Below are 576,716 nucleotides of genomic sequence, written 5' to 3'. Positions count from 1 at the left end.
AAGCCGTTCTGCTCTAATTACTAACTTTATGCATCAAACTTGATATAACCTGATTCTAGTATCCAGTTGCAACATTTCAAGCAGCTGCCATTCAACCTAGAACTTCGCCGTCTTTGGTCTGACTAAAGCATAGTACATAATATCATCTGCTACAATGTCCTACCAGCCAATGAATACTTCAGCTTCAACCAAAACAATACAAGAGCACACAATAGATACAAACTCATGGTAAACCGATCCAAACTAGACTGCAGAAAATACGACTTCAGTAACAGAGTTGTAACAGAGCCTGAAATGCACTACCTGACTCTGTGGTTTCTTCCTCAAATTCCCAACACTTTAACCTTAGACTGTCTACTGTTGACCTCACCCCATTCCTAAGAGGTCTGTAAGGGGCGTGCATAAATGCACCAGCGTGCCTACCGTCCCTGTCCTAATGTTTTCTTTTATTCGTATCCTTTTCATGTATTTATGTTTACACTTGTATCTGTCATAAAATACATGATGAAATAAAAAATAAATAAAAAAACTGAAATGCAAATGATGGCTCTGTAATTAACAAAGGACAGCTTTGTTCTGCAGTTTCCAGTATTTCTTGGGTGGGTTAAATAAATGTAGTTTTGACATCCCAAACAACTCTCTTGAAGATTTGTCCCCAAAGCTGTTTTGTTTTGTTTTTCCCAAGTTAGGTTATCTGTGAGGGAGTTGGCTCCTTACCCTGTGGTCAACCAGTGACATAGTTTATGTCAGTTTACAGGTGACCTGAGGTAGCTTTAAAGTGGCCTTTGAGAGGATAATGTTCCATTTGATGTAAAACACAGCTCAGATATACCCTTAGGAGACAAAAACTTTTCTTCTGAATGACTCCTGCAGAGTCATATTTTCACCATGAAGACAAATACACCAGCCAGTTTTTCAAGGTCAACCACTCAATTCTGTCAGGCAATTTTCTTCTCTTTTTAAACAATTGGCAGGTTGGTTTGCCCTCCTGGTTAATTCATGGAAAAGGGGAAGGAAGAAGCAAAGTGTTAATTAAATGGAAGACCAGCTATAAAATCATCAGATATGTGCTAACTATTCCCAATTAAATCAAGTAGTGTCTCATTATAAAAGATGTCCGGCTCATTAGCACAATTATAATAAAATTCCAGTTTATTATATTTTAATACATTTCTGAATGTTTTGGCTGAGAGTCAGTTGCAACTCTAGATGGCTATGGCTGTTTCTCCACTAGTGACCCAGCCATCACTGAAGTAATAGCAACTTACTGTTACTTTGGCATAATGATAGAAGACTCTAGACAATATTTTAAGTGGGGAAAATGACTTGTGCTCATGGAAGCATTTTGTCTGTGTTCTTTTCACACACCTCTGTATGGATTTCTTTTTTTTTTTCTAATGTCATTGGTTTTAATGTAGTTCAGAGGGAGACACTAAGCCACTGGCAGGGAAATACTGTGTTTTCCCAAAAATAAGACGCTGTCTTATATTTTTCTGAACCCCAAAATAAGCTTTTGGCCTTATTTTTGGGGGGATCTTATTATTTTGGGGCGCATGGAACAAGGCGGGGCACCTCTTGCCATCTTACCTGATTTTCAGCTCTGTCTCCCTAATCAGAGGAAATGGTGGGGACCGGTTGTGCATGCATTTAAATATTTTTGGGGAGGGCTTATTTTCAGGGGGGCTTATTTTAGCGCATGCATTCAAAAGCCCAATTAGGCTTATTATCAGGGGATGTCTTATTTTTGGGGAAATGATAGTTGTTATGACTACATCAGCTGGTTTTCTTCTATCACTTTTTTTCTTCTTCTACCCATTGCTTTGCATAACACTCAACAAGATTAAGAAGCGCAGAGCCCTTCTTGTTTTGTAACCTCTTTGTTGCTATATGAAAACATGATTATACAACCTATCAAGTACAGGTATACAAAAAGTCCTCAATTTATGATCAATCGCTTACCAACTGTTCAAAGTAACAATGGACTTCCCAAAAATATACTTAAAATCCAATTCTAATCCAATTTGGAAGTTCCAACAACTGCTGCCCTCCTCCTGCCCTGCCCATCACACTTCTATCACATTTCAGGCTCTCAGTAACTAGTCCACACATGTAACAGTCTGTGGTCACATGATCGAGATTTTGCTGAAAATAGGCGTTTATTTCCAGTTTTTGGCAAAAATGTCCCATAGTGAACAATGGGTTCACTTAACAACTGCAGCATTTACTTAATGACAGCAGATTCATTTAACAGCCATGGTGATTTGTTTAACAACTGCCACAAAAAACAAGTTGTAAAATTGGATTAGTCACCTGGTGATCCATTTTACAAGTGTCATGACATACGACTATAACATCCATTATGATTGTAAGTCAAGGTCTACCTGGACATGGAGGTCTCGGAGAATGAATCAAAAGCTGCATGTAGATGAGCCAAGGAAGAAAGACAAGTTTGACACCAAGCCTTTAGTATTAAGACTAAAGCAATAACATAACCAAAAAGTACCAATTGTTCTTAAGTTTCTCTACTTTTCTTTGTAAATTGATTTTCCTCCTCAATCCTTTCCCACTTACCCTGGCTTTAAAAAAACAATGTGTTAGTTTACTAACAAAATGAATTTTGATAAAGGTGAGGAAATGGGACTGCATTAAAATCTTTATGTGCTATAACTGGCCCTGACCCGAGAATGAAAGACATCACACGGCTTTTTCTGACCTACTTGCCTTCAGATCTGTGGGGATTTAATTCCTAAAACTGCCAGTCAGCAATTGCTTGAATTCTAGGAGATAATAATTCCGGAACATCTTGAGGACATCAGACTGAGAAAAGCTGCTCTAGTCCAATTGTAGGTTTTAGACTTTTAAAAAAATGCTCCTATTGTTGTTTTACAATGTGATACATCTTTTGTATCAGGATGTTGGCTTTGCTGTGTGAAAAAAAAAATCCCTGAGTCACACTGTTAATATGCAATTGTTGAATACTTTGGTAATGAAATCCAGTAACTAGAAACAAAACCTTTCTGCCTGCTCCTCGTAAGCAGAGCTTCCTTCTGATGTGGTCTATAAAGCTTCTCACCAGCTCTGGTTCTATCATCCTTCTAAGCTATGTTGGAATGTTTGGAGACAACTGCATTCCTATTACATCCAGAGGATACAGATTGGAGAAGATTGCTTTGTAGCACCTAAAGTTGGGTGTGCATGTGGTATGTATTTTGCTGCAACAGTTAAATGCAAATTATCCTCTAATTCAGTAGAAAAAAAATTGCTTTTGAGAATGTATTTCCTATTTTAATTATAAAGCCCATTAGGTTTTCTATATCAATGCATGCAATTGTTTCTCCTCTTTAGATTTGTCATGTGAATATACACTACACTATAATGAACATTTATACTTTGTACCTTTGCACTAAATCAGGAATGTAGGCATTCCCAAAGCAGGTGTGACTGCTCAAGTGTTTCTAGAGTCCCTTCAAAAATTGCCACTTTGACATGGATACAAATAAATTGGTGGGTTATAATCATTAACTCTAATTAGTTTAAATTCACTTTGCTGAAATGTAGCTCCCAGGACTCCTCACAAAGGGCTAGATCTGAGTGGGGGAAAAGTGAATCCTGATGCTAGGAGGAGTTAACTTTTGTTATACAGTTCAGCAAAACGTACTTTGGCTAGTGAAGGTTTGTCAACTTCCAATAATTTTATCCTTCCTGTTAACTTTGGCATCTAGCAAATAGTAGAAGCATGAGCAAGTTCCAACAAAGCAAGCCAGACCTTTTCAACTGCTTCCTGCTTATTAGGGAGTGAAATCCATTAAAAGTGCAGCATTGCGCTATTTTTCATTTAATTTCCAAGCTGTGACAGGCCCATAACTTTAGCATGCTAAGGAAGCTGATAAATTGACTCAATTAAATGGAGGCTGATGGTCAACTGCCAGGGCTGGTGCAGCAGTGGATTTCTGCCCAGGGCAAGAGACTTGTCTAGATGAGCAGCAATGTCTCTTCTAGGCTTGACAGTCTATCATAATGGGCTATAACACCTAAATAGATAGAATTAATTTTTCTTTCCCAATAAAACCTCTTCCATATAACTTTATTTATATACATAAAAGAGCACAACCAGTGAAAATAGTGTGTATTATGTAGTTCCTCCAGGGGTCATTAGAAAGATGAATTTAGGGTCTGGATGCTTTCCAATCTCAGACATTGTAACTGAGTAAAAGAACAATTAGTCAGACTTTCAGAGGAAAGAAGGATGACAAGTAAGAGGGGTGGATGGGTGGGAATCAGACTCTAAACATCCAAGCGGAAGGCCCAGGTGATTTATTAAATTATCCTGCATTGAAACCAAAGAGTTTATTCAAGAAGACAGTATTATTAAATAATTTAACTAGAGTGGTTGTGTTGATTTTATTTGGAATTCTATGTACGGGATGGCAGCTTTTCGTTTTATTTTGAAGGTATAACTTAGAGTCACCAGGAGGAAGAACATTAAACAAGTCACACACACAAATCAACAAATAGTAAATGCAAAATCACAGTGATTTAATTACGGTCCCAAAACCCAGAGTGAATTCAGAATTAACAAAAGGAACAAAGTTTAACCTAGAATGACGAATAATTCACGTAAATACAAAAGTGTTCTGCCTCCAGAGGAGATAGGGCAGGCCAACTAGTCATACAGGTAGGTGCATCAAAAGGGAACCTGTTTCTTCTGCTGACTCACCTGGATATGCAAGTACTAAGAAGGAACTTTTCTGAAGAAAACTCTTTTCCTTAAAGTTTAGCACCTTTGTGGCACCAATTAATTCCTTTCTATTTACTGACCACTTTCAAATGTGACTTCAAATGACTTGTTCATATTGTTTTAGCCTGTTTTTGATTAAAAGTAGTCCCAAAACAGGATGCAATAATGCAATCCAATAAAGCCACACAGAATCATAAAAGCTAACACATCAAAGCAAAATTGCATCATATTGAACAACTTAAGTCTTAGTTCAACCCCACGTCTGGGAGAACATATGGGTCTTCACTGATTGCTGAAAGCTTAACAAAATATTTATCTGGCCAAGCTGTCCTAATGTGTTGTTTATTGTGGCAGCTTTAAATTTGTGCCATTTTAATCCAGTTAGATAATTTAAAAAAAAATGAAAGTGTGGAATCAAATAACTAACTTAATAAAATCTTGGCAGTGTAGCTACTAGCTTTCTTGCATGCCAGAAACATATAAACAGTCTAAAATTGTGATTGATAAACATGTAGATGGCAGCTTCTTTTGAAATACAAACATCAGCCAAGAGTAGCTGTTTAATTCAAGGCCATGGGAGCAGATGATTCAAGACCCTCTGTTTCCATGCCTCTCCCCCCCACACACACACATATTAAGGTTTGATAGCACTTTTGGCTGTGCCATGGATCTGCTGCCACCCCTCTTCCTTTCCTATTTTCTGAGCACAAAGTTTTATCTGTTCCTGTCTCTTCTATCTCCTTCTTTAGGCTGCCATCTCTGACTCACAACTACCGGCATGCTTCTTTAGCTACTTTTTGAGATATTCCCCAGATTCTCTGTCTCCTTCCTCTTTCTGTAACCTATGCTACAGTTCTGATCTGGTCTGCTCTCTACTTTGCCTCCTACAGCTAGTGCTTTGTAGCCTGCAATCGAAGCATGGTCAGAGCCATCTGTCAGGCCCAGCCCAAAGACAATACTGTGAAATCCAATCAAGTTCAATCCTTTTTTTTTTTTACATCTAATGGACATACTCTTGTCAAACTAAAGCTATAACCTTCTAACTTAATGGTTTATGGTTGGTTTATTAGATTTTTATACCGCCCTTCTCCCGAAGGACTCAGGGCGGTGTACAGCCGGAATAAGAACAAAATATATACAATTTAAAACAACAGTTAAAAAGAGCAAATTTTAAAAGGCTGAATTATTAAAATTTAGATTTAAAATTTAAAAATATAAGAATACCCAATTAAAATTCATCAATAATTATGCCAGTCCCGCTTTAATGAATAAATATGTTTTGAGCTCACGACGGAAGGTCCGAAGATCAGGCACTTGACGCAGGCGGGGGGGAAGTTCGTTCCAGAGCGCCACTGCCCCCACAGAGAAGGCCCTACTCCTGGGGGCCGCCAGCCGACATTGTTTGGCGGACGGCACCCTGAGGAGACCTCTCTGTGAGCGTCTGGTCGGTGGGAGGCAAAGGTAACAGCAGGCGGTCTCGTAAGTACCGGGTCCTAAGCCATGGAGCGCTTTAAAGATAGTTACCAGAATCTTGAAGCGCACCCGAAAGACCACAGGAAGCCAGTGCAAGCTGCGGAGCAGCGATGTCACATGGGAGCCACGAGCGGCTCCCGTTACTACTCGCGCAGCCGCATTCTGGACTAACTGCAGCCTCCGGGTGCACCTCAAGGGCAGCCCCATGTAGAGAGCATTGCAATAATCCAGCCTAGACGTAACCAGAGCGTGAGTGACCGTGCATAAGGCATCCCGGTCAAGGAAGGCGAACCAAGCGAACTTGGTAAAAGGCCCTCCTGGCGACGGCCGCCAGATGTTCATCAAAGGACAGCCGTCCATCCAGGAGGACGCCCAAGTTGCGAACCACCTCCTTTGGGGCCACTAACTCGCCCCCAACAGTCAGCCGCGGATGCAGCTGACTGTACCGGGATGCCGGCATCCACAGCCACTCCGTCTTGGAGGGATTGAGGGATATAATAGATATATCCTGAGATATATATATGTTTTCTGAGGTTTTCGCGGGTGTTTGTATGTAGATCTTCTACGGTCCATGATTGGAGGGGCCATTTCAAACCCCTCCAATCCATACATGCAGCAGACTGACACCCACTGTGAAGATGTGGCATGACCGCGAACACGAAGCCGGACAACAGCTGTGCAGCTCACCAGCTCAAATCCCCCTGCAGCTCAGACTAATCTGAGCACAACCAAGGCCCCACCCAAAGAGGACACACCCCCATCCAATCAGAGCACCAAAAAACCCCCATCCAATCAGAGCACAGCCAAGCTCCCACCCAATCAGTTCAAACCCCCACTAGCAGTTAAAAAGGAAGAAACAGCTGCAGTCACACATTGCTCCCAGAAGCACGAAGCTGAAGCCTGAAGATGACGAATGAGACTTCGTCGAAACGTCGCCAAGACACTTCCAATTTTACGCGGGAGAAAACCCGAATAACCTATATATATATATATATATATATATATAAATATATATATATATATATAATATTTGTTTTCTGAGGTTTTTGCGGGTGTTTGTATGTAGGTCTTTCGTTATTTGGGTTTTCTCCCGCGTAAAATTGGAAGTGTCTTGGTGACACTTATTTAATCTGGTCAGGGGAGTTTACAAACAAGGCAAGATGTTAGTGTCTGCTATTTGTGTAGGATAGGAATACTTTCTAAAACAAAGATAACTGGTCGGGGAAGCTGAAAAAGCCATTGTTCTGCACTATCTAGCAGCATAATATATTGAAAGATTGTTTCTCATTGTTACTACCTGATCCCTTTAACAGAAGATATCTGGACTGAGATATCAGTATAGTAATAGAGTGCATATCTAAGAAATGTTATTTCTTAGCTCTAAAACTGAGGACAACCATTAAGATTTTAGAAAGGGATTAGGACTTTCTGTATTGTTTTGCTAATATTGTTTGTTTGTTTGATTGACAGCCCATCTTTCCTTCAGCAACAAATTACCGCTTTGTAGCACTCCCTATTCCAATTTTTCCCTATAACATTTGGGTCCTCCAGTGGTTGTCCAACATCTTAGCAACTACACCAGATTGATTTTGAACATAGAATATAGAATAATTGAGTTGGAAGGGACCTTGGAAGTCTTCTAGCCAACTCCCTGCTTCAGCAGGAGGCCCTATATAATTTCATACAAATGGTTGTCCAGACTCTTTGTAAAAGTCTCTAGTGATGGAGCACCTACAATCTCTGAGGGCAAACTATTCCATTGATTGATTGCTCTCACCATTAGGAAATTTCTCCTTAGTTCTAAGTTGCTTCTTTCTTTGATCAGTTTCCACCCATTGCTTCTTGTTCTACCCTCAGGTGCTTTGGAGAACAGCCCGACTCCCACTTCTCTGTGGCAGCCCCTGAGATATTGGAACACTGCTATCATGTCTCCCCTAGTCCTTCTTTTTATTAAACTAGACATACCGAGTTCCTGCAACCGTTCGTCATATGTTTTAGCCTCCAGTCCCCTAATCATCTTTGTTGCTCTTCTCTGCACTCTTTCTAGAGTCTCAGCATCTTTTTTACATCGTGGTGACCAAAACTGAATGCAGTATTCCAAGTGTGGCCTTACCAAGGCATTATAAAGTGGCACTAACACTTCACGTGATCTTGATTTTATCCCTCTGTTTATGCAGCCCAGAACTGTGTTGGCTTTTTTAGCAGCTGCTGCACACTGCTGGCTCATATCTAAATGGTTATCCACTAGGACTCCAAGATCCCTCTCACAGGTACTACTACTGAGCAAGGTACCACATATACGGTACTGGTGCATTTTGGTTTTTTTTTGCCTAAATGTAGAATCTTACTTTTTTCACTGTTGAATTTCATTTTGTTAGATAGCGCCCAATGTTCAAGTCTGTCAAGATCTTTCTGTAACTTGAGCCTATCTTCTGGAGTGTTGGCTATTCCTGCCAGCTTGGTGTCATCTGCAAATTTGATGAGTTCCCCATCTATCCCCTCGTCCAAGTCATTGATGAAGATGTTGAAGAGTACTGGACCTAAAACAGAGCCTTGGGGTACTCCGCTGCATACTTCCCTCCATGTGGATGTAGTTCCGTTGGGGACTACACGTTGAGTGCGGTTGGTCAGCCAGCTACACGTTGAGTGCGGTCAGTCAGCCAGTGGTGGTGCTGTCTAACCCACATTTTTCTACTTTATCTAGTAGTAGGTTATGGTCTACTTTATCAAATGCTTTACTGAAGTCCAAGTAAATTATATCGACAGCATTCCTCTGGTCTACTAATTTTGTCATTTTGTCAAAGAATGCGATAAGATTAGTCTGGCATGATCTGTTTTTGACAAACCCATGTTGGGTTTTGGTTATTACTTTGTTTGCTTCTAGGTGTTCGGTGATTCGTTGCTTGATTATCTTTTCCAGAATCTTCCCGGTATTGAGGTCAGGCTGATAGGTCTGTAGTTTCCTGGATCTGTTTTTTCCTTTTTGAAGATGGGAACTACATCAGCTCTTTTCCAATCCTCTGGCAGCTCCCCTGTGCTCCAGGATCTTTGAAAGATATAGTTCAGTGGTTCTGAGATCACGTCTGCCAATTCCTTCAGAACCTCGGGGTGTAATCCATCCGGTCCTGGTGATTTGAACTCGTCTAGGGTAGACAGGTGTTCACTTACCATTTTCTTCCCTATTTTAACTTGTGTTTCTAATCTGTTTTTTGTAGTGCTGTTTTTGATAGGTTGGATTGTTTTTTCCTTTTGTGTAAAGACAGATGCAAAATATGAGTTAAGTAGATCTGCTTTCTCCCTGTTGCTTGTCATCTTCTTGCCACTTTCTCCCAGCAATGGGCCAATTGTTTCCTTGACTTTTTTCTTGTTTTTAACATGTTGGAAGAAGCTTTTTTTGTTATTTTTTACGTTTGTCGCTAGCCTTTGTTCATTGTGAGCCTTAGCTTTCCTCACTTCATCTTTACAGGCTCGGGCTGTTGCTGATATTCTGCCTTAGTTATTTGCCCCTCTTTCCACTTTTTATATTTGTCCTTTTTGTCTTTCAATTTGTCAGATAGTTCTTTATGCATCCATGCTGGTTTCTTTTGAGATCTATTATTTTTCTTCTTCATTGGTATTGTGCTAGACTGCGCTTTTATAATCTCACTTTTCAAAATTTCCCAAGCTTCTTGAGTTGTTTTCCCCTGAGGATTCTCATCCATTGAATCCTTCTCAAGCTCTCTCTAAGTTTATTGAAATTAGCTCTCTTAAAGTCCAAGACTCTAGTTTGACTTTGTTCTACTACTTGTATTTGCTTAATGTCGAATTCCAATATAGCGTGGTCACTTGCCCCAAGGTTCCTGTAGCTTCAACACCTTCTATCATTTCATCTCTGTTAGTGAGAATTAAGTCCAGTATGGCTGATCCCCTTGTCGCCTTCTCTATTTTTTGGGAAACAAAGTTGTCTGCTAGGTTTGTTAGGAACCTGTTGGATCTTCCACTTGGTGCAGAGTTTGTTTCCCAGTTGATGTCAGGGTAGTTAAAATCCCCCATTACTACTGTGATGTGCTTCCTACATACCTTAGTTAGCTGACTAGCAAAAAGTTCATCTACTTCCTCTGTTTGGTTGGGTGGCCTATAGTATAGACCTATGGCAATATTGTTTTTCACCCCTTTTATATTGACCCAAATACATTCAAGATGATTTTCATCATTGTTGTGCTCTATTTCTGTAGAGATGTAGTTATTTCTTATATATAGTGCAACTCCACCTCCTCTTTTATTTGGTCTATTTCTTTTAAATAATTTATATCCCTCTAGCTGTATGTTCCATTTGTCAGTTTCATCCCACCAAGTTTCCGTAATGGCAACAATATCATATCTGCCCTCATTTACTTGAATTTCTAATTCACCCTGTTTATTCCTCATACTCTGTGCATTGGTGTATAGACATTTGAGTCCATTTGGATTGACCTTGTGTTTACTGTCTATATAACCTGTGTTGACTGCCCCTACTTTCTTGCCACCTGTTGGTTTAGTGCACATGGTATGGCACTCACTATTAAATGCTTGGTTTTGCTTGATAGCAGGGCTGTTAGTCTTACCCATACAGACATCTATGTTACATGCACTTATAACCCTTTTAGTTTTCGATTGCTGGGGACAGAAATTTTTTGTATCAGTTAATTCTCTATCCCCATTGTTCAGTTTAAATGTTTATCCAGAAAATCTGTGAATGTATTGCTAAGTAACTCAGTCCCTTTCTTTGATGGATGCAATCCATCTTGCTCACAGTCTGCTCAATCTAGGAATATGATTAAGAACTACAACCCAAGTTATGCTACATTACAAGACCATCCAATAGATGTCTGTTAGATTTGATGATGGAAGAGACAGACACAGCTCTTTCAGTAACAACAGCTCTTTATTAGTAGACCAGTACAACCCAACAGAGTGCTTGTCTGACAGTGTCCTCTTTTATAGACGGCTGCCAGACAGCTCAACCAATGAACTTTAAGTATTTTCCCGTCTTTTTGGAGGACCTGAGTGAAACCTATAGCTCATTCCTTATATGGTACATAACAATGTCAACACTGAATACTCTTGGGTTCAGGATAATAGTCTGATGCGGTGAGGAATAGAAACATTCATAAAGCACCTCGTGCAATTAATAAAGTATGTGAGCATGTAGAACTCTTCCTTGGTGAAATGTTCGGTGCTAAAGAGAATGGGCAGAGGTTGAAAAAAAAAACAACCAACCATGTATTTAAAGGCAGTTGGCGCAACCTTCAAAGGTTTCCCTTGCCTTCCTCATAGATCTCTTCTTTAAGCTTCTCAGAGACAGTTTCTGAGAGTTATTTTCCACTACCCATCACCATTAACAATGTTAAGACTAAAAAAATGCCTGCTCCTGAGTTCCAGAAGTTTATAGTGCCAATAATGGTGTCTGGACTGATGGGCTGCCATTCATATCAAAGGAAGCAAATGCCAGAGCTCCCAACTCAGCCACTAATAATAATAAAGAGCTGTTAAGATCAAAGAAGGTGGTGGTGGAGGAGGAGGAGGAGGCTGTAAATGAATGTCTTAACCTCTTGCTGCTACGAGGCTCCTCTTTCAAATTCCTTTTATATCACCATGTTTAATATATGATTTGTTCTGCTGTTTTCATTTGAAATTTGGCTGCTATTGCTAAGACCTCCTGGACACACATTAAACACATAAACATTAACTTTCCCTTAAGGAAGAAATATCAGACTTCCCAAAGACTACAGTATAGAGCCCATCCTTCTAGCCAGAAAGTGCAGCAACTTCAGACACTGTGAACATTGGGGTTTGTAATCTGAATTACAATTACCCTATAATGAATAGGGGATGCAGTGACTCAGGGGCTAGGATGCTGAGTTTGTTGATCGAAAGGTTGGCAGTTCAACGGTTTGAATCCCTAGTGCTGCTGTATAACGGGGTGAACTCCTGTTACTTGTCCCAACTTCTGCCAACCTAGCAGTTTGAAAGCACATAAAAAATGCAAGTAGAAAAAATAGGGACCACCTTTGGTGGGAAGGTAACAGCGTTCCGTGCGCCTTTGGCATTGAGTCATGCTGGCCACATGACCATGGAGAAGTGTTGTGCCTCGCCCGCCCTCCGCTCCTCAGCCGGGTCCCTCCCATCTCCTGCTATCTGATTCAGAGTCTGATAATGAAGAGGAATGGCCTGGCATGCCTCCAGCCCCCAGCCCTGGCACCATGCCCGGACAGAATGTCAGGAATGCACAAACAAACCTCACTCCTACAGCGTGTGAGCACGAAGCCAGCCACATGCTAGAATTGCTGGCAGCAGATCAGGAGGAAGGGAATTCACAGTGGACGGATCCCCGCTTCCGGAGAATTGAGAGGCGACATCAGCAAAAGGAAGGGAGGGGCAGGCCTGGATAAGTGCTGAGTCATGGAGCCACACCCCATGGCCTATATAAAGGATCTGCTTTTTGGCATTCCTTGAGTCAAGCAAAGTCTCATCTGGTTTGCTGAAGTCACACCTTGGATTCCTGCCTGCCCTGAGCAATCTGAAAGGAATTTGGCAAAGCTGCAGAGGCTTCGTGGCCATGCTTGATACAGACTTCCCAGACCCGGCCATCGGAGGGGGAGGGGGACATGACAAGAAGTCTTTGGACAGCGCTGGCTCTTCGGTTTTGAAACGGAGATGAGCACCACCCCCTAGAATCGGGAACAACTAGCACGTATGTGCAAGGGGAACCTTTACCTTTACCTTTTTAATCTGAATGCATTCACCTGATGGTCCCCTGTTATGCAAAGCTGGTTTAAATTTTAGCAGACAGTGATATTTTAATATAATCAAACATTATATGAATGTGTCCATAATGCAGCTTTCTAGTTATATGCTTTGTTGCACAGTCAGTCAGATGTTCAGACTGGATTTAGCATAATTAACTTAATCCTGTGATTTTTGATCATTATGTATTACGTAATATTGCATTTACCTCTATAAGGGAGACTGTATAAACACAGCATTTTATATGTGAGCCTTTTGCATTTTTCAAAAATTGATTCAGCCAAGTGTCACAAAAGAGCTTATGACAAAGAAGTAAGTATTTTAAGGCTTGCTGACTTGAGGCTATGTAGGTTATTTTGAAGTTAAAATTTAAATGTTTTGTAGAAGGAAATAATGCTCAGCTCAGAACAAAATTAAAAAGCAGATATTAGCCCTCCTGGTAGGTGCTTGATAATTAACATTTCCAACAACTGCTAATAATTGGTTTCCATCATCTTTACTCATTAATTTATGAAATCACAGATGTTCAGCCAACTACTTACTCTATCAAAGGAGGATTGGAAAGAAAACATAAAACACACCATTCTTCAGATATAGGTGATGTGAGTTGTGGTGTTTAACCTATGTATGATTCTCGGTACATCAATAGGCATAATGTTGAGCCTAGATATGATCAGATTTGGCCTACAAAAATCCAAGCAACCACAAGGGGTTTTGTGCATTGCTTTGCTGCCATCTTTGCTGCAGTTTATATAAGATAGCTTTACAGGTAGTCCTCCACTTATGGCCACAATTGAGTCCAGAATTTAAATTGCTAAGTGAGAAATGTATTAAATTTTGTCCCATTTGATGACTTTTCTTGCCATATTTGATAAGTGAACCACTGCAGTTGTTAAACTAGTAACACCGTTGTTAAGTAAATCTGGCTTCCCTATTGACTTGTTTGTCGAAAGTCGCAAAAGATGGTCTCATGACCTGGGGACACTGCAACCGTCCTAAAGCATCTGCAGGTAAATCATATGATCAGGGGAATGTTGCAATAGTCAGAAGTATAAAAAATGATCATAAGTCACTTTTAAAGGGTTTTTTTTTGCATTTATATCCCGCCCTTCTCCGAAGACTCAGGGCGGCTTACACTATGTCAAGCAATAGTCTTCATCCTATTTGTATATTTATATACAAAGTCAACTTATTGCCCCCCAACAATCTGGGTCCTCATTTTACCTACCTTATAAAGGATGGAAGGCTGAGTCAGCCTTGGGCCTGGTGGGACTTGAACCTGCAATATTGCAAGCAGTTGCTGTTAATAACAGGCTGCATTAGCCTGTTGCGCCACCAGAGGCCCTTTTACATTGTGACTTTGAATGGTCTCTAAATGGACTGTTGTAAGTCGAGGACTATCTATACTGGAATTCACAAGAAGCTGACGAATTGGGTATAGATAGTCCTCAACTTACAACTGCTCATTTAACGACCATTTGAAGATATGGCAGATTGGAAAAAAATACTTATGAGTTGTCCCCAAAGTTACAATTGCCACACTAATCCCATGATGCTGTGATTGCACTGCTAGTGCTTGACAATGAGCTCGGGTTTACAAACAGTTGCAGTGTCTCATGGTCATGTGATCATGTGTTGAGTTGTTGTTTTTTTTGCTGTTTTCTAGCAAAATGCATTGGATAAACAGGATTCTGACTTATGACCAAATGATTATGACCACTTGCTTAATAACTGTTGTAAAAATGACTATGGAATTGAGTCTGGTCCCATGATGATTCAGTTTATGAGGACAATGACTTTTGACTAAAATTCCAAGTTCCTTTGTGGTATTTATTTGTTTGTTTATTTATTTATCACAATTTTTAATCGCCCATCTCACTCACAGTTGTATGTCCAGGATTACCTGTATGTTAAAAATCACAACAATAGTAATGTATTATGTCACTTACATGGTATCTCATTCAGTCTCCATCTTATATAAAGATATGTATTCAGAAACAGAAGTAGTGAAACAGAGGCCTGCTAGATTTTCCAGCATGATGCCAGACTCCTAGTTTCCATATCCAAAGCTATAATGGACAATGATAAACGATGGTGAATTTTCCAATTTAAGAGCATCCAGAAGCCTATAGGTTCCAGAATTAAAAACCTGAGCTAGACCCTACATACTTTCTATGTTATCTTCTTCCTTGAATTAAATAAAATGGAAACTTCCCCAGTTTCTAGAAGGCTCAAGCACACTGATGTGTGTGTGTGTGTGTGTGTGTGTGTGTGTGTGTGTGTGTGTGAGAGAGAGAGAGAGAGAGAGAGAGAGAGAGAGAGAGAGAGAGAGAGATTTAGACAAGTTCCAGACATTTTCTAGAGGAGCCTGATGTACTTTCTGCCTATCCCTGGTTTAGATAAAAAGCCATCTAAATGGTATTTGATGTCAGATAAATCTGTTAGCATTTACAGTTCAAGACTCAAAAAAGATACAAATAAAAATAATAAGCAAGCTATTTAGCTCATAGCGGGAAGCTTTAATTACAGCACATTCCAGAGCTTCTAAATGAAAATTATGAAGCTGCTACAGTGTTAGTGAGAACAGCATTAGGCGTTCTGCAGGACTGTTTTGGTACCTCATAGAAATGACTTCACTTAAATGGTACGATATACAAGTATAACATAACACACAAGTGGCTGTTATAACAAGTAGCTGTTATATCACTCTGTGATATAAGAAGGAACATGCACTCACAGAGAAACAATCCCACAATAGAAGTTTTCAAACTTAGTACAAATTGCAAGGGCTGGGGACAGAAGCATGTAGAGCTACCGTGATGACACCTACAGTAAATATGCTTTGCAATGTTATAGTTCCATAATTCCAGCATGATGTCACTTGCAATTATATAAGGAGCAGTATTTTGATAACGATTGTAAAATTATGCCCCTATTTTACAGGGAAAGAGCACATTTTGAGGGAGTACCTGGTGCAATCTCACTTCACCTCTGTATCTGATAGGATTCAGTTTGTACGTCTGCCTGGATAATTTCTAAGAATTTGCTATCCACAAGGCCATAATATCAGCCACTGTATCCCCTCACCAATATTTTTCTGGATTTTAAAATATCACGCCTAAAAGATTTGAGAACCTAAAACCTTAGAAATCTGACAGAAACTTTCAGTTGATCTAAGGCAGGCATTGATTCAATACACTTAAAATTATTATACTTCTTATTAAAAATACTTTATTTCTGATGCTGTGATTCGAATCTGTTATTCATCTTTGAAAGTTAAGTAATTGTGTTTTGGGGAAAGGAACAAAGTGGTAAAGCCTGCAACAGCCAGGAATTTAAAAACATTCCCCAGCAGAATTCAAATAATGGTGATACAAAGGATTAAATACCAAAATGTAACATGTGTAATTATAACTCTAACAAATTAGTCATGTCTTAATCAGAAAGAGAATGTTCCCAGGTCAACAATTTATTTACCTCAGTGAAATTGCTTGTGAACTGCTGACTGAAGAAGAAGCAAGTCCTGACATCTTTTATAGATTTCTTTTTCTCTGCTTGCTTCTTTGCAGAGCAAAAGAACCCATCGTGGAATCAGCTTCAGAAAGAAACCTGGAGACCATTGGGAGACCACTCCTCCTTTGTCAAAGACACATGTGAGATATCTAGAGTGGTAGCCCCTTGATGTTCTCAGCAGTACAGGTAGTCCTTGACTTATGACTACAATTGAGCCCAGCATTTCTCTGGTTAAGTGAAACATTTCTTAAGTGAGTTTTGCCCCATTTTACAAACTTTCTTGCCACAGTTGTTAAGTGAATCACCACACTTGATAAGTAAGCAATACGATTATTAAATGAATCTGATATCTCTGTTGACTCTGCTTGTCAGAAGGTCGCAAAAGGGGTTCACATGAATTTGCGACACCGCAACGGTTGTAAGTATGAGTCAGGTGCCAAGCATCTGCATTTGGATCACATGACCAGGGGGATGCTGCAAAGGTCGTAAGTGTGAAAAATGGTCATAAGTCACTTTTTTCAGTGCCATTATAACTTTGAACGGTGTCTAAATGAATTGTTGTAAGTCAGGGATTACCTGTATCTTACATCTTTTTAAGAAGATATAAGTACTGTGCTCAGGGGTTAGGAAACTTTAGCACCCTGATGAGTAATGCTTTTTTTTTTTAATCAAGCCAAGGGGCACATTTGGCCTTTAAGGGCCATGTTGGAAGCAGAGCTCTGAAACACAGCTTGGTTCATGCCATCAGACTTCCTTAATCACTTCCTCCTTGAGAGGTTAACTTTTTCTGCAAGTGCATTCCTTTAACCGCACAGGAATTTGAGAGTTTAAACATTGATTGACCACTAAAAATCCAGCACTGGGAGCAGGGAAGGAGAAAACAGTACTATGGATTGAAAAGAATGAGGAAACCTTAGTTATTTCCCCTCAACATTCTGGATCTTGTTCAAGTTCCTGCTTCATGTTATGAATATCGGTTAAGTACTAATTCAGTGATGGATTTCTTCAGAGGAGATATGGTAATTCTCAAATGAAAGGGCTTTATCATCTGTGCAACGCTGTTGCCCAATGGGATCAGATGTTACATCAAAAATGGAACTAAAGATAAGAAATTATTTCTCTTTTTTTTTTTTTACAATCATATCAAATAATTCATCCAATGTACAGTTATATACAATTAGTCGGGCTTGCCCAGTCACCACCCCCCTTTTTAACACTCTTCCCTCTTCTACCTTCTTTTACTTTCCAAACCTTCCTCTCCTTCTCTTATCTACATCCTCTCCTCCCTCCACCCTACACCTTCCTTCTCCCTCTTCTACCCCTCTTCCTTCCTCTTCTCCTCTTTCCTACCTCCTACTCTCTCTTTTCTCCCTCCCCACCGTTCTAAAATGGTAACTGGGCAGACCCGACCCTACATTAATTATATTTATACATCTTCAATAATCCCTGTACATTAACCATCACTCCATCTCTACCTCAAACCCCCCCAATTCCCTCCCCTTACCCCCACCCCCACCCCGACTTCCCAGAACAAAATGCAGGGTATCAAAACTAACAATCATAATCTAAAATAATTCCTAAATTATAATCTCTAGTCACTCCACACTTAATCACACTCTCAATTCCCCTCTCCTTCAGAAATATATCTAATACAAAATATTTCCTAAATTTACTCATATGCTATTCGATATTTTTTTATCTGATACTTATTTTGAATATAATCAATCCACATTTTCCATTCTAAAATATATTTTCTTGTGTATAGTCTTTCAAGTAAGCAGAGATTTTTGCCATTTCTGCCAGATTTGATACTTTGAGTGTCCATTCTTCAATTGTAGGTAATTCTTCTTTCTTCCAATATTGAGCAATCAAAAGTCTTGCGGCTGTTATTAAGTTCAAAATCAATTTAGTCTCTATAGCTGTACAATCCATAATTATTCCTAGTAGAAAGAACTGCGGAGTAAACTTAATCTTCTTTTTCAAAATATTCTGCATGATCCACCATACTTTAATCCAAAATGCTTTAACTTTTTTACAAGTCCACCATATATGGTAATAAGTGGCATCTTCACAATCGCATCTCCAACATTTAGCCTGTACATTAGGATACATACATGGAAAAATTTTGGGGTCTAAATGCCATCTATAAAACATCTTATAAAAATTTTCTCTCATATTTTGCGCTTGTGTAAATTTAACATTCCTCACCCAAATTCTTTCCCAAGTTTCCAACATTATTGGTTGCTGAAAATTTTGTGCCCACTTAATCATACAATCCTTAACCAGTTCAGTCTCTGAGTCTATTTCTACTAATACATTATACAACCTCTTAATATGCTGTTGGCCTTGATCTCTCATTTGTTTTAACAAATTATCCTCAGTTTGTTTAACACCTATTTTTTGATCTAGTTTCCATCTAGCTTGTAATTGTCCATATTGGAACCATGTATAATTTTTCCCTTCTTCCCCCATATTTTCTCTGGATTTTAATTGTAATTCCCCCTTTTCCATACAAAGAAGTTCTTTATAGGTAACTACCTCCATCTTTTGATATATATTTATATTTTCTATCATGTGTCTCGGGATTGCCCATATTGGAATCTTTCCATCTAATTTATATTGATATTTCCTCCAGACCCTCAGTAATGCATTTCTAATTATATTATTTTTAAATATTTTATCTACTTTCTTATCATATAATAAATAGGCATGCCACCCATATAACAAACCATAACCTTCTATATTCAAAACTCTTTCCTCAGTCAAATTAATCCAATCAGTAATTAATGATAAGACAACTGCTTCATAATACAATTTTAAATTAGGCATTTTAAGACCAAGAAATTATCTCTTATCGTCTTTCCAAATGGATCGACAACTTGCAGATTGTGCAGTATTGGGTGTTATAAATGAAATTGATAATAGGTCAAACCTATTATCAATTTAAATTATCAATATAAAACCCAAGTCCACAAATGCATACCTCAGGATTATGTAAATATAATAAAAGAGCATTCACTCATGGCTTTAAAATAAAACAGTATATTACATGCAAGGAAAAAAGGATCCTTAGAAGTGCATTCCTTGTCATTTCCCTGGCAAGAATGAATATGTGGAATGTTACCCAAAGGACATCTTTCACTGATCAGATGTGTTTCCTAACCGAAGGATATTCCATTTTCTGCTCTAAATCTACATTTAGCTTGTTTTCAGGCCTCCTTTTTCTTCCAAAGCAATAACAAAAATGGAGTTATCTAAAAAAGAGAGAGAAAAGGAAGGAGCTATCAAGAACGTGAAAACAGTGGACTTTGTGCTGTCAATGATTATTAACTTCAAGGAAGTTTTATTTTTCTGATCATATGCTAAGCAGGTACTGCAGGACTTGTGCTCTGATAACATTTCTGAGAAATAGTCCTCCCTTGAATTAAGTTGGCCTAGCTTCAGTACAGGTGAAACTTTTAGGAACGGGGAAGAGTTTGCTTAAGGCTTTCTTGGAATGCTTCTCCAAGGGCAACTCTGTATACTTTTTTGCAGGGTTGGTCACGATCAATATCTTTGCTTACATCAACAATAATTTATTAAAGCTTCTTTACCTCTTGCTACATAATATCTCCCGGAAATTCTCAGCTGCAATATCTGTAGCCCAGTCTATTCTTCCATCTTAGAATGTGGGTTGCCAACAAATAAGCCTTATGACAAATCTAAATTAGCTGCTCAGCAGCAAAAGCCAATTAATAAAGATACAAATCCAGGAACAATTATGTTCCTTTGAACTTGTACCAATTTTGCACTAGTTGACTGAGATTATCAACCCTTGTCATCTAATCAGAAGGGTAGGATTATTTATTTGCAGAAATCAAGACAAATCCTGGATCTGATGAATAATGTGGTAAACTGGAGAGCTTTTTTTAAATAACGACTTGAAGTACAATGAAATTATCTATCCTGTCCTATCTCCAGTTCAAAATCTTAGATAGGTTCTCTTCTTTATAGGTACAGCAGTACGGTATATTAAAAAGTGGAGAGAACTATACTCTGTTCCCAAAAGTGTTTGAAACAAAATAACTTACATGAAATATATAAAACTTTATATTATATGGGATGGGATCACGTTGCGGGACTGCTTTTTCTTATATTCCTTTATCTTTTATGTACACTGAGAGCATATGCACCAAGACAAATTCCTTGTGTGTTCAATCACACTTGGCCAATAAAAAATTCTATTCTATTATGGATCCAACCTACCAGGTCAGATAGGTTAGGCACACTCCTAGTTCCTTCTCCTAAGTATTGCCACCTGATGAGTATGGATATATCATTTACCCATCTTAAAAAATAAAAACAGAGGACATATGGATATATCATTGGTTCAGGTTTTCTTAGGCCTCACAGCCGGGAGAACTTGACTTGACCTTTTTCGGTGCTACATGACAGACATGATTTATAGTACCCATAGCATTGCTCCTTAAGTTTCTAGTTTTGCTTTCCCTGAGTCAGGTCCCTATTCCGCTGAACTTTCCCTGAGTTAGTTTTGCTTTCCCTGAGTTAGGTTTCTATTCAGGTAAAATGTATGATTTCCTGAAAACCATGTGGTATTTTGCTAATACGTATACTCTAAACGCTCGCTGATTGGTATTGGTAACTTTCTATATGCTAATTCCCTCCTTGCTGTAGTTACCCCTCCCTGCTAAAACTGCATAATAAAAGAGACTGTTGCGATCTAAAGGGGATTCTTTTTAACAACCCCTTCCTTCGTGCTCTCTCATCTTGAAAAACTTCTGGTGTGGTGTCTTTTATTCGGCTTCTTTCGTCCTTGCGAGGACCTCCTAAATTGTCTCAGCGAGGGCTGAGACTCGTTCCCGGTCAGGGAACCCAGGACAACATCAACAGGGAACCTAGGACAACAAATACGTGTTGCAGACCAACAGCAACAGATGAGAGCTAGGAAGCATGCTTTTTCTGTGGCAGCCCCTGCTTTGGGGCACACTCTGTCCCAGTTTGGCAGGATTCTACTTTCCTAGTCTTCCATAAACCCTCAAAAGGCCTGCCTTTCCCCCCAAGTGCTGGGATAAGAGTAGTTGACTGCACGTTATAAATTTGATTTAGTGCCAAGCTTTGCTGCTTTTGTTTCTAACTTTTTAATGTGTTTAATTTTATAATTTTAATATGGCTTGGTATGCTGATTTAATTTTACATTGGGAGCCACCCAGAGTTCTTTATAAGATAGGTGGCTATACAAATGTTTTCAGAAAAATAAAGTAAGTTTAATTTTGCTACAGTCCTGAAGGAAAAAGGCCATCTGAAAATAAGCCTTATGTAGACTCAGACTTTGGGTGCTTGCTCAAAATCTATGAGTACTGGATTTGAAGACAAACGGATCAGACCCAACAGTCCACTTCAGTCATAATCTAGACTGTTAGATCCCAGAAGAATGTGAAGTGAATTGATGTATGTTACCTAATGCTACAATCAAACCCCAGGGTGCCCAATAATCATTTATGTGTGATCGTGTGCATGGCACAACATCCTTCATAGCATATACACAGTGAGATAGAGTCTAATTGCTGTGTGCAGCCATTCAGTAAGTATTATAAACAAATTGTCATGGAATGAAAAGCATTATTGATTTATTAACCAATAATACTTTAAGACCTCATGCAGGTAAAATACTTTGTGATATTATGCCTCCACCTGTAGTGTGTGATCGGCTGAGAATGTGGAGAAATACTTTTAATATAAAGGGCAGCATATTTGCAGCAGTCTTGCTTTTCATCTGTGAAACATTGATGATGTATAAATGAATTAGTAAAAATGAAAAAAAGCAAGGTTGCATATGATTTAGGACAGAATTTGATCACATCTACAAATTTAGTTTGCTTTGAACTTGAATTGTTTATTTCCTTTTGAATACAAATTCATGAATCTGTTATTTAACGTAGGTATATTAGTGAATTTATTAGATTTAATTGGTTGCACTGATTGTGGCACAGAAGCATCAAACGTTGTGGTAAGGTTGGCCAGATTTTGCAATGTCAGTTTATTTATATTCATTCCTTTATTACAATTGGAACAGGTGGAACAATTATACTACTGGAGGACATGAAGGGAATAGTTTAATTATATTGATTTTAATGTTAATTGTATTTATATAATCATTATATTTTACTGTATATATTGTATTTTTAACTGTTAAATATTTACATTAATAAAAAGGTAGAAATAAATTTAGCTTAAATAGTTAGGTTACATCAGCAAAGAGTATGAAGAATGCTATTTTACATATAGGATCAAGTTAGGTTGATTTCAATCATGGAATCATAGAGGTCAATATTATTTTATGTTTTAAGGATTTTGGCTGCCATAAAGCCCACTATTATCTAATTTATTCATGAATTATATTCTTAATCATTTCCAAAACAGAAATTACCTGAGAAGAACAACCAAAAGTATAACAAAGATGATATAATAGATGGTTACTGAAAATGATCCAACAAATAGAGATTTGGCATTATGATTAATTGCACACAATTCCTCAACTGCACTGGATCCTATTCATTTCATAGAATCAAATCATAGAATCATAGTATTGAAAGGGCCATTTAAGCCTACCCCCCTGATCACTGCAGGAATTTAAATTACACCATGCATGATAAATGGCTGTTCCTGAATACTTCTAATGCGAGATAGCCAATCACTTCTCTAAGCAATTGTTCCAATGTCAAATGCTACGGTTATGAAATGTTTTATAACATTCAATCCATTATTCCATTCTTTGTTTTCTGGAATGAGAGTGCAGGTCTTAAATTTTTTTCTACCTTTTCAGATATTTGAAGAGTGCTATCAAACTCCCTCAGTCCATTTTTTTCAAAGCTAAACATATCCTTCTAGTTGTTTTATCATCCTTGTTGCCTTTATCTGATCCCAATCCAACTTCTTTTCATCCTTCTTTCAATATAAGTCCCAGAACGGTAGATGATGCCTGAGGAAGGGATAAAGTGGTACTATTATTTCCTGTATTTTGGGAAATATGATTCTGTTCAGGGGTGGCTTCTATTTACCTTTACTACCGGTTTGCAATGGGAGTGCATCCGTGTGCTTCTGTGCAGAAGCTTCCTGATGATGTCTGGGTCAGTGGGCAGAGCCTCCCACCGGTTTTACTACCAGTTTTGCGAACTGGTCTGAACCGGGAGCAACCCACCACTGATTCTGTTGATACAGTCTAGAATTATATTTGTTTCCTTTCTTGCAGCTGCATAACTCTGCTGACTCATATTTAATCTGCAACCCATTACTTATATAAGATCTTTTCCTCAAATACTAATATCAAATCAGTATCCCACTATCTTAGCCAATGCATTTGAAGCTTATATCTGAAATGGAAAACATTTAACTTGTCCTGATTAAGTCTAATTCTATTACTTTCAGGCCATTTCTGTAACGGAACAAGAGCAATTTGCATTTTATTTCTATCTTGTAGGATAGAAATGTGGGATCCTGTAGGATATTATGTAAGATCAGAATCATGAAGGCAGTGGTTTTCCCTTCCCCTCCTGGAAGCAAAATTTAGCTTTTGAAGAAGTGGAATAGAAGACTATTGGAACATTTGAATTGGTAATTGTTATGTATCTTTAAATATTTTAGGCGGGAAACAAGCACGTTACTGATTGGTTGAAGCCGCCGGTTAAACAGTATATAAAGGGTTGTTTTTCACCAGCCAGGCTGCTGGGTTCACCATATATTAAAGAGCTGTTGTCACTACCCTGGTCTCCAGCCTCGTTACTTCCCGAACTTAACACTGGCGACGAGGATGGGATCTCGAGGCTAAGGAGCACCAGAACCGAGCTGAAGCACGGAAGAACCGAACCCAGCAAACACAGGGCAGAAAAACGGAGATGGCCAGTTACACTCCGCCCGCACCGTTTGACCCGGCTAAAGAGAAATGGGGAACGTATATGACCCGTTTCGAAAGCTTTCTAGAAGCCAACGAACTGCAAGGAGTTCCAGACAACCGCAAAAGGGCATACTTTTTGAGCCACTGCGGTCCCGAGGTCATCGACATCGCAGAAGCCCTGGCAGAGCCAACACCGTTACAATCGGTATCGTGGCAAACTCTGCAAACCCTGCTAAAAAACCATTTCGCGCCAACGCCGTCCAAATACGTGCGGCGTTTTGAATTTGGAGAGCGCCGGCAGCTAGAGGGCGAATCCATCGGCGACTACATGGCCGCCCTGCGGAAAGCCTCCAAAGACTGTGGGTACCGAGACCTAGACGAGGTGCTGCTGGAGCAACTCATCAGGGGGGTCCGAGACATGCGGTTGCGGAGGCGACTGCTATCGAAAAGCAATCTGACGCTGGCAAACGCCCTGGACGAAGCCCGAGCGCATGAAATATCCACCCAAGCGGCGGAAACACTGCAAAAGCCTCTCACACCAAAGGCGAGCACAAAGTCAACCCCGGTGCATCAAGAGGATATCCAGACCGAATCCGACGGTGAGGATGAGGAAGGGGTCTGCCGAACCGAGAAACGCGGCAAAGAGGACCGGGACGAATGCGGAAGTTGCGGAGGTCAACACCAGCGCCAGCGCTGCAAGTTCAAGGACGCAACATGTCGGCGGTGCGAGAAGAAGGGGCACCTAGCTCAAGTCTGTCGAGCTCCCCAACCTTCCCGCCGAAAATTCAAATCGGCCAATCAGAGCGCGGGATCGGCAAGGCGACCCGCGATTGGCTCAAACAAAAAAGGCGCCGATTCAAACCAAACGACGGTGGTCATAGGCGCGCCTCAACCCGGGTGGAGAAGAAGATCTTCACCAAACCCAAAATAGAAGGAGTACGGTGCCGACTCGAAGTAGACACCGGGTCAGCGATCACCATCATGTCCTGGGACACTTTGGCGAAGTCACTGCCGTCAGTCGCGAAGCGCCACCTGCAAACACAACGGCTACGAGTCCACGACTACCAAGGGAATCGCATCCCTGTTCGAGGGACAACCTCCGTCCGAGTCGAGTACGGACCACACAAGAAGACCCTGCCCATCACAATCGTCGAAGGGACCCTGCCTAGTTTGTTGGGACTAGACTGGTTTCGTGCACTGGGCATGGGAGTGACTGGCATCTACAGAAGTGACTGTAATCTGAAAGACATGCTCATGAACGAGTTCGAAGATGTCTTCAAGGACTGCCTGGGCAAGTACAAGGGGACCCCTATTTCCTTCAACTTAGACCCCCAGGTAGCCCCCATTAGGTTAAAGGCAAGGAGAGTCCCTTTTGCCCTCAAACCTAAAATTGACAAGGAGCTAGATAAGCTCATAAATCAGGGAATTTTGGTGCCAGTCGATCACGCAAAGTGGGAGACGCCAATCGTCACCCCAGTAAAACCAGATGGGTCAATTAGAATCTGCGCTGACTACAAGGCGACGCTAAACAAAGCCTTACAGAAAAGCGCTTACCCAGTTCCCGTGGTGCAACACTTGCTGCACTCTTTGGGGCAAGGGCAAGTCTTTGCAAAGTTGGACTTGGCTCAAGCCTACCAACAACTGCCCGTAGACGCCAACACAGCAGAAGCCCAAACGATTGTAACTCACAGGGGGGCATTCAAGTGTACCCGATTACAATTTGGGGTGAGTGTGGCACCAGGGCTGTTCCAAAACTTAATGGAACGACTTCTGCAAGGGCTCCCAGGGGTAGTTCCCTACTTCGATGATGTATTAATATCAGCGGAAAATGTAGAGGAATTGGGGGAGCGTCTGAGAAAGGTTCTGGGCATTTTCCGGTCAGCCGGACTAAAGGTTAAAGTGAACAAATGCCAGATAGGGGTAGAATCCGTCGAATTCTTGGGCTACAGAATAGACAAGAAAGGAATTCACCCCACTGAGAGCAAGGTCAAAGCAATCAGAAAGGCTCCAGCGCCCACAAACAAAACAGAGCTACAGGCATTCCTGGGGCTAGTGAATTTTTACGCGGTCTTTTTAAAAAACAAAGCGACCGTTGCTGAACCGCTGCATAAGCTTCTAGGGAAAAATACTGTTTGGTCTTGGGGAAAGTCGGAAAGTAGGGCTTTCGAAGCAGTAAAAAACCTGCTCTCGAGCGATAGCCTGCTCATCCAGTATCATAGCTCATTACCCTTAGTGCTGGTTTGCGATGCCTCCCCTTACGGAGTGGGGGCTGTGCTCAGCCACAGACTTCCAAACGGCACAGAAGCCCCTATAGCCTTCTACTCCAGAACGATGTCCTCCCCAGAGAGGAACTATAGCCAGTTAGATAAGGAAGCGCTAGCAATTGTGTCAGGGGTGAAAAAAATTCACGAATATGTTTTTGGGTGAGACTTTGAAATCGTGACTGACCACAGACCGCTGTTAGGAATACTGGCCGGCGACCGCCCAACGCCTTTGGCACTTTCGCCACGTTTGACTCGATGGACTATTTTTTTAGCCGCTTATTCTTACAAGCTGCAGCATCGACCAGGAAAAGAAGTGGGGCATGCGGACGCGTTAAGCAGATGCCCACTACCAGGGGCGATCGAAGACCCCACTCCGGGGACGCCCATCCTGCTTATTGACTCTTTGGACTCTGGGCCAGTCACATCTAAGGAAGTGGCTCGGGCATCATACCGGGACATTATGTTAAGGACTGTACTCGGTTGGGTACAAAGAGGGTGGCCCGCTGCGCCGGGCGAACGGTTTAAGGAATTTGTAAAAAAACGTGATGAGCTCTCGGCTCAAGGGGGGTGCCTATTATGGGGTGATCGTGTGGTAATCCCGGATAAATTAAGGGGAAAGGTATTGGACCTCCTCCACGAGGGTCACCCAGGGATCGTAAGGATGAAGGGGCTAGCAAGAAGCTATGTGTGGTGGCCACTCATGGACTCAGAGATTGCTGAGAGGGTAGGGAAATGCCAGGCTTGCCAAGAGTCCAGACCTCTACCCCCAACGGCCCCAGTCAGGGAATGGGAAAAACCCCAAGGGCCCTGGTCAAGAATCCACATTGATTTTGCTGGCCCTTTCCACGGCCAAACCTTCCTAGTGGTTGTCGACGCATTCTCTAAATGGTTAGAGATCATACTCATGAAATCCACTACGGCCGAGGCAGTAATCGCAGCCCTGCGCCACCTATTCGCAACCCACGGGTTGCCTGACACTCTGGTGTCCGACAACGGGCCGCAATTCACGGCAGCCCAGTTTGAGGAATACTTGGCAGAGGAGGGCATCCGACATGCCCTCTCCGCGCCTTTCCACCCTGCGTCGAATGGCCTTGCAGAGCGTTCCGTCCGGAGCGCTAAGGAGGCATTGTCCAGGCTCAAGCCAGGTGACTGGCAAACAAAGATAGATTTCTTTCTGGCCGTACAGCACAGAACCCCAAGCACTGCTACAGGCAGAAGCCCAGCCGAACTATTGATGGGACGGAAGCTCCGGTGCCCACTTGACCGTTTGAATCCCCATTACACACCAGAGGGTTACAAGGGGGAACTAGAAAAAACGAGAGAAATGGGTATAGGCGACCGAGTGTGGGCCCGCAACTATGGGGACGGCCCAAGTTGGCTCGCAGGGCAAATCATAAAAGCAACCGGTCCAAAGTCATACTTAGTCGAATTACAAGACAACCGAGTATGGAGGCGCCACATAGATCAGATAAGGAAACGAATAGCTGAACAACCCGAGCTAAATGAGGCAGAAAATGACCACTCCTTATTTGAACCCACAGCTGACCATAACCCGGGGGAGGCGCAAGACTTAGCTGAGGTCCCGGAGGTCCAGCGACGCCATCAGGTTCCCGATGGAAACAGCAGGGAAAATTACAAAAGTAATCCAAGGCCGGATGGCCAAGAAAAAGAGTCTGCAAGTAATCCAGGGCCCGATGGCCTAGAGAAAGAGCTGGGAGGAGCAAACAGCCCCTCCGACCAGCTCAAAACACCACCCAGGACTGAACCGCGCAGGTCTGAAAGAATTAGGAGACGCCCAGGTTATTTGCGTGACTACGTCGAAAAATAACATGTAAATAATATGTAAATAATGGTAAAGTGTTTTCTGGGAGGGGAGGAGTGTTATGTATCTTTAAATATTTTAGGCGGGAAACAAGCACGTTGCTGATTGGTTGAAGCCGCCGGTTAAACAGTATATAAAGGGTTGTTTTTCCCCAGCCAGGCTGCTGGGTTCACCATATATTAAAGAGCTGTTGTCACTACCCTGGTCTCCAGCCTCGTTACTTCCCGAACTTAACAGTAATATTCAAGAATACCATAGATGGCCAAGAAAACTGCGCCAACTCAGTAAGCTCAAACTGCCCAAGGAGCTGCTGATTCAGTTCTACAGAGGAATTATTGAGTCTGTCATTTGCACCTCTATAACTGTCTGGTTCGGTTCTGCAACCCAACAAGAAAAACACAGACTTCAGAGGATAATTAGAACTGCAGAAAAAATAATTGCTACCAACCTGCCTTCCATTGAGGACCTGTATACATGCGCAGATGTTTGGCTCTGCGCATGTGCAAGATGGCGGCGTAACAGGGGATCGGAGCCGGTGACGGGCGATCGAAGAGGGGATGGCGGCGCCCAGGTGGCCTGCCGAGCGGTCTGCGCCCCCCGGTCAGGCGTACCATCTCTCGGGCAGCTGTGGGAGGGGTCTGCGGACCTCCTCGGACTCACGGCTGCCGAGAACGAGACCGGGGAGGGCGAGCTGCAGACGGCGGTCATCTTGCCATCTCATCGGGCGCTAGGCGTGGCCGCGGCCTGTATTTGGCTGCGGGAAGGCCGCGGTTTGTTTTTCCTCCACGTTTGGATACCGGGCGTTTCTGGACTACTCCTGACTGTTCCGGTTCTTCCTGGCTTCCTGGTTTTTCCAGGTCTTCTCCCAGGTTTGGTTTGGGGCGAAGGGTTATGAAGGGACCTCCTTGTGGCCCTGCCTGAGACTTTCTGAGACGTTCTATGGAAAGACATGGGGTGGTGGGCCGAGGTGTCCTGGCCTAGTGCGGTATGATTTGGCCTAGCTGGGCCGGCTTCCTCCCGGGATTATAACGTTACATTTTCAACTGTAACATTTGTCATCTGCATTTTGTCATCATGCATTTTACATGACCGGTTGAGACTCTTGGGTCATGATTATTCCTGGATTTTTGGGGAAGATGATTGGAGCCTGATTGGTGATCTGCTGGGGGCCCTGACTTCGAAACATCTATTCTAAAACATCTATTTGGAAACGTCTGTGACGCCGCTGACGTGGAGAGAAGTACCATCTCTTTCAGGCCATGGATTTTAGGACTGTGCTTTGGGCAGAGTAGTGACAATTTTATCATCAGACTATATCTGCCTACCATTCCATCTTTTACCAGCTTTAAGCCAGCCACCATCTGAAGATTTATCGGAGGATGGGTATCCATTTGGACTTGGCATTACACTCTGCCATCCTAGACATTATTACCTCTCGTCGGCCTCTATCTCCTATTTATGCCTTTAGTTATTATATATGCAATATTCTGCACTGGAACTCTTGCGCCTGCGAGGTGCCCCCGCCTCGCAGGAATGGCCCGCTTCTCTATCAAGGGCCGGCCTCAATGACGGGTCTTGGGATCCACAGAGGTGGCATGCGAAGAAAAGGAGCCTTTGGGGTTTTTTAGATAGGGCATTTTTAAGGGGTGGGAGGGTTAGGGCGGGTGTTGGGGGTACCCCGTCGGGAGGGATGCCAGTTCCTGCGTGTGCTCGCGGCGGTTATTTATTAGGTTCGGAGGTTATGGGGGGGAGAAGGTGTTACTTCTAGTGAGGGTAGTCCTATTTGCACGGTAAGTGGGAGGGGCAGATACGGCGGAAGTGGGGAATCATATCGTTCTGTGGGGGCGCGCGCTCGATGTTTACAGGCGACTGCGCGCCCCGATCCCTCTGACTTGTCCCGTTCCCCGGATGGTCAAGACCCTCAGAGCCTGGGCCTTCGGCTCATGTTATGCAACGCACGGTCCGTGGTCAATAAGGCCCCCCTAATACACGATCTTATTCAGGGGGGCGCCGCGGATCTTATAGGTGTTACGGAAACCTGGTTGGGCACTGAAGGGGGTGTGCCCCTTGTTGAAATGTGCCCGCCGGGTTTCCGTGCATTCCATCAGCCGAGGGCTCAGGGTAGGGGTGGGGGGTTGGCGGTTGTGATTAGAGAGAGCCTGGAGCCGAGGGAGACTACTGTACCTCAGATTGCCGGGTGTGAATCCCTCTTTGTGAGATGGGGTCATAGGTGTCAGATGGGCTTGCTGGTCGCGTACCTGGCTCCTTGCTGCGTGACAGCTGCCCTGCCCGAGCTCCTGGAGGTGCTTGCTGGGGTGGCAGTTGAGACCCCCAGACTTTTAGTCATGGGGGACTTTAACTTGCCATCTTCCGGCTCGTCATCGACAGCAGCTCGGGAGTTCACGGCTTCCATGATGGCCTTGGACCTGACTCAAGTAGTTGATGGCCCTACTCACACTGGGGGTGGCACACTGGACTTGATTTTTATCTCTGGTCAGTGGTTGAGAGATCTGGACTTGAAGGAAATAGTCATTGAACCTTTGTCATGGTCAGATCACTCTCTCCTTCACCTGGACTTTCTGACCGCCATTCAACACCGCAGGGAGACGGAGCCAATACGTTGGTTTCGTCCCAGGTGCCTGATGGACCCGGAGAGGTTCCGGACGGAGCTTGGGCCACTTCCTGAGGGTCTGGCTCACGGCACGGTTGAGGAACTTGTTGCGGCCTGGGAACGGGCCGCGGTGGGGGCCTTAGACCGTGTCGTGCCTTTGCGGCCTCTGACCCGGTGCAGGTCCCAACCGGCTCCTTGGTTCTCCGAAAAGCTGAGGGGGATGAAGCGCCGGAGAAGACATCTAGAGAGTTCCTGGAGGTCTAGCCGTTCAGAGGCTGATCGGACACTAGTGAAGTCCTATAATAGGACTTACCTAGTGGCATTGAGGGAAGCGAGGCGTTGCTATGCCTCCTCCCTCATTGCGTCGGCAGATAACCGCCCAGCCGCCCTGTTTCGGTGACTCGTTCCCTCCTTCACCAGGGGGAGCGGGATGACCCGTTACAGGGACGTGCTGAGGAGTTTAATGGTTATCTATACGATAAAATCGTTCAGCTTCGGGATGGTTTGGACCAAAATTATGTCTGAGGGTGGTCTTGGTGACATTGTTTGGGATGAGTTTGACCCTGTGGCTCCCAAGGACATGGACAGGTTGTTGGGTAGGTTGAATGCCACCACGTGTTTACTGGACCCGTGCCCCTCCTGGCTGGTGCTGGCCACTCAGGAGGTGACACGAGGCTGGCTCCAGGCAATTACGAGCGCTTCTTTGGTGGAGGGAGTTTTCCCGGCCGCCTTGAAAGAGGCGGTGGTGAGACCCCTCCTCAAGAAGCCTTCCCTGGACCCGGCTGTTTTAGGTAATTATCGTCCGGTCTCCAACCTTCGCTTCGCGGCGAAGGTTGTAGAGAGTATGGTGGCATATCAGTTTCCCTTACACCTGGATGAAACTGTCTATCTAGACCCGTTCCAGTCCGGTTTCCGGTCCGGTTACAGCACTGAGACGGCTTTGGTCGCATTGGTGGATGATCTCTGGAGGGCCAGGGATAGGGGTTGTTCCTCTGCCCTGGTCCTATTAGACCTCTCAGCAGCTTTTGATACCATCGACCATGGTATCCTGCTGTGCCGGTTGGAGGGATTGGGAGTGGGAGGCACCGTTTATCGGTGGTTCTCCTCCTATCTCTCCGATCGGTCACAGACGGTGTTGACAGGGGGGCAGAGGTCGGCCCCGAGGCGCCTCACTTGTGGGGTGCCGCAGGTGTCGATTCTCTCGCCCCTTCTGTTCAACATCTATATGAAGCCGCTGGGTGAGATCATCAGTGGCTTCGGTGTGAGGTACCAGCTGTACGCGGATGACACCCAGCTGTACTTTTCCACACCGGGCCACCCCAACGAAGCTATCGAAGTGCTGTCCCGGTGTTTGGAAGCCGTACGGGTCTGGATGGGGAGAAACAGGCTCAAGCTCAATCCCTCCAAGACAGAGTGGCTGTGGATGCCGGCATCCCAGTACAGTCAGCTGAGTCCACGGCTGACTGTTGGGGGCGAGTCATTGGCCCCGATGGAGAGGGTGCGCAACTTGGGCGTCCTCCTGGATGAACGGCTGTCTTTTGAAGATCATTTGACAGCCGTCTCCAGAAGAGCTTTCTACCAGGTTCGCCTGGTGCGCCAGTTGCGCCCCTTTCTAGACCGGGATGCCCTATGCACGGTCACTCACGCCCTCGTGACGTCTCGTCTGGATTACTGCAATGCTCTCTACATGGGGCTCCCCTTGAAGGGCATCCGGAGGCTGCAGTTAGTCCAGAATGCGGCTGCGCGGGTGATAGAGGGAGCCCCTCGTGGCTCCCGTGTGACACCTATCCTGCGCAGACTGCACTGGCTACCTGTGGCATTCCGGGTGCGCTTCAAGGTTTTGGTAACCACCTTTAAAGCGCTCCATGGCATAGGGCCGGGTTACTTATGGGACCACCTACTGCTACCGAATACCTCTCACCGACCCGTGCGCTCTCACAGAGAGGGACTCCTCAGGGTGCCGTCAGCTAGGCAGTGTCGTCTGGTGACACCCAGGGGAAGGGCCTTCTCTGTGGGGGCTCCCACCCTCTGGAACTTACTCCCCCCAGGACTCTGTCAACTTCCGGACCTCCGAACCTTCCGTCGCGAGCTTGAAACACATTTATTCATCTGCGCAGGACTGGATTAGATTTTAAATTTATATTGGTTTTTAATGGGTTTTATTATTTATACTGCTTTTTAATAATTCGGCCTTTTAGAATAAGTTTTTTAATTGTTATTTTAATTTGTATTTATATGTTTTTACTTGCCTGTGAACCGCCCTGAGTCCTTCGGGAGATAGGGCGGTATATAAATGTGATTAATAAATAAATAAAATAAATAAGAGGGCCGTGAAAATATTTACAGACCCCTCACATCCTGGACATAAAATGTTTCAACTCCTACCCTCAAAACGATGCTATAGAGCACTGCACACCAGAACAACTAGACACAAGAACAGTTTTTCCCCGAAGGCCATCACTCTGCTAAACAAATAATTCCATCAACACTGTCAGACTATTTACTGAATCTGCACTACTATTGATTTTTTCATAGTTCCCATCACCAATCTCTTTCCACTTATGACTGTATGACTATAACTTGTTGCTGGCAATCCTTAAGATTTATATTGATATACTGACCATCAATTGTGTTGTAAATGTTGTACCTTGATGAACGTATCTTTTCTTTTATGTACACTGAGAGCATATGCACCAAGACAAATTCCTTGTGTGTCCAATCACACTTGGCCAATAAAAAATTCTATTCTATTCTATTCTATTCTATTCTATTCTATTCTATTCTATTCTATTCTATTCTATTCTATAAGAAAAAAAGGGTCATAGAAGAAATCAATCCAGATTTCTTTGACAGGCACAAATAATCAAGCTTACATTATCATCCTTTGGATATAACACACAGACCTAGCTCTGTGAAGAAGTCTTTACACTGGCAAAGTTGGAAAGAAAAATGAAAGGAGGAAGATCAGCAGCAAGATGGATTGTCTGAGTAGTAGTGGCAATGGTTGCAACATTGGAAGTTCTAAAAGATCAGGCTGGGGGTGGATCATCCTGGGAAAAAACCCTACCTATATATTCACTAAACATTAGTACCAACTTGATGACACCAACCAACCAACCAACCAACCAACCAACCAACCAACCAACCAATCAATAAAATCAATTTGTTAAGCACTTTTTCCATCTTTTCATTTAAGTAAACACTATAATAAAATAACTGCAGAAAGAGATCGCAAAATTAAACCATGTAACTATTCAATACTTCTTTGTGGTTTGATGAGGAACCATTGAAGATTTTTCAGACAGCTACAGTATATATCCCACCATCCAATCCCATCATAACTGGCTTGCCAAACAGAATATTACGTTCTGTTACTTCGTCAAATATTTTATTTCAATCAAGATCTATTGTGCTATAATATCTATAACATCTGATTTCTATTATAGATAACTATTATGCTATGTAACAGCACTCTGTGATGTCATGCTGACCAGATGACCATGGAAACATCTTTGGACAGCCCTGGCTCAGTGGCCTTGAAATGGAGATGAGCATCACCCCTTACAGTCGGCCATGACTAGAGGAGTATAATCTGCAGGGACACCTTTTTATCCTATTGGAGAGCCAGTCTGGTTTAGTGATTAATGTATCAGACTAGAAGCTGGGAGTTCTAGTTCTATCTTAGGCATCAGGCCACTGGTGATTTTAGGCAAGTCACTCTCTCAATCCTAGAGAAAGTTATGGCAAACCATTCCTGAAAAACTTTGCCAAGAAAACTGCAGGGACTTGTCCGGACAATTGCCCGAAAACAACACTGACTCAAAGCTGTACACAGACAAAAAAGCCTAAAGCATTTTTACAATCTGTTAAGAAAGTTAATTAAAAAACGAAATATGAATGAATACCTTCAATTACTGGCTAAAGTTAAAAATTCTACCCAAAATTAGCCCTTTTAATTCTGACCAATGGACTACGTTTTTTGTGGGTGTGGCTGGCCTTATATTACAAACAGGCTACAGCAAAGATGAAGCAAAGAATTGTGGATTTGGAATCAGTTTGCATTTAACAAAATTTTTATAAAGGAATATGAAAAAGCCATTATAAACTTGCTAAATATTTTGTGACCCATGTGGTTCAAAGATACTTACCACAGGGCTTTCATGCTAATGCGGTTTTGTATGGAGTTCTTAGTGCTGTCTGAACTTGATTGGTTGCTTGTACTGATGATGTTTCTTGTTCATAATGACATATCTGCAAGCAAACAACCAAGCTCAGAGAGCTCTGAGATCTCCACAGTTCAACACTGATTGACATATATTCTCTCTTAATGGTTTTATATCTTACAATCAGCAGTTCCTGATGGCAAGTACATAAGGAGCCTTGAGGTGTAGTTATAGTTGACTTACATCCTACTCTTTTCTGATTTGTACAGAGACTCTGTACTTTTTAGTACCTCTTAAGCTATTTCCTAGGTGGCCAGATAAAGTTTGTGTGAATCACCTACTCTCGGACAAGAACTGTAGAATAACACTTCGTACAGCCAAATTCACATAAAAATACTTCAGGATTCAAGCATTATTAAGGTGGAATAGGTCCAACTATTTATCTGGCTTTTAAGAGTCTCCTTGTAAGAGTTTGTTACTGCTAAATTTTTAAATGTTCTTCAGTGTTGGTCAATTGCAGTAATAAAAGCTATCTGATTTAATTTGAAAATACTTGTTCTTGATAAATGTATTCTGGGTGTATTAAAGTGCTTACAAACCAATCTCTTTACTATCTGTTCCACAATCCTCCCTGGCATTGATGTCAACACTAACTGGACTAACTCAGATCTTTCTGATAAAACACATACTTTCTTTCAACTCTTAAAGCAACACCCTTTTTTGAGCCACACCTGCCTGTAATCCTGGAAGAAGGTTATTTTTTTTTTTATGAATAACCAAATACACAAATCTGTAATAATTCTTCCAAATCATTTGAGATTCTGGACCTCATGTTTCAGGGGCGGGTTTCAAAACCCATCTCTACCGGTTTGCTTGTGGGCGTACGCACGTTTGCACGCACACGCAACACATCTGCACATGAGTGTCTGGGCGGGTGGGTGGAGCCTCCCGCTGCCACTGTTACCGGTTCGCCCAATCCGGAGCGAACTGGTAGCAACCCACATGTTTGTACTGTCATGTTTGTACTTTTTTTTGATCACTTGGCTTCCTATATGTATTAATTTTTGTTTCCAGATATTCACTAAGCTTTTTGAACAGCCTCATTGACTTTTTCTGCTATCGTCCATGCTTTTCTAGCTACAACTCTTTTGTCATTGTGCTCACAATACATCTTGCTTAAGAAATGTCTATCCTACTATGAGCTTGTCTTTCTATATGAAATCCTCGAAACGTTGCTCTTAGTTTATTAAAATCAGATTTTGTAAAACTCAAAGTAGACTTGACAACCTTCAATTTCAATGGGCTTGCATATCAAGAATTCTAGTATCAAATAATTTCAATCAACTTTATATTCTGTTTGTTGTTGTTCTTGATTAAATAGAGGCCATCAGGATAGGCTATTATCTGGGCTGAGAGTGTGACATAAAAAAATAGTTTTTCTAGGTTTCTTAAAATCTGTACAAATTAGCATAAATCTGTGTATGATACCTTCTAGAGCTGCCCTCCCCCCCCCCCGCAAATAGTGAAATAGTTCCTTATTTGAAGTTTCAACTTCAAGAATTTTGTTGATTCACTGAGGCCGGCTGTGAAACAAAGATATCACTCCATGTTCTTGATCAATGTTATGTTTCGTGTAGTTGAATAGGCATATTGAATATGTTTTAAACATGACACATTTGTTACTAAAAACATCAATAAATAAAACAGAATGGGAATGCTATGTCAAAATTCTGTACTTTTTATTATATAAATTCCTTGGGGCACAGATCTATCATTTTGTTTATATTACTTGGTTTGTAGGTAAGGAACTATGCATACAAATCATCAGTATTAGAAACAACAATAAAACAGATTTGGAAGCTTCCTTATTTGTTAAATCTCCTCTGATATGATATACCTCAAAGCCTGGGAATCTACAGGGAATAAACAACATGAATTCCTATGCAAAGCCCAGGTTCTTTCTGTGCTACTGCCAGAAAACTAACACAAACATATTCTGGACAGGAAGCCTAAATACTTATTTAATTTAATTGGAGGCAGGGAGTTGTATTGATGTTCCACAACATCTCCATCTCCAAGTTGCCCCTATGTTATTTAATAGCTATTTATACCCAATCAGATAATTTATCCCCTCTCTTCAGTGATACCATCTCAAGAATGTAAGAAGTACTTTATCTTTTACTGTAAGTGTCCTCCAAAGTATAGTACTTGGAGTTGAGGTTGCATAGAAACTGAGATTGCCCTAATCAAATTAATTGAGGTTTTCTGCGGATGATAGAAACTTGGAGTTTGAAATATTTCCATATGGGTATAAAATACAGGAAAAACAATCCAGACACAGCCAGCTTATATGACATTAAGATTTAAAAGATTTAATATGTTAAAGGTCTGCAATTTTTATTCTAGGGCAAAAATGAAAAAATAAAATGTTTTGCAAAACTAAACTTTACAGAGTTTAAGCCATTAATGTAGAATTAAACCTGCTGCTGAACAAAAAGATACGACTCATAGTGATTAACCTCCACTGGAAATTAGAACCTGCAACTCTTTGCTGTCATCCAGTAGTCTTTAAGATTTTTGAATTCAACTTAAATTGCATACCAGTTTAAGGTCTCATCCAATGAAAACTGAAGTCCAGTATTTTGCAATACCTTGCCATCAATTGGCAGAGGTTTACTCTTACAGAAGCAAGGGGACTGGCTTCTAAATCATACAAAGAACAGTTGCAAGAATTGGGTATGTCTGGTTTAATGAAAAGAAGGAGTGCAATGATAGCAGCGTTCCAATATCCAAGGGGCTACCACAAAGAAGAGGTATTAACCTATTCTCTAAAGCACTTGAAGGCAGGACAAGAAGCAATGGATGAAAACTGATCAGAGAAGCAACCTAGAACTAAGGATAAATTTCCTGAGAGCTAGTACAATTTATCAGTGGAATAACTATAGAGCACTGCACATACCAGAACAACTAGACACAAGAACAGTTTTTTCCCCGAACGCCATCACTCTGCTAAACGAATAATTCCCTCAACACTGTCAAACTATTTACTAAGTCTGCACTACTATTAATCTTCTCACCGTTCCCATCACCCATCTCCTTCCACGTATGACTGTATGACTGTAACCTTGTTGCTTGTATCCTTACGATTTACAGTATATTGATATTGTTTCCTGATTGCTTATTTGTGTCCTATGACTATCATTAAGTGTTGTACCTTATGATTCTTGATGAACGTATCTTTTATTTTATGTACACTGAGAGCATATGCACCAAGACAAATTCCTTGTGTGTCCAATCACACTTGGCCAATAAAACATTCTATTCTATTCTATTCTATTCTATTCTATTCTATTCTATTCTATTCTATTCTATTCTGTTCTATTCTATTCTATTCTAAACTTGCCTCCAGTAGTTGTGAATGCTGCAATACTGGAGATTTTAAAGAAGAGATTGGACAACCATTTGTCTGAAATGGTATAAGATTTACTGTCTGAGCAACAGGTTGGACAAAAGTCCTGCAAGGTCTCTTCCAACTCTGTTATTTCTGTTATTTATATGGCTATGAGGCAGGAGGAATCAAGCATGAACTTCTTTTGTGCTTCTACATATATTTGCAGCCTATCTAGAGAGATTGTAGTGGGGATTTTGAAGATGTTCTGTGGATTTCACTCAATCTTTTGGAGGTTACATGACTGCAGTTCATGACTGATTCATCTGTCAAATAAATGATGTGCTCAAAATTAAGAATTCTCTTTCTTCTTTCTAACCCATTATTGAAAACATATAATCAAAAGAGCATGGCATTATTTCGAATAAAATGCATTGTTTATTACATTTCCTTGAAAGTGGAGACAAACCAACATCACTTATTCTTTCTTGAGCACCTAAAATCATATTGAATTATTGTTCCATATTAAAAACACACATAGAAGAATATCAGAATTTGTTATGAAAAAGCAGTAGGCACAAAGAGTCTTGTGGTTCCTTCCTTAAAGGCTAACAGATTTAATATGTTATAAGGGTTCCTAGACTATAATCTGTTTCTTTCTTTTTTTAATATTTTTTTTTTATTTTGAATACAAATAATACAAACGTAATACATATAAATCTAAATACAAAAAAAGCAAAAAATACAAATATTACTGTGCGCACACACACACACGGAGACCATCCCCCCCCTTATATTTTTTCTTCTATAAGAACTAAAAGATATACAATATATTCTAATTGTGTCCTTATCCCCTCCAAAACAACATATATTCTTCAGTAGGTTTATTCCCTTTGCCTTTCATCAACACTATTTTTATAAAATCTCCCCATATTTCATTACAATTGTTTACTTTAATCATCCCTTTTTAAAATTTAATTTCTGTTGTTAATTTATCATTTGTTGTGCCATATTCCAAATGTCATTATACCACTCATTTCTTTGAATATCCCAATCTGTTTCAAAAACCTATTGTTTGTTTGTTTGAATGAATGAATGAATGAATGAATGAATGAATGAATGAATGAATGTATAAGTTGCTCATCTCTGATGGACTTCCTAGTCTTAAAGTGTTCAAATACTCTTGATCATTTTTATTGCAACAGATATTTCTCTGACAATTGAAACTAAATAGGTTCATAATTAAAAATGGAGGAGAGGGAAGAAAAATACAATTAAAACACAATTGAATCTTGACATTCAATTTTGTCAAGATGTAGAACAATATATACATTTTGAGAAGTTTCTTAAAAGTACAGAATTGACTAGATTATTATAATATCTGGGACTGGTTCTTCTCTACTGATGGTGGGAAGTAACCTTTGATCATAGAAGCTCTCCCACACATCCTCCAGCATTTTGCCACTATGAACACATTATTTACTGTATATATTCCCCTTCAACTTGATACATACACTACCACTTTCAGAACTAGTGAAGCAAAAATTCATGATGGAAGCATTTACCATCAATAGTAAGAAGAGAGAATTATTTAATCAGGTTATGCAGCATCATGCTATGGTTACCACTACACTTGAAGGAATTGGCACCAGCAAGTTCCCCGACTCCCCTTCTAATTAAATGAACTGTTATTTTAATAAAAATAGAACAAAAATAGAAAGCTAACATGTTGCAGAACAAAGTGCATCATATAGCATCTGGCATCACATGGCACACAACTCTAGCATTATATGCCAATATGAGTAATGATCAGTGATATTTCCTATTTGATTAAAAAAAATATGCTAAAGTTTTGTGCTCTAAGCCATGCCCCAGCGTTATTTATATCTCATGATATTGCTTGTATGAATGAAAGAGGGAGAGGTTGTGTTATGATGCTGTTTTCCAAATTCCACATCTCCCACTAGCCCAAAAACATTTTCTATCCCTGCTATGTATCGATAAATATGATATATTAATTGCACGGAGAGTCAAACTACATGCTTTGTTCATTATACCGTATGTCATTCTCCCTTCCTTTCCACCTTCTCTCTAGAATAAGTCACTAAGTGATGCTAGAGGATGACTAAGAATGATGACATTTAAAAAAAAATTGGCTTTACCATAATCTATTGGGTGGGGTATGACTAACTGGCCACCCTAATTATCATTTCCTTTCCCTGTATTAATTAAAGGTCCCCTTGTCTTCACTCCTGACTCTTAGTAGGAAGGGTGTTTCCTGTACCACAACCCAAAGCATTCTATAGGGACTGATAGTACTTCTCCCTATGATGTTCATAGGAAAGAGTCCAGAGTAAACAGTAACTTAGAACTCATTATTAGCAGTTTTAGCACTCTCACTGTTTTCTATTTTATCTCTTTTCCACCCTTTTCCTAAGTCCTTTCTCTTCCTGTCTGCTGTAATGGTAGTGCTGTCTCAAACTTACAATGAGCCTTGTCATTATTTGCTGCCAAGACCAACTCTACCAAAGACTGACTGTCTTAAGCAGAAACTGATGTGTCATGAAAAGAAGGTACATTTTTAGTGGTCCAATGACTTCTTTCTATATTTTTCTCCCATTTGCTGATAGATGGGTGGGCAGATGCCATGTTCTGTCCTGAATCTAACAGTTCTAGCAACATTTCTCTGGACGGTACTGCTTGCTACTGTAATCACTGATGGGCATTAGCATCACTTACGATAGGACTTCCAGCAAATAAGGTGATACTGCCTGGATAATTGCACTTCTGCCCATATGCCTCTGAGGAAACATATCAGGGGTGAAATCCAGCAGGTTCTGACAGGTTCTGGAGAACCAGTAGCAGAAATACTAGGTTGAACATGAACATTTTTTCCTGGATATGAATCAGCAATATGACCTGGCTGCCAAAATAAGTAAATAAATAAAATCAACCAATTTTAGGCTGCATCAATGCAAACACAGGTTCCAAATCCTAGTATCACTGTCACTACAGGTAGTCCTTGACCCACCATTGAGCTCACAATTTCTTGCCCTATTTTACACCGTTCTTGCCACAGTTGTTAAATGAATCATTGCAGTTGATAAGTTAGTAACCCAATTGTTAAGTGAATCCGGCTTCCCCGTTGACTTGGCTTGTCAAAAGTTTGCAGAATATGATCACATGACCTTGAGACACAACGGTCAAAAGTATGAACCAGTTGCCAAGCATCTGAATTTTGATCACATGATTATGGGGATGCTGCAAAAGTCATAACTGTGAAAAATGGTTGTCACTTTTTCCAGTGCCCTTGTAAGTTTGAACGGTCATTAAACAAACTGTCGTAACTCAAGGACCACCTGTACTTTGTACCAGTCAGACACTACCAATCGAAAGCCAAAAAAAAGAGCCTCCAAAGAACAGGATTGAGAATAATGAATTTCAGATTACAGGTAGGCAGAGTCTTGCTGAATAGTAGAAGAAAATATTTCCAGCAGTAATAATAATTCAATAGTGGAACCAGTTATTTATGATATTGCATGGTCTGCCTTTACTAAATGTGTTCATGCAGAAGCTGAACAGTTATCTATCAAAGTTACTTTAATTTGGATTCCTGCATTGAATAAGATGTTGGACATAAATGATTCCTTTTAACTGTGTGATTCTATGATTTTATTTTAAACTGATTTCAGAAATAAACTGGCTCCAGTGAACTTGCTGAAGCATGCGTGGCATATTTGTAATGCTAAATCTCTCCAAAAATCTTGTAGGTCCAATTGTAATTTCCATACTAATTTTCTATCATCATCATCTGGTAAACATCTCATAACTGGAACTGATATTATTCATCATTAGAAATGGAATTAATTAATTGATTGATTTCAGGTTCTCTGTTTTCTAGTCTTACAGAAAAAATCCTAGAAATATGAATAACATTTGGCTTAAACATTAGGTAACTAGGTCATGAAGACCTTCAGCATATTGTATTACCATTCCAAATGAAATCTTGGCTAACTAATAATTTCAAATCAAAGTCTTTCTTCTGCATTTTGACTTGCCTCATTTTGTTTTCTGTGTCTTGAATGTTCTGTAATTACTTCCCTGCAACAATCTTTTGCTGAGTCAGAACTTTTAGCCCAATACATTCAATTGGGAGTAATAAAGCTCGCGGCGAAAGGTTCAAAGGTCAGGAAGTTGACGAAGTCCTGGGGGGAGTTCATTCCAGAGGGTGGGAGCCCCCACAGAGAAGGCCCTTCCCCTGGGTGTCGCCAGTCGGCACTGCCTGGCAGACGGCACCCTAAGGAGACCCTCCCTGTGAGAGCACATGGGTCGGTGGGAGGCAATCGGTGGCAGCAGACGGTCCCATAAGTAGCTAGTTTACTACCAGTTCGTTGGCTGCACATGTGCGCTGCACGCCAAATGCACTCTGCATACCAAATGAGCACTGCGTGTGCATGCACAGAGCACCCCACACACCAAATGTGAAATGCGCACGTGCAGTGCACACCAAAAGGAGGCATGGGGTAAGTAGAATAGGGTGCGTATGATCAGCTGTGGTGTGCGATCATTTTTTTACTTTTAAAAGCATTTTTTTACAACCTATTCGGGTGAATCACCAGAGCCTTTTTTTCACTTTTTAAAAGCATTTTATACTTAAATGCTTAAATGCCTAAAAAGTAAAAAAAAAAAAAGTTCTGACTGAACGATGAATGATCTTTGGAACTTTTTTTTTAGTTTTTAAAGCTTTTTTACTAATAGTTCCAGAGAACCAGTAATAAAAAAAATGCTTAAAAAGTAAAAAAAAAAAAAGGTCTGACGATCGCGCGTCACTCACCTGATTGTCGGAACTTTATTTTTACATTTTTTACTACTGGTTCAGTGAACTAGTATCCTTTTTTACTACCGTTTCGGGTGAACCGGACCGAACTGGGAGTATTTCACCCCTGATTTCAACCCAAATTTTAATTTATTGCCCTAGGATCTTTTGTTCATTCAGTGAATTCCATAGTTGTTTGAGAATAGATTATAAGTAGGTTTGCCCTGATCCTCTAGTTGTCTTGGTGGCTTTGAAAATATTTTGTGGACCCAAAAAAAAAAAGCCATGGACAGGACAGGGAAAGCCAGATTGGTTCACTCGAAATAATTTTTCAGCATTATTATGGTTTTGCTAGCTGTTTAACATGATGCTCACTTTTAAAAACTGAACTCATTTCAATATATTTGCAGAATATTTCAGAACTGTTATTGATGAAAAAAATAATAATTCAAGTCACTGAATTTTTTGGAGGCATTGTAGAAACCAGTTTAATTTTTCTAAGACAAAGTTTTCTAAGTAATGCTTACTAGTTACTTAAGAGTTCAAGTGAAAGAGAGTCTCTCCAAATAAACCAGCAAATGTCTGCCAGGAATTCTTAGAAAACTTTGTGTGCGTGTTAAATTAGTAATATACCATTTAGGAGAATGGATGGAGTTGGGAAGTTCTTAGTAGACCAGTACAAAATAATTCCATTTATTACTTACAGTACTTATGTTATTGCATAATGAAGCCATGTTCCGAAGAGCATTTTTTTTAAAAAAAAGCATTATTACATTTAAGCCCATCTTTCTTTATCTGAATATTTGGGTCTCAAGATTTTAGTTTGCTTAGAAAGTATGCATAAAAGAACCAGGGGTCCAGAAATAAGTAGGAATAAATGAGCAGTAGTGAGCAACAAGGTTCTTTACTCGGCTTAATGTTGTAGTTTTACATGTATTTTATTCTCTTGCTGCTTTGTACTGTGCATTTTATACATTTTGTATTTACTTTTTTTAATGGTTAATTGTTGACTTGAATGCTATTTCCAAAAAAAGCAACATGGAAATGATTGAGCATTTTGAAGGACACCCAGTTCTCCTCCTATGAGGGCTGTTAAAAAAAGAAAGAAAAAGAACAAATGCCAAAAGTCTGTATCAGATTCTGGATTTTACATCCATAAAATTATAGTAGGCAAAATGGTTTGTTTTGGGAATGCAAAGTATTAGGTATATTCCTTTGAAATCCTGGATAACATTTGCTGCTTTATTTGGAGAAGCTCTCCTTCACTTGAACTCTAGGCAACTAGCAATTACAAACCAGTTTCCTGATTGTACTCACACATTGAAAATAACCTGCAATGTTGTGGGAGTTTCTTTTTAAAGAACAGAAGCTCATCAAATCAGTTTTTAGAACCACCCCCAAAGGAGATTTCCAAAGATATTCCAAAGACATATGTAGACCCAGATACATACACAAATGCCCAATTATACTTGTAAAATCTATTGGTTGGAACAGTCAAAACTTTCCTGCAAACTGGAGTCTGTTTTGCCAGTGAGGGAGTTTTACTGATTTTCCTCTCTTCCATATTCATGCATTTCAAGCTGGAGATCCCATAAAATAGTGAGAGATGTTGGGCCAAAAAGATTTAATCTCTAATGTTAACTCTTTCCCTTCTCCCTCCCTCCTTTTCCTAGCAGCAAAATAATTCTAGCTGGAAGTAAATAATTTTTGATTAAAGTTACTATCCTGTTGATTGCCAAGAATCCTCAGTGCTTTATCATAAAGCTAGAGATATTAAAATCGATTAAAATCAAAACTTTGTTCTATTGGTTTTAGAGCCTAATCAAAAGAGGGGAAAAGAGCAGGGGTAAAATCCAGCAAGTTCTGACAGGTTCTGGAGCGGAAATTTTGAGCAGTTCGGAGAACCAGTAACAGAAATTTTGAGTAGTTCAGAGAATCGGCAAATACCACCTCTGGCTGGCCCCAGAGTGGGGTGGGAATGGAGATTTTACAGTATCCTTACCTTGCCATGCCCACAAAGTTACACCCACCAAACCACACCACGCCCACCAAGCCATGCCCACAGAACCAGTAGTAAAAAGATTTGGATTTCACCACTGGAAAATAGGTTAACCCCCTCACTACAGCAGAGACCAGAGACTAAACAGAAAGCTGTACCCTCATAATTCCATGACAACGGTAGGGAACTCTCCTTATAAGATCTCAGTGAATGATAGTGGGGATGGAGGTTATAGAGGAAGATACTTTTTAAAGAAACTCAGATCCAAGCCTTATATGGGCTTAGAGGAGCATTCTGTATTCCACTCGGGAACAAATAAGCCACCAATGCAATGCTTTTAGCACATTATAGCAGTTGCTTTCAATTCTTCCAAAGACTAATTTGGCTATTGAGTTCTGAGCTAAGAGAACTTTCAGAGACAAACATTGCTCATGTACAAGTGTAGTAATCAATCTTGCACTACCCTAGCACATTCTTAGACTAATTTTAACCCCTTTTCTTCATAAAAGGGAAGCAATAGATCAAAGCAGTGAAAGATCCTCCTGGCTATTGCCTGAGGTTGGAAACTCCTAAACTGTGTACCTGCTCTGTCTTGGAGAATATAATCTCATTGTATTGTTATATTTTTCCTCATCCAATACCAGGCAGGTGTTCATGGGAGCCATAACCTTACTTGAAAATTTTACTCAAGTTGATTTAACAAGAACTATATGTCACCATTCTTTTACAATACTATACAATATGCAATATTCTTGATTGGACACACTAGGAATTTGTCTCCGGTGCATAAACTCTTTAGCCTCCAGCTCCAGTCCCCCTGATGATCTTGTCAAGTTGCTCCATATAGGCTGGAGACAGATTAGTTCTTAGAAGATTCCTTATAAGTCTATATAAGAGCAACTATTTATCAAGCAATGCCCTCTACAGTCTACCAAAGATGCAAGAAATGAACATCTGCAAAATGGGGCCTCCTGCTCCCAACTCTCAGAGAATCCAGAAAGATACCTTGGTAAATGGTACTGAAAGCATCTGAGGGTCAGGAAGGAACAACATGGTTACCTAAATATTATCTATTAGGATCATCAAGGCAATTTCCCAAACCCATAGCCCACTCTGAAATGAGTCCATTGGATATATTTCCTCCAAGATTGCCTGCAGCTGAGCAGTCAGTACCTTATTGGTTGATCTAATCATGTAAGATTGGAGACAACTAACAACTGCCCATCTCTAAAGATCCAATAGAGCCTTTTGAAGAAAAGATCTAATTTTTGTATCCTTTCAATAAGATAGCATTTTATCTTTGCTTTGAAAAACATTTATTATACTTACTAAGGTATCTTTAAAACCAGCCAGGTAAAACTTACAAGCAAAGCTGGGCAAGGATCCAGATAATAGCAATAGCAATAACAATAGCACTGAGACTTATCTACTGCTTTACAGCCCTCTCTAAGCAGTTTACAGTCAGCATATTGCCCCCAACAATTTGGGTTCACATTTACCCACCTCCAAAGGATGGAAGGCTGAGTCAACCTTGAGCCTGGTGGGATTTGAACTGCCAAATTGCAGCAGCTGGCAGTCAGCACAAGTAGCCTGCAGTACTGCACTCTATAACTGTGCTACCGAGATGTTAAATGATAAAATGTTCTATTTCTTAGATGTCAGAGACTGAAATTGATATAGGCTAATTATGTGAGATTTTATCAGACAACTTGATAATTGAATCTGCACCACAATAGTGGCATCCAGATTGGACTGAACATTAGAAAATGTTATTATAAGTCACTGAAAACCACATAATTGAAGAGGATTCTGTAATTGAAGCAAGCAGGAATAAAAGCCAGTGTCTTTCCAGTGAAATATAGTAACACATTTTTTCACAGCTGGTGAATGCAATGCATGCAAGAAAAAAGTTACTGCAGTCTCTCCTTGTTTTTATTTATTTATTTATTTATTTATTTATTTATTTATTTATTTATTTATTTATTTATTTATTTATTTATTTATTTGAATTTATATCCCGCCCTTCTCCAAAGACTCAGGGCGGCTTACACTGTGTTAAGCAATAGTCTTTATCCATTTGTATATTATATACAAAGTCAACTTTATTGCCCCCAACAATCTGGGTCCTCATTTTACCTACCTTATAAAGGATGGAAGGCTGAGTCAACCTTAGGCCTGGTAGGATTTGAACCTGCAGTAATTGCAAGCAGCTGTGTTAATAACAGACAGACTATCAAAGCTCAGAGACAACTAGCCTCAGCATAGATGTCAAAGTTCACCCAGCACCTTGTCATCAGCTCCAAGACCACATCTGTTAGATCAGCCATAGTATTTACAATGGCAAACCATTTCTTGCCATCTTGCCAAGAATATTGAACTATCCATACAGTTCAGTGGTGGGTTTCAGATTTTTTTACTACCAGTTCTGTGGGAATGGCTTGGTGGGCGTGGCATGGCTTGGTGGCGTGGCAGGGGAAGGATACTGTAAAATCTCTATTCCTTCCCCAATTCGGGGAAGGTTACTGTGAAATCTCCATTCCCATTCCAATCCAGGGGAAGGTTACTGCAAAATCCCCATTTCCTCCCGATCAACTGGGACTTGGGAGGCAGAGAATAGATGAGGGTCAGTCAGAATTTTTACTACCGGTTCTCTGAACTACTCAAAATTTTCACTACCGGTTCTCCAGAACTGGACAGAATCTGCTGAAACCAACCTCTGATACAGCTGCCAAAAGCCAAGACTGACTCGAAGGCGCAAAAAAGATGATACCTGATTTCCCATTGATCTTAAGATTGAGGTACACATATTTGTTATGAATCAATTCTGTCCCAGATATCTTGATCAGGAAAATAAGTTGGCTCATAGTCATGTCATTGTCTCACCTCTGGCATAATCAGAGTACCTGATTATGTAAAGCTGGACATATTTTCCTGTGTTTGGTCTTTGCTCTTCTTTATCCAATATCGAACCATGATTGTGTTCTGCATCCATTAATAGTAAAGCAGGTGAATCCAACTTTAAAAAAATCTCCTCAAACATATTCAGTAAATGAAAATGGAACCATTATTTTTTCATTAAAACTGCAAACAATAATTTAAATTATCATGATGTAAGAATTCCATGAAAGTGTGGAATTCTTGTGGAATGTGGAATACCAGCCCTTGCTTTAATATTCTCTTGGGATGATGCCAGTCAGTCATTAGAAAAATTGAAAGTTTGTTATACTTTTCACTTGCCAAAGAAAAGAAATCAATTATCTTGGTACTTAAAAGCCCTACGCACTTCACTCTTCTCCTTCTCTAAACAAATGAATAAATATCCACTGTCAATTTCTGAATTCAGTGCTCTGTTTTATTTATTATCTGAGTACTCAACTCTGGAAAGCTGGACATTTTATCTATGCCTAAAATGAAAGAATATTGATTTAAATAAAAGTTTGAGTAGAATTTTGTTCATTCATACAATTTGTCTGAAATTGTAAAAATGTTCCAAACAACAAAATTGGGAAGAAAAAAAGAGTGAGACCATCGATTTCATTGTAGAATTGAATAACTTTTTAGTTTTCCAATAATGAGGATAATTCTCAACTCAGTTTTTTGTTTAAAAAAACTGCAATTCAAACATATATAAACTCAAAAATTAACGAAGCAAGCAGCATTTTTGGAACATATAGGGGGCTATTTTACTAGCATTGTTCATCACCCCCCCCAAGCATCAACACAATTAATAATTTCAAGGTAGACATGCTTTACGATCAAATATCCTCATCTTGTGGAGCTATTAAAATACAGAAGCATTGCAAAGTCTGCTGTTTATGTCTCTGGAACATATGAGGCATTCTTAATTGTATTTTCTCAGGCTAAGTATTGAATAATGTTACTGAAACTGGGGAGAATGGTCCAGAATTACCTGGACAGACACTCCAAAGCAAGATTTGTCCCATCAAAAACAAAGATACACATACATACAAATACATACACTTGGGAGAGGGAGAGGGAGGGAGGGAGGGAGGGAAAGAGAGAGAGAGAGCAAGAGAGAGAGAGAGAGAGAGAGAGAGCAAGAGAGAGAGCGCATTGTCTTGAGACAGATAAATCTGTTGTACAAGTGAAAAAAGTCAACCAATTTTCTTCCTGTTTGGGACTTGTTATATTTTGGCTATGGAATCAACAATGGTATAAGATCTTTTTGGCAAGATTGGAGGGAAAGTTACTCAGAAAATGTGTGCTAAGTCTTCCATCAAATTTTTGCTATCATATTTTAGGAATGCAACCACAAAAATGGTTCTGTTGGACACCTGCAGCCACGGGTTGCACATCCCTATATAAATGTTTTGGAAAGCAATAGTCACAATTTTGAGGTTATAAAAGTAACCCAAAAAAAAATGGCATTAGCCTTATGGAGAAGTTTGCTTGCATAAGTCAGGGCCAAAAGGAATCTTGTTTCTCACCTCTGGCTCAGATAAAAAGAGCTGGATTGAGGCCAAGAGGAAAGTATCTGGGAAGCTCAAGCTAAAAAACTACATGGTTATGCTAAACCCAGGAAGGGGATCCCAGATGTGTTCCTCTTGGCCTCAATCCAGCTCTTTTTATTTTAAACATTTTAAAGCTGATTATATGCTCATTATCTGTGGATAGACCACACATCATAAAAAATTTGAAGGCCATTGAATGGATGTCAATTTTTGCATGAATATAACATTCTAGGACGGCAGCAGAAAAACAGAGACAAAGTAGAATGGAGCTGTATATTCCAGGAGTTAGATGGCTAACTGAAACTCTGCGTTTTAAAGCTTGCTGTTTGGATTCAGACAGTCTAGGTATGTGCCAAGCAATGTGGTGTGTGATAAGTATACTAAGAACTATAATAAAGCATATGGGGGTGGGGAGTTGGCATGTCTTGAAGTTATCCTTTTGTGGGGGGCGTGGCCATGACCGTGGTGGGGTAAGGACCTTTCCTTCACTTCACAGGGCTTAATAATGAAGATTTATGAGGATTAATGCTGTTTGGAATGCACCGTTATGGATGAAAGTTAATAAATCATGAAGTGGAAGTGTTAATAGCCCAGCAGACTGAATTTAAAACTGGTAGGTTATCTGAAACTGCTTGAATTAAGGAGTTTTTACTGCATGGGATGACCGAACTGGCAGACACATTGAGTTTGGAATAAACTGCTGTCTTTTGCTTTCCTTATTATAATTATCGTGTTCTGTGTTAAATGCTGAGGCTAAGGAATATCAAAGACTGAATTTGCTAATGAGAAGAATTTTAATTGAAGAGATCGATCTTTTGTGCTGGACTGACTGGCTGACTGGCTGAAGAAGATATTATTAGCTGGATAATTTTTTTTTTTTATTATTTTTCTTTTGAGAGGAAATTAATAGCTTGTTTATATTACAGAAAACAAAAAAAGGACTTTGTTTTGAAAGTTCAAGCTGGTTTGTTTTTTTTTTCTCTGCCGACGTGGAGAAAAAATGGCGCTGATTAAGCTGTGAGGTAATTGTGTTTCTTTGTGGAGTGAATATGACTCATAAGTTACTGATAAGCTACTAACGAGTGCAAATAAGCCGTTTCGCTTCAATTAAAAGATTGTCGTCCCTTGATCTTCATCAAGACCCTCTGTAAAATTGGTTTGACTGCTGTCCTTTGATCTTCACTAAGACTCTTTGAAAAATTGGAATCCCAGTTTGAGAAATTTTTTGGTTTTTTTTTTTTTTTTCAAAATGACTCAACAACTTTCAGAAACGCAGCAAATTGCTGCAGCTTTAAATAAAATTGGGGAAAAAATAGCAGCACTATCAGAGCGTATAGATAATTTGACATTTAAACTGACATCCGAAGTGCAAAATTTAAAGCAAGATATGAATGATAACTTTGCTAAACAAAAAGAGGAAATGACAATGATTAAAGATGAAATGGAGCAGCTGCATGTGCATGAGGCAAAAGTAGATCGGCAAATTGGCAAAATATTTTATAAAAATGAGCAGCAAGATAAGAGAATTTGTCTTTTGGAAGAAGAGATGAGGAAATATAATTTTGTTATTAGAGGAATCTCGGAAGAAAGGGAAGATAAATTGAAACAGCGGGTTTTGAAATGGATTAATGATTTGGATACGCAACTTACGTTCACAATAGCAGACCTGGCAAGCGTTTTAGAATTGGATATAGAAGGCAAAATGGTTCTAACAGGAATGTGCTTGTCAGGTTCGCAAATCTTGGTGATAAGTTGGAAGTTATGGCCAAGTTAAGAGAGTTGGGAGATGCTTTGAGTTTGAAGGAAGACTATTCAAGTCTTCCCGGATATATCAAGAGAAGAAAGGGCATGGAGATTTTTTAAAACCAATTACAAAAGTTTTGAGAGATAATGGAATTAAATACAATTGGAGGCCACCACAACAATTGAAATTTTTTATAAAGGAAGGATGCGTACAATCACCCCAGATATAGATGCATTATTATATTTACGGAGCTTGGACTGATTGAGATGGAGGATTTAATGGAGATAAAAGATCAAATGCTTCAGATGGGTGGAACATACGTGGAAACATCAATCTCAGAAGAAGAAAAAGGGGCTATTGGAGGCAAGACTCTAAAGGGTTAAAGAGGAAAGAAATATCACCTGTGTTGGTTGAACAGAAGAAGAGTCGTGAGGATACAGTAGGAGAAGAAGCAGATAAGAGTCTTGGAAAATATGAAGCTGAATGCGGTCATCGCTATCTTTTTTTTGAGTGATGAATTTAAATAGACAGCCCGAAAGAAGTGCCCGGGCATTGGCACGTCCCTCTCCCCATTCTCTTTATAGAGGCGAAACCGATGAGGATGTGGGGAAGAAGATTGGAGCTTAAGATTAAAAGGATTTACCAGACATTTTATTTTTACAAGAAACCCATCAGAAATCTGAAGATTCAAATAGAATGTATATAAAAGGTATGCAAATATATGAAAAGCATTTGGAACTTCAAAAGCTAGAGGAGTTGCAACACTGATATCAGATAGGGTGTACTTTGAAAACATAAGGTAATTTTGGATGAAGATGGAAGATATGTAATAATTGTTGGAAATCTTAATGAGGAAAAAGTGACACTTGTTAATTTATATTTACGGAGCTTGGACTGATTGAGATGGAGGATTTAATGGAGATAAAAGATCAAATGCTTCAGATGGGTGGAACATACGTGGAAACATCAATCTCAGAAGAAGAAAAAGGGGCTATTGGAGGCAAGACTCTAAAGGGTTAAAGAGGAAAGAAATATCACCTGTGTTGGTTGAACAGAAGAAGAAAGGGCATGGAGATTTTTTAAAACCAATTACAAAAGTTTTGAGAGATAATGGAATTAAATACAATTGGAGGCCACCACAACAATTGAAATTTTTTATAAAGGAAGGATGCGTACAATCACCCCAGATATAGATGCATTATTATATTTACGGAGCTTGGACTGATTGAGATGGAGGATTTAATGGAGATAAAAGATCAAATGCTTCAGATGGGTGGAACATACGTGGAAACATCAATCTCAGAAGAAGAAAAAGGGGCTATTGGAGGCAAGACTCTAAAGGGTTAAAGAGGAAAGAAATATCACCTGTGTTGGTTGAACAGAAGAAGAGTCGTGAGGAGACAGTAGGAGAAGAAGCAGATAAGAGTCTTGGAAAATATGAAGCTGAATGCGGTCATCGCTATCTTTTTTTTGAGTGATGAATTTAAATAGACAGCCCGAAAGAAGTGCCCGGGCATTGGCACGTCCCTCTCCCCATTCTCTTTATAGAGGCGAAACCGATGAGGATGTGGGGAAGAAGATTGTTTGTACTTTATTGTTTGTTTTGTTTTTTTTTTTCTGTTTTCTTATTGTTGTTTATATGGTAGTTTAATGTCGGGTGGTGGGGGCACAGAAAGGAAGATGCGGGATAGGATTAAAAATTTATATTTTAAATGGGAGTTATAAAAATAATGTCATGGAATGTGAAGGGTACAGGAATCAGATTAAAAGAAGAAGATTGGAGTTTAAGATTAAAAGGATTTACCAGACATTTTATTTTTACAAGAAACCCATCAGAAATCTGAAGATTCAAATAGAATGTATATAAAAGGTATGCAAATATATGAAAAGCATTTGGAACTTCAAAAGCTAGAGGAGTTGCAACACTGATATCAGATAGGGTGTACTTTGAAAACATAAGGTAATTTTGGATGAAGATGGAAGATATGTAATAATTGTTGGAAATCTTAATGAGGAAAAAGTGACACTTGTTAATTTATATTTACCGAATGAAAACAAAGAGAATTTCTTGAAAAATAACAAAATTTTGGAGAATGAAAGTGTAGGGAAAGTAATTGTGGCTGGGGATTTTAATTTAATCAGAGATAAAATAGACAGTACTAATCCCACCCGCTGTGGAGGAGCAAATAAAATGGGGATTTTAAATATGTGGATGCTTCGAAACGGCGTGGTTGATGTGTGGAGAGAGGTTAAAGGAATTGAGAGAGTATACACTTTTTTTTCTAAGATATATAATACATATTCTAGAATTGATTATATTTTTCTTTCTAAAGATTTGTTGAATAATGTGGATAAGGTAGATGTGGGAATTTAAAGATTCTGATCATGCAGAAGTTATGGTGGACTTAGATTTTAATTTTGAGAAAAAAGAAGCTATTGGAGATATGACGAGAAATTGTATAAAAATGAAAAGGATAAAAAATGGATACTTAAAAAATTGGAGGAAAGTTGGAGATTAAATGATAACGGGGAGGTTAAATTTGAAATTGTTTGGGATGCAATGAAAGCGGTGTTTAGAGGGGAGAGTATCAAATTATCAAGTAGGAAATATAAAAATTATAAAATTAAAATGGAAAGAGATAAAAATAAGATTAAAGAATTGGAAAATCAATTTTTGCTTACTAAAGAAAAAAAAATTCTTCAGGAGCTTAATATGTTAAGAAATAAAATGATAGAAGAAGATACAGAGTTAGTAAAAAGAAATTTGAGATTTTTAAATAGGAATTTTTTTGAATTTAGTAATAGAAATTCTAAATTATTGGCAAAGATGGCGAAAGATAAAAGAGAGAAATTGGAGTTTTGATAGATGATAGAGGTATAAGATGTTATAAAAAATTAGAGAAATGTGAAGTGGTTAGAAACTTTTTTCAGAATCTATATTCAAAGAAACCAATTAATCGGGGAAAATTGCAAAGCTATTTAGAAAAGTATGTGGTGAAAATTGATCAAACATATAAGGAATTGATGGAAGAAGATATAACACAAGATGAGATTAATGGAATAATACAAAAATTAAAATTAGGGAAAGCTCCAGGTGAGGATGGATTACCTGTTGAGTTTTATAAAGAATTTAAAGAATTAATAATACCAAGACTGCAAAAATTATTCAATGGAATATTACATGGTGGGGAAGTACCTTCGTCATGGAATAGAACGGTGATATCCCTAATTCCTAAACCAGATAAAGATTTAGAAAGGATTGAGTCCTATCGGCCCATTTCTTTAATTAATCAGGATGCAAAGATATTTACTGCTATTATAAGTAATAGATTAAATAGATTTATAGATAGATATATAAGTTATAATCAAGTAGGCTTTGTGAAGGGTAGATACATGAGTGATATTGTTAGAAGAGTATTAAATATTATAGATGTAGCTGAATATAATGGTGATAAAATTGGTATAGTATCATTGGATATTTTTAAAGCTTTTGATTCTGTACAATGGGAAACAATTAAAGTAATTGTGGAGGCTTTAGGCTTTGGTAATAAGTTTATACATGTTATTTCAAAATTGTACCAAAAGAGCAGTGCAAGAGTGAAGGTGAATGGAATATTAACTGAAGAGATAAAATTAGAAGCTGGTACGAGACAAGGATGTCCCTGTCCCCAACATTATTTTTATTGGCTATGGAAATATTGACAAAATGATAGAAAAGATGAAGAATTAGAAGGATATAAGGGTATAAGATAAATTTGTATGGATGATACTTTAATTATTTTGAAAATGTAGAGAAAGATTTGAAAAGATATATAAGCATTTGATAGAATTTGAAGAAATGACAGGATTGAAAGTAAATTGGTCAAAGTCAGAATTATTGATGGATAGTAATGGTAATGAGTCTGAGAATATGCAAGAGCAATTTGGGATAAGGATTAAAACACATTGAAATATTTGGGTATAGTGCTTTCACTTAAGGTTAAAGAATTGAAAAAACTTAATTATGATGTGGTGATTAACGAAATTGAGAAGAAGATAGATAAATATAAAATTTTAAAGTTGTCTTGGTTTGGTAGAATTGCAATGTGTAAGATGATGTTGCTGCCCAAGTTCAACTTTTTATTCGAGATGCTACCACTAAATCTGACAGAGAAAGATATTGAAGGATATCAGAAAAAACTGGATAAATTTTGCAATGGTGGCAAAAGACCCAGATTAGTGAAGAAAATGTGGTATCAAAATCAAAAGGAAGGCGGATTAGGAATCCCCAAATTATTTAATTATTACTGTGCGTATGGTATCCGGATAGTGGTAAAAATACTTAAAGGTGAAGATAATTATTGGAGAGATTTAGAGTTAAGGGATATAGAGAAATTTGGATCAAGGTGGTTTTTAGATAAAGCAAATTTAAAATGTGTAAGTAGAAGTTATTGGTTAAAGGGATTAAGTAAAATGTGGAACAAATTTGTTAAAATTTTAATTCCGGATATAATCTTTTTGGGGGAGACAACTGGAATTTGGCCGATTAAAATTAATATAAAACGTAATGAAGTGATTAAAGAGGAAAATATAGAAATTATTAAAGATTGGATAAAAGTTATGGGAAATGAAAGGAGGAATAAAGAAATTATTGAAAAATTAGGGTTAAGTTGGTTTGAAAAATACAGATAGAAAATGGACAAAAAACTAAAGGAAAATTATTCGATAAATAGATGTGAAACTGAATTTGAATATTTAGTATCTCGGATTATGAAAGATGAAATTGGGCTAAAGGGACTCGTTAGTAGGGTTTATAAGATTATAAATTCTGATGAAAAATTACAAAGAGTGATGAGGACAAATTGGGAAAAAGATCTTAATATTGAAATACCAGAATCAGATTGGAATGTGAATTGGAAGAGTAGAATTATGAGAACTTTATCTATAAGGATTAAAGAGCACAATTATAAAGTTGTTTGGAAATGGTATTTGACTCCAGTAAGATTGTCACAAATGGATAAAAAACTAGTAAAAATGTTGGAGATGTGAGATGGAATTGGGGACTTATGAACATATGTGGTATAATTGTGATAAGGTTAAAAAGTTTTGGCAACAATTGGAGAAAATGATATTTGAAATGATGGGGAAAGTAATAACATTGAGAGTGGAAACTATATTATTGTTGGTAATTAAGGAAATAGAATTAACAAAATATGAAAAAGAATTGATTAGAATTATGATTATAATAGGTAGAATTATAATAGCTAGATATTGGAAACTAGATGTGATTTTTAGAATAGAAGAGTGGAATTCTGAAATGTGGAAATTAGCTTTAAATGATAAAATGACATGTGATATTAAAATTAGAAGTGGTGTGTATAAAGAAGATATTTTCTGGAAGACTTGGAAACCATTTGTGGACTTTGCGCTTGGAACATTGGACGCTTCAGTACCTGTACCACGAGAACGTGGATTTTGGCAATCAGGATATATCCGAAGACCCAAATCTTCCTTTTATGTATAGCACAAGGGTGTAATAATGTATTTTCTTTTTGTTTGTTTGTTGCAAAAAAAATAATAAAAAAATTAAAAAAAAAAAAAAAAAAAGAAGTTATCCTTTTGTTAATGCAACCAAGTGCAATGTTGCATCTGGAGACAGAAATAGACACACAGTTCATTTAAAAGACTCAGAGAATGAGAAATGTATTTGAATTCGCTTAAAAACTATTGTTTTGAACATTACACATATTGGTAGGGCATAAAGTTATTACATGGACTTACTGAACTTTCAGTAGCAACATTATTAAACATAAATTTTAAAAGAAGTGTGCAGACAAATATACAGGAAATCTTCTAACAACTTTCCAAATATTTCTAGTAATTTTCCAGTGCAGATTATTAAAGAATTCAGGTCAGAAGTGACAATTTCAGCATCTCTCTCTCTCCACCCCCCCTTCCCTCTCCCCCCCAATTCCTTGTCACCCTTGAATGAGTGACCTATATTTCTGGCATATAACACTTTTGTGGGTGATGGTGGTTATTGGTTTTTTTTTTAAAGCAAAGTTATAAACTTCTGCTATGGCTAAATCATCCAGCTACAAAGACTGAGCATAGCAGAATCATCAAGTGTCAAGTTATAACGATATAAAATATAAGATGAGAAACTTGTCCTCCACTATCTAGTTTCCTTCAAGCATGTTGGAACAGCAACTTTCACAGTTCCTATCTGGAATCAACACTGGTGAATGCCAAATTGCACAAGACTGACTTAGATGGCATAGACTGTGAATGTTCCAGATATTCAAAAATTATCCCCATGGAAGAACTTCACCAGTGAATGTGAATTGTACTAAATCAGAATGGATGTGTGTAGAAAAGAAGCTGGGTGGAACCAATTTGTATCCCACAAAATGCTGGGATAGCAATTAGTTGAAACTGATTTAAAGTACATGAGGCACATTCATGGAACATATCCCTATTAATTCCCTTTATCAAGGCTGCAGGAAGGGTTCTGCCTCCTCACTATGAAAGGTATTAATCTATATCTCTACGTGAGCATATATTGGTAATTGTAAAGAAAATATGGACAATAAATAACAATGCTATCTTGTTTACTATCACAATTATTTTTTTAAAATGGTTTATATCATATCCCTCATAGGGATTCCATGAGAAAGCATAAGCTAGCATGATACACTAAACAAAAGAGTGGCATCTGTACAAAGAACCTAATATAAATGTGCAATTATACAATTATACCCCCCTCTCATATATAACAAGTGACAATACAGATAGTTCTTCTGTTCTTTTCAACCCTATGGAATGTTGGAAATATATTATGTCCTAGGGATTAGTACTCTGTCTGCCTGTCTATCAAAAGAATAATGCTCCAAAACCTGAACAAAATGGGACCAGAGAGGAGCAGGAGAAACTGTCAAAAGAAATTCAGGGCTAAAAATGGACCAAATCATCCCGAAGGGAAAAAAAATGCAGGAAAATTCCCCCAAGTGATCCCTAAGCATTTTTTGGGCAATAACTCAGAATTGCTGTGATATCCTCCATTCTAAGCCAGGTGACATGACCCAGAATAGTTCACCTTGTGCTTTCTAGAACATACATGTATAAATGGACATAGATGCAATGTATTAATTTTGTTAGACAGAAAATGTAGAGATATCCTACGGTCACCGCTCATAAAGAGGTCTGGAGGAATTCCAGAAGCTATCTTCTGCACACTTTCCCTACTTTGTTAGTACTGATTTCTAGCCTGTAGAGAAATAATCTTGATTTTTGAGCTGTTGAAGTGGTAATGGACAGAATATTGTAATTCATCTCCCATAAGCTAATGCCTTTTACAAGCATTTGTCTTTATTAATTTCCAGTAACCATGGAGGGTCTTAATGTGGAAGACTGTTACATGCATACAACAACTGCACATATATCAGTGGGCCTGTGATGGTCCCAAATTCTCAACTCAGATGCTCACAACAGCGTTTATTCTGTTACACATACTCCTTCACTGTTTTCAAAAAGCAATTTATTCCTATACTGAAAAGGTATCACATGAAAAAGCAGTTCCAGACCATTTCAAGGAAATATATGTATATTTCCAATGTCATCCAAGTGTCCAAGTCAACTCCCATTTAGATGACTTTCCAGCTAGCAAAATTTCTCAGAGTGGCAAAACAAAACATTTACCAATGCCTGCGGATGCTTCCATTCATTCTTCAATAGAAAAAATGTGTAAAAGAACACAGGTTCCAAATTCAATCCAGCCTCACGGGTTTTATGTCTTTCATATCACATTTCTGCTGATCTTCTGGCTCCAAATTAATGTTTGCATTGCCATTCATTAACTCCTGTGCTATGTTGTGACTTTTTCTCTTGCAGCATTGGCAAAGTCTCCTAGAATTTTCTACTAAGCTGATGCAGAGATTAATGACCAGGGCTAACCAGGCCAGCCCAAAGAGGATCCACAGAGATACCACGTTCTTATACCAGCCTGGGTAAGTACGCGTAGGGTTCATACCTGCAAGGAAGAAAAGTGGCAGAGTCTTACCAGAGGCAGAAAGAAATATAGAATTTCAATTTCAAAGATTCTTGGATAACAAGTAAATGAAAGCTGTGCTTAAGCTATGGAAAACTCAAGAGTGGACAGGTCACCACTTAGGTCAGCAACCAAGACAAATAATATGTTGACTTGTGAGTACAAAATAAACCCTGAGACAACTGCTGATGAGAAGTATTGCTGTTGGTTCAAATGTTTGTACATATTAAGTATTAAATCAAGTAACAGACATCCCGTTATATCAGCCCTGCAAGGGAAAGCAGACTTGAACACCAAAATCATGAAACAAATTTTATTACAATCTTACATGAACAGAATCCTGCAACTCTAAATGTACCTCCCACTCCCTGCCTTTATTTTAAAGAGAATCTGGGAGGGTCCAATCTGAAATGCTTTCACACATTCCATTCCTGTTTTGGACTCAGATTTGTCTTAGCTGGTTGCTCCTCCTTTTCTTCCTCAAGGTTATTTCTGTAGCCCATTGATATGTTAAATGGATGGTTATATTTCAGACTTTCCTGACTTCTACAGGAGATCCAATACATCCTCATATGCTCTAGATAAAAAAAACATGCATTTTCTCTTTTTCTCCTAATGCCCTCTCTGTTTGTTTGGTTTTTTTAGGGGGGGGGGGGGAGAGATAGCATCCATAACTAGGGATACATTCTTGCTGAGGGAGAGGGTTCATTCTCCAAGCTTGTGGGTTAGCTTCCAAATGTTTCATTACCAGGCTAATTAACATCTTACAACATTATTTAGGAGGTGTCAGTGTTCTTCTGTTTATAAAGTCTTCAGGTGTGGGTGTGTCAAGTGAGGAACTTTGATGGTCTTATGATGGGTCAGCTGTGAATCATCAGTAAGTCTTGTGATGGGTCTTGTGATAAGGAGATTACATCAGGTCAGGGTCATTGGGAGGTGAACTGCTGGTGGGGGGACATTGGCATGGATTAGTTGAGGGTCTGTGCTGTCTCTGGTTGGCTGTGCAGTTGATTTGGATTCTGAGGAGAGGGGACAACCAGCCTACAAATTCCACACCTGAAGCGCCCTTATAAACAGAAGAACACTGACACTGGCAATCCCCTAAACTCCACTGAACATGTTACCTGGTAATGAAATATTCAGAAACCAATCCTGCAGGTTCAAGTCCCACCAGGCCCAAGGTTGACTCAGCCTTCCATCCTTTATAAGGTAGGTAAAATGAGGACCCAGATTGTTGGGGGCAATAAGTTGATTTTGTATATAATATACAAATGGATGAAGACTATTGCTTGACATAGTGTAAGCCGCCCTGAGTCTTCGGAGAAGGGCGGGATATAAATGCAATAAATAAATAAATCCACAAGCTTGGAGAACAAACCTCCACCCTCATCCTCCACCCGAGCTACAGATGTTTGCCACTATTGTGAAAATGCATTCTTGCTGTCATCATAACAGCCATCCAGAGTGATCGCGAGTTGGGCAGCATACTTTTTTTAAAAACTACAATAGCGACTACAATTATATTTTACATTGTCATTGTCTGGTTTATTTGGTTCTGGTTTAGCATGCAGTAAATCTAGCTACTGTGCTTTACAAAACATAGTTTATGATACAGAACAGGCAATCAGAGCCATTTGTAGCTTAATGACAAGTCAGGGTTAAAAATATAATGGTTTAGTACAGGAGTCTCCAACCTTGGTCCCTTTAAGACTTGTGGACTTCAACTCCCAGAGTCCCTCAGCCAGCTGGTTGAGGGACTCTGGGAGTTGAAGTCCACAAGTCTTAAAGGGACTAAGGTTGGAGACCCCTGGTTTAGTACAAAGAGTGACTCTTCTCACATCCTTTCTCCAGAAACAACTTTACAACCATTTAAATAACTTAGAGAAAGTAAGGAACACCACTGGGGTGAAGTTAAAATAAGCTCCTGATGACATTATCATTGCATATCAATTCTGTTCCAGCCAACATAATTCCAATTTAAGATTGTTTTTCTTCCACACAATTGTGAAAGAGAGAGTAAAAGTTGAAAGTGCTTTTTAGAGAAGTCTGATAAATGAGATTTCCATGCAGTGCTTATTATATTTTACTTGTCTCATGAGGGTGCAACTATCTATATATTAATTTTAATTATATAATTACTATTAGACTGGAATAAAAATGGCTACCAAGTCCACATTGTAGAATTTTATGCATAACTTCCAATTTAAACACCCATTAAACCAAGCTGCTTTGCTATTAACATAAATGCAAATCCAAAATGAATCAACGTAAAACACCTCACATATCAGAATACTTTAAAACCATTTATTTCCTGTTGCATGAAGAAGGCACTTGTTTTCACACAACTGACCAGAGAATTAAGAACTAAGAACTTCCCTCAAAAAGGAAGAGTACCTCCACCTTTATCTGGAAAAATGAAGTGAAAAACATTATCTCCTAAGTGAACTGTGTAAACAAGCACATAAAGGATCCTTTGCGCTTGAGAATTTCACATTCTCAAGCAGGACATATCTTTTCATTGAAAAGCAACAAATGTTTGCACGTCAGCCTTAAAATAGAATGAACTGTGATTTTATTTACTGAACTTAAACTTGAGAAGGCATGTTTTTGTCCATGAGCATGTTTTCCTTTGAGTTACTAGGGAACTTGTAAATCTACCCCCTACTTCACCCCTTGAACAAATAAAGTTTTATTAGGTATAAGATACTTACCAATGACATAATCTCCAAAGCCTATTGTACTTAAAGTTATGAAGGAATAGTAGAATCCTTCCTCATAAGTCCAGCCTTCTATGGCAGTAAACAACAAAGGTGGTAACAAAAGAAATAATAAAAGGCCAGCACCCAGGGCACAAGTCCAGGTCAAGACAACTGCTCCCCTCTAGCAATAAAGAAACAGAAAATATAGATTAGATCAGACAAGAAGCAGGATATAGATTACAACTTTCATTAATGAAGATACTGGGGAAATGTGCATTGAATGAATCTGCAGCACTGGTATATAATCCTATTAAATTTCTGAAGAGGTCAAGTGACAAATCTGCTTTCTGTTGACGGAAGAATTATTCAGGACAGATTCATTATTCTTTGATCACCCAGTACAGTGCTGAAAATTTGCTTCTTCCAGGGAAAATTTTCCTGAACAGATTTGGGAGACATTTGGAAGAGAAAGGCTCATTGTATTAGAGTCCTTGCATAATACTGTGTTTAACCCATTCAACATGGGCCAAAGAACATTTTGATTCAAGTTCAATGTGTACCTTCTGAGTTTACTGGTCTTTTTTTTTTATGCAACATTCCAATTTCTTAATGATGATTTACATCATAAAAAGGAGATGTGAATTAAGTACAGTACTGAGAGTTTTTATTCTTGCAGGTCAGTTTTCCTAGGCTTGTAAAATCAGTTTCACATGCTAGCCCAAACATGCTGGTTACTATTGGTTTATTTGTGCAAATACTAGACTTTGATTTGAACCTGCTGAGTAAACCAACATTAGTCCAGAGGTTTCAGTTTCACACATTGTGAAAAATCCACGGGAAAGAGGGAAAGAGCAGGAAGAAGCACATTGCCCTGACCTTCATTGCTTACTTTATATATTTAGATTTATTAGGGTACTCTGGATCTTGGCTTTAGATCTGAAGTTCAAGACTCAATCAGGTTTGCAGAGTATCTAATGTTTAGCCTACCTAGGGCTGCCTACCTGGGCTACAAAAATCATAATGACTATAATGACAAAAAGTTGCAAAATGTTTGAACTTTCTGGGTCTGAGTCAGGGATGAAATTCAGCAGGTTTTGACAAGTAGTTTGGAGAACCAGCAAATACCACCTCTGGCTGGCCCCAGAGTGGGATGGGAATGGAGATTTTGCAATATCTTTCTCCCTGGAGTGGGATGGGAATAGAGATTTTGCAGTATTCTTCCCCTGCCCTGCCCACCAAGCCACACCCACCAAGCCACACCACGCCCACCAAGCCACGCCCACAGAACTGGTAGTAAAAAAATTTGAATTCCACCACCGGTCTGAATATCTTTCTGCTAAAAACATCAGTGCACTTGGGAAGGCCCCTGAATGATTCCTCTAAAAGAGTGGTGTCAAACTCACATCATCATCGCAATGTCACATGACATATCGGGACTTTCCCCCCCTATGCTAAACTGGGCGTGGTCAGCACGTGATATATCTAGCCCGTAGATCTGGAGTGTGACAGCCCTGCTCTAAAACCTATCATGTGAAAAGGTTAACATGCAGCCTTCCTCATAAAGCCATGTTCTCTTGTGTCAGCAGAGCAACCTTTTGCCTATGTTTCCATGATTGCTGGGACTATTTGGGCTACTTATGGAGAAGGGCTAGCGATGCGTTGTCTGGATTTAAAAGAAGCCCTTTGATCCCTTCAATTTTTCTAGGTTTGGATTTGATCAGCCTTTGACTCAGTAACCTCAATGTTACAGACAAGAAGAGGAACATTCTTCTTCTCAAAGCTTTCCAGAGAAATTGAAAGCTGCTTAAGCTAAGTTTAAAAGAAGATGATTAATAAGATATGGCCACAATAATGCATTGAAAGAAAATTCTCACAAATCAGACACCGCCAGTTTTAGAGCAGAAATGTTTAAAATTCTCTAGCTTCCATTTGCATTAGCAAAACCACATTTAGCACATTTAGCATCAAAAACACATGGTCCATTTCTTTCTCCATCAAGGTAAGAGGATCCTTCTGGAATTTTTCTGACCCCACAAATGTCTACACATTTGTAAATTGAAAAGAATCATGCATAGAAAAAGCTTGAAATTGGGTTGTATCTGCTATTTCTCTGTGGAAGCTGAAGTTGATGCAGTAGACAATCCCAAGCAAAGCCTAGACTTGCACAATTTTTCAAGAATACTAAAAATGCTATTTTACCATTGCTATATTCAGGGAGGGAACAGGAGTGTGTATGTGCGTCATATTTTCTAGATACTTGGAGCTAGAGATAGTGGAAGATAACCTGAGGAATGTGAGGCTTGTCCAGACATAATATAAGAACAAAACATAGAAGGGGGAAGGCAAGTGATGACAAACCAACTATTTGCTGACAGAAAACTGAAAGCAAAACCGGCTGTTTAATACTTATTGACTTATTTGTCTGTGGAATTATGGCCAAATGCTTGTATTATATTTTGGTGAGGCTTCTTTTTTGCCTCACCAAATATATTTTACTCTTAAGATGGGGCATTTCTGCACAAAACCAACAAGTTTTGCATAATGGTTAATCAATGCAATATAGCAGCAACTCCAAAATGTTCTAAAGTATCTGGAAAGAAAAATCTTTCCCCATTTATGCTCTACTCTGCTAGCTAGTGAAACATGAGTTAAAGGATGTTTTCGCCCTCTTGCCCTTGTTATGAACTCCCTAGAGGCATGCAACTGGCTATTGTGGAAACAGTCTACAAAGTCTCTTCTTTTTCTTCATTTAAAAACATACTCCCAAGGCTTAAAACACTTTTTTAAAGTGTGCACTTATTATGCTTATTCATCTCTCTTACACAAAGTTTGTTATGCTGTCTTTCTGCTGTTTAGGATTGTAGACCCAGTAACTCCCTGGGGCTTGCTAGGTCTATAAACCTAAACAAACAATATAGAGAGAGATAAGTAAGCCTAATTTCATTCAATAGAAATTTGTTTCAAGTAAACACATTGAAATAGGCTATTTAAATAAGACAAGTAAAGATTTACATCTGAAGTTTGAAGGTTTATTAAGAGGAACAACATAACAGAATGATATGAATATCTAGATAGCTTTTGTTGCTACACCATAGCTCTGCCTACAACAAATTTAAGCTAAAGCAGTTAAGTCAGTGGCATTTTCATTGACATTCTTGCTTTTGTAGAAAATGGCATGAGTAAATTGTCCATGCTGGCCGAAGTAACCGATAAGAATTTATTGTTTTAGTCTTGTTGTACAATGCTCAGAATTACTTGCTTGTGAAATGGGTGGCTTAGATTAAATAAACAAATACGTAAGAATACGTAGATCTCTTACCTGCCAATGGAACTTCACATCCAGATAGGAGGCACATAGACGCACCCCAGAGAGCATCAACTGTCCTATCCTATTCAGAAGAATGAGGTTTAAGGGAATCCCAAAGAGGGCAAAGAAGATGCAGAACACTTGTGAAGCCACCGTATTGGGGCTCAGGTTGCCATAGCCTGAAAGGAGAAGAATAAGGTTTGATCATTGGTAAACCAGGAATTAACATGATAATGTAGCAGTAATACATGTCCATGCTATTTTGGGGGCGAATCATTGGCCCCAATGGAAAGGGTGCGCAACTTGGGCGTCCTCCTGGATGGACGGTTGTCTTTCGAAGATCATTTGACGACCGTCGCCAGGAGGGCTTTTTACCAGGTTCGCCAGTTGCGACCCTTCCTCGACCGGGATGCCTTATGCACGGTCACTCATGCTCTAATTAGCTCTCGCTTGGACTACTGTAATGCTCTCTACATGGGGCTCCCCTTGAAGAGTACCCGGAGGCTCCAGTTGGTTCAGAATGCAGCTGCGCGGGTGATAGTGGGAGCCACACGTTGCTCCCATGTAACACCTCGCCTGCGCAGTCTGCACTGGCTACCTGTGGTCTTTCGGGTGCACTTCAAGGTGTTGGTAACTACCTTTAAAGCGCTCCATGGCTTAGGGCCAGGGTACTTACGGGACCGCCTGCTGTTACCGAATGCCTCCCACCGACCTATACGCTCGCACAGAGAGGGATTCCTTAGGGTGCCGTCCGCCAAGCAATGTCGGCTGGCGGCCCCCAGGGGGAGGGCCTTCTCTGTGGGGGCTCCCACCCTTTGGAACGAACTTCCCTCTGGACTTCGGCAACTGCCAGACCTTCGGACTTTCCGCCGAGAGCTGAAGACCTATTTGTTTGTTCGCGCAGGACTAGCATAGGATTTTAATAGGATTTTAATTAGTTTTAATGTTTTAACATTTTAAAATTTGGGGTTTTATTTTACATGTTTTAATTCGGCCATTTGTATAATAAGTTTTTTAAATTATGGTTTTATGTGTATATTGTTGTTGTTTCTTATCATGGCTGTAAACCGCCCTGAGTCCTTCGGGAGAAGGGCGGTATAAAAATTTAATAAATAATAATAATAATAATTTGGCAAAAATATTATCTGTAAGCTTTGCAGAAAGACTTTGCAGTATTTCAGCTTAATAAGATTGTTGTCCAACATGTTAGACATAAGGGGGGAAATGAGAAGCCGAACAGTAAAAGCAAGATATCAATCGGAAAATTCTCATACATGAAAAAAGGGTAGTTATATGGAAGGTATATTATAATATTAGGATTAGAAATGAGATGAAACATGCTTTACATTAGTAAATGTAAACAGAAGTACCATGTTACTTCTATTACCAGCTCTATTTAAACAAACGGTTTAGCTCACGCTGGTAAAAGCCTGTTATTAAGAACACAGTAGCCTGCAATTACTGCAGGTTCGAGCCCGGCCCAAGGTTGACTCAGCCTTCCATCCTTTATAAGGTAGGTAAAATGAGGACCCAGATTGTTGGGGGGGCAATAAGTTGACTTTGTAAAAATATACAAATAGAATGAGACTATTGCCTTATACACTGTAAGCCGCCCTGAGTCTTCGGAGAAGGGCGGGGTATAAATGTAAAAACAAAAAAAACAACAACACAATGAACGGCAATTAATGGTTAAATACTATTGGTATAAACAAACAAACAAACAATAAACTTATTCTCCAAAGCATCTGAAGGCAAGAGAAGAAGCAATGGACGGAAACTAATCAAGGAGAAAACCAATCTAAAACTAAGGAGAAATTTCTTGACCCTGAGAACAATTAACCAGTGGAATGACTTGCCTCCATGTGGAGTGAGTGCTCTATCACTGGAGGCTTTCAAAGAAGACTGGACAATTGTTTATCCGAAATGGTATAGGATCTCCTGCTTGAATAGGGGGTTGGACTAGAAGGACCTCCAAGGTATTCTATTACTAAGGAACATCTATTTACAATTATTGATGGAATTTATGGCTCTGAACCTGATCCTAGTATGAGAGGATTCATATCAGCAAGGTTTGCTGAGCCTTATTCATCTGATATTAAACCACAGTTTTGTGTTACATGGGAATACAACTTCTATTAGTCACCACTGAGTTTCTAGTCTTCTTCAAGCTGGTTTCCTACAGTTATATTGAAATGTACATCTTCCGCACCTACCTTTCTGGCCTTCCAAACGAGCTTGAAGACTTGGCTCTGCCAGCAGACTTGGGGCCCCAATGGGGGAATGGCATCTTGAGATAATTAATGGATTAGCCAGACCCTATCCCTTCTCCATGAACCTTTGCTCCATGAACCTTCCTCTCCATCTTGGTTAATTGAACTTTTAACTGATTTAAATGTATGATTCTTATTTGTTTAAATGTTTTATATGGTATCTTAAAGGGACGCAGTGGCTCAGTGGCTAAGACACTGAGCTTGTTGATCGAAAGGTCGGCAGTTCAGCGGTTCGAATCCCTAGTGCTGCCATGTAATGGGGTGAGCTCCCGTTACTTGTCCCAGCTTCTGCCAACCTAGCAGTTTGAAAGCATATAAAAAATGCAAGTAGAAAAATAGGACCACCTTTGTTGGGAAGGTAACAGTGTTCCGTGCGCCTTTGGTGTTTAGTCATGCCAGCTACATGACCATGGAGGCGTCTTTGGACAGCGCTGGCTCTTCGGTTTTGAAACGGAGATGAGCACCCCACCCCTAGAGTCGGGAATGACTAGCACATATGTGCAAGGGGAACCTTTACTTTTACCTATGGTTTCTTAATTATATGACTGTGAGCCACCTTGAGCCGCCTCAGTGAGATGCATGGCATAGAAGTTTAATAATAAATATAAAAAAGATATAGGTTTCCACAGACTCTGTACTCTAGTGTAAATTGATATTAAACTTGAAAGATATAGCCTACTGAAAATCATTGTGCAGTTTGCCCTCAACTACCAGGGTATTTTTTTTTTAAAGGTCTCCACATAAATGACAAATTATAAGTAATCTATTTAAGACAGAGCCGGAAGATAAAGCAAAGACACAAAAATCACAATATGCAATATAATCCTAATTATTACTGACAATCTAAACCATTTGGCTTAATGGCATGCTATTTATTTTTATCGTTACAACAGGAGCAGGCACTTATGAATTGGTAAGGCAGTATTTGCCAGCTGTTCATAAAATCATTGAAGGGGCTTCTATTTAAAAAAAATAGATTTCCTTTTATTAACCAAACTCATAGGATTATGTTTCAAAAGAAAAAAAAATGGGTAGCATTTCTACTTTAGAATCCTTAGTAGCCGAATTCTTTGAAATCAGGTCTACTCGTGAAAGGGATGTGTGTCTTTTAGAAAAATATAAATATTGCTACAGAAAGAAGCAATAGTAAAAGATTAAAAGAGAAATAATAATAATGCTTTATTATAAGTACTGATTTGAGAATAGTTTGGGATGAAAATAAAGTGTCATTAGAGGTTATTTTATACAACAGTGAGATCAAAAAGAAGAGGTAAGAAAAACAGGCTATTTTGGATGACTGGGAAAAGAAGAATTACAGAATGGAAATAAGACTTCTTTGATTAGAGAAAAGAATCCTATAGCTGCCTTATTTTAGACTACTAGTTTTCATGATTGAATTCTTCTCTATACCACAAACTCCATGTGGAAGGGGAAAAGTTGTGCCGGGTTATAGCCTAACCTAGCCTCATCCAAGTTGCTAGATTTACTTTTATTGTGAAGCAACACAGTCTAAACAAGAGTTTACTACCAATTTCCGCCTGCGGCCCAATAACATTTAGTTCCATTTTTAACATCCTGAAAGTATTTTAAATGAAGCTCCCTAGAAGGGTGAAATTCAGAAGGTCTGTACTACTACACCACAAGTATGATTTTCTTTGATCAGTTTCGTTTATATTGGCATGCACTTTTGTTAGCACAAGGGGTGAAGATAGCAAGCTCTGTACTAAAAGCACAATTATGACATCAATCCACAATGCACAAATAGAAGCTGTTCTAAAATTGGATTATGTGGGGAAAGGATATGGTGTACTTAGAAAAGCAGTTTTAAAAGCAGCCTAAGGATTTTTACATTTGGTTGCCGCGATGTAAAAAAGATGCTGAGACTCTAGAAAGAGTGCAGAGAAGAGCAACAAAGATGATTAGGGGACTGGAGGCTAGAACATATGAAGAACGGTTCCAGGAACTCGGTATGCCTAGTTTAATAAAAAGAAGGACTAGGGGGAGACATGATAGTAGTGTTCCAATATCTCAGGGGTTGCCACAAAGAAGAGGGAGTCGGGCTGTTCTCCAAAGCACCTGAGGGTAGAACAAGAAGCAATGGGTGGAAACTAATCAAGGAGAGACACAACCTAGAACTAAGGAGAAATTTCCTGACAGTTAGAACAATCAATAAGTGGAACGACTTGCCTGCAGAAGTTGTGAATGCTCCAACACTGGAAATTTTTAAGAAAATGTTGGATAACCATCTGTCTGAGTGTAGGGTTTCCTGCCTGGGCAGGGGGTTGGACTAGAAGGCCTCCAAGGTCCCTTCCAACTCTGTTGTTGTTGTTGTTGATGATGATGATGCAAAAAGAAGTTACATAGAGGATCCCATAGCTCAGACCAATATAATCAAACTATTCTCCAAAGCACCTGAAGGCAGGACAAGAAACAATGGATGGAAAGTAATCAAGGAGCGAATCAACCTAGAACTAAGGAGAAATTTTCTGATTAGTCAGTAGAACGGTTTGCCTCCAGAAGTTATAGATGCTCCAAAACTGGAAGTTTTTAAGAAAAGATTGGGCAGCCATTCGTCTGAAATGGTATAGGGTCTCCTGCTCGAATAGGGGATTGGACTAGAACAGGGGTGTCCAAACTTGGTCCCTTTAAGACTTTTGGACTTCAACTCCCAGAGTTCCTCAGCCAGCTTTTGCTGGCTGAGGGACTCTGGGAGTTGAAGTCCAAAAGTCTTAAAGGGACCAAGTTTGGACACCCCTGGACTAGAAGGACCTCCAAGGTCCCTTCCAACTCTGTCATTCTAATCTCTTGTTTGAAAGAAAATCAGAGTTGTGACTGAAGTGTCCTTGGATATTATAATCCAATGATACTTGGCTCACAACTTTCATTTTCTTTCAAACAAGAGATTAGAATGACATTAAAAATACTAAGAATCTTTTCCCTTCTGTTTATCTCCAGTTTTAAGAGTAAGGCAGTAAGGGTCTGCACAAGACACTAAACTAATTTTAAGCTCCCTTCCAAGGAACACCAACATTTCTTAAACAGCCTGAAGATATTCCGCAAGTATCTTCAAAGTCACTATAGGCTTTACTATCTTCTTCAGAATCTCTTTGTGAAAAATGGATTATAAGTACAGTGGACATCCTTACTGCAAACAAGGACCCATACTGAAACAGAGGATAACATGAAGCCTAAGTTTGTTTAACAAGGTCACTGCCAACATTTATGAAATAACCATATTCTAGTTCATGCATCCCATTAAGATTTATAATCTATATATATTAAATGTAAGGGAAAATACACTTTAAATATTGTTTAAAGAGGTTTTATTTCAATATTACCTTTATTTCCTTTTTAAAGGAACAGTCATACAAGTTCCTTACAGTATTTTTTTTTTTACAAAATGTACAAATTTGTATTGTTTGATCTTGAAAATTTTAAGAAATACTGCATTAAGTCACTATTCTTATTTTACAAAGGCTTATTTTAATATATTTATATGTTCACCCAGCAATCAAAAAGCTCTAACATAGTTTATTTTGGGCTTAATCTGTTATGTGAACTAAGCCACCATGCACTGTATCCTAGAATTTTTCATCTGGCTGGTCTTTTCCTAATCACTCACGAAACCAAATGCTATAAAGAGTCTTACAAGAATGATCTTATCCTTTCTCCAGTTCTCCCATCTTTACACAATACCAATTCTGGTTCCTGCTATTGCTGGTGTAAGCATAGCTAATCTTAGCAGACAGTTCTAAAATGTCTCTTCAACTCAGCTCCAAGTATTTCTAATATATTAAGAATAGATTGTGATTGAATAATGCAACAATCTTTTGTAAGTCAACAAGGAATAAAGATTATATATTGCCGTGGGACCAGAGAATCATGGTGTTTGTATGCATTAAAGCTATCATATCTAAGCTGTAAGGTGACAAGTAGAGCAAAACAAACAAACAAACAAACAAACAAACAAACAAAAACAACCCTTTTAACATTCAGTATTTCTTTGTGTCCATCTAGTGGACACAAACATCTAGTGTCCCAGCTTCTGCCAACCTAGCAGTTTCGAAAGCACATAAAAATGCAAGTAGAAAATATAGGGACCACCTTGGTGGGAAGGTAACAGCGTTCCGTGCGCCTTTGGCGCTGAGTCATGCCGGCCACAAGACCATGGAGACGTCTTCGGACAGTGCTGGCTCTTCGGCTTTGAAACGGAGATGAGCACCGCCCCCTAGAGTCGGCAACGACTAGCATGTATGTGGGAGGGGAACCTTTACCTTTACCTTAGTGGTCATCTAATTTTTTTGGCATCCCAGATGAGATGGCCCTAATACATGCACATATCAGAAAAGAATACCTGTTGAAATAGCTTCTGTGCTGATTATTCCTTTGACCAGTTTTTAGAAAGAATGCATATGTAGGGAAAAACCTTCCTACCATTTCTGCTGACAGAACATACCAAGCACATTACAGAGGGTGACAAATAGTTTAGGAGTAGCCCATGTCCAAGTCCTTTGATTAGCTAGTTTCCTGTTCTTTCTCTCCCCCTACCCCAACTTGGTATGGCTGTGAAAATGTAGAGGAAGGTAGAATAACTTGAAAGATATCTACTAGTTTATTTATGAAATTGGTAAAATTGTTGGAATAATTCCCAAATTTTGCAAAAAAACTTAGTTCTCCGTCTAAAACACAACACACAGCCCACCTATTTTGTACTACATGAATTTGGCAGATTAAAATTTGCTATATTATTTTGTCACACGTATGATAAATTTTAATTCAATTCAAAATAAAGATTACAGTTCACTGAACCTATTGAAAATCATGCCCCAACAAGAGTTGTTACATTGCACCCCAAAATTAAAAATAATTTCCTCCATGAATCTAAAATTTGAACTGGAGAACAATTATATCAATGGTAATCAGCAGTAAGAGCTTTATGCTTTTTCTTCAGGACCAAAGACAGCTGGTGCAAAACCTTAAAATGTTGCAGATGACAGCTGTCTGCAAGGAATATAAATCCTTCCATTCCCCACTATCCTGTCAGAGCTGAAGAAGCTTCTTGGATGAAAAACAAAAAGTCTTCAAAGAAAAAAAACAAGGAAGTCCGGTTGTCTCCTAAAAAAGCACCTTTGGGACAACCATGACTTGGATGACTGTAAATCTCTACAGACTTTTAATTAAACTTCAATCTTATTTTAGAGATGCAATTGATAGGATTAGTATGATGCTTTTACCCCAGTAAATCCAACTGTTCAAAATCAGCAGACATAGGAAAGAGGGTTATAGATTTGATTCCTGGAACACTAATGACTAAATACTAAGCATTCCCATTGATCCTCTGCTGCCATCTAGTGTCTTCAAAGTGATAATAGTTGTATCAGACCTAAATCTATTTATTTATTTATTTTATTTTGTCACAACAATATATGTAAGTATCATACAGAAAGATTATATAGTATATAAACATATATATGAGTAAATATTAGGAGGTATAAGCATATATATATATATAGGAAGAAGAAAGGAAAAACAATAGGACAGGAACAGTAGGCACGTTTTAGCGCTTATGCACGCCCCTTATGGTCCTCTTAGGAATAGGGTGAGGTCAATAGTAGAAAGTTTTAGGATAAAGTTTTTAGGATTATGGGAAGAGACCACAGAGTCAGGTAAAGTATTCCAAACACTGATGATTCTGTTACAGAAGTCATATTTTCTGCAATCTAGATTAAAGCGGTTGACATTAAGTTTAAATCTATTGGTTGCTCTTGTATTATTGCAATTAAAGTTGAAGTAGTCTTTAACAGGAAGGACATTACAATAGATGATTCTATGAGTTAAACTTAGGTCTTGTCGAAGGCGACGGAGTTCCAAGTTTTCTAAGCCTAGGATTTCAAGTCTAGTGGGATAAGGTATTTTGTTGTTTACAGAGGAATGGAGAAAAATGATCTGAAACATCATTTTATATATATTACGATCCAATCTTTCTTTCAAGTGCATTTATTTATTTATTTGTCAAACACAACAGTATATATAAGTATAAGCATTAAATAACCATACAAACTGGATACAATTAAAGGGAACATTAGGACAGGAAGAGTGGGCACGCTGGTGCTCTTATGCACGCCCCTTACAGACCTCTTAGGAATGGGGTGAGGTCAATAGTAGACAGTCTTTGGTTAAAGCTTTGGGGATTTTGCATGTTCCCAAAAGGATTTTTTTACTAAAACTTTCATGAAACAACAAGGAAAAGTCAGACATTTTTCTTCTGTTTAATGTTTCTCACCAATTTTGTTAATATCTCAACAAAGTAGGAATAGAGTTGTTCAGCCTTTGACAAAGGTTATTCCAGTGCAGAAAGTGGTTCTAACTTGGATTCACCTTCAACAGACACTCAGCAAGTATTTCTCACAAAAATGCCTCGGTGCATGAAGTTGGTGAAATTCGCATTCAACTGCACCCTTCCTGTGCACTTTCAAAATCTTAGTTTTAAAAATCTGGCTGAAAGGATGATCCTATTGCCATTCTTCTCTTTGAACTGGTTCAAGCAAAAAAATTCAGAGGCAAAGAGTGTATTCATTTTTTTTATCTGAAGCTTAGCATTCTATCCTAGCCAGTGGTGGAATTCAATTTTTTTTACTACCAGTTCTGTGAGTGTGGCTTGGTGGGTGTGGCAGGGGAAGGATATTGCAAAATCCCCATTCCTTCCCCACTCCAGGGGAAGGATACTGCAAAATCTCCATTCCCACTTCACTCCATGGGAAGGATACTGAAAAATCCCCATTCTCTCCCCATTCCAGGGGAAAGATATTGCAAAATCCCCATTTCCTCCCCACTTCAGGGGAAGAATATTGCAAAATCTCCGTTCCCATCCCACTCCAGGGGAAGGATATTGCAAAATCCCCATTCCCTCTCCACTCCTGGGGGAAGGATATTGCAAAATCCCCATTCCCATCTCACTGTGGGGCCAGTTCTCTGAACTACTCAAAATTTCCGCTAACGGTTCTCCAGAACCTGTCAGAACCTGCTGGATTTCACTCCTGAAACCAGGCTAGCCCTGGTTTCAAGGGATCCTGCTGAGTAGAAGATACATAGTTGAAAGAATCTAAGTTTCCAGGAACTTTAATGGGTTTTCTTGACGCGTCAAACTTCAAGGAAGTCAGCAAGTCTGACCCAGACAAGTAAACATTTTAATCCAACTGCCAAATCTGAAAACCATAAACTAACTGCAATTGTCAGTTGTAAGCTCTAGTAGCAGGTTGAGGTGGGGATCTTTGGACTTTGCCCTCTCTTATTTTACACTCCCTGTACTTGACAGGGTGCCCACAGTTTTTATCATTAGGGAATTGTTTGGTTTTTCTGCAGACTTTACATGTGTATCATCTCAGTTCAATACCAGACCACATTTACAATTATTTGCAGTGTCCCGCAGTCACATAACCACAATTCACATTTTTGCTGAAAATCAGTGTTTATTTCAGGGGTTTCAAACTCGATTTCATTGAGGGCTGCATCAGGGTTGTATCTGACCGCTGAGGGCCGAGGTGGGCGTGGCCAGGGTGGGTATGGCCAGCTCAACATTACTCGTGTCAGGGGCGCCTGTGGGGGCTGAGTGCTCTGCCAACGAAAACGGGCTCCCGAGCTTTGTTTTTGCTGGCAGAGGGTTGCCGGAGACTGTCAACAGCAGCCAAAAATGGACCTTGGGAGCCCGTTTTCGCTGGCAGAAGCACCACAGGCCGGTCCTCCGCTGTTTCCAGAGCGGCCCCATGGGCCAAATCTAAGCTTCCTGCAGGCTGGATCTGGCCCCTGGGCCTTGAGTTTGACACCCCTGGTTTACTTCTTGTTTCTGGTAAAAATGACCCATACCAAACAATGGGGTTACTTAATAACTGCAGCATTTATTTTAAGACTGCTATGTTCACTTAACACTGCCTCGAAAAAAAAAGGTTTAAAAAATCAGGTCAGTCACACAGTGCACTGCTTTTCAGCTATCCCAACTTATTGTAATTGCAAACTCAATTACGGTCATAAGTAGTAGCTCTGCATCCAATCTTTACCAATCTGAAATCAAGGTTAGGCACAGTTGATGTGTTTTCAGCTGTTCCCTGGAAGTAGGAATATGCAAAAGACTTAGCAGCTTTCTAATCTCTTTTTCCTCTATTTCAGTTTGGACTGTGCTTCAGGGAAGGGGCTGGGCAGTACTAGGAACCAGGCATTACTTCGGCCTCCAAATTAGGAATCTATAAAATCTATAATCTTATCAATAATGTTGGAAACATGGGAGAAAATTTGGGTTAGAAATGTTAAGTTTACACAAGCACAGAATTTAAGGGAAAATTTTTATAAGATGTTTTATAGATGGCACTTAGATCCCAAAAAATTATCATGTATGTATCCTAATATCCAAGCGAAATGTTGGAGGTGTGATTGTGATGATGCTACATATTTTCATATTTGGTGGACTTGCAAGAAAATTAAGGTCTTTTGGATAAGAATTTGGTGGATTATTCAAAATGTATTGAAGAAGAAGATAAAGTTCCTGCCACAATTTTTCCTTTTGGGAATTATAACGGATTGTACAGGGATTGAGACTAAATTGATTCTGAATTTAATAACAGCAGCAAGACTGTTGATTGGACAATATTGGAAGAAAGAAGAGGTACCTACAATAGAAGAATGGATACTGAAAGTTATTAATTTGGCTGAGATGGCTAAAATCTCAGCGTTTTTAAAAGACAATACGCAGGAAAGATATTTAATTGAATGGAAAAAATGGATTGATTATTTACAAAACAGATATCAGATTAAGAAATATCAGATTGCCTTTGAATAATTAGAAAGTTATTTTAGGTAATGGGGAGGGGGTTGGGAGATGAAAAGCTTTGGATGTGGTTATTTGGATTGGAAGGGAAAATTTTATTCTATGTTTGGTTTATGTATAACAATACCTTGTGATTGACACGGGAAGCCAGGGGGGGGGAGGGAGGGGGGAAGGGTGTTTTTTTTTTTGGGAGGGAGGGGGGAAAAAGGGGGAAATGTTTTTGTTTTTTAAAACTCTTTCAATAAAAAATAGAACATCTGATATTCAAAAAAAAAAATCTATAATCTTATGTAGGGCCAAGCATTGTTCGGAGTTTTAACTATGATGTGTTACTCCAATAGGTGGATGGGACCAGGACAATGGAATCGGCAGGGACACAATCAAAGTTAAATGCAATTTATTAATTAAATTAATTAATTTAAGCTGTGCATGTAATCCCAATGCATGTAATAATTCCTATTTTCTCTTATAGTAAAAATATTTAATTGGATGCTAATTTTGCAGAAGACTCCGATGCTACACCTCTTCTCTCAGAAGTGAACTGGCTACAATTAAATGTTCTCATTTTCCAAATGTCTTTATTTAAAATTTCCCTTCAAACGTTTGAAAAATGATTGCTGCTAACCTCTTTAAGGATTTGTGTGCTTAATTGGGAGTTGATAGATTTTTAAAACATTGGAATAGCTGTAGTAACAGCTTTTAGTTTATATCCCCCTTAAGTTTTCTGGGGAAAAAAATGTTTTCTGCATATATCCCCATGCAATTGTGCATGGAAAAAACATTAATTTGGGGAAGCATGGAATATGGTCCATGATATGCCTTAAGTCTCTAATTTAGTTTTATTTGAGACAAATGTGCTGCTTAAATGATGATTAATCATTAAATGCCTATTTAGGCAGAAGGCAGCTGCAGAGTAAGGTAACACTGCCATCTTGTGACTCATTAAATACACAACCAAGAGTTAAAATGCTATGCTGATTTTTTTCAATTCAAAACCTGCTGCACAATATGCCTTTGAGGATCAATTCACACATCTTAAAATAGACCTTTGTAGGTAGACATAGACATTACCATGAGAACACAGGCAAGTCTGGGTACAGACCCTTTTTTTCTTTTACAATACAGGAAGGGGAGAGAGGTAAGGTCTACAGGCTGATTCTTCCTCACTCTTTTGCTTTTTATTGTGTCTACATGCCTGGATTTCAAATAGGAAACAAACATCAAACAGCACAAAAAGAGCAAGCAGAGGAGTGATGCAAAGATAGATACCCTGTTTGCCCGAAAATAAGACCCAACTGAAAAATAATCCCTAGCATGATTTTTCAGGATGCTCATAGAATCATCTATTGCAATGTCCTTCCTGTTGAAGACTACTTCAGCTTCAATCATAACAATACAAGAGCAAGCAGTAGATTTAAACTCAATGTTAACCACTTCAATCTTGATTGCAGAAAATATGACTTCTGTAACAGAGTTATTAATACTTGGAACACACTACCTGACTCTGTAGTCTCTTCTCAAAATCCCCAAAGCTTTATTTATTTATTTATTTATTTATTTATTTATTGTTCAAATTTATATACCGCCCTATCTCCCAAAGGACTCAGGGCGGTTCACAGGCATATAAAACATCAATATACAAATTAAAATAATCATTAAAAAACTTATTCTAATGCCCAGTTATTAAAACTAAAAATATAAATATTAAAATCAGTTTAAAGCCCCTCTAAATTTAAAATCTAAGCCAGTCCTGCACAGATGAATAAATGTGTCTTGAGCTCGCGACGGAAGGTTCGAAGGTCCGGAAGTTGACGGAGTCCTGGGGGGAGTTCGTTCCAGAGGGCGGGAGCCCCCACAGAGAAGGCCCTTCCCCTGGGCGTCGCCAGACGACACTGCCTAGCTGACGGCACCCTGAGGAGTCCCTCTCTGTGAGAGCACACGGGTCGGTGAGAGGTATCTGGTCGCAGTAGGCGGTCCCGTAGATAACCCGGCCCTATGCCATGGAGCGCTTTAAAGGTGGTCACCAAAACCTTGAAGCGCACCCGGAAGGCCACAGGTAGCCAGTGCAGCCTGCACAGGATGGGTGTTATCACGGGAGCCACGAGGGCTCCATCTATCACCAGCGCAGCTGCATTCTGGACTAACTGTAGCCTCCGGGTGCCCTTCAAGGAAGCCCCATGTAGAGGCGTTGCAGTAATCCAGGCGAGATGTCACGAGGCGTGGTGACCGTGCATAGGGCCTCCCGGTCCAGAAAGGCGCAACTGGCGCACCAGGCGAACCTGGTAGAACGCTCTCCTGGAGCGGCCGTCAAATGATCTTCTAGAGACAGCCGTTCATCCAGGAGGGCGCTAAGTTGCGCACCCTCTCCATCGGGGCCAATGCCTCGCCCCCGATGGTCAGCCGCGGATTTAGCTGACTGTACCAGGATGCCGGCATCCACAGCCACTCTGTCTTGGAGGATTGAGCTTGAGCCTGTTTCTCCCCATCCAGACCCGTCGGCCTCCAGACACCGGGACAGCACTTGATAACCGTTGGGGTGGTCCGGTGTGGAAAAGTACAGCTGGGTGTCATCCGCGTACAGCTGGTACCTCACACGAAGCCACTGATGATCTCACCCAGCGGCTTCATGTAGATGTTGAACAGAAGGCGAGAGGATCGATCCCCGCGGCACCCCACAAGTGAGGCGCCTCGGGGCCGACCTCTGCCCCTGTCAACACCGACTGCGACCGGTCAGAGATAGGAGGAGAACCACCGATAAACGGTGCCTCCCACTCCCAATCCCTCCAACCGGCGCAGCAGGATACCATGGTCGATGGTATCGAAAGCCGCTGAGAGGTCTAATAGGACCAGGGCAGAGGAACAACCCCTATCCCTGGCCCTCCAGAGATCATCCACCAACGCGACCAAAGCCGTCTCCGTGCTGTAACCGGGTCGGAAACCGGACTGGAACGGGTCTAGATAGACAGTTTCATCCAGGTGCAAGGGAAACTGATATGCCACCATACTCTCTACAACCTTCGCCGCGAAGCGAAGGTTGGAGACCGGACGATAATTACCTAAAACAGCCGGGTCCAGGGAAGGCTTCTTGAGGAGGGGCCTCACCACCGCCTCTTTCAAGGCGGCCGGAAAGACACCCTCCACCAAAGAAGCGCTCGTAATCGCCTGGAGCCAGCCTCGTGTCACCTCCTGCGTGGCCAGCACCAACCAGGAGGGGCACGGGTCCAGTAAACACGTGGTGGCATTCAGCCTCCCCAACAACCTGTCCATGTCCTCGGGAGCGACAGGGTCAAACTCATCCCATAAAATGTCACCAAGACCACCCTCAGCCGTCTCACCCGTATCACTGCAATCTTGGTCCAAACCATCCCGAAGCTGAACGATTTTATCGTATAGATAACCGTTAAACTCCTCAGCACGTCCCTGCAACGGGTCATCCCGCTCCCCCTGGTGTAGGAGGGAGCGGGTCACCCGAAACAGGGCGGCTGGGCGGTTATCTGCCGATGCAATGAGGGAGGAGGCGTAGCTACGCCTCGCTTCCCTCATTGCCACTAGGTAAGCCCTAGTATAGGACTTCACTAGTGCCCGATCAGCTTCTGAACGGCTAGACCTCCAGGAACTCTCTAGGCGTCTTCTCCGGCGCTTCATCCCTCTCAGCTCCTCGGAGAACCAAGGAGCTGGTTGGGACCTACGCCGGGTCAGAGGCCGCAAAGGCACGACCCGGTCTAAGGCCCCCGCCGCGGCCCGTTCCCAGGCCGCAACAAATTCCTCAGCCGAGCCGTGAGCCAGACCCTCAGGAAATGGCCCAAGCTCCGTCCGGAACCCCTCCGGGTCCATCAGGCGCCTGGGACGGAACCAGTGTGTCGGCTCCGTCTCCCTGCGGTGGTGAATGGCGGTCAGAAAGTCCAGACGAAGAAGAGAGTGATCTGACCATGACAAATGTTCCGTGACTATTTCCTTTAAGTCCAGATCTCTCAACCACTGACCAGAGACAAAAATCAGGTCCAGAGTGCCACCCCCAATGTGAGTAGGGCCATCAACTACTAACCAAAAACACTCTACTGTTGACCTTACCCCATTCCTAAGAGGTCCGTAAGGGGCGTGCATAAGAGCACAAACGTGCCTACCGTTCCTGTCCTATTGTTTCCTTTCATTATATCCAATTAATATAGTTTTTACATACTTATGCTCATATATATGCTTATATATTATATAGTTATTTTCATGCTTATGTTTATATATACTGTTGTGACAAAATAAATAAAATAAATAAATAAATAAGCCTTAACCCAAAAATAAGCCCCAGTTAAGATTGTCAACCAGATGGAGGCGTTTAGTACTGTATTTGCCCCAAAATAAGACCTAATCATAATAGAATAGAATAGAATAGAATAGAATAGAATTTTATTGGCCAAGTGTGATTGGACACACAAGGAATTTGTCTTGGTGCATATGCTCTCAGTGTACATAAAAGAAAAGATACGTTCATCAAGGTACAACAAATAAGCCATAATGCGTCTCTCGGAGCAAAAATTAATGTAAGACCTGGTCTTATTTTTGGGAAAACACAATACTCCATTAGATACCTGTAGCCTGATATACATGACTTATGCTGTTCATGATCAGTGAAACTGTTTGCATGTGTGTGCCTGTATTTACATCCAAACAGAAAAAGGGACAGAGTAATATGACACAAAGATAGGTATGCCTTACCACTCTAAACCATGCCTTTGGTGAATGGTTTGTCCTCTGTAGCCCATGTTCAGGCTATTCATGTATTCAAAGCAGGGGTGAAATCTATTTACCTTCCTTACCGGTTCGGAAGTGCACACTCTCGTGCGTGCTCGCTCGCTTTGCTTGTGCGCACATGCATGCGCATCAGATGCGCATGCAGACCTTCTGCACACACGCATGCGCAGAAGGTAAAAAACACATCACTTCCTGGTTAAAACCAGGAAGTAATGACACCCGGGCGGTTGGGCGGAGCTTTGCTCTGCCATCGCTACCCGATTGCCAAACTCTCGACCACGATCGCTACCAGATCGCACGATCAAGTCCGATCCGGGAGCATTCTACCCCTGATTCAAAGGAGAAAGAGTGTCCAAAATAATATTTGAAAATCCAGAGATGAAAGCACTTTTGTTATAAATAGAGTTGGCTTTTTAATTTATAAAATGAACATTTTACCCCATGGGGTTCTAAAGAAGTCCAAGACTATGAGCAAAGAGTGTGAGTAACACATTTTGCTCTATCTAGGCCAAGCCCCTCCTCCAACCATGGAGAAAAGTTTTCCGTGGACTGGTGGGGGTGTGGTTTTGCATGTTGCCTGCATCCCACAGATGGGGCTTTGCTTCTTTGCGCTTCTTTGCACTACCTGGTTGCTAGCATGTTGCGGTCCGGTCCTGATCTAGGCTACTCCCTGTAGGCTTAGATCGTAAACTCTCATGGCCAAGATCCTTTAGCAATTCACTTTCTTTAAAAGTTGTTACAAAAAAGAAATGGATTCAAACAGCTTTTGGTATGATTTGGTGCATGTTCCTAATTACTGGGGTTGTAGTCCTGTGAAAGTCATCTATAACCGGCATTTGCTTTGAGTGAAATCTTTACTGCCCCCTGCTGGTATTATGTGGATCACTCTACTGATGCTATGAACATGGCTAAAATGTGCAGCCTAAAGCAAAGATGTCTTTAGAGCAGCGGTTCTCAACTTGTGGGTCGCGATCCCGTTGGGGGTCGAATGACGATTTGCCAGGCGTCGCCTAAGACCATCGGAAATATGGGAAGTATACTTGCGAGTCGAAGAATCGCGCTCCAGTGGTTGACTCCACAAGCAATCACTCCCAATCGCTAGCCTAATCTGGCTTCAGGCGCGATAAACTTAATAGGGGAGGAGTCTCCGCTTTAATGCCTCCGTCCTCAAGGCAATCGCAAGCAGTTCAGATTGTTAGCCAATACGGCTTCAGGCGTGATAAATTCAAAAAAACAGTTTGCCGCTTTTTTCCCCCTTCTGTGGCTGCTGAGGCGCGCTGAGATCGCTGCGAAAATAATTTTACGGTTGGGGTCACCACATCGTGAGGAATTGTATTAAAGGGGTCGCAGCACTATAAAGGTTGAGAACCACTGCTTTAGAGTCACATCTGCTTCATTCTGAGCAGAGATTATTTGTGGATTTGTGAATTATCATGCATTTTACTAAATTTTCCATCAAAAGCAAAACAAAGCAGCAGGAGAAAGATTACAGGAATATTCTAAGACACACCCCAACTTTTCTTCTTCAGTTGTACCCCTCTCTGCTATGGAATGGGATAAAAATGGCTTAGTTTGGCGCTATAATTATTTCACATCATTTTCCCCAAACTAGTATTCCATGTCTCCTACCGATGGTTGTTACTGTAGAAACAGAGAAAAAGAAGGAGCCGACAAAGTCCCATCTGCCCAGACTTGTATTTCCTTTAAGATAAAGTCCACTCTTGTAGGCTTGGATGATAGTCTGTGAAAAAGATTAAAAAAAGAGAAGTCATGGATGAGGATTTCTGTCCACAAGATAGTCCAAAATTGCATTTCTATTCACACTTTCCTGGAATAAGTTCCACTGAACACAAACTTCATTCTGAATCAAGGCATGTAGTTTCCTTTGTAAATTAGTTCATCTTCTATGTTTAGCTGGCTTGACTGGAATTTAATATCTTGCCCCAATCCTCCTCTAAAGATTTAGCAGAATCTCTGCTATGTAATTTTGTAACAATGAATATAAGAAATTATAACTGTGAAGGACAACTAACCCTTAAGAGGATAGACTTTATTTTAAAGTATTCCTTATTGCCCATCCATCAGAGAAACAGATTTGAAGACAGCATATACAGAAAATAAAAGATAAAAACAAAAATGAACCGCTGAAATCAGAGTTAAAAAGCAATTACAATGTGCTGATAAGGGGGAAACCCCTTAATTAGCAGATTAAGAAATGAGGCCCTGACCAGAATGATCTTCTCCTTCGAAAAATCTTCAGGAAGGGATATCTTCTGTGATCTTAATTAATGAATGGGCTGGTAGAAACCAGATATTTTCTCCCAAAGAAATGCAGTCCTCATGCCACCTAAGTTTTAAATGCAGCATCTATGTTCTCTATAAAGTTAAAAACATGCCTGATAAAGAAAGGAAAAGAATGAAAGAAAGAAAAAAATGCCTGATAAAGATTTAAAGGGGGGGGAATGATATTGCCATAGGTCTATACTATAGGCCACCCAACCAAACAGAGGAAGTAGATGAACTTTTTGCTAGTCAGCTAACTAAGGTATGTAGGAAGCATATAACAGTAGTAATGGGGGATTTTAACTACCCTGACATCAACTGGGAGACAAACTCTGCACCAAGTGGAAGATCCAACAGGTTCCTAACAAACCTAGCAGACAACTTCATTTCCCAAAAAGTAGAGAAGGGAACAAGGGGATCAGCCATATTGGACTTAATTCTCACTAACAGAGATGAAATGATAGAAGGTGTTAAAGCTACAGGAACCTTGGGGGCAAGTGATCATGTAATACTGGAATTCAACATTATGCAAACACAAGTAGTAGAACAAAGTCAAACTAGAGTCTTGGACTTCAAGAGAGCTAATTTCAATAAACTTAGAGAGAGCTTGAGAAGGATTCCATGGATGAGAATCCTCAAGGGGAAAACAACTCAAGAAGCTTGGGAAATTTTGAAAAGTGAGTTTATAAAAGCCCAGTTTAGCACAATACCAATGAAGAAGAAAAATAATAAATCTCAAAAGAAACCAGCATGGATGCATAAAGAACTGTCTGACAAATTGAAAGACAAAAAGAACAAGTATAAAAAATGGAAAGAGGGGCAAATAACTAAGGCAGAATATCAGCAAATAGCCCCAGCCTGTAAAGATGAAGTGAGGAAAGCTAAGGCTCACAATGAACAAAGGCTAGCGACAAAAGTTAAAAATAACAAAAAAAGCTTCTTCCAACATGTTAAAAACAAGAAAAAAGTCAAGGAAACAATTGGCCCATTGCTGGGAGAAAGTGGCAAGAAGGTGACAAGCAACAGGGAGAAAGCAGATCTACTTAACTCATTTTTTGCATCTGTCTTTACACAAAAGGAAAAAACAATCCAACCTATCAAAAACAGCACCACAAAAAAACAGATTAGGCACAAGTTAAAATAGGGAAAAAAAACAGTAAGTGAACACCTGTCTACCCTAGATGAGTTCAAATCATCAGGACCGGATGGATTACACCCCAAGGTTCTGAAGGAACTGGCAGATGAGATCTCAGAACCACTGAACTATATCTTTCAAAGATCCTGGAGCACAGGCGAACTGCCAGAGGACTGGAAAAGAGCTGATGTAGTTCCCATCTTCAAAAAAGGGGGGGAAAAAACAGATCCAGGAAACTACAGACCTATCAGCCTGACCTCAATACTAGGGAAGATTCTGGAAAAGATAATCAAGCAACAAATCATTGAACACCTAGAAGCAAACAACGTAATAACCAAAAGCCAACATGGGTTTGTCAAAAACAGATCATGCCAGACTAATCTCATTGCATTCTTTGACAAAGTGACAGAATTAGTGGACCAGAGGAATGGTCTCTCTCTCTCTCTCTCTCTCTCTCTCTCTCAAATGAACTCTATCCCCCATTTTTTGCCTAGCAGGCTTCAGCTTTTTTACCTTTTAAAAAATGCTTTTAAAAGAAAAAAAGAGAAGCTCTTGATGATCACGTGGCTCAGCTGGGCATGGGGGGGGCAGGGATTTTTGCTACCGGTTCTCCGAACCACTCACCGCCATCGCTACTGCCGATCCGGTCTGAACTGGGAGCATTTCACCCCTGATCTAACTCCAAGGCTTGTTATAGGGATAAAAATGGGGTAAAGTAAGAAAACAGTATACTAGACCCATGATGGTGAACCTATGGGACGCGTTCCTGAAGTGGCACGCGGAGCCATGTTGCCTGGCACACATGGCTTCTCCCATTTCTCATCCGGGTTTCTGTCAAGCATTGCACATGCGACGATCAGCTGGCCTTTTTGTGTGCGGCAGTGCCAAAAACTGGAAGAGCTGGTCTTCCATTTTCCTGGGAAAGCATGCACACCAGTCAGCTGATCGTCACGTGCGTATGCGCACCAGAAACCCAGAAAACTAGCTGGCCAGTGCGCATGTGCGAGCCGAAAACCAGAAGTTCATTTTCGGGCATGCATATGTGCCCTGGGCAGCTCCTCTTCTGGATTGCAGCCAAGACAGGCACACGCTCCCTTTTTGGCACTCGGTGCCAAAAAGGTTCGCCATCACTATACTAGTCTCTTAAGTTCCATTGAAATATAAATATAATAAATTTAAATATAAATTAATATAATAATAATAAATATAATATAATAAACAAACTAGTTCCATTAAGGCTAGAATTAATTTAGCCACTAAATTAATTCCCTGTTTGGACACCCTAGTGACTGGGACAGAGCTGGCATAATGCAAATATGTTAACTAGTATCATGATTTTAGATATATGCAACTGCTAAGGAGGAAGTGGATATTCTACAGTGCAATCTATAAGACCAGATGTTATTTTGTTAGAATTTCTGATAGTTATTGATAATGTGGATCATACAATTGTCCCCAATTTTCATTATGGAATTCCAGCCCTTTCTATCTAAATAGACACATACGATGGCCACCAAGAATACGACTTTTATTCCATAGACAGTAGACTAACTACATGAATGATATGAAAGAGTTTCAGTAGTTTTACAATAATACTGACAATATTTAGGAACAACACAAATAAGATTTTCCGATATGATTCTATATTAAGGCACAGTGGATAATGGATCAGACTAACAAAGGGACTAATTTGAGAAAAACAAAGTTGCAAAAATTTGAAACAGAATAACAGAGTTGGAAGGAATAACAGATTAACAGAGTTGGAAGGGATCTTGGAGATCTTCTAGTCCAACCTACTGCTCAGACAGGAAACCCGACTCCATTTCACAACAAATGATTGTCCCATCTCTTCTTAAAAACTTCCAGTGTTGGAGCATTCAAAATTTCTGGAGGTAAGTTGTTCCACTGATTAATTGTTCTAATTGTCAGGAAATTTCTCCTTAATTTCTAAGTTGCTTCCGTCCTTGATTTGCTTTCATCCTTGATTAGTTTCCATCCAGGAGATGCACTTGGGAGCCAAATGAAATAGTAAGTTCTCTTTGATACAGATCATCTCACAATAGCAGGATGGTCACCTGTCAGAGTTGCTGCAAGCAGAGGATAGAATAGATGATCTCTAAATTACCTACCAATTTATTACTGCCTTTCAAACAAACATAGATACATACATAACATGCCAAGTTAGTATTTTAGCCCTGGTTTTATGTTTTATATTTATATCCCTCATTATTTTTATAAACAATTTAAGATGGCAAACACACACAATACTCCTTCCTCCTCCTATTTTCCCTACAATAGGCCTGTGAGATGGGTTAGACTGAGAGGGAGTGACTGACCCAAAGGCACCCAGCTGGCTTTCACACCTAAGGCAGGACTAGAACTTATTGTTTGTATCTGTAAGTTACCCAGTCACTTGCATAGTGAGAAGGGGGCACTGTCTAAATTTGATAAAATAAAATAATCCTTCTGCAACAAATCTTACACTTTATCAAGGATAATAATATGTAAAATGGAACTTTAGTTATGTTCAATCGAATATGAGGTAGAGAACAGAAGCTGTACATACAAGATTTAGGGAGCCCAGCCAACATATGCAGTGTAATCATAATCCCTTTTCATTTACATGGGTATGAAGACAAGCAGAAGGCCAAAGATGGCTTGTCTATAGACGAAATCCTAAACATACTTGGCTAGGAATAATCCTATTAGACTAAGAAAGATTTTTTTTCCTACTGAGACTACAATGCATGTTTTAAGTGCATGTTTAAAACATGCAATGCATGTTTTAAGAATCAAAGTGTTTTTTTTTTAAAGAAATACCTAAAGTTGAGAATGGGTGAGTCAGGCATGTTATTGTTTTGAAGGCAAATGGCCTTTGCCTTTTCTAAGTGACATTCTGATTTCTTAACCTTATAAAAACATAAAACACTGGTAACAATATATAAGGTAAATATTAATCTTAAACTTATGTTTAAGAACACAGAGAAAAGGCCATAAATGTTAATTGCTTTTTAGCACAGAGATTACACCTCAAGATCTCTCCCACATTGATAATAACAAACTTGAGAAATCCAACGATCAAGGCTACCTGAAAATATCTTTAGCTTCTTAATAAAGTACCGGTATTTACAATAGCTTCAAAGTCATACAATAACACTAAGAAAATTTCTTTTGAATGCTGTATAAATATGATTTATCTCTATGTCTATTCATGGCTTTTATACACTATTCAAAAGAGACCATAAAAAAACTAAGAAGGAAACCAAAAGATCAGAACCCATCCTCTCCAGCAGCTTACGCCCAGATAAACTGGAATTAACATCAGAAAGACAAGCCTCTAATGGCTGTTATCATATTACACAAATAAAACTGGAGCCATTGAGGGTTAGGTATTGGTGTAGTAGCCATAGCACATTGTGTAACAAATTCTATTATGATTTGTTGATGACTTAATGGGAGCCCAGACACTGTGGTCTATACAACAACATTAAAAAGGTGGCAGCATGGAAGCTTCTGGGGCTAATATGGCTTCCAAAGTTGCTTACATGTTAATTGGTTTTATAAACGTGTTAAGCCCCTTATTTTGTGTTTTGTCCATTTTATTTTCCAGAGCATGGTTTTTCCTTTGGGGTGGGGTGGCGGAACGCCTGTCAGCTTTGGAAGCCATATTAGCACCAGATGCTTCCCCGCTGCCAACTTCTTGCGCTTGGGAGAGTAGGAGGGGGGATTCAGGAGAGTGATTCTAGTTAGAAATAATAGCATTCTTCCCTTTGGTCAAGGTCACGGTGTTTATGCATCTGGAGGAGGAGTGGCTGGAGTGATGGCTCAAGTTGGGCCATGTGACAGACTGATGGGTGCAGGGGCTGGATTTGGGGTTTTGATTTACTGAGGGAAAACCCGGAACTCTCAGATTTGAGTTTTCCCAGATGTGCCAGTATACCTACTTTAATAAATGGAACTTTGAGAAATGCTTGCCTCGGAGTTTTTAATTGGAGTTGGGGCTTTCTGGAATGCTGACAAAAGGATTAAAAATACTGGAAAAGAGATATGTGGATCTATGCCTTTCTGATTTGATGATTCAGAAAATCATATTGATTCAATTTTCCAGATCAATTTGAAAAAAAAAGACATCAAATAAATCCAGAGGCATCCAATTTGATATTGCAGTTCAATGATTCAGGAACAATGGCTTCAGATCAAATAACTAAACTAAAACTTTATGCAGTGCTATAAAGTAATTCAATGTAAAATTGAACAATGTACCCTCAGCTTAACGCTGGCCTCTATAATCTAGAGTTATATATCGTTCACCAATAATTCCATGGTTTTCAAAAAAGAAAAATCACTCAATCCTATCATCTTTTCCAGGGAAGATTTCTCAGCTTTAAAATTTAAATGATAGATTGTGTTCACACACAATCCAATTAGGTAGGGTAAAAATGAGCTTCTGGTTTAGTTAATTATATAATCATCAAGAGTGGCACACTATTCTAATTAGTTAATAGTAGTAGGAGTAACAATAAGGGCAGTGTAGGCAAATGTGATGTCTCCAAACTGTACACCTAGATTGTGGGAAGGGGAGAATTGTGGTCCAAAATATGTGTAGGTCAGAATTCTCCAATCTATAAGCTTGGACACCTGTTTGCTAGATCCAGTCCCTATGACCTACGGTTGGGTCCATGCAATGGGTTTTGATGCAGCAGTCTCCTCAGTCTTGAAGGAGGATGTAGTATGCTCCTTCCTCAAGAAGACATCCTTGGATTTAGTCCTGATAAGATCAAGTGGTAATATCTATTTGGGCTCCTCAGATTTAGGGATGCTCCATCACTGACTCTCGTTTGATAACTTTTTGAAAGCTAATGTTCTTTTGGACTTTCATCTCTTGCTTGAAAACCAGACATCACTCATTGTACAAGGGCCTCTAATGAGCCAATTGAATCCTTCCTGGACTGGGAGGCCCTTTGGAGACAGTTACTCATGCCTAGTCACCTGCCTTGAAAGCTGCATGTGGTCCAGAATGTGGCAAACCAGGCAGTGGTGAGAGAACTGTGGCAGGAACACTGTTACATGCCTGAGACCCTGTTGCTTTGTATTGGTTGGATACAATTCAAAATGCTGGTAATCACCTTTGAAGTCCTTCAAGGCATAGGGGTCTAGATTTCTGAAGGACTGCTTATCTTCAGTAGTTTCCACTCATCAACCAAGGGAAGCACAATCGAGGTCCCATTGATTAAACTAGGCCATCTTGTAGGGCCCAGGAAGAACTCCTAATATTTTGCAATAACTGCCCTTTCCCCTTCAGGAGTAGCTCTAGATATTTTGCCATCTAACCAAAGTCATATTCTGGCATTCCGACCATTTGGCTCATCTTCTGATTTGTTGGGAATTTCAAAATGGCAACCACGTGTTTCTTTTATTCTTCTAATTTTTAAGCTTTACACTTACGTTTTTCAGCCACAGGCAATTCTTTTTTCTTTGCTTGAACACTTTCACCTATTTACACTGCAAAATTATACAGGTAGTCCTCAACTTACAAAAATTTGTTTAGAGACCAAAGTTACGGCACTGAACAAAATGACTTATAACCGTTTTTCACACTTACGACTGCTGCAGCATTCCCATGGTCATGTGATCAAAAGTCAGATGCTTGGCAACTGACTCATATTTAAGACAGCGGCAGTGTCCCAGGATCATGTGATCAGCTTTTGTGACCTTCTGACAAGCAAAGTCAATGGGGAAGCCAGATCCACTTAACAACTGTGTTATTAACTTAATAACTGCAGTAATTCACTTAAGAACAATGGCAAGAAAAGTTGAAAAATGGGGCAAAATTCCCGTAACAAATGTCTCTCTTGGCAACAGAAATTTTGGGTTGAATTGTGGTCGTCAGTCGAGGATATTTACTCCTTGAGTGAGCATGCTGACTTAGGAAGTGCTCCGCTACTGTTTTTCACTTTCATTATTATTCAGAAGGGTTTTTTTCAGTGTTAAAATTCTTAACTTCTTCAAATTTAGTGCCTTAGTCAGTGCCTACTCGGTTTTAGTCTGAAGCTGGCTTTACAGAGATTTCTATGCCCTTTTATTGTTTAGGAAATTTTTAAAGACTTAGTTGTTTTTCCTTTTCCTTTTAATTATAATTGGTTTATAGTTGATATTCTGTTCCTCTGGTCAGCTGTATTATTCTTAAAAATGTATTGTCTTTTTATTTATAAGCTGCAAAGAATTGTCAAGGTGTTGGGTGCTCTTGAAATTTGAAATAAATTTGAAATTTATTTGAAATAAAACAAATGAATAAATAAATTATTTGCAATGCATTCATTTCCTTTTTGTGTCTCTTCTTCCTTCCTTCCTTGTTTGCTTGCTTGCTTTCTGGAGGATGTCTTACATTTTCTTCTACCTTCTAGTCTAGTAACCTTACATATGCCATAAATTTCCTTTTTTTATTATATTATTTTTAACTCTTGTTAAATCATAGTGAAACACAGAAATCCAAAACAACCAAGCAAGCAACAACTCATAAAATCTCACTGCAACATTTATGGGGTGTAACTTCAATCCTGTGCATAGTTACCCCAGTCTAAACTCCACTGAATTTGGTAGTATTTCCATCTGTCTCATATTCAACTTGCAAAACAGATTAAGCCTTACAATTAAGGAAATGCCAAATAAAGAAACAGTCCTGCAAAACCATTCCATTCCAAGTATAAGGGCAAAGTACAGACTCCACTTTTAAAGAAGTGAAAGAAGTACCTAATTCTGCTTACTTCCTTCAAGTGCCTGATTGCTTCAGTGATAAACTGATACAAACGGAATGCTTCTGGGAAGTGTTTACTAACTAAACTATGGTTTGCTTGCGTACCTGAGTAGTCTGGGTTCACATTAACACTTTCCATTATAGTCACACACCGGATGGGCTTGCACAATGCACTTGGCTGAAATTTGGTTGGATGTTTTATAGGTCAGTGCATTGGCAAACGAAAACTACTCGATAGCAACATTTGACAGCTTCTCAAAAAAAGATCTATCATGCTCTGAAAAAGATTTCTTATCTCCTAGAGACTCTAGATTTGGGCTCTAGACGAAGGCTCTAGATCTGGAGACCTCAGTTTCTTCCTTAATGGCTCTAATCTACTGGGGAAAAAAGTACATTTATAATCTCACATTAACAGAATAACAGAGTTGGAAAGGACCTTGTAGGTCATCTGGTCCAACCCCCACCCCACCCCCAAGCAGGAGACCCTACACCATTTTTCACAGAGACTCTAGAAAGAGTGCAGAGAAGAGCAACAAAGATGATTAGGGGACTGGAGCAGTGGTGAAATCCATTTTTTTTACTACCGATTCTGTGGGCGTGGTGTGGTTGATGTGGTGTGGTAGGCATGGCTTGTGGGCATGGCAGGGGAAGGATACTGCAAAATCCCCTTTCCCTCTCCACTCCTGGGGGAAGGATATTGCAAAATCTCCATTCCCACTCCACCCTGGGGCCAGCCAGAGGTGGCATTTGCTAGTTCTCTGAACTGCTCAAAATTTCTGCTACCAGTTCTCCAGAACCTAGTCAGAACCTGCTGGATTTCACCCCTGGACTGGAGGCCAAAACATATGAAGAACGGTTGCAGAAACTGGGTATGTCTAGTTTAATGAAAAGAAGGACCAGGGGAAACATGATAGCAGTGTTCCAATATCTCAGGAGTTGCCACAAAGAAGAGGGAGTCAAACTATTCTCCAAAGCACCTGAGGGTAGAACAAGAAGCAATGGGTGGAAACTAATCAAGGAGAGAAGCAACTTAGAACTAAGGAGAAATTTCCTGACAGTTAGAACAATTAATCAGTGGAACAACTTGCCTCCAGAAGTTGTGAATACTCCAACATTGGAAATTTTAAAGATGTTGGATAACCATTTGTCTGAAGTGGTGTAGGGTTTCCTGCCTAAGCAGGGGGTTGGACTAGAAGGCCTCCAAGGTCCCTTCCAACTCGGTTATTCTAGATGGCAGTTCAGTCTCTTCTTGAAAGCTTCCAGTGATGAAGCTCCCATAACTTCTGAAGGCAAAGCTGTTCCATTGGTTGATTGCTCTCACTGTCAGAAAATTCCTCCTTATTTTCTACCTTAGGCAAACCAGTTCTCCCAAGATCCTTTCCTTCCCACCAAAGAGCTTCAAAGAGCTGATTCCCCCCATCTGATTTCACGACCAGAATAGATTACACTGGGAACACGTGAAAGAAAGGCTGGCTCCAGCTGCACGTGGAGCGGAGCGCCTTTCAAGTTAAACTACCCGGACTGACTCCTCGCCTCCTTTCCCTTCCATCCCGTCCCAACCAGCCACCTCAGTCTCGCCGGTACCTCCGAGAGCCGCTCCAGAGCCTCCCGTTCCAGGCAAGTAAAGTTCAACAGGAGCTCCCACTTCTCCTTCAAGAGCAGGTCCGTCGTGTCGCGTTCCAGGGGCGACTCGAGCCCCCAAAACGCGGCGCTGCCCAACAGCAGGTAGCTGAGGTAGAGGAGCAGCAACAGCGTCGTGGAGGGAAGCCCGCAGCGGCACTTCGTCGGGGCAGCCTCCGGTGGCTCCATACTCGGGCCGTCGGAGGCGGTGGAGGAGGAGGAGGAGGAGGAGGAAGCGGCGGCGGTGCAGAAATGCCGGGGAGAAGCGCAGCCGTGAGGAGAAGTTCTGCCCGGCGACTCCTTTCCGAAGGCTCCGTGCAGCAGCGGCGCTTCTCCGCCCGGATTCTTCTCCCTGGGCGGGGCCAAAATAGCGGCATCTCCGGTGCTTTCCCCAAACGGAGAAAACCGGTCGGTTTGAGCGGCTAACTCTTAAGTTTAACTTTGAGTCTCGGCTGTGTAAACGCCTTGCGCGGAGAGAAGGCGCGTTCTTGGGCCCGGGACGTTTTTAGTAAGTAAAACCGAAGTGAACTACCTGTGTTGAACGTCCCATTTGGCCTTGAACTTCTGAGCTAAGGCTTGGCAGGGTTCCGTCCCGTAAGAACAACAGCAAGTGTGTCCGGAGGAGGCGCTGGCTTCTTTGGGCTTTACTTATCATTTACTTTATAGTCGGTTTACGTTGGATTGAAGTGTGAATGTGACTCCGTTTGGAGTAGTCCTCACAGCCCTTGCCCAGAAACTAGGAGACTGGGAGTTCTAGTCCCACCTTGGGCACAAAGCTAGTTTGGTACCCCCCTTAGATCAGTCACACACTCTCAGCCCCGGGGAAGAAGCAATGGTGAGCTGCTTTTCAAAACCATGCTAAGAAAACCGCAGGAGCTTGTCTAGGCCAGGGGTCTCCAACCTTGCCAACTTTAAACTTTGTTGGCTGAGGAATTCTGGGGGTTGAAGCCCACAAGTCTTAAAGTTGCCAAGGTTGGAGAGCCCTGGTCTAGGCAGTCAAAAGGTATTAATGAAGCCTCAAAGCTGCATTGCCTACACACAGATATTAGTTTTGTGTTAACACAGCCTTAAACTGGTGAGCAGAAAGGAAGTCGAAGCATGGCTGGACTGAAAAGTCAACACTTAAGTAAAACCAAACTTACCGTTTCTTGCAACTTCTCTTCCCAAAATTATTCAGATTCTTGCAGCTTAAAGAGAGGATCCTTAAATGAATGCAGATCAGTTTGTGTACTAATTGCCACTCATCTGAGCTTTTACAACATGCTGGGGTAAAATATGTTTGGCTGGTTTGTGGTTGAATAGATAATGCAGATTCAGCCGAAATGGTTTGTTTAGAAGCAGGCATGTTCAACTCAGGGCCAATGGACCACATGCAGTCCTGGACAGCTAATAATATGGCTTCACAAGATTGTGAACTTTTAATATATGATTTTATATGATTTTATATTATAAAAATTATATATTTTATATGTGGCCCGAAACAATTCCTCTTCACTTAATGTAGCCCAGGCCTCTGGTGGCTCAACAGACTAATGCAGTCTGTTATTAACAGCAGCTGCTTGCAATTACTGCAAGTTCAAGTCCCACCAGGCCCAAGGTTGACTCAGCCTTCCATCCTTTATAAGGTAGGTAAAATGAGGACCCAGATTGTTGGGGGCAATAAAGTTGACTTTGTATATAATATACAAATGGATGAAGACTATTGCTTAACACAGTGTAAGCCGCCCTGAGTCTTCGGAGAAGGGCGGGATATAAATGCAAAAAAAAAAAAAAGTCAAAAGGTTGGACAAAAGGTTTAAAGCTCAGTGTGTTGATTTAATTTAGGCAAATGGATTAAATTTAGGAAAACAAGTTTCAATTAACCATATGTTGAATTAAAACGGGGATAAAGAATTTTAAAAGGGAGCAGGCCATAACTCCTCTCCTTTTGGAAAATAAGTACTGGAGTGGTTCCAATGTTATATGTTTTTTCTACAATGAAAATAGCCAGAATAATTTTTTTGGGGTGAAGGCTTCTCTTCCTATGATCATAACTTCTTGTGGTGGTCTGACTATTGTTACCAAGTTATGATTTATTTTGAAAATGATTTAGTTCTTACAACATACCAAACCATAATGTAAAATTGGGGCTACAACATATTAGCAATTTTGAAAGTGTGTATGAATTTACAAAATGGCTGGTACAAGAACTTATAAAATGGCTGATGTAGTGGTCATAGCTGGTCATGAAAATCCATTTACTGGAAGGAGAATTAGCTTTGTAGGATGTTTTCTACTAGGCATGGGCAAAAACCAGCCTTCCAGGAAGAAAACTTCTGAAAAACCATCTATCCTGCTACAGTATAACTCCATGATGGCGAACCCATGGCACGTGTGTCACAGTTGGCACGTGGAGCGGTATCGGTGGGCACATGAGCTCACTCCAGTCAGCTGATTTTGGGGCCTTCTGGGCCACCCAGAAGTATGGAAACAGGCTGTTTCCTGCCTCTGGAGGGCTTGGGGGTGGGTGGGGAAGGCCCAGTTTTTGCTCTCCCCAGGCTCCAGAGCCTCTCTAGGAGCCTGGGGAGGGCAAAAACGGCCCATTTGCCAATTTCCAGTCCCACTGGAAGTTGGTAAACGGGCCATTTCAGCCTCTGGAGGGCCTCCAGGGAGATGGGGAAGACCGTTTTCGCCCTCCCCAGGCTTCTAGAGAGGCTCTGGAGCCTGGGGAGAGCAAAAAAAAAAGGCTTACCGGGCCCACCTGGCCATTGCGTGCCAAAAGTGGGGGGAGCATGGGGGGGAGTCACACATGCATCCGTGGGGGGCGGGGAGCATAGAGTTATGGGTGTGGGCACCTGCGCTGTTCCCGCTTTTGGCACATGATGGCAAAAAGGTTAGCCATCACTGGAATAGCTATTCTGAGGGTAATCTGTCAGTTTTCCAGAACTTAATTTTTTGAACAGGGAGCTCTTGCAGATGTGCTCCAGAAGCCAAAACTGAAAATAAGTAGTTCTATAACAGTGTTGAGGGGCTTTTAAGCCAAATCTGAGCAATTTACTGAGAATCACTCTACTGAGTAATTTTTTTTCTTAAAATGAGTTTAATTCTCTGAAAACTACAGTATGATTTTTTTCTGTCTTCAAATAACCATAACCATTCTTTTAGGACAAGAGTAGGACTCAAAGTAAATTTGTGCAATGCTTGTTTTATTCACACATTTTGCTAAACCCAAGTTGTTGTTGGTTTTTTTTAAAAGCATATTTGGAAACTATTGTGGCATGGATCATATATAACATTAAGCTATAATTAGTACTTCATGATGGCACTAAATTTAAAACAGCCATATGTGTGAACTAGAAAATTGCCCTGAGCTTTCCATGAAGACTGCTATATGAAAACTATGTCTTCATATTTTACAGGAGGATATTATCATAGGAACTCCATCTCCTTTTCCTGATATTAGCTAGTATTCAAAGAATTTAAAATATTAAATTCCAGAAATGACACTATTATGAACTATTGCAGAATTAGTTACATAGTTTCCGGTCTCAAATTGCATAAAGTCAGTTTTGTTGCTTATACTGCAAAAGAAAACAACAAGAAAAGAATGAGTGAGGGGTAACTTGTTTTCCCCGTACTTTGTTAGGTACCCGATGACAATATTCAAAGTAAGGATCCTCAAAAGAAGAATCAACAAGATTGTTACCATGCATGACATCCAGTTGACTTATTAACTAAGGGAACAACTCAGTGAGTTCAAAGCTTGTGGTAAATTGTAAGATAACGAATGTATCTTTCAAAGAAGACATTATTTCTCTAAATACCAATAATACATATTTTGAGAATAATATTTATGTGGTGTTAGACCATGTATAATATTCAGCAACTCTAAAATATTATAGTCTAACTCAGGGGTGTCAAACTCGTGTCACCACTGCGTCATCATATAACGTATTGTGACTTTTTCCCCCTTTGCTAAACTGGGCGTTTGACAGCCCTGGTCTAGCTGAATGAAAATGTGGTGATAGAATCCTACAGTTGGTGAAAGGCAATGCCTATTTCAATAGCTTCTTATCTAGTGTTGTATATTATCTCCTGTATCAAAATAAAATATCTTAATATGTGATTGAGCATATTGATTGTTAGACCAGTTTTTAGGGAGTAACAGCTAAAGGGGGTTCTAGCCCCTTCCATTCAGAAGGTACTTGGTTAGCCAAAATGTGACAAAGAAACCTGGATCCGATTAGCTATTGGTTGGCAAAACATTTCTTATATTCTTAAAGGAATCTGACATACTAAATGACTGATGACAAGCCATTAAATGTTAGATCAAAAATAGACTAGATGCAGTAACACAACTTCATAATGAACCCAAAAGGACCTTCTTATAGAAATAAACCTACAAATTAATGCCTTGTGCTTCATAACATAGCTTTAAAGCAGGAGCACATAATTTTTTTTCAGGCTAAGGGCTACTGTAGTCTTTGAATAATGTGCTGTGGGCTGCAATCTCCCCCCCCCCCCGATGTGTATTTTTTATGTATTTGTTACACAAAAAAATAAATACAATTTATGTTTACATTTAATTAAGGTTACAATAAATTGGTAGTGGAAAATCTTAAATAGCCCATGGGCAAATCTCAGGGCTCCCCAAATTGTGAACCAAGTCCCAGGTAAAGCACAAAATCAAGTGCACTCCAGGTATTCAGTGCCCATTCCTGCATTAAATACCATATTTTTTGCACTATAAAACACTCTGGACCATAAGACGCATCTAGCTTTTGGGGAGGAAAACAAGAAAAAAAAATCTGCCTCTGCCTCCCAGCATCCATTGGTATTTATCTGGCTAGCATCCTTGCAGCAAACAGCAAACAGCTTAGTCAGCTTCAGCACGTTATCGCAGCCTGATTTAGCATGGGCAGCTGATTGGCGGCCTCCCAAAATACCGTCAATCAGCTGCTCCAGGCTGAGGGGATTGTCATCACCTATTGCCACTGTTGCCTATCACCACCTCTGTGCAACCGGTTTTCAGCCTCCGCATGCCCCGTTTTCAGCCTATTATTATTATTATTATTATTATTATTATCAATAATAATCAGCTTATTGAGGAGTCATTTGACCCTCATTGAAACTCCTTTCTCTTCAATCTGAATTAGATATTTAGATCAGAAGATGAAACTTGTAAAGGGCAAATATTGCTGCACCTTGCTTATTTTGAAATAGAGTTAGGACAAGTGTTGTCAAAAGACTCTTGTCTACAGATCAGCTGAAATGTCACAGGTTAAGCGCCTTGTATTAATTAGGTGTTCAAGCTTAATTCTTGGTCATTGTATAGACAAATGCCTCAACCTGCCTAATAATAATTAGTAGATCTTCCAAGGAGCATTCTGTAATTTCTTGGATCTTGCTTGTCAGCACTTGTTGAAACTCCTTGCTTGGAAAGAGATGAAAAAAGTTCTAATTTATCAATGCCATATCTCTTGGCAGTCATATTTGTTTTTGTTCTTCATGAACAGTTAGTGGATTGTACTTGTAGAAATTCTTTCAATTTGATTCAGTTCATCTAGGAAATCCATCAAGGTGGTCTCATTCTTCAAACTTTTTTCTTTCTTTCCTCCTCAGCAATGTACACGTGCAGTCATGGCATCATCTTATGATGCTTAATGATGCAGATCAAAAATGCAAGTACTACTCTGCAAAATATCAAGACGGTTCTTCTCTCGATTAACATGAGAAGGAACTTTACTATTCATCTCTGTTTCTGGTTGGTGATACTGGATGGAGCCCTGTCACACAACCTGTTATGTACTGCCTAAACTAGAAATTTCCTTTTGATTTGTTAGAGAATATTTTCAATTACCTTCAATTGCTAGTCCAGCTAGCATCAGTACGTGGGACAGAGAGGGACACCTTCTTGTGTCAAGCAGCAAAATGTCTGGGCCACAGACCTGGAGGATACACAAATGGATGTATGTTGTGGTCTGTCAGCAGCCTACAGAGCTGGCAATGGAGTCGGACAGCGATGAGGCTGAGGTGAGGCCCGGGCCATCAGGAAGTGACGTGCAGACTCCAGAGCCTCCAAAGACTGATTGTAGTGAGGCAGAGGAACAGGAGGAGCCTGTTTCTAATGCATGAGAAGAGCTGCCAGAAGGCAAGAACAGCTCAAGCAGAGAGAGCAACTCAGGAGTAGGGCCAAGAGATGATTGGCCCCTCCCATAAGGCTTAAAACAGACCAGCACTGGCATTTGAGCTTTGCTGGAAAACAATGTTGTAGCTGCATCTTCTGCTTCGTCCTCTGCTTCGTGTACGTCTTTGTTTTTGTGGCTTCTGGGCGTTTGCCAGGAAGGGCCTTTGGCAGTTTGCCTAATTGGACTAAGTTTTGTGAGATAACTGAGGAATTTGTGTTGTGAGGCATTTGTTTTGAGTTGAACGACGCTGGGAATGAAGTAATTCCCAGCTGTTTGAATAAAGTTTGTTTTCAACGGACTAAGTTTATTATTACCTACTTGGGCCTGGGTCACAACAATGTAGTTCTATTTTTCCTTCAATTATTTCAGCTACTAATATAACAATTTGAACATGTAAATTGAAATTTTCTAGATGGGTGCATTGTATTCCTTCTCCCCCAGAGTAAGCACCAAGCCTTTTTTGAAATTGGTTTTCTAGACTTTGAGAATTTTAATATCTGCCTTGGGACATATTCAAGGAAAAAATACTGAAAATGTTCAAAGGTCCAGATGGCTTGGAAAAAGTTCTAACCAGAGTCTACTAACCTGGGATTGTTGCTTTTTCTTTATCTTTTTATAATCCAATAATAGAAGCAGGATAGGAGAAAAAAAAGCTCTTGTCACTGAGATTCAGTAGCTTGCAACCATGCCTTGTTTGAAATTTCTTTCATAGATGAAACTAGTAAAATATGCACATTTTTCTGCCAGAAAACCTGTTTAACAGATTTCACTATTTGCGTAAGGGAAATCAGGAAATGACGGGGTTCCCTTGAAAGAAAAAACCCTTGATTGCCTCTAGTAAAATTTTAAAAAGTTATTTTGGAACCCAGTGCCCACAAGCCATCCGATAGGTCTGTTCTAATAATTAGTTCAATGGAAGATAATTGGCTGAATGGAAAGTGTAATAAATTATGCTCTCAGTGAATTTTCCTTCATGCTTTTCCTTCAGCTGCTTTTTGCACGTAAAGTTTTTACTACTGCTTCGGGGAAAAAATCCCTCTATCCTTTATGAAATTGCTCACTCATTATGGGTGGAAAAAGCAGTATATCATATCCACACACCTTGAATGCACACAGAAATTCTTCTAAGCTGCCTAAGAGATACTCAGCTGGGAATATGGATCCTGGGTTGATCAGGATTATCTTCTCCTTTGGAAACAGAAACTTCTGTTGTCCCTGGATCTGGCTTTTGCTTATTAAATTGTAGGAATTTCTCCATTAGGTCTGCTCCCAAGTTGAATATCAGAGCAAGCCAGGCTAAACCAAAAACAATCCAAATTGCTGCCAAGCTTCGGTACACTGAAATATAATGCTTGCTAGGATCAGTACCTATGGAAACAAAAAGAGAGAGAAAAACTTAATAGCTGAATACCTAAAAAAGTATTCTAATAAGCTGAACACACATATACAAGCATACTTCAGAGGTGGAATTGTTTTGGAACATACAGGAGAGTGAATGCAGCTCTCTTCAGAGCAGTACCATATTTTTTCAGACTTTTTTGCAGGAGCCTCCAAAAAAGTGCAGTTTCTTAAATGATTCATATCCGAATCATTTCTATTTTAATTAGCTATTGCATTAAAGCAGCTGAGTCTTATTTCATCTTTGCATGGAATCTTGAAAAATATCTTGTTGCTTTAAAAACATGCAGCTTCCAGTTATTCAAAATACCTCTTACCACTATTTTACTTTTGCACATATAGGTAGAACAAACTTGGTGGATTGCCTGTGTAGCTCCCTCTCCTTTTTTAAGGGAGATATTCAGAAATGAATATGAGCTGCTTCCTATGTGCATCTTGATTTGCATATCTATTAATTTTATCAGGCTGTCACTTAGGCTCTTAAATATTGCAACTGGCCACATGGAACCTTCTTTCTGTATAGCCCTTGATTGTCCTAGGACCACCTTCTTCTAATGAACTCAGCAACAGAAACTGCTTCCCTTCAGTTCACTCCATCAAGCCTAGCTCTTCCTCAACCAACTGGCAGAATTGTTTCAGGATCTTGGGCAGGAAAAAAATATTGTGCATTTGCTTCCTTCTTTTTTCTGAGATAAAAGTAGTGTACATGAGGGTTTGCCTGGATTTCATTCTTTTAACATCCCTGTGAATTTAGTTGGATTGATCAGTTTTGGTCGCCATGATGTAAAAAAGATGCTGAGACTCTAGAAAGAGTGCAGAGAAGAGCAACAAAGATGATTAGGGGACTGGAGGCTAAAACATATGAAGAACGGTTGCAGGAACTGGGTAGGTCTAGTTTAATAAAAAGAAGGACTAGGGGAGACCTGATAGCAGTGTTCCAATATCTCAGGGGTTGCCACAAAGAAGAGGGAGTCAAACTATTCTCCAAAGCACCTGAGGGTAGAACAAGAAGCAATGGGTGGAAACTGATCAAGGAAAGAAGCAACTTAGAACTAAGGAGAAATTTCTTGACAGTTAGAACAATTAATAAGTGGAACGACTTGCCTGCAGAAGTTGTGAATGCTCCAACACTGGAAATTTTTAAGAAAATGTTGGATAACCATCTGTCTGAGATGGTGTAGGGTTTCCTGCCTGGGCAGGGGGTTGGACTAGAAGGCCTCCAAGGTCCCTTCCAACTTTGTTGTTATTATTATTTGCCTGAAATCATCTGATGCGCTACAGATTTTTGGCAAGACTTGAATCTGGAGTTGTCCAATCCAAAACTCCTCTGCCCTCTGCTTCTGTCAATGGAAGCTCATAAGGTGTCTTCTACACAAATGCTTCCATTGAATTATCTCTCTTCCACATGAGCTGAAGGAAGAAGAGACTAGTGTGGAATTACATAGCATCTCAACCTCATCCTTGAAATGATTGTTGGAGAAGAACATTTGTCTATAGAATAGTTGACATCATGGAAACCAGAAATGCAGGAAATATGACTCAGAGAAAAAAGAAGAAATGCAATATATATATATTTTAAAAAACCTTATTTGTGGTTTATAACATGTAATTTGTGACTGGTTGTTTTTACGTCAGTCGGAATTACAATGTCAAATTTCAGGTGAAAATGAATGTAAAATTGATGCTGCCCAGTGAGTTGCAGCTTGATTTAGTGTAGGAAATCCATCTGGAATAGAAAATAGATTCCTTTTCTTTCAAAATAAATATAATTCTGAACAGTTTTGTCTGCATCTATAGAGAAGAAGCAAAGAAACCATCAATATTTCTCAATAGCATTTTCCTTTCTTACTTAGCTGCAGTCAGTAAAAAAGTCTGGTTCTTTTAAAAATTCTTTGTCCACATTAAAGCACTCTTGTGTGTGGCATGTTTGGAGCATGGTGTTTTGCACAACTATCTTATGTATATTAATATCACCTATTAATAATAAATTATTTTAAAATCTAGTCTGTCAGTGAAGTGTTTGTAGAAAATACGGCAGCCACAAAGGGGAACTTGCCATTTAAAGAAAAGTAAGTTTTTTAAAAGCTAAAATCTCATGAGAAGTCAGTTTCCTTGCATGAGAACTCACAAGATACCGGAGAAACTTTCGCCAAAATAAAGTGTGTTCTGCTGAATTTGGGGCAATTTTAAAATGTGTTTGAATTTTTTACATGCAGAGATACTTGCCATGTGCAACTGATTTCTCTCTTAATCTGTCTCTCTTTAAATAAAATGTAAGAACTTGTATTCTTGATTCCTAATGGAGCGATTGAATGAGTGAACAAAAAAGTACATTGTAAATATAATTTACATGCCATGTTATAAGTGTTACAGGTTTCTCTAGAATTCTTTCTAATCAATTCTGGTGGGATGGGCCAAGTGGGGGTTCTCTTACTTACAGCACTTAACTACTACTTTTATTATTACCTACTACATAATCTCCAAATCCAATGGTGCTGAGGGTGATAAAGGTGAAGTAGAAGCCTTCTCCATAACTCCAGCCTTCAGCATAACTGAAGATCATTGGTGGAAAAACCAGGAAGAGCAAAGTCCCAGCCATCAGAAATAAAACCATGGTTAATGCCTGCACCACCTGAGAAACATAAGGATGGAATGGTTGTTCAATAGTTGTCAAACTCCTGGCCGCTGGGCCAGATACATCACACCCTGGCCACGCCCATGCCCAGTTTAGTGAAGGGGAAGAAAGTCCCGATACATCACATGATGCCTCCATGACGACGTGAGTTTGACACCCCTGATCTAAAGTGTGGTTGCAAACATGAAGGCTATTTTCAATAATCCCCAAATGGTGTGTAGCTGAGTTTCAGGAGTGAAATTCAGTGAAATACTTTCACACCTGGCCTGTATAGTTATTTTAAAATATTGGTATGCCTATTATCATTTCAGAATGCAGTAGTTTTTCTAATTGGTTATCAAAGAATAGAAATAAGTGTAACAGAACATTACATTCATCTACATAAAGCCCCAAATCACAGTGGAGATTTGATAGGCTACCCTTGACATGATGCTTAGTCATATCAAAGAGAAGCCACAATTGGATATATTAAGTTATATTTCTGACATAGGTGATACATTTGACAAAAAATAAACTTAGAAATAATTTAAAGGTGTGGGTTGATACCTGATCATTTGTGGGAGCCAACCTTATTGAATTTAAAACCACCTCTGAAGTTTTATATAGTTTAGTTATAGTATCTGAATTTATATAATATCTGAAGGATACTATATAAATTAATGGAGTTTGCAAACCTTTAAACTTACAGTTGAAAACAGAGGGAAAGTAGTCTTCATGGAGAGAATCAATAGCTGTCAACTCTCTTACTTAGTGTTTTCTATATACTGAAGTACTACAAGAACATTTAGGGAAAAGTTAACGCAAACATTAACATGTATGAGTTCATGGTCCCATTTCTGTTCATTTCTTTTCTACAGAAGGTGGAGACCCTACATCTCTGTCCACACAATGGTAACTATTTTTTGCATAGATTCCTAATGCAGTAATTATATAGGCAGCCCAAGTCATAGCCTCTTTGTGTCACACAGTAAAATAAATGAGATAATTTTAAAGTCAAAACATGAAATTGATACCAACATGAAATAGCTCTGGTTCAAAGGGGCAGGGTTCAGGAAATGTGTCCTTAAGTTATTAAGTCAAAAGCAACAATTAGAAATCAATGGGAACTGTGGAACAGCTTGGAAAGATTCTTGATACTAAGGAAGGTTGATTGATTAGTAGACAGCCTCTCATCAGAAAACATTGAATGGAGGATATCTAGAATACGGTTTTTGCAATGTCCAATACCAGTCACTCTGTATGGTGTTTTCATGAAAATGTGGATGAAATTTCTGATTCATATGTTGTGTGACTCGAAACGAAACAGCTTCTTGAATATGGCTTCTTTTCATATATTTACATAAAAGAGGAAATAATTCTCAATATCACTCTCCAAAAATGTATAGAAACAGAAAACTGTTCTTCAGTAGAAATGCTAAATATTCAGGAACCCTGCCTTCTGAACTCACCTTTTCCAAGGTAACAACACCATGCAAGATTTCTACCTACCAAGATTCTGGATGGCTATGAATTTTGTTCTCCTAAATCAAATAGAAGAAAATCCAGTTTTTAGGAAATACGGGAAACTGCCCTTCCCTCTAAATTATGTCCTTAAACCTAAAAAGCATTTTATAGAAGGAAATAACATGAATCATCTACATTTTACAAATGATGTAATGGGAAATTTTGTCTTGCTGAAATGTACAGAAAGCATAATAGACATTGCTATCTGTGACTATTCTCCCAGGCAAGTAACCCCTCAGTCAAAGGCAGAGGGCCAAAGAGTTGTGTAACAATTTTGTCTTCACCTGTTTAGAAATTCAGCCAAGCTTTGTACCATCATTAGCAGGATATTCATTATGCCTCTCCAATGTTCTCTGATTTCTGGTGTGGAAATGTATAACTTATGAAAAGCCCTATCTGGGTTAGGCTAGCTTTCTGATCTGGCATTTCTTTCTCTAAGTACCGGTATTAAGAAAAATCATAATAAATCTTGTAATTTATTGCAACGTAAGGAATTTTGCTATGCATCTTGCCCTAATTTATGTACTGTAATTCATGTAAATTGCCTGGCAAGCCCTTTTAAAACAAATGAAATCATCCTCTTATTCATGTAAAAGTAATTATCAATATTTGGACACAATTTTCAACAGAATCATTTTTCAAAGGCTGCCAAGAAGAGATGCAGTTTTCCCCCCTTTTTTTTGATGGGAGTGGAATGTCCAGTTTTGCTGCTGATAAATTCATGGTGGGATTCTTTGTCTATATATGGGGGGAGAAAGACATAGTTACACTCAAGCTTATAAGCTCCCTTATTACATTTTACTTTGTTGCTGTGAAACAGAAATTGTTTGATTATCTGGGCGTATATCCTCAACATAAAACCACAATTGGGACTGGAATTTCTGTTGCTAAGCAATGCAGTCATTAAGTGAATTGCACCTGATTTTACAACCTTTTTCACCATGGTCAATAACTGAATCACATGGTGGTTAAGTGAAGCTGGCTTTCTTATGGAGTTTGCTTGAGGGAAGCCCCCTGGGAAGTTTGCACTTGGCACTCATGAGACCACAGGACACTACAGCTATCATAAATACATATGGATTGTTAAGTGCCTGAATTTTGATCATGTGACTGCAAGGACATTGAAACAGTTGTATATGTGGAGGGGCGTGGCCATGACCGTGGTGGGGTAAGGACCTTTCCTTCACTTCACAGGGCTTAATAATGAAGATTTATGAGGATTAATGCTGTTTGGAATGCACCGTTATGGATGAAAGTTAATAAATCATGAAGTGGAAATGTTAATAGCCCAGCAGACTGAATTTAAAACTGGTAGGTCATCTGAAACTGCTTGAATTAAGGAGTTTTTACTGCGTGGGATGACCGAACTGGCAGACACAAGGAGTTTGGAATAAACTGCTGTCTTTTGCTTTCCTTATTATAATTATCGTGTTCTGTGTTAAATGCTGAGGCTAAGGAATATCAAAGACTGAATTTGCTAATGAGAAGAATTTTAATTGAAGAGATCGATCTTTTGTGCTGGACTGACTGGTTGATTGGCTGAAGAAGATATTATTAGGTGGATAATTTTTTTATTATTTTTCTTTTGAGAGGAAATTAATAGCTTGTTTATATTACAGAAAACAAAAAAAGGACTTTGTTTTGAAGTTCAAGCTGGTTTGTTTGTTTTTTCTCTCTGCCGACGTGGAGAAAAAATGGCGCTGATTAAGCTGTGAGGTAATTGTGTTTCTTTGTGGAGTGAATATGACTCATAAGTTACTGATAAGCTACTAACGAGTGCAAATAAGCCGTTTCGCTTCAATTAAAAGATTGTCGTCCCTTGATCTTCATCAAGACCCTCTGTAAAATTGGTTTGACTGCTGTCCTTTGATCTTTACTAAGACTTTTTGAAAAATTGGAATCCCAGTTTGAGAAATTTTTTGGTTTTTGTTTTTTTTTTCAAAATGACTCAACAACTTTCAGAAACGCAGCAAATTGCTGCAGCTTTAAATAAAATTGGGGAAAAAATAGCAGCACTATCAGAGCGTATAGATAATTTGACATTTAAACTGACATCCGAAGTGCAAAATTTAAAGCAAGATATGGATGATAACTTTGCTAAACAAAAAGAGGAAATGACAATGATTAAAGATGAAATGGAGCAGCTGCATGTGCATGAGGCAAAAGTAGATCGGCAAATTGGCAAAATATTTTATAAAAATGAGCAGCAAGATAAGAGAATTTGTCTTTTGGAAGAAGAGATGAGAAAATATAATTTTGTTATTAGAGGAATCTCGGAAGAAAGGGAAGATAAATTGAAACAGCGGGTTTTGAAATGGATTAATGATTTGGATACGCAACTTACGTTCACAATAGCAGACCTGGCAAGCGTATTTAGAATTGGATATAGAAGGCAAAATGGTTCTAACAGGAATGTGCTTGTCAGGTTCGCAAATCTTGGTGATAAGTTGGAAGTTATGGCCAAGTTAAGAGAGTTGGGAGATGCTTTGAAGTTTGAAGGGAAGACTATTCAAGTCTTCCCGGATATATCAAGAGAAGAAAGGGCATGGAGATTTTTTTTAAAACCAATTACAAAAGTTTTGAGAGATAATGGAATTAAATACAATTGGAGGCCACCACAACAATTGAAATTTTTTTATAAAGGAAGGATGCGTACAATCACCCCAGATATAGATGCATTATTATATTTACGGGAGCTTGGACTGATTGAGATGGAGGATTTAATGGAGATAAAAGATCAAATGCTTCAGATGGGTGGAACATACGTGGAAACATCAATCTCAGAAGAAGAAAAAGGGGCTATTGGAGGGCAAGACTCTAAGGGTTAAAGAGGAAAGAAATATCACCTGTGTTGGTTGAACAGAAGAAGAGTCGTGAGGATACAGTAGGAGAAGAAGCAGATAAGAGTCTTGGAAAATATGAAGCTGAATGCGGGTCATCGCTATCTTTTTTTTTGAGTGATGAATTTAAATAGACAGCCCGAAAGAAGTGCCCCGGGCATTGGCACGTCCCCTCTCCCCCATTCTCTTTATAGAGGCGAAACCGATGAGGATGTGGGGGAAGAAGATTGTTTGTACTTTATTGTTTGTTTTGTTTTGTTTTTTCTGTTTTCTTATTGTTGTTTATATGGTAGTTTAATGTCGGGTGGTGGGGGCACAGAAAGGAAGATGCGGGATAGGATTAAAAATTTATATTTTAAATGGGAGTTATAAAAATAATGTCATGGAATGTGAAGGGTACAGGAATCAGATTAAAAGAAGAAGATTGGAGCTTAAGATTAAAAGGGATTTACCAGACATTTTATTTTTACAAGAAACTCATCAGAAATCTGAAGATTCAAATAGAATGTATATAAAAGGTATGCAAATATATGAAAAAGCATTTGGAACTTCAAAAGCTAGAGGAGTTGCAACACTGATATCAGATAGGGTGCACTTTGAAAACATAAGGTAATTTTGGATGAAGATGGAAGATATGTAATAATTGTTGGAAATCTTAATGAGGAAAAAGTGACACTTGTTAATTTATATTTACGAATGAAAACAAAGAGAATTTCTTGAAAAATAACAAAATTTTGGAGAATGAAAGTGTAGGAAAGTAATTGTGGCTGGGGATTTTAATTTAATCAGAGATAAAATAGACAGTACTAATCCCACCCGCTGTGGAGGAGCAAATAAAATGGGGATTTTAAATATGTGGATGCTTGAAGCGTGGTTGATGTGTGAGAGAGGTTAAAGGAATTGAGAGAGTATACACTTTTTTCTAAGATATATAATACATATTCTAGAATTGATTATATTTTTCTTTCTAAAGATTTGTTGAATAATGTGGATAAGGTAGATGTGGGAATTTTAAAGATTCTGATCATGCAGAAGTTATGGTGGACTTAGATTTTAATTTTGAGAAAAAAAGAAGCTATTGGAGATATGACGAGAAATTGTATAAAAATGAAAAGGATAAAAAATGGATACTTAAAAAATTGGAGGAAAGTTGGAGATTAAATGATAACGGGGAGGTTAAATTTGAAATTGTTTGGGATGCGATGAAAGCGGTGTTTAGAGGGGAGAGTATTAAATTATCAAGTAGGAAATATAAAAATTATAAAATTAAAATGGAAAGAGATAAAAATAAGATTAAAGAATTGGAAAATCAATTTTGCTTACTAAAGAAAAAAATTCTTCAGGAGCTTAATATGTTAAGAAATAAAATGATAGAAGAAGATACAGAGTTAGTAAAAGAAATTTGAGATTTTAAATAGGAATTTTTGAATTTAGTAATAGAAATTCTAAATTATTGGCAAAGATGGCGAAAGATAAAAGAGAGAAGAGAGAAATTGGAGTTTTGATAGATGATAGAGGTATAAGATGTTATAAAAAATTAGAGAAATGTGAAGTGGTTAGAAACTTTTTTCAGAATCTATATTCAAAGAAATCAATTAATCGGGGAAAATTGCAAAGCTATTTAGAAAAGTATGTGGTGAAAATTGATCAAACATATAAGGAATTGATGGAAGAAGATATAACACAAGATGAGATTAATGGAATAATACAAAAATTAAAATTAGGGAAAGCTCCAGGTGAGGATGGATTACCTGTTGAGTTTTATAAAGAATTTAAAGAATTAATAATACCAAGACTGCAAAAATTATTCAATGGAATATTACATGGTGGGGAAGTACCTTCGTCATGGAATAGAACGGTGATATCCCTAATTCCTAAACCAGATAAAGATTTAGAAAGGATTGAGTCCTATCGGCCCATTTCTTTAATTAATCAGGATGCAAAGATATTTACTGCTATTATAAGTAATAGATTAAATAGATTTATAGATAGATATATAAGTTATAATCAAGTAGGCTTTGTGAAGGGTAGATACATGAGTGATATTGTTAGAAGAGTATTAAATATTATAGATGTAGCTGAATATAATGGTGATAAAATTGGTATAGTATCATTGGATATTTTTAAAGCTTTTGATTCTGTACAATGGGAAACAATTAAAGTAATTGTGGAGGCTTTAGGCTTTGGTAATAAGTTTATACATGTTATTTCAAAATTGTACCAAAAGAGCAGTGCAAGAGTGAAGGTGAATGGAATATTAACTGAAGAGATAAAATTAGAAGCTGGTACGAGACAAGGATGTCCCTGTCCCCAACATTATTTTTATTGGCTATGGAAATATTGACAAAATGATAGAAAAGATGAAGAATTAGAAGGATATAAGGGTATAAGATAAATTTGTATGGATGATACTTTAATTATTTTGAAAAATGTAGAGAAAGATTTGAAAAGATATATAAGCATTTGATAGAATTTGAAGAAATGACAGGATTGAAAGTAAATTGGTCAAAGTCAGAATTATTGATGGATAGTAATGGTAATGAGTCTGAGAATATGCAAGAGCAATTTGGGATAAGGATTAAAACACATTGAAATATTTGGGTATAGTGCTTTCACTTAAGGTTAAAGAATTGAAAAACTTAATTATGATGTGGTGATTAACGAAATTGAGAAGAAGATAGATAAATATAAAATTTTAAAGTTGTCTTGGTTTGGTAGAATTGCAATGTGTAAGATGATGTTGCTGCCCAAGTTCAACTTTTTATTCGAGATGCTACCACTAAATTTGACAGAGAAAGATATTGAAGGATATCAGAAAAAACTGGATAAATTTTGCAATGGTGGCAAAAGACCCAGATTAGTGAAGAAAATGTGGTATCAAAATCAAAAGGAAGGTGGATTAGGAATCCCCAAATTATTTAATTATTACTGTGCGTATGGTATCCGGATAGTGGTAAAAATACTTAAAGGTGAAGATAATTATTGGAGAGATTTAGAGTTAAGGGATATAGAAATTTGGATCAAGGTGGTTTTAGATAAAGCAAATTTAAAATGTGTAAGTAGAAGTTATTGGTTAAAGGGATTAAGTAAAATGTGGAACAAATTTGTTAAAATTTTAATTCGGATATAATCTTTTGGGGAGACAACTGGAATTTGGCGATTAAAATAATATAAAACGTAATGAAGTGATTAAAGAGGAAAATATAGAAATTATTAAAGATTGGATAAAAGTTATGGGAAATGAAAGGAGGAATAAAGAAATTATTGAAAAATTAGGGTTAAGTTGGTTTGAAAAATACAGATAGAAAAATGGACAAAAAACTAAAGGAAAATTATTCGATAAATAGATGTGAAACTGAATTTGAATATTTAGTATCTCGGATTATGAAAGATGAAATTGGGCTAAAGGGACTCGTTAGTAGGGTTTATAAGATTATAAATTCTGATGAAAAATTACAAAGAGTGATGAGGACAAATTGGGAAAAAGATCTTAATATTGAAATACCAGAATCAGATTGGAATGTGAATTGGAAGAGTAGAATTATGAGAACTTTATCTATAAGGATTAAAGAGCACAATTATAAAGTTGTTTGGAAATGGTATTTGACTCAGTAAGATTGTCACAAATGGATAAAAAACTAGTAAAAATGTTGGAGATGTGAGATGGAATTGGGGACTTATGAACATATGTGGTATAATTGTGATAAGGTTAAAAGTTTTGGCAACAATTGGAGAAAATGATATTTGAAATGATGGGGAAAGTAATAACATTGAGAGTGGAAACTATATTATTGTTGGTAATTAAGGAAATAGAATTAACAAAATATGAAAAAGAATTGATTAGAATTATGATTATAATAGGTAGAATTATAATAGCTAGATATTGGAAACTAGATGTGATTTTTAGAATAGAAGAGTGGAATTCTGAAATGTGGAAATTAGCTTTAAATGATAAAATGACATGTGATATTAAAATTAGAAGTGGTGTGTATAAAGAAGATATTTTCTGGAAGACTTGGAAACCATTTGTGGACTTTGCGCTTGGAACATTGGACGCTTCAGTACCTGTACCTCGAGAACGTGGATTTTGGCAATCATGAGGATATATCCGAAGACCCAAATCTTCCTTTTATGTATAGCACAAGGGTGTAATAATGTATTTTCTTTTTGTTTGTTTGTTGCAAAAAAAAATAATAAGAAAAAAAAATAAAATAAAATAAAAAAAAAAAAAAAAGAAACAGTTGTATATGTGATGATTGAGGATAAATGATTTTTCACAACCCTTGTAACTGTGAATGATTTTTAAACAAATGGTTATACGTTGAAGACTACCAGTACTCTGTTGCAATTGTTTTGTCACAAAAACAAGAATTCAGAGGCATATTATATACTCAAAAATGCGAAATGACATGAAAATGGATATCAAGGCTAAAGGAGAGAATGAATGGCCCTCAGTATTCTTGGGTATGTCCTTGTCATTGCTTGCTTCAGTGTCCTGTTTACACATATTACTTAGTTATCTGGAATGAAGAGACAAGGATATATACATATCTGAAAATCGTTATATTAGACATCTTCAAAATTACACCTGAAAACATCTACCAAGTATTCAGGACTAAGTAGTATGAACTATTGCAGAGCAAAGTATAGGGAAAACAGGGACGATGGTGTTCAAAAGAAATTGAGATAGTGATATTCTTCTTTGTGTTAAACTCTGGCTTTCTGGCCATTTAGGTTTTCTGTGTTACCCCCTGATCTTGCTTGTATAGTTGCTGCAACTTACTTAGTCCTTTGTAATGGCTCCACTTCTACAATGGATACAGGGGAATCCTCCACTTAAAATCATACAGGAGCCCAGAATTTATAAGTCATGATGGCTATAAATTGAGACACCCCCATGACTGGACCCAATTTTATGCCTTTTTTTGATGGCAGTCATTAAGCAAACACCACCATTGTTAAGTGAACACAGTGGCTGTTTAGTGAATGTGGCAGCTGTTAAGTGAATCCATGTATTCCTATGGACATTTTGTTTTTGCTGGAAGCTGACTTTAAAGGTCCAGAAACCAGCAAAAAATACAATAAATTATGGTCACATGACTGTGGAATACTGCAGTTGGCCATATTGGTGAGCAGGTTGCCAAGCTCCCAAAATACAGTCATGTGACTGTGTGCACACTCAGATGTTGGAACGGTAGAAATGGGTTGTCAGGATCTCTTGGGGACTCCATAATTTTAAACACTTGCTAAGCAACTGGTTATTAAATGAAGACTACCTTAGCATTCCAAAGGTTTAGGTTATATCAACAGATTGTCTTAGCATTCCAAAGGTTTAGGTTATATCAACAGATTGTGTCAAGAATGCATAGCTTGACCTGTCACTATTTAGAGGTTCAAATCAACAAAGTCTTCTGTTGTCCTGGATTGGCATATGTCCAAGATACTCTCCTGTGTGCTATGAATACATGAAAATCACCTCTGTAATGTGCTATAGGAATAAATGAGCAATTGTACCTGAGCTCGCCCTGACTTGTGGACCCATCTGTCCAGGTCAATCAGGTGTGTGCTGAGTCCTTTCCCCAACCGATTAAGAAATGCCAAATTAAGAGGGACCCCAAACAAAGCATAAAATACACAGAAGACCTGTCCAGCTACTGTACTGGGGGCCAAGTTCCCATAACCTACAGAAAGAAAAGAAATCAAATCTCTTAATGAGGCTCAATTTACGTGAAAAAATGTTATTTTATTAAGAGAATTCTGCTTATTCTTCTTTCAGATCTCTTCCTATTTTGATCAAGCCAAAATTAAACACTTGCAGGATCTTGCTTCCATGATTGAAATTACGAGGATTTTAACACTGAATTTTGGCTGGTTCATGCACTTTCTGATGACCTGAGTGCCCAAAAGCAGATTTCACAAATCTACAACTGATGGTGTACATGCTGTAGACAAGACAATTAATCATAGAAAAAAAAATCACATAAAAATGGGTGTAGTTGAATATAATGACTTTTAAAATATACATTTCAAAGTCTGGAACTTTTCTGATGCAGATTTGCAAACTGCTTTGTATCATCAGTCACACATGATTCAACTTTTCCCTAAAGTATTGTGGAAATCTAAAGGAGGAAAAGGGGAAAAAATAACTCACATTACCTATAGTGGTGACCACAGTCCCAGCAAAGAAGAAACTATTGCTAAAGTCCCAGTTACTAGGATTGGTTGAATTTCCTTCAGGGTTGACTCCTTTTTCCCAGGCTTCCATAATGACCTGTCATGGAAACATTTGTAAAAGAAGGGGAAGAAAGGGATTGTTTAAAACTGGGACATTATAGTAACTAAGTTAAATGCATTCAGTTTCCAATATTCACTATTGATAGTGTACTAATGATGAGAGCGCCCATGTTACTCTACCAGTGAAGTAGGACTGCTTGTAGGAGATGAGTAGGCTGAGCTGGAAGATGGGATTAAATGTGTCATCAGTTTGAAATAATTGTGTAACCATAAGAGATCCAAGTCTAACCATTCATCAATTCTGTTAACCTCTATTTAGTTCCAATATCGTTTTGACTGTTAATTGTCCAGATTCTGTAAATATAGCAATAATAACCTCTTCAGTGCTTTGAACTGAAGTAGTGTGTGCCTGACAGATGCAGTAAGAGTTGTACACAACTCACTATCCTCTTTCAGTGAGAACAATTATAATTGTATTTAGAGCTTGTGGAGAATTCATACTTTTCAAATGTATACATGAATGAAAGCAAAATAGTATAGTTCTGAATTGTTCTACCAAACTCTGCTATGTAGTTTGAACCTTTAAAAAAAAAGATCAAACAAATGTTAATCTACAAATGGCTAATATATAAATCTGTATACCGGTAATCTACAAAAAATAGATAGATAAAAGGAAAATTCCTATTGAAGTAGAATGGATTTAAGATTTTTTTTTAAAAGAGCCACTCAAAAGAATTAAAGGTGACATATTTAACCAACCTTAGTAGATGTAGCAAGATCGGGAGGGGACTCTTTCACTGGAATCCACTGGTAGTGGATCAACTACAGTGAGGCAACAAGAGAGATGCAGTGCCTGTTTAATACCAGAATAATGTAAGAAAGGGTTTACGAAAAGACTGAAACTATGGGAAATGAGTGACTGCAAATAGGGTATTTGTAAACAATTTAGAGGTGTCTACATGTCTTTAAAAGTCTAATTAAGGAGTAATTATCAGGCCCTTACAACGTTAAGCAGGAGAAACAGGGTTTAAACTCTTGTGACATAGATATGTATAAAGAGAGATTCTTAGACTTTGTACATGTTGACCTTTATTATGTTTTTAATTATGTTTTTAATTTTCCCTTTTAAATCGTTTTATGGTTTTTGTCTGTTATCCACCCAGAGTTACTTAGTGAGATGGGTAATGTCTAAATTTGATTAAATAAATAGGGTCAGTTATATTTACAATAAACTTTAATGTATCCACACCTCATTCTTGGATTACAGTAAAAGCATTGTTACAGAGTGAGTTATAATTCTTAGACAAACATTTAGCAGTATCTTGAAAGAAAGTATTGAGAACACTTAAGGCCAGTTGTTGATCAGGAAAGATTTATACATCTGCTCCATCAAAGAAACAAAGGAAGTTTCAAACAAAGGAAGTTGTTGATCCCATAAGAAATTGAGTTCCATTCTTAGTTGCCTCCATTTCTCATTGTCTGAATACTGTCACTAGGTTAAAAAATTATGGTAGTTCATACTGCATTTGTCTGGTATTAATTTAATATGATGATTGCAGTGCTCCAAAAGTATTCACTTAATTTTTTGTGCCCTTTAAACTGTAGTAAAATACTTTCCTACGTTTGGTTCTGAATGTACTTTCATGGGCCAACAGTGCTGGCTGCAGTTTTGATCTCCTCTGCAATGCTTGATGAAACCCTCCAATACTATCTTATGATCTAGCCTAGATGTTTCTTTGTTGAATCTCATTAGAAATTAGAGAAGTGCCAGCACATAAACTCCTATGCAATGGTTGGTGTAAGCAGAAAATGGGCCATATTGAGTAAGGGTATTAGGCAAAGTACAATAATATTAAGCAGAATATAATAACAATGATTCAAATTGGAATGCCAATACTTGGCAAATGCATTATGTTTATGAAGATTTATGCTGTAACTGAAATATTGGTGCCCTCTAGTGTTTTTGTACAATATCAACCAGCATTGATCACAGAAAATAATGCTCCAAATGAATCATGCTTACCTCAGAAAATTGAGTTTTCTTTTAAAAACTGCAGCAAATATGTGGCATTTTCTTAATTTCTGTTTATATTGTGGGGAACAAAATGCTCAGTTTTTCAGAGGACAAGCTACATAGTTTATTGTTGATTATAAATGCTGTCATTAAAAACATTTTGTTGGGGAAAATAATAATTATCACTTTGATCAAATGCTAAACTATTGGTTTAAAGCAAGAACCAAAGAAAACAAAATATAAAACTTTCATATATATGAAAGGGTGAAACCAATTTTCTTCAGAAACCACCATTCTTTAAAAAATCAGTGCAAAATATATCTCTTTAAAAATTGCACATAGGAGTTATGCCATATGATACTTACTGTTTCTTCTGCAAATATTCCCTACATTCTCCCATTTCTAGATTAATGCTCTGCAACATTGAGTATTGGTAAAGAAACGGAAAATTGATTGTGGGATAGATATTCAGGAATTTGGAACTGACATTTTTATGTTGATGTTTTTTGTTAATTAAGCAACATTTATTTCTATTTTCTGTCATTTTATCTTAACTGGTTTTTTGAATGGAGGTGTTCAGGAGTAGTAGATGTCTGATTGGAACACAGAATAACTGAACCCTTCAATTTAGAATTTGTAAAACAAAGGAGATGACAATTCCCTCATGGATTTAACTCAAAGTAGCCACAGAGGAAAGAAAATGGAAACCTGTAAGCTCTTTAGTAACTAAGCTGGAAGGCAAAACTAGAAAAACTTTATGCCCTTGTTATGACTTGTACAATGGCAGAGATGGGAGGTGCATTAGGATTAGAGGTATACCTATTGCCCTTCCCCAACACCTCCAATCTGTGTGGGCAAAGGATTCATGCAGCTCTCAGACTTTTCAATATGACAGGAAGAATCTCAGTTGGGATAGGGAAGATAGCAGAAACAGCTTCAATTTTTTTCCAAGCTAAATGGAAGGAAAAAGTTTCATTTGAATTACTGCTTCATGAATTGTTAACAGAATACACAATGTTCTTATGTCTAGGTCCAATTCACATATCTTAGCAAGCCATAATGGGTCTGCTTTGGTTCTGTCAGTGTGCGTTGTGGTTTGTAAACCAGGGTTTATGTCTTATAGTTATGCATAAAGAAGGCCGCTATAACTTGCTCTATACAGTTGTAGCTTAGTATAATGTGTGAATCCAGCCATAGTTGCATTTAGACTTTGTGGTATATGATTTGTACTCGTACATGCCTATGGGTAATATCCAAAAACTTAGAAATAGAACCAGTGGCATTTAACAGTGTTACCTTTTCTTTGTAGAATGTATGTCACTAATGTAATAAGGTCCAATCAATGTTGTTTAGGCAAGTACGAGCTGTCACTCATTTGTTTACTTCCATCAGATTTTTGTTTGTGGGATGTAGGTTTTGCTTGTTTTTATAGCGATAAGAGTGCATCGTTTTCTCAAGAAAAAAATGTTATTTCTTCCAGAGAGACAGTCACAATCTTGTTAGCATACTTTACACAAATATGCCACCCCTCTCGCCCCACAATATAATCTGCTAGAATGAAGGAGTGTGCTGAGGTCTCAAAAGTCTTCCACAATATTGTGGAGGAAATCACATTGGGAAGGGAGGGGCTGTGGGAAGAAGGCAGCAGAAGTAGCTTCCCATTTTTTTCCAAGTCCAAGGGGAGAGAATTACTCCCTTCAAACTTCTGTTTCATGTGCGAATACTCCACCTCCAAAAAAACCTGGAGATCTAAAATAGAATAAATTATTGGAGTTTAATGATCTATTCTGTGATATAATATGCAAAACTTGCAGATGTAATGTTTTCTTCTATTGTGCTAAAGAGAGTTGGAAGTTGGTGCCTCTTTCTTCCCCTCTTTACACCATATTTCTATGCAACCAACTCAGCCTAATCACCAAATAGAATATAAATATTCATAAATGGTGCAGTAGTTTAGCAGAGTGCAAGCCTGTGTGTCAACCTCATAGAAATCCCAAGAAAACTGCATGCACTGCTTGGCCTTAGTAGGAAGGGAAAAAAGGAAAGAGAATTGCAATTGGAATGATGGGAAATTACAATATACTGCCAGGGAAAAGTCCATACAGATAAGCACTTATTCATTAATCAGACTGTAGGAGGAGGCCTTATTATAATAAAAGGATTCTTCAATTTCTGTTGCATTTTCATTGGATAATGGGAAGATACTTATGAAGATTGAATTATTTCTCAACAGAGATTAGGTGCTATGGCTAGACCACAGACAGAAAGCTAAATAACTGATATTGGCAATCAGGAACGTATATCAAATACACAAACTTTCTACAACTTTCTGACCATTTGGGCTTAGATTTGATAATCTTTAGAAGACAAACTCTCTTTAAAACGACTGGCCAAGTCAAGGCTAGCATTCTCTATGCATTAGCCATCCATTCCAGAGATGCAGCTTCATGTTAATAATATTGGCTATGTGATAGTGGAAGATTGTCCTTACCTGCACAAACTGTTCCAGAGCTTGCCGATCCAGGCACGTATAGTTTTGCAGGAACATAAGCTTCTTCATTTGGAACTGGTCTCGACTCTGGGCTTCTGCCTGCTTCTCTAGCAGCTGGAACACCATGGCTCCCAGGAGGAGGTAAAAGAGATACCCGAGCACTAGTGTCAGAGTCCAGCTAAGCTGCCGGTTGCACACGGTGAGGTAGGGCATGGCTGTTGGTGGGCAGGTAGACCTGACCTAATGGAGCCAAGCGTTATTCCATGGGTTAATGTTCTTTCTCCAAGAGGCATAAAAGAATTGCACAGCTGTCTTTTCAGCACACACGGCTAAGATCGTGTTTAAACAGCTTGTGAGCATCAGGTCTAGACAACATGAGACTAAAGCAAACAGATTTAACTCCCACCTCTTTTCTTTAGTTGGGAGTAAAATCGCACTGGTTTGTTGCTGCATTTCTGGTAACAGTGATGCGTTTTTGTTAACAAGTAAAAGACAAACTCAGTATTTCTCACACTTGAGGATTGACAAATTGGGCTAAAAGACCAATGGACTTAACTAGCACTATTGGAAGTTTCTGTACTGCCAGTGACAAATAATAGGATAAGCTACAGTAGCAATCTCCAGCTTGATGCCTTCCAGATGTGTTGAACATTAACTTCTATAATTCCTAGCTGGAGTGCTGCATGATGCAGATTTTCTTTTGTTTGTTTCTTTTCCATTTCCACAGTATTAGCAATTTGGAACATCATATCATACAGCAGTTATATAGCACTGGTCAGAAACAGGGCACAGCAACTCCTGATGATATCAGAATTAGGAACCAAGTATCCTTCCAAAAATTGCATTTGAAAAATCATGTGCAAATAGGAGAAGTTGGCATGGAAATAATTAAGGGCAACCGTCTTTAAGTCACAGATAAGGTGTCTTGCCATCGGATCCAAGACTTCTGGAAATGGAAAACCAGAAGAGGAACTGAAATGTTTCCCTGCACTGGGCTCACAAGAGAGGTTCGGGTAACCTGCTCTGTTCCTCTCCCACTTGTTCTGAGCACATGTGAGAGAGTAAAGACTAAATAAGCAATATATGTCCTAGTGTCCTAGTGCCAAAGTACAGTAGCAATGTGGCCTCTGTTATCGCTTATGATATGAGTTCTTTGTTGCCATCTAGACATGTGGTTGCTGTGGGAAAGGCCTCTCTGCATATCATATACACAGACAAAACTTCTTAATGTAGCATAGGCCAATACCACTTCATAAGGAGAAACACCGCTGTATACTTCAATCTCCACAGTGCCTGTTTCTACATAGACAATAGGATTTTTTACCACTCCAGATGATGATGGTTGAGAATGTTTATTATTGTTAATTTAAATTTAAATGTAATACATCTCCAAATGGCACATAAAATTGGAAAATACCTTAACATGCAAAAACATATAAAGCACAAAATAATAAGCATTACAACAACACTTTTTCAAAATATTGAGGTGAATACAGTTTCTTCATTTGCCAAAATTGTAACCAAGTTAGTATGACCTGGCTGAATGATTTCTAATAATTGAAGCTTAAAGCTCTTCATGCTCCTCCTCCACATGGGGTTGAAGGCATGGGTGAATTTAAAACTGTTCAACATAAGAATGGCCCTGTCAGCTTTATGGATTAACAAGAATCACCTGTAATATAATAAAATTGTATGTTACCCAAATATCAGCAACTCTTAAAGAAACAAGCCAGTTCAATATTATGTACAGCTGAGGGAGATACTCCACTTGTTTACATACCTGAGAAGCCATAACACGCAGGCTTAAAAGACGATATAGGATCAGCTCCTTAACGGCCTCAGATCTGGTCTAGGTTTGTCAGTGGGGCCCTTCTCTGACTTGAGAGACTCTTATTCTTCAAGTACTCTGCTTTAGGGGCCCTGATAAATTGTCAATTGTACTTTCATGATAGAATGAATAGTTGATCCTGTTCTTCAGGGAATCTCCAAAGAATCTCTAAAGGGAATCTCCAAAGAATCACAAAATTCCTTGTCCTGGGCAATCAGTGATGGGTTGCTCCTGGTTCATCCCAGTTTGGGCGAACTAATAGTGGTGGTCATGGGAGGCTCTGGCCACCCCCCAGATATCATCAAAAGCACTCTGTGCACACTCGCGAAGCGAGTGCAGTCACGCATGCACTATCGATAGCGACTTGGTAGCACCGGGATTTGAATCCCACCACTATGGGCAATGGTTATACATTTAAAAATTTTAAGCAGCTCCAGTGACCTAGAAGAAACAGGAAAAAAAAAATATCAGGAAGCAAAGCAATGTGGACGTTTTCATAACCAATCTACATCATATTCATTGTGATTAATTTGTTTTGTTAGTCATTTGGAAGTATTTGAATGGAAATGTAGTATGTAAATTTACTACAAGGAAGGAAAGGAAGGAGAAATAATGGCAGTCAGCCTCAGTGTTATGACTAGCACCAGAGAAGCTCTATTTAGTAAAATCCAAGTTCCAGTAGTTATTAAAAACATCTGAGCTTCCTCCTTGAATGGCTGGCACTCCTTCATTCAAGGTCTGCACATCACATTAGTCAGAATTTTGTACTTAAAACCAAAGTCTGATTACTGGTGTAGAAACAAACCCATTTAATCAGATGAATGGCAGAGATTTCTAATGTGTTTTGACAGGATTATTATCTCTAATGGTAGGAATAAAGTATGTTAAAAGAATGTTAAAGTGGCAGGCATTGCTAATAAATCAGTGGGAAATAAACTATATCACAGAGGTGTTTTATAAAAAGAACAAAGACTTCTACATAAGACATGTCAGGAGATGGTTTTACCATCAGATTTTAGTTGAGGAGAAATATTTATTTTGAAGAAAACTATTGTCCAGACAACAAAGAAAGTGAATATGTCAGAGGATTAAAGTAAATCACACAGCCCTAAATGTTTATTCAGAACAGCCTAACTAATTCTAAAATTAATGGGACTTCATTTAGATAAACAGGGTAAATACCAAATTTCATTCCCAGTGTAGAGTTCTTGGTGTTCTCTTGTCATTTATTGCCAATGATTTATATTTTTAAATTTAGTCAAGAAAGATAAACATTAAACAAAAGTAAAAAATTGCATTTTATCCAGAAATAATTCATATAACCCAGCTGCAAGGGGCAAATATCTCTGATGGCCCTAGGTAGCACATAAATTCAACGAACATGAGAAAGTGTGAGTGCCAAAGTTGGTGAGACAAAACTTATCAAAACATAGTACAAGTGCTCTCCATTTTCAAGGCTAAAAATGAGTGGTAAAAGTCAATTATCTTATAAGAGTAGAAGAAGGACACACAATTTAAAACTTGGGGTTGTAAAGACTTGATCGCTTGATTTTGCAATGCCTAATTTTCTCCACTATTAGGATTCTTGGATCAATAATAAAAACTATATGCCTTTCCAAGTGTTGTCCTTGACTCTGCTGAATACTCGTTTGAGTTCCTAGAGAGACATTTACTGCAAAGCATATATAGACCAATGTCATAAGGCACTAAAGGTCAATGTCTATTAGCTCAGCTGGTAGTGACCATGGAAGACTATGGAAGACAGCATGGAAGACTATGGAAGACAGCAACTTGGAATGTTGTCTGGGTTTCTAGAGAGAATTGTTGTTGTGCCCTGGTGAAGCTCTGACAGGAAGAGTGAATGAGCACTTTGAATTGGGAAGACAATGTGTAGCCATGGAATTCCATTTTTACAGCCACCAAAGCTGCTTTGTAGTAATAATGGACATTAAGTGCTATTTCTAATATATAGTTAGCATAGGATTGTTTCTTTTAATAAAATATCTCAGAGAAAACTTTGGGAAAACCTCAGCCCATCAGTATGTGACACTTTCCCGTTTCACATAGTTCTCCACTAAGTAGCCTTTGTCTTTCAATGTTAAACCCACCTTCTGGGTACAAAATGTTGCCTGCTTCCGCTCTAAAAGGAATAGAAGGAATAGAAAAGTTTTGCTCAAGGAGGAGGGATTAATAATAACTGCCTTTGGAATCTCCATGTTTGGACCTGCATGTTCATTATCATAACATGTCATGATGTTTTCTTGGCTTGGCTGATGCCTCTGCAATTCTGCTGATTCAAGACATTCATTCATTCATTTGTTCAATATCTATTTCTTCCCATCTTAATGACACTGGGCAGTTTGCATGCTCATACTATGGGCATCATCCCAGATCAGCTTTATGCTTATTGGCTTGGTTTGGTGAACATCACACAGCCTTTTGGTGTCTGCTCTTTGTTTTGACTTCTTGTACAAGTCAATTTTATCTCAAAAGGCTGTGCAGGAGAATTTTTAGGGACATTATGTTATATTTTCACACATAAATTGATTCCAACAAGGTGAATATGCTGTTTTTCAGCATTTAAGTATTCAACATCTACATCAATCCATTCCTTGACCTCAGCTTGGAGATGACCTGTCTGCTTTATGCTATGCAATTATATTTTTTAATTCATTTTATATTCATTGGATTCATTTTAACAGTACTTTTCATTAGAGGATAGCAGCTCTCCACAAAAAATCACAAGAAGGATAACTTACTTTTCAAGGGTATAGCTCCAACTCAGCTGAGATTACAATTGTTCCTTCAATATAACTAAATGTTTTAAAAATCACTAATTCAATTCAATTATGACTAATAATGAAGAAAATTCATTCTACAGGTGCATTTCTGTTGGCAGGTATATGAAAAATTGTGCAAGATGTTACTTAAAGACAGTTTAATCTGCAGCCCCATGAAACTCCTTTCTCATCTTTCAATGTCGCAGTAAGTTTTTTTCCCTATTGCTTTTATTGTGTTTTTGAATAGAGAGATGTATTGTGCAGAAACCAGAACTAGATTTTATCATAAGAGTCATCCAAAAAGGCATGTTGAAGTCAATTCCTGTGAGGGAATTGACTTCAACAAAACTGAAGAAGCTTCTTGGATGAGAAGCGAAACGCCTTCCCAAAAAAACCCAAACAAACCCAAACAAACCAGAAAGTCCAGTTGCCTCTTGAAAAAGCATTTTTGGGACTGAGAATCTCGATAGACTTCCTGTGAGGAAGAGAAGTAAGAGGTGGAAGTAGAGAGACTTTCAGTGTCTTGAGTTTTGCTTGTGCGAAGAACTCCAACTTAATAACATCACAACATTCCTTCATTTGCATGGATATGAATACTTATGAGTGTATTTGTAAAACTGACAACAAAACAGTATCAAAACAAAACAGGAGCTTGTACTGCATTATGGAAAGGGAATTGCAGCTCCACTGAGTTAAAGACCTTTTGGGGAATTTCAGCCTGCTTGAATTAGCAATTTGCACCTGATATAAAGTTTCTAATTTCAAAAAGTTTATCTCTGGTGCTTCACAATATGTAACACTGGGTGTTGTTGGAGGAAAATTTGTAAGGAAAAAATTTCAAATTTATTTACTATATATCCCTTTTATGCTCAGATGAACTGTACCACAGAGATTTTTGGTGACTGCATTCAAAATAAAACACATATTTCAAAAAGTAAAATAAGTTATATGAATGTACTATCCATGCATAAACAAAGATTTTTTTATTTTGAAACCATTTTTTGCTCAGATGGATTCTTGTTGTTTACATTGCTTTCTGTATTATCCTATTTACTACAGCTGTCAGTAGTAAATAGCAAATTGGAATAGCAAATTCCAAAGGCACCAGGTACAATGATTTAGAAGTACAGGCACAAATTATTGCATCCTAGTAAATATTTTCATATGAATTTAAAGAAAAAAAAATACAAAATCATTCCCACCGGAGTTTTTTTTACATAGGAATAAAAGGAATGAAAGTTTCAGAAGATTTCAGTTTGTGTAAATCCCATTCATTTGAATAGAGCTTGTTCAGAAGAAGTTCTTCTCATTTCTTATGCTGGTTATTATATAGGAGACATTAGTTAATAATCAAAAATATAGTGAATATATATAGAGAACATAAAATCAAGGCTGGAAGGGACCTTGGAGATCTTCTAGTCTAATCCCCTACTGAAGACAGGAGTCCTAATTTGATCCTGAACAAATGATTGTCGAACTTTTTCTTGATATATACCAATAAAATCTCAAGTTAATGGACCATTCAAAAGAAGGGGATGTTTATTACATCTGTAGGTCTATTGAAACTGATTTTATCTTTCGCATCAATTTACATCATTTTACAATTAACATAATCATAATTAACACAAATGGCTTCATTTGCAATAAAATGTTAACAGGATGGGTATAAAATCGGGAAAAAAGTTTCCATTGTATCCAAAGTCCACTGAATTAAATTTATTTTAATTATTAACAAATATGTCATTTCATTATAAAATCTACATTGTTTCTATCCCCTTTCCTGCCCATATTTTGGAATGCATGCCACCAAAAAAATCAGAGCGCAAATAGTTTTACCACTGCACTTCCATTCGAAAACCATATAGTTAATGTTTGAAAGGGTTCCTCTGTAATAAGGCAGCTTTCAGTAGTTCCAAAGACTATTTGTTCCCAATTGTGTTCTTAAACTGTGTGCAAAATCATTTCCTGGTCTAATCAAGTGGATGGATGACTAACAAGCACTGGATCCAGAATCAATCAGCCAGTCCAGAAAGTAGAATAGATCTGTTCTCCATACCCATCTTCCATCCTGTTATAGAAACCTGAGTGAAAGAGAAAAACCAGGCAGTATCAAAACAGCATGACCACCTGCTGGCATTTCTGATTCCTTCGTCTTCTGCTATGGTTGCTCATTCAGCCTCGTTACACAGACATAATGAGTGGAAAGCATCAACACAATTTCCTGAAATATTGCTCACACAAGGCAAGCCTTCTACTTGCACTGTTGCTGTTAGCTGGCCAGAAACTGGTATCTTTTCTTGGGACATCTGCCTTTATAGTGGTGCATATAGTTCACCTTCTTTTTCTTAAACTCTGAAACCAGAGAGACGGAGGTCAGTGGACGGTAGACAGCATTTATCATTCTAAATATAGATTTATGCATTCCTCCTGCAATTTTGCTGGAGCAGGATTTGGATAGCTCCTAAAGCTAATGCACTGTATGCTATGTAATTGTGTAAAGGACAATGGTCTCCAAGTACAATTCCTGGATAAAGGATTTTAATTCAGTTTAAAAGATCTCTGCCTATGTAAGTCTGATAAGTCCTGAATAGAAAAAAACTGCCCCTGCATTGCCCCTCTATCTGGTTGCTCTAAATCTGTGATGGCGAACCTACGGCATGTGTGCCAGAGGTGGCATGCAGAGCCCTCTCTGTGGGCACATGTGCCATCACCAGCTGCTCTTCTGGGTTCCATCATGCATATTTGTGCTGGACAGCTGCTCTTTTCTGGGTTCTGGCGTTCTGGTGGACGGACATGCGCATACACACATGCTCCAGTTTTGGCACTCAGTGCTGAACAGATTAACTATCACTGCTTTTGATTATGGTTCAGTGTATCGTCTGATTTCAGGAATGGATTAATTCAATAACCATGTTAAATATATAGCTTCTAAGTATTAAACGTATGGGAATGGAAAATGTTTTCTTCTGGAGGTGGTTTTTAAATAATTTATCTCCACTGGAAGCAATGAGATATATTTCCGTTGGGTTGGAAGCATAGTGAGGAGCTGGAAGAGTGCCTAGGGTCTTCAGTCCGTTTTTGCAGCCTCCTCTCTACACATCCTGAGGTTTTGTTGGATTCACTTTTCCCATATCAGAAAGAACTAGCCTACTATCAGCTTTTGGTTACTCAATGGAAGGAAGCCTAATTACTGATTTGTATTTATTCAGCACTGAAGCAGGATACTTCTCAACTAAAGAATGAAGACAACCAAAGTTGTAAGTGTCTCCCAGCAAGGAATCAAAGGGAAACTTTAACTGTTAGATGGATCCTTTGCTGAATTGGACTCCATTTTAACATCAAAAATAAAAGGCTGCTATGAAGAAAAGGGAACATCTTGTATTCATTTCCAGTGAAGTATAAAAATGCAGAACCCACCCCCAAATGATATGCTTAGAATGTGTCCTTTGGGCTGTCATGGTGTAGCTATTAGAAAGAAAGAGAAGAAACAGTAAAGCTATGAACTATGTTCTAACAGCAAAATATACTGTGAGTGGCTTTTGTTGAAGCAGGATAAGGCCTGCAGATATAAGGAAGGAAGCTAACCACAGCTTGGAGTAGGACTAGGGAGCTGGACTCTACACTGCAAAGAACTCAACACTTGCTAACAATTCAAGTCATTATGTCAGGCCTGTCTTCTCTTCAGGTTTGGCATTGCCAATGGAAATTGTGTTGTAAACCTTTTGGAACATTCTACTGTCTAGGGACAGATCTATACATATCCTCTTATCCTTCTGCGGGAGCCTGAAGACCTGGCTCTGTCAGTTGGCCCGGGGAACCGAATGGAGAAGTTCCATGCTGGAGGTGGCTGCTGGATTGATGGTAGACTATCTCCTCCCCCACAGTTGCTCTCTGCTCTCTACCAGTCCATCTTTTTCGTTACCGTATTGATGTATTCTTATTGATTTCTTTTTCATTTATTTTATTTATTTATTTATTATTTAAATTTGTATACCGCCCTTCTCCCGAAGGACTCAGGGCGGTTCACAGCCAAGTAAAAAATACACAATACACTATAAATATTAAAATACAATTAAAAAAACTTATTAAATTGGCCACAATTAAAATTTAAAAATAAAAACCCATTAAAAACCCATAAACTTAAAAAACTAACCCAGTCCAGCGCAGATGAATAAGTGAGTTTTAAGCTGTGAAAGGTTGAGGTCCGGAAGTTGACGAAGTCCTGGGGAGTTCGTTCCAGAGGGCGGAGCCCCCACAGAGAAGGCCCTTCCCCTGGGTGTCGCCAGACGACACTGTCGCGCCGACGGCACCCTGAGGAGTCCTTCTCTGTGAGAGCGCACGGGTCGGTGAGAGGCATTCGGTAGCAGGCGGTCCCGTAGATAACCCGGCCCTATGCCATGGAGCGCTTTAAAGACGTTCACCAACACCTTGAAGAGCACCCGGAAGGCCACAGGTAGCCAGTGCAGCCTGCGCAGGATAGGTGTCACTCGGGAGCCACGAGTGGCTCCCTCTATCACCCGCGCAGCCGCATTTTATTATTCTATTATTTTACTACTATTTTATTTATACTTTTTTATTGTTGCAAACTGCCTAGAGTAGCTCCAAGGGCTCCAATAAGGTAGTCCTCAACTTATGACTACGGCTGAGCCCAAAATGTATATGGTTAAGTGAGAAATTTGTTAAGTGAGTTTTGCCCCATTTTACAACTTTTATTGCACAGTTGTTAAATGACTTACTGCAGTTGTTAAGTTAGTGACATGGTTGTTAAGTAAATCTGGCTTCCCCCATTGACTTTACTTGTCAGAAGGTCACAAAAGGAGATCACATGACCTTTGGACACTGCAACCGTCATAATTATGAGTCAGTTGCCAAGCATATGAGTTGCCCCACATGACCATGGGGATGCTGCACCAATCATAAGTGTGAAAAATGGTTGTAAGTCACTTTTTTCAGTGATGTTGTAACTTCAAACAGTCACTAATGGTTGTGAGTCGAGGACTACCAATACATGAAAAAGCCTGCCCTAATAAATGAATATTTTTTTGTGACACATCTTTGGGGGTTTGTTTTTGACAAGCTCTTCCACCAGAAGATATGCAACAAGACTTTGGGTACAGAGTCTTTTGAAAGCTAGAGTTGTATTTGTCAATTGTTTGGCAGGAAAAAGGTAGAAAAGAGGAGGGAAGGATGAAACAAGCAGAGTCTCTGTTGAATAAACTGAAAATAGTGTAGCACTGAGTTCCCATTTTGAAAAAGTCATAACCAAGATTTTAGATCTCTTTTAAAAATGCTTCACTTGTGCAATTCCAGCTGCTGCCTGAAAATAATAATCACACCCTATTCTTGTTTAGCAATTACAATTTGTTCTAGCATCTTCATGGTTCAGCAAAATATTTGCAAATGTGTGAGAGACTGTGAAGATGACTGGTTGCTGCCATCTCCTTTAGATAAAATTCTCCAATTCTGTGCCTGACACTTTTTTCTTTTTTCTTTGGTTTCTCTCTCCTTCCTTTCCCCACCCCCATGGAGAGATTGCATAATCGTATTATCTCTTCCTGAGCTGCTTTTCTCTGCAGTGCAACACTTTCCTAAAAAGTGCTAACCACAAATTAACAAGCTTGGCTGTGACCTTGCATTAGTTAATTAGATGCTCTGTCTTCTTTCAGCGGCTGCATGAAACTGATCACATCGTAATCAGTTTCACGCTGAAGGTGTATTTGTTGTGAGGCCATGAAATTTGGCTGAAATATACACATTGGTGAGAAAATGATTTTTTATTACTATTTATTACAGCCATATTTGAGAATAGTCACTAATTGAGTGGCTACTATGCACAGGATTACTCACTCTCACACTACCAAATATATTTGTGAAATTGCTTTCGTTCAAGGAGTAGCTCCATTAGATGTATCACAGTGTTTACTAAATTTAACTGAGAATGAATTTGAACTCTGGTGGCTCAGCAGACTAAGTCTGTCTGTTATTAACACAGCTGCTTGCAATTACTGCAGGTTCAAGTCCCACCAGGCCCAAGGTTGACTCAGCTTTCCATTCTTTATAAGGTAGGTAAAATGAGGACCCAGATTATTGGGGGGGCAATAAGTTGACTTTGTATATAATATACAAATGGATGAAGACTATTGCTTAACACAGTGTAAGCCGCCCTGAGTCTTCGGAGAAGGGCGGGATATAAATTCAAATTAAAAAAACCCTATTTTTGAATTCTTCATTTGAACACGGGAGGTGAAAATCATAATGCTGATTTTAAAATGTAAAATTAAGTATTTTTAAGACAAACGTAATTATGTCACAGTCTAAGATGTGAATTAAGGAAGAACATAAGGTAATCAGATAATTATCTCAGGAAAGAAAACAATATTAAATGCTATAAAATTGTGACAAGGAATAAATATACCGTAACATACTCCACAAAGCACATTTTGACAGATCCAGTTGCAGAAGAGTATTTGGCTAAGATATCAAAAGTATAATTCATAAAAGAAATTCATATCTTTGTAATTTTGTAATTTGAGATTCTTCTCAATATATAAATAATTTCAAATACAATTGATTTGTAAAATTAATATTTCCACAAAACCTGAAAAATTAAGAGCATTCTATAATAATATTAACATTAATATAACTATAATGATGAGGATAATATCAATATTACATAAAGATAAGAACAATGACAACAATGGAAGCTTGAGGAACAAAACCTGCACGGTTCACCAATTCTTTTTAGATTCTTTGCATAGAACCAAAGGGAAATGTTTTTCTTTTTTTTAAAAAAATAGTTCTGCTAGAAATATAACCTCCATTTATGATTTAGCAAAGGTATATTTTGAAATGGAAACAAACAAGTAAACATAGCTCTTTCATATTTAATGGCATTAGAGAAAATAATCAAATGCCTCAATAACTCCCTGCTTTGGTCAACACAATATATATTCTTGCTTATAAACTAGAGTAATTCAGATCTTTCTTAATGATTTCAATATATTAGTTTGAAAACAGTCACATGCATTCACTTTTTGCTTTTCTTTTGGTCCCCTTGCCGATAAGAATTTCAGAAGGGAAAGGTGAGTATGACCTTTATAATCCTTGCTCATCTCAGCACTCTTTTCACCCAGGGTTTCTCTGCAAACAAAGCAGCAATTTGCTCTGGCTGGAAACGATAAATAGTGTTTACTATATTGACAAGTTTAAACAGCCATTGGTTAGATATCATAGATGCTGGTTAGTATTCAGCATGCATGAGAGATTATTTACTAGGAAAACTTTTCCATTGGCAATTAAGCTGACTGAAACACAAATATAAACCTATGCTTAGAATTGCAGCTTCTGCTCTGTAAGCACTGAACGGTTTTTTTCCAAGGAGTAGGGGAATAATTGAAGTCATTTCTATATGTACATTGAAAAATGCAATCCTATGCATGTTGCCAGGGTGTAGGCTCAATTAAGCTTCGTGGGACATTACTAAGTCAACATATGTCTCTGCTCCATGATTAATATCCTTACACATTTAGCAGTTATCCTTTTTAAACTATGGCATTTTCTTCTAAGTAAATGTACTGTACCATAAACATCCCTCAGGAGTGTGTGAAACTACAGAATATTTATACGTCCTGGAAAATGTAAGGAGAATCTGCTCCTCCATTAATAGGTGGGATGAAAGAGAACAAGCTGAAACTGAATTCAGGAAAAGTGAAAGTTTCCAGTTGGTTAATAGGAAACTGGAGATTCAGCCTGTTTTGGATGAAGTTAAAGGTTCTTCATCTGGATGAACAAGATGATCTTTTCATCAATTCTCAGCTGTTTTGGGATTTTTATAATAAGGACCACTTTTGTACAATTAGAGGTATTATGTCAGTTGCAACTATTTCAGCTCGGATGTAGTGATAATTATCCATGCCTAAATTACATTTTGTGTGGACTGCTGCGATATACTCTAAATAGAACTACATTGAAACAGATCTGAAAATTGCATGTGGAGCGACATGTAGTAGCTACTTCAACTGGTGCCAGCTACAAGGATATGATGCCATATAACACTGATAGCTAACCTTTTTGCCATTATGTGGCAAAAGCTGGGGGAGCACGGTGTGTGTGTGTGTCATGCGCACACGTGGCCACACCCATAATTCAATGCCGCCCCCCACGTGCGCCCCCCCGCTTTTGGCATGCAATGGCACAGTGGGCCCAGTAGGCTGCTTTTTGCCCTCCCTAGGCTCCAGAGGCTTTCTTGGAGCCTGGGAAGGGCGAAAATGGCCTTCCCTCCCTCCAGAGGCTGGAAATGCCCTGTTTTCTGACTTCCTGTGGGACCAGAAGGCCCATTTTTCACCTTCCCCAAGCTCCAGAGGCTTTCTAGGAGCCTGGGGTGGGCAAAAATGGCCTTCCCCCCTCTAGAGGCCAGAAATGGTCCGTTTCCCAACTTCTGGTGGACCGGAAGGCTTGATAATCGACTGGTGCGCGCATGCGCACTGGAGCTGAGCTAGGGCAATGCTTGCGTGCCATAGGTTCACCATCATGGCCATATAGAATAGAATAGAATAGAACAGAATTTTTTTATTGGCCAAGTGTGATTGGACACACAAGGAATTTGTCTTGGTGCATATGCTCTCAATGTACATAAAAGAAAAGATACGTTCATCAGGAATCAATATTGAAGTATTTAAAGTAGTATTACTGATCTCTAGAACTATAAATGATTTAAGACTATCAAAAGCCAACTTGTATGTTTATAAACCTGCTTGGGCATGCCAGGTTGCAGTAGATGCCTTTCTGAAGATGTCCCATTTGTTCAAGGCTATCTTTCTGGGATGTAGGGAAGGCTCATCAGCCTCGCTTCCAGGCTGTGGAATATATTCTCATGTGTTTGGCTCCTTCTCTCTTTATTTGGAAGAATAACTAGGACACATCTCTTTCACTAGGCTTTTATTAATAAATGAATGATTGCACTGGTGTTAATGTATAGGTCTGGATTTTATTTGTTTGTGTTTAAATGAGGCTGTGCAAAACATTCAAAGGAAGTTCTTTGCAAAGTGTAAGCAAAGCATCTCACTTGGGAAGCACCTTGTCGTGTCCCACTCCTCCTCTGACAGCCGAGTCGGGGAAGTCCGTATCAAGCGTGGCCGCAAAGCCTCTGCAGCTTTGCCAAAGTTCTGTCAGAGTTCTCAGGGCAGGCAGAAGACCAGGATGTGACTTCAGCAATCCAAATTAGACTTTGCCTGACTCAAAGAATGCCAGAAAGCAGATCCTTTATATAGGCCATGGGGTGTGGCTCCATGACTCAGCACTTATCCAGGCCTGCCCCTCCCTTCCTTTTGCTGACGTTGCCTCTCCATTCTCCGGAAGCGTGGATCTATCCACTGCATCATTTCATCCCCAGCTGCCGGCAATTCCAGCTCGTGGCTGGCTTCAGGCGCACATGCTATCGGGGGGAGGTTTGTTTGCTTGGTTTGACCGGGCATGGTGCCAGGGCTGGGGGCTGGAGGCATGCCAAGACATTCTTCTGCACTATCAGTCTCTGGCTGAGATAGCAGGAGATGAGAGGGGCCCGGCTGCGGAGAGGGGGGCGAGCGAGGCACAACACACCTGCATCTTCTGGAAGGCTTGGCACAAATGCTTCTTGGGCCTTCCTCAGTTATGCATACCAATGCGCTTGGCAAATTCACACTTTTCAAATGCTTTGCACAGTCCTGGTCTACTTTTTCCTTGATCATTAATCAATTGTGTACTCAGATTAAGTATACTGGTGGAATAGAAATCAAATACATAAATACATTCTGTGCCTTTGGAGAGCAGGGTTCAAATATTCATCATGAATGGGGAGAAAAAATAGTAGGTAAATTAGAATGAAATTTAAATGATTTTGTAGGAAACTTTGCATGATTTATCTCTTCCTCTTCTTCCTGTCTGTGGCCTCTGCACTGATTGACTGTCTCTAAAGATATTGTCTGACTACAATTCTGAGGCAGAAGGTCACTGTTCTGAAGACTAGTTGTGCACATTCAGCCTAATTGAATCCTAAATTTTCCTAAGAGGAATTATTTAAACATCTGTTATATGATCAGTAGCAGAAAAGGCTAATGCAGTGGAGAGCTATTAATCGAGCTATAGTTTCCTGGTTACGGAAAATAATAATTTTGCTTTATTGGTCTAGTTCTGGTCATTGCATTTGAAGGAAGACACAGTAATTTATAATGAGTTCAGAGAAAGGTAAAACAACCTAATGCTCAATCTCCATCTTATGGTATCCATTTTATTGGCTCTCCCCTGAAGGTACATTGGGGGTGAAAAGGGAGCTGGGAACAGTAGAGGAGTGGCCCCATTTGTGGCAATTTTGTTCATTGGTTTTACATTCAGAGGACAGAAAAAGAAGGCTAGTCCCAATCATCTTTAGATGACAAATGGAATCATGACTGAAATCAATTATTTTAACCCTGTTATTAGGAACCATGGTTTAAAATTACATTCAAGGCACCCACCTTTAACTACTGAATAACCCATGGTGCAAGTTCACATTTCATGATTCGGCAAATAAGATCTGTATCTCTCAGTGACTAAGTCATTATTCTTATTAAATGAAGATATTCTATACATCCAGCATACCCAAAAGCCAGCTGTTACAAATACTTTTATTAAGCAGCTTAATAAAGTATCTTTCCTAGTAGTTTTAGGCTATAGAATCAAGAGGGGGAAGAAGGGATATCAACATATTTTTTTCTTGCTTTAATTCTGACTTATATTAGGCAATAGAATGTTCTAGTAGTTTTTATATTTAATAAAAGGGAATAATTGTTACTCAAATGACACACAGAAGCAAATCTTTGAGCACAATATTCTTGGACAATAACTATGCATAGAAGAAAAGTCGGTCCATAAAGATGCAGGATTCCACACCTGAAAGGCGGTTATAGAAATCTTGGGTGGGGGGGAAACATTTGGAAACATAATTCAGCACATGATCCCCAAGTATGTTATTAAAAAAATGCTAGCTTAGTTAACAATACTATCGCTATACCTGTAGTTCTCAGTGAGACACCACATTCAATCTAAACCCTTCCCAACCTCCTAGTCTAATAATGCATTCCAGTCCAAAATTATCTCATAAAAAGTCTAAGGGAGTCCTTCTGTGTTAGATGAAGAAATAGGGCTCGGAAGCGATGACATTTGAAAACCAATAAAACTCCAATAAAGTGCATTTATGGTTCCTATCACAAGGCTTTTGGCTTTTCTGTTCTTGATGTTCCAAGTTAGAGCTTGTTTCACTTTTTTGATATTATGAAAATAATGAAGACACAGGTTGAATGCTACTCCTTGCAGAAAGTCATTTTCTTTTTCTCCTACTCTCCCTCCCTCATAAATCCAGCTGCAATTCCATTTGTCCTAATGTTACAGTTTCTTTGTCTAATTTTAAAATGAGGCTTTGCTGCATAAATCAGAGTTTACTTGTCTCCCAATCCTGAAAAGAGAAGAAAAGGCTGTCAGGCATGAATCATATTATACACATTGATAGTTTAATGATCACTAATCTTTACAGGTCATCTGAAATCTGGTCTTTTTTTAGAATACTATTACTGCCACCCAGAGAGTGTTATTAGAGACTGAAGGTTGATTATAAAGGGCTTTAATGATCATACAACTGTGAAGATAAAATTATTTACTAACAACATAATATTCCAGGGCAGCAAATTTATTAGAATGTAAAGTTACTAAAAAACGATAGTTAAAACTCCAGTTTAGTTATTTATTTATTTTCAAAAGTGGAAATGCTACTGAGGCAGTAGGATACTCCAAGAGAGTATAATCACCTGACTATCTTCCTATTTTAATCACTCTGGTCTGCACATCTTTATGTTTTAGAAAGCTACAAAATGAGATTTGGTGTTTCTCAACTTCTTTTTTGGTCCATTTGTAGAAGATATTACTTCCATTAACCTATGCATTCACCAAATTCAGGCCCCATAGGCCAAGAGATGACATAACGAAGATCATCACATTAAAATTTCAAATATCAGAAAAAATGTTGCTGTACTTAGGAATATTCAAAGATCATGAGTTGAATGGGTAAAATTGTGTTTAGCAGGAAATGGCAAACAATTTGAATATGTAATTAATATCATAAATTTAACATACGTTAAATACGGGCCTGATTTTTGGTACACCACCACATAGTATAATAGGGCTCTATTTTGGCTACTAAGGTAGCAATATTGAAGTGCTGAAATGTAGGAATAAAAGAATAAGTGACAGTCTAATACACGGGTGTCAAACTCGCTGCATCATGTTCCTGTCACGTGATGTATCGCGGCATTTTTTCCCTTTACTGAGCTGAGGTGAACATGGCCTGCATGTGACGCATCTGGCCTGTGGGCTGCCAGTTTGACTCCCCTGGTTTAGTAGTTTAGTATGACTAAATTAACCAAAATCATTTTTCTTACAGTATTTATTGTGAAGAAATCACATTCTGAGAAATGGCATAGACAAGATCTCTTACTGCACCCTAAATACTATTCAGAATTCTGTTTATTGATGAAAATTTATGCAATAATATTTTGGATGTTTCCAAGGACATGCAGATTTTTAACAAAAAAATAAAAAATGATATTAAAGAGGGAGGTAAAATTCAAAAGAAATAAAATCTGCAATGTAAAACCGGGTGAATCATGGAAGATTAGTTAAAAGTTATTCAACTGATAAAAATCTGAGCATTTAAGAAGTAGCTTGCCTGGGTACCAGGGGTGAAATGCTCCTGGTTCGGACCGGATTGCCTGATCCGGTAGTGATCTTGGCGACTGGTTCAACGATCCGGTAGCGATAGCAGAGCAAAGCTCCGCCCACACACCTGGGTGTCTGTACTTCCTGGTTTTAGCCAGGAAGTACCGTATATACTCGAATATAAGCCGATCCGAGTATAAGCCGAGGTCCCCAATTTTACCCCAAAAAAACTGGGGTAAACTGGGGACTCGAGTATAAGCCGAGGTGGAAATGAGGCAGCTACCGGTCGGGAAACCCTCCTCCTCAGCCGAGAAGGCTGGCGGCTCCCGCCCGCCTCTCACTGCACCGCAGGGCTTCCCGCTAATGCAAAAGCCCGCCAAGTTTGCGCCATCCGTATAATGTGAAAAAGAAGGAAAAAAACTGAGTATAAGCCGATCCGAGTATAAGCCGATCCGAGTATAAGCCGAGGGGACGTTTTTCAGCACAAAAAACGTGCTGAAAAACTTGGCTTATACTCGAGTATATACGGTAATGTGTTTTGCACATGCGCAGAAGGTCTGCACCCGGATGCACTTTTGAACCAGTAAGGAAGGTAAGTAGATTTCACCCCTGCTGGGTACCTAGGAAGCACTTCTGAGAATGGCATTTAACATGTAAAGTATCATAACCAATAAAAATGATCTCTCTGATTACTGCCTGTTTATCTCAGATGGTGATACAACTGAGAAGTGGACTGTAATGGAATGACTCAGGTAATCGGACTCAACAAAGAAGAACTGGCACTGGCAGACAGATCAAATCTCAACTCAATCCCTGAGGGATTGCACTCAGAAGCGTTACATTAAATAGCATAAGAAAAAGATAAAATTATTACAAATAATAAGTGGTGTGACTCCAGCCCCCGAACCTGGCCCCATGCCTGAAAGTGACTCTGAGAGTGAGGGGGAAGGGCCGGTAAGGCTTACCTCGGGAGCACCGATTCCTTTGGCTCGGCTTCAGGAGCCAGAACCAGACCAGTCGGAGGATGTAATGAGGCCGTCATCCCCTGATTCCTCCCTTCCCCAGGCTACACCTTCAGACCCAGCTGATAATAATAATCAAGCTTGGCTTGAAGATTAGCGAGGCGGCGTCATCAAAAGGAAGGGTGGGGCAGGAGCCCCACCCCACAGGATATATAAGGAGCTTTGGGACTGCTCTCACTCCATGAGAAGCAAAGTTTAGCTGATCTGTTTCAAAAAGAGCTGAAAGTCTTGCTATGTGAGTCATTTGTTTGAACTTTGGCAGGCAGCTGCGATTTCTCTGCCAGGATGGATAAGAGCCGTGAATCCACTGGCTGAAGGCCAGCTCGTGGGTCTGAAGTGGGGAAGGAGACAGAACAATAAGTGTAGTGCAATGGGCGAAAATAGAGATCTTCCATACACTTTGGAAGCAACCATCTACGCAGATCAACCATCTATGTAGATCAACCATCTACGTAGATCAACCATCTTACCCCCACAGTATTTGTTTCCAGAGGGTAAAGTCATGTTTGGTTAACATTGTTCTTGGCATTCCAGAATTATGGTGAAACACACACACGCACACACACACACATACACACACACACCTCAAGGGGTGTTAGGGGTGTCTTACTCCCGCAGTATTTTTTTCCAGATAGTAAGTCATCTATATACCAAGTTTGGTTAAGATTGCTCGAGGCCTTCCAGTATGTACTGATTTAAGAAAGCCTATTATTAAATTTTCTGGAATTTTGTGAGCTGGTTGAGGGCAGAGCAGAGCTGCTATGACTAGCATTATACTGCTATCTATTAGCATAATGGCAGCAATGGAATTGCCAGAGACAGTTGTTACACATTTACAAACAAACCACAGGTCTATGAGAAACTATTGTTAAGAAAATAAATTTCTGGAAACTGGGTGAAGATCACAGAAATGTGAATGATTTCTTTTTCTTTTAACTGTTGCCCTATTTCAAATTGTTCAGAAATTTTCCTATGACTCTTTAAAGTAAATTTTGGAGAGCACAAGTAGCTGCTAGAAAGGACGGTATAGAAAAAAAATTATGTCATTTATCTTCCTTAAAATACATTATTTACAACACAAACTAGTGGTTCTTGATCTATTCTTTAACATTATCTTAGTTTTTATTATTTCAATACTGATTTCTTTCGCTATAAGAAATCTGTAATAATTGAAGCAACCCAGGGAATCCATAAGATTACGCTATTTTATATTAGCTATTTTTATAACTATATCAGCAAATAATTTCTGTACACTGAACAGATTTTATAGTTAAATGGTGGAAAAGATCTTGGCAAACTAAAGTTCCTTGCTCAGATATTCCTTGAGGTTTTTAAGAAGAGATTGGACAGCCATTTGTCTAGAGTTTTATAGGGTGTCCTGCTTGAGTAAGCGGCTGGATTAGAAGACCTTCAAGGTCCCTTCCAACTCTTGTTATTCTGCTATTCTGTAGTTCAGATTGTTCATGCTACGTAGTTGCTGAAACTGACTTTAGAATGGCCCTTCCAGTTTCTCTAATTTTGTACTTTTCCTGTAAACATTTTTCTATTACTTTACTATAATAAAATTAGATAGGCACATTTAAGGCCAGGTCTACTTTTCTTGCAGACATGCATCTTTTCATAAGCTAAAAATGGGGTGGCTTAAAAATCAAGAGTATTTGTAATTATTCCATGATCGTTGGGGAATAAACATTAATTCAACCAAATTAGATGCTCAGAAAGAACTTAATAAGAAATTCATTAAACTGAGACATATGAAAATTTAAGACTAAGTGAGCAGAATATTTGCTCTGGATGGAGGAGGGTTTTGTAACCTCTCTATTTACACCCAACAATTATTGCTGATAACCAAAGAGATAGATTAAAACACTACTGTGGGATAATGCTAACACCATCTGTCAAGTCAGGTGCTACTAGCTTGATGAATAATGCTGTAATCAGCACTCGAGTGGATGGAAAGCTATGGCTTCAGTAATTAGGCTGCTTTTAGATATTCAGTATAATTTGTTCCTGTCACTACAAACCTCTAAAAGTAATCTTCTGTTCCTTTATTAATAGTTCCCTTTTTACCATTAGGTGATACTGTTGTCTCTGATATTGAGTATGTTTCCTAACTTTGAATGACCAGAATGAAATGGACTTTTTTGTCATCTAGGAACTAATTCTTATTTGGAATGTGACAAATCTGGCAGACTTAATCCAGGATCAGGGATCATTCTACACTACAAAAATAATGCAAGTTGTAACTAAGTATATTGATGCCTACGCAGTTAGTTCCTACTTATAATTACTTACCTGCAGAAACAGTGACTGTCATAGGAACAAATTTAAATTAAAATTCAATTCAGAATATAGATCTAAGAGACTGAAATAGCTTGTATGAGCGTGATCTAAATACTGTTTGTAAGGCTATATAAAAGTACATTCTGTGCATTGTTAAATTTGGTTAATTTGAATATGTTACTTTTTCTTGATTTTTACTTATCATTTTCTCTGTCTTTTAGGATATTATCTCACCCTACTTTGAGTCACTAGATTTGAGAAGTATTGATGGTTAACAATATGAATATGAATGTTAATTTCTTTTTTCTCAAAACAAAATGGTTTTGTTGTATGTTCTAAGGCAGTGATGGCTAACCTTTTCTGGACTGAGTGGCCAAAGCGTGCTCGCTCATGTGAATGCGGGCAAGCCCAAACCCATAAAATACAATGTGTATGCAGCCCCCACACATGTGCCCCGCCCCCTGTGCATGTGCACATGCCCCCTGCATGCCCCCCGCCCATGCGTGCGCCCCCTGCAGCGCCTCTCCCCCTGCACATGCGCAGCAGAGACCTAAAGACCAGCTGGCCGGCAGAAGGCACGTGCGCATGCGCAGCAGAGCTGAACTGGGGTGATGGCTCGCATGCCATCAGAGAGGGGGCTGTATGCCACTTCTGGCACACATGCCATAGGTTTGCTATCAATGCTCTAAGGCATGCAGTATAGCAGAAAATCCTGATGGAGCACCCAATTTTCTACCTTTCATTGATATTTGAAAAGACAGCTTGTCTGATAGAGCTTCTACCCACAAACATATTTCCCAATATTTACTTGTCATTCTCCATATTAGCATACCCAGATTTTATCAAATTGGCTAAACAGAATACTATTGTTTGCTTATTAATGCAATAGTCTACAATGTATTAATGTCTATAGAGGCATTGTCAGGGATGCAAGACATTTAAAAATATCTTTTCTCTCTGGTTTCAAGAATATTTTAAATTATTTTCACAATGTGAAAGCAACAACTAGCCAACTTCTACTGATACATTTCAGCCAACTAGCCAACTTCCAACTAGTCAGAAGACATGATGGAATTTCCCCAATTTCACAATACATGGGCAGACTCAACCATTGTTTCAGCTGGGAACCTTTAAACATTCTAGACCAAGCTACATCCCCAAATCCCAGGGAATTCCTGGAAGCTTGGCATTCAAACAAATCAGCCATCAACATAGAGATAAACCACATTTACACAGCATTCTAAAGAGACAATAAAAAAACTTCCTCTGAGGAAGTAAATTCTGAATTTAGTAGATAGTATTGGGTCAGTGTCTCCTGTTATTGAGTAGACAAATTCCACACTATGTTTTCTTCTCTGTAAAATGATTTCTATACCAACTCCTCTGAAGTGACCTTGAATCACTCTGGTAACTGTATGCGTTCAATACTTCAAATTTATCTAATTTCATCTTGACTTCCCACTCATTGTTCTCCTGCTTTTAGATGCCAGTACAATATATTTCTTACAAACCACTTAGCCCATGGCTATCAAACTTGATCGTGTCATGCGATGTATCGTGACATATCATGTTTTTTCCTTTGCGGAGCTAGGTGGGTGTGGCCTGTGCATGAAGTATCCAGCCTGTGGGCCGCCAGTTTGATACCCTTGTCTTAGCCCTTTTCAATTTACCCCACCTGTGAAAGATTCTTTGTGAAAGTCCTTATCTGGTTTTCTTTCAGGTCTTTCCCAGGTTCCCCACAAGTAAAATCTAGGAGATTGCATAACACAATGGCAGAAGAAATTTGCTTTCTTAATTCCATCACGTTATTTATAAATTATAAAAGGACAGGTTCCTGTCAAAAGACTATACCATCTAAAAGCCAAAACAAATATGTTGAGAGAGAAAAGAGGGGGGAAACATTGTAAATGAGAACTAATATGTAATAATGTCAATGTAATTTTCTGATTTCTTTTTATAAATCTGGATAACACTGAATTATTAAAGCTTATTATACAGATTACTTGGTCAACTAGCACATTTAGTAAGAATTACCTTTTTTATGTAAGAGGTTCTTTCTAGCTCTAATGAAAGCTATAATATCAGCATCAGTTTGACGATCTCCTGTGAAGGGGATGGTAGAACTTGGATCTGGTGAAATCCTGAAATAACCAAGTGCATTTTTCAGTTGTCTTTGCTGTTCCAGACAGATATTGAACTTCCTTATGCAGAATATAACTTTCACCTATCTGAATTCTGCTTATTTATTTTAACTGGCTTAAGACAGAACTCATTGACAAGTTCTACTGAAATGAAGGAAGTTACCTATTTTTTAAAATTGTAAAATGTTACTTTGGAACATGGGTGTGTATGCCGGGAGCTCCTTAAAAAAAAAGATGTATGCTCTTCTATATCTATTTTCTTCCAGCTGTCCTCATATACCCCCAAATACCTTTATGAATTCAAATATGTAGCACGATGTTTGCAATCAACAGTGCCTGGGAAGGTATGAGCTCTCTTGTCTTTTCTTGGAATAATCAGTTTCAAAGAAGGGATTTACATGTAATCGTTCTCCATGCAATCAGAAGCCTCAACTGACTGCATATAGTTTCCCCAATTTAGATTATCTGGCCAATTTATAAACATCTGGATGTGACAACAGCAAGGGCAGCATGCACAGCCCTATTCCCCTTCTGTTCTCTTGTGACAAAGGCAGCTTCAGTGAATATTCTAGAATCTAGATCAGAGGTCTCCAAACTTGGCAACTTTAAGACTTGTGGACTTCAACTTCCAGAGTTGAAGTCCACAAGTCTTAAAGTTGCCAAGTTTGGAGACCCCTGATCTAGATTCTCAGAAGGTGTAACTATTGCATACCTCATTTTTGAATCTGAGTTGCTGAGTCTGCTCACACTGCTCTTCACAGTTGACTCTTCATTGGAGCTGGCTCTGCTGTTATTTGGAACCCTGGAAACAGAAAGAACTGAACTCATTTCAGGTGGCTACAACAAAATTGTAGTTTACAAATGGTATTTTCTACCCAATAAATCAATAAAAATTGAAAATAGTATTTAATTTTATAAAGATTCCAGTTCAAAAACTAGATTGGTGTGATAGAATAGGCAATACGATCACAAATCCTTCTTTTAAAGACTTAATAAATGGACACTGAGCTGTATTAAATACTGTAGCATTGTTTGTTTTTCTAATGTTGTCCCAAGGGTACAATAAGGATGTTTTCTTTATGTATCTGGACAATAGTTATTCTGCTGAAGACCTATTTATCCATCATGCTGTTATTAAGTTATTATGTATATTGTGTGAACATTCCATTCTGCAACTATATCTAGAGAAAACATAATTTGCTTTCATGAGATTCTACACTGTTCTTACTGTAATTTACACTTTAAAGCTATACAATAATTGTTAGTCTAACCATAGAGCTTTTAATATGAAAATAATTTCAAACTCTGCTCAATTACCATTTAAATTCATGAGGAAGAGAAATGAAGATAGTGAAAACTTAAATATTCTGACAGCTGAAGACATCAAATTAGTTTTGTCATCTAAATACATTTCTTAAAGTGACTTAATCAGCCCATTTAGCATTGTTTTAAATAATAAATCAGTCTGAACATTTAGTCCCTTTTTTAAACACTACAATGCCTTCTGTCACTAATTCAGTTTGGAAGAACTCAGAACACAGAATAAAGTAGTTGTGGGGTCCTTTCATTGAAATTAGCATCATTCCATCTCTACAGTCTGTGATCTGCCATAGTAAATATCAAAATATGGAAGTAAGACAGTGTGCCTTCTTTCCTCATCTTCCAAGCTGCAGAAAGTGTTGGCATCATTTTCTGATGATTCCATCATTGTGATGATGTAGCTGTGTTTGCAAAGTAGCTGATGATGGAGATTTACAGTTGTTCTAGGATTGCAAAACAGCTTCAGTACTTTTTGAATTTGTTACTGCTCTCAGACACAAACGTTTGATTTGGCAATGCATTCCCCAGATAGGGATCTCAGGGGCTGCCTGAATGAACAATCCGCATGCAGCATTAGCAATCCACTCAACTATGTCTGCTATTGAAGAAACAGTTGCAGTGGATGGTGACTGCCCAAGACCATAACATTTTTCACCATGTATTTATGCGCTGGACATGGTTTTTGAAAAGTATTGTTGTAATGTTGATCAACAGAAAATAATATTTTTATGAAGGTGATTGAATGCAGGAAGATTTGAAAGTTGCTATCACACCATAGTTCATAAGCTACCTACATCAGGAAAGAAAGCAAGAGGACATTCTTTATGTTCAATAACATCTTGTTGTCTTCAGTAAGAAGCTGATAGGCTGATTATATTTCTTTCACAGGACAGGATAGGACAGTTTATTTGGCCTTACTTGATTGTCTAGATCAGGGGTGTCCAACCCTGGCAACTTTAAGACTTGTGGATTTCAACTTCCAAATTCCACACATCCAGCTGGGGAATCCTGGGAGTTTAAGCCTATAAGTCTTGCCAAGGTGCAGAAGCTCTCAGTGTACATACAAAGCAACAGAATCATCATCATCATCATCATTGCAATATGATGGGGCAGTAAAGAAGATAATAAGGATAAATGACATTATAACTATACTATATGGGTAAATAGAAATAGACATTAGACAGCATTGTGAGAATTAGGTGTTCAGCAGATTGATGGTGTTAGGAGGGAAAAAAGTCCCTGTGTCTAGTTGTTTTGGCATTCAATGCCCTGTAGTGGCATGCTGAGGGGAGGAGTTGAAACAGTTTATGTCCAGGATGTGAGGGGTCTGTAAATAATCTTCTCAGTCTTCCTTCTGAACTGCACAATATAGAGGTTTTCTATGGCAGGCAGGCTGGTTGCAATTGTTCTTTCTACAGTCTTAACTGTCCGTTGGAGTCTGTACCAAACCAGGCAGTTATAGAAGTACAAATGACAGACTTAATAATTTCTGTGTAGAACTGTATCAACAGCTTCCAGGACAGTCTGAACTTTCTGAGTCAAGGCAGGAAGAACATTCTTTATTGTGCTTTTTTAATGATGGTAATAATATTAACTGTCCATTTCAAGTCCCGACAGATTAAAGTATAGAACCCAAAAACTTAAAGGACTCTACTGCTGATACCATGCTGTCAAATATAGTAAGAGGTGGTATAATAGGGCTCCCCCTAAAATCTACTCTCATTTCTACAGTTTTAAGCATGTTTAGCTCCAGGTTGTTTTATTCTAAATATATCTAAGAAAGCTTTTGTTGTTTCTTTTCTAGCATCTTTTACCAGTAGCAGCCCATCCTGAATTTCAGCTTTTTCAACATTATTTATACAAAACAGACAATTCCTACACATTCTTCCTTTATGATTTGGATTATTTTCCATTTCTGATATACCAGAGAATCCTACATATACATGAATTTATTAAAATAGGGTTTTTAAGTCCAAGTTATGCATTTGACTACATTAAAATTTAGTTGCTATTCAGTGAAGATTACCAGCATTATATGGTTACTTGCCCCCAGTGTCCTGTTATTTACATTTCTTCAATTAAGTTATTCCTAGTATTTAGTATGAAGTCAAGAACAACTGAAAGTTTATGCATTGCTCCATTCTCTGAAGGAGAAACTCATTAGCAAAATATGCCAGGAATTTCCTGGAAGTATTATGGTTGCAAGGTAATTTAATTCTCCTATTAATTTACCTCATACATATTTGAAAGCTACTTTATGCAATTCAAGTGTAGAAAGCAATCATCATGGCCGAATGGCAATAGTATAGGGGTCTCCAATCTTGGTCCCTTTAAGACTTGTGGACTTCAACTCCCAGACTCTGGGAGTTGAAGTCCACAAGTCTTAAAGGGACCAAGGTTGGAGACCCCTGCAATAGTAGATACCAATAATAGTACTGCTTATTCCTCCACCTACTTTAACTCCAATACACTCTATAGTATTTCTACAATAAATTACTTCAATTTCTAAGCAGATGTCAATATTTAGCATACAAAAACGTCCTCACTGTTTACTATTGCTTCTGTACCTTTTAACGGATCTCATTTTTCTTCATGCCTGCAATCCAAATTCCTGTTTATATATGTCTCAGAAACTAAAGCGACAAAGCACTGTGGATGACTTTGGGGTTGAGCATTTATGTCCTTATTTTAAACATCAATTCAAAATGTAAACGCCTATTTTAAGATTTAACCACTAGATGGCAAACTTGAGGCATTCTTATTTTTCTGTGTTGAAATTAAATTCATCCCTTTGAATTCCAAATAGTTAGTTTGACCAAAATAAATAAATAAATAAAGATGGAATGGAAAATACCATCTCTTAATAGTGTCAGAAGAGCCAAGAAAGCATTTCTTCCTAACTGGAGAACAGGGTCAAAGAGTTTGACTCCACTAAAGCAAAGATTTCCTGCCGATATAGGAACAAGCTTTTAACCCAGTGCTTCCCAAATTTGGGTACATTTTCCAAAATTTGGTAAAAGTGTTTTTTTTCTTTGGGTAATGACACACAAAGCCATTACCCAGTCACAACAGGGACCTAAAGTTTTTTAGTTACACTGTGTAAAAAAGACTTTCTGATAGTTTGAGGTAATGAAAGAAAAAGTTTGGGAAGCATTGATTTAACCCCACAATGCCCACAGGAGTCTCTTTTTAAAATGTATATAGTACAGACTCTATCATTAGTTTGTTAAGTGTGTCATAAAAGTTGAATGGAAGAACCAGGCCCGCAATTATATGGTAGAGATGCACTGAGAACTTGAAACCTGTCATCACTTCTTGCTGCATGTCTGCTTTGTTTACTGTATGAGAACATGGAGTGATAAAGCAACTAGGTCAGTGGGATGAAAAATGAAAGTACCGTATGTTTCTTACAGATATTAAGTGACTTGCTGAAAGATATAAATGGAATACAGTCCTCACTTAACAACCACAAATGGAACCAACAACTCTGTTGCTAAGGGATATAGTCATTAAGTGACACAACACATGTCTATGATGTACTTACAACCTCACTTCCTCTTCAGTTGTTAAATAACACATGACTGTGACTTGCAATTTTACCTTTGACTCTGGAGAATGGAAGAATCGATTGTATGCAGAAGGAGGAATAATTTGTTAAAAGAGAGGGGGGAAAAGCCAATCAGAGTGGATTTGAATTTTAAATATTGGGTTAACCAGGGTTTGGAGTACTTTTGCCCCATTTCCTTTCTAACTTCCACTAGTCTGAATGAACAATGAAGAATGGAATATTAGGCTACTGAAATCTTAATATTCTCCTGGTACAAGGGCTATTGGATAACAATCAAGATTGGAGGACGTGTGGAGACTTCTATATTTCCTAAAATGATGGCTTTTGATCTGGTTAGTGTTAATTGTGTGCTGGCAGTACATTCAAATTGGATATCTGTGTTAAGCATGAAAGAAGACACTGAAATGGTTTTCTATGCAAATGAAGAAAGAATTTAATTTCTCAAAAGCTTTTTTTAAAAACTTCATTTATCAAATAAGGACATTTCATTTTTACCTGATGAAAATTAGATTTGTCTATTCTGGCAAGTAATTTATTTCAACTAATTAGTCACTGAAGTGTAATTAGTTTTGTTTGCTATTTCTCAAAATATAGAGGTACCCAGAGTGAAGCAGAGAAGAAGACAATTGGAAAGAAGAGAAGACAACATGAAACTATGATATATTTAAAAAATAGGACAGCCATATATCTCAGCATACAGAGGATAGCCTTCTCTTTGAAGTGCTGTCAAAGACCCTTCTTGATTTAAAAGCATGATTTATTTTGTAAGACAAGCCTATCTAATTCCAATTTAAGGATAATAAAACATAAGAAATGGATGACTGTGAAATAGTTACACCGAAAGACTCAGGTTACCTGGCACAGAAAATTTTATCCATAAATTACATAGTTTTCTGTAAACTATAGCAGTCTATTGTAAGGAATTATAAAACTATGATGTTTTATTTTTAGAATGCCACATACCTTTAAACTTCCAGTCATGTATCATAGAAAGCTAGGTTTGTCACTTTCCCCTTATAGGTAAAACCTCAACAATGAATATATGGTAACAAAGTCATATGAGAACAGGTTGTAAAAATGAAAAAGTGTGACCAATAATCTGATGTTTGTATAGTATTATATATCTTGAATCTAATGACCTACAACTATAGATAATATATAAAGCAGTATCAAGGGTGGTCTTGGCTGAAGGGCTGCTTAAATTGGCCTTTTTTCCTACTGACTTAAATCACTGATTTAATTGCCCTGGCTTAATCAATTCACCTTGAAAGAAAGGAATAGTCCATGAAGATATACCAGCAATTGGGAGAGAATGTAGTGGTTTAATATCAGCATATGTGTTGCTCTTGAAATGGTCATTGGAGAGCCACTGCTCAGATTAACATTGAGGCTTCAAAACCTGATTTGTTGCTAATTGGACTTTTGCTCATGTATGTTTATTGAAGGAATTATCAGTGACAAATTTAGTGGCATGACTAAAAATTTTGAGCTGTGGTGGCCAAGAAAACCTCTTGTTGCTCCTTACCATTTTATTCATTCATCATGTCTAGCCTGGGTGGTTCTTCAGAGTGAGAAATTGTGAAGTGAGCAAGGATATGTGTGTGTGCCTATGCAGATAGGCTGTACAATCTGTTCATGTACAATACCTGGAGTTTAGGGCCAACTTAGTGCATCTTCCAAAAAGAAGCTGTCTGTGGTGGCGCAGTGGTTAGAATGCACTATTGCAGGCTAATTCAGCTCAGTGCCAGAAGTTCGCTCCTGATTGGCTCAAGGTTGACTCAGACTTCCATCCTTCTGAGGTTGGTAAAATGAGACCCAGACTGTTGGGGGCAATATGCTGACTCTGTAAACTGCATAGAGAGTGCTGTAAAGCACTATGAAGAGGTATACAGGTAGTCCTCCACTTATAACCATGACTGAGCCCAGAATTTATGTTGCTAATTGAAAAATTTGTAAAGTGAGTTTTGTCCCATTTTAAAACTTTTCTTGCCACATTTGTTAAGTGAATCATTGCAGCTGTTAAGATAGTAACCCAGATGTTAAGTGAATCTGGCTTCCCCATTGATTTTGCTTGTCAGAAGATCGCAAAAGGTGATCACATGACCTTGGGACACAGCAGTAGTCATAAATAGGAACCAGTTGCCAAGCATCTGAATTTTGATCATGTGACCATGGGGATGCTGCAAAGGTTGTAACTATGAAAAACAGTCATAAGTCACTTTTTCAGTGCCATTGTAACTTTGAACAGTCACTAAATGAACTGTTGTAAGTCGAGGACTTGGTATAAGTCTAAGTGCTGTTGCTACCTGAGGAAAACTGGTAGCATAGCTGTCCAGTGTGTATGTTAGTAATGGTCATAAAAATAGAACAGGTGCAGCTCTGGCATATTGCTCTGATGCTCTGGTCTGAGAACTCGAAGCATTAAGCTCCCAACAAAAAACACATTGACTGTTTTTCATTGGAGAGACGGATGTGATTTCTCTCATGGTGAGTCAGATGCATCATAGATGAAGGCAGGGATTGGCCCAATATATTACCTTTTCTCAACCATATCAATAGCAAATTTTTGGGGATTGGATAACAGTAGACTTCACTGGGGGATCTGAAAACAATGCATGATCAGACATAAAAATACATTCATACTGACAGATTGGCCCTAAAACATCAAATTTATTCTCCAATTACATACCTAGATATTTCTACTGGATATTACTCATACAAATATAGACTTAGCTTTTGACAGTCAGGAAGATTTTTAAATTATACGAGAAAAATAATTTTAAAAATCTATAGTGATTATATTCCTTGAGTACCATTATTATTTGTCAATGCCAACACCTATGTACACATCAAATTAACTACAAATTTTATGTACATTTCAGAATATTTAAAAATGCCACTATTTGCTTATATATCATAGTTTGTAACAGGAATTGAAGCATCTTATATATCTTAGAGTGATGAAAAGTGTTTAAGCACAAGTGTTTACAGACTGAATTGTCATAAAAAGTTATGTTATCCTTGTTTCAGTGGTAGAGGTATATTATGGTTTTTACATCAGGCCTACTTTTATATTCTCTTCTGCTATCTAAATTCCTTCAACTAAATATTGAATGACAGTAACTGTTACATACCATATGCTTCATGTAAACTTTTACTATTACAATCTATTTGACAGATAGAAGATTACAGTTAAATCCTGTTCATTGAGTAAATTACCAGTTTGCTTCTGGATGGATTTAGCAACAAAGAGCTTTTTGTGTTTTAGTGCACGGATTTGAAGAAAAATAAAAAGCCCAAAGATCTCATCGTATGTAACTATGAGAATGAATAAATAAGTTCACTGTGTCACTGAGATTCAATGGACTCTTTAGGAAGTGGGTGTTTTGTTATTTTATATCCTTAAATGTAGGAAACCAGAAACCTTGCTATGAATTGTTAATGCCTCAAACAGGCTTCAAGAGGTTTAGAATAAATTTTCAGCACAGTGGGACATAAGTTGCTGTTCTGTATCACAATGTCAAGAGCTCCATTACAAATTCTTTGCTTGTCACATTAAGAACATAGCTGCAAAAATGGGCATGAGGCATAACACACAATAATGCTTGAAATATCTGCAAACGTTCATAGAAAACTTAAAAGGGTCATTACAAGTGTAACAACATGGATATCCTATGTCTGCAAATAAAAACCGAACTCCAAGTCTGCCTCTCACAAAATCTCCCATTTGATTCATGGTCTTGGATTCTTATCTTCAACATGCATCATAATCATAACCTCTAAGGGACATAGCAGCCAAAAATGAGGACTAAAATCAACAACAAAAATAGCTAATCATGAATGCATTTGCCAAAGTAAGTGTTGCTTGTTCCATCTATTTAAATTACAGTCATAAAAATATGTATAACAATTAGTATCTAATCTCTAGACATTCCATACAATTATAATATCAAAAAAGTCACATGAACTGATTCAACACTGGAGTTAAGTCCATAAAATATATTGATCTACATACTTTTACAGCAGTAATCACTACTATAGTTGATTTTTCTTGTTTACATAGATGTTCCCAGTGTATGATGAACTCCTTCATTAAGGATTTAAATATGTAGAAGGGAACACTTTTTGCTTTACATGTACATGCACTTTCTAAAAGGGTATATTATACTTCCTGAGAATTATTTTGGAAGAATTCACTTTAAGATTGTGCTAATTCGAAACATTTCATGCAAAATAAAATTATTCTTTTTTTTACTACGACCAAACATAAAAGTTAATGTAGCACAAAAGTTCTTGATTATTAAGATTATCTTTAAAAAAAAATTGAAGGAGTGGAAGGATGATGTAACAGTCACTGGAAAATTGATATTAGCAATGCTACAGACCAGCTTATGCTGACATTATTTACTAAAGCCTACAAAATTAGTTGGTGATATGTTTTAATTGTACAATTCAAATCTGTGGAAGTTTTGCAAATTACGTTTATAATCCTCAGATAACAGCATGTAATGTCAAAACTACAGAATCCCAGATTGTATTAATATGCTCAGTACCATGCGTCACAAAAACTGAGAAAGTTGATACAAAAGTGAAAGAAAGAATGGTAGCACTGCCACAGAAAATGTGATCAGAAATAACATCCAGCAATGGCTACAGCCACTAACCACTGAGTGTTGATTGGATAGTGCTAACTACTATATTTCAGTTTCCTAAAAACAATAGTTCCTCCCTTCCCTCTCACCAGTGTTTACACTAAAGCTGCTTTACCTATATGAAATGGACAACTTAAATATTTGTGTGTACTTTATAGACTCGGAAACTTCAGTTGGTTCAAAATGCAACAGCCCAGGCATTATTTTAATCGGAACTGCAGGTCCTACATTGGCTTATTATAAGCTCTATGTGCAACTTAGAGAACTGGTTTTGGTGTAGAATGAAATCCTTATCAGTTCATACAATATGGGCCAGACCTTACTGCTGTTAGGTATATTCACAGCTGAATCTACAATAAACAGAACAACATACCACACAAATCTTGAGTACCTCTTGTCATAAATCCCATACTCATTTTAAAATTATTTGGACAAAAAAGTTAAAGGAAATATTTACCAGATTGCAACTATGATTAACAAATTGTTAAGAAATACAAGGAAAGATATAATTTTGAAATTATGATGACAAGTTGAAACACTATCCTGAAACCAATGAAATTGAAATTCAAAGGTAAATATAATCTACTTCAATAAGATACAAAAAAATGTATAAGGTAATGACTAGAAGAAAGATCAGTTTGATAGCAGTAAATGTATAGATATAAGACTCATAGTTGAGTATGAACTATTAATGCCATATAGCTGATTAAAAAATGAATTGAATCATTAGTTTGGACTAATAGCAAAATAATATCCAGATTATAAAAGGTAATAATTTCAATCTATTCTGTGCCAGGCTACATATATATATAAAGTACTGGAGCAGGAAATATTTAAGAAGAGAAATCGGGTTGCATCTTACACTGCAGACATCTTCAAGCTCTAAGATTCTACTCTTACTGAATTCACAACATGGATTCATTGCATGGAATCTTTATGTATTGATTTACAAAATGGCCATTTTTATTTATTAATTTAATTTATATTGCCGCCTATTCTCCCATGGTGACTCAAGGTGGCTTACAGAATAGAAAACTACATTTAAACAATAAAAACTAACAAAAAGAATCAAATAAATTGATATACTGCAATATAACAAAATCACCCTCTCAAGCCGGCAACAGCGGATCACATGAGACATTTAATGGGGTCCATCCCACTCTGGATTCCCCAGGCCCACTGGCAGAACCAGGCCTTCAGCGCCTTCTGGAAGAGTATTAGAGTGCGGGCCATTCTAATCTCTGGGGGAATGATGTTCCAGAGAGAGGGAGCCACCAGAAGAAGGACCTTCTCCTGGGTCCCACCAGGTGTATCTTCCTCAGGGATAGGACCCACAGCATTTCCTGCCTCTCTGCTCTGATGGGTCGGGTAGATATGACTGGCAAGAGACAATTCCTCAAATAACCTGGTCCCAAGCCATGAAGGACTTTAAAGATAAGAACCAGCACCTTGAATTGTACCCGGAGCAAATCAGCAGCCAATCCAGCTTCCGCAGGAGAGGTGATACATGCTGACACTGGGGTCTGCACAAAACCATGTGGGCCGCTGCATTTTGCACCAACTGGAGCTTGGTATATCACGTTACCTATACTGTTCACTCAGAAAAGCAAAAATATCAGAAGACACACATGCAGAAAGATAACCATCTTACCTGATAGTACCTGGATGTAGCTGATTTTCAAAAAACAAGGGAGAAGTCTTTAGAACAGTGGCTGAATTCTGCAAAAGTGCCTTTTCTTCTTCTTGGCTCTAAGGAAACCATAGGATAAGTAATGAATCACGGGCTAACTCTCATGTCACTAATGTTGAAATCTAAATATTGAAATCCTTACTTTGAATTCTAACTTGCCACACAATTCTGAAAGTGAAAATAAAGACACCTAAATACCTGCAAGCATTTTGTTTCCTCAGACCACCAAGCTTCAAAATCTTTTTGCAACTTCAGTTTTGCTTTCTCCATGAGGAGCTGCAAGTGTTCAATCTCTATCTTCAGCCCTTTCAAGTGAGTAAACAATGTTTTATAACTGCAAAATGGAAAAGAAAATATTATTACAGAAGATGCAACAAATCTGTTGCAACTAAAAAGCTGTTATGTAGAACTGAACTGAACATCTCTCACCATTTGCTACATGCTCACACATTGCAAGTTGGGAAATTGATTTATTCCTTGTTAGGTATTTCTCTCGTTTATTATTTATTTGTAAAAAAAATATAAAGTCTGCTAAACTTATCATATAGGATATGAATAGAAAATGTTTTCCCCAAATATTAGCAACTTACTCATCTATCAAAGAAATGCCCATTGAAGAGGCCAAATTCTCACTGAATAAATGAATATATGTTTGTGAATTAGACCCTTTTGGTAAGCAGGAACTCTCCAAGTCTATTCTCAGAAATTGTCCCTAAATCTGGAGATCTCTGAGAACTCAAGCTTATTCAGTTCTATAGAAGTGCTTGTCTGACTGTGATCTCCTCTATAGTTCTTTGATTTCTGTCTCACCCTATTGCTTTGGATTTTCTCATCTGCTCTGACCTTAAACTACCTTTGGTCTTCGCCTTTAGAACAATGTTCAGCTGTTCTCTTGCCAGCTTTCCACTATTTTTGTGTTCCAGTTTAGCAAAAGACCCAAAGCAACCAATTGGCACTAAGGTTTGGGGAGACTCTTCTTGAAAAGGGACTTTAGCTAATTATGGGACAAGAGAACATTTAATATCTCTTTTCAATAGATTGACAATCTAGCTAAATCTGTGTTTTCCCATTGCTGAAATATGGTCCGTGTATAGACAAGTATTAAGCTAACATAATAGCATGTATGCTATATACCAGAGGTCCCCAACCTTTTGGACCTCAGGGATCACTAAATTCATATTTTTCAATTCCATGGACCACTAATATGATCTACCTAATGACTGGCTTGGTGGGCGTGGCTAGGTGATCATGTGACTGGGTGGACATGGCCAACTCAATGGCCAATTCAATGTCACTCACATCGAGGGGTGCCTCGCCAGCCTCTACTCACCCCTCTCCTGCCAGTCACTCCTCACCTGCCCTCCCGGGCTCCTTAGGGCCCCAACTGGAAGCAGTTGTTGGAGCTAAGCAGCCACCACGAGAAAGCATTGGTAAAACAGCTGGCTCAGTTCAAATTGGATCTGACCGAGAAGGAGGCTCAGCAGAAGTACTTCACTCAAGACTACAACCATAGGTTTTCCAAGCAGAGGGAAGACCTGCAGGAGTGCAAGGCCAGGTACCAGCACCTGGAGGCTCAGTGGGCTGAGTTAGTCAGCCAGTTCCAGGCCATGATGCAGTCCCACTGGAATAAGGCCCTCTGGCTCCTTGCCACCAGCGGCACTTCCCTCCAGGCTTTGCCCAAAGCCCCAAACCAGGAAGCTGAAGCAAACCCCAAGTCAGAATTTCTGCCCCCCCTCCAACCTGCACAAAAAGACCCTGAAGGGGGAGACTCTCTGCAGCAACACAAATGTTCATTGCATGTATCCGGCCCAGGAGCCATAGTTTGAGGATCCCTGATTTAGTGCAATATAAAAAAAAATGGAAATAATTTTTCTGCAGACCACCAAAATTTTCTCATGGACCATCAGTGGCCCACGGACCACCAGTTGGTGACCACTGCTGTGTACAGTATATGAAATGTACATGTTACTTAGCATTTAGCAACTTACTGTATACAAGAAACATGCATACTACGTTAAGTTTTTAACATATATAATAATCAAGCAAAGAGAACCTTATTTTCTTCTGTTCAATTTGTGTTCGAAGTGCCTCTTCTACCGGATCAGGTTGATTCATTTCTCGAGGACTGATTAGAGCTGCAAATTATAATCACTCAATGTTAACAATTACATAAATAAAGCCAAAGGACACAATTTAAGTTGTGGAATTCTCTCTCTCCTCCTTAAAAAGAAATGGTATAAAAAACATAGAGAGATGTATAAAATACTCTTTTCCAGTTTTCTTCCCACAACCAGCCTATGAAGTAGGCTAAGACAAAGTGTGGCCCTAGGTTATTCACTGAACTTCCATGGCTGAAGATGGAGTTATATCTGTCTCCCCTTTGTTCAATAGAAAATACATTATATAATATTAATTCTATATGAATTATTTGTTCCAATTCATCTCTTAAATTCTCCTCTAACTTGTCTCCAACAAAATTATTTCGCTTTTAATATTACTATCTTGCATTTCTCCCAGTGATGCTGCTGAAAAAATACCTTGGATTTCCTTTACTATGTGCTTTATTTCCTTTACAGTAAATTTTTCTTCTATCCTTTCTGTTCTTGGCAAAGTCATTATACAAAGTTGATGAAGTGAAGATATTGAATTAATAATTCATGAATGTATATAAATATTTTCTTGGTAAACAGAAGAAATAATGTCATCTTTTAATAAACTATTTTATTTATTTATTAAATTTATATGCCCTTTAATGCCCTTTGAACTGTAACTCGTATGGAAGCCAAATACATTTCATGTTTAGATGTGTAAATTGTAAAAAGGTTGATAGCTTCAGAAGAAAGATCAGTAATGCCCTCAAAATGCACTGTAGAATTTATTATGAATATTCTCTGGCAATCTATTGGTACTAATATAATTTACTTTTTAGTGCCTCTCTAGACTGAATAAAGTACCACATTTATCTCCTGTTTATAATTCCCTGTTTAAGGAAATATGCAGTGACCTAGCTATTAATATGCTAAGCTTAAACCATGACCAGCTAACCATAATGGTTGGCATGAAATATAATAATAATAATAATAATAATAATAATAATAATAATAATAATAATAATAATAATAATAATAATAATATCAGAGTTGGAAGGGACCTTGGAGGTCTTCTAGTCCAACCCCCTGCCCAGGCAGGAAACCCTACATCATTTCAGACAAATGGCTATCCAACATTTTCTTAAAAATTTCCAGTGTTGGAGCATTCACAACTTCTGCAGGCAAGTTGTTCCACTGATTAATTGTTCTAACTGTCAGGAAATTTCTCCTTAGTTCTAGGTTGCTTCTCTCCTTGATTAGTTTCCACCCATTGCTTCTTGTTCTACCCTCAGGTGCTTTGGAGAATAGTTTTGACTCCCTCTTCTTTGTGGCAACCCCAGAGATATTGGAACACTGCTATCATGTCTCCCCTAGTCCTTCTTTTCATTAAACTAGGCATACCGAGTTCCTGCAACCGTTCTTCATATGTTTTAGCCTCCAGTCCAGGGTTGAAATCTAAAATTCATATCTAAATGGTTGTCCACTAGGACTCCAAGATCCCTCTCACAGTTACTACTATTGAGCAAGGTACCACATATACGGTACCTGTGCATTTTGTTTTTTTGGCCTAAATGTTGAACCTTACTTTTTTCACTGTTTATTTATTTATTTATTTATTTATTCAAATTTATATACCGCCCTATCTCCCGAAGGACTCAGGGCGGTGTACAGGCATTTAAAAGACATATAAATACAATATAAAACAATTAAAAAACTGATTCTAACAAGCCCGTAAACTTAGAATTAAAATATCAAATAAAACCCAATTTAAAACCAATAATTTAAAATCTAGCTCAGCCCTGCACAATTAAATAAATACGTTTTAAGCCCGCGGCGGAAGGTCCGGAGGTCCGAAAGCTGACGAAGTCCGGGGGGTAGTTCATTCCAGAGGGTGGGGGCCCCCACAGAGAAGGCCCTTCCCCTGGGTGTCGCCAGACGACATTGCCGCGCCGACGGCACCCTGAGGAGACCCTCTCTGTGAGAGCGCACGGGTCGGTGAGAGATATTCGGTAGCAGTAGGCGGTCCGTAAGTAGCCCGGCCCAATGCCATGGGCGCTTTAAAGGTGGTTACCAAAACCTTGAAGCGCACCGAAAGCCACAGGTAGCCAGTGCAGCCTCGCAGGAGGGGTGTTATACGGGAGCCACGAGGGGCTCCATCTATCACCCGCGCAGCCGCATTCTGGACTAACTGTAGCCTCCGGATGCCCTTCAAGGGGAGCCCCATGTAGAGAGCATTGCAGTAATCCAGGCGAGACGTCACGAGTGCGTGAGTGACCGTGCATAGGGCATCCCGGTCCAGAAAGGGGCGCAACTGGCGTACCAGGCGAACCTGGTAGAACGCTCTCCTGGAGACGGCCGTCAAATGGTCAAATGTTGAATTTCATTTTGTTAGATAGTGCCCAATGTTCAAGTCTGTCAAGATCTTTCTGTATCTTGAGCCTATCTTCTGGAGTGTTGGCTATTCCTGCCAGCTTGGTGTCATCTGCAAATTTGATGAGTTCCCCATCTATCCCCTCGTCCAAGTCATTGATGAAGATGATGAAGAGTACTGGGCCTAAAACAGAGCCTTGGGGTACTCCACTGCATACTTCCCTCCATGTGGATGTAGTTCCATTGAGGACTACACGTTGAGTGCGGTTGGTCAGCCAGTTACGAATCCATCTGGTGGTGGTGCTGTCTAACCCACATTTTTCTACTTTATCTAGTAGTAGGTTATGGTCTACTTTATCAAATGCTTTACTATATGGTAAGCCAAAGCTAAAAAACTATACTATGGTTTAGTACATCAACCTAATTCACTCTACTTCTTTTGCAACTGCCAGTGTTGGTCATCCTGAAATGTAGCACTTTTTATCTGTAAGTAGAACTGAACCTGCCAATCAATTGTTAGTTTCTTAGCTGGTCCTAGCTCCAAACACTTACTGATTCGTACTAAACTTATAAAAACTTTTATATAATATCTGTAAGAAATAAATTTTGCATGTAAAGCTTTATTGGTTTATTGGAAACCTCTTGTGCTTACTACTCTAGTATGTATTGGGATTCTCTCTAATTATTTTTTTTTGATAATTTCTTAATATTCAACGGATATTTGGTTGGCTTTTATTTATCTGTTTTTATTTTTCCTATATTTTCTACATTTTTTCCCTACTAACTTCCTAATTTCTAGAATCCCAAATTAACTTTAACAGGGCAATTTATTCAAATGTAGGCTACACTGGTAATGATATACAACCTTAGCATATTTTAATGACATTTACTCACAGGTATTCAATAAACACTTAATATTTAATTTACTAAAAGAAGGTGCAGAATTGAGATACACAAACACATAGTTGCATGTGCAGGTTCTCTGATAGGTATGAACTTGCTGAGCCCTATGGAAATCTTGCACAATATTTCCCCATTCCATGAAGTAGTAGTGGATTGCTACATGCGCTTCCAATTTTTTCTTTCAGGAAAGTGACTGACAGTTCCCTTTTGGAGCTGGGAATGAAACTCTAATCTCAAATGACTGGGAAAATGATGGGACTTCAGTTATTAAAATAATAATAAAATAAATAATTAAAAAAACAAAACAAAAAAATAATAAAGAGCATTTCTAAAAAGTTCACAAAAATAATACTGACTACTGTATAGATCTGCAATAGAAAGGATAAAAAGAAGCTCTGAAAATATTAGAAATAGTGGTGAGCATTGGCTCAGTTGAAAGGTCTTTCCTGCCTCTGCAAAATAGCCATTGAACTATTGCAGCTAGCTTTTAAGAAAGTAAAATGCTCCAGTGCAAATGGACAAGCAAAGGTAAGTTAAGGTAACATAAAGATAAGTGCCTGTAACAGGAAAATGTATATGGAGGTTGGATTCATGATGAGAGGGAGGAGAATAAAGGCTGGCATCCATTTCTGGCTTCAGAAAGTGGTTCCTGTCCCATACTGGCAATGCGTCAATCAGACAGTATGGCTCACTTTATGGTCATCAGGTCTGAAACAAGAAAGGCACTTACTTTTCTCCTCACTTTCAAAGAGCAGGATTTCAGAGAATGGGGGGGGGGATTTAGAATCAGATGTCCAGTCAGCAACTGCTAACGGACATTTGTAGATGTCAACAATAATATAATATATACAGTAAGACAGAGAGCCTTTTCTGTTTGGTATCTGCCTTCAGACTCACCCCAATCCTGCCGGCTTTTTCCAAGGCCTTAAAGACCTGCTTTTGCCAACAAGCTTGAGGCCCTGGTGGTGTGGGTGAGCCCATTTCTTGGCTGTGTTAACTGGGATGATTTTTAGTGTTGTAGACCGGTTGCTCAGATGCTATTCATGTTATTTGTAATTTATTTCTTGTTTTTCATTGTTAGTTGCCCAGAATCATGTACAATATTTGAAGAATAAATTAACATAGATGAAATACATAAATATGCCAGTCATTCATCAAATATTAACAAGTAATAGTCTGATCTGGGACAAGCATATGAACATCTCAGATAATTTTTCAGGCCTAAATTTACTTTAAATGTTATTTTTTTTTTACTACATTATTACAACTAAAAAATGAAAAAGGGAAGCAAGTTTAACTGTATTAGAAATTATTCGGGAAGACATTTGAACAAACTATAGACATTGTAACATTGTGAAATCTTTGCAAAAGGCACTGGGAATCAATAATAGAAGTAAAAATGAGGAACCCTTTGTTTCTAGACTCGAAATAACACTATGCTAATAAGACAGTGCAAAACTGAAAACATACTTGTTGGCAAACTAGCTTCTTTTTATGCTTCTTACTTTATTTTTGTGTAACAGAGCTGTTTTGTTCCTATTGTTATGCTTTACATACCATAAAGTTTGATTTCATGCTAACAACATATTGTTTTTCTGAATTACCCCACACTAGTTTTCAAGCATTTTCTAAAAGTCCTTCAAATGACTTTTTGTTTGTCTTCCATATGAATATTTTTTGTTCAAAGGAATTAGTCTTTGTTCCTTCTTCTTTCAAGATGATTAAAAAAGCCCCATTAGTACAACGTTCTTGCATCTGGTTGAAACAGTGTCTTTCCCAAAACCTTTGAAAGAGATTCAAAGAGTTAAAAAAGAAAGAATAAATAGTTTTGAGACATTTTTATGGCCATGTGTGTGAAAAAGTCACATTTGGAAAGTGCCTAACTTTCCCTGCATCAGGAACATTTTGTATAAACCTAAGATATACAATTCCATAGTATATAAGAGTCTTAAGTTGTTTTTCTGTTCTGCTTTTCATTTATGCCCGAATAAAAACCACAACATAGTTATTAGATTTTATCACAACTATTTTTCAAGGACTACAGCAGCAACATTCTTAGAACTTGGCCAATCACCAACTGAAAAGGATATTTATTTAGAGAATACTATGCCAGTAAAATAACATTAACCTCACCAAATTTCAACTTCAAGAGTATTATAAATCAGACCTGTTGAACCTAAGATCTGCAGCATTTTTGCTGGGGCCCTGTTCAATCTCTTTGTGATCCCACAAGAGCACTATTTGTTCATGGTCCTTCCCTACATCTTTACAGAAACACCCAGCCACTCAAATATACAATGTGAATGGGAGAAGGCTCAGATTGTTATGTTATCTTTTTTCTAAAGTGAGACATGTGCAGTGGAGTTGATACCATTTTTCCAGCCTGTTTCACATTTTAGTTATCACTCCAGACTTAAACTAAATAATAAATTAAATGTATTAGTTACAGAAACAGAAATGGAAATGAAACAGAACAGTAGTGGGGAAAGAGACAGGAAAAACAAATGGAGGCTCACAGAGATACGTGGGCAGAAAACAGTGAGAAAGAGACAGGAGGAGGGAGGGGAGAGATACAATCACCCAGTTTAAACAATAGATGACACAGTAAACTGATGTTTGCTCATTACTAGTTCAGATTGTTGGTAGAAGCTAGAAGGTAGGGAAAAAAAAGAAAGGAAGAAGTGATAAAGTACCGTAGTTGATAACAAAAAGAAAAGGGAAAGGAATGATATAACAATGAATACTGGGAAATAATGTATCAGAGATGCAAAGAAAAAAATATAACAAATTAGAAAGGAAACATTTCAGCTGAAATTATAATAAATACTATGCAAGAATTAATTTAGTGTGGCTGACATTTTGAATTGCTAAAAATTTTAAAATGACTCTGTAATGTGCATTGTTTACCTCAGTTATATGGAACGTTCATAGACTTGAGAGATATAATCAACTTTAATCTGAATTTACAATGAAGCAATGTTTTGTAAAATATACAATCGTGTCTTGTTTAGACACTACTCAAGACTGAACTTTTAGACATAAATCTTCACCTCTGAGCAACTACTGTAGTTGATATGTTTATATATCTACATCAGCCACTAGAATTTATCTGCAATTACATCAGGAGTGTTCCATTTGCTTAGATGAAAATCTATGAAAATGCACAGTATCTGGGTTATCTAATAAAGTATGCAATTTGTACATGCATATCATTTAAGATTAGATCAATTTTTCTTTATTGAAAGATGCCATATTATAACTTGATAATATAATTACAGGAAAGAATTTTAACCACCCTTGTTTCCTCAAAGTATCTATTCACTGGATTCAAAGCAATATCTCCCATGACAGCCAAATGAGGAAGCCTTGCCATACACTTGGCAACTTCTGAGGCAGCCATAATTTTCTCTGAAACTTGACACAAGCTAGAAAAGTAGAGCTATGTATAAAATTCAGAGGAACACTTCCGTTCATCCTTACATTGTCTTTATAATTAATTTATTTAAACTTTTAATTTATTGAAAATTTCCATTAACGAGTAGAATTTTAATAAATATTCTAATGTACATAATAGTCTTCCTCAACCTGATGCCTTCAAGTATGATGCAAATTTAACTTCTAAAAACCCTGCCATTCTGGCTGTAATTTCTGGGAAGTGTTGTCTGAACACATGTGGAAAATGCCTGTTTGAAGCCGATAGCTGTAAAACATCAGTGTGAACACTATTGATAATGAACGCTGAGTAGAATTAAACTATTACTAATTAAAGCCATTAACATATTTGTTAACTTAGCTTCTCATTGACCTTGTCCCAGAATTCCAGTTTCCTCAGACCTATTCCAGTAAATCGAAATTATTGGGTAACACATTTAATTGTAAGCTGCCCAGAATCCCCACAAACTGCAAGATGGATGGCACATAAATGTAATAATTATAATTATTAATTATAATAGGTTAATAGTTACTTTCATATATATAATTGAAGCACATAATTATTACAATTGTTTTTATAGGTTACATGAACATATTGCTCCCTACCCCTGCCCCTAGACCATGAATTAGTATGTTCAACTCAAGTTTAACACACAAGCAATTATTTTAATGAAGTAAATTTACTTTCTATGCCTTTTTATTTTTCTTCGCATTGCTGTTTTTGCAGATTTCCTGCCAATAAACTCATTTGCTATGGCACTGAAGAAATATGAAGTTTTTAAGATTTAAATCAGTCAGAATAAATTCTATTTTTCCCTAAGGCAAAATATTCATGGAATGTTTTGAAGTGCATATCTAGATATGTTACCAAAATCTTGTTCCAGAATTAATGGAAAATCTATGTTCTTAACAAACATCATCTGAACAACCTATTTTTTTAGTCTCAGAATTTCAGGAGTAACTGTTAAGGATAAGTAATTCCAATTATTTTATTCTACATATAGAAATATTGGGAAAAAAACTTTTTATATAGAAGGAATGCTCTAAAATGCCTCTAGGAGTCACTACTGAAAGTGATGATAAACAATAGCTAAATAAATAAACAAGCTAAATAAATATTTAGCTAACACAGACAGATGTGGATTGTTATTATTTCAATTTGAATCACAAATATTCAAAATAGCAAAATGTACTATAGCACTGAAATTAACTGTGGTATACTGAAATAAATCCAACTCATATTCAGTCTTCACATGCACCATCATCACTCCCCCATGTTGCTGCTCCACCGTAACTTCCTCTTGGCCACATGAGTTGCATGTGATTTTGTCACTTGTTCAACAAAAATCAGGAAAAAAATGAGTTCACCTTTTATTTCCATATCTGATAAGTGTTCTTATTGCAGGAGTAATTTCCTTTACAGAAAATAGTCTCTGACGATGAAGTGAAAATGTTTTGCAATAATATATAAATATATCACAGCGATATTAATAAACATTAGGGAAAGGTTTTCAATATTTTTCGTGTAAACTAAGGTAAACAATCTGTAACCTTAGGATCAGTGGTGGGTTTCTACCAGTTCGCCCTGGTGGGATGCTCCGCCCACCCACCCATCATCACAGACATTCTGCGCATGCACAAAGTGCCGGGTGCAAGCAAAACACACACATGCATGCACTCACAGTTCCAAACCGGCAGCAAAGGTAAGTGAAACCCCCTATTGCTTAGGACCATATGTATCTCTCAACTAATTTAAGAAAGCTCTTAGCTGAGTTTCAAAAGCATTTTACAAAACTCCCTCTTCTGTTGCTGTCTATGACAAGCGAAATAAGAGAGTATCAGAAATAGAAAAAAGACAAGTCAAAATAAAGACACACACACACACACACACACACACACACGTATGTTTTGACACGTCTTTTTTTCTATTTCTGATACTCTCTTAGATTATATATACACATTATATACACACAGACACACACATAGGCACACACACATGCATTGTATCTGCTACTATCTGCTTTAATCCTATCCACTAGGGACCTGTAGCCTCCAACAGATGGGGATATCCAAAGACAAAGGTTCCTCATTTCTTGGCCAAATTCTAATTGTATCTAACTAATTATTTCAATCTGCCTAGCAACCAATATTTGTGACAGACAAGTCCTTTTAGAAGTATGACTTGATTGGCTGGGCTCAGAAATTCAGTAGCCTTCCACACCCCCACAGATCTTTTAGACATAAAATTATCAAAATGGCATACACAATTCACCTTCCCTTAATCCTCAGATCACAGTAATAAAGATGTGTCATAATGTCATGTCTCTATGTACAGGACTTTCTATTAGTTCCACCACTACCTTCCAGGGGGGAATATAATGTCTCCTGTCTCCTGCTAGTCAATGTAACTACATACAAAAATGTTGCACTGACCAATATCTATCTATGATCAGTCTACAATAGACAGAGAAAACCGTCAATATAATCTAGAATCCTAATATCAGCATTTAATAAATGTTGGGTTTATCTTCTCAACCTCAACAAATTTTTGGAAATTTTCTTTTGGTAACTTTGATATAATCGTAGTTTGTTTGTAGCCCTTCAAATGGCTGGGAATGGGACCACAATATTTTTTATTCTGTATTCTGAGTAGGAGTAGATACAGAATAATATCCTGCTGGAATATGTTACTAGGAAATGCCAATCATTTATCTAACCATCAGTCATCTAGCATGCAGAGATGGCATGAGAAGAATTTCTAGATAAATCATCTTTCTAAAATCATCTTTCTAAAAACCTAGAAAGGGCTGAATATAAAACTATTGTTAAATGAGAATTCTGCATCCTAAGGATATTCCACTGAGAAAATAGATTGCTATTATTCAAAATGTTTGTAATTTGTCTCCATCAAGAAAAGCACTTAAAATAAATAAAAAAGATAGCTAAAAATATTAACACCAAGATCCCCAATGGAAGCATTATCTTGAATTTTATCCTGGGGTTTTAATATATAGTTATGTTTACTGAAAAGAGTTTTTTATTACATCATACTTTTACAGTTAACAAAACAAATCAGCAGAATAGACACCTGATTTCATTTCCCAGAACACACTGAGCAAATGACAATATTTAAGTCACATAATAAATGTAATGTATCTTTAAATATTTTGGCGGGAAACAAGCACGTTGCTGATTGGTTGAAGCCGCCGGTTAGACTGTATATAAGGAGAGGTTTTTCCCCAGCCTGGTTGCTGGGTTCACCATATATTAAAGAGCTGTTGTCACTACCCTGGTCTCCAGCCTCGTTACTTCCCGAACTTAACACTGGCGACGAGGGTGGGATCTAGAGGCTAAAGAGCACCAGGAACGAGCTGAACGCACGGAAGAACCGAACCCAGCAAACTCAGGGCAGAAACGCGGAGATGGCCAGCTACACTCCGCCCGCGCCGTTTGACCCATCCAGGAGAAATGGGAACGACATGACCCGTTTGAAGCTTCCTCGAGGCAAACGAGCTGCAAGGAGTGCCCGACAACCGCAAAAGGGCGTACTTCCTGAGCCACTGCGGTCCCGAGGTCATCGACATCGCGGAAGCCCTGGCAGAGCCAACGCCGGTACAATCAGTATCGTGGCAAACTCTGCAAAACCTGCTTAAAAACCATTTCGCGCCAACACCGTCCAAGTACGTACGGCGTTTTGAATTTGGAGAGCGCAGACAGCTAGAGGGCGAATCCATCAGCGACTACATGGCCGCCCTGAGGAAAGCCTCCAAGGACTGTGGGTACCGAGACTTGGATGAGGAACTATTAGAGCAACTCATCCGTGGGGTCAGAGACATTCGTTTGCGGAGGCGGCTGCTATCAAAAAGCAATCTAACGCTGGCAAATGCTCTGGACGAAGCCAGAGCTCATGAGATGTCCACCCAAGCGGCGGAAACCCTACAAAAGCCACTCACGCCAACGGCGAGCGCAAAATCAACCCCGGTCCACAACGAAGAAATCCAGACCGAATCAGACGGCGAGGATGAGGAAGGAGTTTGCCTCACCGAGAGAAGGGGCAAAGAAGACCGGGATGAATGCGGAAGTTGCGGAGGGCAACACCAGCGTCAACGATGCAAGTTCAAGGACGCTACATGTCGGCGGTGCGAGAAGAAGGGGCACCTGGCTCAAGTCTGTCGAGCACCCCAACCTTCCCGCCGAAAATTCAAACCAACCAATCAGAGCGCGGGATCGGCAAGGCGACCCGCGATTGGTCAAAACAAAAAGGGCGCGAATTCAAATCGAACGACCGTGATAATAGGCTGTGCAGCAACCTGCGTCGAGAAGAAAATCTTCACAAAACCGAAAATCGAAGGAGTGCCGTGCTGACTAGAAGTGGACACAGGGTCAGCGATCACAATCATGTCCTGGGACACTTTTGCGAAAGCTTTGCCGAGAATCGCCAAACGCAAACTGCAAACACAACGGCTACGAGTCCACGACTACCAAGGGAATCGCATCCCTGTTTGAGGGACCACCTCCGTCCGCGTCGAGTACGGACCACACAAGAAGACCCTGCCCATCACGATAGTCGAGGGGACCCTGCCAAGTTTGTTGGGACTGGACTGGTTCCGTGCATTGGGCATGGGAGTGACTGGCATCTACAGAAGTGACTTTAACTTAAAAGACACACTCATGGACGAATTCGAAGATGTGTTCAAGGACTGCCTGGGCAAGTACAAGGGGACCCCTATTTCCTTTAATTTAGACCCCCAGGTAGCCCCCATACGATTAAAAGCAAGGAGGGTCCCTTTTGCCCTTAAACCCAAGATCGACAGGGAGATAGATAAGCTCATCAGTCAGGGGATACTGGTGCCAGTCGATCATGCAAAGTGGGAGATGCCAATCGTCACCCCAGTGAAACCAGATGGGTCAGTTAGAATCTGCGCTGATTACAAGGCAACGTTAAACAAAGCCTTGCAAAAAAGCGCTTACCGGTCCCGTGGTACAACACCTGCTGCACTCGCTGGGGCATGGGCACGTCTTTGCCAAACTAGATTTGGCCCAAGCCTATCAACAACTGCCAGTAGACGCCAACACAGCCGAAGCCCAGACAATTGTGACTCACAGGGGGGCTTTCAAGTGTACGCGGTTACAGTTTGGGGTGAGTGTGGCACCGGGTCTATTTCAAAATTTAATGGAGCGACTTCTGCAAGGGCTCCCGGGGGTAGTCCCCTATTTCGACGATGTTTTGGTATCTGCCGACAATTTAGAAGAATTGGGAGAGCGGTTGAGAAAAGTTCTGGGCATTTTCCGGTCAGCCGGTCTAAAGCTTAAAGTGACAAAATGCCAAATAGGGGTAGAGTCCGTAGAATTCTTGGGTTACAGAATAGACAAAGAGGGAATTCACCCCACCGAGAGCAAGGTCAAGGCAATAAGAAAGGCTCCAGCGCCCACAAACAAAACAGAGCTACAGGCATTCCTGGGTCTAGTGAACTTTTACGCGGTCTTTTTGAAAAATAAGGCAACCGTTGCCGAGCCGCTACATAAGTTACTGGGAAAGAATACTGCTTGGTCTTGGGGAAAGACGGAAGCTAGGGCTTTCGAAGCAGTAAAAAACCTACTCTCGAGCGATAGCTTACTAATTCAGTATCATAGCACAATGCCATTGGTATTAGTTTGCGATGCTTCCCCTTATGGAGTGGGGGCTGTGCTCAGCCACAGGCTTCCAAATGGCACAGAAGCCCCAATAGCCTTCTACTCCAGAACGATGTCCTCAACAGAGAGGAACTATAGTCAGTTAGATAAGGAAGCGCTAGCTATAGTGTCAGGGTAAAAAGTTTCACGAATATGTTTTGGTAGAGACTTTGAAATTGTTACAGACCATAGACCACTGTTAGGGTTACTGGCTGGCGACCGCCCAACGCCTGTGGCACTTTCGCCCGATTGACCCGATGGACTATCTTTTGGCCGCCTACTCCTACAAACTGCAGCATCGCCAGGAAAAGAGTTGGGGCATGCGGACGCATTAAGCAGATGCCCACTACCAGGGGCGATCGAGGACCCCACTCCGGGACGCCCATACTGTTAATTGACTCTCTGGACTCTGGCCCAGTCACGTCTAAGGAGGTGGCTCGGGCGTCATACCGACATTATTTTGAGAACTGTACTTGGTTGGGTACAAGAGGGTGGCCCGCTGCGGGCGGCGTTTTAAAGAGTTTGTAAAGAAACGTGGGGAACTTTCGGCTCAAGGGGTGCCTGCTATGGGGGATCGAGTGGTGATCCCAGAGAAATTGAGGAAAAGGGTGTTGGATCTCCTCCACGAGGTCACCCAGGGATCGTAAGGATGAAGGGTCTAGCGAGAAGCTATGTGTGGTGGCCTTTAATGGACTCAGAAATTGCTGAAAGGGTAGGGAAATGCCAGGCCTGCCAAGAGTCCAGACCGCTACCCCCAATGGCCCCGGTTCGGGAATGGGAGAGACCCCAAGGGCCCTGGTCGAGAATCCACATTGATTTTGCCGGCCCCTTCCACGGCCAAACCTTCCTGGTAGTAGTCGATGCCTACTCCAAATGGCTGGAAATCATTCTCATGAGATCCATGACAGCCGAGGCCGTGATCTCAGTCCTACGGCACCTATTTGTAACCCATGGGTTGCCCGACACACTAGTTTCCGATAATGGCCCGCAATTCACGGCAACCCAGTTTGAGGAATACTTAGCAGAAGAGGGCATCCGACATGCCCTCTCGGCGCCTTTCCACCCTGCGACGAATGGCCTTGCAGAGCGTTCCGTCCGGAGCGCAAAAGAGGCATTGTCCAGAATCAAGCCAGGCGACTGGCAAACAAAAATCGATGTTTTCCTGGCCGTCCAACACAGAACCCCCTGTGTCACAACCGGCAGAAGCCCAGCAGAATTATTAATGGGCCGAAAACTCAGGTGCCCACTAGACCGTTAAATCCAAACTATACACCAGAGGGTTACAAGGGGACTTGAAAAACAAGAGGATGGAAATAGGCGACCAAGTGTGGGCACACAACTATGGTGAAGGCCCAATCTGGGTAGCAGGACAAATCTTAAACATAACAGGTCCAAAATCATACTTGGTGGAGTTAAGGGACGGCCGAGTATGGAGGCGCCACATAGACCAAATACGAAAACGCATAGCCGAACAATCCGATCTAGACGAAACAGGCCCTGACTATACAATGTTTGAATCCACAGCTGACTCAAACCCGGGAAAGTCGCAGGACTTATCTGAGTTCCGGGAGGTCCAGCGACGCCAACAGGTTCCATTAGAAAACAGCAGGGACGACTCTGCAAATAATCCAGGGCCGGATGGCCTAGAGGAGGAGCTGAGAGGAGCAAACAGCTCCTCCGGTCAGCTCGACCCACTCCCAGGGAATGAACTGCGCAGGTCCGAAAGAGTCAGGAGACGCCCAGCCTATTTGCGTGATTACGTTGAAAAATAATATGTAAATACCATGTAAATAGGGGTAAAGTGTTTTCTGGGAGGGAAGGAGTGTAATGTATCTTTAAATATTTTGGCGGGAAACAAGCACGTTGTTGATTGGTTGAAGCCGCCGGTTAGACTGTATATAAGGAGAGGTTTTTCCCCAGCCTGGTTGCTGGGTTCACCATATATTAAAGAGCTGTTGTCACTACCCTGGTCTCCAGCCTCGTTACTTCCCGAACTTAACAATAAATATCAGCCCACAGTATTACAATAAACTTAAAAGGATGAATAAGCTTTAAAAAAACAATCTTGGAAGATGCAAAATTAGCAAAATGACTACATGTCTGGTGTTAACATATGAAACTTATGATCTCCCATTGATATATATGAAGGATATATAAAGGAAGTTTACCAAATTATACTAATGGCATATAAATTATTATAGGTCAATATCTGCTCAAAATTGCCAGTTATGTGTGATCCTAAAAGAGACTACTTAACATTTATTCCATGTAGTAGTATTTCCCACATCAGTTTCACAGAAGAATGAGAATCATAAAAATTTGAAAACGCTCCATGTGTTTAAAGGGGATGCTTGCAAACATTTGATTGCACTTGCTTTCTTTGTCTGCTCTCATAGATTGTAGTGTCACAGTTCATCCCAGGATAATGTTTAACAAAAACAAACCTAGGCATAAATCAGCATGACCCAAATGGCCTCAGATGATTAACTCCATAACTTGCGGTAAAATGAAATTTAAACAGCTAAATCTGCTGCTGCTGTTGCTAATGTGAGTATGGTGAGGTATTTGTCTACAATGAAGGAAGAAAATGTGAAAATTTTGTTGCATGAATTATAACAATATGAAAGAAACCCTCCCCCCCCCCAAAGATTAACACTATGTGAGCTTCTATAAACAAATACCATTGGGGAAAAGATTTTATCCTGAAATATTATATTTACCTTGTGCTGCCTTTTGCATATGCCTCTGGATTATCTCTTCTTTCAGATGATCTGTGCGAAAATTAAAATCCAAATCACTAAAGAGAACTTCCAGCATCTCGGATTTCAATTTTTAAACAATAACTTTGCATACTTTTTGCAATAGTCCCATTTACTCCCATACGTTACATTGACCCCACAGATTATTAATAAAGAGCTTTCTATCTTTACTTTGACATGCTAATATCTTTAGAAACATTGGTACATATTTTGAAAATAAATATTCCACGACAATGGAAACACGGGTGTTTGTTAATCTCTCTCTTATCTTTCTCTCTCGCCATATAATTTTGAGTGAGAGATATTTTTGTAATTGTATTTATACTTCTTGCAAAATAAATCAGTGGCTTCTGATAGATGGATGGGAGTGGGGAGAAAGGGGAAGGGTCAGGGAAAGAGAAAGAGAAAGAAAAAGGGAGATAGACAAGCTCATCAGTCAGGGATACTGGTGCCAGTCGATCATGCAAAGTGGGAGGCATCGTCACCCCAGTGAAACCAGATGGGTCAGTTAGAATCTGCGCTGACTACAAGGCAACGTTAAACAAAGCCTTGCAAAAGCGCTTACCGGTCCCGTGGTGCAACACTTGCTGCACTCGCTGGGGCAAGGGCACGTTTTGCCAAATTAGATTTGGCCCAAGCCTATCAACAACTGCCCGTGACGCCAACACAGCCAAGCCCAGACAATTGTGACTCACAGAGGTGCTTTCAAGTGTACCCGGTTACAGTTTGGGGTGAGTGTGGCACCTGGTCTATTTCAAAATTTAATGGAGCGACTTCTGCAAGGGCTCCCGGGTAGTCCCTATTTCGATGATGTATTGGTATCAGCGAAAATTTAGAAGAATTGGGGAGCGATTGAGAAAAGTTCTGGGCATTTTCCGGTCAGCGGTCTAAAGGTTAAAGTGAACAAATGCCAAATAGGGGTAGAATCTGTAGAGTTCTTGGGCTACAGAATAGACAAGGAAGGAATCCACCCACTGAGAGCAAGGTCAAGGCAATAAGAAAGGCTCCAGCGCCCAAAAACAAAACAGAGCTACAGGCATTCCTGGGTCTAGTGAACTTTACGCGGTCTTTTTGAAAAATAAGGCAACCGTTGCCGAGCCGCTACATAAGTTACTGGGAAAGAATACTGCTTGGTCTTGGGGAAAGACGGAAGCTAGGGCTTTCGAAGCAGTAAAAAACCTACTCTCGAGCGATAGCTTACTAATTCAGTATCATAGCACAATGCCATTGGTATTAGTTTGTGATGCTTCCCTTACGGGTGGGGGCTGTGCTCAGCCACAGGCTTCCAAATGGCACAGAAGCCCCAATAGCCTTCTACTCCAGAACGATGTCCTCGACAGAGAGGAACTATAGCCAGTTGGATAAGGAAGCGCTAGCTATAGTGTCAGGGGTAAAAAAGTTTCACGAATATGTTTTTGGTAGAAACTTTGAAATTGTTACAGACCATAGACCACTGTTAGGGTTACTGGCTGGCGACCAACGCCTGTGGCACTTCGCCCGATTGACCCGATGGACTATCTTTTGGCCGCCTACTCCTACAAACTGCAGCATCGCCAGGAAAAGAGTTGGGGCATGCGGACGCATTAAGCAGATGCCCACTACCAGGGGCGATCGAGGACCCCACTCCGGGACGCCCATACTGTTAATTGACTCTCTGGACTCTGGCCCAGTCACATCTAAGGAGGTGGCTCGGGCATCATACCGGGACATTATTTTGAGAACTGTACTTGGTTGGGTACAAGAGGGTGGCCCGCTGCGCGGGCGAGCGTTTTAAAGAGTTTGTAAAGAAACGTGGGAACTTTCGGCTCAAGGGGTGCCTGCTATGGGGGATCAGTGGTGGGTTTCTACCAGTTCGCCCTGGTGGGATGCTCCGCCCACCCACCCATCATCACAGACGTTCTGCGCATGCACAAAGTGCCGGGTGCAAGCAAAACACACACATGCGTGCACTCACAGTTCCAAACCGGCAGCAAAGGTAAGTGAAACCCCCTATTGCTTAGGACCATATGTATCTCTCAACTAATTTAAGAAAGCTCTTAGCTGAGTTTCAAAAGCATTTTACAAAACTCCCTCTTCTGTTGCTGTCTATGACAAGCGAAATAAGAGAGTATCAGAAATAGAAAAAAGACAAGTCAAAATAAAGATACACACACACACACACACACACACACGTATGTTTTGACACGTCTTTTTTTCTATTTCTGATACTCTCTTAGATTATATATACACATTATATACACACAGACACACACATAGGCACACACACATGCATTGTATCTGCTACTATCTGCTTTAATCCTATCCACTAGGGACCTGTAGCCTCCAACAGATGGGGATATCCAAAGACAAAGGTTCCTCATTTCTTGGCCAAATTCTAATTGTATCTAACTAATTATTTCAATCTGCCTAGCAACCAATATTTGTGACAGACAAGTCCTTTTAGAAGTATGACTTGATTGGCTGGGCTCAGAAATTCAGTAGCCTTCCACACCCCCACAGATCTTTTAGACATAAAATTATCAAAATGGCATACACAATTCACCTTCCCTTAATCCTCAGATCACAGTAATAAAGATGTGTCATAATGTCATGTCTCTATGTACAGGACTTTCTATTAGTTCCACCACTACCTTCCAGGGGGGAATATAATGTCTCCTGTCTCCTGCTAGTCAATGTAACTACATACAAAAATGTTGCACTGACCAATATCTATCTATGATCAGTCTACAATAGACAGAGAAAACCGTCAATATAATCTAGAATCCTAATATCAGCATTTAATAAATGTTGGGTTTATCTTCTCAACCTCAACAAATTTTTGGAAATTTTCTTTTGGTAACTTTGATATAATCGTAGTTTGTTTGTAGCCCTTCAAATGGCTGGGAATGGGACCACAATATTTTTTATTCTGTATTCTGAGTAGGAGTAGATACAGAATAATATCCTGCGGGAATATGTTACTAGGAAATGCCAGGCCTGCCAGGAGTCCAGACCGCTACCCCCAACGGCCCCGGTTCGGGAATGGGAGAAACCCCAAGGGCCCTGGTCTAGAATCCACATTGATTTTGCGGCCCTTCCACGGCCAAACCTTCCTGGTAGTAGTCGATGCCTACTCCAAATGGCTGGAAATCATTCTCATGAGATCCATGACAGCCGAGGCCGTGATCTCAGTCCTACGGCACCTATTTGTAACCCATGGGTTGCCCGACACACTAGTTTCCGATAACGGCCCGCAATTCACGGCAACCCAATTTGAGGAATACTTGGCAGAAGAGGGCATCCGACATGCCCTCTCGGCGCCTTTCCACCCTGCGACGAATGGCCTTGCAGAGCGTTTCGTCCGGAGCGCAAAGAGGCATTGTCCAGACTCAAGCCAGGCGACTGGCAAACAAAAATCGATGTTTTCCTGGCGTCCAACACAGAACCCCTGTGTCACAACCGGCAGAAGCCCAGCAGAATTATTAATGGGCGAAAACTCAGGTGCCCACTAGACCGTTAAATCCAAACTATACACCAGAGGATTACAAGGGGGGACTTGAAAAAACTAGAGGGATGGAAATAGGCGACCAAGTGTGGGCACACAACTATGGTGAAGGCCCAATCTGGGTAGCAGGACAAATCTTAAACATAACAGGTCCAAAATCATACTTGGTGGAGTTAAAGGACGGCCGAGTATGGAGGCGCCACATAGACCAAATACGAAAACGCATAGCCGAACAATCCGATCTAGACGAAACAGGCCCTGACTATACAATGTTTGAATCCACAGCTGACTCAAACCCGGGAAAATCGCAGGACTTATCTGAGTTCCGGGAGGTCCAGCGACGCCAACAGGTTCCATTAGAAAACAGCAGGGACGACTCTGCAAATAATCCAGGGCCGGATGGCCTAGAGGAGGAGCTGAGAGGAGCAAACAGCCCCTCCGGTCAGCTCGACCCACTCCCAGGGAATGAACTGCGCAGGTCCGAAAGAGTCAGGAGACGCCCAGTCTATTTGCGTGATTACGTTGAAAAATAATATGTAAATATCATGTAAATAGGGGTAAAGTGTTTTCTGGGAGGGAAGGAGTGTAATGTATCTTTAAATATTTTGGCGGGAAACAAGCACGTTGTTGATTGGTTGAAGTCGGTTAGACTGTATATAAGGAGAGGTTTTTCCCAGCCTGGTTGCTGGGTTCACCATATATTAAAGAGCTGTTGTCACTACCCTGGTCTCCAGCCTCACATTTCCCGAACTTAACAATAAATATCAGCCCACAGTATTACAATAAACTTAAAAGGATGAATAAGCTTTAAAAAAAACAATCTTGGAAGATGCAAAATTAGCAAAATGACTACATGTCTGGTGTTAACATATGAAACTTATGATCTCCCATTGATATATATGAAGGATATATAAAGGAAGTTTACTAAATTATACTAATGGCACATAAATTATTATAGGTCAATATCTGCTCAAAATTGCCAGTTATGTGTGATCCTAAAATAGACTACTTAACATTTATTCCATGTAGCAGTATTTCCCACATCAGTTTCACAGAAGAATGAGAATCATAAAAATTTGAAAACGCTCCATGTGTTTAAAGGGGATGCTTGCAAACATTTGATTGCACTTGCTTTCTTTGTCTGCTCTCATAGATTGTAGTGTCACAGTTCATCCCAGGATAATGTTTAACAAAAACAAACCTAGGCATAAATCAGCATGACCCAAATGGCCTCAGATGATTAACTCCATAACTTGCGGTAAAGTGAAATTTAAACAGCTAAATCTGCTGCTGCTGTTGCTAATGTGAGTATGGTGGGGCATTTGTCTACAATGAAGGAAGAAAATGTGAAAATTTTGTTGCATGAATTATAACAATATGAAAGAAACCCTCCCCCCCAAAGATTAACACTATGTGAGCTTCTATAAACAAATACCATTGGGGAAAAGATTTTATCCTGAAATATTATATTTACCTTGTGCTGCCTTTTGCATATGCCTCTGGATTATCTCTTCTTTCAGATGATCTGTGCGAAAATTAAAATCCAAATCACTAAAGAGAACTTCCAGCATCTCAGATTTCAATTTTTAAACAATAACTTTGCATACTTTTTGCAATAGTCCCATTTACTCCCATACTTTGCATATTCCGTTACATTGACCCCACAGATTATTAATAAAGAGCTTTCTATCTTTACTTTGACATGCTAATATCTTTAGAAACATTGGTACATATTTTGAAAATAAATATTCCACGACAATGGAAACACGGGTGTTTGTTAATCTCTCTCTTATCTTTCTCTCTCGCCATATAATTTTGAGTGAGAGATATTTTTGTAATTGTATTTATACTTCTTGCAAAATAAATCAGTGGCTTCTGATAGATGGATGGGAGTGGGGAGAAAGGGGAAGGGTCAGGGAAAGAGAAAGAGAAAGAAAAAGGGAGATAGAGACAGAGAGATGCACATGAAAGTCTGCATGTCAAGCAACCTGCAATCTCAGGAAATCATTGATAGCAGTAATGGAAATTCAATATTACACTCAAATAATAACATATTCCTTTTTTATATACTTTTTTGATTCAAGATTTACAAAATACATAAGCAATAAACAAAAAAGAAGAAAAAAGCAAAATATGCAGAAAGAATAAAAAAATTGAAAGAAGTTTCTGATTACCTTTGCAAGAAATATAGCTACCATTACAAAATTATCTCTCACTCAAAATTATCTCTTTCTCAAATTACTATGATTACAAAAAGGCTCACTTTTTCTATTACCCAGTTTTTGTTTTTTAGTCATCAAACCACAAATCATAAGTGGATTTTTTCTGTTTCATGCAAAAAGTTTATACGGGGTTGCCAGGCAATCATAAATGTATTTTTTTCCTACTGAAAAGTTAATTTAATTGTTTTGGTAAATTCTATCATCTTCACCAACAATTCTTTTATTGTAGGTAGTGTAGAACCTTTCCACATCTGAGCATATAAGCATATTGCTCAGTGGTGGGTTTCAAATTTTTTTACTACCAGTTCTGTGGGTGTGGCTTGGTGGGTGTGGCATAGCTTGGTAAGCGTGGCTTGGTGGGTGTGGCAGGGGAAGGATACTGTAAAATCTCCATTCCCACCCCACTCCAGGGGAAGGATACTGTAAAATCTCCATTTTCTCCCAATCAGCTGGGACTTGGGAGGCTTAGAATAGATGGGGGCGGGACCAGTCAGAATTTTTACTACCGGTTCTTCAAACTACTCAAACTTTCCACTGTCGGTTCTCCAGAATTGGTCAGAACCTGCTGAAACCCACCTCTGGCCTTGCTGCAGTTTTCATAAATAAAAGCAAAGTTCCATTACTTTTTTCCTAGTTTCTTATCCATTAGCAATAGCACTTACACTTATATACTCCTTCACAGCCCTTTCTAAGCAGTTTACAGAGTCAGCAAATTGCCCCCAACAATTTTACCCACCTTGGAAGGATGGAAGGCTGAGTGGGCCTGGTGGGTTTGAACTGCTAAATTGCAGTCAGCCGGCAGTCAGTAGAAGTAGCCTGCAGTACTGTACTCTAACTACTGTGCCACCGAGGCTCTTAGTAAATAATACCATATTCCAAAAGCTATTATAATGTATATAGTATTTGCTTCTTTTAATGTGAAATGCTTGAACTCAATCTGTTTCTACCATTAAGCTAAAATGCATCCACTCATTTGAATGGTAGTCCCTTTTCCAGAACTTTGCCTGGCTGTGCATTTGCTAGCAATATATACTCCGGAAGCATACATGAAAAATCTGATCTTCTGGTTTTCTTTTGATCGTTCAATAGTCCCTAGACATATTCTGTACAAAATTTCATTCTTTATATCAGAAATTTTTAAGGAATAAACTTTTGATAAACACCATCTAAAGCAATTAATTGTTGAAGAAATTATTTTTATATCTATCACTTATCTTTTTTTTTAAATAAAAAGAGCATTTCTTTACAAATAGATAAAACTCTAAAACCCAAGTCAGTTTGCTTGTCATAAAAATATACAGCTTTCATATTTAAATTCTACATTGGATTATAGCTGGAAGAGAAAAAGATATAACAATGTTAAGGGTTGAAATTATCTTGATAATTTCATTGTAAACAATGTTTTTGTTAATGTTAGAACATCCATGCTAATTCCAAGCCTCCTGGGCAATATATATGGTAAATGTGAAGAGCACAAAAGATTTCAGAATAAGTCTTAATTATGACTATTCTCATGGAAAAATGTGTTGGCTAAAATATATGTCTTTATTCTATGTGGTTACATAAAAATGAATGATGTATACATGAGAACTGTTTCATGAGAACTTATTCATAAAGGGAAAAGAAGACAAAAGGTGGCCACAATGAGAAATGTCTGAAAGGCTTTTCCAGAGGGATCCATGAGAGGGAGGAGCAAATGATAAAACATGTCACATGATGCCCTTGCCCCAGACATATGGGTGCAAATATGTGCACTTCATCATTTTGACATAATCTTATTTGCTATAGCTATATGAGTGCAATTTCCTCCATAAAATATGGAATGGCCATTACATTGTTACATAAAATTATCTGAAATTGAATAATTAATAACTCTTTTAGAAATAAACACAGATATTACAAACATAGTTTTAAAGCATGGAAGGGTAAAAATAGTAATAAAACTTCAGAAAAAAAATGTAATTTTGCAAGATATCCAGCTGGAAATTGAAGACTAGAAAATATAACTGATTAGAATTGTCTAGCATGTATTTTAAAAATGTTGTATATGAGTATGTTTTAATATAGTTATGTCAGAAAATTAAATCCAAAATTAATCCCAGAACCTAAATGCTGAGCTTTATTCTGGAGACCTAAAATATTGAAGGTGAAAGGAATACCAATGATCTGCTACAAACTTATGAATAACTTTGATTTCATTAGGAATTAAACAAGGTAATTGGTTACACATGTGCAGTGAGATTAGGTACAAAACTATTATTAACAATTTCCTGCAATCATCTTGGTTCAAATTTGCCCCCAAAATAATACTGATGTCTGAAAGTAGGTTCTACATTCTGATTAGCTCTACAGGTAACACATTTGCTGACAGAAGTACGATATATGCATATAGTATCACAGTTGGGCTTTTCTATCATGCAATTTTTGTTCGATAAGTTTATAAAATCTTTTCTATGATTAAATATTCCCTGAATGGAATAGACAAATGGAAGATGAAAATGTAATAAGGTTCAATTTTGTATAACAATTTCAATTTGTGCCACTGCAAATATGTCAAATTCTACCACTGTTGGCAATATGTTTTACAAAGAGGTATACAAAACATTTCAGAACTGAAACACATCTAAAATAGCCTGTTCCAACCATGGAACTGAATGTTTCAATGTCAATGAAAGTAATTTAATGACAGAAGAGCTTGTTCTAACCCTACCTTTTCAGAAGTACACTGACCTGAAACTGAGCCATTCTCACCTTAATTTGGTGGTTGGAAGACTTTTCTTTTTGAGGTCAGAACATAACTGATAAAGTTAGAACAAACTGTTCTAATGTTGAAATAGTTTTAGTGAGATTGGACTGGAATGTTTCAAAATCAAGATATTTCAAACTTGAACCGTTGAAAGTTTTGTACATCTTGTAAAGCTCAATGAATGTTAATACAAACCGCCTTCATTAAAATTATCAGATATGTTCAGAAATTTTAGTGTTAGAACTGAGAAGTACTGGTGGAAATGTATTGTCCATTTCATATAATTCATAGCATCATAGAATCACAAGGGATCAGAGGTGAAGTCCAACAACAGCAAATTCACTACACGATACCCAATAGCTGACCATCTAGCCTCTGTTTGAAAACCTCCAGTAAAGGGGAAGAAGTAGTTCCTTGCAGTCACCTATTCTATTGATTGACTGTTCTTAAGGTCAAGAAGTTCTTCCAAATTATCTAATCTATATATACATCCTTGATGTTCCATCTTCTTAGGTCTAGTCTTACACTCTGGAGCAAATGAGAATAAGTCCAACCCTCCTAAAATATGATAGCCCTTCAGATATTTAAAAACCCTATCAATCTTCTCTTCTGCAAGCTATATATACCTAGTTTTTTAACAGTTCCTTGTGGAATTTGCTATTACACTGTACTCTTCTACAGAATATCCTCAAGAGGCTCACTGACCTTGAAGGAGTATTAGATGGGAGTAGTAGCAATTTTGTGAATAAGCTAGAAAGAATTCCTGTCACCAGCAAGTTTTAATGTAATAGCTGTTCAAACCTTCTTAGGTAAACTTTATTGAAATTAAGTATTTGAAAAAGGTACAAAACTTAACTGTTAGGTTAAGGGTAGGGGAAAAGAGCATTATTTATTTATTTATTCATGATGATAATAGCACCTTCCTTTTGAAAAATTATTTATAAATGACTGAATATGCCCTCTTCTGTACCCTTAATATTGTACAGTATTATATAAACAAAAACAGATGTTTAATAGCAAACATTTAAAAAAACCATATACTCTGACTCATATTCCTTGTTTCAGTTCTAGCTCAATTAAGAACAAAGAGCCAGTTAAATTAATGTTTCATCTACATTTAGGATTTTGAAATGTTTAGAAAACAGTTGACTTGAGAACATTTTTAAAACATGTAATAAATATGGCTCTTAAAAAACAGCCTGCTTATATTGACTCTCCAGTAATTGGACATTTAATTAACTGGTACATTGGATCCAAAAGCCATGTTGATGCAATTAGAGCCCAACTGAAGATTTGAAAAACAATTGCAGGCTTTTGTGTCTCTAATAATCAGGCAAGACAGTTAAAATCCAAGTGAAAAAGAAATACTGGGAGCTGAAAGCATAAGTAAAGGGTGGTGAAACCTGGCCTGGCAATAATAGGTATGAAAGGGATTTGGGTATCCTTGTCAACCACAAGTTAAACTAACAGAGTTAGTCAGCTGCTTTAAAAAATGCTATCTAGGATGCATTAATAGGAGCAACAAATCAGATTATGGGAAGTAATTATTCCCCTTTCTGCTACCAGACCACATTTCTCTAAAAATGGGTACCATAGTTCAAAAAATGCCAAATTGTATAGCAAGTTAGAGGAATGCTAAGGCAGTTGTAAAGTATCTAGAAACCAAGCATTGTGAGGAATGGTTAAAGGCTGCCAGATGAAAGAAGTGAGTTCTTCCCTCAAGGTCTTCAAATAGAGATTGGATGATCATTTATTAGAGCCCTTCAAGTGAGACAGCAGGGGCTACAGGAAGAATAGGGAAACTTTTTCTTTGTCCTACATTAATATGCCTATGTGAAGTTTCCTCTTGGATATATCATTGTTTGAAACCTCCCAGTTCATGTACATTGCATTTTAAAGGTGAGGATCATGTTAATTTCTACAGAGACAGATTTTCATTTTAACCCTTTTGCAATATATAACATCCCCTCAATCTTCACTGGATGATATTTGCTCTTTAACAAGATTACTATGATTGTGATTACATGTAATTTACTTTCTTCAGGATTTGTGCAACCGAAAAGAGTTGAATTGTTGATCTCTCCATCTCAATATCTGCCGTTTGCTTGAAAGTATAAGCTTTTTAAAAAAATTTTTAACACATTTTAGACCTATGCTGTGGTAAACCCATTTATTTCAGTTATAGTTGCAAAAAAAAAAAAAAGGTTGTATATGGGTCAGTTAGATTAATGGTTCATTTAAATATGATGTTCAACCACTAGGTCATTATAAAGGTTACACCTCTGGCCAACTACATACCTCAAAAATGCAATCAACTCTTTTGCCCAACCACAGATGCTAACCATCATATTTTTCCCCAGTGCAACATTTTCTGTTATATAGCTGCTAGAGTATAACGGAAATGAACATAATAATCTGTAGAATATTAGCAGGCATAAGGACATATATGAATTTAGAATAGGCATTATTATAATAAAAATATGGAGAGATTTCTTAATTATTTCTTAATTGACAAAAACCATGAAGCTTATTTATCACAATAAACATATGAGTAGCCACATATTGAAACACAATATGTTGTTGAGTACAAAATTCAGCTGATTGTCAAGCAATTTGGAAGAATGCAGAGATAATATAAGATACCTATAACAGTGCAATCATATGCAAGTCAATTCATTAATAAAACCCATTCAAAGGGTAAGGACCTCTGGTGGTGCAACAGGCTAATGCAGCCTATTATTAACAGCAACTGCTTGCAATATTGCAGGTTCAAGTCCCACCAGGCCCAAGGTTGACTCAGCCTTCCATCCTTTATAAGGTAGGTAAAATGAGGACCCAGATTGTTGGGGGGCAATAAGTTGACTTTGTTTATAGTATACAAATGGATGAAGACTATTGCTTGACATAGTGTAAGCCGCCCTGAGTCTTCGGAGAAGGGTGGGATATAAATGCAAAAAAAAAAAAATGACAGCTTCCAATTAAATTAGATTTAATGGTACAAGTGTTTATAACTCCCACCTTCCAGGGATATCCGTCTCAGATAAAATTAAAGGTACCTAGGGTATCAAAAGCAAACTGAGAAGATCCATTTGTTCATCCCAGTTCAATGTATATTACAATATCAATTCAATATCACATATTCTTTATTACCAATTTTGTCCTAATCACTATGAAAGATCAGTTTTATTTAAAACAAAGCATTTTTATTGGTGTTATGGGAATGGCTTCAGAATGGAAAAGGCTGAGGACTATCATCTTATACTGTATGAATCACAGTAATGTCTTCCATCTGTATATGACCACCAAGAGAAAATAAGTAGGCTCTGTATAATAAAAATAATGTGTTTGTGCCATGAACAACTGTTAGAATACTAATGTGGATTTTTTTTCTTTGCTGTAGTGTAAACAACCAGGTATTCAAAAAATTACTTTATTATTTCCATAGCATTTCTTTCACTACCGGTCATGTGTAATAGAATAATTATCATTGTGAATAATATGAACCCAGAAAACTGCTGCCTAAATAAAAGCATGAAGGCAAATTAGGAGATGTTTCCAGCACTGTTATATGTATGGGACCTTTTATATAAACAAAGGAAATGCTTTAAACATTTAGTACTGCCATTTCCATAATTTTCAGAAAAACAAATATTTATCCAAGAAACAATGAACAATTGTATGTTCTTATGGAAATACACCTTTTGATCTTGATAATGTAAACTGTAGACAAGGTGCCTTTTAAGTAGAGTTTGCTTAAAAGTGAACTTAGAACTTGGCTGACATCTCTATTACTAATTATATTTTCTGAAATCTCACCAAACAAGCTGCTAAAAATATTCCCACAGTAGATACCAAATCATTTTTTCCAAGAAAGCTATTCTTGGTTTGGAGATAACAGCACCAATAAAATGTTGAATGTTGTAGCTCCACATGTTCTGGCAAAAAAATCATTTGTGGGATTTGAGGAATTCACTCAGCATGCAGTGAGCTGTCATTGGAACTGTGATTAATCTAGTAGTCTTTGGCCTCCGTTTCTGGACATTTTTATCATCCCAAGGTATGGAAAGGAGATGAAACTAACAAAATAACTGTGCACACTTTTGATGGAAGACATAAGGCATGATTGAATACGAAAGATAAAATGAAGAGGAAAGAAAAATTATGAGGGCAAGCTCAGTCTGTTTTCTCTGAACTCTGCTTGTTAGATTAATGAGGTTAATTTAAATCTATTACTCTTTCTTTCAAATGCACGTCCCTAATTAGCAACTAGAAGAAAAAGCAAAGGCTTTCATTTTTCTCAGTTACAAAATCTTGTTTGAATAGGTCAATGGCATTGTCAGTAAAAAATAAGTACAAACCAGAGTCAATTTCCTTCTTTCGAAGTAGAAATTCCCATGAAAGATAACCATTACATGAACCATTTGGTAATTTGATTAGAACTCATAACTATTATTTCAATAAAATATATCACCCTATAATAATTTTTAGATTCAAAATGGAAGTCTGTTAATAAAGTAAATTGCTCTGAAGTATATATAACATCCAACAATGTCTTTGAACAACCTATATAAGGGATAAATTAAAATTCAGACATAATATTTATTACAAACTCCTTAGTGAGCAGCTTAATCCACTAACTTCTGAAATAAACTCTATTAACATGAACGACATATAAGCAAAAGATTTGCAGCTCCTCATTCTCAGGCCTACGCCTAGTAATACTGGGAAATATAATGATATAGGTCTGGTAAACATTAAAATATATATTCATCAATGAGAGACATACTATATAGGTATATTATTTAATTGGTTGGAAAATTTAAGGGGAGGCTCATCTGATGCCTACTTTTATGTTATTTCAATGTGCAATTACATATTCAATGTCTAATTCTCTCAGCTCTTATAGTAAATGTTATGTGTATTGCTAATTCCATGCTGCTGTTTTTCACAAATGGTTTATATATTTCCCTATGTTTTATTACACAGCTATTTATAATTCAGTGCATCTCTAAGTGGAAAATATATGCTTCATTGTTTACTGTGAATATATATTCATTTCACTGCCTTAGTTTAATGGCAAAATCTTTGGCACGATATTGGAATAGACAGGAAAAAACAATAACACTGAACATTAGCTTGGTTTACATACTATGCTAAATTAGGTTTTGTGCATTTTAATTACATCATAATTGGTTGGATATGAACATAGTAAGCCTTAAACCAGTGGACAGGTTTGTTTGGGTATGCTGGCTGAACTATTCTGTGACCTGAAATCTACGTCTTAAAGTTGCTAATATTGAGAAACCTGCCTCATATAAGAGAAAGAAAATCTTTGAAAGAAAACCCTAAATATGGCCATTGCATCAACTTCTGACAGCTACAGTAATTTGGCACAACAACAGCAAAACAAATTTGTCCTACCACAAAGTGAAGAAAAAGTCATACTAACTATGCTGTTTAATATGAAACAGACTAAGGAAGTTGGCAGCAATGGGAGCTTGAATGGAAAGGGTGCGGGAATTGAGGAAAGGAAACACAAAATATATACATAGCTTGATCCACAACATCAGAATCAAAAACGGTCTGTCTAGACCACGGACAAAAACCCTATTTGGCCTGGGAGTTATGACCCACTTTAGACCTTGTCCTTATGGGTTTGAAGAAGCCTTCAAGGAATGATGGTCACCTGGTCCAGTTTTCCATGCTGTAAGGATCTTCTTGGAGAAAACTCAGGTTAAAGTTAAAAAGAGACATAGTTCACCTTGCAGAAACAATGATAAAAATCACACAGATTTTGTATTTTCTAATGACACTTCCCTGTAATAGCTCATAGTAATATCTGGTATATATAAATACCATGGTATCTAGAAGTTACATTTTTGGTATCCTAAGACAAGAAAAGTCCAAGTCATGACCTTAGAGCAGTCATTAGTTACATTTTTACTATTTTATCCCCTATTTGAGCATTGGAACCCTACATTATATCACCTACCAAAGCCTTTAAAAGATTCCATTTGCCAAGACCAGCAAAATTTCTCATACTACATTCTAGGCCAGTTGCTTTGTAAAAAAGGCACAATTATTTATTTCTTTGAGTCCTGCTTTGATTCAGCTCGTGGATTGGATCATAGCCCATCAGTTCTGTATGGGTCCAAATGAACGATAAGCTTGTAAATAACTTTTTTTGCCCAGTTAGATGGAGTGCATCTGGACATTGCTTTCAGTTGTTTATCATATCTCTTTCTGAATTAAATACAGAATTGGCCCATTACCACAATTCCTTCAAAAACAGTAAAACTTCAAGACTGCATATTGTGAAGGTTCACTGTCCTTTAAGTCAATTGTGTATTCATGCTGATGCTGGTCTTAATCAGTCTCCACAAATCAACATGTGATTGTCTGTTTGTATTTTTATTATTTGATCATTTCTAAGGAATGTCAGAAATAAAAAAAAAAGCACTGATTTGATAACTCTGAGCACCAGAAGAATACTGAGTTAGAACTATATACTATACCACATGTTTTTAAAATATTACTTTAACCAGTGTTTAAAAAAGAAGACATTGCGGGATGTTTTAAACCAAGCACTACGTATAGTACTGTAAAAGAGAATCACCTTTTGGATGACTAAGAATCTCAGAAAATATTTTTTGAGCATTTGAAAGCCACAGGGTGCCCATACAACAAAGCAAAATAGCTGTGAGGGGATTTTCATTTCATTTTTTTTTCCCCAGAAGCATTCTTAGAGGAGAGGGTGATTCTTCTCTGCTAAATCAATTTGGGAGTCTACCTGCTGCTGTTGTATTGTCTCAAAATCCTAAGAAACTGCACTACCTCTTATTGAAATGAGTTAGATTTTTGGGCAGGGTGGGTGGGTGGGGGAGAACACTTGCATTACTTATAGTCATGGAGCCCCAAGTTGTCCATTTCAATCTATCACAGAATTATAAAGCTTTTCTTAATAGACCGTAAGTCCAGAATACCTTAGCTTCTTCATTGACTACTTTCTCTATTCTCTATTCCACCAGTTCTTGCTTGCAGGCAAATGGTATTTCTTGTAGATCTTCCAATGTACAATTGTTGCTCATGCCATTGTTTGTAGTAAACCTGTGCATCATCATCATCATCATCATCATCATCATTATTATTATTATTATTATTATTATTATTATTATTATTATTATTCATTAAACATGAAATTTAGTCAACTGAACATTCAAAAATGCATCACAGATACCATTGACTGGTGCTAATGGTTGATACGGGTTGCTGCCAGCGTCCTAGGTATCAACCAAGAACCTTCTTAGGATGTACGATGTTCCAAGTAGCGCAGTTTTTTGCTGTTCCACTGGTGTTATTGCAGGAAGCTGCAATTTGTTGATGTATTTTATAAAATTCTTGGACATGGTACCAAGTGCCCCGATGACAATGGGTATCACTGCTACATGTTTCATCCATAATCGCGTAGTTTCAAGGGCCAGGTCACGTTTGTGATTTTTTCCGTTTTTTTTTTCTTTAACTCTAGCATCTCCTGGTACCGCGATGTCAATAAATTGTATGTTTCGGTTTTCGACAACTGTGATATCTGGCGTGTTGTGTTCCAAATGACGAATGTCTGTATTCGAAAGTCCCACAAGATCTTCACCTTCTCATTTTCTATAACTTTTTTCATTTTATGTTCCCATGACTTTTTGGATACAGGTAAATTGTAGTTTTTACATAATGACCAGTGGATTAATTTAACAACTCGGTCGTGTCTAGTTTTGTAATCAGTTTGTGTGATTTTGCTGCATTCACATATTAAATGTGAAACAGTTTCGACCTTGTTGTTGCAAAGTCGGCAGTTTGGATTGTCAGTGGTCTTTTGTATCTTCGCTTTCATGGCATTAGTTTGTAGTGCTTGTTCTTGAACAGCAAGAATTAAACCTTCCGTTTCTTTCTTGATGGTTCCCATCTTAAGCCATGCCCATGTCAAGTTGTTATCACATTTTCCTTCAATGTTTTTCAAGTGCTATCCATGCAAAGCTTTGGTTTTCCATCCATTTAATCTGTCATCTAACTATTTTTCCTTTTATTCTGCCTTTGTTTCTGTTGTTTTAATAATGTTCTCCATTTTCACAGCCTGCAGCAATTTTTCTGTACTTTGGTGACATAGTCATTCAAACTTCACTTTTCTCCTTCTACAGTTTGATGCAATAGCCCTCTGCCCCCTATTCTTCTTGGCAGGTACAACCTGTTGATGTCACTTTGTGGATGTAAAGTGTGGTACATATTAAAAAGTGTACGTGTTTTCCGGTCCAAATTTTCCAGTTCAGCCAAAATCCAGCTGATAATTTTCCAGTTCAGCCAAAATCCAGCTGATAATCCATCTGATAAGCTGGGTAGCATATCACTGGAATTGTATTAATGGCTTTAATTATGTTTCCAGCATTCAGTTTTGATTTTAATATTTTGCGGACCCTCCTGATGTATTCCTTTTGCGTTGAATCTTTGACTTTTCCATTCAAGATGTTATCTGCTTCCAATATGCCTAAGTATTTGTAACCATCATTATTTATTATTATTGTTGTTGTTGTAGTACTAGTTGTTATTTACACAAATATGTGAAATCACAGCTGCCAGTTCTTCAGCTGATGTTGGCCTTCATGTGCATCTAGCATCTTCTCAAGAATCTAGGATGTCATCATATATTGATATAGTGTATAGATCCAAGCAGTGGATTTTGTAATTAATAGATTAAAAATTTGTCAATGCACAGATTTTCTAAGTGGTGTCTACATTTTTTGAATGGCACCCATTTTGTCAATAACCATAGCCAGTTGATGCCATAATCTTTTCACTTTGATTTTCAGATCTTTATACTTTGTGATCTCCAATTCTTTGTCTTCTATCTATTATCCCCTGGAATTGCCACACAAATTACCCATATTTTCTTCTTTTCAGCCTAAATCTGGTGTGTTATATACCAATTATTATTTATTATATTTTTGTTTTCTCTCTCTATGTATATTTGTATATATGTCATTATCATCATCATAATTGTCATCGTCAACATCATCATCATTTTAGCCATTGCCTATCCACTGCAGGATGAAGGGCTTTTCAGCATGTTTCCAACCAATATAGTCCTGAGCTTTCTTTTGCCAATTGGGCCTATAATACTTGCTGATGTTGCTGATCCATCTTTTTTAAGGTCTCTTTTGTGGATGCTTTTTATCAAATGGGATCCATTCTATGACTGCCTTGGTCCACCTGTCATCAGTTCTTCTTGCTATGTGACCAGCCCATTTCCATTTCAATTCTTTTACTCTCTTGATGATATTGTATACTTTTATTTGTTCTCTAATCCAGCGGTCACCAACTGGTGGTCTGTGGACCACTGGTGGTCTGTGAGAAAATTTTGGTGGTCCACAGATAAATTATTTGCATTTTTTCTATTGCACTAAATCAGGGGTTCTCAAACTATGGCCCCTGGGACAGATACATGCAATGAACGTTTGTGTTGCTGCAGAGTCTCCCCCTTCAGGGTCTTTTTGTGTGGGTTGGAGGGGGGCAGAAATTCCAACTTGGGCTTTGCTTTAGCCTCCTGGTGTGGGGCTTTGAGCAAGGGCTGAAGGGAAACGCCACTGGTGGCAAAGAGCCAGACAGCCTTGTTCCAGTGGGACTGCCTCATGGCCTGGAACTGGCTGCCCATCTCAGCCCACTGAGCCTCCAGGTTCTCACTCCCTGGCCTTGCACTCCCGCAGATCTTCCCTCTGTTTGGAAAGCCTATGCTCCTAGTCCTCAATGAGGTCCGTCTGCTGAGTCTTTTTTTTGGTCAGATCCAATTTGTACTGAGCCAGCTGTTTTGCCAACTCTTTCTTGTGATGGCTGCTTAGCTCCAACAACTGCTTCCTGTTGGGGCCCTAAGGAGCCCGGGCGGGCAGACAATGAGTGGCTGGGACGGGAGGGACGAGTATAGGCCAGTGAGCTTCCCCTTGACATGAGTGACATCGAGTTGGCCCAGTCACATGACCACCCAGGCAGTCATTGGGCAGATCATATTAGTGGTCTGCGGGATTTAAAATTAAGAATTTAGTGGTCCCTGAGGTCCGAAAGGTTGGTGACCCCTGCTCTAATCCAGGTGCAAGTCTTTCTATCTTGTCTTGTAATGTTGAGCATGTATCTTTCCATGGCTCTTTGCCACTCGTAACTTTTGTATTGATTGCGAGGTTAGTGTCCATGTTTCACCAGCATATGTTAGAGCAAGTAGCACACAATGATTGAAAACTTTTCTTTTCATACATAGGGGAAAGCTGTTTTTGAACATACAATAAAGGAAATTGGTCAGGGTACTAAATATGGTTGACAGGCATCCAGCAAGTTAAGCATAATTTTCAAGAACAACCTCCCCCTATGTATATATGTATGTGTATCTCAGTGCAGTCCTAAATCAAATCACCATGTGATTGGACCCAAATTTATAACTATTTTATGTGATCATAAAGCAAATCACTGCATTTATTAAACAAATCACATGTTTGTTAAGTGAATTTGGCTTCCCCAAATGGCTGGCAAAAAAGGTTACAAATCATGATCATGTGATGATAGGATCCTGCAGCTGGTCATAAATCTGAGCCTGTTGCCAAGTGTTCAAATTGCAATCATATGATAGCGGTGGTGGCATGATAGTCATAAGGACAAGTAAAGGATGTAAAACATGTTTTCCTAAGCCATCATGACTTTGAACAGTCACTAAAGATAATTAAGGACTACTCGTTGAGAGAAAACACTGCCTATTTTTTTAAAAATGACAAGTTCCCATATTAAAGTCATGCAATAATGAGTATCAACATTGATAGCTTAGCAGGAGAGAACATATTACTGTTGCTTTACTATGCAAAACATCTGTTTATATCCCACTTTTCCATATACACAATCGCTAAGAGTGATTAAAAGTAAACATTAAAGAAATCTAAGCATTAAAAACAACACAATTAAAATCAAGACTAGCTATCATTAAAATAATTTCAATCACAAGCTAAGGTCTAGATACCCTTAGCTCACTCAGCAAGCTAATGGGAATAATTGCTAAGCAAATTAGACTTCAAAATCTGGGCTTTTTTCATATTTTTAGATTTCTGCAGCTGACAAAACTAAAAGTGTATCAGCCCAACCACAATATCTTCACAATTTAATGTGTTCTTTTGCTTGGCAGTTCATCCTAAAACTCTGGGTAAAATCAAATCCTTAGTTTTTGTGCTTGATAGCAATACTACACCAATTCTAAAATAAATTTTAAAAATCTATGGGGTGGTAAGCAGACTTTATCACTGACATAAAAATGAGGTAATCACATATGCCAATAGCCTATTTTGATTTGAAAAACAATAACCTTTGAATTGCATGAAAATATTATTTGTAGTTCATTGGTTGGGGGGGGGTGCAGTCCTGTGGAAAAGTTGCCAGTTATATGAGATTAGTAACAGAGTTCCTTTAAGTCTTTTAATTACTATTTTCTTAGTAATAAAATAACTAAATCCAGTCACCATTCAAGAATTGGAATATGATTACTTTTATTTTTGAACAGCAGGCAAACTACCACATAGAATTTGTCACATAATCAGAACTTGATATTCTTTTTAAAAAATTAAAAATATACATTAAATACTTTTCAAGACAAATTGTTAACAGTGCCATCCTATATATGTCTCTCAGAATTAAATTCCACTGGGCTGAATGGGGTTTAGCTAAATTATATAGGATTGGCTTTTATTTATCTGACAGACATTTGAGCTGCTTTTATACATTTGAGTCTCAAACAGGCTCAATAAAATTTTAACAACCAAAACCTACAACAAAATATAACAGTACTCCTGTTCAGGGTTCTAGCCTGATAGGCATTGATATAATTATTTGATCTCTTTCTTGGCACAGCTTAGCTTTATGTGACTGCTAAATATGTTCTCCATTCAACGGACTCATTGCAATATTCTTCCCATTCTTTCTCTCTCTACATGTAAATGTTGTACCTTGATGAACGTATCTTTTCTTTTATGTACACTGAGAGCATATGCACCAAGACAAATTCCTTGTGTGTCCAATCACACTTGGCCAATAAAATTCTATTCTATTCTATTTTATTATTTCTTTATTTTTAACCCTTAACCACAGACATACTGTTTTGGCTACGCTATTACAGACATGAGGTCATAATAACCTCAGTAGCAAAAAGACATTTGATGTTTTCATGGTTGGATCTAAAAATTGATGTATAGAGCAGTAAACCAAAAAATGTATTGATCTCTATCAAATTCACATCGTGCAGGCCACTTTTTGTTTCTCCATCCTTGAACTTCAATCTTTTTGCTCTAATTTTTACATTGGTTCACTGAATGATGGTGCTAATAATTTCTTTAGAAAATAATAATTTCCAAGTCTCTAGGGAAGTAGGTGAATTTCTGAGATTTCTAGCTGCTGGCCATAGTCCAGGTAATCACACAACAATATTGTGACTAGCGGTTCTGAATCTATTGCTTCCAAAAGGTGCAGAAGAACATTTGAATTTGTTCTTGCCATATAAATTATTGCACGATGTAGATTGTACCTGGTCATCAATTTCATTGGAGCTTCATCATCGCTGATGTCAGAATCAGCGGCGGCGGGGGTTCCTCATCGTCCATTACAAAATTTTCATCACAATCCAATTCCACTTCACTCAGATCACTCTCTGCTTCTCCATACCATTTTAAAACAATTTTTTTGAAGTTTGGATCACCAAATTGCACTTTTTTTGGCCAAAAACTTGGCCCCGACATTATAAAAAAATACGTTAACAAAGTTCAAAATGACCAAAACTCAAATTCAAATACCGCTACAGAAAACACCAAATAACTGACACAAGCACGATGCTGCATACAATCTTATTGGTGGGAAAACAAAAGCTATTCGCAACCAGAATAAACCATTTCTACAAATAGGGGTATTCCGAACATTTTGGAAAACTGTTCCGGTCACCACTCTGTGGTTATGGGTTAACATTGCACATTTTATCATTGTATTAATTTTCTGGCCAATTCACAATCAATAAAATGGAAGTAAATTGTATCAAAACTCATATTACAAATAATGTAATCACAGAGTCAAAAGAAGATTCATTATATGAAATTTATTTTGTAGGATTCTTGTAGGCATTTGGATTCTCTTGTTTTGGAATTATCCTAACTTTATTTATTTTTCAATTAAGAAAATAGATGTAGTTCAGAGTTGAACTGTGGAGTCTCTGAGTTTGGTCTTTGCTTGCAGACGTTTCATTGGCCAATTAGGTAACTAGGCCAACTAGGTAAAGGGGAGTGTATAAGAGCACCAACATGCCTACCATTCCTGTCCTAATGTTCCCTTTGATTGTATCCAATTTCGTATAGTTATCACATACTTATGTTTATATATATATGCTTATATATCGTATAGTTATTTCATGCTTATGCTTATATATACTGTTGTGACAAATAAAAAAATAAAATATGTTCTGAGAGTCAGTGTGGGATTTGCTCTCTGTTTATATACAATAGTTTGCCCTGCCAGTGTTGGTCAAGATGTGGCTTTCTAACAAGCAGTTCCTTGATTAGTATATTGTGTTCTACTTGATTATTTGTCTGGTGTTAATCCCTGTTTAGTTGGCTGCTGGAGAGGACCTGTTCTGGATCTTTGTGGTGTTGTTTCTTTCTGAGATTCTTTTAAATATCTCTTTTGAATGGTGTGTAAATGGTTTATTTCTATGTGTTTATTCATTTTTATTTTTGTCACTATATATTTTTACTGAATATGATTTAATATTGTCCAATTAAAAACTGACTGACAATATAGGAAAGAATAAAGATATAATACAAGGTAAGTAAAGAAGATTGGGATGTAATCATTTGACACAAAAATATATGCAAAAATACCAAATTAAAGAATCCATCCAGTGTAATCCAGGCCTGGGAGAACAACTAAGTCTTCAACATCTTTGGGAATGTCAACAGGATTGGAGCACCATAGATTTGGGATGGCTTGCATGCCAAAAAAATAGGTATCATAACTGAGATATTAAATTTATGTATACTGAGTAATATGAAGATGATATAATGATTCTATTTCCTCTAAAATAAATCATCAACTTCTTTCACTATTATTGCATTGAGTTCTGCTAGATTAAATCTAATAGTGATTGTAGCTGTAGATACAGGCAGATCTAGTGAACACATTAGTTAAAGTGAATATTCCAAAGATTTTAAATAATGCATTTGAGAACAAGGGGAAAATCTGTCTTTATTTCTTACAACGGACAAGTTCATTATTTATTTCTATATGATCAGAATTAAGAGTCCAAATAATAATTTGGGGACCCTCTTTTCTATAGATATCCCTTTTATTAATACCACTGGACATTTCCGCAAAATACAGTTCCATATATACTTCTGTACTCCCCTTGAGGTAACCTGAAAATTCTTATTCTCTGCCATTTGTTTGATATTTCTTTCCATTCATCCACTTACTTACTACAACAGCTGCATCTTATTTTCATGATCCCTTGCCTCTTTGCTTCATTTTAACTCATGCTTTCATTTGAGCTTACTTTAGTTATTCAGCAAAGACAATATTACTAACCACAGTTTTTAATAAAAAATATTTCTGCTGAAGTTTTGCATACCAGGTGGATTTTGAAAAAATAATACAAAAGGCCTACAAGCCCCAAACAGGATATTAATAACAGGTGAAGATACCTGTGATTCATTCTTTATTATTTCTTTCCATCAGTCTCCTTCACTGATATGTAAGAGAACTAGTATTAAATCAGTAGTCAGTCAAACCAAATTGAAATATATCAGTTTCTCAAAGCAAAGCAGACAAAAACAGGGAATATAAGGAGGTGAAGGAGTGGGTCCACATATTAAAAAACTGAAGAAAAAGACATGCAATTGGAAAAAAAAATGAGGAACTAAAATAGAAATGTAAGGAGAAGAACTAAAGTCTTCCCATTTTCCTTTAGTGGTTTTCCAATTATTTATGATAACTGAAAATATTGTGATATCTGTACACAAAAGACTAAGTTTTATGTAGCGCTACAGAAAAATAGCAAGTATCTAGTCAATGAATTTACACTTCTTCTGCACTATTGCTACCATGTTTTCCTGAAAATAAGACCCTGTCTTATATTTTTTTGAACCCTGAAATAAGTGCTTGGCCTTATTGCCATGCACTCAAAAGCCCGATTGGCCTTATTATGAGGGGATGTCTTATTTTGGGAGAAACAAGGTATTATTATAACAAATGGAATGATGCAATTGTACTATGTGGTAATAATGACATTCTATATAAATGAGGATCATTTATAAATAAAGAATGAAATGGTGTACATTCTTAGTGACTTACTAGGAAACTCTATTTCTAGGAATCTTGTTTTATCTGAAAGTTGGAACAATCATTTATCTTTCCTTTTACACTCATCTTCAATTACAGCATTAATTGATTTTTTTGCACAGAATAACAAGAACAGCTGTTTCCCTTAAGGAAATTAAATAATTTAATTAATTAAAAATATTTGCACTGATTTTTCCCCCAGCTTCTGGAAAGTTTAGATCAATTAATGGAATAAATTTCACGTTCATATTGAGGCATTAAATAAGTTAATGAAATATCTTACTTAATAACTAATTAAAGAATTAAACATTTTTTTAGGAGTGGAGATCATGTGGCCTGGATTTGTCCAGTTTTATGCTTTTGTCTAGAGTGTGTTTCTAAAAATATTAAGTTACAATTTGAGCACTGTGAAGAACTTTACTTTTTCATATCCTCTTCTTTAATATAATTTTTATTGAAGAAACTTTTAATAAGATAAAAACAATGAAAATATTTAAAAGAAAGAAGTTAAAAAAGAATACAAATTAGTAAGAAAGAAAATAGAAAAAGAAAATAAAAGATTATAAAGAAGCTTCCGGGGTTTTTAAACAATGGTTATAAAGGACTTTTTTATCCATTCTCTAAGGTTACATCATAATTTCTTTCCTTCAATATGTTACTCTTGTGTCCAAAGTTCTTAACCCATTTTATCATATAGTTTTTCACTTGTTCTACTTCTGTTTCAAATTTCAGTATAGGTTTATGGCAAGTACATGTTCAACTTCACCTTCTATATTGCTTCTACATTGTTCAACTTCACCTTCAAATTCTGTCTTCTGCTGCTCCATTCCAAATATCCAATTTTCTACCTTTAATCTTTCTCTTAACTGTACATATGAAAACTATTAAAAACTAAATCCCTCTGAGGACAGTTGCTGTCTCAATTTCATCTTATATTTTCCATGTCCTCTTTCTAAGAACTCTTGATAAGTTAACCATTTTTCTTTACCTGCAATATTTTTTTCTATAAAATGCTTCTTGTATTGAGATCAATAAGGCATTTTGGGGCACATTACTAATTTAAAGATTCTTAAAATTCACATTAACCTTAACATTATTGTACCATAGAAAATTGTGCCACCTGAACCACAGATCAGGCCCTTCTAATTCTGGTGTTTTTGAAAAAATATTTTCTGATGAGAAAATCAATTGATTATTGGACTTTTATTACCAAACTCTGTAGAACATTGTAAAAATAATAAAGGTGAGATACAAACAAACGAACAGAATGGTATCATTTTGGCCAGCAACCAAGTATTTTATACATTGGAGGTATAAGGGGAGGTATAAGGGGAGTGTAAAATCACAAACATCCCAAGGACTGAGCCTTATCTGTCATCATGAATGCTTGTATGTATACACAAAAAGTTATAGCACCTGTTGATCATTGAAACATTAATATTGTCTTAATTTTCTTTGCATTTAATGATTCCCTCTCTATAAGTATAATTTTTGCCAAGATTGTAAGACCTTTGCTAATATACTGTATGTTATGCTATTGATATTGCTCATTAGCCCTTCCCACAGTTTCCCATTTGGGATTAGGTGTGGATGATAACTTCTTTTAATTTCTGGGAAACAAATGCATGATTTTCAAAAGTTCCCCTTTCAGGTAGTACTTTCTAATTTAGATTTAGAACAGAAATCCATATGTACCAGTCTTACCATTTTTATAAATATATTATTACATGATTTTAGACAAGTCTCAACTTCATATTGACCATCAATTGTGTTGTAAATGTTGTACCTTGATGAACGTATCTTTTCTTTTATGTACACTGAGAGCATATGCACCAAGACAAATTCCTTGTGTGTCCAATCACACTTGGCCAATAAAAATTCTATTCTATTCTATTCTATTCAGTTCTCATTATAATGATTAATATCATTTTTCAGATACAAATATATTCAGGGTACCAATACATGTTCAAAATTCATCTATTTTTTGGTTTTATCATACAATGGTAGAAAAAATATGTTCATCTTGCAGTAGTATATTTTGGCGATTGCAACTTAGTTGTAGATTTAGCACTTTTGAATCCTACTTTATGATCCCTTTGCAAAGTTGGGAAAACAACTAAATTATGATCATCCCATTTCAGGTATCATGGCATATCACTGTATATCATGGAAAGTGGCTAGATTTTTTCCATAGCTCTGGTGTGAAAGAGTAATTGCTCCAGTGGAAAATCAGAATGTTAAAATATTTGTGGCAGAATTTTAAAATAGAGTCAACCACTGTCTGTCATGACTATTACAAATCATCAAGACTGTAATATGGATTCTACATTGCGTCGAGTGGCTCACCAAAAGGTCCTCTGATGACTTTTGTGGTAAAGAATATCATATTATTAAGAGTTGGCTAGCAAATATAAAATAATACTGATATGATCTGGACTTCATTGAGCATACTAGAATAGCCAGGAATGTTTGATGGAATCCATAACAAAAATACAAGGAACGTAAATATCTAGCTTCAAGCACAGATGGGTATAATTCCTATTTGCTGGTTTTTCAGTATAATTCTACCAGGGAAGTAGCCACGTATGATTTGATGTATACAGTCACATGACAAACAAGTGATACTGTTTCTATTGTCCAACTAGCATAATCAGAGTTAGAGGAAGAATTCTGAAATAGAAAACTCTTTTGACCTTGAGATTTAAATAAATTGGATGTGTATTGCTAGAATTAACAGAACGGACTGAAATTGAAGAAACAAGCTTATTAAACAAAAAGGAAAATTAGTATAAGTGATAAAATATTGCTAATTGATAGAATAGGGAAAAATCTAATTAACTTCCAATGGCAGATATAATTTTTAGTCAGTGTAGTATGTAATATAATTTGGATACTAAAAAAGGAAATATTCATACTTACTGATTTGATTTCTTACATCGTTTACTTTTTGTCCCAAAGATTTTGCTTCAGCAAACCTGATAAAAGCAATCATGTTTAGAATTTTTACTAATGCATTGTACCATTAGTCAACATTTCTGTACTATTTTCAGTTGCGGTTTGCCTGCACATTAAGTTAAAGTTGAATCTATGGCAATGAATCACATTAAACTGACAAAGTGGCAAGTTACATTATATTTTGTATTGAAAATATGTGTCTGCACATACGCGTGCATACACAATCTGTTACTGTTACATGCTCTGTTACTGTTAACAGTAACAGTATATCTCTGTTAACAAAGATAAAAAGTTATCTTTTTCACTCTGCATGTTGATATTGTTAAAATTATTCAGCATCCTCACGCACCAAATCAAATCAAATCAAATGGGCCTCTGGTGGCTCAGACTGGTAAGACAGTCTGTTATTAACAGCAGCAGCTTGCAATTACTGCAGGTTCAAGTCCCACCAGGCCCAAGGTTGACTCAGCCTTCCATCCTTTATAAGGTAGGTAAAATGAGGACCCAGATTGTTGGGGGCAATAAGTTGACTTTGTATATAATATACAAATGGATGAAGACTATTGCCTGACATAGTGTAAGCCGCCCTGAGTCTTCGGAGAAGGGCGGGATATAAATGCAAATAAAAAAAAGTGTTTTGATTGTCTGGGTATTTTGCTAATGTTATTTCTTTAAAACAAATATTCTGAGGAAGGAAGGAAGGAAGGAAGGAAGGAAGGAAGGAAGGAAGGAAGGAAGGAAGGAAATAATCAATCAAATATCCTAAGTCAAAGATAAGAAATAATAGCAATAACAATTAGGCTTATATATACCATCCCATAATACTTTACAGCATTTTACAATGTAGAAGCATTATTTGCATATTGGCCCAACAATCTAGGTGGTCATTTTACTGACCTCAGAAGGATGGAAGGCTGACTCAACCTTGAGGTTCATCAAGATTGAACTATGGACACTTTGCCTGCAATACTACACTTTAACCACTGCAGTACCAGGGCTCTTAACATAAAGTATGATTTAGTCCAAGTCCTACTCTTTTTCAGGCCCTTTTTTTAAAAAAGCAACATTAATATTTGGTCTTTTTTTAGAACAAAACAAAGAAGAAACATTTTTAATTTTGCTAGCCACCCAAGTCAATATTGAGATGGGCGGCCATATAAATTAATTAATTAAACAAACGAACCAACAAACATCTGTGCTAAACCAACAGGTGCTAATCTCTCCATAGTCTAAAAAAATGGTATCTTTGAGACTGAGATGTGAGTGAATTCAGACTTTGCTGGTAAAAATGTCCTAGATATCACTTCTACTAATTACATTTGGTTTCTAGGTGCTTTTAAATAACAATAACTCTATATGTATGAGTTAAAGAAGGCAACATGTCTTTGAAGATAAATGAATAGAATAGAATAGAATAGAATAGAATAGAATAGAATAGAATAGAATAGAATAGAATAGAATAGAATTTTTTATTGGCCAAGTGTGATTGGACACACAAGGAATTTGTCTTGGTGCATATGCTCTCAGTGTACATAAAAGAAAAGATACGTTCATCAAGGTAAATCTTACTTATATTTGTGTAGACAGAGCTATATTGTTTTCTTGTCAATTATACAGAAGTGATCTACCATTGCCTTCTTCTGGAATGTGTTTTGATTTCCCGTCTAGCCTATAGCACTGGAATTTCCTAGTGGCCTAGCATGCAAGCACTAACAAGGTCTGATTCTTTTTTCATGATCAGCCATGATTTGCTACATTGCTACCACTGTTGTGATTAGCTCTGCTTTTATAACCTCTCAAGTATCATGATGCTTTAATTCTATTAATAAAGTTGAAATAACTAACGAGAGCAGATCCTGCGGACAAAATCCTGAGGACAAATGGAATGCAGGGAACTGGGAACTTCTCAAAATCCAGATGCTGAAGGTACAAATGCACACTATTCTGAGAAGGAAATATGGGAGGGCACCAGGGAAACCCCTCTCTATGATTAGCTTTTTTCAGTTTTAACTGAATTTAGAATCCAAAGTATATATAGAAAATGGAGGGTGGGAATAGTCACCAAAGAGTTATGGCAGCAAATGGAACTAGCCCTTGCTTGATGATGGTAAGTAGGACCAGCAACTCCATCCCTAAGCAACGTGTTTGTAGGATGTGGTTTTAAAGTGCAACATCATATGACTGTGGCAACTTACTACAGCAGTTGTGACAGTCCCGGTTGTTCTTAGGAGAATCCTGCAAGATTGCAGTGTCCCATGGTCACGTGATCGCTGCTTGCAACCTCCTGCCAGCTTCTCCAATGACTTTGCTTATCAAAAGCTGGCAGTGAAAGTTACAAATGGTGATCAGGTGATTCCAAGATGCTGCAACATTGTAACTGGATGGGGAGAAACAGGCTCAAGCTCAATCCCTCCAAGACGGAGTGGCTGTGGATGCCGGCATCCCGGTACAGTCAGCTGAGTCCACGGCTGACTGTTGGGAGCGAGTCATTGGCCCCGATGGAGAGGGTGCGCAACTTGGGCGTTCTCCTGGATGAACGGCTGTCTTTTGAAGACCACCTGACGGCCGTCTCCAGGAGAGCTTTCCACGCCAGTTGCGCCTTTCTAGACCGGGATGCCTTGTGCACAGTCACCACGCCTCGTGACGCCTCGCCTGGATTACTGCAATGCTCTCTACATGGGGCTCCCTTGAGGGGCATCCGAGGCTTCAGTTAGTCCAGAATGCGGGAGCCCCTCGTGGCGCGTGACACCCATCCCGCAGACTGCACTGGCTACCTGTGGCCTTCCGGTGCGCTTCAAGGTTTTGGTGAACGCTCAAAGCGCCCATGGCATAGGGCTATTTACGGGACCGCCTACTGCTACCAAATACCTCTCACCGACCTGCGCCTCACAGAGAGGGACTCTCAGGTGCCGCCGGGCGCGACAGTGTCATCTGGCGATGCCCAGGAAGGGCCTTCTGTGGGGCTCCCACCTCTGGAACGAACTCCCCAGGACTCACAACCTCCGGACCTCCGGACCTTCGTCATGAGCTTAAAACTCACTTATTCATCTGCGCAGGACTGCTAGTTTTTAAATTTATGGGTTTTAATGGGTTTTTATTATTTATATTTAATTTTAATCCCATTTTTTCACTATGCTCATTGACTTTTATTGCCAGACCTTGCAGATATTTTGCATTTTGGTTATTAAATAATATTATCAGCATAGCACAAATTATTGATGTTTCTTCCTCCAATTTTAAAATCATGTCCATCTTCTTCCAAGCCAGCTTCCCTTCACATTGAGCATGTAGGATTAGTAAATAAAGGAAGAATATATTTAGCAGACATTTCATAGTACTTTAGTACAACTTTAATAGTACCATTGAGTGAGAGGTTGTTGACCTATAATGTGTTAAAACATATTATGATGATTGAGATCTGAAATTGCCTAAAAGCTTTTGATGTGTTTATGGAAAGGTTTTAAGCAATTTCAGATCTCAATCATCACAATATGTTTTAACACTTTATAGTAGTTAACTGATGTACTACCTGTAATTTGCCTCATAGATGTAACCTGAATCTGCATACCCAAAATATTTTCCATTCCCTTTCCTTCAGGACATCTCCCCAATTTAAATCCTACCTTAGTCTAACTAGCCACTCTATGTGTCTGATAAAGTGAGCTACAGCTCATGAAAGCTTATACCAGTAATAATATTTTTTAGTTGGAAAAGGTGTTACAAGAGACCATATTTTACCCACCACCTTCACATTGAGCATGTAGGATTAGTAAATAAAGGAAGAATATATTTAGCAGACATTTCATAGTACTTTAGTACAACTTTAATAGTACCATTGAGTGAGAGGTTGTTGACCTATAATGTGTTAAAACATATTATGATGATTGAGATCTGAAATTGCCTAAAAGCTTTTGATGTGTTTATGGAAAGGTTTTAAGCAATTTCAGATCTCAATCATCACAATATGTTTTAACACTTTATAGTAGTTAACTGATGTACTACCTGTAATTTGCCTCATAGATGTAACCTGAATCTGCATACCCAAAATATTTTCCATTCCCTTTCCTTCAGGACATCTCCCCAATTTAAATCCTACCTTAGTCTAACTAGCCACTCTATGTGTCTGATGAAGTGAGCTACAGCTCATGAAAGCTTATACCAGTAATAATATTTTTTAGTTGGAAAAGGTGTTACAAGAGACCATATTTTACCCACCACCCCAAGTGTTAAGAAGTAGGTAGATAACATTTCGCTAATATGAATGTGTTTACATCTTCAAGAACAAAGTAGCTATGTGCAAGAGTCTTGAGAGAGGTTGAGAATGTCATCTTGCAGCCCTTTTAGTGATCTTTAAAAAATCATGTAGGATAGGCTTAAAGCCAGGAACTGGAGTAGGGTAAATGTTGTTCCTATCTTCACAAAATGGGAAAAAAGAAGATTCAGGTAATTAGAGACTATTTTACTGCTGCCCTGATTTACTACTAGGCAAAACATTGGCGCAGATTTTAACCAGTCAGTTGGTGAGTATTTAGAAAAGAATGCATTGCTTGGCAGGAGTCAGCATGATCCAGTCAAGAATAAATCATGCCAAACTAACCTGATCTTCTTTTTTGATAGTGTGACCAGTTTAGTTGACCACAAAAATGTTGTGGACACAGCATATTTTGACTTTAGCAAAGCATTCAATAATGTTTCCCATTACATTCTTGGTAGAGAAGATCGCGAAATATGTGCTTAACTGTTCTACAATTAGATGGGTAAGTGCGGGTTGAATTCAGTATTAACGGCTCTAAAGATTTGATGAGATGTATCACAGGTCTCTATTTTAGGCTTTATGATATTTAACAAATTAATAACAGTTTATGAATTCTGCATGGACATAAAAATAGAGGAAACAGGAAACACCTTGAAGGACAGTATCAAAATTCTAGGACAAATAAAAACTCCTATTATTTGGGTAAGAAAAATGAAGTATAAATATTAAGAGTGTAAGATGGGGGAATCATATTTGGCAGCAGCATATGCAAAAAAGATCTGCATGGCTTGATGAATCACAAGTTTGACACAGAAGAAAAGAAGAAAGGGAAGGGAGGGAAGGGAAGGGAAGGGAAGGGAAGGGAAGGGAAGGAAAGGAAAGGAAAGGAAAGGAAAGGAAAGGAAAGGAAAGGAAGAAAGGAAAGGAAGTTCTAGGCTCCACCAGTGAAGTACAGCATCAACAAAGATCAAAAGATGCCACTGTTACTCTCTAATCTCTATTGGTCAAACTAGTGATTTCAGAATATTACATTCATTTCTAATATTGCATTTTAGGAAGGTCATTAAAAAAATTGGAGTGGGACCAAAAAGAGATTAACCAAGATAACAGGTCTGGAAAGATAATTCTAGGAGGAAGGATTATAGGTACTGGTATATTCAGCTTGGAGAAGAGATGACTGAGGGAAACACCACATCTATGTTCAAGTAATTGAAGGGGTATCATGTAGAAAATGGATCTAGAATTATTCTAGAAAATGGGACAAAAAATAATTGGACAAGAAATTCAGGGACAAATATCAAAATTTTACTTGGGCTCTTGAGAAAATTTCCCAATAACAAGAGCTGTTTAACCATAGAAGGAATTGTACCAGGAGTACGGTGGATTCTATTTTGCTGAATGTATTTAAACAGAAGCTTGGTAACAACTGTCAGCAATGCTATTATAGTGGATTCTTGCACTAGATAATCTCTGAGATTTCTTTCAATCCTTACATTTTGTGAAAACTACATATAGAATATGTTTGTGAAAACTATTTGTGGATTTCAACTGGTTCAGAATCCAATGAATCATCTGTTGCAAAAAGCATATTACATACATTTATCTATTTAACACTACCAACAATGCGGCTAGAATCAGAAAAAAGAATCTGGAAAAAGGAATCAGAACACTAAATACAAGCTTGATGGACATTACCTTATAGATGACCCTCAACCCGTCAAAGACCTTGGTGTTTTCATATCAAACGATCTAAGTGCCAAAGCCCACTGCAACTACATTGCCAAAAAGGCTTTAAGAGTTGTAAACTTAATCTTGCGTAGCTTCTTCTCCAGAAAGATTACACTACTAACCAGAGTATACAAAACATTTGCTAGACCTATTCTCAAATACAGCTCACCTCATTTCGGACATTAATACAATTGAGCGTGTCCAGAAATATTTTACAAGAAGAGTTTTCCACTCCTCTGATCACAACAAAATACCTTATGCCACCAGACTTGAAAATTTAGGTTTAGAAAATTTAGAACTCCGCCGCCTTCGGCATGACCTGAGTATAACTCATAAAATCATCTGCTACAATGTCCTTCCTAAGAAGACTACTTCAGCTTCGATCGCAACAATACACGAGCACACAATAGATTTAAACTTAATGTGAACCCCTCCAATCTTGATTGTAGAAAATATGATTTCAGTAACAGAGTTGTTAATGCTTGGAATACACTACCTGACTCTGTGGTCTCTTCCCAAAATCCCCAAAGCTTTAACCAAAGACTATCTACTATTCACCTCACCCCATTCCTAAGAGGTCTGTAAGGGGTGTGCATAAGAGCACCAGCGTGCCTACCGTTCCTGTCCTAATGTTCCCTTTGATTGTATCCAATTCGTATGGTTCTTTCATGCTTATACTTATATATACTGTTGTGTTTGACAAATAAAAAAATAAATAAATAAATGTTTAATTGTACTGATAATCTATTCATTTTCAATCCCAATTCAGTTTTAAAAGGCTTGAACAGGTTGGGGTCATGCAGCTTAGGAAACCTGCTGACAGTAAACCGTGTCTGAATAATCTTGCATCTAAATTATTATGTGTTTTGTGTAGGCAACCTTTGAAGATGGTTTGGAAACTCTAGCTGGTACAGAATGCTACCACTAAATTACTGACCAAGATGCAATGCAAGAGTCATATTACACCTCCTCTATGATTTGTACAGCCTGCCTATTTACTGCTAAACCTATTTGATGGTTTTGATGTTGATTTGGAAGATCCTATGCTGTTTGGGTTCAAAGATCATGAAATTTCTTTCCCCATATGTCATAACTGAGCCTTGGAGCTACTTGGAAGGGAATCTCTGTTGTTTGTTAATGGGCAATTCCAGAGAGGTAGTTACTCAGCAGCTTCCAAAACAGGCTAGGCATCTTTATATCCAATTCCACTTTTACCCAAACTGGTTATTTTATTTTGGTTTTGCAGATGACTTGTGCCTATGATTTTACAGTACTTGATCATTATTTTTATTTGTTACCAAGAAAACTACAAGGACCAGCGTTTCACTCTGTGTGTGTTCCTTGGTTAACAACCATTCATTTTGTTGAGTGTTTGAAGTGCTGAACAAAGGGATTTAAGACCAGTCCCAAAGTTACAGCCATTGTAGTGCCCCCAGAGCTGCATGGTAAGAATTTGGGCATATAGCAATCCATCTGCACTTACGATTGCAGGAGTGCTTCAGCTCCCCCACCTACCTATTTCATCCCTGCTGCCATGGCCCATCACTGCTGTCTTTTTGCTGCCACTGCAGTCTGGCTATTTGTGAGGCAGCTGCTGGCCACTTGTTTTCTACCCCAGGTCACACATGGCGAGTTCCTCACAAGATCTGGGGAAGTTGGCCACATGTGGCCAGCAGGTGTCTCATGAAGGGGCAGGCTGGACATGCTTCATTGGCATTGGGAGCAAGAAGGCAGTGAAGGACATCTAGGATGGCAAGGTGCAAGCAGCAGGGCCTTTGGAGTACAGGAAGTTGAATACAGCTGTGGTTAAGACTGGATTGAAGCAACTGTGGCTTCTGGGTGGCTGCAGCTTTACACCATGCTGCGATGCTGAGCCAGGTTGAGCAGCTGGCCCATAGCAGCTGGGGCAGCTTTGGCTTTGTGCTGTGGCACAGGAGCTTCTTGCAATCTCAGATCCACAGTATGCCAAGAAGCCCCTGAGCCACAGCATGGCTAGAGTAGTGCAGTTCTGGGGCTGCTTGCCACTTCCTTAAGGCAGGGGCCATGGTAGCCAAAAGGAAGAAGTGGGAGAGAGGAGGAGGAATAGGCAGTTGGGAAAAGTTGAAGGGGAGACAGTCCCCTACTTTGGAAAAAATGAAGCTCAGGACTGGGAGGGAAATATCTCGTGGTCTTATATGGTAAATTGTTTTCATTTTTGTTGTTTGTTTCCTCTATAGCAAAATAAAATTTGCAGCAAACTAAATTGTAATGACTGGAATGAAGATGCCAAACTTCACTGCCAGGATTTTGGAGTTATGGTGCTTTAAAATTTCATCCCTTAAAAGTGTCTGCAACTTTGTTTATCACATGAACAAGATGAAATTACATCTGAATAACCAAGTGAACTAATGGCATGGATTGCAATTTATATACATGAAGTTTCCAACACCCACTTTTTGTGACTTTGAACAAATACAAATTATTATATTTTGCTCGTTCTGGAGTTAAAAACTGTGCCATCTATTTCTAGTATTTTTTGTTCTAAATTTCACTGACATGATCTTGTTGCATGTTGCTCACCCTTGATCTAGAGACATTTGTACAGATAGCAGATATGTGAAGATAGCTATCAACAATATTTACAGGTAATAATAACAATAACAACAACAACAACAACAACAGAGTTGGAAGGGACCTTGGAAGTCTTTTAGTCCTACCCCCTGCCCAGGCAGGAAACCCTACACCATTTCAGACGAATGGTTATCCAACATTTTCTTTAAAACTTCCAGTGTTGGAGCATTCACAATTTCTGCAGGCAAGTTGTTCCACTGGTTAATTGTTCTAACTGTCAGGAAATTTCTGCTTAGTTCTAAGTTGCTTCTCTCCTTGATTAGTTTCCACCCACTGCTTCTTGTTCTACCCTCAGGTGCTTTGGAGAATAGTTTGACTCCCTCTTCTTCGTGGCAACCCCTGAGATATTGGAATACTGCTATCATGTCTCTTGTAATAATATGTATTAAAATTGAACAGCATGGTAGCCTAGTGTAAAGACTCTCGTCTCCGACTCAGAAGGTTGGGAGTTCAATCCTAAGTATCAGCAGATGTTTCTCGCCTAGGGTGCAAAGAAAAAAATATCTGCTGCAAACTCCACGTGGTGTCAGGAAGGGCATCTGGCCAGTAAATGCTCAGCTCCATCCAGTTGCCCCAACTTTACCCCAAATTAAGGGATTACAGGATCGTAAAAAGGGAGTTAATACATATTAAAATTTTTTACCCTGAACACACTTTTCCAAAATGCTTTTTACTTTTTAAAATACTTTTTAAAGCACAATAAAAAGTATTTACCAAGAGTTATAACCAAATAACCCCCATTAGGGCCTCTGTGGCTCAGACTGGTAAGATAGTCTGTTATTAACAGCAGCTGCTTGCAATTACTGCAGGTTCAAGTCCCACCAGGCCCAAGGTTGACTCAGCCTTCCATCCTTTATAAGGTAGGTAAAATGAGGATCCAGATTGTTGGGGGCAATAAGTTGACTTTGTATATAATATACAAATGGATGAAGACTATTGCTGGACATAGTGTAAGCCGTCCTGAGTCTTCGGAGCAGGGCAGGATATAAATGCAAATAAAAAAAAATAGACAAACTGTCTCCAGCAAATGGACCTGACTAAAGCATAAGTAACAATGTCCGACAATGTCCTTATTCAGTTCTTCAACTTTTCTTCAGAGCTGAATAAGCTTCTTGGATGAGAAGCAAAATGTCTTCAAAGAAAAACCCGAAAGTCCAGTTATCTCTTGGGGGGAAAAAGCACCTTTGGGATTGAGATTTTAATTTAGGAAAAACATACATCATGTTTGTTCTTTTATAAATAATAGAAAGCAACCTGAAGGATAAAAAGAAAAAGAAAACTCTATTCCAATATTCAAGAATATCTTTGAGATGAACTCACACTGTTATGATTTTTGTGGCTAGGACAATCATCCTGTCATGAATTTTTTATGGTTACTCATATATGTACAATCAGCCTTATTATCGATGACATGATTAAATTATTATCTGGGCAAGAATTTGTCTATGATGAAGAATTGGAAAAAGCTACTGGTATATGTTCCATTTTGTCTAACAAAAGTGGTCATGGAACAAAGTAAAAAAACCCAAACCCACTCAGCTTCATAAGAGGCATACTTTAGGTAACTATGCTCTTTCCATTATTGACTTTTTTCCTTTCACTTTTTAGCACCTAGTATTTTAAGTCATTTTTACTTTTACTCATGTTAACTTATTCTAAGCACAATTTGGATACCTGGGCCCTCCCTGATCAGTTTTTCTGCTTCAAATAGAAGCACTACTTAAAGCAGCTTTCTCCTAATTCCAGGTCCCCCTTTCTTCAGGCTTTGATTGACATGAGCACTCTTCCCTGCATAGTAGGAAAGTTCACCTATACTACGGTAGCTAGTCACAAGGTTTCCAGATAAAAGGAGCTATTCCTTGCAGCAATGCACCAACTCCTTTGTTTTCTTCTCTCCAACTCTTTTCATTTATCAGTCTTATTTTGTTTCTCTGGACTCCTTAAGTGGTGGCAAAAGATAATGTACTTCTTGGGTATTCTGATCCAGTTTTTTCAGTGCAGAGCTTTGCTATAGATGGGTAAACCTCACACTCTGAGCTACAGATTTACCATAAATTAGTATTTAATGAAGAAATGAAAGGTTTTATATACCTGCCCTTTGGCTGCTAGCTTCTGATAAAGTAAATAGAAGGAGCAAGAGTTGTTTATTCCTACTGTTAAAAACAGCAAAAAGAAAATGGCATAGACATGAATGATGAAATACTGCAAAATGGTCCCATTATATATTTTCAATGGCAAATTCTGAACTCATTTTCTGTTTGGTTTATAGGACTAATCAAACATTATGTTCTGGCAGCCAGTGGCTTGTGAGTGCATTAAGTTTTCACCACTGGTGTCTAGTAAACCTTAGCTGGCCACCCCAGTGCTGCAGATTCACTACAATCCCTCAAAGGATATAAGGACTCTCATCCTGTTCAATCATGATTTGGCAGCCTCTTTCTATCCTAATAATTATTCAATCATTTCTGTTGAATATTTGTACATGTTTTGGCTCAAGATATTAAAGTTTAGGCCAAAAAAATCTATTAGCTAATTTAATAGTTAACAGGCAAACATCTTTCCCTCACTCAGTAAACATTATTGAGAAAAAAATACCTAATTTGACTCAGGAATGAACGATAAATGTTGGCACCTTTTATAGTATATTTACTTGTGGTGCACTGTGATCTGGATCCCATAAACTGTTGGGGAAAGTTTGCAGATTGATGAAATTTATGTCAGAAACTTGGGTTGGATCCCTTTTTGATCCTTTTCAATCCCATGATTTTATGGTTAAAAATACTGACAAGTTGGAAACAATTTAGAAATGGATGAGAAGGAAAAATAAGGTGCCTGAGGAAGTAATGCTAGTGTGGTTGCACGGAGAGGATGGTGCCACCCTACCACAGAAAACTTAAGAAAAATCTATAAAAAGCAGTTCTCTGGACATCTTTAAGTAGTGAAAAGCATGAATTACACCACTGGTTTATGGAAAAATGAATGCAACCATTTCAACTAGGGATATGGGGAAAGCCAAAAAATAAAAATCATACAGTAAAGAAAAAGTAATTTTGAATCAAAACTCCAGCACAAAATGAATCAGATAGCAATCCTACCACATATATATTATTGGCATAACAAAGATTTACATTTAGGGGAGACTTTTGTTGAATTTGAAATGTGTTGTATATGTAATCTTACCTAGCAATTTGAATAGTGGCTTGGTCACTGAGTTTTTGTATAAGTGGTGGTTCAGCAGTTACATTCCAAATTACAGAGTAGATCTGAGAAGAGTTTGTTTTAAACAAGTGTGATGTATCTAAAGTTCTCAATGTAATTTGCTAATGGGTTTTCACATACAGTAAAGCACTCCTTGTGCTCTTTGTATCATAACATCTGCAGCAGTTACCATGAATACAGCAAAATAATGCTATCCTATGCATATTTACCCAGTAAACATCCTAATTTGATTTATCCCATGTGGATTCAGGCCAAAGGTCAAGTTTAAATCCTTGCTTTTATTTTATACTGGATTCATTCAAATGGATATCTATTCTGCAAAATTTAGAAAGATTACACAGTATTAAAAAAAAGTTAAATGAAATGAGTATTAAACAGGGAAAACTGTTTTCTGCTAAGATTAAAATGATATTATTCAGATGTCCATTTACAGTACCTAAATATTTAGTTTCTCTAAGCTAGGATATCTGCAAGAACCAATGGATGGAAACTAATCAAGGGAAGAACCAACCTAAAACTAAGGAGAAATTTCCTGACAATTAGAATAATTAAACAGTGGAACAAGTTGCCTCTAGAAGTTGTGAGTGCTCCAACAGTGGAGGTTTTTAAGAAGAGATTAGACAATCATGTCTGAAATGGTATAGGGTTTCCTGCTTGAGTAGGAGGTAATAATAATAATAAAATACTAATAATAAGTAATAATATTGGAAGAACAAATAGGACAGAAAGCTAAAAATTAAACATCATTAAAAAAGGACAACAAAGAATGTTCTTTCTGCGCCAACTCAGTAAGCTCAAACTGCCCAAGGAGCTGCTGATCCAATTCTACAGAGGAATTATTGAGTCTGTCATTTGCACCTCTATAACTGTCTGGTTCGGTTCTGCAACCCAACAAGAAAAACACAGACTTCAGAGGATAATTAGAACTGCAGAAAAAATAATTGCTACCAACCTGCCTTCCATTGAGGACCTGTATACTGCACGAATCAAGAAGAGGGCCGTGAAAATATTTGCAGATCCCTCGCATCCTGGACATAAGCTGTTTCAACTCCTACCCTCAAAACGACGCTATAGAGCACTGCACACCAGAACAACTAGACACAAGAACAGTTTTTTCCCGAAGGCCATCACTCTGCTAAACAAATAATTCCCTCAACACTGTCAGACTATTTACTGAATCTGCACTACTATTAATCGTTTCATAGTTCCCATCACCAATCTCTTTCCACTTATGACTGTATGATTATAACTTGTTGCTGGCAATCCTTATGATTTATATTGATATATTGATCATCAATTGTGTTGTAAATGTTGTACCTTGATGAACGTATCTTTTCTTTTATGTACACTGAGAGCATATGCACCAAGACAAATTCCTTGTGTGTCCAATCACACTTGGCCAATAAAAAAATTCTATTCTATTCTATTCTATTCTATTCTATTCTATTCTATTCTATTCTATTCTATTCTATTCTATTCTAATATTTCTATTTAAAATTTAACTAAAAGTACAATTACACAGCATTTATCACATTAGCTAAAGATAATGACTGATCATTTGTGTAATAATTGTTAAGAAGAAAGGTTGAAAGATGGCAGCAAAATAAATAAAACAGTAATGGAAGGCATAACCATGAAGAGAAAAAAAAACAGATGGCACAAGACAGCTAAAGGAATCTAAAGTTTGAGAGGACTATGAAAGACATTTTTTTAAATGCCTCAGTTTATCCTAATATTTCTCCTTGCATTCGATGAATTCTGAAGTTCTGCCATAGGCGTAGCACACGTGGAAAATTTGTCAGGCAATCTCGCTGGAGTGTAATTAAACTTCCTTAAGGGCTATCAACTGAAAGTTTTTAATATCTTGTAGGTTAAGCTCCCTGAAACATTTTAACTATTGTACTATTATTAAAATATTTTTATTTATACAGGAGAGTTGGAAAAGTGGAGAAAAACAAGTTCATCATAATTGCTTTATTGTTCTTTAACTGGAATTCTACATTTACTGTTCCTTTCCCCAAAACCCTAAAAGATTCTGCAGAGCTTCAGGATGAATGACTTGAATTTCATCTTCACTAATAGCAGAACATGCTCAAAGCCCTATTTCCGATTACCCTATCATGGAAATTCCCTAAGACATCACTCTGAAGTTTCTGCTACATCAGATTTCCCATACACATAACATTTAAATATTTATACAGTATATTCCCAGTTTTGCTACATAACTGACTGCAGCTGAATGTTATATGGTATGATCTTAGGTTACAAAGAAATTAATAACCATAGATAGATTTGTGAGTAGCATATTCTCATTTTTCAAATTGTATAGCATATTTTTCTTTTATTCATATTTTTCCACAATTACATTAGCCAATTGGCAAATAAATTCTTCATACATATCCACATTTATGGCATAAGTGTTTATTTGTAAATTGAGACATAAAATGTGTATCTACTTTTACTTATAAAAAGCCACTAAGTGATAAAATGTGTTTTGACATTTATTTCTACACATGTTTTATGCATTCAAAACTAATTATATGAAGATATTTTCCAGGATTCTTTTTATTATAGATATTTGGTATTCTGGTGTCTCTGCTTATCAGATCAATTTGCAAGATCCTCTAGAATTGAATAGAACTAAAGATCCTACACTGCTGCTCTGTCACTTAATTCACCAATTTGTGGGATGTTTTCCACAGAGATGTAGTTTATAGTAATCCCTATCCTAAGCAATGTCATTTAGGTGTATACATTTCTTGCCTTTTAGTACAGTTTGTGCAGTTAGTATACTTATTTGCTTAAACCATCTACATATTATAATTAATTTCTTTCTCCCAGCCAGAGGTTTCTGGTTTTGCCTACAAAACCTTTGAGTTTTATGGTTGAGTGTAAATCTTACCTTTGTTTAAGGAGTTGTTTATTGTCTTCAATAGTTATGCTATCTACATAATCTCGTTTGAAAATTTCAAAGGCTTCTTGCCGTCCAAGTGACATTTCTTTTCCCACTCCTGTTCAAGGAATACATCAGAATGGGTTGATTTGTAGAAATAATATTTAAAAGTAAAAATAGTTCAAATGGAGTTCAACTCTTGGTAATAAACAGACTACTTGGCTATTGCAGAAATGGTTTGCCAATGCATTCTTCTGGGAGATTTTTGTTTTCCCTTTTTGAAAACAACTTTAGAATTATCAGGTGATTCTCCTATCCATGTTCAAACCAATATACTGTACCAATAAGTTCAAAGTGATGCTTGTGAGCAGAGAGGATCACTTATGAAACATTTATTTTTGAATTTTTAAAGCAATTACCTATTTTTCTTGATTTTCATAGCCGCTTTGACAGATGCTCCCATCTCTCTCTGCTTATGTGCACATGCACAGCTGCTTTATTTTATTTCATTTTTCTGATGAAGCAAACTGGCTGTGCAAAGACAGACATGCAGAGACAGTCAGGAAAACATTCTGGAAAAGTTATGGCTTCTTCACTTGGCTCCATATATACTGAAGCACCTCTTTCAGAAGTTACATAGTCCTACTAATCCGGGCCAAGTACTTTTAGCTTCCAAGATCAGTCAAGATAAACTAAGGGTTCCTCAAGATTAATTAGAATTTCTGAGAAAATATACAAATTGGACTATGTGAAAAAATTCTATAGAAATGAAAATCTTGCTAATTTATTTATATTGTTGGCCAATTTTTTTCCCTCCCAAACCACTCTGGGTCCCGTCTGTCTTTTTTGGAATCAGCACAGCAACCACTTTCATACTAAATTAATCAGTTTCTGTAGTCTATGGAAACTTAAATGCCATTTTTAGATTCAATATCTAAAAATGACAGAATCACGTTTATTTCATGTCAACTAAAAATTCATGGGTTCAAATATTTTGCATGTATCTTCTTAAACAGCTGTTAATGTCTCCCTAATTAGAATCTGAGGGTCAAAACTCAAAGCAATTTGTCTTTTCCAAAATTACTGATATTTTCAGGAAGCATTTTTCTCCTAACATTTTTCTTTGATTTACTGTTTTGGTTTCCACTATCATACTATAAAATATGATCATCAGTAACAAATGAAGGAACAAGGGTAGTTACCTCAGCTCGGAAGTTCCCATTAGTTTATATGGTTAGGATACTTGAGCCATGTCAACTTTCATTCAGTTGGGAAAAAAACCCATTTTGAAGAATTTGAACTCAATAATTGAAGGGGGACTATTTGTTCTGAACTTGAAACAAAACGTGTTTTCTGTTTTCATACAAATCGCTATTAAATATGCATTTTGTAAGATGCCTGCAGAAACCATTACTGAATTGAGCCAACAAAGAGACAAAGCAATGGGCTTATTCAACACTTGTGAATAATATAGGAGCAAAAATATGCTATTTTAGATATTGGTTTATAAAGTATGATGTCTATTCCATATCAAGAAGTGATAGAAAGTGATGGTAATTTTTTGTTCCAATTAGCTTAGCCAGATTTCAGAGTGTTGAAAATTGGCATGCTAGTTTTATTAATGATTTATGGAAAATAACATAACTATGTAGGTTCAGACGATATTTTAAGCCACAAACCACAACAATTATATCAAAGAAAATGTTAAATCAAATTACAACTTACTCCAATTATGATATAGAGACCTGAGTGCCTACAACATATACTTAACATGAGAACTCTCTAGATGCCCAGACATCTGGGTGATATCCAAATTGATAAAAGCTGGTTTAGCATGAAATGTGAATATACCCACTGCAATTCTGAGCATTACAACAATGGAACTTGGATTATTGATTGATATCTCTGGGTAATAATTGTTAAAAGATTATTCATTTGTTTATTTGTTTATTAAATTTTAATGTTGCCCATCTCCCCTATAAGGTGACTCTGAACAACTTACAAGTTATAAAACAAGTAGGAAAGTAATTAAAATATTTAAATATTAAAACTGCACAGATTAAGATTTTAAAACTATACTGAAAAACTATTACACTATACTGAGCTATAAAATTATACTGAAACCAGAACTAAGAGGCAGGAGGGATGGGGATGATGTCTTCTTCCGCTGTCAGCCATCTCCATCGGCAAACCCAAGTTTTAATACCCTTCCCAGAGGGTAAAAGGGTGAGATAAGTTCTGGTGGCAGAGTATTCCATAGTGGAAAAGACTCTTCTCCCTGAAACTGCCTGCTGGAATTCCTTAACAGATGAGATCCATAGTAAGCCTCTTCCTCTCGGGCAAGTGGGGTGGGATATTTCCATTGGGAAGAGATCTTCAGGTATCCTGGGTACATGCCAAGTTAAAGCTAATAACCATCACCTTGAATTGGATCTGGAAGTGAACGGGTAACCAATGCAGGTTGTGTAGTAGTAGTGTTATATGTGCAGCCCTAAGGCCTCAGGATTGTGTGTGCTGTTGCATTCTGGATCAGCTGTAGCTTCCAAATACTCTTCAATGGTAGCCCCATGCAGAGCATATTGCAGTAATCCCAGCTAAAATATGACTAGGGCACAAGTGACCATGTACAGGGCCTTAACAATCCAGGGAAGGATGCAATTGATACACAACATGAAGTTGTGCAAAGGGTCTTCTAGTCACATCTGCCACCTACTCTTTGAGCTGGAGACGTGAATCCAGGATAACCCCCAAATTGTACACCAGGTTTGTCTGGAGTAGTGCAACTCCATCCAGAATTAACAATGATAAATAATCAGATCCTGAGGTCCCTTGCACCCACACCAACTCTATCTTGCTGCTTTGAAACATAAAGTGACAGAACCTATTTAATAACATTAATATATGGTAGTTTGAGCATACTTTGGTCAGTATGCCACACGTGTGATCAAAACCCAGTTTATCCCAAGCATGCTTATAGTAAGTAGTCTGGGTAAAAATGTTGTCTCCACAGATTACCTTTCATATAACTTAGTGTTACCCACAACTCACTAATTAAAAGATATATACACTGACCAGTAGATGCTCATTGTTAAAAAAACACCTCAAAAATTAATAGGAATAGGATAGGAAGAGTGACCTTTTTATTAGAAATATTTTTAACCTGATCCATTAAACTTTTATTACAACAATAGGCATGGGAGATGGACATCTGATGTCAAAAAGACAATTCAGAATTGTAAGAAATACTTATATAGATTCTCAATCCAAGATAAAAATTTGCATAGAAATTTTACATACTGAAGATACAGTAGTAAGAAGAAACTGGGATAAGGACAAAATCAGCAGAAGGCAAGAAAATCCTGAGAAATGTGGGAAAGTTGATGAGCTAGTAATAAGACGTTCTTCTCTTGCTGATATAGTTTCGTTAATAATAAATATTTATAAAACTGTCAAATGTATTCATCCCACACATAATTTTGTTCCTTCTTTTTCGCTATACTCGGTCTGAAAACTCCTCCTAGCTCAGTTAACCAATAACATTTATCTTTTTTTTATTTTGTCACAACAGTATATACTTTTGTCCTCTTAAATCTCTGTGAAATCAAATGAATTGCATTATTATAAAAACTTGCTTTAGTCAGAATAGAATGTTTCCTCACTGTTCTTTATGCAGAAAAAGAATTGTTGGGAAGAGGTCCTTATACATCAATGCATCTTAAATACATTCTTTTCCTTTGAATATTAAGATTTCAGATGGTATCAGACAAGTATTAAGATTTCAGATGGTATCAATTGTAAACTCTTCAAGTTATAATAGTAATAAATAATTAGTAATATTGTAAAGATGGCAGGAATCTAGAGTTGGAATAAATTATTGCTACTACTAAAAACTCTGAAGGAATCTGAGGAAGTTATTGGTGTTTGTATATAATAAAAAAATTCTCACCTTATGAATAGTATGTGTGTGTATCTTGTGTCCTGTATTACCATGTGCATCTGTGTGTGCATGCGTGCATGAGTGTGGGCATTCTTGTGCTTGCATGGATAAACATTCTATATAAACAGCTAAATAAAATTTGTATGAAATATTTTGTTTTACAATAACTCGACTTTCTGCAAGAGTTTTTCTGGTATTGTTTTCTCCATTTGCTGAGAAAAGGGAATGGTAAAGTTTCAGAGATAGATAAAACTAAACTAAACAAAACACAGATTTAAAAAAGGAAAGGATCCATATTAATCCCACTCCTCTTGAAGGTTTCAGAAATCATAAGGGACATATACAAAGATCTGGTTACCTACATTAGGCACAGGTTTGAATCTATCACAAATCTTCAAAGAGAAAGGGGATTCAATGTATTGCATCTTTGGCACTGTACTGTAACCTCTGCCATTATCTATCTACTACTAAAACTCTCATATCTGTAACTTTAACTGGGTGAAATGGTGCATCATAGAGTAAAACTTTTTGAACCACAATACTTCAGAGTGGCTAATTTACAGAATGCATCCAAAATCCCCCCATCTGTGGAACTGAAATTGGTGAATTTTATAAAAGTTTTTATGTAATAAAATTATCATAAAACATGTATAACATAATACAAAATATCATAAATCATTTCCTATGATCCACTCCTGATGTTTGACTGTGCTATACAATTAAATATGGAGGCAGATTAAATATTCCAAGGCAGATGCAGCTCTGAATATGACCCTAATTTTTAAGAACTTTTCAAGTGAAGGAAGTATATTAGAAGTGCTGCATTAAAGTAATCTGGTAAAGAAATATCTCTGAAATGATGGCCAAAGGGTCCTGGGTTGTCTAGTCCTCTTCGCATGTGATCATAATTTCACATAGTATCATAATTTTAGAGCTAAGAAATAAGGTTCTTATAAGATAAGATGGCCAGCAACATTGCAGTTAAAATAACAGAAGTGGAAAATCTATTTATTATAGAAACTGAATTACAGAAATAAAACCCTATCTTTGACTTGCAGCATAATCAGAGTAAACAAGAATAAGAATAGGCTGTCTTGGCCAATTTTAGAATCTCAGGCAATGACTTCATGCATATGGACACACACTTTAAAAGCCCCCAAATTAGTAGGTACAAAGAGGAAAGCTGGGCTGGATTAAAGCATGTCACAGTTGGCAGAAACTAGTAGGAATAGATAGAAGCAAATCTGAAGTCAAAACCGCAAGAACTTCATGAGCCCCACCCAGTGTTGCTACCACATCCAAACCCAAAAAAATGTTTATATTGTATCAGAAATATCTCTCTCCCTCTCCCTCTCTTTCACACACACAAGGGGTATGGAGGTAGGGGGAGATTTCTGATACAATATAAACATTTTTTTCAATACAATACCCCCCTCTCCTTTATTCATTTCTTTTGTATTTCTTCCTTTTTGCTGTTTCTGTTGGAAGACATGAGGGTTGTGTGTACTGTGTGTTTGCATACTTGTGTTATGTGTGTGAGAATGGTTTCTGCCTGTGAGATAGAATGACTAGTATATTCAGATGGGGAATTAATATCCATATAAATTAAATATTTTCTCTTTGAAGCAATTAATTTTAACAGTAAAATATTAATTCAATAAAAAAAATTGTCCTGGCCTGCTCATTTTTGGAGTGTGGATTCTGATGCAAAGATTCCCCCTCGGTATAATTAATTAGAGGTCACTATTTGCACATTAATGCATTACTAAATAGAACATAATTTAGTAACATTTTAACCAGCCTGTCTGAAGGATTCAACTAGCTTAATAAAAATGTTTTTCCCCACTCATGTTTTAATATGCTTAATGCCTTTGTTTTGAGACAAAACTTGATATGGCATGGAACATGCACATCAAATTTCAGCCATATATTGAAGGAGCTTTATATTTTTATTGAATCTACAATTAAATAATCAATAAGCTAACGCAGTTAGGAAAACTTGTCTATCAACAGGCAACAGTGAGGTTTCCTTCAAGCCCTTATTTATCCACAAAGCTGGTTCTAGATTCATAAAACATTTGGTGTGACGGAAGCTGCTGGAAATTAAGAGTTGAGAAATTCTCCTGCATGAGAATTAGAAACCCTTTATGACTGTCATTTATGTGTACAATTATTATTGTGAAACACAGAATTTTTAATGTCCATAAAAGCTAATTGAAAAAGTTCCTTGAATGAATCTTTGAACTGTATTTTAATATAGCAAAATTAAATAACATATAATACATTTACTGTAGATCATATAATGGCTTCCCCAAACAAGCATTTTCAACTCAATATTAAAAGGCTTTAAAAAATAAGTTCAGTCATAATGTCATCACTTGCACTTTTGGTATATTTTATTATTCCATAACTACTTCATTTGATCCAAGCTGTATGATAGAATCAACTTGTAGTGACTTGTCATGTCAAAAGGGTCATGGGAACTAGCATGTAGAATATTTCTTGAAAGTGGTTGTACAAAAAGCTGCCACTTTCATTATATGAGAAGGAAAAATATTAAAATCAAGAGAACATATTTATTTAGCAATTTATATGTACAACTGAATTGATACATCATTATTTTAAAACAAGGGTCAATAAATATGACTCTGGTGATTTGTAGATGTTTAAAAATGTGGAAATTATTAGTGTGATTGTTGGATGTTAGATAATATAGAAAATTGGTGTCTTCAGTTTTTCCAAAATGTATTACCAGTAGTTTATGTAGATATTTCATGAGACATAAATGTCATTAAGTAAATCAAGTCATACCAGTAAAAAAACAACATAAATATTTCTCACTAATTTTTCAATATTACTGTAGAAAAACAATTATTCTTTAAATAGCCAAGCTAGATGAAACATGAAACATTCTATGAGGTTCCATGAATCTTTTTAACTTTCTCTTCCCTTTAAACTCATCTGGTCATTACAGAAAACTCTAAAAGAATGTTGCAGTTGAAGCAGATTACAGCAATTAATTAAAAAGTTAAAATGCTTCAGATTCCCTAAGGTTTTAGAGGAGATTAAGGTCGCCCCTAAACTGGCAGTTTTAATCTAATTTAGAAACCTTCATGCTCGCAAAACTGATTGTCACGAATAAGTCTGGAAATGTCATCTTGATTTACATTTTTTCATGACCTCCATTTCAAGAAATTAATGGAGCTTAAGTTCATAGAGTACAGGAAAAAAACCTATACTGTTTCAATTGTGTTTTAATTAATCTTTTGCCATTGAGTGTTTAGTTTCAAGCTACTTTTGCAAAATTTTCAGCGGACAGTATTATAAAATAATATTTATTTTTTTATTTTTTTATTTAGTCACAACGGTATATATAAGCATAAGCATGAAAGTAACTATATAATATATAAGCATATATATAAGCATAAGTATGTAATAACTATATTAATTGGATATAATGAAAGGAAACAATAGGACAGGAACGGTAGGTACGTTTGTGCTCTTATGCACGCCCCTTACAGACTTCTTAGGAATGGGGTGAGGTCAATAGTAGACAGTTTTTGGTTAAAGCTTTGGGGACTTTGAGAAGAAACCACAGAGTCAGGTAGTGTGTTCCAAGCATTAACAACTCTGTTACAGAAGTCATATTTTCTGCAATCTGATTGAAGCGGTTAACATTAAGTTTAAATCTATTGTTTGCTCTTGTATTGTTGTGATTGAAGCTGAAGTAGTCTTTAACAGGAAGGACATTTCAATAGATGATTCTATGAGTTAAACACAGGTCCTGTCGAAGGCGGCGGAGTTCTAAGTTCTAAGTTTTCTAAACCCAAGATTTCAACCTATCAAGCACAGTATCCTGAAACATGTATTAATGAATATGAACTATGCTGGGTATCATAGCCAGTACAACAGAATGCTAAGAGTGCTTAAATATTATGCCAATGTCCCTTATACAGGATACATTTTTAGAACTGTAATGTCAGAATGTATATTCTGTAATATTTTTTACCAAATCAATAAAATATTTTTTTTAAATCTAACGTTTAGAATTTATGCTCACATTTCTATGAAATCAAGAACCTTATACTAAACTATAACATAGTGTGTTTGGGTTTGGCCAATTTTCCTGGAGTGTTAGACAAAATCTTTAACTCCTTCCCTGCATCTGAATAGTTTTCAGGGGGGTGGGGAGGGAAATTCCAAAAGACAAAATAAGAAAATGTATTATGAATATAAAATATGACATTTTAGCACATCGCTTAGGCAAGGATTTATTTTACTTATTTATTTATTGGCATGGATTCATGGACTATCAAGATTTTTTAAGCAAAGCATACTTTCCTAATAAAATATAATTATTTTTCAAATACCTGCCTATCTATCTGCTATCTGAATTCTTTTGTCTATTTTGGTTAAGATAAAAAAAAGTATAGAATACAGTATGGAAACTACTGAACATTCTATCCTTTTTAATGCTTTTTTCACATGAAGCATACTGAGATAGATGTAAATAGTTCTGAACCAATATCTGGTTAATTAAATAAACCTACTATAAGCCAAAAATATTTCTGTCTAGAAAACCTCAACTCCAATTGAGGTTTTCAATTCAACGTCGGTTTTTCCATATTTCAAAAAAATATTTATATTCCCAAAGAAAATCATAACATTCCACTTTTGAGTCTAACAAATTCTGATATTTGTGCATCTAGATTTATTTCTACATCACAGATTTTTTTATTACTTTTTACTACATAGAAATCAAACACTGCGTTTCTGATCAATATTGTGATAGGATCAGATGGAGTCCCAAAGTTCAGTGATGAGAATTTGGATGATCACTTAAAACATGAGTCAGCAGCATGTGGCAGCAGTGCCAAAAAAGCTAACAATCCTTGGTTGTATAAAAAGAAGCATAGAATGAAAATCATGTGATTATTAGTACCGCTTTAGTAAAACCACTCTAGAATAGTGCATCCAGTTTTGGTCACCACATTGCAAAAAAGATATTGAGACCTTGGAAAAAGTGCAAAGAAGAGCAACTAGTTGATCAAAGGCCTGAAGACTAAAACATATGAAGAACGGTTAGAGGATTTAGGTGTGGTTAGTCTATTGAAAAGAAATACTAGGGGGGATATGATAGCAGTATTCCAGTATTTGAGAGGCTGTCACAAAGAGGAGGGGGTCAATTTATTTTCTAAAGCACCAGAGGGCAGGACAAGAAACAATGGATGGAAACTAATCACGGAGGGAAGCAACCTGGAATTAAGAAAAAACTTCTTAATAGTGAGAACTATTAACCAGTGGAACAGCTTGCCTTCAAAAGTTTTAGGTGTTTCATCACTGGAGGTTTTTAAGAAGAGACTGGACAGTCACTTATCTGAAATGGTATAAGCAGGGGGCAGGACTAGCAAACCCCCAAAGCAGGGGTGAAATGCTCCCAGTTCAGACCGGATTGTCTGATCCGGTAGCGATGGCGGTGGGTGGTTCGGAGAACCGATAGCAAAAATCTCTGCCCCCCCCCACCAATGCCCAGCTGAGCCACGCAATCATCAGAGGTTTTTTTTTTTACTTTTAAAAGCATTTTTTCTTTGGCCGAAAAAATGCTTTTAAAAGTAAAAAAAAGCCTCTGATGATTGCGCGGCTCAGTTGGGTGCTAGCCAAAAAACAGGGGGAGAGTCCATTTTTCCTCCCAGCAGGCTTCCCTGAAGCTTCCCTGAAGCCTGCTGGAAGGAAAAACGGGGTGTGTGGGGGGGTTCGTTTTTGAGAGAGAGAGAAAGAAAGGAGGTAGGGAAGGAAGGAAGGAAGGAAGGAAGGAAGGAAGGAAGGAAGGAAGGAAGGAAGGAAGAGAGGAGAGGAAGGAAGGAATACAAACCTGGCACTAGAGGCAACTTCAGAGGATAATCCAGGGCTGGAAGGGACCTGGAGGTCAACTAGTCCAACTCTGCTCCAGCAGACATTGTTAGTGAGTTTCTGTCTTTTGATCCCCCAGTCACATAACCATGCCCATCCAGTCACATGACCCCCACCAAGCCACACCCACCAAGCCACACCCACAGAACCGGTAGCAAAAAAAATTAGATTTCACCCCTCCTCCAAAGTCCCTTCCAGCTTTATTCTGATTGAGTGCCATAGAACAGGAAAACATTGGGACCTTGCCTGCATTGTTTTCTAAAAAGAGCTTCTATATTTTGGAGAATGAGGACTAGAATAAAGAAAGGAGAAAAGAAAGCTATAACAATACATGGCTTCTCTCAGGAGCCATCAACAAAAGCAGCAGCAATTATTTACTTTTGCCAGAGAACTTTTCATGATATATGGACTATACAAACAAGTATTAAAACAACATATTATGGTTAGACTATGTAGTTTAATTTAAGCTAAATCAACCATCTCTGCAACACAAATAAGTATCTCAACAGTGTACTAATGCATGAATAGGTTATTAAAGAAACAGGATTTGTATAATGGGGTGTTTTAAAACAGCGTTTTTTGAACTATTCAATTTTTCTTTCTCTTTGGATAATCAGGACAGTCCAGGGGTGAAATGTAAAATTTGTTACTACCACTTATGTGGTCGTGGCTTGATGTGGTGGTAATGTGACTGGGTGGGCATGGCCAACTTTTTTTTTTTACTTTTAAATGCATTTTTCTTTTGGCTTTAAAAGAAAAAAAAACGCCTCTAACGATCAGGCAACTCAGCTGGGACCGTCAGAGGAGCCTTTTAAGAGCATTTTTCTACAACCTCTTCGGCTGAAGAGGTTTTTAAAAGCCTCTGACGATCCCAGCTGAGCCGTGCAATCATCAGAGGCTTCTTCTTCTTCTTTTTTACTTTCAAAAGCATTTTTTCAGCCAAAGAAAATATTTGTCTGTTGACGTCAAATAGTCAAATAATGTATTTTTTAAAATAAATTTGGACTTAATGAAAGGTAAGTCCTATTGAGCTAAAGAGTTTTCTTTAAAACAGATTTGGGTCACACTGCTATCCAGAGTTAGATCTGAACTTTCAAGAAGAGCCCAGTGGCAACCCTTTTAGTAATCAAAATACTACATAATTACAATATTTTGCACCTTATATTTAATCTAGTATGGTAATTGCATTATGCTACTGTATTTAAATTAGAGATCAGGAAACTGTGAGTTCCAGTCCCACCTTAGGCATGAAAGCTGGCTAAGTGGCTTTGGGCCAGTCACTCTCTCAGCCCAACTCACATCACAGGATTGCTGTTAGGAAGAGGGAGGCCTTGAGTTATTTATAAAAATAATAAGAGTGGGATTAAAAATGCTTAAAAATATTACTCTAAAATCTATAGTCCTACGGTAAATTGCTGTACTATATTCATTAATAAGTACTGGTGGTGAAAAAAAATGAATCAAAAATAAGTACCGTATATACTCGAGTATAAGCCGATCCGAATATAAGCCAAGGCACCTAATTTTACCACAAAAACTGGGAAAAACTATTGACTCGAGTATAAGCCGAGGGTGGGAAATGAGGCAGCTACTGGTCAATGTAAAAAATAAAGATAGAGCCAAGTAAAATAACATGAATATTTATTTGAACGAAAAACAATAAAAGTGCAAAAGGGGGAAGGAGGATTCCCAGCTTTAGAAAATTTAGAACTACGCCGCCTTTGGTATGACCTGAGCATAGCTCATAAAATTATCTGCTACAATGTACTTCCTATCAATGACTACTTCAGCTTCAACCACAACAATACACGAGAACACAATAGATTCAAACTTAAAAGTGAACCTCTCCAATCTAGATTGCAGAAAATGTGACTTCAGTAACAGAGTTGTTAATGCCTGGAATGTGCTACCTGACTCTGGTCTCTTCCCAAAATCCCCAAAGCCTTAACCAAAGACTATCTAGTATTGACCTCACCCCATTCCTAAGAGGTCTGTAAGGCGTGCATAAGAGCACCAAGCGTGCCTACCGTCCCTGTCCTAATGTTCCCTTTAGTTGTATTCCTTTTATGTATTCAATTCATGCTTATATTTATATAATTATTTAATATGTATTTGACAAAATAAAATGAATGAATGAATGAATAGAATAGAATAGAATAGAATTTTTATTGGCTAAGTGTGATTGGACACACAAGGAATGAATGAATGAATGAATGAGTGAGTGAGTTACTTCAACAACATTGTCTCACAGAAATTGACAATACAACTGCAAGCATGAAAATGAGTCCTCCTTTAGCTTCCAAGGGACCAGGGTGCCTCTGAAGGTCAGTGCTCTAAGCACTAAGAACCCAGCACAAATCTAAGCCTGTATGCACACCAATAGTGAAAATACCCTGCACAGTGTGTCTTGGCAGAGAAGGTTAATTTTCATAGGCGTTGGGGTGGCTCTTTTTTTTTTTTTTTTGGCAGGGCAATAAGGATCTCTAATATCATTAAACCCAAGTGTGAGGAAAAAGACAGCAGCTAAAATGTTAAGGCCAGTTGTGTGACCTTCTCCAATACAGTTGGCCTGGCTGTTTGCCAAAACTTAAAACACCCTCCATCCCCCTCCTGCTAAAGCTTCTTTCTTAAAACAATTGTGGTCTTTGCCTTTCATGTCGCTCAACCTTTCACCTGCCAGGTTCCTAGCCCTTCACCCTTGACCCACTGCTGTGTTTGCTTAGCATTGTGCCAATCGACTTTAGAAGTCTGTGTGTGTGTGTGTGTGTGTGTGAGAGAGAGAGAGAGAGGAGGGAGGAGGGAGTGCAAAGGGAAGGAGGATTCCCAGCTCTAAACAAAGCTTTATTCTGATTGAGTGCCATAGAACAGGAAAACATTGGGACCTTGCCTGCATTATTTTCTAAAAAGAGCTTCTATATTTTGGAGAATGAGGACTAGAATAAAGAAAGGAGAAAAGAAAGCTATAACAATACATGGCTTCTCTCAGGAGCCATCAACAAAAGCAGCAGCAATTATTTACTTTTGCCAGAGAACTTTTCATGATATATGGACTATACAAACAAGTATTAAAACAACATACTATGGTTAGACTATGTAGTTTAATTTAAGCTAAATCAACCATCTCTGCAACACAAATAAGTATCTCAACAGTGTACTAATTCATGAATAGGTTATTAAACAAACAGGATTTGTATAATGGGGTGTTTTAAAACAGCGTTTTTTGAACTATTCAATTTTTCTTTCTCTTTGGATAATCAGGACAGTCCAGGGGTGAAATGTAAAATTTGTTACTACCACTTATGTGGTGGTGGCTTGATGTGGTGGTAATGTGACTGGGTGGGCATGGCCAACTTTTTTTTTTTACTTTTAAATGCATTTTTCTTTTGGCTTTAAAAGAAAAAAAAAACGCCTCTAACGATCAGGCAACTCAGCTGGGACCGTCAAGAGGAGCCTTTTAAGAGCATTTTTCTACAACCTCTTCGGCTGAAGAGGTTTTTAAAAGCCTCTGACGATCCCAGCTGAGCCGCGCAATCATCAGAGGCTTCTTCTTCTTCTTTTTTACTTTCAAAAGCATTTTTTCAGCCAAAGAAAATATTTGTCTGTTCACGTCAAATAGTCAAATAATGTATTTTTTTAAATAAATTTGGACTTAATGAAAGGTAAGTCCTATTGAGCTAAAGAGTTTTCTTTAAAACAGATTTGGGTCACACTGCTATCCAGAGTTAGATCTGAACTTTCAAGAAGAGCCCAGTGGCAACCCTTTTAGTAATCAAAATACTACATAATTACAATATTTTGCACCTTATATTTAATCTAGTATGGTAATTGCATTATGCTACTGTATTTAAATTAGAGATCAGGAAACTGTGAGTTCCAGTCCCACCTTAGGCATGAAAGCTGGCTAAGTGGCTTTGGGCCAGTCACTCTCTCAGCCCAACTCACATCACAGGATTGCTGTTAGGAAGAGGGAGGCCTTGAGTTATTTATAAAAATAATAAGAGTGGGATTAAAAATGCTTAAAAATATTACTCTAAAATCTATAGTCCTACGGTAAATTGCTGTACTATATTCATTAATAAGTACTGGTGGTGAAAAAAAATGAATCAAAAATAAGTAATTGTGTCTTGCAGGACAAATTAAATCTTTTAATTAATTGAGGTTTGCAATCAAAGTAACTGAAATCTGTGAACTTAATTACTTTGAATTTACTGAAAAATAAAATGATATATGACTGGGCTTCAATTTATCATTCAGCAGGGTTGTCCCTAATATGAGTCAACAGATGTTAAGGAGTGGTGTTAGGTTATTGAAATTGTGGGTGCCAGACAACTTACCCATTTCTTCCAAACTAACCAACTGCCCCATCTCAAATCTTGTAAGAAAACTTAATCTTGCAAAATTCTGGCAGACTCACCCTGAGATTTTCTAAGAATGCTGACATGCTGGCATATTTATATAAAAGGTCTGGTTGTATCAAGAATCATTTAGAGGTATGATGGTAAACATGGCACTGCAAGTGCTACACTATTATTTGCTCATTTTAGACCACAAAATATTTATATAAACTTGGCCTCAGCAACCAATATAAAAACAAATGTATTTTCATTTTGCAGTCGTGGCTCTATCACCTTAAATAATTTATGTTTACGTAAAATCAATTTATCATGAACAAATATTCTTTTTTTTAAAAGTGCTAGAACCTCTTACTATACTGCCTTCTTCCTTTCCTTGATATATCTCCCAGGTTCACATTGTGTGTCTGTGTGTAGTTTTTGTTTCTATCTATACTTGAGTAACAGCGTTCCGTGTGCCTTTGGTGTTTAGTGATGCTGGCCACATGACCACCGAGATGTCTTCGGCCAGCGCTGGCTCTTCGGCTCTGAAACAGAGATCAGCACCGCCCCCTAGAGTTGGAAACAAGTAGCACATATGTGCGAGGGGAACTTTTACCTTTATATTTGAGAAAGTGTTGTGAAAGTTCCCTAGTTTCCTTGGTGTCTTATAATGTATTACAGTATAGAAGCAAATAATTTGTTAAGTATTTGGCATGAGACTCAGGTACAATCTTATATGTATCTTGTGACTGGCTGACCCAATGTAACATTTCATAATTTATCTGAGGTGTCTTGCAGCAGTCAATTTGCCATTATCATGCATTTTTTCCAGAAAACTTCACCAAGAGGCAATGTCCTTCAAGGTAGACGTTTATGACTTGTGTAACCATTTTGTTACTTTCTGTAGATTCTTATACTAGTTATTTGTGGCAGTGCCTATGGTAATTTTCTTCCCTTTCCAGAGATGTCTAGATGCTGAAATTCATTGGAGTTATATACTGAAATGCCTATCTGATGACAGCGTAGTTCACAGAGACAGTTTTTTTAGTTATATATTTTTAGAGAAGAATGCTTCTTCTCTCAATATGAAAATTATTTATGATACTGAGAAGCCTAGGCAACATTTTTTGTATATTCACAGTATAAACAAATGAACAAATAATTTACATAGAGATGCTATTTTCAGTCTTCTTATTCCACACAGTATCCAGTCCTTCAAAGATAGTTATGCCATAATTCAATATTTAAGAATAAATTGTATGACTGACCTCGGCTTTTCGAGTGAGAATTAGATTCTGTTTCCAAAATGACAGGCAACATCTGCTCAGTCTCCATGTTTTTCAAATCAAGGGAACTTTCTGTAGCTGATATTTCCTTGGATGAAGCACTGAGATGAAGGGCATCTTGTGTTTTCCTTTTTTCTTTCTTTAACATATTTACTAAAATAGCTAATATTTATATTAAGGAAAGCTTTAAAATACTTTGTAATGATAATTAGCACAAGTATGTTTATGTAAAAAGACTGCTAATTACACAGAACAGGAATACTTATTTGGTATGTTTTATTATATTGATCAATTGATTCCCCATTCTTCTGTCCTCGTGATATTAGCTTACAGTATCACACTGAACTTATTCTTAAAGCTGGTTATGGCTAAGAAAACCAGTGTATCTGCTCTAACCACACTCCAAACATAAACAGTACAGTATGTGGAAAATCAAGATACGTGAAGCTTTGGGTGCTTTTGTATAGGAGGTAATACAAAAATCTCTACAATTATAATAAAATACTATCTAATATTTGAAAAGTGTCAAACCATACATTTGCTTCTATTATTAGCTCATTGTAAATGGAACATTTGCTTCTATTATTAGCTCATTGTAAATGGAACAAGGAAAACAAATAAAAATATGAAATTTTAAAATATTTGATTTTCAACCAATATTTTATGGATAAATATGAACTTCGATATTTGGTTTGGGATTTTATCCCACACTTTTTCTTGTGAATTATTCTGGGTATCTTTGCACCCAGTCCATATTTAACATCTTCCCAAGATTTTCAATAATATTCAACTGTTGGGGCTATTAAGGCCATTCCAAAACTTTTTAGTCTTTCTTTCCTTTAACTATTTCATAGCTGACTTGGAGATAGGTTTAAGATCCTTGCCTTGATGAACTATCCAATCATTTTCAGCTTCAATATCCTTACTGATTATGGGATACTATTTTCTAGTACAGGGGTCTTCAACCTTGGCAACTTTAAGAGTTCAGGATTCCAACTCGCAGAATACCTCAGCCAGCTTTGCTGGATGAGGAATTCTGGGAGTTGAAGTCCACAAGTCCACAAGTCTTAAAGCTGTCAGGTTGGAGACCCCTGTTTATATATACTGATATTTAGTTAACATTGTTGATATTCTTCCTCATACTTGCACAGTATATTTTGTGCCACTCACTGTTACACAATACTAAAGCAGACTGAGCCAATAGAATCATCTCTATGTTTAATACTTTGCCATATTGCTCTTTTCTTCAAATGTTTGCAATACTGCATTCTAACCACTGAGCCACCATGGCTCTTTAATACATCAGTGTGGAGTTTTGTCAAGATACAAAATAATTAAACCTGGAAGCTCACCAGCATTTGAATGTCATGTTTAACTTTGTACTATGTTGAGATTATGTCAACGAAAACATACAGTTTGATCAGAAATACAGATTACAGTTGTTATACCCAAACTTTAAATAGAATATTAAGAATGTATCTTTGTAGTTTCCTTGACTGATTCTGATGAGTTTACATTTCAAAATAGTGAAAACATCAATAAAAGCAATTCATCATCATAGTACCCTATCTGGCTAAATCAACACAACCCAGCCCTCTCCCCATAAGATGTTGGCTGCTTTTCTCTCCAAAATGATTCTAACTGCATTCCTGAGTTTTAACAAGGCATGGGTCATCCTGACCTCAGAGGGCAAGCTGTTCCAGACTGAGCAAATGGTCACTGAAAATAGATGTATTCAGCTTCATTATATTCACTTAACAATATTGAAACCTTTTCATGTTATTATTAAATCAAAAGTATTATACATTGAATTATAAAGCATTTTGCAATAAAGTATACTCCTCCTATAGCACCCCCCCCAATCTGCTTTTGAGGATTGTTGAACATTTTGGAAGAGACCCGAGGTCATGAGGCAAAGCACAGAAAGTAATCTTGCCATATTCCTTACAGAAACAGATATGTCACAGGAATAGCAACTAGATTTTTATCCAATGAAGATTTCAGAAAGGATACTAATTTCATTATCTCGTTGCTGCAAAAGATCCTTCAATTTCTTTAACTCTTCACTGCCAATTACCGTATTAGCACTTTTATCTTCCTGAACATCTGGTCCAAGTAATTGATTGCCAGGAAGTTTTGCATCATTTACCAGTCTCTGTTTAAACAAAAACAATACGGTTATTTTAATTAGTAATTCATTTCTTCATTTTCTATAAGGAAGAAATTTGACAAATTTGTAGTGCTGTGATGCCAAGCTACTGTAAAGATTTCCCTCTACCGTGTTTTCCCCGAAAATAAGACCCTGTCTTATATTTTTTGAACCCCAAAATAAACGTTTGGCCTTATTTTCAGGGAGGTCTTATTATTTTGGGGTGCATGGATTAAGATGGGGCTCTTCTTGCTGTCTTACCTGATTTCCAGCTCTGTGTTTAAATATTTTGGGGGAGGGCTTATTTTGGGGGGGAGGCTTATTTTAGCACATGTACTCAAAAGCCCGATTGGGCTTATTATCAGGGGATATCTTATTTTGGGGAAAACAGTATAGTTTTAATAGCTTCCTCTCTTTTAAACAAATCAGAATAATTTTCATGTACCTTCTCTCCTTTGGTCAACTATACAGTCATCCTTCCTAAGATTCTGACTCTCTTTCTTTTCAAAGATTCAATTCCTCTTTCTTAAACTTAAAATTGTTCCTCTACTTGTTTTCCTATAAAATATACTGATCTTTTTTTTTTAACAACAACTATGTCGTTTGGCCTCAACAGTACTTTTAACATTTGTGAATATGTAAATTAACTTTCAGTTAATTACTTAATTTTTAAAACATATATCTTTATTTAAAAGTTTATTGAAAAACATACTGTATGCTTGTAGATGCTAAGAGGCAATACTGATTTGATGGCTCATAATCAAATAACAACACACAAAAACCCTAAAGCACAACCACAAATTGTAGAATAGTTATAAATTACTGTTTTTGTTAATATAGTCTTTAAATTCTCTTTAGTATGGCATATAAGTTCGAACAAATTAATTAAACTCCCTATGAAATTTACCCACCCAACTGCCTTTTTCAATTTGGTCTGGGAGGCGGGGGGAAATGACTTTTTTTACAAATAATTGAATAGTTTTAAAATAATGTCCAAGAATATAAAATATGACATAAGGTAACTATGGAGTTGCTTTAGATAACTTTATTTCCTGTCTAAATAAATAATGGTTTATTTAAGAAGGAATACTTAGAAATTTAGGTATAAATACTTTGCACATTCTTTAAATTAAAGTTTCCAGCTTTTTTCAGCTACTGCTTATTAAATAAGCAGTATTTCACTGTTTTACATGTAACAGGAAACCTTTTAAAATACTAAGAACAAAGTTCATACAAAAAGGAAGAGCATGTGAATAAATAACCCTAACCTTATCCTTAGATTAATAACTCTAGTTTCCTATATCAAATATCACATAGAAAATTGTGATTTTCTCGTTTACAATATGTAAATCTTATTACTGCTACAAGAAAAACATAATTTATTTAATATATATATTAATTAGGCTCTAATTAGAAACACATACTTCCTCTTCTCTTTTAAAATTGCCTAATAAATCAAATACAGTGCATTTGTTAATGTGTTAAAACACAATTAAACATACCTTTAAATGACTGAAACAGTATTTGATCTTCCGCATATCAGGCCCAATTTCCAAAATGTTTTCACGATCAATATCTTCCAGAAATTCTTTAACTTGCTCATCTAATCTAAATATACATGATAAAACAAACAAAATAAAAAGCTACCTTGAAGAAAATATATAACTCTTCAGAAGAACAAATCAAATATAAATATTAAACTCCAGATTCCTGCTAGTTTATCACAACTATGAACTTTCTGCAAATGGAATTTCAGCAAAATGGGAAGCAGGAAAAACAGTATTTTAAAATTTATACCTGCTGTTTCAGTTCTTGGGGATTCTAGATCTTTGGAACAAACTTTGAGGATGACAGTGGAAAACAGAGTGGGAAAACCAGTTAACAAAAATAGCTGCATTTTTCTATGTATCACTGGAATTTTTTTCTTTAGATCAAAAGTCACCTATGGCTGGAAAGAATCTTCTTATCTGCAGGAAACAAACTCTGGTTCCAACGCATAGAAAGCAAATTTACTGCTTACGTCTAAACAAAACATTAAAGAGGTGTTGTTTTTTAAAATAAAATTATATATTTTTAAAATAGCAATGTTCCGTCCAATAAATTCTAACTCCGCAGAAATACATGATATATCAAGTATATTTTTAACCAAATAAAGTTATATTTTCTTCATTTAGACTTATTTATAATTAATGGTCCACAGAATTGAATCTTTAAGCACTTGAAAGTAATCCTGTTAAATAGTCTTGCATATATTGATGATTTCTAAAATCAATGTAGGGCCAAGTGAGGAACATGTGCACTGTAGACAGCTGTCAGACTGTCAAGTAGGCCTTCCTGGAAGAGATGGCCTCCTCAGGAGGCAGTTAAGATAATGAGCATAACTGATCTGGAAATAGATCTTTTTCTGAAAATTTTATAAAGTATCAGTATCAGAGACTAATATTTGATGGAAATAATGTTCACCTCAGCCCATTTTGCAGAACCTGTGACTGAACTATTTTGTTGGATATAGTGACCTTTATCTACATTAAGACCATTCTTCTAGTTTGTGTCTTCCTGTAATTAGCATAGTAGATTTTAGATCTGTACCTGCCTTGAATAACTGTTTGCTGTAGTGTTTGTACATGGCTAACGTGATGGATTTTGGTCTTCAATATGACTAACTTCTCTCCTACATGTCCTTGAAGGACAAAGTATATAGATACCACTCTTCATTGCTAGATATTTGTAAAGTTGTTCAAACAGTTTTAATAAAAACTTTTATTTTAGTTAAATATTTTAAAGTAACTTAAAATAGTAAATTACTCTTTCCATATGTAGGAAGATTATATTTAAAACATATATATGATGGAAGCAAAGAGATTTAACTAACTCATGAAGGAATTTTGGAAGCCCTCACTTTGACCTTATGTATAAACTATGTATAAATTTATGTATGGCTGTTCCTCCTTTTTTATTACAGAACCTTGATACATTGTGTCATATACAGTACACACTTCACTGTATGTGCTGCATGTTCACAAGAAAAGTAAGATATTCCGTTCAAAATGTTTTCTTTTGGAATTCTTGAACTCAAAAATAAATGTCTTTCTGAATAAGCCCTATCACTTCTGATCTCACTGAATTAGTGATATATGAAGAACTAAAATCTAACTGACATGATAAAGAAAAAAAGTTGTGGATATTAATAAGCAATAAACATCTGTAAGGAAATATGCTCTTTTTCTTGCTTATTAAAATATTTCTAGTTAATGTTGCTAAAGCTATTTTTTTTCCAATTTGCTGGGAGTTCTTGACTTACAATCATAATTAGGAATGGAATTCCTATTGTAAGTCGGTATGGTCATAGACAATGCCAGAACTTACAAAAGAAATTCTCTTGTGATTGTTAACTGAGATTGTTGAATAAAGGTAGTCCTCACTTTACAGTCACAATTGAGCCCAAAATTTCCATTGCCAAGTGGGACAGTTGTTGTGAGTTTCATCCCATTTTACAACTTTCTTGCCACAGTTGTTAAGTGAACCACTATAGATGTTAAGTTAGGAACATGGTTGAATCTGGCTTCCCCATTGATTTTGCTCATCAGAAGTTTGCAAAAAGTGATCATATGACACTGCAACCATCATAAATATGAACCAGTGGCCAACCATTCAAATTTTGATCATGTGACTATGAAAATGCTGCATCGGTCATAAGTGTGAAAAATGGTCATAAGTCACTTTTTCAGTGCTGTTATAAGTTTGAACGGTCACTAAATGAACAGCTGTAAGTAGAGGACTAGCTGTACTCAATCCAATAGAACCACTCCGGAAGGTCCCTCCCAACCCCGAGCCTCAGTAGGGTAAGGCACCGCCTCCAATTCCCGCCCCCAGAAATCTCTCTCTCATTTCTGTTTGCAGGCATCAGCAAACATTAGTTCACTTAGCTTCTTCTTCTCCCGTCCCATGTGACTCTCCAGCTTGCCTCAGTAAGCAAGTAAACAACTTACTAGCTGCCCAGCAAGGGCAAGCAAGCATTTATTTATCCAACTGCCTTATACACATCAATTTCTAAGAAATTCTTGATGCCTTGAATGATGCTGAGAGTATATTCAAATCTAAATTAAATTTAGCTTCTCAAACTATACAGGACAAAAATGTGATGCAGTTACAATTTGCATAAATGGTAGTTATGTTTCCTTGAATAACACCAGTGTATCAACATCCTGGAAGTAACTCTGTAACTTTAATTTCTACAGGTTTCCATCACTGAGGCTGAAATGTTCCATACCCAACAAAAGATTTCTGTCAGAAAAAAAAAATTATACCAAAAATTGAAATAGCAAAAAAATATCAGTATTTAGATCATGATTGAAATCATTCCTATTTCAACACAGAGCACTATGTTTGATATGCAACAAGACATAGAAACCATGCCTATTCAAATTTTAGTTTACAGTCTCCAGAGGGTCTTTATATGAACAGATTTGTGACTGCATATTGGCTATAACTTTGACATTAAAAACTTTTCAGGCTGATGGAGTATACTGTAATTTCCCCCCTACTTTTGAAAAATTGCTTAAAATTGTAAAATTGCTATCTTTGGGTATTTCTGAATTAGTTTGTACATTCCAAGAACCTCTTACTTTCAAAAAGCTATCCTAAGGAATTTATAATAATTTGTTCAGTTTTATTTCAGCAGACGTATATGTATTAAAACTTCAATAGCTTCTTTTGAAATGTAATAATCTTAGGCTTCAAGTAATTAGTATGGAGACTTTCTTTCTCTGACAGCTTGGTGTTTTCAATTTTGCAAGATAGGCTTCATTGTCTATAATAAAAATCTTTGCAGCAGAATTTTTAATGCTGTTGCTCCTTGGCCCAATTTTGAATTTCTTTAGAGATAGATAAGCAAAATAATAATAAAATCCACACACTTTTACTAGAGAATCCAAATGAAGATAATAATGTTGATGAATTCTGTTCTCTAATACAATGAAAAGGTTTACAGAGAGAAGTGACTTAAATACAATTATCAAATTATGTAATTATAGATTTATCAGATTATGGGATTCAGAAAGTTTGGGGTTATTTTTGATCATGCTCTCTGCAGTCTTTTATTGCAAAAAAATATTTACAAACAGGGATTTAGCATATGAGAAATTTGTTGATAACAATTAGCAACACAGCTAATTGCTACAAATATTCCCTAAATACTTTTTTGAGTTATGCATGCTCTGAACCTTCTCCTCAACTGATATGTATTTCTCAAAAGAAATATTTGGGGGGAAAAGCCTGATTCACTTCATTTATTTCAATACTCAATATGAAATAGCACTCAATACTAAACAAAATAAATAACCTTAAAGGTTATTCACATTACCCTAGGTAATTTAACAATTGATAGTTCAGCCCCATTCTTGGTCCTCATCAATTGATTATTCTCATATAGCTCAATACAGCAGCTAGACCATTAGTGTTATTCTCGCACTTCACTTACTCTGCCCAATTACTTCTAAGAAAATTGTCCATGTGGAAATTTACATCTACTGCCAAAATCTGTGTCTGATAATAGTAAAATAGCAACTAGATCTTACAACTTTCACTTTTTCTTATTCCCTTACTATTAATAAGGCAGGGTGAAAATACTACAGCTGCTTTAAATTCACTATTCATTCTGATAAGTTTAAAATATCTCTTGATTTGAAGTATTATTTGAAACTAAATTCTACTAGGATGCCCATGCTTATTATGCCAATAAAAAAAAAATATTTCAGAATACGATGACGTAAAGAAAAGCAAACAATACTCTAGCAGCTCTTCTTTTGAGAGTTCTTCATGTCTTTGTTCACCAGTCACCAGGGCCAATTCATTTTTTAATTCCTGGATTTCCTTCTTCAGACGCATAATCATCTGGAAATATAAAATGGATCACACTGAATAACAATGAATGTCTGATTTAGAAGTTATGTGATGCTCTTTTCTATATAGACCAAATTGCTAATCTTTATATTCCCTCCCCCTCTCCCAAAAAATAAAACTTTTTTCATTTTCTTTTATAGAAATGAAATAATACTGTGAACTTAAATAACAGCATGTTTTGGAAAAATGAAGGACTGTGATTTGAGGGAAGAGAAACTTCTTTCATAGATGATAAACACTAGACAACTGAGATTCAAATCTTTACTGATTTAGCACTTTGAATTTGGATTCATAGCATATCTACATAGTTCTGGATTAGTTATGGGTAATATATTTTCACCATCTTTATTCTCTAAGGAGGCAATATTCTGAACATGTATCTGGGGGAAAAATTTTGTTGAATATACAGGAGCGTATTTTCAAGCTAAATACAGCTACACTACATATACCATTACATACAACTACACCCCAAAACTTCAAAAGATGAAAACAAACTGGTTGCTTAATATTAGTGATTGAAAATATTATACATTACATCACTTTGTATATTAAAGAAAATATTTAGTTATTGTTAATAACAATAATACAACACTATGTAAGTTGTACTGAGTACGCAACACTGTTAATCACTTGTGATAAACAGGCCTCCACTACCAGATGCAGGAGACAAAATGAATAACATTATTAGGAATAATTTATTTTATTTATTTATATGTTTTGTCAAGCATGTATTAGGTAACAGATATAAGCATAAATATGATTATTAATACATGAAATGGATATGAATAAAAGGGGACATGACAGGGGTGAAATGTTCCCGGTTCAGACCGGATCGCCTGATCCGGTAGCGATGGCGGCGGGTGGTTCGGAGAACCGGTAGCAAAAATCCCTGCCCTCCCCATGCCCAGCTGATCTGCGCGATCATCAGAGGGTTTTTTTTTTACTTTTAAAAGCATTTTTTCTTCGGCCGAAAAAATGCTTTTAAATTTTTTTTAAAAAAGCCTCTGATGATCGCGCAGCTCAGCAGGGATCATCAGAACCCTTTAAAAGCATTTTTTTTACAACCTCTTCAGCCGAAGAGGCTGTAAAAAATGCTTTTAAAGGGTTCTGGCAATCAGGCAATTCAGCTGGGATTGTCAGACCCCTTTAAAAGTATTTTTTCTACAACCTCTTTGGCTGAAGAGGCTGTAAAAAATGCTTTTAAAAGGCTTCTCTGGTGATCCCATCTGAGTTGCCTGATAATCAGAGGCTTTTAAAAGCATTTTTTCTACAACCTCTTCAGCCGAAGGGGTTGTAGAAAAATGCTTTTAAAAGTAAAAAAAAGAAAGAAAATAGTTGACCATGCCCACCCAGTCACATTACCTCCACCACCACCACCAAGCTAACTATTAAGCGATCAGGCAACTCAGCTGGGATTGTCAGAACCCTTTAAAAGCATTTTTTCTACAACCTCTTCGGCCAAAGAGGTTGTAAAAAATGCTTTTAAAAGGCTTCTCTGGCGATCCCAGCTGAGTTGCCTGATAATCAGAGGCTTGTAGAAAAAATGCTTTTAAAAGTAAAAAGAAAGAAAGAAAATAGTTGGCCATGCCCACCCAGTCACACCAAGGCAAGGCCACAGAACCGGTGGTAACAAATTTTACATTTTACATTTCACTCCTGGGACACGAGGACAGGGATGGTAGGTACGTTGATGCGCTTATGCACACCCCTTACAGACCTCTTAGGAATGGGGTCAACAGTAGACAGTCTAAGTATTGGCGGTTTGGGGAAGAAACCACAGTCAAGTAGTGCATTCTAAGCATTGACCACTCTGTTGCTGAAGTCGTATTTCCTGCAATCAAATTTGGTGCGGTTTACCTTAAGTTTGTACCTATTGTGTGTTTGTGTATTGTTGTGGTTGAAGCTGAAATAGTTATTGACAGGTAGGACATTGCAATAGATAATTTTATATACTACGCTTAGGTCAGACCGAAGGCGGCATAGTTCTAAGTTGTCTAAGCCTAAAATTTCAAGTCTGGTGGCATAAGGTATTCTGTTGTGAGTAGAGGAGTGTAGCACTCTTCTTGTGAAATATCTCTGGACTATCTCAATTGTATTAATGTCTGATATGCAGTGCGGATTCCACACAGATGAGCTGTATTCAAGAATTGGTCTAGCAAATGTTTTGTATGCTCTAGTTAGCAGTACAATATTACCAAAGATAAAGCTATGCAGGATTAGGTTAAAAACTCTTAATGCCTTTTTGGCAATGTTGTTACAGTCGGCTCTGGCACTTAGATCATTAGAGATGAGTACTCCAAAGTCCTTGCAGAGTGAGGGTCATCTACAAGATCATGTCCATCCAACTTGTATTTTATGTTCTGATTTTTTTTTTGCCAATATGTAAAACAGAGCATTTGTTGGTTGCGATTTGAAGTTGCCACTTGTTTGACCATTCTGACACATAGTCAAGGTCTTTTTGAAGGGTAGAAGCATTGTTGGTGGTGTTGAATAGTTTTACATCATCAGCGAAGAGAACACATTTGCTTTTAATATGATCACAAAGGTCATTTATGTAAATTTATGTGATCATATGCAAATATGATCACAAAGGTCATTTTGACCACTTGTTACCTGTTTGACAGGAATGCAGCTATCCAATTATGCAGGGATCCGGTGAGGCCATATTTTAGTTTTAGAAGTAGTTTGTCGTGTACCACTGAATCAAAGGCTTTACAGAAGTCTATGTAAATTATTACATGGAAATCACTGTCATGTATATTATATACAGTACTGTTATCATAAAAAGTCACTAAGTAGCCTTACCAATCCAGGATCAATTTCTTCATTTAGAATAGCTTCATTCTTAATAACAGCAACTCGCTGAGCAAATCTACAGGTTGATATAGATTCCTAAAAGGAAAAAAAAACCTCAACCTATCACTATGTAAACAGATACGTTTTCTACAATGTAAGAATCAAAGTAACAATCTTTAAAATTGACTTAATATGCTTCAACAAAAATGAACACCAAACAAATTGTATATTGATAAAAATAGTTTCAGTCTATTGCATCTCAGGACTGAATTAGATAACATGTCATGTATCATTTGCAAGCAAAAACAGCAGCCCCATATCCACTCCCATATTTCTCCATAAAACTAAATTATTATGAGATTTTTTTTTGTACTCACTAATTAATAGGTTGATGCTAATGAAGAACACAAAATTGATCAAACAGTAGATTTCAATGATTAAAGAGTAAAGGCAAAAAAGCAAAGGACCTGTGGGTGAGTTTTCAATTTTCAGCAATAAATCAATATTTGGTATTATATCCTTTTAATTTCTATAAACATTATTTCAAAATTATAATTGTGTACATGATTGATGCTAAATTATTTTATAAATAATAAATCAACAGTGATGTAAAGTGCAATGTAAGATTCAGTTAATTTTAACTATCTCTAGTTTCAAAACTAATTAACTAATTAACTAATTTTTAATTTCAGTCATATTTTCTTTTTAAATTGCTGATGATCCACTACCATATGGTTTATACCAGCATTACCTACTATTTGTATAAAAAGTTATTAACCAGCTCTAGAATATTTTTTATTCTGCTTCAATGTTTTAAGGAATTTAGTTATATTTCTATTAGCGTTAATGTTTTAAAAACAATGCCATAAGACTATTATGTATTATTATGTGAATTAAGATACATTCAGACTGACTTTTACTATGTACTGAATATAATTAACTTTATAAAATGAACTGTATTGTAAACATCCACACAATGACTTTTGCTACTTGTTATCACCGGATCTGATTAAATACAACGAAAAAGAGATTTTTTTAATCCAAATCTCATCCTAGAACCTGAAGGAATCTTCAGAAAAAAAGATCAACTTTTCCTCCATTTAATTTTTTTCTTCATCTGCAATCCTCTGATAAGGCTCTAGTGAAGAATATGAAATGCTTTGAATGTTCAGTACAACCATACAGCAAAATATTGCATTATTCAGAGCCTCCTATCTTCCTTCAGGTACTTCAGGTAACAACAAAGGTGGTATCAACAAAAACAGATTGTGTGAATATATATGGAGGAGGGGTAGAGGGGAGACAATTGAGAGAGTGAATAAATTCAAGATGTACTTATAATTTCTTTTATTAGAGAGCTTTTGGTTTTTTTCTTTTCTACTGTTTTTTTTAAATTTTATGTCTAGTTCTGCACTCCAGTAGTTACTGTAATAAATAGCCAAGTCCTTAAAAATGGAGAAAAAAAAAACTATTCTAAGAATGCTATGTCACTGTCAGAGTTTAATCATACTGCATCAGTTATGCAATGAAACTTGAGCATAAAAATTGTGACATTAATATCAAAGCAATTAAAATGGGAAATGGGAAACCATACATCTATGTTCCTTTTTTCTACTGAGAGTGTTGCAATCATTGTTGTCATGCAGTTCCCTCCCAGGCTGTCTCTTAGTACTGAAGTCATCATGGAGTTTCTGTAAGGAATGTGAGATCTGTTTTTTTCTGACAGAGCAATGATCACCTGAAATATTAGAAGGTAATATTAGAAAAGCTTAGTAAGCTCTGATGTCTTGCTTTTAATTAGAAGGCTTCCTATTATAAAAATAATACATTAAAATTTAGTGTTTTTCATGATAATTATGTTTAGGCACAATCACGTCATTGTTTTATAACAAAAGTAGACCAACAAAATTAACTTATTCATCTATACGAAAGTTTTCAATTACTTTGACTATTCAATCTTGCTGAATGTTTTCAGGGAGCATCATACTCTGTTTGACAATGGATTTGAAAAGACTGGCAAGAGCACAATAGTGAAGAAAATACTGCAACACATCTACTTCCATAATTATGCATCTTCTAGACTTCATCAATCTCGACACCATATTTAAACGATGAGAATTTAAAGGATGAGATTTAAAGGATGAGAAACTGTAACTTCGTTATAATTTTTTAGTCTCTGAAGACCACAGGCGGCATGATTAGTCACACAATTATCTTGCTAGATTGATGAAACTCAATGTTTTGTGCTTGGGGCATTTGGGATCGTCCCTTTCCCTCCCAGAGCCAGCACCTTGGAAATTATGAGCATTTGATTTGGAAAATATCCTCACTGAAGATGGATTACCATCTACTTCGCCACAAAGCGTACAGGTTTCATACTGCATTCCCCCTTCTTGTCTATTTCCCTCCCCATCTCTGCCCTTTTGGCTGCCCACTACTTTGCTGTCTCTGCCAGTTGCATTTGGCCCAAATCACATGGATAACTTTGAAGGTGAACAAGGGTAGTTAAGCAAGAACTATCTATATATAAAATTACTATTATTAAATTTCATTATGTGTTATTAAACTGATCTCTAAATAAGAAGGGCTATCAAAGGGTACAATACAGACATTTTGCTACAGAGTAGCTACCTGAGACTCATCACGTTCCATGCCTAAATCAAAATGCCAAGTGGTTCAAATGCCAAGTGCAAGAGAACATGAATATTATAACAATACAAAAAATGGAAACTGGATTAACTTTACCTGTTCCAAATAATGTAGAGACAGATTGATGTATTTGGCCTCTGTCAGTTGTTGGCCTCCGACTCCAGTTTTCCCAACACGCTCTGAACCAGCCAGGTCCACTAAGTGTAGTTTGGAGCGCCGAATTGTTGCTGATCCTGGTTCTTTGCTTGAGATATGAATGGTGAATATGCAATGTGAACGCGTGGAGGCTTGATTCATTGGAGTCTGTGAGAGAAAGAATTTCCTAAGCCTTACTTTTTAATACTCAGTCTAAATGCTACTGATCCTTTAGAAATAAAAAGTGGTTCAAGTTAAAACAGATCACAATGATACAGGGGTGAAATCTAAAAATTTTCCCTACCGGTTCTGTGGGCGTGGCTTAATTGGTGGGCGTGGCTTGGTGGTCAGATGAATGGGTGGGCGTGGCCAATAACAATAAATAATAAAAATAATAAACGAAGTATACAAAATAATAAGAGGTACCAAAAACCAACTTTCACACTTTACACACACACAGCACAACACAACACAACTGACTCACACACAATGTAAAAGCAGCTGCACTTCACCCAAAATGGCCCCTGCAACAAGCAGGAACCTCACACTTTCACACTTTACACACACACAACACAACACAACTGACTCACACACACAAAAAATGCCACATACAGCTTTGTGAGATTTTGTGTGTTTGTGTAGTTAGAGTGAAACACTACAGAAACACACCAAATCTCAGAAAGCTGCACAAATTTTATTTTATTATTTTATTTTATTTTATTTTATTTTATTTTATTATTATATTATATTATATTATATTATATTATATTAATTATATTATATTATATTATATTATATTATATTATATTATATTATATTATATTATATTATATTATTATTTTATTTTATTTTATTTTATTTTATTTTTTTTATTTTATTTTGGACTTCAAATCCCAGAGTTCCTCAGCCAGCAAAGCAGGAAGTCAAAGCAAGCTTTTTTTTTTCTTCAGTAGCTGAAGTAAAGCATGGCGTTGCCAGCCCGAAAGAGCAGTAATTATAGGTAAGTGAGGAGGGGGGCATTGGGTGGGCATGGGTGGGGGCTCTTGTAAGTGGGGGCTGTTAAAAAGTGATTTTAAAAGCCTGCTAGGATCAGGAAACTCCTCTGGGATTGCCAGAGGGAAAAAAGTTTTAAAGTCAGCTCCTCTGACGATCTCAGCTGAAGTTCCCTCATAGCAGCCCCAGAACCTCTTAAAATAATTGTTTTAACATGTAGAAAACATGTTTTTTAAGGTTCTGGTGATGAGGAACTCAGCTGGGATGGCCAGAGGAGCCTTTTAAAGCCCCCCCCTTTCCTTTTTTCCCCCTTCGGCTGAAGAGTTTTTTTTTAAAAAAACTATTAAAGTGTTCTGATGATGCCTGCTCAGCCCCCCGATCATCAGAGGGTTGGTTTTTTTTTTACTTTTAAAGGTATGTTTTCGGCTGAAGAAAAACTTTTAAAAGTAAAAAAAAAAAACTCTGCTGATGGTGCGGCTCAGTAGAGGCAGGTGGGGCGGGGCCAGGGATTTTTGCTACCGGTCCTCCGAACCAGCAGCTGCCATTGCTACCTAATTGGGCGAGCCGGTGCGAACCGGGAGCATTTCACCCCTGCAATGATACTTTTAAACTTGTCTAGTTTAACGCAAACATTGCATAATAATTCCATTTACAATTGAGGAAAGAAAAAAATATGGTCAATTCAACCTACATATCACATTCTCATAACTTCATGATGCTGTAAAAGTACAAGAGAGTTCCTTAATCAAAACAAAAACATTGCAAATTGTGCAACATGACTGCAAATAGTGCGCAAATGGCTATAAATGCAGTCTGAGTGCTCAAAATCCAATCACATGACCATGAAGTGAAGTTAAAAACCATGTTGGAAGTTAAAAACCAGGTCATAAGTAGCTTTGGTTAGGGTTTGATTTGATTATAACTTTGAATGGTCACTTAGTGACCGGTTGTAAGTTAAGGGCTACCTGAATAGGAGCAGAATCATGTAGTTATACCAATTATATGTCACAGATTTGACACCAAGATATGGCACCAAGAGATTCATCTTCAATTCCTTTTCATTGAGCCCTTATACAAAATTTATCTTCTCAATAGTGACGTACAAACACAATGTTTCAACTATTTACTTTCATTTCGTTTTTGGTTCTTTTTTTGACCCTTGTATGTCCCTTAACATTTGATTATGGCAATATGCTCTTTCAATTTAAGCTCTCCAATTGGGAGAAATTTTTGCTTGAAATAATATGGTATCAACAAGCCTGATGACCTACGCATCAGCTCTAAAACCAGTATATTTGTGAAAAAATTGTAGGTTTCGGTGGTAAAATACCTTTTATGCAAAAATGTGCAGAATAGATAGATGGCATACTTATAGTTGAAAAAGTAAATAAAAGAGAAGTATTGCTTTCATCTTTAAATATTTAAAATGTTTACATTCATTAAATATATGTGAAATCTGCCAAGAATATTAGCTCTAGGCCTTTTCTAAACACAATTAGCTAAACAAATACAACACAGATATGTCTTCCCAAACTGAACAAACAGAGAACACTGCAATAAAACCTTTTACTGAAGTTTCTTCTCATTAAAACAGGCTAAGTTTGCATTAAAAAAAAATAACTGCAAGGTGGCTTTGATTTAATTTCCTAAAAATAAAACTTCTGAGTTATTTGTCTCCATATTTTGAGTCAATATTTTATTTTGTTGTTAGTTTTATTATTGTTGTGGCCCGCCGGCAGCCAGCAGAGCTGGCAGCAGAGTCAGACAGTGAGGAGGTTGGGGAGGAACATGGGCCAGTCCTAGGGGCTGGGGAAAGCTCAAACGAGGGCTCTGCAGCGGCAGAGAGGGAGAAAGACAGCCCATTCCCAGTGTGCGCATGTGCAGAGCTGCCAGAAGACAAAAACAACTCAGAAAGCAGGGTCGACTTGGGAGTAAAGCCACACCTTGGAGATGATTGGCCCCTCCCATAGGAAACAAAAGAGGAGCGAATGGGGAGGGGGCTTTTTCAGGAAACAATTCATTCATTCGGTAGTTTCAAGAGTAAAAAGTTCTGTTCGTAACTCCAAGAGACTCTGTGCCAAGTTTTGCCTTACTCTGCATTTGGAAACGAGTTATGTGGCAGCTTGGCTGAATGTAAAAAAAAATGTGAAATTAGGTTACATTCACTGTGATGGAAGTTTCCCGACTTCAACAAATCACTGAGTTGTGAAGTGATAGCAAGAAAACATGATTATAAAGTATGTTTTGAATCATAATAAAGGTGGGACATAAATAAAATAAAAATAAATAAAAACAAAGTCATATTCTCTTTTATTAAATCTATCAGAATGGTATATACAGTCTGCCTTCTCTTAAGCTTTCAGAAAAAAAGATTCACAAATGTTACATTACATCATGTACCATGTAAAAACTTATATTTGACTTCCACCACCATTTCCTATTGTGAGGCAGAATTTCTTTATTTTTATACAGTGTATATCCTGTGTGGTGTTTCTGGTTACACCTAAAAAAAAATCTTAAATTATCCTAAATTTGCTATTTCTGAATTTGTACATCAGCCTGAAATTTAATTAGAAAAGCCAAATACAGAAAGACAAGATCAAAGAAATGAAAATAGAATTCCTTTCTAGGAATAACAATTCCTCATAAGAGAGAAGATTCAATCCTCAGAATTACCATATTGCAAAGTGATTTGTACAGGGCTGCTTTTATGGATAAATGAAAATATTTCTTTTCCATTCTAAAGTCTTACAATTTAATAATGAAAGAGTTATTCTCCCTATTGAATAGTAAGATTTCAAATATTTTAAGAATTCCCACTATTACTAGAAAACTTGCCACAAAGATTTACTTTGGCCAGATTCATGCCAGAGGAAAGACATATCAACTTCTTATTTGCTTCCTCATTACTTAGCTTCATAAAATTTTTCTTTTACATATACTATTGTTTCATGTCATATTAAAAATGAAGTAGTTTAATGTGTAGACAAATCCCTATCTACCTTGATTTTTACATTTGTTCAACTGAGATTAAGGCCTAAAGCAATATGTTCATCTATCAATGTGAACTGTGTTGCAACACATACAAATTCAGAGGAAGGCAGTAAAAGATGACTGGGGAACTGACAATTAAGACATATGAGGAGAGACTGAGAAAAATGGAAATATTTCGTTTCAAGAAACATGAGGATGGCTTTAACAGTACAATATTCTTTAAATACTAGAAGAGATGTTACATTTAGGACTGCCATGGGGGAAAAAGCCAAAGGAAACAACTGTCCAGATCCCTTTGGCCAGCTTCAGTTTGGATGAAGCTACCCAGAAATTCAGCACACCACAACTAAGAATGAATCATTATGTAATGATACCACTGAAGCCGTTTCCAACAACACATTTCCAGTAGACGTTTCTGAACGTCTTGGGCTCAATTTCAGTGCCTTTTCCATCACTTAATGGAAGTCCCACATCATGGTTTCCAAGGGCCAAGTAGGGGAGAGTTATTCATTGACATTCTCCAAATTCCTGTCTTGGGGAACTCTAGCTGACATGTCCCCCACAAAAACTGCATTTGGGAAAGCATGATTTCTCTGCCAAAGTACCATTCTTGTCATATATAGATTCTTCTACTATAAAGTACCTGGTTGTATACAATATGATTTACATTGGATTCGCAAATTCAATTAAATGTTTAAATATTTAAATACATTTATAAGCAAAAGCAAAACAATGATACTTTAAGAACAATATTTATAAATTTGACTGAAATTTCTGAATAGATGGCTGGAGAGGAGCACCCAGAATTATATATAAAATAAGTAATTATTTACATATTTTTTAAAAAAACATATATTTTACTATAAAGCTTTTTGGTGATTGAAAATAAGAGATGTTGATAACATGCTCACCTCTGCAATCATCCTATTTGTGTCACCTAAGAAAAGCAGATTCAGAGCTTCTTCTTCATTGGTTGCTTGCTGCAAAGAGAGATGCTTCAGGTGAATGTTCTGATCAGGATCCTCCATTATTGTCACCTTTCTACAAGAAATAATTAAAAACATGTATGGGTTTTAGTTTTTTTAATCACAACTTATACAGGAATATTTATTCAAAAGTTTTGTTAGTAAGTAAATGTATTATTTTCTTGATCATATACAAATGATTTAAGGTTTACTCTAGCTACTAACAGCAAGATTTTCTAGTAAATGAAATATATATTTCAGAATTACTTATTCTACTGAGGAAGAAAACGGAGTTGTTCAATATACAGTTTATATATACAGTTTATTATTTATATAGTTATATATAAAACTGTAACATTAGCAATTAAATATATAAAACTATAACATTAACAACCTTCTTTATACTACTTTGCCCTATTCCAGATGATCAGGAAGAGAAATCTTAATTTGTTATCATAGTAAACCAGAAAAACTAATTTAAAGAAAATTCTACTTTGCTCAACAATTTAGCAAAATGAGCTCGCTACAGGCTTCTTTAAACATCGGATTGACTGGAAGAAGAATTTTATGGGAAAAGAACAATAGGCCACATTACTGAAATCCAAGTGCATGTTGATTTCAGTGTCTATGGAGATTCTCAGTCATCCAGGCCTTGGTTGTCCCAAAGGTGCTTTTTCAAGATGCAACTGGACTGTCTGGTTTTTCTTTGAAGACATTTAGCTTCTCATCCAAGAAGCTTCTTCCGATGAGAAACAAAATGTCTTCAAAGAAAAACCAGACAGTCCAGTTGCCTCTTAAAAAAGCACCTTTGGGATATTGATTTCAATATTAAAATAGATAATTGTGAGAACTGTGGTACCTTTTTGGACCTGGAACCAGTCCAATTTTTCAAAAAGAAGTCCTCAGATATTCCATTTCTTACAAGTTCTACAACTTGGCTGATGCAACTGAAGAATTTATCCAGCTCAACTTGGCTAATATTGTTTTATACAAATTCCACTTAGCTTTAAAAGGAATCTACAAATTCCATCCATTTAGCCAAATGGAAAACATTCTTTGCTTATAAAGAAAACAAAAGCCTTGCTTCTGCCTCCTCTGTCATTATGAATAAATTAGCAGTACTTTTCCACATCAAGGTCCAAATTAGCATTAAAACATATATACATTTTTACTTAAAGAAAGGAATCAGAAGATTAGAAATAGAGCTGTTTATACAATTGCAATGTGAGAGATAAAATATTAGATAATACTAATATTTCTAGCTAATTTTTCTGTTTCTATATTGACAAGGAGATCTTTTAAATAATATTTCCACCCAATATAGAGTATGTGACAGTGGAAAAAATGTTGTATTTACTGTACTATTCCAATATTCATATTCACACGCACACATATATACACATTTAGTAGTATTATATATTAATACATACAAATATACAAAAGTCTAGTAGCAACCTAGATTTGCAAGCCAAATATTTGCAGGCCAAAATTCTCTCTGCAGAGTTTGCAGGCCAAAACTCTCTCTACAAATAGTTACAAAACTGTTGAAGCACTGTCCAATATATAGTTGTGATTAAATTTTTATTATTATTTATCTGTGAAAAATCTAGGAAAATTACATTGTAATTTTTAATTATTTATTGTAATTGTATTTATTTGATTCATTGTACAGAATAAGGCATTTGAAAGAAAAAAAATCAGCAGTATTGTTTGCCACAGCAATGTCACAGAAATTTTAATTTGATATAAATTTTAAATTTTAATTTCTATTGATATGCAGACAGGCAGAGATACCCAGAGAATTGGAACTAGGAGAAAAGGAAAAGAGATGTGCTGATTGTTACAAATATTGCATTACTCACGGTAAGTCTTCCAGTTTGGAGGCTTCGTGCCGTGGATCTAGCAGATCATAACCACACTCATTGTAAATTTCTAAGTAAGAAATATGTGTGGTATATACCTTACTGCTATCCTGAATTAAAAGGAAAAAAATTCAATAATTGTATAAAATCTAGATTTTACCTACATTTATTTTTTTTACTTTAGTACTATATAAACTTTATGTTAGGGTCTCTCTTCATGGAAATTTTGAGTAGTCCGGAGAACCAGTAAATACCACCTCCGAATGGCCCAGCCCCCATCTATTCTCTACCTCCTGAGTCCCAGCTGATCAGGAGGAAATGGGGATTTTGCAGTAATCTTTCCCTGCCATGCCCACCAAGCCATGCCATGTTCCCCAAGCCACACCCACAGAACCGGTAGTAAAAAATTTTGAATGCCACCACTGACTCTAATCCTACAACCGGTGCAATTAACAAAAAGCAATGCCTGGTGGCCTCAGATCCCCTCACTTCACTGAAATGGGGAACAACCAGCAGCTTTACCAGGGACAAGTATAATATTGTATATAGGTCAGTTCTGTTAGGGAAGCAGTCCTGCAAGTAATTGGTGCCAAGTTGAAAGTCATATATAAATTATACCTGCCAAAACTAGCATTTTGAATTGCATCTGGAATTGCAGAGCACCCATATTATATGTCCTTGGTGACTCATATCTGCCAGTAAGTAGGCTGCCACATTCTGTTCCGACAGCAGTTTCTGAGGGATCTTCAAAGGCAACCCTAGGTAGAATGCCTTACAGTAATTTGTATGAGTAGTAATGAGGGTATGAGTTACTGTTGGGAAGTCCTTGAATTCCAAGTCAGATTGCTGGCCAAATGCTCACCGGGCCAGAGTCTCTATGTGGGAATGACCTTGGGGCACAGACAGAACAGCCACAGCCAAACACATAAGAAGCACCCTTAGTCTGCAGAAGGAATGTGGGCATGGCATATTTCTTGGGCTGTAAAGACGATGGGGGAGAAATGTACTTTCAGACTTGCAAGATTTTGTTAATGTACCCTCACAATAAGGTAAAATTAGTTCATCTGGGTGTGCTTTCTGTCTTGCAAGACTACTCTAGGAGAAATCCAAACACACCTGCTCCTTCATAGCAATGGAGATTCTGATCTTCTGAGCTGTTGTAAACTCAGGCATTAACTGTACTACAGTTTTAAAGAAATGTCACATAAATTAATATTAACCTATTTTAATCAAACTTTTGAGCAAGTGGTCATACAAACTGAATGATGCCAGGCTGACTTAAAACTTTAAGCCAGCTTTCTGTGATACAATACCATTCCTGCATAAAATAACACTTTGGAGTCTTTGGTGCTCTCTGAATTGGGTTGTTTGCTTGTAGACAAGTTCATTACCCAACTAAGTAACAATATTAGTGCTAGTGAGTGCTAGTACTGTTGTTGTTATATCTAGTCAGGTAATGAAATATTTACAAGCAAAGGACACCACCACTACAGATATTCTCTTCTTTTAAAATAACAGTTGCATTTTGGCAATTTCTAGTCCTTTGATTTCCTGTTAAATACACAGAACTTTAATCTTCTTGAGAGTATAGAAAGCAACATGAAATTTATTTACATAATTGTATATTTCTGGAAGTAAGTTATTCTTAAATGAAAAGAACAGAAATAATGCCCTGTACTTTTTGTAACCTCTGAAATATGTAGGACAGGGTCCGTGGAATTATCCCCCGATCACTGTAACGTTCTGCTCCCCCAGTGATTGTAAAAGTTTTGCCACTGCCAGTTTGTCCATAGGCAAATATAGTTCCATTATAGCCAGACAGAGCACTGAAAATGGAGACAAAATGTGCATATATGTAAATTTGTGCATTTTCAATCTGTTGTTAATAATTTCTTTGATTTTTATTCCATCTATATTTGTACAAATCAAGGCAGCATACATAATGCTTCCTCCTTCTGCTTCCCCCAAAATCCCTGTGAGGTGACTTGGGCTAAGAGACAGAACTACTGGCCAAAAGTCGCCCAGCAGCCACATGTTCTCCCAGGGTCTTATCCAGTACCTTAACCACTACATCAAACTGGCTCTCTTTTTAAAAGAAATAATCATTAATCTTTTGTTGCTAAATGAAAAGTGAATGAAATGAAAAGATATTATATTTAGCCAAGCAAACATTCCAAAACCAGTTTACAATTAAATACCAGGCATGCTGTGTACATTTGTTCATCATACTCAGTAAATGTACTAAAGTTGCACAGTACTTCAGATTCAATTATGAAAAATGTGCTTTGGAGTATGCAGGAGTCACACAAATGTGGCATCCGCTTGCACCTCCTTAAAGCAACTTAATCTTTTCCAGGATCATGCAGCCTCTGCAGATGGCGCAACAATTAAACTTGGGAAAGAACACACCAGTCAAAAAATCGCAAACATAATCTACATCCATGATTAGATGCATGTACCATAAAGCACCCTTTCTAAATTATTTCCAAAATATGCCCTGCCTATTGTATACCCATGGTCCACTCTGATTTCTGGTGTATTCCTGAATTACAATTTTCATTAGGTGGAACAATAGCGTTTGTTAGAAAATATATTCCAATAACATCTGAGAGACCAAAGGTTCTAAAACTCAAAACGGGCCACCTGTAACATGGCATTTATAAATCCCCAGGTCTTTATATGGAAATGATAGAATTCTGTGCAAGCAGTATCATAGCTAGGAAAAGTTACCTAGTATATATTTTTTCAATCATTTGTAAGTGAAGAACATAGATTTGACAATATAATCATGGAGCAATTATCCAAATTTTATACAGACATTGTACCGGATTTACTCAGCTCAGAACTGGCATATGTTATGTACAAGTGGAAAAAAAGTAATATTTATGTTTGTACTTTATATGAGAAGAGTTTTAAATAGGTTAGTCTTTAAAAAACAAAATCTTCGTTCCTAGGAGAATGGGGCCTTATACAAATCAGCTTCCAGTCTGGTGCCATGAAAAAGGCAAAGGCCTCCAACTCATTTATTTGGAAGCCTAAGCATTTGCCAGATGGCTCAGTGTAATCTACAATAGCAAAATGTCAAAGAAAAACATACAAGATGCCAAAGAAAGTCAGAACCACTCATAACAAAAATACCAGAATTTTCAGAGACATTTGTTTTCTGCCCGATTACTAGGCAAAGATTGTACCTTAGTTTGGAAGAAAGCTATTGCCTATTTTCAGGCAATGTTGAATAAATAGTTACTGGTTATCTTTGGCTTAATCAGAACATAACCTTTTGGACAATTGCATTTCATTAATCAAACAGGGGATTTTTTTTTACTCCAAGTAGTTTTATCTTTTTAATCATAAGTTCTGAACAATAAATCAGGAAAAAAATATGTTTCCCACATCAGTTGATAAATCTAGTGGGTTATATCGGTTAGCATGACTTCATTTAAATAAATCTGAAGATGAACCTGAGCCAGTTAAAGAGTTATCCAGATATCTGAATAGACAAAGGTAGACATGGACAATTGGGAAGAAAAACAAATGGTAGAGGGGGGAAAAGAGGACACACTGTTTAACTTTCTTGGCATTAGCAACAAAAATTACAGTAAAAAACTTATGAAAAAAGAATTAGGCATAGAGAGATAGATAGACAGACAGACAGACAGAAAGGCTGACTGACTGACTGACTGACTGAATTATATAGATAAAAGATTATATTTTCCAGCATCAAAAACATTAGGTTTTCAACCGCAGGAATGCGCTATAGCCGGCTAGAGGCAAAAGCCTTTTGTTTGTAACTGCTTACAGCCTTGTCAATTTCCAGACAAACAGAATGGAAATTAGTAATTCAGAATTACTAATCAAACTTAGTTACTTGTCACAGAGCTGGACTTGTTAACATGTGGTTAGCAGCTTTGGGGGAAGTGCTTGTTAATACATCAGGAACAAATGAAACTACAGTGGTACTCTCTGCACTCTGTTTAGAATCTCAACATCTTTGTTACATTGTGGCAACCAAAACATGTTCTAACACATTCACACATTCTAAAACAAGTGTGAAATCTTCCTAAAATCTATAGCATATAATTATACAGTAGAATATGAGATACAGTGTATAATACAGCGGCCTCCAAATGTATTCCCAAAAATTTCCATAAAAATATGCTGGTGGAGAAATTTTGGGAGCCAGTCTCCCCACCTTGATGTACCTAATTGGTATCAGACTTCATACTAGGCACAACAATAAAAACCAGCTACTAGAAATTCAATTCTACCTTGAGTAAAAGCAAATTTTTCACAGATTCAACATGGCTAGATAAGATGCTTTACTGCTAAAAGGAACAATTACTGTACACAGGCATCAATATTTTTTATGTCAAGCCCAGAGTTTAAATCCTGACTTTTGTCTCTTTCCCCTCTGAGTCAACAGATTTTAGCTATTCCCTTCCCAGCCTTAGGAGTTGTAAACATCTGTTTCATGTTTACTTAACAGCTCTGTCTTTCCTCAAAGTGACTGATTCCAACTCTAAAACCACTGGCCTTTATAGCTGGAGAAAGCTGGTATTTCAAAAAATGAATGCAATATTTTTGGTATAAGGGCAATCTTCAAATACTTAGATAGGGGGTAATTATTAATTTTATCATTACCTCTATTTTTGGACAGGGGAGCTTTAGGAAAATGGTTTATCTCGTAGATCTATTCCAAGGGAAGAAACCTACCAAATTTCAGAAAAATGCTAAAGAATTATGAAAAATGAAGTTGATGCCAATATGTTATATTAACATTCCTCTACGTTTGAGAATGCAGTATCAAAAGTAGACCCTTCCTCTTTTCCCAGCCTAGAGTTTTCCTCACATAAAGAGCATAACAAGAAATGTATTAATTTTTGCAGATACAGTGGCTCAATTCATATTTCATGTTAGATATGAATTCAGTTTAAATTAACCTAAAGTATCTCATTTCATTTTAGACCTTTGCCACATATATCTAAAATAGCTTAATTCTATTTGATTCCTATTGAATCCCTATAGGAAAGATTAGCCAATGGTTTTGTATTTCACATACAATTCTATTTTTCTACAATAGTGGCTTTTTTGGATCCAGATGCATTCTCTCTTTCTGCTTATGGTTATGTTTGTTTGTTAATAATTTCCAAGATTAAATCATTTATTTATTTAAGTATATACTATAAATGATTTTATTAGTCACTGAAATAAAGGTTTGAAAGTTACCAAATTTTAAGCCAATGTACATAAGATTTCTTTTGAAGAAATATGATCTAACTCAGCTGGTTATTACCAATATGCAATGGATGACAGTACAGCATGAAACTGGAAATCTAATAAATATAATCATGTTCTTCTGAGAATTGGAAGAGGTATGTGTTTCAGTTATTTAACATTCATTTGGTTAAACTGGCAAATTTTTCAACTAATCTCCATCAGAAATGGTTATGGATTAGAAGAAAGAGTATAGAAAAATAGAAAGTGACAGTCTGGAAACAGGAGCCCATCAACCATATTATTTCTATTCCATGTATACAGGGATAGGTTCAATTTCTAAATTGTGACTGGTATAATTAGAAACTACAATGTTTTCTTTTAAAAAGATTCAATTAATGACACATCAGACAAAAAAATAACAAACACCTACAATCCCCCAAGAACACCTTGTTAAAACAAACTGAAATAAACATTTGCAACATTACAGTATTCTATGTTTAAAAGTTTATAAGTTTGAGCCTGGCTATACTAATGACAGAGATACTAATACGATTTTGCTAAGGCTCTAGAGATAAATATTCCTCAAAATATATACCTAATTCACTTGTATAATACCTTCAGAGACTAAACATCTTTAAGTGAAAATCTAATATTTGAAACACGGTTAACTGATTTGGGCCCCAAAGTAGATCCCACCATTAAACATTTGTAGGATTAAGGAAGTACTGATAGAAGTGTTTAAAATAAACCTACTATTTTAAACATGACTCAAAAGTAATAAAAATAAGAGCCTATCAACCCCACATGATCATTGTAGAAGAGACACCTTGGACTGGCTTTCTGTAATTTGAGCAATTGTGGGCTCATTTGCTATTACTTGGATGCCACAAAAGCAAGCATATTAAATCTAAAATCACTGAAATACATTTAAAATACATTTTAAGCATCTGATACATGTTATTAATTTTAATTGAACTACTTGTAAAGGGGGAGTTAGGAAGCTATGAGCATGCAAATCTCTATAAAAGAAATAGACCAAGTATTAATATTTCCTAAGATTTTTTTCACAACTTTTTACTTTCATTTGGTCCATCACAGAAGGTTTTTGGTTCTGCAATATCATCCTTTCAAGGTGGATAAGATCAAGAAACATATTACAAGAATTGCTGGAACAATACTGTTGTCAAGTATAACATATGTTTTGAAGACCTGCCAGAATTTCTCTCTTCCTCCCATCCCCACTCCCACTGTCCAATATCAAGGTAGGCTTATTTTGAATCTCTTTCTCATGGTCCCTCCTTTCCTAGGTGTGAGCTATCATTTACTTTCTTCTTTATTATCTTTTAACAATTCTGCTAACGGTTCCGTCCTTCATCAATATTATCTCTACAATCCTCTACATACAATGCTTTTGGCATGATACTTTCAAATAGTAATGTTTATGACAAAAGTAACATGTATTATCAAATTTAAGTTTCCAAGTAAAGAACTCCACTTAAATATATGGAAAAGAAATGTATTTAAATAGTTATTGCCTTCATTTGATTTCTATTCTGCCTTTCATTCAAGAGCTCAGAGTGAAACACTTGGTGTTCCCTCCTATTTTTCCACAAATAAATCTGTAAAGTAAGTTGGGCTGACAGACAGTGACTTCCCCCAAAATAATCAGGTGAGTTTCTGTAGCTGAAGATAGACTTTCATATCCTGTTCCAATATCTTACCCATCATGCCACTGACTCTATTTTATTTTATTTGAATTGTAGATAAACATTCCTTTAGTTAAGAAGAAGTGTTACACTTTTCTTTTATGCCCAAGTAAATACCAAATATTCATGCAGATAGTAACATAGAAAAAGAGGTGCTGTGCTTTCTGTTTCCCTTTAAACAATTTTAAATGTATATAACTTTAATGGAAGGGGCAGCTGCAATCTGTCCCTTTTGTGCTTAAATGTTTTAAAAAGATATCTTACAATAGAAATTTGATAAAAATAGGTTTTTGATGCAGATTCGTATCATGTTCATAACTATTTTAATCCCATAGTTCTGACACTTTACTTTGCAAAAATTTAAAAGGAGAAAGGAAAACAAACTTAAAACTTGCTAAAATAAAACCCTATAATCATGCAAAGTGGCATTCAAAAAAAGGCATTATTTTCTTCCTCCACTATGCTGTAAATAGATTCTACAAACTTCTATGTTAAACCACCTATACTAATAAGAATAAGGATGTGATGCATGTTTGTCTGTTATAAAATTTCACCAGTTCACCATGTCAACCAAGAGATATAAAAAGATCAGGAATGATGATTCCTTCCAGTATATCACGGTTCCTCAACCATAGTCATAGCCTAGAATTAACATAATGCAGGCAGCTTCTTAGTAGTTCCCAAAGCAAAAATATATTTTATTTCCATTCAGAAACACAATACTCTATAATACTCTAACTTCTTTTTCTTCCACATTTCATAAAACTTATTATTAATGTGAGATTTGTTCCTTCAGCCCAAGACTGCATATGCATTGAAGCTATGTATGCTTTGAAAATTATTTCAAAGAAACAAGTTTGAAAAAGAGTGCAAATTGTATATTTTTTTGGCTCAGAAGGAAGCCTGAAAAAAAGATGGTTTGCTGTAATGAGTATCAGAGAATTGCTAGGCTCACATGAGATCTGAATGATTACTTCAGGATTATCCCATTTGTAATATATTTTGAGACAGATCATCAGACCAAATTCACAGCCAAAGCTAAAGTATGGGAAATTCCAGTGGGAGGAAAAAAAAAAAGAGAATGGATGGACTAGACCAAGGATGTCCAAACTTGGCCCTTTGAAGAGTGATGGACTTCAACTCCCAGAATTCCCCAGCCAGCAACTTGCTCATATTTATAGCTCATGCTGGCTGGAGAATTCTGGGAGTTGAAGTCCACCACTCTTCAAGGGGCCAAGTTTGGACACCCCTGGACTAGACCATGCAAGGGAGCTGTGATGGGTGTGGCCTGCATGTGAAGCATCTGGCCTGTGGGCTGCCAGTTTGACATGCAAGGGTGTCAAACTGGCAGCCCGCAGGCCAGATGCTTCACATGCAGGCCACACCCATCACAGCTCCGCAAAGGCAAAAAAGTCACGATGTATCACATGACACAATCGAGTTTGACACCTGTGGACTAGAGATTTAGTAGCAAGCTTTGTTTGAATACCATTGCATGAGATGGAGGGCTGGCAAACTAGTCTTCTTCCTTCAGTTTGACTCTGTGATAAATATAATTATAGACCAAGATATGATTAAGAAACCAGTATAATCAGACATTGAGAACTAATCTATGGCTATATATTTATAGTATACCTATGTCCAGTGTTTCCCCTTTAAGGTGCTATTTAATGTAATATAATAAATGTGCAACAACAAGTCTATTTAGAATATATGAGACAAAGTAATCTAAGTCAGGTTACAAATGTATTGTTTTATATACTGTGTAAACATAATGTGAAATTATGTCTTATTTCAGAAAAAATTGCAGTGGAAAACAACAGAAGCACTAAGAGATCTAAAATTAGAAATTTGACAGTTTTCCCCAATTTTTCACTATTCAGGTAGCCTTTTTTCAAGGGCCTTTTTTCAGGCAGCCACTGTGTTAGAAACCTCTTTGTCTGCCAGTTAAATCACCCAGCAACCTATTATACTAGCAAAAAGCACCTACTTATCCAGAATCAACATGCTACAGCTGCACTTAATCGAGCCACAAAACAAGCTCAAGAGGATGGAAAATGTGATATGCTTCACCACAGCTGAATGGCTGGGACAATGAACAAAGAATAATGAGAAATAACTGTTCTTTGTGGGAGAAGGCAACAAAGAATGACACATTTTCTCCTACACAAGCATGCATAATAAAAGCAAAAAATTCATGCATTATCTGAATATCCAAATATATGCTCCAACAGATATTAAATCTCCTTTGATTCATCATATAGTTTGCTTGACATTCATAAGTGGTTTGCTTTTGTCTTTATTCTATGATTTTTGTTTTTCTTTTTTTCCCCAATTTTGCCTAGCTTGGTGTACCTCCCATTTAAGTCCTAAGCAAACCATTGTAATTTTCAAGCCTAGGTCAGCCAAGTGCTGCCACCTGCTGACATTCAATAGATATGTTTGATAATGTGCCATGAATCGATGTGAACTCTTAGTAACCACATATAAACATCTTCTCCAGGATGGTCTCCAACTTGCCCTTTCAGAGCTCCCAATGATGCATCCATTGCCCCTATAATCAAGTCCATGTACCTTGCAGCTGGGTGTCTTCTATTTACTTCCTCCTTTTCTATATCTTTAGAATTCTCAAGAAAGGTAAGTCTTCACATAATGGGTCTGAAATAAGGTAATTTGAGCCTGGATATTTTTGATTCAACTGGGTCTACCACACGAGACTTTGGCATTTTTCTTGACTGCTATTTTCTTTACTGTTAACAATTAATCCTAAAAGGCACAGGCTCTCCACCACGTCAATATTTTTATTGTCAGTTCTGGTTACTTTACCTGCTATTAGTTTGATTTTATTTATGTTTAATTTCAGTCCCACTACTTTTCATCGTGCTCCTTGAATTTCATTTCCAGACCTTCCAAATCCTTTGTATTTTTAGCTATTAAAATACTGTCCCCACTATTTTTACTCCTTTCCCAATCTGGAAACAGTCTGTTTCAGCATGTTTACTACAGATTGTGGTTTCCTATTTTGTGTGCAGATTTTGCACAAGAACAGTGCAATGTTCTAAGATTCCCATTTTCCTAAGCACAACTCCTCTGTTATATAGCTTGACGTGATTAACACAATTTAATGTCATTCTATAATCAATGAAGTACATATAGATTTATTTTTTTGCATTGTTTGGCCTTTTCAATTGGCCAGTACGCATCAACAATAATGACTCATATTCTGGCCTTTTCTAAAGCCAGCTTGAACATTTAGCACCTCTCTTTCCACATAGGATTCTAATTTGTGTAGGATGATCCTAAGCATTATTTTGCTAGTATATGAGATTTTGGATATTCTACAATTGTTTCCACGGTCTCTTAAATTCTCCAGTTTTGTTGGCATAGTTAGATTATAACAATTACCGATCATGAGTCCATTGCTTGCCAGAGGACTAATATAACTTCATCTTCTAGTACTAGAAGGTCTTATAAATAGGAATTCTAGTCAAAAATCAGAAGTTATTTGTTGATAACAAATAAAATGTGTTAGTTTAAAAAGGTACTTCCAGTTCTTTCCAATTTTTGTAAATAGGGAATAACATGGATGTTAACATTCTGTACTGTAGAAAATTACAGTATACTCATTTCATCTGTGTTTGATCAACTCTGAATCTATTATTATCTATTTATTAGCATCCTTTAGCATACCAATTCAAGGTTGGAACCTCCTGAGTTTGGAGATCTTTTGGAAGATTTTCTGTTTCCATTTTCAATATCTTTACAGATGTCATGACAATACTGCTTCTTGTTTTTTCTAACAGCTCTCTAAAAATTCTTCTAAGATATCTCTCTTGGTTTGATTTCTCTTCTAGACAACATTCATCATTTGTTCTGATATCTATTTTTTTCTGCTTCTTGTTCTTTGGCAATCTTTTTTCATATTTTTCCTTAATAATTAAAAAAAATCATTCCACAGTTCCTCTGGTTCTCTATTTAACAAAGTTCAGAACTTCAAAATAATTTCCAATGTTCTCTTTGAAAATTGTGGTTATATGTTCAAAATCATATCATGGAAACTGGTTAGTTCTGTCCTCTCACTTTGACTTTGACTCTCATTTTGACAATCTTGACTTGCAATGTGAACATTAGGAGTTGGTAAGCTTTTTGTAAGCTGTCCCATAGACATTCCCTTGTTACATCTTTACTATTACAACTGACCTATTCTAGCCTCCTTGTACCAACAATATATTCAATTTGATTTCTATACTCCATCTGGTCATATCAGGTACATGGATATTGTTTGGCTTCTTTGAAGTACTGTAGTGTCTGCAATAAATAAATCATTGGATTGGCGAAAACTGATTCTTCATGTTCTGCTTCATTTCTATTTCGATAGAGATACAGATAGATAAATAGATAGATAGATAGATAGATAGATAGATAGATAGATAGATAGATCGATCGAGACCGCCTTCTGCCGCCGATTGCCTCCCAACGACCTGTGCGCTCCCACAGAGTGGGCCTCCTCAGGGTGCCGTCGACCAAACAATGTAGGTTGGCGGCCCCCAGGGGGAGGGCCTTCTCTGTGGCGGCACCAGCCCTGTGGAACGAGCTTCCTCCGGGATTACGACAACTCCCCGACCTCCAGACGTGAACTGAAGACTCTATTATTTCAGCGCGCTGGACTAGCCTAAGATAAAATGTTTTAGCAAATTTTAATGGGGTTTTTATTGGTTTTTACTGTTTTAGTGATCAGGCCATGATAATATTTAGTTTTAACTGGGTTTTAATGCTTATTTATTATATTGTTTTAATATGCCTGTGAACCGCCCTGAGTCCTATGGGAGATGGTGCGGTATATAAGTTTGATTAATAAATAAATAAATAAAATAAATAAAAGATAAATATACAGATAGATATATCTCCATGTTAAGAACAATATTCTTAGGACTTTCAAAGTAATAGCAATATTAGTCCACTAAATAGCAATTAGATTAATAACACCCCCCCAAAAAATCCAGAAATATAAATGCAGTGCGATTATGCCTTTGTCACCCAAAATTTGCTGCACTAAATTTATAAATCAAAATATAAAATCATATTTTTATACAAGTTTTTATTTTAGTTTTGGTTATTGGGTAATTCCAATGAGCGCCAATAATACATATAATTTTACCCACAATAATACTACAAAAGTGGAAAAAATCACATGCAACTACATTTTCCTCACTGAACAAAATGCTTAAGTTCTGTTTCAAAGTTATAAAAATACGTATTTGACATCTCAGTGAGTTGTGATTGGTCGAGTTCATGTGACAAAACCCACTTCTGATCCTTGGATATGAGTTTGGAGAATGTAACAATTTACTAATACTAAAGTAGAAACTGGTGGTCAACTTTTTCAAAAGCACATTGAAAAACAACATAGAACTATAACATTGGACAAAGCCTATAATGTCTCAGGAGAAAAGATAGGGCCGTGGTGGCGCAGTGATTAGAATGCAGTACTGCAGGCTACTTCTGCTGATTCCTGGCTGGCAGTAAAATGGCTGTCGGTAAAATGAGGACTCAGATTGTGGGGACAATATGCTGACTCTGTAAACTGCTTAGAGAGCATTGTGAAGCCGTATATAAGTCTAAGTGCAATTGCTATTGCTATTTTTGGTATCTAGTAAACCCTTTTAAATGTGACTAGTATAATAAGGGAAGAAAGAAATTGTCTATGTGATCTCTGGGCAGTTTTAAGAAAATGATTTTAGATGGTCTGACCTCTGATTAGTAATGTAGATATAAAGTTGATTGGTGAAACTTCAAAAAACGTAAATAGAAGATTTATTAAGGAATTTATGGGGAATTAACCACGGGGGACTAGACTTCACTCAAATACTCTTCTGAATGCGTCGAATTTGACCTTTTTTTTCTAACAGATTTTGTGCAAATGAATAATTGAATTTAGGAAGAATAAGGAAGATTTATTATATTAGATTATAATATGTGAAATTTAATATGTTTAAAAATGTACCTGACCAATAATTTGTTCAAAATGATTTTTTTATTATGTTTATAAAAAATAAAAAAAAATTGGGGAAAAAAATGTGACTAGTAAAATTTAAGTGGTCTAAAATAGGCAGTAAATTAAAAGTAAATCAATAATTAGAACCCTCCAAAAAGAAGGTCTAGCCATTTTTTGTGGGGTAAAAAAGAAAATAAGACCTGGCCTTCTTTTTGGAGAAACACGGTAGTGAGAAATAACTAACTCAGAAAGTCTAAACAGAAACAGTAAATTCAGTGGGATTTAACTCCCAACCAGAGTAAACTGCAACTTTAAACATTAAAACAAACTATATATTATAACAATAGAGAAAAAAGTTCAAAGAAATACAAAAAGGGGAAAAAATGAACACATTATGCCAGCAATGTAGATCTATAATTAATGTCATATATGTTTCTTCTTTTATTGTTCTGCTATTGCTGTGGATTTATTTTGTTGTAATTTGCTTTCCATGTAATCATACAACAAATAGCTTTGGAATGCTACTGAGAAACTTCACTGATATTTCTGCTTTGTCATTTTCCTGGAAATAGATCAGCAAAGCTCCTCCTTCCCTTACTGATACTTTTTTTTCTTCAGGAATATGTTCAGTTGATGAGCTGCCAAATTAATAATGAATCTGTTTTTGTAATCTTAAAACCCTCATGAGGAACTACACAATACCAAAATAGCAACTATTAATTTTAACGAGGAATTTTGGCATATTTGAATATAAATAAAAACAGCCAAAATGTATTATTAGCAAACAGCACTACAATATGAAGGCATTGTAAATAACATATTTTGAAATTATGTTATTTTAAAATAGTACTAACAAAACGTTGTTGAGATAACAAGATATGTTGCAATAAAACTGAAATTACTAACAAGTGAACACATCCTGCAATTTTATTATTAAAAAAGAACCGAAGTTTGGAAACAAGTAATATAACTTCAGAAGTATGGACTAGCTGTTGCAACATTGTTCTTATAAAGTATGTGTTCTTTCTGAACGATCACTCATGTTTACTGCATCTCCAAAGAGAGTAAAAAGTCATATTTGGAAGAATCAGATATAAGAGGATCCTTGCATTCTCAAATATGAATACTAATAAAGGAGAATATTAATAGCTCAGGGTTGAAATGAGAAGTCCTTGGTGCTTTTTGAGCTTGGTTATTTTCTTGCAGACATTTCATTACCCAAACCAAATAACATCATCAATGGGTTATGAAATGTTTGCAAGGGAACAACCAAGCTCAGAAAGTACCAAGGATCCCTCAATATGAACACAGAACAAAATAAAGAATTTAACTGAAAAATAAAAATGGTTTCAAATGATATTTGAGCTAACCATTTATATGATTCTTACTGAGCCTAAAACACCTAAAAAGGGTGTTCTGTATACCCTTTACTCAATCCACAGGAAAACAGAAGAAAATGCTCTCCATATCCACAACTAGCTTGACTTCTTATTGCAATAAAAATTGCTTATGCTTCAAGAAACATGTAATTTGCACAGGATAAAAAGATTGGGCAGCAATGTTTATCAAAGTGCACTTGCAAATGACTGTGCTGTACAAAACACTATCAGAAGCATATTCCAGTGATTTCTATCTCCTTCATTTGACAAAATATATATCATAGGAACAGAAAGTATCCAAATGTCATAGAATGAAATGGGATTTCTGTCTCTAGGCATTCAAAGCTCTTCAGAGAAGGCCATGGTCTTTGAATTGTTATCTGTTGATATAAAAAGCAAAAGTCATAAAATTCATTTTAGTTCTATCCTAATGGTATCAGTGTTATTTGAAATGCAATTTGCATACTTCTTAATTAAGATTATACTAAATATAAATTTATCAGAATAGTTTTGAATTACATCCAAATGTATTCAGTTTATTTATACTGACATTTTTTTACTTCCTAGACTGAGAAGAATAATGTGTTTAGATTGCTTTCCCTAATTTGGGCATCTTCTAGTTTTATGAATTGAAATTCTCAGAATTCTGTGGCAAAATGACCATTGCTGTCCATTCTGAGACTTGAAGTCCACACATCTACAGGGTACCCAAATCAAGCAAAGATGTTCTGGACCAAAAAGGCTCTATCTTTGTATGATAAAATTACCTGATATTTGAATAAGCAAAGAGGTGAAGGAGCATATATAGATAATCTGTCATCAAAAAAGTTATAATTAATGTGCCTATTTATACTTTATACTGCTTTTTTCAGGTTTCCTCAAGATGCTCTCAAGAGCAACTACCAGGTAGCAAGCAATAAACTCATTTAAGCAGTTTAAATGTTAGATTAACAGGTTTGAAGACTAAGTATTACTGCAAATTTGAGAACAGCATGTCTCCAAATGAGTTGCAGATGAACAATGGCAGGAGAGAAGTATCTTCTGCCCATAAGCAGCATAGAGACATCTAGTTAGCCACAATGAAAAATAAAAATACGGTGAACCTTGAACTGATGTTCTTATAAGATAGAGAATGGAGAGAACAAAAGAATATAAGAAGATTAATCTTTATTTCATTGACTATAGGAAATCCTGGCTGTATCCTGCTATATGCAGTTAGATTGTGCCATAAAAAGAGTAAATTAAAGCTAATGAATGTACTAGAACACCTGAAAATTTTTCAGTGCCATTGTAACTTTGAACAGTGCCATTGTCACTTAATGAATTGTTGTAAATTGAGATCTACCATACATATTATACGAATGGCAATATGGAAAGAGATAACAGCTATAATCAAAACTGCAAATCCAAAGACTAAAAATTTGAGAAAATAGGCTGTAGGAAAAGTGAAAGGAAAAGAGATGGAGATCTTACAGAAAAGTTCTAAGGTCTGCAAGATGTACCAGTTGTTCCATCCTGGATCAAACAATGCCCAGGATGTATAAACCTATAAAGCTTATCAAAGTACAAAAAAGACATTATAAAATATTATAAGAAATTATGTATATCAACAGACCAAAGTCCATCTTGTACGTAATCTTATACCTGATCAAAACTAGCTACAAACTCTGTAAGTTAAACATATTTTCCTTTTTTTATCTCAAAATATGTATTCAAGGGAATACTGTCTGAAAATGAAAAGTAAGCATAATGGATTGGTATACTTACTTTCTATTAATTGCACATTGTGTGAAGACACATTTCCCTTTAATTGTAAATGTGATTTGCAAATGTGAATTTTATCTTTTTTCACATTTCCAGTATATAAATCTAATATTTTCAAAAACTTTTTTGCATACAGAATTTACAACACTAAACCACACTTTTTGAAGTCAATCTTGACTCTTAATAACTCTTGACAAATACATGTAGATTTCTTAGCAATATTTTCAGAAGTTTAATATTTCTTCTTCCTAGAGCTGAGAGAGTGACTGGCCCAAAATTTCCCAGCCAGCTTTGTGCACAATCTCTACTACACCAAACTGGCTCTTATGTTCATACTATCATGTACTACAATACACTATACGAACATGTTTTCCCAAAAATAAGACCCTGTCTTATATTTTTTTGAACCCTGAAATAAGTGCTTGGCTTTATTGCCATGCACTCAAAAGCCCGATTGGGCTTATTGTCAGGGGATGTATTATTTTAGGAGAAACAAGGTATATTGTAGTTTGTTTCACTTGTAATCTTGCTGTATTCAATTTAGACTCTATCAGGTTATTGATTGTTATTTTTAACAAAATGCATATCATTTTGAATCTCATCCGCCCTTTGTTATCAAATATTTACCAAAAAAAAGAACAAGAGAAACTATTCAATAAACTCTATCATCCAATTTAAAAAAAAAATTATCACAAACTGGTTTTGAGAATCAACCTTACCATTCTGCAACTGGCTTGGCAATAGTTTCAAAAATGTCATCTTGTTTTGACTCTTGATCAAACACTTTCTGAAATCTGCAAATTATAAATAATTGGTCATGCAAAATCTTAAAACAATATTTGATTCATTTCCTTTTTTTAATTTAAAAGTAAATCAATGTTTACTGCTTACATCATTGCTTTACATAATCCTGAACAATTTTCTCCTGTAGCTTTTTCCACACTATGTTACTGTGCTACTGAATCCACAAAGGACTTTAAACACTACTGCTTACAAAATGTGTACAATAAAATATTGTGATAAAATGTTACTGCTTAGAAAAAGCAAACTGTACTTTACTACTGTCATGGGGATCAACATTTCCAAAGGCCCACACATGAGCATGTTTAAGAAACACTAAAATAAAACAGAATATATAAACAGTGCAAACTATTTTCAGTTTTCTTCTCTGGAAGAGAAAAGCAACTATCAAGGAACTTACTTTAACGGCCGTCTCCAGGAGAGCGTTCTACCAGGTTCGCCTGGTGCGCCAGTTGCGCCCCTTTCTGGACCGGGAGGCCCTATGCACGGTCACTCACGCCCTCGTGACGTCTCGCCTGGATTACTGCAACGCTCTCTACATGGGGCTCCCCTTGAAGGGCATCCGGAGGCTACAGTTAGTCCAGAATGCGGCTGCGCGGGTGATAGATGGAGCCCTCGTGGCTCCCGTGATAACACCCATCCTGCGCAGGCTGCACTGGCTACCTGTGGCCTTCCGGTGCGCTTCAAGGTTTTGGTGACCACCTTTAAAGCGCCCATGGCATAGGGCCGGGTTATCTGGGACCGCCTACTGCGACCAGATACCTCTCACCGACCGTGCGCTCTCACAGGAGGGACTCCTCAGGGTGCCGTCAGCTAGGCAGTGTTGCCTGGCGACGCCCAGGGAAGGGCCTTCTCTGTGGGGCTCCGCCTCTGGAACGAGCTCCCCAGGACTCCGCCAACTTCCGGACCTTCAACCTTCCGTCATGAGCTCAAGACACATTTATTCATCTGTGCAGGACTGGCTTAGATTTTAAATTTTATAGGGGTTTTAAATTGATTTTAATATTTATATTTTTATTTTTAATGATAGGGCATTGGAATAAGTTTTTTAAAGATTATTTTAATTTTGTGTATCGATGTTTTATATGCCTGTGAACCGCCCTGAGTCCTTTGGGAGATAGGGCGGTATATAAATTTAAATAATAAATGAAAAATAAATAAATAAATAAATGTCAAATACTTTAAAAGTCTTGTACCTTATTTCCATAATCTAACATCAATAGATTGATATTTTAGCATCTCTATAAATACTTCTTAATACATGTTTAACACTCTCTGCTCTCCCACCATTAAAAGAATCTATTTGGTTCAAGTGCAAATGACTTAAAAGCATTCTGTTGATCCACTACAGTGGACAAAAGAGTCCTGTGCTACATTAAAGACTAACTGATTTTATTTAATCACTAGGCACCTGTAGCTCCAACTCCACTTCACTAAAAATGCTGAAAAAGAATTTTTTATTTAGTTGGGAAGTGAGAGAGAAGAGGGAAAGAGGAATAGATTATGATGCTTATATTACAATTTGGGCCACCAATATGACGTTCACAGAACGTTTTTCTTTCCGTGTAAAACAAATGAAAATAAAATCAAAATTAATTTTCTTTTCTAGGAGGAAAGAATGAGACATATATCTTTTCTTTCCTGCCATAGAACCAAGTGAAAATAATTCTTCTCCTCCCCCATTTCACTACTATTGTAACTGAAAATAATTCAATTTTCACTGACAATAGTAGTGAAATGGGGGAGGAGGATGATATGAAGAAAACTAAATATACAAGTATCACTGTGGGATGGAGATATGTGAGCTGCGCAGAAACAACCATATGCAGGGCATTCAATTAGAAATTGCCTTCCTTCACTCAGAAATTGTTATATTCAACACCATGGAACTATGTGGTTTAGGTCAAGGACCGCTTCCTTTGAAATTTAATATCCCCCCTCCTTGTATGGTATGGGTCCTGCTAGTCTTCAGAAAACTGCTGAAAATTTATTACTTTTTTCAAGCCAGGAAAGCTGGGCTATGATTCCAAATATTGAGTAGATTTTGATTCTTTTTTATTATGACGGTCTGTTTAGTATTATTATAATTCACTCTCTGTGTGTGTGTGTGTGTGTGTGTGTGTGTGTAAAAGTAATGTACTTCTGTTTGCTTTTCATCCCAATTACCTAATAGGGAATTATAAGTCATCCATATTTTTATCGCCAAAATGCATACATACATACATACATACAAAAAGTTATGCACTAGCTGATTAGAAGTTCATTTCTAAGCTACTAATATTGATGCCTCATACTTTAAAAATCAGTATTTAATATTAACAAAACAGACTTCTGCTTGTTCAGTGAAACATGCTCTTCCTCTTGTTTAACTCATCTTCCTTACTCCTAAATTTTCTCTGAATGTTTTCTATCTCCTCCTCCTCTGTGAGGGAGTGAAATTGGGGTTGTCTGCTCTTTTCAAAAGTAATTGTACCCAGGCAGAAAGCTTCCCCCTCCCCCCTCAGGCATTCATCCATTTCCCATTCCCTCAGAACTGTACTCATAGGCATTCAAGCTGGTCTTCCAGCTGCCTGGCTAACTATGCCACACCCTGGTATTTTCACATACACATTGAAGTCCAGAGGCAGCCTCGCCCCACCCAATTTTTTGAGCTTACAAAAGCAAATGTTAAGGCAGAGTGGGAGAGGGGTGTGTGTAGCAGGAAAGGTGAATGCTGGGAAGCAGAGATTGGCAGCTATTATAGGAAGGCAAAAAGACTTATCCTGGTGGGATTCCTGCCTGAGTTTTGCTGGGAGCCCAGTAGCAACTAGAAAAGGAACAACCACACTGAAACCACACTTCATCCCAACTGGTGCAAAAATGTTTGGAGAAAGGCAAAAACTGTATGTTATTTTGTAAAGACTTTGACACTTTAGTTTGAATTAAGTATAGTAAGAGAGTATTAAAGGACTATTACAGACATAGTTATGTGGCAACAACACCTTGCAAAACCCAAAAGGGTGGAGTTGACCTAGAGAATAATAAATAGCCTGTTGTTGGGGAAGGTGATTGATGCAATCAAATATTTTGTACAGATTTGCTATGCTGTGGTGCCTCCAGTCCTTGGACATCAAAGAACTTCACACCCTCTCCAAGAGAATTCTGGGAAGGAAAGCAGCATAATAAAGAAAAAATATGTTCCAACAGTAATTTCCATACCACTGTTAGATGTACAAAGCGGGCTACAAATAATAAACACATTTCATATCCAAATCCATCAAGTTTATTTTCCAATAAAGGTACATTGGATTGGACATTAAAAGATAGCTTTTCACAATCTTTTCTGTTTTTTCAAAGCCATAAGCACCATAATGTTGCTTCATCATCATCATCATCATCATCATCAAAGGGATAATAATACTGATACTGAATTGGAAGAAAAAACAAGAGCAATCTGAATGTAGTTAATTTAAGAAAAAAGTTTTAAAATGCTGTAACAGTAATCTTATAAAGGAACTTTATGATATCTATTAACAAATATGTTAAAAGTTTGTTGTTAGGTATGTAGCACTATTTGGAACATATTTATAGGTAGGCAACATAATCAGAAGCATGTCCTGTAAGAAAACATTTGAAGAAAGAAATCTTCAGAAAAGTCAAATAGGATGATAGCCATTGACAAATATCAGAAGCAGAGTTCTGGAGAAACAGTAGCAAAAATTTTGAGTAGTTCAAAGAACCGGTAAATACCACCTCTGACTAGCCCCACCCCCATCTATTTTCTGCCTCCCGAGTCCCAGCTGATCGGGAAGAAATGGGGATTTTGCAGTAACCTTTCCCTGGAGTGGGGAGGGAATGGAGATTTTACATTACTGAGCAAACTTTGTTTACAGGTGATCTTTGATTTACAACTGAAACGGAGTCCATAATTTTAGTTGTAAGTTATATAAAGCACATCAGCATGTGACCATGTCCAATTTTATGGCCTTTTTCGCATTGGTTATTAACTGAACACCATAGACATAAAGCAAATGCTACAGTTGTTAAGCAAACAGCTGTGCATGCAAACCATTGCCCAAATTGTGATCATGGTGGAGGATGGGTGGGATGGGCATTGGAATTTCAAATCTGGATCGTAAGTCCTATTTTTGGAGTCCAGCCATAAATTGAAGACTACTTGTAGTGATTTTATTCTATTTTATTCATTCAGAAGTGGAAATGTGAATTAATTGATTTTCCTGTAATAAACAACATAAATATGTAATATTCACTAACTTTTTATGTAAAATGGTTTGGTGGAATATTAACTTTGTACTTAGAGTGAAATTTAAACTACATAACACTTTAAGGTTTTCGAAATGTAAAACAATTTTAAACATTCATAAATAAAAACAGTAAGAGTCATTTGAAATGAGATGGGTGGCAAATAAATAAATAAATTTAATAAATAAATTAAACAAAAAGTTGGAACAATATGATAAAATGATTACACATTTTATAATACTGTGAAAACAACCAAAATATTAAACTTACTTAAACTTATAGCTTTCTCGTTTGTTATTGACAAATCCATCTGACAAATCTCGTGGTACAATAATCTCCAGACCAAATGCTGATGTCTCAATTTCATCAATTGAATATATCTACAAAATACATTTGAAAATATTTCTATTAATTAATGTAAACATTCAATGATTTAGCCTTATGATTAGATAGGATAATTTTTAATAGGAATAAATATGCAAGCAATTCTCATAACATGTGTACAAGAGATCTAACTCAAAATAATGCCCAAAATATGGGAATGAGTTAAATGCATACTATTCCATATAAGTTACAGTAAAATAGCTAATTTGACATTTGCTAGAAGTAATCACTGCGTTTCAGGAGTATATAGTTTTGAGTAACTATGAATAAGATTCTAACTTTTATTTTATTTAGACAGTTTAGTTTAAGTAGCAATTTTGAATGTAAGGATGAAGAAAAGTTAAATAACCAAGCTGCCTACCGATCGAAGTTATGGCAACCAAAATAATTCCATTTCATCACACTTCAGAATCCCAGCCATAGGTTCACTGCAGCAAAATGAGTACAGAATCTATGCCACTTTAAAGTATTTCTAATTTGATGACCTTCAGTACTTGTTATGTACTTAAGTCCTATGTCCCCCCACCTTTTCAGATAATAAACAATAATAAAACTGGTGGAAAAGATGGAATAATTATAAATATGGAGATGTTATTTCCTCTTATCATTTTACAAATAAATTGAAAGACTAAATAACAAAAGCCTCATCTCCAAACGTACTTTGTTATAATTGTTAGGATCTTATTTAATGAAATGCTTTATAACCCTTTATCAAAATTCTTTATGAAAAAACAATGGCTACCAACCTGCCTTCCGTTGAGGACCAGTATACTGCACGAGTCAAAATGAGGGCTGTGAAAATATTTACAGACCCCTCACATCCAGGACATAAATTGTTTCAACTCCTACCCTCAAAACAACGCTATAGAGCACTGCACACCAGAACAATTAGACACGAGAACAGTTTTTCCCCTAACGCCATCACTCTGCTAAACAAATAATTCCCCAACACTGTCAAACTATATACTAAATCTGCACTACTATTAATCTTCTCATCGTTCCCATCACCCATCTCCTTCCACTTATGACTGCATGACTGTAACTTTGTTGCTTGTATCCTTTTGATTTATATTGATATTGATTGGTTCCTGATTGCTTATTTGTACCCTATGATTATCATTAACTGTTGTACCTTAGAATTCTTGATGATCTTTTCTTTTATGTACACTGAGAGCACATGTACCAAGACAAATTTTCTGTGTATCCAATTACACTTGGCCAATAAAAAAAAATCTATTCTATTCTATTCTATTCTATTCTATTCTATTCTATTCTATTCTATTCTATTCTATTCTATTCTATTCTATTCCATTCTATTCCATTCCATTCCACTCTAAGATTCGAGTTTTAGAATACCAAGACGAAAATGGTTAACATTTTCATGTTTGGCCTCTCAACATTTAGACAGTTTCTAAATAAATAACCTCTTTCACTTTCAGTTGTGAAATGATTGTTGCACTTACTCTATTGTCGGTTTTAGCTGTTTTTTAAAAAAATTAGTATTATTTATAGAGTTTGTTCATGTTGTTAACCTCCCTGAGAACTCACCAGAGTAGAAAGAAGGATTAAAAACAAATAATTAAATTAACATGGACATTTTAGCTTGCCTGCAGCCCAGTTTCAAATTTAGCCATTTAGTTTTTCCAAAGCAGCCAGATCCTCGTATTCATGGGGAAGAGCTACAACCAAGTCCTGTGTAGTGTCCGGTTTACTCTCTCCACTCCATCCTCCACAAAAAGTTTTCCCTCATCTGACCCATCAACCTTCGGGCAAGGTGCACTCTACTCAAATGCTGTATTTCTCAACCTTGGACATTTTGACCTGCAGATTTCACCTTAGGCCATGCTGGCTGGAAAATTCTGGCAGATGAAGTCCTCACATCTTAAACATGCCAAGCTTAAGTGACCCTTGCTCTGCTCCCCACCCAATCTCTCTGTTTTTTTCAATATTTCGGAATGTCAATGGAGATTCTCACTCATCCTGGTCATGGCTTTTAAAGCAGGGGTCTCCAACCTTGGCAACTTTAACCTCCAACCTTGGCAGCTTTGCTGGCTGAGGGATTCTGGGAGTTGAAGTCCACAAGTCTTAAAGTTGCCAAGGTTGGAGACTCCTGCTTTAAAAGCACTTTTGGGACAATATTTCCGAGCTTCTGGCCTGGCCTGGCTGTCACCCCCTGTTTTCTGCCCAACACCGTGTCCGGCCCAGCCTGATGTGTTCTGTGCTTCACCTACCCCGGGGGTCTGCCTCTTGCCCAAAGGTTTCACCCGGCCATAAATCTGGATCGTCTGCTTCACCATCTCCGCGAATCAAGTTCTTCGTGGTCAAGAAACAAGCGAGCGAGCACAAGGCCGGCCCTAACAACGGTAACCAACGAACACTACCCGTCGTGCCTTGCGGCACAGCGCACGGTTGGGGAAACGCCCCCCCGCCCCCAAATCGCGCAGGTGAGAGCTGAGCGTCCTCAGTTAATTAGTTTGAATACTAAGTAGTGAGGGGGGAAAAATCTGCCGCTTTTGCGGTTTTTTTCGTTACTTAAAGAAACGTTTCGCTCTTTTTTTTCCCCTTTGGGTTACAAACAGCATGTCTTGTCATGGAGGGTGGGCGTCATTTTTTAAAAAAATAATAATAATCGATGGACTATTTAAACGGAAAAGTAATCCCGTTTAATCATGATGGCTCCTAGGTAATGGAGTTGGAGGATTTTGGCTCAGGAGGGTGGTCGGAAGACGATCTAATCTGAGCCCCAAGCTCAGAAGTGGCCTCTGAAAAGAGCCTGTCTGAGCTTCAAATAATATCCTTATTCCATAGGGATTAAAAGAAATAGGGGCGTTTCGTACTGATTTAAGGAACTATGTACTCCAACTGTATAGGTGGGAAATCTTATCTATTCTACTTTCAGGATGATTGCTTATGCCTTGCATATAGCTTCCTTATAGATTTATGGAATAAATCAAAATCGCTTTGGTTCACCAGACCTACCTCTAATACACCAGACCTACCTCTAATATTTTGTATTGCGTCATTTCATTATCTTTTTCCTACTTAATGTCTTTTTTTATTGTTACTGTGAGGAGCATGTTGATTTCTTTTCAGGGTTTTTTTTCCACTGACTCAAAGAGCTAATGTTTATTATATGCAGTTACTTCACCCACGTCTTGTGTTTAGTGGTTTTGTGCAACATTAAATATATTCTTCAAAAATGCCCTCTATGTAGCAGGTTGGGCATTTTAAAATGAGACTTGTCTTTTTAACATGAAACATACACATTTTATGTAAAAGTTGAATTGCTCAAATCCCAAATTTGCTAGGAGAGTAGTAACCTTTTGTCTCCATAATTTGTACCAGAACAAAAAATGCAAGTCAGAATAACAGTTGTATCTAAATAAGTTTTAATATCAGTAATTAGATTTATAACATTGCATTTATTTCATATATGGAAAGTGCCACATGCTTATATGTTGTATTTTAATATAATACAATAGGTTGAGCCAGGTTTGGTAGTGGTTAAGATATCAGGAGAGTGTGGCAGAGTGTGAGGTCTAGGCCTACATTAGGCACAAAGGCAACTGGGCGACTTTGGACCAGTCACTTTCTCTCAGCCGTGGGAAGAAGGCAATGGCAAACTATTTCCCAAAAACTTTGCCAAGAAAACTGGCCCAGGCAATTGCCAGGAGTTGACACTGATTTGAGAATGCAAAAGATAAAGGGGGAAAAAAAAGAGATAGATGATAAAAATCCTCACTTCTGATCCAGGTGCATATTAAAATTATTTTTTAAACTTGTACGCCACTCCTCTCGTCAAAGGCGACTCTAATGGCTTACATTAGACAGTGTATAAAATACAGTATAAAACATTAAAACAATAATGAAAATAAAAGTAAGCAGGAGAGAGTATTCAATTTTGAATTAATCCATTTGACTGCAAGGATGTCACACTGGAAAATTGCTTCATTGTTTTATAGTATTTTACAGAAAAATACCTACTGTACTTTGATATATTTTTTTTAGTGCCTCAAATATTTTTCTGAAGAGGTATCCTTTATCTGGCCCTGGAAGGAAATCCTTTATTAGCTCATAATCACATAATGTAATGGCCCTTGTTTTAATCTACAAGAGTTTTAATCTGATAATTCTGCCATGATGGTGTTGTACAGCTGGATAGGATATTTAAAAAACATTGAATCTTAAGCTCTCTTTATTAAAAACATTTTTAATATTTTAAAATATTCTATTAGGAAATTTTATCCCATCTTTCTGTATTAAGAACCATTAGTCTTTAATTTCAAACTAGAATCTGCTTTCCTTTCTTTTATCAAAGTTCAAAATATGTATGGAAAATGCCAAACAGATAGCAGAAATACTTATATGTAAGAATATACAGTATATTTTTGGAGAGATTTTTTTTTTTAAATTCCAAGTTAAAATTGATTCTGGACGTGATCATTTATGTGTTTGTGTAGTTTTGTTGTTAGCAATTTGCCCTTTATTATTCCAAAATTTAATTTAGAATTTACTCTAAAAACTGGTCTCTCATAATTTACTAATGGATATAACATATTTCTTGGTCCATAAAAGGAATGGTTATTCTCTATCAACAAAATGTGGAGGATTACTAGTCTCAAATGTGCAAATAAAGGGCTATGAGAATATTAGGGCAACTTTTAAAAAAAACAAATTTGCTAATTTTAGAAAATTTTAATTAAAAAAACCCAATAAATGAAATATTCAGCTATTTGTTCTTTTCTACAAATAACTTTATTGTGTTGTGCTTTTAAACATAGGTTTCTTTATATTAAATTGCTACTATAACAGAGATGGGATTCAAATCCCGGTGCTACTGGTTCGCTATCGGTAGCCCACGGGCACGCTTTGTGAGCGTGTTGCATTTCTGCTTGTGCGCAGAGCGTTTTTTACGAAGTCTGGGTGGGTGGGCAGAGCCTGCTGCCGCCGCTGCCACTACCGGTTCCCTTGAACTGGGGCGAACTGGTAGAAACCCACCCCTGTACTATAACCAATAGTCACTAATTGGTCACTACATTGTGAGTGTATTCATTATTTCAAAGAAGACTAAAAAAGCTAGTGCAGTAGTTTTTTACAATTTGTCACAGCAAGCATTAGCTGTGAAGCAATGCTAAGAAACTGAGAAATCTGGCATTCAATTTCAAGGATGACCATAAGTTCTATAGAGTAAATGTGTTCTAAAAATATACATTACTTGTTCTTCATAATCACAGTGTTCTCACTCATTAGCCATTGTAGCTTTCTTTTTTTGGGGAAGAGGAGCAGGATCGCACATGGTAATCTGAATGTAGACATTGCATAAATCTATGATTTACGTAAAAGTACTGTTAACATTCATAAGTCTCCATATGGCATATATTAAACCATAATTCATCTCCAATGCATATAAAACTAATGAAGACTGGCTTGAAGGCTTATTGTCTTTGTGTGCAATTCCCAAGTCTACTCAGCTTGCTTTTTCCTGGGCGGCTTGCCATATTCCCCTTTGCCCTCTGTTGTTGATATTGTTTGGAGTCAAAACTTAGAACTATCCACGGTTCACAAAGGAATCATATAAACTGTTGTGATCCTAATGGGCAGCAAATGCAAGCATAAGCTATCAAGCTGCAAAGGAATAAACAGGAAAAAAATCAGGAAAAGAATTTAGGAGATTGTTAACAATTCTTCCTTCATAAAAGAATTATGATTCTACAAAGGCTTCTTGTATATTCTGGCATGAAAACTTTCTTATAATAATTTTACATGTAGTAAATGGTATTTAACGAACTGAAAAGGCTGTGGGGAGTACAATAAAGTTTAGAGCATACTATGAAAAGGCTAATAAATTCCCATCAGTATGTACATTTTCTGATAGTATCTACAAATGAAAATATTTGTCAATTCTAATTTTATTGCACTTTTCATTTTTCCAATGTAAGCTTGTTGCCTTCTCCTGTTTCTATGTACATTTGCAATTTTTAAAAATGCACATTATATAAATTTGACATTTCTAATATATTGTAAAGCAATTTATAGATGCACTGTAAGCAATTATCTCTTATGTCTATCTGCACTTTTTGAGTTGTAAACTAATAACAACTGCATGTATTAACATACAATTGTGTATTGAATTAGAATGTGTATATATAGGAAAAAATATATTTAAAAAATGAACTGAATGACTAGATTCACATAATGTGCTAAGCCTTGATGTATTTAACCTTAAATACAGTAACTGTAACATGCAAAGTCAAAACTAAGCCAACAATTATGTGACAATACAATGTAAGAATCCAGCCAATGACAGCATTATACAGCAGATTTGGACCCTAAAATATGCCAAGATTTCAACTGTTACACCCTTCCTCTACAAATGGACCCCAAAGTAAGAATATAACATATCTCATTCCAAAAGGTCATAGATATTTAATAGATATTAAAACAAAAGCCCAAATTATATAATTGAATCTGTTGAAGCCACTATTATGAGGTAATTTCAGTTTGGTCAAGGCTATTCAGAGCACATTAACGTGCCAAAAAACATTTCCATTAGTTTATTAATTATACCTCATAGGAATTAACATTGAAATTTCTTTTAAAATATAGATTAATCTCAATGTAATAGTCCTTTTGATAACATTAATGTCCCCCCTCCAAACCTGTGGGAGCTTTAACCATCCAGTTATGAAATAGCTTGTTTCCTGCTGAGCAGCAGAAAGTAGGAAGAAAAAGTGAAGGAAGGGAGCGCCATTTTGATCTGCCTCATTTTCAAGGCTGAGTCCAGTTATTTTGCTTTGTGGGCAAGGAAAAACGGCATGACTCCATCGCAAATGAAAAATACAAACGATGGGTTATTTTTCTTTATCATAACTGAGGATAGCAGGATGGCTTGGGTAAACATATTTTACACTTCAATACAGTTAAATCCATGAGAGACAGCAGACGTAAATGGTATGAGGGAGGTGATGGCTGATTTTATTGTTACTATTGCTACTAAAGATTTGCTCCCTAAGGCAGTCATCTCATTTTTCCTAATAGTAGAGCCAGTCCTACTTATTTTCATTATTGGATTCTCTAAAATAGATAAATTATCTGCTGCATAGCTGCTTTTAGTTCTACAAATCAGAGATTGCTTGCTTCTTTTCAGGTGTGTGATTGGTCACATAGCCAGATGTTTAGATTGGATATGGCATTTTTCTCCACTTATTGAGTCCACTATTGAGAGATGTTGTTTAATAGTATTAAGGTATTATGTCAAGATGAAAATAAAGCTGGCTCTTGCAATTGATTGATGGTGATTTTGCCAATGCCAATGGTGTTCAAGTGGTGCTCCAGTTGTTTTGGGATTGCACCTATTACTTTTGGTGCTATTTTTGCTCTTTTGTTGCCATAGACTTTTACTTCTATTTGCAGGTCTTTGTAGTTGTGATTTTCTCCTGTTCCTTCTCTTCTTTTTTTCTGTCTCCAGATATTGCAATGTCAACTATCTAGACCAGGGATGTCCAAACTTGGCCCCTTGAAGAGTGGTGGATTTCAACTCCCAGAATTCCCCAGCCAGCAACTTGCTCATATTTATAGCTCATGCTGGTTGGGGAATTCTGGGAGTTGAAGTCCACCACTCTTCAAGGGGCCAAGTTTGGACACCCCTGATCTAGACTATTTTGTCTTATTGACATTTGTTAAATCAGGGGTGTAAGGTGGCAGGTGCTTGTCCTTTTGAATTCTGAAGTCCCAAAGCATGTTAGTCTCTTCATTTTCTGTTACTTTACCTATTTATGGCCTCATCAATTCTTGCTTGCAGGGAACTGACTTTTCTTGCAACTCTTCCAAGGCACTATTGTTGCTACTTTGTCATGTTGTTTGTAGTCAGTCTGCATGATTTTTTACAGCAGCTAACTAGGTGGTCTGCTGTGTCTTCAATTCCTTTGCAGAGGCAGCATTTGCTTTACAACTCTAATGTGTTACGACTGAAATTGTGGGATTAATCATGGTCATAAATCAAAGACTACCTTAGTCCAGCCTTTGGCTGGGTGACTTTGGGCCAGCAGATTTCTCTCAGCTCAACTCATCTCAAAGGGTTGTTGTGGGAAAAATAGGAGGAGGAAAGAGTTTTAGGTGTGTTCACTACCTTGTTATTCATAAAAATAAAGGTGGGATTTAAAATAATCTAAAAATATTAAGGCTAAAACCAGTGATGCTTCAATCTTTGGTGTGAATCCAATCATCAGGTTCCCTTGTGATTGTCCGTTTAGGCACAGAAATAACAGTCTTCAGACCATGAATTAACTTTCAGTGATGGTTCTCTAAAGCCTTTCCAAGTTCCAAGCCTAGCAACAGCCCAATGTGAGAAATGGGAATAAGTTCAATTTTTGGATTGTTTTTTACATAAGAACTGAGCAAAATGGTTAATTCCTTATAAATGTATGAAAAAATTAAAGTTATAGAGTCTTATGAATGGAACAAATAATCAGACTGGGAAGTAATAAAATAAGTTTGTCCAGACAGTCAGAGGGATTTGAATATTGAATTCTTAAACATCTGGGTGCTGAATTCTGATTCCCTGTCTTTGCTTTTCACAGCCCCATGGTAAAGTAAACATAACTTGATCCCCACAGTGTTGTAAATATTGAACTTGGCTGGTATAGATGGGCTTGGCTGACAGGTTTATTTTTTACTTACTAGAAAAAATATGAAGTTCTTTATAAATGTAATGGAAAGTGTATTTATATTAAAAAAATAAGACAGCAAAGTGACAGATTTTACATCACTAATTTTGACCCCCTTGTTGGTTGACAATTATTTTACAGCTAGATACTTTCTGGGAATTAAGCATGGTCTGATAACATTTGTCAAGATGAACTAGGATGATAATGCAAATGTTGTGGTTTCCATGTTCATCATTGTTGTGGGATACAAAATAAAAGCATGTAATTGGTTCAAACCTCATGTGGGGCATTGGTCCAAGATATGCAAAAGTTGTTCTGATGTTGAACAATTTCATATGAATCAGCCATCTGGCCAGAGCTTTATCCAAGTCATAGCAATAAATCTCTCTAGTTCAGCCAGCACTCAGGAGTAGTAGTGGCAATATTAGTAGTAGTGGTAGAACTGATAGTAGTGGAAAAAGCAAGAACAAAGCTTAGACATATAAGTTGCTTTTACTATAAACAAACGAAGCTCTAATAACAAAGATTATCACCTACAACAAGATATATAGTAACCATAATCTACTATGGGTTTAAATCTCCTGGGTTTAAATTTTCCTGGGTTTAAATCCTCCCTTTTTTCTCACTTTTACCATAGTAAATTTCACTACTTATTTGTTGACTTTTGATGTGGAGCATACCTGTTTTAATAATAATTCTGTCTGGTATTAACCTCTTTGCTCCCAGTCTTGGCAAATTAGCAGAGCCAAAACAAAAGTCTATAGAGAGAAATTAATCCTAATAAGAATAATTTATTGATTATTATTTAAATTTAAATTATTTTAATAATTTAAATTATTATTAAATAAATTAAATTTAAATCAGAATAATTTTATTCTGATTAGCCATTAGGCTAATCAGAATAAAAATAAAAAAGACTGTGTATTACAAAATAGAGTAAAAATGCAGAACTATACAACAAAATGAGTCCTTCGGGAGAAGGGTGGTATAAAAATCCAATTAAATAAATAAATAAATAAATAAATAAATAAAAATGAAAATCAAATTGTCACCCCTACAATTTACCCTGATCTGATCTATATATACAATTCTCAATTGTAATGTTTTGTTCAGATAAAGAGCTGTATTCTATGTACTATTTTGGTGCTAATCACATGTGAAATATTTTGTTTTAATGTAAGGAACCCATAAGCCATTCATCTATTCTAATGTATGATCCAAGATCTCTCTTATATCATTGACATTCAAATAATGCATGTGCTGTATTTTCTATCTATCTCTAGCTCTTCCTTATGTTTGTCATAAGGAATTTGGTTAAAATTTTCCATATTTAACCATTGTGCCCAGCTGCTTAAAACTCACTCAAGTAAATACCCCCCCCCCAAGAACCTTGGATATGTTTGTATTTTAAATATTTTGCAATTTGGGTGATGACCAATGGCTCATCCATTTCATTGTGGCAACCTTATTGAAGGTAGCTATATCTCTGTGACCTTCTATGTCCAAAATTATTTGTGCACTTTTAAAAAAAATATTTTTCCAGAGACAGATGGGCAGGAAACAGGGAGACCACACATCTCTTGATATGGTTTGTGAGTTGTACAATCCAAGAGGTCTATAGTTCGGGTTTTAGTATGTTCTATCAGACCCAATATGGGGGGCTGTTGTAGCATTGATTTTATAACTTTGTGCCCTGTTTTTAGACGTAATATAAATTCTCAATTTGTCTCTAATTGCAGCAGCTGAGATTCTTTTATCCACACCTCAAATACTTCTCACATGCTTTTATTGCATTTGCTTTAGTAATGACATGTGTTTTAAGCTCCAAACTTTAGCTGTTCCATATAAGAGCGTAAGGATAGCTTTAACTTTGCATACCTTAATACTTGGGGCTAAGAAATCTAGATAAAAGGTATTTATTAATTTCAACAATAAAATTCATATGTGAATGAGCTCATTTGATATTGAGAAGCCAAAATCCAGTCTCAGAGAAGTCTATTCCAAATAAGGAAAAGTGTTGACTTGCTCTATTGATTCAATATTTAATAGTCATTTATAACCGTGATTTTCTGTGAATGGTTTGATGACTTTTGATGACTTCTTTTATGAAAACCATGATCTTTGACCTTGATTTATTAATAATCAGAGACTTATTGTGTTAAAAGGAGTGAAGAGGTTTTAAAAGGCAACCCAACCTTTGAATATAATAATATATATATCATAGCAGGCTTTTGCAAATTTACTTTATTAAACATTTGTATTCTAATGTTCTGCTAGTAGTAGAAGTGCACAAGATGGCTAACGATTACTGTAAACATTGTAAATATTTCACTCAACCTTAATTACAAAAGCCCCAAAATAATACCAAAATAAATTATATCAGTTATACGTATTATTTCAGTTTCTTTGTGAAAATATAAATACAAGTTTTGCTTGTATCGGAAATCAAAGAGAAGAAATAAATTAGGCATGTATGGGGCATAGACAGCCACTGTCTGAATGCCACCACCAAGAGGCACTATTTTGTATACCATTCATTTGTAGAGTGGGAGAAAGGTCCCTTTTGAAAAGCAAAATATGTAGAGAGATACTGTGAAGAGCAGTCCTGTAAATACTTGAGTTTTAAATAAATGGAACTGACAGTCAGAAAATTGATTTATCAACTTCAGTAGCTGGATTCCAACAGTAAACCAAGCCAAAGTTAAAATATGATTATTGTAGGGTTCCTCAAGTGTTGTGTGACTATGTGATGGTAAGTGAAAATGACTTTGGGAGACAGGTAGAAGAGCTACAGACTGCACAAGACAGACAACAGCTAGCTGAACCCACAGAAGAAATGTGGGCATTGCAAATATTTCAGAAGAGACCTTTCCTAGCAAAAGGAGAGAAAGTGAAGGGATAGTTACACTTCTAGACTTGTAGGATTGAGGTCAGCCTTGTGAGGTAGTCCAGACAAAAAGCACACATCTAGAAGTACTAGTTCTACATTAATGGAATTTTGAAAGTCTGAAAATACTTTATTTTCCTACCACCACCTGCTGTCTTTACAGTCCAAGAAAGTAGTGAATTTCCCCTCTGAAATGTTTGCCATGACCACATTCCTTCTGTGGGCTCAGCTGCCTCTTGCCTGCCTGCATCTAGTCTGCAGCCCAATATAATCTCATACTGTGACCCACTAAAATAATGTGCCCCATAAATAAATCATTAATTATTTAATTAGGATTAGAAATCAATATACCTCTTTTAATAAATAAATATTCTGTGTCAAAGCAAGAATATTTGCAGGAGGGTCAAAAAGTCAAGGCAGTAACGACTGCCATCTTTTTTGTAGATATGTTGATGTTACACACAAAGAGCTTTGATTGTCCAGTGGCAACCATCTTTTTTCATTTTTGGATTTGTCCCTACAGACATCACTAAAAACACTAATAGAATCTTAACTTGGTAAAGTAAGTTTTGTAGAAATTTCAGAGAGAGAGAGAGATTCCTTACCTTAATCTGCTTCTCTTAAACTTCTAACATGTTGCAACTTGATAGGTTGTAAGTTTCCTTTGGTGCTTTATCTCCTAGCATAGCCAGAATGAGATAACATTTATGACCATTTCTTTTTCTTCTTTTTTAATATTGATCATTGTAGATTCCTCTTGCTACTGTGCTTTTTCCTTTCTGTGTCCTTAGGCAGATAGGTGAAGGGTGGACACCTTTGAACTGTGGTTCTGGAGGCAACTATTATGCATCCCATGCAAAAATAACAAGCAAAGAAGTCCTAGACTGAACATCATCAAAAATATCACTTGAAACTAAGATCACCAAACAGAGGCTGTCATACTTTGGTCATGTCATGAGAACTGACTCACTCGAAAAGTCAATCATGCTGGGAGTGATCAGTGGAAAAAGGAGAAGGGGCCACCCTAGCTGGACATTACAAAAGATGACACTGGGATGACCATGGCAGATCAGAAAAAGGCTGAGACAGAAGGGGCATGGAGAGTGCTGATCCATAGAATGATTGAGGGTTGGACATGAATGAATGGCTGACAATAATGATGCTTCCTTAGAGCCTTTGCTCCCTTCCCTTTTGTCAAAATTCCTTCTGCAGAGGAAATGACAAAATTTTGCATATAAACCTTTTTGTTGATACATGATTATTTCCTCCTGTGAAAGGAGGCTTATTTACAGGGCTTTGGATCTCTGACATTGCCTTGCATTCGACGTATTTCAACCCCTACCCTCAAAACGACGCTATAGAGCACTGCACACCAGAACAACTAGACACAAGAACAGTTTTCCCCCGAAGGCCATCACTCTGTTGTAAATGTTGTACCTTGATGAACGTATCTTTTCTTTTATGTACACTGAGAGCATATGCACCAAGACAAATTCCTTGTGTGTCCAATCACACTTGGCCAATAAAAAATTCTATTCTATTCTATTCTATTCTATCAAAAAGGTTGCATGTAATAACTTCTGTAGAAAACATTTCGGGAACCCTCCATCTATTGTCTTTTAACTCCCTTGGGAATAGTACCACCCTCCTCACTTGAAGAAATGCTGACTTGGTGCAATATTTCATAGGGTGGGTACAGAGGTACTCTAGTGAAGTTGTACCAGTGGTAGGGGTTGCTACTGGTTCACCACGGATCAGGTGAATCGGTAGCGGTGGCGGGAGGCTCTGCTCACCCGTACAGATGTCTCTGCACATGCGCAGAAGTGTCATGCGCATGCACCCATGAGTGAACTAGTAGCAGCCGAAATTGAAACCCACTACTTACCTACTTACCATAGATTCTAGCTATCACTGGACAGGATTGCTCTAACCTGCCCTTCTGTTGTCACAGCAGCACTCCCACAAATCAGATCAGCACAAATAGGCAGGGAGTTGCAATTGAAACAGGACAGGGGTGGTGAAAGTCAGCAAAATTCATTATGGTACCATTTAATGCTGAAACAAGGAGATTGGCTAATGCTTGGAGAAATGATTATAGGAATCAGTTTTACAATAGTAATAAAACCGGATGGGAGTCAGACTTTCCAAAAGGCAAACAGTGAATACCCAGAACGTAAATAATCAAGTGGATATGAATTCCTGGATGGATGTGAATACCCAGTGGGCCAATTTCCATCAAAAGCATCCGGTCATTTAATATTTAAATCTTCAGATGCCTAAGTTCTGCTGCGATATTCCAGCATTGCCTTGTGTTGCCTTGTGGTGCACATGCTCTCTTTCGCGAAAATCACCAGAAGTAGCTTACTGCAGGTGACACCCACTGCAGGTGAAAGCTCTTAAAGCTCCCGGGCACCTGCTTGAATCCGCGAGAAGTCTTTGCGAAGGACGAAACACCAGCAACATTTTTTCCTTGAAGTCGGGGTGTGGGGGTGGGGATCCCGCTTGCTCAAGTCTGCTCTGGTCCCACGCCCAGCTCCGGAGATTCTGGGAAGGCTTTCCACCTGAAAGCATGAAACCCTGTCTCTCCATGCGGGGCAAGCAAAGCTCTTGGGAGGAAAGTGATTCAGTCCATTTGATCCATAAATAAACAGGCTTATAGAAGCCTCTTGACGTCACAAGCTCCGGCAGAGGGAGGTTGCTTGGAAAGGGAAAGCTGCGGCATTCCCCTCCGAAGGCGGCGGGGGAGGAAAGCAGAGCGAGCGGTCGGACTCTGCATGGAGACCAGATTGCGGTGGAAGCGGTGGAGCGCCAAGGACCCAGGAGAGTGGCCCGCGCAGAAGCTGGCTTAGTCGGATCCCGGCTGCAGAGGAAGAAAGGCAGGAGAGTAAGTGAGCTTTCCCTCTCTAAATCAGTGCAAGACCACGAACACAGGCTTAAAATTTGGAGAGCAGAGGAGGTTGAATTTCTGTGAACTGCTGTCCGCAGAAGCAAGGCGACTATGGGGTTCCTTTTAGGTAGGTGGGGTGGGATGGGTATGAAAGAGACGGAGGAAAGCCAACGGCCTGGTTCCACAATACGCTTTGCTGGGACAGGTAAAGGTCTTGTATGTTCCAGCATCGCATGCGTTAGGCTCGGCTCAGCTTCATCTTTTGATTAAGATGATGATTCAGTACCCAGGATGAGTTGCGGGAATGCAGTCATTGGGTGAAGGTGAAGAACGGGCGTAACTGGACTCAGTCTCTCTTTGACTAGTCGAGGACCCTACGCTGTAAGGAAAAAATTTAGAGCAGGCTTGTCTGCATTCGGTCCATTCCTAAATCCCTAACCGTTTTATTCGAGCTTGCAGCCATCCTCAGTTGTGTGTCAGTGGTAACGTAGTTACCCAAGTATTTCTAAAGGCTAACTGTGTGTGTGTGTGTGAGAGAGAGAGTGGGTGGGTGCGCTTTTAAATACCTCAAGAAGTCAAAGGCACTTGTCTTCATGGTGGTTTAGCTGTATTTGAAAATTTCTTGTTGCAGCTGCATTAGACTTCAGGGGGTGGGTGGACAAGGGTGGGGAGAGTTACCTTACTGATTCTCTGACAGGTAAGAACTTAGACTTCTTAATTAAGAGAGTCGGGATTTGCAACTTCAAGCTAGTGAAGTAACATTTTCTATTACTAGAGATGAAGGAAGGAAAAGAACGTGTAGGCTATCACCAAACCATTACTTTCATGTCACTGAATTTTTATATTGGCTTTAAACCATGACTGAAATGGAAAATCACAGGAACTGAATCTATCTTTTATGGAGCGGGTTATAATAGGCAAGAGACCTTATCATTAGGTCAACCAAAATGAATTGTTGGTCAAAGATGAAGAATCCAGATGGCTTGAGAGAGATGCCTTGATTGCACAACAGAACAGTGCCATTAAGATGGGTTAAGAAGGGAAATAGAAACCTACTGTTTGCCACAACTTCCTCATACCACATGGCCACTTAATTCATTCATAGCCCTTTCCATTAAGTTAGTGTAGTTCATGTGACCAATGAGATAAAAAGTGAAATAACAGGGCAAGCAATGTAGTCTGATTTCCTTCCTAGAGGGGAAAAGAAAAAAATGTTTGATCATTACGTTCTGACTTGAGGTTCATTGTGTAGAAACAGAACTGCATCTAGGAATAATACGATAATTGTGCTGAAAAGTAGGTCTCTAGATTAGGCAGCTCTAATGGATCCTTCCTTTTTTTTATCATGGAAAGCTACTGATCTTCGACTCCCTCCTTGTCCTCCTCCCTCTCATGTCATCTGTATAACTTAGTTGCTTTGCTGTCTGCTTTTGTTGAAAACCATTAGTACATTTTTTTAAAAAAAAGATTGCTCAATACTCAGCCCTCCAGGTATGCTAAGATTATAGTTTTTAAAATCCCTAGTCGTAGGTTGTGCTGTCAGGGAGATTACAGGAGTGTAACCCTAAGGCTCCAGGAAGTAGGCTGACTGAACTGGGAAGGAGTGAAGAAATAGGAACAAAGGAAAGGAATTGTTTATGCATCCCCATCCTGAAGCCAAAAAGTCTGCTATCCATATGTGGTGATGGCTCCCATATAGAGAATTTTAAGGACGACTCTTATGGTAGGTACCAACTTTGACTGGTTTTAGAAAAACTGAGCAGGATTATATCTAGTTAGTACTTGGATGAGAGATAATTTTAAAAACCCAGGAAAGAAAAACAATTTCCAGAAGGTAGCAAATGGCTGTTCACTCCTCTGTTGTGAGAAGAATATGCTATGGGTGTATCACATCATCCCAGGAATCAAGCTAAAAGCTATTAGAAATATTCATGGGCAACCAACATTCAGTGGCTCTGCATGACATAAATGTTGGTTGAAGTGAGCCTTTAGAACATTCCCTCATCAGCACTCTTTCTGTGCCCTCTTGCTTCACAGGCCAGCAAATTTCAAAGAAGCACTTTCAAAATGGCTTCAGCTTTTATTTATTATTTGTTGTGGAGGATGTGCTACTGAATAGGGGAGAGTGGGACAATGCTGTGTCAATAGAACCACTTTGCTGCAAAAGAAATGGTTGCTGGAATCCTTTTCTATACTGATGTTAGGAGATTCTTGGAATGGTGCTTTTGTTGACTAGCATGATGGGCTAATGTTTTAGCAGACGTCTTCCAGAGCTAATATGCCCCCAGCTCTTCTTTAAAAGGAAAAATGACTGTTTGTGTCCTTGTGAGTAACTTTTTATGCTGCGGTCTGAAAATTTTGCCTAATACCCAATATCTGGATTTGCAGAAGAATAGCACAACAACTGTTCAGTACTGCTTTCTGAGTGGAGTTTATTTCCAGTAGGTGCATAGCAATTTTTCCTAGAAGAACTGCTTATAATGGACAAATTGGCAGGACCTCAAAGGAAAATCTTTCCAAATTGGCCCATAGTATTGTTTGCCATCAAGTGTATTTTATGTATTAAAAAAAGTTGCAGAGCTAGCTGATATTTATTCTATTTTTGGTCTCATCTCAGTACCACCAAGATAACTAGTATTATCATTACATCACTGGTGTGGTTGTTAAGCAGGAAAAAGTTCAGTGAATGCAGTGATTGTAACTGGTATCATACTAGACAGTAGATATAATAATAGATAAAAGTAGAGACATAGGGATATTTTTTCCCCAAAGACTTTTATTTCCCTTAGCATTGTGTTATCTAACACCTGATCTTACTCATCCAATACCAATTTATATGTATTCCATTTTATAATAGCCAAGGTTTTTTTTCAGCAGAACATTTATGTATTCTCTAACAATTTTGTTAGATTTTCGTCTTGCAACATTGCTCTCAGACACAACTACTGATCAATTTTTAAGATGAATGCATTAAAAGGAATCGACACAATGCACTAAAAGATTCTTTTGGCTGCTGCTTTGGTCATTAGACTCATTATAAAGTGAAAAACAGGCCCCAATTGGCAAAATGGAGCTTTGGGGCAAAAAGGTACTAGAGTTTTTCAGTGTATGCTGGCCTTTTGGTTTATACATGATGCGTTGTTATAGTTTTCTTAACTGTAGTGTGTTCAATAAATCACAGTGACTGGGTTCATATAACATGGTCCACCAGAGATAAGCCATATGATGACTGGCTATAAACGTGAATTCAACCTTAGTGATTCAGGCATGCATCCCACTTGCCTGAAATATTTCAAAGGTCTCAATATCTTCAGTAATCATGGAAGGAATTTACTAGAGACTTATATTTCTGTAATATTTACATGCATATTCAGATTAAGCATAAGATGGTGCGTTAATAAAATTCACATTCCAACAGATCTCTTGTTTGCATCAGATTTCTAAGAAAACTCAATACTGGTATTTTTCCAGAGAAAGTAAGGTCAGCAGCCTCCTCTAACTCTTGTCTCCTGGCTTTTGGAAAAGAAAGTCATTTCCCAGTTTCATTCAGGCACTACTGAAAAAAAAATCATAACCATTAACCATCCATTTGGCTAATAAGGGGCATCGGTTGCCTCAGGGGGCATCAGCTCCAGTTTTACAACATAAGAAATCTGACATTGTAACTCATGATTTGTAGGAATAAACACATTCTCTGGTAACCATTTGAACAGTTTCTTAAAGTCACAACAATATATTCAAAAATCCAATACAATGGTACTAAATGGAGAATGCTATAAGCTACTTCTCTACTGTTTGTGGCTGAGACCCATTCAAATGGATTTGCTTCACTCCAACAGAAAATACATGATGCGTTAGATGCATTATGATTTAATATAGCTAAGACCACAAACTGTGGAACATCTGCTGACAGGCTACACAACAACTATTGGATATATTAGATGCAGAAATGTGATGCAATATGGAAAACATGTGGTATTGGGCACAGAACCTATTTTTCCCAAAGAGTTTTCATTGCAATTGTAGCATGTTATCAATTATACTGTACTGTATAAAATATTGAACTGATGCTGAGGTTCAAGTCTCTGTCCATCTTGCTGGATGATTTTGTGCTGAGAAATAATGACTGGCCCTATTTACACCATGGAACTGCTGTGCTCCTAAAGGAAAAGCAACATAATGTAATAATGAGAAATAATAAATCACATACTTACTTTCTGAATACTCTTTTGTAAATTAAGGAAGAACTGACATCAGTACTACTTAGCTTATGAATGGAAACAGCAGGGAAATCTTAACATAACCATTACAAACACATGATAATTGAGAGTAATCATGGGAGTTGTGCAAAGCTTTGAACTTGATTGGGAAAAATGCTGTGGAATGCGGGAGTGTGAATACAGAACCACTCTGTGTCTTACTAACGCAGTTGCATCTGGATTCAGAATCACATTGCTACTTTAGGGATGTTTGCTGTAGTCATGCAATCTTGGAAACAATTGCAGCTGCAATAAAAATAATTTGAGTCAAAAATGAAATTGTTGACATTGAGTTGCCTCGACTAATTATGTGGAATAATTTAATAGTCTCTTCTTGGATCAGGAGTTTCCTTTGATACAAGCATGATGACTTATTTCAAAGCTGATGTCTTAAAATCAGAAGACTATTTGGGTAATCTTCTTTACTGAAAGCAAAGGGCTGATTTGTTTGCAGGGCAACTTTTCCTTAAACATTAGGTTGGAGTTTTCAAATAACACCCTTTTATTTCACTAGATGCTGTAGAACCAGTGTAATCATTTAATAAGCTATAAGTAAGTTTGTGCTTGGTGGGACTGTATCTACACATCAATATACAGTAGCTGAATTATTTATGGGGTATCAATCTGTAACTCTTGCAATTTGGGGTTAATGTTTTTCCCCTCAATAGGAATAGATCCATAATGGAAACGTAGAAGCATAGTAGAGTCTTTCTAATTACCCCATTTAGTATTTAAGTAGTGAGTGAAATCCCATTGGATTTATTTAGCCTCATATATTGTAGACAACTTCCAGATGTGTCACAATTCTGTGCGCTATTGACCATGATTAACAGATTTCCTCCAGGAGTATCCAGAGAATTCTAGAAGTACAGAAAGTCATTTCAGGGCAGCTACATGTTCTGCCTGTTGAGACATATTCTAGAACAAAGAATAAGATGAAATGAATAGGAAATGTATTTCTCAATTATTGTATTACTGTATAACTTCTTAGTTTAAGAACTATAAGAAAAATCTATCAAGTATTCCTGCTGATAAAAAAATAGAGACTCTGGGAACATTTTGTTCTGATCTCATTAGGTCATCTCTCCATATTATCAACTCAAATTTTAATAATGTGGAAACTGGAAAGATAACCTAATAAGATCAGAACAAAATGTTTCCAAAGTCTCTAATTAGTAGGAATACTTCGTAGATTTTTCTATATTTTCCTTGTAGGCCTAAAATCATTACTTCTTCCCAAGTATTCATTTTCCCAACTCTCTTCCTTAATATAAAGACTCATGACATTCCTGGTAGATGTCCATCCTTTTTCTAGAATCTTAATAAATATGAATTCATTACATTTTTTCTTCATTATAAGTACCTTCTAAAATATAAACACTGAAGAGCCTTTAAGGCTAACATTTTATATGGGGTTTATATAGATTGTTTCTTATTATGTTAGGTTCAGACAAAATACTAAACTGTAAACCACGATGTGCGAAACATAAATGACTGAGTGAAACATTGCACTGAGTCAAAACAAATTAAAACACATTAAGGTTTAATATAATACATGAACCTATGTGAATATATGGTAAATAATAAATCTGTGGATCAGTTCATTGATGCAATAATGTTTGGTTTAAATTACTACTTTTGTACATGGCCATAACCAACAGATAATTGCTATATATTTTTTACTTTTTACATTTGATTTCTTTTCAATTTCATTTTTCTAGTTATTTTATTTTCATTTTTTAAGTTGCCCCCTCCCAAATGATTGTGGATAGCTACACAAATATCAACATTAAAAACACCCCCCCACACACACACACACCTGAACTCTTTACAGAGTCTTCACAAAAATAATTTTCTACCCATTCCTAAACTGTAACAAGGAAGAAATAAGACTGAAATCCAATTGCAGTTTGCTCCATAATAGAGACCCGACAAAAGAAAAAGCAGCATACATTGTCCAATATACATCATGGGACCTGTTGAAAAGCATTGTTCGAGGCCTAATTGGTCACTGTACAGGCATGGCCATTCTTATAACCAAAGTGTGTATTTTGGATTTGGTTTGGGAAATAAAGAGCACCCAGTTGAACTTAGCACCCCAACTGATGTGGCGTATGCCACATCAACATGGGGTTGAAGTGGCATACTTGAGAAGTGCCTTTTGCCACCTATATTATAACATGCTGGATTAGCTACAATTTCTGGTCCACCTTCAAGGGTTGCCTGAAGAGTGCCCTACAGTAATCTAGCCTCTATGTGACCACTGTGTATGATAATACAACCTTGGATTTAGGTGTAGTTTGGTACTATGAGTGTACTGAATGTCTATGGAGATTTTCAGTCATCCAGGTCATGGTTGTCCCAAAGGTGCTTTTTCTTTCTGATCAATGTACTATGAGTAACTATTCCACCCCCTAAATGCATATATCTGTGTTGCGTGCATAATACATTTCACACAAAGTAGGATTTGGTTTTGCATTAATGCAATTGGTAAACCTTTGTTGTGAATCAGGTTTGTGGTTTAGGATTACATGGAAACCAGGCTAATATAGCTTCAATAAACCTTTGTTTTAAAAAACCTTTAGATAAACGTTGCATATGAATAAGCCATTCTTGTTACATGTTACATTCATTTGATGGAAAAATTATAGTTCCATGAAAGTTTACTCCATAATAAATGTGATAGTTTTCAAAGTGCTAAGAGACTCTAGTGTTTTTGCTGCAACTATTTAACATTGCTGCTCAGCTCAAAACTCTTGTTAGGAGATTTACCACACTTGCAGCTTGCCCTTAATGGAAGAGATAGAAAGAATATTCAGAGGAAGAGAAATATCTTTCAAAATGCATGCTCTCCCCAAAAAAATTTAAGAAGACCCTACATGCCCCCCTCCCCCCCGCCGCCAAAAAGACTGGGCCAGAAAATATTAGTCTATACATGCACACATACACAGGGGTGGGTGGAGGGAACAGGGAGAGAGTGAGATCTAGTCTGTTCAAGTTTAGACAAAATGTAAGAAGCTATTTGAAAGTCACATTATCAGTAAATTCAAGATAAACTAATAATTGACATATATTTTCTTTTACAATAAGGATAGCAAGGATAAAGTAAACAAAAGAATGCTAAGAGGTGTTTATATAACTAGAACTGAACAAAAATAAATCTTATCTGTTCCACAGCTTTAAATAATTTAGGGAAGGACAGAGAGAAAAGAATTAATTGATACCAGTGACTGCACTTTAAAGTCTTGTAAGAGCAAAAAAAAAGCTCTTATCTGTGATAAACTACAGTATTGAGGCTTAGCCTTTTTCCTCTGCAGATGTGGGGAGAGGTTATATTTTAGAACAGGGGTCTCCAACCTTGGCAACTTTAAGACTTGTGGACTTCAACTCCCAGAATTCTGGGAGTTGAAGTCCACAAGTCTTAAAGTTGCCAAGGTTGGAGACCCCTGTTTTAGAAGGCCTTTGTGGACAGAAACGTCCCTCTGCCTGAGATATTCTGTTTCTGCAAAGTTCTCATAGGATGATTGTGAGTATAACAAATTTCCTCGAAAAGGAGAAATCTTGAGTAAGCAGATAGTTGGAAAAAATTTTGCATTTGGGAATATATGAGTGCATCATTTTTAGTGTTAAATAAATGTCTCCAATGTATACTGACCTTCACAAAAGTTTATAAAATACTTCCATACTAGGAAGCACTTCCTTCCAAAGAAACTATTAGGGATCTGTCAAGTCATCATTAGGAATCAATCAAGCTAACTTTCAAAGATTCTTCCCTTGCCATCCAATTAACATTCTTCTCTTGTTAATTTTGGCCAGCAGCATTCTTCACTTAAGCTTTAATTGCGTTTCCAATATGGACATTTACTGATAAGATATTAACAATTCTTTGACATACATGCTTGTGAGTGATTAAATCAGGCAACATTAAAATTAAAAAGAGGGAAAGAGGACAGACAGCATCAGGATGGTACTGCCTGCTGTCCCTGTACATTTTTCAGGATGGCTCAGTATGAGTCAGCATACATCAGTAACAGGCAGCCTCCCCAGATGTAGCACAGTGGTACCAATAAACAGCTGTCTATTTAAAAAATAAACAGAGATGAGAGCATCATGGTAGGCCTGGGAATGATTAATTTGTGCCATTCTATAGCAGCCAGTTGTCCAAATGTACTTGTACACACCAATCCAGCTTTTCCCAATCTGATCTACTTTGGATGCAGTGAAAGAATGATAGGATTTGAAATCTAATACGTCTGGAGGGCATCAGGTTAGGGAAAACTATATTAATAATGGTATTAAACTCTTGTGTAGTGGAATTCCTCTGGGTTGAAATGTTTTTAAGGAGTTGTCGATACTTGAGCAGAGTGTAGCAACAGTGACGTTAGTGAATGTTTGTGCATGGCATCACATTATTCTTATTTTGCAACTGATTTGTTTGGCCATTTGTTTCTGATTGGAACTGAAGAGTTATATAATAATAATTGTATCATGCTGGTTTGGTTTCTTAAATTCCAATTCTAGCACATCAAGTATAGCAAGAATAATTCATACTAAAAAGTATATACATTTTTATCTCCTAAAGTGTACTACTATTATAAAACGTCAATAAAGTTTTATAGTTTGTTTTAACTTCCTTTAAAATGCTTTTAGCTTCCTTTAAAACTCCTTAGCGTGATTTGATGTTTTAAGCACAGGCTAGATAGGAAGGAATACATACCCAACTATTCTGTTATTATCTGTGCTGTTTTATAACATCAAATATTTTCAATAAGTTTTGCCTTTACACTTTAAAGTATTGAGTATTTCTGCACTGTTAATTTAGAGCATCAGTCAGCCAGTTAGTATAAGATTTTTCACATGTTCTGAAGAAAACATTGGTTGTGGGTGAGTGGTGATCTTACCAGTAGGGAAAATAGAGGTACAGAACCTCTTGTGTTTGATGAGAATGCTGGTTTTGTAGCTGACCGATTGGAATCTTGCATATTGTATCTCCTTAGGTTCCTTTTCCAGACGAATGGAATGTTTGCATAGAAAATAGCTTTCCGTGCTAATGGAAAGCACCACTTTTTTGCTGGAACCCTTAGATCTAGCTTCAGCTTCCCTCAGCAGCAGTCTGCCACTAAGATGGAAGTCCATTACAAGGACATGTAGGAGCAGTGGTGGGATTCAGGTTAGGAGCAGTGGTGGGATTCAGCCAGTTCGCACCACTTCGGGAGAACCGGTTGTTAAGTGTCTGAGCAGTTTGGCAAACTGGTTGTTGGAAGAAATCATTAGGGCAGAGAACCGGTTGTTAAATTACTTGAATCCCACCACTGGTTAGGAGGCCATCTTGTCAGTGAAGCAAGGGAGGGGCCTTTATGTACAGTAGGTCTCAATTTCGTTGCACAACAGTCCCTGGAATTTTTTTTTGTAAAGGCTTCTTTGCTTCTCTTATAATAAAACTTCTTATTTGTAGAATCTTATATGTCAGTTTAATTGCTTCCAGTCTAGCCTGCTGGGCAGAAATCAGTACTCTTTCATTAGTTTTGCACAGCCCATCATACTAAAATATGGCTGACAAGTTTGTAGCTCAATGAGTTTCATGCATCTAGCTAATACGGTTAGTTGTTTACTGTATTGTGCAAATTCAGGCAACTGGGCAAATAAATACCATTTGATTAAGAAAACCATGGATTAATAATGTGGACTGTACAGTTTTGAACTTGTTCTCTTACCATGCTTAGCCATTACTAATGGGGTTGAGTTCAGTGACAGGTATCTTCCATTTTATAAATGCCTTCTCTGCTGAATTATGAATACTGGCATTTTACAAACTAGCCAAAGCTATGTTGCTCCAGTGGGCATTTAACCTTAGTACCTATGATGTGGTAAAAAAAAAATTATAAATGTTTTTTTTATTTGGATCTGATTTTTTTAATATCCTGATTTGTTGTACCCAGAGTCCATTTGGATTAGGGCATGCTATAAATATTGTTGAATAGGTGGAAAGATGAATAAACAGGTAAGCCAACTTAGCCACCGTATTTTAAAAATCACAGTTTATGGCAAGTGTTCTATGAACTCAGCCTATTATCACTTAGTCTGTGCTATAATTCTTTAAATTATCAAGACATGTAAATTTTGATCTGTGAATAAAATAGAAACTAAAATTCTCCCAGATAGGATACCAGACTGAATGTAGTTTGTTGACTGTCACCCAGAATAATCAAAATCAGTGGTGGAATTCAATTTTTTTTTACTACTGGTTCTGTGGGCGTGGCTTGGTGGGCGTGGCTTGGTGGGTCTGGCAAGGGAAGGATACTGCAAAAACTCCATTCCCTCCCCACTCCTGGGGGAATGATATTGCAAAATCTCCATTCCCACTCCACTCTGGGGCCAGCCAGAGATGGTATTTGCCGGTTCTCCAAACTACTCAAAATTTCCACTACTGGTTCTCCAGAACCTGTCAGAACCTGCTGGATTTCATCCCTGGTCAAAACCTTTCACTGGAGATTTCTCAACCAAAGTTCAAGATACAGTTTCAAAGATATCTCAGTGCCCTTCCTGTTTTTTGAAGTCAATTGTCTTCATTCTGACCAAAAACCATTCTACAAAAATCATCTTCAGGCTTCAGATTAACTTTAGTAATTTCTGCCCTTTCTCTTCCTATTTTTATTCAGCTTCCCTGAAAATTCCCTATTCTGGCAAGCGTTTCTTTTGTAAAGCAGATGGTTTTTATGTGGTAGACCTTCATTTCAAAATGTTTTAATCTGCTGAGTCTGTTTCCATTTTTATGCTGCTGTCTTTTGTCTTTTATGGAATTGTTTTGTATTTAATCATTGCAAGCTGCCTTGTACTGGGCAAATATATTGGAACGGCTGAGTATACGTTTCCTAAATAAACAAATATTTTTTTTCATATACAAATGCTAATGTTTTAAGTGATATATCATTTGTAAATGTAGAACAAATTACCTTCAATAAGACACAAACAAGACAGGCTTCATAGCCAGAGAGGCATAATTGAAAGGAAAAGAAAAGATGAAAGCAACAAAGCCATAGTTGCAGCCCATGAAAAAAACCGCTTGCTGGTGAGCAACCTGCATTCAATTTTATTAGTGTTATGGGAACACTGAATGAAGCAGAAGACTAAAAGGGAAGATGTTACAATCACAGTGGTCAAGCCAAGGTCAAGCAGAAGTTGAAGTTGCAAGGCAAGCATACTGTTGATGCTATGCAAATTATTTTTGGAGACAGGGAAACCCACAAAAGGTATTCCCAAACTCATTCTAGAAGGATCACTTTAATTTAGCATCCTTTTTTTCCAACTGTAAAACGTTGCATGATTTTAGAGAAGTATGCAAGCAATACTTAATGACTGTTTGAAGTTATGGTGGCAGTGGACAAAGTGATTTACGGCCAGTCCTTGCACTTATGGCTACCCCAGCATCTCTGTAGTTAGAGGATCAAAGTTCAAGTGCTTAACAACTGACATGTATTTATAATGGTTTTAGCATCTCAGGGTTGCCTTGGTACCTTTTTAGGGGGGGTCCAACAAGCAAAGTGAATTGGGCGAAGTTGGATTCACTTAACCATTCTTAGTGATTCTTACACTGAACATGGCAAATATGGTTGTAAAATTTCACCCAATTTGCTTAAAGTTCTCATCACTTAGCGATGGAAGTTCTGGACCCAGTTGTGGTTGTAAGTCAAGGGAAACCTGTAATCCTCCCTGTCAACTGTTCCAAGAAAGATATTACTTTGAAGAAGTTTCAACTTAAGCATCATTCAGTCCTTAACAAACAAAATACATTTTCTGTGAATGTGCATTATCTTTTCCTTTAAAGTCGCTGATAATGATCATCCCCATGCTGAATCTTAGGGAAAACATCTGGCATTGCTGTATGTTATTAGTTGTAATTGAGATTTTTATTGAGGTTTTTTTTTTAATAGAAGTTTTGTTTGTCTTTTGCTCATTACCCAGAGTTTCTTTGGACAATTGGGTGGTCATATAAATAGGAATAAGAAATACTGTGTAAATACTGCATAGGTATAAACACGCACAAGAAATGTTTGTTCATAATTACCTGAAGCATGATTATTCTGTTTACTTTATTTTCTAGATTTGCAATATATTGGAATTGAATTGAAATCAAATTCTGTTTGTCAATACCATGAACTATAAACTGGTTGCAGGGACTGTGTTGTAACATACCCTAGGCAGATATCTAGTTGCCAAGTTTATAGTTTTCAGAAGGTTGAGCAAAACAGCAAGCATTGATGCACAATGTTTTGGTTGTATGACATGGGTACACCAAGCCACTCAACATTTCCACAGAAAGCTCACCTTTTTTCACAATTTTTAAATTTTGAATGTATATCATAACTTTCCATTTCTTCTTTCTTTGTAATGTATTCTATCATATATTTTTTTATTAAAATTCTTAAGAATTGAAAGACAATTTCAGTAGAATTGTAAAATCAGGAGAAGTCATGTAAGGTATCCAGCACAATAGTGGAGGTGCCCAAATGAAGATATTCATGGCAGCTGTCTATTTTCCACTTGAACATAAATAATAAAGGGGAGCCAAACAACTTTCTGGCTATATGGTTCTATTATCAACTGCTTTTTCTGTTAAGAAGTTTGCTTTCTTAAAATATTCATCACAGTCTGCCTTCTTATAATTTAAAATCACTTTTCCATATCCATTCCATATTCTAGAACAATGGATTATTAAGTAGTGCTCCTCAAATACCTGAAGAACACTATCAAATCTCCTCTTTCTCCTTCAATCTTATTTTACTGGCCAGTGGAATACCTTTTTCTTAGAAAAAGACTTTATCGGGTATCTTTTGGCATCTTCATTGAACAGCTACTAGACCAAGTCTTTTTTGTTTTTATTCTGAATGTCTGTATGGAAGCATGACATGATTATTTTCTCTACTATTTCCACTATGTTCTCTGCAAAGTTTTCCTTATTAGTTAGAATTAGTTCAGTATTTCCTAATGTCCTCTTGTACCTTCTAAAGTAGAAAATAATCATAGAAGCATGTTAGAATTTGTCAGAAGGACCATGCTTGGGGGAGTAACTATTCCAACATTTATTGGGAAACGCAAAAATCCTCTACGGCTACTAATTTTTGTTTACCCAAGCTTGGTTTGTGAGCTAAGATATTTTGCAAATCGTTCCAATAGTTTTAGCCATTTTTAACCAGCCATGGCTATGTGTACTGTATGAACCTAGTCGTGAAACTCACTATGCAGTACTGGCATGATAAAATTGCACAAGGGTAAATTTGCCATGAGAAAAAGTAACACGAGCACATACTTAAGCTTTAAAGATCTACTGATCTTTTCAGTTCCATAGTTGAAATTAACAGACTAAGGGCTCAATGTGTTTTTGGTCCTTTCTTAGCTAATGGGATTTGATCAAAAGTACTTATGATTTACAGTCCTACTACCCTCCAAAGCCTTTTACTGAAAAAAAAGAGCAAGGATTGAAGGAGATCTCCCAAATGAGAAAAATGATCAAAGAGAGAACATGTTGGACTGCATGGGGGGGAAAGAGAGGGTGATGTAAACATGAATCTGGAGGGATGGTGAGGAGGTTTGTTATAAACCAGCATCAAAGAAGGAATATTATGCTTACTTTTGTACTTTCTGTATTTGACTTCTTCAGAGCAATAATCCTGTCGGCAAGCCAACATTTCTGTTCATTAACTTTAAAGCTGACATTTGTTTCTGCTCAAGATCATTTTCCCTTCTCTTTCAACTGTGTCCCAGGATGACTTACAAGCAGTTGACATACATCCTAGCCAGTGAACATTTTCCAGAACTATGTGAATCAGGTGTTATTATATTTAGAGCCCTCAGTGCTTCCTTTACTACTTTACAACCTTTTAGTATTTTAATTTTATAGCAAACTGTGTTTTTATAACAAACTGGAATAAGCATACATCTATCTTTCATTTGTCTCCTCCCCCCACATTTTTTGGTTGGAAGGTAGAAAAATACTTCTATTTTTTTTAAAAAAATATTATTATTATTATTGTCTTTATGTCCTGAGAGTGCTTAACAGGCTAAGGTTTACACAAAATTGAGATGAGGAATCTGAGACAATTTCATTTCTAGAACTAAAGCTCAAAACGCTTGCTTGGGTTGTTGTGTTTTTTCCATGAGCGACAAGAAATCCAGCTGGATCAGCTCAGCCTAAAGAAAAGCCTATATGGTGTGGCAATTTATGGGCAAAATTTAAATATCTGCATTATGGATTAGCAGATAATTTTTGCCTGTAGACTGCTATCACCTCTAAGGCAACAAAAGGTAGGGGCAATTCTAGCCTAGTATGCCCAAATTGGTGGTATTCTGGAGAGCCCTAGTGGCACAGTGGTTAGAATACAGTATTGCAGCTCACTTTGCCCACAGCCTGGAGTTCAATCCTGATGAGGCCCAAGGTTGACTCAGCCTTCCATCCTTCCAAGGTCGGTAAAATGAGGAACAAGATTATTGAGGGCAATATGCTAACATTGTAAGCCACCCAGAGAATGCTGTAAAGCACTATGAGATAGTTTAGCAGTCTTAGTGCTACTGCTATTATTCAATGGTTCAGATAACCATGGTTTATTGAAACCATAATTGGCTGAGTTGCACCACAGACTCTTAACTATGGGTCAGTGCCTACAATATGCTAAGCCAAAGCCAAATAAACCACACTGTGTATTATATTGTGTGAATTTAAAGTATGGCAGTTGTCGGGAAAGAAAAGCTTCCTTTCCTTTTCCGATTAACTTGTTCTCGTTCCCTCTTCTTCCCAGGCAGAAGATATTTCTAACAATAGGAAATGGCAAAGAAGAAGCAGGTAATAAAAAGAGAGCTAAACCACGCTTCCTGTCTTGTCTCTTTACACTATCCTTTAAGTTGATTCCCTTCTGACAAATAGGAAATAGACATAACCTGTGTTTTGACACAGAGATCATAGCACCATAAGATCCAGTGGTTCAACGAATGGTGCTGGTTTTGGTTTAGCATGATGTATAAATCTATCTGTAGTGGATTATAACCACTGTATATTTTTAAGTTGTGTAAATAAGTCACTGCCTTGTTTAAAAAGTTAAGTTGAAACAAGCTGCAGTTACTGTGATGTAAAATGAAGACTGAAAAAGTATTTAAAGACATTTGTAGAGCAGCCATGACTATATTTTAGGTGACCATTAAGATCATCTAAAATAGCAGCCAATTCAGATTAGATTATCCCCTCCTACTGTTGGGTCAGTATTCTTCATATGCTGAAGAGGTATTGTGAGATTTTATATATCATGTGCAGATGATAGTGTCTTCCGTAACCAAAAATGAGGAATTGTTTTTTGTGATTAATTTACAGCTAATTAATTATGGTAGGCTGTCTTTCTCTTAACCAAATCATCCTAAAGATCTGGTGAACTTCAGAATCAAAGTCAATATAGGTCACTGTAAACATTTTGCTTGAAGGGAAAATTCAAAATTTGCTCCAAATCATCAGAAACCATCTGATTTCATTAAACTTGTATGCATTATCCTTAAATATCAAAACAGCAGAAGCCGTAAGCTCTTGCAACTGAAACATAGCACAACAAAATGTCTTTTGGAAACCCACACCAAATTTCTCTGCTCAACAGTGGTATATATAATTTTTTTCAAAGAAAAGTCCTCCAAAATTTTTCATGGACTGGCTTAGCCCTAGAGATGCCCACGAAAACTCACATCTTGTTCTCAGAGTGATAAAAACAAAATCAATGTAATGGGAAGAAGGAATAACCTTGAAGAACAGAAGGAAGAGTTGCAAACATGAAAATGGTCAGATTAAAGGTATCTGAGTTGGGATCAGAACTGTAATTTGAGAAAGCAATTCAGACAAGACTCTCCATAGTTTTCAGGAAGATAAAGGAAACGAGAGGGGAAGCGCATTCAGACTTGCAATATTCTGTTAATTTGTTTTTTCTTCCATTCAATTTTGTCTGATTCTGAGAGACTGCCTGGAAAAATCCCTACACCTTTCTTGGCAAAGGTTTTCAGGAGTGGTTTGCCATTACCTCCTTCCTAGGGTTGAGAGAAAGTGACAGGCCCAAGCTAGCTTCATGCCCATGGTGGAACCAGAACTCATGGTCTCCCGATTTCTAGCTTGATTTTTTAATCACAATACCAAATGGCTCTCCAGTTTGCCCTGTTACTATACCTTAGAATAAAAGTAATATTAGCATGACTTTGCTTTCCTAGTCTGGTCTACCTTGAACGGCTAACAGTCTCAAAGCTGCAATTCCACCCATTTCGGGCATATGTAGAAGACTGTGATGTACATAGGAAAGGGATAAGTTTACAGTTAGGGTGCCACTCTATTGCTGACATCAAACTGACACCCCCCACCCCTTGGCATTTCTGCAGATTTTATTGGCTTTTGCTTCTTGTTTTAGGTCAACGGTCCTTTTTATCTGAAATAAAAATGTTATAACTTGAAGCTGTTTTTCCTTAGAGGTACTACATCTTATTTCCATAGGTTCTTGTTGTTAGGTTCTTCAGTCTGGTTCTGTTCAGAGGAAGCTGATGTTTTCCAGCTGGACTTTGACACCAACAGTGAGTTGAAAATAGATTGCTGCTTTCAATGAAGGGAAGACAAAGCATGATTAAGAAAATGGTGAATCTCAGCTTTTCAGGAAGCTTATTCATGAGTTCAGGTTGTACAAGCCAAAATGAATTTCTAAGAACACTGCCAGACAATGTCCTAGCTATAACTTTGGCATCTAGGTCTCAGCAGTTACGATGAATAATACAAAATCTGGAGCAAACCACCAGTTGATTCCTTTGGCCAATGAAGACAATTCAATGTCTTTCAGATGTTTTAAACTAATGTTCCTAATAGCCTTGCAATTGGCTATACTTATTGGGGTTCATGGGAGTTGAAGTCTAAAGCATCTGGAATAAATAACATTGCCTTCCTCTGCTCTTATATTCATACAAAGAAACCTCTTTAGCCCTCAGAAAAGATCTGATGGCTGACATTTTGAAGCTCAATAGCAGCAAGGTAGTAACTTAATGTAGAATACATACATACTTTACTTCCAAAAGTTCTGTGATCCAATATCTGGTGTCCACCTGTAGAGTTGGGAGAGTTTGAAGTATTGGAAAATTACTTAGCACAAGCTTCAAATTAAATCAGTTAAGTGTAACAGTATGTGAGAATGTCCTTGAGAGGCCAGGGAAAGAACTGCCAGGGGAATGGTTGGATAAGAAGCAACTTTGCCCACAGCAGGAATGTGAATGTGACAAAAATCACAGAAGGGATCCTCCCTAATTTCTTGAGCTATAAAGGCAATGGGAAAAATTGTACTGTATTTTCAGACTTGCAATGTAACCTTACAATAAAATAGAATTAGTTCATCTGGGCATGCTTCCTGCACTACCTCACAAGGCTGACAATAAGTTGATCTCTTAAATAACATGAGAGCTTTTGAATATCTTGTTGAAAGACTTGGAATGATATTTTCCTCTCAATCTCATTTATAGAAACAAAAGCAATGAGATGATAAAATTTATTTGTTTATTTAATTAATTGACTAACTTCTATCCCACCTTTATTGCTTTTATAAATAACTCAAGGCAGCAAATATATCTAATACTCCTTCCTTCTCCTACTTTTCCCATAACAACAAATTATGGGAGAGACTGGTCCAAAATCACCCAGCTAGCTTTCATACCTAAGGGAGGACTAGAATTCACAGTCTCCTAGTTTCTAGCCTAATGCCTTAACCAAATTGGCTCTTAGATATTAAATTCTTACCTGAACTTCCCAGAAGCATTTGGTTCTGCACAGACTGAGTTTTGCATCATTATGTGCATCTGTTTTTAGTTTATTCAAATGGCTTTCTCATTTCAAGGAGTTGTCCGTAACTCTTTGTGTCTACTTGTCTGTGGCCAAATACAGAGTGCGCAGGGCCTATCCTTTAAAATCCTTGGAATTTATATAACCTCCAATTCTAGCAATGTGAAATGTGGCTTTGGTTACAATAACAAGTGTTTAGGGAACAGAGGAGATTTTAAACTGCAAAAAGCACAAAAGCAAAACAAAGCAAAACTCTGCATACTGTTTTGATTTTCAATAGCCATGTGAGGACATCCTCTAGTTTTTAGCTATAAATAAGCAACTGCTGTCAGTGGAGGATGGATAACATTTCACATTTCTCTTGATGTTTTCTTAAACGGTAATTTTCTTCCCACAGTCTTTCTAAAGTGAAAATCAAGGCCAGTAAAGCAAAATCCATAGCCATGATTAACTTAAACTTGGTTGATTGAATAAACAACAAATTGGCTGTGTCCACATGGCAAGTCATACCACAATGGCTGGGTGACAAAATATGTAAAGTAACAAACAAAAAAAATCATATTTTGACCTAGCATGGTGCATGAACTCATTTACTTCTGAGTTCTACTTAGATGGCTCCATAAAGCTACATAAAGTCAAACTGGAGTGAAAAAAGACTACATGATCAAAACTAAGATACTCATTGAAAGTGGTCTCCAGCAGACAATTCTCCATCTGAAGGAGGTCAATGAGGACTTCTTCAAATTCAAATCATTCTCTCTTTGAAATATGGATGATTTGAAAAATATCCAGTTTAAATAGCAATAGCACATAGCCTTATATGCTGCTCCATAGTGCTTTAGAACACACTCTGAATGGTTTATAATGTCAGCATATTGCCCCCAACAATCTAGATTCTCATTTTACTGACCTCAAAAGCATGGAAGGCTGTGGGCAGAATTAGTCAACCTGGAGCCTTGTTAGGATCGGACTCCAGGCTGTGGGCAGAGTTAACCTGAAATACTACATTCTAACCATTGTGCTACTAGAACTCCTAAAACCAGAGTCAAGGCTTGTAATAACACATCAAAAAGTTATACCTGGATCTGTCAGCAGTCACAGAGGTCATATAACCATAATCCTTGTTTTCATGGTGAGAGTATATTAAATTCTTCCTAAATTTCTACTCATATATATGTAAAGATCAGGGGTGAAATGTAAAATTTGTTACTACTGGTTCTGTGGATGTGGCTTGGTGGGGGCGTAATGTGACTGGGTGGGTGTGGCCAACTTTTTTTTTTAACTTTTAAAAGCATTTTTTCTACAACCTCTTCAGCTGAAGAGGGCAAAGAGGTTATAGAAAAAATGCTTTGAAAGAGTTCTGACGATCCCAGGTGAGTTGCCTGATCGCCAGATCCCTTTAAAAGCTTTCTTTTTTACAGCCTCTTCGGCTGAAGAGCTTATAAAAAAAATGCTTTGAAAGGGTTCTGACAATCCCAGCTGAGCCACGCAATCATCAGAGGCTTTTTTTTTACTTTTAAAAGCATTTTTTCGGCCAAAGAAAAAATGCTTTTAAAAGTAAAAAAAAACTCTGCTGATCGTGCGGCTCAGCTGGACATGCAGGGGGAGGGCAAGGAGGGGCAGAGATTTTTGCTACCGGTTCTCTGAACCACCCGCCGCCATCGGTACCGGATAGGCGATCAGGTCCGAACTGGGAGCATTTTACCCCTGGTAAGGATGTATTCACAGTTTATGCAAAATCATAATACTAGATCTATGGATGTGGTCAATAAATGAAGTGTTCTGTTGCTCAAAAATGGTGAATATATGAAGTAGTGACAAGAGTTTTCAGAGACATGATGCTCATTTCAAATCTTTTGATTATGGATCTTTTATGATAAAGTCTTTGCCCAAATTACATTATATAGAAATTAAAAATTTGAAAACAACAAAAGGACAGTAAACAGCATTGGAAACATAAAATCAAGTGTTCCCATACAGAGCGAAAGAATTACATAGAGTCAGTGGTGGGATTCAAGTCATTTAACAACCGGTTCTCTGCCCTAATGATTTCTTCCAACAACCAGTTTGCAAAACTGCTCAGAAAGTTAACAACCGGTTCTCCTGAAGTGGTGCGAACTGGCTGAATCCCACCACTGCATAGAGTCTTTCTAAAGTTAGGGTCCTTCTAATGTATTGGAGATTAATCGCCACAATTCTTATGCTGGCTTGGGAGTTGGTTCAATTCATCAAGAGGAGGACAGCTTTGGGAAAGCTGGCACAAGGGATAGTTTTTTCCACTGGCTTTTCCCACCATAGATATATATATTTTAAAAAGTCTGAGTCTCAAGGAAATCATCATGATAGTTTCTTCCTAGAAATCCAATTGGGAAATGTCTCAGATCCTGATTGTTTGGGTTACTTTTCAAAGTAAAAAATATAGCCCACTAGGAGAAAATGATTTGTAGCCGCGATTCTTGGTCATCTTGGAGTAATAGATATACACAGCCTGGCCAAAATTATACTGCCAAAGAAATGTAGCTTAGCAGGCCAGCATCAAACATATCATTAAAGCAGACTGTCAAGGACAGCCTGAGTTGGCAGTGCATGCTAGGAAATGATCAACACAATATTTGCAGAACTAAATCAGGATCCACATTATCCGGTGGATGTTCTGCTAACAGGCTACCATCTGACATCAGTATTCATAGAGGCCATGTTCTTGCTGAGGTGGTATTATCATGCAGTGATTTTTAATGGATAGTTTAACATACAGAAGTTATAGCACATCACTGCAGTTTTATGGAGTATCCAGATGATGCCATCATCCTTTAATTGGTAGCCTGTGTTTTCTCTCCCTTTTTTCACTTTGTTTCAAAATGGAGGTCGTTTTAGGCAGAAAAACATGTACTCTCAAGAAGCATGTGGGCGTTTCAAACCGATTCATTCATGGAGTTTAGGAGAGGGGGGTTAATACCAGCAGTGATTTTCCCTTTTGCAGTTGTTGTGGTTCTAAGTATCTGAGAAGTTGAGTTACTTAATTGGTTAAATATATGCTGCTCCATTTCCAAGCAGCTTATAAGTAGCAGCATCAAATAACAAATCAATATTGTTGTTTATTATGTTTTTGATATCTATTTTTAGTGGTTGATTGTACTCCAGCCAGAATCGTAGTGTTCCGCTTGGGCACTCATATGAATATTATAAACAAGCAAACAAATAAATAAGTATTAAACACAATCACAATTCCGCAGGTGGGCCTTGCTGGCAGCAGTCCCTTAGCAAACCTTTTCTGCTAACTCTTCTTTAGCAGCCTCTCTGGGCAGGTAGTTATTTTTGTACAGGCATTTCCCAACCTAGCACTCACCCTCTTTTATGAAATTAATTTCAAGCACCAGACTTTAAAATAGGTGACCATCGCATTTTAAAATCAACTGCGTTTCACATTTAACCTTCAATCCTGAGTTGAGGAATAGGGAGTTTTGCTAATACAAAAGTAGGAATGGGAAGTCTAGAATTCTTCTGTGGAAAAAAGGAGCATGTAATCAAATGGACAGCTTGCATGGCAGGTTAATTGTGTTTTGGTGCCAAGAGGGAAGTGTTTTCTTCCTTTTTCTATGCAGATACTCCTTCCCTACAATCTGCTCCAGGAGCATTTCTCGATCTTCTTTTGAGGTAGTCTGTTAAGGAAATGCAGAGGAAGTGAAAGAGTTAAATTTCCCATGATGCAAATTGAGTTCTGCTTGTGGTTTGTTAGCTGCTAACCACAGAGCTTGTGATTTATGAGCTATGGATGAGCATTTCATTCTTTCAGAATCCCAGTGGAAAAACAACAACTTTTTTTTAAAAAAAAATATGCCTACTTATGATCTTATCAGAAAGAGTGGTAAGTTGTAGTTTTGAAAGTTTGCAGCTCAAATATGAAAAATCAAAGTTGTGTAGGCAGCGACATAAAAAAACTGAGTACCGTATATACTCGAATATAAGCCGATCCGAGTATAAGCCGAGGTCCCCAATTTTACCCCAAAAAACTGGGGTAAACTGGGGACTCGAGTATAAGCCGAGGGAGGGAAATGAGGCAGCTACCGGTCAGGGAAAGCCTCCTCCTCAGCCGAGAAGGCTGGCTCCCGCCCGCCCTCTCACTGCACCGGCAGGGCTTCCCCGCGCTAATGCAAAAGCCCGCCAAGTTTGCACCATCTGGTATAATGTGAAAAAAAGAAGAAAAAAAAACTCGAGTATAAGCCGTATATACTCGAGTATAAGCCGAGGGGACGTTTTTCAGCACAAAAAATGTGCTGAAAAACTCGGTTTATACTCGAGTATATACGGTACTTACATTGGTGTCAAGAGAAAAAAGGGTGAAATAGGTAGGATAAGCATCTCTAAACACAGGCACATCCTGTCATGCCAGTATAGTTGGGATTGTGGAGATGTGGAAATAAAACAGAGAATTAAAAAAAAATAATAGCTGTGTGGGTTGGGAATTACAGCTCCACAAACAATGAATGGAAAAATTGCAATATACTGCAGAAGAGGGCTCAGAGGCGATTACAAATCAGCCAGGATTCAATGTAAATTGTAGTTTCAGTTCAGATATATCAACAGATTGGGACTTCTGAGGTGGGGGGGGGATTTCTGTGCATGTATAGTTGTTCAAGTAATCCAATTTGGAACATTTTATTCAATTCAGTGTTTCAGATTAGTCAATTGCATTTGGAATTCAATTGTCTTCAAAGTGAACCCCCAAATTGACTATATACTCCTGGCAGGAATAGGAGTGGCCATGAGAAAGTAAATTGAGAGAATATTGGACCAAACCCAACAGGCAAACATAGACTGGCGAAGTGTGGACTAGAAATGCAGGTTTTGTGGCATCAGGTCCAGATTAGAAGTGGAATATGCAGGAAACGGATATAAAACAGCTCAGCTCCAGCCACAGCAAGTAAGAACAGACTTCAGAAATTGCATTGAAGGTGTGAGAGCCTGGAAGTTCTTTGAGAGATCATGAGGACAATACAGTAAATATAAAAAAATGTCAGCACTTGGATGTATGTTTTGAAGTCCCATAGGAATCAAAGAAAGTGGAATCACATAATCTATCGACTGGCAACATTTCTGATCGCATGTAGAAATCTAAATCTAATACCTATCCAGCTTTGTTCAAGTCAGTGGTGGGTTGCCCCCGATTTGGTTTGGTTCTTGTGAACCCGTAGTAAAACTGGTGGGAGGCTCCGCCCGGACGTCACTATGGACGATCTGTGCATGCACAGAAGCTCCCGTTGCAAACTGGTAGTAAAGGTAAGTAGAACCCACCCCTGATTCAGGTCTATGTCTAAATATATTTTTAAAAAAAACAAGGGAAAGATTTCCATGTGACCCAATCTACTCTAGTCATGCCTTCATAAGCAACAGGTAAATTACATTTACAGTAAGTGACATAGAGAAACAATTAGGAACCGATACCTATTGTATATACATTTATTTCTTCATCAAAACACCCCAGCTATCATAAAAACTTTTCAGCCATTCCATGATAGACACGACCTGTATTTGTGATGAACTGCAATGTAAAAGACTCTAAAGAGAAGAAAATAATTTTCCTGAATTGTACAGGCCAGTACTGAGATCTATCCGTAGGCAGTATAAAATAGCTTAGGAAATTATTTGGGCTGGAGATTTCTGGACTGTTTGCCCAGAGAAAAAAAAGTTTTCCAGATGGTTTTATAACATTGAGACTGAATAGGAATAATATGGGATAAAGAACAAGGTGTCAGAAATAAAAGCAGGTTTTATTTACTTATTATGTCCTGCAGATTGTCAAAACATACATGGACATCCAAATTTTATCTCTCTGCAGGGAGGACATGAAACCTGAGATAAGACTGACAGAGAAATATATTGTGTCCGTGAAATAGGAATTTCACCTTTGTATACTTGGTAAAAATGTTAGTCTAGAAAGATATGCAATAGAAAGGATCTGGAATATATTATATATTATGCAGTATATATTATATATATGTATGTGTGTATGTATGTATGTATGTATGTAAAATATTTATACATATATTGAATCTAAATATATTAATAATATATAAAATATATACAATCCTCATGCATATTAATAGTATGAGTGAGTGTCCGATATATTGATGAGCAGAGAGAGAAAGAAAATAACAAAAACAGAGAATACACCTGATATATTAACTGATAATTGTCTTAAAATAGCTAGATGGTGCAAGGGTTGGGAAGATATGGAAATCGTGACATGGCCCAGTAGTTCTCTGAAGCTTTAAAGGGGAAAGTGCTATTTGTATTTGATCATGTTGTCTGGAATTCTGTAAAGGTAGAAGTGCACAGTTTTGACTCCTCATGGACTTGAAAGTTAACAAAATGATAGAAGGAATGAATTATGAAATGAATTCTCCACCTTTGTATGTAATACATTTAATATAGTGAAATGTATTAACTATATTTAATATAATTAAATCTAAATTAAATCAATTAATTGTTAATCTGGCTCTGACCTGTTGATTTTGGAACGTTGCCCCTTGCGTGATATTTGAAGGTTAAGGGTGGCTCTTGGGCCAAGAGAAAAATTGCACATGACGCTTTAAAAGCGTGAATAGTGCCAGATAGCAGTGCACTAGAATTATCTTGACAAATGCAGGACTTGTTCCAATTATTTTTGACAGCAGCTGCCTACTCTCAGACCATTTCCATTTATATGATTGGAGTGATAATTGAGGCCAAGATTAAGATCCTCTGATTCAATGGGATATGATGACTGCAGCACCCGTTTACCATTTCTTTTGGCACATCCTCTTCTACTCCCTGTTTCTCTACTAATAGGAACTTTAGTCTCAAAGTTGAAGGTTCATATAATGGGCTAAGTATAATATTGCAGGTATGATTGGAGTGAATTGTAGGAATGACCCAGAAGTATGATTCACATTATTTATTTTATTATTTTTATTTAATGTTTCTTTATTATAACTTAGTTTTATTAATGTTCTGTTTTATGCTGTGTATTTGTCTATTGGCTAATCAACAATAAAGTTAGAGAGAAGCATAACGACCTTTGCTTGAATTTCATTTAGTCTATACAATCGATGGTTTAGTTTCGCCGCGAACTTAAAACTTATTTATTTCGTATGGCTGGACTAGCCTGATTTTTATTTTTATTGGATGGGTTTTTAAAATTTTGTGATTTTACGGGGGAGTACGTTTTTTAACATTTTGGGCATTTAAATTAGTTTTTTAAGGGATGTTTTTAATTATTGTGTGTATTTATATTTTATCTGCCTGTTCACCGCCCTGAGTCCTTCGGGAGAAGGGCGGTATACAAATTAAAATATTATTATTATTATTATTAGTTTATGGCAAAGCAAGTTGTTGGAATCCAGTAAATTTATTCAGCAAATTATAGTAAAGAAAACAAGGGCTTAGCAAACTGTATGAATACAGACAATGAGTATTAAAAAGAATTGGTGATGGCCTGGACTAGGGATGTACAGACATTACAATCTCATTGCACCAATCAAGTTTACGGCAAGTGCACATCTTTATAATACACAATTGATTAAAACATCTGTTTCTTAGACTTTGAGATTAACCTAAATTTAGCAAGAATGTATGTATTTGCAGGAAAGACTGGCTTGGTACCGGGGTACTTAATGTTTCCAGGATTTACAATTTTTCATGCAAAGCACCCCTCCTTCTAAAAACAATTGTTTACATTTACAAATCTAAAAACCTTTTTTACAATTATGCACACTTTGAAAATGATCCAGAAGCATTGCTTTGGATTTCCCACAAACACAGTATTTCTCTGCCATTCCTTAAAGCAGGGCTCTCCAACCTTGGTCCCTTTAAGGCTTGTGGACTTCAACTCCCAGAGTTCATCAGCCAGCTTTGCCTTAAAACAACCCCTACCTTAAAGCAGCCCATCTTTTTGACAATTCCATATGAGCCCTGAGAAAAACTTGCAGCTACTTTAAATATAGTCATAATTCACTTTAATGACTGATTCTTTAAAGCAGCAGCAACAGTATCTTTCTCCCCACCCCAGGAAGTCAGGCTGTTTTAATAAATAGCTGAGAAATACTACGCATGGAGGAGACCTAAAGTGTTTCTGAATCACTACGAAAGTATGCACAGACCTGCTACTTTTTCCTCCTGCCGCTTTCTTCAGATTTGGAGTCTGGTAGTCAGAAAAGCAGGAAACAAATTTGTCGGGTAAGCTAGTTGAAAGAGAGAAAAGGTAATCAAATGGGTTTCACATCTTTCTTCTTTGTTTTCAGCAAAATTAATCTATGCCTAGTATTATTGGGTAACCAGGAGTTCTGCCTTCGGCATTCCTTGTTGTGAAAGCAAAGTGATCTATTCCTTTGGACGTTTGTCATATGTCCAAGAATCTTAAATACAGAGGAATCCTTGTAAACCAAGCCAAGCATTCTTTAGGAAATTAATTGCCACAAACTAATTTAGACATTTTCTCTTTCTTGGGATGATAACTAGTAGTATCTTTATGACATACATGATTTCAAAGCCAAAACAAAATGAGCTATGAATTGCAAACTAATGTCAGATGTGTAGCCTCAGATGTGCTTTCTCTCTCGCTCCCTTTCTCAGGATATATTAAGGAGGTTTTGACTAACAAGAAAAAGCAATCTCTTTCTAGTTCCCAATTGGGCTGTTTAAAAGAGAATGTTTCCCTTAAAAGTTTCCTACTTTGTTGTGTCCACAGAGCTCTGGCCCTGTCATTAGGCCGAGTGAAGCTGCCACCTCAAGCAGCCAAATCAGGATGTTATTAAAAGACAACAAATGGATAGCTACTTCCTCTGTTCAGTTTACAGTCTTAAAGCCAGGCAAGGGAACATTTGAAAAAATGATCTGCTGGTCACCATAATGTGATTAGTTTTGATTTTGGTAAGGATGGGTGTGTAGAAGCCTTTGCCACATTTGATGTTTTCAGCTTTCCTAGTAGCTAAGCTGAAGAGCAAATACAAGCAGCATGCTAACATTTCCCCTGCTGTTATCCTGGATGGTTCTTTCAAATCTTCTTTTTACTTCAACTGCCAGCTCCTAAAATAAGGAGATTCGGGAATAACTTGCTAAACAAAAACAGATATGTTGGAAATGAATGAAAACTGATTGAGAAAGAGGAAGCTATCCTCAGCCAGAATTGGAAGCGGAATCCCTTGCTCCGTCCAGATTTCGATAATAAGGAACATTCTACTGTGTTGGTATTTTTATTCAATAACGTCCTGTGGTACTAGAAGAACTTGGAATATGGAACATTCAGTAATTTGTTTTTATAAAATTCCTATTGGTTTTAATAGGAATTAAAGCAACAAACAATCAAAACTCTTGATCAAGACTTAAGGGAAAGCTAATCACTGTAGCAATATTTCTCATTTAGTGAGAGTAATCATAGTTTTTCCCACTACTATGGTAGTAGTTTGGGGTTTAAATGGAATTCAGATTCATTAAATTTCCTGGGTGACTTTGGCAAATCATAATTTAATGTTATTGTGACATAAGGTAAAAGGTCCTCTGAGAACTTATTGCTAAGTATAATGTGAAGGAACCAAATGTTCATATGTGTTAAAGCTTAGGCATTAGGTGAAATTACTAATTAACAGGATAATTTCCTCAGAAATAATGGAGTCAAGCCCACAAATATTTTAAATATTTTATGAAATTATTAAGACTTTAAGCAAACAAGTTTGAGGGATGAAATTTATCTTGTAAAAATTGCCATGCCAAGAAATAGTTACAGCCAGTGGTGAAATCCAATTTTTTTTTACTACCGGTTCTGTGAGCATGGCTTGGTGGGCGTGGTGTGGCTTGGTGGGCATGGCAGGGGAAGGATATTGCAAAATCCCCCCTCTCCCCACTCCTGGGGGAAGGATATTGCAAAATTTCCATTCCCACCCTACTCTGGGGCCAGCCAAAGGTGGTATTTGCTGGTTCTCAGAACTACACAAAATTTCTACTACAGGTTCTCCAGAACCTGTCAGAACCTGCTGGATTTCACCATGGTTACAGCATATTAATATGTCAAAGTGGAAATTAATGATTTCCCCTCTCTACACATCAGTATTGTTTCACTGTAGTAGTGTGAAAATTCTAACCTTAAATCTTTCCCAGTCTTTCATTTGATTAAGGCTAATATTTTCCAAACAAGGCTTGGTTGTTTTGGGCTTCAATTGAATTTTAACCTCTGGCACCAGCCTCCTTGAATATTATTATTTTTAATGATTACACACACATACACACACCTTTCTCTGCCAGTCCAGCCCCTTTTTTAGTTGTGTGTCCCAATAACTTCCATTGGTCTCTCTCACATTATCCATACAAAAACACTCTGCTCTGATTTGCTCTTTGGAGGATAAGGGTGTCCCTAAGACGAGATTTAGAAGAGCTCCTGTTAACCCTAGGATTAATGTGAAACAAGATCAGAAGCCAAATGGCTACTATGAAATTGGTTGGGTATAATTCTGAAATCAAGTTTCTTTGAGTTTAGCAAACTCAAGGTATCCCCTGTTTTATCTTTTGAGCGTAGATTAAGATGTAACTCTATTGGGTCAGATGTAAGAGATATTTACAATTTCTAACAACAAAGCTGGGCACTGCTTATTGTCTATTCCCAATTTATATGTGCTTGTTCAACCTCTTTGTCAGAGGGAACAAGCAGCCTGGCACAGAAACTCTATACACAATCGGTACCTTTGTCCTTAGTTTAACAATACTCAGATTCCTTTGTTTTGACAACTGATCTAAGAAATGATTTAGATTAGCCACGGCTGATACAGAGGCAGAGCACAATGCAGAAAACAACTTCCTTTTATGGCATAAACTCACTTTTAGAAAATGCTCTCCTGTTACATTTTTTAACTCATCTTCTTATAATTAGAGCCATGACTCTCCACTGAGATATTCGTACGTTCATTTCAGTCTCAGAGAAGCTTCTTAATACTTCTCTTTCTGAATCATAAAATTTGATTTGCAAAGGAATTATTGAAACATTTTTGAAGCTCAGAATTTATGGGCTTTAGGCATAGTGTGCATAATTAGAGACTGGGTTATGTGTACATACATAGTAAGCTTTATTTCTGTTGATTAATCTTACATACTTTTCAGGGGTGGCTAATGAATGGCCCTTCAGATGTTGATGAACTGTCACTTCCATTATCTCTCATCATCGGTCGTATGGCCAGGGCTGATGGGATGCTCATAATTTTTCTCATGTCTCATCCTTCAAGTGCATCTATAAGTACTTCATTCTAAGCACTGGGAAGTTCCAGAAGTTTTGGGAACACTTGAATCTAATTGCAAATATTTTTTAAACCAGGTTTGCTATGGTTTTCTTAAGCATCTGTAGTTAATTATCTGGAAGGGAACTTAGTAACAACACTGTTGTCTCCTTGTCAGCTCTAGTTTTGGTGGAAGGGGGGGGGGGTGGACACTCTGTATGTGTAGAGATTTGGATTGTAATTCTTATTTCTCTTGATTAATATTGAGTAAAACTTTGAGTGAGTTCTCCTGCAGAAATATATGCAGCCAGAGTTAGGAACACTAACTGGAATACAAATAAAAAATGAATGTCTATAACAGGAGTAGTCAACCTTTTTATACCAACTGCCCACTTTTGTATCTCTGTTAGTAGTAAAATTTTCTAACCGCCCACCAGTTCCACAGTAATGGGCCATGTATCGTCATCTGCGCATGCCTCTCGCGCATCATGGATTGGGTTTTGCGGGGTGGGCACCGGCTACCAGCTCTGCTTCTCTGTTACAGCTAGGTGGTGTGGGGGAGATGGGTGAGCTATTCTAGGATGAGGCTCTTTTGTTTGCGGTCATACTATAGTGCCATTTAGTTTCACTTACGTAACGTGAACTAAACTTATGCGCAGGTGATACAAATAGTATATTTTCAGACATTTAAATTGTCATGGGGAATTTTATGAAAACCTAATGAAAATGTTTTTAAATAATGCTATGAAATTTTTTTAAAAAGTCAATTAAATTAAAAAAAAGGAAAGTGCTTCAGTATTGGACAAAACCCCTACCACCCACCATGAAAGCTGGAACACCCACTAGTGGACGGTAGGGACCAGGTTGACTACCACTGGTCTATAAGCTTAGACTTAGTTTATCTTCTGTTCCAATTACTAGGGTGTCCGATTTTATATAGAGTAGATGCAAAATAGGAGACAAATTTAGAACTCTGACTCTTCCTTCCAGGACTCTCATTGGTCCCCGGGAACATGACCCAGCCCTCTCAGATGAAGGTTAATCCATCAGAGAAACATTGTGCACAAAGCCAGCCCTATCCTACACCCCCCACCATTGTTCTTTATGTGTTTGGCTGAACACTGAACGCTGAACATTTCTATTGGCTGACTATTTGCTGACTGAAAAGTTTCCATGGTATTTTTTGGGCCAAAGGTGGCCATTGGAGATTAGAGATTGGCCATTGTCTTGAGATCTGCTTGTTCTATCCTTTGCCAGCAAGAATTTAGCAATGAAAAAAAAAAGGTTTAAATTGCAATGATTTAGGTCATGCAGAAATCTTTATCAAATTCATTTGATGCAGTTTAATAGTTATTAGTCATTTACTCCTCATGGAAGTACTGCCTTATTGGTCCTTAGGAAGGAATGGCCAATATAAAAATAACGATGACATTCCTCCCTCCATTTATCACCCAGATTTTTTCAATGAAATTTGTACTGGAAGGTGATAATAAACCTTCTAGTAAGAAAGATGCTGGATAACTGTGCCAGTGCAGGGGACCAGTAGCACAGAAAAATGTATGTGTATTATAGTTGGCAGCATTGCCACTTCTTTTACCAAGATGTACCTTCCCTGTGGTTAGCTGGTCATTCATCTAGGCTAGAGGTTTTCAACCACTGATCTTAAGAATGGGGCTCAATCTGCAGATTGCTTTGGCTTGATCTGCAGTTAGGGAACCAGTTCTGGCTATTGAGCTGGAAAACCTACTCTCTGCTTCCTCCAAACACTAGCAGAACCTAACATACTGGAGAGGCAGAATTCCTTTTTATTCCACCAGATTAACTGCTTGAGCAGGGGTCTGGACTAGAAGACCTCCAAGGTCCCTTCCAGCTCTATCCTATTCTAAGCTTATGTTAATAGAGCTGCTGGGGTTGCAGAAAGTGAAAAGAAACCTACACAACCTCTAGGAGGGAGATATTCACTTCCAGCTATATTATTCTAAAGAGCATGTTATAAACTAAAGAGCAGATTAGTATGAATCCTCTCCACTGATTTCCCTGGGTTTGAGGATGATTAGTTTTTATCTGCTGGAAGGAGAATGGCATCCAACAGTGCTGCCTTCTTGTTGATTCTTATTATTGTTTCTCTCCCTTTTAAATTGTATAAGCTGCGGTATCTTCTTAGAGGAGAATGGCATTAAAATATGCACTGGTTTTAAATACATAATAATTCTTTTAGGGAAATTATTATTTTTTTACAAGACAAGAGCATTAAAATGACTATGACTGACTTTGGGATTTCTGAAAACCTTGGGTAAATGTTCTGGCTTCCAGCTACTCAAACTGGTGATTGTTTTAGATTTGAACAAAATGGTAAGCCACAATTAGTTGGCTGTGGAGCTATATGTGGTGGGGAATAAAATGGCAGCTGACACTCACGAACCCAGCTTTATGAAACAAGCTTTTTAGTCTAGTGTGTCTGACAAACATAGCCATCATTACTTACACAATCTAGTATTTATTCTGGATTCACACATTGTATGAGTTATTAATGTAGTTTACTCAGTTTTGTCTTAGCATGTTGACTGAATACAGAAGCATAGTTTGTAAACTATGATTTGTGGCTTAATATAAAGAATTACAACTGTCACTTATTCAATATATATATCATGGTTGAACAAAACACTAGTGATGCATGAACCAGGTCTGACAGCAGCATTTCATATTGGTACTGCAAAATAAAGGTCTCAGGCTTGTTTTCAAAGAGCCCATTTAAATTAAAATTCTGTGACTTTCCACAATCTGGGCCATCACAGCAAGCTGGTGGCAATAAGATTTTTGGATGCTTTGGAAGAACTGAACACAAAGCAGAGGTGAGCTTCAGCAGGTTCTGACCAGTTCTGTAGAACCGGTAGTGGAAATTTTGAGTAGTTCGGAAAACAGGTAGTAAAAATTCTGACTGGCCCCACCCCCATTTATTTTCTGCCTCCCAAGTCCCAGCTGATTGGAAGAAAATGGGGATTTTGCAGTAACCTTCCCCTGCCACGCGCACCAAGCCACACCCACAGAACCAGCAATATAAATTTTTGAAACCCACCACTGGCACAAAGCCCCATGGAGTCAGGTAGTTGTCCACACAGTGCATTGGTAACTGGAAACAGCTGTTCCACGTATATACAGAGTCACCCTTTACCAATAGAGTATTTGTACCTCCGGCTTGAAATGAGGAATCCTTGGTGCTCTCTGAGCTTGCTTGTTTTCTTGCAGACATTTCATTACCCAAACTAGGTAACAGCTTCAGTGCTAGTAAGGGGGGGCTATTTGCTGTCAGTTTATATTCTAGTGTCTTGCCTGTTTATGTGGGTGGGGGCGGTCTTCGGGATTCATTGGTTGGGCTGTTTACTAATGGCTCTATGGCAGTCTCCCTTTACTTGTCAGCACAGGTGTCCCCAACCTGTGGGCAACGGCCTATTCGCAACCAGGCCTCACTCGTGTGAGCGTCGCAAGAGCTTGCAGCCCCACCTACAAGTAACGGGTACTCTCCTGCTCCTCCCACAAAAACGTTCCCTCTCCCCCCCTTTCCAGGCCCCCAACCTGGAAAAGTTGGGGAACTCGTATCTAACAGTTGGGATTTTCAGAGTTGTAAGTGAAAGGATCCTAAATCTCATGGGCCCATAAGCAAAAGGCCTTTTTCCTACTTGCCTTTAACCATGGCACCAATAAATGCTCTGGGTTTGGCCCTGGTCCACATGTCATTACCTCCATCTGTTCCCCAGCCCATGAGTGGCTTAATCTTCTAAGCTCCCCAATGTTAAAAGTGGACTCCCCAATTCCCACACCTTTCACAGATATCATCAAGATCTGCCAAGGTGCACATCTTCCGCAGACGGCATTTCTCTTGGTAGATAGCCAGTGGTGAAATCCAATTTTTTTTACTACTGGTTCTGTGGGCGTGGCTTGGTGGGCGTGGTATGGCTTGGTGGGCACAGCTTGGTAGACGTGGCAGGGAAAGGATACTGCAAAATCCCCATTCCCTCCCCACTCCTGGGGGAAGGATATTGCAAACTCTCCATTCCTACCCCACTCCAGGGAAAGGATACTGCAAACTCTCCATTCCCACCCAACTCCAGGGAAAGGATATTGCAAAATCTCCATTCCCACCCCACTCTGGGGCCAGCCAGAGGTGGTATTTGCCGTTTCTCTGAACTACTCAAGATATTTCTGCTACCGGTTCTCCAGAACCTGTCAGAACCTGTTGGATTTCATCCCTGCAGGTAGCCTGGGAACAGACAGAGGCAAACAATTTGAATCATCAAGGAAGACCATAAATGTCATCGCTGCAGGATGCAGCATTTGCCTTGGGGGGGGGGGAAGGCTGGAGACTTCAGTATATTGATGTTGATTGTTTCCTGATTGGTTATTTGTAGCCTATGACTATGATTAAATATTGTATCATTAAGTGTAAAATGTATACCCTATGACTATCATTAAGTGTTGTAAGCGTTGTACCTTGATGAAGGTATCTTTTCTGTTATGTACACTGAGAGCGTATGCACCAAGACAAATTCCTTGTGTGTCCAATCACACTTGGCAAATTCTATTCTATTCCTTTAAGCGGAGAGCGACCCAAACCAGAGGCAAAAGCAAAGGCTGGGCTCCTCGTATGGCTGGGGAGGCTGCGAGAGCTCAACTTGGCGTCCACCCAGCGCCGTTTTCATTCAAGAGCATCGAGGCTCCTTTAAAACAACAACAACAAAAAACCAACCATCGCCCGAATTCGGCAGCTTCACCGCAGCGACGAAAGCGCTGCCTTTCCTCCGGCTGGAACTGGGGCCGGTCCCTTTAAGAGAGGGTAGCACAGTAGCGGCGAAGGCGAGCCCCACCGCCTTAGCTCCGCTTGCGGTGCTTTGTAAACCGGCCGCTGGGGTTGGCAGCGGAAAACAGTCCCGGCTTCGATCTTCGAAGGGCGCGTCCACGCCGCCTGTCCGTCCGTCCCGCCCCCGCCCACCAAACCCCCCCCCCCGACTTAAAGAGTTTGCCCGCCGGTGCGAAATCCCGCGGGGGAGGTTTGCGGAAGGCGTGGAACCGCTGACAGGGATGGCAGGTCGGGAGTCCTTAGCTGGATGACGGAGAGAAGCCAGCCAGCCAGCCAGCCAGCCGGCCGAGAGATAAATAAAAACCTTCCACCAGCCGACGCCCCCTCCCCACGCCCCCCACCCCCATCCCGGCATCCCGCATGGAAGAGCTTGGTAAGTTAAGGCGAGCGAATGTCTTTCTTTGCTGGGCCGTTTATTTATTTATTTAAATTTGTTCAAAATTCTTCGCAAGCTCGTTTCGGCGTCTCCTATGCGGGACAGCTGACCAAACACAAACTGCAAGGAGAAAGAAGCCGCTTGAGGTTGCGCACTCCTTCGAAAAAAATCCCTCGCCGTGTTTAACGCTTTGCAGCTGGGGGTGAGAAACGAAAAATATCTGGGCGAGTCGAGAGCGAAGGGCCGGTGCGGAAAACAAGCCATAAGCTCTCTCTCACTTGGGAAGGGCGAACGGTTGGGTGCGATTCACTGCAGGCAAACAATTCAAGGGCGAAGCCCCGGGTATTGCTTAAATTGGGAACGTAATTTCGGGGCGCAAGGACTCCAAAGACAATCGTGCGGCGCCTGATGAGGTTTAGTCTCACGTACCGTAAGCTTTCGCGGGATTGCAGGCTAAAAATAACTTTTGCCTGGCTTTTCAATGTTGCGTTGCGCTTCGGGCTATAATTGGATGGCGGGGGTGGGGTTGGAGGGGTGAGTAGAACAGAAACCTTCCTAAGTAAAAAGCCGGGGTGCGTTAATAACGTGAAGTTGAGGTTTCTAAATCCGTTTCGTCGCCAGTTATTGGAATCGGCTGTTCCCAACTCAGCTGGAGCAACTCTTGCAGTTCCTATGAGGTACGGCAGGGGGCGTCGCTGCGACGCCGGGGGAAAGATGGGTTTTTAAAAAAACGGGCAACCGGGTAGGAATTAACGAGTTGAATAATTCAGTTGCGTTGAATTGGTAATTAGAGAAGGGTGACCGGGCTAAGCTGATAAAACGTGTGAAGAAGCACTATCGCTCTGCCGAATTTGAAGGCACTCTTATTTTTTTTTCTGTACAAGAATTATTCTACAATATTATTGGAAGATCATATCTAATGATCGTTCCATAGATGATAATCTGTCTTTGCATCTTGTTAAAATATATCGGTTTGGAATTCTTCTCAAACTTTGAAAAGGTGTGTGCTTAGTTGCGAAGCATATCAAGTTTGGGGAATGCTCCAGACTAGGCTTGGATGGCAAGTCTGTTCAGTAAAAGGACTGTTCTCAGAAGAGAATGCAGAATTATTTTTTTATTGAACGCAACTGAAATTGAACTGGAAGAATGAGAGACATTTACACAGAACTATTCCTTGGATTAAGTAACAAGACCAGCAATGATATTTCTTTTCCCATTTTTGGTGGGGTCTTTGGGGATATTAATATTCAGTTGCTTGAAGACGTCAGTGAATGGCAATATCTTGTCAAATTCTTCATCATAAAAACGGTGGTCTCTCAGCTTGCTTGTTTTCTTCAACAGTGCCTGATGATGATGTTACCTAGTTAAGGTAATGAGACTTCTGCAAGAAAACAAGCAAGCTCAGAGACCACCAAGGACCCCTCATTTCAATCCTGAGCTACAAATAATCTCCTTTATTAGTATCATCATATAAATGTCCATAATCATATTGCTGGGTTGAGTGATCCTCTTCAGAAGTGCCAGAAGTTGAGATAGTGATTTTCCTTCCTTTTCTGCCTCTACTGTCTGCAGTTGATTTTCCATTCCGTGGCTACTTAATGTAACTCCAACCTGTTGAGTTACTATTTCTTTTCTGTATTTTTTTGTACCTTAAAAAAAAATCAAACCCAATAATCTGATCATTAACTCTATTATCCTTCCCTACTGGGAATGGGTTGTAGCTTAGGACCAAAACACCTTGCTTTGTTTGTAGAAAGGTGACAGGCTGGTATGCAGGACTTGTAGGCCAACCTGGAAAAAGTCCTGCCTGAGACCAGAAAGTACTGATGCCAATAGGTCTCCATACTGACAATGGACCGAGACGCTGACTTGGCCACAGCAGAAGTTCCTATATGCAGATTGTGCAAGTTGGGTAGCTTGAGGGTGACATTTGGAGAATGAATTTACTCCTCTTGATTCCCAGGATTTTTAATTGGCCTGACTGTGATGTGTTAGCTCTTCTAAAAGATTTTTTTAAAAAAAGATAAAGCACTGTCTTCTCAGCAGGAGAAGAAATAACATGGCATATCAAGAGCAAGTTAGTGGCTCTGAAAAAATGACCCATTGAGCCTCATCTGGACTCTTTGTTTAGCATTAAGTCTTGAATCTCTATGGTACAGTTTTTGAGTGGGGTTAATAAGGCTTCCTAATAGGGCAGTTGCATTGGTGGATTCATAAATACAAAGAACATCCTTTCCTGCTGAGCTGTGGCTTTCTTTCCCAGAGCTGAGTGTGAGATATGGCCAAGAACAGAATATAAAAGTTTAGGTTTCTTGCTTTTTGCCCCCCTGATATTGAAATTGGTAACAATCTTTTACTATCCCTGTTTTCTCTTCATTTCAGTTCGAAGACTTATGCATGTTTTACTGCAAATACAGTTAAGTTTAGTGCTAGTAGAAAAGTGCAGTTCAAACCGCAGATGATTTAATATCAAGAGCTTGATCATGTCTGTAGAAATTCAGAATTTCAGATTTCTAAGGCAAATCCAGGACTGGCATGAGCTGAATATGCAAAGTAATGTTTCTAAAGCTCTGTAACCCTAACATTCTGAGGCTGGGAGATCACTCACTGACTTACTCTTCTCAGTGCAAACAACAAATCTTGGAAAAGCTCCTGAAAACATGTCATGAGATTCGCTCATTCAGGTCTTTGGCATTTACAATTCATTGAAGATTTTTAAAGTTTGCTGTTACGGGTGTTGCTAAGTGATGCGGCACATCATACCAGACAGTTATCTTTACACACAGCTGGCAGGTGATGTGTATATTTTCAGACCTACTTACACTTCTTAGGGCTTCGTGAAATCCAGCATTCTGTTTCTGCTGGTAGAATCTCCTTACATAGGAGAACTGGCTTTTCCCCCTCTTCCTCTGAGTTCCTTAGTGCGCACTTAAATTCTATTCATAAAATTTGGAGGGACCCACTGGAGCAGCTTTCTGGGGGATGTTTGAGGATTGGATTGGGGAGTGGGAGAATGAAATGTTCCTTTGTGCCTCTAGATTGCAGCTCATGCAGTCCTGAATTTGGGCCTTTTGTAGGTACACACACTGGGATTTTTCCTTTTCCCAAACTCCATCCCCCAATTCCATTTTCAGTGATAGACAATATCGGCAACAGAGTTGAGAGATGCTTAAAGAGGTGTTCTGGAATATGGCCAATTGAGGCCTGGGGGAATAAAGGAAATAAACTGTTATTGTTCCTCCAATGTGTGGGAATGAAAAATGTGAAGTGGTACCTTGTTTAAGCTAAGACCACCTTGCTGAAAAGTAAGGTCTTTGTGCAGCCAAATGTTTGGATTGACCGCTGGAAGACTGGCAATAGAGAATGTTGACAAAGAAGACAAATATTTTTTGTCTTAAGTCTGATATCATTCTTCTCTTCCCTGGAAGGGTTGATAAATTATGCAAAGTTTTCTCTAAAATTCTGGAAATTGGGATTCTTGAACATCTGGGTAGCACAGATTGAAGAAGATGGATTAAGCAAAGTATTGCAATTAAAAGAAACTGATTTTCAGGAACATATAGAACATGCCATTTAAAGATGCAGTGTCTGTACAGTGTCTGTACAGTGTCTGTACAGTGACACAGCACATTTGAAAGTTAAGATTTTTTGTCTTAATAAGAGCAATCTAGCAATAGATAAAATTTCCTATGTGGTAGTGGGTCGCATTTATGGGTTATGTTCCATATTTTATTCATCCAATTTAGGCATTACACATCTCACAATACAAGTCACTCTGGGTGGTTTTTCAGATAAAGATGATAAAACCATCTAAAAAGATATGGTTAAAATAGACTTGAGGCTGAGAAATTTATTTTGGGGGGTACTTTAACCTGGATTCCTAAATTGAATCCCAGGTTGGACTTAGTGGCTAATTTTTGCACTTTCTGGCACAATATGGCCAATTTTTATGTATCTGGGTCAGTAGTGGGTTTCAAAATATTTTACTACCGGTTCTGTGGGTGTGGCTTGGTGGGTGTGGCTTGGTGGAAGGATACTGCAAAATCTCCATTCCCACCCCACTGCAGGGGAAGGTTACTGCAGAATCCGCATTTCCTCCTGATCAGCTGGGACTCAGGAGACAGAGAATAGATGGGGGTGGGACCAGTCAGAATTTTTACTACCGGTTCTCTGAACTACTCAGAATTTCCGCTACCAGTTCTCCAGAACTGGTCAGAACCTGCTGAAACTCACCTTTGATCTGGGTTTTCTATTCTGTTCTGCAAGGCATGAAAGGCTCTTTCCAAAATGCTTGGTTTTGTCTTGAGGGGGGGGGGGAGTGTATATTTGCTACATCTGCTTTCTAAGATTTTATTCAGCAGCCTTAATCTTTGCACAGAGCGTATCTTAAGAATGCAAATGGAAGTTTGCATTGTCTGTTTCTTAAGAATTTTTTATACAACATGGGCCAGTTATGTATGCCACAGTTTATTATGCTATAATGACAAAAATATAAAGATACATGGCCTACTGCTTTTTCTTATCATAGCTGATAAATCATCTTGGTAATAAATGGTGAAGGATAGGGGTCAGGGGGACTGTATTACTGCAATCCACCAAGCATCTTCCTCCTCGAAATATTCCAGACTCTCCAAATGAATGCATCATGTTGGACATTAATCTCATGGAGAATTCTGAACCAGTCAACGCAAAGTTATTTTGAGATTTTTAAGGCTACTTCCAGACTAAAGTTTCATTAAGATCTAGTGCTCTTAGCAATCCAAACCATGCAGAAATTACTTACTTTTGCCTTGTTGCTGTTAACTCATCAACAGGTTGTGTTCCTTTTGACACCTCCATCAGCATAAACTGTAGTGTGAATTCATCCATTGGACTAGGATGCAAGTATCACTAAATTATAGGGTATAGTGCTAGAAGGAAGAGTTCCAGTGAGCTTCAGATGTGTGTACTGTACCAGTGATGGGTTGCCCCCGGTTTGGTCCAGTTCTTGCGAACCAGTAGTAAAACCGGCGGGAGGCTCCGCCCACCCACCCGGATGTCATCATACACAATCTCACATGCGCACAATCCCATTGCAAACCGGTAGTAAAGGTAAGTAGAACCCACCTCTGTACTGTATTGTATACACACACACACACACACACACACACACACACACACACACACACACACACTTCATTCTCTCTTGTCCAATATGATTGTTAAGTGGAACTTAACAAAAACTTCCATTTTTAATTAAATGCAGTTCAGTATTAAATCCAGCTGCAAACAGTTGAATCAATAATAGAAGCAAGGGCTTCTAAATTTCTCTTAAATTTTAAATTTCTAAATTTCTCTTATGCAGATAGGCTGTAGGCTAGGGAATCCTTATCTGAAACTCCATGAAACTCTAATTATGATCTGTCCAGACCATAATATAATGAGTTCAGTTCTGAAAAGGAAGGCTTTGACGCTACATAGGCCTAAATAAAGAAAACATTTTAAATTCCAGTTTGACCTACTTGTTCATGCTGGTATTCTGTCTTCCGAGCAGTTGATTTTAGAAATGTGTGCATAATATTAGTGATCTGTAAGGCACCAGAACAAGAAAGCCTTTTTTGCTGTTGTTTTAGAAAAAGAATGTGTGGTTGATGGTTACTGAGGAAATTGGTGTAATGAGAAGACAAAGGCTTTATGAATATGAAGAATGGAAGATTATTATAGTAGAGTTCAGATCATTATAAAATGGATTAGAGGAGAGGAAGCTGTTTTTGCAGCAATGTTTGCAGACTTCAAGGAATACTTTAATAGATAATCCTTACCCATAGTATGTGATTGATTTTGATTTATTATGTTGTGTGAACGCTGTAGTTATTATGCAAACCCAAGCAATTGTGATCAGTTCTATAAGTCTTAATTGAACAAACCATGATTTAGCAAGCATCATATCAGAATTTGGTCAGTAGTAAGGATTACTAGATGGTTAAATAAGGGAAAAGGAGTTTTTTCTGTGCTCTGAATATCACTTGAACCCTGAGCATGAGGCAAATTGTTACATTGTGAATGCTTCCCTCTCTCTCTCTCCCTCTCTCCCTCTCCCTCTCTCTCTCTCTTTCTCTTTCTCTCCCTCTCTCCCTCTCTCTTTCTACCTCCCTTCCTCCCCCCCTCTCTCTTTCTCTGTGTGTGTGTCTCTGTGTGTGTATGGTTTCCTAACAAACTGAATTCCAGGGGATGTTTGTGCCAAAAGAAGGATGTAACAGAAGCCAATTTTCCTAACTCCTCTTTTAGTTCTGATGAACCATTTAGGGGCCCCAGTGGGCTGATATCCCTGTAAACAACTTTCAGTCTGGAAGAAATGTGCTAAAGAAAACCTGGCTGCCCATGGCTTATTTTATAAGGTGAGACAATACAGAAAAATGGGACATAATGAAGCAAAGCAGATATTGAAGGAGAGGCTTGTTGACATGGGATGATAGAGAGGCAATACAAATCTTGGATTACTGCCAATCATTAACATTATCTAGGTTTGTGCTCTCCGGAATTAGGGATGGTAAACATCAAAAGATTCCTTTTCATTTATTTATTTATTTTATTTATTTATTTGATTTTTATACCGCCCTTCTCCCGAAGGACTCAGGGCGGTGTACAGGCAAAATAAAAACAGACAAGAAAATATACAGTTTAAAATGCAAGATTAAAAAACTTATTATAATTAGCCTAAAAATTTAAAATATATAAAAACTAAAACCCATTTAAAATTAATAATAAAGATTTTAAAATCGATAAAATCTAAGCCAGCCCCGCGCGAATGAAAAGATGTGTCTTCAGTTCGCGGCGAAAGGTCCGAAGGTCAGGTATTTGGCGTAAACCCGGGGGAAGCTCGTTCCAGAGTGTGGGAGCCCCCACAGAGAAGGCCCTTCCCCTGGGGGCCGCCAGCCGACATTGCTTGGCGGACGGCACCCTGAGAAGTCCCTCTCTGTGAGAGCGTACGGGTCGGTGGGAGGCATGCGGTAACAGCAGGCGGTCCCGTAAGTACCCAGGCCCTAAGCCATGAACATATCTGCCCAGGTGACTTCCCAGGCCATAGAAGATGTCTGACATTGTCCTCTTGTATTGCAAATTTTACAGAGATTTTTGTGATATGTAGGCCCTTTATATGTGGGCAGAGATGGTGATTCATTTAGCTCCTTTGTGCTGGGAGACCATAAGAAGTGCTGTTAATCACAGTGTAGCCAGATCCTATCTGGCTGATAGGAGAAGGAGGCAGCAGAGACAGTCTCACCCAGTTGTACTTCTCCCATAAACTTTTTAAGTTTAACCCACAGCACTAATCTTTTCCCTTTATTATTATATAATGAATTGTATGTAAAGGCTGATCTAAAACCTTAGTAAAGTTTATGTTGTGCTGTGCTATTTTGTGAAATTCAATTAAGAAGCTCTAACAGCTGTAGCAAGAACCAGTTTGGTGATTAAAGCACCAGTCTAGTAACTGGGAGATTGTGAGCTCTAGTCCCATCTGAGACACAAAGCCAACTGGGTGAACTTGGGCCAGTCAGTTTCTCTCAGCCCTAGGAAAGAGGTAATGGAAAGCACTTCTCAAATCTTGCAAAGAAAATTTCAGGACTTGTCCAAGTAATCTCCAGGATTTGTCCAGATAGTCTTCAGGAGTCAAAACTGAATCAAAACACCAAAACAAAACAACAAAATACAATACAAAACAAAACCTTGGCTCTTCAGTGGAAATGGAAGGAGGAATTACGATTTTTCTAAAGCTCAAACTTATCTTTCCTAGTGCAATTGTTTCTTTTGTGCTGTTATTTAATTGGCTGTAGCACAATTGTTAATTGTTAATTTAAAGGAAGCCTTTAAAAAAGTTGGCTTCTGCGCCAGGATTGTCCCATTTTTTGACTTTTCTCTCTGGAGTCCCCCATTGATGGTATTTGGCAGTTCTGAAATGTGTAGGTGGTTGAAAGTTTGTCCAATTTCTAAATGATCTTGCATGTGGATTTTATGTGCTGCTTGATGCAGTATCCATGCAGAAGAAGGTGGACTAAGGACAAATTGGAAGAAATTGCTCTTTTTGATGAATATCTCACTAGTTTAACACACATGGTTTGAACCTGGCATTTTGTGGCTTTTCAAATACACAGTGTGGATGCCATGTAGCGAAATTTAGTGGGTGTGCCAATGTGCACAGCTCTGTGGCTGGTAACTTTACCTAGATCTGGCTATTTGACAGCCTGATCATATGGCTGTGTTTATTTTGAAATCTGCGGAAAGTACTGTAACTTCAGCTTTTTGGAGCCAACATTTTCCAGCAGTTGATGAAACTGGAATGCTCACCAAATGGTACTTGCTCTTGTGTTATCATTTTCAGTTAATTAAAAAAATAAACTTTGGAAACCTTGGTAGAAGCAGTTTATGCTACAGTATATTTCAGCTCTTGCCCTACTGCCCTTCCTTAAAGAAACTCCGGGGCCCAAGTCTTGCAAGTAGGGCTGAGCGAAAAAGGGGAAAATAAATGGTTTCTGTTCCAGTTTTATTAAAGGTATTTCTGACTAAAGCTTAGAAAGTGCCCAGACAGCGTGAACTGGAAACTCTAAGCCTGTGAGGGAGCTTTTGATGGAAACATTTAAAAGGATCAATTTTATCGGCTGCTAGAGAAGCAGAACATTTTTATAGTAACCTGATACTGTAATACCAGTAATGTGAGCTGGGACTTGATTGGCTGTGCCAAATGCTTATTGCAAACTGAGAATACAGTTCTCAGTATAAAGAAAATGTGAATGAAAACTGGAAGCAGGGCCTTTCTTTTTAATTATAAAGCTGCCCTCTTATTTTTAATTTGTTTGAAATTACTCATGCCCTACAGTTTCATATCTATAATTACCAAGGACCTGAAAATCCCAGAAGCTTTAATTGAAAGGCTGAAGAAACTAACATTCCCTGCTGTCATTCTGACCCCCTAATGCCTGCTCCCTTCCATTAACATTGAATATGCTCAGCCCCCAATTAATTAAATGCAATTTATTTTTGATAATTTTGTTCGTAATAAAACAGTGCTGTTTTAAGAACATGCATTTGCAAATAAATGTATTTGAGATTTTATTCATCTTTTATGGCCCTCTGTGTATTCTGATGTGTATCAACATAAGTGAAAACTCTTTATCTTCCCCGTTTGAAAAGCAAGAGAGTTTTAATAAGCTGGGCTGCTGGACAAAATAAACAAAATACAGTGGTATAAAAATCCAATAGAAGAGGCAATACTTTAAACGAAGTTATGAGATGGAACATGTGTTCTCATCTCACCCTAACTACTCTGTTTTCCCCAAAATAAGACATCCCCTGATAATAAGCCCAATCGGGCTTTTGAGCGCATGGCAATAAGGCCAAGCGCTTATTTCAGGGTTCCAAAAAATGTAAGACAGGATCTTATTTTCAGGGAAACACGGTATTGTATAAGGTAGTGGTTGGCTAAATATTGTTGGGGCTATAAATCTGTATTTGTCTGGCTTAAATACAGCTGGGATCAGGGGTGGTATTTACTTACCTTCGCCATCGGTTCACGAATGTGAACGTACATATGGAGATCGTCAAAAACGGGATGTGATTATGTCCGGTTGGGTGGGCGGAGCCTCCCACCACCTCCTTTACCAGTTCATCCGAACCGGATAGAACCGGCTGAATACCACCACTGGCTAGGATGGACTAGGTATGAGTACAGATAGTTGATGTGAGTGGGAATTTGCTTATAGACTTGGCTCCCTAGTATTACACTTCCAGCCTCCACAGACAGTGAAATGTTAGGCTGTGGTGTGATCCTGGATAGATCTAGTTCTTTAAAACTTTCAGAGAAATTGTCAGAATTTCATAAATCCTTCTGAACTCAAATGGGAGGCTTATAGCTTTCTATTCTGTTTATATATGGTGGATATTTTGTTTCTAAATGATGAAAAATGGTTAACAGAACTAACTTTCCCTCCTCTGCTGCTCGAAAATGAAACCTCTGTTCACTAAATGTTGCTGCCTCAACTTTTTTTTCATTTTTTAAACATCTTTTTCCTTTCTTACAGACCCCTTACATAAGCACCATGGCTTCATCCCATTGCAGCCTTGCATTTTACTGCTCACCTTGTGGTCAGCAAAAAGAAGGAAAAGTATGCTTTACTTGGCAAAGGTTCATGAAGAAGCCTCAGAGGCTAGGTTCACACAACCTGCTGAGTCCTAAAGTCATTTGCTTGGTGGTGTGAGGCACAGACTGCCTTGTTCCTCTTCTGCAGTTGCTATTAGAAGTAAAAACTGCGTTACAGGTGGCCCACTTTTAACAGCTGACTCATTTAGTGACTAGACACTAAGAGACTTGGCGGTTAGAATGCAGTACTGCAGGCTATTTCTGCTGACTGCCATCTGCTCAGCTGAAGGTTGATTCGGCCTTCCATCCTTCTGAGGTCAGTAAAATGAATATCCAGATTGTTGGGGGCAATATGCTGACTCTGTAAATTGCGTAGTAAGGCCTTTAAAGCGGTATATAAGTGTAAAAGCGCTATATTGCAGCTACAACATTGATGAAAAGTAACCACTTTATAACCACTTCTCACATTTTTTTTTTGTTTACATTTATACCCCGCCCTTCTCCGAAGACTCAGGGCGGCTTACAGTGTATAAGGCAATAGTCTCATTCTATTTGTATATTTTTACAAAGTCAACTTATTGCCCCCCCAACAATCTGGGTCCTCATTTTACCTACCTTATAAAGGATGGAAGGCTGAGTCAACCTTGGACATTTGCAACCTTTGCAGGTCTGTAAGGCCAAGGAAACCTGAAGTAAAATCATAAGCACATTGTTAAAAATCAGAAACCATTGTGGTTTCATTTGAGGACTGCTTCACTTAATGGCCAACTTGCTGGTCCTGATAGTAATCACTAAACAAGAATTACCTATCGCAAGTCTTGTGGATTTATATCTATGCCACACTTTGTTGTCCCAAGCCTAACTCTATGACCTGACCTGTTCCTTCCCTATTTGTAGATTTCTGATTTCTTCACCATCTTTTTAAACTGTGCATTGTAGTGTCTCAACAGAGAATATCTGTCTCACTGCTGGATTCAACTCACCTCTATGAATTGGCAAGGAATTGAAGTAATATGGGAAATAAAGCATTACTTCCCACTTCTTCAATGTATTTTTTTCATCTGTCTTATGCAACGTTAAATTTTTGTGTGTGCCTAGCCCCACCTAAGATTCATTAGATAATACAGGAAGTCCTCGACTTACAACAGTTCATTTAGTGACCAAAGTTATGGCACTGAAAAATGTGATTTATGACCTTTTTCACAGGTATGACCCTTTGCAGCATCCCCATGATCATGTGATCAAAATTCAGATGCTTGTGTCAATTGGTTCATATTTATGACTGTTACTTTGTCCCAAAGTCATATGATCACCTTTTGTGACCTTCTCACAAGCAAAGTCAATGGGGAAGCCAGATTTACTTAACAACTGCAGTGATTCACTTAACAACTGTGGCAAAGGTTGTAAAATAGAGCAACACTCATTTAACAAATGTCTCACTTAATAACATAAATTTTGGGCTCAATTATGGTCGTAAATTGAGGACTACCTATATCTATCTATCTACTATCTCCTTTTTTTAGCTTGGGTTTCATGTGCCAGAGTTCTAGGTTTGTTATGGATTTGTTATCCCACCTCTCATGTTCACAGCTCATTGTGCTCCTGTTGTGTGAAATTGTCAATGTGCTGTGTTGCACATGCGTGTGTACAGTATATGTTTAAAAAACAATGACAATATTTTTCCCAATGAGGAAAACTTTTTTTAACAGAATTATGAATGATGGGAACAGGCTTGTAAGAATGGCTGATTAAAGAATTCTGAGAACTGTGTAGGCAGGACAGAGCTCGTACTGTTTCTATAAAAGTTGGAGTGAAGCTCCTGGATCTTTATTTGACCTCTTTTGGCAATCATCCTGTATCACCAAGAAATCAGTAATGAATCCTTTGCAGCTTTAATTTTTGGAGTGCAAAGTTGGTTATAGAGCTCTGAACAAAACTCAATTGATTTCTAGAAGTTTGAGGTTACTCAGCAATCTTGTTTCAGTTCGTTTGTGATATTAAATGAATATGGTTTTTGTAAGGACAAAAATCCACATTTTCTTTTCCTTGGCACTGGGAATATTTAACTCCTTACTATGCCGTTTCAGTTGATTTGAGCTTTGATGATCTATGTGCAAAGGGAGAGAAATTTGGCCAAAAGATCTTTTCCTGATTAAACTTCAGCTTAGTTTGTAAATTTTTTCAATTTATTTTTTTATTTCATTTTGTCACAACAGTATACACAAACATTGTCATAAGTAAAAAAACATATCATGAAGAATGATCTTTACCTATATATATAGGTAAAGAACATGCATCAGCTATATTAATTGGAGGGCCACCCGCTCCGAATCTGACCGGACACTAGTACGGTCTCAAATTCAGACCTATCTGGTGGCGATGAAGGTGGCAAAACGGGAGTATTTTTCCACCCTCATTGCATCTGCAGATAACCGCCCAGTCGCCCTGTTTCGGGTAACCCGCTCCCTTATTTATCAGGGAGCGTTGGAAGACCCCCTGCAGGGACGAACTGAGGAGTTTGTACAGTATCTGCAAGATAAAATTGCTCAGATTCGGGAAGAGTTGGACGCAGATTGGGTAGGGCCGGGTGAGATGGCGGAGGCTGGTCTTGATGTTTCCATCTGGGATGAGTTCGATTCTGTGACTTCTGAGGACATGGACAGGATACTGGGGGGGCTGAATGCGACCACATGTTTATTGGACCCGTGTCCCTCCTGGTTGGTGCTGGCCACCCGAGAGGTTACACGTGGCTGGCTTCAGGAAATTGTTAATGCTTCTTTGATGGAGGGTTTTTCCCTTCCGCTTTGAAAGAAGCGGTAGTGAGGCCCCTCCTCAAGAAGCCTTCCCTGGATCCAGCCATTTTATCTAATTATCGTCCTGTCTCCAACCTTCGCTTCATGGCAAAGTTGTTGAGAGTGTGGTCGCACGACAGTTCCCTCAGTACCTGGATGAAACTGTCTATCTAGACCCGTTCCAGTCTGGCTTCTGGCCTGGTTACAGTACAGAGACGGCCTTGGTCGTGTTGGTTGATGATCTCTGGAGAGCTCGGGACAGGGGTTGTTCCTCTGTCCTAGTCCTATTAGATCTCTCGGCGGCTTTCGATACTATTGACCATGGTATCCTGCTGTGACGGTTCGGGGGGCTGGGAGTGGGGGGCACTGTTTATCGGTCGTTCTCCTCCTATCTCTCTGACCGGTCGCAGAAATATATATAAATTATTATATATATTATAAATTAATTATAATTTATAATATAATAGAATTTATTTATAAATTCTATTTATATAAATTCTATGTGTTAATTGATTTTGTTTAAAATTTTAATCTTTCATATTCTGCATATACAACTAGGAGTCAGATTTTAACCTGGTAACCTGGTGGATATAGAGAGCCAGTGCAGTATAGTGATGAACTAGGACTTTGGAGACCTAGTTTCTAGTTCATGCTCGGCTATGGAAGTTCAGTAACTAAGTTTGGGGCAGTCTCCTTCCTTCCCTGTCTCAGCCTAACCTATTTCACAGGTTAGGGTTGGAGTTGTGGAGAGAAATGGGAGGAGTGAATATTATTGTACCCTGCTTTGAGCTCCTGAACTGGAATCTAATAAATAAAATCAGCAAAAGGAAATGAATAAGTTATAGGTAACCAAATTGACCTGGGTTAACTATACATTCCCAAGGAAACTGACCAGGTTGAGGATTAGCCATAGATAACTGTATCCAGTTAGGTTGCAGCATTCTACTATCGTGATCCAGAAGCAAATTTCTGAATATTTTCTATATGGAATATAGGCAAGAATGTGAAAGCATTTCTGGTTTCAGTGACATGAATGGTTATCTCAGCTCCCCTCCCTTCCCTCTAATCAGTTGTGAGGCAATATCTTCATATATATCTTGTGATGAAATGTGACGTTTTCCTGCTGCAAGGAAATCCATGCATATTTAAGTTAGCTGAAGTTACAGTCATTTTCCTTTCTTTGATATTTATTGTACCTGTATAGTTTTGGTCTTTTTTATATGCTCTAGTTTAGGGTTTTCATTTCTTCACGCTCTGAAACAGGACTTGGATAAACTTATAAAGTTTTTTTTTCCTCTTTAAGACCAATGTTGCTAGTATGATCCTTTCAGGATAGAACTGCTTGGGGTGATTTTGTGTAATAGTTTGAAAGAGAGTTTTTACATTAAACATTTAGCTGATTTGTTCATTTGGATCTGCCTTTAACAGAAATAAAACACAGTTATCTTCTTCAGAATCCTAGGCAAAGTAGAAACCTTTATCCCTTCATATATGTTCCACTGGGTAATACAATACAGAACAAAAGCTTGGAAAGGAGGAAATTTGGTTCTTGAAATTTGGTTCTCTGAGATGTGAGACATAGCAGAGCTCAAAGAGTAGGGTGTGGAGAGGAAGAGGTCAGTATGGAGCCTGAGAGTTTGCAAATGTTCTCCAAAATCTAGAATTGTATATTATGAAGTACAGTGGCATTTTACATCTACTACAGACTTCAGATGGCCCTTCAAAGCAGTTGGCTGGTTGTTTCTTGTTGTGAATTGAGCATAGTCATGGATTACTGTGGGGAGAACTACATTATGATGGAAAGATTGACAAGCTTCGTTTCTATTTTTCTTTTCCTAACTTCTTGCTGGGGTTTTGGACTACCCAGAGTTTAATTTCTTATAGCATGTAGGAAATACAGTAAGATTTTACCATGCATGTGGGTTGGATTCATAAAATAGCAGGTGGACATTAACCATCAACAGCATCCTTGTTGATGCTACTTTTCTATTTTGCAAAGAGAGGGAGAAACAGGGAAAAGAAACTCTTGACTGGTATCTTCTACTTCAGGAGAAATCTGCCCAGAGGGCCCAAAATCCTAGGTCTAGCATAAATCCATCCATTGTTGTGATCACTCTGTTTTCTCCCTCCATCTCCCTCCTGTTTCTGAGCAGAGTGTAAACCCATCTGTTGTAAACCACACTGTTGCTTTCAGCTAGGAGAGAAAGACTTTCTATCTAGATATAATGAAGGAAATCAGGCAGAACTGATTTTCATTATCATGTTGAAGTTTTTAAAATGTAGTGAAGGAAAGAGGGTAATGATTCTCTGGATTTCCCCTCTATGTCTGCTTTTGAGGGATGAAAATAGCTACTCATTTTGTTGACACTCAGCAGGGAGCTGGGACTTGCTTTTAAAGAAGAAGGCAGATGTTAACTGTATTATTATTATCATTAGAATAAACAAAATACCTATTATCATCATATCACTGTATCCTTCCTGTGCTTTCGAAGATGCTGCCCAAAGAAGAGGGTCAATCTCTTCTCTAAAGCACCTGAAGGCAGGACAAGAAGCAATGGAGGGAAACTAACCAAGGAGAGAAGCAACCTTGAACTAAGGAGAAATTTCCTGATAGAACAATTAATCAGTGGAACAACTTGCCTCCAGAAGTTGGGGTACTCCAACACTGGAGGTTTTTAAGAAGAGATTGGACAACTATTTATGATACAAGGTTTCCTGTTTGAGCAGGAAGACTAGAAGACCTCCAAGGTCCCTTCCAACTCTGTTATTCTTCCCAACTTTTTCAATTTTCTAACCTTTCTATAGCAGTACCTTTTTGGGTCTCTCATTCACAATATGGAAGGCCTTGATATAATAGGGCAGACTTCATATTTTGGTAGAGGTGGAGGTGTACAATAATATAATAAAGTTCAGTCTTTGGTAAGTTCTTGCTGAGATGCTGTAACTTTGTTGAGTAGGATATTGAATGCACTGTATTGCTATAGGAGAGAAGAGTTAAGAATTTTCATTTCCCATGATGGTCCATTGGAGTTGACTATAATGATAAATGCAGATAAATAAATAACATTTTCCAAGAAGCCATGAAACGTAGCACCGAGTATTAACTTTAAGTAAGTCTTCTCAGCATTCTCTCTCTCTGAATGCATTGAACTTCAACTTCTTAAATCCCAGGATAAGAAAGGTTGAAGGTTGCATTAGAGATGAAATAACAGGAACAGACCTCCAGTATTGTTCTAAAGTGTATAACCATCTTGTCTTTCTAATTTTACTCCCCATTGCTACAAAATCTACCATGTATCTATAAATACTACCATGTAAAAGCATGCAATTTTGGGGGGGAGGAACTTGGTGTTGCAAGATAATCATCACCAGTTACAATCAGGTATGCATTTAATCATAGGACTGTGATCTTGTGGTGTTCATCACATCTTCCAAAGACAAGATGATGGATGGGACCCTTTAACCACTGACTGAATGCCTTTTCCATAAGTGTGGGCCATGATGTCATTTCCCTCTTCTTTTGAATGTAATTTCTGATATACCATTTTCAAAGTAGCATAAGCCCCTGAATAGGATTTCTTTTTACTCTATTAATTCCCTTCAATTCCTACAGGACTGGCTATGAATTACAATAGTTTATGAGAGTCTCTGTTACAACAGAACAATATTATAGCTAATATGGAATTTGAGACTCTTGTCAACTTCATAAATTGAAGTAGGCAATTACCGTTCCTTTCTCCCAGACTCATCCAGAGTTGTCATTTGTTAAAGGACAGAAGGGAAAAGCCAAACTTTAAAATAGCCTTATGCCTCATTATTCCCTCCACCCTCCTGCTCTGTCCTCCAACATTGCCTGCAACCTTGGCAGTCTTTTAGGCTCAGGATAATTGCCTACTTAAGTAATCGTCTAGATAAAATTGGGTATTATGTGTGTTTGTGTGTAGGGTGTGTGTGCATATCTGTATGTATGTCTAACGCTTTCTTTCTCTCTCACTTTCTCTTGCTTTAACCATTAGATCTCATAAAACATTATACTGTATTCTATATATATTTACTTGGAAATTTACACCTAGTTCCATACCCACTCTGTTCCTGAGAGCTACCTCTATCCTTGTGGTGAAATTCAAAAATTTTCTACACCATGGCTTGGTGGGCATGGCTTGCGGGGGGCATGTGACTGAGTGGGCATGGCCAACTTTTAAAAAACCTTTTAAAGCATTTTTTAACTAATTTTTAAAAAAGTTCCGACAGTCAGCTGTGACAATAAGCTGTGCCCACGATCGTCGGAACCTTTTTTTTTTACTTTTCTAAAGCATTTTTTTCACCACCGGTTCAGGCAAACCAGTAACATTTTTTACTACCATTTCGCCCCTGCTCTATCCCATATTTCTCTTCTTGTTCATGAACCTTCCAGAACATCTTAAGATGTCAGTGTCTTTACAATTCTCCTCTTGGGAAGTTAGAACATATCTTGGGAGTCGGGCTTAGAATATCTTCAGAGCCATATCTCTGAAGATTGTTCCAAGTCTGTTGCCTCCCCAAATATAAGCTTTCTTTTAGGAGGTTCATCTGGGTGAAATATTACTTATTTTCTGAATCCAAACAAAGACATTCTTCTTTCTAGCATTTAGAACTCTGACTTAATTGTGATTTTCCATTGCTGGCAAAGGCAAAGTACAAAAATATACCATCATTCCTGACAAAATTTGCAGTCCAGACTGGTTTAATCCCTGGGACAGGATACTGCTTTCCAATGGACTAATAGACCAGTGTCTCAGAGTATCAAATTAGTTGTGCACACACAGATCAGTAGACCACTTTGCACATGCTACTCTGCCCTTCAACATTGTGATTTTAGTCTCTCTCCCCATCATCTATAGCCTAGGCTGCTACCCTCCTCTCTCATGCTACAACAAACTTTGTCTCTGCTGTTACATTAGATACACCAGAATAGTCTTACTGCATCTGGCCAAGGTCAATCTTAGTCCAGCATTTTTTTTTATCACAGTGGCTGATCAGATACTCACTAGCAATAAATGGTGGCCGAGTTCTTTCCTACTATAGTTCCTTTGCTATATAACACTGAATCTTCATACCCCTTGTAGATTTAACCTCCATGAATTGATCCAGTCCTCTTTAATGAAGTTGGTCATGATTCTTGTGTCTTATAGTTACCCTTAGAACAACCCTATAGAGCACTGCTCACAGTTTTTTCCTGAATGCCATCACTCTGTTAAACAAATAATTCCCTCAACACTGTCAAACTATTTACTAAGTCTGCACTACCATTAATCTTCTCATCGTTCCCATCACCCATCTCCCTCCGCTTATGACTGTATGACTGTAACATTGTTGCTTGTATCATTATGATTTATATTGATATTGTTTCCTGATTGCTTATTTGTGCCCTATGACTATCATTAAGTGTTGTACCTTGATGAAAGTATCTTTTCTTTTATGTACACTGAGACCATATGCACCAAGACAAATTCCTTGTGTGTCCAATCACACTTGGCCAATAAAAAATTCTATTCTATTCTATTCTATTCTATTCTATTCTATTCTATTCTATTCTATTCTATTCTATTCTATTCTATTCTATATTCTATTCTGTTCTGTTCTGTTCTATTCTATTCTATTCTATTCTATTCCTATTCTATTCTATACTATACTATTCTATTCTATTCTATTCTATTCTATTCTATACTATTCTATTCTATTCTATTCTATTCTATATTCTGTTCTGTTCTGTTCTGTTCTGTTCTATTCTATTCTATTCTATTCTATTCTATTCTATTCTATTCTATACTATACTATACTATACTATACTATACTATACTATACTATACTATACTATACTATACTATACTATACTATTCTATTCTATTCTATTCTATTCTATTCCAAACTCCACAGGCTAATAATGTTATGTTCATTTCCTGCTGGGGGAAAAAAAAGAGATCAGCATTTTTACTTTTGTCGTGTTCTTGCAAAGTATCCTGGTTTAGCTCAGGGTAGTGAGTATGTCTTGGCCTGACTTTAAGAGCAAGGAGACATCTCTGAGGCATCATTTTCTTTAAAAAGTAAGCTCATGGCTGGGGCACAATGTACATACACTCAGATTTATTTTACGATTCTTCATTGCAAGTGGCTTTCAACCAGCAGAAAGTTTGTGGCTATGGTTTCTAATTCTTCATTTTAATAGATGACCTCTGTTGCCTTAATTTTATTGGATACTTACAAAAATGTAATTGTCTGCCAGTGAAAGAATAAGAGTTATACAGGAAAAAGGCTCGTTAGGATTCCAGCCTCTGCAGCTAAAAGCTTATGAATGCAAGGGGAGCTTTCCAAGACCCACAGGGTTGCTTTGAAACTACAGTTAATATTTTATCACAAAATATTGTGTTTTTATCACAAAGTGACTGACTTGCATTATGAATTTGAAGTGTTCTTCCAGGTTATTAGTACAGCAGAGGCTAATTGGATGAAAGCCCACCAAAGGCTGCCTTTTTCCACAGTTAACAAATGACCTCACTTGTGGTTTAGATCCATTGGAGTTCACAAGATCACGGATGTCCAAAATTTCTTTTGGAGAATGTTCTCCCCAGTAGGCATTTATATTCCTCCTTGGGTTTTATTGGATACATGTGTTTTGATGGCTTTCTGCTGTAGAAAGTGAATCAAAAGTAGTATTCTAGTATGGTCTACAACCACATGTCTGTGCTAACAGCCAGTATTTCTATGAAATAACAGACCTGCAGGGGAAAACGCCTTCCAAACCCTGGAGCCAGATTCTTCAGTAAACTGCAGAATTTCCTTGGGTCTCAAAGGCATCAAGCTCTACCCTTCGGCTATGGCTTGTGACCATTTCTGGGTCTTGCTGTTGACTACACAGTATTTTTGATGATCCTGTGTGTGAGAAGCTTTCCTCCAAGTATCTTCCCAGACGCTGTGTTGGAATTCCTCAGATCCCTAGCCAACTAAGCCAGTAATTGAGAAGGAGAGATGCGATACACCTTACACTCTGCATGCCACCTCAGGCATGCATGGTCTATTTGCCGTCATGGGTCTATTCCTTCTATTGAGGATGGGGCAGACTATGAGGCTGAGAGATGTAGCCCTGTGGCTTCAGACTGCATACCCTGTGGTAACATTTAGCCATAGCTGCTGGTATGCTCTTAAGTTAGGAGATGGTAGCTGGTCTTTACAGTGCTCTGAGATGGTAGATGTCAGAATATTTTATTTTAAGGTTAAATCTGTTAGGATTTTATGCAGACCCACACTTTCCCTCAAACTGAACTCGATTTCTGGTGAATTACATGATCTTATTTTATTTAGTTTCCTTGGCAAGAGTATTAAAATGGTTTGCCATTTGCTTTTCCAGACTTTTTTCTTTCTTTTCCAGTCTAGTCTGCAGCCTGGAAATTTCCTAGTGGTCTCCTGTCCATGTGCTAAGTTGATACAGCAAATTCATCTCTCTTGCTATATTTCTCTAAATACGGAGTGACTTAGCATCAGGAACCATTGTGCATATTCTATTTATGTGTTTCTTCTCACATCTTTCCTCTTCTTGCACTAAATCAGTCATTCCAGTTCATTATGGAACGTGCCTAAGCAGTGATGTCCTGGCTGAGCTGGATTTGTGTGTGTGTGTGTGTGTGTGTGTGTGTGTGTGTGTGTGTGTGTGTTTTCAAAGTTGCTTTGTGAGACCTGGTCATTTGCTTTTAAAGCATGATGTGAATGTGAACTGGGGATATGAAACAAGTATTGCCAGGAACTGCATATTTTACGATGGGCCATATGGGGTAGCTGAATGGTATGTATGCATGCTTTAAAGATGTAGTTAGATGATAAACTTTGCTTGTTCTGGTTTTTAGAATTGTTCTTAGTTCGTTTTGTTTTTGCACGTAGTTTCTTGTGCATCAAAACAGCAAAAGAGTTTTGATGCTGTGCCTATGAAGGAGAAAAAGAGGTTCAGTTTTCCAGATGAATAAAGGGCAACCCAGATGAGCAGATCTATATCTGTGAAAGCCCCAAGAAGATAGCAGCATAAAATGACAAGGAGGGTTTCATTTCAACTTCTTGTGCTCTTACACTTTGGTCCCTTTAGTTTATGGGACAATTTCCGTTGGCATTTAAGTATCTATCATCTAGTTCAGGGGTGTCAAACTCTATTTCATTGAGGGCTGCATCAAAGTTGTGTTTGACCTTGGGTGCTGGGTGGGCGTGGTTGGGGTGGGGTGAGCCTGTCCCCATTTTCAGCTGGGATAGCCTCCTGCAGCCCTCTATCAGTGAAAATGGAGCTGGGGGGGCGCATACGCTTCCCCGAGCTCTGTTTTCACTGGTTGAGGGCTGCAGGAGGCCATCCCAGCTGAAAATAGAGCCTGGGAGGGCCACGTGCAGCCCTCCTGAACTCCGTTTTCACAGGCAGAGGCACCGCAGGCTGGTCCTTCACTGTTTCCATGGGCCAGACCTAAGCATCCCCCAGGCCGAATTCAGCCCACAGGCCTTTGACACCCCTGATCTAGTTGAATTAAAAAGATATTTACCTGAGGAAATATTTTCTTTCAATCACTACTTTTCTAAATGATTCTCTCCTTGTAGCTGTTGTCAATAACTCTTAGTTTTGTAAACAATTTAAGCTCAGTGTGCTAAGCCATAGCATATTGGGATCATGGATAAAAATACTGACATAGGACCAAAAGGACAGGTTGTTTCACTTACAGCTGCCTGAAAGTCACAGAAGCTCCCTGAGAGATGGGGGCCCATTCATTCTCTCAGCCCAACATGACCCATTGTTGTTATGGCAAACAATTACAAAGGAAGTTGCTGAGTGAGATCCAGAGGAAAGAAACGAAGAGATAAAATTGTATCTCAGTTGTCCAAGTGAGGTATATGGAAGCTGGTGACGTCAGTGCATTGATGAGAGGGCAAATCTGCGATGGTATGCTGGCTTCCCTGAATTCTTGCTCTCTGAATTAGGTATAATGAAGATTGATGGGCCTTGTCAGTTCCCATTTTCTTCTTGCCTTGGTCAAAGTGGGTCAGAAAAATAGTACAGCAATAGGAGCCATTTAAGCCTATTAAATTCTTTCCTGGTGATGGGAGACGGATACTCAGATAAGCAAAACACTTTAAAATGAGTATGATTTTTCACTGATCTGCAAATACAGCTGTATAATACAATGTGTATATAATGCAACCTATTATTTCCTTTGGAGTAGACTACACTAAGGAGCCAAATGTAAACTTTGAGGGTATGACCTAGAGAAATTTATTGGTTTCATCCAATAGCTCACATTCCTAAGGACGTCTGTCATTCTTGTATCAAAAGTAGCCAAGAAAGGGAGAAAAACAGTAATTTTTCTCTTGGTAAATATCTACATTGCAGTCTCTGATTGGATTGAATTCTGTAGATGGCTGCTATTTATAATGAGCCGCGGTGTGGCTCAGGCTGTAAGAAGCCTGTTATTAAACACAGCTGCCTGCAATTACTGCAGGTTCTAGTCCCACCAGGCCCAAGGTTGACTCAGCCTTCCATCCTTTATGAGGTAGGTAAAATGAGGACCCAGATTGTTGGGGGGGGGCAATAAGTTGACTTTGTATATAAATATACAAATAGGATGAGACTATTGCCTTACACAATGTAAGCCGCCCTGAGTCTTCGGAGAAGGGCGGGATATAAATATAAAAAATAAAATAAAAAATGAGTGGATAGCTCTCATCTCAAATATGTTTTACAGCTCCAAAGTTCAAAAACATCTTTTACAACATATTTTTCCTTTATCACATAAAGTGTTTACTGTTTCCTGGTATGAATTAACAAATAAACCCCACCTGGTTTTTGTGCCTTTCATCAATCAAAGAAGTAATATTTCCATTTTGAAGACTGAAAGATCCAAAATCTCCCAGATGCAGGTATTGTAAGTTATTACAGAAGTTTGTAAGCTCTTGCAGGTGGAAATTTGTGCAGGACTATATGGGAAGTAGGGAGAAACCCATAAGGAAGTTACTATAAAAGCACCATCATAATAAATCTACGAAGGACTTCAACATTTCTCTCTATCCTCCTGTAAGCTACCTCACACCTTGCATTTTTAAAAAGTGTATACCTCAAATGTTTTAAATTAACACAATCACAAACTTTGCTGTTTCTTAAAAGTTTTTTTTTTTTAAATCAAAATTTTTATTTTCCATAATAATTCCCACAATTTGACCAGTGTACAATACAATCACTTATCCAACAATCAATCCTATACTCAAATTATACTCAATCAGGGCTGCTCGACCGCCACCCCCTCCCTTAATCCTTTCTTCCCTTCTCATCCTTCTTCGACTTTCCCCACCATCCTTCTCCTCGCTTTCCTTAAAAAGTTTCTTAAAAGTTTTTGTCAGCTGTGGAATAGTTAGTTTTCTGCTTGATTTTCTTGGTTTAGAATGTTTTTGGATGGTAGTTTTGCAAGGCTGAGGAAGGTGTTGATATATGTGTTTCCCTTATACAGTCTCTGGTTGTGTTTCCTTCTTAGAGGGAAAACCAAGAATAGAGGATTTCCCTTGGGGTGGAATTGAACATATAGAAAAGTGGCTGATTGTAAATGTACGCTAGAAGTCCCCAGTTACCTCACAGTTTTGTACTATTCTACCAGTGGTGCTATTGCCTATCTTTCTGGTTTTGCAAGGATTTCTGTTTCAATTGCTACCCTCACAGGTAGCAATGACAGAAAAAGAAGGGAGTAACAATGGAAACCTGAGAGGGGTTAAAGAAACCACAGGTAAAATATACATGGCACAAATGACAAGATAATATGGGCTCTCAAGAAATGTTCTAGATTAACTTTATAATAAGGTTTTGCAAGAGACTGAGGAGATTACAGTTTCCGCATTGTTAACTCACTACAAATTTGGGAAATACTCTGTTCCTTGTAACCATATAAAGTCAAATAGAATTGTTTGGCTAGCCAGGCGTTTAAATATATGACTTTGCCTGACTTTGCTTTATAAAACTGACTAAAAAAGAAGGGGGGGGGAGAGGGAAGGAAGAAATCACTGCGTTAATAGCCTGCTGATGCAGTCTTTTTTTTAAACAAAAAATAGTTTAAATGCTATATAACAAAGAGCATTGTGGCCTCATTAATGGAAGTTAAAATATTTTGAATTAGAAATTAAAATAGCTGCCCACAAGTGTTTATGGAAAGGAAAGGAGATGTAAGAATCTGAAACCTCCAGCAAAATTTGCATCGAATCAGCTGCAGCTCTGCGCAACACACAACATATATGTACAAATTTTATTGAAGACTTTCTTTCAACAAAATAAAAGCAATACCAATATTAGAAAAGAATAAAAGAAAAAAAAAGAATATTGACTAAAAAAGAAAATAGGAAAAGAAATGACGAAATAAGCCGCTTTCAATTTCTTTGACAGTGGTTATAAATGCTTTTATATTATACTTCTAAAATTACATTATAATTTCCTTCTTCCATAGGCAACCCTTTATCACAATTTCATTTTTTTTCTTTCTTCAGAAAAAAGTTCGTAAGGGGTTTCCGGTCACTAATAAATGCAACAGTTGATCATTCTCTAAGCAAACAGGCTGATTTTGCTATCTGTGCTACTTCCATCATTTTCATTAATCATCCCTCCATTTTGGGTATATCGGAGTTTTTTTCATTTTTGTGCATGTAGTAACTTTACAGCAGTAATCTTATAAAAATAGTCATCTCTGACTCTTTTCTAGTTGACTGTCCATTAATCCCAACGAAGAAAAGTTCTGGTTTCAGTTGAATCTTAGTCTTTAAAATTATTTGTATCAGTGTATATATTTGAACCCAAATTTTTTTTTACAAGTCAACCAGGCAAATCTAACACTGAGGTAGAGATGCTTACTGACTGCACAATCAACAAGGAGAAGGAGGAGTTACTTGACAAGATGATATTTATCCAGTGTATCCGCCATATTCACATAATGGTTTGGATCACAGATTACATGAACCATGGCTCAACATTGGTTGAGGGACAAAATAGAGAGGTCAGACTTATGGCTAGATGACATAAGCTATGCAAATTCTTTGAAGAAAGTGCTTTAAAACACAAGGAACATGAAGGAAGCTCATTAAAGCCACGGTGTCTTTTTTAGACTCCCACAGCTGCTTCCCACATATGGAAACAGCTGAAGCAGCTATGGAAGACATGACCGCTATATGTAAAGTGATGCTTGATAAAGACTCCCATGAATTCAAAAGCTTTTCTTTAAAAGATTTGCGAAGTCCAGTCCTAAGTCACAGTGCTTTGGTTGGTGTTATTGTTTAGTTTTGTTTTCCTAAGGATAACAAATTATAAAAATAAAAAAATTATTGAAACTATTCTGAGTGCAGTTTTTTGCATATCTGTGAGGTACCTAGGGCATGTTGTCTTAACCATTATACCTAGCTAGCTGTTGAGATACAATAGCAGTTTCCAAATATCTGAAAATTGCCACATCTGAATGGACTTATTCTCTATGGCTTTAGAAATCAGAACCAGAATTCATTAAATAAGGATACTTAGTAAAGATATTTAGGCTAGATATCAGAAGGAACTTCTTGACTGTAGAGGTTGTTAGCCAGTTGAACAGTCTGCCACATGATGATGTGAGTTTTTGCTAAAGGTTTCAACAAGAGGTTAGAGAGTCATCTGTCAATGATGCTTTAATGATCTTACACTGAGCAAGGGATTTGGCTATATGATAACCTCTAGTCCTATAAACTAGGGATTATGGCTCAGTATATTACCCGGCCAACAGCACTAAGTTTAATGGAGCTATTGCTTTCTGCAGTATGTGAACCTAGTTGCTGTACTGCTTAGGATTTGGACCCTACCTTTGCTCTCTAAACATTTCTTATTTTAAGATTGTTCACTGCTCAGAGTCACTTGCTGACTCTTAATTTGCCATACAAATTAATTAAATAAATAAAAAAGATTACAGGGAGTCTTCGATTTACAACAGTTTATTCAGTGATTTTTTTCAAAGTTACAACTGAATTGACTTATGACAACCATTGCAGCATCCCCATGGTCACGTAATCAAAATTCAGATGCTTGGCAATTGATTCATATTTAGGACGGTTGCAATGCCCTGGGATCACGTCTTCATCTTTTGCAAACTCCTGACTAAGCAAAATCAGTGGGGAAGCCAGATTCATTTAACAACCGTGTTACTAACTTAACAACTGCAGTAATTCAGTTAACAACTGTGGCAAGAAAAGTCGTAAAATGGGGCAAAGCGCACTCAACTTTCTCACTTAGCAACAGAAATTTTGGGCTCAATTGTGGTCGTAAGTCAAGGACTACCTGTACTGTAGAATTGTTTTCTTGTAGGATTCCAGCATAACTACAGTATTCAGATTCTACTTGATAAGGCTGGCTGTGCTGGATGTTTGTGGTAAACTACGGGAAGATAATTGCGGTAGAAAAGGGAAAACTCTTACTATGTTATTAAACTTAATTAACTTGATCCTCAGTAATTTCAGCCTGACAAAGTCATAAGGAGGCAAAACTTGACTAAGGCATGGGAGCAGAACCACAGGGAGATGTTTGCTAGTCTCCTTAATGGAGTGACCATTGTTTTAATATGTTTTAATAATGCTTCAGAAGTACAATTGAATGTGTTTCTTTCATAGTATCTGCGTAAGCATTCATGGGCAATGCAATTTCTATGCTGATATTGAGATTAGGATATTTTCCTAGAATCAATAATCATACTCTAAAAGTGAGTGAATGGAATGAATGATTTCATTAGTCAGTTAAAACAGATAGTCGTCTTAATTCATATGTAATCTTTCAGATTAAGATGTACACTTGATGGTGAAATAAACCCATTATTGTAGAAATGAATTTCTGCATAGATGCAGCCAAAGTACTATAGAACATTCAGTGTTCATCCTTGGATAGAGGGTGAATTTGATCCACATTTGAGAGAATTAAACGTATTTATTATGTTTATTGGTGTTGTAAGCACCACAATTATAGGTGGTGTGCTGCTTATGTTATCGGGGGGGGGGGGGATGTCTTCTTTAATTTTTTTTTCCTAATAAGAACTCCAGCCACTTAAAGAGGAGATGATCACCTTCCTTTTTCCTTCTTCTATTTCATCTCCCTAAAACCCATCAGATGTGAAAAAATAAGCCTGTCTTTTAACACCCAGCTTCAACAATAACTAGATAGGCTATACTTCCCTGAAAGTTAGATCCCTTTCTTTGCTTTTGTCTCCGAATCAGATTCCTGGAGCAGAAGCTATGCGTTGTGTGCCTTCATGTTACTTTTAATGATAACAGGCCAATGCTGCAGTGTGGAAAGTGAGCTGCTTGGATAATACCGGTATAGGTAATCCTCAATTTATGACACTAATTGAGCTCAAAATTTATGTTGCTAAATTTGCTAAGTGAGTTTTGCCTCATTTTACGACTTTTCTTGCCGCATTTGTTAAGTGAATCCCTGCAGTTGTTAAATTAGTAACACCGTTGTTAAGTGAATCTGGTTTCCCCATTGACTTTGATTATCAGAAGGTCACAAAAGGTGATCGTAGTGCAGACAATGCAACCGTCATAAATATGAGTCAGTTGACAAGCATCTGAATTTTGATCACGTAACCCATGCGGATGCTGCAAGAGTCGTAAGTGTGAAACATGGCTATAACTCACTTTTTTCAGTGCTGTCAAATGGTCATTAAATGAACTGTTGTATGTCTAGGACTACTTGTAGTCTGCCTGAAACTAAGATATAATTCCTTGGCTTATTTACCCACATTTGGCTTATTTTCCTATGTTTGCATTTATGGTCCATTGGATGGCTTCCCTGGTGATGTTGCAGAAAGGGTTGCTATGGCGATAGGATTTCAATGGGCAAGGCGGGGGTTGAAAAGTGCGGGCCTACAATAGAGCTGGGCAACTGCTGTAACAGAGCTGCTTGGAGAGAAAATGTGTGTATATTTAGGGCCAGCGTACATCTGATATGCTTTCTGAGCTTAGTGTTTCTTAGTAATAGAAGACTGTGATCGTGCAGAGGCCCCTTTATGAATGAGGCTTGGAGACGTGGGGAGATTGTAATGAAACAAACCACGACCCGGTTTCTCCTGACCGATAAAACATTTTACCAATCCGTTCGATGGGATGAGCCCGCTGAGCCAGACCTTTCCCACATAGGTATGAAGCGCAACTCACTCTCAAGCCCTCTAGCATGCCTTTCATTTCTGAAGCAAATGTCTACTTAAGCCCAAACAGCGTTGAATGGGAATGTGCAGCCGCTTGCATGAAAACGCAAGAATTGTTTCTGCCGTGCGGGGTGGTACTACGGTTGGTGTTGGACTCTTGTTGATAGTTAACATTTTTATTGAGGTTATAACGTGATAGAAAATGCCAAATACAAAATAAATAGGAAAGGAAAGGGAGAGGAAAGGTGAGGAAAGATAAGAAAACAAAAGAAAAAGAAGCATTGACTTCCAACTCTCTGTGTTACAGTAAAATAAGACATTAACATCAGATCACAACTTTTTCCTTTTTCCTAATACCATAGTATAAACAAGCCATTTCTATAAAGATCTATTAGTCTAATCCAGGGGTGTCCAAACTTGGTCCCTTTAAGACTTTTGGACTTCAACTCCCAGAGTTCCTCAGCCAGCTTTGCTGGCTGAGGGACTCTGGGAGTTGAAGTCCAAAAGTCTTAAAGGGACCAAGTTTGGACACCCCTGGTCTAATCAGTAATTCCCAAAGTGAAAGTTTCATACGTCTCCACGTCAAGCACGAAGTTCGGAAGCTGTCTCCATGTGGAAACAAAAGTTACTTATGTTCTTTCCTTTAATCAGGGTGGTCAATCAACCGCTTCAATCTTGATTGCAGAAAATATGACTTTTATAACAGAGCTGTTAATGCTTGGAACACACTACCTGACTCTGTGGTCTCTTCTGAAACTCCCAAAAGCTTTAACCAAAAACTGTCTACCATTGATCTCACCCCATTCCTAAGAGGACTATAAGGGGCGTGCATAAGTGCACAAAAGTGCCTACCGTTCCTGTCCTATTGTTTTCTTTCATTATATGTGCTTGTATATAATGTTGTGACAAAATAAATAAATTTAAAAAATGCCATTTCAGCCAACTCCATCAATTTCTACAACCATTTTTCTAAGGTGTTGGACTCCTGTTGAAGTATCAGTCTTCTATTGAGCATGAGTACAGGCATTCCTTGGACAGACGACTACAGTTGAGTCCAAAATTTCTGTAGCTAAGCGAAACATTGGTCAAGGGGGTTTTGCCCTGTTGTATGACTTTTCTTGCCACATTTGTTAAGTGAATCACTGCAGTTGTTAAATTAGTAACACCCTTGTTATGTGAATCTGATTTCTCCATTGACTTCGCTTGTCAGAAGGTCGCAAAAGGGGATCACAATACTCTGGGACACGACAGCCGTCATAAATATGAGTCAGTTGCCAAGCATCTGGATTTTGATCACGTGACCGTGGGGATGCGGCAACGGTGGCCGTAAGTGTAAAAAACAATCATGAGTCAGTTTTTTCAGTGCTGTTGTAACTTCACATGGTCACTAAATGGATTCTTGTGAGTCAAGGACTACTTGTATGTCTCTCCTCGCAAGAAACTCAGCAATAAAACAAAATGAGGTACTTCGGATTAGAATAAAATGCAGATAAGGGCATTCCAACGTTTTCTACCATATTTTCAAAGCTGTGAAAGTGTGATACAGAATGTATCAATGTGATTAATGATATCTACAGAAGGGCACATTCTCAAGGGTTTGAATCATTCCACTATTGTGCTTATTCTTAAATCTTCCTTCTGGCCTTTTTGCCGTTTTTAATTATTTCCATTTACCACCGACTATAAATTGGACTTCCCTTTAAGTTGAAAACTGAATTGTGTTACGCTTCCTAGCAGTGGAATAATGTTCTAGCATATTTGTAGGATTCTAGGTTAGGAAAGATACATTAGGGAATTCTCAGAAAAGGGGGAATATATTTTTCTCAGAAAACTGGTAAAAGTTAGTAAAATGCCAGGACTCCAAACTAAGAACAATTGTGTAAATTATGTGTAAATTATGTAAACAAACTATTAATTTATTTAATCAATATATATTACTGACCCTCTCCGTGACTTTGCGGAGTGGACAGTGAGAAACATAAAACAAATATGTATACAAAACTCAAATGCACAGCAGTCAAGAAAACCAGCAAAAGGTGGGTCCCTTCACATATTCAGAGCCACAGGCCTGGGCACAGACCCATATTTCTAGGTATCCTGTTGGTACAGAAGAATTTAAGTTTTGGTGCCGTGCTTTCTTCACTGATTTGGTTCTGTAGCAGATGTTATTATATCAGCAGTTGGGTCTGATCCCAGGTTGTTGTTATACACATAACAATGTGAAATCGTAAGTCCCAGTTTTTTAGATGTTGACCTTTATACTCATCAAGTTCTTCCCAAGAACTTCAGATGTTATAATTGATCTCAGCAGTATGTCCTTTTATACATGTAGTCCTCAACTTAAGTCCCATAATAGTGTCTGCCCATTAGTCATAAGTCGTGATGGTCATCTGACCATTTTTATTGTCTTTTTGGTAGCAGTCATTAAGCAGATGTGGTGGTCATTAAATGAACCAGTGGACTATGGATACAGTTTTTCTGAAAAGCAGAAGTAATTGCTGATTTTTGGTAAAAGTGTCCTATACACGATCACAGGATGCTGCAAACAGCTCTAATTGTGGCTTTGTTGCTGAGTGCTATGAGAGGCAACCATCAGAACATTGAAACCTGATTGTAAATCGCCCTAAGATAGGTCTGTTGTAACTGTCAGGATTCCAACAGATGCCCTAATTAAATCATGAGTCTTGAGCCAAGCTTTAAAAGAAATCCAGTTATTTATTAGGAGGTTCATGTCGGCATGTTCCCAAGTAAAGCCAGCTCTGACCCTATGTAGTTTATGCTCCAATTATGACCCTGTTTTCTCCTCTCCCACCAGGGTGTGTCATAATCACATTTGCCAACGGAGCAATTTTGTGGGTTGTAGAGGTCACTCCCCTTCAGCTGCTGTAGGTAACCCTGGGATACAGCCTTGAGAGAGATAAGCATGGAATGTGAATCTGTCTTTGTCTGCTGTGCCATTTTGCCAATTTCCCATCTCCACTGGCCTATGGCAACTCGAGAGCAGGCCAGGGATGCTTTGCGAGTTGACATTAACTTTGAATAATCGCTAAATGGGGGAGGGTTGTTCGTTGAGGGCTACCTAAATTGACAGATGGAAATTTGTCAGTGCATAGATTTTCTAGGTGCCGTCCAGGATTTTTTGATATGGCACTCAGTGTGCCAATAACAACTGGGACCACTACATCTGCTTTATGCCACAATATTTCAGCTTCAATTTTCGGAACTTGATTCTTTGTGATCTTCTCCAATTCTATCCCCTGGTATTGCCACATCGATTATCTACCCTTTATTGTTGGTTGCACAATCAGCCAGAAATTTAGACTGGATTTGGTATTTTTGTCCGTCTATTGCAGGGCTGGGCAACTATGGCCCCTTTATGACCTATGGACTTCAACTCCCAGAATTCCTGAGCCAGCATGCTGGCTCAGGAATTCTGGGAGTTGAAGTCCATAGGTCATAAAGGGGCCATAGTTGCCCAGCCCTGATCTATTGAGTCCTTCCCTAGGACCTGGGATAGGCAGTTGCTGTTGTTTAATAATATTAAAAATTAATATCACAAGATTTACAGCAAGCTGTTCCATGTATAGCTGCTTTTTGTAATTGATAATTTTGTCAATGCCTTTTCTGTTCAAGTGTGCTCCAGTTGCTTCTGGATTGCACCTAAGGTGCCTATTATTATTAGTACTATCTTTGTTTCCTTTTGACACAGTCATTCTATTTCTATTTGTGGTCTTTATATTTTGTGATATTCCAGGTACTTTCCCTTCTTTTTTGCTGCCTCCAGGTATTGCCAACATCCAGCATGCAGACCTCTTTTTGTCTTTCTTACCATCATTTGTTAAGTCTGGGATGTTATGCGACAGGTGCCTGTTTGCATGAATTCTAAAGTCCTGGAGAACACTTTAGTTGCTTCATTTTCTATTATTTGGCCTATTTTATGGTCCTCCCCCCACTTTTTGCTTGCAGGCAAATGGTATTTCTTGCAGATATTCCAATGTATGATGAATATAATGAAGTCTGGTCACACAGTCAGAGGTTTAGACTGGATTTGGCATTTGTAACCACTATTAAGTCCTTCCTAAGGAGATAGGATAGATAGATGTTGTTTGATGATGTTAAAGATCATCTTATCATCATCATTATCTTATCATCATCATTATTATCATTAAGTGGAAAACACAGCATTATTTTGGTTTACACATAGCTTTATTGATGAACATGGCTACCAAAAAATGTCTTCAAATATACCAATAATCTGAGCCGGGGGATGATTTTTGAAGGGTCTCCCTATCACATGAATTGGACTACTGCTCTAAACACAGACAATATTTGCATATCCATGCTGGATAGTACTGGGAAATCTGATATTAGTGTTTGTGGGCTCCGATAGGAAGGCCTCTGAGAGAAGCCATCAGATTTGAAAATGGTGAAAGAACCCATCAGATTTGAAAATGGTCGTAGTATAGTTGAGCTATCAGACGTGTGAGCCATGTGCCTCGCTTGCATGGGAATAGAGTGGTAGCTACTGAGCCACACTTAACAGAATAAAAATGCTGGATTATCTCTTTCTGGTTTTTTTTTGTCTGTCAGTCTCTCTCTCTCTCTATGTGTGAGAAACAGATAAGAATTAGAAAACTACTGGTATAGAAGAAAGCAACACTTATAAGAAAAGACCATGTGTAGTTCCCAAATTTATTCTCTCTCTGGCTTTCTGTTGTCCAAAGTGAGAAGCATGTTTACTGCAATTCTCAGGTGGGAACAACTTTTATGTGAGCTCTAGAATAAACTTAATGTATTTAAACAGCAACAGAGTCCTCTCACTATATAGTGTGCCAGAACTAGAAAACTAACTTGAATCTTGTGTGTTACTGTATTTTATTTATTTTATTTGTCATAACATTATATACTGGAACATATATTGAAAGGAAACAATAGGACAGGAACGGTAAGCACTTTTGTGCACTTATGCATGCCCCTTACTGTATGTAGCTGTATGTATGCCCCTTACTGTATGTAGCTTTACCTCTTTTGAACATTGCCTTTCCTAAGATATTATAAGCTCTTTCTGGCCATCTAAATATTTCCTGTCTTTATCCTAAAAAATGGTAGCTTTCTGCTGCTAAAGTTAATAAAGTGGAAACCCTGGAAATATATCTGAATTATTTGGGGAATTATTGGTGTTAATAAAAATAAATATCATAGGAGAAAGGGTTAGTAGGGAGCATGATTTTGGCTGTATGGTGGGTTTGGATTATGTAAGCAATGTTTTCTAGCTGGGAAATTCTGGGAGTTGAAGTCCATACATCTTAAAAGTTGCCAAGTTTGAAAAAAGCTGATCTAAAAGGACATCATGAAGGGATCCATATGGGAAAGAATAATACCTTCTGAGGATGACAGATCCAATTTACTGGTATTCTGCTAAGTGTAAGATTCAGAAGAAACCACCCACCTGGAGAATTTCTAGAAAATTCTTCCTTGGAAGTTCTTTAGAAGAAGAGGAATCTGGTATCTGCCGGCGGTGAACTTGAACAGATGCTTAGGTTTTGAGCTTGTGGGTAGGCATCTGGTTTTGTTCATGTATTGCATTTAGAATAGATTTTTTTTTGGACTCTTATAAAAACTTGATGATGATGATTTCAGAATGTTTTCCACTGATGAGTTTTGTTTTGAGGGGCTATAAATAAAAAGGCATTCTCCTCCTATCCCTGTCTCCATCTCTTTCCCCTCTGCTGTCTCATGTAGCCATTTGTAGCCTTTCAGCCGCACATGGGAAGATTAACTATGTGGGGATTAAGAATGTATTTGCAAGCCTTACTGCAGGGCCTCAAATTATAGAAGCACTTCTAAAGACCTTTATACGTCGCGGGTGAAAGTTTGCTGAGGTTTCATAAGCAGCTTTTGCAAAATGAATGTACAAGCTGACTGATTAAAATTCCCAGTTGAGAAAAAGTTTGAAAATGAGTTAATCTACTGATGACCCCCTTTGCAAATCTTAGTACAATACAGAGTTCAGAGAAGAATCCATATGGATAAGCTGAGAGGTTTGTCCACATCTGTCAGTTTTCTACATGTTTTACCTCTTAATGTCATATGGAATTTAGATGCAGAAGGACGGACCTTTTAATGTTTTAATGTTCTGTTTTTCAGCAGCTTTTCAAAGATATTAGATACAACTTTTAGAAGTAGAATGTTGGGTTAGTTGGCCTTCTGATTGGCTCCAGCAGAGTGGTTTTATTCATAAGACTTATCTGTTCACATTCACTAAAATGCCATAAATTAAATTTATTTAATCCATTTCTTAGCCAGCTTTCAAAATTATATGACCATATGAACTTCTCAAGGCAGTTCAGAAATGAAAAATGCATTGTATGCACGATATAATTATATTATTAATTATCATAAGCAAAAATACAAGTATTAATTCCATATTAAATATAAATAATTACAAATAAAACCAATTATGATAAAATACATTTTCAGAGGCCCATCTGCAATGAATACTATGAAATATTCAATTTAAGTGTGGCTTTTTAAAAAGAGGAATACCAGCTTTGTGACTGTGTGTGGTGATATTCAATGGAAGAGACATGGGGCTTGATGTACCCCCAGTTGTTTTCCTATTACAAATTGCCTCTAATTGTTTTTCCCTTGATTGGCTCCAGATGTTTTAATATGATTATTGTGCTTTCTTACTGAGAAATCATAGAAGCTTTTTGAGCAGTATATAGTCGATAAAAAGATACAGTCAGATGGCAAAACTGTATTAAAATGCTGTGAAGATTAATGAAATGCAGAATCATTTACAGAAATAAAAGTGGCTAGGAATACCTATAATGGTGGAAGAGTTAATAGGGAAAGTGTTACGTGTTGGGAACATTTTTGTTTTAACTAGGCTGTTAGGACTACCACTAACAAATTCTATAAACATCCTGTTCATGATAGAGAAAATATTCCGTTTATAAATTATATTTTGAACAGGTTTTATTATATAAATATATTTATATCTTTGATTTATATCTTGCCTTTCCTTCAGAAAACCAAGGTGATGTACCGTGATAGAACTCTGTCCTCCAATTTTTCATCTCTTTAATCCCCTATAATATTGACAGGATGGAAGGTGATAAAAAATAAATAAGCGAACTTTCTGGTCAAATCAAAATCTCTATTGGTAAGCAAAAATAACAGAATATAAATGATACATTATATTCTAAACACCTTCTCTACAACTTTCCCTCAGACGAGAAGACTGGATGAACGTTATCCAGCATCATGGGGTCCAGAGATGATTGCTCAAACATGCAATGAATCATCACCTCCTTAAGACACGACCATCTCCCTTTTTTTAAAAATTTGAATTTATATCCCGCCCTTCTCCGAAGACTCAGGGAGGCTTACATTGTGTTAAGCAATAGTCTCATCCATTTGTATATTATATACAAAGTCAACTTTTATTGCCCCCAACAATCTGGGTCCTCATTTTACCTACCTTATAAAGGATGGAAGGCTGAGTCAACCTTGGGCCTGGTGGGGCTTGAACCTGCAGTAATTGCAGGCAGCTGTGTTAATAACAGACTGCATTAGTCTGTTGAGCCACCAGAGGCCCTTAACTGAGAATTATACCCTCCCGCACTTCTATCCCAGAGAAGCTGAACTTAGCTCTCACATCTGGCTCCATGTTGCTTAGCTGTCTGCTTCTCCTGAAAACTACCTCATCAAAACCAAATGGCTGTTTCCAGTTTCTATCTTGCTTCCATCTTTTAACAATCTGACGTCCAGGCCTCCTTTTTTCTCTACCAAATAATTTACTTCTTTTCTTGTCTCCCAGCTATTTCTTTTTACTTGTTCTCCAGACAATGCATTTGGACATTAGAAATGGTATTTAGTATTTTGGAGAGCAGGACTTTCCCCTCCCCCCAAAGGCTGCGGCTTTCTTGTGGTAGAAAAATTGTTCAGTTGTGTTCTTGTGGGAGCAGGGAGGGTGCTAGCATAGAAATATGCATGTACAGAAAATGACTACACATTGTCTCTTAATTAATCTGCTGTCCCACCCATCTCTGGAGGGCTTGCATCATCATGATGTTTTCTGTTCTGTTTCTTTAGAGTGGCACAAACAGAGGTAATGATTACTTTCATTTAAAAGCTGTGTGTCTGATGCTTACTTGCAAAAACTGTGTTTTTGCTTTTGGCCTTGAAAGATTTTACATCTAAAAATACATGTTCACCCCCAAATCGAGAAGCACCATCATCTTAATTTAACAGAGATGGCTTTCAAGTTCACCAGCTCTTGGAACTGAGTAAAAAGGTTGGTAGTTCAAATTCTTTTCTATTCTGGTAAGATTAATGAAATATAAGAATATTGCTATATTGTTATCCATTATCCATATCTATATTATCCATATTTTCATCGTCTTCCTCAGAAGCAGATTTGTCAGAGAATCTTTTAACTGGCAGAATATCTAGAAGTTAGTAAGTTGACAAGATGCATTGCTATTTTTAACTTAGTTCATCTATGAGATTGGCAATTGGGCATTTGCAACCAAGGTCCCAAACTCCTTCACAGGTGGTGAATGTTTCAGGACTATTGGGTGATTGATTTTGTCCTTCTCTGGATAGTGCAACCTGCTTGGAAGTCCATGTGTTTGGTCTCTTCTCTTTCTGAGGTGCTTCAGTTATTAAGGAAATTTAAAATGAAATTCAATCTGTTGGATAGAAATCTTACTTAATTTCTGCCCCTTGTTTCCCCATTAAAGCACAGATGATACAATATCTTATTTTGCTATTATAATTGAAATAGTTTAAGTGGCTTTGAGCAGAGGGATATCTATTTTCAGTGGAATTCTCCCTCCCCCCAAAGAAAAGAAGAGAAAAAAGAAAAGAAAAGAGGGTGGGAATGGGAAAGCAGCTGTGTGGAAGATTTGCTGAAAAGTTTTGTCTTAAATAGCTCCAGAAAGAAGGCGTGTGTGTTTGGGGGTTCAATGATTTGAACCAGTGATTTAGGTTTCAGTGAAACACCTGAAACCTCTGCACCTCAACTAGAAAAGGCAGATAAAAAAACAGGTAAATAAAAAGATAGAATAGAACCACTGGATAGAAAGGAAAAATGTGTAGCGAAGGAAGTTATTATGTTTAGGCAGCTGTTAGTCAGTTAATTCATGTCTGATTTTTTATATATTTATAAAAATGATGCTTATTAGTTAAATTGGTCACTATAAATGGTATCTTGTGCTGGCAGAATTTCATGTAAGATTTCTACTCTTTCTTTTAACATTTTAATATGGATCTTACCTTGCTATTGTTATTAAAAGGAATTAGTCCATTATTTGTAAAAACACCAAGTATTAAGGCAAGGAATAGTGGGCAGGGTATCTTGTAGAGTGCTGACACCTAGGACTAATTGATCGATTAAATATATATGACCACCCATCTCACTTGCATGTGATTCTTGCCAGAGGTGGGTTTCAGCAGGTTGTGACCAGTTCTGGAGAACCGGTAGCGGAAATTTTGAGTAGTTCAGAGAACCGGTAGTAAAAATTCTGACTGGCCCCACCCCCATCTATTCTCTGTCTCCCGAGTCCCAGCTGATTGAGAGGGACTGGGGATTTTGCAGTAACCTTCCCCTAGAGTGTTGTGGGAATGGAGATTGTATAGTATCCTTCCTCTGCTACGTCCACCAAGCCATGCCCATCAAGCCATGCCATGCCTACCAAGCCACACCTACAGAATAAAAAAAGTTGAAACCCACCACTGATTCTTGCTTGATGAAGGTTCAGACAACATCTTTATTTCTGAGGAATTCTCATTATGGTAGAATTTTCAGACTCCCACACTACACTTCCAAGAATTTCTTTGAATGGAGGCATGACTTTTGAGATCAAAGCAGATACTTCATTTCCTGTTAAGGCTGTGCAGAGTTCCAGATTTGATTCTATAAAGTGCTTTGGAGCCTGTAGCCCCTGAAAGCAGTTTTTCTTTTGTGAAGCTTGAACAGCCATCCTCCACTTTACCTCACTTCAGTTTTTTTTTTAAATCTGTTCATCTCATAACCCTTTTTTTCTTTCTTTAATATAGTAACATTTATTTGTACAATAATTAAAACCAGCAGGAGATAAGAAAAGTACTCTCTCTTGATAAATCGGCTATCAAAAAAGAACGGGTTTACACAGAAAAAGTAGAAGTTTTCTTTGATTTTATGACGAGGTGCTGGAGTTTTGACACTTTTTAGAAGGACTGATACACTTCTCCCCCACTCAGCTTCTATAGTATTTTAATAGCTTTATATTTTAAAGTATTTTAGCATTCATTATAAGGAAATCAGTTGTACAGAAATTATCCCTGAAACATTCTTCTCAAGATGGCTCTCATATTTTTATATTACAATTTTATTAAACTTATCAAATTATCTCTCCCTTTTCCCCTTCCCCATTTTCCCATTATTTTCAATTTCATTTCTATTTCTTTAAAGCAGTCTCTTCTACCCCATCTCATGGCTTCTAAGAGTGCTGGACTACATTTCTCCAATGGCAGTTGTAGTCTAACACATCTGATAGGCACCAGGTTGGGACAGCTGTCTTAAAAATATTTGACCGATGCTGAGTATAGCCAGCCATAGAACAAATCGCAACGGGGATTGAAAAACCAAAAATACACACTCTGCATATATTACAAACATCTGTGGCATGCACTTACAATCATCATTCTAGGTATCAAAAGTGTTACACATGCTTTAGGTCAAGTGGATGTGACATTTTCCCATAGAAAGGGAGCATTTAAGTTGCTGTATCTTTTTTCACTCTTCCTTACACCGCACGTGCTATTAAATGACATACTGTTAAATGACAGATTAGAGAAAACCCAGCCCACAGGCAAGATGCCAGAGATGCCAGTGCTGGCAGTCAGTGGAAAGGCTTGAATGAACATGAAGGTCGCATCTAATTTTTCACGCCGTTCTTTTTGACACAATTATTTTCACATCTGAAAGCAGGAATTCCAATACCTCTGGGCTTCCCCAAAGCTTTGGTTACACATTTGTGGCACCGTGGTGGTATTCCCTTCACTGAGGCAAAGAACGCTAACAGAGTAAAATAAATGATTCAGAAAGGCATATTTAATGTATGAGGCCTGAATGCTTCTTATTAACATGTAACTGGACTATACGCCCAACCCTCAGTATAAAACACTGTGGGATTTCCTGTATTGGCAGTAATAGTGATAGCAGTAACACTAGTTTCTGTTGTAAAAATTAACAAATCCAGACATTTCAGTCACTCGACACATTAAGAGTGTAAAAAGCTTTATTGTTGTACTGCTATGCCAAATGGTTTGTGGTGATATAATTCTGGCAAAGAGGCAGGATGATGAATGAAAATATGTTTTTGTACAAAAAAAAAAAAAACCCAACCCAAAAACCCTGTGACATGCAAGGTATGATTTAATTGAGAAGCCTGGAATTTACCTTCAAGAGTGGTAAAAGTTAGCTGGTGCTAGATGTCCATGAATTTCTGTACACTATCACTTCTTAGCATAATTGGAGTATCTTAAGTGATAGTTTTATAGCTGGGCAGACTTTATTTTATTTATTTATCAAATTTATATTGTTGGAGTGATGTGATAGCCTAGAGGTGAAGATGCTTGCCTCCCACTCAAAAGATTGAGAGTTCAGCCCTAAGCAGTGACAGATGTTGCTCTATCAGGGCACAAAGAGAAAATATCTGCTATGAACTCCACATAGGCATCAGGAAGGACATCTGGCCAGTAAACGCTTAGCTGCATTCAGTTGCTCCAACCCCACCCTGAAGCAAGGGAAGAAAAAAAAATCAAATTTATATGGCCATACACATCACATGAAATGACTCTGGGTGGTGCACAACATAGATACAAAACAAAAAACATGTAAACAACCAGTCAGTATTAAAGAGTTTAAAAAGCATAAGGCAACTCAAGAGGTTAGATTAGCAAAGGAGCCACCACAAAATTTCCCCAGTCCCTTGGAACTCCCAGGCCAAATGACATAGTCAGATCTTCAGGGAACTTCTGGGAAATAATTAGGAATGGAGTTAACCTCACTTTGAGGAAAGAGAATGTTTCATGAGTTTGGTTGCCATGGCACCTTCTTGGGTTCACCAAGTGTGGTTCCCTAACTGTGGGAACCTGCACCAGTCACTTCCACCTGATTTGATGGGGTAGGCAAAGGTCATTTGAGAGCCCCTCAAATAAAATAGATAATCCAATTCTTCTAGGATCCCCTGGAATTGTGGAGTTACCATCATCTCAACAACCTTTTCTACAAAGGAAATCTTGGGAACTAAGTTAAAAGCTGACCTGATCAATAGGGTCCAGCAAGGGTTTCTTGCAGCAGGAACAGACCACTGCTTCCTGAGCCATGGTGGTGCAGTGGTTAAATGCAGTACTGCCAGACTGCCAGATGTTTGGCAATTCAAGTTTCACCAGCTCAAGGTTGACTCAGCCTTTCATCCTTCCAAAGATGAGGATCCAGATTGTTGTGGGCAATATCCTGACACTGTAAACTGCTTAGAGAAGGATGTAAAGCACTGTGAAGCAGTATATTAGTCTGAGTGCTATTGCTATTGCTAAAGTGTATATGAATGATCTCTTCCCCTGTATGTTTGTATGAAATCCACCTTACAGACAGCAGACTGCAAAATCCCTTATTATTTATATTAATCTTAGTGCGTATGGAATGTTTTAACTTTTTCTACAGTGATGCAGTATCCCATTGGGACAACGTCCTTCATTTCAGTTAAATAGCCAAAAATGGAAGGTTTGAAATATGAATGAAAAAAACCAAACAAACCCTCACTTCTTCACCATAAGTAGCCATGCTTGTAGAGATTAGTAAAATCAGAAAAAAAACAAATGCAGACAGTTGGATGTATGAGTGCAAAAAGAAGCTAAAAATTTGTTCATTTTTAAAAATTTTACATGAACATAGAAACAGTTGAATATACAATCAGTTTCTTCTAGCAGAATTTAAGAGAACGTCACATTATTGATATCTTGCAATTAGAAACATGTCAACTTCCCAATTCCACTACATTCGCTACAAAAATCTAAATGGGATGCCTTTAGGATACTGATTTTGAAAGATGAGAAATATTTAAGAGTTCTGAATGGCTGTCTTTTTGTTAAGACAAAAAGTATTTGGATTTTAAAAGGTTGGTAGCCAACATTTGCTAAAGATATTTGTGAAATGGGGCATAGAAAGAATAATGCCTTGGAAATTTTCCTTATAATTTGCAGAAAGAGAAAACTTATCTTTTTCATGCTCAAAAGAAATGCATTTTTCCACTGGGTTAATATTCCAGAAGAGATTCCTGATGCTCAAAGCAATTTCAAGGGCTAAGCTGTTGAGAACCTTAATTCACCTTATGGTTTTGCTTATGATTAATTCCAAAACCAGAACCATTAAGTTATAAAGAAGAGCAGGATATATTAATCTATACTTAAGCTGCTTTTAAAAACAAGTCCTATAGTTGTCACAGCATTATGATGTTAATAAACTCTTCCAATCTGAGTTAAATGAGAGCAAAATGTGCTTGGCAATGGTGAAGACTATTAGCCTTTTATTACTAAATTACAAAACAGAGGCAATCATGACAGTATAGAACAGTGATGACCTTTTCCGGACCGAGTGCCCAAAAAGTTGCAACTGGAAGTGGATCTGCCTGCTTACAGTTTGCCATTTCAATAGTTTTACAACAATGCAGTAAGCTTTGCTGTGATCAGATATCATCCAGTCTGTCGAATTATGGATATATTGTACAGTCAGGAATCAAAGGTTTCTGTCATTGCACATTAGGAACTATTGCAGGAGTTGGCTATGTTTGGCTTAGAAAGTAGATAGCTATTCATTATAGAACATTTTTTTATTGTCCCAGAAGAAATGCTCTAAATCAGTGGTTCTTAGCCTGTGCTCTGCGAACCTTGGGGGGAGAGAGCTGTGATGTCCTCACAGGAGATCTATGAGGGCTTGAAGAAATGTTATGATTTAAATCTTGAGTTAAGTCTTGAGGGTCCATGAACATGGTCCGTGGCCACAAAAGGTATTTAAAGGAGGTCCGTGGTGAAGAAAAGGTTGAGAAACACTGCTCTAATTCGTAAGTTTAAACACATAGAGATTCATGCTCACTTTACATCTAAATGTTGGGACAGGAAGTTAACCTAATCTGGCTCAATTTAATTTCTCCACGCCAAGAAGTAAAATTTAAAAAGAGAAGTAAAATTCTTTTTGCAAAGTTTTGTTAAGTGGCTGTTACTTTATTATTGTAGGAAGAAATAGGGAGCAGTTTATCCACCTGGAAAATACCAGGCTTTTGCTTCTCGAAGAGCACAATTTGATGGTTGAAACACTGTCAATTTTCAACAAAACTTCCTGGGGCGATGAGTTGTTGAATGTTGGAACAGTTTGTCTCATGCATTGCGAATGTTCTTTTGTCACAAGTTTCTAAGTGGCAATTGGCCACCTAATGCTGCAGCAGGAGCTATTTGGAATTGGCAGGGTTGGACGCAATGGTTTTTGAGATCCTTGAATGAGTCTGAGCCATTGTTTGAATCATATTCTGTTTTAAAATCATCCAGTGTTCTACATCTTCGTCACATTCCCCCATTTGCTGTCTCATTCAGCTGCTGCTGACCTTTTAGAAGCAATAAGTAGATTTACTAGGCTGGACATCTGCTGACATAGCTGCTGAACTGATGCAGTTATTAAATCATGTAGTAAGCTTATCTGATGCCTCCTCTAATATTCATCAGCTGCAAAGCTATTGGAGCAAAGCCCAACAACAGGTCATTACCATTCTGCAGTCTCTGGCTGGCTCTTTCTGATGGGGCCTCCCTGCCAATGCAACAAAACCCCAGAGTTACATTTGCCCCTATTATTACAATTAGGCTGTGAATATTTTTAGAATTTTCACAGGAAACTTCTGAGCGTTAGAAATCAAATGTGACATTTTGTTTTCTCTGCAGAATTTATTGGCGTTACTTCTACCCTGACCTCTTAATAAACTCACATAATAGAGCTGACATGATGTAGCAATATTTAAAAAGCCATAAATAAACCACAGATAAAATCATTGTTTTAAAAACCATGATTAAAAAAACAGCCCTGTACCCCTGGCATTTCAAGCCCCCTAAGTTATTGGACGTTTAATAACACTTATTTTCCATAGAGCAGGAAAAGTGCTTGTCTTAACTATTCACATACTTTCCTATGCTGCTCATTTGTCCTTCTGACTTGGGGAAGTAAAGTGTATCCTGGATTAGTTGAAGTTTTGAGAATTGGCTCACCTTTGTTTCCTTGTTTATCCATGAGCCATCATATGTTTTGCATTTTCCTTTGTTGCTATGCCTTGAGAGAAGTCTCTGGTTGTTGTCTTTTCACTAATGATTGCAAAAGGAAGAGCAAAGTTAACACCGCGTTTGGTTCTATGACATATGAACTAAAACAGGTATGCCAGACAAGAAAACTCAGGGTTTTTTCAATCTTACCTTGAAGTTTTTTGGGCTTCAACTCCCAAATTTCAAGTTGCAAAGATAGAGAAATGCCGCCATAGGTGTTATCTGTTTTTGATAGAACCTTCTCAGTTGATGCTTAAGTACTGATTCCTGAAATATCAAAAGTTACCATTCCTGCAAGTCAAACTTAGCTCCAAGAATCTTCTTCGACATGCTATATAATTTTCTTGACAGTAATGTGGAAATGAGTTACATTTCTATTCTTCCAGTATGTTTTTTCCCCCTGTCTGCCATACAGCTTTGTAATTTCCTGGTGGTTTCCCATTCAAATACCAACCAGGTTTACCTTACTGAGCTATGTCAGATCAGCCAGGATCAGCTAGGTGCTGCCACCTATTGTGATTTACAGTATGTGTCATCTAAATATTAAAAATAATTCTTAAGAAAAGACTAACTAGAGGCTTTCATCTAGCTCAGTGGTAGTCAAACTGGTCCCTACCGCCCACTAGTGGGGGTTCCAGCTTTTATGGTGGGCGGTAGGGGTTTTGTCCAATACTGAAGCACTTTTCTTTTTTTAAAAAAAACATAGCATTATTTAAAAACATTTTCAATAGGTTTTCATAAAATTCTCTGTGACAATTTAAATTTCTGAAAATATACTATTTGTATTGCCCGCACATAAGTTTAGTTCACGTTACGTAAGTGAAACTAAATGGCGCTATAGTGCGACCGCAAACAAAAGAGCCTCATCCCGGAATAGCTCGCGCATCTCCCCCCACACCACCCAGCTGTAACAGACAAGCAGAGTTGGTAGCCGGCGCCTTCCCCAAACCCAATCCATGATGCGTGAGAGGCATGCTCAGACGACGATACATGGCACATTACTGTGGAACCGGTGGGCGGTTAGAAAATTTTACTACTAACAGAGATACAAAAGTGGGTGGTAGGTATAAAAAGATTGACTACCCCGATCTATCTTGACTCATGTTTATGTAGCTATCATTAATCATGACTGTGCAGCATGTTCCACATGGGACTGCACTTGAAGATCTTCTAGAAAATGTAATTAATTCAGACACAGCAATGTGGGTAGTTCTGGACATTTCTTGTTAAGCCTCTATGAAACCTCTACTTTATGAGCAGCACCTGCTTTGTGGTGTAATTTATAGTGCTGATTGACACCTATAAATCTTTACATGGCATTGGACTGGGCTATTTGTCAGCCTACCTACTCCCAAGGGATCTGCCTATCCCACATATTCCAAACAGGAGGATACAATCTGGGTCTCTTCATTAAAACATCTTGTGGGATGCAACAGTCATGCCTCAGACTCTGCCTTTTGGGATGACCTTTTCCCCAACATATGATTGAGCCCAACCCAACGAAGCCCAACTCAACGAAGTTGAGTAACACGTAGCTCTTTCCTCAAGCCTTTTGTTCAGGATGAATAGTGTCCCCAATTTGAGGAGTTACATCTTAGATTGCTCTTCTATTGTTTTGTAGGTTCTGATGAGATACACTGGTGCCTTTTTTCAAATTTGTTGATTTGATTTCTTTGTACAACATTTAGAGTCAAATTTTCTAAATTGAGCAACCATACAAATGTTGTGAATAAAAACAAAAATCACAAAATTTGTGATAAATCAAACTGGTGAGGGTTTTTCCCACAACCTCCTGTAATCTGTTTCTAGTGGCACCATTTCCCTTTGTTTGTCTTGGGGCATTTCCAAACAAAGCACTTGGCATCAGGCACCAAGCCTTTTCATTTTCTAGGATCATGTCTAGGATCCACAAGGTATCTTTCCAAATAGAGACGTGCTAGAATCTGGAGCTTTTCTTTGCACTGTGCCAATTTCACACTTATTCATTTGTAATTACAAGATTTCTTCTCTTTAAGTTGGGGGGAGGGGTGAAAGCTAAATAGGGCAATTCTGTTCCTATTATATGCTTCATAAAACTCAGACAATATTAAGAAGAACTGGAATCAGAAAAGGCTACGTTAGGAACATACCACAAATACGTTATTGCAATTTGGGGAAACTTTTTGCAAAAACGTTTCCTTATCACAAATTGTTTGTAGACGGAGATTGTCTCTGAGGGTTTCTTAGCTACAATATATGAATATTAGCGTGCAATACTTTTATGATTTGTACCACAGTCTACCTGACCTTGGCTTTCTCTCTACACCAGGAAGGACCATTACCAATCCCAGTTTGCTATTCGGAGAACTGCTACTCAGAGAACTGATCTTCCCTTCGCTTTCCAGAGGCTTCTCTGTGTTCAAACACTAAGCAATGTCATTTCTAAATTATCTGTTCTGATTTCAACAAGTTATTTTATTTGAGTAAGAACTATCAAGGGTTAGAGAGAAGTGTCAAACATAACCGAGGGTAGCTTCTCTCAGCCCCTTTAGGTAATCCAGATCTCTGGCAAATCTGAAAGCAGACCTCTCACCCCACCCCCTTTACTTTCTAGAGAACTAGGGAGAGTTCTTTCTGAGATGCTTTTTCCACCTCATCCCTCCTTTAGACTCAGATTTCTCTTGTCAGACTGTTGTCTGAGCTTTAGCTCTTCCTTCTGATTCCCAGTGTTTCTCTCACAGCCTTTTATAGTCTCTCTGTTATTACTGAGAACCATCATAATCTCTTACATAATCTGCCCTGCTCCCCATTTGCTTTCTTTTACCATAACAACTTAGGTTGTGCATAAATATTCTGAAAATATTTATAGACCCCTCGCATCCTGAACATAAACTGTTTCAACTCCTACCCTCAAAATGACACTATAGAGCACTGCACACCAGAACAACTAGACACAAGAACAGTTTCTTCCCGAACTCCATCACTCTGCTAAACAAATAATTCCCTCAACACTGCCAAACTATTTACTGAATTTGCACTATTAATCTTCTCATCATTCCCATCACCCATCTCCTCCCATTTATGACTGTATGACTGTAACCTTGTTGCTGATATCCTTAAGATTTATATTGACTGTTTCCCTATGTCTATCATTAAGTGTTGTACCTTATGATTCTTGACAAATGTATCTTTTCTTTTATGTACTCTGAGAGCATATGCACCAAGGCAAATTCCTTGTGTGTCCATTCACACTTGGCCAATAAAGAAGAAAGAAAGAAAGAATATTCTGACAAAATTTGTAGAGCAGCCATCCAGAACTGAGACATCTTTCAGATCGATGACCTTGAAGTCTCAGAATCCTCCCTCCAGCATGACTATTTCTAAGAATCCTGGGAATTAAAGCCCACATGCCGAAGTGGTACTAAAATTAAAATTATGATGGAAAGAATTGTTAGGAAAAGAACTTTGATTTCTAAAATGGATTTCAAATTTAGAACTGGTACATAGACTTGTTTTTCCCATTTTTGTATTCCTGGCAACAACGAAGTGGAGGAAACTATTGCTTTTCAAATACAGACACTCAGTAGGCTAAATGATTAGACAACAATGGACTATCAGCTTCTAATTAAATATCTGCAATGGTTGTACAGCTTCAAAATTCTACTCTCTTTTGGAATTTGTACTTTTGTGGTCATCAGACTCAAATCATATTTACCTGTGGTTTTTAAGAAATATTGTTGCTTTTCATTCTTATAAATGTATCTCTTTTTTCTTATAATTAAATACTATAAGGCAGAGAAAAAATATATTTCTGTGAAGATGCTCTTGAGCACCTAGAAAAAGGTGCAGGAACCAAGGTCTGGCTCCTTCAAAATGACAAATATATTTCGCATTATAACAAATCAGTGAAGGTTATCAAAGGGGAAAAGCCAAGGAAGAAGAGCTTTACAAGTTCCAGTATCACTTGTTTTGACAAGTTCACTAGTGGTGTAAAGATGTGAATCAACTTCTTATCTGCGCTATCATTTAAGTTTGCAAGATATATAGAAGAAAATATAATAGTGTATTGCATATAGACAATTGTAATGAGATACTGGGGTTATTCCTGTATGGGATTTTTGGGTGGGGGGGGGAAATAAATCTCACCAAAAGGAGCAGCTTTTATTTCTAGGTACATATTAAGACTCACATGACTTACTGCCTGCAAATTAATTTGCTCAGAAAACAGCACTTTTTAATCTGGATGTTATTTAAATATACATATACAGTCCTTATCAGATAGAACTTCTGCCAGCTAGCAATTATTCATCAAGACATTTCAGGTTAAAAGTTCAACACTGATGCTAAATTGCTGTCTCAGAATCCAGATCTGCTTGCGTAGTACTGAGGTTCCAGAATCATTAAACCCACATTTAATGGGTCCAAAAGGCAGAATGAAAATGAAAACAGTTCATTGAATTATTGTGCTTGACCTTTCTATAACATTTTGACTTCCAGTGGGAATGCAAAGTTGATTCCACATTGGGACTTCCAGAAATTCCAAGTACCCTAGCTATTAATTTCATTGTGGTGAGTGAAAAGCTTGCAATGATGGGTGTTTTTTCTTCTTAAGAGCATACCTTTGGACTGCTCTCAGCACTAACCCCTGAAATGTTGAAGATGTAGTTGTGATCCTGTTCATAGCTTGTCACAGAAAGGTCAACTAACAGCAATCAACCCATAGAAATTGCTGTAGGAATAGCTAATCCACTTAATATTATCTCTTTGTAGGAGGAGGAGGGTAAAAATGCAGTTACTTTCCATCCATAATCTGGACATCAACATTCTCTATCAATGTTCTTGGGAGCTAAACCAAGCAGACTCCATCCTTTATCTTAGCACCAAGTGGGACCTTCTAATATTATCTTGTCTTGGAAGCTAAATGGGATAGGGCTGGTTAGGATATGAGTAAGAGACCATCAGGATTGTAGACTACATTAGTAAGTTGGAAAACATCTTGGAAGAAGCCAGTAGCAAACCACTTCCATACTTTACCCAAGAAAGGAGCATGGTTATATTTATGTTCTCACCAGGAGCCAAGCTTTGCTCAGAGAAACTTTTAACTACTAATAAAGGAGAATATTTGTAGCTCAGGGTTGAAATGAGGGGTCCTTGGTGTTCTCTGAACTTGCTTGTTTTCTTGCAGATGCTTCATTACCTAAACTAGATAACATCTGCAAGAGAACAAGCAAGCTCAGGGAATCTTTAACTATTTTTGATATGATTAGTAATGACTGATATACCGGGCACTAGAATTGGAATCCTTTGGTTTCTGATTGTGTGCTAGTCCCTGTAGCAGGACTAAAAAAAGAGTAGTTTTCTTCTCAGCCTCTCTATAGAATCCCACAGGCTGTAGATTCTTCATGGCTGGTTAGCCACAAATTCCCTATATGCATGGATCTTTGCCTAGAGAATAACTGGTTTGCACCTTGTCTGTCGCTTCTTATTTCTACATATATTACTTTCATCTGATCTTCCACTTTTAAAGTTTGTAAGGGGCAAACCAAACTTTGTGGTCTCTTGGTGTTTTGCCTTAATTTCCCAAGCCCTTATAGATGCCTTTCCATATCTATTGTAAAAATCATAGCACTCCTTGCCTTTTTACTCCCCTTATGTTCTTCTCATAGAAGCCATGCAGGAAGAGCAATATCCATATATAATAGTTGTCTACTCTTTAAATTAATGGATCTGTAAACCTATCCCTTCCAAAGCATGAAACTACTCACATATAGGAATAATGTACATTGACTTTACATTTACACTGCTCATCTATGCCTGTTACAACTATGTTATTGAGGTATGCAGTTATACTGAGTTTCACCTAGATATTGTATACAACTAGCATGTCTAGTCTGATAAAAAGAAAGACTAGGGGTGACATGATAGCAGTGTTCCAATATCTCAGGAATTGCCACAAAGAAGAGGGAGTCAAGCGATTCTCAAAGCACCTGAGTAGGACAAGAAGCAATGGGTGGAAACTAATCAAGGAGAGAAGCACCTTAGAACTAAGGAGAAATTTCCTGACAGAACAATTAATCAGTGGAACAACTTGCCTCCAGAAGTTCTAAATGCTCCAACACTGGAAGTCTTTAAGAAGAGATTGGATAACCAGTTGTCTGAAATGGTTTACGTTTCCTGCCTAAGTAGGGGGTTGGACTAGAAGACCTTCAATGTCCCTTCCAACTCTGTTATTCTATGGTAGAGCATACTTTTTAAAAAAGATTCTTCTAGCATAATGGAGTAAATGAGAAAAATAAGAACCTGTCTTTTAGTTTGAAGGTAACAGGTAGAAAAGCACAATAAAATGAATACTATTTTATACCCAATTCCACTTTTTTGGCAATTTATATAAGGTACATCTCCTCTCCTTTAGTAGAAGCAAGTTTCTCATTCATCTGTAAATGTAATGCTTAGTCTGTGACAGTTTGAGCAAAAATAAAACTTTGCAATGATAAATCTGTTAATCATTACTATTCCCCTTGCCCAAGGAAAAGGTAAAGCTTTCCCTGTCCAGTCATGCCCGACTCCAGGGGGTGATGTTCATCTCTGTTTCTTGGCAGAAGGAGCCAGAGTTGCCCAAAGACAATTTCTATGGTCATGTGGTAACATGGCTATACATGGAATGCTGTTACCTTCCCCCCCCCAACGTGGTACCTATTTATCTACTTGCATTTGCATGCTTTCAAACTGCTAGGTGGGCTGGAGCTGGAGCAAATAATGGGAGCTGGCCCCATTGCACGAAGTTCGGGTCTCAAGCCTGGGTTGTCAGTTCTCCAATTGACAATCTCCGAATCTTTAACTGCTGAGCTATCGCTTCCCCTTCACTAAAGAATAATAATATTTAATAAACTAACTCTTGAAGTATGATTTTAATATTGTAGATGGGTTAAGGCTTTGACCCTAAATTGGGATCTGTAAGTCTTTTTTGACAAAAGTTTCTGTTTCTGTGTTTCTCACAATTTATCAGATGTTGTTTCTAAGCAGGTTTCCAACTTTGAAATTTCAAGTTTTCATGAAATTTGGCAACAATTAAATAACCATAATATTGACTAGATGCATGAGTAGCATTAGATGTTCATGAACTCTGCAAATTTTCTCATGTTTCTCTGGGAATAAATTCCATTCAGTTTAGTGAATCAGCTTCTGAGAATAGACACAAAGAGTAGCATGCCTCTTTTACAAACAAAACCATTTCCTAAGCAGCTCTCTGATGTCTTAAAAGTACATTTTTGGATGCTTTATTTCTGAACAGTAGGCAACGAAGAAGAAGACATGCAAATATAATATCTCTTGTATTTCTGAAGTAGGGAATCATTATATAGGCTTCATTTCAAAATGGAAAAATCAGGAGTGCTGGAGAGGAGCTAAATTGGCCCCAACATCCAAGCAGACTTTTTTATCCATTATTTGCACAAAAGGTGTCTGGCATTTAGAAGATGTAGTATATTCACAGTCCCACCCCAATTTCTATGCCAGTGCGGCTGTTTCAGACAGAGAAACCTTAGACACAAATGTCCAATTAGATTGGTGAATCCTGTTCTCATTGTGTTATTTGCTTCTGGTCTTCTTTGGGAAGGAAACGGCATATTTCCTGACAGCAGGCAACAAGATGTGGTATATATACCCATGCAGTCTTTAATTAGGTTGGCAAACCCAGGGACAACAGGTTGAACATCATTTGCATAATTGCAACTCTAGGAACTAATTATTTATAGGAATGATTAACCCAGGACTTTTTCTCCATTATGTCTTAGTTCTTGGAGGGTACCTGGATAAATCCCTGCAGTTTTCTTGGCAAGGTTTTTTCCCCCAGAAGTGCTGCCTCCTTCCCAGGGCTGAGAGAGATTGACTGACCCAAGGTCATCCAACTTCACACCTAAAATGAAACTAGAACTCATAGCTTCCTGTTTTCTAACCTGATGCTTTAACCACTGCATCAATTTGGTTCTCTTAAACCAGGATTATTATTTTTAAAAAACTGACCTTATTAATTTGATTGGAAGAGATGAGGAAGTAAAGCAAATGACAGTCACTTTTAGCAAAGATACAGAGTAAATTAATATGGAGATACTTTTTCTGCTCAAGCTTGCTGTGGAAGGGGAGATACAACTACATTAAATTGGTTGTGTTTGGCTACCAGGCCAAGTGACTTTCAAATGAACATGTACACCCTTGTCAGAGGAAGAGGACGTTGCTATAATTAAGGTTTCTGGCAGAAATCCAGACTCTACTGTCTGACCTGGACCAGCCTATTGACTTAGCTGGATGGGAAATAACAGGCTGAGGAAGGGTGGAAATGAGATATCAAGGCGTTACAAGGAATTGCTACATGTTTGTAAAAAATATACCAAAAAAAATTGCAAAGCCAAGAACAGTTCAGAAGAAGCCTGGGTATAAGGTAAACACAGTTTTCTGGAGGGAATTCCTGATAGCTAAATTGGTACACAATTTCCTAGAGATATAAAATATGACAGCCCTGCTATTTTTTGTTTGTTTGTTCCTGAATAAACCCCTCCCTTTCGAACAATGTTTACTATCCTGACAGGAAGTTTTAAATAATAGGATATTTTTTGTCAATAACTAATTTTCACAAATTAGATACTTTGAAGTTTTTTCATCACTGTGAACAATATAGAATACCTTTCTCCCCCAATCAAAATAAAACAGTACTTTATCCTCTTGCCCTCTTATCTAGAAATTCGTGCAGGCATTCCTAGAATACATGTCACTATTTGCTATCCTGATATTATTTTGCAATAATATGTTCTTGAAAAAATGCATGATTTGCAAAAGGAAGACGATAACGAAAGAAGGCTGTCAGGAAGGCTGGCAAAAGGAAGCTATTTGTATTAAAGGTGTGCAAAAGATTTAATTCCTTTATTTTACCACAACCTTTCCTCATCTACTTCCCTTCTCTTCCTTCTCCTATCCCTTTCTACTTTCTTCTTTCCACCTCTCCTTCCCCTTCCCTTCCCCCACTCACCTTCCTTCCTCCCTTCCTCCCTCCCTCTCTCCTACTCTTATTTCCCCTCTCTTTTCTTCCTCTCCTTTTCCCTCTCTTCTATCCCTCTCTCTCCTTTCCTCTCTTCTCTTCTCCTCTCCTATCCCTCCCTCTACTCCTCTCTCCATTACCACTCCATTGTTGTTTTCATTTTCAATTCAATACATTTTCAAAATGGTATTCGAGCAGCCCCGATTTTCTGTTTACATAATCTTCATTTCAATTTCTTTTTTATTTATTAATTACACCTATATCATCATTCATGTACATTTATATAATAACACTTTTTCCATTTACAAGCACTCTGTATATAAATGGAAGGGTAATGAAGGAAGCTTTGAGTCCTGAGAGAATAGCTTAACCATCATGCCACTTTCAGTGCACATTATTTATTTATTTATTTATTTATTTATTTATTTATTTATTTATTTATTTATTTATTTATTTATTTTTCAAATTTTTATACCGCCCTTCTCCAAAGACTCAGGGCGGTGTACAGCAGATAAAACACCAATAATCCAAAAATTTAAAATACAATATCCAGTTTAAAAGTCTAATTCAATCGCTGTAGATTAAAAATATTAATTATATTAATATAATTATATTAATAAATATTAATATTAATTTAAATCAATTAGTCCAAACACTTGCTTGATTTTTCCCCACATTGAAATAAGCTCCTTTACTCATCAAACATTCTGGTGTTTTGTTTTTTGTTGTTGTATTACAGTGGCCAACAGGAAGACATGAGGGAATAACTCTGTCGCTGTTGTGTAACCATTTTTAATTCCATGTAGATTTCCTCTGAATTTAATTGTAGTGCCAGAGGAACAGCAATAAAATCCATATAAATCAAATCAACAATATAATAAATAAATACATTAACAAGTGCAATCAACTAAAAGCAGCAAAAGCTAGACCTGGCTTTGCTAGAGATTTAGCAGTGCCACGGAGATAAAATGCAACTTGGGATATAAATATAAGGATTAAAATTCTGAATGATTAAGAACCTTGTTGTCTGTCATCCAGGCATTAAGGAGACTCCTCGATAGAAAGTCTGCTGGTAAGTAATACCTGCCTTATCTTAACAGGCAAGATTTCTCAGAGCAGGACCTCTGAGAATTTTTAGGATTGTACAGGAAGGAAGAAATATCACTTAAGCTAGTACGGCTGCAAGTCATAAGGGTTTGAATCTGTCCCAGATATTACTATAATTTGGAGCTAGTGAGTTAGATACAATCACTGTAATTATGGAGAGCTTTCTCCAACATGATTATGATGATGTGAGCTGATGGCCATTCTCCTTGTCTAGAGTATCAATACCACTTCCTTGATTCCTTGTATTTTGCTTAAGAGATTTAACAGTAACAGAGTTGGAAGGGACCTTGGATGTCATCTAGTCCAACCCCCTGCTCACGCAGGAGACCTGTATTAGGGATTCAAACCGCCGAACTGCCGACTTTTCTGATCGACGTTCTGAGCTAAGTCACAGCATTTTTGCAGGCAAGAATTGGATGATCCGAAGCTGCTGTATTAGTCGGAGAAAAGTCAGTAAATGCTGCTATCAAACAAAGCAGAATTGGACTAGTGTCCCATTTTGAATTTTCCTTAATGAGATTAGGGTCAATTCTCATGAAATGAATGTGTAATATAGATTGGTGAAAAAGGAAAACAATATGTTTTTTCACTAGCTTTGTAAGCTAATATCCTGAACTGTGAAATAATTGTTTTTCTGAACATCACCTAACCTTCTCTCTGGCTTACAAATATATTCCCTTTCTTTCAGTAGATTTACCTAATTTTAAAATTCACTATTTTGTTGAATGTGGGTTTTATGAGCAATAGTGTTATATGAATGAATGTCTCAAGGAATACAGCATTAGAGGTGTAACAGTGATTTGCAGAAACAGTGGAGAAAGATTATGAAAGTCTTTTGTTGGAATGAATATCTGAATAGTTTCAGGGTAAGCAATAGTACAATCAGACTACCATATTTCTTCCTACAAAGCACAAGCCTTTGTAAAAAAATAATAATAATGTGCTCATTGTTTCTTGAATACCTGAATTTCATTAAGTTTTAGCATCCACAGTTAATGATCTCTTCTTTTTCTCAATATGCATACATTTGCCTGTAACTATGAAAAGTTTAAGAGGTTCTAGAAGTATGAATTACAATTGCTGCAACCTACACAGACCGTGCTTGCAAATTTTCAGTAGTGTTTGTCGCTCTGTGATTTCATCAGTGGTCTCTGTTTTTATAAACTCCAGACACAATTATATGCCTAGGGGCAAGAGGTTAGAATTTTCCCTGTATAGAGAATGCTGCTTCCAAATGTGGTGGTGGGCTAGATGCTGGAAAATTTTACAGTTTCTAAATATAGATTGCATAATGAAGAGGAATACATTAAACCTTTTACTGCTTTGCTGTTGGATAGTTGCAATGCTTCTGCATCATCAGTAGATTTTCTCCAACACCTGGTCAGGAAAGCAATAGAACTAACTAGTTGGAAGAACCTCATTTAAAAGGGTTTTCCCATGGCCATCCTGTTGCCTTTGATTTAAACATGGAAATGAGTGTAAGACTTTGTAAATGTAGCTACATGGACCCACCCATCACTAGTTTGCCTGCTAGAAATGACCCTTTGCTCTTTAAAAGCAGGTTGCTAAGGCCTTTTTATTACCAAACAGCAAGGAGGAGATTGGACAGCCATAACTTTTTTCTGTAGTTACTTGGAATGGTTAATAAAAAAAATAAGTTTTTTCCTCAGGATAGTGATTTCACATTGTAGAAATCGGAGTTTTGAGATTGTCAGCTAGGAAATTTCTGAACTCTGTGTAACCCTTTCAGCTTGTTCGGAACATACCAAGGTGGCCAAGTAACAAGCAGTTCACCATATCTGAATGGTTTTATGTACTGTAGTATCTGTTTGATTACTAAGCTGATACCTGCCCGTTGAGAAAGAATTGTTCATCTGTTCAGCAGATCTCTTGATGCAAAATAGGGAAATCAATTTTAGGCTGCATCAACAGAAGGGTAATTTTACATTACAGAAAAGAATTTTTCTACTTTATTCTGCTTTGGTCAAAGCCAGCTCCAATACTGTGCCGGCTTTGGCTTTATAAGGAGTCAGAAAGATTGGAACAATTCAGAAAACAGCAACAACAAAGGATGATCGGGTATTAAAAACTATAGTGCTATGAAGTGAATGAAGGAGCTGTATAGGTTTAGCTTTGAGAAAAAATTACAGGGGGAATGCAATAGCACTTTTTAAATCTATGAAAGGATATCACACAGAAGAAGATCAAAACCAATCTTTTATAGGATAGTATTAATGAATTAAATTGACAGGAAGTTAGATTTTAGTTAAAACAAAACTTCCTAGAAGTACAAGTGGTCAAATAGTAAATCCAATTATCTAGAGAGATGATGTCTTTTCCCCTGTGTTGGATATATTCAGGTAGAAGCTGGATAATCATCTTGTCAGAGATGGTTTAATTTGCATGCGTCCAATGAGCAGGAAATTGAATTTGGCGGCTCCAAACTCTATAATGCTGCTTTGGACTTCTATGAATATTTCTGATGAATAATACCATGTATATGTATATAGTTTGTTCACCTGAGGTACTGACCATGGTGCTGTTTTTGGATACTTAGTTAATTATAGTAACAGGCACAAAGTATCGTAGAGCTGGAAGAAGAGCATATTGCAGGGGTGTCCAACCTTAGCAAGTTTAAGACTTGTGGACTTCAATTCCTGGAATTCCATAGACAGCCATGCTAGGAGTAAAAATCCACAAGTTTTATAGTTGCCATGGCTGGATACCCCTGGCATACAGGCTGAAAAACCCTAACCCCAATCTTCTGTTTCATGCAGTAATCCAAAGTAAAGCAAAGCAGAATATCTGCTTGTAAAATGCTGATCCATGGAATTAAGCGAAGTGAAATAAAATTAATAAAGAGTTGCTACTGGATGAGAAAAAAAAATTCAATTTTATACCAGATTAGTGTATTGTGGCAGAGCAGCCTTTTCCAATGTGATGCTGTCATAAATGTTTAAAGAGCTTCCTTGATTCTTAATTCTCAATTGTAGCAAATGGTTTTGCTGGTGGGGAATTTTGGGACTCGTGGTCTTGACATAGTTAGACAACATTAGTTTGGGAAAGATTGAGCATATAAGCTAATGTTTGTGTAACACTTAATATAAAAAAAAACCCCTAAAAGTTCTCGGAAGTGAGATCTTGATCTGTTTTCCCTGGAAATGTACACAGCCACTGCTTGCTGGTTGTTCTGATTTACAGAATAATAGAATAACAGAGTTGGAAGGGACCTTGGAGATCTTCTAGTCCAAACCCCTGCTCTGGCAGAAAACTCTATACCATTTCAGACAAATGGTTGTCCAATTTCTTCTTGAAAACCTCCAGTTTTGGAGCACTCACAAGGCGTTCTACCTGTCAGAAAATTTCTCTTTAGTTCTAGGTTCTGATTAATTTCCATCCATTGCTTCTTGTTCTGCCTTCAGTGCTTTGGAGAATAGGTTGACCCCCTCCGCCTCTTCTTTGTGGCAGCCCCTTAGATATTGGAACACTGCTATTTGAATGTCATGTCTTTCTCTTCAACTCTATTTTTATGCTTTTACATAATAACAACAAAGACATAGTAATTTGCTTCTCTGGGTCTGTTTCAAAGTGGATGATCTCGCATGAAATCTTGTGCATTCATAAGAAGTGGGCTTAATAGTCACTGTTAATCCTAGGGATCCCAACTTCCCCTTTGGGCAAAAAGTAAGTTAAATTTCTAGATCCTCAGAATTTAGCCCCCCTTTCTTTATTTTTCTTACGCTAGTCAATTTTCACTAACATGAAAAGGAAACATAAAATAGATTAAGAAGAAGCATCAGGAACCAAACAATGATGTTTCAATATCATTGTCTTTTTTAAGGGTCAGGGTGGCATATTTGGACTTTGCTGAGTGCAGCTTATTCGATGTTGTAACTTAGTTCTACAGCTACCATTGGAAAAGGTAATGTTTCTAGGGCACATGCTTGGTCTTCACAAGGGCACAAGGCAGCCTTGTTCAGGCAAATAAACAACACTGTGTGTCTTAGGGCTGATTAAAGTGAATCAGTTACAGCAGCCTGCTGGACAAAACTCAGCTGTTGATATAGCACTGAGTGGTTCTGTTCACCTGCCACCTTGTTCCCTTCTGCTCCAAGCAGCCAGTATTTTGAAAGACAGCTTTAATTATTTACACTCAAAATGTAGTTTATTCTGCAGATTAAATGAAAAGGATGAAATGCTTGGGGGTGGAAGGAATAACACAAATAAACTGCAAGCTGCTGGACAACTAGTCCCTTAAAAGGACAAAATATGCAGGATCATGTGGACTGCACAGATCCTTCCTTTCAGACTCCTGGCAGGAGACTTCCTGTTTGGATGTAGGACTCACAGTCTGTGCAGTGTGCTAAGATCTAAGCATTTTCTCCTCCTTGGCTTTCTGTAGGCAATTCAGACTCCTCATTCAAGAAACCTTTCAAGCACAGAGTTGCTCTCAGAATGTAAATTGGAAAAGATATATTAGATGGCTATGCTGTCATCCAGCCTGCAAGTATCGGCCCTTGGACTTATGTAAAGCCATAGGTCTATTCAGAATTGCTGCAGGATATTGATTAACTGGTGGCTAGTTGACCCAACAATGTGTATTGATTAACTGGTGGCTAGTTAACCCACTGACGTGATGGCTTAGTGGCTAAGATGCTGAGCTTGTTGATCAGAAAGGTCGGCAGTTCAGCAGTTCGAATCCCTAGCGCCGCGTAACGGAGTGAGCTCCTGTTGTCTCAGCTTCTGCCAACCTAGCAGTTCGAAAGCATGTAAAAATGCAAGTAGAAAAATAGGGACCACCTTTGGTAAGAAGGTAACAGTGTTCTGTGTGCCTTTGGCATTTAGTCATGCCGGCCACATGACGTCTTCGGACAACACTTGCTCTTCAGCTTTGAAACGGAGATGAGCACCGCCCCCTAGAGTCGGGAACAACTTGCACGTATGTGCGAGGGGAACCTTTACCTTTACTTAGTTAACCCAACATCTTGCTGTTAACTAAGCATGATAGACTATGATTAGCTAGGCATTAATTTATTTGACTCATTCATGAATTACAGGAGAAGAAGGTTTGATCTACATATCTGTGGCCCTTATTTTAGGCATGGAAAGCAATGCCAACTACAATTAGCTGTTTCTGTCCATATTTTACCAAAATTAAATTCTGGTAAACCACTGAAAAAGCAGTGATTTTCATTGACAAATAATCTTTGTGTCTTGCTATTCAGCTTGACAGCTGGGCCCCAGCATTAAACTGTTAGCTTTTAAATCTATATAACATTGCTGGTTTTTTAAATATGTCCACCAGCTTGTTTCAACTGTTCCTAGTTAAGTTTCTTTACCGCATAGGGGTGCATGCCATGCAAAACAAAATATTTTTGAGTTTAATTGAAATCAGAAGCTCAAGTTTCCAGACTTTTGGAACTGTGACTAAGGGGCTATATAATGGACTAAACCAGGGGTCTGCAAACTTGGCTCTTTTAAGACTTGTGGACTTCAACTCCCAGAGTTCCTCAGCCAGCAAAGCTGGACCCCTGGACTAAACCATTGCTTATTGTTGCCAGGATTTTACTCATTGGTCATCACTCAAAAGATCCTCAATAGTTGTATTTTTTCCCTATCCTAGCTCTTTTGCAGGACCAGGTAGTCTTACAAATATGTTTAATTCATAAATATTGTTTTCTGGTCTATTCACAGTTTTACTTTTTGGACTTAAGTTTAAGTAGTTTATTTAATACAGTTTAAAGAATGGCCACCTCCAAATAACTCTGGGCAGCTTACATTAAAAAAAGAGAATAAGAACAACAAAAAAGAAACAGATCATAAGTGTACAGAAGGGAAACCGTATATAAGAATAAAAAACCCTAAAGGGTTCAACCACCACCCCTTATTGTTTCTTGACTATTCTCGGAGAATAGTCAAGAAACAATAAGAAATAAACAGTCCCACAGATAGCTAGGCTCTATGCCATTAAGGTCTGTATAGATGATAATCAGCATTTTCAATGGCACACAGAAGTCAACTAGTAGCCACTGCAGCTAATGGAGCAGTAGCATCACATGGATAAAATGTGTCATGAGCATCACTGCCTAACCACCAATATGGACTAGCTGTCCCTTTTGAGTGGTTTTCAATGGCATCCCCATATGGAGTACATTGCAGTAGTCTTATTTCTGAGTGACTGGGTGACTACTGTATATCATGAGAGGATATGAAGGAACAGACATAACTGGTGCACTAGATGAATCTGTGTAAAGGCCCTCTTGGTCACAATTGCTTCTTGCTCTTAGGAAGGAATTATAAATCCAAGACAACACTCTTGAATGTGCAATCCCATTCAAGGCTAATTTTGGAAAATCCCTAGAGCTGGAAGCTCCAAATATCCACATCCATATATTCTTGTCAGGAATGAGCCTGAATCTGTTCTTCCCCATGCAGGCCCACACAGTCTCTACATATTGGGACAAAATCCTAATAGTATTGCTTAGTTGGACCATGAAAGAGATGTGCAATGGATATTATCAGCATACTGATTATAGCTCACTCCAAACCAGCAAATAGCCTCACCCAGCAGTTTTATATAGCTGTTAAGCAAAATAGACTGCTGAGTTTGAGGCAGGCCACAAATGAGGGGCCAACAGATTCAGTCTCTTCCCCCATCAACACCAACTGAGACCAAAGGAAGGAGGAGAACCTTCTGTATCATACCTTTAATCATCTCGACCAGTTCAGAAGGCACTAGGAAGGATGCACCATCTCCCATCAGGCTCTGTCAGAGATCACTGAGAAGTATGATCAAAGCAATCTAGACCTGTTCCAGTCCGGTTTCCGGCCCGGTCATAGCACAGAGACAGCTTTGGTCGCGTTGGTAGATGACCTCTGGAGGGCCAAGGATAGGGGTTGTTCCTCTGCCCTGGTCCTATTAGATCTCTCAGCGGCGTTCGATACCATCGACCATGGTATCTTGCTGCACCAGTTGGGGGGTTTAGGAGTGGGAGGCACCGTTTATCGGTGGTTCTCCTCCTATCTCTCCGACCGGTTGCAGACGGTGTTGACAGGAGGGCAGAGATCGACCGCGAGGCGCCTCACTTGTGGGGTGCCGCAGGGGTCGATTCTCTCGCCTCTCCTGTTCAACATCTACATGAAGCCGTTGGGTGAGGTCATCAGTGGTTTCGGGGTGAGTTACCATCTGTACGCTGATGATACGCAGCTGTACTTTTCCACCCCGGATCACCCCAACGAAGCTGTCGAAGTGCTGTCCCGGTGTCTGGAAGCCGTACGGGTCTGGATGGGGAGAAACAGACTCAAGCTCAATCCCTCCAAGACGGAGTGGCTGTGGATGCCGGCACCCCGGTACAGCCAGCTGCAGCCGCAGCTGGCTGTCGGGGGCGAGTTATTGGCCCCAATGGAAAGGGTGCGCAACTTGGGCGTCTTCCTGGATGGGCGGCTGTCGTTTGACGATCATTTGGCGGCCGTCTCCAGGAGGGCTTTTTACCAGGTACGCTTGGTCCACCAGTTGCGCCCCTTCCTTGACCGGGATGCCTTATGCACGGTCACTCACGCTCTTGTCACTTCCCGTTTGGATTATTGCAATGCTCTCTACATGGGGCTGCTCTTGAAGTGCACCCGGAGACTGCAGCTAGTCCAGACTGCAGCTGCGCGGGTTATAGTGGGAGCAACTCGTTGCTCCCATGTAACACCAATCCTGCGCGGCTTGCACTGGCTTCCTGTAGTCTTTCGGGTGCGCTTTAAGATCCTGGTCACCACCTTCAAAGCGCTCCATGGCTTAGGGCCCGGGTACTTACGGGACCGCCTGCTGTTACCTTAATAATAATAATAATAATAATATTTTAATTTGTATACCGCCCTTCTCCCGAAGGACTCAGGGCGGTGAACAGGCAGATAAAATATAAATACACACAATAATTTAAAACAACCCTTAAAAAACTGATTTAAATGCCCAAAACGTTAAAAACATACTCCCCTATAAAATAACACAATTTTAAAAACCCATCTAATAAAAATAAAAATCAGGCTAGTCCAGCCATATGAAATAAATAAGTTTTAAGTTCGCGGCGAAAGGTCTTAAGGTCAGGTAATTGTCGGAGTCCGAGGGGAAGTTCGTTCCACAGGGCGGGACCCCCCACAGAGAAGCCCCCCCCCCGGGGGCCCGCCAGTCGACACTGTTTGGCTGACGGCACCCTGAGGAGTCCCTCTCTGTGGGAGCGTACCGGACGATGGGAGATAGAAGCCGGCAGTAGACGGTCCCGTAGATAGCCCGGTCCTAAGCCATGGAGCGCTTTAAAGGTGGTAACCAATACCTTGAAGCGCACCGGAAAACAACAGGTAGCCAGTGCAGTCTGCGCAGGATAGGTGTTATGTGGGGCTCGAGGCGCTCCCTCAATAACCAGCGCAGCCGCATTCTGAACTAGCTGAAGTCTCCGGTGCTCTTCAAGGGAGCCCCATGTAGAGAGCATTGCAGTAGTCAGGCGAGAGGTAACAAGGGCATGGTGACTGTGCATAAGGCATCCCGGTCCAGGAAGGGCGCAACTGGCGGATCAGGCGAACCTGATAAAATGCTCTCCTGGAGACGGTCGCCAAATGGTCTTCAAAGGACAACCGCCATCCAGGAGCACGCCCAAGTTGCGTACCTTCTCCATCGGGGCCAATGATTCACCCCGACAGACAGCCGCATCTGCAGCTGACTGTACCGAGGTGCCGGCATCCACAGCCACTCCGTCTTGGAGGATTAAGTTTGAGCCTGTTCCTCCCCATCCAGACCCGTCGGCTTCCAGACACGGGACAACACTTGACAGCTTCACTGGGGTGGCCGGGGTGGAAAAGTACAGCTGGGTGTCATCAGCGTACAGTTGGTATCTCACCCCAAAGCCACTGATGATCTCACCCAGCGGCTTCATATAGATGTTGAACAGGAGGGTGAGAGAATCGACCCTGTGGCACCCACACATGAGGCACCTTGGGTCGATCTCTGCCCCCTGTCAACACCGTCTGCGTCCGATCAGAGAGGTAGGAGGAGAACCACCGATAAACGGTGCCTCCCACTCCCAACCCCTCCAACCGGCGCAGCAGGATACCATGGTCGATGGTATCAAAAGCCGCTGAGAGGTCTAATAGGACCAGGGCAGAGGAGTAACCCCTATCCCTGGCCCTCCAGAGATCATCCACCAGCGCGACCAAAGCTGTCTCCGTACTGTATCCGGGCCGGAAGCCGGACTGGAACGGGTCTAGATAGACAGCTTCATCCAGGTACTGGGGTAGCTGACATGCCACCACACTCTCTACAACCTTCGCCGTAAAGCGAAGATTGGAGACTGGCCGGTAGTTCCCTAAAACAGCTGGGTCCAGGGAAGGCTTCTTGAGGAGGGGTCTCACCACAGCCTCTTTCAAGGCCGCGGGAAAGACCCCCTCCCGCAGAGAAGCATTTGTAATCCCCTGGAGCCAGCCTCGTGTCACCTCCTGAGTAGCCAGTACTAACCAGGAGGGGCACGGATCCAGTAAACATGTGGTGGCGTTCAGCCTGCCCAGCAACCTGTCCATGTCCTCGGGAGTCACAGGATCAAAGTCATCCCAAACCACCTTATGCCTCCCACCGACCCGTACGCTCACATAGAGAGGGTCTTCTCAGGGTGCCGTCCGCCAAACAATGCCGGCTGGCGGCCCCCAGGGGCAGGGCCTTCTCTGTGGGAGCTCCTACGCTCTGGAACGAACTTCCCCCTGGATTACGTCAAGTGCCTGATCTTCGGACCTTTCGCCGTGAGCTGAAAACATATTTATTTATTCAAGCGGGACTGGCCTAATATTTTTAAATTTTAATTGGGGTTTTATCATTTTAGGGTTTGAAATTTTAAATTTTTAATTTTTAATACTGGCCATTTTTTCTAATTTGCTCTGTTTTAAATTGTTGTTTTAATTGTATATTTTTATATTTCTTATCTTTTGGCTGTACACCACCCTGAGTCCCTTGGGAGAAGGGCGGTATAAAAATTTAATAAAACTAAACTAAACTAACTAAACTATCTCTCTACTGTGCCCACTCAGGAAATGGATCCAGAGAATCCATTTCTTCCAGGATCCTTTAAAGGCTGCTGCCTAACCACCTTCCCACAAAGGGAAAGCTGGAAACCAAATGATAATTTGTCCAGAATTGTTGGTTCATCTGTGGCTTCTTGAGGGGTACACCATTGCTTCTTTAAGATCAAAGAAATACTCCCTCTCTTAAAGAAGCTGATACGACCACACTGACTTAACCATAGGTCATCTGCTAGATGTTTTTAACCACCCAGGAGAAATTTGAATCTAATAAGCAGATGACCAAGCTCACGGTCTGAAGAACCCTACCCACTTCGCCAAGAGTCTTAGAATCAAACTTGATCCAGGTAACCTCACAACAGGCTATGTTCCAGGAACAGGAAACTAGATCTGTCCAGTTGGAGTCCAACACTAAGTAGATCAGAGCAATTTTTTTTGCCAAATAATGAGGATATTCTTCATATTGGCCCTGTAGATATTTCTGTGGCACTTGCCCAACAAAGAACAAGTCAGCCTAAACAGGGACATCAAGTAGCCATTAGTAAATGTAATAAGGGTTTTGAAATAATATTTTTCTACTCTTATCAGCATAACATAATCCCAGATGTGGTGTCTTTTTTGTGTTTGATTGGACTCCGTCTTCTTCCAAAGATGTTCCGGGCATCTCTTCTGCAGTATATTATATTGCTTCTGGGTACTTCTTGGCTAGATCATATATTTTTTCTAACTTGTATCCAGTTCTGGCACATACAGTGTATAGTTATTTTTCTGTCCCAAATGAATGAAACTGTTTTGGGTTAAACAAACAAAGAAACAAAACCAGAATTGATTCACAGGGCTAAAAGCTGCTTAGTTTACTGTCTTATATTTTCCACTAAGATACCCCAGAGAAAGTCTTGCAAGACAGTGATTATTAGTCATTTTATTATTTAACATTGCATGCACCTCCTTCAACCTCATTTTTTTTTCAAAAGCTTTCTTAGATACTGTAGTTATCTCAAAGTAATCCATTCATGGACCTTCATTTGGAGTCCTTATAATGTTTCTTTTCCTTTCTCTGCAGATCATGACTGTTAGATAGCATCCCATATCACAATGACTATGGCTCCCCGAAAACGGAGTCGTCATGCTTTGGGGTTTCTTTGCTGCTTTGGGCGGAGTGATCTGCCTGAAATCAACCTCAAGGACAATAACCCTCTGCAGTTCTTGGAGTTTTCAGTGCCAATCCCACCAGCCGAAGAACTGAATGCAAGGTTCTCTGAGCTTGTGGTAAGTATATTTAATTTTCTGGGAGGAAATGTCGCAAATTTTATCTTGAGAATCTCTGTGTTGAAACCTGTTCGTTTAATAACTTTGAGTTAAAACTTGAAAGAAATTCCAACTTTCAACACACTCTGGGTATGTCTTGGCAGAAGAGTATGGAAATTGAATGGCATTAGACGTAAAGGTACATACAAGTGTCACAGGCCAAGTCACCTTTGTAAAGATAGGAGTGACCATCATCCAAACCTAATTTAGTATAACATATGATATTGTTATATCATTGTTAGTCCTTCAGATTCACAAAGGCACTGATAATATGGAATGATTTGCTGACTTTTAAATTTGTGGAAAAATAAACACTTTTACCCCAGACTTGAAGTTCTCTACGTGGGTTTTTTCAGGGCAGAAAATGTCATGGAAAATGACTACTGTATTCAGTACAGTAGTCTAAATGAAAACAAAAAAAGGCACCGGGGTTTATGACGGTGGTAGTCTGGAATAGAAACAAGGATTATAGGTTGCAGAATCTGCCTCCTAGGCTTCTGCTTGGAACAGACTGACAGCGGGCAGCTGCATATGTATTGATTGGTTGTGCTGAGGTTTTAATTGAATCAGAAAATTCAATCGGAAAATGAAGTAGTGTAAACCAGTGACCTGGAAATGTTTGAAAGAGTGTGTACATTTTTATTAGCAGTTCAACTCTGCAACCCACTGTGCAGAGGCATGTAAGTGCTCTCATTTGACACCATTGTAACTTTGAATAGTTGCTTGAAGGAGTGGAGTTAAATGAGGACTACCTGTCAAAGTCTGGCCTTCGATATTTGCCATTTGCTTTGTAGAATATAAACTACAATGCTTTTGGATTTAATTCTATGGATATTTGCACAAGCCATGAGCACAGGATCACATTAAAACTTGGGTCAATCCTCTGCCTTTCTTTTTTCTAACAAAAAAAGGCAGGGGATAAAATGCAGTCTTAACAAAAAAAGGCTGACAGTCTTGTCATCAGTAAAAATATTATTTATTTTATTTATTTTATTTTATTCAATTTTTATACCGCCCTTCTCCCGAAGGACTCAGGGCGGTGTACAGCCAAGTAAAAAATCACAGTATCAATATTAAAAGAAATTAAAACAAACATATTATAAAGTGGCCAGATTTAAAACGAATTAAAATATTAAAATATAAATAACCCAATAAAATTTTAACCCAATAAAATTTTAGGCCAGTCCCGCTTGAATAAATAAATGCGTTTTCAGCTCACGGCGAAAGGTCCGAAGATCAGGCACTTGACGTAAACCAGGGGGAAGCTCATTCCAGAGCGTGGGAGCTCCCACAGAGAAGGCCCTGCCCCTGGGGGCCGCCAGCCGACATTGTTTGGCGGATGGCACCCTGAGAAGGGCCTCTCTGTGAGAGCGTACGGGTCGGTGGGAGGCAAACGGTAACAGCAGGCGGTCCCGTAAGTACCCGGGTCGTAAGCCATGGAGCGCTTTAAAGGTGGTGACCAAAATCTTAAAGCGCACCCGGAAGACCACAGGAAGCCCGTGCAGACTGCGCAGGAGTGGTGTTACATGGGAGCAACGAGTTGCTCCCACTATTACCCGCGCAGCTGCATTCTGGACTAACTGCAGCCTCCGGGTGCACTTCAAGGGCAGCCCCATGTAGAGAGCATTGCAATAATCCAGGCGGGAAGTTACGAGGGCATGAGTGACCGTGCATAAGGCATCCCGGTCAAGGAAGGGGCGCAACTGGCGCACCAAGCGTACTTGGTGGAAGGCCCTCTTGGAGACGGCCGCCAAATGATCGTCAAACGACAACCGCCCATCCAAGAGGACACCCAAGTTGCGCACCCTCTCCGTTGGGGCCAATAACTCGCCTCCCACAGCCAGCTGCAGCTGCAGCTGGCTGAACCGGGGTGCCGGCATCCACAGCCACTCCGTCTTGGAGGGATTGAGCTTGAGTCTGTTTCTCCCCATCCAGACCCGTACGGCTTAATTAATTGTCCTTGAATTCTTTACCTGCTTTTTGGGAAAACGTCTTGGCTAGTTTTTGGTCGTTGGTTGACTTGCTTTCTCTGTCTTCCTTCCCTCTTGAATTTATCCTTTTGACTCTCTCCAAATTATTGGCACCAATTTCAAACATCCTTTGATAGACAATGGGTTCGTAATATGATTAATTTTCTTTCTGCAGCCCAAGAAGCAAAAAAGCTCCAGACTTTCTTGATTATATGTTCAGAACCAAGCTAGAGTTTGATGAATGTTGTAAGATTACCTTCTTTATTCAGAATTATTGTTATGGGGAAAATATGAGGCAGATCAGGCACTGGTCTTGCATGGAACTGTTTATTTAGTATTTTCTGGATAAAATGGGTTTCCTAAATTTGTGTCACTTGCCTATGTCCTGTATGCAATTTAGAGGTAATGGATCATGTGATAGGAGATTAAACCATTGGAGATCTTTTCTGTATTTTTGTGCAAACATAGTGCTGCTATGCTATGGTATGAGATGAGCAGCTATAAAAATGGCTGTCTGCAAGGAATATAAATCCTTCCATTCACCACCATACAGTCAGAGCTGAAGAAGCTTCTTGGATGAGAAACGAAACATCTTCAAAGAAAAACAAGATAGTCTAGTTGCCTCTTGAAAAAGCACCTTTGGGACAACCAAGACCTGGATGACTGAGAATCTCCATAGACATTTCATTGTTGTGTGTATGACTATATACAATCAGCTGAAAGTAAGCATAGAATTAAAGCATAATGGCAACAATCATTAAAATTATTCTAAGCACTTGGATAAGGATCTGATCTTACAAACTGGGTCATAAATTCCTCTTCATTAACCAGACTCTATCAAACCATCTTTTGAGATTCCTTTAGGAAAGAGAAAAGCCAGAATTTAAAGAAAGTGCTTTATTAGTTTACTATGCTTATCTAGGCCTTGCCTTAAGATAGGCTCTCAAATGGAAAGAAACTTCTTAAGTTAGTGTTGACTTTCTTTTGGCCTTCTTGGAACAATGAAGAAAGGCCTCCCTATATATTAGAGGATGCTGGCAGGGTGTATCCGTACCCCAACAGTTGTGAATCTGGCCCATGGCCATAATTCTAGTGTGTCTTGGCTAGCTCCCCATTTTTCTCTGACATGAGTCACATTATTTGTAGTGAAGTACTTTTGCAGTTGGTGGTCTGTGCAAAGTGTGCCAAGCTGGTTGTATGTCTGCTGGCAGTGTGGGCTTTTCTAAGAGCATATGTTTTTCTTTGTGCAGATTTATTGACTGAAGAGGAAATAGAATTTGGAAGATTTGCTCCCCCACCTCCTTTCCCTAAACTTTCAAGGTGTTATAAATTGTCACAATTCTAAGAAATTCTGATGTGGATTTTTCCAAAACCTTCTGGAACATAATATAATAGGTGGCCACATTTTGGTTTATAACATCCTTTGATATTGCAGATTGCACAAATTAAATGAAACATTTCCCCCGTAGATTGAAACTCACGAAAGGAAAATACAAATATTGTAGATTAGAGTTGTTGTATGAGAATGTATTGTCAGCCAGAAGTCAACACAGAAAAGCAAACAAAGCTTCTGGGGAAAGGGACAATGGCAATAATAAAGGATAAAATCTAATTATAGACTATGGGATCCACAGCATTACAGCTCTACTCTGTTTACAGCATTTTATTTTTATTTTATTTTTAAATACAACTTTGGAAGAACAAGTACACAATAAATCTCTCCTAAAGTGAGTCATTGGCCAAACCATAATAAGTTTGTCAGGAATTCATCTTGATTTAAAACTTTTTCTCTAAGTCTTCTTTATTTTTATTGTTTCTCATGTTGAAGAAGTTGTTATTGTAAGTAACATGGGCTTCTTTTTTTATTTGTGCAATCTGCTCTGTAATTTATGCAGAAGCCTAAACCATCCTCGTAGACATCTCATCCTCTGACAGTGTATATTTTAATTAATGCTTGATTGCAGAATGATACAGAATTAAGAAGAGAAGAATTTTACTAGACGTCTTGTGCTCCATTGGGACACTGTTTCGGAAATATTTCTTTAGCAAAACAGAGAAACAGAATAACCAAGAGCAGATTTAAAAAAGCAATGGTAGCAAGGGCAACTTCCAACTTCCCGCTGGCTTCTTCATTGAGTTTCCTTGTGGGAATCTGGCAAGGAACATTGGAAATCTTCCCTTCCTTTCCCTGCAGGCAGGAAAGTGGCTGCTGCTGGGTGGGAGGGAGGGAGGGATTACAAGACTGGCTGGGAAACTGTCATGGAACATTGAAAATGAAGATCATATGACCCCAGGAGCAGCAGCCAGATGCATTGAAACAGACACAACTTCCCCTATTTTGTTCCCTCAGGAGTCATGGGTCCTGGATTTTGAACACATTCTGTAAATTGGCCCATCTGAGATACCGTAATTTAATAATTGTTGCTCTTTGATACATTTCATCCAGTTATCAATCCTATGGCAACAATAGCTTTATTCATCAAATTTAGGCACCACTGCTCTCACTATCTAAGGGATTCTGCGCAGATAAACATTCATAAACTCATGTCAAAAATACAGTTAAAACAAAATAAAAATGGAATGACACAACGCATAATAGCAAGGATAAACAATAAGTTAAAAGGCAGAGGAAGCTTACTTACCCCCACTTTTTTGGGAATATCTAGATAATTTACATACTACATAGGATTAAGCATTATTACCTCCAGATCCTGCCAGTTGTGTGTTTGACTCCATTTTCTATCATTATCATCTCTTATTTTTATGAAAGTGTACATACACATACAGCATGTGTGTATATGAAGACACTTTGATGCAGTAGCCAAGCTGCTGGCCTAGAAACCACTCTGTCTCTCAGCTCAGTCCAACCTACTTCACAGCGTTATTGTTGTGGTAAAAATAGGAAGCATGCCTATGTTCACTGCCTTGAGTTGACCAAATATAAAAAAGGTTAGATAAAAATATGATGATGTTGAAGATGATGATGAAAATGCCATTTATTGTAAATTCCAAAAGTAAATACTTAATATCCAAAGGAGTCTTGAAAATATGACAGTTATTTAATCTTGTGCAAGTCACATATATAACAAGTCTGATGTAGCAAAATAATAAGACCGATAGACTGAGTTTAATGGTAGCCAAATTGTTGCTGTGATTCTGTGTCATCATTGGTCAATTGACAAGGGTTGTGAAGTTCGTTAAGCAACTTTTAAAAATTGTTTTAAAGACGCCCCTCAATCTTTTACGGTATCATATCTGTCAATCTATATATGTCAATCAATAAATCATTTCTAGGAGTTGAATAAATCCAAAAAAAATAAATACAAATTATAATAGGCATCCTGTGAAGGTGGTTGGACAATTTAGAAAATATGCAAAAAAAGTAATTATTCACATAGTGATAATTAACTTATAGAATCTACTACAAAATGTAGGGCTGCCACTAATTTGGAGAACTTTTAAAAGGAATTGGACAAATTTATGGAATATTTATTCATAGGCCTTTCTATTAGCTAAGTTGAACTGATCTGCATGAAGTAAACATTAAAATGCCTTTTATCCATTCTTAACTTTTGTGCATGTAGAAATGCTTCAAAAATATTTGATGCAACAGCTAAATATAAAAATGTAAAACATAAAAATGCAAAAACCAACTGATGATGGTCATAGGTTCAATTACTTGCCAAGGATTGTCATTTCTAGAATAGTTATTGTGTTGGTAGAGAAATACACATAAAACCAGTTACTCATTAGGTTGCTTTATTTGCAAGATTGTGAACACATCCAGTATTCAGGATAATTATTCATTTCTTTAAATAGGGCTAAATCAGTAAAATAAATATTTCTATCCAATGAGAAACTTCCCATCCAAAAATCTATACCAGAAAGTTTCACCAGAGTTCTAAAATAGATGGATTTGAAGCAGCTAAAGGAAGGGACAATTCATGTTTATTGCAGTTTTTTTGTTCCTTTAGTGGCAAACCAGTCATATGACCTATTGCATTCCAGAATCTGGTGATTTCCTCCCCCCTCTCATTCTTTTCAAACACGGGAAGAATTTATTTAATTAACCTGAAATTATTCCTTTCTCAAATACAAACCTTGTATGACTGATTGATGGAAAGAAGCATGGAGTGATGTTTTTGTTAAGTTACTCCCATGTAATGAATTAATCACCCTTGTTTGCTGCTGAACAGTACATCTACTTCCTCTAATTGTTGAGCAAATAGTAGTGCGAAAGTACATAGATTTGGCAGAAAGCCATCCGTTCCCTACTGAAGCAGATGTTATTCACTGAAGAGTATGAATGACGGTCCCATTCAATTGCATAACTATTTCTGGTTATCTTTGAGGCAGACTTTTGCAGCAACATACTGCAAGCAGTAATGTGTGATTCTGGATCTCCGGAGTACAAGACTTTAATCTCTGCATCCCAGTGACTTAATCATGTTGATTGCATGGCTTTTTCTCAGAGAAAGGAGATGGAAAGGATGAGATGATCAGCTTTGCTGGTTTGGTTTTATCAAAGGTCCTTGGTGCTCTCTGAGCTTGGTTGCTTTCTTGTAGATGTTTCAGTACCCAAACTAGGTAACATCATCAGGGCAACTGGCAAAAACAGCCAAACTCAGAGAGCACCAAGTATCCCTTATTTGTACTACAAATATTCTCTTTTATCACTCAGATACTGTAGATTTTTACTCAGGTGGCTGCAGATACCCTTCTTGGCTCTAACTAATTCAGCAAAATCCACAAAAATACATTAGCAATTGATAAAGCTTCCTATCAGTCCACTCGTGGTATTTTAAAGTCAGTAATTTACTGCTAATTACACAGAATGAAGTGGTAGAATGATAGGTCGTAACATTACATATTTTAGTTGGAGGGACATATTCATAACTTACTTTTCAGTTCTGTTGCATTTTTAAAGCTCCATCATATTTCCAGTAGCATTAGAAAGATAAATGTACAGCTTCTTTCTTTCACCCAGTGGACAGAGGACTTGGTTGCACTGGTCACCTGTTTATTTACTTAAAGCATTTATATAGCCCACCCATCTTATAACCAACTCTGGGCGGCTCCCCAATCAAAAGTTACAAGATCATAAAAGCTAAGCTAAAACCATTAAAACTAAACACATTAAAAACAAAAATCTGGTGCCAAGTCAAACTTCTGATGTATAGTCACCTAATCTTATCCCAGTGCTTAGGCAAAAAGCCAAGCCTTCAAATTTTTATGGGAAGCTAGAAGCTAGGAGAGAAGAGGCCTGCTGGACTTTAGAGAGAAGAGTGTTCTAGAGCAGGGGTCTCCAACCTTGACAACTTTAAGCCTGGAGGACTTCAACTCCCAGAATTCCCCAGCCAGCTTTGCAAAGCTGGCTGGGGAATTCTGGGAGTTGAAGTCTTCCAGGCTTAAAGTTGTCAAGGTTGGAGACCCCTGTTCTAGAGGGCAGGGACTGCCACAGAAAAGGCACTCTTCGTAGCTCCCATCAGATGACTGTATTTAAGGGATGGGAGTAGCAGTATGCCCTCCATATCTGACCTGCTAAGATGGGTAGATGTCCTTAGGGAAGGCAGTTGTACAGATAACCTGTGATAATTTCAGATAACTAACAAGCGGATTGCCTTTAGACCTAGACTTTGTATATTTAAATACAATGAAATGAGGAAATAATTTATACAAAATGCAGTAGGTTAAAAAAACAATAGTTCTATAAATGCATGCGAAACATTCATGTACTTGAATTGCATTAGATAACTGGATAGAATTATAATTATTTACTTCTAAAAGAATGTACTTTTTTTCTTTTGTCACTGCAGGTGTTTATATTTTTAAGTATCCATCTTTCAAATCAATTGCTTTTTCCATCTGTAACATGTGGAATGGGAGTGCAATGCATGCTTTATAGTGGCCATTAACCTATGCAGTCATTTCAGGGGTAAACTGAATTTTGGCTGGCTTTTTTAGTGTTTGTGGACAAAGGAACACATTCCTGTAGCCAAGCCATAATTCACATATGCTAAATGAAACAAGGCAGGCTTCAGCAGAGACAAAAGCTGAGCCAGCAAAATGAACAGCTATCCATCTTTCATCCATCTTTCAGCATGTTGCTTGTTTTCTCAGAACTGCGCTCTCTCTCTCTCTCTCTCTCTCTCTCTCACACACACACACACACACACACACACACACACGCACAAGCACTTAGACTTATATACCACTTCACAGTGCTTTACAGCCCTCTCTAAGTGGTTTACAGAGTCAGCATATTGCCCCCCAAAATCTGGGTCCTCATTTTACTCGACCTCGGAAGGATGGAAGGCTGAGTCAACCCTGAGCCTGTGAAAATCGAACTGCCAAACAGCTGGCAGCTGGCAGTCAGCAGAAGTAGCCTGCAGTACTGCATTCTAGCCACTGCGCCACCATGGCTCACTTGCTCACTCTGTCTCTATCTATCTACCAGTATCTGTCTGTCTGTCTGTCTGTCTGTCTGTCTATCTATCTATCTATCTATCTATCTATCTATCTATCTATCTATCTATCTATCTATGAATCTATCATCTATCTATCTATCTATCTATCTATCTATCTATCTATCTATCTATCTATCTATCTATGATTTAATGCTAATTGTTTTCTCTAGTCAAGTATATGAAATTACAGGATCAAAATCTGAGCATGTGTGTTTCTGGATGATTTGGCGACCCTGCAATGTATAGATTGGCCTTTCTAATAATTTTCATCACACAACCTCCCCTGCTTCTGCTGGTGCTTTTATGTTAAGGACAATTCAAGGTTAGCCAGAAGTTGATTTTTAGAGCCAGAGGTTTGCTCAGCAACATTATTTGGAAAATAGGAAGCATGATAGGAAGGGAATTGCTGAGAAAATGTGAGGGTGACACAAATGCTCTGCTTTGGGAATGCAGCCTGCTTTTGGCCCAGGGCCCTTGCTGTAGTGAGATTATTGTCTTTCCTGGCCCATGTTCATGGCATGAAACAGCCAACTTTTGTGTGGAACAGGAAGTGATCAGAAAGGTGTGTGCCTTTGTATTTTGGCTAAAGCTGAGGTCCAAATTTCCGTATTTCCTTCTAAGTGCATCAGAGCTTAGTAGTTGAATAGAAAAAATACATTAAAAAGGAAAATAAACTGGGTGGGAAGCTGGAAAAGTAGCAGCTCTTTTTTAACTGTTCCCAAACCTAGCTTCCCTGATAGTGTCCATCTGAGTGGCCCTGGAAAACAGACAGGAGAGGGAAGGAGTAGAGAAAGTAAGAGCAGGGGGGGGAAAAAAGGAAGAGTGTGCATGCTGTTTTTTTGGGAGAATCAACTGATGTTCTGACAGAGAAACAATCATAAGGCTTCTCTTGAACTTGACAAACTAGACTCCATTCCATGTCCTCCAAATTCAGCAGTAGCTCTTCTGTCAAAAAAGTTGAGTTGGACAATGAGTATAGTAGCAAGTAAAAGGCAAGGCCTGTTCTATTGCTGAATATGTCAGAAAAATCCTCTTTTTGAGTCTAGAGCTTCTGTGGGTCTATTTTGAACCAGAATTAACAAACAGCCTTAAGAGGTAGCCCATCTATTTCTTTGTGCCTAAATTTTGTGAAACTATCTGAAAAAGATGGAGGCAGAAAGGATTGGATGGTGGAACTTTCTCAACCAACATGAAATAATGGCTTGTGTTGACTTTAGATCTGATTTAGATGATATTTTCTTGCTCATATTATTATCAGGCAGCCAATTTTTATATGTAATAATTTTCTTAAATGTTTTTAGAAGCAGCTCCATATAAATTGCATTTTAACAATCTAGTTTGGAACTAATTAGTGATATGGTTGAAAGCTAATCAGCATTCAAATAAGGGACACTGAACAAAATCCATGTCTCTAACCTGGACTGGACAGTTTTAAAAAAAAATCAGAAAAAGATAGTGCAATTCATTTTCATACCATTGTCAAGAAAAATGCATAGTTGTATCCAAGTGATCATCAGGAATGGAGCAGTAGTGAAATTCCATTTTTTTTTACTATCGTTTTTGTGTTCATGGCTTGGTGGCTGTGGTGTGGCTTGGTGGGCATGGCAGGGGAAGGATACTGCAAAACCTCCATTCCCACCCCACTCCACGGGAAGGATATTGCAAAACCTCCATTCCCACCCCACTCTGCACTAGCCAGAGGTGGTATTTGCCAGTTCTCTGAACTACTTAAAATTTCCACTACCGGTTCTCCAGAACCTGTCAGAACCTGCTGAATAGTACCCCTGGAGTGAAGGTAGATTTCATCTTTGCTTGAGGCTAGGGATGGCCACAGTGTATGCTTTGCAGTCCAGGGGAAAAACCTATTTTTGCCCTCTGCCACCATTCTTCCTTTTCTAGGAGCGTAGAAGAATCTTCAGGCACAGCATAACTCCATCCAAGACTTTTCCTGCTTCACTGAATAAATTGGCTGATTTTAAGGTAGAGGGAAATCTCCACAACTAAGCGTTGGAAGCAGCTTAATTCTCATAATATTTTTGACAGAAAATAGTGAGAAGAAAGCTCCTGGAGGAAAGAGCTCAGAAGCGTTATGGAGAAGGCCAAATTTACTGTGCCTACCATTTCTAGGCAACGATAGTTTTTGAACAAAGAGAGCTTTGCACTTAACGTTGCAGCAGTTCAGCTTGGATGAGGCCAAAAGAATGTGTGAACTTGGCTAAAGCTACTTTCTCAAGGATGGAATGCAGCTATTGCATCAGCCAAACGCTTTCTAGGACATAGCTGCAAGTCCAGATCCCAGAGAGCCTTCCAAATGCATCTCTTCCTTTTGAGAAAATTATTTCATTTGGAGAATAGTTACTGGCTTTCTTAGTAAAAGCAGGCAGAAATTTCCTTTGTTCATAGAAAAGGAGAAACTTTGCCTTGTGCTCAGATAAATAAATGTTCCAACTCCTTTCTGGCTGCCTGTCCAAACCTACAACCAGACTGAGCCTTGATAATACCTCACTGCTTGAATGTTTGAAACATGAAAGATGTTTCAGGAGAGATGAAAACCTCACAGGCTTGCCTCCAAAAAAAGCAGGTGATTAGTGCAGGAAAAAAGAAGAGAAAGGGAAGTTGGAACAAAAGTGTGGGTGTGTTGCTGGCAAGAACATTGCCTTTATAGGCAGCATTAAAATTGCCTCGAAGCTAGAATCCACCATGGCTTAGTCTTCTAAGGTGTATTTGTTGCCAAGCATCAGCCTTGGAATATATGAAATAATAACAATAATACTATTAAGGAAAAGATTAAGCCAGGAAAAAATAAATTTTCTCATTGCTCATAAACTAAAAAACTGCCCATCTTTCTGCTAGTATATGGACAGAGGCTTCCAAGGCAGAGAAAATGATATCTAGGTATGCTTAAGTCTTAGCAGGTTTCAAATTAGAAAAGAAACTCCATTAAGAAAAGTGTGATGTTGAAGGAATGAGTGCAAATAGATTTAAAATCATGTACTCTTCTGTGTTTAACATTACCAAAGGAAATCCCTTTTTTAAAAAATATATTCTGGATCCGGAAAAAGTTTGAAAAAAATCTGTTCCATATCAACCATTTTGGTCCTTTATCATGCCCATCTTTGCATGAAACGTTCCCTTCATATCTCCAATATTGAATAGATCTCTGGTCCTCCCTATTCTATTGTTTTCTTCTATTTCTTTGCACTGTTCATTTAAGAATGCATTCTTATCTTTTCTAGCTGTTCTCTGGAATTCTGCATTCAATTGGGTGTATCTTTCTCTTTCTCCCTTGCCTTTCGCTTCCCTTCTTTCCTCAGCTATTTGCAGAGCTTCCTCAGACAGCCATTTGCTTTCTTGCATTTCTTTTTCTTTGGAATGGTTTTAGTTGCTACCTCTTGTACAATGTTCCGAACCTCTGTCCATAGTTCATCAGGCACTCTGTCTATCAGATCTAATTCTTTAAATCTATTTGTCACCTCTACTGTATATTCATCAGGGATATGATTTAGTTCATACCTGAGTGGCCTGGTGCTTTTCCCTACTTTCTTTAGTTTAAGCCTAAATTTTGCAAGAAGAAGCTCATGATCTGAGCCACAGTCAGCTCCTGGTCTTGTTTTTACTGACTGTATAGAGCTTTTCCATCTTTGGCTGCAGAGCACATAGTCAATCTGATTTCTGTGTTGACCATCTGGTGATGTCCATGTGTAGAGTCGTCTCTTAGGTTGTTGGAAAAGAGTGTTTGCTATGACCATCGTATTGTCTTGACAGAATTCTATCAGCCTGTGCCCTGCTTCATTTTGTACTCCAAGGCCATACTTACCTGTTATTCCGGTTATCTTTTGGCTTCCTACTTTAGCATTCCAATCTCCCATGATGATAAGGACATCATTTTTTGGTGTTAATTCTATCAGGTGCTGTAGGGCTTCATAGAACTGGTCAATTTCATCTTCTTCAGCACCAGTGGTTGGGGCATAGACTTGAACTACTGTGATATTGAATGGTTTGCCTTGGATACGGACTGAGATCATTCTGTCATTTTGGGGATTGTATCCCAGTATTGCTTTTCCTACTTTTTTATTGATTATGAAGGCCACTCCATTTCTTCTGAGGGATTCTTGCCCACAGTAGTATACCTGATAGTCATCTGAATTAAATTTGCCCATTCCTGTCCACTTTAGTTCGCTGATTCCTAAGATGTCGATGTTCAGTCTTGTCATCTCTTGTTTGACCACATCCAGCTTGCCTTGATTCATGGATCTTACATTCCAGGTTCCTATGGAGAAAATTTTTTTACAGCATCAGACTTTCCTTTCACCACCAGATACATCCACAGCTGAGCGTCCTTTCGGCTTTGGCCCAGTTGCTTCATTCTTTCGGGCGCTACTAGTACTAGCCCTCCGCTCTTCCCCAGTAGCATATTGGACACCTTCCGACCTGAGGGGCTCATCTTCCGGTGTCATATCTTTTTTTTTTTTTGTACTGTCCATGGGGTTTCATTCACGTTTCATGCAAAGATGGGCATGATAAAGGACCAAAATGGCAAGGACCTAACAGAGGCAGAAGAGATTAAGAAGAGGTGGCAAAATTACACAGAAGAACTATACAAGAATGAGCTTAACATCCCTGATAACCACAATGGGGTGGTCACTAACCTTGAGCCAGACATCCTAGAATGTGAAGTCAAATGGGCCTTAGGAGATCTGAGCAACAACAAAGCTAGTGGAGGAGACAGTATTCCAGCTGAGCTATTAAAAATCTTAAAAGACGACGCAGTAAAAGTGCTACACCCAATTTGCCAGCAAATTTGGAAAACTCAACAATGACCACAGGATTGGAAAAGGTCAGTTTACATTCCAATTCCAAAGAAAGGCAATGCCAAAGAATGTTCAAACTATCGCACCATTGCACTCATTTCACATGCTAGTAAGGTTATGCTTAAAATCCTACAAGCTAGGCTCCAGCAGTATGTGGATCGAGAACTACCAGAAGTACAGGCAGGATTTCGTAGAGGCAGAGGAACTAGAGATCAAATTGCCAACATACCCTGGATCATGGAGAAAGCTAGGGAGTTCCAGAAAAACATCTATTTCTGCTTCAATGACTATGCTAAAGCCTTTGATTGTGTGGATCACAACAAATTGTGGCAAGTTCTTAAAGAGATGGGCGTACCAGACCATCTCATTTGTCTCTTGAGAAACCTGTATGTGGGTCAAGAAGCCACAGTGAGAACTGGACACGTAACCACTGATTGGTTTAAAATTGGGAAAAGAGTCCGGCAAGGCTGTATACTTTCACCCTGCCTATTTAACTTATATGCAGAACACATCTTGAGAAAGGCGGGGCTAGATGAATCAAAAATTGGAATTAAGATTGCCGGAAGAAATATTAACAACCTCAGATATGCAGATGATACCACTCTAATGGCAGAAAGCGAAGAGGAACTAAAGAGTCTCTTGATGTGGGTGAAGGAGGAGAGTGCAAAAGTTGGCTTGAAACTCAACATTAAGAAAACTAAAATCATGGCATCCAGCCCTCTCAATTCCTGGCAGATAGATGGTGAAGAAATGGAGGTAGTGACAGATTTTATTTTCCTGGGTTCCAAGATCACCGCAGATGGGGACTGCAGCCAAGAAATTAAAAGACGCTTGCTCCTGGGGAGGAAAGCTATGGCAAATCTAGACAGCGTACTAAAAAGCAGAGACATCACCCTGCCAACAAAAGTGTGTATAGTCAAAGCTATGGTTTTCCCAGTTGCAATGTATGGCTGTGAAGGTTGGACCATAAGAAAGGCTGAGCGCCAAAGAATTGAGGCCTTTGAACTCTGGTGCTGGAGAAGACTTCTGCGAGTCCCTTGGACTGCAAGGTGAACAAACAAGTCAGTTCTAGAGGAGATCAACTCTGACTGCTCTTTAGAAGGCCAGATCCTGAAGATGAAACTGAAATACTTTGGCCACCTAATGAGAAAGAAGGACTCACTGGAGAAGAGCCTAATGCTGGGAAAGATTGAGGGCAAAAGAAGAACGGGACGACAGAGAACGAGGTGGCTGGACAGAGTCACTGAAGCAGTAGGCATGAGTTTAAATGGACTCCAGAGGATGGTAGAGGACAGGAAGGCCTGGAGGAATGTTGTCCATGGGGTCGCGATGGGTCAGACACGACTTCGCAACTAACAACAACAATATCAACCATAAGATGTTAAGGTGACCACCAATTTCAACAATACTTGAAGGGTTATAAGATTAACCTCTGTGAATTTGTGAGGAAAAGTATATTATTGAAAATCTCTTGCTTCACAGTGAAAATGATGAACACTTGGACTGCAGAACTTTTTCCACCCAAACAAAGCTTTCTGAAAAACTTAGTTATTACATAATTGGGGAGAGATTTTATTAGTGATTCAGTTAAACATTAAGAAGCAGATAATGAAAAACTGGAACGGTAGTGAAGGAGTAGGCCACCTCCTGCACATCAGAAATCTTGGATTACAACTTCTTTCCATTTGCCATGTGGTCAAGTGCTGATGGAATTTGGAGTTCTAAAGCCAATGTGCTACCTCTGCAATGGAGGGATATACTTTATAAGTTCCTTCAGTGATTGCAAAAGAAAGTTGCTTTCTAATCTATTCATTAATGAGTAGAAGTATGAAACTGTTTTTGCTGACAATATTGTTTTAAGTGCTAAAGTTAGAATAGACTGAGAAGAATTAGGTGATGTCTAGATATATCTGTGTTAGTTTAAAAATTTCCTATTTCACATATGTGGTGAAAAGTTTGATATAACAACAACTGACCAGGAAATATTTTCTGGGACAAAGGTGGTGATATCTAACAAGATGAGATGGTGCTATCTCTCATATGTAGGACCATGTACGAGGTTAGCAGAAGTTGGAATTGTTACAATCCTTTTTATCTTCTTGATACTTCTTGTAAAATGTGCAATTGTATAGCCTTCCAAAATGCATCTAGGATAATTTTTAATTTTGAAATATTAAAATTAAATTGAAAATGAAACATTTAAAATGAAAATTGGGGTCAGCATCCTTTTCTGTATACCACTGCCTTTGAACAACATCCTGGATATCGCAAAACACAATAACCAGGGATGTTGCGGGTAGAAACAATCTATTGTAATCTAACCTTAATTCTCTTATCACTCAATTTGGTCAATGTCACACACCAATAAATCTAATTCAAAGTGCTGGTTTGAATCTATAAAGCCCTACATGACTTAGCTCCAGAGACCATCTCCTCCAAATAGAATCTGCCAGCTCACTGATAAATGTTCTAATCTTTATAAATGTAAATTGCCTGGCTTCTTGAAAGCTAGGTGGTAATTACTCAGCTATAGTGACTGAGTCACACATTGAATTAAGCCATTGTTTGTTTTAAAAGTGTTTATTAAAAAACTCAGTGAATTGGTTTGTACATGAAACCACCAACCATAAACCATAGTTTGAAACTTGCAGTGACTGGGTAATAAGTGAAGACCAAGTGAATCATACTGTGACCTTGTCTGGAGTACAAAGCCAACTGGTCTGACTGAAAATGTATGACTGAGAAATTTGAGGAATCATTGGCATAAAAACATTTAAGATGTGAGGAAAGAAAGAGAAATGATGATCACATCAGCCTCATATTTGGTTGCTGATAGTATAACAATATGGTAAGTAAGTAAGTCTTCTAAATAAATATATTCAAGATACAAGTCCTTCTGGCACAATTTATATTCCTTGTACTTTATTCAAATAAGAAAGAGTGTTCTTTCATTACTATGTAATGAACATAAAAGAATAGCATTTGTGTAAAGGATATGCCAACATTTATTTGCAATGAAGGTGGAGTAGAGAAAACTATATAAATAAGGTGGGGGAAGCCTTTATGACATATTAATCCTCTGCATACTTGGCCATCATATGAAGTAGCTAGTAATATTCCTTACTATTGACTTCTTCTTGTCTTTATGGGTGTGCCTAATTTTATTTAACAACTCTTGCTTCTGCAGCTGCTTCTGTGAAAGCTTATCTGTATGGGGAAGAATAGAAAATCCACCTTTGGTATTTTAAGTAGACCAATTGTAGCCCCAACTGATCCACCACATTATATATATATTCTTCATGATATGTTGTTTTATTTATGACAATGTTTGTGTATACTGTTATGACAAAATGAAATAAAAAAAAATTCATAGAAGTCATGATTAGTAGTCTTGATGGCAGTGTGATTGCCACCGGCTAGAAAACAAGTAGACTTCCTTGTGAGGTTGGTTGGATACTGTGAAAATATACTGCTTGACTAATGGGTTAAGTGTCTGATCCAGCAGGGCACTGCTTATTGTTCTTTTAACAAAGAAGGCCATTTGTAGATATTTTGACAACCGTAGTATTATTTCTAAAGTCAGGATGTCTCTGTCAAAAATAGGTCATCTTGACTCAGCCTTTGACAAAATAACTATTTTGTGGACAAGGAGAACCTTTTGGATATAACCTACCTTTTCAGCACAGCTTGTAGCAGGTCCAAATGGTATTCTAACTGACAAGTTTTTGAAGTGTGATTTAGATAGCACAATGTTAAGGTGGGTGTAGAACTGGCTGGCTAACTATACTTGGAACCTTGATGTATCTACATCAAATATTATCAGTGAGGTCTCTCAGAAAACTTTTCAGGCCAGTTTTATTCAATATTTTTATTAATAATTTGGGTAATGGGATTAATAGACCACTTATCATATTTGCAGATGACAGAAAATTAGATCAGGTCAGCATTAGATGACAGAACACGGTTGCAGTATAATTTTGAAAGATTGGGCTGTGATGAACAAGAAATCCTTCAATAGGAAAAAAAAATAAGGTATTATATTTAGGAAGGAAAAATGAGGGACATAGATACAAGATGGGAGATTTCTGGAAGTAGAAATATCAGAGAAGGATTTGAGCATGAATAACAAGCTGGGCTGCCTTACAAGAAGCATTGTATCAAAGATATGTGGAATCCTTATTTCCCTCTATTCTGCACAAATGATATCGCATCTGGAGTACAGTGTACAAGTCTGTGCATTTCATTTCAAAAATAGTATTGACAGAGTAGAGTAAGATCAGAGGAAGGTGTTAGAGGTGATATGGGGACTTGAGCAGGGGTGCTATTCAGCAGGTTCTGACAGGTTCAGGAGAACTGGTAGCAGAAATTTTGAGTAGTTTGGAGAATTGGCAAATACCACCTCTGGCTGGCCCCAGAGTGGAATGGGAATGGAGATTTTGCAGTATCCTTCCCCCAGGAGTTTGGAGGGAATGTGGATTTTGCCGTATCCTTCCCCTGGACTGGGGTGGGAATGGAGATTTTGCAGTGTCCTTCCCCTGCCACACCCACCAAGCCACACCCACTAAGCCATGCCCAAAGAACCGGTAGTAAAAAAATTTGAATTCTATCACTGGACTTGAGGACATATCTTATTGAAATGAAGGTGAAGAAATTTGGGACACTCAATTTAGAGAAAAGAAGGCTGGGGAAAACATAGGTACATGCTTAAAAGAGTGCCAAGGGAAAGCAGTCAGAACTAATTTTCCATCCCCACAGAAATTAGTTGCAGACAGCAGCTACCATGATTTAATTTTAATAGAATGAATACTTGATGGAAAATCTGTAGAGTAATAATTCAACCTAAGTGTCATTACCACAGCACCTCTGGAACATTTCCATTTTAGCTTGTTTCCAGAATGTATGTTTTTCTTTGCTGTGAGAAATTCTCATGTTAAATGGAGATTGTGTATGTTTTCTCATAAGGTGAAAGCTTTTATTTTCCATGTTAACATTTTTTAGAGGAAAGAATGAAGGGGAGAATTGTACTTCTATCTATGTAATTCAGTAGTTTCTCCCTGAAATTAAGAACCATTGTCTAGATGGTTTACTACTCAGACTGAAGGACAGCAGCAATATACTCTGAGTGGGAAGTTTGAACATTTTGAGCAAAATAAGGTATTTGTAAACTGAAACCAGTTTAGTCTGAAACAGAGTATAACAATTTTAATGTTGGTAAAGAACTACCTAGGTTCAGAAAATGACCATATCATTATAAAAACAATTACTGTCTACCTTTAATATACTGGAGCTCTGTCAAAACTACCTATAAATATAAAACCTAGGAACAAGCATGAATCCACAATTCATAAATACAATATGGAATTCTATTCCCAAAATGAAATGTTTGTATGAAAAATATTTCTCTCAAGATTTTAGTCCTTTGTATTTTGGAGGTTTTGAAGACAGCTGTAGATCTGGAAGAGGGGGAAGCCAAGAATCACAAAAATGTAGCTAAAATTAGAATATTGGGTGTGTTAAGATTTTGAGCAAAAGGCATTGCACCATCCTTTTTTAATCAACAGAGATTACACTGTTTTCAGCATAATCCGTGTCGGATTTTATTTCTTCTTCCTGAAGAAAAGGAAAAGCCACAGAACAAAGGCTGATGGGATACTGTTACATAAATCCCAGACACAGAACTGAACAGTTGCTATTCAGTTTAAAGGGACTTGTATGTTGAAATGAATATTTTCATAAAGCAAGCTGTTTTGTACTTATGGTGCTTTTTGTGACATTGTAAGACCCTAGCTTTAAGATAACTGGCTATGAAACAGTTTCTTGATTAGTAGCAATATAATAATAGTCATGTTGGCTACATGACCAAAGAAAATTCCTAGGATGATACTGGCTCCCTCAACTAAGAAATGGAAATGAGCAAAGTCCCTACAGTTGGACACAACTGGACAGAGGAGAAATATTTACCTTTAATATCAATCCCATGGTAGGAGTCAACAAAGTCATTAACTCTCTCCTTTTTAGTAAAAGAAATCTATAAGTTTTTCCACCCCATCCAAGAACAAAAATACTGCAAAATCCTCACTTCCACCCCATTCCAGAATTCCTTCACTAACCTGCTTTCCAGCTCCAGTTTCCTGCATGCAGGGCAACGAAAGAAGACCGTGTGACTACCATGTTAAAAAAAGTTCGGTCAGACCTTCCAAGTTCGCAGAGGAAAAAAGATCTTGTGAAGTTGAAAGGTCTGACTGAACTGACTGATCAGCCTCCAAGCTGATTGGCATGGCCAGTCTATTTGCCTCGCAGCTGATCAGCGTGGCTCCCAGTCAAGCCCCTGCAGCCTCCCCATCCTGAATGGCAATCCTGAGGGAGGGCAGCCACTGGTGGGAACAACCGGTTTGCCGAAGTACGCAAAAAATTAAAAGCAGGATCAGTCAAACCGGTGTGAACCGGCTGAATCCACCACTGTTGACAACAATATAGCAACAGCAATAGCACTTAGATTTAAAAACCGCTTCATAATGCTTTTACAGAACTTTATAAATGGTTTACAGAGTCAGGGTCAGGTTCCAAGTAATGCATCCATCACAAATTGAACTCTGAGGCATTCCGTTTTCTCAAAGAACAAATTTATTTAGATACACCATCTTGGCACTAACTGGTGAAAAGCCAGTACTGAAGTTCCTGGGCTCTTCACTCCAATATAATTTTCAATTTCTCAAGTTTCCAAAACAAACTGTCACATTGTCCAATCAAGATGGGAGCTGGTTGCTTCGTGAGTTCTCTTCTCCTCCAGTCAACCAGCCATTGGAATGTGTTTGATTCATAAGCTAGGAATGATGTTTTGACTGAAGGCTCTATCTTCTTTCATTTGTGTCAAACTGAATTCATGTCAGAATACCTAAGGATACAAACAATCCCACACCCCAATCAAATAGGGGCCTCTGGTGGCTCAACGGACTAAGTCTGTCTGTTATGAACACAGCTGCTTGCAATTACTGCAAGTTCAAGTTCCACCAGGCCCAAGGTTGACTCAGCCTTCCATCCTTTATAAGGAAGGTAAAATGAGGACCCAGATTGTTGGGGGCAATTAAGTTGACTTTGTATATAATATACAAATGGATGAAGACTATTGCTTAACACAGTGTAAGCCGCCCTGAGTCTTTGGAGAAGGGCGGGATATAAATTCAAAAAAAATAATAATTCAGGCTTGACAGTCAGCATATTGCCCCCAACAATATGAATCTTCATTCTACCGATTTTGGAAGGGTAGAAGGTTCAATCAACCTTAGTATTCCTGGGCAATACTGAGCAAACGTGACCCAGTGCTTAGCTTAGTTCTACCATTTGTAAAGGAGTGAAGATAAACTTATGTCTGTCCTTCTGTTTATCTAAAACAAAATAATATATGCAACCAGAGAAGTTACAGGGTTGAAAAGAGAAGCGTAGCAAAGTATTGTAGCATCCTCTGCCAATTTGGAACTTTGAAGTAACTCACACATAGAAAAAGTAAAATCCTGAAAAATTGGAAAGACTCCTGAGATTAAGGTACAAAAATAGAAGCATTTTTCATAGGGGAGGAAAGCTTTCAAGAGCTTAAATACTTCTGTACGTTTCTGGCCTGCTGATTTTCCTATTTTGATTTTCATGAGGGTTTTTTTCAGCCATTTTGAATCTTGCCAATCTAATTTCAAAATCTGGATTGGAAACATTTTTTCCACCAGCCATGTCCTTTCTCAGTAAACAACATACAGCAGAATAAGATAATTGAAAAAGAGACAAAACGTTAGGAACATTAACTGGAGGACCTTTATTTCCTCTTCTCCCTGAGGTCAACCTGGCAAATGTTTTTTTAATCAACTTTATAACAGCTTTTACATCTTGAAATGCTTTTTTTGAGAGTCAAGCATCTGATTCCTCTGGATTCAATCTTCTACTCAAGAAGAATTCACATATGATTAGAAAATCGCCACAACAGTTGTTGAAGAAGAATTATATTGTGTATTTCTATTTGGAGTCCCGGTTTAGGCTTCAAGGTTGGCAATGGATTGAAGCTACTGAGTCTGTTGCAATATTGAGTTGGTCTCTGCAAAGTGCCCTCTCCACTTCTTCATCCTTCTATCAAAGCTTTTCTCTTCAGGCTTGAAAGAAGGCTCTTAGCACAACAGAGAGCTGAAAAAAGAGAATTTACACAGTTTGGTGCTTTCATCTGAATTACAACTATCCTGAGTGCAATTTATAGACTGATGATATGTGTGGATGGCTCTCAGTTGATAGATCAGACGTATAGCATTGTGTTCTAAATAAACAGTATGGAGCACAAATGAGGATTGGTAAATTGTTCAATGTCAACTTCTCTTGATCTGTATTCTTTCCTGATCATAACATGTGTTCTTTTCCTCCAAGGTAGATTCATAGGACATTTTTTTGTGCATTTTTCCAAATGTGCACATTGCTGCAAGCAATTATTGCTAATATAGTGTATAGCACCTACTATTATCATTACTATATAATGTTACGTAGATTTTTTCCTTAAAAGATGTTGCATTCATATTTTGATTGAAGAACTGACTTATAAAATTCAGACACCTGTAAAATATCATCTTATCTTTACATATTCGTTCTGGAAATGCTTCATTTTTTAATCTGTTTTCTCCAATTTGAAAGAGATGATGTTTCTGTTGCTTATACCTGTGGGTATTTTCCTGTTTGTTCTCAGCTCTAAGTTTATATATTATTGTTTTTTAAAAGTATTTGTTTTAGTATGTGCTGCTTAAACTAACTTGCAAATCAGAACAAATTTATACAAAAATTATACAAAAGACAGATTCAAACCATGCATAACCAAATGTAACAATATGTTTTGTGAGATAGGTAGTTTGATAGCTGAATGAATGAATAATAAATATTCTTCGAGTTCAATTCCTAGAAACTTTATGGACACATCCTTGTAGTTTTTGTAGTACCGATACAGAAAGATTTTATTATTCTCTTATTATATCATATATTTTTATTTCCCGGACCACCTGCAGTCCTTGTATTTCCTGAAAGTCTCCCATCCAAATCCTTACTAAGCCTGACCCTGCTTAGCTTCTAAGTGAGTGCCAGCTAGGCACTCACTGCCATCTGTTGAGGCAACAGTAGCCTTGATAATAACTACAATGCCAACATCTATTAAACTTTAAATCTTTAATATCAAAGCCATTAGTAACCACCTCCCTTTTTAAGATTTTCTCATTTCCCAAAAATGATGAAACAATGAAAGGTTAACATATCACACCCCCCCCCCCCAATTTCATTTTCTTGCTAGGCATGATGTATTAGACAAGTTTTATATAAATCATTAAATTAAGCCTATATATTTGTAGGCTAATCACTTACAATTTCTACCCTACCTCTTACATAAAGGTTGGGCAATTATGAAAGTTCTCAACTTACAGCTGATGTTCCTTAGCTGAACTATTGACGTAGCCATGTCTCACTTTCTTAGATGTTTTTATGACTTGGGAATATTATCCATTTAGCTGATCATTGCCAAGTAAACAAATTCTCGGCTTGTTTCCTCCTTCAAGCAGTGGTGCCTTGCTAGAGAATTTTGTTGAGGTGGCCTAGCTTGTACTTGTGGATTTGTGCAGGACTTCTGCTAAAAAAGTTAGTCTCCCCAACACCCACAAGCAAAAGTGCTCCTGTGTTTCTTTCTCCCACTGGACCTCTTGCTAGATTCTTCATTTGAAGTTGTTATGTGCAGCTTCTTTCTCTCTTTTCTCTTTCTATCTCTCCAAGAATGTGCTCCTGGCCCAAGCATTTCTAATTTTGTATTGCGAAGATAAAATGCTTTGCCTTGCTTGGCTGCCTTCTTGTTTGGAAAAGACTCTCGCTAACCATTTCCACATGGCTTGCAGTCTTCCTACACATTTATGGAGATATACCTGAAATATCTTTCCTGCCACCTCCACTAGCATCAACACATTGGAATCCCCCTGGCTTCTTTTATCTTGGGCTCTTGGCAATGACCTAGCCTTGTCTTTTCTTTTTTTTACCTTTCTGTAGCTGAAATCTCTGTGGGCCTTTCAATCTGTCAGCAGCTGCTACCAAGCTCAGTGTGCAATTTTAGTTCATGATTTTCACAAGTTATTGACTCCAAAAAAGCAGTCCAAGTCTTAAAGAAGCATTGTCCGAAATTTGGAATAAAGCTAATTTCAGTACCTCAGAAGTCATTTAATTTTGGTCTCTTTCTCAGTAGAGAGTTCCTTTATTTAACTTTCCCCTTCTAAAACCAGAAAAACTAAGATACTTTATGTGAATTAAAGATGCTTTATGTGAATTAAAAACGGGACAATTAAAGAAAGAGGTGTTTTTTTAGTAATAAACATTTCTTATTATATAGTACAGCATTTAACTTCTACATGATAAGAGTAAAGTAGTTAACAAATGCTATGTAAAAATAAAATCTGGCACGTAATTCGCCTGCACTATTTCAGTGTTTAGGAGGATATTATTGGAAGAGACTTGGAAACGTAAACATATCCTCTCCAGCAGCCAACACCCTGATAAGCAGGATTAATGCCAGGCAAACAATCAAGCAGAAAATAATATCCCAATCAAGGAATTACTAAAGAAGAAATTATACCCCCGCCAACACTTGCAAGCAAGTTACTATTGTATATATAAACAGGGACCATTTTACATTTAGTCTCATTGATGATGTTATCTAGTTGGGCAATGAAACATTTGCAAGCAGACAAGCTCAGAGAGCACCAAGGATTCCACAATTCAACCCTGAGCAACATATATTCTCTTCTATTGGAATCACTGATTAAAACTGCTTCTAGAGAGAGGTAGTTCTATGTTGTTATTAAATGTATATGCTTGCTGCTTGTTTGCAAACCAAACACAGAGGGATCTACATCAGGGGTGTCAAACTCAAGGCCTGTGGGTGCTTAGATCTGGCCCGCAGGGCTGCCCTGGAAGCAATGAAGGATTGGCCTGCGGTGCCTCTACCAGCAAAAACAGAGCTTTGGAGGACCGTGCATGGCCCTCCTGAGCTCTATTTTTGACTGCAACGGCCTCCTGCAACTCTCTGCCAGCAAAAATGGAGCTTGAGAGGGCTGCACATGGCCCTTCAAGCTTTGTTTTCACTGGCAGAGTGCTCGGGTCAGCAGAGGTGCCCTGGCATGAGTGATGTCGAGCTGGCCATGCCCACCTGCCCCCCCCCGAGGTCAAACACAACCCTGATGCAGCCCTCAATGAAATTGAGTTTGATACCCCTTGATCTAGATCCTAGACTCTCATCAATTCTGAAATTGCAGGTTCTATATATGAATATGGATTGTGGAAAGCAAACGTTTAGGACAAAATGCGTATTTGAAATGTTAAAAACGTGGGGGAATGAGGCTTTTATTTGAAACTTGCGTTCCTCTTTACAAAAATGAACTGTGCCAAGATCTAATTAAGAAGGTTGTTTAAGAGCTTTCTGATATGGCTGTTAATAGGGCCCTGCAAAAGTTCTTTTTCCCCTTTAGATGAAAAGAAATTGATTTTCCATGTTGTATGTATGAGAAGAAAGCCTCTGGGTTGAAGAGAACAATGGACATATCTTTTAGTCCATTGGAGTATTTTTACAATATCAATTATTTAAGAAAATTACAAACCTCTAGGTGCTTAACTAGCAGAGGTGGTATTCTGGAGAACTGGTAGCGCAAATTTTGAGTAGTTCGGAGATTCAGTAAATGCCACCTCTGACTGGTCCTGCCCCCATCTATTCTCTGACTCCAGAGTCCCAGCTGATCGGGAAGAAATGGGGATTTTGCAATAACCTTCCCTTGGAGTGGGGAGAGAATGGAGATTTTATGGTATCCTTCCCCTGCCATGCCCACCAAGCCATGCCCACCAAGCCACACCCAAAGAACTGATAGTAAAAAAATTTGAATCCCACCACTTTTAACTAGGTGATAATGATGCTCAGAAAACAATGCTGAAAAACTATTGGTGCTGTTGTTCACACATTGTCTTTTCAATTGCCTTCTCCAGGATGAATTGGATCTCACAGATAAGAATAGAGAGGCAATGTTTGCACTCCCACCAGAGAAGAAATGGCAGATCTATTGCAGCAAAAAGAAGGTAATATTTACTGGATTCAAATTATAAATGATAAATCTTGCATCTAAAGTATGGCTTGAACGTGGTGTGCTTTTTCCCTTGACATTTGCAGTTTTGTGTACTTAATATAATTGGGACATATTCACCTACAGGTGGTTATCTTCCCTCCCTGTTCACTTGGAGGGACGTAGGATGCTGGAAAAATCAATCCACCACTTATTTCTTAAGTGATCTTAAGGGCAGATTTAGTTCTAACTGATATTATCACAAAATGTTCACAATACCTCGACAGATCAGAGGTGGGTTTCAGCAGGTTCTGACCAGTTTTGGAGAACCGGTAGCGGAAATTTTGAGTAGTTCGTAGAACTGGTAAATACCACCTCTGACTGGTCCCACCCCCATCTATTCTCTGCCTCCCGAGTTTCAGCTGATCGGGAGGAAATGGGGATTTTGCAGTAACTTTCCCCTGGAGTGGGGAGGGACTGGAGCTTTTACACTATCCTTCCCCTGGAGTGGGGAGGGAATGGAGATTTTACAGTATCCTTCCCCTGCCATGCCCACCAAGCTACACCCATAGAAGCAGTAGTAAAAAATGTTGAATCCCACCACTTCAAGATGACTTCAGTTGTAATATTCCAGCAGTTCCTAGACATTTGTGAAACAGCTCATGAGTACAAGGTCTCATCTCTGCTTTCACCTCTTCCACTTCAGCAAACCAAGAGTGCTCCTTAACTCCTAGCCAAGCACATTTACCTTTTTTTTTTTTTTTTGGAATTTATTCTCCTGTACAAGTTAGTTCTCACATAGTCAGTGGGGGAAAAAAACATGATAGAAATGTGACAAACCAGGCACGGATTCAGACAGTCCAACTCCCCTAAAATATTACCGTATATACTCGAGTATAAGCCGATCCGAATATAAGCCGAGGCACCTATTTTTACCACAAAAACTGGGAAAAACTATTGACTCGAGTATAAGCCGAGGGTGGGAAATGAGGCAGCTACTGGTCAATGTAAAAAATAAAGATAGAGCCAAGTAAAATAACATGAATATTTATTTGAACGAAAAACAATAAAAGTGCAAAAGGGGGAAGGAGGATTCCCAGCTTTAGAAAATTTAGAACTACGCCTTTGGTATGACCTGAGCATAGCTCATAAAATTATCTGCTACAATGTCCTTCCTACCAATGGCTACCTCAGCTTCAAGCACAACAATACACGAGAACACAATAGATTCAAACTTAAAAGTGAACCTCTCCAATCTAGATTGCAGAAAATGTGACTTCAGTAACAGAGTTGTTAATGCCTGGAATGTGCTACCTGACTCTGTGGTCTCTTCCCAAAATCCCCAAAGCCTTAACCAAAGACTATCTAGTATTGACCTCACCCCATTCCTAAGAGGTCTGTAAGGCGTGCATAAGAGCACCAGCGTGCCTACCGTATCTCTCATATAAGGTGGAAGGAAAGGGAAAGACAAGAAGGTTTGAACATTGTTTCTATATAAGGGTCTTGTTGGTAAATCAGATAAATTACTGAAATTCTGGGCTATAGGTTCTCATTTTTTCAGTAATGATTACTTATGTTTTTGGAATTCTTGTGAGTTTATTCTTGCCTAAGTAGTTTATTCTTGCCTAAAGAGTGAAGCCTATCAGTCCTGTGATGAAAGGATACTTTGCCAAGAACAGTAGAACCTCTGGTCACAACCATAATTTGTTCCATAACCTTGGTCACAACCTGATTTGGTGATGTCCTGAACCTAATTTTGGAAATCTGGCGCTTAAAAAAAATGGCATGGAAGGGGAAATTGGCCATGAAAAAAAAATTGTGAATTTTTTGGTCGGAACGCAATTTGGTTGTGGTCAAAAGCGTTTGTGACTCAGAGCCTCTGATTGCAACATGCCCTAGATGTCATTATTTTAAGTTGCTCTGTATTGATTTTGAACTATAAGGTATATCCATGATAGTGTTTGAAAGCTTGTGATGCATATAGTATTTGGTGCTGGTCAGATACGACTGCTGGTGCTTGAAGAAACTGTATTGCAAGTATAATATAGTTAATACTTAAATATATTGATACATTACAATCCCCCCATCCCCGTTAATATTGAACTTTGTGTCTAGACTCAGCATTCACCCAATTAAGAATCATGATATCTTGAATCCAAGTATTAGGAAATCTTGCAGTCAAGCCTTTAAACTTTAATGTAAAAGGTAATGTGTGAATAATATCCCATTTCAAGATATAACACTCCTTCCTAAAGGATTATGCCCTAATTTATTCTTAATAAGAAAGGAGTTCTACCTTTCTCATGGGAAATATGTCAGCTTGCTCACTTTCATTAGCTTCAATACGAAACAGGAGATCCAGAAAATAGAAAGCTGTTGACTCTATCAGCTGGCCTTAATTTTGAGCAGACCACAGAAAGCAGAAAGCAGTCTGACTGCTTTCATTGGCCCACATCTCATCAGAACATTAGTCCTAACAAGCTAAGTGCTGGATGATACAATAAAATTGTCTTTTTTCCAGTACATTTTCCTCTTTTTTTTTTTTTGAAGGAAAAAAAAAAGTGTATGGAATGGGAATGTCCCAAGATTCCACCTTTTGGGCCCAACACCTCTGTGAGGCAGATTAGTGAGTTTAATAACTTTGGCTGTCTGACAGCCTTCCGTTACTTACGAGTCTTCAGACTGAAGTGTCAGCACAGTGTTGCCTTTCTCTGCCTTGCAAAGATTGATGATATTGCTGAGATTTGAAGAATGGTCAGAAACATTGTTTGATCCAGAGGTGGGTTTCAGCAGGTTCTGACCAGTTCTGGAGAACCGGTAGTGGAAATTCTGAGTAGTTTGGAGAACCGGTAGTAAAAATTCTGACCGGCCCTGTCCCCATCTATTCTCTGCCCTGTCCCCATCTATTCTCTGCCTCTGCCTCTGTGATTGGGAAGAAATGGAGATTTTGCAGTAACCTTCCCCTGGATTGGGGAGGGAATGGAGATTTTACAGTATCCTTCCCCTGCCATGCCCACCAAGCCACACCTACCAAGCCATACCAAACCCACCAAGCCACACCCACAGAATCGGTTGTAAAATAATTTGAAACCCACCACTGGTTTGATCCCATTCTTGAGGTATTAGCAAGCAGCTGTACTTTTGTTTCTGTGAGGAGTAACTTAAAACCCAGTATTCACTCTCTTCAGCATCTCTTTTTAAAATACCTTTCCCAGGGAGGCTTTCAAAAGAGAACCTTCACCGAACTGTCATCTGGTCTCATTTAAAGACAAAATGCACCAAAGGAAGTTCACGTCATCTGTTCTCCCAGCATGAGTGTGGGGGAAATAGGGCTGTCTGGAGATTTTTAATTTTCTGTTTCAGATTGTATGCCCTGAGCGAGAGGAGCCATGTGTCCCATTATATTTGCACAGTGTTGCACAAAATGCGTACAGTACATATCCAATGCATTAGAATAATGTCTTCATTATTTGACTGTTAATTTTGTTACCTTAAAACAGAGGTCTTCAAACTTGTCAGCTTTAAGACTTGTGGACTTCAACTCCCAGAATTCTCCAGCCACCATAGCTGGCTGGAGAATTCTGGGAGTTGAAGTCCACAAGTCTTAAAGCTGACAAGTTTGAAGACCTCTACCTTAAAACGTACCTATGTGGTAACTCTATTTGATTTTGGTAGTATATTCAAACTCTCTGTTCTCTGTCTATTTATTTTATTTATTTATTTATTTACATTTATACCCCGCCCTTCTCCGAAGACTCAGGGCGGCTTACACTGTGTTAAGCAATAGTCTTCATCCTATTTGTATATTATATACAAAGTCAACTTATTGCCCCCAACAATCTGGGTCCTCATTTTACCTACCTTATAAAGGATGGAAGGCTGAGTCAACCTTGGGCCTGGTGGGACTTGAACCTGCAGTAATTGCAGGCAGCTGTTGTTAATAACAGACTGTTTAGCAGTCTGCGCCACTCAAGGACCCTTATATCAGGGAATCAATCTTCGGTATAAGTATATTTCAAGTTCTATTCCATAGCTACTGTTCTATGACATTCTGTCTCATTTATGCTTTCCAATATCCATTGTTACGCACTCTGCAAACCATACCATTGAAACAGTGGTGGGTTTCAATTTTTTTTATTACCAGTTCTGTGGGCGTGGCTTGGTGGGAGTGGCTTAGGGGGCATGGCAGGGGAAGGATACTGTAAAATCTCCATTCCCACCCCACTCCAGGGGAAGGATACTATAAAATGTCCATTCCCTCCCCAATCCAGGGGAAGGTTACTGCAAAATCCCCATTTCCTGCCAACTTGGGAGGCAGAGAATAGATGGGAAGATAGCCAGTCAGAATTTTTACTACCGGTTCTCTGAACTACTCAAAATTTCCACTACCGGTTCTCCAGAACTGGTCAGAACCTGCTGAAACCCACCTCTGCATTGCAAGCCTCTGATATGGTGGGTGATAGACTTTTTTGATTTTTAAGGGTCTTTGAACTTTTTCACAACATTCATTGATTTAGGGGGAAAAAAATTCACTGTTCCTCTCATCTGGAAACCTATAAAGGTGTTCATCTGTGGCTTTTGAAAAAAGGAACTCAGCCTGTCCCCCTCTTTATCTTTTTTCTAGACTTGCTGAGTATTTCCTAACTGTATAAGCAGGCCTGCTTGTTTAAGGTCACCCCACCAATGGTTTGGTTTGCAGTAGTGCTACTTAATCTATCTTTCTGTTGTTTGCACAATTACTTGACACTGAATCAGAAGTGGGTTTCAGCAGGTTCTGACCAGTTCTGGAGAACCGGTAGCAGAATTTTTGAGTAGTTCGGAGAACCGGTAGTAAAAATTCTGACTGGCCCCGCCCCCATCTATTCTCTGCCTCCCAAGTCCCAGCTGATAGGGAGGGAATCGAGATTTTACAGTATCCTTCCCCTGCCACGCCCACCAAACCACACTCACCAAGCCACACCCACAGAACCAGTAGTAAAAAATTTTGAAACCCACCAGTGCACTGAATAGTTACTAAATCTAGAAAATCTGTTTGGATGTATGTATATGCCTCCAAATAAATTTTTAGAACCAATTGTTTTGTTTATGTAAAAAAAAACCACAGGTAGGTAAACAAATTGTGTTACTATTTACTTCCATTTAACTAGCCACTCAGTGTAGTTAAGAGCACAGTCATTTTTTTTCTGTCATAATGGTCCTTCATTTTTGGGAGGGAGGTCACATTGTTCCAGTTGAAACATATGTCATAATGTCTCATCCTTTGTAGAGGTCTCTTTCAAATAGCACGCTGATGCTGGAAATAGTGATCACGTTACGAAAAAGACTTCTAAGATGGGCTTGCATCACACTAAAAATAGAATACTTGCTATGTGAATACTACATTACCATTTCAGAGAATTAAGAAGACCGTGAAAAGAAGGACTAGGGATTATATGATAGCACTGTTCCAAGATTTGAGGGGCTGCCGCAAAGAATCAGCCTATTCGCCAAAGCACTTGCAGGCAGGACAAGAAACAATGGATGGAAACTAATCAAGGAGAGAAGCAACCTAAAACTAAGGAGAAACTTCCTGACAGTGAGAACAATTAATAACTTGCCTCTAGAAGTTGTTGGTGTGCCAACACTAGAGGCTTTTAAGAAGAGATTAGACAACCATTTGTCTGAAATGGTATAGGGTTTCCTGTTTGGGTAAGGGAGTGAACTGGCATCCTTTACAACTCTACTATTATGTTCTGTTATTCTGTTATTCTTTCTATGATCATATATATCCATCCCATCAATCCCAAAGAAAGTCCAGAATGGTATAGGACTGTGATGACGTGGCACGCTGAGCCATATCGGTGGGCACACGAGCTCAGCTCAGCTCCGGCGTGAATGCGCGCACTGGCCAGCTGATTTTTGGACCTTCTGGGCGTAGATCCATAGATACAGAACAAAGAACTTTCTCCAGTATGTTTCCTTTGGCATAAAGCTAAGATAGAAAAAAATGGAATCATTTAAAAATATAGAAGTCATTCTTCTTTCTGAAAGAGGAAAATAATGAAAAAGTAATAGGACGTAATAAGTTTTTGAAAAGTGAAGATCCTGGCCAGAATGGAAAACCTTGATAGGAATGGGGGTTATTGTAAGTATAAGGCAGGTTATTTAGTTGGCAGAATTAAATAGGTTATTTTGTATGATTATTTTTTGTACCAGGTTTCAGACACCGTAAAACTCAAAACTCATTGCGACTCTTTAGTAATTTTCAAGTTATTTTATGAAGTTTAAATTATTATGCTTAAATTTCATCTCATCATTTCTAAGAAACAGAAGCATTACTGTCCTGACTTCCTTTAACAACCAGATAGAATATTCTTATTTTTCTAAGAAGGTTTTCTTCAATTTTTCACTCTATACTTGATGACATCAAGGGGAAATGATTTGAACTCCTCAGAATTCCATGGAAGTGCTAACATTCCAGTGGAGAATATCCACTCCTAGATAAAACTCTGACATGTCAACTCTTTCCTGGGGAACAGCTGAAGGGATGAAAGCTCTGCTTTTTCTCTTGTTCTCTCCAACTTTCTCAGCTTAACTCACAGTTTCCGTTATGTAATGCTGGATCATTTATTTATCTTAAGAATGGAGGTCACTGAGGTTCAGGCCCTTGAAATTATATGTTTATTTTTTAAACCTGAAGAATTTCTTCTCTTTTTTTAACCATGGGAAAGGCAATGAATATCTGTAATTTCCTCATTTCTTCCTTCCATTATTTATTTATTTATTTATTTAAGAAAAGAAGCTTTACAGATGTCCAAAATCTACAGTCATGACCAATTTCTCTTAGTTTTTTGGGAGAAGGCTTTCTCAAGGATACCATTTGAGACATGGATAGCTTCAATGTCTAAAAGTTGAAAGATTTATTTTTTTAGAAAAAATTCTCAGTTAAATCAAGTTAAAGGCTGCTTAACCCCCTGCTGTCGAGCAAATTAATAATTAATAATATTGGAAGCATTGAGAAAACTTTGCTTCTCATATTAATGTTGTTGATTATGCTTGGTATATAATCCCTTCAGATGAAGCTGTTCCTTCAGCTGCTACCAGAAGCAGCCATTCTGGTGTCGTTCCTAGTGCAATTATCAGTGATTTTTTTGAAACTGTTCTAAAGAGCAGATATTTTATATGACTGATATAAGAATAATTTAATAATAGTTTGAAACTGATCATATAAAATGCCCTTTAGGCAAAGTGCCTCATCAGGGGCGGGTTTCAAAACTCGTCACTACCGGTTCACTCGTGGCATGTGCATTCTTCTGCGCATGTGCAGAAACATCTGGGAGGGTGGGTGGAGCCTCCTGCCACCTCTGCTACCAGTTCGCCTGATCCGGGATGAACCGGTAGCAACCCACCACTGTGCCACTTAAACTTGCCATTCTCCATACCTATGCTTAGAGTAACTGGTGGCTTTTGTGGGGTGAGTAAATGATTTTTCTTCTTTCTTTCTTTCTTTCTTTCTTTCTTTCTTTCTTTCTTTCTTTCTTTCTTTCTTTCCTTCCTTCCTTCCTTCCTTCCTTCCTTCCTTCCTTCCTTCCTTCCTTCCTTCCTTCCTTCCTTCCTTCCTTTTTGTAATTTATCCTGCAATCAACCCTGCAACTTGTTCAGAAGAAATCATTGAGTATCCTAGTGGAAGAGATGTCAAACAACCCTTAAAAGCACTCTGTTCTGCATTGACACAAAGGGGACTGGGACATAAGCCTTCTTCACTGCTTCTATTACTAGAAAATATTGTTCCAAATAACTATTGGTTTGTGCTTCATCTCTTTCACCCTTAGAAGTTTTCCAATTTTGCTCAGGCTACTGTCTGTCATATCTTCTAATTCATTACTCTCGTTTCCTTGTTAAATCACGAGCTTGATTGGCTTCTGCAAAGGAAAGGAGAGGAGTGGATTAGCAACAGTAGTATTCCCTCTTCAGACTATAGTATTTCAGTATTCCGTATATCAGCCAGACCTTTTACAATGTTTCCAATAGAGGAAGCAGAAAATTTACTTCTGGATTTTAGAAAATCATTCAGATCTAACAGTTGCTTGGGTTGACATTTTAACACTTCCTCAGAATTGCAGAGCTTCATACAGAGTATCAATTTGTCCTTGACAATGGAGTTACACAGAGATTTGCTAACCAACACCATTAGTCCTAGTCTTAAAATATGCTCTGGTGCATGTACAGAGGGAACTAATTGAAGGAGGTTTGTGGTTGCCATGATCAACAAAGATCTTCAGGCACTTCTAAATGAGAGAAATTATGTGAATCTCTTAAGACTAGTAGCCTGGGCAATCTCATGGCACTTCTGAAATTTCTCTGGTTAACTGTGGATGGAATATTAGCAGACAATATGGTGAACTATACAGTTCTCTACCGTTTTGGGAGCAGTGTATACCCCAAAATTGGTATATGGGTGAATGGAGCATCTCATTAGCAAAATGGAGTTGTTATAGATCATTGCTACTTCATGTTCCTACCCTCAGGACTAGCATGCTGCACTGAAGAATAACATATACATAGAAGAAAATCCCCCAGTTCTAACTTCAAGCTAAATTTATGGATGATTGATGGCTTACAAGCAACCAATTAAATGTTCATGTGTGTGTATGTATGCGGGGCAGAATCCTGTTACCTTGCCATTAAACTTCCTTGACTAGACTAGAGATGGCCATTACTCTATGCTTACTGTCAAGCTGCTTCCTGCTGCTCTTTCTCCTAGGAACATTCTTCAAACTCAAGCCAAAGAGGGGGAAGTCCATTTTTGTTCTCCAATGATTATCAATCTCTATATCCACCTATTTTGTATCTATATATATCTATATCCACCACATATCTATCTTTATATCCACCTATTTGTGCAACCATACAAACATGTACTTGGAAACATGTGACTCTAAAGAGGTAGCCTACTGTGCTGGTTAGACTGCCAAGGTATAACCTCATCATGGACCTCTGGTGGCTCAGCAGACTAAGTCTGTCTGTTATTAACATAGCTGCTTGCAATTACTGCAAGTTCAAGTCCCACCAGGCCCAAAGTTGACTCAGCCTTCCATCCTTTATAAGGTAGGTAAAATGAGGACCAGGATTGCTGGGGGCAATAAAAGTTGACTTTGTATCTAATATACAAATGGATGAAGACTATTGCTTAACACTGTGTAAGCCACCCTGAGTCTTCGGAGAAGGGCGGTATATAAATTCAAATAAAATAAAAAATCACATGAGACAGTGGACCAGGCAAGATGAAGCATTGCCCTGACTTAGAGTGGAAGTCCAGGTGCTGCAACGAGTAGCCAAAGATTTCATCAACTAGGTGCGTTTCAAAGAAAAAGGCTTCAAACAGGGATGCCAACAGGAAGTGTCTGCTTACTCATCTATAAAGTCTCCCTCCCTTTATCTCTTTTTCACTAAAGAATTCCATATATCTGTGAATAAACTATGCAAAATAGCTTATTACTTCACCACATGTAAACAAACATACAAAAACTTTATGTTCTGAAATAGAAAAATGGAGATATTAATTCAAGGTCAACTTTCTTCTCTACATGGCTAGAAGATTTAGCTGGAATATTCTTCTCCATTATTCAATTTCTGAATACTTAGAAGATATATGACTTGGGGAACTATATAAATGTTACATGTAAAGAATAAAAATAAATGGAAATATAAATTGAAGGGATGAAAAGAACTAATGTTCTTTTTCATTTTCAATCCTATTGGTCTCAATTTTATAAACACATTTTAAGAAGAAAAAGATATTGAAATAAAACACATTTGCATAGTTGAAATATATGTAAATTAAGCTCCTATGCAAATATCAAGTTTATATCTTTACTAAAAGTATCCAAAATCTAGAAGTCGGGTGGGTCTAACATAAGTCACAGGTAGCTGTCAAAAATATTCTCTTTGCCTTTAAGTTTCTTCTTTATGCGGTATGATGATCGCTCAACATAAACTACTGATTATGAGAGAAAGTGTAGGGAGGAACCTGTAGAGGAATTTCTGTATTATGCTGTAATTGTTTTTGGCACAGAAAACCATGTGTGTACAAAATACTCAAGAATTTAAGTAGATGTATCTTTAAGCCTGGAATGGGCCATATTTTTCAGAATCCTATATGTAGCTGCATTTATGAAAGATTAGAATATATGGTATGCATGCATATCAGTGTGTTTTGGATTTACAGAAAAAATGGCATATTCTGAAGCATTCAACTGCTGTAAGAGGCATTCACCTTGATGTGATCCTTGTGTAATGTTTGAAGGATTGCTTAGCTACTTCTTGCCCCCTAGTATGACAATGAAAAAGCTTTTCAATTTTAAATATACAATCTAAACTTGCAATCTTTTAAACTTTCCTACTGTGGGTTTTATCCAGAAACCTACATAACAGTCTGCACCCAATATAGTTATTGTAACATTTAAGCCTGTTTTAAACACTGCAATTACACAGTTTATTTAAATCATAGTCTGAGGTCTCTGTAAATACTTGGGTTTAAGAAAATTTGACCTTGGTCGTTAAATTTCACACAATACACCCAGATTTTAGCTTTTTCCACATCTGAAAAGCCTGTTAAGTTGGCTTATAGGTACAGCCCAGTTAAAAAGCACATTAAAGAGGCACTTAGACTGTCTTGTATATTCATTTATTTGAAACAGAATTGTGATCAGGTAAAACAGGAATTGGGCTGTACATGCGCAGATTTGTATGCTCAGATATGTTTAGAATGTTTAAAAATGCACAGCACTCTCAACCCACATGCTCTGGAAAAAAGTGACAAGAAGAATTTCAAGGAGCCATTAAGATAACTGTGGGTTATATTTTATATATCACCACTATATTTTGGAGAAAACTGATATACCCAAAAGTGACCTAAAGGAATTTTTGGTCTGTGTCTCATGTTTTATGGAAAAGCTTCATAATAGAGAAGCAATTCATATTCTGTTCTTTTTCTCTGCAAGCCCCCTCCCCCTTCAATCTTCCCATCTCTTTTTTGCATGTATAAATAGTCCAGTGTCATGTTCCAAAGGTGCTTTTCAAAGGCAACTGGACTTTCTTGTTTTTTTCCCCCCCTTGAAAACGAACTGCAAAATAACTGAAGAAGCTTCTTGGTCGAGAAGTGAAATGTCTTCAAAGCAAAAACCAAAAAAGTCCAACTGCCTTTTGCCAAAGCACCTTTGGGACAACCGTGACCTGCATGATTGAGAATCTCCATAAATAAGTCCAGTATATTGTAGACATAGAAAATGATGATATACATTGAAGCCAATATTTGAGTGGTCCAAGCTGGAGACAAATTTGTGTTCCAGGGATTTTAAGTCAGATTTGAGTGGCATTGTTTTCTGAATATTCGACTCCTAGGAAATAATTTAATAGGAAATTAGGGAAGTATGCCCTGTTAGATGACCTGAAGGATGAAGTTGAGGTGACACTTTTGGAGAAGGCTGCTAGTAGCCGACACTGATTTGATGTCATATAATCAGTCAATTATTATTTCCAGATTAATATTATATAAGGTTTAAGAAAATGTGTAATATAATTTGTGTGAAAGCACAACCAAGGAGGTCTCTTTTAACACACAGCCTTGCCTTCTGCTCAGGGCACTTGGATCAGAGCAAAAATCATGGTCTTGTCGCTAATATGTTCCTCTCCACTGTTATAAATAAATGATCCTGATCTGTTTTTCTCAGCTTCTAGCAGCTCAGAGAAGCTGAGAGAAACAGATCAGGATCAGATATTTGAATTAGCCCAGACTTGGAGTATTTATATATTTATTTATTTATTTTATTAAATTTTTATACCGCCCTTCTCCCGAAGGACTCAGAGCGGTATACAGCCAAAGATAAAACACGAAATATATACAATTAAAACATTTAAAACATAGCAACTTACAAAAAGGCTGATAATTAAAAATTTAGTTTTAAAATTTTAGAAATATTAATAAAACCCCGAATTAAAATTTAACACTATTATGCCAGTCCCGCTTGAATAAATAGGTGTGTTTTTAGCTCACGACGGAAGGTCCGAAGATCAGGCACTTGACGTAAGCCAGGGGGAAGTTCGTTCCAGAGCGTCGATGCCCCCACAGAGAAGGCCCTACTCCTGGGGGCCGCCAGCCGACACTGTTTGGTGGACGGCACCCTGAGGAGACCCTCTCTGTGAGAGCGTACGGGTCGGTGGGAGGCATAGGGTAACAGCAGGCGGTCTCGTAAGTACCTGGGTCCTAAGCCATGGAGCGCTTTGAAGGTGGTAACCAAAATCCGAAAAACCACAGGAAGCCAGTGCAGGCTACGGAGTAGTGGTGTTACGTGGGAGCCACGAGCGGCTCCCGTTACCACTCGCGCAGAGTGGATTCATTTGTGGTTTGCTGTCTCCCAAGTAAATGTAGTACAAATTGACCTGCTGTATTGGAATTTGGACTTCCCCATGTCCATCCTTCCAATAAATAAACATATCCGAGGTCTTCTTTTCTGATTTAGTATGGTTTGCTAAAAGATTAGTTGGCTGCTTTCTTCTCCTGCTGAAACTTACAAAATATTGCAAAGGAAACCAGAAAAGAAAGAACACAGTAATTACAATTTGAATTACTTTTCTCTTGCCAGACAACAGGTAACTGCTGTAGAATTTTTTTAAAAAAATATGCTCTTACTGATATAATCAATCAAGCTCTCTGATTGAGAGAACTGTTTCTCAAAGCTCATCAAGCTGTCAGTCTATTTATCAATGATATGTGCTTTATCATACCAAAGAAGTCAGCAGAAATTCACACACATTCCCTGACGGAGCTAGATGGTAGTCCCAGTGGGTGTCTTTTCTCCATGGAAAGCTTGGGAAAGCAGAACTTCCACAAGAGTCTAACAAAACTTTGGAAGTGCTAATCATGTGTTCTGGGAAACAGGACTTCTCAGCCACATCAGCCTACTGAGTAACTGGGTCCCTGTGGTCTGTCCTGTTTCAAATTGAAACCTCTTGTGGCTTGATTGCCTCCGAGGGTGTGTGTGTGTGTGTGTGTGTGTGTGTGTGTGTGTAGTCTGAAAAATCTTGACTTTGTTCCAGTTCCAGTTATAAATGTATATTTGTGTCCTGTGGGGAAACTATACATATTTTGCACATTAATCAAAGAACACCAGTCAGCAGAACGGCAATCAATTGCAGCACAAAGCAATCCTCTTTTTTTTTTCTTTTTTGGAAAGAATGTGTTGCATTTCATTGATCTGAAGTGATGGTTTCTTTTTTCTTTTTAAGGATAAACCAGCTCTCACGGAAGAGGGCTCAACAATGTACCAATTAAATATTGCTTCGCTATAAAATTCCAGCTGACATTTTTCAAATAAATCACATTTTTTTAAAGAAAAATATTCTTCCAATAGAAACTGTTCTTTTCTCAGTGCATGGTTTTATGCTCTTCTCTAAATGTTTATTTTCCAAATCAATGAAAGGAATTTCTGCTCTTCAACATTCTGACATATTACATTCAATCATCTTTTTAACACATTAGCAGATAAAAAGCAATGATCTGGTATTTAATGTTAGGCTTGGCCTCCCTGATTTACCCTCTGATAATTGTTTGGGAAATCCAAAAATGGACAGGAGGAGGGATTATCTAAGTAATTCGATTACTTTGGAAGGTTTCATTCACAGCCAGCTATATAAGCCAAGAGCTTACATTCAGAGTTCCACAAGGGATGAACGTGAGATCAAGATAAATTTTTTCCTGGCTAAAATTAATCATGAGCCTCTCCTGGCTTTTGTACACCACGTTTTATAAGTACTTGATCCAAACAGCTTCCTGAATGATTGGTTCTTGAAAAGGCTTGGTGAAATAACCAATGGCCAAAAAACCCCAAGAATATCAGTAACTAATTTTGATGCCTAATACGTGATAAATGAATAGAATGAGCCCGTGTTCTGTAATAAGTGCTATCTTAATGTGTGAACTATTTCTTCATGGGGAGGCATAATGGGTCTTGATTTCTTCCATTACAATACTTCTCAGTTTTGAGAAGTGCCTCAGATAACACCCAGTCCTGATTTAGTGTGTCACTTCATCATCGGTAGCATCGGTCAGTAGTGGGGCAAATGGCCATCTTCTTTACTATGCTGCCTACTATTCTATCCTCTATCTATCTATCCATCCATCCATCCATCCATCCATCCATCCATCCATTACTTTATTTCTCTTTTGCTTTCTCTTAATCTCTGTTTCTTTTGCTTCTTTGTCCAGACAACTCCCAATTTTTCCTCCTTGTTAGGAGAAGTTTTCCCTTCTGCTCACTTGTCTCTGCTTCCTGAGGCAAGATGGCAAAGCCTTGTAAATCCTTTTGCCTTTTTGCTGTAATTGCATCTTGAATTTTGACATCCTCAAGATTCGTCTCATAAATTCAAAGTACCTGTATTTGCATTCTTCTGTCTCTAAGGTATCATTTTGTTTTCCTATTTAGATAACTGGCTCCTAGTTGCTCATTTTTACAACATGCTATTTTGTCATCTAGCTCAAGCTTCTTTGGATTTACAGTAACTTGGTATTTTATGGAGCAATTATTATTTTTTTCTCTCTCATGGATCTTTCAGTTCACAGGGATGATGGCAGATACGCCTAGAAGCATCTTAACATTATTACATTCCTTTATGCTTTAGAGCAGGGGTGTCAAACTTGATTTCATTGAGAGCCACATCAGGGTTGTGTTTGATTTCAGAAGGCCGGTGTAATCATGGCCAGGGCGCGCATGGCCAGCTCGATGTCACTTGGGTTGGCACCTGTGGTGGGCCGAGCACTCTGCCAGTGAAAATGGGCTCCTGAGCTTTGTTTTTGGCTGCGATGGCAACCTTCTTGTCAGTGAAAATGGAGCTTGGAATGGCCACCTGCGGCCCTCCTGAGCTCCATTTTCACTGGCAGAGACACCGTGGGCCAGTCCTTCACTGTTTCCGGGGGATCTAAGTACTCCATGGGCCAGATCTGGCCCCCAGGATTTGAGTTTGACACCCCTGCTTTAGAGGCTTTTAGTCAAGATCTCCATAACAAGAGTGAGACCCAGCATTGGTCCCCAATTAATGAGCCTTTTGGTGGCTGTGATCTCACCCAACTTGGCTATTCACCCTATAGAGTGGTACAACAATTCTACTTCTCGGGGTGCAGACATAAGAGAAATTATCTGATATTGGAGGCTTTGCCAAACAGATAAAGATCTTATACTTATTTGGGGGACAGAAAGTGTTTTGATATTTTAAAGAATCATGAACAGTGTCTGTTTTACTGAATTTTTAACAGCTAATGTTTCTGTGGGTTATTTTTAAGTAGGATTTTCCCTTTTTCTAAAACTTTTTATTTTATTTGAAAAAAATTAAAATCTAAAAGTCTTTAACACTTAATACAATTAACTATAGAGAAATATTTGTGGGAAAACAGGTATGAATTCTAGGCAAAGCATATTTTAAAAACTAAAGCCATTTTTATTTATCTCTGTATTGGACAACTGTTTTAGTTGACATATGAATGTAAAGATATCTGACTCAAGTCAACAGATTTATTCTGGATTTTTTTTAACAATTCTCCCTTTGTTCTTTATTGAGTAATCTGATTCAATTTGCCTTTTATTGATTAATAATATTTACAGTTCCTATTAAAACCTTTCTTTGCTGATGTAGAATTTGCTTTGCTGTGCATGGTACTGAAATGCAAATGGAAGAAAAGAGCAAGCAGGAATAGTAATAGCAATAGCACTTAGAATTATATAGGAAATAGTATTGGATTGAAACATCTACGCTTTAATTGTATTACTGCTGGTCCAAAATGTATGTGCTGCTGATGTTCAAAGAAACACGAACATTAGTTTGTTTTTTGTGTGAAAGTATAGTCAAACCTCAGTTCAGTTCATCAAGAATAACATCATAATTTGAAAAAAAAAAAGGATGATTCCTTTTTTATCCCAACTCAGAGGTCTACTAGTTACTATTTTGACTCAATTTCTGGAAAACAGTGAGCTGCCTCAGTGCACGTTTCTTTTTTGGATGGAGTAAAATTGAAGGCTAAATAGGGTGACGTAAAGCATAGCAATTTGCAGCTAGTTTTTGAAGCAACATCAGCAACTGTCCATTGGGAGCCTCTTGCTATGTCATGTTCTCATAAGAGTGAGAACAAACTGAAGTTCATATTATAACAGAGAATGGCCTCACACTGTTTTGTACATAACAGCCTCACCCTCCTGTCTTTAGTTCACTGGAAAACACACTGTATGTTGATAAGTAGCACAGCAGTATTTTTAGAGAGTAATCTTATCATTATTTGAGTACAGCAAGACACCAAGAATCTAATCTCTACTTGTTAAGTGAAGGTCATTCCAGAGAGGATATAAACTGTTTAAAAATGATCAGGATAATGAAAATAGAATTTGTTATTTAATATGTATTGCTTATTATGAATTGAAATGTTTCCAAATTACAGGAGACCCAAAACTAAATGGGGTGGTACTTAAATAAGACTATGGAACAATTCCCCGCCCCCAGCAATATCGAAATGAGGTATCTTGATCTATCTTAGCAAAACCATCTCAGTTAGAAGCCATCTAGGGAAATGCATCAGTCTAATTGTGTGGAATCAAATAAAGCAAGGTATTAAGGTCTCTCAGGACCTTGGACAGATCCTTTAGGCAGGTCCCCCCCCCCCAACTTGGGAAGTTGTCCCAGCAGGATGAAAGGATTTTTAATATGAATATCTTCTTTTACCTACTTCCTCTGAAAAATGAGCTGTATCTCTTAAAGGTCTAATGATATATTTTGTACTTAGAATATGTGGTGATGAAGACTGAAGATCCCAGTAGAGTCATGTTAACTTGGCCAAATGATGCCCATCACAACAAATCATATTCTTATCTGGGGCAAGAATGAGAAATAATCTCCAGAAAGCAACAGGAATTAAGTGATCAGTGGGACACCCACTAGAACTTCATCTTAATAAATCATGTATTGCTGTTATTCTTAACAATTTGTTGTTGTTTTTTTTGGTTGGGATATTAGGGCTAGAATGGCCTTTTATTTTATATCAGATAAACCTGTAGATATTCAGGAGAGAAAATGGAAATTAGAAAAAGCAGAGTTGATGGTGGTATTTGGTAGGAAAAATGAAGGTTTTAAACTGTTGATTCTAAGAAATATAGAGTTGTGATATTAGCATTTTATTTAATTCATAAACTGTTTTGAGAGGACACTGCAGAAGACATCCAGGCAAATGGAAATGACTCCAAATTTTTTGTTATATAATTTTTCTTAATTTTCTGTTCCAGGAACAAGAAGATCCTAACAAGCTTGCTACAAGCTGGCCAGACTATTATATTGATCGCATCAATTCCATGGCAGCAGTAAGTAGCCTCTTTACCCTCTAGAAATTGTTGTCTTGATCAATCTAACTCTGCTTGATCTTTTCATCTGCCCTAGTGCTGTTGGAGAGCCTGATTCTTGGGAATAATCCAGCTTCCCCACCTTTCTACATTTTCCTAAATTGTAAATAGTCACAAAGCTTTTAAGCCAATGGTGCAGCTACTACCAACTCAAGCATTGCCCCAGGCTTTCTGTGGCATGTCAAGGATAGTAGTCCAAAATTGTGTTGGTCAAAACGTATTTAAGGAGAATTTCAGGAGTCCTAAGGCTTTAGAGTATTCTTTTTCTGTTTAAATCTCCTAAATCATGTAAAAATGAAAAAAAAAACAACCTCTGAAGTTTGGCCTTACTTGGAAAAAGGGAATCAGAAAAGAACCTATGCCTCCCAATAAACAATTTTGCACTCCAACTCTAAGCTCTTAAATTTGTGGAGAGAAACGAAAAATGAAGATGCTAGCTAGGACATCGTTTCTATCCTTCCATATTCTTTTAAAGAGGGCAAAGCAGCATGCCTTTATCTCTATTTATATTTTTTAAACTTAAAAAAGGCTACTTCACTAATCTTCGATAACAGAATAATAGAGTTGAAGTGACCTTGGAAGTCTTCTACTCCAAACCCCTGCACAAGCGGCAGACCCTATACCATTCCAGGCAAATTGTTGTCTAGTATCTTTTTAAAAGCCTCCAGGAAAATAGGCATGTTTTGGTAGTTCTTAGGAATCGCTTCTCTCATCTTGTTCTGAAACACATGAAACATTTGGTGGAATAGACCTTTGTATTTCTGTGTGTACTTATAAACATATGATAATAATTATTACTGCCATCTTTTCTTCCTCCACTTCCAGCAATATAAAATGGTGAACAGTTCAGGCATTCTTCTTTCTGCCTTCAGTAGCCTGAACTTAATAATGCAAGCCCCTTTCCTGCTTGATGAGAAGAAAGAAAAGTTACTTTTACACCACTATGTTGCTTTTGGAAACTTGTCAGTACTTGTACTCCAAGATATATTCATTTTGTTAGAAAGGTTTGCAAATGAATGACTGAAGCTACTCTTTAGCACACTGACTACCCTGAACCTATGATGTGTGTGTGTCAAAGGCCAACAAGACAGCTGTTATGCATTTAAATTTCATAATTTAGAAATAATTTACTTGGAACATAACAGCTTGATGGAGCAGAAAAGAAAATACATCTTTCAGCACACCTAACTCCACTTTGGATAACTTTCAGTTCAACCCACTTCTATAAACAATGGGGACAAAGAACAGGCAATGCATGAAGGTTAATGTATAGGCAGTTGCTATAACAATGACGTCAGATGTTTCCACTTTCCTTGGTCAGGTGTCAGAGTCACTGGATGAGGAGGTTTGCTGTTGTTGTTTTTTAAAAATACATTCACAAATTAGCTCTAAGTTATTTGATACTGGGGATATGTGGCTGTTCCATCTTTATGGATAAATCCCCCCCAAAAAGGCTGGTAGGAATAAGATTAGTTCCTTAATGGCAGCCACTACTGGAGAGAGATTATTTTATTTTATTTATTTATTTATTTTGTCAAACACAACAATATATATAAGTATAAGCATGAAATAACCACACAAATTGAATACAACCAAAGGGAATATTAGGACAGGAACGGTAGTCACGCTGGTGCTCGTATGCACACCCCTTACAGACCTCTTAGGAATGGGGTGAGGTAACTGTAGACAGTCTTTGGTTAAAGTTTTGGGGATTTGGGGATGAGACCACGGAGTCAGGTCCAGGCATTCCAGGCATTAACAACTCTGTTACTGAAGTCATATTTTCTACAATCAAGATTGGAGTGGTTCACTTTAAGTTTAAATCTATTATCTATAAGAGTATTTTGGGGTGATTGGTTTTTGCAATGTTTAAATGTCATTTTGACAGAACTCTTAAGTGTTCAGTAACAATAATTCTAAGACAAAATAATATTTCACTATAACCTTACTGGCAAAGGGCAGAGGGTACTTGCAAATGAGCTAAGAGAAGAAATATTACTTAATAGAATAAAGCACAGATTAAGATCCCTTTATTTTCTGAAAAACCTTCCACTGAGATTGGTTTCTCCAACTTGATTGGGCAGGTAGTGCTTGATTAATCTTGAATTACTCAGTAATTGCATCTCTTCTACTGTTGTGCATTCATAACTCTTCCATGGTCTCATCCAAACAGATGCAGACTCTCTATGCTTTTGATGAAGAAGAAACAGAAATGAGGAATAAAATAGTTGAAGACTTGAAAACAGCTCTGCGAACTCAGCCCATGAGGTATGTCATATATTTTGCTTCCATTTGTCAGATGCTTCTTAGGTTAGAACTATCAACTATCTGTCATGGAAAAAAATATAAGATACAAGATAATCCCTTCCCTTGTTCTCAAAATATCATGTAGAGAACACCAGGCTAATTGAAGATAATTTTTAATTTCTCTTGGTATAACATTTTAAAATGGAGCTTAGAAAGTAGTCGGTCACCTTCTTTCTTTAAGTAGATCTAAGATCAGATCTCAAACAATTATATACAGTACATTTCCCTTTCTAAATTTATGTCTTCGTTGTCACCTTCCACCTGAACTATACTGAATATTAAAAATCTTTTCCCCCCCGTCTCTAGTAATTTTTTTTTTGACCTACAAATTCTTCTACCTTTCTGATAATCTAGTTGATGCTTTCATATGTTAACTCCGTACACTTTCTTTCTCCCCATTGCTTAAATCTTTAAAAGTCTAATGGCTTTTAAAATTCTAATATTTTATTACTACCACTATGGGAAATGCTGACCTTCTAATATATGAAATGAGAGAAATAGAAGGAAACATGGGAAGTTTCTACGTAGAACTTGATATAATCTGAACTCCTGCTAAATTCCATTTGTGTAGGCTATACATAGTTGTTGCACAGGATAAATCTCATCAGGTAGAATCCTGAAATGTTAGCATAAAATATTAGGCAATCTACTTTTAGTTTTCTGCATGAATCACTAGAGTTGCACAGAGATTTGTAGTCAAACAATTGCTCTTCATTTTGGTCCAGTACTTCCATGATAGAATCTTTCTATCAGAGATGGAGAAGTCACAGAGGACATGTTTTCTTCTATGGCTAATGTGAAGTTTTTAAAAACAATGATACAGTACTGCAAATTATTGATTAATCAGCACATCAACCTTTTTTGTCCCAATAAGTTATTCCATAATAGGCAGTGGATAGTGTGGACAATTTTTCTACTTGCCATGCTAAAAATGTCCGTAACATGTATACCATATATAGTTTCCTATCATCCTTTTCTATCATGCCAGGAAAGACATTACTAATAGGACTGGCTTTTTTTCTGAAACCTTTTGGAGTTCATTTGGAATTTTTTCCAGATAAGTCCAGCATTACTTTGGCTAAAGACCTCTGACAGCAGGCATTTATTTCCTTTGTTTATAACAGCTGTAATGAGTGTCGTCAGCAGCAGCCACAAAGTATCACATAAAGTCTTTGCTTCTAAATTGCTGGCTGCAACCCTGAGGGCTTATCCTTTTTTTCTTTTCTTCTTTTTTAGCAATTGCCAAGCCAAATTTCAAGTTAAGTCTCATAGCTCAACTGATTCCACGGACTCAGTTTGCTTATTGCAGGATTGACTATATGCCAACACACATTACCTAAGCCAATTCGGTGTTTAATGGAAAATAGAGGTCCTTGTGGCTCTATCCAGTCCTTTTTGATAGAAAGTCCCCCAAGATATTGGTCTTGGAACCAAAGAAGGACGGTTGCTACATTTTGTAATGCCAGTTCAAAAGCCTTATAATCACACCTCTGGCTGAACCTGGAATAGCAATAAACTTGCCTTAGTGTTCATATTTGAATATCTGGCAAAATTGAATATGTTTATGGCATACACTCACCCATAAAATTAATTTTATGAAGTGTTTATGTAGCTTGCTAGCTGATTCTGTTGTAATTAGGTTTGTATCATTCTTTGCCAAAGAGAAGTCAAACTTTGCACTTAGGACACCTCATTTGCAGCTCAGAAATAATCACAACATATTAAACACATCTGCAGAATCTTTCCTGTTTCCAACATCACCCTTGGACATCGGTGGTAGAAAACTTGAAGCAGAGGGAGGAGGTAATCTTCCTGTATATCTCATACAAGCCTTTCAAGTGACTTAGCGGCTGAATTTTGAACTTTCACCAAATATTTCCAACGTGTTTCTACATTTGGTCCAGAGATGTTCTTGACATTAAGGCTTTGTAGATCTTCAAAGGCCATTTTGCTTCATCAGAGATCCAGTGCAAACTAGCTAAATAAGCAATGCCATGCAGAGAGGAAGTTTAGTAAGAATTATGAGCCAGATTATCATTGCCTTGATGCCTCTTCTTGGTGCCTTGAGGTTGTAAAACACAGTTCTGCAAGGGACTTTGCTGCTCGTCAAGACAGATCACCTATAGCTGTTGATTGGATTTGTTCTTTTTTATTTGATTCAATGATGTCTCTTAAGTAAGAAGAAATTTGGGCATGTAAGTAGCTGGCCATATTCTAGAAATAAAAAAAAGTCTGTATCAATTGTACTGGAGGGATTCTCCTGGGTGTTTAGTGAAATTCCATTGTTCTTTCAGATGGTAGTTATATGGCCACAAGAGGCACCAGATTAATAGAACAGCCTTTTTTTCCTTTGTAAGAAGAGTTTGAGTTCCAAATTGAATTCAGATGTGTTTTGGTAGAGTGAATGGGTCATTTGGTATGAAAGGTAGATTTTTACAATAAAGTTGATTTTTAATAGGAGCCGTTGTACATATCTCCAAGTCTGGTACAACTGAACTGTAGAAATGCTTTAGCAATTAGAGCCAATTCAGCAATTACAAAGCATTCAGTCACACTGCTCAGGGAAGATCTGACAATAACATGAAAGGAACAATTGGAAGAGAGTGAAGATTTCCTTGTGAGTCGGTTTTAACCATCAGCAACTATGATTATAAAAATATCAGGTTTTGAAACCCAGGGGAAAATGTGTAGTGCCGCTTCTGTTAATCATCAGTTACCTTGGCAAGTCAGGATGTTGTGGAAAAGAAAAAGTTCTAAATAGAATAGGCGAAACTTAGCTGGACTTTTGTTAAAGAGTGAACAAAATGGAAAACTATCAAGAAAACTTGTTTTCTTTTAGCCAAGAAATACTTCCATCATCTAGCTGATTTAAAAAAAGTTGTTGGAAAATGTGTGTTTTATTTTAGCATGCCTTTGTCTTATTCTTCTCATGACCTCTGGTAGATGGAACCTATTTCAATCCATATTTTAGGTGGGATATAAGACCAGGATTTTTCAATGGTGAACCATGTTCCTTGATCATAATATTTGAAGTAAAAATGGAATGGAATAGCAGCTGCCAGTTAGGTTTAAGATTTGCAGGGCAAATTAATTATGACATTCCTTTTTCACAGAATGTGATATGAATGAAACTCAAAGAAATGATTCTGTAGGACATTTTTAAACCCTGTGTCCATAAATAACACAAATTTTGTTAGGCAAGAATTTCATTGTGAATAATATGCCAGTGACTCTATTCCAAAAAGTGGATGCGGTAAACAAAAAACTAAATACGTTTTTATCGAAACTAAACATAAATTTAATTTCAAGATGCATGCTTGACTACAGTTGTTGAAAACATAAGTGTCATTTGTTGGAGTAGGAGCAACCTTGTTCAAATTGCAATGGTTGGGTTCACAAAACAGAGCAAAACTTTAAAAAAACTGACCCAGATTGGATCCTAAAAAAATCTGTATGATGGCTTGGCACAATATGCATATGCAGATAGTTTTTGGAGTTTGTAGAATAATTGTAAAGTATAGAAATATCCAAGCTAAGCGCTTCAGTCAATTAAAGTCTTACCATTTTCTACAAGAAAAATAAGAACACAAACACATCCTAAGATGGAGAATCATAGTTTTCCAGGTTATAGAAGAAACAATAGCTCCCAAATAGGCATATTGCCTATTGGGTTTTCAAGAACTGAAGGTTTTCTGGGTGAGACCCCCAGAAGGTAACACCAAATGCCACTATTGTGTGTCCTTTCCTTTGAAGCACGTGGGAATGTTGTTCTGCAAATTAGTTTTGAAAGAATGCTTTGCTTAGGGCATTGAAGCTAAGTCCCCCTGTGAAAGCTTTCCTAGAAGGGAAAGAAAACCATTCTATCATAACTTTTTCTTGGCTGTCTTAAGTTTTCCTCAAATAGATTTTTCTCCTCTCTGAAAAGCATTGAGTGATGTTTTTCCTTATCTGAAAACCCATCCATAGGTGAAAAACAGCAAAGAAATGTTAAGATGAAAATGTTACTTAAATGCCAAGACTGTAAGTCACACAAAGCAACAGTTACCTTTTTTGGGAAATGAGAAATGCAATCCTGGAACTGGAAAGCCAAAACTAACAATAGACAAGCAAATCATTGCCATCTTCATACTCTTTCATTGCTTATGCCAATGAAGGTTGGAAAGAATGCTATCCCAAAGTGATTTTTATATCCTGGCCATTTAATGCATTTCTGTCTAACCATTTGTGGTATGTGTTTGCTCTTAAGCTTTGTTTGTTCTCAAAGACTAATTTTAAAGTTCAGGCTTGAACAGGTACCAAACCTCAAACTAAATCTCTTGATACTCTGTAAAGCTTTGGTTTTCTCCAGACCTTCAACCAGTGAGATAAAGTTACTAAAGAGATAAGCTACGCAAGGAATCTGCCCCCAATATTACATAGTTTCTCTATGTTATATAGCTATTCCAGGTTTCTATTATTTGATGCATTTTGTTCATATGCATTGGAAGCTCAAGTAAATTTTATAAACAATATTGTTTTATGGTCTCATCTTACGGAAATACTGCAAAGTGATCTGATATTGGGAGCCGCATGATTTGTGCCAAATTTTAAAACTCCAAATATATGAAACAGACCTACATATTTGCACAGTTATGCCCCAAATGGTTGTTTCATGGAAATTGTATTGGTTCCATCTTAGATTTGAATAGTTTTGTTCTGCTGCAGGCCATTTGAAATGTACCTCTCAGTACCATTTTTTTTTTGAAATTCATTTTTGAAATTTATTTATAGACTACTTTAGGCTAGAAGAGATATATTGTCACACATTTGAATTTAACAAGGGATATTTGTTGAGTTTTGATTTTTTATCATCTTAAAGTAGATGTTCCATTATTGGAGGTTTCAAGAAAAGATTGGACAACCATTTGTCCGGGATGGTATAAGGACTGCTGCCTTGAGCAGGGGCTTCGAATAGAAGACCTCCAAAGTCCCTTCCAGCCCTGTGATTCTATGATTTTAAAGTCGTCCATTTTTGCATCCATTACCACAAATTTAACTCTACACTAGACCAACCAAAAAATATTGTTCAGACTGTTTTTTGATTGTGTGTTGCAGAAATTTTCAGCAGGGATTCCATGGATGCATCATTTCCCAGATTATTAACTCCTTTCTTGTAGGTCTATATAAAGTGGCCATGCCTTACCATGTCTTGTTTAATTAAGTACACCGAAGCAGCTCCTTCAAGTAGCATTGGCAAATGAAAGCTCAGCCATTCAGTTCCATGAGTGGTATAGCCATCTCTGTATCACTAGCAAGTACCGGTATCATGAGGTTAGGTGTCATGACTATCCATGTTCTTAAATCTATGTAGTACTATAATGATGCAGGAAAAGATCAGCCATTGCGAACAGTGGAATAGAAAAAAAAATGAAATTCTGAAAGGTCAAAGATTACTAAAGTTTCCATTTGTTGTAGGGTGTGGTACAAACTTAAATACTGCTTGGGTTTTTATTCTGTAAGTATTTATAAGACACAGAGGGAGAGTTTGAGTGTGTGTGTGTGTGTTCCACAGAGGTCTAGGGGACTTTTAACAAATCAAAGTAAAACACATCATTTTAAACTATAGAAATAGAAAACGCATGATAGCAAGAGAGAAAAACAGTAGCAAACAAATATTATTCAATAGCATATGATAAAAATAGCATGTGATAAAAACACTAAAGAGGATTAGAACTCAAGGCCTTCCTAAAAATAAGCCATCACTAGCTCCTGGAAGATTGTTGGTGAACAAATGAAATGTGTCTCCCAAGAGGAATTCTAAAATGTTTATACAACAATCCAAAAATCTCTCTCGGGCAATGTAGGAATTCACAAGAGACTCAGAACTTACAAAGGAAATCCTGATATGCAGGGCAGATTCATTTTGGGGAAACTGGTCCTTCACAGATCAGGATGCTACCTTTTCAGGTTCTGTACATAACTGCATATGGAGCTTCAGGCTTTCCTCTCCTTCTCAAATTGTCAATTATACCAGAATTTCAGCATTCCTGTATGGTATATTTAAGATGTAAGAATGAATTGGGGAAATTTGGGGATATAGCCATCTTACAAGGTTAGAACCATTTTAAAAAGATACTATTTTAATATAATGTGGAAGAGTTAAGAAGGCTGTTTTGGGGATCGGTGGACTCTCGGACTCGCACGATATCATTTTACCCCAAGCAGTGCACTGCCAGCAGCTGTCATCTTGAATTTATTGAACTGTGCCTGGAAACAAATTAGAACAAACAAATTATACATTTGAATAAAAAAAGGTACCTTGTTTCCAGATAAATATTTTAAGTGTCAGTAAGTAATTTTCTCTTATTTTCTCTTGTCCGTATATCCTATGATAAATTATTTATGAGTATGATTTTTTCCCCCTTTCCCACTTTATTAGGTACATAATATGGTTGGAAAAATGCCTATTTTGAGCTACATTCATAGCTTACTGTATAATGTCATGGTTGCGATAGCCATTTTTCTAACAGATCTTAGTGAATACTGGCTAATCTAAAAGAAAGATTTAAATATAGATTTTTCCCTTGAGTTTGACTATTGAGGATAAAATCATTTTTTATTTGTAAAGAAGCATATTCTAAAGAGAATTTTCAGCCAATGGCAACTTTAAATTCTCATAAATAAGGAAAATGTAACTATATGTAGATAAATAGTGGGCAATAGTATTTTTTCTGTTTTAGTAGATGATCTGCAGTTTAAAATCAACTTGGTACATGTTTTTAATTTTCATATTCTGTTGACAGAAAAGTAAACTTTAATATATAAAATATACTGGGCATTCTTTGATTTTCATGACTCAGCAAAGAAATACAAAATCAGGTAGTTTGTCGGACATGAGTTTCTATTACTTTTTCCATCAGTATTTCAACCAAACAACTGACCGACAGGGAGGACAGTATGTTAGTTATTTTCTGGCATAGAAAGAGGATGCTTAGATGTGGTCAAAAGGCTATTAATAAGCTGAAATGGCTTTGGGAAGAAGACAGCAAGTATTGCTCAAACCTTTATCCTTGTGGAAATTGTTTTGTTAGGTCACGTGAGTCATTGTTTTTTCAAATTATGTTATTTCAAGTCATTTAAATCTTGAAATGTTGGATCCATAATGCAGTTTCTCTTTGTAGCAAAAAGCAGAGGGTGCTGAACAAATTTTATTCCACATAAACATCTGCCTCCATAAAAGGGTTTGCTCAGATCCTCAGCTTTGTACACTTTAGAGGAGGGGTGTCAAACTCATGGCACATGGGCCGGATGCGTCACACACTGGCCACGCCCATGCTCAGTTTAGTGAGAGAGAAAAAGTCATGATAGGTCTTGTGACAACGCCGTGACGATGCATGTTTGACATCTTTGCTTTAGAGTTTCCCAAATTAAGAGAAAAGGCAATTTGGTTCTTTTATTAATCTGGCACCATTTAAGCAAAGTGCCTTCATTGTCCTTTTTCTTTCCTATCTCTGAACAGATTCGTAGTAAGATTTATTGAGCTGGATGGCCTGAGCTGCTTGCTGAACTTTTTGAAGAGTATGGACTATGAAACCTCTGAAAGCCGTATACATACATCCGTTATAGGATGCATCAAGGCTCTGATGAACAACTCCCAAGGACGAGCCCATGTTCTAGCCCACCCAGAAAGCATCAATATAATTTCGCAGAGTTTACGGACGGAGAACATCAAGACCAAGATTGCTGTGCTGGAGATCCTTGGGGCTGTTTGCTTAGTGCCAGGAGGTCACAAAAAGGTTCTGCAGGCCATGCTTCATTACCAGGTCTACGCAGCAGAGAGAACAAGATTCCAGGTAAAATTGATGAATTGAGCAAGATGACCTGTAGAGCTGGTTCTTTGCGTAAAATAGGATCAATTGATCAAAGTAGAGCAGGACTTGGGAGGTCTTCTAGTCCAACCCCCTGCTCAAGCAGGAGACCCTATACCATTTCAGATACGTGGCTGTCCAGTCTTTTCTTGAAAACCTCCAGTGATGAAGCCCCTACAACTTCTGAAGGCAAGCTGCTCCACTAGTTAATTGTCCTCACTGTTAGGAAATTTCTCCCTTATTTCCAGGTTGTTTCTCTCCTTGGTTAGTTTCCGTCCTTTGTTTCATGTCTTGCCTTTTGATTGCTTTGGAAAATAAGTTGACCCCCTCTTCTTTGTGGCAGCCCCTCAAACTGAAATATCATGTCCCCAGTACTCCTTTCTTCTAGACTGTCCATATCAAGTCTAGGAGGATATTTGTATTATTTCGTTTAATAATTTTGCATATCTTAACTTCACAATACTACTCAAGAGAGACATTTCACCTAGTGTATGAAATCAATAATATGTGAATTTCTCACTCTGTTTGTGAGAATTGTGGTCCAGTGTGCTGAGCTAGACCATTTCAGTGTATAGTAGGCAAAAGAACAACTGACATAAAATGGTCAATCATATACTAATTGTTTTTCAGGAAAAAAGAAAGGAAGAAAAACTAATGAAGCTTCTCTTCCCCCTCTCTTCTAGGCTTTTTACACCAATTTAACTTTTATCTTTTCTGAACCGATTGATAGCTATCTAGCTTTTCTGTCTTTTCATAGAATAAAAATGGATGCGAGAGACATTTTTCTAAATAAAAGTGATGCCACAGGTTTTATGACTTAGTAACTTTCTAAGTTACTATAAAGGACGCAATGTTGTGGTCAGGAGCTCCTGAAAGAAACTTTTTTTCTTTTTCTAGGCTTCATTATGATAATATACTTTTGAGTTAAGGAGGCCTTAAGGAATTAGACTATGTATTATTGCTCTGTGACTTCCTTAATTCAGCCATCTATTTTCCTAGACTTGTTTAAAGAACCAGTGACATGTCCAACTCATCGTGACCCAATGGACAATGTTCATCCAGGCCTTCCTGTCCCTCTACCATCCTCTGGAGTCCATTTAAGCTCACTCCTACTGCTGCAGTGACTCCATCCAGCCACCTCATTCTCTGTCGTCCCTTTCTTCTTTTGCCCTCAATCTTTTTCAGCATTAGGCTCTTCTCCAGGGAGTCCTTCCTTCTCATTAGGTGGCCAAAGTATTTCAGCTTCATCTTCAGGATCTGGCCTTCTAAAGAGCAGTCAGGGTTGATCTCCTCTAGAACTGACTTGTTTGTTCGCTTGCAGTCCAAGGGACTCGCAGGAGTCTTCTCCAGCACCAGAGTTCAAAGGCCTCAATTCTTTGGCGCTCAGCCTTTCTTATGGTCCAACTTTCACAGCCATACAGTGCAACTGGGAAAACCATAGCTTTGACTATACGCACTTTTGTTGGCAGGGTGATGTCTCTGCTTTTTAGTATGCTTGATATGATAGTGTTTTAAATCAATTATCTAAATATATTTTGAGATTTGGATTAACTTCTTACTCGAAGTATGGACAGAGAATTGTGAGAAATTATAATAGTTTTCTGGATAAAGGGGTAAGTTATGAAACATACAGAAATTTTATCAGAAACTTATAAAAAATTTATCAGAAAAATGTCTTCATAATGTTCAGCTGTAGCAGTTACATCTTATGTATATTATAGAGACAGCATCATTGCTAAGGAATTTATAATTGATATCTCTCATTTTTATGTTATATTTATAACCAAAGGTATGCAAATATCTAGGAAATCCTTTAACTCCCCGTTGACATTTTAGAAGGAAATTCCTCCTGTCATCTAGGCAATATCATTTAGATTTGCCCAGAGAATGTAATATTCCACAGGGCTTGAAACTTGCTGAGTTAAGTTAATTCCAGTCAGTCATCATAGGTCTCCCTGCCCCTTCCCTTAGCTATTAACTATTCATCCTCAAACATCAGCCCTGATGTTTTACAAGTGGCTATTTGGCACTGACAGCAAAAGTGTTATTAATATTCTTCCTGAATAATAAAAATTAATGATGAAAAATCCTCTCAGCCAAAATGACAAAGAAGTGAAAACACTGAGTAGAAGGAATTTTTTTTATTTGGCTTTCTTAGTCTCCGATTGAAGAGGAAATTGTGGGTTAATATTTCCAAGGAGGAAACATTTGAAACTCTTTCCCTTCCTAGATGAATAAAATGAATATGTCTATCCAGTATCTTCTTCCAATCTAGAAATTCTCTTATTAAGTAATAAGCACAAATATCGTCTGTTCCACTCAGCATGGTCAATCATCTCCCTTTTTACATATGTATATAAGTACATGTATGTGAATGTGTATTACAGATGCCAGAATGGAGACTTATTCCTTGATATATGGCTTGTACACTGCGGACTTTTGCAATAGTGCTTTCATCAGTGTATTATTTTTTTAACCTGAAGAATGATTAGCACAAATCATCCCTCAAAATCTTAATAATGTAGATTTTTAATGTCTATTATACGTCCTTAATATAGAATAGCTACCTCAAACAGTCATTCACATACGCGAATAAGTGGGAACAAAGAATTCAGCTAATGCTTTCAATTTTGAAAAGCATGCATGATTATTTGTCTTGATGTCTAAATACCCAGAAAGACAAGAAGAATTCATTTCCATTACAAGGGAGAAAATAACATAGTATGAACGCTTCCTAACATATGGGCTGTTATGCTGAAAATAAGATCTACTCTGGGGAAAAAGCCAACAGTTACATTGTAAGCCCCATGATCCTCTGAATAGTAGGCTATCAATTTTTTAAAAACAAACAGGAAATATCTCACTTCAAGGTTGATTGCTGAGCATTAAAAGGATAACAGTACCTAGGCTATCCTCCAGAGTTGGGATAGATAATCTCCAGATGTTTTTGAATGCAACTCCCACATTGGCTTGAAGTGAAGGGTACGATTTTACCTATCCTTGCTCTGTAGTCTCAACTTTTCATTCTAAATTTAAATGGAATTAAATGCATCATGTTGTTCAGGCACAATCCAAGAATGCTATCTAGAAACAGGGGAAAAAGATAAAGCAGACAATTAGCAATACTGATTTGCTTAATTACTGTGATTGAATAGAATACACTGAGATATGCAATACATTATTGTAGTCATAGCTACAAGCCACAGTAGCTTGGTTCATACAAAATAGATATAGCCAAACCCAACCCAACCCAACCCATAGTGACCTAATGCAGCAAATAATGATTGGGAGACTAAATGGAAGAAAAGAATAAATAAATAAATAACAATAGCACTTACACTTCTATACTGCTTTATAGTGCTTTACAGCAGTCTCTTAAATGGTTTACAGAGTCAGCATATTGCCCCCAAACAATCTGGGTCCTTTTTTTACTGACTTCGGAAGAATGGATGGTCAGGATTGAACTCCTGGCAGTGAGCAGAATCACCTGCAATACTGCATTCTAATTACTGTGCCACCACAGCTCCAGTTGATTAAAGCTATCCAGTTGATTCCATCGGGGTTAAAAATCATGCACTGTATTGTATGAACCCTAGTTAACTACCCAAACCCATTGAAGCATCTGAACAGATTTCATGGTCTTGAAAAAAATTAATTATCCTATAATATAATTTTGTCCATTCCATCTCAATAACAGAATAACAGAGCTGGAAAGGAATCTTGGAGAGCTTCTCCTTCCGCTCAAGCAGGAAACCTTATACCATTTTAGATAAACAGTGTTGAATTTCTTCTTAAAAGCCTCCATTGTTGGAGCACCCACAACTTCTGGAAATTTATTTAATGATAAATAAATAAATTACTACCATGTCTTGCTATTACCACTTCTCTTGCTTTACAGACTCTACTCAATGAGCTAGACCGAAGCATGGGGAGATATCGTGATGAAGTGAACCTAAAAACAGCCATCATGTCCTTTATTAATGCTGTATTGAATGCAGGTAGTGGAGAGGTGAGTATATGTGCTGAATTTCTTTTAATCTCTGTCATTTCTGTCATTAAGACAGAAATGTCATTAATCTCTGCCGACTCCCTGACCTCCGGACCTTTAAGCGCGAGCTTAAGACTTTCTTGTTCCATCGTGCAGGGTTGGCCTCATTGCAATTTTAACATGGGTGGTTTTATTAGGGTTATTTAATAATTTTATTAGTTTTTAAAATTATTGGGCCAATTTTGAATTAGATTTTTAATAATGTTTTTAAAGTTTGTTTCGGTGCGATTTTATCTTGGCTGTAAACCACTCTGAGTCTTCGGAGAAGGGCGGTATAGAAATGTGATAAATTAATTAATTAATTAATTAATTAATTAATTAATTAATTAAATCTCTGAAAATAGCTGGCAGAATTTTGTGACATAATTAATTCTTCTCTAAATTCTCTAAACTATATTTCCAGGACTTGAATCTGAGGGTTTGTTTGTTTTTTCTTTTTAGGACAACTTGGAATTCCGATTGCACCTACGATACGAGTTTCTAATGCTGGGTATTCAGCCTGTTATTGACAAACTCAGAGGACATGAAAATGCAACATTGGACAGGTGAAGCAAAAGATTACGTTGTAATGACAAATATATAGTCTTCTAATTCAATTTAATATAGCATAACGTGGTCATTTAAAGAAACATATATTTCAGATCACATATAATGTACATGTTCTGGCACCTCACAATTGACATCAACAATTTCAATTGTACAGCTAGCACAACAGAACTGAAGTTTTATCAATATTTTGTACTGTTTCCTGAGGAATCAGTATGGTTTGGATACCAACAAACTCTAAATATGGAGACTTACTAAATGCATGGGAACTTGAATATGTACAGTCTACATGGATATTAAACTATCAGTTTAGAACTAAATATTGAGCAGGGTTGCCTTTCAGTTGTTCTGGAAGCTGCAGTTGGTATAGAATACTATAGCTAGACTGTTGAAGGGAGTAACATAGTGTAAACGTATTTTAGTTATTCCAAAGTTTGCTACTTAGTGATGTTTAAAATGCTTGCATAAAGATTAAATTGAGTCTGACTTAAGAGCTTTTGGAGGTTATTACTTGCAAGTTAGCCTATTCCTTCCAAGGAAGGATACTGTTTTGACAGCACATTTGCTAGAATATATATTGGTGTTCTTAATGCAGATGTTTTGGCCATGGAATTACCAGTTCAGTTATTGTTAATATCAAGCCTTGTAAACTTTTGGCTGCCAGCTGAAATCTTCTTTGTTTACCCAGGTTCTTTTAATTGAATCAAGGCTGTGATATTTCTTGTTATCTTATTTTCTCCTATTTGAATGTTTTATGATTGGATCATATTTTACCTTCCCACTTCATCACTATATTTCTCTCTGAGAATAAATAAATCTGCATGCTATATATTTAACGTTAATCCTTAGATGATTATCTCAGTTGATGCCAACTTATAACTTTTAGTTGTCTCTCAGTTGATCTTATTCTGTGGTTCAAATGGCAGTTTCAATTTTTCAAGATACCATCTGCCTTATGCTTAAAACTAAATAAGCACATTGATCTAGTTTTGCTTTTTATTATGTTATGAAAATGTAGGGCCCCCAATCCACATTGATTTAAGGGCATCATATCAAATTTGGAAACTAATTCCAACTGAGTTCACATCATTATGAATAACATAGAGATGATGAAAATGTTTATTTTTCCTCTAGGCACTTAGATTTCTTTGAGATGGTTCGAAATGAAGATGACTTGGAACTTGCAAAGAGGTTTGAAATGGTGGGTGTTTTTGCTTTTGCTGCTAAGAACTGTTAGTTTGCCTTAGCTACTACAATAAATATACCAGATTTTTCTGTGGGACAAAGGCACAGTTTTCATATAACTAAAGAAAAATGAGATGTTTTCTTTCTTATATATACAGAATAAAATGTATAACAAGGATTATTTTTTTAAAAAAAAGTTATCTGATCATTAAGTTAATTCAGATATTGTCATGAGCCCGTCATTTAACTGGACTATTATGGCAGCAATGGCTTAAAATGCCACAATTTGATTTTTGTTCATTTTCACATTTATATTTTGGGTCTTAGGAATATTTCTTGATTATCAATAGTTTGCTGGTCCAGATTGCTTAATATGCTTTGCTCACTTAAGGAATAAAAGACACTGAATGATCCCAGAGTCCTTTTCCAATACAGTTTTCTTTATCTCTATTTTAGATCTGCCATCTTTATATTCTGAAGTTCTGTATCTGTCTTTGCTCTTAGGCTCTGACCACCTAAAATGGCCTTTTGCGGGATAAAATGTGTCCCTACAATTTGGGTGTTTGTACATTTGCTGTTCCAATTCCACACAGCTTTAATTTGATACCCCCAACTTCTGTCCACTTTTAAGGGGCTTTAGATCTAATGCTGAATTCAGCACCATGAATCTTAGGATCTCAGTGGACAGCTCCTTGCTTCTCTTTGAAGCAAGCACCTGCTGCAGCCTAGCCCTTTAGTCCTCAATGGAGACCTTTTTTTTTTTATTTGAAGCCTGGAAGGTCTAAACATGTACTCAGTATATCAAAGTCACACTACATTACACTACACTGGAATTATTCACATGATTGCGCTTACTGATTCTTTTTTAAAAAGGCAAGGACATGTTCTAATGTTATGGATGTGTACCCATAAGTGCTACAATAATTCCCATCTCCTGTAGTGTTAGTGGACAGACAGTGTAGACCAGTGTCAAACTCACGTCATCACAGTGGCATCATGTGATGTATTGGGACTTTTTCCCCCTTTGCTAAACCGACGTGGGAACGGCCAGTGTGTGACGCATCCGATCCACAGGCCAGGAGTTTGACAGCCCTGGTGTACACATAAACAACATTCATTGTCAGATGTAAGCCCAGTAAAATATTGTTGCATGAAAATAAGGATAGGTTTTCAAATAACAGTAATAGAATAGAATATAGAAGTTACCAAATATTTTGTCAGGTAAGATAAAAAGCTAAATATGCTCTATAATATAAGATAAAAGATGTTATAGATGTTCTATAATAAGTTTGTGAGCAGAGCAACATGAATGTCATCTATTCTGAGGATATGAAAACTTGCTATAGTATTTTTTTCCCAAAAGCCTATCTAATTTTACATGTATCTTATTCCAAGCACAATAGATTCAATACAGTGTCTTCTTTTTTTAATATACGGTAGATATTTTCCCAATTCTTTAGTTTTTAATAGCAAAAGTAACATATGCATTCTTAATATTAGCAACTGGAAAAATTTGTTAATCCAGGGACTATTACTGGAGTATATTGAATCTATTTTGTCCACAACACTGGACACACCACACAACTTTTTGTTTGAAAAATATATTTCAAGAAATCATCAAACCACTTGTATTCCAGAAGTAAATGGAAATTTCCATAATTTGCTAGGTCAATCCATCCCCAAACTGATGCATTTTGTGTATCCCTTCTTAATGTATGTTATTGGCTTGTTTTAGATTAGGTAACTCTGACCATAACAAAAATAAAGATAAATTGTGACATCTTCTAGTAATTATCTATAATGTAGTAAGATACTTTCTTTTCCTTCTGGGAATAACCTGGTAGGTGTGAGTGGATCCACCGTTAAGTAGGCATCCCAGTGTCGAGTAGCATTCTAACTGGCATGGGTCTAGCAATAGATACCCTCTCCAATAGCCAAACTGAGTTTCAAAAGTGTCACAAATTATTATTTTCTCTTTAAAATGTGGCATTTTATTCTCATATGCAGACATCATATAATGCAGCAAATGCAAGGCATAAGCAAGAGATTTCAGTCTCTTGACAAGCATAGATGTTGATAGTTGTTTTCCACAAACTAATATAATATCACCTTATTCTGCTCACCTTTTTACGCTCTGAAATTTATGTCTTTCATGATTTGGCTCCTTAGTTTAAAATATGCCTCATGATGATATTTTTTTATTACATTTTTTGTTTGCCTTTCTCTGTATTCTTTTGTAGGTACATATTGACACAAAAAGCGCCTCACAGATGTTTGAACTGATCAAGAAGAAGTTGAAGCACACAGATGCTTACCCCTATTTACTGTCTGTACTCCAGCACTGCTTACAAATGCCTTGTAAGTAGATCATTCCTTCTCACAATCAAAGGGAAAGTGCTGTGGTATATAAGAAGAAAGTTAGTTGGTAGAGCTAATGATCCATGAGGCTGGTGCCAAAAATGTATCCCCTTCTAATTTCATAATACAGTGTGTTGGATTATTACCACATTTTACCATATTACCATTAGCTAGTCTGGTCTAGTGGTTAAGGTGCTAGGCTAGAAAGCAGGAGACCATGAGTTCAAGTCCCATTTTAGCTATGCAAGCCAGCTGGGTGGCTTTGGGCCTGTCGGCCTAAGCCACCTCACAGAGTTATAGTTGTGGGGAAAATAGGAGGCGGAAGATGTGTTGGATATGTTCGCTGTCTGGAGTTATTGGTATACAAACAAATAAAATCTTTAGTGTTTTGGTATGGACTGTAATATCACACCATTGTGGTATTACAACATAGAACACTACAATATTACAAAAAAGCATAAAGTCATCTTACTGAAGCAAAATGAACATTGATTTTTTTTTCTTCAGCTAGCAGTTTTCCAGTTCCTTGTAGTAGGAATGTTTTTCAACTTTGTTTGAATCCTAAAATGAAGCTGATCTGGACAGATTCAAGGGATAGTCTCATGAAGAAAAGATCCTCTGAAGTGGCAAAAACTGAAGCTTTATTAAATTTCTTTACAGATTTGGATATTGGTTAAGACCAAAAAAAACAAACAGGCAGTATCTTCTGGGAGATACTGATGGGAGAAGAGTTGGAAAGCTACATGAGGTGGAGAGTTAGATGGGAAGAGAGAGTAGGGGTATAGTCTTAGTAAGGTTCTCCCATTACAGTGTTTTGAAGATAGAAAGGTAAATTAATATTTTCTGAAACTACTCTGCTATTCACTGCTGTGTATTACTTTTTTATCCCCAAAGCAGGAAAGATAAAGGTTTGGGTAGAATCTGTGAGCCTTGCAAGAACTATATCTCATTTAAATAGAGATAACATAACAAGGGGAAAATCTATATTCCCATAGACAGCACGGAATGGAACAGTCAGGAGCATTTTCACACCTGGAAAAATAGACCAACTTATTAAAATATTGGTGGAGCATACTTCTTCAATCAAATAATCTTGTCTTTTGCATTTCATTTTCCTGATCACTAGGGCAAGATACATGGCATCCTTATATCTCGTTGTTGCCAAAACAATCTTAGCAGGTGCCTTGGCATGCATCTTGTGATGTGTGATAGCAAAGCACTTATTCTTACACACTTAATCATAATCAGAGGTTTTATAATAAACCAGTACATCCTATCTTTAGTGTGCAGTAGCTGTGGAGTACTATAATATGATTTCCCTTCCGGTTCTCCAGCTAGAACCACTTAATCAGAGGTCCAGAAGAAAATGGTTCAGATACAAATTGATTAGTGGCTGCAAAATAGATCCTAGTACTACTTTTCCAAGAAAGGATAGGAAGATATGACCCGTTATTCTTTTGCAAAGTTGGAAACTAATTCATTTGACAATTTTGATCTTCTGGGAAGCTGATTACTCATACATTCTGACCATGCAGCATGGATTATCTCTCAGACTCACCATTTCCATACAGCTAAAAGGAAGGTAGAGATAGATTAGCTCACTACAGAATATTTGCCTGTAGACAGCTGGCTTTCCCAGAGCACGTTTTCCTGTTCCCACTTAAGTTCCCATCCCCCCAAACATGAAGCAGCCATTTCTTGCTTAACAAGCAATAAAAAGAGAAATGTTGGATGAAGTCCATCTGGAAACAAAGTTCAACTTGATTAAATTATTAGATTTTTTTTCTTTTTTAAAGGAACAAGAAAGAACGTTTGTGTTAAGAGTCGGAGATATGCAGGTTCCACTCTTAATTAACACAGAATCTTGATGAAAAACAAAACGCTGGCCAGATGAACACTCTTGTTATACTATGGGAAATTCACAGAAAATATTTCATCCCCATCTTACTTCATGGGAACTGATAAATAAAAAGTTCTCAAGCCCTAATTGGAAAAGCAAATTAGCAATTTCTCTGAAGTATATTATACAAATTAGGGAATATTAAATTTATTTAATCATCTAGCAACAACTAAATATTTTTTTTCTTTTGGAGTTAGCCACTCAAATTTAATCAAAGGCGCTGAGAGCAAATATACAGTTATTGACCTTTTGCAGCCCACTTTAAAATTTTGGCTTGACATGTTCAACACATTAATGCAGAGTGGAACTGGGTCTATTGGCCGCACTTTTCTGCCTCATGTTTGCGTGTCTGAAGGCCAAATAGTTATATCACAGGTGTCGAACTCACGGTGTCACATTGCCCTCACATGACATTTCACAATGTTTTTTCCCCGTTGTGGAGCTGGGGTGTGTGCGGCCTGCACATGATGCATACGGCCCACGGGCCACCAGTTCACACCCCTGACTATACATATATAAATAGTCCTTGATTTATGACCACAACTGAACTCAAAATTTCTGTTGCTAAGGGAGAGAGTTGTTAAGTGAATTTTGCCCCATGTTATGACCTTTCTTGCCACAGTTGTTAAGTGAATCACTGCAGTTGTTAAAGTAACACGGTTATTAAGTGTATCTGGTGTCCCCATTGACTTTGCTTGTCAGAAGGTCACAAGAGGTGATCACATGACCCTGGGATACTGCAAAAGTCATAAATATAAGTCAGTTGCCAAGCATCTGGATTTTGACCATGAAGATGCACAACATGAAAAACGGTCAGAATGGCATTTTGTTCCATTCCAAAGTGCCATTGTAACTTTGAACAGTCACTAAACGAACTGTTGTAAATCAGGGACCGCCTGTACTATAGATATACATCAGAAATAAGGAATATGGTGCCAATTTTCATGCTTTGGACTTTAGCTGCTGTCAGTCTAAGCTAGAATAAATCAATGAATTAAAAAAAAAAACCTTCTAGAAGGAATCAAAGCATCTTCTCTAACTTACTACCATATAAATCTCTTCAGCTTGTTTTCAACCTGAAATTGAAAATGAACAATACTATTGGCAAGCAGAAGCTGCATATATAACAGCATCTATGTGGTTTAATTAAAATGTTGGGCAAGAACTAAAGTGTTCCCCAAAATTATTTGGTGTGGGTGTGTGTGTGGGTGTGAATGGGAGGGAGGAAAGGAGGGAGGGAGGGAGAGGTAAATATGTTACCCTTACCAGAGTTCAGATGAAGGTAGTTTGGATGAATATAAAAAAATTCTTTAAGTGAAAAATAGTAATTTGAAGAATTTTTTTTAATCTTATTTGGTCATTGCAGGACTATTTCAAATATTCAGGCTTATGATCCATAATCCTCAGGTCAAGAACTGAAGTGTGCAATAGTTTATTTTTAATTTTAAAAAGGACTTACATAAGAGGGAATACTTAGCAGGCTCTGTTTTTCATTTCAGAGATTCTTCCCCTTTTTTCAATTAAATTTACTGGGAAAATTTCCATAAGGTGGAACTTATTGGCCACTTAGGTATTCATGCTTTGGGATAACTTGAATATCTTTCTATAATTCTTTCTTTGGAAGTCATAAAAAAGCATAGGAGATGGATAATAGAAATTCATTTATTTTTAAGCATTATTCATTTTTTATTTCACATTATCTCTGGGAAACCAAGTTTTCCTGTCATTTTGAGTTTATAATCAAGTGAGAACTAATCCTAAGCAAAGGAAAACTGAAGTAAGTTTGTAAATACAGCCACAGTTTCACTTAGCAACTACTTTATTCAATGCCTGAGTTGCTGGTCCGAATTGTGGTCACTAAGTAAATGAGGATTACTTGTAAATACATTTTTCACATGTGCTCATTTATAATATTCAAAGAAATTGCTTTCTGGGGCTTGTGATTAGATCTCTGAGTTTCCTTACTGGTGTTTGTGATTGCAGATAAAAGAAATGGAGGAACTTTTCAACAATGGCAACTTTTAGACAGGATACTGCAGCAAATTGTTCTTCAGGATGAACGAGGGAATGACCCAGATGTATCTACTTTGGAAAACTTCAATGTCAAGAACATCATTAAGATGTAAGAAGCATGAAAACTGGGACTGGATTTTATTCACACAATGTGTTTAAGATAAGAGCCCCTTCATATATAAAGTTTCATCTATGTAGAAATAAAGATTAGTCAAAATAATGTCTATGTTTTAGCTCAGTAAAATTTGCATTAAACTATACTATAACATTTTGCAACAGAGAGTTAACTTTATCTAAAAGGCTAACAGCAATAACAAGAAATGAGCTTAGAAGTGAGCTTATTATGCTATTAGTTCCTAATATGTTCCTATTCTTCTACGAATATTTCTATTTAATTTTTGGGGGAAATGGGCTTTAAATAATCTGACTTGATCTTCATTCAGGTTGGTAAATGAAAACGAAGTGAAACAATGGAGAGATCAAGCAGAGAAATTCCGGAAAGGTATGTGATTATTTCAGAGTTGGGGAAAAAATGGAATTTAGACATGTAACTTCAGGTAATCTAGAAAAGGACAAAGCTCAGGGAACGTGTTTTCTTGTATTACCGGTTTACCGATGATAAAGAGCAGCTGACAATGCCTTTTAACATTAGACTGATCTCCCTATTCTGAGTGCCACTCTCATTAAAAAAAACCATGCTGACTTTCAGTTTAAAGGGTTTTTTTTTTAATGCATCTATAGTAATCTGCATCAATATTTTAACAAAACTCTCTTCTCCCCCTACCACTTTATAGTTTAGGTTCTCTGGATTTATTTTATATTTTGGTTGCTTGTGATTACTTAGTTTTCCCTCTACTGTTTGTAGAACATGTTGAATTGATGAGCAGGCTAGAGAAGAAAGAAAGAGAATGTGACATAAAAACCCAAGAGAAAGATGAAATGATGAAGACACTGAATAAAATGAAGGATAAGCTTCAAAGAGAATCTCTGGAGCTTCGCCAAACTCGGGATCAAATGAGTGACCTTGTTGTTCAGCTGAATGAATTTTCGGTAGGATATGGGCCCTTTTTCTTCTCCTTCCCTAATTTACTTAACAGAAATATAAGATTTGAAGTTTTCTGTGGAGAAGGCAACATGTATAGCAATTTATATTGCCAATGTTTTTAATTCATTCTTGGTCATTGTTTCCGTTTTGTTGTTTTGTTTTGTTTTGTTTTGTTTTGTTTTGTTCATTTATTCAATCTATTGGCAGACAGATAAGTATACTATTTTAGTGGCAAGGAAAGACAAAAGTAGCTATACTAGAATACATTTTGTATTCTAGCATAGCTACTTTTCATTTTGGCAGTCCTGTTTTCCGTAGGGCACAATATTATATTTTAGCTTTTTTTTTTCTGTTTTAATGCTGCCCTGGCTATAACAGGCCTGGGGTGGCTTATAAAATAAGAAACAATGTAAAAAGTAAATACAAAAATTAGCCCCAAAAGAATATTAAGATGGTTACAAAATTGCAACCCAGACATCTCAAATAGGGGGTTCCAATCCACCCTTCTCCAATGCCTGGAGAACATCAAGTTTCCAAAATGTCATCAGGGTGGGGAGGGGGAAGCCTCATTTCAGAGGGCAAGGGCCATTACAGAGAAGTCTGGGTCTTGAAAAGGATTGCTGTTTAATTGAAGGAACCTGGAGTGTGTCCACTTTGCCAGATTGTTCTAGCCAAGCTGAAACCACGGGAAATAGGTGATCGCTCAGATAGCTGGATCCTATGCCATCTGGGCCTTACAAGTGATAGCCAGCACTTTGAACTGCACCCAGCAGCACACTAACAAGCCAATGCAGTTCATGAAGCAGAGGTGTCACATGGATATGTCATGGCAAGCCCATCACTCTTCATGATACTGCATTGTAGAATGGTTGGAGCTTCTGAGTGTTTTCTAAGGGAAGTCCTATGCATAGTTCATTGCAGTCCTGAATGTCCAATTCAAGAAGGGGCACAACTGGGATGCCAGATGGAGCTGTCCAAAGGCGCTCTGAGTCACAGTTCTACCTGCTGCCCACTTTTTAAGCAGGAGCTTTGAATCTAAACCCCCAGGTTTCCTACCACTCCTCAGTGAAAAAGTGCAACCCCATTCAGAAGTAGATGGAAAATCCTCAGAAGGTTGACAGCTACTTGATTCTTTTAGGACTGAGCTTGAGTGTTTTTCTACTTGGCAAGGACAGAGCTTTGATAGCCTCACTTGGCTGATCTGGGATCGAAAGATATATTGTAATTAGGTATTATCACCAAACTGATAATACCTGTTCCAAACCAATGGATGACCTCATTCAGTGATTTAATGTTGTCAAAAGGGAAGAGAGTGTTAAGTCCTGTGTCACCCCATAGTTGACACAGCCTTTTCCTCAACACTTATTAAAATATCAGAGGAAGGAAGAGAACCAGCGTAATACAGTCCTCCCAATTCCCAGACACCAAAGTTAGTCCAAATGGATACTGCCAGCAGTATCAATGTCCCAACCCAATTGCACTTCTGCTACAGGTCATCAGTAAATATGTTGAAGGCTGTCTCTGTACTGAATCCTGTCTTGAACCCCAAATGGAATAGGTCTAGATAATCTAATCCTTCCAACATCCAACATCTTTCAACATCTTCTGAAATTGCTATCTTGTTATGCCCTATCCTAAAAAATGAAGGTTAGGGACAGAATAGTTATCTAAAATAATTGGATCCAAAGAGAGCCTTTAGAGTATGGACTATAGTTTGGTTTAAGGCTGCTGACACCATTATATGGACTCTAAACACCATGTCACTTCCCTGGAGACCTTAATGAGCCACTAAGGACCTGGCTGCAGCAAACAAGTGACCCTCCTAACACTCCTTCAGTGTGAAGGAGTGAAGAGAATCCTCAAATCTCCCTGACTCATATTCATTTCAGATCACACCACCAAACTGTGATCCTGGCACCTTAGCTGGATCTGCTTATTTAGAATCCAACTCCGTATGGCTCAGAGCAACTTCATTCTTAAGAGCCATGGTAGCACAGTGGTTAGAATGCAGTATTGCAGGCTAATTCTGTTGACTGCCAGTTGACAGCAGTTCAATCCTCACCAGCTCAAGCCTTTCATCTTTCTGAGGTCAGTAAAATGAGGACCCAGATTGTTGGGGGCAATATGCTGACTCTGTAAACCACTTAGAGAGGGCTATAAAGCACCGTGAAGTGGTATATAAGTCTAAGTGCTATTGCTAATTAGCCAAAATATTCCTCATAGAAGCCCTGCAGTTTATCTAAGTTTCCATACCTACCTGGCAGGGGCTGGATGATCCTTAAAAGGGAAATTTTTTAAATATTGACATTGTGTCACCCTTACCAACATGAAGTAATCACTAATATGATTCTTACAATGTTTGGGGAGGGGTATTATATTTCTGGTAATGCAATAAAAACTAGTATCTTTTTACTGATTGCTCTCAAATATTACTTTTTTTTTCCCAGCAAGGGAATAGTACATTCCCAATGCCTCCTCAACTACCACCTGGTGGACCATTTTCTTTGTCCTCTTCTCTACGATCATCAGAGATTTTGCCACCGCCTCCCCCACCTCTTCCTTTCTCTAGCTGTCCTCCTCCTCCAGCTCCGCCACCACCTCCAGGTGGACCTCCACCCCCACCTGGAGCACCTCCATTCTTTAATGTCAGTCTGCCTCCAGTTTCTTCCACCACCGCTACCACCACGTTCAGCAACAGTGAGATTAGCCTAAAGAAAAAATCAATCCCGCAGCCATCTCATCCACTGAAATCCTTCAACTGGGCGAAATTGAGTGAGGTAAGGTTCAAAAACGCTATTTTTCTTTCGATTGCTATTGATTGAAATGTTGGAGAAGGTTGGAATGTTGAAGATTGTGCTAAGGTAGATATGCGATAAGAACCCAATTTTACGTGCAAAACTGATACTCATTTAAAATTATATGATTATATACATAAAATTATGTGATGCACACACAGATATATCACTGACAGATAGCCAAGGTGGCAGACATTGAAAAATCCTATCAACTGAAGTACAGGCACTTAGCACCAGATCCATAGAAACAGGGGTCTACCATACTAAACAGAATCCAAGGTACAGACAATGCAGAGAGAGACTTCAGAGAAGTCCAAAGCATAGTGGCAGAGAATAAAAATTCAGGCAGGAACATTATATACTGAACAGCGTAACCAAGTAGCTGGCATTGTGTAGAGGAACATCTGCAAAGTCTATGGGCTAGACTGTCCCAAGTCCAGATGGGGAGATTAAGGAGAATAACAGGGCTAAGATCCTGTGGGGCTTCCAAAACCAGATGGACAGGCAAGTACTGGTTATGATAAATTAGCAATGCCAAGTGCAATACCATCAGGAAGGAGGAGTACGGAGGAGTACGATGGTCTGAAGGAGGAACTAGAGAGGATGTGGAACGTAAAGAACAAAGTGGTCCCAGTGATGACAGGAACACTCAGGACTGTGACTCCTAAACTGGAAGAGTGGCTCCAACAGATCCCAGGAATAACATCAGAGCTCTCTGTCCAGGAGATGCTGCACAGAGCTAAGATACTCCGCAGAACCTTTGGACTCCCAAAGCTCTGATAGAGGACCTGAGATTGAGGAAGATACATATCACCCATAAGAGTGAGAAGGGGATTTTTATACACCCAGACCCACACATCATCTTAAAATATATTTTGAAAGTAAGGCCTATTAGTTTCGAAATGGGAAGAATTTTGTAATTAAATTTCATTACAGGACTCGCCACAAAGCTTCTAATACCGCAGTTTTGCAACTTAAACATTTTAGCAGAGAGAACACACTGACATTTCAAAATACATTCTTCAGTCAACCCTATTTAAATGTTCCTTCCTCCCCCATGTCAAACGCTAGCAAAAACATTCTTTCCACATTGCATGTGGAAGTGTTAACATTTAAAATTTTAATCATGTGTTTATCCAAACACATGCAAATGCCGTGGTGTTTATATATAGCCACGGTCTGCTGGAGCTCTTGTGCAGCATGTTTTCAAGCAAGCCTCTTTGGAAGGAAGCTTTTAACTTTGCAGTTTCCACCAAAATGGATGGAGTGTTTGTGTTGAGGGTAGGATTGGTGGCAGTGAAAAGCGGGCGGAAAAGTTTGAGACAGCCTTGGGGCTAGAACGTTTACAGAGACTGAATGACATGCAGTGCTCTGAACAACTCATTCATTGCGTAACCATGTATGAGCATAATCCCCCTTTTCTAGTTACAAATCAATGTAGCTCTTCCTTCTAAAGGAGTACTCAACCTACCTTTTGCGTAGCACACTTGTTTTCATCCAACTCTGCAACTGCTCCCACCTCCTAATTTCCTTCACCCCTATTACTCTTCGGCCATTAAAAAATGCAGATAGAATACTGTCTGTGTTGAATTTGGGTAGCTGCCTAGAAATCCATGCTCTTTTCAAGACTCCCAAGTCACTGAGGGCTCAGCTCAGGCATGTGGAATCAGTGTCCTGGGACCTTTGGAATGCCACAAGAATGCATGCTCTCTCTTCTCGCTTACTCTCCTTTTCTTTTCAAATATGATGAAGTGAAATATTTGCTGCTCCTCCTGTTCTTGTCTTTCACAGCCACGTGGGGCTATGGGAGACCATGAGAGTAGGTTTTATTTTCAGGAATTGGTACTGGGGGGGTGGGAGGGGAAGACAGTTATATGCACATACACAAACACACTGAACCATGAGAGAGGCAGATGTTTCTTTTTAGTTTACAGCGACCAAAAGCTTCTCCTTCCCTCTGGTTAACAGTAGAGACAGCTGTATTGATAAATAGGGGTTAGAGAATGAATAAATAAGCAGTTTTGGAGCATGCAATAATAGTTTGAATTTGGAGAGGAATGATTTGATTGTGTTTGCCCTAATTTACAGGGTATGTAGTAGCTACCAAAACCAGGGTGGAACTTCAGTAATAGTATTTAATATTTAGGAAATTTAATATTTTTCATATGACTTATACTGAGTTATATCAGTGCATTGCACGTGCCTCCCAAGTGGCAAAATGAGGGCAAAATTACATTTTTGTTTGGCTTGCAAGATAGCATCTACACCAGAAATCTTTGCTTAAAGTATATGAAATAATAGGTGGATTACCAGAATTTATCAAAACTAGAATATTTGATTTTTAAAATTGTTCTTGTATCCCTTGAATAATATTCCATGCATACACAGAGTTAACATAGGAATAGCAAGCTGAGATGCTACTTAATTTGTAAACTTTCTTTTTGTGGAAGGTAATGGATAAACTTTCAGTCATACGATCCCTCACACTATAAACTGGTACTTCAGAATTTATAGTACAGCATATTTTTTTAATAAAAACTTTGAAAGTATGTCCACTTTTTTCCAGGGTTGTATACATTTCAGTGGCTCTATAAATGAATGAATGAATGACACAGATACATATATATAGTTATCAAGTTACAACCACACATTCAATGATTGTTGAAACTTGTGAAGGTCTGACTGCTATGTCCCTGTTTTTGATGTCTAGCTTACAATTATGCTGTCATAGCAAGCTGCAGGCGTGTTCTTGTGATTTCCAGTGTTCCCTGCTGGCTTCCCACAAGCAAAATCAATTGGGAAGCCAGCAGGAAGTCAGATGCCATCATCATGTGAGGTTCTCCCCTAATGAAGGCATGAGTTATTGCTAAGTGATGCCAGTCATATGACTTCATGTTTTACAATTGCATCATTTAGGAATGGACATCCTGGTCACAATTACTTTCATAACCTAAGGGCTACATACATATGTATTTGTAGATATATAGTTATAGATATATGCTCATTGAATCACGCATTCTAAACTTTTCTATGTTCTTTTCTTATTTTACAATTTATATTCTATAAGTACTATAGCTATGCCTATTCCTTGTATGTTTCTTATATCAATGTCTATCATTTTGTCTATAATGTCTATAATTTACTTGGACTTCAGTAAAGCATTTGATAAAGTAGACCATAACCTACTACTAGATAAAGTAGAAAAATGTGGGTTAGACAGCACCACCACCAGATGGATTCGTAATTGGCTGACCAACCGCACTCAACGTGTAGTCCTCAATGGAACTACATCCACATGGAGGGAAGTATGCAGTGGAGTACCCCAAGGCTCTGTTTTAGGCCCAGTACTCTTCAACATCTTCATCAATGACTTGGACGAGGGGATAGATGGGGAACTCATCAAATTTGCAGATGACACCAAGCTGGCAGGAATAGCCAACACTCCAGAAGATAGGCTCAAGTTACAGAAAGATCTTGACAGACTTGAACATTGGGCGCTATCTAACAAAATGAAATTCAACAGTGAAAAAGTAAGGTTCTACATTTAGGCCAAAAACAAAATGCACCAGTACCGTATATGTGGTACCTTGCTCAATAGTAGTACCTGTGAGAGGGATCTTGGAGTCCTAGTGGATAACCATTTAGATATGAGCCAGCAGTGTGCAGCAGCTGTTAAAAAGCCAACACAGTTCTGGGCTGCATAAACAGAGGATAGAATCAAGATCACGTGAAGTGTTAGTGCCACTTTATAATGCCTTGGTAAGGCCACACTTGGAATATTGCATCCAGTTTTGGTCGCCACGATGTAAAAAGATGTTGAGACTCTAGAAAGAGTGCAGAGAAGAGCAACAAAGATGATTAGGGACTGGAGGATAAAACATATGAAGAACGGTTGCAGGAACTGGGTATGTCTAGTTTAACAAAAGAAGGACTAGGGGAGACATGATAGCTGTGTTCCAATATCTTAGGGGCTGCCACAAAGAAGAGGGAGTCAGGCTGTTCACCAAAGCACCTGAGGGTAGAACAAGAAGCAATGGGTGGAAACTGGTCAAAGAAAGAAGCAACTTAGAACTAAGGAGAAATTTCCTGACAGTTAGAACAATTAATAAGTGGAACGACTTGCCTTCAGAAGTTGTGAATGCTCCAACACTGGAAATTTTTAAGAAAATGTTGGATAACCATCTGACTGAGATGGTATAGGGTTTCCTGCCTGGGCAGGGGGTTGGACTAGAAGGCCTCCAAGGTCCCTTCCAACTCTGATGTTATGTTATGTTATTTTATTTCCTTCCTCCCCCACACCTAATGTAGGGAGCTAATGACCCCAGCTTAGTTTATTCCTGTCCTTTGCTGCCTTCCCACTTACAGTGTGTAAAAACAAACATTACTTTCTTCTCAGCCTGACTTCTTGCTATCTTTTAGCCATCCAAGATGTGGTTGATGGTTGGCGTTTTTCAGGCTCTTCAGCCAGGCATCTGTTGCCCCTGGCCTGAATTGCTGCTGAGACTTTGGCATCTCTCTTTCTGACTCAGAAGGAGAAAGTTTGCTATCACTGCTGTGATCTATTGTCACTATTACAGAGGTTGGCATGTCTGCCTGGCTCTGCAGCTGCTCTCACTTCTTAGCCCTATTGCTGCACACAGTTTCCTGCTACTCATGCTTCTGAAACGGATCCCATTTCTTTGGCCCCTTCAGTCACCCTTTGCAGATAACTCCAGGCCTCCAGCCAGTTTTGTCCTGAGCTTCTCCCATTTCCTCAGCTTATTCCACAACTCCTGCTTATAATAATGTCCTCACCCCTCTCCAATGCACATGAACAGAACATCCAGTGGTGGGATTCAAGTAATTTAACAACCGGTTCTCTGCCTTAATGATTTCTTCCAACAACCAGTTTGCCAAACTGCTCAGAAAAGTTAACAACCAGTTCTCCTGAAGTGGTGCAAACTGGATGAATCCCACCATTGAGAACATCTCTTTGTGACTCATCCACAAACCTCTTTTTTGTTGATGGAGATACGGTTTGGCCAATTCAACTTTCTTCCAGAGAAAGAAAGGGGAAAAAAGTACTGACTGTAGCAAACGTCTCCTACCACAGTCTATGGAGGGGGAAAAAATGACATCAGAACAAACTGAAGAATAAAAAAAGGGAATATAACCAGTGTGTTTTAATGGTAAACATTTCCAGAGGTTTAATTTTCGATACTTGCTGTTTTTAATATGATAAATTTAGTGAGCTTTATGGGACTTCATTGGGCTTCATTTTTAAGCAGTCAATTCTGGACTATATTTTTGATTGTAGTCGTCTCCACTAGTGTCTTCCCCTGCTGCTCATAAAGATGTCCAGAGTAAAATGTGTCTGAAGGTCACTTTCCATATTCTGGTTTTAGGTCTCATTCAAAATTATAAACTAGACAGACCAAAACACTCTAACAGCTCTGAGTGAATTTAACAGAGACAAAGCAGAAAACTTTGCAGTTCTCAATGGAAACTTGCTTTGTAATATAAGCCACCCTTATAAGCCAAAAAGTGACTTCTGGAGAGTCCAAAAGCATGGCTGTTTTGCTTTTGTCTTTATATTTTTGGCCTGGATTTTCTCTAAAAGTTGTGTCTTCTTTTAATTATGTTCTGTCCATTGAGTTGTTCCTGACCCCTTTTAGTTTCTCAAAATAATGCGGTTTTTCTCTTGTTTCTTTAATAAGAGTGAGTGGGAGATAGAAGCTGTTCTTAATTAGTTTAATAATAAAATGCTAATGCACTTTACTATGTGAGTGCTTTTTGTGAGCTTCAGTTCAGGAGCTAGTAGTGTCCTATTTTTAGCCAGTCTGGACTCCAAGATACCACATGCTGGGCAGATTTCCTCTTCCTCTTCCTCCTCTTCCTCGTCCTCCTCCTCCTCCTCCTCCTCCTCCTCCTCTTTTCCTTTCTTAAATATAACTTTTTTAAATTTTCTGAAATTTCTAATCTTTTTGCATAAAAATTGTTTTTAGAATAAAATGTATTTTACCCAAAACATCTCAGATATTATTTAATAAAATGTTAGACAAATGAATTGAAGTCAACTATGAAAAGAAAAAATTGAGGGAACCAATGCTCTGAAATATTACTTTTAATAGTATTTCACCTTTGTGTGTGTTTGAGAGTTGAAGATGGAACAATGATAGATATGTGAAAATTGTGATTCACTAGAACGTTGTAGGGCTAGGCACAGTTATATACATCTCTTTGAATTTTAGGAAAAGATACATGGTACAATCTGGCATGAAATTGATGATATACGGGCTTTCAAGATGCTGGATTTGGAAGATTTTGAAAAAATGTTTTCGGCCTATCAAAGACATCAGGTAAGACATTTCAATGCCATTTCCTTCATTCCAGTTTCTGAATTCTCTATGTTCCTCTATAAAAATGGTTTTGGTGCATCAAGAGAAGCAAACAATAGGAAATGTCTTTTCATGGATATGGTATTTTCAGGATAAACAGATTGGCTCCAGGTTTGAGTATGCCAGGTAAATAGCCTTCTGGATGGTGCTCTCTTTTATTGGTAGACCCCTAACTTACCTGGTGTTGATGACTGGAAATGGGGCGCCATTGTGCTAGGCTCTGTTTCCTGCATATAGTAGCATTCTGAGACACTGTGAGACATCAAATGGTGGCTTGACTGTGCTGATACCTATTGCTGATACGCAGTGCTGATGAGAATGTTGGTTAGTACATGGGTCACCAACCTTTCGGACCTCAGGGACCACTAAATTCATAATTTTAAATTCCGCGGACCACTAATATGATTTGCCTAATGACCGGCTTGGCGGGCTTAGCTAGGTGGTCATCTGACTGGGTGGGCATGGCAAACTCAATGTCATTTATGTCAAGGGGCATCTTGCCAATCTCTACTCACCCCTCCCACCCACTCCTCTCCTACCCACCCGGACTCCTTAGGGCCCCAACTAAGGAGCAATTGTTAGAGCTAAGCAGCCACCATGAGAAAGAGTTGGCAAAACAGCTGGCTCAGTTCAAATTGGATCTGACCAAGAAGGAGGCTCAGCAGAAGCACCCTACTGAGGACTATGAGCATAGGCTTTCCAAGCAGAGGGAAAACCTGAGGGATTGCAAGGCCAGGTACTAGTGCCTGGAGGCTCAGTAGACTGAAATGGTCAGCCAGTTCCAGGCCATGATGCAGTACCCACTGGAACAAGGCCCTCCAGCTCTTCGTCACCAGCAGCACTTCCCTCTAGCCTTCACCCAAAGCCCCGTACCAGGAGGCCGAAGCAAACCCCAAGTCAGAATTTCTGCCCCCCTTTGACCCACACAAAAAGACCCCAAAGGGGGAGACTCTCTGCAGCAACACAAGCATTCATTGCATTTACCCGGCCCAGGGGCCGTAGTTTCAGGACCCCTGATTTAGTGCAACATAAAAAATGTAAATAATTTTTCTGCGGACCACCAAAATTTTCTTGCACACCACCAGTGGTCCACGGATCACCAGTTGGTGACCACTGAGTGAGTAAGTAGACAAGTTTAATGTAGTTTCAACAAGTGCCTCTGTTTTAACAGTTTTTGATACTGGTGTTGGAGGTAAACTATGTTATTATTAATTTATATTTTGTTTGCCATAATGTCTGCCTTTAGTGGAAAAATATAGTACTTGGCATCACCAATCTGATTTGTGGTTGCAGTTGTTATATGATGGGTAGTGGTGTTTAGTGTAGTTTGGCATTGGCTTGCTTTGATTTGGTCTGGTCTGGTCTAGTCTAGTCTAGTAATTCAAATTTATTAGCCACCCAACTCAAATGGAATCTTTTTAGTTGTTTTTCACTTGTCTTGTTAGTGATGTTAATTCCATTTTCCCCCTCATTTTGTAATACAGTTTCTTCTTAGCTAATAGCTTAGCTAATAAATCTTGCATAATAAATTTAGATTGGCTCAGCTTTGTGTTTGGCTTACTTCATTTTCTTTACTTTTCTTTCTTATACTTATATTTTACTTTCATTTTCTTATAATAGATTATAATGGATATTTAATGCTAACAGTAGTGACATACTTTTAATAGCAGCTGTACAGGGGTGTTTTTTTTCTCCTTTTCTTGGAAAGTGGATCGCCCTCATGCTGTCTTTCTCTCATAAATGAGACTCAACTGGATAGACCAGTGGGATTTTAACTTTTCCCCCCTTCTTTTCCAAATTCTTTCTCAGCTATTAAATTATATTTTGAAAACATGCGTTCTCCCAGTTGTCTGGTGTACAAATGCTAGTCCAAAGCCGGGCTGGAAGTTCAGCTTTTCTTCTCCAATAATATAAAACAGTGATGCCACACTGTGCGGAACTGTTGAAAGACTTTAATAAATTAGTCCAGAAAAACTGACCTGACTCCAGCACCTTTCCCTTTGGAAATGAACAATTTAATTTTCAGGACTCCTAAAAGATTCAAGATTCATTTTTTATTGCCAAAAAGCACATGAAAATGAATTGGCCACTTCTGAATCAGTGTATGAAGTTTGGTTCCCATTCAGTGACAAAATGTCCTCTAAGCACTTCTTGCCAACTACAAAACTGTAATAACCAAGTTTGGGACAGGCTAAGGCTTTACACCAAATTGAGATTATGTTCCTGATACGTTCCTATCAGATTAAGCAAAGTTTAGAAATTTAGATGGTTAATTGAGGCCTTCCTGTCTTGTCATAGGAAGTGGAATGGAACTGGATCATGATTCTGCAAGTTTTAAGATATGATCAAAATGAGGTTTGCTTGTCTAAACAGATCAGGTCTATTCTGGTCATTCACCAGCTTTAAACTTCAGCCAAAGGAAGCCAAACTCAGCAAATCCCAGAGAGATTTGGGGACGGGTGGGTTGCATGCATGAGCATGAATGAGACATTTCTTTTTCTTGCTGCAGTTAATATGATATTGTATTTGGTCCCCCAGCTTCTTTTCCTGTAAATGACTTCTTTTTTCTTAGAAAAGACAAAGAGTCTGTTCTTCACTCCATACAAAAGTATTTGCTGTTTGTTACATACTAAGAAGGCAATGTTAAACAGGAATAGAATTTTATTCCAAGGTCTCTCATTGATTCTTTTATGATGTTCAAAAGGCCAGTTTATTATTTTATAACATCACTTACATAACTGCAAAAAGAAAGAACTGAGAAACCTTATTTGTGGCCTATAAAATCCTGTTAACTATTGTCTTTAGAATCTCTATGGAAAAGGGATAAATTCTGCACAATTCAGTATTATCTCCTACTTTTGTGTCTATGGAAGGGAGAACAAACTGTGATGCATTTCGGCTTTGATTATTTTAATAGTGTCATGTTAACCAGCGCTTCAGTAGAAGACCAAATATTATTGCTTTGATAAACTCTGTACCTTTTTATTGCTGTTGCTAACTGTTGGCATGTTTCCTTCTCTATTATCTTCAACTGTTGCCTGAGTAGGACCTGTTAACTAATCCTTCTTCCTCCTGTAAGCCGGTGAGTATTACTGCCTGTCCCCTTTCTGACTTTGCTGATTTCTTTTCCAGTGTTCAGATCACGAGATCCAACTGTAACTTCATAATTCACATTGTTTATTGCATGAGTAAACCTTATCTTTCATCTGCACATATATAGATATTTCTGTGACTAAGACAAAAGATTGTCTTGCATGAATTTTGAGAGACAGAAATTAAAATTCAGTCTGCTTTTGTGTACCCAAATCAGTGGTGGTTTTCTACCTGGTTCGGGCGATCCGGTAGTGGTGGCAGTGGGAGGCTCCGCCCACCTGCCCGGACATCTTTGCGCATGCGTGTTAGCGCGCACCCGCGAGCAAACCAAAATTGAAACCCACTACTGATCCAAACCCACATGAGTAAATGAGAGATATTGGAGATGGCGCTGTCAGTTTTGTTTATGAGACAGAAGAATAGGTTTTACTCACCTCTTGCAAATAATCCTGTTACTTTTATTTACTAAAGAAGGGGTCCTGAGCTTCATTTGTTAATAGGAGCATCTTTTGAACTGAGTTATGTCATGGATGTCCCAATGAATACAAGAGGGAGGTGACTTTAATGATTCTTCCTCTTTCAGCTTCTCAATTCTTAGAATATCTGCTCCACTGAAGATCTTCTGGAACAGTATGAAATTTTAGGAATTAGGTTGTATTTTTATTTATTTGCTAGCTTCTATGTACTACCCCATGCCAATATGACACTCGGTGACTTGTGTTCTTTCTTCCAATAAAAAGATTGCAAAAGTAAATCTCAAACATAGTTCAACATGAAAATACCTGATTGATACTAGGTCCTTTCTTAGTGTTCTGGTATTCATAGTGGGTTTAAAAAAAAACCCAGCAATAAAGAGGAACTGAGAAAAAGAGGGAAGGAAGGAAGGAAGGAAGGAAGGAAGGAAGGAAGGAAGGAAGGAAGGAAGGAAGGAAGGAAGGATCGATCTTAAGTCTTAAGTAGATTGAAGATTGGAAAACCTCTTGAAAGAAGGCAATATAAATAATTCTGCATTGTTGCCAAGAAGTCTATAAGACTGTGTCCTTTGTAGCCACTAGAAATTAATTCAACTTAATTTCCTTCACCTTTTAAGGAGTTGTAGGGGAACATGAAATCAGCAAACTTGTTTCTCTTTACCTCTCCAATATCCTTTTCTTAATCTCAATCCTATCTATAAAGTCAAAAGTTATTTCACTTACCAGGTGCCGATATAATTCCTGTGGTATATCTTAATAGTATTGTTCCTACTTTTTGAACATACTTTATTTATTTGGATTCAAGTTTATATCATGTGTCATAATGCATGTCCCTGTATGTGTAATGTGTCCTTCATTTAATTATACTTTTCAGGCAATCCTATTTATAGCAAAAGCTAGGGACTTTAGATGCACACATATATATACATGCATGCTTGCACGTATACGGTTGCCTATTGCACTTACATCTGGATTTGCAAGGAAAAACAAATAAGGAAATAAACCATGTTTATGCAGTTTCTTATTTTTAAAAAAGTTTTATTTTTGTAGCATTGCAATCCTACAACTTTGGTGGATTTCCTCTCACGCTGATTCCTTTGGATACGATGCATTTCTCACCCAGTGTTCCTTCTCAGTATGGCATTGACTGAAAAATGGAACAAGGAAAAAGAAATAATTCCACATTTTTTAAACTATTTGTAGAAGGAAATGGGATCAACTGAAGATTTATACTTATCCAGCCGAAAGGTGAAAGAGCTTTCTGTGATTGATGGCCGGAGAGCACAAAACTGTGTCATCCTCCTTTCCAAGTAAGTTTACCGTACCTTGAATTTGTCTGGAATTTCAGTTTGTTGGTATACAGAAAGGATGCAAGCAGAATTCCTATTTGACTGCTGCTATTTGAAACATTTTAGACCGCCATCTGTTCTGAAATGTTCTTGAGGAATGAAAGATGTTTAGGTTTCTCTCCAATGTCAACTTTGATCAATTCTGTCTTTCCCATGAATACAAATGCATCAGTTTGGGATTGAAACTAATTTGTGATATAAACTCAAACAGTGATTTGCATAGCTTGGCAGTCTGTGTGCCTTGAATTTTTAAAATCTAAATATTGATTTATTGGATTTTATATCCTCACTTATCAGACAGCTTCTTAGAAATATTGCTTATATTTTCCAATGTATGTTTGTGGCTATTAATAAAAAATAATTCTTTCTTGCAATTTGGTAAATTTTATGCTTTTTTCTGTTTTATTCATATCAAATGTTGCATTAATTAAAATAATGTTTTTCATGTAACCTAATTTTTTACATAATTGAGTAAGGAATAATTGGAAGTACCATAAATGCTTCATTTGCTCATGATCAAGGCAGTATGCAAAGAAATGGTGCATTGACCATTGGTGTTTAGCTGAAATGGTGAATTGACCATTGGTGTTTAGCTGAATTGTCCATTGTCTTTTCTGCTTTTGATAGAAAGTTTGAAGATAGTTATAGTAAATGTATCGTAGGATGAAAAAAACAGCGCTAAATAATTGATACAAATAAGTAACTGATGGAATATTTTCAGCTTGCATTCATTGTTTTAGGTAGATAGGCATCAAATATTTGATACCAAGGAAAAACATTCAAGTAACCCAGTGCCTAACACTGCTTTATTTCCTAACATGAGAAGTAATAGGATTAAGAGCTTTTGTATTAAGAACTCAAGTTGCTTTTATGAATGATTACACAAGAATGGTTCCAGACAGAGGCGTCTTGGCATGACCACTTACGGACATAGCGTGGGTTGCTCCACCTTTTTCTTCTAAACAATTTTTAATGAAAATTAAAAAGAAGATGGAAGGAAGAAGACCATAATCACCTTCTTTCATTCATAGACTTTAAGACCATATAGTTTTTCATTTAAGTCCATGACTGAGGCAATTCTTGTTTCAATGCATCTTAACTTAAAAATACTTTTAATAAAAATTAGAAGGAATGTTTAAATGTTCTTTGAAAAGAAGCTTATCTGTTAATGGAACTTTATGGAAAGCAACTTTTATAAGCAGCATTGTACAAAATAATAAGCTTTCAACATCTCCATGTTCTGTTTTATACATTTTTTTCTTCTTTAAACTTTAAATCTGTCTTTCAGGATCTCCATCCAACCACAATATTTGTTTCTCCCCCCCCCACTTCACTCTTCCCTCATTTATTTGTTTGCTGTGTGATCATCTATGTTCACCATTCATGGAGCAAAATATGATCTTGATCAATCATGTTTTTCACATAACATTTTTAATAAGAACAATTGCCAGCCCAAATTAACCTCTGCAAATGTTTACCATAAAGATAGCACCACTCATTTTGCCCAACATACCGTAAAAGCAATTAAAGCTTAGTTTTATCCCACACACTAAAGCTTAGTTTTACCCCACACATGTCTCTGATAGTCCAAGCAACCTGGGATCTGTTAGAGACATATTGTTACCAATATCCCACCAACTAGGATACATACAAAATGCAAATGTAAATGTAAAATGCAAGGTGTGTAATTTTGTACGCGAAGTATTTTATTTCAATCTCAAATAGTTTCTAGAAAGTTTAATTGTACAGTTCTTGAGTCAACCAACTTTCAATAATAAATTGGATATATTAAAAATTAAGAACTGTAGCTGGGGGGTTTCTTTGCGTGTGTACCTTTGAATGGAGTAGAGAGTCTTCTGCAGTTTTCTTGGCCTGATTATCATAAGTGATTTGCTGTTGCCTGCTTCCTAGAAGTGAGAGAATGTGATTGACCCAAGGTGCATCCAATTGATTTAATGCCTAAAGCAGGACTAGAATTCACAAACTCTAGCCTTAACTGGTCAGTTTGTAAGATGATCAGTTGTAAGAAAAGTTTACTTTGAATTATATTAATATATTAAATGGATTTTTTTTCTCCAGAAAAACAATTGTGAAAATCTTAGGATACTCAAAAGGGGATTTTGCTGTTTTATCCTAAAAGAATTTTAATAGTGGTGTCTGTTTCCTGACCTTACCTAACTCAAGGGGCTGATGCCCCACATCAGAACTGTCTATAATAGGAGAAACAGAAAAGAAATAAAACCCTAAGAGAGTATAGTTAAATTTTTGTAAGACTATTTGGGCATGCTTAGCGCACATGAAATTCTTGCTGATTCTTATAGGATGAAATATTAACCAGGAGGAATGGGAATTAAACTGAATATTCTAGGAAAAAAACATGATTCATTGATTGATGTACAGTTTGGTTTTATCGAGAGCTCAGGGCATGACATGAATATAATATCTGCCTGCACATTTTTTAAGATAGCTGCATCATGTGACTGCATTCTGCAGCTGTTGCACAGTATAGAAAAAGGTGTAGCTACTTTGAAGAGTTGTAGACAAGTATAGTGTTTGAGTCAGTGGTGGGTTGCCCCCGGTTTGGTCTGGTTCTATAGAACTGGTAGTAAAACCAGCGGGAGTCTCCGCCCAACTGCCATGATGTCATCATGAGTGATCTGCACATGCGCGCTCCCGTTGCGAACCAGTAGTAAAAGTAAGTAGAACCTACCCCTGGTTTGAGCCCCCTGTGAACTCTAAAATATCTTTTGGATACTTTTTGGACTTAAATCCAAAGCATTTCATAGCTCTAATAGTTCACTGTTGCAACCTCCAGAGATGAACAATACAGACAGAACAATGTTTTGTTTATTCCTATATATGCCTCTGTGTGTATGTATTTAATTAATAAAATATAAACGTTTAAAATGAGAAGTGCTTCAGTCTCAACATTATACTAAGCCTCACATTATTCGTATGTGCTTTTGACAGAAATATAAATCAGAATACATATTTATGCAAATGCATATGCTGAAACCTCAGATGCTGTAATGTCTAGCATTTCAGTATGGAATGCACATAGAATTTCAGGATGGATTCAAACAATAGACTTAAAATGTGAAGCAAGTCAAGATATCCTATTCAGTTTTAGCCTCCTTTGAGCCTAAAACTGTGTTGGAGATGCATCTTGGAGCTGCCAGTATCTTAGAAGCTTAACTAAAATGATTTTTCTTAAAAAATGTATATTGATTGTGTACAATCTATCAGATCCGTTAGCAATTTTTTAATGCCCGATCTATTGCATTTCAAATATACTGGACTTACAATGATTGACTTTAATCTTCCATAGCTTCCCAGTTAGCTTGACCATTAATTGTGACTTGAGACCACCACATTCCAAAAGCTCTAGATTGGAGAATCTTGTAAAATTACCCTTTTCCACCCACTGAACAACGATATGTCCTCCCTTCTTATTTTTCCATTATTTTGGAGAATTAATTGTTCTTTTTGGAAAAAGAGGAGGCTGAGCGTGCTCCATGTACAAATAAATGTTTTTCTTCCAATATTTTTCACAGAATTTTTGTAAAATATCATTGATAGTTTCAGAAAGAAAGGGAAAGGGAGATGTTTCTAAAGTAAGTATTCTAGTTAAAGATAGAAAATGCCATATGTTTTAAAAACATAATGGATTGAACAACACCTTTAAGCAATGTGTTTAAAAACACTTAGCTTACCCATCTTTAAACACTTAACAATATTTTCCTTCTTACCTAGTAGTCCCTTACCCTTCTTCACATGGTTAAATGTTGAATTATTAATACCCTAGTCCAGGCTATTGCTATTTTTTCTATATGTGGGGTTTTCTTCTTCTTTTTTCCCCCTATAGCATGAGAAAAATAAAATACCAATGGGTTTTCTCCTAAAAAAAAAAAAAGTCCCATGGAATCCTCAATGGCATTTTGTCTCTTTTCTCAGTGCCTATATTCTTATTCCTCTGACTCTTTGCTTAGTCATGCACAAGTAGTCTGGAACAGGAAGTATTTAGGAAAATAGTGAAGGTTTTGTTGAATAATTGTGATGTGATTCATTTACTTGCCCCATGGACAGTGATCCCCTTTCTGCAGTCTGTCAACTTCAGTTATAATTCTGTCTCTCTCTGTAAGATTAACTGAGCTATATCAAATTGGGAGTGCAAGGAATGCATTTTAAAAAGGCCATTTGGTTTCTTTCCCCAATTTTCCTTTGGAGTTTTTAAGTGATTTATGGGAATGGATAGAAGTTGTGCTGGTTAGAGATTACAATAAGCAAACTGGCATTGATCATGTTTGTCTGTGCATATTTGTAAATTCAGTATATGGACTGCAAAAGAAAAATAATTCAAGTGCCAAGAAAGCAATTAGAAATAGTATACTTTTTTTTTGTCCCTTTGATTTTTTCAGTGTTCTTTTTCTGCATGTGCATTTTTCTGCATGTGCATTTTGCTGTATCTATGGTAACGTAGATTATAACTTCAGGGATTATTCTGATTTTAGTGCCAGGGCATGATTTGCCAGATTTCAAATGTTATTTTGCCAATATTTTAATGTCTTTTTATTAATTGTAGTTGGAAGTGGTTAATGGAAAACAAAATGCTCTCTCATTAAAAATAAACTTCAGAAGATGACTCTCAAAATACTTGGAACTTTGATTTTAATCCTTTTTTCAATATACCTGAAGTTGGAGAAACAATTTGTCAGAAGGAAGGCTAGATTATGAACTTCCCTTCTAATTTTAAACTTTTTTTAAAAAAAATGCAAGGATGAGAAAGCATCCAGAAAGAATTCCTCCATTGTGGAGGAATTCCTCCATCTATACCACTGAATGGTATAGATTCTGGAAAACTACTTCTCATTATTTTTTTTCAATTTAATTTCTTTTGTATATGTAATTCCAGTTTTAAGGTCATGGTGAGTTTGTGACGCTATCCTGTTGATAGTTCTGAAAAAGTGATGAGACTTTCATTAGCCTGGAGTTTTCCAGATGTGCTGGAGTATAAATTGCAGAATGTTGGCTGTGCATTAGACTATAAAATCTCTCTATCATCAGAGGAAGGTAGAGGATCTCCCTTAATGTCAAATTTCTCTTCTGAATTAATATTGCTGCACTTTCCAGAGCTTTCTGCCTCTTATGTATCCATATCATCTTACGAAGGATTTTTCATGGAAAGTTGCCTTTATGTATTACAATTTTTCATGTCTTTGATATTATCAGACCCAATTACATTGTGAATTTATTTATTAGATTTGTATCTCGCCTTTATTACTTTATAAGTAACTCAAGGTGGTGAACATATCTATTGCCCCTTCCTCCTCCTAGTTGTGGCCAACTGGGTGGGCATGGCCAGCTTGACACCACTCCCCAAACTGCTGGCATGTTTCCTCTTTGCATTGGGTAGACTGGGCCGAAGCCACGCTGGCCTGATCTTTCCTCTTTGCACTGGGTAGACTGGGCCGAAGCTACATTGGCCTGATCTTTCTTCTTTGCACTGGGTAGACTGGGCCGAAGCTACGTTGGCCTAATCTTTCCTCTTTGTACTGGGTAGACTGGGCCAAAGCCACGCTGGCCTGATTTTTCCACTTCACATTGGGTAGATCAGGATGGTCCCATGGGCCGGATCTGACCACATCAAGGGCTAGATTCAGTCCACTGGCCTTGGGTTTTATACCTTTGATCTAGAATTTCCTTCCCCAGACTGGTGTGTTGTGAGTAGCCACAACTAATCTATTAAATTACATAATTGAATTAAAACTGTGTAGAACCTAATTTACATTTCAAACGTATCTGGAAACACTAAATTAAAGGAGAAAAAGAGTAGAACTTTGGAGGTTAAAATAAAAAAAAAACTTTTTTTTTCTTCCTAGGGGCAAAGATGTTTAAGGATAGTGACAATTTTCACTTAATTTGGTTAAAATAAAATAAAATAATCCAATGGCCATCTTTACAGAGAAAAGTAAAAGAATCTGCTTGTAAAAGAAAATAATTAAATGCAGCAGTTTTGCCCATTAAATTCAGAATAAAGTCTTTTCTTCCCATCTTTCCTTTTCTTGCCAAGCAATAAATAACTTGATTTTATTTATCAGTGGTAATAGGAGTGTAATAGGTAATAGGAGTGTAATAATGTCTGGATTATAAAGACAATTATGTGAGAAATAAGATCAAGGAAAGTGGTAAGGGCCATGTTAGAAATGATTATCATATACTTTAACTCTTTCTTCGAGATTTGGATATCCTTATTCCTGTGTGAAAAGAAATATTTATTGACTTCTGTTAATCACTTCAACAGTGAGATGGGTGGCATATAAATTTAATAAATAAATATTTCTCCTACCATTATGCCAATCTTTAGGAACATATATAGATATGGTTAACAGACAGAACTGTTGTAGCTGAAATATAAAAACTTGGACGGGACAATTGCATAGGGGTACTTTCCTGTCTTCTCTCTTCTCCTTTAAGTAATTGTAAAATGCTTTGTTTGTCCAGTGTGCTTTTAATGAGTCCATCTGGTATTATGTTATCTTTATTTATACAAAATTTCAAACAAAAAAATTCAGCTGCTTGAAATATAACCAGATCAATTAACATAACTGGTTTGGGAGATATCTTATTACTGTGAACCATATTCCATAGTTTAAGATTGTAATAATACAGTATATGGATGAATCATATTATGGATGAATTGCACTTACCGTATATACTCGAATATAAGCCGATCCGAGTATAAGCCGAGGTCCCCAATTTTACCCCAAAAACTGGGGTAAACTGGGGACTCGAGTATAAGCCGAGGGTGGGAAATGAGGCACCTACCGGTTGGGGAAAGCCTCCCTCCCTCAGCTGAGAAGGCTGGCGGCTCCCCCGCCCCGCCCTCTCACTGCACCGGCAGGGCTTCCATCCGGTAAAATGTGAAAAAAAGGAAAAAAAAAACTCGAGTATAAGCCGTATATACTCGAGTATAAGCCGAGGGGCTTAAAAAAAAAAAAACTCAAGTATATACCGTATAGACCCGAGTATAAGCCGAGGGGACGTTTTTCAGCACAAAAAACGTGCTGAAAAACTCGGCTTATACTCGAGTATATACGGTAATTCTATTTAGTCGTAGAACATTTTTTAGCCTGGCTAAAGTTTTTTTTTTCTAAAATGGATATCATATTGCATATGATATAATACATAAATCCAGCAAAATGTAGTATTTCTTGAATATTAATTGAAAGAGCCCTGTAATTTACATGTGTTTTGAAAATATGCTGTGGTTATACACTGGAGAGTATTTTTCAAATACATTTTTCGATGCAAATAAAAATGTGTAAATAATTGTATCTCAACAATTTGCTAACATATTTTTTCTTTATTAAAAAATAAAAAACTGTCAGAGTTCACCCCACAGACATTCCTTGCCAAGATGCATGTGATTGGGATAAATTATCTTCACTATAAAATGACTACTGTTAAAGTGTTGTCGTGGTAAAATACAGCTTGAACTGTTTCCTCAGAGGAAGCTGACTTACACAACCTTTCCATTCCAGTTTTCTTTTCAAACACTATACAGAAACTATGAGACAAGACAGCTTCTTTTTGTAGGATCATAACCTATTTGACACAATAAATATGGTGAAAAAAGATGCAACCAGATGCTAGTACTGGTTGCATCTTTTGCTACATATAATAGTAGTTTTAACAGTTCAGTTGTGTCCAGCTCTTGGAGATTTTATAGGCAAGTGCTCTCCAAGGCTACCCTGTCAAGCACAGCTTCTTTCAGTTGTTGGATGTTCATCTTCCTATCAGATTTGATGGTATGAATCCAGCGAGTTCTTTGCTTGCCCCTTCTTCTTGATGCACTAACTCAGGGGTCTGCAAACTTGGCTCCTTTAAGACTTGTGGACTTCAACTCCCAACTCTGGGAGTTAAAGTCCACAAGTCTTAAAGGAGCCAAATTTGCAGACCCCTGCACTAACCATTCATAGACTTCTCCAACAAATTTGCACGTATGATGTGGCCAAAGTAAATCAGACATAGTCTTGTGATTTTGGCTTCTGGTGATGTTTCTGGTTTTGTACAGTTCAGCATCTCTGGCTGTCTGTGGTAGACACAATAATTTAGGCCAGCACCACAGTTCAAAGGCGTCAATTCTTCTTTGATCAGCCCTTCTTAATGTCCAACTCTCACACCCATACATCATATATTACATATACTCTGTGTCGTTTACGCTCAAAGATGCCCCAGTGCTCTTGAATACTGTATTCCTCAGAAAGCACAAGGATCTAAAGAGAGATCCTAGATTCTCATTTAGCTAAATAACCTTAGAATCATCCTACACTTCCTTGTACTGAGAAGGAGAAGGGGAGCCATCGGGAAAGGGAATGTAGAAAGCAGTAATAATGGATTTTCCCTCTTCCCACTCATAGCACTCTTGGATAACAAGTAAAGCTTAGGCCCAGTTAGGACTGTGATGATTGCAGTCATTTCCTCTGATCTCTATAGGTAAGGCCTCCCTGCCTTTCCTAATCTTTGTCCTCGGGGAACATATGTGTCTTCTTGCCAAAGCTCTCTCTGCACTCAAAATGCAGAAGTGTCCATTGCAATTGTATTCTGTTCTGTTCTATCTTCACATGTCAGTAGAATTGCTTAGCTTAGTTATCATTCCATTACAGTCTTTGTGGGGGTCTTCTGTAAACAAATATAAAACAGACCTGGCAGTGGTTAAATTATGCATGCAGTCTGGGGTTTGTCAGTTTTTATGCCAGTGGGAGAAATTTAGGTTTGGCCTCTTACAAAACCAGTATGAAAATTACAGATGATACATATCCACCAATGAGATATGACTTATTTACTGTGTCTCTTCTGGCCATAATCACATTTTAATGTGGTGTCTGCATTGCAAAAAATCCCCCCCCCCACTTCAAGTAGTCATCTTCCTTCTGCCTTGAGTGGAAAGATTTTAAGGATCTGCTCTAGGTTTCTGTTCAATCGGTTCACCTGTTTTTGCTTAAAGCTCGGCACATCTGCTTTATGTTACTGTTGCCTATTTTAAGATCCACTGCATGGTTAGTCAGAAGTATTGGAAAAACAACAACAATGAGAATACTTCATTAACAATTCGTTGGCCCAGTTGCTTGTCCGCTTTCAAACTCTGTGTGAATAGCACATTTGTGGCCATGTGCCTTACTGACTGTAGTGAGACTGTGCTGTAAGCAATTGCTTGCTCATCTAGCTAGCCTCAAGTGCAGCTTAACAGTATCTGCAGTGATCATTCAGATGCACCCACAGGCTTTATATAGGCCTTACAGTAGCCTCATTGAGTTGTCTCTTAACATGGTGAGAGAGGGATGTGCCACTTGAGCCAGATGTTTCTTTATTTGTTGCTGGGCAAAGGCAGCTGCATATGCGTTTCTTGCCATCTCCTTTGAGCATTTTCAATCAGGGGCCTCCAACCTTGGCAACTTTAAGACTTGTGGACTTCAACTCCCAAAGTTCCTCAGCCAACTTTGCTGGCTGAGGAATTCTGGGAGTTGAAGTCCACAAGTCTTAAGTTGCCAAGGTTGGAGACCCCTGTTTTAAATCATGCTTCAAGAGAATCATACCATCAAAAAGTTGCGAAACTCTCATACTTGGACATTAAAAACTTGATGAGGCTTCAGGTGTTAGCACCTATGGCCAGGAACAGTGCAAATGTTTTTATGTGTCTTGCTTCACGGTTCTGAAATCTTGACTTGCAGGAAACTTGTCTTGGGAAGGAAAAAGCTAATTCGTTCTCCATGGCCTCTTCAGTTTTTGGCTTCTTTGCTATAAGCCAGTGCCAGTTGGAAGGATGAGTGTTATTTGTGTTCCATATACAGAGAGGAACTATTGTCCAATAAATACGAATCCTGTGTGTTTATTTGAAAATGATGGGCCATTAGAAAAGGTTCCCTGAACTGCTGATACTGAATGCACAATTACATAATTAGAATCCAGTGCTTAGATACCCTCAGTAAGACAGATGGGTATATCTTATTATGATTCTGCTCTTCAAATTTAGTAAGCTGTCAGGATTTAATCCGCCAAATAAACAAATCCCTTATTTTGTTGCTAAATACCTGGAGGGAAGAGAGCCAAAGGAAAAAAAAATCATTTTTAAAAAGTAAATGCCTAATTCTCATTGGTCAGTTCTTCATTATGTAGACAGCTCTAACTTCACAACTGGTCACTTAGACCAGTGGTGGGTTTCATATTTTTTTACTATCGGTTCTGTGGGTGTGGCTTGGTGGGCGTGGCAGGGGAAGGATACTGTAAAATCTCCATTCTTTCCCCACTCCAGGGGAAGGATCCTGCAAAATCCCCATTTCTTCCCAAGTCAGCTGGAACTTGGGAGGCAGAGAATAGATGGGGGCGGGGTCAGTCAGAATTTCCACTACCGATTCTCCAGAACTGGTCAGAACCTGCTGAAACCCACCTCTGACTTAGACCATCCAGAGTTATGGCAGACCTCCTCAGAACTACTTACAACCTGGTTTTGAAGTTACGATGGCTGTGAATGCAGACATATACACATACACGCATGCACACAGTCATGCGATTGCATTTTGGGCTATTGGCAACCAGCTCACCTTTATGGTCATTTGCAGCATCCTGTGGTCATGTGACCACAATTTGACTTTTTGGGTAGTTTATTTCTGGTTTCTGGCAAAAAAATGTCCATTAGGAAAAAATAAATTTGCTTAATTACTACAGTGTTAGCTTAACCAAAAAGTGTTGAAAGACAGGATCTGGTCACATGATGCCTTACCTGCAACCATAATTCTGGGCTTGGTTACAGTCATAAGTTGGGGACTACATGTAATGCCTCTTAATTTTGTACTGTAGTATATGTGGGTTGTTTTGTATTGTAATATATTTGCGTTAAGTCAAATAGTGTGTTATGATGTCATTTGAAGACGTGAGTTAATTTTTTTATGCTGTGAATTTATTTTATGGTGTAATAAATATGAATTAACAATAAAAAAAACATTCACACTCATAAAATATAACAAATACCAAAATATTTATGTCAAAAATTGTAAAATATAATAAAAAGTTTATATTTGACAATTATTGTTCACAATTTTCTCCTTTCTGCTTCCCTTCTATTGTATGCTAGAAATCAAGTTTTGGATTTTTCCATAATTGTGAATTATGTTTTTCTTCCCTGGTCAATTGCAAAAGTGTAAAAGTTTCTTGACGAGAATCCCTTTTCTGCATGACAAGTCATTAATGGAAAGTTACTCTGGTGTACATGTTTTATTCAAAGAACATAATATATTCTGAGTTACCACTCATGGGTTGCCCTGAATGTAACCATAATCAATCATTTTGCTTTAGCAATCTTCTTTGTGATCTTTCATTTGTTCATATCTTTATGGATATAAAGGAAGGTCTTGCAACAGATCCTCACTGAAGGTCTGTGGAAATTCTCAATCATCCAGGTCAGACAACTGGTTTTTTTTTTTTTTTTTTCTTGAAAACGTTTCACTTCTCATCCAAGAAGCTTCTTCTGTTCCAAACTGAGCAGAAGTGAAACATTCTCAAGGGGAAAAAAAACGAAGTCCAGTTTTCTTTTGGAAAAGCACCTTCAGAACATCCTTACTGAAATTTTATATATGCCTAAAGAATTGTGTGAGCAAAGTAATTAGAGTGTTATGATATTATTTCAGGTTGAAGCTATCTAATGAAGAAATTCGGCAGGCAATTTTGAAAATGGATGAAGAAGAAGATCTGGCGAAAGATATGTTGGAGCAGGTGAAAAAACTTAGTTGCTTAAACACTGATGTCAGTGGAGATTGTGTTTCTCTTCTCATTAGGTTACATCTCAGCAAGCAATTTGTATAAACATGCCAGCATGAAGATCAGATTACTTTCAGATTTTTTTCCTCTACAAAGTTCCTCATTGCCGTTGGGTTGATGAGCATAATAATGATGTCAGTAGATTGTTACTAATGTCCTTGTACTTTAGGTGAAGAGTTATTGGTCCTGAACATGAAAAATAGGAAGGAGAAAGAGACTTTTAAAATCTGGGAGAAAGAAAGAAGGGAGGAGGAATACTATAGTGTGTAGAAGCCTAAGAGAGACTATTGATATTTCACAAAAACAGCAAAGTTATTAGAGAAGCCTGTGTGTATTTTAAAATACTTTTTTGGGGTAATTTTTACAACATTAGCTATTAGTCCCTTTCCATTCCTCAGACGTCTTGTCTGGGAGGGAGGGGGGATGCATTCATAAGTATTTTATCTCTCCTCTTAATTTGCTGTTGTAATCTTGACCACTTGAAATTCTACACTGTCTTAAATGTATCCCAATTTATTACTATAATCTCTAGAGTTCTACTCGAATGCCTTGGGAATTACAAAGACAATAAGAAAATGGGTATAAACGTTTTTAAATCAATAAGTATTCCAAAAGAAAGTGACTTTCTTGCTCATTTGTTGCATGGAGTAAATTCATGAGGCAGACTTATTTGTATTAGGACTGAACGGGGCTTTGAATTTGAAGGGGGAAAAGTGCTCCAGAGCACTCCAAGGCATGAACAATGCACCTGTCGGCAGCTCCTTAAACTTGTCTTTTCCCAGGTTCACGTGCAAGCATTGGTGGGCAGTTGTGTGCTCCTGGGGGAAAGAACAGCTGAGCTATTTTAAGTAGTTGCTAACATGTGTTATGTATCCCCATTCTTTGAAGGATCTTTTAAAAATCTATAACAGTGCATAGCCTCGCCTCTGTGTAGGTACACACATGTACATGTAGAAGTGTGAGACAGTAAAAATGATCTACAAGGACCTTTAGCAAAGCGATCATTAGGGCTCATAGAGACATTCTTGGATTCAGTGGTGGCTAATGCATGTGATGTGTTTAATTTTATGTGTTACACTTTCTGAAGAGAAACTCAGCTATTTTCCAATAATACTGGTTTTTTAAAATTTCTGCTCCCAAGGTTGAAGGCCAGAGATGGCTAATTACAGATAGTCCTCAGCTTACAATAATTTGTTTAGTGACTGTTCAAAGTTACAACAGCATTGAGAAAATGACCGTTTTAGGACCGTTTTTCACAATTACGAACTTTGTAGCATCCCTGTGATCAGAATTCAGACGGTTAGCAGCTGACTCATTTATGACGGTTGCAGTGCCCCAGGGTCATTTGCGATCTTCTGACAAGCAAAGTCAATGAGGAAGCCAGATTCACCTAACAACCTAGGGTTACTAACCTATCAACTGTGGTGGTTCACTTAACAACTGTGGCAAGAAAGGTTGTAAAATGGGGCAAAAGTCACTTAAGAAATGTCTCATTTAACCACATGAATTTTGGGCTCAGTTGTGGTCGTTTTCACTTTTAGGTGGCTGTTAGGACTTCTTCAAGTGCCAATAGCTCATCTGTGACTCAATAACAGTTAAACTACTCCTTGGAATAATTAATGAATTAGTAAGCAAGCATATAAAACAGATCTTCCAGCATAGTTTGGAAGCAGCAATTGGATGTGTGAAGCCAAGCCTTAATCCCACCAGATAGTTAAAAAAGAATCTGTTGCTGAATGAGCTGTGTTTTGAGTTCAAACTTTGAATGATCACCCTATAAATCTAGTCATATCGACATTGTTCATTATCTTTCTGAAGCAGCCATTTTAGAAATGTGCTGGAGGGGATGGAGGGGAGAATAGATAGAACTTTGTATTGGAGGAAGAATGGGAAGAACACTTTTAGTGCTTTATTTACAGTGCTACATTCTGAATGGCCTTATGTGTCAAAGACATTCTTCATTAAATATCAACAAGATATATAACAAATAGTAGTTGGAAGTGAGAAATCCTACATGGAATTTCGAACCATGTAACGAAGTCACAGTAGGAAGACAAAAAATCAAACAAACGTTTCAGGAAGATCATTTTAATTGCTTCAAAAACACTATTATAGCAGCATGTAGGACAGCATTTTCAGTACCAATCTGTTAGTTCATTTTCATGCTGTCAACCTTCCCCTGTCTGGTTGGCTGCTTCATGTTGTCTGTATTGTTGTTGTTTAAAAAAAAACCACTTTTGATGTTCCAGCTACTGAAGTTTGTTCCAGAGAAGAGTGATATTGACCTGTTGGAAGAACATAAGCATGAAATTGATCGCATGGCACGAGCAGATCGTTTTCTCTATGAAATGAGCAGGTGCATATATGTATATTATTAGATCTGTTTGCATGTGATGGAGAGTGAGAGAGAAAGGGAGGGAATATTGTAATGTACATTAACACTGTCTATAGAAAAATGTGGGGGTGATCTGGTGGTTGAGTGGTTAAGACACTGGGTTTGTAAGCTGCCATTCAACAGGGTGAGCTCTTGTCTTCACCCCAGCTCCTGTCCATCTAGCCGTTCAAAAGCATGCAAATGAAAGTAGATAAATAGGTACCACTTAGGTGGGAAGGTAACAGCACTCCGTGATGTTAACATGACTGCGGAAATCATTTGGATGACGCTGGCTCAGTGGCCTTGAAATGAAGATGAGCACCACCCCCTACAGTCAGCAATGACTAGCAGAATAAAATCCGCAGGGACTCCTTTACCTTTTTATAGAAGAATGTAGCTCTCATAATTCCTAGACATTATGACCTTGCTAACACACAATTATGGAAATTAAATCTAATAAGTTGAGAAAACCAAAATGGGGATGGCTGATACAATGCAATATTTCAAATAGTATCATTGTAGTTTAGAAATTCTTATTGATTACATAGCTGTGGTTGTCAATGAAATTCAATCACCTGCTTTTCCCTATGTAAATTATATAAAAATATTATCATGCATTTGAGTAACAGGTTCTATCATTGTGTGAATTGCTATGTTGTACAGTGGAATTGGAAACTTGAGACTCAAGTTAGTGATGCCTAAGAATGACCCTTGTGTAAAATACTGGAAATGTATTGGGAAAATATTAACTTTCATTGAACTGGAAAATTCTTCTCTTTTTTCCTCTGTGTTTGGGGTCACAATATCTTCTTCAGGGGAATAAAATGCATGATTATTATGAGATTCATAACTTATCCCTGTCTGCAAGACATTGTCTCTAGGCAGAGCAGCTGATAGAATTTTTCACATTCAGGGATTTCTATTCTAGTTTTAAGGTAGACTTTGAACAAAAATTGATTGGTCTTACAGGTATTCTGTTTTGCTGAAAGACTTATTGAAATGCAGCTCAGATCTCTTGCTGCTTTCTTTCTAGGATTGATCACTACCAACAAAGACTTCAAGCATTATTCTTTAAGAAGAAGTTTCCAGAGAGGCTTGCTGAAGCTAAGCCAAAAGTGGAAGGTAAGTTATATTCCTTACAAACAATAACATATTTCAGGTGTCAGAAGGTGTCATCCTGCCCAAGGAACACTGTGCGCTGAAGCATTCTGCACAAGCTTAAGCAGAAGAAAATTGTTGCCACTGTAGTTTGGGTTATGAATTGAATAGCCTGAGATGTCTAGCTCTTTGGCAGGATCCCAGTTTCTTGGTGGATTGGATGGAGTTTATCAGTCCTGGGGGTGCATCAAGATTATTGCAGAAGAAAACTTGTCACAATCCTTCCTTCCTTGCCAATCTCATTTCCTAAGAGCAATGAGAGGGTCGAGGATGGAACAGGCAAGTTACCCACTTTTGCTATATGCATTCTGATATGCAATGCAAAATCTCTTTAGTGATTTTTTTACTGTGTCTCCCAAAAGCCTTTCTGCAGAATTAGAACCATCCAAACAAACACACTCAGTGGTCTATTTCCACGCTCAGTATTGCACTTCCTGTGTTGAAAAGTGAGAGAGGAGCTTTGGCTTTAAAAAAAATGTAGTATGCACTGTTAGGGAGATCCCTTCCCTACATTCCCCCTTTCAACTATCTTCAGTCCAATACGTCAATCTAAGGGCCCTTCTTGTCTCTTTCAGCTATTCTCTTGGCCTCCAGAGAGCTCATCCGCAGCAAGCGCCTGAAGCAGCTTTTGGAGGTCGTGTTGGCCTTTGGCAATTACATGAACAAGGGACAAAGAGGAAATGCATATGGCTTTAAGGTTTCCAGCCTGAATAAGATTGCGGACACCAAATCTAGCATAGATAAGTAGGTTCACTTACTAATAATAAATCTTCAATACTATACTTCAGTTAAAAAAAAGTTTCAAGGGAGTTTTCATAATGCAAAAGACAATTAAAATACAGCTTATTAATTTTGCACATCATATCTGAGCATGCATATCTGAAAAAGATTGTACATTAAAAGTGGCTACAGTCCATATAATTAATTTTGGTGCAAGCTTGAAACAGAGAAAACAGCTTTGCACCAAAAGGATATTTCTGCTAGTCTTGAAAATAACAGTAGTTACTCTAGGTAGAATTAAAAAACATCAATATTTTTAAAACTGAAAAAAAAAATCTGCAAGGCTAAAATTATTTAATGGTATGTGTGCAATTTCGAGCTGAAATTTTTTAGCACACTCGTGGGAATTTTTTTTTTTAAAAAGCCCAATTCATTTTCAGGGGATGGTAAAATATTTCAAATCTAAGAGGCAGAATATTGGTATTTCTCTTTGTATAAATAGCCAGAAATTTCTTTTGAAATCGTCTTTGCTGCTACAACAAACTAGTGATAGTTCATGATCTCTGTAGCTGTTTTACAGTGCTTCTATCCAATGACACTTGACACAAGAAATGTTTTGTTTTTCATTTTGAGAACATCCATAAATCTATGTGCCATCCTTCCATATCACTAGGAGTAGAACTTGTTGGAGTTTTTTGCAGTACAAAAAAATGTTATTTTAAAAGAACAAAAGAAGTCAGCTTCTCTAGAAAAGGGGTCTCCAGCCTTGGCAACTTTAAGACTTGTGGACTTCAACTTCCAGAATCCGTCAGCCAGCTTTGCTGGCTGAGGAATTCTGGGAGTTGAAGTCCATAAGTCTTAAAGTTGCCAAGGCTGGAGACCCCTGCTCTAGAAAACTATTAGGATGTTATTTTTTCTAAGCCAAATTGCCAGCACCCCTTTCCTGCTCTTCCAAATTGTTCTACTTTCACAGCTGGGGAACGGGATTCAGAAGATTGGAACTTCCATTCCCAAATTAAAAATGTATCAGGGACCTGAACAAATGCAAGACTCTTCATTTGGGAATTAGATGCACAAACAAAACAATATAGCCATTGAATAGTCTTCTTGGAGGCTTGGGGTGTTTTGCTGGGAGACCTTTGTACTTTGTACAGTGTTGCTTCTGTTGTTGAGTCATTTGCAAATAATCATTTGAGACTTCAGGGCAGAGGTGGGAACATCTAGTCCACCAGATGTTGTTGCAATGCAGCTCCCAGAATGTCAAGGGTGCTGGCAGTCATCATACACATCACATTTGAAGACAAAACATTCCTCTCTCTTACGTTTTTAGCATAAAAGATATGAAATATTAAATGAACAAAAGCATTTACATGGTTGTATGGTCAGATAAAGTGACTCGGGTGGTGTCCAAAAAGGGAAGAGAAATCAAACCAAGAAAGAAACAATACTTACCATTAAACCCTATCAAAACAATAAAATGGCAATCAGAGTTAAAATATACTGCAGCTCCTCAGATTGAGGTCTCTACTCAGCCTGACCCAAAGGCCTGGGGAAGTAGCTATTACATCAATTTTATATTAAAAATGTGAATGTTAGACTAAGAATTTTGATTTCATTTTAAGCTTTTCAGATATGATTAGCCTTACCCTGATTTTGTTTCCTGTTTCTTTCATGCCCATTTCTCTTAGGAATATTACCTTATTACATTACTTAATAATGATCTTTGAAAAGAATTACCTAGATGTGCTTGATGTACAGTCTGAACTGCAACATCTTCCAGAAGCAGCAAAAGTCAAGTAAGTATCATTTCTCGCGATTTAGCTACGATCAAGTGTATTATCCGTTCTTACCAGCTTAATAGCTGATATGGTCTCATTGCACACTGCCCAGAATTATTCTGTGAGATATAGGTGGACCCTAAATTTGACCAGCCATCTCACTCACAGAGCGAGTCTAGGCGGTGTATAGTGAGAACATATCAGATTTGAAACTGATAATTTATAAATAAATAAAGTGGTGGTGCTGCTAAAGTAACAATGGGTGGTTATGTTAAGATGTGTTTATGGTCTGTAGATCAGCATTCTGTGTAAAGGGGGCATACAGAAGCAAACATCATAATTACCAGTCAAAAATATAACGGACTTTAGAAAATATTTCTCATATTAAAGCACTGGAGAATATATCTGACCACAAGAGTCTTCAACTTTTAATCAGTGAATACCTCTATAATTCATTCAATTAATATTGAATAATAATCTCAAGTATTACTGAGAATAAATATTCTATTTCAGAGTATGTTCTAAGCAGGAAATGATCTAACAAAAGTTCTTGGGATGAGATGGGTCATAACAATTTGATTGGCAATACAATTAATTCATAGATCAACATTGAATAATTAAATATGTAATAAGTATTAATATTCTTAGTAGCCAATGCATTGCAAATAAAGAGACCATATTATACTGGAATTTTTTTAAATGTGAGAAGTGTCATTTAAATAATATCAAAATTGTATATCCATCTGAATATCTTTTAAATATGTTGTGTAGTTTTTAATGTTCAAAATATTGTAGAACTGTGAAACAAAGAAAACCCAAAGCCTTATGATAATATCAGAGTATTCCCACAATAACTTTAGTAACTTTTGATCACTTGGATTCTGTAGAAAACCAGAAAACGAAATATATGACCATTGATAAATCTGAAAATCAGGATGATGATGATGATGATGATGATGATGATTATAAATGTAACAACAGCAATCAGTTACATCAGTAAAGGATACCTTACATTTTGTAATTTCCTGTTCCAGTAATCCTTTTTCACTTAAAGATATTGTTTGATTCACCATGTGGCTCTATACAAATGTATCTGAAAGTAAATGTTAGAGATTTGAAAGTCAATAAATCTTAGTGCTTTCAGAAGGACTAAAGAACATAAGAGAACTACTATTTACTTATTGCCTTGCTTTGAAGCATGTTAATATTTTGAATTGAGATTATTTAATACACAGTTCTGGTTTTAGTTAATGCATCAGCTGGGTATCCGATATACAGTGTTCATATTTAAAACATTAATTTGATTTCATTTTATATGTTCATGTGTAATCTTTCCACTTCTAGAAAAAGATTTAATGATCAAAATATATTAAGTTAACAATCACAAAGAAGCAGCATACCATAACCTAGATACAGTATAATTAAGTCAGGAAAAATATCAAAAGGTTTTCACCTATCACAAAAACACACTAAGATCCAGTAGGTGGATAGGTATGTTATGGATAAAAAACATTTCTGCCACAATTCCTATAACAGATCTGGGGGTGGGGGGTGGGGAATACCAAAAAGTAGCCAATATTAAATTCAAGCAGTATTTGTCTAGGGAAAAATATCTGTAATAGGTACTGAAGGTTGTTTTATTGACTTTCTGAAGTTTATAGGATGGCCAACAGTATCTTCTATTGTTATTTTATCCACTTATTTTTTCCATTCAAAATTCTAACATACATTAACAACAGTGCTGGATTTTTTAAAGAGAAGTTTAATAGAATAACAGAGTTGGAAGGGACTTTGTATTTCTTCTAGTCCAACCCCCTGCTCAAGCAGGAGACCCAATACCATTTCATTTCAGACAAGTGGTTGTCCAGTCTCTCTTTTAAAACCTCTAGTGTTGGAGCACCCACAACTTCTGAAGGCAAGTCTTTTCACTGATCAATCGTTCTGTCAGGAAATTTCTTCCCAGGGCTTCCATTCTAAGATTCAGTGTAACTTCCATTCATTCCCCAGAACAAACTTTTGCAAAATTGAAATCTGCCCCCAAACTCTAACCAATCTAGCCTATTTTGATCAGTTATGTGTCTTAAATGGGATACATGATTATGTTGATTTTAACATAACTGGAAGAAATTAAAGATTAAAAAAATACTTGAAGCAGCGTCTAGAAATAGTGGGGAAATTGTAAAGTTGATGAAAGTATTTGCAGTATGTCCATGCTGTCTAGTTCCAATCCAGACATGGTTGAATGTTACTATGTCTGACAGTAAAAAAAACCCCGAATAAGCAGACAGCAACTTTAATGAGATGCCCATTAAAGCAACTGTATCTTTTTAGACTCGCGCAGAAAGTTAAAAAGTTACAGCTGTTTTAAAGAAATGCTGTTCCTACCCTTTGCATTTCGAAACATCACTTTCAGATCATTTTCAGAGCATGCATAGCCCTAAAAATAGTTAATTGTCAGTATAAGGAGTATTTATTATCTCAGTCAGATGGAACTCCTGGAGCTATCTTCTTTTTGTCTTTTAAGCAATTAGCAATTAATGAATAACATTTCTACCATGCCTTTCCACAATAGATGCTTAGAGTGACTGGCAACATAGTTATTTTCATTTTTAGAAATTAATCAACATGGAATCAACCAAGTAACACCAAGTAATAGCAAACAAGAACTGCTGTACTTCATTTAAGCTGGTCCTATGAAAAAACTTAGTTGTGGTCATAGATCTGGTAGCCTGCCTCCTATGTTGCAGTTATCTGAGGCCAAATCTCATACTTTTGAAGAATCTAAGTGTGCTCTTAAAAGCCAGTGAACAGCAGAATGGATCTCTCTTTCTGTTCTAGTATTTGCTGGGGAGCCGTGTTGGGGGAAAATATGACACTGAAAGGACGGATGGTTGTCCCTACTTCGAGCAGTTCTTCTACAATCCTTATAACATTGCACTTTTGCCTTAAACCACTCTCTCTCTCTGTCTCCTTGCAGCCTAGTGGAGTTGGAGAAAGAAGTTAATAACGTAAAGACTGGGTTGAAAGCTGTTGAAGCTGTAAGTATGTCATAGTTTCTAAACACACTACTTTAAAAATGTCCCACCAGGGATCTGGAACAGAGGGTGTTTTGGTGAGAGAAGAAGGAGCTTTTCTCCCTTGTTAAGCAAAGCCTGTTTCTCTAAGACCATTCCCTACCCCTCACCCCTATATCTCTTGCGAAAGCTGATGTGATGATGTTAACAGATGTGCAGGGAAATTCGTTTGATCTGGGGCTGTGAGCAGGGGAACGGCAATTTGATCAACGGTGCTAATCCAAATGTTGAATACTTTTTTTCTTCTTTCAGAGACTTTTAGTCTCTGAGCAGGTGTTAGATGTGGTCTCTGTGGACAGGTTTACACAGGCGGGGTGTAGCCTAAGTATTAAGGCATTTATTATCTGTGAGAATGATTGCCAACTGGGAGAGAGCAGGCAGAGCAAGTCTGAAAGGAGATAGCCACCTTGCTGTACAGTCTTCCCCAACCCGGTGCTGTTCAGATGTATTGAACTTTTATTCCCCAGAATTACTGAGGTACTGGAATGAGTGAAGTCCAACACACCTAGAGGGGCCCCCAGTGGGGGGGAAGGTTATCATTTAGTTTTAAATCTGATATTACAGTAAGAAGTAAACACAACTGCCTACTACTCAAAGCCTTTAAGCTTTCTTTTTTCCCCTTAGTAGGCATTTTGCTCTTTTAATGTCCTAACAGAACTTTGTATATGATGTAGATGCATAGAGTGTAGGGAGCTTTGTAAGATCAGTCCAGATATGGCTGGCGTTTATTCAGATTGTAAGGCAGGACTCTTTTGTCTCCGTTTCTGTAGGCAAATGCTATTTTATGAATGAGCCATGGCATTTCACACTACTTCTGGCTTTTCTCTAGTTCTTGCATACAGTTGTGTAGAAAAAAATTTCCATTGTAATTTGTTTTTAAAATAAGGGTTTGGAATAGTGCAACCTTTTTCTTTTAGGGAGTAGTTCAGGCTTTGAATAGTCTTTTTATTTTCTGGATTAGTTGCATAGGCTCTGGGGTAATTTCTATGGGATCACACTGAACTCATAAGGAAAGGAGCCAGCCAGCTTTTGCAAACAGAAAGACTTAGTCATACAGAATTCTTCAGGGTTTTGCAAATGCGTGAACTGGGATTGGGAGCTACAGCCAGTAACATTTTCTTTCTCATTTTATCTGTCATGGGTCTTCTGTGTGGCCTTCCTTTAGTCATGCTTCTTGCCTGTGACTTGAGACTGATGGATTAGTTTGCAATATCAAACAGCTCATTAAGATTAAATTTTTGCAGCTGGTTGAGAGCATTTTAGAGACTTAACATATCATCTATTTTCTCGTACTGAATTACTTGACTGCAAATATCTTTTTTCAGTAATTTCCTTAAAATGCAATCCTTTGGAGATAGAAAACACCAACCTTTAGTTGATGTTTACTGCATGTTTCATTTGCAAGGAATGAGTCTAACACAGGATTGTAAACAATACCTCGTTACCATATAATGGGTGAAGTAGCCATTGGCGTTGCTCTGTATTAGTAGACATAGGATATATTCAAAGTCATACAGAATAACACTTTTTTTCTTGGATCTATAAATACCATGCTCCCCTTGTGAGGTTATTTAGGAACAATGGGTATATGGAAAAGTTATAACACTCCCTTGTTTTCACTCCCTTCTTCCTCTAGTAGATTAATCTGTGAGATTTCAACTGATTGAATTAAATCATTCATATTTGCTGCTATCTGTTTATCTACAAATGGCATTTTAATCCTTACTGTTAGACGTAGAGATATTTAGCAGTATTTTTGACCATATAAATGAGGACTAGGCTAGATGAGAGGACTGATCTTTCACTTAGATTAGTCCTCATTTGCAAAAAGAATGGTTAAAGACCTTTGTCTAACAATAAGGTTTAAAATGACTATCTGCGAGTACACTGGAAGTGGCATCAATTCCTTGCTTCTTTTCAAGGATAATAAACCTTACAGTATCACAGATCAGGGATTTATTTCCAAGCATCTTCAGGCCCTGTTAGACAGATTCAAACTTCTTTTTAATTTACGTTCAGAGTAGATTTTGGAATTCATTCCAAATTCCACTGCCAAGTTTAAATAACACCTTTTGCCTTCTTGTTGCTCTTCATGCTACACACTATTGACTCATAAACCCCCAGAAAAGGTATTTGCATGGGATATGCAGGCATCAATCCTTCCAATATTTGTGGGGAGGACCCCATTCTAGAGGATATTAAAAAGTACATCCAATTCATTAAATGCTTCTCAATGTGTGTTTTTCATATGCGTTTTAAAGCCAAATATTATAGGAAGTCAAGCAATGGCGGACAGGTGGTCAGTTTGTTTGCTAAACCTGCGAAAGTAGTTCTCAAACACGAGGTGTACTGCTTGACAAATTCTCTTTGCTAGGCCCATCTTCCAGAACAGGCAGAAATTTTAATTTAATAAGAAAGATCTTTGTGTCCCAGCAATTCTGTGATGGCTATTTCATAAAAGCGAGAGATAGCAAGATGCAATTCTTGAATGGCAAACCGCTTTCTCTCAACTTAGCCGGTGTCCTTGAGGTACCTTCTCCTTTTACTGCTTCTTCTTGGCTAAGCATTTTATCCCATTCATGTACCACTGCTTTTCCCTCCCATGTCACTTTATGATTATTATAAAACTTGGCAGCTAACATCTTCCAGTGCAGCTCATTCATTTCACTCTTTTGGAGGTATGTAAAAACGTAGCATTGTAACAACAATAGAAGGTCCTTGTTGGGAGGAGACGACAGGAAAAGGGGAAAAAAAGGCGCAACTGTTGACTGCATTCCAACATGTTCTCACCACAGTCCTGGCACTGACAGTGGAGAGGGTTCTTCAAGGCCCCTCTTACAAACATCAGACTAAAAATAGGTTTACAGTCAGCTGCTCACAGAGGCACTTTGTAATCCGTCGCTTCCCAGGGCTGGCAGCACCATTTGAAAATGAGATGTGAGCCTAGCTTTGAGAAACTTTCACAGACTACAGCCAGCAAAGGAAAGTAAATCAAAACGGAAAGCTGTAAACCCTCACTTCTCTTTATGAGGATTGCTGCCAAGGCATCAGCTCTCCTGCCAATGGCATTTGTAACTTTTATGAGATTGACTTCACTGTAAAACCGTTCAGACAAACAGTAGAAAGCAGGATTTTTAAACACATGTCTTAAGTTGGGTGCTGTCTATAGCAATGCAGTTATTGTTGGTTTCTAAGCTTTTCCTTCAGGCAAGGGATAAAATAAAGAACATCCTAACCCAAGGCCCTCCAAAGGTGCTTATTCCAGTCAAAACAGAGAACAGTAAATAAGCCATTATTGTAACAAAGCCTTATCTTAGGTGTTAATGCCTTATCAAAAGAGTTTGATACCTCAGTTTAGAGGAAAAGAACAGGGGAATAGGTAAAAAGAAGCAATGCATAATAACTGCATATCGGACATTAATATAATTGAGCGCGTCCAGAAATATTTCATAAGAAGAGTCCTCTACTTCTCTGCTTGCAAGAAAATACCTTATGCCACCAGACTTGAAATTCTGGGTTCAGAAAATTTAGAACTACGCCGCCTTTGGTATGACCTGTGCATAGCTCATAAAATCATCTGCTACAATGTCCTTCTTGTCAATGACTACTTCAGCTTCAACAATACACGAGCACACAATAGATTCAAACTTAAAGTGAACCGCTCCAATCTCGATTGCAGAAAATATGACTTCAGTAACAGAGTTGTTAATGCCTGGAATGCACTTCCAGACTCCGTGGTCTCATCCCAAAATCCCCAGAACTTTAACCTAAGACTGTCTACTGTTGACCTCACCCCATTCCTAAGAGGTCTGTAAGGGGCGTGCTTAAGAGCACCACCGTGTCTACCATCCCTGTCCTAATGTTCCCTTTAGTTGTATTCATTTTATGTATTCAATTCATGCTTATACTTACATATATTTTTTAATATGTATTTGACAAAATAAATAAATAAATAATAAATAAATAAATAAATTGCCAAGCAAAATACAATTGTAGTGTTGGGAAAGGAAGTCCTGTTGCTTGGATAAAGATGTGCTAATGGATCCAAAGTCAAGCTCCAGGATTTGTTAGAAGTGAGATAGGCATGTGTTTTAAGACTCATTGTTAGTCAAAGTAGGCAATAATGAGTTAGATGGACTGAGTTGTTAAAGTAATAAGGTAACTTTCTCTAATTCTACAATTTTCTGGATTTCCTGCCTTAAATATAATCAGATTCTTCACTTCCTTCTTCTTCATGAAATCAGATTCTTAATGCTTTCTTATAAATCCATTTTTCTCTAGGATCGTACACAAAGAGATCACCTTAAAACCTTGTGGGGGTAAATAAAATTGTTTGGTATGGATGAGATCAAGTGAGATTCAGCCCAGTTCTCCTTAATTTACAGTCCTAAACTACTATTGTGTCAAATTTGAATCATGAGATCAATTTCCAGACTTCTAGCAGAGTCCTCTGGCAAAAAGATTTTCTTGAAACCTTCATTTTGAGAGGGGGAAAGAATGTGACAAGACCAGCAAATGTAACCTCAAAATAAGAAAGTTTAACCAAAATCTAATGAGTTATTATTGTAATTAGTTGGGATTGTGGTGGTAGAAAATTAATGTTCTATTCTAAGTAAGTGAAAGCTATGCAGAGGTTAAAATTTAGGTGGGTAAATTTAAATGGTAAACTCTGCTAGGAAGCAACAGTCTTGCAAAGAAGGAGATAACAACTCTGTTTGAAATTGTCCTTGACTGACCTCCTGAGGTCATTCAAAATATTTGCAAGGATTTTTTATTTCTTTTTGAAAGAAATGTTCAGAGATCCTGATCATAGTAGGATAAGGTCTTTAATGTTGTCAAAATTGGAAAGAAAAGTATAACTACAGTATATTGCATGGTAGCAAGCTTTCTGGAACAACTAAAATGATTAAAGGCCTGGAGACAAAAACACATGAAGAATAGTTGCAGGAATTGGGTATGGCTAGCCCAGAGAAAAGAAGGACTAGGGGTGATATGTTAGCAATAATCCTGAAGGGCTGCCACAAAGAGACGGTCAACTTATTTTTCAAAGCACCAGAAGGCAAGACAAGAAATAATGGATGGAAACTAATCAAGGAGAGAAGCAACCTGGAATTAAGGAGAAACTTCCTAACAATGAGAACAATTAACCAATAGAACAACTTGCCTTCAGAAGTTGTGGTTGCTTCATCACTGGATGTTTTTAAGAAAAGACTGGACTGCCACCTGTCTGATATGCTATAGGTCTCCTGCTTGAGCAAGGAGTTGGACAAGAAGAGCTCCAAAGTCCTTTCCAGCTCTGTTTTGAGTCTGATTCCAAGAGATTTGTTTTGCAATTGATCGTTAGTAGAGAATAGATTAGGATTTGCCATTACTTTATAATCGTAGATATAATGTAATGTTCTCTAGCTGTTGGTAGCTTTTTTGGTGATATTCTGGTTCAGTGGTGTGATTCAAGTAATTTAACAACCGGTTCTCTGCCCTAATGATTTCTTCTAACAACCGGTTTGCCAAATTGTTCAGAAAGTTAACAACAGGTTCTCCCGAAGTGGTACGAACTGGCTGAATCCCATCATTGTTCTGGTTGTACTTAATTTGAGTCTTCCCAGATGATCCTTATTTTCTTCCCCTTTTCATTGCCGTCATACATCATCCTAAATCGTGATGTGATTTGCTTAATTTTAGCTTAATGTTTCATGTAAACTCATTCCATATGGATTGCAAATTACAAAATGGTTTACTTGCAAGTACAGGCAACCCAAAGCTTGCTGGAAACTGAAAATTTGTAGTGGCAAAATGGCTAATCTTCAGAGATGCAAACATTTTTTGGTTACAGATACAAAACTACAGATGGAAATGGATGTATTATAATTCTGACGTACAGAACACTTCCATTGTGGTCTTTAAAACTGCCTGGAAATCTCTGTAAAAGATCCTGCCATTTGATAACATCATTATGTCTCAGGACATGCCTCTTGCAGCTTTTGAGGCAAAAAAAGTGGTCATCCACTTCTGGTTTGGTGTGATGTGTGAACTTAACCAATTGTGGTTTTCAATAATTCTAGTTAAACCAAGCTGACTTGATTTGGATATGGGAATTATTTTTAAGTCGGTTCAGTCACCATTTTTCAGTGTTTCTTCCAAAGTTTAAGTGTTGTCTTTTTATACTGTTATCTGTCCTGCTAGCTACCAATTAGCTGTTCCAATTTTTTTCTTTCCTTAGGAGCTAGATTATCAGAAGAGGCGTATGCGAGAACCAGGTGATAAATTCGTCCCAGTCATGAGCGACTTTATCACAGTAGCTAGTTTTAGTTTTTCTGAGCTGGAAGACCTTCTGAATGATGCAAGGGATAAGGTAAGACATACTTTTATTTATTTATTCATTCATTCATTCATTTCGTGAGAATAGTCATTTTCACCAGGCAGTGGAATGAATAAAGCTGGACCTCTAATTCTATAAACAAACCCTTTCAAGACATTTTCTCATTCTCCTTGTCTATTTCTAAGTCTCAGTCATTCTTAGTCACTGAGAGTGGTCTGGTCATGCTTTGGACTCAGCTTTGGATTAAATTGTGGAACTTCCAAATTGGAACAGATCAAAGTGAAAACAATCTCTATTTGCCTATGAAAAGGTGTCTCCTAAATATTTCAAAGCTGTAATTTCAAAACCCTCTGGACCCTTAATCTATAATTAACTTTCCAAAATCCATATACTAAACACCATTTTGCTACATCTTCAAAAATATACATTCTTAAAACTTTCAATATCAAATTTACACCATTATCTTTTAAGGAGGAGGGAACTCACCTGATAAATATAGTAACACCTTCCCAATCTGAAGGGTCTTAATCTCTCCAATATACATTTTTTTTAAAAAAGTGATTAAAATGTAAGACTTGCTCAAGCATAATGTCCATAAAGGCAGTTTTGCAAGTTTGAGCTTGATAAAAATCTCAACTCACAACCACTTCAATCATAAGACATAAGAAGACTATGAAAACAACATTTTCCATGGTCTACTCATGAGGAGCAGCTGTCCAGAGTCACATGGATGATCTCAATGATCTCTCTTTGTTCTGGAGAGATTAGGCCAACTCAGATCCAGCATTCAGTGGCGATTCCTCTCACAAAGCTGTCTTGCTAGCTAACAAAAGCCAGCAAGGCCTCCACTTGCTATGGCACTTATAGGAAGTAAGATACTTCTTTCCAATGAAACATTTTTATTTTAAAAACTGTATGGTTCTGTCTTTGTTTTACCTAACTTGCAGACCAGTATGTAATTGTCAAAAAATAAGTTGTATGTTTATTTCTTGCCCAACCCTAACTCTAGTGAAATCTAGTTTTATTGATTTTGAGGGGAATCACAATATTGCAGAGTTTCAGAACGCCTGTCATAGATTATTGAGCTAAAACGTTGATGTGATGCAGTTCAGTTAATACAATGAGTTTTTGAAAAGGGGTCTGCTGTCATATTTCAACAACCAAAATGAATTCTACTTTTATGATTGAATATGTTGTGCTTTTATGTCCTTATCTAAGCCTTCTCCACTCCTCGGGGAGGGTGGTGGTGATCCTACTAGCCAATGTAATCAAACGATCCAAGTGAACCTGTTGTGGGCTGCTTCTGATCCTAACAAAGGATTAAAAGCAAATAATATCTGGTATATAAATTATTGGTGTGATCTGTATTGTTCTCGTTCCAAGAAAAGCAGGAACATATGCCAACTTCCTAGCATATTACCCCAATTCAAACAGGACACTTCCTTCTGAACTGCTGTGTTTCATATCCCCAAAGCCAGCTTTTAATGTAACCTAGAGAATAGAGTATTATTTGCTCCTGACTAGAAATTGGCATTATGCCCATAAGCCCGAGGGTGAGGAAGAAACCGATAAAGAGAAGTTACAACAGCATGAAATTGTTTGAAGAATATGTCATAATGTAAATAAGGTGTGACAATGTCAAATCTTTCCTTCTTTGCTAGTGCAATAAACATTACATTAAACAAAGTAAGTATCCCATTCCTTTTTTCTCCTTTATGTTAGCAGCTTGTCAAAAAAGATGGAAATCCTATTACTATTATTTGGTTATTAGATTTTTCTGATGGCCAGTTACAATTTTAATTGCTTATTAAATTGCTTACTGTTCATAACCTGTGAATTTCTTGGCAAGTGATACAGGTAACTTAATTTCAGTCCCACTTTGAAGACCCCCTAATTGTCTCTCAGTGTAGCATGATTCCTTTGAATTGCACCATCACATATCAAAATTAGGTACACATAAGAAGAATTAGCTACCTGTTCTCTGTCCTGCTATTCTTGCTATGTATCATTGGTTGTGTGGCTCTTATCCAGATTTGACTTCTTACAGATTGATTTAATCATCAGGTCTATCTTTTACATTCTTTTTTTAGTCTGAGAAGTACCCACCTTACAGAAAAGTAAAAACAAGATAATTCTTACCTTCAAGCTTACAGTTCAGAGGACTTTCTTCATAGGTGGCAGTATTAATATGACAGCCTGGCAACTCTAATTGGCCTCAGTTTCTATGAGTCTGGCCTTTGATCACTTTAGGCCACTTCATCCTTTCTCTCTTACTAAAAGTTCTTCCAGAGCCATTGTACTCCCACCACAGTTCAGTGGTGACTAAAATTGTTAGCATTTTCCTCTCTTTTAAAGGAAGTATTACGTGATAGTATGACCAGTTCACTTTAATGGTTCATACATTCCTATACCTATATTTCTTGGTAGCAATATTTCTCTTTTCAGTTCTTGGTAGGAATATTTTTTTTTTATCTTGGAAGGGAAAAAGAGATGGGAGCTAGTCTGGGCCATTCATCAATCAAACATTCCCCTAAAAAAAACCCTACCCACCAGTGGTAGGATTCAATTTTTTTTATTACTGGTTCTGTGGGCCTGGCATGGTTGGAGTGGTAGGAGAAGGATACTATAAAATCTCCATTCCCATCCCAGTCCAAGAGAAGTTTACTGAAAAATCTCCATTTCCTCCTGATCAGTTGGGACTTGGGAGGCAGAGAATAGATGGGGCCGGGGCCAGTTAGAGGTGGTATTTACCGGTTCTCTGAACTACTCAAAACTTCTGCTACCAGTTCTCCAGAACTGGTCAGAACCTGCTGAATACCACCTCTGCTACCCACTCACATGGGCAAAATATTTTGTCAGCCACAAAATACATAAGAGAAGAATAAAAACTGATATAGGATACTATTATGCAGACCGAATTTTTGTCTATGTAGCAAACATTGATGATATATCTAAGAAGACACATCTCAGGTGGAAAAGAGAACAAAGAAGAAATAGACAAATAAGACAAACAATTTCTGAAAAGAAAATGAAGAAGGAAGGCAAGAAATCTGTGAATGGCAGCAGCATGCACAGTTGTCATTTCTTTACCGGCTACTGTTTCTTTGCTTCTGTTCTCACAAGGTGGGTGGTTCAGTTAAGTGATAGGTTTCCAGCTTGGTTTATATCCAGTGAAACATGACTACATCCTTCCACCATGAGATGAAGTCTTCAGACTCTGAGTAATGTCAGGAAAACTAGCAGTCCACCCAATTGTGGTCTTGGTTAATGATGCCACTACACGGGTCCCCATCTGAACCTACCAATGCAGCAGAAATAGCCAGCTGCTCAACCCCAGTCCTGTTATATTGAGACAGGACAGAATCTTTTGCTCTCCCTGTTATTCTAGAAAATTTTGCCTCTTCTCCAGTAGGTGTGTTTTTGACATGGTTTGTCTTGTAGCACTGATCACCAGGTCAGTGGAAACATGAAAGAGGCTCTTCATTTAAAAATGAGGAAACAGAAATGTTATAAAAATAAAATAACCATTGTATTTTATCTGGTTTTAGTCAGACGTAATTTTTTTTTATCTTAAAGAAACAAGTATGCTATTTCAAGTTGTCAAACATCTGTCTTTTAGCTTTGGGCTAATGTAGTATTAACTTGAACCCTAGTGCACATAGGGCTTTACTTCCCAGACCCTTCACTTTTTGTTTGGTTTTTCTTCATTAAAAGAACCTTTCTTCTTAACTTTTTTAAAAAATATCTATTTATTTCTGGACCGCTTAGCCTATAGGGCTAAAATATATAACTGGCAAGCCAAAAGGAACAGTGAAGGACAGGAGCCAAAGTGTACAGACTCTCAAAAAGGCCTGGCTTTAGTGGGAATGTTACCTGTTGACTGAATTGAGTTTCCAAAGTAACTGGGAAGAAAGAGATCATCCTTAAACTAGAAATCTTCCTCGCCAGATTTTAAATGCCTTGGGATCCACTTTTGAGCCATAACCTGTATGTTTCTTGTTAGCACATTACAGATGGAAGTTCTCTCTCTCTCTCTCTCTCTCTCTTTACTTCTAACTACAACCTGAAATCTACATCTGAATGGACAGCATGGACAGCTTCGATAAAATTTTAACAGGGACTGATGACAAATTAATTACGAAGTTGTATGGATATCTTTTAGAGATTAAACTAGAAGAAGAACAAGTCAAGGAAACAATTACTGCTGGGGGAAGAATTTTGGGCATGGGATTGACTTAGAGACATGGCAAAAATTTTGGACACATAATTATAAGATGACAATGTCAACGGCCTATAAAGAGAATCTGTATAAGATGTTTTATAGATGGCATTTACCCCCAACAAGAATTGCTAGAATGTTCAAGGATAAATCTAAAAAATGTTGGAAATGTCATCAGTCACCTGGATCATATTACCACATGTGGTGGACATGCATAGAAGTTAAAAGATATTGGACTAAAATACACACATGGTTGGAAAAAATGATTAAAGAGCACATAGATTTTAAACCAGAAGTCTTTCTACTTGGGCTCATACCAGAAATTTATAATAGAGAAGTGAGATATTTGATGGTAAATATCATAACAGCAGCTAGAATAGTGTTTGCCAAAAATTGGAAAAGTTAGAAAATACCTTTGCAAAACGAAATAATTAGGAAAATAATGGAATGAGTAAATTGACATTTGAAATAAGAGAACAGGAAGAAAAGCAGTACTATAAGATATGGGATATATTTTATCAATGGCTAGAAGGAAAGATATGTTAGTAAAGATTGGAGAAAAATACTATTAACTGAAATATTAATATGAATGGTGTAGAAAGATAGAATTAATGATGTTACCAGATAAAATATTCGCCAGCGGATATGCATATGGAATGAGAAAAATAAAGGTTATAGCCATTGATTAATTTAAAGTTCTGGATACAAGAGGGTGACGATATAAATTTAGATAAATTAAGGATATTTGTAAATTGTGAAGGCACAAGAGATTGTAACCACCCAGCCGATACACAATATTGGGATTGAAAATGTTTTCATGTTTATGTGTCTTGTTTTAAAAGAAAATTTAAAAAAATTGTATAAAAAAATAATATCCATAGAATAAGGGGGAAAATACATTTCTTTGACACACTAAGGGCTGTGCCATGTAGTGCAGTAGCTTTATGGAGGTCAAGACCCATTTCTTATAACAAATCATATAGCATAAAATAGCATATAAAGGTTTTCTATTTAGCTGTGCCGATTCAATTTAAGGACAGTCTTTCCCATTGCTATTAGTCTTTCCAACATATTGTGCAATTTGTTTTCTGGAGTTGTATGGATTAAGATAATAGAGAGTTATTTTAATCCAAAACAGGATTTAACCATTCTGGGGAATGAAAATTGTGTTCCTGTTTCTGCTAAGTTAATTAAAAAGTATTTGCACAGCAAAGCCAATCTTTTCTGGAAGTGCTGAGTACAGATTTGCCAGCATAATGCTCTCAATAAGAGAAGAGAAGTTTAATACTAATTACTATAACATGTCCAATCATTTATCATTTATCACTCCCTAATGTCTTTTCATAGCATGCACACATCTATTGTGCTTGAAGGAGCTTATTTTGAGTTTTGGAAGAGTGCATAGCTTTTATTCCTCCTCAAATACTGAGCTGTATGCGGACCCAGGATCTGAAATCTTCTATCTCCAAGAGAATCTTTTTCTTAGATTAGTTTATTTTTTATATTTTTCTTTTCCCACCCTATTTTCAAAATATTATACCAAATCAGATTGGACAGCTTTGGTGTGATTGATTGAAGAACCCAATCAGTGCAACCCACTTTTATTTATTTAATGCACAAATTTCAGTCCATCTATGGTATAAAACATTTTTATCGGGATATTGTCAATGAGCACTGACTTCTCATCTGTACATGTGTCAAAATAGCTTTGACACAAGAACCCAATCAGTACACAACTGCTACATGAAACTATTGTCTTCATTTTGGATTTTCCAATGCATGATCTAAGACAGCTGAATTCAAGCATTCTGGGAAGTATTGTGCTTCCAATAACCATTAAATTGTAAGGACCATTAAACAGAGAATCCTCTGCAATACATACACAAACACACACATACCCATACACAACTTAAGCAAGAAGAAAGATGGGAATGCATGAACTTAAAAAAAAACAGATTATTGCAAATAATGTATTTTTCAACTGAAAGATTTTAAAAATTTTGTCATTCTTTTTCTTTATCACCTCAAATAACAGTTCTGCCATCTGGCACATTTTCCATAATTGTGTTTTCCTTCTGGTCTGAGAAGACCTCTCCCCCAATTTTTCCCCCTGAACTTCCTTTTATAATGGCATTTCTGCAGCTGCTTAATTTCATTGGCAGGGATAGCAGTGATTGAGCGCTGCTGTTCCTCTTTCTACCTCTGTTGAAACAACTTTACAAAATGAACAACTGCCTAAATTATTTGCTTTGGCAAAAAAACAAATTGACTGGAAAGTTTGGTGGTAGGAGGACTGCTGGCACTGAAGTCTGCAGGCCTATTATGTCATAAGATGAAGGAGAAAAAATTATTTATTTTAACAAAAATACATTTGTATCTCTTAGGTTACAGAGTAAAGGGGTATGTCATTCACATTACCAGGCTGTACAGTTGTGGGTCAGGGCTTGATGCCATTTCTAAAGGATTTTTATTGGGTACTGGGGAAATGAAATGATTTCAGCAAAAAATCAGGCAAAGATATAGAGCAGGGGTGTCCACCTTGGTCCCTTTAAGACTTGTGGACTTGTGGACTTGTGGACTTCAACTCCCAGAGTTCCTCAGCCAGCAAAGCTGGCTGAGGGACTCTGGGAGTTGAAGTCCACAAGTCTTAAAGGGACCAAGGTTGGAGACCCCTGATATAGAGAACAGTATGGAGATCAACCAAGAGCCATGGATGCAGAAAGACTATTATTGTATCCAGAGGTGAACAACAAGAGGGAAATTATTTTGGGATTGGCAGGGTTAACAGAAGTGCATGAACAAAAAAGAATGTAGTAGGCCCTTCAAACTACAGAACTGAATTGTAGTAGAAAGAAAAGTATTCCTAACCCCAGTGTTGATAGAACCTGCCAGTGAGTGATTTCATTATAAAAGCTGTTGAAGATCTAATAGAATTCGTAAGATTCTTAGCTTACATTGGAATATCACTAAACACATCATTTATGTAGACTCAGTGCCAGGCAGAGGTCAACATTCAAACTGTTAAAGATTTAAAGGTATATATTATCCATGAGTAATCACCCATTTAATAGCATTTCTTCAAAAAAAAACCAGTGCTGCTAAATTATTCACTGGGTAAGTAGTCATGTAAACTGTGCCTTAATTGAGGTTTCATTTTTAAGTTTTCTTCACATAACCATTGATTTATAATAACAAGAGACCTGTTTAATATTAGAAATTATGAAAACTGAAACCTGTTATTCCCTATCCAAACTCTGACAGCCTTCATTCTGTCATAGGTTTGTTCTTCCTCTCAAAGAGACAAAACAACATGGCTGTTGATGATTGTGGGTGTGAAGCATGGAGGTTAGATTTTGGATTTGAGCTTTAGGTATGGGCTATGGTTGAATTCTAAAGAGCCCATAATGGTTTTGAAAGTTTGTATCTGGAAAAGAAAAAGTTTGAAGAAAATTCAGACACCCCTTAGCCATGTTTCTTCACTGGGATTTAAAAGCAGTTCCAGAGTGGGGTGCTATCCAAGCTGCTAAATTCCTCACAAAGTTCCACTGATGATGTTAATGTAGTTGTATTTTTGTAGATTCTATCCATGCCAGAAAGAAGAAAGAGTCATGTTCACCAGTCTGTATTATTGTTCGCCAGTCTTGCCTGTCACTCCTTCCCAGTAAGATTAGCCAAGACAGTTAAGATCCTACCAGAAAGAAATATCTTAGCATTATGTCTGAAAGGACAGTTGTCAGTTTTCTATCAAGCCACTATGACCTCTTGTTTATATGGATCAATGAAGTAGGAATTAGTTTTGAGGATTTCCTTGCCAGAGAGTTCCTGGTTTGTACCAGCTGCTCACCCACTAGAAGAACATTGGAAAGTATGTGTGATAAGTCAGGATTCTCTTGCATTGTTTCATCATTTTGTGTGATTTTGGCAGAAATTAACAAAACTACTAAATCCTCATGATTGTCAAGATTTCTTCCAGGCAAATAGAAGCCCATTCTTTATGGTCTCTACACTTTTTGCCTAGTGCATAAAATATGTTCTGGATTATTTATGCGTTCTGCTAAGTCCCGGAGCTGCTCGAAAGAAGTCTAGAGGAATGCAAATTTGTCCATTTGTTTATGCTTAGCATTCAACTCTTTTCTGGAAGCTTTTCTTAATATTTGCATTTTCCTATGCAGTTTTTTCTGCATAGGGGAAATGCAGATTATAAATTCAGGCTTTTGTATAGAGTTTTACCCAATGTATAGACACCTAGGGATTAGGGAATATGTTTAAATTGCTAGTAGATCATAAAATTTAGCAAAGTATAGAGTTTGCTGAATAGGTACATTCCAGGTTTTGGTCAGTTCCAAGACTGAATATATAATAAATTAACATACCTGTAACAATTTGGATGAAACAAATTTCTCATTTATCCTTATTGATACAAAACATTTCTGGTATTTAAATTTCAAATGTGTTTCTGACATTGAAGCAAAATACAAAATGTACTTCTCCATGAAATTGAACACTTCCGTTAACAGATTGTGGTATTTTTTTTCTTAATAAACATTTGCTGCATTCTTTTCCTTCTAAATGCCAGGAGTTTTTCTTCCTTTCTTTAACAGTATGCCAAAGCACTGAAGCATTTTGGAGAGAATGAGGGAAGGATGCAGCCAGATGAATTTTTTGGCATCTTTGACACCTTCCTGCAATCCTTTACAGAAGCTAAGCAAGATCTGGAGAATATGAGGAAGAAAAAAGAAGAAGAGGAGCGCAGGGCACGCATGGAAGTCATGGTGAGGACTCAAAAGTTATAAATGTAAATAAAAAAAAAGTTAGAATTTTTAAAAAGTACTTTTTTCCCCCCAGAAAAAAATGATGACATGAAATGATATTTCCTGAATGTCTTGGGAAGTTAAAGGCAGTGTGAATAAAGGACATATTTTCTTACAGTGTAATTTTGTACATGCCAGTTCACAAGCTGGCTTGCATCACTGTTTCTCTTGGGTTCTTCTTAAACAGACAATAACCACTTAGTAATAACCTAAGAGTGGAGGTGGCGCAGTGGTTAGAGTGCAGAACTGCAGGCTACTTCAGCTGACTGCTAGCTTTAGTTCAGTAGTTCAAATCTCACCAGGTTCAAGATTGACTCAGCCTTTCATCCTTCCGACATGGGTAAGATGAGGACCCAGATTGTTGGGTGCAATATGCTGACTCTGTAAACCACTTAGAGAGGGCTGTAAAAGCACTGTAAAGTGGGATATAAGTCTAAGTGCTATTGCTATTGCTAGTTTTGCAATGCTGAAGGAGCTAAAGAATTCCTTGCCAGCCAGCATGGGAACAGATAGCAAAGCCTTCTACTCAGAAAGGAGAGGAGTTTGTTCCCAGTTCTGTGCTAGAATAAGTGATGGGGATTTTATAGGTGAGGAGAAATTGTAGATGACCAGGATGTGATGATTGTGATCTGCCATAGTATTATTGACTTGCTTGCATCAGTGGGATCTTACAGCTGCTGAAATCAGTGTAGTCAAAATAACACTCTTATACCTGCATTAGTAGGAGGAACAATTCTCTCTCTCATTGCTCTTAAATGTTGAATCCCATGGAGAATAGCCAAGAACTGAGGCATCTTTTTTCTTCAGTGAAAGCCATCCTTATGACTTTATCCTAATTAGATTTTTATCTTAGTCTTTCTTCAAGGAGACACTAATTTCTCTCTTTTTTCTCACTATTCCTTTATCTCCCCAGCATCTTACCCATGAGGTAAGTTAGAAAAAAATGATCCAGTTCAGTATGAAAGGGACTCAGTTTGGCAGCCTAATCACTTCACCTCACAGAATCTTATAAGTAGTTTCCAGAATATTTCACAAATTATTTTATGTTCAATCTAGAGTTGTCTTGCTGGCTTTAATGAAGCAATTGTTGATACAGATGTGGTCTGCAAGCTAAGTCACTTTTATCCAAGGTCTTTTTCCAGTTCCTTTTTTTTTTTTTTTTTGCGTACTTTCATTCCAGGCCCATCATTTACAAATGCCCCATGCTCTAATATAATGTTAAGAATCCGATGTTATTTACGCTTATTTGCAAAACTCACAGGGTGGCTAACAAACAGAGAAAAAGCAGTTAAAAGTTCAGTTTAGGACTATAAACCCCAGGGAGCAAGTCTGTCTTATTCCTGACCTTTGTAAGTCACTCTGGGAGTTTTTTTCAGTGGAAGAACAGATTCAAAATGCTTTACATAAATGAATAGCAGAATGTTAAAAACAGGAAAGCAAAGGGAAAAAAAGGCAAACTCCATAAAATACAAATCAAGGAAACCAATAACACAAGATATCTATCATTTTTAGATGTATTTGGCTAGCCACTGTTACAAACAGGATGCTGAACTAGGTCGTTTTTGAGCCTGATCCAAAATACTTATATTTAGCTTCTTATACAGATAGTCCTTGATTTACAACCATTCATTTAGTGACTGTTCAAAATGATAACAGCAGTGAAAATAGTGACTTATGACCATTTTCCCCCACTCATTACTGTTGTAGCATCCCAATGGTCACGTGATTAAAATTTGGTTGCTTGGCAACCAGTTTATATTTATGACTGTTGCAATGTTCTGGGGTCATATGATCACCTTTTGCGACCTTCTGAGAAACAAACTCTATGGGGAGCCATATTCACTTTAACAACCATATCACTAACTTAACAACTGCAGTGATTCACTTAACAACTGTGGCAAAAAAGGTCATGAAATTCAGCAAAACTCACTTAACAACAGAAATTTGGGGCTCAGTTGTGGTCGCAAGTCAAAGACGCCCAATGTTGTTGAAGTTTGGAATTATCCCAATAAGTCTGGGATGAAGTTGCAGCAAACAACTACTTAAGAAAGTCTTTCTAAATTATTTCCAATTAGTTTTGTTCATGGTCTTTATTTGTGCATTTTATAGCCAGTCACAATATTAAATCTGTGTATATCTGTGTATATAATTCCCTCAACACTGTCAAATTATTTACTAAATCTACACTCCTATTAATCTTCTCATTGTTCCCATCACCCATCTCCTTCCACTTATGACTGTATGACTGTAATTTTGTTGCTGGTATCCTTACTATTTATATTGATTGTTTCCTGATTGCTTATTTGTAACCTATGACTATCATTAAGTGTTGTAAGTACCTTGATGAAGGTATCTTTTCTTTTATGTACACTGAGAGCATATGCACCAAGACAAATTCCTTGTGTGTCCAATCACACTTGGCCAATAAAAAATTCTATTCTGTTCAATTTTATGTCTTAACAGCTTAAAGAACAGAGAGAGAAAGAACGGCGTCAGAAGAAAGCAAAGGCTGGTAGTATCTCAGAGGAAGGAGGAGGAGAGTTTGATGATCTTGTGTCAGCACTGAGATCAGGTGAAGTTTTTGACAAAGACTTATCCAAGCTCAAGCGCAACCGTAAGCGTTCAGGGAACCAAAATCTGGAGACAAGTCGGGAACGAGCAATAACAAAGCTCAATTATTAAATATAGGTGATGTGCAGATTACACAAAGTGCAAAACCGTAATGAACAACTGCTGCAATCAAGATGGTGAGACTGTCTAAAACCTTTCTGCAGGAAGCACATCTAGTGCCAATGGCTCCCCCCCCCCCTGATGAATTTATTCTCTTGTCTTGCTCTCTTCCATATTTACATAATCTGGAATGATGGAAAAAGTGCCTCTCTAGTGCCCATCAAACCTTTCTTTTGATTGGCTTCTCGATTCCACTACAACTTCACTTGGACCCTTTTGATGGAACAGAAAGCTCGGGGTTTTTTTGCACCAGTTACTTGGGGTGGTGGGTAGGGGAGGATCACGTGCCAAAGTTTACACTTTTTTTTTTTAATCTCCAATGCTGAGAAAATGCAAGACAGTCTCAGGATGGTTCTGAATTTTCCTGCCATTCTTGGTTTGGCCTGCCTTCAAGAGTGAATTAGTGGTATTATAGTGTTGTAGTTCTCTTCCTCCACTGGATTTCCAAAAGGCCATTGACTTTGAGAAACATAACAATGGTCCCAAGGACTGGTATTTACTGGTGCATGACAAGCAAGTGATATTGCGTCAGAGGAAGTAGCTAGAGCAGTTCTGTTTTCTGAGATGCATAAAATGTTTGGGAAACTCACTTTTTTTCCCCACTAATCACTTGAGTATTTGGAAGTGTGCTAAGTCTTTATACCAAGTTGTGAGAAAGTAGGAGGAACCATACTCTAAGAGTGATCATCATTAACCTGAACCTGATCAGTTATCATTGCTAAGCAATGTGGTAGGAAAGGGTTTGGGGCATAGCAGTATTTCCATTTGTAAAACTGCATTATTTTGAAAGCACAGTAACACAAATTATTTGAACTAATAAGATGTAGAAACTAAAAAAAAAAATACACAAATGGTTTGTCTGATAGTTGAAAAGGAGAATCCGGTCATTTATTGGAAGCTGTGACTCAACTGGGATGGACATTTTTCATTCTAACAGACTGGCCTTTTCAGCAAATGCAACCCTTCCAACAACATTTTCACAGTATTATGTAATTGTAAGGTGACTGGAACATTCAAGGATTTTTTTCCATCATAATGGAAGTGACAAAGAAAATTAAGATATATGGCAGACCCAAAAGGGATTATCCAGTATGTTTGAAAACAACTCTTGCAGTGACAATAAACAAGCGGTTTATCATGTAATAAGAAATTGTCTGCAGAACAGCCAAAGCAGAAACATGCATATGTAGAGAGCCAAATAATACTTCTCTGTTTCATTGTTCTTACATGGTTGTACATTAATAGAACTATGCAGTATACGATTTGTTTTTTTAAATCTTATGAATTGAATAGTTATTCATCAATTCTCAACTGGATCTCAGGAAAAAAAAAGATGGTGCAAGCTTGAGTGTGAGCAACATGGAGGCAAAGTTTAAGATGATGTCTGAAAAAGCTTTTCTGCAAGGGCAAAATCCATAGGATTCCAGGGATTATAAAAGATATATCCAATTGTCATGTTGATTACTTGCTTTTGTTGGTATGAAATTTTTTTTGTAGATTTAAGTTTATTCCTGTAAAGTAGAAAATTCCTTTCTCCCTCAAGCACAGATTAATAAGCCATATTTGCAAGATTCCCCTACCAACGTCGGGTTGAATGTTGGGAACCCTGAATAGAAGTGCTCAAATCTTCAAAAATAATTGTCTTATTTTTGTATATGGCTCTTTTTCAGTGCTCTGGTTCTGAATTTTCCTGTTCATAGCATTCCAGAATACAGGATGTTTTCATTACATGTATGGGAAGATAATTTGCCTTTATATAAAAAAATTCTGTCGTAGGACTGCCTCTTTTTTAAAATGTTATTTAGAGCAGTGTTTCTTAAAAGTGTGGTTGTGGCCATCCTCTCAGAAAATCAACATTCTTAATATTAAAAGCCCATCAAATTGTGAGAATTGGCAATGAATGCAAATTTTTAGTATAGTAAATGTTGATGAATATAATCTGTACAAAGGAAAGTTCATTTGGAGTCCTCCGTAATTTTACGGAGGGGTCCTTAACAGAAAAAAAAGTTGACTGAATTATAAAATGATCCTTCATCACATGGAAACTGACCTCTTTGTCTATGAAGATTCTCAGTCATCCATTTGGATCATGGTTGTCCCCAAGGTGCTTTTTCAAAAGGCATCTGGACTTTCTGGTTTTTCTTTGAAGCTGATTCACTTCTCATTCTCATCCAAGAAGCTGAAGAAGTTTCTTGGAAGTGAAGTGAAACGTCTTCAAAGAAAAACCAGAAAGTCCAGTTGCCTCTTGAAAAAGCATCTTTGGGATGACCTGTCTCTTCCTCTTTCGGAACTGAATGATTCCGCTCTAAATATTCTTGAAGATTAACAGGGTTGTACTTTTGGGATTCTTCAGGATGAACAACAAGATATTTTAAAGAAAAATGTGAATACTATATTGAGCTTCTGGCTGTTTCGTTTAGTAGAAATGTAGTATTACACTATGTCTCTTGTCTTGTCTCGTCCAAGAAAAACTAAAATGACATAGTGCAAGGCAAGCCCATTTTCCTTGCACCAAATCTCAAGATTACACCTTACTCAAAATAATAAACTTTGAGTTACATCGCTCAGTATTGCCAAATTCCTTACAGAGATTATATACCACAAATAAGATGCAATCCAGTTCAAGTTCTTCATCTGCGACGATACTCCTTTCCTTCCCATAAAATATAATCTGAGACATCTAATTGTTACTGCAGTAAGGTAAGTAAATAACATTGTTACTGCAGTAAGGAACCAGGATAAAGAGAAGGTATATTTGTGGTATATAGGTTTCAGTGAGCATGATGTTCTCAGGTGGCCATACCTGATACAGACATCTCTTAATTTAAATGATGGGCAGGTAACCCTGATGTCTGGAAGATACTTAAGAACATTGCATCAGAGTAACATTAGAAATCTCCTTCCTTTCAGCTAGAGTGACTATCAACACCAGTGGCCCCTGCAAGAACCTGAGGAGGTTGCCAATTATCAGTGAGGTACTTAGAGCAGGAAGAGGGAAATTCTGTGTCATATAAACAATGAGTATTTTTCCCCCTAGGAATAGGGCAGTCAAGGAAGTTCATTCGATAGTTTGAGAGAATCAGACATTTTATTGTTGCTCCTAGCTCTGCTATATAATGCCTGGTTTTTTAAAATTATTATTATTGCCAGTATTTCTGTCATAGGTTCCACAAGATAAAGTACTGGAGTACCTCTTCTCCTATTCCTGTAAAATCTACAGCAACCTGGATCAAAGATTTGTAGGTCTCTGTGGTTTCAATTCTGATTTTTTTTTTCAGAGCAATACCTAGCAGTCTGGTTTAGCAATAGGTTTTGTGGGGAATATCTAAAAATAATATTAAATATAATTATACAATAAGATTCATTTTGTTTGTAACCAGGGCTCACTGTATTTTGAGTCATTCCTTCACTTGGGAAATGTTAACTCCCATGAACAGTTGATGGAATTTAGTAGCAACTTCCCATGACCTCTATTTCAGATTGTCATAGATTTAAAAAAAAATATAGTTAGAGCTGAATTCCATGATCCAAAATAGAAGTTTTCAAAAAATCCCAGTTCAAACCAGGTTTTCTCAGAGGTGACATCAGAATTTATTTACCACCCTCACCCCTGGTTAAAAACGCAGCATCTCTCTGTTGTGAAGATTATTGGCTTGACTGTTGGCCAAATGCCCATGCGTTTTCTTTAACCAAATGAAGCTATTGCTGACATTTGCAAATCACATAAAGAAGTAGTAGGTTTCAATTTAGTTTGCCACCAGTTTGCACGTGCATGCGCGCAACACTTCTGTGTATGTGCAGAAGTGCCCGGGCGGGTGGGAGGAGCCTCCTGACGCCACCGCTACCAGTTCGCCCCAATCCAGGGCGAACCAATAGCAACCCACCACTGACATAAAGGTACCGTTTCGTAGGTGCTTGAGGCCTAGAACCAGCATGGACTATTGAAATTAAATAAATAAAATCAAAATAGCAACAAAAGACCAGAATCCAGTTAAATCCCTTTTTTTTTTTTAAACCGTAGGTGGTTGGACATTCTTCATCTACACACTGTGCTTTTCCTTATTGATATTCGGTAATTCATTTAAAAAAAAAATCCCCAGAAATGCTGCATTATTTGTGTTTCCAAGTTGGCAAGTGGGGTCTATAGGAGTCCACTCGAAATGCACAGATGTACCACGTACATGCCTTGAATTTGCGCATGCAGCTTGATGCAGAGACGTCCATTTCTCCATCCAGTTTTCTATCCCTCCCCCAGAAGTCAGAGAGAGGATTGAACTTTGGCTCCTGTATTGATGTAGATAACAGCTGTAACATGTTATGTTCAGTTTATTCTCTCTCAAGAAGGGAACCTAAGAATGTTCAATCTGAAAAAAAAATATTCACATAGGGCTGAGAAGGAACAACTCTTACATCAAAACATCCAGAACAAATGAGATAACTCTCGTGGTATCCTCAGCAAAAGGGTTTTTTTTTGTTTTGTTTTTTGCTTTTCCACATCTTGCGAAGTTCTCAAGCAATAATATTTCGTAGCAGTTTATCTGACCATAAGATATGACAGCAATAACTTTCTGGTTAAGAGGCCAAGCTGTGGGTTGCCACAGACCAGGGGAAAGAAAGAAAGAGTAACTTTTTAACCATTATGTTGCCTGACTTAATTGGGGCAGCCGGAAAACAAGATTAAGCATTTTGGGGAGATCCTGTTTCATGTAAATGTCTATGGAGATTTCTCAGTTATCCCGTTACTGCTTATCCCAAAGGTGCTTTTCAAAAGGCAGCTAGACTTCCTTTGCTTTTTCCTTGAAGATATTTTACTTCTCATCTAAGAAGCTTCCTCAGTTCTAACTGAATGGCAGGGAATGAAAGGAATACCTTTGGAAATGCACCTTTTGGACTCCTTCATATAAATTAGACAATTTTCACACAGTGATGCATTTATAACTCAAAGCCTAATTCTCTTTTGGAGGTTTTGTGATAGGTTGGTCCTTTTTCCTCCACAGTCTCTTGACTATTCGTGTCATCCAGCTGTATCTACAGGTAGTCCTTGACTTACAACAGTATGTTTAGTGACCATTCAAAGTTGCAACAGCGCTGAAAAATGTGACTTGTGACCATTTTCACAGTTACGACCTTTGCAGCATCCCCACGGTCATGTGATCAAAATTCAGAAACTTGGCAACTGGTTCATATTTATGACTGTTGCTGTTTCTTAAGACCACATGATCCCCTTCTGACAAGCAAAGTCAATAGGGAAGCCAGATTCACTTAACAGCCGGGTTATTAACTTACCGACTGCCGTGATTCATTTAACAATTGTGGCAAGAAGGGTCATAAAATAGGGCAAAACTCAAGAACAGAAATTTTGGGCTCAACTGTCGTAAGTCAAGGACTACCTGTACCTGCAGTCAAAGGATTAAATGTTTAACACATAAGAGAGTTAGGGTTTGTCAAAATACAAACCATGTAAAATACCTGCAATATAGGAAAATAATTACTGGAAGATGGGCTTCTAACAGAAGCGGCTCTTTTGGATCCATTGCTGAATAGCAGTGATTAGAAATAATTTACCAGTTCTGGCTAGTAAACCTTCTGTTTGTTAGATCCAACCCTGTTCATCTATTTCAATCCAATGCAGCATTTTCTTTATGTGCAACATACCAGTTCATGCAAAGCCTTCCAAGTTCTTTAAGGAATAATAAAGCAGTTTTAACTCGCCCTCACCCCAAAATGCTGCAGCAATGTGACTTAGAGGTACTTTTCATTTGTAAGAAATTTCCATGTTCTTTGGAAATATGGTCACTAGTTGCTGTGTTCAAGGCAGAGAGAAAAAGGGTGGAATGATTTCATCATGGGGGATGCTAGACTACTGCTTTATTTGGTAGCTTTGCTTTTGCTTTCCAGGTTGAAACTCAGAGGAGAGCATTTGTACAGTCCTGTTATGTACATAATGTATGCAGTCTTGTTTAATATTTTTTTAAGTTTTAATTAAAAATATTAGGAATATTTTTAAGAGAAACCTGTAAATGCTACACTTCTATTTATTTGGCCATATTTTAGTTTGCTTTGTGTGTGTGTGTGTGTGTGTGTCTGTATGTCTGTACACCATGTTGCAGCCATGACTATTGAGACTGCACCAGGGCATTATGAGCAAACTGAGTGATGTCTTGGTACTCCGTGGACATAGCAGACAAGGGCTGGGCGTGTTCACTTTTATCCTAATACCACAAATGGGCTCTGCATCTTCAGAAAGAGAAAGCTCTTTGCTCAGAACGGCTTATCTTCCACAGTATATGAAAGAGTTCCCCTCCTTTCTGATGTTGCGGATCGGGGGAGAAGGGGAGCGGGGGTAAGAGGAGATTCCGCATCAGTAGTGGGTGAGTGCGCATGCATGCACATGCAGCTCCATTTGTACACGTGGCGGACACGTGTGCCTACTGCTTGCCTATCACTTTCACGGCTCGATTCCTAATGGCTCAAGGCCCAATAATGGGTTGCGAGCCTGAAGGGTCGGGGTATGAGACCCAGAGCGATCAAATGGATTTGCCAATCAAATCCAAAGTGTGAGGTAATGTCAGTTGTGCATAAATGACACATCCAACTGGCCAGCGCCTGGGTGATGTTTAACCTCAGAGGCTAATTGGGGAGGAGTGAGCAAGATTGCAATCCCCTTCCCCTATCATTTTTCTACCTTTTCTAGAAACATCTTCAAAATATGCAATTTTTGTCTCCGTCCTCTCAGCCACGTTCTAGGCAAGAAGGTAAGATGAGATCAAAGCCTTGAGGAGGATTCTTCTCCTAGTGAATGATTTGGCTTACCTGATAGTTCACGTTCCAAAGTGGTTAGGAGGTACCATTCTCCTCTATGAGCACAGAAATAAGTGGAAGAATCCCAGCCTTTTATATGTTAACTAATCTGCCTTAAGCAATCTTAAACATCTGTCCCCATCCACAACCAGTAAAGGGCTTCTTATTCTTTGTGTGGATATCAAGTCACACTCTTCTAATGCTGTGGTGTCTCCTCATTTGCTGGTCAACTTAATTCTGTACCTGAATTAAATGTACAAACCTTGTAGCATCCTTTTTATCTGCACCTTTTATAAGAATATAATGTAACACTAAAAAGAAAAAAAAAAGATGTCGACCCTGTTTATTTCAATGAGTTATTTCGTTAGTGGAGCCAAATATATTTAAGCAATAAACTCTAATAATATTCACTAAACTTGTTTACTCTTTGGTTTTTCATTTCACAGCAGTATCATTCCATCCACGATGGATTGACACTTTCTGTTAATGCAGTAGTCTCCAAAATGTATTGGGGAGGTTGGGGATGAGAAAAGCTTAAGGCAGGCATGTTCAAAGTCTGGCCTGGAGGCCAATTGCGGCCTGTGTTTAAATTTTGAGCAGCCCACAGTCTCTTCTCCCTGCTGGCTCAGCTGTTACTCATCCCCACCATACGGCATTTTTCCCTTCACCCCACAGCGGTTCCCGCAGCTGCACCCTGCTCTGCAAAACAACTCAGCCATATTTTTCAGCAGAAGATGGCAGTAGACCTGAGTCAGCACTCTCGCCGCGGGACCCTTGTGAGCTTCTGTGCCCATTTCTAAAATGGCGACTGTAACTAAAAAAAGGAAAGTTGACAGTGAGGGCCGCCACTTCCTGGACAAGTGGAAAGTGCAGTTAAGTTATTTGTTTAGTCTTTCATAAAATAGTTCATTTGCATTTAATGTTAATGGCTCAAAGAATGTCAGGCTGAATGGTTGGCCCCCACACATTTTCACCTCACCAAATCTGGCCCTCCTTGCAAAAAGTTTGGACACCCCTGGCTTAAGGAATAAGTATCTCCAATCAGGATTGTGTTTTGAAAGAGCAACTTTCAGATAATGGAATTCCCCAAATGGGAATATCCATAGTATGTCTACTTATTGGAGAAAATGGTACCAACATTTTAAAACTCGCTGTTGTCTCCAAAGTTTAATGACGACAAAAGTCACTATGCCCACTCAGTCCCAAAAAGGTTGCTGTGCCATCTCTACATTTCCAAGCCACACAGGAATCATGTGAATGTTCTAGCATCTAGCAGGAATGTCTGGAACTCCCAGCTCCATTTATCTTCACAATAACTCAGTGAAATAAATAAGATTAGACTGAAAAATAGCAACCTTGGGCCAGCCACCCAGTATGTTTCATACTTGAATTGGATATGGACTGAATGCAACATGCTAGGCACACATTGTTATTCTCACAGATAAAAAAAAACAGCATTCACTATCAATATATGATATTGTAATCAAAACTAAATAAGACAAATGAAGCAAAATTACTCAATTTTATATCCTTTGAACCAATTAAGGAAGATCTGAGTTCCCTTAGGGTGGAATTCTAATCTGTTTGGGACATTTTGACAACATGCCCAACTTGGAAAAGGTTCACTGGGTTAACATTTTGTTTATGAAAGAGGGTTAGGAGAGTGACAAAACAAGATTCCACAGTTTAAACAAGATAGCAGGGCCTGGCTTCTTGGATTGTTTCCAACCTTGTTACCAGCAGTGAAAATGGAAGGCACCTCTGTTTTCATCTGTGTAAGGAAATAATGTGTTGCATATGTTTGTATGCACTCACAAATACTTTCTCCCTAGAGATTAACCACAGAGGCCTGTTGCAAATAAAGCCCTAGGTATGGGGTTCCTGAGGTTCGGGGCCCAGAGGAAATCTTCCCTTCCAGATTTTATTGGCTAGGCGGATGCCCCTGCTGTAAAGCACTATGAATCGGTATGTAAGTCTAAATACTATTGCTATTGCTACTGCTTCCTTATGCCTGATGAGAAAAATTATCTTATTAAACTCCTGGGTGTGTGTGTGGGGGGGAAAGGTCCTGCTTCTTCTACCTCAGCTAGGGCTCTTTCATCCCCTTTAGAGAACTCTGGGCTGATGTCATTTGCTTTAGGAAAGCAAATGCCTTTCCCTCAAGAGTTAAGCTTTAGTAATCCCTGCTTCTGCAGCCAAGCCATGGTTCTGAAGAGAAATATTATGAGCTATATCTGTGTGTGGCATTGACTGCTGGTGGAAATCGGCATTGGAAAGAAAATTGGAGGGTATCCTTCACAGACTCTAAGTAATAAACAGTTGAGTAGAGGTGATAACTCTATCTACCCACAAAGTCTCATGTCTCCTATTGTGGCTGGCAATTCAGGAGACACTCCATATTTTGTCCAAATTTAATTCCACTTGTGGTTGGTGGAAAAGGCAAAATGTTGCCAAAGGCTCCATGCTTTTGGGTTCACAGAGAATTCATGCAAAGCTCAGTTATTCTTATTGGCAGAAAAGGCCAGAGCCAGGGAAAGCATGCTAATGTTCTAGTTTGGTGTGGCGGGTGAAGTCAGCAGAAGAAAGATTGAATTTTAAAAAAAAAACTGGTTGAATCAGATGTATAGCTGTGAAAATAAAAATTCCAGGAGGGAAAAAAAAACACCCATGTTTAATTCCAGCAAGATGGAATGACTCTGGATTTGGAAGATAACTGACGTCCCTGGATGGGATCATAAACCCTGTGCAGAAGAGTGCTACATAGTCTGAGTGTCCCCCAAGCCAGCTGCTGTCAGCATTCCAACTGATAAACCCCCCAACTCCAAGTAAAAACTCTGAAACACTAAACTCCAGAAGGCACTACCTTGAGCATTTTATCGGACTACTATTTTGCCAACTCTACTTCTAACCAGTTAGCCTCTTAATACAATTCAACATGCTTTTGTCCTCTTTAAAGCCTCATCTCTCTCGGAACCAAATATAGCTCATCATATTTATCTTCAGAACCATGGCTTGGCTGCAGAAGCAGAGATTGATTACTAAAGCTTAACTCTTGAGGGAAAGGCATTTGCTGTCTTAAAGCAAATGACATCAGCCCAGAGTTCTCTAAAGGAGATGAAAGCTACTGAGATAGAAGAAGCAGAAGCTTCCCCCCCACCCCCAGGAGTTTAATAAGATAATATTTCTCAACAGGCATAAGGAAGCAGTAGCAATAGTATTTAGATTTACATACTGATTCATAGTGCTTTACAGCAGGGGTTCCCAATCCCCGGTCCATAGATCGACAGCAGTCTGCGGCATGCCAGCAGTCAGACCACGCAAACAAGCAAAGCCCCATTTATGGAATGCAGGTAGCATGCAAGCCCACGCTTCCTCTGGTCCATGGAAAAAGCTTTCTCCGTGGAACTGGTTCCTGGTACCCAAAAGGTTGGGTGCCACTGCTTTACAGCCCTCTCTAAGTGGTTTACAGAGTCAGGATATTGCTCCCAATAATCTGGGTCCTCATTTTACCGACCTCAGAATGATGGAAGGCAGAGTCAACCTTGAGCTGGTCAGAATCGAATTCCTGAGAGCCACCATGGCTCCTACTAGCTTTGAATCAATACTAGAAGAAAGAACCATCTATACCTTCTTTAAAAAAATCTTCCATTAACTATCCTAGCAATCCAACAGCAAAACTAACATCAGTCTAAAATAGTTTCCATCTCATGGTTTTATTAGAAAACCTTGGAATTTTAACCGTGATCATTTGTTCTGGGACACAAGGAGGTGGCCTTCCTTTTGTTGTTCCTCCTCTGATATATTGCAATAGCTAACAGGAACATAGAATGACAGAGTTGGAAGAGCCCTTGAAGGTCTTCTATACATATAAATACATTCCCAGGTAATTCACATAGACATAAACAAAGTCAAATTATAGATTTTGTGATATTACAATTTTGATTTCACTGAAAAGATTTTTAGGCCATTATTCTTAATATAATTAATGAAATACAGGTTTATCAATGGTTTCCCCATTTCCTAAAATACACTAACATGCTTCCTGTTTCAATGTTTTCTAAAACAAGTGTTCAAAAAGACAGGCATTTTTAATTTTGTATATAAATAAAACTGCACTTTTTGTTCATCAAACCAACTTCTTTTGACATTATCTCTTTTAACCCATATTTTAACTCACCAATCATTAAATCATTTTTTATGCACTGCATTATTATTCAGTTTAATATTTTGTCCAGTTTCATACAAGAAGCTGGACTATTGTGAAACTTGAGAATTCTCCCCTACTGAAACCATTCTTGAATGGACTCTCTTGTCTACAAAGAGTTCATATTCTAATAAATAAATTCACACGCCCTTCCACTGTGTGCAAGTGTTATTTATTTATTTATTTATTTTAAAAAGAACATTCTTAGTACAACCTCAGCAAATCTGTATAAACTTTTCATTACCTGGAAACCGTTCCCATTTGTGCATATATCCAAGATATATCCATATAGACATATAATGAAAGCATCAAAAAACATCATTAGCTACTCTGAATATAAGCATGAAAAATTAGGACTCCCTTCCCAAAACCACAATAAGGAAATCCAATCTATTTACTAACAGGCAGGTTATAATTTTTTTAAAACAAACCTATCTAAATACCCTGTTATCAGTGCACAGATTTTTCAGAAATCAACACAATGCATACTGAATCATTGTAAATTCTGAGTTTTCTTTCAATAAAATTAATTCTGAAGCCCTTTTACTTTACATTAAGTCACTACATTTATGCATGAAAAACCAAACTTCAGAAAAGATACATTTTTAATTTAAGTATCTGCTGTCCTATACTGTTTACATTAAATTACAGACTTAATGACTGAAAGTATAGTAGTCAAGCAACACAATGTAAAATGTATTAAGATTTTAACAGTGATTGGACATCCCTAAACAAACCATCATCCTGTAATGTTAGAAAATGTTACTGGTGCAGAGGAAACAAGTAAAACATCTTTCCAATAGTTGCATTCTTGTTTATCGCGCTCATATCACAGGAATGTGTGCAGAACAATTTCTCATGTCATCAGAGATTTATATAAGATTCAGTGATCTCAAGACACTTGATATTCTCTGATACCACAGGAAGGAACAAAATCTAATGATATGCTTCATACTTACATATTTCCTATGCTTCTTATCAAGTGCACTTATTAAAAAAATGTGTTATTACTTTTCACCATATACAGGACATGTAGGAAAATACATAGCAATGAGAAGCAGCAACAGTTCATTTCTCTTCCCAGATAAGGACAAATATGACATCCTTCATTCCATTCAGAAAGACTTAAAGATGGAATAACAAGGAGTATACATCAGATCTGTCTGTGATTATAGCCATTTTCTGTTTTCTGTTCTCACACAGAATTGAAATTTGGTGAACAAATTAAACAACAATAAAAAAATCACAGTCACATTCAGGCTAAAGCTAAAATCTTATAGCTAAAATTACCTGGATGCACAGAAACATACATTAAGGGGAACAACTCTAAAGAGACATTGAGAGATAGCACCAACGTAACATAAGGCTGAAGTAACACATCACAATTTGGCCTAGGAGCCAGAATATATATATTAAATCAATTTTAAAACATAATATTTCAACTAGCCAAAACATTGTGAGCTATCAAACAAGCATTTGTTTTTCTCAAATTACGGTCATTTAAGAAAAAAAAATCTGTTGGTCAGTGGTCTCCATTAAATGGCGTCATGTAACTAACCTCTGCAATTGAAAAAACATGGAATGACCACAGCAATCATCCTGTGATTAAAGCCCTCTTGTCAAGTATAAACTTGAACTATTGCTCTTACTAAGTAATTCAACTGACATTATGTTTACACACATTACAACAGATAAACTTATGCAAGGACAATTTAATTGAAGAATACTACTTGGTGCAATAAGGAGAATTTAATCAATGAATACTATTTGGTGCAAACAAATAGTGTTTATGAATTACATAAACAATTGGAGGGAGGAACTATTTTTATTTGGAAATAGTGTGAAAAGTCTAAGTGCAGGAAAAAGTAAATTGTATTCTACAAAATTGTCCATTTCCAGCCCCATGAGATCTATCCTTTTCATTCTCCTTTTTTCCAAACTTGGGACATTCTTCCCTAAAGTTCGTTTTACTTTGTAAGGCATTTGCAATACAATCTAAAAATCAAAAGGCAAGAAAAAGTTGATATCGGTATTTCACACAGAAATATATTCATTTTAAATGACTCTCCTCAACCTATGTCCTCCGTTGATGATTTCCAAATCAAGAAACTGACAGAAGGTGGTGTGGAGACATAACCAATGGTTTGATTATGGTTTTTGGAATTAAAAAGAAAAGTGGGGAGTTTTTTTAAAAAGGCTTTTCAGAAATGTCAAATGGAACTGAACTAATGTCCATCATGGTTTCTGAGTTGCTGCAACAAGAGAAATCTTACAAAGCTTTTAATAATCAGAAAGAAGGCAACCAATGCATTTGGGATTAAGTCATTTCTGCTCTAGATAGTATTTTGCCTTATTCTGGTGAAAGCTCACCAGACTTTCTATTCATGACATTAGATACGTCATGATTGTCCCATCTTCACAGCTTTATGGAAATACCATATTTCTAAATTATACATCAGCGAGCAGGATGGGGAACCAATTCTCGATTTTGAGATTATTGCTGAACTAATTGGCTGTGGTTAAAAACTTCTGACATTGCCTTACAGCTAGTCTTTGAGATTCAACAATAAGTACGGCTGGATTTTCTGTCAATAAGCAATGTGGCCAATAAGCAAAGCATCATGTGATCATATGTTGCCATTGTTAACTGAATGCCACTGGTCTTAGGTGATCCAAGCCATTCCTAGCTTGGTTGCTTCCAATCTCGAGCCTTAATAACTTCTGCTTCCTCTTGAACCCTCCCCCACTTTATCTCTCCTTCCACCCATCTCTGCCCTTTTGGTAGGCCTGCACAGAATCCCTCTTCAGTTGCAGCAGCGGCACTGAGCCTGTTCCCATCCCCAACTCCGGGTCTCAATTCCAACTCCAGTGCTGCTGTCACCATTGCCAAGAAGTACTGCCTCAGGCCATTGTCATGACCAGCCACCCTAGTGCCACAGTGCAACCCCCCACCCCCGCACTTTGCAGGCACTGCTGGGCTTAGCCGTTTTCATCCTGCTGCTGACAAGTCCTGGCCCGATGCAAGGCAGCTTCTTCCCGAGACTGCTCATGCCATTCTCTGAATAGCACGTTTCTTCTTGCAATGAAAGATGGTAATAACTCAAGAGTTATTTGCACTGTACAATCTCTGTAGTGGTAATCAACTCTGGCAATGAACAATGTATGTAAAATCCCCTCACGTTAGATTATATTTATTAAAAAAAATGGGAAAAAGCAACTATGCTTATATATGGAACTATTTAAAGGTAATTCAAACATTGTTACATTCCAATTTTCCTCCTATGTAACTTTGGTATACTGGGAAGAACCCTATCTCTTTCAAGCAGACAAATCAGTCTGCCCTCGGGTTTATATGATAGCCACATTCCAAGTGGGAGTAGGAATTCTCCCATAAACTTTCTATCCTAAATCAAGAACTAATGTTTTTATCCCAGCCAAAGCAATGAAGAACAGGCTAGAATGGTGAGTGCTACTTGGGGTCGATAAATCATTTCCCTCAATTCCAGGAAATTGTGATGATTATTCTGATTAACTAAAAATAAATGTAGAAAAGAGTCACGTTTCATTTATCCTTTAAGCACAATAGCAAAATGTAGGCACTTCTTTATGATCATTTTTTGGACTTCATTAAAGTGCAAAATATTATAGTAGAACAAGCAATTTTTACCCAGTCTGCTCCTGCATGGACCAGATTTTATCAAATCTAGCTGCAAATGTTTGGGTTCCAAATATCACTTCATTTGCAGCATTTTATTGGTTTCAAAATTTTTCTTCAACATCTTCATCAATGACTTGGACAAGGGGATAGATGGGGAACTCATCAAATTTGCAAATGACACCAAGCTGGCAGGAATAGCCAACACTCCAGAAGATAGGCTCAAGATACAGAAAGATCTTGACAGACTAGAACATTGGGCACTATGTAACAAAATGAAATTCAATGGTGAAAAAAGTAAGGTTCTACATTCAGGCAAGAAAAAAAAAGCAGTTACTGTATATGTGGTACCTTGCTCAATAGTAGTAACTGTGAGAGGGATCTTGGAGTCCTAGTGGACAACCATTTAAATATGAGCCAGCAGTGTGCAGCAGCTGCCAAAAAAGCCAACACAGTTCTAGGCTGCATAAACAGAGGGATAGAATCAAGATCACGTGAAGTGTTAATACCACTTTATAATGCCTTAGTAAGGCCACACTTGGAATATTGCATTCAGTTGTAGTAACCACAATGTAAAAAAGATGTTGAGACTCTAGAAAGAGTGCAGAGAAGAGCAACAAAAATGATTAGGAGACTGGAGGCTAAAACATATGAAGAACGGTTGCAGGAAGTCGGTATGTCTAGTTTAATGAAAAGAAGGACTAGGGAAGACATGATAGCAGTCTTCCAATATCTCAGGGGTTGCCACAAAGAAGAGGGAGTCAAACTATTCTCCAAAGCACCTGAGGGTAGAACAAGAAGCAATGGGTGGAAACTAATCAAGGAGAGAAGCAACTTAGAACTAAGGAGAAATTTCCTGACAGTTAGAACAATTCATCAGTGCCTCCAGAAGTTGTAAATGCTCCAACACTGGAAGTTTTTAAGAAGAGATTGGATAACCATTTGTCTGAAGTGGAGTAGGGTTTCCTGCCTAAGCAGGGGGTTGGACTAGAAGACCTCCAAGGTCCCTTCCAACTCTGTTATTCTATTCTATTCTATAATTGCTTTTGATTAAAATACTTTATAATAAATTACTGGATAGCACAAATAATAATTGATCACCCTCTGCTCCCTTAGAAGTTACATGAAAACACCTGTTTGAAAATCAAATGTAAAGCTAAAGGTCATTTAATCTGAGAAATTCCAACACTTGATGGGATTGGGCAGAAATGTCTCTTGGTGCCACTGTTATTTCACTATATTATCAATCCTTTGGTCTTTCATTCAGAGAATCAAAATTATCTCTCCTTGAAACCGACTTCTGAGTATTATTATATGAAAGGATAATACTCTGATTGTCCTCTGCATAAACTCTAGTTGAGTTGAATAAAACCTTTCTTTTTCTGCCTACTTGAAGGAGCATTTGCTATGCAAATGCCTGCAGAGCACATACAATGGGAAGAGTATTAGCAAAATGAGCCTTACGCTGTATCCTCCTAATCCTGTAGAAGAGCAGGGAAAGATACTACTTTCATTTAAAATGCTATTGATGAGTTTTAAAGCAATAATGTTCAGAATTAAAATACTTTGGTTTGTGTCTCAAGGCTCTTGCATCTGAAAGTTTCCTAGGCCGGGAAAAATGGACTAGAAAATTTAATAAATAAATAACAAAATTGCATCTGTGGCCAGAAACTTAAGATATTTTGCCCTATTTGTTTCAATCTCAGTGCCTTACTTAGAAAGAATTACATCCACTTCAATGTTAATATGAAATCTATAATGAGCTTGAACATCTAGAGGTTTAGGGTTGTTTGTTTTGTTGGTTATTTATTTATTTATTTAATTATTTAGTTATTTATTTAGTTATGAAAGGAAGGCATCAAGTCTGACATTCAGTTTTCCATCTCCTCATGCCAGTCAGGTTTAGACATACCAGGGCACATTTGCTCTTGGACATGGGCTTCTGCATATATGCAGAAGAGAGATTTACCCTAGGTCAGGGGTCTGCAAACTTGGCTCTTTTAAGACTTGTGGACTCTCAGAGTTCCTCAGCCAGAAAAGCTAGAAGTGATAGTACCAGAAGTAGTATTAGACAGATAGTACTAGAAGTACCAACTTTTTCATCCAGTTTAATGAGAAATGTATACAGTATTTTTAACTGTATACAGATTAGTTTGTAACTATTCCTAACCAACAAATATTTACCTTCCATTCTGAAAGACAAATTGAAACTAAACTATTCAAAATTGTATTTATCTAGTCGGGAGTGATCCAGGTGACTCACAGTTTATATTTTCTAGTGTTTGGATATGATACGATACTAAAATCATAATTCAACTGAGAATTCTGGATCTGAATATTCTCAAGCAGAAGATTCATGCTGAAATCCTGCTGGGTGAATATTGTAGTGCAATTAAAAGGCAATGGAAAACCAGGACTTGCACAGAATCAGAAATAAAGGGCTAAACTCATGTATCCTTAGAATTACTGCAAATCAAAGCAGTGGGAGAGCTTAGAATTTACAGGCAAAAAGGTCAGTTGCTACATGAAAGACAGGAAAATGAGTAGACCTAAGCCTACGTTATTAGCCAAAACAAGAGAAACAGGAGATTATGATATAGTAAGGTTAATGGTCCGAATTTTGGTTACTAGTACTGGCTGATGCTGTCGCTAAAATTGTATTCCAAGGATAAAGTATGTCGATCTCTTGAATAAAAACTTTAATCAGCCTCGCTTAAAGTCACCCCTCTGGCCTCCTTGCTTGCTGAGAAGTTTTACCTCTTCGATGATTATGTCATGGCTCACTGCTTTGCACATATCATACACTGTCAAAGCAGCAAGAGTGGCAGCCATCAAAGCTTCCATCTCCACCCCAGTTTTTCCATGGGTGCGGCACAGAGCCTGAATGGTAACGGTATGTTTTTCTGCATCTAGACTAAGAGTGACCTCAACCAGATTCAATGGGACATTATGGCACAGTGGAATGAGCTGGCTTGTTAGCTTGGCTCCCTGGATTCCAGCTATCTGGGCCACTGTCAGCACATCACCTTTTTTAATTTGGTTCTGTTGCACCAAGTTGAATACCTTTGCACCCAGATGGACCACAGCACAAGCCACTGCAATCCTTTCTGAGTCTGGCTTCCTTCCAACATCTACCATTGATACCCGGCCTTCTCGGTCAATGTGGGTTAAACAATCAGAGGCACCAAGACATTTGGCAGTTGAAAGAAATCTCCAACCTTTCTCTGCTTGGCTTACCATCCTGGAACGAATGTCTCTAGTCACATGGGAAGCCTGTTTGGAGAGAGAAGTTCCTGTCCAAAGGCACTTGTCATTCAAGCTGCAGCTCAAAATCTTCTGAAGAAAGCAATTGCTACTGAGCTGAGCTTGTGAAATCCTTGATACAAGTTGTCGTGCTGAGTAAGATCCTGGCAAGGCATGGTGTCCTGTAAACGTATTTGTTTTAAACTTTTTCCCCTTCTGTTTGAATAAACTTTCTTTCAGAGTCAGGCAGTGGCCTTGTCTGAGGCCCCAATCTTTCAAATTTACTTGGTCTTGCAGGACATCTTGGAGAAGTGGAAATGACCTTGATATTGCCTCTGGGGAAAAAGGAAAAAAAGCAACAAAAAGTCAATGTTAGAAGAGAAAAACTACTGTTGATTTTATGCAGTGCTCTACAAATTCCCGTAAAGCACAGAGAGAAAAATAAACCTTCTAAAAATACCCTTCTGAAGAAGGAATCTTTTCTTAAATTTTCCAGCATTCTTATCAGTTGTTAGAAAGTAGCTGCCCACAATTCAAAGGACTGTGTTAATTCTGGGCTTGGATAGGACTTGGCACTGATTCTTGAATAACAACTCTCCATCCTACATGGCAATCTGTATTTGAAAAAAAAAAACTTGGGTAATTCAAATGCAATTTGTATACGCAGCATGGGAATAATCCAAGGAAAATGAAAGGCCAAATTGGCAATGGATGTGTTGTTTAGAAATCCAATGATAACTGCCAAAGGTGGCAGAAATCCAGTTCCAGAATTCCACCTATCTAGAAAGTCAAACCATTGCTTAAATAAAAGACAGGATTTACACAGATATTTCTTGATGGAATTAGGGTTTCTGATTCCATCAAGAAATTCTAAAAAGCTTGCTGCTTATCTTCTGCTCTAATTGAAAAGCAGTGGACAGAGGACTCACTCATACATAGTGGTAACATTTTATTTATTTATTTAAAATATTTGTATGGCTACTGATCTTAAACACACCTCTAGGTGACTCACAACAATAAAACTACAAACTATAAAATAATAAGCCACACACACACAAATCCCACCAAAATTTGAGGGGCAAGTGTTTTCTTATCTGTCCACGAAAAACCCAAATGGGATCTCTTGCTGACGGGAAATATAAGTCAGATACTATCCTGCAAAATCCCTTCCTCTATAATTTTGAGCTGTCTTAACTTGTCTTTTAAAATGGAAATAGGAAAATCTATCTGTCTGAGATGTATTAGATAATAAATTAGAAAGTAGTAGAGGGCGTGCAAAATATTTCAATTTAAAACCTCCTGTTTCAAATTCAAGATAGATTATTCTGTCCATCATGGAAATATTTTGAGTTGGAACAAGCCACTTTAAACTCAGAACAATGGAGTATTTCTAATTTGAAACATTTCTGTACACCCCTAGAAAGCAACTTCAGAGTCATTAATGACCACAGAATCTCTCCCCAACTAAAAATCCCTTGCACAAAAAGCCTAGAATTTTAAAGCTATGGGTTATAGAGATTCTAAAAGTATACCCAGATATTATCCAGCAGGAAATGACAAATAAAGAATGGCTGAAAAGGGCAGATATGTTTAACTTAGAGAACAGAAAATTAAGGGAAACATGAGAACAGCTTTCAAATAGCTGAAATTACAGCAAACATACACTACCATACTGTTCCTGAGGACAGTATTATGAATAATGGGAATTTAAAAAGAAGATTTTAGCTAAATATTAAGACACTTACTAAATAGTAAGGAGTTAACTCAACAATTGAACAGATTGCCTTTCATAAACAAAAAGCTTAAAATAGTCATCTGTTCAGGGTTGTTTTTCTTACATTTATCCCCTTTCACTGAGGTCCACACAAACACACACCTCCATTCCTGCCCCCCTTTGGAAGTGTAAGAGGAGGTCATATCATCAAGGGCAAAACCGTATTTCATTCAATTGCATCTGAAATAAGTACAGGTAGTCCTCAACTTACGACTGCAATTGAGCCCAAAATTTCTGTTGTTAAGTGAGACATTTGTTAAGGGAGTTTTGCCTCACTTTGACTTTTCTTGCCACAGTTGTTAAGTGAATCACTTCAGTTGATAAGTTAGTAACCTAGTTGTTAAATGAATCTGCCTTCCCCATTGACTTGGCTTGTCAGATGGTCGCAGCAGAAGTTGATCACATGACCCTGGGACACAGCAAAGGTCATCAATGTGAATCAGCTGCCAAGCCTCTGAAGTTTGATCACATGATCATGGGGATGCCGCAAAAACGGTCATAAGTCACATTTTTCAGTGCCGTGATAACTTTGAATGGTCACTAAACGGACTGTTGTAAATTGAGGATTATCTGGACAGTATGACACTGTAAACATTAACAGAACACCTACTCCAAGATGTGGCCTCTTGGTTGTAAGGTACAGCCAAAATTTCCAGAGAACATAACTACTTTTCCATTCTCATACCCTGAAGCTAAAAGCAGTTCTCTGCAACTGCCAGTTCTGGCCATGTTAACAAGAGGCCCATGGTGCTTGGCCTGGGTGCTGCCAAGAGCTTGTATTTCTTCCTCGACCTGTGTTATCTTTATTTGGGTCAATTTCAGTTCCAAACCTCCTGGGAATCAGCTCCCACTCATTAATCCCTTGGCTGTGGCCATGCCAGAGCCTGGTGCCAAGGACCAAGTTAAAAGGCGATTTTTAAAACATAATGGAAGGCATGCTATTTAGATACAAGAGGAGGAAAAAGGAAAGTGAGATGGGAAGAAGTAGCCAAATCTCTCTTTAATGATATGTATCTTTACAAAGTTTTGGTGCCCCTCCCCACTCTCTCTCTCTCAATTTTGGTTTGCAGTGAGACTTTTCCTGGAGTGGGGAGGGTAGCGATTCTATTTGATTTCCAATAGCTAAGAGACTAAGAAAGAAACAATGCTGCTCAATGTGCCCGTCTGCCATATTTTTCAGAGGATTTCTTTAGGGTGTCAGGAATTGTTTATGATGCAGCAGAAGCCCTGTCTTCCCCAGAAAAATAACCACACTCTGTCTATCTCTCATCCATTCATGGCTCTGGTTTCTTTTTTTGGCGGGGATGCAAGAGCCTTTCTTACAACTTTCAATTGCCAGAACTAAGGCAGAGGGGACACATTAGCCTACCCCAAGCTAAGAACATTGTCTGAAATTATTGCAGCCTATCAAGTATGCGCCATGCATGTCACTTTTTCTCCCTGCCCAGCGCAACAATGTGGTGCCCATCTGAGAACATTATCTTCTTTGACAGATTAGAATTCAACAATTCTAGAATTCTACTTTTGCACCATTATTTTCACACTGTGGATGTAGCTGTTCCAGAGGTACCGGGCAACAAATCCCACACAAGCTTTGGGGACTTCTTCCTCTCACAGCCCTAACAACCAATTGAAAAGAACAAACCCTAAATTAATCTTGAAAGCTGACAACTTAAATTTCCACTTTGGTTCTTAACTAGGCAATCTTAATGCTGGAAGTGAGAGTGCACCAGCACACACAAATCATCCATGCCTATGTTCAACTCTTCTGTGAAAAGTTCATATAAGTGATATTAACGGGTGGAAAAGAAGAGCTATATAATAGGAAAAAGTTCTTATATTCCAGTATTTCCTTAGAACTGAATTTATTTAGTTGTGGCCAATCCTTATTCAATAAAGAATGAACAATCTTTTTGACAGCCATTGTACAAAATCACATTATTACTGTAAGTGGAGTGGGGAGGGGCTGGCCCTGGGCCTTGATCTCTCTTCACTCTCTCTTTCTCTCTTATTTTCATGTTTTGATAATCTCATCTCCAAGTTTTCAAGTGAAAACATGAATCACGATGTGATTTGGAAAGCTCGTGAGATTTTAATCATTTTAATTTAATTCAAAAAGTATTACTTCATTTTGAGCTTTTATAGATGCCAGGCTGTTGTGGATGTTATAGATCCCTATAATTGTATATCAGAATATGTTTTTAATTGGCTCTACTGACCTCTAAGATCCTGCGTAGTTTTCAGCTGCATTCATAGAGGGGTAATTTGAAGAGCAACACAGAATTCCTGCATAGCATTTCTGGCTGCTGAAGTCAATTTATAAAATGCTCCCTTTCTATCGGTTTCTTTTTGCACGCACAAGGTTCCCCACCTTTTCCATTAGAGACCACAAGAGACATCTGATACCTGCCACAGACATTTTGTAACACATTACGTAAAAATCTGTCTACCTTTGCAGATCTGGGAGTAAGTTTTAGGTTACACAAAACTGGGCATTCTCCCAAAATGTTGGGACTCCATTTCCCCAAAGTCCTGGACAACACGACCTTTGAGTGAAAATTGCAGTGTTGTAATCCCAACGGCACACCATTGTTAAATGAGTCCCTATGCTTTGTTTTCCAATTATTATATAATTAGAGACAAAATTGTAGCAATGTGGTGGTGAAAGTTACTACTTTCATAGCATGGGTTGACTCAGCCTTCCACCATTCTGAGGTCAGTAAAATGAGGACTCAGATTGTTGGGGCAATACGCCGACCTTGTAAACCATTTAGAGAGCACTGTAAAGCAGTATATAAGTCTAAGTGCAGTTGTATAGTGTATGAGAAGCGGAGAAGATCCACACCAAGATTGGCAGGAGAGACTGTTCCATAAACAGACTATGAGCTTATGTCAGCATGAAAGCAAAGGAAGACAATTGGCAACTAGAATAAGTCAACACAGAATTTCAGACTATATTCATTGTTTTACAAAAGTCTTAAGGGCAACCTTTCTCTTTTTTGCAATTCATCAAGCCTTCCGCACTGCTAATGAGTCTATGTGAAGGAGCACATCAAAAGATTAACACTAAAATTAAACTGTATTCTAAGGGTGGGGGAACTTCTGAAGTATTCAAGAAAAGTAAGAGAGGGAGAATAGGACAATTTAGTCTTTCCATAGCATTCCCTCCAGTCCTCTCTTGGACTTTGGACCTTCTATCCACTTCCTACTGATTCACACAAGAGCTTCCTTCATGGAACTTTGTAATCCGCTTCAAATTAAATTGGGAAGCTGCCTGAGTTGCTCTATATATTCCTACAGTAGTCTGTAAATCATAACAAAGCTGATTCTACCCAAGTCACAAAGACTATGCTATTTGCAGAGTGGTCGCTTTTCCCGAGGTGCAGAATGCATGGCCTTACCAGACATAATTTAAGTCCCAGATACATAGCTGTGTGTAGGCAGCCAACTTCCCATTCCAAAACCAGCTGGAAGGAGCCTGTCTTTGCATCCAACTTCCTTTGCTCTCCCCCACTAACGTCTTATTCAATTACAGGCAAACCTCCAAATGTATGGTTTACCACATGGTTCTCCCATGCTGTGGAAATGCTAGTAGTTAATTGTTCCCATTTCCCAAATTATCTATATCCCATCCTTCTAATTCTAGCAATATACCAGATCTTCAAGTGGGTTTAAGTACAGAGCCCCAAGGAACAGCTACATAATAAAATTCTCACTTACAGACTGGAGAATGGAAGCTCAGAAACTTCCACATTGCTGCATTAGCAAGATGCACATCCAGCATTAGTTTGATCTGAATGTGCCAAAAGTGATGCCCCAGATAATGCTTTTTTTAAAAAAAAAGAAAAGAAAAAGTGCACATATTTCTATTTCTTATTTAGAAGATGTTTAGTCTCTGTTTACAGATTGTGAACCATCTTACATAACTTAAGTACTTCTTACGTACTGATTGGTCACCCACCAATGAGGATCATTGGCCTGTTCTTCATTTGGGAAATGTTGAACATGCCTGAGAAGAAAATAATAAACATGCAAAAATTATTAATACTCCCAAATTTTGTATCAATGGAAATAATGCAAAAAAAAACAAAATAAAAATGCCAGTGATGGTATGGATGCTGCCATTCTACAACTGGGATTGCTGGTATTATGCAATCATCTCTTGAAGTGGTACTTATGAATGGGGAAACAGAGAAAGCAAAATCAGACTATGAAAACAATTCACATGAGAAATGAAAAAAACAGCAGTTCATAACATAATTTGAAGGATTTACCCCCCCGAAATACAATACCAATTATGATCCTTAATCAAAGGACTCAAATGCTGTAAAACAATGGCAGGAAATTTTTCAGTGGCTAGGGGCAAAACTTTATTTAGATTTTTTTTAGACAGCCTAGGAACGCTGTAACATCATGTCAAAGTTGGCAGGAACAGTGTTTGTGATTCCTTTCCTCCCTTCTGTCCCATACACACACCTAAAATGAACTCTGAACAAACACAGGGTAACGTATTTGGATAACAAGAGAAGACTGCAAGAAAGGGAAATCAACACTTCCTGATTCCTCTCAGCATAAAGTACAGCAGAACTATTGTAGTGTGCAAATTCTTTTTAATTTAAAATGTTTCAAGCACAAAACAGCTTTTCTGTTACTACCAAGTGTCTCAGTTTTTATCTCAGTCTTTTGAGATCAAAATCGTGCTATTTTGAGCCTGGAACTCTTTTTGGATGAAATGGAACAGTACTGGAATTCTGCCAATAAGATTAGAATAATCCGTTTTGAATTCAAGAGCTGGGATGTTTTAGTCTTGATCAATTTTGATTTGGAAGCATTTTATAAATCCTTAAATCATAACATTTGATTTCACTTTAAGACTTTTGCACTGTATTGTGCTTATTCTTAATAGTCCAGCTCTGGCTACACATTTGGGAGAGAGGAAAAAGACTTCCAGAAAATGGCATACCTGCATGTTGTTTCTTTTTTCTGCCAACAGCTGCCCCAATAATCTGGATCAACTCCTCTTCAGAGGCATTACATCGTAAGTGATCCCGTAAAGACACTTCTGAATTTCCAAAAAGGCAGACCTGAAACAAGAATAGAAGATGAACTGAGAAACCGTTCCTGATCCATCAGGTTGTATGAGTGTAGCACTACAAGAAAGTTCATTAAATCCTCAAAACATTTTAGTTCCGGATTATCTTTCAAAATAAAATGTTGGTTACTCCAACAATGAATCAGTTTTGCAACTTACAATAACTGGCAAAACAAGTTGGAAATATCCTTATATTGAAGAGGCAAGCAGGCAACTCCTACTCCACCTGGACATGGAAAACAACCATAAAACAGTTCTTCTCGCTAAAGTCAAGAGGCCAATTTTGGGTAAATCTACCATTCCATTCCAGACTACCAGAAATAATAATAGGTGTCAGCTTTTCAAGATAGCCAAGAGAAGAAGCACATCCAGATGAACTATGTCTAATTTGTTGAAAGGTTACATTAACATAATTTTGCAAGTCTGAAAGTAGATTTCTCCCCCATCACCTTTAGTGGCCAAAAAACTAGGGAGGGTCCCTTCTGAGATGTTTGGCCATACCCACATTTCCTTTTATGGATCAAGCTGCTTTTATCTAACAATTCCCTGGCTGTGTCTCTTCCCCCTGTCTCTCAAATTCATTCCCACACATCATTATAGTAGGAGAGCAGTCCCAAGACTATCTCTGAGAACTGCAGGAACCCAGCAAGAATGTACACTAATGTAGACTTGCTTATTGAAATTTACAAAGTTCTTCCAGGAATGAGGGCTTAGAAGTCGGTACAGACTGGAAGCTAACATGCAACATTCCCAAGTTGGGCATCATCTCCTATGCAATATTTGCTTTGGTGTGATAGCATGTTCTACTGATCTGCAAACATTTTGAGGTCAAACTTTGAAACAGACCATTCCAACCTCCAACTGCTGTCAGAAACTTTAGGGTCAGAATGGCATTCAGGAGTCAGGACATTTTGAACTTAAAATGTTTGACTTGCATTTAACATTCTATCAAAAGTTCTGTTTTTCTCTGGGTTGAGGATTGTACTTAGCTTTTGATTGATATCCCAAGGGCTGCCCCCTAGGAAACGAGTATGATCTGGACCAGCGGTCTCCAACCTTGGCAACTTCAACTCCCAGAATTCCTCAGCCAGCAAAGCTCTTTCCAGAGCACGATACCATAGTCTTTTGAGACTGAAGGATGCCAATAATTAGGAATTTAATATTATCTGTTGAATTAAAAAGTTCCCCTTCCTTTGGAAGGACTCAGGCTTTGCAGCCTCTGGGACAGAGGTTGCATGAGCTACAGAATGATTTTTTTCCTGAAAGATATAGAAGTATTTTACTACTACTCCTACTACTCCTACTATTCCTACTACCACCACCACCACTACTACTACTACTACTAACAACAATAATAATAATAATAACAAAACAACAACTATCTCCTGCCTGTTAGATAAAGAAAAGTCAGCACTATAAATGGTCTAGTAATCTAAATTTAAATAACAGATGTTATAGTTGGTTCTACCTGTAAAGACTTCTAGTTTTCTTTTATGGAGGGAAGATAAAAATTGTGTTATTCTTGGTACTAGAAGTCTGCTACTTTTCTATGATTGAGTTCAGACTATGAATAGAATATGTTATTATTTTCCAATATTCGATTTACTGCATGATACTTCATATCCCCTAAAGCTATTGAGGAAACATTTTATTTATTTACAAAATTTATAAGCTGCCCATCTTACCTTAAGGTAAATCTGGGTGGCTTACAATCATAAAAGATAAAAACTATATAACCTAAAAACATAAATACATTAATACAAAATCCAAACACTATGGCCCAATTAAAAGATGGGGAAGGCGAGAGCAGGATAGGAAGGGAAGATCTGTTGTTAATCAACCAACCACATCTACTTGTGATGCTCCCCCATTGGACCCCTAAGCTAAGTGGCAGAGCAGCCCCAATCTTTTGGGCACCAGGGATCGGTTCCATGGAAAGAGGTTTTTCCACAGACTGGAGGGGCGTGCCATCTGCATCCCGGGGATGGGGCTTCACTTGTTGGCATGACCTGATTTCTGGCATACCGCAACCCATTGCCAGTCCACAGATCAGGGATTGGGGACCCCTGCTTTAGGCTCTTATGAAAGATGAGGGGGGGCTGTCCTCACTCCAAGAGGCAAGATGTTCCACAGGGACATTTAGTGTCAACAGATATTAATGCAATGCTTGCTGTCACCAATTGTGGGAGTTGGAACTTTTAAGCACCAAGTCTGAACTAATTACAAATAGCAACTTTCAACGTGACAGGAAAATTGATCATCCTCTCCCTGCTCTCTCCTCCCATCTTACTACTTGGTCTGTACTCCACATGTCTGATTTAATAGTGCTTGCCAATTACCACTTACAAGACAATTTCAAATAAAAGACTAAAGTATATTTACTTCCCATGTATATTTGAATACAGTGTATTAGAAAAGAAAGAAAAACAAAATTTCAGAAAGCAGCAAAAATATGTTTGCTTCAAGTAAACCAAACAGGAACGGTCATGTAATTTACTACTTCTGTTTAGAGAGTATTTATTCAAGAGGTTTTAAATCAGTTCTGAATGCAATGCCCATTTTTTATGAGCTCCATCCATGTAAAATAAATAATTCTGTTTATCATTATCATAATCATTCATCAAGTTGTACTCCCTTAATATGGGAGTCCAAATTAAAGCATTCCAGAGAGACAGGTGTTAGCCTTTGCCTGAAACCATCCAGTGAAGGCTCCCATTTCCCTGGATACTTGGCTCCATGATCAAACAGAGAAAGCAATAGTTACCTTCAAATTCCCATCAGCTGTGATCCTTAGTCGATTGCAGGATCCACAGAAATGCTCAGACATGGAAGTGATGAAGCTAACTTGCCCTTGAAAATGTGGGACCTTATATGCCTGTTAAAAGCCAAACATGGGAGCAAAATGAAAAAAAAAAAAGCCAATGAAGTTAATCACATGTACTTCATTCCTAAAAAAAATTTCTAGTTTTTGAAAGGAGAAGCTAGGGATGCGCAAAATGTTTTGAATTCAAGCTTTGTCAAATTCAAAACAGCTGTCTCCAATGTGAAATGTAGTTTATTAAATGCATTAAACAAATTTATAGGCTGCCTGACTCCTTCATGACTCTGGGAAACATATAGTATACGTTGAAAACAATAAACTGCAAACAATATAAAAAGCAGATGTCCAGAAAAATAGCCCCAATTTTGACAAACTAATTATCACTATAAGATCCTGAGGAAAGAGTCAGATTTTAAAGGTTCATCTGAATAAGGTCAGAGTGGGACTAAAAAATTTCCTAGGGAATTTAATTCTAGAAGGTGGGTGCTATGATAAAGAAGGCCCACTTACAAATCCCCTCAGACAAAATAATTTAGTCAGTGGGGCCCAGAACATACCAAATATGCTGGAATGTTTAGGATAAGCAGATTGGATCCAACTACACACAAAAAAGAAAGATAATTACTAGAACACTGACTCAAATTACTAGACCCCAAATCCCTACAGATGGCCCCGAAGTATATCATGGTTGACAGTACTTTTGAAAATGCTAAGATATCAAAGAGAAACATGATAGCTGCACTACTCCTGTCCCAGCTCTGCCAGAAATTAGAGAGGTGTGAGAGGACATCTCAGTATTATCTCCCAGTATAAAACCAAGCATAAAAGATTCTAGATAATCTGTATTTTTCAGATCATCCATTTCCAGCTTGCTCTCTGAAGCTACAGCATGACCACTTTTTCAACGATCTTCCCCAAGAAGTGGAAATTGGCAAGTGGATGAAAATTCTTCAAAACTCTCCACTTCAGCAAAGGCTTCTTGAGGAGGGAGTGAAGCATCTCTTCCTTCAAGGCAAGCTGTACCACTCCTTCTTCCAGCAAAACAAATATTATTGCACAGACCTAACCATACAGCATCCCCCCAAGTGGTTTTAACCACCCAAGGAGCGACCCCCAATTGGTTTAGTGGATTTGAGGATCCTCAGCAGTTATTGGCTGAAAAGCATTCCAGGTAACTGTACAAGACCTTACCTTTATCAATACTATAGGATCTGGACAGCTGGAGGACAATACCAAGCAAGTCTGTGCAGCTTTATCTACAGATGAAGCTCTCTGGATTACCCTGTAACTTCATCTCTACCTAGCTGGGAACAAGTCTCCTTAAAAAAAAAATCTCTGAACATCTACCTGCAGCTGAGATAAAATGCCAACTTTATCACCAAGGTGCAATTTCTAATATGTGTTTCTACTCATGTTCAGTTAGATTCATTCTTTGCCTTCTTTCCAATTGCACTTTTAGTATCTCTTCTGACATTTTATCTCCTCAGAGAACCAAAGAGTTCCCTAGGATTGACTCTCAGTAAGAAGCCACACAGGAACAATCCAATCCAACTCATTGGACAGATTTCAGGAAGTGACCATTCAGGTGGCTCCATCAAGCCACCCATCAGATCCTCAGGAAAGACCTCAATCTCCCCCGAAACCCTATAGCCATGATGGCGAACCTATGGCATGCGTGCCACAGGTGGCACACAGCGACCTCTCTGTAGGCACGTGAGCTGTTGCCCCAGTTCAGATCTGCTATGCATGCACATGCGCCTCCCACTGGCCAGCAGGTCATCGGGTTTCTGCCGCACACGCATGTGCAGAGGGATGCACACATGCATGGGGTGGGGCGCATGCATGGGGGGCAGGGGGGGTGTAAGAAGGCCCGCACGTGCATGCATGGGACCGGAGCACGTGCGGGGGTGGGCATGTGTGCGGGGGCACACACGCATGTGGGAGACGACGTGCGGGAGCGGAGCGCATGCACGGGGGGGCACATTGCATTTTAGGGGTTTGGCCATGCTTTGGGCACTTGATCCGAAAAAGGTTAGCCATCACTGCCCTATAAGATGGACTAATCTAATAACTGTATTCACTTGTGGAATCCAAGGGTAACCCCAGCATGCCTAAACTCATCAGAAATTAATGGAATGGGCTAATTCTGAGTTTTATAGAAGTATCTTAGGCTCAACCCATTTTACACTCAAAATAGCTGTTTCACCTTTGAAAACAGAGTGTTTCAAATTAAGTACAGTTCAAATTCAACTAATTTTACACATTCCTAATAGCTGTGAATTAGATAGGTTATGGGGAAACTTTAGGACACTGACAAGAAATTCTGTAAATGTTACCATGAAAATGTTACCATGAGGTTAAAAGTCACCAGTAAAAATATTCAGGTATCAATACTATGCTGGAAATCAATTATTGAATTTGGGATTATATTATTCCTTCAATATGTAGGGATATATATTATCTTTATGATAAAGAGGAGACACTAGCATTGTAAGGATTCTTATCTTCTTACCAACAATTTCCTGCTAAACTTATTTCTACAAAGGTCTTACATGCTAGATGGAAAAATCCACGACAACATTTTAATGATATGTGTTTAGATGAAGGGCTATTTTAAAATTCTTACGTGCTGCATACTTCTCTGTTAAAAACATTATGCAAATCATTTACAAATCAGATGTATTATGGAACACATTTATATTATAAACACAACAGCAGTTGTCATGGATATAACTGCAAAATGACCAAAATTCCCAGACACAATACCTCATGCATAGTCTACATAAAAAGCAAGCACAGAATAGTTTATATATAGTAGATAATACCAGAAATTTATCACAGGACAGTTATGAAGGTAATGGTACATAAATCTACCCTAAAACTGAAGCAATACTTAAATAACTACAGTTTACAAAGCGTTATTTCTAGTCAGAATATGTTTGGTTTCCCCCCCCCTTCTCACCCTCCCTCCCTCCCCCTTACTCTCTCTCTCTCTCTCTCACACACACACACACCTCATCTCATCTCATAACTATTGCAACACACTCTACATGGGGCTATTCTTGAAGAGTATTTGGAAGTTGCAGCTGTCAAGGAATGCAGCCACACATGTAACATTGATGTTAGGCTAGTTGCACTGGTTGCCATCCTAGGGTCCTGTGAACCCTATTGGTCAAGTGTATGTGCATGCTACGGACCCCATTGATCAATGAGAAGAGCCTTTTCTGCCTTTTCAGTGGAACACTGAATCCCTCAAAGTGAGATCTGCACCAATCCTCTTGGCCTTCTGCAGTGTGTTAAAACTTGGCTCTACCAATTCATCTGAGACCCCAATGTGGCATATCATACTGGAGGGTGGTTAATGGACTGACAGATACCACCGCCAGCCTGTTTTAACTTGCTCCCTTCCTTAGCTATCTTTTTTTAATATTAATACTTATTACCTTCCTATTTTATATTGTTGTTTTTATGTTATAGTAAGTCCCCTAAAGTCATTTTAAGTGAGATGGGTGGCATATAAGTTTTAAAAAACAAATAATAGGCACAGTATTGAGCCAATACCATGACTAGCATAATTGTCAAAAGTACACAGGAAAACTCTACCAGGACTATAGAATCTCCATCATCTCATTCCCTTCTTGATAAGTAGCACTGAAGTAGCAGACAAAGAAGCTCTCTCGGATTACTAATCCTTTGATCATGCTAATATTCACCTTGGCAGTGCTAGAAGCTTCTTCACAGGGCAACTTTTTCAAGTCTGGCCATTTTTGTTTAATTGTATCCAGCATTTCCTTGTAGCTCACCATTTTCTTGAAGTTCCACTTGTTGCCTAGAATAAGAAGGAAACAAACGTTATTGATCAAATAAGGTTGGTATTGACTGTGGGAGGAATTTAAGTTTATAATACAAAAGACATGTTTTTAACTATAGCATATTGTCATCTGGGGCAACAGAGTTCTATGTGACTAGACAAAGTTAAGATGCAGTGGTAGGCAGTTAAAAACAGTGGTGGCAGTGGAAGGAGCAGAAGTCTGTGAAAATCTCATTCCAGTGCAATTCTTTAGGTTTTTAACATGGTTTGTGTAGCAAATAAATAATAGACAACAACAACAATTTATTGTTACAATCTTAGACCAGAACAAAAAAATAATAATATTATTAGTAAAACTTAAAATATAAATGTAGGAATATGTGGAATACATTAGTTGTGCTTTGCTGCCATGAAACTCTATGATCAGAGACACACAACATCAATAATAATAAAATACCAGCAACGCCAATACTTTGGCATTGTCCCTTTCCAAAGAGATTCCCTATAGGCCACAGAGGCTGAAGACACCTCTAAGTTGATATTCCATCCCCATTTTTTGCAGGAATGGGAATCTGCCCACTCCATTTACCCAGTCTTTGAAGCCAAGTGTAATCTCAAGAACTCACCATCAAAAGGCATGTATTCTATAAAGCGCACGTCCAGGGGCTGCTTTTCTGTAAGATAAACAAAATCCAGCAGCTCATCTTCGTTGAGTCCTCTCATAATCACACAGTTCACCTAAAAGAAAAAGTGAGTGAATGAGTACAAGAAATGACCCAAGGCCATTGTGCACAACAGCACAATGAGCCCATGTAGCAATAGCAATAGCACTTAGACTTATTATACCACTTCACAGTGCTTTACAACCCTCTCTAAGCAGTTTACAGAGTACCAGCATATTGTCCCCAACAACCTGGGTTCTCATTTTACCTACCTCGGAAGGATGAAAGTGCTGAGTCAACCTAGAGCTGGTGAGATTCGAACTGCCAAATTTCTGGGCAGCCAGCATAGCCTGCAGTACTGTATTCTAACCACTGCACCACCACGGCTTGGTAGATAGTAGATAATGTGTTCTCTATTATTTTTCCCCCATTTATTTATATATTTTTCCTTTACATACAATAAGTGCTTAGTGAACAGCATACTGTGTGATTCAGTTGCTTACATACTTTTTAAAATCCTAATTTCTACCTCTGTTATACAACCATTGATAAAACAAATCCCATGTTTTCTATTATTGAACAGACAATTACCCCATCTTTCCTTTATGGGATTTTTTAAAAGTATGGGATAACTAAAGAAAAATGTGTATTGAGGAATTACTTCCAAAAGTAATTATTGGGATTAACATATTACACCACCCTTCCTAATTTGAGGATCTCCAAATGCCTTGGGCAACAGGTCATTTCCCATAACTCCTAATCAGCAGAACCTTTAAGCTTATAGTGTTCACCATTTTTAATCTGGAATGGTGAAATAAGAAATAAATAAGCATTTTGTGTTTATTTAAATAATAAATAACTGACAGCAACGTATGAGAAGTATGCCAAAACTAAATTTGAACAATGATAGCAAAATGATTAGAATGCAATACTGTAGGCAAACTCTACCCACAGCCTGAAGTTTGTACTTTTGTGTAATAGGATGAATACCACGTAGTTCTAGATTACTAGTAAGGAATATTCTCACCTTAACAGGATTATAGCCAAGATCAAGAGCTTTGTGAATTCCTTCTATTACCTTGTGGAATCCTAAAATACCAGAATGTAATTATTTAGAAAAAAATGAGCAAAATGTTTTAGAAATACACATAAACTAAATCCAATACTAATATTATTATTAATACATTTTATAAAAATTTATTAGTATACATTTATAAAATTTACAATAAATTTATACATTTATTCTTGCATTCTTTTAAATATTAATTCATGACTCTGTCAAACACATTTGAGTAAAAGCTTCTCTTGCTATATAAAACAAATGAATATAGTAACACATTGTGCTTTAGTAACAATTCTAAATACTTTTCTATAAGAGTAGTCATAATGGACTTTAGATATGCATAACATTATGCTGTGCGTGTTTTCAAATATAGCGAGAAACCCAAATCAAGACTTTTCACAAATTTTCACCATCCCTCCAATCATGTTGATATAAGAGATGTTTATTCAAGAGGAATATAAAGTACTTTATGTAATCCCCAAATATTTGGAAAAGAAAAATACATTGTTATTCCATGAAAGAAGAGTAGTAGGATGGGCAGTCATGAGGATTAAATAACATGGACTACCATAATTGTTTGATGTCAAATTGTGTTTGTTATTTCTCTATCCTGCTACTCCAAAAACCTCTGACTTCAGTTGCAAAGGTTTACTCTACTAAAATAAGCTTGTAGACTAAACATGACATCAGGGAACATAACATACAGTGAGAACACTAGAGTTACTGTATTCGGGAATCCGTCCTGCTTGCAGAAAGGCTTGGAAGGAAATCAAAAAGAAGAGAACTTCCGTGCAACTTTAGGAATATCGTCCAATCAGGGAAACACTAGCCAAAAAGACGCATCAATATTTTTTTTAGAATAAATGCACCAAGCAAATATAAAGGACTGAGTAGCTATAAAAATTGCCAAGATCGGACACCAGGGTGGATAAAAATTGATGGTTTTTATTTTAATCAAAAAAATCGGATTTTTAAAAAAAAATTAAACTGGATTTTTTTTTATTTAAATCAGATTTTTTTAAAAAAAATTATTACATTTATTTTTATAAAATGTTTTTGGAGTAAAAATCTATCTAAAGGTAGTTTTCTATTTAAGATATATTAATAATTTTGTTTATTCAGCATGAAATGGAGCTTAGTTATACAACATGAGGCTGTATATTCTGCAATATTGGGATTGTCGGTGAGTCAACAGCGGGTCAGAGGAGGCACCGCTGTGGGACAGAGATGACAGTTGCCCTTTAAAAATTATGGTTTAAATCGAGTTGATTTAAATCAAGCCTTTTTACTAGTGATTTAAATCATGGTTTAAATCGACTTGGTTTAAATCAAATCTACCCTGTTGGACACTAATGTGATGTTTCTATAGTGGCAATATAAAGGCAATATGAAACCTGCCTACTTTAGGTTTTCCTGCCCCAAGGAGTATCTGCCCAACTAATTGCCTATCCTGAGAAAGAGACACCTTCAGAAAGCTTGAACCCAGGCCCTCTCTGGTCCTCCCTTGTCCTACAGAACAGAATTCCCCTTGAAGTTAGAATGGCTGCAAACTTTTTGGAATTCAGAAATGATATCAAGAACGCCTGTAGGGATTCAAATGAAAATGACATCCTGCACATGGCGACCGTTTCATGAATTAGGATGTTGATCATTAATACTGTTGCATGTTGTGTTAAGCTTTGTTACAAAAGTGGAGCATTTGCTACTAGGGTTGGTTATGACCAAATTGGCCCAGAAGCCTTAGCAATAAATAAAGTTTCTTTGTGTCTTTGGGTCTAGGATGGTATATAAATTTGAGAAATAAATAAACATGCAAGGGATGTATGTATTTTAAAGCTATGCTGTTCTGGAAGTAACCACTAATGGATTTTTTTTTTTTGCTTTCATTAATTTATTTAATCCTATCTTTAAGACCATGATCATCATTTTGTTGGGTGAGTGCTGGGTCTGCTAGAACATTAATAGTTTGGTGTCTGTTTATTTAATACTTTCTCATTTTACAGGAGCGGATCTAATTCCTTGATTAGCAACAATGAACAGTCCGAAATATTAGTTACACTTCCCTAGGTATGAACTGACTGCACTGTGGTGGAGTTGTAGATGATCCTACTGGATTCATTCAAAATTTATCTCCCTGAATAAAGTTTTCTAAAATTTGATATATGATCAAAAATATTTAAATATGCAAGCACACAAGGATAAGGTTGGTCTGTGTATTCAGAGATTCCCCTATGTAGCACAATCCATATTTAGAAACAATTAAATGTAACACAGAGGGAAACGTGCAAAAACATCTTGAGCTGATTAAAGTCACTTTTATTGGCTGTTTTTCCCTACTATGCCTCCATTCATTTTAACTGACACTGTATCACCATCTAGTGGCTCCATATGGGCATTTCCCCTACAAGGAACAGATTGCAGCCATTCCAAACAAATTAATATGGTTTCAAATGTGTGCTTTCAATTTTGGAATCCATACAAGTAATTCTGTTAAGCAATATTTATCTTGTCTCTGTGCTGTCTGCTATCATCACCCCTAAGATTGTTATTAAAAAGCAAAGGATGCTTTTGCAAAGAGAAACACACAACATTTGAAAACGTTTGAAAACATTTGAAACTTGTACTTGGAAACGGAATGTAACACTCATTTAATTTCCACATACACTGTACGCACTATGCATATTAATTCACAACTAATTATTCCAGACCCATCTCCATTCCCACACTTTGGCAGCACCATTTGTACTCTTACAAAAGTGAGAGGAAAGGCATTTTCCAGCATTTCATATAGGCGTAACTGAATCTGATTACTGTTCAATGAGACAGATGGTTTGCTGCTGTTCTTAGGGGCAGCATGCTTTCTCCCACAGGAGGAGGAGGAGGAGGAGGAGGAGGAGGAGGAGGAGGAGGAGCCTTCCCTGCTACTACATGCTGTGATAACATTGCTGTCCACAGCTTCGGGTTCTTTCTCATTGGACACAACTTCTAAAGTCTTGCTGTTTAAATTTCCTCAAGGCCCTGAACTGTGATTTGATGGGAAACAAACTGAAGATTGAAAGAAATTTTTCATGGCTGGACTGGAAAATAATCCAAATACAATACACTATGCTATGCTACGATACGATACAACTCCAGTACAAGTAAAACAAACAAACAAACCAGCAGGCAATATCAAAAGGTTCCTTAAAGGTGCTGAGAAAATGCTATGGATGAAAACACCAGGAATTGAAGGACTTTACCTTTTTTCTTTTACTTTTATCAGTTCTATGTTCAAGAATAAATTTAAAGGCATGGAAGGGGAGAAGGAACTGTATAATTTGGATTAGGATAATTAGGAGAACATCTAAGTTGCGAACCCTCTCTCTGAGGGCCAATGATTCGCCCCCAACAGCCAGCGATGGAATCAGCTGGCTGTACCGGGATGCCGACATCCACAGCCACTCCGTCTTGGAGGGGTTGAGCTGAAGCCTGTTCTTCCCCATCCAGACCCGCACGGCTTCCAGACATCACCTTCCAGACATCACTTCAACGGCTTCGTTGGGGTGGTTAGGGGTGGAAATGTACAGCTGAGTATCATCAGGATACAGATGGCATCTCACCCCAAAACCATGGATGATCTCACCCAGCGGCTTCATATAGATGTTGAACAGGAGAGGCGAGAGAACCGACCCCTGTGGTACCCCACACATGAGGCGCCTTGAGGTCGATCTCTGCCCCCCTGCCAACACCGTCTGCGAACGGTCTGAGAGATAGGAGGAGAACCACCGAAAGACGGTGCCCTCCACTCCTAAACCCCCCAACCGCCGCAGCAAAAGCCGTATCAAAAGCTGCTGAGAGATCTAATAGGACCAGGACAGAGGAACAGCCCCTGTCCCGAGACCTCCAGAGATCATCAACCAACGCGACCAAAGTCGTCTCTGTGCTGTACCCAGGCCTGAAGCCAGACTGGAATGGGTCTAGATAGTTTCCTCCAGGTACTGGGGGAGCTGACATGCTACCACACTCTCAACAACCTTCGCCACAAAGCTTATTATTGTTCCTTATTAATCTTATCTAGCATGACCAATAGTTAGAAATAATGGAAGTATAAATCCTATATATTCTGAGGAGCTCTAGATTTGTAATTTGTTTTAGACAGCACTGCCAAATTTTTAATTATAGTTCATTTAATTATTGTTTATTAACAGAAAACCAAAAGCTGTAAATTAGATCAATACATTCAGTGCTATTGCAAAACGAAAAGTAAAGTAATTTACCTTTTAAAGGAGGGTTACAGTTCAACATTGGTCATAATCAATAATAGTTGATACAAATGTATTCATCTGTTTTCTAATAATTCATTTGAATTATGTTTACTATTGGGAAATGTGAGTTCCATTGCAGTATATGTGTGTATGTTCCTCTGAATCAATGTTGACTCCTGACAACTGTCTGGAAAGTTTCCTGCAGTTTTCAGGGCAAGATTTCAGAATTCGTTTTGACATTTCCTGCTTCCTAGGGCTGAGTGTGAATGACTGGCCCAAGATCATCCAGCTGGCTTCAGGCCTAATATGGAACTAGAATTCATGGGCTCCTGATTTTTAGCCTAATACCTTAACCATTACATCAAACTGGCTCTCCATTATAATGGAGAGTGGTTAAACAAAAGTTAAACTCTGTGATTAACTTTTGTTCATAAAGATACTTTTTTGACTCGTTTTTGATCATATAACGGAATAATTGGGTTAAATTTCTCTCAGAAATATTTTCTCTATCAGCATAGCACTATAGTGGTACATCTGTGTTCCTTGGAGTATCTGTAGAAGCATATATGTTAATACAGTTCAGTATTTATATTTATTATTTTAATGAGTGCTAAACCAACAGCAAGGATTACATTTGCTGATATTTCTTCTGATGATTTTTTTGAAAAAAAAAATCCTGACAATAACTTTCTGAAATTTGGATTAGTGTGCAAAATATGTTACTGTGAGCTTAACCAAGAAGATTATGAAAACAGTGGTTCAATATGGAACATCCTCTTCATGTAAGTTACAATTTTCTGCAGTTATGGCTATAAAGAACAAATAATAAGCAAAAATAAATACAAGAATACTTGTCTTGAAGATAAAATTCTGAATTCAGGAATTATGCAAAAGTAAAATCTTTCTTCCTGTTAAAATGTTTTATATTTTGAGTGTATATCCAATGAAATAGTTTTATTTTAAAATGCTTTAGGGTTCTATTGTTGTTTTATTTTTTTATATAGATTGAAATGTACATATTAAAAGTAAGTGGGAGTCTTACATTTTGGTCCAATATAATCCCCAGAGAAATTTTTCATGGAGATATTGTGCATATTCATTTATTTTTTTTAGGCAGTCATGAAAACATGGCATTTGAGAAGTAATGTTCTATATAGTGCTGCTCAGGAATAAATGTGTATATTCCACAAGTAGCTGAAAATGGGAAAAGATGTAGCTGTTTTAAAGAGTTGCAGATAGGTTCTGTGGTCATGTTCTTGTATACTTTTTCTTGAAATCCCTTTTCAGAATCAAATCAAATGTATTGCATAGCTTATTAAAAATATTTACATACCAATATATTAAGTTACATATGATGCCATACAGTAAAGAGTAACACCATTCTTAAGCAATATATATTCAGCTCTACATGCAGAGTAGGAATTTAAAAAAAAAACTACTTGAAATTTGAGATCAAATGATCAGTTTGGTATTGAGAATGCATGCTCTCTGATTAGTTCTGAGCTCTTTACTCCCTATCATATGGTAAATTCCATACAGGGCACAGTAATAAAAATATTAAACATGTTATTGTAGAAGATTTCAAAATACCTTTTCGTCGGACAATGAATTCAAATTTAGCTGGTACCAAGGTGTCCAAGCTGATATTAATGGCATCCAGACCAGCCTCTTTTAGCCGGGGTAACAGTCTGGCTAAATTGATCCCATTAGTTGTGACAGAGATGGTTTTCAACCCTTCTAATTTGCGTAGCTGAGCTGAGAAAATACAATGTTGATGAAAGATTAGCAACTGTATTAAACTGAAGATCAGGTAAATAAAATAAGGAAGAGAAAAATATATATACTGTAATTAAGTATAATAGCATAGGATTTGAAGCATCACATTTGGGGCTTCCTATGTGTGTTTATAGGGACGTGGTCGCTCAGTGGCTAAGACGCTGAGCTTGTCAATCAAAAGGTCAGCGGTTCAGCATTTCGAATCCCTAGTGCTGTGTAACGGGCTGAGCTCCCATTACTTATCCCAGCTCTTTGGCTTTGAAACGGAGATGAGCATCGCCCCTAGAGTTGGGAACGAGTAGCACATATGTGCGAGGGGGAAATTTTAGCTTTTATATGTGTTTATGGAAATCTTTATTTTTCTAAATTTGGCAATCTACAAATTTTTAGTTAAGAAACTACTTAGTTTGCACCATCACCCTTAATCAAGATGAAGGTATTAATATACTGTATATATTCACATATAAGCCCATCTGTGGATAAGCCAACTCTCTTTTTTAAAAACAAAATACTATGAAAAATGTGGCACCTTGACCTATTAGGCCCAGACCAAGAACCACATAGAACAATCTAGCCACAGTTGAATTATTTATTTATACCATATAGGCAGAATCTTGCCTGATTACAGCTATACTTGTCTACTGAAGTAGAAAATTACAGAAATACCATGGGAAATTCCAGGGAATGTCTATCATAAATCTCTTCTTCCTTCTATCCAGCTCCAGGTTGTGTTATCTCTTGTCTTTGGAATGTGCTTCCTCCTTTCCAAGTAAGGACCTTTTCACTGTAGTCCATTGCATGACTTGCATTCTTAATGGTACTTTGGTTAAAAATGAGAGGGTCTGCCTATTAGCAAGTATATGTTGGAACTCTTTATGGTATATAATAGCTATGGTGGCGCAGTGGTTAGAATATAGTATTGCAGGCTAACTGTGCCCAAAGCCAGGAGTTCAATCCTGATCAGCACAAGATTGAATCAGTCTTCCATCCTTCCAAGGTCGGTAAAATGAGAGTCCAAATTATTGGGGGCAACATTCTGACTCTGTAAACTGTTTAGAGAGTGCAAAAAGCATTATGGAGCAGTATATAAATGGATAAGTCCATCTAGGTATAATCGGAACCTGACTTTTAGGTGCATTTTGTCACCTAAAATTCTTGGCTTATCCACGAGTATATATGGTATTCTAGAGATCAGAAGATGCACATTGATATCAAGTATTTTTGTACAGCAGAGCAAATTTAAAATCTGCTTTCTCAATTCTCCAGGTATTACCTGTAATGTTCTCCCACAGTGAGACATAAAGTCAATCAACCTATCAATTGTGATCACAGGCCAGCATTGTGACATATAGCAATAGCACTTAGACTTATATACCCCTTCACAATGCTTTATAGACCTCTCTAAGCAGTTTACAGAGTCAGCAAATTGTCCCCCAACAGTCTGAGTCCTTTATTTACTCACCTCAGAAGAATGGAAGGCTGTGTCAACCTTGAGCCAATGAGAATTTAACTGCCAAACTGCTCGCAGCCAGCAATTAGCAGACTTAGCTGCAGTACTGCATTCTAACCACTGCGCCACCATGGCTCTTGGTATCTATAGTATCTATAACAAGTGTACCTATGATGTCCACCACATCAGGCCGGATAAGAGGCTCTCCTCCGGTCAAACGAATCTTGTCCACACCTTCCTTCACAAAGAGCGCAGCAAGAGTGATGATTTCCTGGGTGCTCAACAATTCGGATTTGGGAGTCAGCTGAATTCCTTCCTCTGGCATACAATACTGACCTGAAATATTCAGTCAAGAGTTTTAAGACATGCCTGTTTTCAAATTACTTAATAAAAAGCAAACTATTTCCAAAGAAGGCTACAATATTTTGCTTTCTCATTCTTTTTAATGTACTTTTTCTCCCACAATCTAGAAAAAAAAATCCACAGAGAGTGAATGAATGAAAAAATACCTACCTATCACAATATCCTATAGACAGGCACATTATATGCTACAGTCCCAGGAAGAAACTAGTCCCTGGGGGCAGGTCTTGAGATGTGTAGACTTCAGCTCTGCAAGAATTCTACAGAAAGTATTGCCTTGCTGAGAATTCTGGCACCTTAAATTTAGCACTTTTGTAGGGCTCCCAGTTAGGAAACACTCCAATAACTTTTATGAATTAGTAATTCACTTCATTTCATACATCTGGTAAACTGGACTGCAGTTCCAAGATATTTATATCATAAAAATTACTCTTTAAAGTCTTGTTATCCTATAAATTTTTCTGTGTTACAGTAGTGGCCAAAATTGTGGAAACCTTTTGGGAAAAGTGTTTTTTCTAAAACTAGCTAATAAAACCACTTTTTTTGGGGGGAGTAGTACCATAAAATTATATATCAATGGAAATATTATTTAATCAAGAATGTAATGCAATAACTTGTATGAAGGATTTGATATTAGAATAGCAGTTACAGTATAAAGAAGAAAAGTGAAATACGTAGAAAAAACAAGATATGCAAAAATTATCACCATAGAAAAAATGAGATACATAAAAATTATCACCATGTCAGTTAATAGCTGGGTAACCTTTAGCCTTACAACGTCTTCCCATGGAGTGAACCTAGTCTTTTAGTTCTTCAGCTATTATAATGTGAAACCAAAATTGAATGATTGCTTCTATTAACTGGGTTTTATTGCTGGGTCGCTTCTGACTAACAAGTTTCAGCTCCATAGATTTTCAATTGGCTTAAGATCTGGGCTATTCCCAGGCCATTCCAGCAGTGGAATATGATTATCTTGAAACTCAAAAAAAAAAAAAAGTGGTGTTATTAGCCATGAAACCTCAAAATACACTTTTCCCAAAAGGTTTCCACAATTTTGGCCACTACTGTATGTAACTAAAACACACGTACAGGAGACAATTCCAAAAAGTGCCAACACCTATTTAAATCCAACTTGTTATATTTGGCTTTAGTAACGAAAGTGATGAGGGTTCACTGTTTCAAGTTCCTAGTTGCTTCAGGGGAAAGACAATATGTTATCCAAACAAGTTGGACTAGCATATGTTTTAACACATCTGCTCTTTTATTTCCTCCAACAGTTTTGTTCCTAATTTCACAATCTAATTAAATCTGCAGGAAAAGAATGTTCTATAAGATATTGGCCCGAACAGCTTCCATTAACATGAGAAACAGCATCAATGAAACTAATTCAGTTTTGGGATTGCAGCGTGTGGCATTCTGCAAATAAGTCATTATGACTTTTGTTAAACATAGGTCCACAAATAAGATGTTATGAAAAGAAAACCTTGCATTTTATAATTTATATTCAGAGTAGAAAGACTTACATCTGAGGTTGCATTTCTCAGTTATGGAGATTCTCAAGTAGTTATGCTGGCGTCCAAAGCTATCAGTCAGGAAATCAGAAAAAGGGGTAGCATCGGATAAGAACTGTGTTCTTCTTGGGACTGCAATTGCCTGTGTTACAATTAAATAAATTTTTCACTTTTGAGATTTCATGAAAAATGTGTTGAATGGGAGGAAGAAGGAATATAATTAAGCGAAGGCAAGAAACTCAGCCTGGAGTACCCAATATTTGCATGCTTCTTTACATTTTAAAAGCATGGCAATCTTACATGATACTACAGATTTTCAGTACCAACATAAGAATTGATAGGGTGAAGGTGATCATGAATATATTCAATACAACTTTATTATCTGGGTTTTAAAATCTTTAGGAGATAAATCTAGTAAAAAGGCAGGACAGGATCTTGTTGCCGGTTGCTCCAATTCTTTGAAATGCTTTATCAAGGGTAATCAGACTAAATCACTTCTCTGTTCTCAGGCATTTTCTTTTTCAGGAAGAACTTTGTCTGCTGGAGTTATGGAATATTTCATATCTATTATATTTAGGGATAAAGTTAATGGATCACATAGTAATGGAATTTGTTCTCTTATTTATTATCAAGATTATTATCAAGACCATGTGAACTATTAATACTTTATAATGCCTTGGTAAAACCACACTTGGAACATTGCATCCAATTTTGGCTGCCAAGATATAAAAAAGATGTTGAGACTCTAGAAAGAGTGGAAAGAAAAACAACAAAGATAATTAGGGGCCTGAAGGTTAAAATATATGAAGAATGGCTGCATACATTGGATATGTCTAGATAAATGAAAAGAAGGACTAGGGGTGACATGATAGCAGTGTTCCAATATCTAAGGGGCTACTGCAAAGAAGAGGGGGTCAACCTGTTCTCCAAAGCACCTGAAGGCAGGACAAGAAGCAATGGATGGAAACTAATCAAGGAGAGAAGCAATCTAGAACTAAGGGAAATTTTCCTGACAATTAATCAGTAGAACGACTTGCTTTCAAAAGTTGTGGATGCTTCAACACTGGAGGTTTTTAAGAAAAGATTGAACAACCATTTGTCTGAACTGATATAGGGATGTGATGGCGAACCTATGGCACAAGTGCCACAGGTGGCACGCGGAGCATTGGTGGGCACATGAGCGTTGCCCTAGCTCAGCTCCAGCACGGATCTTCTGGGCCCACAGGAAGTCAGGAAATAGGCTGTTTCTGGCCTCCGGAGGGCCTCCGGGGGGGAGGCCATTTTTGCCCTCCCCAGGCTCCTAGAAAGCCTCTGGAGGCTGGGGAGGGTAAAAAACGGGCCTTCCAGCCCCACCGTGCCATTGCATGCCAAAAAGCGTGGGTAGCATGGGGGGGGGTGTCGCATGCGCATGCATGGGGGGCAGGGGGCATTGAATTATGGGTGTGGGCATGCATGCATGCAACCCCCCCACACTCCCCACACTTTTGGCACATGACAGCAAAAGGTTAGCCATCACTGGTTTCCTGCTTGAGCTGGGGTGGGTGGGTGTTGGACTAGAAAACATCCAAGGTCCCTTCCAACTCTGCTATTCTGTTATTTGACAAATCAGTCTGGACAATTTTTGCTACTTCTCTACACAATGGGTGTTCATTGTTATCAATACAGTAGAGTTTTTTCCTGTGCAAATTAAGCTTTTGGATTTTAAAAAAAATCCCATTTGCAATTTAACAGATATTCTGTTTCAACAGGTACCTTTCCCCATTTACTATATATAAAAATATTTTTTGCTTACTGGGAAGGTTCTTCGGTTTTAGTTAATTAGGTTTTCTAAAAGCTCCGTTTCACTGTCCTGTCAAGTTATATCATCTCAATTGACCATGTGCAACAAACAAAGATCACTATTATGTTATACAAACATGCAAAAATTGTTGAGAAAGCAATTCTAACATTATTTCCAAAAGAATGTTGCTTACCATGTATCGAGAGTCAAAACAAAATACATCAGAAATAGAAGACACAGAAGAGAAATGCTAGTATTAAAATGTTCATACTGAAATACTCATGTCAAAAGCATATTGTTCTTACCCCACTAAAACAGTATTTTTCGAAACACAGAAGAGAAATTAAAATATTTGGTCCGTTGGCAGCTATTACTTCAGCATTTTTCAAAAACAAATGTAAAAAGCCTGAGGTAACATTTATGTAATCTACTCTATTGTTTGTTCTACACCACTGAGTAACTTCATGTTCTCATCAGCACTAAATGCATATGTGTGTGTGGGGGGGGAGCAATTGTTTTGCTCTAAAGCAAAATAATTAAATATACCTACAATATACAACTATTTGTTAATCAAAAGCACTCTTAAGTTCATGATGGAGTCTAACAAGTGATATGAACAGGAATATATGTGTATTTATTTATTTCTATCTTGCCTTTAGTAGTTTTATAAACAACTCAAGATGGCGAACATATCCAACACATCTTCCTTCTATTTTCCGCACAACAACAACCCTATGAGGCAAGTTGGGCTGAGAGGGTATGATTTGCCCAAGATCACTCAGCTGGCTTTCATGGCTAAGGAGAGATTAAAATTTACAACTCCCAGATTCAAGCCTGATGCCTTGAAACATTAGCAAAATGAAACATGGCGAACCTATGGCACAAGTGCCACAGGTGGCACACGGAGCCATATCGGTGGGCACACAAGCGTTGCCCTAGCTCAGCTCCAGTGCGCATGCACACATAGGCCAGTTGATTTTTGTGCCTTCTGGGCCCACAGGAAGTTGGGAAACAGGCTATTTCAGCCTCCGGAGGGCCTGCGAGGGGGGGGGGTTGGGGAAGGCCATTTTCACCTTTCCCAGGTTCCTAGAAAGCCTCTGGAGCCTGGGGAGGGTGAAAAAAAGGCCTTCCGGTCCCACCATGCCATCACGTGCCAAAAGTGTGGGTAGGTCGCATGCGCATTCCTGGGGGCGGCCGGGGGCATTGAATTATGGGTGTGGGTGAAGGATGCGTGCATGCCTCCCCCCTCCACACTCTCCACACTTTTGGCATGTGACAGCAAAAAGGTTAGTCGTCACTGCACTAGACCAAACTGGCTCATGTAGGGAGGGAGAGAGTAGGTTAAACTATCTAACTATACCAAACAGAATCAGCCACCACTGGAATTCTTTGTTCAGGAGAAACTGGGATCTTTAGAATAATGTTCTACCCTGATACGGTCCACTCCAATCAATATGAGATTTCACAGAATCACTCCTCTGCTCTCCCCTCCCCTGCTCTCCCCACCCCAACCCCAAACCTTAGGAAAAATTGCCATCAAGATTTAAGTGCAGTATTTATTCCTCACAAATACAATTTTAAAGTTAATTCACTTGAGATTATAATTCAGGAAGATTTACAACTTCATTACTATGTAGATGAGTATTAGCTGGCATAGAATTTTTAGATGTTATTATTGGGTTTTTAATTTTTAATTGGGTTTTATGGTTTTAAATGTATTTTAAATTGGGGCCAAATTTGAATAAGTTTTTTAGTTATTGTTTTATTTGTATTGTATTATTGATTGTGGTTTTTACTTGGCTGTAAACCGCCCTGAGTCCTTTGGGAGAAGGGCGGTATACAAATTATATTATTATTATTATTATTATTATTATTATTATTATTATTATTATTATTATTATTACTACTACTACTACTACTACTACTACTACTACTACTACTACTACAGTTATCTACCTAATGAGAAAGAAGGACTCACTGGAGAAGAGCCTAATGCTGGGAAAGATTGAGGGCAAAAGAAGAAGGGGACGACAGAGAACGAGGTGGCTGGATGGAGTCACTGAAGCAGTAGACATGAGTTTAAATGGACTCCAGAGGATGGTAGAGGACAGGAAGGCCTGGAGGAATGTTGTCCATGGGGTCGCGATGGGTCGGACACGACTTCGCAACTAACAACAACAACAACAACCTCCTGAAAATCTTCTCGTCTCGGAAATCAATGTCAGGCAAGTAGCCATATTGGATGTTTGAATGGCATTCGGATGCCTATACTCTTAAAAGCTGAGTAGGACAGAACCAGAAAAAGAATCTGAATTTAAGTTCAGTTCAAGTACCGCCAATTTGATCACCCTCATTTAATAATTGTTCTATTCTGTCGTGTTAAAAAACAAAATTCATGAGCAACTTCGGAAAAATTCTGAGGGTTGCTTAAAGCCCCCAAATCACTGCAAAACCGATAGTAGTCAGCCAGAGTCCTCAGACATAGGCAGGAAATTAAAGAATTTCTCACTCTCTGTTCTGCATTTGCATCTTTAATCCATAGACCATGCTAGCTGCAGTTTTAGAGTTCGTATGCTAATACATCTAGAGAGCACAATTTTTCCCCAAATTGGTTTAGGTTTTCCAACCTTGCTCCAAATAGACAATTATGTTTATGAAACTCTGAGAATAGTTTCACAGCTATAGGTGCAGTTCTTTGTTCCTTCAAAGAAAAGGAACAAACTTTTCAAGGAAGAAACTTGTCAGGCTTCATTATATTATATTGTATAGTGCCTTACTGACATAGTATTGGTTTCACGAAGGATGAGAAAATGACCTGATATCTTTTCACACATGAATGCAATTTTTATTGCATGCAGGTCTGCTCTACTGGGAACTGCATTTAAAATAACTCCTGCTGAATTCAAGCCACTAGGAGAGCTAACGAAGAGTTTAAAGTTTCCCTTATCTCTTTGCTGCCATCTAATGCTTTTCTGCGTTTTTGGAACCCAAATACAGCCCTCATTCTCACAACCCCCTAACTCAGATATCAGCAAATTCACATTATGGCTAAACATGTTGTGAGAGACTATAATTAGCTCAATTTGTAAAATATATCCATATATATTTCTATTTTTATTTTCACATAGAATGCATGAATTCTTTTCTGAATAAGATCTAGCCTTCCATCACCACATTTCATGAGAACCATTTCTTCAAACCTCAATTATACCTATGAAATTAATATTCCTATACCAGAAATTCCAAATACCAAATTCAACTCATCTGATTTCCCACATTTTTCACATAAGTGTAAGAAAGCTACTCTGCATCAGACTGTAAGTTTTAAACTTCAGCCATGCTAAATACTTAACTTGAACTTCCTCTAAATACCTCTGCACATCCTTAACTTATAGTAGAACATGAAAGTATGTTAGTAGCTGAACTGTGCAAAGATGGGTTTATCTACTAACAAAGAACCACTGATCCTATTTTAAAAAAATATATAAGGTAGTAGTCTTTTTTAACAACTATCTGCAGTTACATAACTATGATGATGATGATATCCATTCAATTGTGTCTGACTCTTGGTGAGTCTATGGGCCAGGTCTTTCCACATCTCAGAAAATAACTTTATAACCAATCCTTGCATTTACAATCTTTGCAAGTCTGTAAAGCAAAGGAAAGCTGAAGATCATAAGCACCGTCACCTTTCACTTAGTGACTGCTTTGCTGAACAATGAGATTGTTACCTATCTCAATTATGGCCACTAAATGAGGACTAACTGTAATAGTAACAGAGCTGGAAGGAACCTTGGAGGTCATCTAGTCCTACCCCTGTTCATTCAAAAGATTACTTATAGATCTGTTTTCTTTTGTAAGAAATGAAGTGCTAATGCCCAGTTAGGGTATGTGGAAAGCAGGCCTTCCATTTCCTCAACAGAATCACCTGTTTTGGCTTGTTTATTTTGTCTGAATGAAACAGTGAGCATTTAAACCAGCATTTAACCAAGGGTTTCCAACCTTGGCAACTTTAAGACTTGCGGACTTCAACTCCCAGAATTCCTCAGCCAACCAGCTTTGCTGGCTGAGGAATTCTTGGAGTTGAAGTCCACAAGTCTTAAAGTTGCCAAGGTTGGAAACCCCTGGTTTAAACTGAAACCTGGCACTAGTTCTAGAGCCCCAGCCCTCTAAGGCTGCCTCAAAACTGCAGTAGGGAAACTGCATTATAGTATTGGGTGGAACTGAAGCTAAAAATAACATAGCCCACTGAGGTTACAATTTCTACATTCCTAGGCTTGAATGTAACAATTACCAGTATAATAAAAAAAATCCAGCAAGAAGGCCTCACATATTGAAATATGTAGCTAAAGAATTTAAAACTATTTTGTCTTTGTTTTACCTTACAAAGTTGGTTTTATTTTATTTAGACATGGGAGCCGAAATCCAAACTTCCAACTTGTTGAAAGGAAATGTGTACACAGTTCCACCCTGAATGATTCAGTGAAAGATTTTGGGAGGATTAGAATTATGCAATAGCATCCTTGTAAAATTATTTCAGAGAGATACCATCTTACCTTCAGACCAAAATATGAGAAGTTAATAATACATCAACTGAATGCCAACTTCAAAAAACACTAAAAGTCCAGTTCATTCTAGCACATTAATCACATCAATCCAAAACCTTATCTGCAATTACCATCAAAGAAGATCCAGGGGAAAAAAAGAATCAAGTTACTAAACCTGAAAAGTGATTTTTAACCTAATTTCTAATAGTTAAATATGCTGTTCCTAGTAGCTTTTTCCAACTTGAAAAGTATTTGGTTTCAATTCTTATCTAACTTCAACTTGTTGACAATTATGAGAATTGCAAATGGAATGAAATCAGTTTTAAACCCAAGAATGATATAAACGGTATTGGCAAAGGGTAACGTTCTGTTTCAAATGTTTTCTAAATGTTAAAATATACAGAGTGGCAGCCCTAGCCTCAGGAAATGTTCCATACAGAACTTTTGGATTAAGTGACGAATAAGACTATCATGTAAGCACTTGCTTTTGATAATTTTCAAATTCTTCCATTATCTGCAGTGATACTTGCAGTGTTAATTCACAAGGATTTTAATTCCAAATTCATTCCAAGTGCCAATACCTGTCTTGTATAGCCTAAGAAGAAAACAGTTTTTTCCCCATCAGAAAGTACTCTAGCCCATTATAGTAATGTTTCTTAAGTAAAAGGCATGATATATTCTGGGAGACCTGGTATCTAGTGCAGGGGTGTCAAACTCATGCTGTCACGGTGGTGTCATGTGATCTATTGGGACTTTCCCCCCCTTCACTAAACCGGGCGGGGGCAGAGCCAGTATATGACACATTTGGCCCATGGGCCGTGAGTTTGATACACCTGATCTAGTGCCTTGAGGGACTACCTATCTCCCATAGCATTGGATCAAGTGATTCAATCCTGAAGAGTGGGTGTACTCCAGGGGTGTCAAACTCGCATCGTCAACCCAAGTTTGACACCCCTGGTGTACTCAGAGTTCCTTTGATTTAATACTGTCAACTTTCAGGACCCCAGAAGCACACCTTCTCTGTAAGTAAGACTCAGATGACTCTGTAAGTAAGACTCAGATGACTCTTACTGGCTAGCTCTTCCTTTTACCCTGTTTAGAAGAGCAGTCAAAACCTGGCTCTTCACACAGGCCTTCAGCAAAGGCGAACCAGATCACTTGCTTCATCAAGCTTGCCATTGGTTTATTTGCTGCATTTTATTGATATTGCAATGTGCTCGATTGTTGTGAGCTCTTCAGAGTGGTTGAGAGCCAGGCCACCGGCAAGTTTAACAATGTAACACATTCATAGAACATTATGCCACCCTTTGCTTAACTTCCCTTTCTTGAAAGTTATGTAGTATGAAGTAATGACAGTTACATTGGTTCACCCTATGCCTGGGCTGTAAAGAGTTTACAGGGTTCTCTTATCTCTCTGCTGCTAATTGCTCACCACTCATGTTTGGAACACTGGCACAGCCCTGGTTCATATAAGCTGGGGAGAAACAAACCCACTTTGCAGCCAGATACGTTGCGGGAATCCGATCAAACTCCTCGTCACTTGATGCACTTTTAGAATATGCCACTGTTGCAAAGGATGCTGTCCCAGGTTTAGATGATTTGCCCACTTTAGGGCCCAAGGTATTTCTAACAGGCGCGATCAAGCGACTCACTTAGACTTTCATCGTCCGACGCAAGGGTGAAAGGAGGACAACACTGGCCGCTCATCTAGACTAAGTGCAAGGCAAAGTCCCTCCTCTTCTATGCTCGCCCGCCTCACCTGTTCAGAGGGCAATTCCAGCGCGTGTTGCTGCTGCTGCTGCTGCTGTTGTCTCACCGGTGTCCCGGACCGGCAGCTCCTGTTCAGGTGAACACGGAAGGCCCCTCGCAGGAGCAAACCCCGGCGCCCGCCCTGAGATGCCCCGAGAGCCAACAAGGATGCCATCCCTCTTGTCTAAGCTAAGTCGCTCTCCCCACAAATCTCTCCAACAGGGGCCACAGCAGAAGTAGCCGGCTGGAGTCACGTGCGCCGAGAGGGTGGGGAACCGCCGACCAATAGAGGGTCGAGGAATCCGCATGGCATGCCGGGATTTGTATTCCGCTCAGGCCCTTCGCAGAATTCGTTGCGTAATTTTCGAGTTGGGTTAGTGGTTTCTCAAGTGGTATGAATTTGCGCAATCCTCCCGAGTTTTATCTTTCCAGGACTTCCAAGATAAGGGCGAAAAGCTCCAGGCTTCCCTGGCTCTCGGACAACTTTTTCTGGCAGCAGCTCTCCGAAACCAAAGAAGAAAAAGAAAGAAAAAAGGAGGAGGAATGGGCGGGGTCGTTGTTCTTAATTTTGGAAGAGCATGTTTTTATCAGCCCGCCCCCTTCATGGAAATACCCCATTTATATATGGGGACCGTTAACCGGGATTAAGTTTGTGAACGTTCTTAATCCCCGAATGTCTCTTCTTCGGAAAGGCGAGGGAGGGTAGTGTTACCCAAGCAAATGTTGCCGCCGCCAGTATCGCGCAAGTTAAAACACCAGTCCTTCTGCGGGATTGTCCCGTTTGGATTCAAGATTCCTGCGAGCTGGCGTTGCTAGCGTGAGGTCAAACTTCTTCGGAACAGAAGAACAACATATATTACATTATATTCGCTTCTGGGCCGCTTGCGGGTGAGTCTAGCGTAGGTTGGGAATAAAGGAGCGAGAGAGCCCGGGGAACGGAGATGAGGCAGTCAACTCGTGACTTTGGGCCAGTCCCTTTCAGCCCAATTCGCCTCACAATGATTTATACTGATATGGATTGTTCCTGATTGCTTATTTGTACCCTATGCTTATCATTAAGTGTTAAATTGTACCCTATGACTATCATTTGTGTTGTAAATGTTGTACCTTGATGAAGGCATCTTTTCTTTTATGTACACTGAGAGCATATGCACCAAGACAAATTCCTTGTGTGTCCAATCACACTTGGCCAATAAAATTCTGTTCCATTCTATTCAAGACTGTGGTCATGGGGGAAAAGAGGAGGAACTAGAATGGAATGGAATGAAGAGAAAAGAGGAAGAGGAGACGAGAAAATAGAATAACTTCATTGTCACTTTGAGTATACACAGCATACATTAAACATGAAATTTTGTTGCATACAGCTCTCAAAGAGTCACCACCTCCAATACACACTACATAACCATGATGGAATTCAAAATTATGCGTATACTCACATATATGACACAATGTTAGATACTTTTGTCTCTTTGAATTGTTTGTACAAATAATAAAGGGATGATATAAAATCCAATAAAGAAGAATATTTGTAACTCGGGATTGAAATGAGAGGTCCTTGGTGCTCTCTGACCTTGGTTGTTTCATTACCCAAACTAGGTAACATCATCAGTGCTGGTAAGGAGTGGGGCTTGCTCTCAGTTCATATTCTAGGATATAAAATACATACATAAATACTTATTCTTCTGCTACTATCATCAGAGTGGGCTCTGCAGTACGGCAGGGCAAATCCAAAGAAATCATTCTTATTCTGCAGGTTGTGGGGCAAAGCAACAATTCTCCCAGCCTGCTGTACCTCCAATCTTTCTGATGGCTGACTAATCGCCACTAAAAGGCTTACACTCATAATTCCTTAACAAAAAGGGGTGTGGGTGTGGGTATGGGTGTGGGTATGTGTGGTAGGGGTAATAAAAAACAGAAGTTTGGGGAGGTGTTTTATTGTTAGTGTATTGAACAATTGAAAATAATTGAAAATTGTGTAGGTAAAAAAGAGAAGTAGGATCAACTTTGGTGGAAGCGAATGTTTAACCATTTCTTCAGAGGAAAGGACAGTGATGGGAATTAAGTAAAAATGTTTATAGATCAGCTTATTTTTTCTTAAGAGATTTGCTCTCCTAAGTTTAGAGCAATCTGCTATTACTCCTTGAGCACTAAAGCAGTATTTTTCTTAAGTTCTTATTTAGAATCAATCTCTCTGGAAGCACTGGTAGTGTTTGCGATCCATTTAACTGGCCCTTCTGGATTTACTATCGTGTTATAAAACCAGAAAAGGAAAATTTAAAGGAATTTCCTCTCCTCCTTGGGAGGAGAGAGACACACACACATACTCCTCTCACTAAAAATATGGTGCTCTTGTTCTAGAAAGGCTCTCCTATATTCTTGGCATCTTTCTGCAGAGAGGACTGGAAGTGCCACAAAGTAAATCCGTTGACTTTTATCCATGCAATTTGTTTTCTCCACCATATTTTGAGAGTAATTTCCAAATGGTGTTGCTGTTTCCTGCGCCCACAACCATGTGCTGATAATAAACAATTGGAATTCTGCAGTGTAATTCTTTGACTATTCTTTTACAGTTGAAAAAAAAAAAAGGCTGCAACCTAAGGAAGATTTCTTTCTTTTCCAGGTGTTGTTGCTCCAGGATATTTGTTGAGCAGGTATAAAAGGGATTTAAAATACATGCTTTAAGAAGTAAAAAGATTAAGCTTGCAGCAGAACAGGTTTACACTGAGAATCACAAAAAACATGGCAAAACCAGTTAGTCAAGGACGTAAACTGGAAATAGTGCAAAAAAATTGATATACAGGTAGTCCTCGACTTACAACAGGCCATTTAGTGACTGTTCAAAGTTACAACAGCACTGAAAAAAGCGACTGATGACCATTTTTCACACGTATGACCTTTGTAGACGCCCCACAATCATGTGATCAAAATTCAGATTATTATTATTATTATTATTATTTGATTTTTATACCGCCCTTCTCCCGAAAGACTCAGGGCGGTGTACAGGCAAAGTAAAAACAGGCAATACAATATACAATTTAAAATGCAAATTAAAAAACTTATTTTATAATTAGCCTAAAAATTTAAAATATATAATAAACTAAAACCCCATTTAAAATTATTAATAGAAAATTTAAAATCAATAAAATTTAAGCCAGCCCCGCGCGAATGAAAAGATGTGTCTTCAGTTCGCGACGGAAGGTCCGAAGGTCAGGTATTTGGCGTAAACCCGGGGGAAGCTCGTTCCAGAGTGTGGGAGCCCCCACAGAGAAGGACCTTCCCCTGGGGGCCGCCAGCCGACATTGCTTGGCGGACGGCACCCTGAGAAGTCCCTCTCTGTGAGAGCGTACGGGTCGGTGGGAGGCATGTGGTAACAGCAGGCGGTCCCGTAAGTACCCAGGCCCTAAGCCATGGAGCGCTTTAAAGGTCGTAACCAAAACCTTAAAGTGCACTCGAAAGGCCACAGGTAGCCAGTGCAGTCTGCGCAGGAGACTCCTGCAGTCTGCGCAGGAGCGGTGTTACGTGGGAGCTACGTGTAGCTCCCTCTATCACCTGCGCAGCTGCATTCTGGACTAACTGAAGCCTCTGAGTGCACCTCAAGAGGAGCCCCATGTAGAGAGCATTACAATAATAAGATGCTTAACAATTGCTTCAAACATATGACTAGTCCTGTGCCCCAGGGCCATGTGATTACCTTTTGCAACCTTTTGCCAAGTAAAATCAACGGGGAAACTAGATTCACTTAACAACTGGGTTACTAACTTGTCAGCTGCAATGATTCACTTACCTGTGGCAAGAAAAGTTGTAAAATGTGGCAAAACCAGGGCTGAAATGCTCCCAATTCGGACTGGATCACCCGATCTAGTAGCGATGGCGGCGGGTCGTTCGGAGAACCGGTAGCAAAAATCTCAGCCCTTCCCCCCCATGCCCAGCTGAGCCCCACGATGATCAGAGATTTATTTTTTTTTACTTTTAAAAGCATTTTTTCTTCGGCCAAAAAATGCTTTTAAAAGTAACCAAAAAAAAGCCTCTGATGATCGCGCGGCTCAGCTGGGATTGTCAAGCCTTTTAAAAGCATTTTTTTTACAACCTCTTCGGCCTAATAGAACTTTTTTTATTGGGGATTTAAAAAAAAAATACTTGAAGAGTATAAAATATTTAATACTACATATATTAACTGCTGCTAGGATGGCCTTTGCTCAATGTTGGAAACAGCCATGTGTGCCCTCAGAGAGACTTATTATACAAAAGATTATGAATTGCACAGAAATGGACAAACTAACTCTGAGTCTGAAGGGTAAAGAGACATCAGTATTTTATGGTATATGGGAACGGTGGTATGGATGGATGGAAAGGAGATAGGAATATTTAGTTACTAAGCATAATCAATAGATAAAATAAGAATACAAATATGTAGAATTTAATGTTTGTCATTATTGCACGGATTATTGTCAGATGAAAAACACCACAAATAGCTTTTAAATGATATAAGCTTTTCTTTTTCCTTTTTTTATGCTTTTAATGTAAAAAAGTTCAAAAAAGTATATTTTTTTTTAAAAAAGTAAAAAAAAAAGTTGGCCACGCCCACCCAGTTACATTACCTCCCCAAGTCACGCCCACAGAACCAGTAGTAACAAATTTTACATTTCACCACTGGGCAAAACTACTTAACAAATGTCTCGCTTAACAAAAGAAATTTTTGGCTCAATTGTGGTCGCAAGTCGAGGACTACCTGTAGTTTGATATAATGCAAGACCCAGTCTGGTTATTCATTGATTAGTAATTCAGATAACATTGGATTCAATTTGTAAACTCTAATTTTGGATAGTATTGTATTTTAATAGTCTGATGGACTATTGTGGACTATTACAAGAGTTTTGTACAAATGTCAATTAAATATTCAAGCACACTGGGGCCATAGCATGTAAAGCTGCTGTAATTGCTAATGTACTTTTTAATAAAATGTTGCTTAATGTTAGCAAGCAATTGAAACTGTACCCGGTAGGAAGGTTACAAACCAACAGCAGAGCTGTTAGCAGAGCTGTTAGCAGCCATTCACCACTTTTTACAGCAATCACAGAATGCCTTTAAAAAATTTTTTTTGCAACTATGTATGAAAGTAGAATTATGGTGGCACACCATATTGCTGAAAGTGATATCCAATGGCAGGAACAACAGGAGTCAGGTTGGAAAAATAGCAACAAGCAACAATGGCCAAGGTATAAATTTGCATCACTTGTCTACAAATGTGGGAAATATGAGCCGTGGAAAAGCGAGTATCCTAAATTAGAACAAGTGTCAAGTGGCTCTGCTATATAATAAAATCAACAGATTCAGTGCTAATATATGATGCTGCCATTGCAATAGCATGCTCAGCTTCAGAATTAGCCTATCTTCCCACTTTCACCTTCACATTGGATCTGACTTGGGAACTCTTTCAACTTCAGCTTTTAATTTCTTAAGATTCTAAATCTCGTACTGCTTTAGAGGTTGCTATCACTTTGAATACTTTCTGGATGATGTTGCAGCTGATCTGACTTGGATAAGTAGCAAAATGTTTCAAACCAAAATAGAAAAGAAGGCCAGTTGTCATAACTCAACTTCCAGATAACTTTGAGGATCTTCATTGGCAAACTTCCCAATTTTTCTTTGACCAATGCTCACTATTTTACAATCAGAATGTAAGAACTCAGTTCTGGGAAACTCAGGAACTGCTTATTGTCATCATTCATTTTATTCTTTTCTGGGGAGACTGACTGACTTGTTAATCTTTTGGGAAGAGACATATTTTGCATGCTGAATTTCATTTGATTGTATCCTTGAAGGGGTCTTTTAGATGCTTACAATAATAATGAACACAATCTTGCCCTAGCCACATTGTAACTGGCTTCTGATTTATCCAACTGTCATTTCTTCATGAATAAAAGCAATGTCATTTCTTCATCTGCCTTTTATCCCCTTTTTCAGTGTGTGCTTGAAAAGCTATGGGCACCTCTATTTATAAAGGACTGATAGACACAGCCAAAGACCGGAGTCCTACTTAACTGGATTTTCACTGGATCCCTCAAATATAACAGATGGAAGAAATTTGATCCATTACAGTGTTCTGTTCCTCAATGAACAATGAATAAAGCGTAGTGGCTCTTGCATCAAGTCTCTGTAATCCTCCAGTTCTGTCAAGAATCCAGATTACACACACACACACACACACACACACACACACACACACACACACACACACACACACAGGTTGGTGGTCTGATGCAAGGTCTTCATGAAGCATTGTTGAAGCAATTTTTCCTGTGCTTCCAAATCCAACCAGGTTTTTGGCAGAAGCTACTCTATTTACTGTAGCAGATTTGCATTTTTTTTCTCTGCCCTAGTTCATGATGACTGTCAATATTTGTTTCCTTTCAGATGTAAAGGTACTCAGTATACTTTCACATGTCCTGTCAGGAATATTGCAAAACTTTGTGGGACATTGCTATTTTCCGTTGCCATGTGCCTCTGTGTTGTTATAACATGTAGATGATCTTTTGGTAACCTCTCTAGTTTTCACCTCCTGTCAAGAAAATGCAGTACCTCTTCTCTCTTATTTGAGTTGCCAAGGGCATGCAGCTAAAAAATAAAAATGGCAATTTTGTCAGACTTAGGTAAACTACCTGGGCCATTTATTACCTTTTATTCAGCAGAAATGAACTTTGAAATGAATTCATCCCAATCTTTAAATTTCTCTTTTAACTTCTGTATCCAAACTGCATTATTTTTTCCTCATGGCAGATATTGTGAAATATGGAGCGTGGACATTCTCAGAATGTTCTGTTGTCTCACAACTCTCTTCAATTGGTCTGAAGAAGGTGAATTTCAATGGTCACTAAAGGCACTAGCTCAGGAGTGTGAAACTCAATTTCATTGAGTGCCGCATCAGGGTTGTGTTTAACCTCAGGGCTGGGATGGATGTGGCCAGGGTGGGCATGGCCAGCTCGATGTTACTTGTTTTGGAGCGCCTGTGGTGGCCTAAGTGCTCTGCCAGCTAAAACAGGCTCCTGAGCTCCATTTTCTGCTGCAACAGTCTCCTGCAAGCCTTACCTGTCAACAACTTCTTCAGCTTCAACCTCAATAATACACGGGCAAACAATCGATACAAACTCAAGGTAAATCGCTCCAAACTTGATTGCAGAAAATACGACTTCAGTAACAGAGTGGTCAGTGCCTGGAATGCTGTACCTGACTCCATTGTTACATCCTCAAACCCTCACAGCTTCAACCTTAAACTGTCTACCGTGGACCTCACCACGTTCCTAAGAAGTCCATAAAGGGAGCATGCCTAAGCGCACCAGTGTGCCTATAGTCCCTGTCCTACTGTCCCCATTTATTTGTATTCATTTCTTTCATTCATGTGTTCTGTCCCGCTCCTCAGTCTGGGAGACACGAGCGATGACTTAATTAGCCTGCAACTATCAGCTCTGGCAGCAAACTAGTGAGTGTCTGCCAAGTGTCCCTGTTATCTTTCTTGATGCCGATGAGTCAACCAAGAAACCAGGAACAAACAGGACTTCAGCTCTAATTCTCTCCCTCTAAGCAGTTGATTTGCTCGCCACGAAGTGGTATAGCAGCCCTTGCTGCTTTTATATCCTGTGGGGTGTGGCTCCATGATTCAGCACTTCCTTGGCCTGCCCCACCCCTGCTTCTGTTGTTCCCGCCTCTCCTGCCTACGAAACCTAAGGTCCAGCCAGGCCTGATTGCCATCAGCCGGGTCTGGAGGCGTGGTCTGGGGGGGGGAAGAGTCAGGGGACGGAGGCCTCGTTATCTTCTCCACCTGGCCTGCCTCTGGCTCCTGGAGCTGAGCCAGGGAAGCCGGTACTCCAGAGGTAAGTCCTGATGGCTCTTCCCCCTCACTTTCCCAGTCACTTTCTGGCAAGGGGGGCGGCTCGGGGGGCGCAGGCACAACATCATGTCCATGTTCATATTTATACCTGCTATCTTGTACATGTTTGACTAAATCAATCAATCAATCAATCTTCTGCCAGCAAAAATGGAGCTTGGGAAGGTCACACATAGCCCTCCCGAGCTCTGTTTCCTCTGGCAGAGGCACCGCAGGCCAGCCCTTTGCTGTTTCCAGGGTGTCCCCGCGGGCCAGATCCAAGCACCTGGTGGGCTGGATGCGGCCCCTGGGCCTTGAGCTTGATACCCCTGTACTAGTTTATAATCCACGCTGAATCTTTGTAATTACAAGTTTATGTTCACTTCTTTTTGCCATGAACATAACAAGAGTAGTGGCAGGTATGTTCGCCCAATCTAGTGAGTTATTTTTCTTACAAGTTCAGTCTTGTTGCTCATATGTACAATTGAACAGTGCTGTTACTGCCCAATGCTGATTTTGAATTATAAGTAAAACAGCCCTGTTTTTGTGACTTCTGATGGCAGAAGTGTGGCACATTATGTCCTTACATCCCCTTTTATAGTTCTGGAAGCAGACCTGCTGTCTGGGACCTCAGCCCAGATTGCTAAGAACTATGTCCCCTTTTTATGCCTGCCAGAATGCTAATATTTGCCTTGACTTTAAATATATCTTTGGTGCCATCCAACATTGCAAGTTCATTTGAAAAGAAAGAAGGTGTTTGACTTCTTCTAGTTTCTTAACTATTTCCCTTGGTTATTGATTTTATTCATTATTTATTTACTTATTTATAACATGTATTGGCTGTCCATCTTACCACAGGGTAACTCTGGATGCCTTAGGCTCACATTTAATTGATTCTCTTTTACTTTGGAAAGTAGTAGTTTTATTAAAGCATTCTTTCCTCTCAAGAAATGATTTATCAGACTCTTCTACTTGGTCAACTAACCTCAGTGCTCCCAAAATTTCTTTACAGGACTTTTTGCTGGCTCCTTTGTCTTCCCAGGATTTTATTTTAATGCAATCAAAAGTCCTTCCAGAAGAGCAGAAGCTTTGGTCTTCTTAAGGATGCATCATTGATAATGATAGATTGTGGAAGGTTCTGGATAACGAATCAGCAACTTCAAAGTTCATTGCCTGTTCTTGCTCATCTCACACCTTCAACAGGCCATTCTAGAAAAATGCTGTTCTGAACCAGCTCCCCAAACATGACAAAACTCCTGTAGTTGAACCAATGATTCCTTTATTAGGAGTGTCAGGAGCCCCGACAAAAAGTTTCTCTTTTACTGCAGGCTACAAGATTGTCTGGCAGGGAGATGAATAGTTGTCTGCCACATCTATTAATCTCCGTCCCCTACCTTTTATCCCCAGAGCTAGGGTGGGGCTTCTCCAGCAGCAGTAGCTCTTCCTTCCCAAGGATTGGCCCACAAATTTCCATTGCTCTCCTCTCCTCTGCTTTCTGAGCATCCACATGTCAGGCACTGGACCCAGCTGTTCCTCCTCTTCCTCATCAGCCACCTCCAGACCTGGGGGCTGTTGACTCTCCATATGAGGGCTAACAGATGGTCCAGGCTCCGCCTCTGTCTCTCTCTCTCTCTCTGCCAGATCCATTCCCTCTTCCCCCTCGGAGTTCTCAGGTTGCCTTGATGCTGACCCTGCCTCCCACGCCTCCTTCTTATCTGATTTGGCTGCTGGAGGGGCCAGCGGCCCTCAGTCCACAACAGATGCCTAGACTCACAATTTCATTTCAAAGAACAGATGGCAGTTGTGGCTGCTTTTGCGTATCTTCATGTGGTGCACAAGTGCACCCATTCCTGGACTGAGAATCTCTGCTCTTTTTTACTCAGGCCCTAATCACTTCCAAAGTGGGCTTCTTTAATTTACCCTACCTAGGGTAAGGCTCTTGAACAGTATCCAGAAGTTTCAACTGGTACAGAATGTGTGGGTGCAAGCAGTTATGCATGCCCCTAGAATGACACACATAACTCTGCTTCATTGGCTTCCAGTTTGCTTCTCGGTCCCATTCAAGTACTGGTTTTGAACTTTAAAGCCCTTCATGGCATGGGACCAAGTTATTTGAGGGACTGTCTCTTCTTGGTTACATCTGCATATGCAGCACAAGAGGTATGTTGTTGCCTCTTGGTGGGACATCAAGTTACATCTGGTGGGACCCAAAAGATGGGTTTTTTCTGTTATGGCATCCAGCCTGTAGCACATCATCTCTCCTAAGGTGAGACCCGCCCCTCTTCAGCCATCCTTCCAGAAATCCCTCAAAACTTGATGGTGTCAACAGACTTGGAGGCCTCATGGGAGTGGTGATCTACTGAAATATCTGCACCGTTTGTAATATCCAATGCTTTCACCTAATTTTTTAAAATAATAGAACTTTTTATTAATAATAGCATATTGTAACAGGCAATAATGAAAGATATTTTTTTTACTTTCAGTCAATTTCCATGGCTTCAAATGATTCATCCTATTACAGCCCTTCTTATCTTTACTGAGATATTTATACCTCACCTCTTGATCTAGGAAGACCGTTCGGGTAACAAATGTCTTTTTAAAGAAAAAAAAAGTACTAAATCCTAAAAACGATATTTTAAAATATTTAAAAAATGAGGGAAGCCTAAAAACAGCAGTATTTTTTTCTGAGGTTCATTTGAAATATTTTTAGAATAAAACCAAATTATTTTGGTTGGATATTAACCATTATTCATAATGTGAGTATATCACTTGCTACAAGAGGTTTTTAGCAATATTTCATTTTTATTGTTATGGTGTGTCTTCTGCAAGAAACTAAATATGGCTAGTTCATTTTGTCTTAACTGAATTTCAGAGGCTCATAACATTGAAAGAATCTTTATTCTAGTCAAATAACTTATCAAAAATATGGCATTCCACAAAAAATAATGTTCACTAATATGTGATACAAGGAAAGGAAAGGAAAGGAAAGGAAAGGAAAGGAGAGGAGAGGGGAGGGGAGGGAAGGAAGAAAGGAAGGAAGGAAGGAAGGAAGGAAAGAAGAGGAGGGAGGGAGGGAGGGAAGGGAGGAGGAGGGGAGGAGGAAAGGGAGGAAAGGAAAGGAAAGGAAAGGAGAGGAGAGGAGAGGAGGGAGGGAGGAAAGGAAAGGAAAGGAAAGGAAAGGAAAGGGGGTGGGAGGAAGGAAAGGAAGGGGAGGGAAGGAAAGGAAGGGAAGGGAAAGGAAGGGAATGGAAGGAAAGGAAAGGGGAGAAGAGGGAGGGAGGAAAGGAAAGGAAAGGAGAAAGGGAAGGGAAGGGAAAGGAAGGGGAGGGGAGGGGAGGGGAGGGGAGGAAAGGAAGGAAGGAAGGAAGGAAAGAAGAGGAGGGGAGGGAGGGAGGGAGGGAGGGAGGGAGGAAAGGGAGGAAAGGAAAGGAAAGGAAAGGAGAGGAGAGGAGAGGGGAGGGGAGGGGAGGAAAGGAAAGGAAAGGAAAGGAAAGGAAAGGAAAGGAAAAAGGGAAGGGAAGGGAAAGGAAAGGAAGGGAAGGGAAGGGAATGGAAGGAAAGGAAAGGGGAGAAGAGGGGAGGGGAGGAAAGGAAAGGAAAGGAAAGGAGAAAGGGAAGGGAAGGGAAAGGAAGGGAAGGGGAGGGGAGGAAAGGAAAGGAAAGGAAAGAAGGGTTACTGGGTTTTTAAACTTTTTCTTTTTGACTTTTGGGATTGCTTGGACATTCAAAGAATCAGGCTCATTTTTCTTTTCTTTTCAAGATTCCTTTGGAGATTTAATTCTTCAGTGCTAGGGAAAAAACCCTCTCTTGTCTCTTTTCTAGTTTAGTTGGATGATCAAATGTCTTTATCAGTACATTAGTGATAAATTTGACAGGAATACCCAATGTTTGCTAATTTCCCAAACATGTGACTAACTTATGAAAGGACAGTGAGGTTTGTTATATGCTGTGGAGTTTCAGGGAAAAACAACTGAAGTAATACATGACGTTTATTAACGGTCACTTATTAATGATAGTTTCCTGTGGCCTGCATACTTGGCTTCCTTCACATTAAATAAAACAAGTAAGGTTTTTAAATCTAGCAGATTTAGAAGGGACAGGCAAAGGGAGAGTGTGTTCAAAATCCTCTGTGGTTATAGGAATATTGTAACCAGTGGCCATGACAGAAACTGTGGTATGAAAAATGTTTCCAAATGTCCCTCCTCTACCTGCTCCACTTCTCTTTTTGCATATGGGTAGGAGACTCTCCTCTTGTTTTCATACTCTTACTTCATTGTTTATACATTCTAGGGAGAATACATGTGCATGAAGAGAGAGAGAGAGAGAGAGAGAATATTATGTGTATGTGTGTGTGTACGTACGTATGTACACACACACACACACACACACACACACACACACACACACACACACACACACACACATATATATATATATATATATATATATATATATATATATATATATATATATATATATATATATATGTTTTCTGAGGTTTTCGCGGGTGTTTGTATGTAGGTCTTTGGTTATTTGGGTTTTCTCCCGTGTAAAATTGGAAGTGTCTTGGCGACGTTTCGACGAAGTCTCATTCGTCATCTTCAGGCTTCAGCTTCGTGCTTCTGGGAGCAATGTGTGACTGCAGCTGTTTCTTCCTTTTTAACTGCTAGTGGGGGTTTAAACTGATTGGGTGGGAGCTTGGCTGTGCTCTGACTGGATGGGGTTTTTTTGTGCTCTGATTGGCTGGGAGTGTGTCCTGTGTGGGTGGGGGCTTGGTTGTGCTCAGATTAGTCTGAGTTGCAGGGGGATTTGAGCTGGTGAGCTGCATTGCTGTTGTTTGGCTTTGTGTTTGTGGTCGTGCTACATCTTCATAGTGGGTGTCTGTCTGCTGCATGTATGGATTGGAGGGGTTTGAAATGGCTAATGTTGCAGCTGCGGTCTGGCTTCTGGTCCTTGGTCGTGCTTCATGATCAGTGTTGGTTTGGGTCTGCTTTCTGGGTGGATGTGTGGTGGTGACATCCTGTGTGGACCTCGTGAGTGTGGATCTGGTGTCATTCCTCGTGTTACTAAAATCCAAGACAGAGAACAAGAAATCGGCACAGCCCTCCTTCCATATATAAAAGGCACCACAGACAGAATCAGCAAGATCCTCCACAAACACAACATCAAGACAGCATTCTGCACAAACCAAAAAATATCCACCATCCTATGAAACCCCAAAGACAAAATTGAGTTAGAAAATCAAGGAGTATATGGAATCCCATGCACCGCTTGCCCGACCACATACATCGGACAAACCAACAGAAGAATAAGTGCACGCATTGAAGAACACAAGAACTCAGTCAAAAAAGAGGAACCAACTTCTTCCCTGGTCCAACACCTTAAAGCCACAGGACACGATATTGACTTTAAAAAGACCAGAACTATCGCCAAAACTGAACACTTTAACAACAGAATAATCAGAGAAGCCATCGAGATAGAAAAACACCCACACAGCATGAACAAACGAGATGATACTTCCCGCCTACCAGCCATTTGGAAACCCGCCCTTATTGACAAACGAGTCCCTAACACGAGGAATGACACCAGACTCACACTCACGAGATCCTTGACACACAGGATGTCACTACCATACATCCATACATCCACCCAGAAAGCAGACCCAAACCCACACTGATCATGAAGCACGACCAAGGACCAGAAGCCAGACCGCAGCTGCAACATTAGCCATTTCAAACCCCTCCAATCCATACATGCAGCAGACAGACACCCACTATGAAGATGTAGCACGACCACAAACACAAAGCCAAACAACAGCAATGCAGCTCACCAGCTCAAATCCCCCTGCAACTCAGACTAATCTGAGCACAACCAAGCCCCCACCCACACAGGACACACCCCCATCCAATCAGAGCACAAAAAACCCCCATCCATTCAGAGCACAGCCAAGCTCCAACCCAATCAGTTCAAACCCCCACTAGCAGTTACAAAGGAAGAAACAGCTGCAGTCACACATTGCTCCCAGAAGCACGAAGCTGAAGCCTGAAGATGACAAATGAGACTTCGTCGAAACGTCGCCAAGACACTTCCAATTTTACGCGAGAGAAAACCCGTATAATCAAAGACCTACATACAAACACCCGCGAAAACCTCAGAAAACAAATATATATATATATGTATGTATGTATGTATGTGTTTTCTGACATATGTATGTATGTATGTATATATAATATTCTTTTGAGATCAGAGGGATTCTCCTCACCCTTAGCTTTTTAGTGCTTAATCCCTATGTCAAATTGTTCCATTGCTTTCTTAGATAGACTGCAATTATGTCAGAGGTTTATGTCAGCTTAACCTTGATCAGTTTCTTCAGTGCTGCAACCCATTCAAAGAGGTTCTCTTTATTATTTTCAGCTCAATGGAGGGTTGAAAGAATTTCTGTAAATAGGTTGATGGACCCAGTTTGTCCATCAACAGGATAAATCTCTGGAAACTGAGAAAAATGGGACCAGTTTGTTTGGGCAAAACTGGCAAAGAAAGACTGCATTTGAAAGTGGGATGGAGCAGGTTTGGAATTGCAAAAAAAAAGAAATCCTGAAAAAAATCCATAGCGTGCGCTACTCCATTGTAGTCCCTTTGCCATCCTTTCTTCTCTCTCCTATGAACTGATATTAGCTTGTCCAGTGCTTCTTAATGCACACAGACACATGAGAGGAAAGCAGAAAGACATGTGCACAAATACACAACGTGTTTTTTCATTACCCAGAAGAAAATACATGGATCCCTGCTGGTGGTGGAGTTGGAAATTATTCCAGAAGCCTTGCTCTGTATCCTTCTTCTCACATGTTTACTTACAAAATACAATAAGAGTTTCTATATTTCTCCTTCACCGTTTGGCACCTTCATTCGATAGAAACATTTTTCTGATTTTTAGACTTCTCTGCTTCTACCACTTGGGACACTTTATAGCAATGATATCCTCAAATTTTCACTGCAGTCATCAAAATGTTGAAAGCAATACTGCAGGATTATACAAATCTGCCCCTCTGGAGTCTATGTACAGCATAGTGACATAGAAAAAGATGGAGCTTGCATTGTGATGCAGTGATGCTACTTGCATCACTCTGATCCCATCTTGCCATCCCCATAACTGCTGCTATTTCACAGCCTAAAATTTCAGATGCTAGAAAAAACATACAGTATAGATTAGTATCAATTAATCTAATAAAATTGCACTAGAGATGGTTTTAGAGTAGTGGTTAAACTGCTGGTCTTGGACCAGGGAAACATTGGTTCCAGTCTATTCACACTCATAAAAACTGACCAGTCACTTTTTTTCATCCAAACTATCTTCACAGGGTTTATGGAAAAAAGTTGGAGGAAGTGATATGTATGTCTCTTTGAGTTCCTGGGGAAAATCAGGATATAAACCTCACAAGTCTTTAAAATTTGTTTCTAACTTGCCTTAAAAACAACTTGACTGATAATCAATACGCAGAAGCTACCCAGTAATCCCAAAATAGAATTTTATTCCTGGCTGTAAAATTTTCTGTGATCACCAACTAGTCATGTTTCTGGAAATGGTAGAATATCATTTTTCTTAACAGAAAAGCTGGTAGGGCTGTGCATAATTCAAAGACATTTTGAAAGAGTCATTTTGAACCTTCTGTTGACACAATGGCTTGTGTGAATGATTGTAACTTCCTAACCTTTTTTCATATAACCCTAAAAAAAGATGCCTCTTAAATGTAATAAGTGTATTCCTAAAAGCAATAGTTTCCTTGTTTTCGGGCCCATGTGAAAGCCTGAAAAAAGTTGGGTTATTTTATTGAATTGCAGAGAAGCGTTGCATTTTTGTGAGATCTGAAGTAGTTCTTCCAATATTTTACAACTGGCATAGGCCAGTTACATAATCTATTATCTACCCCATTTAATCCACACAAGGTATAATTGACTGCACAATAATGACTGACCCAGGTGGTTGAATTAGGGAGTTACATCTGGTAGTCTAAGGCCATGTCTGATTTGTTAACCAACTATATGGCATTAATGCTATTATGTAGAGACCTTGATAGAAATATGCAGCAACTGTAATCTAGGCAAAGAAGGCTGAAACAGTTGCTGCATATTTCTATCAAGGTCTCTACATAATAGCATTAATGCCATATAGTTGGTTAACAAACTAATATGGGCCGGTTTAGCTCACGCTGGTAAAAGCCTGTTATTAAGAACACAGTAGCCTGCAATTACTGCAGGTTCGAGCCCGGCCCAAGGTTGACTCAGCCTTCCATCCTTTATAAGGTAGGTAAAATGAGGACCCAGATTGTTGGGGGGGCAATAAGTTGACTTTGTAAAAATATACAAATAGAATGAGACTTTTGCCTTATACACTGTAAGCCGCCCTGAGTCTTCGGAGAAGGGCGGGGTATAAATGTAAACAAACAAAAAAAATATATGGAATTGGTTCAAGCAAATGCCTCCTTGATGCATTTGCAAGATTCAATTATTTATTTAGTCTCAATAAAGTGTATTAGTTCTAGTCTTCCTATGAAGTTGATTTCCTGATCGAGTGATACCAGTGTACTCTGCAATGGAAGTAAGACCAAAAAAAAAAAAAAGCAACTTGTTAAAGGCTGCTGCTGAGCCAGCATTTGGAATGAGTGATCCCGAAAATATTTTTCTTTTTACTAAAATTTGAATCTGCATTCTCAAGCCTACAATCTGTTTGATGGATTTCATAAACATGAGCTCAAACTGACTTACTCAAATCTATGTGATAGGTATCTTAGATATCTTTACCTGATATGCAAATTTTTATATGTAAATCCTTTTTTTCACAGGTTCAAATAAATAAAATCTTCACAACAATTTTGGGAAGAATAGTCGCAGGAAATCTACAGATATAATTTTCTTTCAGGTGCTCAAATACAGTCATTGTTCTCTGTGCATAAAACAAGCAAAAAGCTGCGTAACAGCTAGATGGAGTCATTGACCTGTAAATCGCAACAAAGCTTTCATTCCTGTTTCTCCAGTGCAAGAGACTTCATGGGATTTTAGTGAAGCTTGAAGTAACATTTAATTATTCTGTTAATTATATATTAACATTTTATATACATTTCTCAAGGCTTTCTAGAAATATCATTACAAGGGAGGGAGGAGTGGGGAGGGGAACTAAAAGCCCAAAGTGATATATAAAGGATTTCCTCTGTCCCTCAGGATGTTTTGGTTGTTTAAAGGTATAATGAACAGTTACATCTTCAGGGTGTCAGAGACTTTGTGGCACGAGATGAACCCGAGAGTAATTGTTATGGTCCGCCAGTAACCTGCAGAGCTGGTAACGGAGTCAGACAGTGATGAGGCTGAGGAAGAACATGGGCCAGTCCTGTAGGCTGGGGAAGACCCAGATGAGGGCTCTGTGTTAGAGGCAGAGGTGGGGCCAGGGCCATCAGGGACCTGCGGACTCCGGAGCCTCCAGAGGCTGACAGTAGTGAGACAGAGGAACAGGAGGAGCCTGTTCCTAATGCACACATGAGAAGAGCTGTCAAGAGTGGCTAAAGCAAAGAGGACAACTTGGGAGTAGGGCCAAGAGATTATTGGTCCCTCCCATAAGGCTTAAAAGACCAGCAACAGCGTTTTGGCTTTTTGCCGGAAAACAACATTGACAGCTTTGTCTTGCTGTATTTGTTTCTTATCGGAGTCTTCTGCTTTTGAACTTTTGCCAAGAAAGGCCTTTGGTAGTTTTCCTAATTAAGACCAAGATTGGTGAAGAGACTGAGGAATTGTATTGGGAGGAATTTGCTGTGATTTAGTTTGGACTACGCTGAGAATGAGTTAATTCTCAGCTGTTCTAATAAAGTTTGTTTGTTTTTAAACTGACTGAGATTTCTACTACCTACTTGGGTTTGAGTCACAACAGTGATCCAAAAATACATAGACCTTGCATATGGTGACACCTTCAGAGCACATATTGTGAGGAGGCTTTGGAAGGAAGGTCACTTTGACAACATGGTCAAAGTGGTACAGAATGTTCATGTCTTAAATGTCCACTATTTTGCTCACATGCTTTATCTAATTGTCTCAGATGGTGGAAAGGATTACCAAAAAAACTAGGCATTGCTGGTAATGTGGACCACCTAGTAGTAATTATTCAAAACTGCAAAGCAAGAAAAATGACAAATTGCTGTAGGAGAAACTGGTGATGGCCTCTCACATGACTGACAGTTTTGGGAAGGGCAGATGTAAAGTGACCAGATTTCAGTGATGGCAAAGCGGGACACCATTGACCGAGAGGGGGAGGGGGCTGCGCATGTGCGCTGAGTCTTGCCACCTGCCTGAAGGAGGAGGACTGGCTGCTGCTTCTTCGCTCTTCCAGGCAGGTTCGGCTCTCCTCTCGGCTCTTTCAGGCAGGTTCGGCTCTCCTTGGCTCTCTTCTCGGCTCTTCTCTTCCTCTTGGGTGAAGACAAGCAGCGTCTCTCCTCCCTCTCGCGCCCCCTTCTCCGCCACTCCCCCTTCTCTGCCTCCTCCTCTTGCGTTGCCGCCTCCCATTTCCAGAATGGGAGTGAAACAAAAAAAAAATCGGGACTTTTTGGAATTGCCGCGGGACGCGGGACAAATTATTAAAAAGCGGGACTGTCCCGCCAAAAGCAGGACATCTGGTCACTATAGGCAGATGGGAAGTTTTGCTTTGGCCAGTTTCCCAGGTCTGGAAACTGCAATACTGCAGTGGTTGAGTGGGGATATCAGAATTTTGTTAGAAGAGAAGCTACTACACATGTTAGCTGGCAAGTGACCCTCATCTTAAGGAAACATTATATGGGAGAAACACTCCCTGAAACCATAGTTAGATGGCCAGACTATCCAAGAGATTTACAGTTGGCAACAGGGAATGATCAAAAGGGAAGTCCTACTGTCACTGATTGGCTGGCAAATTCCTCATTTTTCAGAGGAAGACAGAGCGACATTCCTAGTTTGATGGACAATGAAGAAAAATTGCCAGCCTGAGGAAAATGATCAGTAGCCAATGATTCACCTTACTCCTCTGCAGCCTAATATCAGATGTAGCATAATCTGATCATGGCTGCTTGTTGTGTCTACCAACCAGCATTCCAAGAGAGAGGATATTCAGCAGATCAAATAACATGGTAACTTTCTAAGTTGTCGGAAATCAGCCTCTCTCTTCAGGTTTACTCTGCTGTCGTCTTTGGAAACAGAACTAAAATGCAAATATTAGGCCTTTGTCGCAACATTTGCAGCTTCTGATTACGTTGACTTGTTTTGAAGCAGGAAAGCAAGGGCAGTTTGTCCCCCTGTGCCAGCTGCATCACACACACTTTTTGCATGCAGCACAGTTGCTTGTTTTTCTCCTCACACATCCTTGCCAGCCTGCCTTCTTTGCCAGTCTGAGAGTTCTGAAAGAACCCAAGCCAGCCAGCCAGCTGGCCTCTGTCTTGGGGCCAGCTGATGGCCCAGCTGATGACCCAGCTGAGTCTGTCGACCACATTTGCCACTTATTACTTCTGTTCTATCTCCTCTACTAGAGGTTGCTTCTTCTACTAAAAGCAGTTGCTCTAGTCCTATAAGTCTGCTTATTAGAAGATCTGGCACTCTCTTCAGGATGGTTAGGGCCCTGCCACCAAGTCATATCCTGGGAGTTTATCTCATTCTGAGGCTTGTTATGGGACATCCTTCTGCAATATCCTTATATAGGAGTTTGCTTGCCAGGTCTAAAAATGGCATGCTATGACTGATAATGAGAAAGGTAAATACTGATAGGATAGAAAAATACATTATAATCTGTGTCTGAATTTTTCAAATTGAATCTCAAGAAGAAATATCTTGCATCAGTCTTTGGGAACACTAAATCAAATGAAGCTCAAATCTCCAGTTTGAATCATATCATATATTACATTTGATTGGATTTCTTTTAAAAATAGAACAATAAAAGTGTAAGTTTTGAATAGTTGTTTTAAATGTCATACTCTGCATACAAAGTGAATAGTCTCTCATTTTCCTATCCATGCATCTCTGACCAACTTTTTAATTTTTTATACAATTTCTCATTTTAGGGCCATAAACTATTGATCAGGTTTTCTTTTTCAGCAACCAAGGGAACTAAGTGTTCTTTGCATCTAGCATATCCACTGAAATTGCATTTTTCCTCTCTCAAATAACAAATATTTCTCCTTCTTTGAAAAAACTCCCTACCTAAATGGGATTTGTACTGTGTTGTATTTATTTGTCCACATGCTATCCCACAATTACCTAAGTGTGTAATATTTTCATTCAAAATATTGCTACTTCTGGGGAAACATACTGCTAATTTATGGAAAAAAAGATTGTATTTGAAAAATTTGACATTTTATATTAATATAGCCATATTGGAGTAATTTCTGTTTATGAACTGAAACTGCATTGCTTGGATATTAAGAACTTGAATTGTTCTGATGCTATTGTATCTGTTGTTAACCCTGTTGTCACAAAAGCGAGAATAATTTTTGTTCTTCCTATGTAAACCACCAAACATTGAACATTCAGAGATTCATATCTTGATATGCTTAATAAAGATGGCCATACACAGTCTTTGCCTATCAGAATGGGTTTCTTAAACAAGTCTAATCATGTTTCTTGATAACATTTAGCCATTTCACATATTTATTTTTTAAACTAAACTTTTCAGGGCTCAGTGAATACAGTTATACTCCTTTCATTTTGAACTTTTGGGGTGATGGAGGATCTTCCTGCTATATTATTTTAGGTTTTTGTAAGATCATTCTGCTTCACCTCTGGTTTTTCTTTCACTCTGAATGTTCATTTTTCTTATATTTATTTCAGCTGGCTTGCTGACTTCCTATTCTCAGTCATATAGCATCACCAGCTTTACAAAAGCAAGATGCACCAGTGAGAGAATACAGAAAAACCATGAACAACTCACTCCTACTAATGTACGCCAACCTTCCTCATTTATCAGCTGGAAGGCTCAAATCTAGGAAGCCCCCACTGGCACTTATACAACATCTGCTCAACAACTTTAACATAAATTCCCAATGGAAAGCCAAATGAGTTGCTGAACATTCAGACATAGGAAGACATATATAAATCATTATTACCTTCTTTTAATGACCCCGTAATCCCTTAGGAAGACATAAATAAATGGCCCCATGAAAAAGGTGCCTGGCTTTGAACTACAACATCAGCAATGGACAATCCTGAATAGCATTTGCCCCTCACACAACATCTGTGAAGACTCACTGTATAAACCTGGCATAGTATCCTCCTTTCAGTGTGACTGCAGGGTCCCAAGTCAAATTGTAAATCATACTGTGACTGGCTGTAAACTGAAAGCATATATACCAGTCCAGCATCTGATTATTTTCATATAAATGATGCTGCGCTTCAGGGGTTAGATGGCCTAGACGTTGGTATCTGAATATAGAGCTTTTTAATTCATATTTTATGGTGTTCTTTTAACACCATATTTTATGGTGTTCTTTTAATCTAAGTAAAATGTTAATATGTATTGCAAGTCCATGTATGATATGCCATATGCTAAATGAATCTTTGTGTTTTTGGCAATTCTTCTTGATCATGCTTGGTCATTCTTTAATCCCAGCAAAACATTGTAGAGTTTACATTAGGCATGCTATCCCTCATTATCAAATGTTCTTCCTGCTTCTTCTATATGGTTGCTGCAAAGATTTGTCAAAAAGAAAGGGACCCTTTCATTCTGGTTTGAATTTTCCACAATGTGCTTTTTCTCTGCTTCTCCAACTAATATTTTCTCAAGTTTGTCATTCCTTTGAATTCCGTTTGTATTCCCAGCTGTGAGGCACATGTTTGAAGCTCTGGCACTTAAATTTTTTCACATGTTGGTGGAAGCCAGGAACAAAGAAAAATTAAACCTCAAAGCCAGAGTTTAAGTATACAACAGCATTTTTAGAGTTATAATGCAATTAAGGTTGATCCAGATTTTGTTGCCTCTGGATAGCCTATCATTCCTGTGGAGAAGGCAGCCATAATGACAGTTGAGTCTTTCATTTACAATGGTGACAGGGCAGTATCTTTCATCACATTGAAGGGATAGTGACATCATAATAAATTCAGTGTGTGGGTACACAAAGCCCTTTATTTGAAGAAGTTGCTGTCTTTATGCGCCTTATCTGTACATACTGGCACATTGCCCACTCAGATCAATGCTGTCATCCAGTGCACCAACAGGATGTATCCTGTAAACAGAACCATACATTATCATGTGCAAAGGCTGCAGAAATGTATAACTAGATTGGCTAGTTTGCACATATATAGTGTTGTGTCTCGTCCAATCTCACCTCAGCCGGGGTCTTCTTATCTGCTTCCGAACACGGAGGAATGTTCTAATATGCCTCCCGGCCCCAGCCCTGGCTCCATGCCCAGACAGGCTGAAGAGGAAGAAATACCTCCAGCCCCCAGCTCTGGCTCCATGCCCAGGCAAACGGAGCAACTAGACCCCTCCCCCTCCTCCACAGCATGTGAGCCTGAGGGAGGTCTATTACCAACAGCTGCCGACTGGAGTGACCCTCGCGTCAGAAGACTTGATAGGCGGAGGCAACAGAAGGAAGGGAGGGGCAGGCCTGGATAAGTGCTGAGTCATGGAGCCATACCCCATGGCCTATATAAAGGATCTGCTTTCTGGCATTCTCTGAGTCAGGCAAAGTCTAAACATATCTTGCTGAAGTCACTTTCTGGTCTCCTGCCTGCCCTGAGGACTTTGCTAGGACTTTGGCAGAGCTGCAGAGGCACGCCTGATTCGGATTTCCCTGACCTGGCCGTCAGCGGAGGAGTGGGACACGACATATAGTTCCTCTAGCAGTGTTGCCTCTGTCCAGCCAGCTAGTTCATTAAGAAGTAAACATGCTTCTTAAGACTGCATCAAAATTTTATTCAGGTACTGCAGTTTTATTAAAAACGTATCAAAGTTTGCAACTGTCTTCATTAAAAAGGAATTGAAGAAAGCTTTCCTCTACCTTGCATAACCCGTTGTCATTTATAAGTGAGTGAAGCAGGTTTGATCCATGAGTACTTTGATTGTTGTAGTCTTAAAAGGATATCCCCAGCTCATTACTTTAACACCAGATTGCTGTATGACTGATATATTTTACAGCTAGTAAAATGCTTTTTCAGACAAGGACAAGAACCAAAATGAGGCACCTGGGGAATCATATATGGACATTACAGGCCCAAGTAATAACTGAAACTGGCATCAGATCTGACCACTCCTGACCTTACACTGGTACCTTGTCTACCTCGGTGTTCTGCCCCAATGGGTGGGGAGAGGGATTGGAAAATAGAGGAAAAGTTGGCCACATAGAGAAGCAGCTGGCATAGGCAGATATATACTGAAACAGACTAGCATGGATTGGAAATAATGCAGAAGAACAGGTTGGAAGTTTACTTTGGTGGAACATCATTTTTTTGTATCCTCACCATGCATCCTTTAAACATTTAAGACTGGCTGTGAGAAAAAGCCTTGTTCCTTGCTTGATTCTAACAATGAACGCAGGCAAGGCAACCTCACTAATGGATGGAAATCTGCTTCCTTTCAACTCAGAAAGTATTTACAATTATGCGTTTGCCTGATAGATTTATGACCTTGAATTGTTACTTCATTGCTTAATGCATAGTCTTATCACCAACCTTTTTAATCCAATCTCACTATTTTACTGCCGAAAACTAATAGGTAATTACTAGGGAACAGAAATTATGGTATCTATTTTCTTTCAAAAAATGCTTGATCACATAAATGTGTATCAATCAAACAGTAATCTTCTCCAGCCTGATGGCTTCCAAATGACTATGCTACATAAAATTATGAGAGTTTAAGTCTAAACCATCTGAAAGGTGCGAGGTTAGAAAAAATTGAAATGCAATATATACAACTGAACTCAGGCTGTTCTACATAAGTAGTTTCCTTTTGGTTGTTTTTAAATCTAAGAATTCCAGTCCTAATGAAGTAACATTCTAAAATAAAAGAGATTAACTAGACTACTTCTGATGCAGATACATGATAGATAGATAGATAGATAGATAGATAGATAGATAGATAGATAGATAGATAGAATCCTATAAAATCTAGTATTATATTGCTAAATTAATTCTAATGGGCTGATGATTAATAAGATTCAATATAATTTTAAGTTATCTCTTAAAATCATGATCAACATATAGAACATTGTACATGTAATTATCAAGATGGACGGAGAATTTGTGTGAAAGTTGTATGTATCCATATATACACACATATGCACACATAAGGACACAGTTTCTAATTCTCTTCTTTCTTAACGAGCTCGTAACATTCTAAACCAAAAAGATATTACATAGAATTATTCTGTTTCTGTACTAAAGACAACAGGTACAAGCAAGCAGTCTTAGAAATGACAATGAAATTATTTAATGATGACTAGCTTCTACCTCTGAGGGTCAAATAGCAACAGTAAAGAAACCAGGAGTCAAGAAATATGATGCAGACAAGATTGTAACAATGAAGGCTTTGGAAAATGCCATGATATGCTTAAATCCTCAAAGATCATAATCAGAGATCAGATTT

The 576,716-nt window shown here is 38.0% G+C and overlaps 5 protein-coding genes and 1 pseudogene across 12 annotated transcripts; 2 read left to right on the top strand and 4 right to left on the bottom strand.

The window, feature by feature from the left end:
• Window positions 1-57,756: 57,756 nt before the first annotated feature.
• On the bottom strand, window positions 57,757-93,582 carry KCNK17 (potassium two pore domain channel subfamily K member 17). Its single transcript, XM_058167347.1, has 5 exons — window positions 93,282-93,582; window positions 83,155-83,266; window positions 65,704-65,870; window positions 62,397-62,565; window positions 57,757-59,667 (listed from the first exon to the last, which is right to left on the bottom strand). The coding sequence occupies exons 1-5, from the start codon at window positions 93,504-93,506 to the stop codon at window positions 59,405-59,407; spliced, it is 936 nt and encodes a 311-aa protein (XP_058023330.1). The 5' UTR covers window positions 93,507-93,582; the 3' UTR covers window positions 57,757-59,404.
• Window positions 93,583-100,628: 7,046 nt separating this feature from the next.
• KCNK16 (potassium two pore domain channel subfamily K member 16) lies at window positions 100,629-118,812 on the bottom strand. The gene is made up of 5 exons (XM_058170336.1): window positions 118,600-118,812; window positions 114,017-114,131; window positions 113,375-113,541; window positions 103,349-103,514; window positions 100,629-100,852 (listed from the first exon to the last, which is right to left on the bottom strand). Exons 1-5 carry the CDS (start codon window positions 118,810-118,812, stop codon window positions 100,629-100,631), a joined length of 885 nt encoding a protein of 294 aa, XP_058026319.1.
• Window positions 118,813-133,047: 14,235 nt separating this feature from the next.
• On the bottom strand, window positions 133,048-271,088 carry KIF6 (kinesin family member 6). The gene is made up of 22 exons (XM_058166959.1): window positions 270,957-271,088; window positions 268,612-268,721; window positions 264,018-264,092; window positions 248,916-249,063; window positions 247,238-247,347; window positions 245,322-245,451; window positions 240,385-240,591; window positions 239,234-239,377; window positions 237,649-237,735; window positions 234,731-234,834; window positions 230,445-230,550; window positions 228,807-228,948; window positions 226,776-226,955; window positions 211,336-211,444; window positions 196,586-196,641; window positions 174,792-174,842; window positions 154,660-154,741; window positions 152,805-152,940; window positions 152,568-152,665; window positions 142,089-142,178; window positions 141,270-141,376; window positions 133,048-134,674 (listed from the first exon to the last, which is right to left on the bottom strand). The coding sequence occupies exons 1-22, from the start codon at window positions 271,020-271,022 to the stop codon at window positions 134,658-134,660; spliced, it is 2,355 nt and encodes a 784-aa protein (XP_058022942.1). The 5' UTR covers window positions 271,023-271,088; the 3' UTR covers window positions 133,048-134,657.
• Window positions 271,089-282,963: 11,875 nt separating this feature from the next.
• DAAM2 (dishevelled associated activator of morphogenesis 2) lies at window positions 282,964-548,169 on the top strand. Of its 6 annotated transcripts, none has more exons than XM_058166227.1 (27): window positions 282,964-283,162; window positions 382,393-382,598; window positions 407,910-407,999; window positions 425,284-425,358; window positions 427,571-427,665; window positions 435,203-435,536; window positions 439,450-439,560; window positions 440,041-440,144; window positions 441,280-441,346; window positions 443,571-443,688; window positions 447,572-447,710; window positions 448,045-448,103; window positions 448,467-448,651; window positions 451,094-451,423; window positions 457,672-457,779; window positions 460,865-460,900; window positions 462,588-462,694; window positions 474,418-474,502; window positions 476,797-476,903; window positions 477,955-478,043; window positions 478,655-478,823; window positions 480,488-480,595; window positions 483,555-483,615; window positions 489,872-490,003; window positions 498,791-498,961; window positions 501,464-501,572; window positions 547,926-548,169. In XM_058166227.1, exons 2-27 carry the CDS (start codon window positions 382,425-382,427, stop codon window positions 548,147-548,149), a joined length of 3,387 nt encoding a protein of 1,128 aa, XP_058022210.1. In that variant the 5' UTR covers window positions 282,964-283,162; window positions 382,393-382,424; the 3' UTR covers window positions 548,150-548,169. The 6 variants fall into 6 exon arrangements, with proteins under 6 accessions (XP_058022210.1, XP_058022120.1, XP_058022392.1 ...); XM_058166137.1 differs by lacking the exon at window positions 282,964-283,162 and adding an exon at window positions 317,331-317,720; XM_058166409.1 differs by lacking the exons at window positions 282,964-283,162; window positions 547,926-548,169 and adding exons at window positions 317,333-317,720; window positions 509,207-510,554.
• Window positions 476,632-552,880, bottom strand: MOCS1 (molybdenum cofactor synthesis 1). 3 transcript variants are annotated; one of them, XR_009153198.1, is made up of 13 exons: window positions 552,284-552,880; window positions 544,210-544,339; window positions 542,495-542,662; window positions 540,691-540,855; window positions 534,821-534,882; window positions 533,758-533,869; window positions 533,034-533,149; window positions 529,264-529,374; window positions 526,371-526,491; window positions 525,369-525,416; window positions 519,628-519,968; window positions 481,590-481,670; window positions 476,632-476,832 (listed from the first exon to the last, which is right to left on the bottom strand). XR_009153198.1 is itself a non-coding variant. In XM_058166698.1 (11 exons), exons 1-11 carry the CDS (start codon window positions 552,446-552,448, stop codon window positions 519,094-519,096), a joined length of 2,073 nt encoding a protein of 690 aa, XP_058022681.1. In that variant the 5' UTR covers window positions 552,449-552,877; the 3' UTR covers window positions 512,904-519,093. The 3 variants fall into 3 exon arrangements, 2 of the variants coding, with proteins under 2 accessions (XP_058022681.1, XP_058022804.1); XM_058166698.1 differs by lacking the exons at window positions 476,632-476,832; window positions 481,590-481,670 and having other exon boundaries at window positions 512,904-519,968; window positions 552,284-552,877; XM_058166821.1 differs by lacking the exons at window positions 476,632-476,832; window positions 481,590-481,670 and having other exon boundaries at window positions 519,830-519,968; window positions 525,354-525,416; window positions 552,284-552,873.
• LOC131189417 (U2 spliceosomal RNA) lies at window positions 480,602-480,778 on the top strand (annotated as a pseudogene).
• Window positions 552,881-576,716: the final 23,836 nt, after the last annotated feature.

Source organism: Ahaetulla prasina, chromosome 1, assembly GCF_028640845.1.
Source record: "Ahaetulla prasina isolate Xishuangbanna chromosome 1, ASM2864084v1, whole genome shotgun sequence".
Lineage (NCBI taxonomy): Eukaryota > Metazoa > Chordata > Lepidosauria > Squamata > Colubridae > Ahaetulla > Ahaetulla prasina.
This window is presented reverse-complemented; position numbering and strand designations above follow the sequence as displayed.

Coding starts and splice junctions, on each gene's coding strand:
- KCNK16 (XM_058170336.1), bottom strand. CDS start 118,812: ATGCCCTACCTCACCGTGTGCAACCGGCAGCTTAGCTGGACTCTGACA. Junction 114,132..118,599: donor CTCTGGAACAGTTTGTGCAG/GTAAGGACAATC, acceptor TTTCCATGACAG/GTCATTATGGAAGCCTGGGA. Junction 103,515..113,374: donor ACAAGTCAGGGCGAGCTCAG/GTACAATTGCTC, acceptor TATGTTTCTCAG/GTGGTGCAGGCATTAACCAT.
- DAAM2 (XM_058166227.1), top strand. CDS start 382,425: ATGACTATGGCTCCCCGAAAACGGAGTCGTCATGCTTTGGGGTTTCTT. Junction 448,652..451,093: donor TTCAGCTGAATGAATTTTCG/GTAGGATATGGG, acceptor TTTTTTTCCCAG/CAAGGGAATAGTACATTCCC. Junction 478,824..480,487: donor ACCAAATCTAGCATAGATAA/GTAGGTTCACTT, acceptor CATTTCTCTTAG/GAATATTACCTTATTACATT.
- KCNK17 (XM_058167347.1), bottom strand. CDS start 93,506: ATGGAGCCACCGGAGGCTGCCCCGACGAAGTGCCGCTGCGGGCTTCCC. Junction 65,871..83,154: donor TTCTACAGTAACAACCATCG/GTAGGAGACATG, acceptor TTCTCCTTTCAG/GCTATGGCAACCTGAGCCCC. Junction 59,668..62,396: donor CTTTGGAGATTATGTCATTG/GTAAGTATCTTA, acceptor TCTTCCTTGCAG/GTATGAACCCTACGCGTACT.
- MOCS1 (XM_058166698.1), bottom strand. CDS start 552,448: ATGGCATCCTTGTTGGCTCTCGGGGCATCTCAGGGCGGGCGCCGGGGT. Junction 544,340..552,283: donor TGGAATTGCCCTCTGAACAG/GTGAGGCGGGCG, acceptor ATTGTAACACAG/GCAATTGCAGTCCCAAGAAG. Junction 525,417..526,370: donor AAAAAAGAAACAACATGCAG/GTATGCCATTTT, acceptor TTTTCTTCTCAG/GCATGTTCAACATTTCCCAA.
- KIF6 (XM_058166959.1), bottom strand. CDS start 271,022: ATGGTGAAGCAGACGATCCAGATTTATGGCCGGGTGAAACCTTTGGGC. Junction 245,452..247,237: donor TCCAAACTGGAAGACTTACC/GTGAGTAATGCA, acceptor TATTTCTTGTAG/AAAGGTGACAATAATGGAGG. Junction 152,666..152,804: donor AGGAAACAAAATGCTTGCAG/GTATTTAGGTGT, acceptor TGGTTTCCTTAG/AGCCAAGAAGAAGAAAAGGC.